The sequence below is a fragment of the Triturus cristatus genome, chromosome 7 (genome assembly GCF_964204655.1).
Source record: "Triturus cristatus chromosome 7, aTriCri1.1, whole genome shotgun sequence".
NCBI classification, from domain to species: Eukaryota; Metazoa; Chordata; class Amphibia; order Caudata; family Salamandridae; genus Triturus; species Triturus cristatus.
The window spans coordinates 1,722,950,834-1,723,527,549 of NC_140590.1; the positions used below are offsets into that span (position 1 = coordinate 1,722,950,834).

Below are 576,716 nucleotides of genomic sequence, written 5' to 3' on the forward strand. Positions count from 1 at the left end.
CGTTCCAGGGAAGACATGGCTTGGAAGTTCGGGCTGGACTGTTCCCATGAGGCACAGGGTCAAGACTGATTTGCATATGGCCATGTCTAAACTGGTGTGGTGTAGTGGGAAAAAGAACGATGGATTTAACCCAGATCTCTTGACTGGGGGAGAATGTATGCATTGTCAGCATTCCGTCCATCATTTGTTTGTTGTAACGCTTTTCGCCCTAAGTGGGATGGGTATTCCCAGACGTGGGACCCGTGCTCACTACGCCACTGGAGTCAAGCTATTCTGGCTGATGACGGCTGATAGCCAGAAACCGGTCCTAGGATGCTTGATTCCGGTCCAGGGAAGACATGTCTTGGCAGTTCGGGCTCGACTGTTTCCATGAGGCACAGGGTCAAGACTGATTTGCATATGGCCATGTCTAAACTGGGGTGGTGTAGTGGGCAAAAGAACAATGGATTTAACCCAGATCTCTTGACTGGGGGAGAATGTATGCATTGTCAGCATTCCGTCCATCATTTGTTTGTTGTAACGCTTTTCGCCCTAAGTGGGATGGGTATTCCCAGACGTGGGACCCGTGCTCACCACGCCACTGGAGTCAAGCTATCCTGGCTGATGACGGCTGATAGCCAGAAACCGGTCCTAGGATGCTTGATTCCGGTCCAGGGAAGACATGGCTTGGCAGTTCGGACTGGACTGTTCCCATGAGGCACAGGGTCAAGACAGATTTGCATATGGTCATGTCTAAACTGGGGTGGTGTAGTGGGCAAAAGAACGATGGATTTAACCCAGATCTCTTGACTGGGGGAGAATGTATGCATTGTCAGCATTCCGTCCATCATTTGTTTGTTGTAACGCTTTTCGCCCTAAGTGGGATGGGTATTCCCAGACGTGGGACCCGTGCTCATTACGCCACTGGAGTCAAGCTATTCTGGCTGATGACGGCTGATAGCCAGAAACCGGTCCTAGGATGCTTGATTCCGGTCCAGGGAAGACATGGCTTGGCAGTTTGGGCTGGACTGTTCCCATGAGGCACAGGGTCAAGACTGATTTGCGTATGGCCATGTCTAAACTGGGGTGGTGTAGTGGGCAAAAGAACAATGGATTTAACCCAGATCTCTTGACTGGGGGAGAATGTATGCATTGTCAGCATTCCGTCCATCATTTGTTTGTTGTAACGCTTTTCGCCCTAAGTGGGATGGGTATTCCCAGACATGGGACCCGTGCTCACTACGCCACTGGAGTCAAGCTATCCTGGCTGATGACGGCTGATAGCCAGAAACCGGTCCTAGGATGCTTGATTCCGGTCCAGGGAAGACATGGCTTGGCAGTTCGGGCTGGACTGTTCCCATGAGGCACAGGGTCAAGACTGATTTGCATATGGCCATGTCTAAACTGGGGTGGTGTAGTGGGCAAAAGAACGATGGATTTAACCCAGATCTCTTGACTGGGGGAGAATGTATGCATTGTCAGCATTCCGTCCATCATTTGTTTGTTGTAACGCTTTTCGCCCTAAGTGGGATGGGCATTCCCAGACATGGGACCCGTGCTCACTATGCCACTGGAGTCAAGCTATCCTGGCTGATGACGGCTGATAGCCAGAAACCGGTCCTAGGATGCTTGATTCCGGTCCAGGGAAGACATGGCTTGGCAGTTCGGGCTGGACTGTTCCCATGAGGCACAGGGTCAAGACTGATTTGCATATGGCCATGTCTAAACTGGGGTGGTGTAGTGGGCAAAAGAACAATGGTTTTAACCCAGATCTCTTGACTGGGGGAGAATGTATGCATTGTCAGCATTCAGTCCATCATTTGTTTGTTGTAACGCTTTTCGCCCTAAGTGGGATGGGTATTCCCAGACGTGGGACCCGTGCTCACTACGCCACTGGAGTCAAGCTATCCTGGCTGATGACGGCTGATAGCCAGAAACCGGTCCTAGGATGCTTGATTCCGTTCCTGGGAAGACATGGCTTGGCAGTTCGGGCTGGACTGTTCCCATGAGGCACAGGGTCAAGACTGATTTGCATATGGCCATGTCTAAACTGGGGTGGTGTAGTGGGCAAAAGAACAATGGATTTAACCCAGATCTCTTGACTGGGGGAGAATGTATGCATTGTCAGCATTCCGTCCATTATTTGTTTGTTGTAACGCTTTTCGCCCTAAGTGGGATGGGTATTCCCAGACGTGGGACCCGTGCTCACTACGCCACTGGAGTCAAGCTATCCTGGCTGATGACGGCTGATAGCCAGAAACCGGTCCTAGGATGCTTGATTCCGGTCCAGGGAAGACATGGCTTGGCAGTTCGGGCTGGACTGTTCCCATGAGGCACAGGGTCAAGACTGATTTGCATATGGCCATGTCTAAACTGGGGTGGTGTAGTGGGCAAAAGAACGATGGATTTAACCCAGATCTCTTGACTGGGGGAGAATGTATGCATTGTCAGCATTCCGTCCATCATTTGTTTGTTGTAACGCTTTTCGCCCTAATTGGGATGGGTATTCCCAGACGTGGGACCCGTGCTCATTACGCCACTGGAGTCAAGCTGTTCTGGCTGATGACGGCTGATAGCCAGAAACCAGTCCTAGGATGCTTGATTCCGGTCCAGGGAAGACATGGCTTGGCAGTTTGGGCTGGACTGTTCCCATGAGGCACAGGGTCAAGACTGATTTGCGTATGGCCATGTCTAAACTGGGGTGGTGTAGTGGGCAAAAGAACGATGGATTTAACCCAGATCTCTTGACTGGGGGAGAATGTATGCATTGTCAGCATTCCGTCCATCATTTGTTTGTTGTAACGCTTTTCGCCCTAAGTGGGATGGGTATTCCCAGACATGGGACCCGTGCTCACTACACCACTGGAGTCAAGCTATCCTGGCTGATGACGGCTGATAGCCAGAAACCGGTCCTAGGATGCTTGATTCCGGTCCAGGGAAGACATGGCTTGGCAGTTCGGGCTGGACTGTTCCCATGAGGCACAGGGTCAAGACTGATTTGCATATGGCCATGTCTAAACTGGGGTGGTGTAGTGGGCAAAAGAACGATGGTTTTAACCCAGATCTCTTGACTGGGGGAGAATGTATGCATTGTCAGCATTCCGTCCATCATTTGTTTGCTGTAACGCTTTTCGCCCTAAGTGGGATGGGTATTCCCAGACGTGGGACCCGTGCTCACTACGCCACTGGAGTCAAGCTATTCTGGCTGATGACGGCTGATAGCCAGAAACCGGTCCTAGGATGCTTGATTCCGGTCCAGGGAAGACATGGCTTGGCAGTTCGGGCTGGACTGTTCCCATGAGGCACAGGGTCAAGACTGATTTGCATATGGCCATGTCTAAACTGGGGTGGTGTAGTGGGCAAAAGAACGATGGATTTAACCCAGATCTCTTGACTGGGGGAGAATGTATGCATTGTCAGCAATCCGTCCATCATTTGTTTGTTGTAACGCTTTTCGCCCTAAGTGGGATGGGTATTCCCAGACGTGGGACCCGTGCTCACTACGCCACTGGAGTCAAGCTATCCTGGCTGATGACGGCTGATAGCCAGAAACCGGTCCTAGAATGCTTGATTCCGTTCCAGGGAAGACATGGCTTGGCAGTTCGGGCTGGACTGTTCCCATGAGGCACAGGGTCAAGACTGATTTGCATATGGCCATGTCTAAACTGGGGTGGTGTAGTGGACAAAAGAACGATGGATTTAACCCAGATCTCTTGACTGGGGGAGAATGCCCAGATTACTTACCGGTAATCTTCATTACTCCGAGTCCTAGTCTTCCTCGCCACAGTATACACAAATGAGCCTCAGGCTCCACACAGAACTCCAAGTAAAATTAAAAGAGCAGCGCTCTAGTCTCCCCTCCCTCCTCCAATATGGCCCCCAGTGTCTTCAGCCAATCCCATAAAGGGATACATATCAAACATCACGATCTGATACACAAAGCCGCAGACATGAAGCCACCACCAGGGCCGGGAGGGAAGGGAAACTATACTGTGGCGAGGAAGACTAGGACTCGGAGTAATGAAGATTACCGGTAAGTAATCGGGGCATTACCTCCTCGTCCAGTCTTCCTCGCCACAGTATACACAAATGAGCCGATACCAAAGCAATCAGCTTCATGCAAGGAAAAGACCACATCAAAGTGCAGTGAAAAACAAAAGCCTGGCTGAAATGCCAGAAACCGGTCCTAGGAAGCTTGTTTCCGGTCCAGGGAAGGCATGGATTGGCAGTTTGGGCTGGCCTGTTCCCATGAGGCACAGGGTCAGACTGATTTGCATATGGCCATGTCTGAACTGGGGTGGCAGAGTGGGCTAAAGAACGGTGATGGATCAAACCCAGATATGTTGACTGGGTGTGAGTGTTTGATTGGTTCTGATGCTCCGTCCATCACCACCCCCTTTTGTACCGCTTTGTTTGCCATAAGTTGGCAGGGTATGCTCAGACGTGAGTCCCTTGCTCACTTTGCCACTGGATTCAAGCAAGCCTGGCTGAAGACGGCTGAAATGCCAGAAACCAGTCCTAGGAAGCTTGTTTCCGGTCCAGTGAAGGCATGGCTTGGCAGTTCGGGCTGGACTCTTCCCATGAGGCACAGGGTCAGACTGATTTGCATATGGCCATGTCTAAACTGGGGTGGTGTAGTGGGCAAAAGAACGATGGTTTTAACCCAGATCTCTTGACTGGGGGAGAATGTATGCATTGTCAGCATTCCGTCCATCATTTGTTTGTTGTAACGCTATGAGGAGTATGTGGCATAGGCTAAACTCCATCGTCTCCTCGTCTGTCTTCCTGGATGCAGGCCTCACGCATGAGATACTTCTCCTTTCTGCCAGAAAGAAAACAACAGAAAGACCAGGACTTGGGGTAATGAAGATTACCGGTAAGTAACCAGGGCATTACAAAGCATGAACCTTCCATATGTTACATGCTCAGGCATTTTCTCACATCAAAGCTCACTTTACACCTTTCATGATTTGATATGAAGGAAAGCCTTGAGGGACAATCTGTAAGCCAGCCGTCTAAATACTCAGGAAACTCTCTCTTTGGCGATCTAGACATAGCAAAATGAAGAGTGCAAAGGGCCATCTGGAGAGCAGAGTCGATGTAAGGTTAAAGTCAGTGGCAGGAGGATAATGCACAATTGCCTAACTAATTTTCATATTTTTGTAATTTTTAAATCTCCATGCAGTGCATAGTTTGTTTTTGTAATGTAGTCCTGTAAATTCAGTTAAGCTGCACTCTAAAAATACTTTACTGAACAAGCAGATAAGGGAATGTAAATCTAATTGGCAATGTTAATTGCATATACCATTTGCAGACCTGTAAGTTGTGCACAGGTTTGTACAGTGAAATATTACCGATAGAGATGAAGGGCATTTTTGAGAACACACTGGGCCTGAATACGATGCAGTTGAGACTGCAACCGACGGCTTGTACGTTGTGGTCCGAACCGCATCTACTGCTGCAGTCTGATTGATGCATTATGATGCATGCAGTCGGAGACAGAGGTCAGAGGGATCGACTAACACAATCCGACAGGCTCCTGGAGCCTGTCGGTCGATCCGAAAGGCCTCATAATGAATGTATGATGGAATTGCGCATGCGTTTTTCATGCTTGCCTTGGGAACTCCATCATTTGAACTAATGCGTCTTTAGCACGCATTTGTTCTGCACGCAATTAATTTTATTGACATACCTTACAGGGACGCTGGATGTTGCCATAGTTTCATTTACGATTCCAACTCCAGTCTGCGCAACAGTAAGGAAGGGGTTGGACTTCAATTCTAACACCACTCCACCATTGCGCCCTCCTAAAGCAAGTCACTGTAATGACTTGCATGCAGAACAAATGTGCACTAAAGATGCATTCTTTCTGTTGCCAGCACTCTGAAGGCGCAGCGTGATTCCGGCTTCATCCTAAAGGACGTTTCCCCCTCATAGTCCCCTAACCCGTTCAGTGCGCTAGTCGGCCAACAGCCATAGCGAGCACTACCTGGCTAGTGCTGCACATGTCAGTTGGCCGACGCGACCATACCCACTCATTAAAACTGCCGCACTGCGGCGAAATTTGCACCTTAGTTAACGGGTTAAGGACGGGGTTTCCGCCATCGGGTTTAAGATGTCGGTTTCTGACAGCTTTTCCATGTCAGGCCCTCCACATGTGTCTCCCCTGAACATCCCCGCACAATGCGGCAGGCACTGTGAGGCAGGCACTGTGAGGTGCCTACCACACAGTGAAGGGATGTTCACAAATTCCCATTCCTCAATGGAAGCTCGTGCTGCAGGCGGTTTCCTCCCGCCACACAAACTCACATTGCGAAATGCGATTTTGCAACCTCACCACCTGCGGTTGCATTGAAAGATTGTGGTCGCAACCACCGACCTGAGGTCAGTGGGTACCCAGTATGCAGCAGTGTCCATTGAAGGCAACTGCGACCGACATCGTAATAAGGCCCACTGTTTCCTGTTTCATGGACTCACTCGGGACAGATTGTTTCATGCTGTAAAGTTTGCTCCTCCCATGTATTCGGTTGTAAAATCACTCGGTTTGAAAGTATATATTGGACCCAAAGCAAATGGTTAGGATTTAGAGTAGCCAGTAGCCATATAAACCACAGGTTACATATGAATTAATGCAAATTTCTCCTATTTACTGTTGCGTACAGGGTTCCGACCGCTGCACACTCCGCAGTCCAGACTGCGAAGATGGACTTCTGGGAGAGGACCGTCGTCCTTCTCTGTGAAATGCGGGCATTCTGGACATCCGGAGCTCCTAGACTATAACTCCCAGCCACCTGTGCGAAAGAAGACGTGCGCGCACAGGAAGTGATGCAGCGTTGAGGTCTGGCCGGCTACGTAAGCCGGAGCCGGAGAAAAGGACCCCGCAGATTATTCTGGCTTCGCCGAGAGACGCAACCGAAGGAATTGGGCTGCCAAATATCCCGGGTGGGTTAAGGGTGTCGGTGACACCGCCAAGAGTCTTTTCCCTTTTCGTAGCATTACCACGCTAGCGGCTGCAAGCGTTGCACTCGGATTATAGAAATTGCAAAACATTGGCAAAAAGAGAGGTGGCAGTGGTGTACACCCCGTCTTGGCTCATTATTGTTGGAAAACTCAGATGCTTTGGCTGATATCCTTATCAGGTGGTATATTGTTTACCCAGTCTTCGTAAAACTGCACCAAGACTGGTCGCTTTGTTTTCAAGAGCGTTATAATGCAATCATGGCTGATTCAACCTTTTCAAGGAATTTACATGTGTTATAAGTGTGTGTTTGTTCTGTCTTCTAGCAGGGGAATTGAGAGAGGTAGCTGATGTAAAGCGTAAACCTTCCTCCCTTGTGAGGTCCACACACACACTCTTTCTGGTGGGTAAAGTACACCTCCATTTGCAGTGTCTCTGTATAGGAAGATTGTGATACGTTGTTTATATCTTTATGTTCGTTTGTCTACAGTTCCGACGTGTGAGTATTACATGTCTCTGCTATACTGCAGAAAACAAACAAGGTAGCCAAGAGAAGGTCTTGATGACTGCCAAATCATCCTTCTTGTAGCTGCCAGAACTGGTTCTTTTACTTTACAGGTAGACCTGCTGAGATTGAACCAAGTGTGGGATGAGATGTGTGTTCCAGCACATTGTGTCTTAACAAGCCTTTTCTTTTTACAGGTCTCCCTCCCCGCTGTTCCCTTCCTTTCCTTCCCCCGATTGACCCCATTAATCTTCCGTGCCTTAATGGCAATTCGGAATTGAGGTTATCAATAGGTGGACCCCATTGAGCAACGAACCGATCCTGAGAGGCCTCCGAGGGATCCTGATATTTACACAGATTTGGAAATGTGTGGTAATCCCCTGGCATGGCTGTAGTATTCAATAATGCAAAACGGAAACAAAAGCAAGCGGTAATATGCAGTATGCTTCATGCAAATAGACTATATCCCATGTTTTTGTGGTAAATCCCAAATGTGGAGGAAATACGTAACAATAACCTTACTACTGCTTCACACTACTACCGTCAGCTGCTTTACCACATGGCTCTGAATAAGCCCTGGGACCAGTCCGAAAGATTTCCATTTCCCTAAGCAAATTTTATTTTTTGTTTGAGCGCTCCACATCCTCTTGCAAGGAAGGCACTGTTGAGGCCTCTTCTCTATAGAGCCTGTGTGCCTGCAGTGGCCTAAAGCAAAACTGGTAAAAAATGTCATGTTGTGAGGATTCTGGGGGAGCAGGTAGTGCTACCCTGGACGACCACATGCTGCCCCCACTGCCCACGGCACAGCTAACATTCTCAAAGTGGAAACTGCCCCTTATGGACAGCTTCCAATTTGCCACTTTAAAGTACACGTTACCCTCTTGTGGGGTGGTATCTAGTCATTGAGGCAGCCACAGTCATGGTCCCAAACCATTGATACATAAATGTGTAATGTGTATTGAATAGGGTGATACCTTCTTCGTAGTACACCAGACCATTAGCTTAGTCAGCTTGGATAGTGATTATGACAGATTGGGAATTCATGGGCCACTGATAATTAGGGCCTTACTGTTTTAACATAGCAATAAGCCTGCTTTTGTCGCAAAAGGACATTATCTCAACAAGCACCTACCCCTTCCTTTACTCGCAGTAGCCTGCAGAATTGCCAGTAGGTACAATGTGCTCTTGACTCAGATATAAGTGGAAACTGCGCGCAGCAGCATGCAGCTTCAAAGATGGTGGTCACACAGGCGCACATTGCTGGCTCCGCACAGTGTGTGAGCCACTAGCCGCATGAGCGTATGCCACAATATCAAAGACAGAAATATCAACCTGGATGAATATCAAACTGGACAAATATCGACCTGGACGATATCAACTACCACCATATCATCAAGGTACGTGTACATATAGATGTACAGAATTACAATTATAATGCTACACCTGCAAGATGATGCTGTGGAGTTGATATTTATGCAAGCTGATATTAAAAACTCAATATTATGACTCCCCACTGCCACATGCATATCCTATCTCGTCATCAAAAATTCCCAGCAGTATGTCCACATGTACTCATTAATGTGTGAACATCACACACACCCATATTGTGCATGATTGCCAATAGTGTCTGACAAAAATATAGTGTCCTGAATATCGTTCATAAAGGGTTCAAATTTTCTTTTAACTCTAGTGGGGACATATGTAGGTAAACTATATTTTGGATACAATATTTATGTCGAACGATATTGCAACAACAATATTCTGGTACCATAGTGTGTGTAGCTTTCATTCGTTTACACAATGGGTGAGAATGCAAAGAAGCAAGGAACAAACACCTAATACTTTAATACTTTGATCAACACTTTTACATTTTATAAACATTTCCCTCAGATACAACATACTTTTCATCGCAGTATTGGGCCCAGCTGTTCGCTCACTGCCTATGTACCTGACCATGAATCTCATTCCCAAATCCCCAGCTGCCCCACCATGCACCACGATCTAAGCACTGGTGTAAAGAAACTTGAGGGGGCCCCCTGCAAGGTAAGTGGAGGGGCCCGCTTTGGACTCAATCGGGAGATCTCTAGCCAGAGTACTGTGCAGCGGGGGCCTCTGTCACGCCACTTGATCCAAGTTGACACCTGACCTTCCTTTGGTGTTTACACCGATCTGAGACTTATGAACTGCTAAGTCAGTCATCCCTGTCCATGCCTGGAAAATGTGTGAGCCATCCTTGGCATATAGTTACATTTGTGGTGATATTTGGCTATTCCTGGCATAAGACGAACCCATCCATGACATATTGTGGTCCATCTTGACAACATCATATCTTTCAATGACTTAGCATGGCATAAAATAACATACTGCTGGCATTCTTTATAACATGCTGGTTACCTACCCATGGAATACCCACTGATCCATCTATGACATATTGTGTAATTTCTTTTTAGAACATAGTTCCGTAGGCACTGGGTGGTGGGGGGGATTCAGGTTGGGGTTGTGGGAGGGGGAGGGGGAGGGGGTGGGTGTGGGGGGGGGGGGGCAAAGTCAAAAGCAGCCAAAAGAGTGTTAAAAAGAATGTTATTGATTATGATGGATGTTTCATACTAGGACAAGATTTTGGTTTGGAGGGACAGTGTTTAAGAGTAACTCCCGGAAGAAAATGCCTAGAGTTCGTATAATGTGCTGGAACGTGGCCGGTTTGAACTCCCCTACTAAACGGCGATTAGTTTCGGAGCAGTTAAAAGCATATCAACCACTGATTATCGGTTTAACAGAGACTCATCTGGCTTTTAAGGACCGTAACTTTTTCAAGCTAATGGGATTTGAACTGATAACTTGTACGTCACAAACTGTTTCAATACGTGGCGTCGCTCTTTTGCAAGCGCGAACCACGAAATTTACGTTACTTCGCTCACTCTGTGACAATAGGGGTAGATGGGTCATTGCTCAACTCTTGGTTTACGGGCATAAACTTACTATTTGCGTGGTTTATGGTCCGAACAGCGACTGCTCTATGGATATTTCCTTTCTAAACTCAGAATTGTTGGGCTGGGATGGTGAGCTTATTCTCATGGGAGATTTTAATTGTATTTTAGATCAGAAATTGGACTCCTCAAATACCTCGGGGCGGGTCAGAATGGTGTCTACTAGAGCGGCTATCAAAGATTTACTGCGAATACACCAGCTGGTTGATTTATGGCGGGAGGTTTATCCATTAGTTAATGGTTATACATATTTCTCGCAACCACATCGTCATTACTCCAGGATTGACATGGTGTTTGTTAGCCGGGTTCGTCTAGTAGAATCTAGCATTGAGGTTTGTCAAAAAATCACATCAGATCACAACCCTCTATTGTTTACAATAAACCTCGGACCAACAATTCCCCGGGCAGCAAGGGTCTTTACTTTTCCTAAAATCCTTCTTTTTTTTTTTTTTTTTTTTTTTTTAAAAACCTTTATTCGGATATTTCAGATACACAGCTATTCAGCCGACAACCCGGAGGTTCGGCAGCTCGTCAATCAACATATGTAGTCTTCTATAGCTGTCAAGCAGGAGAGAGAAAAGGTTTCAATTTTTAAAGTAAAACATAACAAGCAAGGCAATACACATCATGTGTTCGCGTCAGATCCCACCGATGAGGCGGCCCCATATCCACCATCAGATCAGCCCTCAAGTATGGAGGGGAGGGAGAGGCAGAGGCACTAACTTTCTATCAGATTTCATCAGCAAAACTCAAGTCGGAAGTGGGGCTAGGGGGAAAGGTGCTCCTCTGGTGGGTCAGCGGCAGGAGGCAGGCAGATGTACCCCCTATACTGGTTCCACCCCCCCCACACCTTATGCCATTTCTTGGGCCCCCCCCGCGCACAATACACTGTTTTCTCACGAAACATGCACCAGTCCATGTTATCCTTCCATGCATCCAGGGAGGGCGGGGTAGGGGATCCCCACAATCGTGCAATATCCCGCTTGGCCACCATATTACCAAGGGTCACCCATTGAGTCTGCGCAGCATCGTAGTCTGTAGGGCCCCACACGTTCAAGAGACAGCGCCGCGCCTCTGAGTGCAACACAATACCCGTGACCTCATGCATCACAACGTGAATCTGCTTCCACAATTCCGCAATCACACCACACTCCCATATAATGTGCAGAAAGGTGCCCACCATCCCGCAGCCCCTCCTGCACAGCCCGTCCTCGGAGAAACCCATGTGGACCAACCGGGGGCCAGTGACATAGACTCTGTGGAGGATCTTAAGCTGGACCAGCCGCAGCCTGGCAGGAATGGCAACCTCTTTCGGGGAGGAGACAGCGTACTGCCAGTCCTCATCGTCCAGCTCAAGACCGTCTCTAGTCCACTGGTCCCGCACCCCCAGGAGGAGATCGGTACGGACGTTAACCAGCTTCTTGTAAATGAGAGAGATTGTGCTCTCCGGCACGTGGCCGTCCAAGATCCGGTCCTCCAGCGGAGAGGATTCAGGCACCCTCTCCCCCTCAACGAGGACCGACCGCAGCGCATGGCGTACCTGCGCGTACCGGAAGTATTCCGTGCCCTCTAGCGCGTATTCCGTCTGCAGCTCTTTAAACGACTTAATCCGTCCCTTGGCCAGCATGTCCCCCACCCTGGAGATACCAATCAGGTCCCATTTGTCGAAACCCTTAGAGTTCCAGAGTTTCCCCAGCATGTCCGAGTCAAACAGCGGAGTGGCCAGTGTGAGTCTATCCTTCCACCCCAGGGAGTTCGTGACTGCCTTCCACACGTGCACCGCCACCCCGGTCGGCCCCGTGAGGGACCCAGCCGGGGCCCTTGAGTAAAGTGCTCTATAGTAGCCACCCCCCCGCAGCAACCACCGGTCCATAGCGAAGCCGGGGCTAAGCGCAGGACCGTAGACTCCGTGGTTGATTGCGCTCAGTTGGGAGGCCCAATAGTATCTCCGGATGTCAGGGAGCGCGATACCCCCGTCATACCAAGGGAGAGTTAATTTTGCTATCGCTATACGCGGGCGGCCGTCCCACAGCAGCGAACGCTGTAGACTCTCAACCTCCCGAAAGTAACTGGCCGGGACCAGCTCCTGAGTGTTCTGCAGGGCATAGAGAAAACGGGGAAGCGACATCATTTTAAATAGCGCCGCACGACCGAGGAGGGAAAGCGGCAGCCGCCTCCAGCCTGCCACGTCCCGCCGCAGGCGCGCCAACGGAGGGAGCAGGTTTCGCTCATACCGTACCGCGGGGTCGGCCGAAATATAGATCCCAAGATACTGAAAACCCTCCCGGGCGATCTGGATCGGGCAATTCCGCGGGGGAACCGGGGCGTCTCCACACAGGGCGTACAGATATGACTTACCCCAGTTGATGGTGAGCCCCGAGTTCCTCCCGAAGGAAGTCAAGATGTCGCAGACAACTATAAGGGACTTCCGGGGTGAGGTAAGATAGAGCAGAATGTCATCGGCATAGAGGGAAATGCGGTCCTCGTGGTCGGGGGACCAGCGAATCCCCCTCACGTCTGGGTGCCACCGTATCCATGCCGCTAGCGGCTCAAGGGCGAGAGCGAACAACAGCGGCGAGAGGGGACAACCCTGCCTGGTACCCCTTCCCAAGTCGAAGGGATTGGAGGCCCTCCCGTTAACCGCAACTTTGGCGAGAGGTCCTTCGTATAAGAGCCTCACCCAGCCCACAAATCCGGGCCCGAAGCCGAACTTCGCGAGCGCGGCCCACAAATATGCCCACTCAACCGTGTCGAATGCCATCGTTGCGTCGAGCGCAGCCACCACGGCCGGTTCCCGCATCGTCCCGACCCTTGCGATCGCACCATGAATGCGCCTAAGATTCAACGCAGTATTTCGATGTGGGATGAATCCAGATTGGTCGGGGTGGATCAGGTCACCGACCACCCTGACTAGCCGGTTTGCGAGGATTTTAGCAAGGATCTTCGGCTCAGCATTAAGGAGCGAGATCGGCCTGTATGAACTGCACCTGTTTCTAGGCTTGCCATCTTTATGGATGACCACGATCGTTGCCAGGCGCTGGTCGAGCGGGAGGGAACCCGTCGCCCGCGCCTCCACAAACATGGCTCGTAGATGCGGAGCGATCTTGTCCGGCTGGAGTTTGTAGAGCTCAATGGGCAGACCATTCGGACCCGAGGCCTTGCCCGGACGCAAAGAACGGATCGCCCCCGCAATCTCATCGACCGTGATGTCGCCATCAAGGTCGTCCCTGTCCACGTCGGAGAGGCAAGGCAGGGCGAGATCGCGCAGGAGCGCACATGAGTCTTCCACAGGCCTGTCCGACACGGATGTATAGACCGTGTGGAAGTAATCCGCAAAGCACTGGACTATGCCCTCCGGCTCCGTGACCATGACGCCATCCTCCGTCACTAGGTCCGGCACCACTCGATTGACCCTCTCCTTCTTGTCCAGCCACGCGATCAATTTCCCGGCCTTGTCCCCGACGTCGTACAGACGGCCCCGCTGTTCCCTACTCAGAGCCTCGGCTGCGCCAGTCACGAGGGCCCTGTACTCCGATTGCTTAAGGCTCAATTCGTGCAGCGCCTCCTCCGTGACCCCACCCTCCAGGGCCAGCCCTAGGTCTGCGATCTCCGCCTCAAGCTGGGCGACCTCCGCGTCTTTCCGGCGCTTGGCCGCTGTAATCAAGGAGAGGGCCTCACCCCTAATCACGGTTTTGAATGCTTCCCACAAGGACACCGCCGACGTGACCGAACCGAGGTTTTCTTGAAAATAACGGTCGAACGCCTTAAGTACCTCACTACGAGTCACAGGGTCTCTAAGATGCCACGGGTTAATTGGGGCCACCCTACCACTCACTCCTCTGGCAACATCCATACAGATCCACACCGGAGAATGGTCAGAAATACCTCGTGCCATGTGCCTGGCCTCAGAGACACTGGAAGCGTGTGCAGCCAGAGTAAGGACATAATCAATTCTGGAGAGACTGCCATGCGCACCTGAGTGGAAAGTGTACTGCCGTTGTGTGGGATGCAACATTCTCCAACAATCAACCAGCCCTAGGGTATCTATGAAATCAGGAAGCCACTTCTGAGCCCCCCCCGAAATTCTCTGCGGGTGCCTGTCAAGCAGGCCTGAGCCGACCGCATTAAAGTCACCACCCACCACCAACACACCCTCTGGGAGATCCAGTAATGTCCTCTCTAAGTCCGCTAGGGTAGTGGGCTGCAATGCAGGGGGGACATAAACCGACACCAGGACCAGCGTCCTGCCCTCCCACCGTCCCGCTACTGCCGCGAAGCGCCCCCTATCATCTACAGTAGTAGAGTCAACCTCAAAGGGGAGAGAGGACCTGACTAGTATTCCCGCCCCTCTGGAACCCGAGGTGAACCCGGAATGCGCAACAAACTTATAGCCTTTACGATTGAGTGCATGGCACATGTTGCCAATCAAGTGCGTCTCTTGCAAGAGGACAATATCAGGGGCACATCTCTTCAGAAATTGCAGTACAATCCCACGCTTAATACGATCCCCCAGGCCATTCACATTCCAACTGAGTACTTTGAGGCCCCTACCCCCCATCCCAGCAGGTAAGGAGACCACCACCACCCGCGTGGAACCCGACCCGAACCACAGGAGCTTGCATCCCGACGCCTTGCAGAACCAAAAACAACAACAACCCCAACAACAAACCCCACCCACCCCCCACCCTGCACCCCTGCGTAAGCTCTAAAGTGCCCCCCAACTTGCAGTGTGCCTGTCGCCCCTTATAGAACTAGTCTACAGAAAGAACCCCAGAGGAGGAAAAAGCTCCCCTACTGCCCCCGCCACCCCCCGGACTATCAACCTCCCGGAGGGATCGGAGTCGTGGTACTTAAGTCCTGGTTCAATGTTCGTCACCAGCACCATCTGCGCCACCAGAGCGTTCCACGCCAGGCCGCCCTTGGGGCAGAGTGTCCAGCCAGTCTCCGACCATGTCGGGTGCCTCAAAAAAGAAAGTTCGCTCTTCGAACACCACCCGCAACCTTGCAGGAAAGAGCATGGCATATTTTAGTCCCATCTCACGGAGTCTTCTCTTGACCGCCATGAAGCCTTGCCGCTGCTTTTGCACCATCTGAGTGAAGTCCGGATAAAAGCTTACAGTAGTGTTCTGGAATGGCAGCGGGCCGGCCATCCGCGATGCTTGTAGTATGGCATCTCGATCCCTGAAATTAAAGATCCGGGCGACAATCGGCCTTGGTGGGGCCCCCACCTTGGGCCTCCCGCCAGGAACTCTATGTGCCCGTTCGACGGTAAAGAACTTGCTAAGGCCTTTGGGTGCCAGATGGTTCACCACCAGGTCCTCAACGAACAGGTCCACCGACTGCTCCTCCGAATTTTCCGGGACCCCAATGATGCGCACGTTGTTGCGCCTAGCACGGCATTCGAAGTCTTCCAGCCGGCGGGCGAAGTGATCATTTGCCGCCCGGAGTGTACGGACTTCCTGCTGGAGGCCGGAGACATCGCCCAGGAGGCCGGCAGTCTTGAGGTCCAAGGACTGAACCCGCTCATTAGTTTTGCCGAGGTCGGCCCGAACCAGGTTGACATCTATCGATATGGCATCTACTTTTTGTGCCAGGGTCTCAAATTGCTGCCCAATCGAGGACTTCATCCCTTCGATGGCCCCCATGATGTCCTGCAGGGTTAATTCTGTGGAGGGGGATGCCGCGTCCTTCGAGGCTTCCAACGTCGGGCCTGATTCGCCCGGGGACCCCCTCTGATGGGCATAGCGATCCATGGTATTGGTCTGGGTGGAGGTGCCCCGCCTGGTGTTCTTGGGCTTCTGTTTGTCGGCGTCCGATCTGGTCGACATCGCAATCTGCCGTGTAGACAATCTCCTGGCCCGTACAGGGTAAATGGGCATGCAACCAGTGGCTGACGCCGCGCACGCCCCGTCCCGGGCGCCCTGGAGACTGGAAGGCGAAATCGAAAGTGAAAGTGAAATCCCCTCCCCTCCGACGACTCTTCCCCGACCAGGCCGCTGTTGTTCAATTAGGGCACGGGCACTGTGCCAACGCAAGTCCCGGGCACCGTGCGGGAATTAGGCCCCAAACTTCCAGGCAGTGGAACTTCGGTCTCCGGTGGGCGATTTCGACCCGGACAACAGTTCCCGCCTCAGCAGCAGATCCTCTCCAATAGTCCGGGCATCAAGTACAGGATAATAGACAGGATAGATGCCGGAGGGAGCGAGGGTCTCGGGAGCTCTAGGCTCACGCGGCCATCTTGATCACGCGCTAAGCTCCTCCCCCCTAAAATCCTTCTTAAAAATCATGACTATAGACATCGAATGCAAGGTCAACTAGTGGATTTTATTGACACCAATGCTCATACCGCCTCTTGGTCTATGGTTTGGGACAGCTTAAAGGCATTTATCAGGGGTATCACCCAGCAGTATTTATTTCGTCAAAATCAGGCTAAGGTACTACTTGTCGCTGCCGGGCGAAGGGAATGTCTGGAATTAGAACAACAACATATTAAAGCAATACAAAACAGAGATCATCGAGAAGCTGATATCTATCAGAAACTTGTAATAGCGAGAGCTAAGATTACCCGTGAGCTAAGGGAGAAGGTGGCTAGTCGGTATCATGAAAGTAGATTACGGCAATATGAATATGGAGAGAGGATTGGACGGGTTCTAGCCTATCAGTTAGCGGATTCTAGGGCTCATACGCAAATTAAAAGTATTATTGGGGACGACGGTCGAACTTTCCACCAATCTGCGGAGATTTTGGAGCAATTTAGGCAATTTTATACAGAATTATATAAGGACGATACGGCTAGTGATTATTATGCGTTAGATGCTTATTTGCAGGAGAGCGGCTTGAAAATCCTAAATCCCTCCACAACTCGCCTAATGGATAGAGAAGTGGACGGAGCCGAAGTTCTGGAAGCAATTAAAGCTTTGCCTGTAGGGAAAGCTGTTGGGGGGGATGCCCTACCCCTGGAGTTCTATTGAATTTTTATAAGAACTCTGGGACCGTTTTTTTTTAAAGATGGTGAATGATATTATGAACGGCAGGGATGCCCCACCATCTTGGAAACAAACAAATATTATTGTCTTTCTAAAAAAAGGGAAACCTCAAGATGAGAGAGGCTCCTATCGTCCAATCTCACTTATCAATCATGATGCCAAAATCTTTTCAAAGATTTTGGCTTCTTGACTTGCTCCATATATAAAGACAATAGTGTCGGATCAACAACATGGTTTCGTCCCAGGGCGGGATACTACCTCCCACATTAACACTGCCATAGCCGTATTTAATGCGGCACAATGTCTTCGTGGTAAAGCAGCGATGTTAATGTTAGATGCCGAGAAGGCTTTTGACCGAGTAACGTGGGGGGCACTCTGGGCTATATTGTTGAAAGTGGGGATTGGCTGCAAATTTGTTTTGGCAGTTCAGACGATTTATGCAAAGTCACAGGCCGTTATTAGGCTCAATGGTTTGACCTCGGATACTTTTGCCATCCAGAGGGGCACCCGTCAGGGGTGTCCCCTCTCCCCTCTTCTTTTTGCTTTATATATTGAACCCTTTATTTGTCATTTGCTATCGAACCAGCGGATTAACCCGATCTTCTTTAATCAAGTGTATATTAAAATAACCGTATACGCGGATGATATAGCTATTTTTACTACTGACCCTGTCCAAGCAATGGGGGAGATAGTTTTAGAGGCTCAACGATTTGGATCAATATCCGGGTATAAACTCAACACCAGTAAAACTCAAACGACTACTAACATTGAATACAGCCCCTGCCCGTCTATTTTGGGTGTTACCCAAAAGGCCACTTATCTTGGGATCAATCTCAATAGTCACACTGAGGAAATAGTTAAGATTAACTATGAACCACTATTCAAGAAAGTGGCTACGGATCTACGTAGGTGGCATCAGCTACCCTTAACCATCTGGGGGCGCTGTAATGTTATTAAGATGAATGTCCTCCCAAAATTTTTGTATTTGTTTAGGAGTATTCCCTTGCGGGTTCCTTCATCATTTTTTAAACGACTGGACGGCATTATAGGTAGTTTTGTCTGGGGGTATAAAAGGGCCAGGCGGACTATTAAACTTCTTAAACTCCCATATGAGAGGGGTGGTTTGGGGTTACCTGATTTTAAATTATATTTATGGGCAGCCTTTGCTACGCGCTTGCAGAGTCTGATGGACGGTACCAATACGTCTCAAAAGTGGACATCATATCAGTTAGCATGCGGGTCGGACTATAGGTTCGTACTAGCCCAGATGACAGACCCAAATTACTTCAAACACGTTCGCTTTAAGATTTTGAGGCATGCTGCTTGGATTTGGCGAGACATTTCAAAGCAGTATAATATTCCCGAGCTGCACGCTAGCACGTATTTATCGGGGAATCCCAGGTTGGGGATTTTATTTGGTGATAATGCCTGGAAGGTCTGGCAACAGCACGGCCTACTGCAGCTAGGGCAATTATATGATCAGGACGGATTCAGGCCATTTTCTTCTTTTAAAGATGAATTTGGGGTTCCCAATCACTCTTTTTTTAAATTTTTGCAAATTAGAGACTTTCTTATTAATAGGGAAGGCCTAGTGAGAGTTAACATATTAGGGGAACCCGCAAGTTCACTCTTACAAATTCATGGCAGGGGTTGCATTGGAAAGATCTATAAGTGTTTAATTTCAGACGCAGTAGACGATGCTCCCCAGGTAGTTGAGAAACTAAATCGCCACTTTGGTACTAGTATTACCACAACTATTCTATACAGGTCATTGTCGATTATTAATACCTCTGTCACTTCTATTAACTTAAAACTTCAGCAACATCGGATGCTTCTATATTATACACCTGAAGTTATCTCAAAATGGTCTACGTCTAACTTGGCATCTAAAACTTTTTGTCCTAAACGCACTCTGTACGCTGCTGATATTAGACATATGTTTATTACCTGCCCTTTATTGTCTGCTTTTTGGACCAGGATTGCCAGGGAGTTATGTAACCTCTCAGGGACTAATATTGTTATCTCGGAGAAAGAGATACTGCTGGGAATAATAGAGGAGCCAGGTTTAATCACAGCAGCTTTATTCTCTATTACTATGGCTTGTTGTCGATTATGTATCTCTAGGGTCTGGATTGAACCTAAACCACCAACGTTTGTGGAGTTTTGGCAGCTGTTAAGGGGGGTGTTTGAACTAGAAACCGCCCTGGCAAAGGCTAGGGGACCCCGCTCTCAGAATAGAACAGAACGAATTTGGCAGTGTTTACAATGGGACTAAAGAGTAGCGATAATTTTGTTTGCACACACTATGCTTCTTGGATTTTGTAACCTATATTTGCCTATCCAGTCTGTACTCTTCAACCTTATGGTTTGCTCTGTATTCTGTCTGGTCGTTTCTCTCTTTTGACTGAATAAAAAAAAATATTAAATAAAAAAAAAAAGAACATAGTTTTTTAACAGTGTGTTATAAAAACAATAAAGTTATAAAAATAAAGAAAATGGTGTTGTGTCAACACTGAACAATTTAATACATTGTAAATAACCACAAACATTGCACTCTAGGTGTGAATATGTTGCTGCACTTAGAGGTTTGTCTGGTGACAGATACTCCATTTGCCTTGTAGTATTCTCAGCAGACTGCGCTTCAAGGAGTCACTCTAATTCTCATGAGTGGACCGTCCAGGACATAGAAACAATAGTCACAACACTAAGGGGATCATTACGATGTCGGTCGGAAAGGCTCCGAACAGCAGTCGGATTCTCCTAAACGTGTCACAACCTATGTTTCCGCCCGACGCGGAAACATTTCCCACAGACAGATTACAATTGAAAAGTAACCATATGGTCAGTCAGAATCAGTTCTGATCAGCATTTGGAGACTCAGAGTCGGTCGAAGCTGAATCATACATCTCTACAGACCGCATGTCCGACCAACGTATTACGATGTCGGATTTGGCTGTCGGAAACTGAAACTGGGGGCCCGTAGCAGGCCCCCCTTCACCCTGAGGCCTCTGGTTGTGGTCCGTGGGGTACCCAAGGGACCGCCCTTTAGAACCATGCACAATGTGGTTAGCACCATGGGGTGCCTGCGACAGGGTGCAAGGTTTTACGCAAACACCTCTTTTTTTTAATGAGAGCCTGTGTTGTAGGTTGTACCACAGGCTCCCATTGAGGTCAATGGGAGACTTTCAAACAGTGTTCAGAACCATCGCAATCTGTCAGTCGGACTCGCCAAACGCGAGTCGGTCAGAACCGATTCCGACAAGGAGTCGGTCAAATTGCTTTCTGACCGACTTGTAATGAGGCCCTAAGCATTCCTCCATGCTGCCCAAATCTTGTTCCATCTTTTAGCAGCCCCACCCCACAAATATGGCTCTTTCCTTCTGCTATTTTCAATCAATTCCCAGTCTCCAGCCTTCAAAGCTTGGGGCAAGAGCATTGCTGCAGATTGTTCCAAAGTCTCTTTTAGCCAGCATCATACCGAGAATATATAACAATCTATTATAAGTTGGCAACACGCCTCATCCCAGCTGCCGAGAAAAGCGATATAAGTGCTAAGGTTGACCTCAACCCCAGGACAGCAGTCGGATCTCCATGTCTTGGTTTCTCGAACATCCAATCTTCCGATGCGTCATAAAGAGGAATTTTTAAACCTTATATCTGACACATAATGAGTTCACAGTCAGTCACAAGCAAAACAATCTACATCTGTAAAGATATCTTTGGTGTAAGACTTTGAATCTTATCAATCATTGCCTATATTGTATGTAAACCACCCCAGCACCATGGAGTGCCATTACCTCTTCCGAGTCTGTGTCCTTCTGGCCCGAATCTACAGACCATGCTTAATTCAGGTCACCCTTTGCTTTGGATGCTATTTTTCCTAGATTTTGTTTTTTGCGTTAGTTCCGCTTGGCGAATCCTAGCTTCCAAAGGGGAGTGATATTGAATCACATCCGATACCGTGGCCTAGCTTTCTAAAGCATTTTGCACACACATTTCTATACTCTTTGGTGCTTCATAAATTGAATATTTGCTGTAGATCACTTACAATCTTCAGTTAATTTCCTTCCCTAGATCCTTGTAAGATCTCAAGAATGAAAATCCCTCAGAGTCTATGCTTCCCCATGCTTTACACCTGCCCATTGCAGAGATGTTTAAGTAAATACATCTTTTCTGCAGTGATTTTTTGTTTCTGCTTTTCATGATTCAGGCACTGCGGCTGTTTTAGATGTAGCAATTTATTTTTAAATAAATGCTCACCCCATACATGTGATGATGATGTCCAGTTACATACATCTCAGTGATCTACTGTAACTATGAGCTCCAGCATCAGAGAAACAGCCCATTCATTTGCTGTTATCAATTGAGGGGCCCAGTCACAAATGCTCAGCCTTGGTGGGGATAACTCCCCTTCTTGATCTGTAGACGGAGCTTAAATAATGCTATTTACGGGCATTCTTGCCAACATCATGTTTAGACCTGGCATAATGGTGCCCATCTTTGAAGTATTTTGGGTGTTCTTGGCATAATTGTTCCAGTCTGGTGCATAATGGGGGGAATCTTGAAAAAAAACATCATAGTCCTTAACTTATTGAGGTGGATCTTTAAATCATTCTGGCTATTTCTGGACAACAGATGAGAAAGTCCCTGCTAGACATTGAATATCCATAGTATTTGAGGCTAAATGATCATGAAAGGAAGTATCCACAGGTCTGAGAGTAGTAGAAGGTGTTGTTTGGACCAAAAATGCATTTACCTAAAATAAGAATCTGAATTTCAGGACAAAATAGTTTTTTCACAAAAATGGAAACGTATCTTTCGGGAAATTGAATATTATTTATCCTAAATTAAACTTGTGTATTACATGTTGAAATGCCTGTACTTTCAGAAATTAGCAAAATGATATAACAGAGAAAATGAGTGCATTCCGGAAATATATTGCAATCTGATGAAATCTGTGGTGTAATTCGTGCTGTTTTTGGGAAACTTATTGCAGATTTTAGTTGATGTTAGCCAGGTGACACTTACTGTACAGACTGCCATTTCGTAACTTCTGCAAAGGTTTTTGATGATCTACTTCATTTTGAAAAAGCTTTCTATGACATTATCAGTGATGTCCGTTGAGCGAACATGTAGGATTGGTGTAACCTGCCTGCTATCTATCGCTGACATCTGTTGAGTGAACATGTAGGGTTAGTGTAACTTGTCTGATATCTAATGAGGTAGCCTAAGCAGTAAAGTATTAGCCTGTGAGATTTGTCTAGCTTTTCCATCCACAGTTTGCTATTGCGACATTTGTGTAACTTCTAATCCCCCATCCCATCCAAGTAGATTCTCAATAATAGCATGAATGCGAATCTATTTGCAACAGAACATTTGGAAACATAAAGTGAAATGAATAAATATACCATTATACATTTTGAAAGTAATGTGGACTTGGATCATAGCACTCATTGGCCACTTTGTAGCCTATCAGTCACACAGCAGAATTCAATGGTTATTTCATAACTACAATTTGGCTCTTTATCTTTTCACATCTTTTACCTAAAGGGAGTACCTTGCCTGCAAAACACTTAGAAATTAAGTGGAGCATGTTCGCACCGCGGAGGAAGGTGTTTGTAACACAGTTCACCACCATACAAATTCACCAGTCGCTACTGGGCCCAAGATAGCAGCCGACACGACCAGAAAATACCTGGAAATCATGGGAGGAAAGTTTGGTCGAATCAAAATAATAAAAAAATCCTTCTCGATTTGTTTAGGTTTGCATGCCTATGCCCTCCCTGCAGCTTCTAGCAGGGCACAGGGTTTATGTCGTTATACTCTGCATTTCAATTTGTTACCCACTATTTTGGAATGGAATGGAGTGGAAGGTACATTATATAGCGCAGCTATCACTCCAGGGAGCATCTTGGCGCTAGATGTCAACATAGATGGAACATGTTGGCTACTGCTGTTGTTCGAAGGATCCTGTGCATATTATACTAAGGCTTTGTATGAAGTGTCTGTAAGGGAGAAGACCCAAGTCTTCAGGGCTTTCCTGAAGAGTTTTTCTGTTGAAATTTGCCGAAGCTGCGGTGGCAATTTATTCCATGCCCTGGAGCCGATTACATCGAGGGATTTCCCGCCCTTGCCGGAGAGCCTGAATTTAGGGATATTTGGATATTTTGGATATTTGGATAGGTATTTATAGAGCGCAAACGTTCGCTCCGGAAGGAGCATCATGGCGCTGACAAACCAATGACCAAATCACAAAGAAGGTAGTGGAGGGCTCGATGGCTGCTTTGGTCCAGTCATCAGAGAGATTAAAAATCCACGTTTTGAGATGTTTCCTAAACGGCTTTTCAAGCGTCTGAAATCTGAGATGCCTTGGCATGCTGTTCCAGGCTCTGATAGCCAGGGAACTAAGTGTTTTACCGCCTTTAGACTTCAGATTGAATTTGGAGGGGGTCATGAGGTTTTCTTGCGAGGATCTGAGAGAGCGGCCCGGTGTGTAGTGGGGGAAGCGGCTTGACAAATATGCTGGACCGGATTTGTTGAAGGCTCGGAAAGCTACAATGAGAATTTTAAAGAGTATTCTCTTATGCAAGGGGAGCCAATGTAAGGATTTAAGAGCAGAGGAGATTGAGGATTTGCGTGGGAGTTTAAGGACAAGGCGCGCAGCAGTGTGTAGGACGCCTTGAAGTTTCAATCGGGTGGACTTTTTGGTCCCTGCCAGGAGGCCGTTACAGTAGTCCACTCGAGAGAGTATGAGGGCTACCGCGATGGTCTTTCTGGAGTCGAGCGGGAGGAAGTCAAAGAACTTTCTCAGGGACTTTATGATGCCGAAGCATTTACCTGCTACGGTCGTGGCGTGGGTATCGAAAGAGAGATCGGAATCAAAAATAACTCCGAGGTTTCTGGCTGATGAAACTGTCTGAGGTGGGGCAGCGGAATTATCAGGCCACCACAGGGCGGGGCAAAAAGAAGCGTTCTTACCAATGGGCAGGATCTCAGTTTTATTCGAGTTGCAGCGGAGGTGGTTGGCGTCCATCCATTGAAAGACCGCTGTGAGACAGTGCTTAAGATTGAGTTCGGCCGTGTTTGAATTGTCGTCGATAGGGATGACTAGCTGGGTATCGTCGGCATAAGACGTGACGGTTATGCCGAACGATTCTATGAGGGTAAGCAGAGGGATGAGATATATATTAAAAAGGAGGGGACTCAGAATGGAGCCCTGAGGAACTCCACAAGAGACCATTTTTTCTTTTGAATGGAAGGGACCCAGTGTGACAGTTTGAGACCTGTCGCAGAGGAAAGAACTAATCCAGGCTAGGGCCGAGTTTGTAACGCCGATGTCCTTGAGTCTGTTAAGCAGAATGGAGTGAGAAATGGTATCGAATGCTGCCGTGAGGTCAAGAAGGATCAGGATGGCCTTCTTCCTTTGATCTTGGTGGGTTTTAATGGTATCGGTCAGCTCGATCAAGGCGGTTTCGGTAGAATGTTTAGACCGGAAACCAGATTGTTGGGGGTGAAGGAGGTTGTGAGTGTCAAGAAAGGACTTGAGCTCCTTGTGGACTAACTGTTCAGTTATTTTGCCTAGTGCAGGTAATAAGGTGATGGGACGGAGGTTAGTTAGGTCGGAGGGGGGTTTGTTTGCCTTTTTCATGAGAGGTTTAACCACCCCTTTTTTCCAGGAGAGGGGAACAGAACCAGTTTTGAGGGAGAGGTTGACTATTTCATTAATGATAGGATTGACTTCATCAATGATGATATGGAGGATCTTGGGGGGACAATGGTCAGAGGGGGAGCCAGATTTGCATGAAAGGATCGCTTCTCTGGTCTGAGTCAATGTCACCGGGGTAAAGTGGTAGAGACTGTTAGCGATTGGGCGAGGTTGGTTTAGATCCAAGATTGAGTGCACAAGGGGGGGAGGGGGGAAGTTTTTATGGATGGAGGAGATTTTTTCATCAAAGTAGTCAGAAATCTTGTCACACAGCTCTTGGGAAGGGGGGATTTCTGGTTGAAGAGCTTTAGGTTTGGTGAAAGATTTTACTATGGAAAAGAGGGTTTTTTGTTTTTGACTGGCCTCTTTAATGGCGTTTACATAGTATGTTCTTTTTGCTGATTTGATTGTTGAAAGATAATTTTTCCTCTGCAGGATGTAGTAGTTACGATCATCAGTGTCGTAGGATCTACGCCATTTGCGTTCAGCTTTCCTGCAGAGTAGGTGAGCTGCTGTTAGATCAGGCGTGTACCAGGGGGCTTTAATTTTCGATTTCTTTAGGGTATTGCCTTTGTTATTCGGAGGGCATCGTTTTGAGATTTCGTGAGAGAGCCAGTTGTTGAGACATACTGCATCAGTATCGATGTTACCAGAGGAAGAAGGGGTAGTGGTAGGAGAGAAGGGATGGGAACTGAAACTTTTCTCGACAGTTTTCCAATTAATAGAGTGAATGGGTTGGCGAGTGCGTTTTATGCAGGTAGGCGGAGGAACGCTTGAAATGTGAAAGGGGATCAAACAGTGGTCAGTCCAAATTTGGGGGGTGGGGGACAAGGTGGTGATAGACGGGAAATTGGAACAGACACCATCCAAAGTGTGACCAAGAGAATGAGTAGGCAATTTGACGGTTTGTTGCAGCTTAAAGATGTCTAGTGTCTGCAGAAAATTACTGGTAAGGGGGTCGAAAGATTTTTCGAGATGTAGATTAAAGTCGCCCAAGAGGGTGAAATGGGGGTAGCGGAGTAAGAAGTGTCCGAGGGCTTCGTGAAGGGAGTCAAGGAACTTCGTGGCATTGCCGGGTGGGCGGTAAATCAAACCCCCGGAGAAGGAAAGGGTTTGACTAAGTTTAATGGAGAAACCTAGCCCCTCTGTATCCGTGAGAGGGTCGAGGCAGAAGGTGTGGCAGCTAAAGGAGTTCCTCAGGATGAATGCAACACCTCCTCCTCTACCTTTCTGTCTGTCCTGTCTGTGAAAGGAGTAGCCAGGGGGGAGGGCGATGGCTATGTCTGGGTTACTGTCTTCAGGAAGCCAGGTCTCGGTGATAAAGAGACAATCTAGGTCATGGTCAATGATGAGGTCGTGGATATCCTGACTATGTTTACACAATGACCTAGCATTTACCAGACCGCCTGTAAAGTGCGGACTGTTGGGGGAGGTTGGCTGTTTGGAGGCGAAGTTGAGAGTCCAACGACAATTGTTACAGCTGGTGGAGCCGAATACATTAGCAAGATCAAGCTTGCAGGGGCAGTCAGATCTACCTTGGAGTTTGAGGAGGACGTTGGGAGCGTACCTGATGGTTGGAGGAATTTGGGCAGGGGTTCCTGCGCCTGGCGCGGTCTTGGCTCGGACGGGCGCAGACGGGCTTGCCTTAGGTGCGCCTTCGGCGCGCAAACGGCGCTCCCGCTGCGCTCGTCCGCTGCGCGTTCTATGCATGCACATTTGTAGAGAGAGGAATGGGACGTGGCCTAAAAAGGGGGCGGAGTCAGCGCGCACGCCGCTGGTGATGGCGGCTGCTGGCAGAGAGCAGAGAGGGGCGCGACCAGCTAGTAATCAGCTGTGCGCACGGTGAGTGTGAGCGCTAATCAGTGCCTTGTTATTTTAAAAACACATAGGATTTAGTGACACCACACAGAGCAACAAATGAAGGAAAATGAGCAGTTTTAAAACAATAGAGTACCTCCAGCTCCCGGCTTCCGCCTCAGGACTGGGTCAAAGGTTTACTAGGATCACTAGGAGATTTTGATTAGAGGACCTTAGGCTGCGGGCAGGATGATAGCGCCTGAAGCTGTTCGACAAATACCTGGGTCCTCGCGAGTGAAAGGCTCTGAAAGTGATGACCAGGATTTTGAAGAGGATACGCTTATGTATTGGTAACCAGTGGAGAATAGTGAGGGCTGCCGAGGCCGAAGACTTCCTAGGCCAGCCCAGGACTAGACGGGCGGTTGCGTGCTGGACCATCTGTAGTCGGTGGAGCACAGATTTATTTGCTCCTGCATACAGGCTGTTACAGTAGTCCAGCCTGGATGTTATAAGTGCAACCGCTACCACTTTCCTAGCTGGAAGGGGAAGGAGATCAAAGAACTTTCTGAGGGTTCTAATGATATGAAAGCAAGTGCCTGCCACGGCCACTGCCTGTTGCTTAAAAGATAAAGCATCATCGAACTTGATGCCTAGGTTACGGGCAGAGGGGATGGTGTTTGGGGGGGCTTCGGCGTCTTCAGGCCACCATTGTTTGGGAGAAAACAAATTTTGTGGGTCGAAAGGCAAGATTTCTGTTTTCCCCGAGTTGCATTTAAGATGGTTGCACTTCATCCACTCAAAAGTGGCAGTGAGGCAGTTTTTAAGGTTCTCTTCAGCTCCAGGCAGCTCTCTGTCCAACACCAGAATGAGCTGCGTATCGTCGGCGTATGAGATTGTGCTGATCTGATAGGAAGAAATCAGCTCGATCAGGGGGACCATATATAGGTTGAAAAGTACAGGGCTAAGGCTAGAGCCCTGTGGGACCCCTACGCTGATGTATTTTTCCTCGGAGCTGAATTCCCCTAGCACTGTAACTTGACGTCTGTGGCCAAGAAAGTTCTTGAACCAAGTCAACGCCACCTCTCTTAGTCATGAGTTGAAAAGACGATCACTCAGGATGGAGTGCGAGACCGTGTCGAAGGCTGCCGACAGATCAAGCAAGATCAGGACAGCCTTCTTCCCTTGGTCCAGAGCCGTTCGCAGGGTCTCTGCTGTGAATAGAAGGGCAGATTCGGTTGAATGATTAGCCCTGAAGCCAGATTGGTTGGCATGCAAGATGTTGTTTTTTTCCAAAAATTCTGTAAGTTGTTTATTGACAAATGCTTCCGTCAATTTAAACAACAGCGGGAGCAGCAACATGGGACGGAGGTTAGAGAGGATGGTCGGATCAGGCAGTGGCTTTTTTTGGAGGGGCTTGACAGCTGCTAACTTCCATTCACTAGGGATTTCAGCCGAGGAAAGTGAAGAATTAATAATGGCATTGATGATAGGGTTTACCTCGTTAACCAAAGCTTGTAGGAACGAGGGGGGGCAGGGGTCGAAAGGGGATCCGGATTTACTCAGGAGAATAGCCTGATGGGACTCTTCTAGGGAGATGGGGGCAAATACATTTAGGCAGGGCATGTTGATATTTTCCTGGATTGACTCACTCATACCAGTTTCTACGGTGGTCAATATAGGTTTTGGGAAATCCTTGACCAGATCTTGGATTTTCTTTTGAAAAAAGTTGGCAATGGAATTACATAGAGACAGGGATGGTGGAATTTCCTGTGAGAGGACCTTGGGGTTAGTGAAGCTGTTAACAATTTTAAAAATAGCTTTTTGGCCATTCTCTGAGGAGGAGATTGCCTCTAGGTAGTAGGCTTTTTTAGCCCGCTTGATTGAGATATGGTACTGTCTCCGTGCTGTTTTATAGATGAGACAGTCGTTAGCCTCATAGTTTCTGCGCCAGCGGTGTTCCAGTGATCTAACTTCGCCTAGTTCCAATTTTAGCGCGTGTGAGAACCATGGGGCACTCTTTTTGTTTTTAGTGGATCGGCGATTATTGTTTAAGCTTGTTGGACCAGAGGATTTGTTACGTGAGATTATCCATTCACAAAACAACTGATTGTCTATTGAGGTGTGGCCAGTTAGTGTCGGTTTGCTACTTGTTACTTTCTCTAGGAGATCAGGCTGGATAAGTGTTTTTTTTCCAGTCAGGTTTAGAGCTCCTGGTGATTTTCCTAGCGATTAAGCTGGGGGCATTGTTCCCCAGTGACAAGTCAAATGGGACAAGTTTATGGTCTGACCAGGTTTGGGTACTGGGGGGTTTAACTGTCATAGCATCAGAGTTAGAACAGATACAGTCCAATATATGTCCTGCAGTATGAGTGGGTTCCCGTGTCAACAGTTTCAGGCCAAGGATGTTAATTATATCCATGAAGCAGGCTACTCCTGGTCCTTCCGGGGAGTCCAGATGGAGATTGAGATCACCCAGTAGCGTAAAGTGAGCGAATCTGACCGTAAGCTCGCTCAGAACGTCACCAACGCTATCCAGGAAATCATTAGGTTGGCCCGGAGGACGATATATCAGGGCACCAGAAAATGTGAAAGAATCATGGATCTGTAAACAGAAGGCCAAGGCCTCTGCTCCCCTAATGTCTGGTAACTCAAATGTAGTACATTTCAGGGTATCACAATGGATGATGGCCAGGCCCCCTCCCCGTTTATTCTGTCTATCCAGATGTTGAATCAGAAAACCTTGCGGGACGGCCAGTGCTATATCAGGATTACACCATGCCTTAAGCCAGGTTTCTGTGATGAGGAGCCAATCTAAGTCCCCCTCTGTGATCAAGTCATGAATATGCAGGGCATTTTTACACAGTGACCTAGCGTTAATGAGCCCCCCTTGCAGGACAGAAGGCCGTGTGTTAACATTGGGTACTGGTTCCGGGGCGCATATGGCTTTACAGTACTGACAGCCAACGGGGCCTACCCATGTGTCGGGATTAAGTGCGTTGTTGCAGAGAGTAGGGTGTTTGTTAAAAGCAAGTACGCGATCCATTGACATACCAGGGTGTGTTTGGTGGTGGGAAGTATACCTGGGCCCTGGCGCCTTCCTGGCGCTGACGGGCGCAGACGGGCAGGACTCTGGCACGACTCCGGCGCGAACCCGGCATGGCCTTCCTCTTTTATACTGTCCACTGGGTAGCGTCTGACGCTTTCCCCAACCAAAAATGGCCGCCGCGGTTTTAATCACGCCCGGGGATGGAAGGTGTCCTCAGCGCCTAAGTCGGCTGGGACAGACCCGGCAAGCGTGCAGATCTGGAGGTGAGGAGGTGCTAAGACCGCGCTAGGGGGTCTAAGCGGGGTGGGGGATAGCGGATTTAAGGGTGCAAAGTAAAAGGCTTTGTCAGTCAAGCCACACGTTACACACACAGCAATACAAAGTAAAGAGAACACAATAATTAAAAATGGCACAGCTACCTCCCGGCTTCCGCCTCAGGAGGGAATCGAACGCGCAGTGGAGGGCCCAGCACGGGAGCCTCTTTTATACTGTCCACTGGGGAGCGTCTGACGCTTTCCCCAACCAAAAATGGCCGCCGCGGTTTTAATCACGCCCGGGGATGGAAGGTGTCCTCAGCGCCTAAGTCGGCTGGGACAGACCCGGCAAGCGTGCAGATCTGGAGGTGAGGAGGTGCTGAGACCGCGCTAGGGGGTCCAAGCGGGGTGGGGGATAGCAGATTTAAGGGTGCAAAGTAAAAGGCTTTGTCAGTCAAGCCACACGTTACACACACAGCAATACAAAGTAAAGAGCACACAATAATTAAAAATGGCACAGCTACCTCCCGGCTTCCGCCTCAGGAGGGAATCGAACGCGCAGTGGAGGGCCCAGCACGGGGGCCTCTTTTATACTGTCCACTGGGGAGCGTCTGACGCTTTCCCCAACCAAAAATGGCCGCCGCGGTTTTAATCACGCCCGGGGATGGAAGGTGTCCTCAGCGCCTAAGTCGGCTGGGACAGACCCGGCAAGCGTGCAGATCTGGAGGTGAGGAGGTGCTGAGACCGCGCTAGGGGGTCCAAGCGGGGTGGGGGATAGCGGATTTAAGGGTGCAAAGTAAAAGGCTTTGTCAGTCAAGCCACACGTTACACACACAGCAATACAAAGTAAAGAGCACACAATAATTAAAAATGGCACAGCTACCTCCCGGCTTCCGCCTCAGGAGGGAATCGAACGCGCAGAATTGAATGTTGTTCACCAATTTATCATATTTATTGGTCTTCCATGGGCTCCACCAGTATCTCACATTATTATATATTGTTTAGAGTCTGTATACATCACAAGGAAATCCTGTATTTATTTTTCCAGCCCTGAGGAAGTTGCGGGCACTCCCGGGCGACAAAACACGTGTTGGCTGGACCAATGAAAGAGAAAATAAAGATAAGATACAATGAAATGAAAAAATCATGAAATTGTTGTGTATTTGCTGATAACACAGTAGTGTGTAATATGATAGTTGTGCTCAGGTCTTGAAATTACAGGGGACCATATTAGTTGTCGTTTCAAATGTAGAGATAAAGGGGAAACATATGCGCGATCCAGACGGTGGTTGTAACAAACACTATACCACGAAGCTTGAAAGGAGATTTGCATGGATTGTTTCCAATTTTTTGTTATTTGTTGGAAGGCGATAGCAATCAATAAATCCACAACGTGAGTTTTGGTAGAGAGATCATGCCAGTGGTCAGATAAGGAACCCAGAAAAATATCTACAGGGGAATAGGGGAAATGTGTATGAAATATGGTATTGATTTGAGACCAGACCTTCAACCAGAATTGGTGAGTGGACGGACATACAAATAGCATATGATATAAATCAGTTTGAAGGGTGTTACACGACCAACAATTTAAAGAGGAAGTAGAGTTGAATGTATGTAAGGACATTGGTGTAAACAAAAGTCTGTTATAAATAAAAAAAGAGGGTTTGAGTTGTGCTTGCAGATCGAGATGTTTTACGAAGGTTTGACCACATTTTATCCCAAAAAGTAGTGGACCATGATGACTGGAACTCATGTTCCCATTGGAGTTCTGTCTTAGTTTTAGTTCTAGGGTTAGGGGATGTAGTAAAAGGTTTATATATGGATGAGGCGCTAGATTGAGCACTTAAAAGTGGGAGTATGTTGCAATAAGGAGGTAAAGATGGTGGTACAGAAGATGATGATGATAGAAAGGAGGAAATATTCGGTGTTAACATATTAAATTTGGTAGAAAAGGAATTTGGTAATTTATAAAGGGTTTGAGCTTCGGAAAAAGTGAGTAGAGTATTATTCAAATAAAATTGATGGTCCTTTATCTCGACAAGTTTTCCAATATATAGGCTTATTATTTATTTTAAGAGAGCGATTATGCCAAATGGAGGAGTTAAGAAACTTATCCCTATCAGAAAAATGAGAAAGCAGAAAAGACTGATAAAGCCTATGAGCCGTTTTATATGTGGAGGAAGATAAAAAACGTGTCTTATGAGTAAAAGTAAGAGCTTCTGTGAAAGAAAAAGGGGAAAGGAAAGAGCATTCCAAAGTTGTCCATAGAGGGAGGATAGCGGGAGAGGATTGATCAAAGATTTAGCAAGCTGCTTAAGAAGAAAAGCATTATGGTAATGTTGAAAATTTGGAAAATTAACCCCACCTTGTGATTTGGGACGTAGAAGCATTTTTAAGGATAGGCGTGCTTTCCTTTTGTTCCATTGGAATGTAGATAAAAGAGAGTTACATTTTTTTAAGAAAGAAATTGGGAAACTGAGAGGAGTAGCAGAAATCATAAAGAGAATAATAGCAGCTAACATCATTTTGATTGCATCAAGTCTCCCCCACCAGGAAAGAAATAGGGGATGCCATTTAGAGACAGATGTAGATAAGACAGACAGAATTTGGGACATGTTTAGGGACACTGTTTGTTTAATAGAAGAGGCAAACCAAAGACCCAAATACTTAATTTTCTGTGGATTCCACGAGAAATTAGTAGTAGCAAAATCTTGCTTAAAACATAAAAGGTTAAGTGGGAGGATCTCACATTTGTCATGATTTAATTTATAATCACAAATGACAGAGAAATCCTGAACTTCAGTAAGAAAAGAAGGAATAGATTGTTCAGGGTTGGAAATATATAATAAAATGTCGTCAGCATAAACGCTCATTTTAACATGGAAATTGTCATGCTGAAAGGCATGTATGTTAGGATTTTGCTTGATTTTTGCAAGAAAAGGTTCTAGGGCAAGGATAAATAGGAGTGGGGAGAGAGGGCAGCCTTGACGGACACCTCTCTGCAAGGAAAAAGAATCAGAGATTGAGCCATTGGCGAAAATAGAGGATTTGGGTGAAGTATAAAGTAAGGAAATATAAGAAACTAATTTAGGGCCAAAACCAAACCAAGACAATGTATGAAAAATGAATGACCAGTCCCTGCGGTCGAAAGCTTTCTCAGCATCTAAAGATATAGCTGCCAATGAATGAGGGTATATGTCAGCTTTATGTAATAGATTAAAGAAAACTCTAGTATTATCCGATATGTGTCACCCTTTGATGAAACCAGATTGTTCTTTACAAATAATGGATTGGAGAAAGAGTTCAAGGCGAAGGGCAAGAATTTTGACAAAAAATTTGTAATCAGAGTTGACAAACAAGATTGGTCTCTAATTTTTACATAGGTGATGATCTTTTCCCTCTTTCAGGATTAGACAGATAAGAGCATATTGAAAAGTGCCACTAGATGCTTTAGAAGAAATAAAGTGGGAAAATAATGAAAAAAGATATGGAAGTAAAGATTTGGCGAAAAAGGTATAGAATTCCACTGGAAAACCATCTGGGCCAGGGGCCTTCCCTGGTTTGAGAAGTTTCAATGCATGAGAGATATCCTTAATGGAAATATCTTTTTCTAATGTGGAGAAGTCAGTACCTTGGGGTGATTGTTTTGGTATGGATGAAAGGTAGGATTGAATATCAGTAGGAGTAGGAATAGATTCGGGAGTGTAGAGAGAAGTATAGAATTTCTTGAATTCTTCTAGAATTTCCAAATGTTTAGTTACTAGGTTGGAGTGTGAATTTAGAACATAATCAATGTTATTACCAACTTTTTTTAATTTTGAGGTAGGATGCTAACAATTTTCCTGCTTTATTTTGGCTACCATAATAACAGGCACTACCTCGGAGGAGATAGGCAGATGCGTTTTCTGTAGATAGTTTATTATATTTAAATTTCTCTTTGATAAGGTTATCAAGATCAAGTTTGCAGTTTGTAATTGTATAACATGATTCTAATGATTTAATGGTTTTAAGGATTTTATCTGTTTTCCGAACATTAAGACGTTTTTTGGTGGCAACATAAGAAATAATAAAGTCTCGGGATGATGCTTTAAAAGCATCCCAAACAATTGGAAAAGATGATACAGAAGATAAGTTACGTTGAAAGAATTCTGATATAAAATCTTCAAAAGAGGAAGTAAAAATACGATCCGTCTATAAGGATGTATCAAAATGCCATCTTTTACTGGTAGTATTAATCGGGAGTAACTCTAAATCCAATATGACAGGGGCATGATCTGAAATTAATATAGAACCAATATCAGCATGTAATATGGATTGTGTGAGTGCTTTGTAAACAAATAAATGGTCAATGCATGATTGTGAGAAATGATGGGGGAGAAAAAAGTGTATTCACGGAGTTGTGGGTTGCAAAAACGCCATGAGTCAACCAGAGATCTATGAGAAAGTAAATTGGTCAACTGATGATGCATTGTGGAGGGAACAAAAGATGTTTTGGAAGTACGATCGATATTAGGATCAACAACTAAATTGCAATCACCGCCAAAAACAACATATGGGGAAGAAATAGACATTAAGAGGGTAGGAATGTGGGGCCAAAAATTGTTATTGATTTTTGTGGGAGCATATACATTAAATAAAGTAATAGGGATATCATTAATTTTGATATGTACAATTAACCACCGTCCTTCATCATCTGAATCTTGAGAGAGAATAGATACTTTAAGTTTCTTATGACATAGAATCACAACAGTGTGACAGCTCTATAAGAGAGCAACTCCTTAAACAGGACCCATCAATCACTTAAGGTGGTTATTTGTTATTATCATCTGGGTCTGAGTACTCCAACCTGCTGGACCAGTTCATGAAACAGCGATCCGGTCACTAGCATAGAAGGAGCAACAAAGGAGGATTGTCACCTGATCCCTCACGGGATTTGTCTGGGATGAAATCCTACCCAAAGAGCAAAACGGGAAATCCTAAAATCAGCAGTAAAAATTATAATGGTGTGAATTTAAAAATGGCTAAGGGTGCTCAAAGGTACTTTATTGGTAGAGGACCCTTGTCAAGATTAAGAAGCAAAATGGCAATATGGCATAAATAGTTTTGACATTATGCTATTGTCCATAGCAAGATCGGTCAACATGTTTCTGCCCGTAATGGATCAAATAGTATCAGGGCTTTCGTCAGGACCTAAATTACTGCTGTGGTTCAATGTGAAAACGTGTAAACAAAGCATTCAAAAAGGGGTGTGTGAATGAACTATTCCTACCGCACCGGTCAGGTCAGGAACAATCAAAACCTGGATACCTATGGAAGAAAGTAGAAAGATACAATGGCCCATTGTGTACAAACATACTTAGTCAGTGGTCAATAATCCTAAATGACCTTAAATCACGCATATACTAATGCTGAATGGCAATCAATGTAGTAAATTGAGTTGCACTTACCCATAACAAGTGGGTGCAGCCCTCACCTCAACCTGGTCTCAACTCAGGGAAAGGGGCCCGCTCTAAACAGAGAAACAGTAGGAGAGAGAGAAAACAGGTAGCAACTGGTAATACCTGAAAAAACTCTCCTCTTAAAAGCATGGCTTAAAAACTTGAGAGAAGCACCCAAGCAGCGCAATGAAGGGCAAAAGGTCGTCAATCAAACATTAAAAAACTAATGGTAATCGAGAAAGTGAAAAGGACCTGGACAGAGGTGCCATATATGTAAAGACGGTTAGGTATTAACTACCGTACTGACTCTTATGGTGCTTCTAGGCAAGTAGAAGGACCACATAGAGATGTAGCCCAGAGAGACAAACCTCTAAACAAGATCCCCAGACATCTCAAAGTGTAAGAGTCAGGCCAGGTGGGCAAACTGAAGTAGAATATGGAGGAAAACACCAAAGGTGATCTCTCTACCCTCCCGGCGTTGCCAAATGTGCAACACCAACAAGAAGAAAGAAAATAAAAACAAAGGTCGCAACCAAAGTGCCTGGCACACTCGAAACAAGGTCAAAGGGCTGAAATGAGAGAGCCAAAAGGACTAAACTCACCTGTCCGTCGGTACCCCGGGGCGGTCTTTGAATCAAGACCGGAGGTATCCGTGGACGGGTCGATACAGTCTATTTATCCCTGGGAACCCGAAGTCGATGCAGGTGCAACGGGCCGAATTAGGTGTCCACAGAGATGCCTGTTTACAAAGACAACGTGCATGCGCGAAGAAGGGAACGCTATCTTATAGTCCCTCGCCCGCAATGCGCGTGTGCAGTGTCTAGTAGCTGCTCAATAACGTGCCTTTACTACTCGCACTCGTAATATGGACAAAACTGCTGCTATACAATGGAGTCAACGCAGATAAATAGCAACACAGTCTGTGAATCACTCAAAAGTGTATAAAAAGGTGCTTCAAAACACCATATCGTTCTGTACGTGTATACACAGAGTAGTTCAATTGGGGCAGTGTTTTATGTGCTCAGAATCCAATCATGAGTGCTAAAGGCCAAATACAAATACCAATGAGGGAAGAGGCAATTTTTATGGAGGTCCACAACAACCACAATGGTGGCCTCCCGGTCCCTTTAATTATCCACAGCCTTTCTTCCCTCATCCTGGCTTTCAGGGTCCGTTTCATCACGATAATTTTCAACAACAGCCTTTTTTAGGGCAGGGCCAACGCCGCTCCAGAGGAAGGAGAAGATCAGCACAGCCCAGTGCTAAAGGCCAAATACAAATACCAATGAGGGTTACAAACAGTCTCCCTATGGTAGGTATAACAGAATATCACTTATAGTGCCAAACTCACAGGATATCATGGTATCATCTGTCTGGCATGCAGGCCAGTCCATATCATAAATGCCCTGGGAGAGGAAAAGCTATAGCAATAGCCAAGGAATCTCATCATTCAGACCCTCAGTATCTGAGTGTAGTCTGTGCACCCATCTCTGCTCTCTGAGTAATAGGAACTTTTGAATGTCAGTAATATGAGGTGGAATGTATGGTTGTTCAAGGATGACCCACTGTAGCTCATTCTCTTTGTGACCCACTGATATAAAGTGGTTAGTGAGCTTGGTCGCACTCTTCTTGCACCGAATGGTGCTCTTGTGCTCCAAAATTCTCACTTTGACCTTACGTGATGTCATGCCCACATAGTTCTTGTTACAGGGGCATTTTATTAGGTAGATCACCCTTTCACTGTTACAGTTCGTGTGTGTTTTGAGGGACCAAGGTCTATTTGTCCCTATATCCACCTCGGTAGTATGCCGAGTTTGAGGACATACTGAACAGGTCCCCCACGGGAAGTGACCCACAACTGGCGGTAACCCCCAAAGTGTAGTTGATTCTGAGTTTCTCATTAACTTGGGGCGAGTATGTACCAATTGGTCTTTCAAATTCGAGCTCCTTTTAAAGGCAAAAAGGGGAGGAGGTAGAGAACTACCCTCTATTTTGAGCACCCTCCAGTTCTTTAAGATACTCTTCTTGAGTGCATTAGAGTAATTACAGAACGTGTTGACACAAGTAATCCTTTTGTTATCTTCAATGGGACTCTGTGTTCTCTTCTCAAGCAGAGCCTCTCTATGATTGTTCCTAGCTCTTTTCATAGATGTCTTTATGATCTTCTTTGGGTACTGCCTCTCCTGTAGTTGTATGGACAGAAGGGAAGCATGTTCATTGTATTTGGACACCTCTGAACAATTCCGCCGGATCCGGAGAAATTGTCCAAATGGAAGGTTCTCCCTAAGAGCTCTAGGATGATGGCTCTGAAAATGTAAGAGGGAGTTCCGTGCCATTGGTTTCCTATAGAGTTCAGTGATGAGAGTGTCATTATTTGGGCTAATCCGTAGGTCCAGAAAAGATATGCTTTCTCTTGAAAATTCACAGGTGAATTTCAGGAAACTGTTCTTGTTATTCAACCAGGTATGAAAATCCCTGATTGTCTCGATCGAGCCCCTCCAGATGACAAAAATATCATCAATATAACGTTTCCAGGTCAAAATATGACCTAGAAACGGGTTTGTGTCAGAGAGGATCTCGGTCTGTTCGATCTGGTGGACATACAGATTCGCTAAGGACGGTGCGAAAATGATCCCCATGGAAGTCCCAGAGACTTGTAAAAAGAGATCCTCCTCGAACTTGAAGAAGTTCTCTTTCATGGCTATGGTTGCACATGTCATGATGAAGTCCACAGGAGTCGGGCTCTGCAGGGAGACACCTTCAAGGAGCATTCTTACAGTAGATAATGTCTCATCTTGTGGAATGCATGTATACAATGACTCTACGTCAAAGCTCACCAAAAAATCCTGGGTGACATCAAATGGCATCCCATCCAGGATGCGTAACAAATCTTTCATGTCTTCAACAAAAGAGGGCATAGTTCTCACAAGCGGTTTCAAGAAAAAATCTACAAAGGTAGATAGGGGTTCAAGAACAGACCCTATCCCCGAAATTATGGGTCTACCAGGTGGAGGAAAAACCCCTTTATGTATTTTGGGTAATACATAAAAGTAAGGAATGATAGGATATGCTGTGTAGAGGAACTGAGCCTCATGAGCAGTGATCCAGCCTTGTTCTAGGGCCTCATCTGTCAGATTTTTGATAGTCACTAGAAGTCTCTTGGTAGGATCCAACTTAATGCGGTGATAGAAACTCGTGTTGTTCAGTTGTCTCCTACATTCTGATTGGTATGCCTCAGCATCCATAATGACTGTTGCACCCCCTTTGTCAGCAGACTTGATGACGATAGATCTGTCATCTGCTAATGACCGGAGGGCAAAACGTTCGCTTTTAGATAAGTTAGAAAATGAGCGATTTTCATTTTGAAAAATGGTTTCAGCATCTCTGAGAACAGCCCTCTCAAAAGTTAGTACTTCCGGGGGGACCATATAAACTGGTGGAGTAAAAGTCGATTTAGGACGTAGACCAATATTAGACCCATCTTCTTGGTTGTCTTCTAATGGTTTTTCTTTAAAGAAAGCCCGTAATCTGACTTTCCTAAAGAAACCTGCGAGTTCTTGTCTGGTCTGGAAAGGGTCTCCCCTGTAAGTTGGAACATACCCAAGTCCTTTTTCAAGGACAGAGGTCTCGTCTTTGTTGAGTATCCGTTTGCTCAAATTCACAATCAGGCTGTCGTGTTGCTGGGACCTGCTACTGGAGGATCTTTCAGATTGCTCCGTGTCCGAGATGATGGAGGACTCCAATGAACACTGGGCTGTGCTGATCTTCTCCTTCCTCTGGAGCGGCGTTGGCCCTGCCCTAAAAAAGGCTGTTGTTGAAAATTATCGTGATGAAACGGACCCTGAAAGCCAGGATGAGGGAAGAAAGGCTGTGGATAATTAAAGGGACCGGGAGGCCACCATTGTGGTTGTTGTGGACCTCCATAAAAATTGCCTTTTCTCGGACCCCGTTTGTTCCAATTCCGCCCTCTAGAAGAAGGATTTCCACCATGATCCGAGTCTGAGGAATCATTTTCACTCCCTGATGTTGAATAATTTGAGCCGGGTCTTCTCCCTTGTTGGTTGAACACCGGGGGAGTGTAGGAATCACTGGTGTAAGGATAGACCTTGGTCATGGAGAATTTTGCTAAATCCTTCTTAAATTTAACTATTTTACTTGCCAGTATATTGTCCCTAAACTCCTTAGTAGTTTTGTCCGTCTCTTTGGACTGTTTGTTAAAGCTTGACGTCACCAAAACTGATTTGATCTGGGACTCTAGGAGTTGGATCTCAACTAGGATGTTATCTGCTATTCACTTGGCTGTTGTTATAATCAAAATGAGCCAATCACGCGTGCAGCGCCAAGCCACCAAAGACCAATCTTTCAGGAAACCCTTGTCATCCAGAAATAACCTAGGGGCGTTAGTTACTATTAAACCTGTAGGTGCACAGTCAGACCGCAAATACTCGGTCATAATCGCCCCATGGACTTGTGTGCGTGCGTGTGTTCGTTTAAGAAAGAGCACTCTGTTCCAATCATCATCTTTGGTAGTAATGGTATTAGGTGGTAAATCAATAATGCTAGGTGTCTGCAAAATGTCTAACGCTACTGCGTCATCAAATGATAGACCTTGTCTCTCAGACATCGCGAAAGGTTGCTATCAGTGTGAAAGGGGTGATAATTCAAACAAAGGTTGTGTTTGAACACAAGAAAAAGAAAGAAACGACCAAAAGCCAGACACTGCAAGTAAAAGGATGCGCTCTCAGAAGAAAACCAGCAAAAGAGCGTGTCGACACACAAATTCATGGATTCGACAAAAACAGAATCCAGACCTACGGCGAATGCCGTTCTAACACTAATATCACAAATTAATGTGGGGGGAGGTCTAAGGGAAAGTTTTAGCAAAGAAAAGTAGACCAGCAGGTTGTATTTCCCCTAAAGAGCAATAATCACAACACTGAGACAACCTGGGTCTGGGACTGAGTAAAGAAAGTACACAAATTCGCCAAGGTAAACCCTCTTTTGCTGGTTTTCTTCTGAGAGCATTCAAAAAGGGGTGTGTGAATGAACTATTCCTACCGCACCGGTCAGGTCAGGAACAATCAAAACCTGGATACCTATGGAAGAAAGTAGAAAGATACAATGGCCCATTGTGTACAAACATACTTAGTCAGTGGTCAATAATCCTAAATGACCTTAAATCACGCATATACTAATGCTGAATGGCAATCAATGTAGTAAATTGAGTTGCACTTACCCATAACAAGTGGGTGCTGCCCTCACCTCAACCTGGTCTCAACTCAGGGAAAGGGGCCCCGCTCTAAACAGAGAAACAGTAGGAGAGAGAGAAAACAGGTAGCAACTGGTAATACCTGAAAAAACTCTCCTCTTAAAAGCATGGCTTAAAAACTTGAGAGAAGCACCCAAGCAGCGCAATGAATGGCAAAAGGTCGTCAATCAAACATTAAAAAACTAATGGTAATCGAGAAAGTGAAAAGGACCTGGACAGAGGTGCCATATATGTAAAGACGGTTAGGTATTAACTACCGTACTGACTCTTATGGTGCTTCTAGGCAAGTAGAAGGACCACATAGAGATGTAGCCCAGAGAGACAAACCTCTAAACAAGATCCCCAGACATCTCAAAGTGTAAGAGTCAGGCCAGGTGGGCAAACTGAAGTAGAATATGGAGGAAAACACCAAAGGTGATCTCTCTACCCTCCCGGCGTTGCCAAATGTGCAACACCAGCAAGAAGAAAGAAAATAAAAACAAAGGTCGCAACCAAAGCGCCTGGCACACTCGAAACAAGGTCGAAGGGCTGAAATGAGAGAGCCAAAAGGACTAAACTCACCTGTCCGTCGGTACCACGGGGCGGTCTTTGAATCAAGACCGGAGGTATCCGTGGACGGGTCGATACAGTCTATTTATCCCTGGGAACCCGAAGTCGATGCAGGTGCGACGGGCCGAATTAGGTGTCCACAGAGATGCCTGTTTACAAAGACAACGCGCATGCGCGAAGAAGGGAACGCTATCTTATAGTCCCTCGCCCGCAATGCGCGTGTGCAGTGTCTAGTAGCTGCTCAATAACGCGCCTTTACTACTCGCACTCGTAATATGGACAAAACTGCTGCTATACAATGGAGTCAACGCAGATAAATAGCAACACAGTCTGTGAATCACTCAAAAGTGTATAAAAAGGTGCTTCAAAACACCATATCGTTCTGTACGTGTATACACAGAGTAGTTCAATTGGGGCAGTGTTTTATGTGCTCAGAATCCAATCATGAGTGCTAAAGGCCAAATACAAATACCAATGAGGGAAGAGGCAATTTTTATGGAGGTCCACAACAACCACAATGGTGGCCTCCCGGTCCCTTTAATTATCCACAGCCTTTCTTCCCTCATCCTGGCTTTCAGGGTCCGTTTCATCACGATAATTTTCAACAACAGCCTTTTTTAGGGCAGGGCCAACGCCGCTCCAGAGGAAGGAGAAGATCAGCACAGCCCAGTGTTCATTGGAGTCCTCCATCATCTCGGACACGGAGCAATCTGAAAGATCCTCCAGTAGCAGGTCCCAGCAACACGACAGCCTGATTGTGAATTTGAGCAAACGGATACTCAACAAAGACGAGACCTCTGTCCTTGAAAAAGGACTTGGGTATGTTCCAACTTACAGGGGAGACCCTTTCCAGACCAGACAAGAACTCGCAGGTTTCTTTAGGAAAGTCAGATTACGGGCTTTCTTTAAAGAAAAACCATTAGAAGACAACCAAGAAGATGGGTCTAATACTGGTCTACGTCCTAAATCGACTTTTACTCCACCAGTTTATATGGTCCCCCCGGAAGTACTAACTTTTGAGAGGGCTGTTCTCAGAGATGCTGAAACCATTTTTCAAAATGAAAATCGCTCATTTTCTAACTTATCTAAAAGCGAACGTTTTGCCCTCCGGTCATTAGCAGATGACAGATCTATCGTCATCAAGTCTGCTGACAAAGGGGGTGCAACAGTCATTATGGATGCTGAGGCATACCAATCAGAATGTAGGAGACAACTGAACAACACGAGTTTCTATCACCGCATTAAGTTGGATCCTACCAAGAGACTTCTAGTGACTATCAAAAATCTGACAGATGAGGCCCTAGAACAAGGCTGGATCACTGCTCATGAGGCTCAGTTCCTCTACACAGCATATCCTATCATTCCTTACTTTTATGTATTACCCAAAATACATAAAGGGGTTTTTCCTGCACCTGGTAGACCCATAATTTCGGGGATAGGGTCTGTTCTTGAACCCCTATCTACCTTTGTAGATTTTTTCTTGAAACCGCTTGTGAGAACTATGCCCTCTTTTGTTGAAGACACGAAAGATTTGTTACGCATCCTGGATGGGATGCCATTTGATGTCACCCAGGATTTTTTGGTGAGCTTTGACGTAGAGTCATTGTATACATGCATTCCACAAGATGAGACATTATCTACTGTAAGAATGCTCCTTGAAGGTGTCTCCCTGCAGAGCCCGACTCCTGTGGACTTCATCATGACATGTGCAACCATAGCCATGAAAGAGAACTTCTTCAAGTTCGAGGAGGATCTCTTTTTACAAGTCTCTGGGACTTCCATGGGGAGCATTTTCGCACCGTCCTTAGCGAATCTGTATGTCCACCAGATCGAACAGACCGAGATCCTCTCTGACACAAACCCGTTTCTAGGTCATATTTTGACCTGGAAACGTTATATTGATGATATTTTTGTCATCTGGAGGGGCTCGATCGAGACAATCAGGGATTTTCATACCTGGTTGAATAACAAGAACAGTTTCCTGAAATTCACCTGTGAATTTTCAAGAGAAAGCATATCTTTTCTGGACCTACGGATTAGCCCAAATAATGACACTCTCAGCACTGAACTCTATAGGAAACCAATGGCACGGAACTCCCTCTTACATTTTCAGAGCTATCATCCTAGAGCTCTTAGGGAGAACCTTCCATTTGGACAATTTCTCCAGATCAGGCGGAATTGTTCAGAGGTGTCCAAATACAATGAACATGCTTCCCTTCTGTCCATACAACTACAGGAGAGGCAGTACCCAAAGAAGATCATAGAGACATCTATGAAAAGAGCTAGGAACAATCATAGAGAGGCTCTGCTTGAGAAGAGAACACAGAGTCCCATTGAAGATAACAAAAGGATTACTTGTGTCAACACGTTCTGTAATTACTCTAATGCACTCAAGAAGAGTATCTTAAAGAACTGGAGGGTGCTCAAAATAGAGGGTAGTTCTCTACCTCCTCCCCTTTTTGCCTTTAAAAGGAGCTCGAATTTGAAAGACCAATTGGTACATACTCGCCCCAAGTTAATGAGAAACTCAGAATCAACTACACTTTGGGGGTTACCGCCAGTTGTGGGTCACTTCCCGTGTGGGACCTGTTCAGTATGTCCTCAAACTCGGCATACTACCGAGGTGGATATAGGGACAAATAGACCTTGGTCCCTCAAAACACACACGAACTGTAACAGTGAAAGGGTGATCTACCTAATTAAATGCCCCTGTAACAAGAACTATGTGGGCATGACATCACGTAAGGTCAAAGTGAGAATTTTGGAGCACAAGAGCACCATTCGGTGCAAGAAGAGTGCGACCAACCTCACTAACCACTTTATATCAGTGGGTCACAAAGAGAATGAGCTACAGTGGGTCATCCTTGAACAACCATACATTCCACCTCATATTACTGACATTCAAAAGTTCCTATTACTCAGAGAGCAGAGATGGGTGCACAGACTACACTCAGATACTGAGGGTCTGAATGATGAGATTCCTTGGCTGTTGCTATAGCTTTTCCTCTCCCAGGGCATTTATGATATGGACTGGCCTGCATGCCAGACAGATGATACCATGATATCCTGTGAGTTTGGCACTATAAGTGATATTCTGTTATACCTACCATAGGGAGACTGTTTGTAACCCTCATTGGTATTTGTATTTGGCCTTTAGCACTCATGATTGGATTCTGAGCACATAAAACACTGCCCCAATTGAACTACTCTGTGTATACACGTACAGAACGATATGGTGTTTTGAAGCACCTTTTTATACACTTTTGAGTGATTCACAGACTGTGTTGCTATTTATCTGCGTTGACTCCATTGTATAGCAGCAGTTTTGTCCATATTACGAGTGCGAGTAGTAAAGGCGCGTTATTGAGCAGCTACTACACACTGCACACGCGCATTGCGGGCGAGGGACTATAAGATAGCGTTCCCTTCTTCGCGCATGCGCGTTGTCTTTGTAAACAGGCATCTCTGTGGACACCTAATTCGGCCCGTCGCACCTGCATCGACTTTGGGTTCCCAGGGATAAATAGACTGTATCGACCCGTCCACGGATACCTCCGGTCTTGATTCAAAGACCGCCCCGTGGTACCGACGGACAGGTGAGTTTAGTCCTTTTGGCTCTCTCATTTCAGCCCTTCGACCTTGTTTCGAGTGTGCCAGGCGCTTTGGTTGCGACCTTTGTTTTTATTTTCTTTCTTCTTGTTGGTGTTGCACATTTGGCAACGCCGGGAGGGTAGAGAGATCACCTTTGGTGTTTTCCTCCATATTCTACTTCAGTTTGCCCACCTGGCCTGACTCTTACACTTTGAGATGTCTGGGGATCTTGTTTAGAGGTTTGTCTCTCTGGGCTACATCTCTATGTGGTCCTTCTACTTGCCTAGAAGCACCATAAGAGTCAGTACGGTAGTTAATACCTAACCGTCTTTACATATATGGCACCTCTGTCCAGGTCCTTTTCACTTTCTCGATTACCATTAGTTTTTTAATGTTTGATTGACGACCTTTTGCCATTCATTGCGCTGCTTGGGTGCTTCTCTCAAGTTTTTAAGCCATGCTTTTAAGAGGAGAGTTTTTTCAGGTATTACCAGTTGCTACCTGTTTTCTCTCTCTCCTACTGTTTCTCTGTTTAGAGCGGGGCCCCTTTCCCTGAGTTGAGACCAGGTTGAGGTGAGGGCAGCACCCACTTGTTATGGGTAAGTGCAACTCAATTTACTACATTGATTGCCATTCAGCATTAGTATATGCGTGATTTAAGGTCATTTAGGATTATTGACCACTGACTAAGTATGTTTGTACACAATGGGCCATTGTATCTTTCTACTTTCTTCCATAGGTATCCAGGTTTTGATTGTTCCTGACCTGACCGGTGCGGTAGGAATAGTTCATTCACACACCCCTTTTTGAATGCTTTGTTTACACGTTTTCACATTGAACCACAGCAGTAATTTAGGTCCTGACGAAAGCCCTGATACTATTTGATCCATTACGGGCAGAAACATGTTGACCGATCTTGCTATGGACAATAGCATAATGTCAAAATTACTTATGCCATATTGCCATTTTGCTTCTTAATCTTGACAAGGGTCCTCTACCAATAAAGTACCTTTGAGCACCCTTAGCCATTTTTAAATTAACACCATTATAATTTTTACTGCTGATTTTAGGATTTCCCGTTTTGCTCTTTGGGTAGGATTTCATCCCAGACAAATCCCGTGAGGGATCAGGTGACAATCCTCCTTTGTTGCTCCTTCTATGCTAGTGACCGGATCGCTGTTTCATGAACTGGTCCAGCAGGTTGGAGTACTCAGACCCAGATGATAATAACAAATAACCACCTTAAGTGATTGATGGGTCCTGTTTAAGGAGTTGCTCTCTTATAGAGCTGTCACATTTTGAATGGGGTTTACCTTGGCGAATTTGTGTACTTTCTTTACTCAGTCCCAGACCCAGGTTGTCTCAGTGTTGTGATTATTGCTCTTTAGGGGAAATACAACCTGCTGGTCTACTTTTCTTTGCTAAAACTTTCCCTTAGACCTCCCCCCACATTAATTTGTGATATTAGTTATAGAATCACAACACCATTTTGTTTACTCACCTACCCATTGACGTTTGAGTTTAAGAACTTCTGAAGTGACTAAATGCATTTCTTGTAAAAATACAACATCTGCTTTAAGGTGAGAAAGATGAGAAAGAACTCTTTGCCTTTTGATAGGCGTACCCAAACCTTTAACATTCCATGTAATAATACGTAACATCATTGATTAGCTATGAAGAAATAATTATAATGATTGAAAAACATTACAGCAAATAGAAAAATAATAAGAATTTGCAATAAACGGAGGAGCGAAAAATAAGCGCTCCAATCATAATACGGAGATAGATAGAGTAGAAAATATTAGAATATAGAGGAGAAGTGTAAAAAGAAGAAAGTGTGTAGAGAAGGGGAAAGGAGGAGGAAAAAATAATTAAGGAGAAGAGACAGTAACAAAAAACAAACAAAATATTAAAACATACCAAATACACAAACATGGGTGGAGGGAGTTGGAGCCACATGGAAGGAAACGGACCACAAGGCAAAAAAAAAAATCGACTAAATGGGAGTACTGGATGGGTCAGGAGAAGTAAGCAATACCTAATCGGAAAAAATAGAAGGAGAGGACAACAATTAATAAAATATGTCAAAGAACTTTGTGAAATACAGTCATATTAAAATTTCAGCACATTGAAATAACAATAACATTCACGAAGAAGATCTTCCTGCAAACTCCATGGAATCCTCTCTGCAGCCATCAAGGAATTGTTGAAGTACAGCTGGATCTTCATAAGTCATCGTCTTGTTTTTATAGGTTACTTTGAAAAGGCATGGGTGTATTAAACCAAATCTAGTGTGAAGATTACGCAGAGCTGGACGCATGCTTAGAAAACTCTTTTCTTTGTCAGTGGTGGTTTTTGTATAGTCTTGGGAGAAGAAAGGTTGAGATCCTTGCCAGGAGATATGCCGTTTTGTTTTGGCAGCTTGTAGAACCTTTAATAAATCTGTGTATTCTAAGAAGTATAAAATTATACCTCTTGGATTGCGTTGGATAGACATGTTTTGTGGAGGTCCACCAAGCCTGTGAGCACGTTGTATGTTAAGTGATCTAGATTCTGGAAGTTGAAGAACTTGAGGTAAGAAGGATTGGAAAAAAGTAATAGAATTGGAGCCTTCCAGTCCTTCAGGTAGACCATATATGCGTCAAGAGGCAATGGTCTTTGTTGATTCTAGTGACACCCTTTTGGCGATCCAACGCATAGTTTTCAGTTCTTCTGGATCTTTCTATACATTCTGCAATTCTACTACAGGCATTATTACAGAATGTTTTGAGCTCACTCAACTCAATGGGCTATGGCATCTAAGGCCTTTACAGTGGGAGGTTGTCTGGTCACCAGATTTGACCTTTAAAAAGTTTTATTTTAAGCTAGTGATGGATGTATTATCATTGGTAAATCAGCCAGTTTTGAACAAGCTTAATCTGAGCCCCCAGTCCTGACATACAATACACAATTTTGAACTATTGTAAAGGAAAGTTTCAATTCTGTTAACGACACAGAGGAGAGTATTATTCCACCCGATTTTGGATTTCATAAAACCCTCCCAGAAAATGGAAGTGTAAAATAATTCACCATAAGATTTAGGCTCTTCTTTCATGGTTTCTAATGATTTCATTGTTTAAGAATGGAGATCGATATCATGGTTTGGTTCTCTCACTCAATGAGTGTATATCTTATGGTTGATGTTACCAGGCAATTATTTTCATGATATGTGGAATTAAACTTCCATATTGTGTCTTGTTAATAGGTGCAAACAGAAACAGGATCATCAGAAGGAATATTTATCTATTGCACTATTAGAGCTGAAGAGCAGCCCGAAGTTGTGTGTTTTTAGCACTGTGTTCTTGAAGTTGAAATTATCATGTTTGATTTACACATATTTAAAAGTGTATTACATTTTACAAGTTTACAGTTTCAGTTACAAGCAGTTATGTAGTATGCCCAAAACACATGGGGGTTGATTACGACGTCGGTCGGAAAGCCTCTGACCGAGTCGTAAAGCGTCTGACGAGCGTTCGGAGGCTTTCTGACGGATACAGTCAGATTACATTCCCACTAACGAATTACGATGTTGGCAGTCTGAGGGGTATATTCACAAGAACGTGTGCTAAACATCTCCAAAAAATGTTAACGCAACTTTACACATTGCAGCCTATCGCGGGAAAATAACCCAGTGTCAACTTGGAATTCACAACAAGGCGGTACCATGAGATAGTCTGCCGAAACCACGGACAATGTCTGCGATACAACCACCTCGATGGAGATAAAAACACAAACCACAACACCAAAAAACCTTCGATGGGCCAAAGCGCAATGAGGAAATCAACGATAAGCAGTGCCAGGCCTGCAACACACACCTGGCCGGCAGGAAAAAAATCACCATAAAAGTAGAAAAAACGCCCAAACACAAACTGACCAACACCCAAGCACCATGGAGGCAGCCGGAGCAGGCACAGAGGAGGAGCACAACCCCAAAAGCACCCCAGACGACCAGCCCGGGACCTCGGGGACAGGGAAGGGCAAGGACAAGAAGAAGAGAAAGACGAAGTTCAGTCCGCAGGCGAACAGGATCATAGTCACGGAGGTGATTGAATACCATCAACAACTGTTCATTACCTACAACGTGTCATTGGGCACCAAAACTGGAATATTGCAGGACATCGTGGACAAGGTGAATGCGGTCGGAGAGCACCAGAGGACAATGGACGAGGTCAAGAGGCGATGGAATGACATCAAGCAGAAGACCAAGGAGAAACTCGCAGCCAACCAGAAGGCAGCAATGCAGACTGGAGGTGGGGCCCCAGCGCCACAACTCGAGCTGGATGACATGGAGGAGCTGGTGTCGACAGTCATCAGTGTGGATACTGTGGCCGGAGTCGGGGGACCGGATACTGCTCTACAGGACACAACACAACCCAATAGGGTGAGTGATCACCAGGTACTGGGGGGACGGGTGGAGATGGCCACGATGGCACACATGCACAATCAAGCAGAGCACAGTGCACACCCTCAATGACTCTGGGTCATTGCCGAGATCCATGGACTGTCACAATGTACAATGCCATGCTGACTGAATGTCAACATGTGCCATGCGACTAAATACATGTGGACACATTGCAATACACCATCTCCCCTTCACATTGCAGGGCCAGCGTCAACACCCCCTGCAGAGCAGTCCCAGCCACTCTTCACTGATGACGAGGAGGACAACCCCATTACCGACACCCAAGCCCTCCTGGACATCATTAACATCATCCGCGACTCACCTCCAGGATCAGGGCTGACCAGCTGCATCGAGGAAACCCCACCCACCACCCAAAACACCCAGCAGGAGGCACCCACAGCCCGCCAGTCTCCCAAGACCCCCAGGAACAACACATGGCCTTCCAACGCCGTGTGCTGGAGGCCCAGAGGGAGACGGCTGAGCAGATGCAGGTGGGGTTCGACCTCATGGCTAACAAACTGAACGCATGCAATCCATGGGTGTCTAGACCTGCTCCATGGCCTCCAACGAGCCCTGACTGACATCACTGGAGTCCTGATGTGGAGAGAAGATCACCTGTCCGAATAGAGTGGCTCCAGCGATACCATCCGTCAGCTGGCACACATGCGGAGGCTCATGAAAGACATGGTGCGTATAGAGGCGGAAAGGATGGCAGCCACCGCTGCACACCAGCGAAATGTAGCTGGGATCTACCATGCCCTGCAGATCATCATCATGAAATTGCTGCCACAAGGCGTGGTGCAGATGAATGCTGCTGACCCCACACCATCCACATCTCCGCCCCTGGTGTGTCAGTGCCCCACAGTGCGGCAGGTGTATCCGCTCCGGCACCTGATGTGTCACTGGCACATAGTGTGGCCGACAACCCTCCTACGGCCCCTGATATGTCAGTGGCACACAGTGCCTCCGCTGGTACTGTAACACCCACAAGTGGGGCAGAGCACACATCCAGGGATGAGGACGTGGATGGGTTTGTGATCAGGAGGCACTAGCATTCATTTCTTCCACCTGACCTGTTCCTGCTTCGTGCCGCACATGGCCCCATGACCTTCCACTGACCCCCGATACACTCCGATGAACTCACCTTGGACAGCGACATGTACTGCCATATCCTGTTTGATGACCAATGCCACAGCGACCTGACTGCGGACTGTACCCTTCCTCTTTTGCAGTACTTGTGGTCCAAGGATGGACTCTGGCTGGCCCTCCACGGGCCCATATTGTGTGGTGTGCTCGGCATTGCCCTGTACCGCTCCAGCTGCAGAACTGCACTGGATGTGCAATAAACATCCAGTGACTCACTGCTGTGTTATGTCTTTCATCATTCATGTATGAATGTGTGGGTGAATGTAGGGACAGTGATGTCCCTTGGGTCAATGATGCTCATCCTGTAGGATGCCAGTCAGAGGGTGCTACATTGCATATTGTGTACCGGGTCCAGTGAACACTACAACAGGGACACATGCATCAGTCACTTCCATGTCCAGACATGAACTGAACCACGCAGAGATCCCACGAGTCATTCTTGCAAGCCCTGTGCTGGTCCGGCATACGGCAGGCCAGACCAGCCCGCTTACGCTCCAACCCCTCACAGGTGTACTCACTGGTGGTGTGCAGGTCACTGGTCTAGTTGTCAGCATGTCACAGCCACTCCCTGAGGGCAGGTTTGCACGCACACCAAACCCATCCGGCACAGGCGTCACAGGCCATGCGACTCTGCCAAAATAAGGGGCTGACACATTCCCCTCTGCCGGTGGTGACTGGATGACGGTCGCTCCATGGTTCTCAATCATAAAGGGCCCATGAGTTGTTGCGGACAGGGTTAGTGGCACCCGAGGCCTTGCGGCCGTCACGTGCCTACCGCCACGTGGTACTGACTGGGTTTGCACAGGGTTAGTGGCACCCGAGGCCTTGCAACCGTCACGGGCCTACCACCACGTGGCACTGACTGGGGTTGCACAGGGTTAGTGGCACCTGAGGCCTTGCGGCCGTCACGGGCCTGCCACCATGTGGCACTGACTGGGGTTGCACAGGGTTAGTGGCACCTGGAGCATTGCAGCCGGCACAGGCACCCCGCCACGGGACGTGACTTTGGGTGCACTGAGTTAGGGGCACCTTAAGCTGCTGAGCGGGTGTGCAGCCTGCGATGATGTCCTGTCCCGGCGGTCCGGACAGCTCAGGTTTTGTGTGCCCTGCTGGACCGCAGTGTAGGCCTGAGCCAGCGGGCAGCGTGGGCCTATTGCCACATAGCGTGGCCTTGCGGGTCACAGAGTTAGTGGCACCTATTGGGCTGAGCGGATGTGCAGCCTGTGATGATGCCCTGTGCACTGGTATGTCCTCTGCCATGGAGAAATCAAAACCCAGCACCAAACGTGAGACCTGGTGGCCTGCGGAGTGGGCTGCATGGTGTGGAGTGTGCCATGTTCGCGGGCCCCGGGCTTGTGACTTGCAGCGGCACGTGGTGGGACCTCCTGTCTGCATGCCGGTGGCAAAAGATGAGCAGTGAGGCCTGGGTGTGCATGGGAGGGCATGCTCCGATGGGCAGGGTGGAGGGGCTGGGGTGCCTCTGTCTGGGTGTGCATGGGCAGGCAGGCGATGTTGTCTTGTGCAATTGTGTGTACTGTGCCAATCATGTATCTGGACTCTGTTTCAGATGATGGGTCTGTCTCAGATGTGTGACCTAATGAATTGCACTAGATACCCGCAAGTGGTTGGAGACACACCGGTGGCAGCAGGTGAGCAGTGTGGCCTGGGTGCGCAGGGGTGGCACTCTCTCTCTCTCCCTCTCTTCTTCTCTCTCTCTCTCTCTCTCCCCCTCTCTTCTTCTTTCTCGCTCTCTCCCCCTCTCTTCTTCTCTCTCTCTCACCCTCTCTTCTTCTCTCTCTCTCTCTCTCTCCCTCTCTTCTTTTCTCTCTCTGTCCTTTGATGTGCGCAGGACACACCTTCTCATCATGATTTTTGTCTTGCAGGATTGTCCCGAGAGGAGCCGCAATGTGTCTTCATTTAATGTCAGTGTTCATTTTAATAAAGTTTGATTTGTTGCTTCGGAAATGAATGTGTGATGCTCATTTTTGTGATGACACATGCATCTCACCAGTTGTGATTCTCCGACATCAGGCGGATTATTTTGTACGTTTTTGGGTGTAGCTGATGTGACATGTCTTTGGTCGGGGGGTGCCGGGTAGGGGGTGTCCTGGGGGTGGTTGCGGCGGGTGTTGTTTCCCTTTCAGCCCTCCGGGCCTCATGTTCAGTTGCCCGTGTGCATCTGTTGTTCTTCAGGTATGGCTCTGGGCTGGTCTCCCTTTTGTGGTCCAGGCTGTGGTACGACTTAGCACCAGGTCGGAGCAGGTGTTATTTTCCTGGTGCTAACACGCCTTAAAGCCTGTTTTGTGTTCTTATCGCAGTTCTGGCTGTTAGTTGTGAATGTTGTGGAGTGGTGTTGTCGTGGCTTTTGGGACGGGAACGCCTACTCTGCATCTCATTAGCGACAGTTACGGGGGTCATCTGTTGCTATGTTTCTTGCGGCTGCTATCGAGGGTAAACTGGTGCTGTGGGCTGTTAACACCAGCTTGTGATTGGAGCGATAAGTTTATCGCAACTTTGGCTGCAATAAAGTGCCGTTAAGTCGCCGATAGATCCTTGTGAATATGGCCCTGAGTCTTTCCGATGGGGTTCCGACTGGCTCTCGAAGTCGACCAGGCATTCGGAATTGCACCATACTCCTCTATGGACGTTGTTTCTGACCTCGCAATTACAATGTTGGTTTCTGAAAGCCTTTCCGTGCTGGCCTTTCTGACAAGGAAAGACTGTCAGAAAGTGACTTTGGGGGCTCCTATCAGGGTCCCCTTGGCCTACAGTTGGTGGCCGAGGGAGTACCTAGGGTGTCCCCCTGTAAATCCCAGCACTGTGTGCCACAGGGTGCAGGGTTTTACACACACACTAATTTTTCGATGGGAGCCTGTATAACGGTTGGTTTATGGCCGTGGCCCAAGCTCCCATAGAGAATTGAGAGTATGCGATCGAACAGTGTTCGGTTGCATCGTAATCAGGCTGTCTGAACTGCCGACCAGAGGTTGGTCGGTCCCTATTCCGAGACAGTGTTGGTCGGAGGCAACTCCGACCAACATCGTAATAAGCCCCACAGTGTTCAGTCATTTGGCAAGGCTGGGATTAGAGGAAAAGTCCTTAAATTCATTGGCAGCAGTTTGGCACTATAGCAGAACGCTACTTAATCTAAAAGCAGGAATACGAACAAAAATGTCAAAACACCATGGGCTGCATTATGGAAAGTGTGCACTGTCCATGTTTGTGCCACGGGCACCAAGCCCCCATGCAAATGAGGGAATGCCCTGTCATGATATCTCAGGTGCTACATGTGCGCCAGTGCTATCAGTATCACAGAAGGAGACTCACAAGTGTCTGTGCCCCCTTCTGAGATATAATTGTGCCAAAGCAGTGCAAAATGCGGGTGCACATGCCCTTTGCGCCCCCGGGGCACAATACTGCCCTAAGAATACATTTAGAACAATGACATACTTTAAAGAAAAGTGTGTTCAGGCGGCTTGTGTCCATTTTCTTACCAAATGCCATGACACATTTCATTTGATTTAAAACAGAAAAAAAACACAAGTTAACATGGTACTTAGCCTATTTCACTCATACCTAGCCCCAACCTTTTAGATCTGAAGTTTCTCTTTGGCTCTACAGATTCTCCTTCAGATTATGTAAATTGTACTGATTTGCTGACAAAGACATCACCAATTCTTTTGGTCAACCAGGGACATGAAACTTGCTAAGATCCTTCTAGTAATACCTCTTGAAGATCATTCATTGACTTATCAAATCACACTTGGAAAAATAAGCACTTCCTGAAAGATAAAAGCAATTAAACATTACATCCTAGAATTCTAACTTGATACCTTAATGTATAAGAATAGCAAAGCAATCCTAAATGCAGTGGGAAAAAGTATTCTGATCAGTTGAATATAATCACATGCATAACCGGCGAGTACCCCATGCATCAGCTGTTACTGGAGGCCAAAAGCCTGAAAACCATGAACAATTCTAAAAGGCACACCATTTCGAACAAGTAAGAAGAGAGTACCAACTTGTTTCACATTTGGTGACCTCAATGTGGAAGCTCTTTTATTTAGCATGGCCCATTTGTGATGAGTTTAAGCTGTTGCCGCTACATGCTGCTATCTAGCTTTTCAGCACAACAGGTATTTTGGGCAACAGTGGGCGGACTTGATGGTTATCTGCTAAGAGCTTGGCTTTTATACTGCTCAACTAGATTGCGAATTCTTTAGACCACACTGTAAGTATTTGGAAACCTACTCAACTTAAAATAAGTATACTTAATATAGTCACGGTCACTGAATTATGCGATTTTGGGCCACACATTTTTCTGCGTAGTCACAGATTTATTTAATTTTCCACACAATTCATAATCTGCTGTACAATCTGCAGTCTAACAAAACAAAAATACATTTCTTTCTAGCTTAAACTAGTAAAAAGTTACCAAAAAACACAGCAACGAGTGTTGCCATGAAGTGAAAGCCCCTTCACAAAGGTTGACTGGTCACCATTCTTTTGCTTATTGCTGTATTTGGATGTGAAAAAGGTACCAGTGAGAAAGGATCTTTTACCAGGCAGTGTTAATATGTGTAAGCATGACAAAATAATGGAATAATGCTATGAAAAAATGTTCCACGTTACAATGCATAATTTGCCTTTTCTAGTTGCATAATTTAGTTAACCTGCTGCATAAATTGGTCCTTCCTTGCTGCATAATTCCGATGGTCCTAATTATAGTATGAAAATATATGCTGAAATTATGCAAATTTACTGTTTCATTTAAGGAACAGTCCTTTGATTCACAGAGCTCTTGGCTCTATCAGTGGCACCAGTAAATGTGGCACTTAAATGTGACAAGGAGTCAGACAGTGGAAATGAGATGAAGGCACGGGTACTTGAGGGCGGCTGTGCACCTTTATTTGCAGAAGCAGGAACCATTAGCAAAGGCTGTGGTTTGATTGAAAGTGTCACCGAACCCGACACCCACTGCTTCAGGAGTACAGGCTTTTTTACCTGGATCCCTGGTAGGCTGTTTCCCTACCTGTTTTGCTACCTTCTCCAGGAAATTACATATAGTGCCCAGTAACTGGATTTCGGACCTTTCTCCAGTGGTAAGTTATGAGTAGAGTGCTCAGGGAGATGTTTTATCTCGAGCCTCTGAAGATAGCAACCACCTTAAAACAGAAAGTATTGTGCCCCTCTAAAATTTAGACAAGCTTTCTTGGGCTCTACAGTTAGAGTAGCCACCTCACTCCAAACTATCACAGACAATAATTCCAGTCCAGGACATTCATGTAACAAGCTAATTCATTCTGAGTACCTAGTCATTGCTTCTTTCCATTGAACTAACACACTTGTTAGTAGAGGTTTGTAGGTTGAAACTCCAGGACTGGAAATGGTGCTTGTGATGACTTGGAGTCAGGTGGGCACCCACAGTAGGCCACTATGATCAAACTAAGAGCTGGGGCGCTTGAAGAAGACGATCCACCCATTCCTGACAATGGTCCTGGTAAGACCTGTGGCACATGTGCTAACAGAGGTATGTAGATTAAAGACATCCCTTAGGTCTCTTCAGCAACTCGCCCATGAAAAGAATGCCTCAAGACAAACTGTGAGGTCATATCATTCTCATTCCACAGCACGAGTTGGTAAATTAAAACAGATACCCGTTCACCAAAAGAGTTAAAGTCTATTCTAGACAGGTGTGGAATTTGGGAGAAAGAAGGGTAGGTTCATCAGATCAATCTGAGTGATGACACCAATTGACGAGTCGATCCAGATGCCATGCATTCACCGATGTGGAAGATAAGAGGAAAATAACTGTCAACTTAAAAAGAAACTATGATCACACAGAAGGCCTGAAGACCATATGCTTAAGCAAATGTGGAGATTCATAGAAAGAGTCATGTCGTGAAGATATGCATAGATTCATGCACATTCATCATCTGAACCACCTCAGACCAGTACATGATGACCAAAGTGGAAAAGCCTCACCATGGGTCACAATAGGTTCTTTTATAGATCTCAGGAGCAGACCATGTGATCAGACAGGATTGCACCTTCACTTTGCTTCTTTGTGTTCAAAGGATGCCGCCCTAGCCACCTTCCTTAGGCTGAAGCGATGGACTGTGTGGGAGACACTACTGTTCCTGAAATCCTTCTTTACCTGAATGACATACTCCACTGTTTTTTAAAAGGTTTCATAGGTTCATGAACATCCTCCGCTGCCTGAAATGGGCCATTTGTTGTCTGTGTTCTAGTGCCAATTCTGTTGCAACACTAAGAGACTTACGTTGAAGGGCATCCTGGCAGGTGAGAGTCCCTCAGGAGTTGGCAGCACATATGTTCTATAAAAAAATCATGTTGATTCAATAAAGATTGAAAACGTCCCACTGTATATTCCTTGTATCTTTCTCTGAGAAAAGGGGAGCAAGAGTGACAGAGCAAAAGGATTCTAGATCTGTTACCACGATTCCTTGGGGATCAAAGTTGTCATGTTCAGTGGTTGCTGTAGCCATTTACTATCCTCCTAGGTTAGAGTACTTATGGTGGCACTGTGAGCTAGCTGGCCTATAGGACAACATGTCTTGAGGGGGTATATATAATCAGTCTGGCACCATCCCAATGATTATGTCCTCCACAAAAACACACTTCCTACCGTAGGGTGGAAACTACACAACAACCCCTAATACAAAGTAGACTTTACCTCCCTAGAAAAAGCTATTTCACTGGAACTGTAGGTAAAGCTGGTAATTAGATCAAATAAAAGTAAAGGCGCCATCCCCTGATGACTTCACAATGGAATTCTATTTATTTAAGTTCTTTGCTAATTTTAAATTTAATTTTGTCATGGTACTTTTCAAGAGGCTTTGATATGTTTAAATCACAAAGAAAACCACAATTTCAAATTTTGTAAAAATTGAAGGCCACTATCTCTAGTCAACACTAATTATGAAATCTTTGCAAAAATGCTGGCATTTAAATTGATCTGATAGTATCCAAACTTATCTGTCTGGAGCAATCATGTTTTGAAAAAGTTCATCTGGCTTTGGATAATACAAAAATGTTCTTTAGTATTTTAGGCAAAGCATCTAAATTAGATTATCCTCTGGCTGCAATTACCGTAGATGTTGGGAAAGCATTTGACAGGATAGGACGGAATTGTATGTTAAAAGCACAAGAATGGATTGGCTTTGGATCCAAAATAATAGACCTTATCTCATTATTTTATACTGCTCCTAGAGCTGCTAATTTTGAAAACAGCATTTTGTTAGATTATTTTCAATTACAAAAGAAGCGTCTGATAAGGTTGTCCATTGTCTACTATTCTTGTTATTATTTAAACAGAAAATATTCATACTAAAATTCGAAAACACAAAGACATTTCAGGATTTCCCTTCGGAGAGTCCCAATTAAAATTATTAGTGTCCGCTGGAGCAAAACAGCTAGGCCTGCTTCCAAGGGTCCGGGACTGGGGTGGCACCACTTGGCATGGCAGACTCATAGGCAGTACAGTCCAAGAATTGGAGCAGGTGGGTTGGACGTCTTTTGTGTCCCTGAGACTTCAATCAGGAGGCAAGTCAGCAAGCCCTTGGAGTTACTCTGAGTTCAAGTGATGCAGGTCCAGTCCTGCTCTGCTCTCCTTTCAATCGGCGCATCCTCACGGCCTTAAATATGCGGCGAATGCGGAAAGTGGTGGTATCGTTTGTAGAGATTTTTGAGGTGACGGTGCGCGTAAACTGAGTCACTGTTTTTAGGCGAATTTGTTGAAGTTTATAAGTGCACACGCCTCCCCCTGGTTTTTGCACGTCACTGCTTCTGCTCTTGAGTTGACCGCGGCTTTCGGAGTTATGGAATGTTTATGTGATACATTTTATTTTACTGCGTTTGCATGGGACGCAGCATTCCCCACTCTGTGTGCTTTTTCTGGCACAGATGCCGTTTGATGGTTGTCAAACTGCTACACACTCTAATAGAGCTGGGCGAGCCACTGAAAGCTCAAGCCAGGCTCGACGAGCCGCTGAAAGCTCAGGCCAGAAGCATGGATTTGGCTCGGCTGAACATCCCCTTGAGCCCATAACAAGAAGAGCTTGTATGTAGCCTCTGCCTGCCACCCTCCCTCTACCCTCCTGCACAAAGTTACAAATAAAGTACTGACATATGAGCTAAGAAGGAGCTACATATATACCAATTTAGATATGAAGTCGCAGTTTCCCCTGTCAACCAAATTGTGTGATATGGGGAAAATATTTTTTTTTTTACCAATCCTCCTTTTTCTTTACTATCAAATAAGGAAGCACATTCAAGTATGTGAGCTCACAATACCAGCTGTACAAAAACCAGTGGTGTTTAATGTAATAGTCTGATTTAAAAGTCCGTAACTTTGCTGTATCTGTAGGAACCTTAGATACATACAGGGTTCACACGACACCTGTCTTACCTCTTAGTACACTAATGGCACTGTCGCCAGGGTGATGGCGGGGATTGGAATGGTTCTAAGTTCATGTTTTAAAAACTTTTAATAAATACTTTTCATAGCAGTGGTATAATGTGACGTGTCAATATCAAAGCTTCCACAAGTTAAAAAAATTCACTTTTTTGAAGAGACTTTATTAGATATTATGTGATGTTTGTTGTATGATTTACGTTGCAAATATTTTCAAGACTTGGACTTGTGCACGGGCTTCAGGAGCCAAGCCAGACCCTTGGCTCGGCTTACCTGTTAATTTGTTGACTCGCCCACTTGTTCACAGTCCGAGTGAAGGAAATTACAGTGAGTCCGTGATTGGTGAACATATTTGAGAGTTTTTTGCTCTGGGCAAGAACCGATTACAGCAGCTCTGATTTTAAAATCCGACATGGTGTGACTGCAGATGAGAAGCCATTGCGAGTTGGGAACACCCTTTATAGTTTGTTTCTCCATTGGGTACCAGGCGGCTTCATGTTATCAGTGACACCTTATTCCAGTCTAGTGTGATCTGAAAATGGAGTCTAGTTGATTCAACTGAAGTCAACTACAACTGTCAGAATGCATAGAATTGTTATGCAAATGTCCTGCTATCCCTGATGACAAGGGTGTAGCGGTCTAGTTGCCGTGGGCGGGGGGGGGGGTACGCAACACCCAGGACCCTTAGCTCTGATGGGTTTACATACTATGTATCACTCTCTGGCCAGGCGTGGCCAGAGAGTATAAAATAAAGGGGCAGAAGTCGCTCGTGGCTTCCCTGCCCATACCAGTACACAGAGTGTCTCGTGTCCGTGATTGTTGCCTGGCAATAGGCCTTGAACGCAGGTGTTGCCCCCCAGTACTCGCGTACCACAAAGGGGTCATCTAGTAATGTTATCTGTGCTATGGCTACTGTAACTGCTTCAATATGAGGTTAGCGTTGAATCCTTTTCCGGACCACATTCTCTGCACACCAGAGGCTCCAGCCATGGGATCGCAGGAAATAACAGGTGAATCTTATGCTGATATTGTATTCTAGCGTGAGTGGGCTTCTTCTGAAGGTCTCTGAGATCTCCAGCTTCAGGTCAGGAAGTTTTACCTTATAACGCTGGGTGTTCATTTTGTTGCAGAATCCTGATATCCAGGATATCAATGGACATATCGCAGGTAAGATTATTGTATCTTTACTTAGTAGTTACTATTGTTCTTCGTAATATCAATTTTTTAAATATTGTTGTATATAATAATGGTTTATTTGTTAATAATGTGTATTGATTAACTTAATTGTTCGATTGTTTATTATTGTATACATTTAGGGGCATATTCTCAAAGACTAATTGCCGAGTTAGTGGCACTTTATCGCAGCCAAAGTGGCGATAGATTTATCGCCCTATTCACAAGCTGGTACTAACAGCCGATATTGCTGATTTTCCTGCGATAGCAGCCGTAAAAAACATCGCCACGGATGACACCGGCAACTAACGCTAATGGGAGGCAGAGTAGGCGTTCCTGTGCAAAAAGCCACGACAACACCACTTCAAAATATTCTCAACGACCAGCCAGATCAGATCCCAAAACAGGGGATTAGGCGCATTCGCAGCAGGGATTTAACACCAGCTCTTACCTGGTGTTAAGTCGGACGACAAACTGCACCATAAAACGGAGCCCAGCCCAGAGCCACACCTGAAGAACAACAGATGCCATGGAGCTACTGGACATGCAGCTCGGAGCCCCAAGAGGGCCACAACACCCACCGCCACCACACCCAAGCCCGCCACACCCCCAGGACCCCCACCCCGGATTACCACAGAGGCAGCGCAGACAAAGACAGTGGACCTTCAGAAAACGCACCAGCCTCACAGTATTAACACCAGAGCATGTCATTGATCACTACAGGCTCAAAAGGACAACCATCCTCTGCATCCTGACCCTCATTGCCCACAGGCTGACGGTACCAACACAGTGGACAACCAACATCCCTCCGCAGACAAAGCTGCTGGCTGTGCTGCACCTGTTGACCTCTGGGACCTTCCAACCAACAACTTGGCATCCAAGACAGGTGTGAGCAACTCTGATAGTCTGGCTGTGAGACTCTTTCGACATCAGCTTGATACCCTGCTCAGCTCTTCTGGTGCCACTAACTCAGTGCACCACAACTCATGGAACCTTTCTGATTTAGTTTTGTGCTGTGGACAGCTCACGCAACCATGTCACCTCAGGCAGTGGGTAAGACCTTGGACATGTAGCTTTGTCATTCCCCCTTTTATGCGTAAGAGGAGTGGACTGGGCCGTCATACCCAAATCAAGCGTAGGGGTGTGAATGATTATCCCAGGGCTCTGGGTGTGGTTCAGTACTGGAAATGTGCAATTGCGTGTGTCTATGTCACAGTGTGGGTGTCCGTTGGTGAGTGTAAGTGGTCCCTGAGGGGAATTAGACAGCCACGTATGTAATCTAGTTCGGCTGCCATGAGGTCGAACCCCACCGTACCTGTTCAGCCACCTCCTTCTGGCAGTCTAACTGGCCTTGGAATGCGATGTGTGCTTCAGTGAGGTGCTGGGAGCCAGCCGTGGTGGTGGGTGCTTCCTGCTGTGTGGTCTGTGCAGGGGGTGGGGTTTCCTCGATGCAGCTGGGCTGCCCTGCTCCTGGAGGTGGGTTGCCTAAGATGTCCATGAGCTGTTGTAGGGGGTCAGTGTCGAAGGTGTGGAGGTCCTCTTCATCATCACTGATGAGTTGTCTGGTCTGCTCTGCAGGAGATGTTTATTGTCCCATGTGTTGACATGTATGTTGACACATTGTTCAAGTTTACATACAGACTGCATGACAATGTACATTGTGACTGTTTGGGAGGAGCTGACTATTTGATGTGTGACAGTGGATATTTGAACTGCATCACGGATGTGAGGTTGTACACGTACATTTTCATCACACAGTTTCCTGCTATGCCAGATGTGATTGGCCAGTTTCTACGCACAAGCGGAACCAGTTGTGTCCTCTGTTCTGTAGTGAAAGTGTTGCACTTTGCTATGAGTGTGTGCTACATTGTGGGTGAGTCACCCCAGCAGCTCAGATTTGGCTGCCCCTTATCCCTTTCAGGCGGTGTGCCTTTGACGTCTGTGCTTCAGCCTCATTAGGATGTCGGGTGGACTGCCACCAACGGGCTGTCGCGGTGGTCCGCCCGAAATCTAGAGAAATGGCCCGAATCGGCGGCGGACGGACAGTATTTTCTACAATGAAGGCAGTGCCTGCGCAGGCACCACCATAGGGATTCTTATGTCCATTTCCCACATCCTTTTCATGGTGGTCCACCGTCATGGAAAGGCTGTCAGAAAGGGACTTTGAAGGCTATAGCAGGGCCCCCGTCCCCTATGGGCTTCCGGTATGTGGCTAGGGGTGCACATATGATGCTCCCTAAACATCCATGCACCATGTGCCCCCAAGTGCCTTTTCCTGGCTGCAGTGCAAGCTGCAATAATGAAAGGCATGTTTCCGACCACCTACATGGCAGTCACATTATAATATGGTGGGTGGAGCCGCTGACTACTTGTCGGTCGGTCTCCATCCTGCTACAATGGGGGTCGGACGCTTATCCGACTGCCATCGTAATGAGGCCCTTTGTGTCATCTTTTATTATGTAGATAAATAATTTATTTTGATGTGTTATTTTAACGTACAATCTTGTTAGTTAATTGTTAATTAATTTTTAATTTGAGTATTTTTTAATTGTCAGTAATGCATTTATGTAATTAAAATCTTCAAATAGCCTTGTATTAGTTTAATAATTGTTTTATAAGAAAAAGCATGTCTTTGAAGGATTTGCAATATTTAAGTAGTTTGTCATATTAACACTAGTTTTTAAATGCAGTTTATAGTTAATTGTTTTTAGAACTCCATAAATGATAGTACTATTAACAGAGTATTTTTTATTTATTATGTTTTAATAATAACCTTTTAAATATTTTTATCTTGGTCATAACATGTTAAATCAGGTGGCAACATGTAGAGTGGTAATAGTAAGTTTGAACTCCCTATTTTATAATCACTTATTCAAATGTTGTAACGTGTGTAGTGGGAGCAGTAATTCTGAATCATCCAGAGTTAAACACTTGCCTATGTGGCTAGGTTAGGAGTAGTAAATTTAACCCCTTCAAAGCTCTAAACTTTCCCTATGGTGGCTAAGTTTGGCGTGGGGATAGTGAATATGGCATTCCAGAGCCTAACATTTTCCCAGTGAGGCTAAGTTTGAACCGGGAAGAGTAAATGGAATATACCCATAGTCCACAATTTTCACAATGTAGCTATGGTTGTGGAAGTGGAAAGAATTGTAGATTTGGCCCCTGAAGACTAAGGGCCTGATTATGAGTACGACGGTCCACTGGATCGCTATACTCGTGGTGGTGGTCCGACTACTGCCACCACTGCGGACCCACAGTTTTCTGAGTGTGGTGGTCGGACTGCCACAGAACCTCCACCGGGATCCAGGATCTCGCAGGAGTTGCCCAGCGGTCAGGAGCAGTAATATGATGCAGTGCCGCTGCGACACCACCAAGCATATTATCAGTTGCCTGCCCACTGCTCATTTTATGGCGGTGAATACGCCATGAACAGGGTGGCAGAGAGACAACTAAGAGAGCCCTAAGAGGGCCCCCTCCTGCTCCTGGGGCTGCATGCAGGGAGGCACATGTTGTGCCTCCCTGGAATTGCACCCCTGTTCTTCCGTGGTGTGGCATGCACGATTTGATGCATGCCACACAGTGCAGGAACGTGCAGTCAGTGCTTTCACATCAGTGGTCTACAGTTAGGCTCTCCTTTGAGCCTAACATACCACTATTGTGAGACCGCCGTTGCACTGCCCTCCCTGGAGTCAACTCTAAATCTGGTGGGCGGGTGCACTGCGGCCTTGGCGGTCTTCCATTGGTCACGGCGGTGGGGGTCCTACAGGAGGACTGCCAAAGTAGTATAAGGCCCTTAGTCTTTCCTCCATTTTACTGAGTTATCAGAGGTATAGTAAATTTATTATATTAAAATAATAGGTTTAATATTTCTGTTTACATTTTTGAAGGCGTCATAGCCTTTTATATTTAACAATAATTCACAGTATATATTTTAATATTGTAAAATATATTAAAACATAATTTCAGCTTTCATATTAATTTTTACATGAACTAATGGGCATTTTTCACATTTTAAATTTGTTTTTTTTAAGTTTTCTCAATGAAATGAGACAATTTAATTAAATATTTCTATTTACAAATTATATAGTTAATATAATGAATACAATTTTCTGACTTTGTATAATTAAAAAATGTTAATTAAATATATAAGTATTGCCACATGTAGTCATATATTTTTTGCATTGTATTAATAAGTTGTTTAACATTTGTAGATACATTATCAAAACATTTTCATGGTAAGTATTCTTCCTATAAATTAAGAAATGATATCAAATTAATTTGCATTTTTATCAGTACATATATTTACATCGATATTTAACAATTATATTACATATTTTCCCTTTTTTATTTATTTTTTTAACTTAAAGAACGTTCTTTTAAATTTGCTGCCATTTTATTTTACCCGTTGTTGTATTTTGCTGTCTGTTGTCCTCTTTACATGTTCAGAGGCAGCATGATTGTTCTTTGTTGTGGTTCCCCAATGCAGGTAAGAACGTTTTTAAGCCAACATTTAAGGTAATTTGCTTAAGTTGTTAGTTAAGTTACGTTGTGCAGTTTATTCTTGATTACATTTTTTTACTTAGCTACTTTAGGGCCTTGTGATTTTGTGTTTTGGCAGTGTCTGCAGTATTTTTATATTTTTACTCTGTAAAGCAAACTTTATTTCGGCATTGTATGTTTTGGTTTCTTGTGATGTGCTGTCATATACTTTGCATCATGGTATTCATGGTATTTGAAACTTGGGTTGACATCTACGTCCTGACTGTTGCAGGGGCCCAACCCAAGAGTCTTGAAAATTGTCCAGTACTGGTAATAGGTTTTGCTCATTCCTTTAGTAGAAGGATAATTCAACTAATAAGCCACTGTGTTTTGTTACCTGTGTGATAGCCACATGGGCTAAACCATTTTTTTTTAAAACAAGTACTCGGTTTATGGCATGATTTATGCTTTGTGTAGATTTTTGAAGGTGCCGCCATACTGATTGAGTAAAATGGTAGTAGCACCCTTCTGCAGCTGAGTATGAGTGTACTTTTAGGATAGTGTTGCTCATGGATTGTTCAAAGTCAATAATAATTTTAGGAGGTTGCTATTATTTGTATTATACTTTACTATTGTAAGAAGTTCATTGTATGTTGTACTTTCTTTATTTGGGAGTAGGGAACATATTAATGGAACATGTGTTTGGTACACTGTCTATGTATTGTATATATTAGTGAGAATGAAGGGAATGGGATGATATTTAAAACTCACAGTCACATCCTGTTTTGGCATTGTGTTATAGTAGTAGGTTGTTATTTGTTGCAGACCCAATATTTATTTTCCTAATGTTTTCATTATAGTGCACTAGGACATTGTGGGTAGTTTGTGTTAGTTTCAGGTTTGCTGGGATTCGTATTTCTTCAAATCTTTTTTCACTTCTTGGATTGTGCCTTTTGTCCTCTTCTTTATCGTGGCCATACTTCTTTTTAGATTCACAATTCCTGGCAGTTGTCACATGGCCTCAACAGGGACTTCTGGCTTCTTTTAGTATAGTTTAGTACTTGTTGATGCCTGGGAACAAGCGCTTGCCTCTCCTAAGTCCTGTGGGACATTTATTATTTGTCTGGTTGTGTTCTCTTACACTTTCTACTATGTCATCTTTTGTTTTGGTACTGCCATAGCATCCATACAATTAGCAATGACTTATCTACCTCAGAGTGCACCCCCGCTGAGGACAACCATTCACAAGTCGCCCTGACAGCCTAGGAACACGCTGTCTCCAAAGCATCTGTCCTCGATTTTTACCTCTTCACAAAGACACACTGGAAATAACCACCAACCTCCCCTCACATCATGTCTGAATCATTGAATAGAGATACACCAGCTTGTTTATTCAGTACTCTGATAGTGTAATTGTTTGTAGATTCCCTAAAATGCAATAGCACACCTGCCTCACCTACAGACCCATTCTCACCAGGCAGTTTCAAAATCATCCTTTCTTGGTGGGCAGGCTCCACAGACTCAACCATCCACAACCAATGTCGTCTTTTAGGCTCCTTCCAAAATGACTTCATGATCAAACCCGGTTGAAGGAACTGGGTCTTCACACCTCCAACTCAAGCTGATTTCAGGCCAGTTACCAAAGAATGCTTCATGGGCAAGCTGATGAAAAAGCCGACCTTCATGCACCTGCCTGTATTCCACAATAAAAAACAACCTCCTTTTCAGTTACCATCCAGAGTTTCTATAAGCTTGAACTTTTCTCAGAGGAAAACATCAGCCATTTATGTATGTTTTGAGATTTGGTAAGGAACAGGAGATGATACTTGAATAGTAGCTCATGTGAATCCCTCTGTTGTCTTGTTTAAGAAGTCAATTCTGTCTCTGTTTGCATTAAAATATTTTAGGAGTAATTGAGATGGCTTTAAAATATGTTTGATGTATTTGTATTTCATATTTTTTATTTTAGCGTTATGTTTTAAAGGGGACAAAATACTGGATATGTGATGATTTTTTTTACCTGTCTTGACATGAAAATACCAGTGAGTCCAATAAAATAATGCCCTTGTGGCAGCCTTAGGTTCCAGTCTGGGTGTAGCACAGACAAATCTTTATTCATCACCCAGGATTCCCTCGAATCAAAGTTAGATCAGAATGTGACAGCAGCACTCCTTCTGCTGACCCAACTGCGGCATTTGACACAGACCACCACCCAGCCCTATCAAAGACTGGATAAACTCTTATTACAAATGAAGGCGCTTGATATTCTTGTACCTTGCATAGAGACAAATTGTTTTAAAAAATCTTTGAAATCATCCCGTTAAACATTGAATCTGGCATTATTAGGACTCTACTGCCACTCACTTTACAATGCATACTTGAGCCTACACCCAGATATGATATACACTTTTAATTTCTCCTGACATAGCTGTGCTGATGTTGCCAAGATCATCCTGAAACTAGAAAAACTTTGAAACATAAATGACTTCACCATGGGTCCTTGCTAGCAGTGAACAAACAGGTGTCCCTTAACCACTTGACACACAACACATAAACAATATAACAGGGATCCTCACATGCAAAAAATAGTACACTATCTGTCTTTGCTCCAACTGGCCTTGTGGAAGCCCACCAGTGCCAATAGGATAAGTAACCTTAGATTGAAAATAATGTAGCCCTGATACCTTAGATTATGCAGGTAACCACAATCTCCTTGATACCCTAGGGATCCTAACATCTGGATCCCCTTTCCTGAAGTTTCCACACAGGGTCCAAATTCGAGTAAGGCATATTTAGTTTACTTACAAGTCCCTTGTAAATGGTTACACATATACCCAGGCCCTGTAATCTAAATGCTACTAGCGGGCCACATGTTCTGGTAGTGAGAAACAGCTATATATATATTTTTACTACTGTGAGGCCTACTCCTCTGAAAGACTAGCATTGGGAATTCCTTAAAACACTTTTAAGCTGCAATTCCTGATTAGAAATGAGTAGCTGCCATATGTTTAATATCTTTGGAATTGTAATGATAAATCCCCTTTACTGGTAAAGTTGGATTTAACATTATGGTTTCAGAAATGCCAGTTTTAGAAAGTGGACATTTCTCTGCTCAGTGTGCCTTGCAGCATGTCTCCAATACTTATCTGGGAAGGGTGACAGCTACACTTTGTGCATTCCTTGCAGACAGCCACGAACACAGGAAGGGTGGGTGTGACAGAGAACCCATCTGCATTCATTTACATTCTGATAGCTATTCCTGTTCCTACACAAAAGGTTGATTACCCCCCTCAGATAGCCTGGCAGACAGGGCTGGGATAAAAAGGAACTTGTACACTTTAAGGGTCTTCTTTGAAGTCACCCCCACTTAAAAGGCACATTTGAGTAGAATTACTGTAGCTATGACCCAACCAAGAGAGTACACTATCGGATCTGTGAAGAACTATGCCAGGAAAAAGACTGCTGTGCCACAAGTATTGCGACTTAGTCTGACTACTGCTCTGAAGAAACTGCTTTCTGCTTTGCTGAGCAGCCCTGCTGCCTGCTGATCTTTGCCCTGCTGAAGGCCAAGGACTGGACCCATCTCAATTGAACCTAGAGTGACCCCAAGGGTTTGCTCCCTGTTCTGAAGTCGCACTGCCATTAAAGGCTTCCTTAAACTCTACAACAGCCCCTGGACCCTGCCATCTGTGAGTCTTGATGGTGCACATCCTGTCCTGGGCCTTTGAAAGGTGATTTCTGCTGTCCAGAACCATCAAAATTGATGCCTTGACAACTGCACCAATCAGAACCTATGCATTGTTCTGCGACACCGACGCGGGAGCCAATCGACGACATTGTCTCGATCGACTGCATGGCTTGACGACGACGGGCAGCACAGATCGACAACGACGTAGTGCCTACATCGTAAAGGGGTTACTTTATCGCCTGCGTGGATCAGCACCGACGCATTGAGACTATGACATCAGTGCCTTGCTCCATCCAAGGTACTTTTCTCAGCGGGACCTGTGTGAGTCCCTCCATGGTGAGTGGCCTGAGTTTCATATTTGCCTGGCCCTGCGTGACTTCCAGTAACCCCTTAGCGGTATTGACTTTCAAGCACTATCTTTTGATTTTATCTTTAAACATTCATAACTCCGGTTCTACTTATTGGATGTCTGTAATTTTTGTCTTGTTTTACTCATAAAACTATTCTCTCTTTTTGTAAACTTGTGTGGAGTATTTTTGTGGTGTTTTCATTTTGTCACTGTGTGTATGTGTGTGTTGCACAAATACTTTATTCTTTGCCTCTTTAGATAAGACTGACTGATCTGTGCCAAGCTACCAGAGCGTGAGCACAGGTTATCTTTTACTGTGAGGAGAGTAATTTCCAATAGTAGCTCCCAAACCTTTTAGCACCACATCCCAGTTTTTAGAACAAGAAACGTTTGTGAGCCACCTAACTTTAATGGACACGAAAAGGGGTATGTAAAGAAAGCATTGTGTGGTAGCACACTGTCATTTACAGACAGCATATTTTCTTTTGAAGCGGCCACTAACTTTGCACGGACATACACTTTTACGAATACAGCTATATAGTGCACAAACAATAATGTGTGGAAATTGGGTGTCTGTGGATATTTATCATTTCTGCATCACAGTTAAAGTGTTGTGATTTGTTTTGTTCCTATTAGAAATCCCTGTTTTAGCACACTTCAGAATTAAAGAAAAACATGTGCTTAATTTGTACTTTTCTTAACTGCTGGATGAATACAGTTTATGTACAGGTATGTACACTTTGTTGTGTGTTGCAGAAAAAACATCATCGAAATGTAAGTGCTTATAGAAAAATATAGATTTAGTATTCCCAACTTCCTTCACATCTTTGTTCCTTGAGAAAAAAAAAAATATATATATATATATAAATATATATATATATATATATATATCTATTGCTGCAGACTTCGCCTGTAGTATTCCCAGTCTTCCAAGGGGAACAAATGAATGCGACCCGTATTTGTTGGTGCAAAGAATATTGGAGCCCTTACACCACCACTATGACGCATTTCGGCCTAAAGAGGCCTTGATCACATGTATACATATGTATCTGAACCAACAAAGGGGTCCCTCTTCCAGGAACACGCATGGAGCACTCACAGGCTTGACAGTCCTTTATTTCACCAAGCATGACGCGTTTCGTCTTGCGACTTTCTCAAATGCTTTTCGGTGAGCAAGGTGGTTACTGGCATTCAGATTTATTTAAACGCCTCCTTAGGCTCCTCCTGCACAATGTTCAGCAGGGAAGGACTGCTTTCACAGAACAGAATTCAACAAGAACCTGGGCACACACAGAAAAACAGTTATACAATGCAAATGTATTCACACAGTTCTAGTGAATTTAGAAACAATGGTCAATAATCCTTGTTGATAGAAAGTTGCTTCCTCTTTATTCCATCTTCATTAAAGCAAAACAGAAACCAGCCAACACGTGTTTCGTCGCATTTGGAAATTAATTCCGCGACTTCCTCCGGGCTGTCTGGAGATGATAAATTCTTGGTAGTCGCTCCGCCGGTGATAATTCCCACATGGTTGGCCAATATGTAGTCCTAAAGTAACGGACTGTTCTGTCAAGGAAACACCGTGATGCTCCAAAAGTTAAGTCTGCGGTGAGTCTTCTCTGGGTAAAGTTACGATCGATAATGTAAATAAGATCTAGAGAGTGTGCGCTAATTCTCCTCATGGCAGTGTTCCGTGTTCCGGATAAGGACCTTATCTATGTGTGTTTCTATGTGTGCTCAGGTTCTTATTGAATTCTGTAACTGTGTAGGATTTTTCCCACACAAAAGTGAGAGATTATAGGGCTTATCCCCTTACCTGGTTGCATCATACAACTTTGTTCTTACTTATAATCACGTTTACTAGCAGAGCGTCAATTTTCCTGAGTCACTAAAAACCATCCAAACCAGAACTGCTTTCACAGAACAGTCCCTCTTGATTACCATAGCCGCCATCTTTGAGTGTATGTGCCTTTTATGCGCGTTCTATCGTAGTAGATTTTTTCATGGTGGTCACTGTTTAATGTACACTTCCATACAGTGATGGGCAAAAGAGGGTCCATACCTCGCTGATTACACTGTGACACTGTGCGTTTGATTTAGGAGCCTCAGTGTCCATATCACCAACCCTTCATCAGCCACTTTACTGCCATCTCAGTAAACTGTGCCTGAGAGCACCAATTGTAGTAATTTCCGCTCTTCCATGTAGTGATGTTCCAACAGATTGCTGGCAGGTACTTAGATCACTTAGCTGCAGCGGTTCAGGCGCAGCGAAATCTAAAAGTCCAACAAATTGCCACACAAGTTCGCTGAACCCCCTCCCAAGCCACCAGAAGCCCTCCCTTGGAGCCCTCACTTAATCAAACAGGAAGACCGGCACGTGGCCCACTTCCCCAAGCCTCAAAAGGCCCCAAAGAGCCCACACCCGGTGTTGAAATATAACACAATGAAATGGGGAGGGGCTGCATGCCCCCCCCAAGCCAATAAAAGCCCCGGGAATCCCACCCCGTGCCAAGATTTAAAATGGGGAGTGGGCTGCATGCCCCTCCTCCTTGAGCCTTAAAATACCCTAGACAGGACACCTCTGGGTCCGAAATGTAACAAAATGGGGAGGGAGCCATACGGCTCCCCTCCTTGAGCCACTATGGGCTTCTAGGATCCTATCCCTCAGAACCTGAGGTGCCTGTGAGTAGGTGCCCCGGTACATTGGGCGGATCTTCTGCGGCCCCAGCCAGCTCGTCACATGCACCCATCTTGGGTGCTGAGGCGGTTTGCTTTGTTCCCACCATGGTAAGATCAGCTGTTTTTGTTTGCTCGTACCGGGCAGGAGCAATGGGAGTTCCACTGCCCGCAAGAGTGTGGGCAGAAAAATAAAAGTCTACTCCTGCCAAGTGGGAGTGTTTTTGAAGCTCCCGCCGAGTGGTAGCAGACATGCCCTGGGGGCTGGGGCTGAAGAACCAGAACCTTTTGGGCCTGGCGGCGCAGGGTACGCCTCAATCTCCTGGGTTTCTCCTGCTCAGCTGCACAGAGACACGGGACACTCTGTAGGCGTTAGAAGATCAGATTTATTAGCTGCAGCTAGTACAGTTGTCCCAGAAGCACACAAGGTAGGTTCTCAGGAGACTGCCACTTCACTCTGTGGCACACAAACTTATATAGCATGTAAAAAATATACATTAACCAACTACACTCCCAGCAAATACAAGAAGGAGCCAATAAGGAAAGTTGAAAAACAAGACAGGACCAATGGGAGAGATTTGAAAACAAAAGTGTCAGATGACTCGAAGAAACCTCTCCTCCAACTGTGTTTGTCACCCCTCCCTCAAACTAATTCATTAACGGATTTGTAATTAACTTGCAGGTGGCGAGATACGTTTGTGTGTGCTGGAGGACAGTTGTGAAACGAGAGAATGCTAGCAGAGGACGGTGAAGGCCAGACGATACGATAAAGTCCGAAAAGAATAGTGTGAACCAACAGATAGTTGAGACGGGGATTAGGAAAACCAGACACGGATTAGTGTACTCGGCCAGACCTAACACAGCTTCGCAAATAGAGGCAAAAGGACAATTTTTGACACGAAGAGCAGAAAAAGCAGAATAGACTTTGTTCGCCGTACTGCCTGAGTGAGGGCAACATAAAATGGCGGCGGAGCACAAAATGGTGGGTCGATTCGATCGCGATCAGAAATCGAAGTTCCTCAGGGCTCCTGGGGCCTATTGATGCTGAAGGTGGGGGACCCCCCTCCCTTCACTATTGTTGACAACAGGGGGGACAAGGTCCCTGTGGCTCCCCGGAGTCGCGTGGACGGGACCCATGTGCCCCCCTCCTCCATTAGAATGTTTTCTGCTACCACAGGTCCACCCCGGAAGGAGAGGCAGCTTACAGTAGCAAAGTAGCCTGCTTTTGAAAAATATTTTTACCACAAATTTGTGGATCCTCTGTGAATTTGTGGCAAACATTTAAAAAAAAAAAAAAAAGAAACATTTTGGGCCCCATCACAAGGCCTACGGGATCAGGGTATCCCTACCCTGTCCCCTTAAGTCTTTTATTAACCATTTCTGTAGGACTTGGGATTGAGTTGTGAGTCCTAAGATGGCTGTTGCCACATCTTTGTTGATGTGTTCGCAGCCAATCAGATCTCAGTGTGGGATATGTCGGTCCACATAGGCTCCACAGTAGATATAATGTTGTTGAGCCTCAATTACTCAAAAACTATTGAACTGGTTTACGCCAATTCACAAAAAGCACTTTTCCTAGACCAAGATCTAGGTTTCTGCAATAAGGTGTAAATGCGTTCATGGGTTTGGGCTGTGGCTGTGTTTAAATTTAGTATGAAACAATCTGGAAAACGTGTTTTGGGACCACACCTTTATCTTGCCCCCCACTTGATGGAGCACCTTGATTGTTTCTATGCACAAACAAAGTAAAAAAGAGCACTGTTTTATACATTTTTCATGAAGATTTGTCAAACAGGGCTAAAGTTATTAGCAATGCAAAAATTGTATTTCCTATGGAAACACGATCCTAACTATAACTCTCCAGTGGTCACCGCCACTGAGTACTATATATAACAGCTGTAATCCCAGTGATGCCAAATGTGGACCTTGAAGGCCAAATTCTCAGTGGCTAATGCACCTTTGTGAAGGTTCCTTTGCTCATCACCTGTGCCTCATCCATGTATTCATAAACTAGACCTGTGGGTTTTTTATGGCCCAAATGTTGAGCAGTCTGTCCCTGATACATAATTGTGTTTTTACATAAGACAGAGACTATCTGCATTTCATACAGTAGGTGAATGGTGGGGGAGGGTTGTCGATGAACTCCCTAATGATTGGTTATAGTACATTACTGAAGATAGGTCATAAATTGCCCATATACTGAAAGCAGATGTTTTCCTCCTAACCTGGGGGGGGGGGTTGTACATATGTATCTAGTGTTTGCTTTTTTAAACCAGAAACACTGTAAATTTGGAAAGCAGGAGAAAGAAACATAATTTCTTTGCGGTGTAGAAGATGCTGCTGTGTGGAGGCAAACGCATTACAACATAAATTATTTACATGTTGAAACTTAGATGCCCTGAAATTGTGAAATGACAGGGTCTATAGTGTCATCATAAGATAGTGGATGTGAGGTGAAAAAAATTGTACATATATATTATATTCCTGTTTAGCACAGCCACTCAGTTACTTCATGAAAAGGGGACACCTAAACCCTAATTACTGTCCATGGGGCATATCATCAAGGACCGGCGATAATTATCGCTAAGCGCACTTAGCGCTAGGATAATTATCGCCGGCTAACGTGGATTTTTATCGCTAAGATAGCGTGCTATTAGCAACGCTTATCTCAAAAGCAATAAAAATCCTAGTGCTAACTGCCAAACGTGAGATTATCGCTGGAGACCCAGCGATAATCTCACGAAGTGTGGCGTTAGCTTGATGATAGGGCCTCACAAACTTGGCCATGATATCCACCTTCCATAGGATATCATGGCTAAGTCAGTCCTGAAGCAGGCGTTAGGAAAGTAGCAATAACAGGGGTTATCGCTACTTTTCTTGCCGCTATGCTTCATAGCGTGGGGCTTGATGATAGGAGAAATGTCACTTAGCGACATTTCTCCAGTCATGTCAGGTCAGGAACGCCCACTTTGCATCTCATTAGAGATGCAACGCTGGGCGTTAAGAATCCGGGCGCTAATGCAAGGTTTCACACGATAGCGTGACCTTGCTAATTAGTCAATAAAATTATTGCCGCTTTTCGTCTGAAAACGGACGCAAAAGCGGCGATAATTTTATATCGCCTCATTGCTGATATACCCCCATGTTCGCGCCGCAGCACATCTTTAACTAGTTGCACCCAGCGCTATCTTGTGCTTGATGACACTTCTAAATAAGCTCTCCTCAGTGCAGGCATGAATTCTGAGAGTGTGCGCCTCCACTGAGGAATGCGAACTAGGGAAAGGCAGGACCATGATTGGAAACCCCTGATATGTCTTTCCCTAGAGAAGACCTGGCCACAGTTTGGAGAGGGAGCAGGGATCTTTCTGCAGGTGGATGGAGTGTGACTGAAGCTTTCCTGGAACCCCTGCAATCCTCTCTCATGGCGTGCCCACAGGTGGCACACTAAGGGGCAGATTTACAAGCCCCTTGCTCCACTTTTGCGTCATTTTTAACATGGGAAAAGTGGCGCAAGGGCCTTGTAAATCTGCCCCTAACTGTTCACCACCCCTAGGTGGTGCAAAATCAGTGCATCTCCTGATGGCTTATGTCATTGCATACACATCTGTAATAAGGAGGGGGTGCAATGGCACAGAGTTGCCTCATCTAAATGTGACCACAATTCCATGCAAGGGAGGGAACGTCTCAATGTTATCAGGCCAACATGAAATTTGTGCTGGCGCAATCCATACTACAGAATATACCACACAAACATCGGCGGACCCTTCTAAAATTCAAAAGAATCAGAGGGGTGCAGCCATCGTACACAAACACCGGTGGTGCCCCAGGGCACTTTCAGTAATATGGTCCCTACTGTGGTGGTGTGTTTTGAGAGTGACTTTAAACGTCAGTAAATGGGGTAAACTTGCGAGCTCTAAGAGGAGTGTGTTCAAGAGCAGCAGGGCGAGGAACTGGGGCAAACAAGGCTGAAATTATACATAAGGGGTTTGGGAAACAAATAAGAGGTGAAGGCAGGCAGAGCACAGGGATGGAAGTAGTCCATGGTTGGAGAGCTCTTTAGGTAGGTGAGTTGTCTGAGGGCCTGTACATTTAGGGGGCATCAGCACTCAAAACTGAGAATTCTGGTGGTCCCTTGTAACCAGTGCTCTGGGTTTTCAGTGTACTATTGAGACTGTTTTGTTGTTTCAACATTCTTTATTGAAAGTTCAAGATCAAAACAAGGGATAAGGGAATGGGGCGGGGAACATAAGGCTTGATACATGAAGTAATGAGACAGTGCAAGATACACAGTGCAAAATAAAACGTAGCACTAGACACAAAGCATGTGGTGGGGGGAATGGGTGGGATAAGAGGGAAGAAGGAAGAAGTGAATAGAGAAATGAGAGGGGGAGGTAGAGGTGGAAAAAGCAAAAATGGAGAGTGGCAAGTGGGTGAGCACAATCAAGGGTCATGAACGCGACAGGGTGCCAAGGGCAAAGACAGCGTAGCATAACCTCTGGCCTCCCTATAGGGAGTCAAGGGCACTCTCATCCAGGAGCTAGTGGATATCATCCCAGAGAAAAGGTGACCAGGTAAGGGGTGTCTTGTCCTGCAGATTGTAGTTGACCCGCTCATAGGAGGCCATCTGGTACATCGCCGACAGCCATTCGTCATGGCGGGGGAGGGAGAGTGAGTGCCAGGGACGAACGATGCTGATATTTGCCACATGCAATAGATGACCCTGAAGGCTGGAATGGTCTGGGGAGGCTGTGAGGTCATGTAGAAGGATCAAGGGATGGGACAAGGGGGTCGTGTCTGGTAGGTTCTCGCTCAGCGTGCCACCAACCGCCTCACAAAAAGGTCATACTGTGGGGCAATCACAGAGGATATAAACCTGGTGGCAATGGTTGTGGCGCAGCACACACAACTTGCATGTGGTAACAGGCCTGCTGCCCGCAGTTTTACAAGTGCCAGTCATGTAGTGACTTAAAGAGGCAAATCTTCAACCGTGCCTCCTGGACCCCTGTCTAGTGCCTCCAAAAGGGTCACCCAATCATCTGTTTCACATTCTGTCTGAAGGCTGGGTTGCCATTTTTCATGAAGGTTATTCAGGAGGGGCAGGGAGAGAATACGGTGGCTCAAGAAGCCAGACATTACCCTGCCAAAGCGACCCCAAGTCCTGAGGTTGGAGACCACAGGGGAAGGCTGGAGGACCCAGTGGCCAGGCACCCAGACAACAGGTGACGCAATGCTGTAGCTGCAAATACCACAAAGACTGATGAGATGGGAGGCCAAATTCTTCACGGATCACCACAAAAGGTTTAAGGGTGCCCTGCTCGAGAACTTGTTGAAGGCTGTTGCAGAGCGTCACACCTCCCAGCTTAGCATTCTGCCACCTATGCAGAGGCCAGAGTTACCCTATAAGGGCGCATGTTCGTGAAGAAGTGGATCCACCCCAAATAGACGATGGGCCCACTGCCACGATTTGACCATTGCTTTCTGCATTGAGTTTTTGGGGCCCGGCTTGGTAGCGCCACTCTTGTAGAGCGGGTGCAGTCCCTGCGGGCAGCTCAGAAGACTGCATTCCACCAGCATCCAAAGCAGCAGGTCCAGAGCCACAGGGAGCATGCAAGCAAGTTGCACCAAGTGCAGGGACAAGGCATAGTGCTCAATGAAGGAGAGACCCAGACCCCCACAAGACCGCACTAGTGGTCACCTGCGACCTGGATAGTGCTTCTCTTTTGTCCCAGGTAACCCATTATTGAGAGAGTGCTGCAAAGCCAGGGAGGATGTCCAGGAGGGTGGGGAGGGAGCAAGGGAGGTCCGAGAGGGTAAGCAAAATACCATCGGCATAAAGTTAGACAGTGGACTTCCTCTGGGGATGGAAATACCGTTGAGGTGCAGGGATTGACTAAGAGACGCAGCGAGGGATTCTAGGGTGATGAGGAACAGTGGGGGGTGACAGCAGATAGCCCTCTCAGGTCCCCCATTGGACTGGAAATGGATTAGAGAGAAAACTCCCACAGTTAACCTGGACAGTAGGTGAGTCGTAAAGCCATTGAACTTTGGCTACAAAGTCCTTCCCCAGACCAAACCATTGAAGGGTCGTAGATGGATATCCCCACTCAATCCTATTGAAAACCTTCTCAGCGTCCAGGGAGAGGGTGAGTGCATCATCCTGCAAGTCCTTGGCTGACCACGAGGTGCGAGCATGTGCGGAGGTGGTACCCAGATTGGCGGCAGGGGACGAACCCCACCTGTGTATAGTTGATCAGGGACGGAATCATCAATCGAAGGCAAGCCGCAAGGACTCCAGCAAGCATCTTGGTATTCTCGTTAAGCAGAGAGATGTGACTGTAGCTCCTGCAGAGAAGGAGTCTTTCCTGGCTTAGGAAGGACCGGTATCACTGCCCTATTGGCGGAGCCGAGGGAACCAAATTGATCGGTCTAATAGAACACCTCATAGAGGGAGTCCACCACGTCCTCGCCCGCCCACTTCTAAAACTCTGCAGGGAAGTCGTCTTCCCCCAGGGCTTTATGATATGGGAGCCTGGAGATGGCCGGCACAATCTCGGTCATAGTGATTTACCCCTTAAGTAAATCCCTTCCTGACTCTAGGGTGTCAGAATCGTCCACCACCTCTGGAGTGTATAGGACCCGGTAGAAAGCCGCAAACTCATTGACAATGTCTTGCCAGCGAGTAAGGAGAGTAATTTTCGCGGAGTTAATGGCCATTGTGGCCAATGCCTTCTCCTGTTGGTGCAGCTGGGCCGCCACCACCCTTCCTGCCTTCTCGCCTTGCTCATAATGACGACCTTTCAGCCGTTGAAGCGCATTCTCAGCTTTAGAGATGAACAGGGCATTGAGGTCTATGTGAACCTTCTCCAAACGTAGTGGGGGTGAGGGGTTGGCAGTATAGAGGCATGTGAGGGATGCAGTCTAGTCCTCTAAGGGCTCTGTTGCGTCACCCTCTAGACGTTGGCAAGGGGCGCGTCTCTTATTAAATGGCTGCAGATAATTGTTTTAGCAGCTGCCCATATGACCTGGTGGGAAGCAATAGAGATTTTGTGTCAGCAAGCGTCCTTATCTCTTGGTATATTTAAATGGGCTGGCTATCGCAGGTTTCATTACGCCTGCCCTGAATCTGACTAAGCCATTATAGCCTATAGGTGGTGGATAATAATGATGAGACCACCCTACACTATCTACAAGGATTTGCCTATCGCTGTGCGATTATCGCTGGATTTCCAGCGATAATCGCACATTTTGCCGCTATCGCTGGATTTTTCATCGCCGTGGAGATAAGCGTTGATGATTACGCGTTATCTCGATGATCAAATCCGGCGATAGCCGGCGTTAAACTAATTTGCGCTAAGTGCACTCTGCGATGTTTATCGGTGATATGCTCCGTGGTCCCTAGAATTTTGAGAGCAATTATGAATTCGGCAGTCTACTTATACTACTTATAGTCTTGAACGTTTCTGTAGAAGTGTCAACCCAACTAGAGTACATGGCCGAGTATATCACACTTTGTTCGACTTTTATATTACCCCATCCAAACCTAGTGGTATCAATCAGTTTACCATTGCCCACGATGTTTGAGTGAGGCTGCAGACAACATATGCTTGATGAGTCCCAAATTAAAATCATTTTGGACCTCAATATCATATAGAATCAAACTTATACCACTCTCTACATTCGATCTTATCACAATATGATTTTATTAAGGAGTAAGGCAGAAGGCTGCGGCCCAGATACACTAACATTTCACGACATGCAGAGCAGCAAGCAAAGTCCCTGCAGTGCATGAAATGGGGAGAGCAGAAATGCGCGCTATCTACTTCTGCTCTCTTCTAGTGCCGGTGACCTCCGTGCTGCCTAGCGCCAACACAGACACCCTTGTGCTATGCTACAATGGGGCGTGTGTTACAGGCAGGATTGTTTTTGAGCAGGAAGGGGCAGATTCCAGCACAAGAGGCATATCTAAGAGGCAAATTCCTCTTTTTATGTGTGGTGCAGGATGCATTGTGCATAGAAAGGGGAAGTGATGAGGAGAAATAAAGATATGATTTCCTTGTTACACCTCTCTATGGTAGGCGCAGGATTTTGACTCAATTCCAGGTTTACTGCATTTAGAAAATCTGGGATTGTGTGAAAATCCATGGGTGAGTGCAAGGGAATGCGTGCACTCCACCCATGGAATGCGTGCACTCCACCCTTGGAATGCGTGCACTCCACCCATGGAATGCGTGCACTCCACCCATGGAATACGTGCACTCCACCCATGGAATGCGTGCACTCCACCCATGGAAGGCGTGCACTCCACCCATGGAATACGTGCACTCCACCCATGGAATACGTGCACTCCACCCATGGAATGCGTGCACCCCACCCATGGAATGCGTGCACTCCACCCATGGAATGCGTGCACTCCACCCATGGAATGCGTGCACGCCACCCATGGAATGCGTGCACTCCACCCATGGAATGCGTGCACTCCACCCATGGAATGCGTGCACGCCACCCATGGAATGCGTGCACGCCACCCATGGAATGCGTGCACTCCACCCATGGAATGCCTACTACTAAGAAAGGTAGCACAGCACAGCTCAAGCTGCTGTGTTGTGTTACATTTCTTTACAATGCCAAGCAAATCGGCCCTTGCTTGTCTTCGTGAATGTGGATTAGCATTTTGCGCCATGGCTGTGCCAAAGAAGTGCCGTAACCATGACACCAAATGTTAGCAAATCTGGGCCTGTGTCTTTTATGCAACGTTAATTGTTAGGCCGATTATTGCAAAAAAATGGAAATTTGCAAAAACACCAACTTTGCGATAAACGATGGAGGGAAGTCACATCTCCCTAGGAACTGGAACATCAGGTAGCCAAAATACGAGGTTCAGCTGCTAAACTTCAATGGATTTCAGGAGAAATGAGAGACTATTTAACAAAACTATTCTCTTTGGAAAAAAAAAGTGTATTTAAAGCCAAAGGATATATACTTACTTAATGCCTTTCTTCGGCGCCTTTATTATGATAAACTTATGGCATGTATTGTATGGTCCTCAATAAAATAAATAAGCATAAAAAGATGTAGAAGCCGCTTATTGTGCAAAGATTCATTTCATATTTAATTCCTTTCCATATTAAATTGTGAAGAATTTTAAACAATCCGAATCAGTTGGAAGTAGGGGTAGGCTAGGAAGTTATGCAAACTACTAGTTGGATTGGTTGCTATGCAAGTAACATTGTTTACATTTTAGTTCCTTCCTTTTGCTTAATATGATGCTATGAAAGTTTTGTGTTTCCATTGTCTGGCACATTATAAAAAGACGGTATTTGGGAGAAAGCAAAAATGCTATTTTATTTACTAGAGAGAGATAGAGAAGGGGCTAGTTATTTGTGCTTTTTGCTTATTTTCCTTTTTACATTGATTATGCAAATACCCTTAATTAACCTTTGCTTTCTGTATTGATTATTTTGACTATTGAATAAATATTTAAACATTATCACTATCGCAAGCCTTTCTCTAATGTTAACGGTTTATTGGCTTATGACTTGTAGTCGAGAACTCCCCCTTTCCTTTAATGGAATCCCCATGATCAGTTATTGTGGGTGCATCAACACTGCCACAGCAGGGGGAGTGAAGAAGAGAATGTCCACGCCACTCTCCTGCACATATACCTCTAGGTCTCTGTCTCTATGGCGGCTGGAAAGGGCTTCAAGGTGCTCCTTGGACTGGCTGGGGCTTCCATGAGGGCAAAGTGACTAGCAAATGCTGGGTTGGCCTGCAGAACTTCTGGAAGGTCTTACAGTTTGTTCCAAGCCAAGATGAACTGGGCAGGACTGGAATAAGCATTGGCAACACAATCCCTTCAGGTCTAGGCCCTAAGGGTATATCATGAGCCGATTGGCCGCTTCAGCTAAATTCAGCCATTTGGGCAGCAGCTCTCTGCCAATCAGAGGGTCTTCATCTTCACAGTTCGAAAGCCCAGCCACCCTGGCTTGAGCAGACTTTGCCTCCTCAGAGAGGACTCTGGAAAGGATTTAGCTCCAGGATTCACTCCATGGCTGCATGTGGATGACTAGGCGCTGTCCAGGGAGCTGCTTTGGCGGGAAACCTCATGTATTCCCTCCTGAGAGGCCTGTCAACACAGCAGAGCAAAGGAAGGAGTGGGGCTGTGGTCGCCCTCTGTGCATCTATCCCCCTTCTCGCAGCCATTCAGTCCTACAACACTAAATGGTCTCTAGTGGCTGGTGTGAACCCTAACACTAGTTTGCAAACCATGAACAGTGTTCACACGTACTGGGGATCATGATCAAGTGTGCCGAATGGTCGCAGAACATTTCAAACATACAAAAAATAATAAACATAGGTGCATATTTAGAAGCCTCTATCGCCACAGGAAAATTGCTTTTTCTGGCGTTCCTGCGGCGTTCGGGGCTTTGCCTTATTCACAGGGCGATGTTAAGCCACTTAACGCTGCCTTGTAAATAAGACACCCTTTCACGCTACACTTAGCGTGAGAGGGGAGGGCAATGGGTGTTGTGGTGGGCGTTCCACCACAGCACCCCGTGTTTTTGATGCAGCCCCCTATTTACAAGTGTGGTGTAAATATATGGGCAGCACCAAAATTAAGACCAAGGAAAACCTGGTCTTAACTTAGTGAGAAGGAGAGAAGTGCTTTATTTCTCCACATTTTTGCTGTTTCTATGAGTGCTGCAGTGCGCAGCACACATAGAAAAAGTAAATCGCCATGATGATTGTTTATATGCAGGAAGGTGTTCCTTCCTGCACATAAACAGTCATTAAAACAAGCATTGGTAAATGCATTAGATTTCGCCTATGTGAATAATATTATGCTGTTTTTTTGTTTTAAGTTGTCGCTTGTGGAGTAGTTGTACTATATAAGTTACAGAAAGTCTGTTAAAGTGCTATGACTTGTTTATGTACAAAGAGACAATATATTGTGCTGTTACTAGTGGTATAGTGGGAGTAAGAAATAGCAAACGTTTGAAAAATGAATTGAAAGAGAGAAATAATAGAATTAATTGATGTTATAGCAATATTATGTGTTTAGAGGATTTCTGACAACTTTTGGGCCCTGCTGCACCATTCAAATCATGACCCTATTGCCCGTAAAGTAATTTCACTTGTGACTGACTTTTTAGCAGTAAAATATTGCAATATTTGGTGTTTAGAAGCGTTCCTAGAACTTTGGGCCCCGTTGTCACCGCACCTGCTGCCCCATTAGGTAACTGTACTTGTGACTGCCTCTTTATTAGTAAAATGTAGCAATATTATGCGTTCAGTTGGCTCCTTGGAGCTTTTGCCCAGGTGCCACTTCACCTGCTGCACCATTCAAATCAAGCCCCTTTTAACTGAAAGCTAACTGCAATTGTGTCCCTCTGCGTAGTAGTAAAATAGAGCAATATTAGGTGTTTAGAGAGGTTCTCACAACTTTTGGCTTGGTGCCACTGCACCTGCTGCACCATTCATATCATGGCCCTGTTGCCTGCAGGATAACTGCACTTGTGGCTGCCTGTTTAGTAGTACAATATAGCAATATTTGGTGTTTAGTGGAATTATGACAACTTGTGCTAACGGTGCCATTAGACCTGCTGCACCATTTAAATCCAGCCCCTTTCAACTACAAAGTAATTGCAATTGTGACTGCCTGTTAGGTAGCAAAATATAGCAAAATTTAAATGTTTAGAGGAGTTTGGACAACTTTTTGGCCCAGTGCCACTGCACCTGCTGTACCATTCAAATAATGACCCTGTGCCTGCAGGATAACTGCACTTGTGACTGCCTGTTTAGTTGAAACATATAGCAATAATCGGTGTTTAGTGGGGTGCCTGGAACCTTTAGTCACAGTGTCACTGCACCTCCTGCGATATTGAAACAATGACCCTAGCCCTTGCTAGATAACTGAACTTGTGACTGCCTGTTTAGTTGTAAAATATAGAAATATTAGGTGTTTAGTGAGGTGCCTAGAGATTTTGGTCCTGGCACCACTGCACCTGCTGCACCATTGAAATCATGACCCTGTTGCTTGCAAGGTAACTGCACTTGTGACTGCCTGTTTAGGAGTAAAATATAGCATAGCTCTTGTATATTAACTTTATTTTTAACGTGCAGGAATGCGCTTGCGCGGGTTCCCGCGTGTGCGCAGTTCCCAGAAGAGGACGCGCTGGAGAAGGATGGAAGCCTGGGGACGCCGCTGATAAGGTAAGGTTATTTAAAAATTGCTTTTTTAATGTATTTAATAATACTGCGGGCGGGAGGTGGGCGGGAGGCGGGATGTGCGTAACAGAACTATGTGAAGAGTGCGGAGATTGGTTCCATCTCCGTGCCTCCCGCGTAGGTCCCTTACACACATTACACCCACCCTTAGTACTGAGGCATGAATAGGAAATGTTGAATAGGTTCTAAGGCGAAAGCATCTGCCTTACACAACTAAGTAATAAAAAGCAAGCATTCCAGCATACTGTTAGAAGCTGTCTGTTTTTTTGTGGGAAGAGATCTTATCTTGACAGTGAATCGGGCTTAAACAGTGTGAACAGCTTTAGTAGAAGTATTGTACATTGGTGCAGCAAGCGGAAGTTTAAAAAAAAGTTCCACATAAAAACGAATGAACACAGTAATTCGGCATGGGAACTGATAAGTACGAGAGATTTCGCAAGCACAGCACAAGTGCTGTGCAGGAGAAACCTAAAAATGATGACTTGCAACTTCTCTGTGTGCTGCAGCACACAGAGGTTACAAATCGTCGTTACGGATTGTTTATATGCAGGAACAAACACTTTCCTGCACATAATTCCTGCAATCTTTTCCTGCAAATCAGACACCCTTGCACAATTGTGCAAGAGTGCCTGTGTGGTTGCTAGGCAGCTACCTTTAGCGCCAGCGCTAAGGGAAAGGCTGGAGTGCACCGTATTCTCATGAATACGGCGAATCCCTGCGTTTGGAAACTGTCGGAGCGCGGCGTTGTCCTTCTTGGCCTAACGCAATGCTCCAACAGTTTCCTTGTAAATAGGCCTCATAGTTTTGCTGTAAGTCTCGTCTCTGGACATACTTTACACATTGAGGAAAGTCTGTATCTTCGCTAGGTTCATCTATGCACCCCAGAAACTACAAATATACTACCACCTGCCAGAGCTTGTGCAGAGGGCATCGAGGGGGGATACCCCCATGGCACTAAAGGTTGGGGAGACCAACGAAAGCTCTTCCAGTCTTGGGGCACACCAAAGAGTAGCTTACAGATTTCTAAGGGAATAGAAGATGGCATGGCCCTGGACCTTCACCCCTACTGGTACCAAGGCAAGGGATTCGAACTGTCCTCTGCTCTGACTTAAAGCCAGACAGCTAAATAAATAAGTGTTCCAACCCTTTTGGACTTATGAATAAGCGCAAAAACGAGTGTAAATTGCATGTGCTCCCACTTCAGCACTACCTCAAATTAGGAGTTGAAAACAAACAGCACTCCTCCAGCGCTTACGTGGGTTCTCCCGAGTTTTTACCTGGTAGTGCTAAAGAAAATGTGTGCAAGAAAACAATAACGCATGGAAAACATGCACAATTATGGCTTTCACTTGTTATATTCGTTGTGACATTGAATGAGGCACTGTTCCGTGGCTACTATGCCTTCTTCTTACAAGAGGTGTTTGGACTTTCCTCGGGACTGACATATCTCACCTCCTTATCTTTCCAGCTTCTGAGAGCTGCTCATCCCTGCAGTCTGCGAGTGAAGTTGGCAGGTCCATACTATTTAAAGTGTATGGTTCTCTAAATACGCTACATGGGGGGCTGAACCTTGGGCAATCTTTGGTCAGTGTCACACATGTTACAAACTTAAATAACCCCCTTAGATTGGAGTGATGAGGATACAGTTAGGGCGAAGACGATGTGTTTGTATGATTTTTGGAGGGGAGCAATGTAGCAACCAGTACCTTGGGCCACTCCCCCACATAGGGTATCTATGCTGTCCTGGAGGAAAATAACATCTGCTCCAAGTGAACCTTGTCACTGCATAATGAGAAAATATATCACATGCGCAGGGAGAGTTCATCACCCTGAATTTCTCCATCCAGGGACTGCGACAGGCAGTCGAGTGACTGGTGCTAGAGAGCGATCAGACACCAGGTACACACATATGAAGTCTCTTCAAAAGTGACAGCAGACTAGACGTAACGCGTTCATTAAATATTTCTTCAAGGACATCTCAGCACTCTAATTGCCATGGTTTCCTCGTTCCTTCATTTCAGGGGTTACCTTCAAGTAGGAGGAAAGGCAGGTTCCAAGGCAGTGCCGTGTCACTGTGGTACCTGACATCTTGTACCATAGGCCCGGCCTTTATACTCTGCTTCATTTACCAGTGATAGAACAGGGTCTTGTGTCTACTTATGCCGCTGCCTATGGGGTGGACCTTCCATGCCAACCCAGGATCTAACTCCCACCCAGAGAACATCAGGGGCCGTATTATGGAAAGTGCCCCGGGTTTGCAACAGGCATGTGCTCCTGCTTTGCGTGCCCCTGGGACACTTTGGCATTACAGAAAGGGCCACAAACAGTGTGCCACTCTCTCTGTAATACAGATAGAGCTGGCACACATATAGTACTATCACCAGAGGGTGTTTCCTCATTTGCATGGAGGCGTGGCCCCATTCAAATGAGGAAATCCCTTTGCCTCTGTGCCCACGCTGTATTATAGACATGGGTGCAGAGACAAAGAAGCTGTCAGGAGGCGTACTGACAGTGCGCCACTTGAAAGGTAGAACACTGTCAATGCGCCCCCTGATGGCAGCCCTCTGTAGGGGAAGAAAGGGGTTCCTGTGGACCCCCAGAAATCCCCTTGCAGGCAGGTGCAGTCACTCACTACACCCGCCTTCAAAGAGATCTTTGGACGGGTTGCCGTCTGCACAGTGAAACACAGAGAGGCTGCTTCAAAGCTGCTCACATGCGGCTGCTTCAAAGCCACTCCGTTTTTCACTTGATTGTGCTGCCCTAGGGGCAGCGCTAGTTCGCCTCTGTACGGTATACTGTGGGGCAGGGTAATCCTGGGGGGCAGGAGCTTGTTCCATCTCAGAGACCTTGAGTCTCCAAGCCTCTTGTTTGGGGAAGGGAGGGGGAGGGTCAGGGCTTCGGCTGAAGTCTTGTGTGGGGGGCAGCATATTCAATGTAATAGGGTGCACTTTCTCTGTGTGTGCCCGTCGCACCTGTTTCAACGCGTGCCGTGGCGCAAATAGGGAAAGTGCGCCCCTATGTGTAATAGGGTCTCAGGAGGACCACAGAACATGCAGAACCTTTTAAAAGACTGAGATGAGCATAGTATTGGCAGGCGGGGACTAAGACTCTGGAGGTAATGCCATCAATCTGGGGAGCATACCTCTTCAAGGAGGAAGAAAGAATTGCATTGGAATCTAGGCCAGTTGGGGTATCACAGAAAATGGCTTTCTTGTACCTAATGAGCTTCCACTAAATGCCACAAGGGTACCTGAAACACCAGGAACTTCATTGGTGCACACAGGGAATGCAGGAACATAATGGGACTGTTTGAGTACCTGAGTCACGTTGTTTTTGGACGAACGCAGGAAGAATGAACAGAAGTTCCTGAACGTTATGGACCAGTTGAGGGAGCAAGACCTCAATCTAACCCCGAGCAATTGCCAGTTCTGCCCCATGAGTGTGAAATATTTCTGCCAGATTGTCCCTGAGTGCAAAATACAAGTGGAACCAGCACCTGGCCACCTCCACCCACTCTCAAAGAGCTACAGAGCTTTCTGTGGTTCTGAAACTACTAGCTTTTTTGCATCAAGATTTGCCAAGATGTGGAGGCACCATTGAATTGTTGAAGGGTACTCGCCAATGAAGAAAAACAAAAACTGCTGTGACATCCTACAAGAAGGTCCAGTTGGGTGGTTTACTGGGAAGAGACCTACCACACACACATACACACACATGCAAACAACCATAAAGTTAACTGAATGAATGAATGAAGAAAGTATTTAATAAAGCGCACTGTGGCCAAGCGGCTTCCTGGCGCTGAGAGCTATGACCATCAGTCATAAGAGACAGCCCAGGGGATTAGCAGGAGTACGCCTGAGAAAACAGAAAAGTTTTCAGCGCTTTGCGGAAATGAGAGTAAATGGGGATAGATCGCATGGAAAGGGGAAGGCTGTTCCAGAAACGGGGGGCCAAAACAGAAAAACGGGTGCCTCACGTTCTGGATTTACGGAAGCGAGGGACATTCAGAAGAGCCATAGTGGAGGAGCGAAGAGTGCGGGCGGGAATATGAGAAGAAATAAGAGAACAGATAAAGGCCGGGGCAGAACGGGCAAGAGCCAAAAAAACAAGACAACCCAATTTAAAAAGAGACCTCTGATAAACAGGAAGCCAATGGAGGGACTTGAGCGCTGGGGTAATGTGATGAGTTTTAGAGAGATGAAGAATGAGGCGGGCAGCCTGATTCTGAATGGCTTGCAGACGACGTGTTTCATAAGCTGGAATGCCCACATACAGGCTGTTCCCGTAATCGAGGCGAGAGGTGATCGGGGCCATGATGATGATTTTAAGTGCATCAGAAGAGAAAAAGCGAGAAATCTTTCGGATGAGCCGGAGAGATAAAAAACAAGAAGAGACAACAGAACTAATTTGGGCGTGCATGGAAAGATCATGACTGACCTTGATACCCAGGGTTCTAACCGAAGAGACAGGTGCAGGAGAGGAACCAAAGGTAGGGGGCCAAAAGGCAGAGGACCAAGGACTGGATGAGCCGCCCGTCAAGACCAGCTCGGTCTTGTCCGGGTTAAGTTTAAGATGGTTAAAGCTCATCCATTCAGAAATGAAAACCAAAGTAGAGCGGAACTTAGAAAGAGACAAGGATGAGGGGGAAAGATCAAAGACGAGCTGGAGGTCATCTGCGTAATTATACACCGAGACCCCCAGGTCGAGAAGAGAAGTGATAAGAGGATAAATGTAAAGGTTGAAAAGAAGAGGGGAAAGGGAAGAACCTTGAGGGACCCCACAGGAAACCAGGCGGGTGGGGGCGGAGAAACCGGACAGATGAACCGCTTGAGAACGTCCCGAAAGAAAGGACGCAAGCCAGGAGAAGGCAGAGCCCCGGATGCCCGCTGCGCTGACACGGTCGAGAAGGATGGAATGGTCAACCGTGTCAAACGCAGCGGACAGATCAAGGAGGACCAAAGCTTGAGGGAGAGAGGAATCGGCCTTTGATTTCAGCTCATCTAGGACCGCGAGGACCACCGACTCTGTAGAGTGGCCCCGGCGGAAGCCTGCTTGATGGGAAGCCAAGAGATGGTTCTCCTCAATATAAGTAGAGAGGCAGGAGGTGACGTGACTTTCCAAAATCTTGCCGAGATAGGGAAGAAGGGAAATGGACCTAAAATTAGAGGGAAGCGAAGAATCTAGGCCAGGCTTTTTAAGAATAGGCAAAACAATAGCGGATTTAAAGGATGAAGGGACTAAGCCCAGAGCAAGGGAGGCATTGAGAAGGGAAAGAGGGGGAGAGGGACAATTAGTAAATAATGCTCTCAAAATACGGGCAGGGGCACAGTTGGCCGGAGAGCCAGACTTAATCTTAGTAAGCAAAGTAAGAAACAAGTCTAAAGAGATGGGGGGAAAAAAGTCAAAAAAAGAAGAGGGCACCGAAAAAGGAGAGGTAAAGGGAGGAAGGGGAACCGAGGGAATATTGGATTTAATCTTAACGATCTTTTCAATGAAACAATCGTTAAGGGAGAAGCAGAGGTCCTGAGAGGGGATGAGACTAGAGTTGGCGCGGTCTGAGATCGCCAAATCATGAACCAAAGAGAAAATCTCCTTGGATTTATTAACAGAGAGAACAACTTTCTCAGAAAAATACTTGGTTTTGGCCAAAAGGACGGCTCTCTTGTATTCATTTAGGAGATGTTTATATTGAGCCCGAAGGACGGGGCAATAATTACGTCTCCAATGACGCTCAGAACGTCTAAGATCTAATTTCAGAACTTTAAGATCAGTGTTGAACCATTTGTGAGGGTCATAAGGACGAACGGCCTTAGTTTTCCTGAGCGGAGCAACCCGGTCACAAGAGGAAGAAAGCCAGGTGCTGAGTGCTTCAGCTTGATAATCCAGAGAAAGCTCAGAAAGATCAGGGGTAGAAGAAGCAAGAGAGAGAGAGAGGGAATTCAGATCAACCCGATTCCAACTACGTGCAACAAGGTTTTTGGGTAAGGGAGGTTTATCAGGAACACCAAGATTGATAGAAAAAGAAATGAGAGAGTGATCGGACCATGTGCAAGGAAGGATGATGGGAGGGAAAATCGTGCACCGTAATGACCAAATTTGGTCAAGTATATGACCCTGGTCGTGAGTAGGAACAGTAACATGGGCCAGAAAGTTAAGACACTGGAGGGTAGCCGAAAAATCCTTGGAGGACAAATCTTCCTTAGGGTCACCCGGCCAAAAATTAAAATCACCCAGTAGAAGAACCGAAGAGTTATTAACCACAAGTGTGGCAAGAAGTTCCTGCAGGGTGGCTACGAACAGGGGCATGTGCTGAGGGGGACGATACATAAGGACAACCGTGAGGGGAGCTGAAAGGTTGAGTGAACGGGCCACCAGAAAATCCACATTAGATATGGGAGAATGGGGAAGAAGCTGAAATTGTAAGCTGGAGTGAACAATCATGGCCACACCCCCACCGATCTTGCCATCGGGGCGGTCCACCCGGAGGGCGTAATAAGAATTGGGGAGGATGGCCAGGACGTCAGGAAGTGAATCGGTCGAGGACCAAGTTTCAGTGAGAAACAAAAAGTCAGGGGACTCAGTATGCAAAAAATTAAATAATTCCAATTGATGCTTAACAGCCGAACGGGTATTGAGGAGATAAGCAGAAGCAATATTAGGAGAGGAGAGAGAATGAGTAGCAGGAGGGCACCCCAACAGAGAAGAAGGGGCAGTAGGCAAAGCAGGGACATCAGACGAAGGGAAAGAAGCAGAAATGCCAAGAGAGTCAAGATGCTGCTGTAGTGAAGGGGTAAGTGGTAGATTGACTATGTGGGAAAGCAATTGAGCAGAGGAATAGACCACCAAGGGAGCAGAGTCTGTGGCCCCTGGTCCCGGCCCGTCGCGGACGGGCGCAGACGGGCTTAACTTAGGCGCAACTTCGGCGCGCCTTCGTCGCACCTGCTGCGCTCGTCCGCTGCGCTGCCGAGGAAATAGTGGCATGATATCTGCATCAGTTTTTGACCCAAGTCAGTCTACCACCTGTACATCAACACTAGCATCAACGTGGTTGGGCTGTCGCATCAAAAGAATTGTAATTTAAAATCCTCTTTAATGGTAAAGTCGAATTTTAAGTCACAATTCTGATTATGGCACTTTTGGAAAGCTGGCGTTTTCTTTTCCCAGCCATTTGGTGCCTGCAGCCTGTGTTCTGGGTCACATGACTGTGATTAGAGTTGCAGTTGGCCGTTGTGTATTCTTTCAAAGCAGTGAGACAAAGGGTAACTAGGTGTTGGCAGGATGGGTCGCTCGAAAAGTAAGAGAGGTGGAGCTATTCCCTTTCCCACTTACATTTCAAAGGGGCTGCCTACAACACTCTACTCATGCACTCTAGCACTCCACTCACACTCTCCACTCATGCGCTACACTCACACTCATCTCATACACTTTACCAAGCTACCATCTCAATTAATGTTCTTCAGGACTATTCCTATTCAACACTTTCACCCATTGAAAAGTAAAATAGCTCTTCGAAGCCTGAAAAATAAAACATGTGCTTTTGCAAGAACCTGGGCATAGCAAGTAATAGCTAGGAAATGCATTAGAAGTGTGAGCCCCACATAGCACCAGTTTTGCCTCTTTGGCTGGAGGAGCCAAGGGGATGAAGCAAGACTTCCCCTTCACCTTGCGAAGCTCAAAGACGGTCATCGACTGTGGTGGGTGTTGGGTTTAGAATGAGAGGCTCTTGGAGCATGCTGGAGGACAGGGGAGCTCAGGAAATAGTAAAACTCGCTTCTAACAAGGTGTGTCCCACATAAGTCCAGGAAGGCTGGAGACAGGCATGTGTTTTCATGGAAACAACTTGAGTTTAATTAACGAACAATGAATTTCAATTGAATTAATAGTTAGCAACTAGCCTGAAATTATGACATAGATCCGGCCCTTCTTGCACTTGTTGGACACCCCCATCGTATATCATGTAACCACTCCTGGTTTGAAAACATGGGTAGCGGGGTACAACAGTGAGTTGTGAGAGATCGTCAACCAAACTTTACATGTGAACTCATCATAAGTTCATGCCCAAGACCTTTTTGAAATTGACAAACAACTTGTGCAAACATTTTCATTGCTGGTAGAGGTGGTCACAGTTCAGTTCAATCAAGATGCCAATGATACTCTGACTGTTCCCTAGTGACCACAACTAATTACTTCCGAGATGAGTGCAGACTTTGCTTCTCCCAGCTGTGTGTGCATTGCACACATCTCACAACCCAGGTGACCATACACCCTTGTCAATGAGGCAAAACATGCTTTAGTTTGATAAGATTTTATTTGTTGCAAAAGATCACAGGTTAACACCCCATGGATGATCATTAAGTATTCCTGCAATTTCGGGAAAACAACATCCAAGCTGTCAATCATGACGGATCCATATGAGGAAGGCAATAAGCATGGAGGGCACGCGGTCAAGAGGGCATGCTTGGCTCTTTCAGGCAAGGCTGATGGCTTCTTCATTTATTTGTGCTTCTAGCAGTTTGGATTAGTCTCTTGTGACTTCTTCGCACTAGGCTGGAAAGGAACCATAAACAGACATTAGGGGGAGAGCAGTAAAACTGAATTTATTTCATTCACTTTGTTGGATGTAGGTTGCTTGGTTGATCATCAAGTGCTTGAAGTTTGGCAGGCAGCCCTCAAAGAACTTAAGTAGAATGCTAGAGAAAGTTTTATAAAGAGTTGGACCTCTGTTAGCAGTAGAGTAATTTATGTAGGTTAATTACACTATTGACAGGGATATCCAGAGACATGTCACCTACAGCAAGGCAACTCATACTATACATATGGACCTGCATCTTAAAGTATAGATGATGGGCAGAACCATGTGCTTTGAACTAAAACACCTGGGCCGGATTATACAAGTCCTCCGGGGCACAACGGGTGTTTATGCCCGCTTTGCACGCCCCTGGGGGCACTTTGGAATTACAGATGGGGCTGTAGATGCTTGTGCGCCCCTTCCAAAATACCGATAGCGCTGGTGCACATAAAGCGTCAGCGATATCTTCAGGGGAATTCCCTCATTTGCTTGTGGGCTTGCCCCATACAACCGAGGGAATCCCTTTGCCTCTACGTCATGCCGTTTTACAGATGTGAGCAAAAGACACACAATTGATGGACGGGATGCAGAACAAATCAAAACATTCACCCCCAGGCAAGAGATGTAGTTAAATCTATCATTCTTTTGCTCACTATGCCACCCCAGTTTAGACCTGGCATTATGCAAATCAGACTTGACCCTGTGCCTCATGGGAACACTCCAGCCCGAACTGCCAAGCCAGGTCCTCCCTGGAGCGGAAACAAGCATCCTAGGACAGGGTTTTGGGGTTTCACTCCTCTTCAGCCAGGATAGCTTGATTCCAGTGGCACAGTGAGCCCAGGACCCACGTCTGGGCATACCTGGCACACTTAGGGCGAGAAAGCAAAAGACACACAATTGATGGATGGAATGCAGAACAAATCAAAACATTCACCCCTAGTCAAGAGATCAGGGTTAAATCCATAATTCTTTTGCTCACTATGCCACCCCAGTTTAGACCTGGCCATATGCAAATCAGTCTTGACCCTGTGCCTCATGGGAACAGTCCGGCCCGAACTGCCAAGACAGGTCCTCCCTGAACCGGAAGTAAGCATCCTAAGACCTGTTTCAGGGTTTCACCCCTCTTCAGCCAGGATACCTTGATTCCAATGGCACAGTGAGCCCAGTATCCACATCTGGGCATACCTGGTGCACATAGGGTGAGAAGGCAAAAGACACACAATTGATGGACGGAATACAGAACAAATCAAAACATTCACTCCCAGTCAAGAGATCTGGGTTAAATCCATCATTCTTTTGGTCACCATGCCACCCCAGTTCAGACCTGGCCATATGCAAATCAGTCTTGACCATGTGCCTCATGGGAACAGTCCAGCCCGAACTGCCAAGCCAAGTCTTACCTGGACTGGAAACAAGCATCCTATGACCGGTTTCGGGGTTTCACCCCTCTTCAGCCAGGATAGCTTGATTCCAGTGGCACAGTGAGCCCAGGACCTACGTCTGGGCATACCAGGCGCACTTAAGTTGAGAAAGCAAAAGACACACAATTGATGGACGGAATGCAGAACAAATCAAAACATTCACCCCCAGTCAAGAGATCTGGGTTAAATCCATCATTCTTTTGCTCACCATGCCACCCCAGTTTAGACCTGGCCATATGCAAATCAGTCTTGACCCTGTGTATCTTCAGAGGGCGTTCCCTCATTTGATTGTGGACCTGCCCCATACAAATGAGGGAATCCCTTTGCCTCTACGTCCGTGCCGTTTTACAGATGTGGGCACAGAGCCAAAGAAGCCCTCAGGAGGTGCACTGACAATGTGCCACCTGATGGCAGTCCTCTGGAAGGGAAATGGGGGTCCCATGAACCCCCAGACTGTCCCAAGAAGGCGATGCAGTGACTCATTGCCTCTCAAAGTGCAGGAGGGTTGCCGCCTACACTGTGAATATGTGGAGCGACTTCAAACGAGCCGCTCCATTTTTCACATAAATGCGCTGCCCCCAGGGCAGCGTGAGTTTGCGGCTGCCCAGGGGCAGCGCATTTATGATAATACGGCGCATTTGCCTTCATTGCGCCGGGTACACCTTTTTGAAGGTTCGCCCATCGCAATGAAGGAAAATCTGCTGCATGTGTAATACGGGCAATGAAATAATAATAATAGTGGAAAATGAAAAATTAGACTGAGTTACAAATCATAACTATACACAAGAACAAAATAATCCACAGTGGTCAATGGAAAACTACACAGAAAGCAATGTCTTTAGGTGACAATATAGAAATGTACACATAGAACTAAATCATCTACAGTGGCCAATGAAGAATTACATCCAGAGCGACAAATCAGAACCATACACATAGAACTAAATCATCTCTAGTGGCCGACGCAGAACTACATATAGAGCGACAAATCAGTGACATACACAGACTACTAAATCAATTACAATGGACAACAAAGCACTACATACAGATCGACAGATCAGCACCATATTCAGAGAACTAAATCCTCTACAGTGGCCAACGAAGAACTACATACAGAGCGAGAAATCAGCGCCATACACACAGAACTAAATTATCTACAGTGGCCAAGAATAACTACATACTGAGCGATGAATCAGCGCTATACACAGAGAACTAAATCATCTACAGTGGCCAACAAAGACCTACATACAGAACAACAAATCAGTGCCATACACAGAGAACTAAATCTTCTCTACTGGAAAATGAAAAACTACATACAGAGCCTCGTCTTTTGGCGACAATACAGAACAGTACCATCGAACTAATTCATGAGCTGTGGGAAAAGAAATATTCAGAAAACCTTGTCTTCAGGTGACAAAGAACCGTACACATAGAACTAAATAATCTATAGAGGACAATGAAGAACTAGACAGAAAGCCGCATCTTTAGGTGGCAATAAGGAACAATACACATAGAACTATCGGGCATATTAGCAGGAAATTGCGATATTTATCGCAAAACGTGCTTAGCGCGTTTATTGTTATCGCTGCCTATCGCTGGATATGATAGCGGAGAAAACATGCTATTAGCAAACTTTATCTCCATTGTGCTAATATATCCAGCGATAGCGGCGAAATGCCTGAATATCGCTGGAAATCCAGCGATATTCAGGCATTAACGCCAGTGGGGACTTAACCTGACAATCCACCTCCCATTGAAGACACAGGTAAGTAATGTTTGTAGCAGGTGTTAGATTCTGGCAATAATCGCTCTTAGCGCGACTTTTTTTATCACAAAGCCTGCGTTGCTAATAGGCAATAGCTGTGTTAGCGACTGCTTTCAGTCGCTAACAGTTTGGGTACCCTCACTTTGCATGTCATTAGCGATAAATATTGCTGACATGCAAAGCAGACCCCAAACCGGTCGCTATCGCCTGAGAGCTGTCGCTAACTGCTAAAACGGCAATAAAGCCCTTGCTAATATGCACCTAAATCACCTATGGAGGCCAATGAAGACCTACACAAAGAGAGACATAATTAAGTTACAATACAGAATCATACATTAGAGAACTAAGGGGCATATTATCAAGGAAACACGATAAATATCGCATTTCCCGCTTTGCGCGATTCTGTTTAACGCCGCGTATCACCGGATTTAATCGCCGAGATATCGCATTATTAGCAAGGCATATCTCCACGGTGATTAAATCCAGCGATAGTGGCTTGAAACAGAATAGTAATAATATCGCCCCTTTGGCGGCAAAAAGTGCAGCTAAAGCGGCGATATTGCCCTTGATAATTGCCCCTAAGTCTTTCAGGTACAGAAGGTCACTGTAATGCCAATGATTAGGCACCTCCATAAAGTAGGCATTACACAGTGCCACGCAGCCAGTTGAAGCACGCCACTGATACCCGGGCTTCCACACACGTCATTGCCAGCCATGCTGGAGTCCCAAAAGACATAGCAGTCATTACCTGGGTCTGAAGCTTGGGAGCCATCCCTAGAGGGGCAAAAACAGGAGAGAAATGCAAGTCATCGCAGCACTGGAAAACACATTTGAGTTCTCTGAAGTGAAAGCGACTGGCCTAGACCACAGCTTGCCCGAAAGTCGATTTATTCAGAGGAGAGATCAAGCCCATTGAACCAAGAACCCCCCTCGCCCCGGACCGACTTCTCCCATCTCGCAAATCTCTCCAAGTTAACCAACCAGCAGCAAAACTGCTCCGCCATTGTCTCGCATAAAAAATTCTGCCCATCCTGTACATGCATCCTGCCAGCTTGGAAAGGAACTTTCACGGGTAGCGACGCTAATATCAAGCTCAGTTTTACAACAGAATAAATCTTAAAAATTACATGTTAAAACTTTGGGGCATATTAACAACGGCCAGCGATAATCATCACTGGCCGGGCTTAGCGATAATTATATTATCGCAGGCTATCTCTAGTATTTATCGCCCCGGTAGCACGTAATTACCAACGCGTTACTCCTGGGCGATAAAAATTCCAGAGATAGCGAGGTTATCGCCCTTTTGCAGGGAACATCACTGGTTTTCCAGCGATATTCCCTGCAAAACGGTGATAACCTTGCTGATACGACCCACAGGGTCGTATCAGCATAATCCACCCCCTTTGTTAGGGATGGCTAAGTCAGGATTTTAGCAGACGTTAGATTTTGGCGAAATCATGTGGACTGCCTTGTAAATATTGCGATGTAAACATCAGTGATATTTGCAAGGTAGTCCATCGGGGGTACGCCCAGTTATGCCCACTTTGCATCTCATTGGAAATAGGGCGCTGGTTTTATCTCTGTTTTTTTGGCTTTATAAGCCAAAAAAGCGGAGATAAAGCCCTTGTAAATATGTGCTGCAATTGTCTATTTGTTGCACTTAAAATTCGACTGATTTACCATTTAATATGGAAAATGTTACTTATAGTGTAAGCATCTGCTCATTTATAGGGTGTAGTGCTGTATATTCACATGCATTGCATACTCCTGCCATCTAGTGTTGGGGCCTGACGTTTGCAACTTTTTTTAATTTAAGAAGTTTGAATCAGAAGACATTTTGGGCCATATTATCAAGAAGGGCGATAACATTATCGCCGCTTTAGCGCCAGGAAACTACAGCTAAAGCGGCGATAAGGGGATTGATAATATGCCCTACAGAATTCCAATAGAAGCCCAGGTTCTGGTGTGAAGGACATCAAACCTGGGCTTCTATTGGAATTATCGCCTTTCTTGATAATATGGCCCTCTGTTTCCTTTTTTTAGTCCAGAGTGCATCAGCACACAGGCTCCATCTCAGATTGTTTTCTGTTCATGTAAGCAGTGTAAGCAGAGTATTTTCGTCGAAGCCAGGGTGTACTCTGCATAATAAAGTGAATACATGAAAAGACCTAGAAAACATCTGTGATCAGCACTGGCTTCCAGGGAGGTGGGAAGGTGCATATGAATCAACAGCACTACACGCTGTGAACAGAAGGCTACAAGGTTAAGTAAACTTTCCCAGTTGTAGCTTGTGTGGCTGTAGATGCACATGCTCTGCATAGACTATAACGTTGCCCCTCTCGAAAGCGGTGGCTAGATAGCCGAGGATGCAGTGTTTAAAATAATGTTCTTAATAGAGCTTGGGCAACGAAGGCATTTTGGCATATTAACACATACACACAGTAGTGCTCGATAAAAGTTTGAGACCATGACAAAGTGGAATTATGCCTTTCAGGTACAGACGGTCACTGTAACGCTAATGATTAGACACCTCCATACAGTAGGCATTGCACAGCACAGTGCCATGCAGCCAGTCGGAGCACATCACTGATACCGGGATTCCTCACACATTTCAGTGCCACCTATGCCGCAGTCCCAAAACACACAGCAGTCATTACCTGGGGTTTGTTTTATATCTGCTGCAGTATAAAACACTTTGTTTTATATATGCTGCAGTTGTTGCACTTAAAATTCAACTGATTTACCATGTGGAAAATGTTACTTATAGGATGTAGCACTGTATATTCATATGCTTTGCAGCATATAAAACAAAGGGACTTATTTATAAGCCCTTTGCGTTGCCGGTATGTCCCTTTTCCCATTTTAGAAGTGACGCACCGGCGGCACATGGGGCTTGTAAATAAGCTGCAAAGTGTTTTTAACTTGCAGATGTCCATGAGAGGGATGCTACCTAAAAATCCACTGTGGCTAATTTATTATCTGTAGAGTGTGCTTTTGGAGACACAAGGAGAGAGTGTTTGGCTTTAGCATAGAAGGTCTAGATAGAGATATATTTAACTCTCTACATAAAAGTACCAGCTTAAAAGATGGCACATACCCTGTAGGGTTGGGCAAAAGCTATGAAAAGTTAATTTGGCTTTCTAATTGTTTACTTTCATCAATATAAAACACAAGCTCTTAACATCCAGAGTATGAAGTGCCCTTTCTGCTACAGATCTAGTTTTGGGAAAAAGGGGTAGCTCAATAGTTTGGTTCATGTGGAATAATGACATCAATTTAGACAGAAACTTAGGTTTGGTAAAAAGCACTACCCCATGTTTATAAACCTGGATACATGGTTGGATTATTGTGAGGGCTTTGAGCTCACTCATGCATCTCAGCAAGGTGATTGCTACTAGGACAGCCACCTTCTAAGATAAGAACAGTATCTCACATGAGTGCAGAGATTTAAAAGGAGGGCCCATAAGCCACATGAGGAACACAATATGTTTCCAGAATGTGTCTTTGGAGTATTTACCTTCTTTAGACCCTCCACGAAACCTTTAATTACAAGAACCGTAAAAATCGATGAATGCAGTCTGCTTTGGAGGTACACTGCAACTGCAGTCACGTGTGAGCATATAGAAGTGAAAGCTAGACCTGCCTTGTGTAGATGGTAGGCAATAAGCTCCTGCACAAAACAGTAGATGGATTTAATTGTTGAGAAATACAGTAGCGCATGACCATTTTCTGCCCTCCTGTAGAATACTCATATATTTCTCTGGGAGGCTAAGGTAGACAAACTCTAGGAAAGCAGGTGATTGATCGCGAGACTGAGCTGTTTGGGATCTGAGTGTCTAAGCTGACCCTGATTGTGGGTGAGAAGGTCTGGTCTCATTGGTAGCTTCTACTGTAGACTACCTAACATCTCAAGTAGCATTGAGTACCAGGGATGATTTGCCCAGTTCATACTGCTAGGAAGAGGGTCATTGACATGCATCATCTTTATCACGTATGGAATGAGGATAAGAGATACAAGAGCATGGGTAAATATCCCTGGCCAGTTCGCCCATAGTGCATTGCCCAAGGACTGTTGCTGTGGATAACTGAAGGTAAAACTTTGGCATTTTACCTTTTTGGAAATGGTGAGCAGGTCTATTCATGGAGTACCCCAACGTCGAAAGTGCCTGTGGATGACTTTCAGGTGGAGTTCCGATTCATGAACCTGTTGATGCATCCTTTTGAGCAGGTCCGCAAAATTATTCAACTTTCTCCCTAGATGCTCCACTAACAGGTGATGGTTGAAGTGAGATGATCAATGCCAGCTCTCCTGTGCTAGTTGAAAAAGCTGGGTGAAGTGGGTCTGCCCCCTGCTTCTGGGTACAGAACATAGTAGTCATGTTATCTGCTTTTCTGAGTAGAGTTTCCTCCATTAAGAGTGGGAGAAAGGATCTGAGGGCTAGTCTGATGACTAAAAGCTCCAGGTAGCTGATATAACACCCTAGTGAGCCTGGATGCCTTGAGTTGTGATCTAGTGGAGGCGAGCTCCTTAATCCATGAGACAGGCATCTGTAGTGATGGTCACATGTGAAAGGCATCTTGCTGAGCAGGTGGGTGTTGCTGTGCCACCAAAGGGAAGAACGTTCATACCTGGTCATTACCAACACCAGATCCTTGGAAAACCCATCTGCTTGCGTCCCTTGATATGAGAGGCACCATTGTAATGGGCCCATGTATAACATGGTGTGTGATACAATGCCACAAATCCATAATTTGCAATACTTTTGTTAGCGTGTAAAGTGATCGGACAATGTCTCCGAAAAAGAGGCCGCAGCCGTTGGAATCCCATCACCCTGGTTCTCGGGTATGCTTTGCCTATTTGTACGTTTACAATTAAACTGAGGAAGGACTGAATTTGTTGGCGTGGTAGATGCAAATTTTTTTTAATTAATGCTGAAACCTAGCTCGTGATGGAAACACTGCTAGCTGAGAACATGCTAGGCATTGTTGTGTGCTGTTGCTATTTATCATTCAGTTGTCTAAATATGGACACATGTGAACAGTGTTCCTGTACAGATAGGCTGCCACGAATGGCAGAGATTTTGTAAACTCACTTGGACATATAGTAACTCTCAAAGGCAAACTTAGAACTGGTGGTGAATGCCACATACCAAGTGAAGATACTGGTGGTATGCTGGGTGTATGCAGATATGAAAGAGCATATCTATCAAATACAGTGACAACATTAAGTCTCCTTGGCGTGGCAGCAGGAAGACATCTTGTAAGAGGATCAAGGGAAAGCGTTCAAAGAAGATCAACCTGTTCAATGGTCAGAGGCTGAGGATCGGTCGAAGTAAATCGTCTTTTTGGGGATGAGGAAGAAAAAGCAAGTCCATCCCTGCCTGTGTTGGTGTACGGGTATCAGTTGTATGGTGCCTGCTGCTAGGAGTGACTGCACTTCGTCCCCCAGAAGATGAAAGTGGTCTGAACGTAGTACATGACTGCGGGGTGGGATGTGGAGAGTGGGTGTGTGAAATTCAATTTATTAACCTTCCCTCACAATGGGGATGATCCACAGATCTAATGCAAGGCTATACCCATGTGACACAATGTGCCTCAGTCTTCCCCCAACAGGCACAGTGTGATTGGGTGGAGGAAGGGGAATCACTCTGTTTTTTAGCTGAGGAGCCCTTTGCACCACCACTTCTACCTTTCTCCCACCCATTTCCTCTGTAGGTTCCCCTCTCAAAGGATTCAGATTGGGAGTCCTGAAAGGGCTCCTAGCACTGCTGATGGGAGGTGTTCTGCCCCGAGCTCCCTTGCTTGTTACCTTCCCAGATTATGAAAATCAGGCTTGGGACTGAGAGACTGTAGGGCACCCGTAAACTGCTGTGTCTCTATCCTTTTAGACTTTCTCAAGAATTTGGTCGACCTCTAAGCCAGGCACTCTTACAAAGTAGGACGTGAGTGCTGACCTCTCTAGTTGCTGTGCCTGCTGCATCAAAGGCACACTAAATATTGGCATTGCTAATTGTTTTGCCCTTGGCCACCATGTCTTGTCCTCTGTTGCAGTCAGCCTCAGTTAGAGGCTTATGAGCGCATGCATTTCCTGACAGTGGTAATATTTGTACCTGGAGAGGAGGCCCACGAGTTGGCAATTCGCTAATGTGTGGCTGTTTCAAGTGCCATCCACTTCCCTACGCTGTCAGTCTTTTTGGACTCCCTTTTTGGGGAGAAGTATCATTGGTAGCCGGTGCAGAAGCCTTCTTCTGAGCAGTGTGCACTACCAGGGAATCCGGGAACATGTGTCCATGAATATAAGCCAGATCTTCTCAGGCAGGCTTATATTATCTTTCAATCTGGGGAGTCACAATAGTGGTCTTAATAGGCTCCTTTAATGTGTCACTGATGGACTTTACAATCCCCTTAAGCATGGGAAGATAGTTTAGAGACTGCTCTGTCTTGGACAACATTTCTATGAGGAAGTTGTCCTCATCTTTCACAGCATGGAGTTTTAGAATAAATGGTGCTGGGAAGCCTGCTGTATTACTGCATAATATGCAGTAGTATTCTCCAGTGAGGTTTCCTCAAGCAGGAAATCACGCGAGATCAGGGTCATACTGTAGGTCCACTACATAGTCCTCCAGTGGATTGTCTCCCTCTTGCGGTCTAAAGGTCTCCTTGTAGGGGTTCTGTGGGTAACAACGAATACCCTGATTGTAGTCCGTATCCTGTGTGTCACGTGGAGGGGAGTGTGGAGGCCAAGGAGGTGCCGGAGGAGGAGGTGGAATGGGGAGTGGTGGAAAGGGCATCAGGAACATAGCTGCAGGTCTAATCCTTTTGGGGCTTGATAGTGTATGAGGAGTGGACTGAGGTTCTTGATCGAAGATGAAGCATCTCTTTTAGGAAAGAGGATGATTGCTGGATTCGGAAGTCTGGCTAGCATTTTACCTGTGTCAAGATAAATTAACAATTTCTTCAGTTTTTTTATGAAGAACATATACCAGCTTTTTGAATGTCCACGCCTTGAGGTGTTTGACCTAAGCATCAGAGAAGCCTTCGACACCGACATCAGTGCCTCGTGTTAATGGATCATTGGCATCGACTTCAATTTTGATGTGGAGCTGCCAATATCTTATGATTGGGAAATCAGTAGTGGACACATATGTTACAGTTTGCTGGTAAGAGGCTCATGCGGTTGGATTGCAGGGTTCTTGTTCGAAGTCCTTGCAATTGTGTGGGAGATGTAGGTAACCAAACTCTTGCACCCAGGTACCAAATTGCTAGGCTGAGCTGTTTGGGGTCTGTGTGTGATCTTGCCTTGGTTCCTGGTGAGAAGGTCAGGCCTGTTGGGAAGTTTCTTGTGTGGACTGAGTGACATCTCAAGGAGTGCAGACTTTCAGGGCTGCCTGGCGCAGGTGAAGGCCATGAGGATGAGGGTTTGAGACATTTGCTGCACTTCTCCACCACAAAAAGAAGGAGCTGGAGATGCAGGAAAGCATAAGCAAAAATCCATGACCAGTTCATCCACAATGCATTGCAAATGGACTGTGGGTGACTGGAGGTGAAAGGTGGGCATTTTGCCTTCTCCAGGATGAAAATATGTCTATGTGTGGAGTGCACCCACTCTGGAGTTAGTAGACCAGAACCTGTGGGTGGAGTTCCAACTTGTTTTATTGATGCGTCCTTCTGAGCAGGCCTGCCAGGTCCTTGTTCTCCTTCAGAAAGTAGCCTGCCACCAAGTAGATGTGTTAATGGAGCATCCAATGCCAGGTGGTCTGTGAGTGAGAGACATTGAGAGCCTTTCCTGTTTTTATACCTAATACATGGTGAACATGTTTGTCCGACTTGACTAGTACTACCTTGTCTTGAGTGAGAAGAAGGAAGACTTTGAGAGAGAGAGAGACAAATTAATTAGAGATTGAGGTGGTTGTGGTAGCCCTGCTGATGGGAGGCCAACACTCCCTGTACTGTCCGACTTGAGCTGAGGCCCCCAACCGGCAGAAGCATCTGTGGTAATGGAGACTTGCAAAATGGGGTCAAGAATAGGCCTGCCCTGCAGCAGATTGTTGCTGTTCCTTCACGGTAGTTAGTGGTGTGTACTGGCCTTTACCAACACTAGATCCTCCATCTACCCCCCACCTATGATCATTATGCTGAAAGCCACTGCTGCGGGCCCATGTGTAGCCAGGCTTGGGGATCAATAGTGGTACATGAGGTCATCATGCCAAAGAAACACAAAAAGGTTTCAATGGTGAGATGAGGATGTGGCTGAAAAGAGGGATGAGCTTCTGAAATGCAGAGACCCATTACAAGCCTGGGAAGGATTTTTCCTGTAACCAAATTCAGTACTGCCTCTAAGAAGGGTTGAGTTTGAAGAGGTTATTGGTGGGATTTGGTGGCATTTATGGTGATCCCAGGGCTGTGCAGAAGTAAGATGTCTACCTAGGTGTGCGCTCAGCACTGTTGCTTTCTTGCGCTCTTGATCAGCCAGTCTTAGTAGGGGAAGACTCCTTAAGTGGGAGGTGACTATTGTCAGGCACCTGGTGAAGACCCACTTACCACAAAATACAGGTAACATCAGAGGGTGGAATGAATGGAGATGTGGAAATAGGCATCCTTGAGGTCTAATGCCATCATTTTGTCACCTTGTTGAAGCAGAGACAGAACATCCTGTAATGTCACCATATGGAAATGTTTGGAGATGTATCGGTTGAGAGGCTGGAGGTCCAGGATGGGCCTGAGAGACCCGTCCTTCTTGGGAATGAGGAAGTAAATGAAGCAAACTTGCACTGGTTCTATGGCACCTTTTTGATGGAAAGCTTGACCTTCTTCTTGACCTCCCTGCTGAAAAAGTGCCTACATGGGGAATGTTGGGAGGGGGTGTGAGAAGTTCTAGGCAGTGCCTGTGGATGACCACTGTTATGACCCACTTATTCAATTTGATTTCTTGCCAACAATTAAGGAAATCTTGCAGCTTGCCCACAACGAGTATTATGTGATTGGAGGAAGGAGAGAAAAGTCACTGTTTGGTTTGGATTTAGAAGCGCCTTGCCCCTGCCTGTTCTTTCCTCTGTAAACACCACTGGTGTACCCTCATGGTGTCTGCAGGTGATGGGTCTGATGCTGCCTAGGAGCCCCGAGAGATTGAGCTCTGGAGGGCACCCATGTCATCGTTGGTATCCGTGATCTTCTCTATCTTTTCTAGCATTTTGTCAACCTGAAGCCAAAGAGGTGTTTTTCCATTGAAGGGCAGGTTGAGCAGATGCTGTCAGACCTTGAGTTTAAAACCCCAGATACTCAGTCATTCTTGGCATATAATAAGGACACTAGCGTTAACCCCCATGACATGGAGTCGGCCGTGTCTTGGGTGCAATGGATGGTGGTGCTGGAGGTGGTCTTGGCTTCTGCCATCAACTCTTCCTTCCTTTTCTTGTATTTATCTGGTGAGTTCTTGATTAGCGCCTCCATTTCATGCAATTGTGCACTATTGTTAAGTGAGAGCAGGCTCATGGAGTTAGCTATCCTGCAGTGGGTGGTAGCTCCTACCCTCTTCCCAGCTGTGTCCAGCTTCTTGCTTTCTTTGTCGGACGGGGGTGGCATCGTCCATGGCCTGAGCACTGGTGTACTTGATCGGGGTATACACCACAAGGGACTCAGTAGGGACATAACCCCTGACGTAAAGTGGGTTATTTGGGGGGGGGGGGGGTTATTTCTTCTCCACCAGGGGATATACCACCCTCACCTTGACCAGTTCCTTGAAAGTGTCTGTGAGGGACTTTATCATACCCGTCAACATGTGGAGAACCTGGCCAGTTCTTTGGGAATTGGACAGTGGGAGGTGACTATTGCCAGGAACTTGGTGAATACCCACTTAACACAAAACACAGGTAGCATCAATGGGTGGAATAAATGGAGACTCTCTGGTCCATTCTAGAGGTGAGGGAACATTTTACGCTAAGAAAATAGTGCTAAATGCTGGGTTGCACTCCTCACTTAACTTTGCTGTGGTTGTCACTGTGGGGCTAGTGTCCGTCTACTTCATTCCACAGAGGAGACAGATGTAAGTGGTTTCCTGCATTAAAGTGGTATTCTGCAGCCCCTTCGGATGGCACTAGGTGTCACAGCGGCAGGTTCTACATACTCACCTACAGTAGGGCAAAGCTCCAAGGGCCCAGGATTGGATTTCAGAGAGCAGCAATTTAACTTTACAAAGGATTAAATGGGAAGAGGAGTTGGCTAATGCCAATTCTTTTTTATGACTTTTGCCCTGATTATAATTACCTTCACTCGAGGACTTGCTGCATGGATGAGCATACTCTGCAAATCCTGTTTCATCTGTGAGAAGAGAACATACGGTTAGTATCAAAAATATGTCTAGGCGACTCCCAGGGCTACAAAATGAAAGTGAAGCACACCAAAATCACAAGCCATCTCATTCTCTGTAATAAAATAATCCTTTTACTCTTAAGAATATCAGACTCATTTGCACCCTATCTACGCAGCATCAAAAGAAAAAGGGTCACTTGTTTGGAACCACTACCAACCACGTAGGAAAGCAATGTGACCTCCTGCTTTCCCCATAATCTAAGGACACAACCATCCAAAGAAGAAAACAAAATGACCTCACCATAATCTGATGAGGAAGCCCCACAATCCTTTGGTGATGACCTTTCTGGTGGATGCTCTATCTAACCACAAATTCCTCACTTTTTTGATTCTGGACTGGATCCAGAAACCTTGAAATAGCTCCCTTCATATGTGATCTCACTGACTCAAATAAGACTCCATAGTGTGCGCTGATGTCATTTTCCATTCTAAATCGAAAATCATTGGAAGGACATTTGGTGGTCCTGAGAGTTCTGTGGGGCCAGAAGGCACAGCAGAGGAAAGGGAAGTAGATCTAAAGATCTGAAGCATGTCCAAAGCAAGCGCCACCATTTGCTGTAGTTCAGCTGATGGCGGTGGAAATTTCCAGGTGCAGCTTTTCCAGGATAGACATCTGCTCCGAACAGGATGTTGGGAATACAGGACCTACCTCTCCTGGAGCTGGATCAATGCTTAAAAAACAAGACACCCCTTTGTGAGGTATTATGTGGTTCTTGGGGGAGTCTCCTTCCTTCGATCACTCCCTTTTAACAAAAATTACCTATAAAGGAGATCGGGGGCCACATTGTGCCAAAGACTCCTGGGGTGAGTGGGTAAGTGTTCCAAAGTTTTGCGACTCCGGGGCACTTTGATATTGCAGACAATGTGAGAATTCGGCATCAGTATCTGTAAGTGCGACATTGCTTGCAGCCCAACCCTTTGACATGGTATGGTAAAGTGATGTACTGCCTAAAAGAAATGATGTCAGTATTATGTATACAGAAATATTGTTTGACATAAATACTTGTATTCTCAATATAGATTTCTTGGATTATATTCTGGTACCTCGCTGCCAAACAATTTGAGAATGTAAACAACAGTGAAAACCAAAGAGCTGAGATCTGGATCTGTGCCAGATCTCATGGTAGAAAAGGACTGACAGTGCATAGGGTGCAGCCTTATATGGCTCTGTGATGTCACTTCTGGGGGAGGTGCTGAACCCCTGGCTGGAGTGTGGCGCACTTGATGATGCGGAGGGGCTAGTTCAAGTTTTCTGAATCGAGTCTTACACCTTCGGAGGGTTCAAAAGGTGAGAAACCTACATGTAGAATTACCCACCATAAAACCTTTTGCTACATACAAATTACATAGGTTAGCAAAACAACCCCAGGCAATAGATGTTAAGCCTGCCAGGGAACAACCTATGAAACAGGACTCTAACGCAGAGAAAACGCATGCTGCCTAAATCAAACAGCAATCAAACCAGAAAGAAGGGAATAGCTCTCTGGTGATTCTGCATAACACAAATCAAAACACAAAATACTATTCTTCCTCACACCAACACCCTAACCCATGCCATGTCCAAACTATTGAACCCAGACAGAACCATCCTTCCTGAAGACAAGCTCATCTTTTAGACTAATACTTCCTATAAAAATAAAAAATAAAAGCTGAAGACATTCAGTACTTTCCCACAACACAATAAACTTACCGACAAGGAAAGCCACGCCACCTAATGCAATTTCACATTTGTTGTCCGACCTATAATCCTCTGCATCTCAGACCCATGTCCTATCTGTCTCCAATGCACGTTGTAACTGGAGACCACAGGAGTCTCAGGAGCAAAGGCAGTACTCAGCTTGAAACCACTAAACTTTATACACCCTTCGCGTAAAAAAATGTCCTTCGTAGGAACCGTAATCAGTGCCCTGAACTCTGGAACGTTTTCTTCCCTTACTGAAGGCAAAACATGATTTTCTGGCTTTAAGTAAACTTTTGAAAACCCACCCATTTTAACTGCACCACAACCAATTCCTAAATAGTTCCTGTCCTGTATTCTCTTTTCTGTGATCAACTGTGTTTGTCTGTTATTGTGACACTTCCTTCTTAGGAATTTTCAACTGCTTCTAAATGCTTATTATTATGAGCATCTCATTTGTTATAAACTGGAAAATAAAATAGATGCTATTCCACAATATGGCCACCCTGGCATTGGGAAATATGTTCTACCGCTCTCCAGCTTCTTAGCAATGTCTCCTGGGAGAGAGATTATGATATCTATCACCATCCCATGATGCAGCAGCCATCCACAAAAGAAAGACAAAGCCCTCCACTGACATTTCTATGAACAGCTACCACAGCACAGAGGGATCCCAAAGCACCTGCTGTTACCCAATGAAAGAGGACATTCAGCATCCACCCATGGAACCAAAACAAAGCCCTAAAGAAAGCCCAAGCGCACTACCACAATACCACTAAACAGTACTCCGATCTCAAAGAGAATAGGCCATTCATACTATAGCACACCAGGCCTACCACAAAGAAAGAGCACTAACTCTGGCAACAGCCACGACAAAACTAGAAAAGAGAGGCAGGATGACATTGGAGACTCCCCTTGTGCGAATCCAGCATGCTGGCTGGACTGAAAACTCTAGAAGGCAAGAAACAATGGAACAAAACTGCAGAAGATTGTGTGGAAACACTAGTAAACAGTCTGCCACTATTTGACGCTTTGCGGAGAGCGCTAGTGAAGAAAAGTCAGCCTCCCCTTGACCCTCTACGGAAACATTACAGAACAACAGTCAGCCACCTTGACGCTCTGAGGAAACACCAGTGAACAACAGTCAGCCACCCCTTGACGCTCTGCGGAAACACCAGTGAACAACAGTCAGCCACCCCTTGATATTCTGCAGAAACACTAGTAAACAACATTCAGCTACCCCTTGACGCTCCGTGGAAACCCTAGTGAACAACAGTCAGCCAACTCTTGGCACTTTGTGGAAACAATAGTGAAGAACAGCCAGCCACCCCTAGACGCTCTGAGGAAATACCAGTGAACAACAGAAAGCCACCCCTTGATATTCTGCAGAAACACTAGTAAACAACATTCAGCTACCCCTTGACGCTCCGTGGAAACCCTAGTGAACAACAGTCAGCCAACTCTTGGCACTTTGTGGAAACAATAGTGAAGAACAGCCAGTCAGCCCTTGCAGTGCTGCGGAAACACCAGTGAACAACAGTCAGCCACCCTGTGGTGGTCTACGGAAACACTAGTAAACAACATTCAGCTACCCCTTGAATTTCTGCTGAAACACTAGTGAACAACAGTCAGCCACCCCTTGACGCTTCGTGGAAACCCTAGTGAACAACAGTCAGCCAACTCGTGGCACTTTGTGGAAACAATAGTGAACAACAGCCAGCCACCCCTTGCGGCTCTGCGGAAACACCAGTGAACAACAGTCAGCCACCCTCTGATGGTCTACGGAAACACTAGAAAACAACATGCAGCTACCCCTTGAATTTCTGCTGAAACACTAGCGAACAACAGTCAGCCACCCCTTGATGCTCCGTGGAAACCCTAGTGAACAACAGTCAGCCAACTCTTGGCACTTTGTGGAAACAATAGTGAAGAACAGCTAGCCACCCCTTGCGGCTCTGCGGAAACACCAGTGAACAACAGTCAGCCACCCTCTGATGGTCTACGGAAACACTAGAAAACAACATTCAGCTACCCCTTGAATTTCTGCTGAAACACTAGTGAACAACAGTCAGCCACCCCTTGACGCTCCGTGGAAACCCTAGTGATCAACAGTCAGCCAACTCTTGGCACTTTGTGGAAACAATAGTGAAGTCCGTGGAAACCCTAGTGAAGAACAGTCAGCCAACTCTTGGCACTTTGTGGAAACAATAGTGAAGAACAGCCAGCCACCCCTTGCGGCTCTGCGGAAACACGAGTGAACAACAGTCAGCCACCCCTTGATGGTCTACGGAAACACTAGTAAACAACATTCAGCTACCCCTTGAATTTCTGCTGAAACACTAGTGAACAACAGTCAGCCACCCCTTGACGCTCCGTGGAAACCCTAGTGAACAACAGTCAGCCAACTCTTGGCACTTTGTGGAAACAATAGTGAACAGCCAACCAACCCTTGCGGCTCTGCGGAAACACCAGTGAACAACAGTCAGCCACCCCGTGATGGTCTACGGAAACACTAGTAAACAACAGTCAGCCAGCCCTTGATGCTCCCGCAAACGTTAGTGAACAAAAGTCAGCCACCCTTGATCCTCTGCGGAAACACTACTGAACAGTCAGCCAGCTCTTGATGGTCTGCGGACACACTAGTAAACAACAGCCAGCCACCCCCTTGATGCTCTGCGGAAACACTAGTGAACAAAAGTCTGCCACCCCTTGCACTCCTCTGCGGAAACAATAGTGAACTACAGTCAGCCAACCCTTAAAGCTCTGTGGAAACACGAGTGAACAACAGTCAGCCATCCCTTGAAGCTCTGTGGAAACACTAGTGAACAATAGTCAGCCACCCCTTGATGCTCTGCAGAAACACTAGTGAACGACCGTCAGCCATTCCTTGAAGCTCTGTGGAAACACTAGTGAACAACAGTCAGCCACCCCTTGACGCTTCGTGGAAACCCTAGTGAACAACAGTCAGCCAACTCTTGGCACTTTGTGGAAACAATAGTGAAGACCAGCCAGCCACCCCTTGCGGCTCTGCGGAAACACGAGTGAACAACAGTCAGCCACCCCTTGATGGGCTACGGAAACACTAGTAAACAACATTCAGCTACCCCTTGAATTTCTGCTGAAACACTAGTGAACAACAGTCAGCCACCCCTTGACGCTCCGTGGAAACCCTAGTGAACAACAGTCAGCCAACTCTTGGCACTTTGTGGAAACAATAGTGAAGAACAGCCAACCATCCCTTGCGGCTCTGCGGAAACACCAGTGAACAACAGTCAGCCACCACGTGATGGTCTACGGAAACACTAGTAAACAACAGTCAGCCAGCCCTTGATGCTCCCGCAAACGTTAGTGAACAAAAGTCAGCCACCATTGATCCTCTGCGGAAACACTACTGAACAGTCAGCCAGCTCTTGATGGTCTGCGGACACACTAGTAAACAACAGCCAGCCACCCCCTTGATGCTCTGCAGAAACACTAGTGAACAAAAGTCTGCCACCCCTTGACGCTTCGTGGAAACCCTAGTGAACAACAGTCAGCCAACTCTTGGCACTTTGTGGAAACAATAGTGAAGACCAGCCAGCCACCCCTTGCGGCTCTGCGGAAACACCAGTGAACAACAGTCAGCCACCCTCTGATGGTCTACGGAAACACTAGAAAACAACATGCAGCTACCCCTTGAATTTCTGCTGAAACACTAGCGAACAACAGTCAGCCACCCCTTGATGCTCCGTGGAAACCCTAGTGAACAACAGTCAGCCAACTCTTGGCACTTTGTGGAAACAATAGTGAAGAACAGCTAGCCACCCCTTGCGGCTCTGCGGAAACACCAGTGAACAACAGTCAGCCACCCTCTGATGGTCTACGGAAACACTAGAAAACAACATTCAGCTACCCCTTGAATTTCTGCTGAAACACTAGTGAACAACAGTCAGCCACCCCTTGACGCTCCGTGGAAACCCTAGTGACCAACAGTCAGCCAACTCTTGGCACTTTGTGGAAACAATAGTGAAGTCCGTGGAAACCCTAGTGAAGAACAGTCAGCCAACTCTTGGCACTTTGTGGAAACAATAGTGAAGAACACCCAGCCACCCCTTGCGGCTCTGCGGAAACACGAGTGAACAACAGTCAGCCACCCCTTGATGGTCTACGGAAACACTAGTAAACAACATTCAGCTACCCCTTGAATTTCTGCTGAAACACTAGTGAACAACAGTCAGCCACCCCTTGACGCTCCGTGGAAACCCTAGTGAACAACAGTCAGCCAACTCTTGGCACTTTGTGGAAACAATAGTGAAGAACAGCCAACCAACCCTTGCGGCTCTGCGGAAACACCAGTGAACAACAGTCAGCCACCCCGTGATGGTCTACGGAAACACTAGTAAACAACAGTCAGCCAGCCCTTGATGCTCCCGCAAACGTTAGTGAACAAAAGTCAGCCACCCTTGATCCTCTGCGGAAACACTACTGAACAGTCAGCCAGCTCTTGATGGTCTGCGGACACACTAGTAAACAACAGCCAGCCACCCCCTTGATGCTCTGCGGAAACACTAGTGAACAAAAGTCTGCCACCCCTTGCACTCCTCTGCGGAAACAATAGTGAACTACAGTCAGCCAACCCTTAAAGCTCTGTGGAAACACGAGTGAACAACAGTCAGCCATCCCTTGAAGCTCTGTGGAAACACTAGTGAACAATAGTCAGCCACCCCTTGATGCTCTGCAGAAACACTAGTGAACGACCGTCAGCCATTCCTTGAAGCTCTGAGGAAACACTAGTGAACAACAGTCAGCCACCCCTTGACGCTTCGTGGAAACCCTAGTGAACAACAGTCAGCCAACTCTTGGCACTTTGTGGAAACAATAGTGAAGTCCGTGGAAACCCTAGTGAACAACAGTCAGCCAACTCTTGGCACTTTGTGGAAACAATAGTGAAGACCAGCCAGCCACCCCTTGCGGCTCTGCGGAAACACGAGTGAAAAACAGTCAGCCACCCCTTGATGGGCTACGGAAGCACTAGTAAACAACATTCAGCTACCCCTTGAATTTCTGCTGAAACACTAGTGAACAACAGTCAGCCACCCCTTGACGCTCCGTGGAAACCCTAGTGAACAACAGTCAGCCAACTCTTGGCACTTTGTGGAAACAATAGTGAAGAACAGCCAACCATCCCTTGCGGCTCTGCGGAAACACCAGTGAACAACAGTCAGCCACCCCGTGATGGTCTACGGAAACACTAGTAAACAACAGTCAGCCAGCCCTTGATGCTCCCGCAAACATTAGTGAACAAAAGTCAGCCACCCCTTGATCCTCTGCGGAAACACTACTGAACAGTCAGCCAGCTCTTGATGGTCTGCGGACACACTAGTAAACAACAGCCAGCCACCCCCTTGATGCTCTGCGGAAACACTAGTGAACAAAAGTCTGCCACCCCTTGCACTCCTCTGCGGAAACAATAGTGAACTACAGTCAGCCAACCCTTAAAGCTCTGTGGAAACACTAGTGAACAATAGTCAGCCACCCCTTGATGCTCTGCAGAAACACTAGTGAACGACAGTCAGCCATTCCTTGAAGCTCTGTGGAAACACTAGTGAACAACAGTCAGACACCCCTTGACGCTCTGCAGAAACACTAGCGATGAACAGTCAGCCATCCCTTGATGCTGTGCGGAAACACTAATGAACAACAGTCAGCCCTCCCTTGATGCTCTGTGGAAACACTAGTGAACAACATTTAGCACCCCTTGATGCTCCACAGAAACACTACTGAACAACAGTCAGCCACCCCTTGATGCTCTGCTGGAACACAAGTGAAGAACAGTCAGCCACCCCTTGATGGTCTGTGGAAACACTAGTGCACAACAGTCAGCCACCCCTTGACGCTCTGCGGAAACACTAGTGCACAACAGTCAGCCATCCCTTGATGCTCTGCGGAAACACTAGAGAAGAACTGTCAGCCATCCCTTGATGCTCTGTGGAAACACTAGCGAACAACATTTAGCACCCCTTGATGCTTCACAGAAACACTACTGAACAAGTCAGACACCCCTTGACGCTCCGTGGAAACCCTAGTGAACAACAGTAAGCCACCCCTTGACGCTCCGTGGAAACCCTAGTGAACAACAGTCAGCCACCCCTTGACGCTCTGCAGAACAAATAGGAATGTGAACTGCAGAGACTAGAAGACAAAGACTGGGGAGGCGTGACGTCACCCGAGCGAGGTGCTATAAGAGCAGAGCTCAGATGAGGGCAATTTAAAATACTGCCCCGCTAGTACTATGCTGGAACCAGGCTTGGGCAAGACTGATCATCACAGATGTTAGGTGGTTGCAAAGGGAGATTATTACACACTTTGAGGGTCAGCCCCGAGTTAGAGGCGTGTTGTACTTGTCTACCTACCTCTCTTATAGTAATCAGAGACACGAACCGTGGCCGTCTTCCTGTTTTGCACGGGAGTTGTCTCTGTCATGGTGAAAGCGACAGAGCCTTGTTCCTTGGTGATCTGAAAACAAAACAGAAACAAGTCAAGAAAGGGAGGGATGGGGCTTGCTGGAAGGAGTTTGGATGCATTGGCTGGGCACCTTGAGGGACCCTGAGGGCACATATTGGGAAACTGAGTTCTGTACTGTTCTTCTTAGGCCTTTAAAGGGCTCGCCGGCTCCTTGTCTTGTAATAGTCACCTTGTAATAGCCATACTCATTGCCAATGGAGTAGGGTCATTTTTGAGACAAGGGCTAGAGCACTCAGAAGTTTTGCAGAGAAACATCTGCTTAATGCATGGGAGTGAGTACATACTGGGCAGGAAACACAGAAGATCCTCTGTTCATACTTACTCTATTGATATAGAAGATCACGCGGCCCGTTGTAGAAAGGTCGTACTGGTTGATTTTGCCTTGGTTCACCAACTGATTGTGAAACAAAGAAGGAAATAAGGTTAAATGGCAAGAGATTTATTGACTAAACATAGAAAGAGGGGAGTAATCATATCTGGGACAGAAAAGCACAGAGCAAAGTTCGGGCTCTTCCAAAATCTGTAAAGACGGGAGCACAGGACAACCAGGGCTCTGGGAACTGTCCCTGTGCCCCAAAGGAGAGCCCAAGACCATCAGAGCTCAGTGAGCTGTACCTAAACCTGTGAAGAGTAGACCACAGGACAATCAGGGCTCTGGGGATATACCTAATCCTGTGAAGAGAAGAGCACAGGACCAGCAGGGCTCTGGGGCTATACCTAAACCTGTGAATAGGAGAGCACGGGACCGGCAGGGCTCTGAGGCTGTAACTAAACCTGTGAAAGGGAGAGCACGGGACAGGCAGGGCTCTGGTGCTGTACCTAAACCTGTGAAGAGGAGAGCACAGGACAGGCAGGGCTCTGGGTCTATACCTAAACCCGTGAAGAGGAGAGCACAGGACAGTCAGGGCTCTACAGGCTATACTTAAACCCGTGAAGAGGGGAGAACAGGACAGTTAGGGTTCTACGGGCTATACCTAAACCTGTGAAGAAGGGAGCACAGGACTGGCAGTGCTCTGGGGCTATACCTAAACCTGTGAAGAGGGGAGCACAGGACAGTTAGGGTTCTATGGGCTATACCTAACCCTGTGAAGAGGGGAGCACAGGACAGTTTGGGTTCAATGGGCTATACCTAAACCTATGATGAGAATACAGGACAATCAGGGCTCTCTAAGCTATAACAAAACCTGTGAAGAGGAGAGAACGGGAAAGGCAGGGCTCTGGGGCTATAACTAAACCTTTTAAGAGGAGACCTCGGGACAATCAGGGCTCTGGGGCTGTACCTAAACCTATGAAGAGGGGAGCACAGGACAGTTAGGGTTCTATGGGCTATACCGAAACCTTTGAAAAGGAGAGCACAGGACAGGCAGGGCTCTGGGGCCATAACTAAACCCTTGTGGAGGAGAGCACAGAACAATCAGGGCTCTGGGGCCATACCTAAATCTGTGAAGAAGAGAGCACAGATCAATCAGGGCTCTGAGACTATACCGAAACCTATTAAGAGGGGAGCACAGGACAGTTAGGATTCTATGTGCCTTACCTAAACCTATTGAGAGGGGAGCACGGGACAGTTAGGGGTTTATGGGCTGTACCTAAACCTATGAAGAGGGGAGCACAGGACAGTTAGGGTTCTATGTGCTATACCTAATTCTATGAAGAGGGGAGCACAGGACAGTTAGGGTTCTATGGGCTGTACCTAAACCTATGAAGAGGGGAGCACAGGACAGTTAGGGTTCTATGGGCTGTACCTAAACGTATGGTGAGGGGAGCACAGGACAGTTAGGGTTCTATGAGCTGAACCTAATCCTATGAAGAGGGGAGCACAGGACAGTTAGGATTCTATGGGCTGTACCTAAACCTTTGAAGAGGGGAAGCACAGGACAGTTAGGGTTCTATGGGCTGTACCTAAACCTATGAAGAGGGGGAGTACAGGATAGTTAGGGTTCTATGGGCTAGCCTAGATTACTAAAAGTGAATAGGGATTAACCATTATCGCTAACTCAATGAAGGAGTGGGACAGGGAATCATCATAGTAACACTAGGGACCTGACCTCAAGGGGGACTGTGCAATTGTATTTGGAGGTCATACATTTCCTTTGTGTTGGTTGGTGGTAGAAATAAAATACTTTTCTTAATTCATAAAAGTAATTATTTGACTGGATAACGAGCTATTGCTATTCCTCCTCTGGGCTGTACCTAAATCTGTGAAGAAGAGAGCACAGATCAATCAGGGCTCTGAGACTATACCGAAACCTATTAAGAGGGGAGCACAGGACAGTTAGGATTCTATGTGCTGTACCTAAACCTATTGAGAGGGGAGCACGGGACAGTTAGGGGTTTATGGGCTGTACCTGAACCTATGAAGAGGGGAGCACAGGACAGTTAGGGTTCTATGTGCTGTACCTAATTCTATGAAGAGGGGAGCACAGGACAGTTAGGGTTCTATGGGCTGTACCTAAACCGATGAAGAGGGGAGCACAGGACAGTTAGGGTTCTATGGGCTGTACCTAAACCTATGAAGAGGGTAGCACATTACAGTTAGGGTCCTATGGGCTGTACCTAATCCTATGAAGAGGGGAGCACAGGACAGTTAGGATTCTATGGGCTGTACCTAAACCTATAAAGAGGGGGAGCACAGGACAGTTAGGGTTCTATGGGCTGTACCTAAACCTATGAAGAGGGGGAGCACAGGACAGTTAGGGTTCTATGGGCTGTACCTAAACCTATGAAGAGGGGAGCACAGGGCGGGTAGGGTTCTATGGGCTGTACCTAAACCTATGAAGAGGGGAGCACAGGACGGTTAGGGTTCTATGGGCAGTACCTAAACCTACAAGAGGGGAGCACAGGACGGTTAGGGTTCTATGGGCTGTACCTAAACCTATGAAGAGGGGAGTACAAGACAATTAGGGTTCTATGGGCTAGCCTAGATTACTAAAAGTGAATAGGGATTAACCATTATCGCTAACTCAATGAAGGAGTGGGACAGGGAATCGTCATAGTAACACTAGGGCCCTGACCTCAAGGGGGACTGTGCAATTGTTTTTGGAGGTCATAAATTTCCTTTGTGTTGGTTGGTGGTAGAAATAAAATACTTTTCTTAATTCATAAAAGTAATTATTTGACTGGACAATGAGCTATTGCTATTCCTCTGAGCATGCTGAGTTGTGAGCCTGTGGCATCAGGAGCACATGGTTGGGCCCAGTAGCCCCTGCATGCCCTGTGGCCCTCTGAAAGGGGTTCTGACATATACTTATACTGACAGAGCAGAGCAGAGGACAGGTTCAGGCCTCTTAAAGCTATACTTAGACTGAGAGGAGAGTAAAGGACATAACCAGGGCTCTGAGGGATATTTCTGTACCTCATAGAGGTGAGCAGAGGACACTGTCCGTGTATTTGGGGCATTCCTTGTAAGTGAGAAAGGAAAGTGTGGGCAAAGACCAGGCTCTCAGGTATCCTAAGAGTCAGGGTGCAGGGATATATTCCTGCACCTGATGCAGTAGAGTACGGGGCAGTCAGGGCACCTGGCACTAGTGCTTCATCTGATATGAGGAAAGCACTGGACAGTCAGGACTCCAGAAGATATTATTGTATTTGAAAGACTAAAGCACAGGATGGGGCAGGTCTCTCCTCCTCTTGGAGTGACAAAGTCTAGGCTTTTGGGCCTATTCCTAATGCAGAACACTTTCATATAAAGAACCATCACTCCATGCCTCCATTGCTAAGAAGTCCCAGCTATCTGCAGATTCTCTTGTGGCCTTACCGCTGTTAGATTGGACTCCATTGGTTGGAAACCAGACAAAAGCTTCACATCCACCAAAACCATGTTGGAGGCGTTGTTCTTCCCAATGTAGCTGATTGAATAAGGAACAAGGAGACACATTAGTTCGACCAATTGATATATGGGTCAGTGGAGGGTGTGCCACTTTTTATCTTCCTCCTAAGATGCTAAACACATTTATTTCAAAGATGTGTTCAAGACAGTGAATGGATCAGCCTTAGTGTACTTGGTACAGTCACCCACAATATGCTCTACCCAACCCCAAACAATCCTCCAAAAATACCCTTTGAGACAATGACCGTCCGCTGTCGTGTAAACGGAGTCTGTAAGCGGAGTTCTACAATGTCTGAATTTCCCACCTATGTATTGCTGAACCTAGCTCAATGCACCAACACTTGAAGGAGAAAGTCCAAGTTGCGGTAGACTCATACTCAACTGACTGGTTGATGTGACTCAGGGTTTTCTAGGTTACAAACAATCCTGAAAAAGGTTTCAGGGAAGCAGTGGTACTGCAAAGCCAATTTCGATCTTTAAAAGATCACACATAAGCATCGTACTAAGTTGGGGACAGTTTATGGTTAAAAAGTGTTTGTTTCAACATTCTAATTGTGTTGCTAAGCCTATGAATAAGGACCACACAAAATACGATCGATTAAGAATGCTCCGAGGCGCGTGACCAACAATGAGAATAATATGAACATTTCTAACATAGTGAGAAATCCATTCTTCAACCTAACAACCTAAGACCTACTTCTTTTGTATGCCATTAGTGAGTAATATGACATCTTTACACATTACGGTCAGAAGGGTGTGACACATTTGAAGGTTAAAGACATGTGACATATGTGTTTTCACCAGAAAGTTAAAGACCATCATGTTTTTAGAATCTCGGAGGTGAAGGGTCGCCATTCTTCAAGTAGGCGTAAGACAAAATGAACTCGTAACTGGACAAAATGGCGTCTCACAACACCACATCAGAGAACACCTCTGAAGGTTAATCCCCCATTCTGCATGTTTCCTGTGTTTGCCCTCAAACTGCTGAAGTGGTTGGACCATATCAAATGGTAACCAGGTTAGTGCACAAGTCACCTAAGGGGATAGTTTGTGCCAGTCCTGAATACTATTACACTACACAAAAAGTTTGCCACTGAAGCCTCAGAGACTGACTGAGAAAGAAAGCCAAAGGAGCAATGATCATTCTTAGTCAATAGGAGTGCGTTTTAAGCCTGAATGCACACTTCTAATGTCTGTAGCATCTAGGGCAGTGGTCTTCAAACTTTCTAATGGTATGCGCCCATCATGTAAAAACATTTCATCAGGGCCCACCAGATTGACAAACACATTTTTTATCAATAAAACCATAAAATAGGTAGCTCTAAACATAACAACAAACATTCAAACAGTGCAGCTGTGTTCAGTTACCCCTTTTAACAAGCATTTACAATGCAATAGGTCTCACATTCACGCACGTTTAAGCTATTGGCATTGTAAATGACAATGCCTATTATATTTGTTTTGTTTTTTAAACATAAATAAAAGGCATTGTCATTTACAATGCCAATAGCTTAAACCCATGTAAATGCGAGACCTATTGCATTGCAAATGGTTGTTTGAGTTTCAAACTGAGCACGGCAACGCTTCAAGGACTTTTGATTGAGGATGAAGGATATATGATGGGTCATAGCAGCCACTCCTTCCCAACCCAGATACTTCTGAAGACCAGGTAAGGCAGGCTTACTAAACTTCACATGTGGTTTGTGAAAGGTTCCAAAAGAGGCCGTGTGTACACCTTACCTGTACATCACACACCTGAACAGGTGGCCAAGAGGTGAGCTCAGACTCAATGGTCACTCAATATAGCAGCACTATTAAGAGGTTTTGGTATTCTCCTTTTAAAAGTCAGTACCAAAGAGAAGTTCTTGCCATGATAAGTATAAAAAGCATAGGGAGTGTAATGCAATCCCGGCAGGCTCAGCTCTCCCGGCCCAAGAAGTGGCTGAAGGAGCGAGTAAAACAAGTCCGGCCGCCGAGAGCTCTTCCATCCTGCAAAGGGATCCAGGTGAGGTGGGTGCCAGAGCGGGAGCTTCTAGTGCGCTACAGATGTTGGGGAGCAAGAGTACCCCGCATGGTTAATATTGCTTCTACGTGGCCAGCCCCGTCCGACCCGCGTCTGGTCCCACCTTCCCTAGCTGCACTGCAAGTTGGTGCAACTGTGCTGAGCTCACAGAGGCCCACGGCAGCGCAGGTTGCAGCCGTCGGGAGAGAGTTTGAGGGGCGCGCGCATGGCTCAGATATCGGGAAAGGAGCACAGTGCATTGCAAATTACGCACACCTGCGACATTCCCAGGAAATGGTGCATTTGAAATTGGACGCGTGGAGGGTGTGCGAGAAACCTCAGAGGTCATGCAAAATGGGGTATCTAAGAATCGGGGGTACTTTAGCATGACTGGCGCATGTAATTCATAATGTAAAGAAAGCAGTCGACAAAACTTGAAAAGTAGTCGAGAATACATATAGGTTGGTGGCGCTTATAATCTTTAGAAGGACGCTTTACGAAGGAAATGGAAACGAGTAATCCAAGTGTTGTGCACGTTGGGGCCAAGTGAACATCAGAGGGGGCCCAATGCAGTTTGAGGACGTAGTGGGGCTTGGCTCGGTGCAATTCTATAAAATAAGGGCACTCAGCAGACAAAATCAGAGGTGACGTTGCGTTTGGCACACGCCAAGAGCATGAAGAACGTGCATTAAACGTGCCCCAACCCACCGAACAAGCTGTCTCCGTGGAGCCGAGGGGATGGAAAGTGCATGAGGCTGCTGAGGACAAAAGGGGAACAGGAGATGTGCACGCAACGTGTGCGTTCACAGGCTCCAATCGCCCTGCGCGTGTCCATCTCCTGTCCCACTTCCGAGGCAAGTCAGCAACAATAGATCTCGTTGGCGAAGGCGCTTTCGCGCTGTGTGTGCCAGGCGAGACCTAAAAATGTCATCACATACATGATTGCTAACATGCTCTGGGCAGCCTGCTCTCCCTAAAGTGGAAAAGTAGCCACGGTGTGATCCTTTATTAGATACAGGATACAGCTTTGAGGGTTATTTGTACATCTCAACCCCTCAACTGCAGTGTCACACTAGTGATGCAGTGATGTGCATAGGCACCCCAGGGATTGAGGGGTTCATCAGGGGTTCAATAAAGAGTAAGAGGCATGTGTGCATAGAGGCCTTCTGTCATTGGTTTTCTCTGCAAGCACGTCCCCAGCTGCCACTGATCAATTCAGGACACCAGATGGAGGCCGGTACCCCAGTGTGAAGACCTCTGATTTAGGTTCTCCTACCAAAATGCATCCTTCCTATGCAAGGCAAGTTCACTACAGGTTATCCATCCTGTACTGTATATCGGCCTACCCTCCATTACGGGGGTAGGGCCAATGCACTTCTACAACCAGGGCCTACTTACAATGATCTTTAGAAAAGCCTTGAAGACCCTTTTGTCCGGCGAATTTTTCGTAAGCGTGGCTTTTGGCATGAAAGTGCATGGGGGCTCTAATCTGTTCGCATTAACCATCACCCTAGAGGGTACTGTACCCATGCACCCGGATACCGCTCTAGGGGTGAACAGTTGTGTACGCTACCAATGGATTATAATAAAAATAGCATCTATCATCATTTGACTCTAAAGTGGGGCGTCCATCAACGTAACCAACCCAGATGAGCCCCTATCATTCTCAGAGACACCCACCTTCTGGGAAATTGTAAAGTTTCAGTGTTGATTGCCACAGAGCTGTCATCAAGACTGAAGGTGGAGTTCAGACTTAACTCATGACCACTTGTTGCCTTTCAGCTCTGTGCAGGGGTCACCAGACCAAAGAAGGCACAAATTGGTCTCCATTCCATGGGACTGATTACGAATTTGGCAGACAGGGTTACTCCATCGCAAACGTGACAGATATCCCGTCCGCTGTATTACAATTCCATTAGATCCTTTGGAACTTGTACGGGGTATCGCATCCACCAAGATGGTCATCAGGCCTAAGTCCATATTGAGGTTGCTCTCCCTACCAAATCCATATCTGACCTCTTTCACAAAAACCTCGTCTGCACTAGATAGGCGCACTAGCTCCTCCTACACATGTCACATGTATGTTTCCAGAAGACTGACGTGATCCACTATCTCTTTGGTCAGATTGTCACAGCACCTCAATTAAGCACCCACAAACCCTTGAAAGATAGCGAGGCGCTTCTCCATAGGAAGGTCTTCGATCACCAGAAACTCCAGCCCACCAGCTCAGAATGAGAGTGTGGCTACACATGGTTTACAGATTGGCAAAGGGTGAGATTGTACCAGCAGGAGGAGCTTTTCCCTTGGAAAGGGACCTATGTCAGGAAGTGGTGAAGATGCAGTACCTCATGGTGATGTTGACGTCAAGCTTTTTTACGTCACCATTCTCACAGGTCCCGGGCGAACTCTGCACGTCCACGCTGAACGTCTGCTTCATGTTTTCTGGTTTGACGTTGTATTTTACAGTCGTCTACAAGCAAAGAAGGCAAGGCATGGGAAAAGGTGACATTCTGAACATAAGGGAATAGGTTACCTGTTACACCAGTTGTCTATCAAGAGCGTCTTCATTAAATTCATAAATACAGAATAGCTCCACTGGATGCGAGTTCGGGACACCTCTTTAAAGAGAGACGAAACCCCCAGAAATTAAAAGAAAAAAACGTAAAATCCGTTTTCCACCTTTTAATTCACGCACGCAATTGAAATTGAAACTAAATCTGGTCAAACGTTAAAAATGTGTTTAATAGATGTGCGAGCCGTGCTGCCCGAATAATAAAACGCGGTAACTATTTCACTGACAGGCAGCCAGACAGAGTAAACTTGGGCAGTCATTTTAAAGCTGCATATAACCAGAACCCTAGAGAGCCACTGTTTATTGTTGTACTAATACAAAATGAGTTTAAAAAAAAATGTTTTTTGTAAAAGCTTCTGGAGTGAAGGGCTTGCTCGGATGACACCAAAGGCGCAGGGGCAGTAGTGACAGCAGACAGGAGGAAGCTTACCACTCAGTGAGGGGAGAGTCTCTTAAATGTTAAGTTTCAACATGCGTTCAAGCAGGACAGGGCGGTGCGACCGGTGCAGCCGCACCTGGCGCTGACCTCCTGGGGATGGGTTGGAGAAGGTGGGAGGAAGAGAAGGGAGGGGCTAGGGGAGGGGTTAGAGCGATGTGCTTAAAAAACTAATGTATGTGTTTAAAAGCAGGTGCTGCAGGGTTCCTTGTGTGGCCATCATTTTTATGGCAATAATAAAAATGTCAGGGTAACTCTGGTGATTAATGTTCCTGCTGGAGAGAGATGGGAGCAGTTTTGACTTATCCTGAAGTAGCTCGGAGGGTTCGTGTGCCTGCTGCAACGAACGTGTACCATGCAGATCACAGAACTGAGTAGAAGTGAACTATGGGTAGCGCTATGAAAAAATGTAATGTATGTAAGAGTGAGGCTATGATTGGATATGGAGTACTGCTGAAGGGTGGTAGTTAGGGAATTTCTCGAGGAGGAGGCTATTGGGGGAGTGCAAGAAAGATTGTTGCACGGGGCGCCATCAGCATAAACGCCAGGCATCGGGTCAAAGGCGGGCGGGTGTTGAACTAGCTTAAAACTTCCAGTCCACCACCCACTCATTGCTTCAAGTTGAAAACCAAGGGGAAGGTCAGTGGAACCTCGACTTACCTGGCAGTAGACAGAACCATTTCCGCTCACGTTTATCATGTAGGACCCCGGGAGGGGCAGGGTGTCTGTTTGCTGGAGCACCATGCTGTTGCTGGGGTCCACGGTGAACTTAGCAATGCTGCTGCCTCCTGATTGTATGTCCACAGTGTTTGTACCATCCACGGTGTAGATTTTAGGCAGGAGCTCGATCACTGCTTGCAAAGCAGGAGCCGTGTCCTGCAAAATATTGAAGACCAGTTAGTAATGCACCATGTCCTGCTGGAGGGTTCGCAGATAAGCAATGGATTTACTATCTTAATCAACACATCAGCACCAGAAGGATGAACGCTCAAACCGACCCTGCCTGGATCCGCAGAAACTTCCACAGCAGCCACATAAACCTTGTTAAATATTTACTACTTAGGAGGGAGACTCCACGGTAAGATTTCATTATTTTTTGAAGAGGCATAGTGACACAGATGAACAATCATCTTCCGTGGACTCAAGTAACACCAGTTTATACAAAGCCTCTGGAGCAGATGGCATACACGGTTCTCTAAGCATGCAGTGACATGATATAACTTGGTTCTCTGCTGCAGAGATGTGAGGGGCAACAGCATAAGCTATAAAAACACTGAGCTAGCCTTGTGGAGCTAGAGTTACTGGTATTGGGGTGGCAATTTGTTTTGCCGGAATTGAGGGGTCTGTGCACACTGCTCCCTAGTTAAACCTGAGTGTGAAAGGCCCAGTTTCATCCAAACTCTCAGGAACATTGTCCCAAGTTCATGCCACCTTTCTTAGGGTCTCTGTTCTTTTTACATTTTGTTTGAATACCAGGGCTTTCCTGGTAGTTATTTGAAACTACTGGAGGGTTTTTTATGACAGCCAGAGGAAGGCTCAGTGAGTTAAGTGCTTAAGCCTCACTTATCAGCATAACCTGCAGGTTTGATTGTTGGAAACCCAGCAGGACCACCTCAGCCTCCTGAGGCGAAGACATTGGTAACTATCAAATTGGGTAATGGGCAGTAGCAGCTATAATTTAAGGGGCTCAGAAAGAACAAAATCCAGTATTTCCTCTGGCACCACGCAGAATGAAGAAAGACAGCCCCCACATAGGCACTCAAGACTTTGGAAAATAATGGCTAAGGAGATATCTTCCAAGGTTCCATTGATCATTACAAAGATTTTAAGATTTTATTTCAGGTCACCCTACTCTCTCTCATCCCCTTGGAGATGGCAAATGACCCTACACAGGACAGATGAAGTGCACAGCTGTTATCTTGACAATTCTTTTACTCTCTTTATAACACTTCCCCTTAAAAGTGGAAAGAGTGCCCTATGCTGTACTGTCTGACACAGTTGGTGGAGGGGAATGGAAAGGTGGGATGGGTGGTCTGGGGGATACAAAGGGTTTTCCAGGTATAATGAGCAATGACTGACTTTGAGAAATTGTTCTTTGGTATTTGATATTATATATATTGCTCCCAAGTTTACACCAAAAGCCAAGTCACTCATGGGCGGGTGCTGTCTCGTGGCGGTGCCCCACGTATGAATACTCAAGCTTCCCAACTTCGTCTTTTCTCACAAAGTCAAGCACTCACGGGGGGAGTTTGTATCGGCTCTTATTTAATTAGCAGATGAACCAAAACAGAAAAACAGACGCGTTTCGGAGATTCCTTCATCAGTGAAGTTGGGAAGCTTGAAAATATATATATATATATATATTACCTACTGGCGGTCGCCAGTAGGTAGTTATAGTTAGGACCGTGTTTCCATAGGAAATCTCCAAATTCTATTTTGAATAACTTTGGTGCCGGTAGACAAATCCTCGCGAAATTTTCTAAACTAATGGGGCGCTCCGCTCAGCTCCTACCCTGAAAGTTTCGGGTGATTCGTCAAGCGGGGGCCGAGAAAAAAGGGGGTCCCAAAACGCGTTTTCCCCATGCATTTTTCCATAGGGACTTTAGTCGCAGCTACAGCCCGAACGGCTGAACAGAATTATGTGAAATTTGGCAGAGAGGTAGCCATAAGGTCCATGAAGTGCCTTTTGCAGGTTTGGTGTAAATCTGTTCAGTATTTCCTGAGAAATTAGCATTTAAATCAATATATATATCTGTACGCGCGCAGCGTGCGCACACTGAGCAAGTCCTGTGCGCGCACCCTGCCGTGCGCGAGCGCACTTCTGATTGGTTGTTAGATGTCAGTAAACATTCAAATCGGTGGAAATCAGGAAGCGGCGGCCGCCATTTTGTCTCTCGCATAAAGAGGGGGTGATAAACAAAGGGGGAGAACGTGAAAAGGGGGCAGAGTGGGGAGATATTGACCCACTAGGCATTGTAAGGGGGTCACAGTAGGACCTTGTAGGGCAAAAAAAAAGATTTATATTTTGAAAAAAAATATCGCCGGGTGCGCGCACCCAGCGCGCACCCGAAAATTTTTTAAAAACAAAAAAATAATTAAAATTCGCAATTAAGTGAAAAGATATAAGGTGGCTCTAAAAAGAGCCCTTGTGTTTATTGTGTGTTTTTTGGTACCTACAAGTAAGTACCGATGCAGAGTCTAAAGTTCAAGAGGAAGACTCTGTTGCCTTCATCAGTGAAGTGTACACCATCTCCTCTATAAATGTCTTGCATGTTGTAACGCAAGTTGTTGTGGTATATAGAACCCATACCATAGTCTCTGAGGAAAGCAGAAATAGATTTGTTGACGTGCTTCCTTGCTTTGTCAATCTGTGGACAAAATTGGTTGGACCAGTTCCCCTTTTGCCTTTGGCATATGTTAGAATATACAAAGGCAGTTTGTGGAAAAAGCGACATCAATTGCACAAAGGTGTCCTTAATAAGTATTTCCAGACCTACCCCAGTTAAAGTGCCTAGGTCATTACCACCACAGTGCACAATAAAAAGGTTAGGCTGTGGGAGATGTAGAAAGGTTTTCACCAAAGGCATTAATTGGTGCCACTTTAACCCTCTCTGATCAATCCATTTAATGTCTACATTTGGCAAAGCAAGGTCTCTCACCATACCTCTTTTTTCTGCAAATTTTTCACTCCAGAAGACATAGCTGTGACCTACAATCCACACTGTGAACATCTTCCAAGGAGATGTGTATGCACTCAGGAGGTGTCTTTCAGTAGAAAGGCAATATGAAATGAAAGACAGTTGAAAAATGGAGGCACACATAGTTTTTTTTATAAAAAGAACTCATTGGCTGTTTCAAACCATTCTACACTAAAAACTAGGCTGTATTAAATTTTAAAAAGCATGTTTTGTATCGGTTCAGAAAAATGTGTTACCAAAGAACATTACTATGGATTTGCTGTTAGGTTTGAAAAGTCAAGCACTCTTGCTCTTTGGATATGAAACATTGTCTGCTGAACTTCTGACCTCTCTCCTCACAGCAGTGTTCCATGACCTGTTGCTATGGTAGCAGGCAGTAGACAAGTTGGGGGAAGGGTACATTTGGAAAGGGGTTGAAGTTTTCAACCAATAGAAATGTGTGATTTCATTTGAAAAAAAGTGGGAAGCACTGAGATTTGAAATTAACATGTATATGTGTGAAAAAAGAGAGGGAAACATTGCCATTTACTGGTTCTGGAGAGAGGAGAGGGGTGTGGAGCTCTGAGATTCTGGCTCTGATAATCTGCTGTTTGAGTGGCACATTTCTTTCTCAACTAACTATTTTAAAAGGTGAGTTATGAGTTTGAGAGGGGATGTATGTGGTGATTTTTGAGATAAATATTAGAATTGTGAATCTTCTTCAAAAGTTATGTTTTACATTTTGAGGTTTGCGAGATATTTAACTGTTTTGAACTTGTAAGATATTATGGACTATGTTTTCACAATAAGTTTATGTGTACTGGTAAGAATGAGGAATACTGTTTTGTGCCTACCATCAAACCATGAGTCTGTGTGCAGAGAAGAATTGTTGACAGAGATTTAATTTGCGTTGCTGTTGAAAAGTAAGACTTGCAGTTGAAAGGAAAGGACAGCTTGTTTTTAATTGTGATGGTTAGGATTTAGCAGAAATCACTTTGAAAGAAAAGAGAGGAAAATGGCAGCACATTTGAAATTAGCATTAGTTCTGTAAGAATTGCTGACCCAGGAAAGGGGCAGCCTGTGTTTTGTGCCTACCAACACAGCATGAGTCTGTGTGCATATAGGAATTGTTGTCTGAGATTTAATTTGTGAAGTTGTTGTTCTGTAAGGATTGCAGACCCAGGAAAGGGGCAGCCTGTGTTTTGTGCCTACCAACACAGCATGAGTCTGTGTGAATATAGGAATTGTGGCCAGAGATGTATGTTGTGTTGCAGTTGTTTTGTAAAACATGCACTTGCAGGAAAGGGACAGCTTGTTTTCTTCAAATGTGGTGGTTAGCAGTGAGCAGAAATCACTTAATCGCAAATGAGAGGCAAAAGCTAAAACATTTGAAACCAACAGGGTAGTTTTCCCTTTCAAAATAGCAAAGGCACAGGTAGTTGCCATATGTTCAAAACTGAAAATAACCCTTAGCACACATGCACTGTTACATACATCCCAGCAGTCTTCATGCAGTTTTGGAAGTCTCTTTGCTCATCTGTCTTGCACCAGACAATACACAGTCTCCAGAAACACACTCTTGGCACACACGCAGCAGCTTCTCCCACACTCCCATGTGTAGTACTCAGGTCTGTGTGGTGTTTCAGATAGCACTGTGTAACGCAAACACATTCAACGTCATTAAGGCACATTTCCTTTGCTCTAGTGTAGTCACTCACCCAGAAAAAAGAAGGAATTGAATGTTTAAAAATAAAATTTGATCAGATAGAAGAAGTTAAAGACATTTGTCGTTGTTCAGTTCGTTTCATGCTTGTGAAAGACTTATATGTGCGTAGAAAGCAGTTTCCATTTTCTCTAGCATATGCTGTAACTATTCACAAGTCTCAAGGATTGACTGTAGATAGTGCTTTTGTAAACATTGGTTCTACTGTGTTCAAAGAAGGTATGGCATATGTTGCTCTGTCACGAGTAAAAACATTATCTGGTTTATTTATGATAGACTTTGATGACTCAAAAGTTAGTGCTGATACAAACTGTGTAAAGGATTATAATAGATTAAGAAGAACCTATGCTCCTCATTTAGGACAGTATCCTATGATTGAAAAACATGTTGTTTCTCGGAAAAGGAGATTTGAAAATATCTGTAATGTGGATGAACAGAACAAAAAAAAAAAAGGACAGTGATGTGATAGCAAGGAAAAAGAAAAAGGACAGTGTTGAAGAGGTTGTTGGTTGCCATTTTGAAAATAGCTCTGGTGTCAACTGCTATGCAAATGTAGTGCTGAATGTTGTATTTTAAATTGAAAAGTTGCTAGAACAGATAATAGTAAATCATGGAAAAAGATTGTGTTCTCTGCTGAGTCTCCTTTATGAGAAGCTGAGTACTGATAAAACTGAAATAGAAATTGCAACTGATGTTAGAAATCTTTTAGATGTATGTTGTGGTTCTACACAGTTTAAAGAAAATGTCCAGCAAGATGCACAGGAATTCTTAATATATATTTTGAGTGTACTTGAAGATGAAGGAGTAGAAGTAGAAAACTTATTTGGTGTCTCTTACAAATGGGAACATTGCTGTGAAAACTGTATGAACACATGTAGAAGTAATGTTGATTTAGAAAGGTTCATATTTTTACCATTACCACAAAGTAAATCAGTGACTTTTAGTAAATTAGTTAAAGATGCCAATCACAACATGGAATGTTCTGAATGTAAATCTGACATGTTTTCCACGTTATTTTTACAGAAATATGGTCAGTATGTAATTTTAATGATGCAACGTTGCAGAGCTGATGGTTCAAAATTGGATACTTTAATAAAGATGTTTACAGGACAACAATTATCAATTTCTGGAAAAACTTTTGTTACAGTTGCAATACTTTTTCATGAAGGACCTACTGTAACTTCTGGACATTACACAGTTTATCTTAAATGTGAAAAAGGCTGGACACTGTGTAATGATTCCCAATTGATTTTCAAGCAACGTTTGCCTTATGATTTACCCAATTCTTACTTAATTTTTCTGAAACCTAAATTTTGAAAAATAAAAACTGCATCTGAAGAAAGCATTTTTTGTAATTTTAAAGGATTATAATTGAAGATATCACTTAAAGAAGATTTTGAAATTACTATTTGGCCTAAAGGAAAAGTAATAAAAACAATTGTGGACTCCTTTGACAGAAATTATTTTGGCATGTGTGCTTTTGCGACAAGGTTTAAAGACGGTTTATCTTGAAAATGTTTATTCATCTAGAAAAGTACTTGTAATATATATGTAATATTTCTAACAAGATATATTTTAGTGAGGATAGTTTTGGGGCTTTTTTTAAACAATATTTTAGATTGTTTTTTTTTTGCCCGCTGTTAAATGATGAATACAATTGTTTTCACTATTTGAAGTGAAAATTAAAAAATTCTGAAAACAGCAAAAAAAGGGCAAAAAATTGCTTTGTAAAATATGTAAAAACATGTAATGCTTTTTGTAATGTATGATTGAATATTAATACTTTTTTTCTTTTTTGCAGAACTAGAAATAAAAAATAAAAAAATAAATTCTGTTTCCTTGCAAAATACAAAAAAAATATTTTTTACAAATAAGTTATTTTTTTTAAAAAATAAGTGAAAAATATTTGTATTTCTCAATCCTCCTTTTTCATGCTTCCATTTCTTCACCTCTTTTTGTACATTAAATTAAAAAAAAAAAATATATATTTTTTTAAAAAACATCCTTGGGTGCGCGCAGGGTGCGCGCACCCCCCCCAAAAAAATAAAAAAATAAATCCCCCCAAAAATTTTGGGGGTTTAGTTTTTAATTGGCTCTTAAAAGAGCCCTTGAGTTAATGGAGGGAAACAGGAAGAGAAAAACGAAAAAATAGAAAAAACATCTATGGCCTACTGCACTCATGCGCATCAAATTTTCGCTGAATGAGATCAAGACTGGTCTCACCCACAGAAATAAGTCGACCGCAATCAGTGCAGCGTGTGGACAACCTCGCAAAACAAGGTGGTCCAAAAAGAGGTGTGGAAGAAGACAAAGGCACCACTGCAGAAGAAGTGCTCGCCTGAGCTGCCGAAGATGTGCTCGGCTGAGCTGCTGCAGATGTCGTCGGTTGAGCAGGTGGAGGGTTTGCTCCAGAAGCTCGATGAAAAGTCACTGGATGCATTTTGTCAACATGCCTCAACATAGTGTGAATGCTAAAAAAATACTTCTTGTTAGGATTCCCACGTGACAAGACTTTTTGACAAAGTACACAAGTAACTTTAGGTGCATTTACCTTTTTTTGTCCCTCTGGAAAAGTGAAAAACTGCCATATAAAGCTGTCTTTCTGCTTCCTGTTCCTCTGCCTCTCAAGAGTGTCCTGGTCACTGTCTGAAGATGGTTGCTGTTCAGCCATTGTCTCTCAACAACAGAATAGCTCCTTCTCCAAAGGAATCAGAACTAATAATGAGGGGAGTAGGTGTGGTTCGGGAAGAATCTGGAACTGAAAGTACTTCAAACCACTCAAAAGTGATGATTCATGATCACATGACTTGCCATGAGGGGATTGGGTGGGGTGTTGAAACAATTAGAAACTGAAAGTAATGATAACCAATTAGAAGTGTTGTTTTATTAAGCATATAACCCGAGGTGCGCGCACTGCGCAAGCTCCGAGCGCGCACCTTGTGATTACGCATGCGCGAACGCGTAGGAGCGCATGTGCATACGTCATATGCGCGTACGTAATGCGCATATGTTGCACACGCGTATACGCGCACGTTAATGCGCGTAATTTAAGCGTATGCGGAAGTGAACCGCGTGGAGCGCGTACGACGCACGCAAGCATACATACTGGGTGCGCGCTCCCAGTGCGCACTATAACGTATGTATGCGTACGTAAATGACGTACGACGGTATTCATAAAAAACTTACGAAAACGTACTAGGTGCGCGCTCAGAGCGCGCACCCCAAGAATTTATATAAAAAAAAAAAAAAGTGGAGAAAAATTAATTGCAAAAATAAAATAAACTGTTCAACTTTATCCTAATTGAAAGTTAAAAAAAAGAGCAAAAACAAATAAAAGGATACAGATAATATATAAATGAATACATAGGAATTTTATTTTAATGAAAAAAAAATATTTAATTTAATAATTCAAAAATTAGCATTTAAAAAACCGTACAAATTCACTGAAAAAACCAAAGGTTTCACACACGTTATAGTTAGGAATTAGCATTTAAAAAACCTTGCAAATTCACTGAAAAAACCATAGGTTTCACACACGTTATAGTTAGCTGGACATTTCTCTCATACAAAACCAATGAAATTCCCCCGTTATAGTTAGTTCAGCTAACTATAACTCGCGCGCCCGCAATGCACTGCTGATGACGTCACATATTACATCACTCATGACATGGTCAGTGACATCACTCATGACATCACTGATGACATCTCAAATGACATCACTCATGACATCACTGATGACATCATCCTTGTGATAGAGTGGCAGACCTCCTCTCACCCTAATATAACCTTTGATACACACATTCAAAAATAGAGACTAACATTTTCAAAACAATGGACATACCAATACCAGTTACAACAACCTCTTCAGTAATTCTAAGATCCACATACACATCCCCTCATTCACCAACAGTCCTATACAGTCACTCATACATGTACTCACTCATCATATGTACTCATACACCTATACATCCTGTTACACAATGCCACTCATCCATAGAGTTACTCACACACATAGTCACTCATGCTAATAAAGAATCAAACATACATTTACTTGCATATACAGTTATACACACACCACCACACTTACTTCTACAGAAACTTACACATACTTAGTCTTTTAAACAATCACTTATAGAAATACATACTTATTCATACAGGTACTCTTTCAATCTCTCACTCTCACATATACTCACTTATATACACCAATAGTCACATATACTAGTTTAAAACATATGTAGTTACTCATAAAGACACTATTGAGACAGTCATTCACTCACTAACACACCCTTACACACACTCATCCACCCATACAGTCCTGCACACATGCTGTCTTCAACACATACAAACAGTGAGTCACTCTTTCATGCACCTATGCACTCTGTAATACCCCCTACCGAACCATGCAGACACTCAGACTGATACTCAAAAAACCAACTAATAACCTATATAGACACCCATGTACCTACTCACCAACCCATGCAGCCACTTATACACAAAGTGAGAGACTGATACAGATATTTACATATTTAAACATTACTCACTAAGCCATGTATTCACTATGATACACTTAATCAGTCAGTTACACAATCAATTTTTCAAAAACAAATCATCCATTTAGACACTTATATACCCATTTATTCTTCCATCGACCTTGAGATTTAAATATATAAAACATATTTAATTTTCAGAAAAACACACATTCACTTGATGATGTCATCAGTGATGTCATCAGTGATGTCATTTGAGATGTCATCAGTGATGTCATGAGTGATGTCACTGACCATGTCATGAGTGATGTAATATGTGACGTCATCAGCAGTGCATTGCGGGCACGCGAGTTATAGTTAGCTGAACTAACTATAACGGGGGAATTTCATTGGTTTTGTATGAGAGAAATGTCCAGCTAACTATAACGTGTGTGAAACCTATGGTTTTTTCAGTGAATATATATATATATATATTCACTTAAAAAACCATAGGTTTCACACAGGTTATAGTTAGGTGGATATTTCACTCGTAAAAAACCAATGAAATTCCCCCGTTATAGTTAGTTCAGATAACTATAACTCGCGCGACCACCCCTCTATCACAAGGATGATGTCATCAGTGATGTCATGAGTGGTGCCACTGACCAAGTCATCAGTGATGTAACATGTGACGTCATCAGCAGTGGATTGCGGGCGCGCGAGTTATAGTTATCTGAACTAACTATAATGGGGGAATTTCATTGTTTTTTTACGAGTGAAATATCCACCTAACTATAACCTGTGTGAAACCTATGGTTTTTTAAGTGAATTTGCAAGGTTTTTTAAATGCTAATTCCTAACTATAACGTGTGTGAAACCTATGGTTTTTTAAGTGAATTGGTACGGTTTTTTAAATGCTAAGTTATGTATTTATTAATATATATTTTTTTTTTAGGTTTTTCACCGTGCGCGCACCGTGCGCGCACGGTGTGCGCACGTTGCGCTTTGAGCAAACGTGCGCGCGCCGTGGGCGCACGGTCCGCAGTTCGTACTGTGCGCGCATAATGCGCGCACCCCGCGATATTTTTAAAAAAATGTAAATGTTTTTGGGCCCCTGGGGGGTCCTTCTATGACCCCCTGACAAAGGCTAGGGGGTCAGGAACTCTCTTCCCTGCCCCCTTTTCACGTTTTCCACCTTTTTTCCCCCTTTCCTTTTCAGTGCGAGAGACAAAATGGCGGCCGACACTTCCTGATTTCGACCGATTCGAACGCTGACTGACAAGTAACCACCAATCAGAATTACGCTCGCGCACGGCAGCATGCGCGTACGGTATGCTTACCGTACGCGCACGGTGCGCGCCTATAGATATATATGTACTTTTAACTGAAATTTTCTCAGGAACTACTGAACAGATTGACTCCTTATTCAAAAGGCACATCCCTGACCTGAGGACTACCTCTCTGCCAAATTTCAAGTAATTCTGTTCAGCCGTTCGGGCTGTACCTTGGACTAAAGGTTCCTATGGAAAAATGCATGGGGAAAACGCGTTTTGGGACCCCCCTTTTTTCTCGGCCCCCGCTTGACTAATCACCCCGAGAATTTCAGGGTAGGAGCGGAGTGGAGCACCCCACCTATTTGGAAAAATTCGCGAGGATTCGTCAACCGGCGCCAAGGTTATTCCAAATAGAATGTTGCGGATTTCCTATGGAAACACGGTCCTAACTATAACTATCTACTGGCGACCGCCAGTAGATAATATATATATATATATATATATATATATAGGGAGAGAGTGAAGCTTGTATACCACAGTGACACAACACAGATGGTTACAGCGGTTGCGGTTTAAGCGAGTTCGCTTGTATATTGCTAGAAATGTCTGCCGCAGAAGTAAAGGAGCGCGAAGAGGCAGCGCTTGAAGTGTTTAACGATGTTTGTATAAATCAGAGTGGTCCAGTTGGATCCAGCAACAGTGGCAAGAATGAAACGAATTTGACAACACGTCTAAAAAGATTAGAAAAGTTGCAACGATCTGAACTTTCTAAATGGTGGGAGTCGAAATCCCTACAGAGATACCTCGAAGTCCAAAGAGTGCACAGAGGGTTAAGAATAATGGTGGCACCCAGTTATGAGGAACCCAACCCAGAGATGCTAAAAGAATGGGCTGCTAACAACAATGAGGCTTCACGCAGAATGTTAGGAATACTAATTAAGTATGCTGACATAGACAGAAAGAAAATTTTGGCAGAAATAGAGCTAATAGTGGAAGGCTTAAGCAAAGAAGAAAATCAAGAAGCAATCAAGCAATTCAAAAGCGAAATACAAGAGAGATTAAAGAAACTGGAAGCCTCAATAAAAGAACGTAAAGCTCAGAAGTTTTTAAGAGACAAGCAAGATTACGATCGAGGGCAAATCTATACTTTCGCTAGAAAGTTTGACACCATTAGGAAGCCGAAACTGGGGAAGCCGAGCAGAGTGGGCCCAGAACCGCAGTCAGAACAAAGCAGCCTTCAAAGTTCTGAAATTGATAATGATTTAGAAGAAGAATCAAATGCTCAGAGATTAGTACCCACAATAATTGATGAATTTGATTTTTTACGCGAAGAAAGGAAATACAATTTGCGTCAAAGGCCACCAATACAGGGTACTATCACAGCAAGAGCAAGAGGAAGAGGCAGAGGTCGAAGAGGCGGAAGGGGGCAACCTGCAGGAGGCAGAGGATCGAAGAAGCAAACAACCAAGGAATAGAAGAAAATAAAGAAACAACAATTTTAATTTGACGGACACCATACTTACTGAAGATGAACAAGAAATCTTGAAACTAGGACTTTCATTCTGCCCAGAAGCAGATTTGGATTATGTGCAAACATGTATCGACTTATTCAAATTCATCAGAGTGCTAAAGCTAAAAAAACATTTTCTATCCAATCCATCATTAAGCTGTAAGCAAGTGGTATCAACAACAGATAATGTGGATAATCTTGCAGTGGGAGATATGAACTTACTATTGGAAATGAGAGCCATGGAGGCTGAAAACGATGATGAGGCCATTCGGAGTGCTGCAGAGATTGCGCAGGAAGAAAACATCGATATTTATCAAGATGCACCAACGGGTTTTAGAAGGAGTTCAAAATTTACTCCGATAACCACAAGAGATGTGACTGATGTGTATAATGATCTGGTATTAAATTAATTGAAGAAATTAAGCAAATATTCATATCAGAACTTTAATAAACCAAGTACCAACAAGCAAAAAACTTATCATGCCCTAATTAAGAAACTGTCTTCATGTGACAATTGTATAGTACGTAATGCCGATAAAGGAGGCAATATTGTCTTATGGGGAAAAAAGCAATATCTAACAGAAGCATACAAACAGTTAGATAACAAAAACTGCTATGTAAGAGTTGAAGAGGAAGTTATGTTGTTGAGCAACAACCAATTCAACGATGAGCTAAAGAATTGGTATGACCAAACCCTGCTGAATCATGATGAGTTTATGTTTCTAAAAATAGATCAACCTGTCACTCCGGTATTTTATCTAATCCCCAAAGTGCACAAAGATTTGAAAAACCCTCCTGGCCGCCCAATAATTTCAGCTATGGGCAGTGCATTAGAGAACACATCAAAGTTTGTAGATTCATTTCTGAATCCTCTAGTCAAAACACTCCCTTCATACATACAGGACACAGGAGATTTCCTGAGGAGAATCTATGATCTTCCTTGGGAAGATGATTACTTACTAGTAACTATCGATGTGTCAACACTTTACACCAGCATCAGGCACACAGATGGCCTGAGAGCAGTGGGGCACTTTCTTGATACCAAATCAATTAAACTCTGGGCCCATACCCAGATGATAATTAGGATGGTTGAAAAATGTCTGAGCAGTAATTTCTTTCTTTTTGAAGGGCAACTCTTCCACCAGACGTGTGGTACGGCGATGGGCACCTGCTTCGCCCCCAGCTATGCGAATTTGCATATGGGCTGGTGGGAGGAGCAGGTGATCAGAGTGCAGTACCACAGAGAATGGGATAACCATATAATGCATTGGAGTCGGTTCAGTGACGACCTATTTCTGGTGTGGAAGGGTACTGAAGAAGAAGTCAAAATGTTCTTAGCCCAAATTCAAAGTAATGATTTGAATCTGAACTTTACAAGTGATATCAGTAAAGTAAGTGTCAATGTCCTTGACTTAACAGTTTACATTGACAATGGGAAAGTTGAGACCAAACTGTTCAGAAAACCTACCTCCGGTAATACCCTGTTGCACGCCCATAGTTTCCATCCTGTAAATTTAAAAAGGAGCATTCCTTATGGAGAGAGCCTTAGAGTTAGGCGAAACTGTAGTGCACCAGCAGAATGCAGGAGGGAATTAGATATATTGACTAGAAGATTCAAAAGTAGAGGTTATCCAGATGCTTGGAAAAACAATGGTGTGAATAAATCTTTGAAGAAGAAAAGAGAGGAAGTCTTGTTTGATACCAACAAAAAGACTAGTAAAAATAGTGATAATCAATGTAGGTTTATCACGACTTTTAGCAGGCAACATGATGAAGTGAGAAAAATACTGAATAAACATTGGCACGTGATAAGAAATGATCCTCTGCTAGGTAAACAAGTTGCTAAGAGACCACAGATCACTTTCCGAAAGGCAAAATCATTCAAACAGTCACTAGTAAGTAATACAATGAGAAAGCAGCCAGGTAAAACAACTTGGCTAAGCAATAAGCAGGGTTTCACCAAGTGCACCAAATGCAAGGCCTGTACTTATGGAATTAATGTGTCACAATACAAAGTAGGTCTTACTGATGTGATGAGGAAGATCAAAGGCCGATACACCTGCAAAACAGATCATGCCATCTACGTACTGCAGTGCCCTTGTGGCCTGCGGTACGTGGGTAGCACGATTCTTGAAGTTCACAAACGGGTTTTGCAGCATTTGAGGGCGATCCAGAATGGGGATAGGTCGTACCCAGTAGCCCGGCACTTTGAGAAAGTCCATAATCAAGACACCAAAGGGCTAACTTACTATGTGATTGACTCGGTAAAAGCAAATGTAAGAAGAGGCAACAGAGTCAAGAAATTGCGGAGACTTGAGCCTCGTTACATTATCGAGTTGAATTCCAAACAACCTGAAGGCCTGAATGTTGAGGAAGATTTACACACTCATTTATAATTAGCAATAGTCAAGCGTTGCCTTTGAAATGTATGTTTTAATTATAAAGAGAGAGAGAGAAAGTTGACAGACTCAAAAGAATCACTAAATATGAAGAGCATAGAATGGTTGCCTAAAGTTGATTGATTTAAGCCCACTTGGGCATGATTTCTCGGGCCATAAAATGAATGATTTGTATTCAAAGTTGGGCAAAAGAATGAATTAGTCACACTTAAAAGTTAATGAGTTGAGCCGAGGTTTCAACTAATTATTCAGTAAGCATAAGCTCACTTGAGCGAAATAAGGATGCAATGCGCTGTGTTAATAAATCTCACTTGAGTTTTTTTATATAACATAAGAATTAATGCACACAGGCCTTCGTTAATCTCAATACCTGTGTTTGTCGCCTTGCATGTGGTATTAATAAAGCTCACTGAAGTTTGAATTGACAAAATACACAGCAACGGAAGCACAGAGAGTACAAGAACTGAATTGCCCTTGAGATATGAGCAATTTAAATTAACAAAATGCTCATTAGAATAATTGTCACAACGAAAGCATTATGCTTTAGAATATAATATGCTTTAGAATATATTTTGTGTAATTATGGTGTCACAAACTACGAGTCAGTTTTTTATGTTACTTAAAGTTGTAGTCACAATTTGCACGTGTTGCACTTTAAAAAATGGCCGCGTTTTACAATATTTGTACCAGTGAGCAAGACTGCTTGGCAGTCGAAACGCGTTTGGTGGCGGCAGAAGAATAAATGTTTGAACCCGCACATGGCGTCGTCATCATTTCTTGAAATATTTGTTTGACTCGCCTCGAGGAGTCTAAATCGACGACGCAACTCTCGCTTTGGAGTGGCAGAGAATACCCGAGGAGCACGAAGGAATATATATATATATATATATATATATATATTCACTGAAAAAACCATAGGTTTCAGGGGTGTTATAGTTAGCTGGACTTTTCACTTGTACAAAACCATTGAAATTCCCCCGTTATAGTTAGTTCAGCTAACTATAACTCGCGCGCCCGCAATGCACTGCTGATGACGTCACATATTACATCACTCATGACATGGTCAGTGACATCACTCATGACATCACTGATGCCATCTCAAATGACATCACTGATGACATCACTGATGACATCATCCAGTGAATGTGTGTTTTTCTGAAAATTAAATATGTTTTATATATGTATATCTCAAGGTCGATGGAAGAATAAATGGGTATATAAGTGTCTAAATGGATGATTTGTTTTTGAAAAATTGATTGTGTAACTGACTGATTAAGTGTATCATAGTGAATACATGGCTTAGTGAGTAATGTTTAAATATGTAAATATCTGTATCAGTCTCTCACTTTGTGTATAAGTGGCTGCATGGGTTGGTGAGTAGCTACATGGGTGTCTATATAGGTTATTAGTTGGTTTTTTGAGTATCAGTCTGAGTGTCTGCATGGTTCAGTGGGGGGTATTACGTAGTGCATAGGTGCATGAATGAGTGACTCACTGTTTGTATGTGTTGAACACAGCATGTGTGCAGGACTGTATGGGTGGACGAGTGTGTGTATGGGTGTGTTAGTGAGTGAATGACTGTCTCAATAGTGTCTTTATGAGTAACTACATATGTTTTAAACTAGTATATGTGACTATTGGTGTATATATGTGAGTATATGTGAGAGTGAGAGATTGAAAGAGTTCCTGTATGAATAAGTATGTGTTTCTATAAGTGATTGTTTAAAAGACTAAGTATGTGTAAGTTTCCGTATAAGTAAGTGTGGTGGTGTGTGTATATAACTGTTTATGCAAGTAAATGTATGTTTGATTCTTTATTAGCATGAGTGACTATGTGTGTGAGTAACTCTATGGATGAGTGGCATTGTGTAACAGGATGTATAGGTGCATGAGTACATATGATGAGTGAGTACATGTATGAGTGACTGTATAGGACTGTTGGTGAATGAGTGGATGTGTATGTGGATCTTAGAATTACTGAAGAGGTTGTTGTAACTGGTATTGGTATGTCCATTGTTTTGAAAATTTTAGTCTCTATTTTTGAATGTGTGTATCAAAGGTTATATTAGGGTGAGAGGAGGTCTGCCACTCTATCACAAGGATGATGTCATCAGTGATGTCATCAGTGATGTCATTTGAGATGTCATCAGTGATGTCATGAGTGATGTCACTGACCATGTCATGAGTGATGTAATATTTGACGTCATCAGCAGTGCATTGCGGGCGCGCGAGTTATAGTTAGCTGAACTAACTATAACGGGGGAATTTCAATGGTTTTGTACAAGTGAAAAGTCCAGCTAACTATAACACCCCTGAAACCTATGGTTTTTTCAGTGAATTTCTGAGGTTTTTTAAATGCTAATTCCTAACTATAACGTGCCTGAAACCTATGTTTTTTTCTGTGAATTTCAAAGGTTTTTTAAATGCTAATTTCTAACTATGCCTACAGAGATAGGACATGTGAAGAAATAAGAAAAAATGCACAGAAAGAAACAAAAGAAGTGCAGAAAGAAGCAACAGAAGTCCTCAAATACGAAGATAAGTGCAGGAAGAAGGATAACGTGCAGAAAGAACAAAAAGAAGAGCAGAAAGAAGCCTTGTTGCAAAATCATCCTGTACCCTCAACTTTTTCAGACGGATACTGGTGGTAACTGAGTCTGACTAGCCAGTCCTAGAGCCAGTGCTATGTTAAAAGACACTTAGAATACAGTGAAAACACCTACATACACTAGGGAACATTATGCGTTGGGGTCCCCCTGTGATTAGCATGACCTCCTCTGTAAGCCCCTAGTACATAATAGGGCATGGGGATTAAAACTACCTCTTAAAACAGGCCACAGGGCGTTTTTGCACACGTTAACTCAGGCCCCGTCCCCTCCCTTCACCACTGTGTAAACACGCCCTGTGTCCATTTTTAGTTGGGAGATTAAGTTCATTTGAATCCTGAGGGTCCCTAGGGTCCAACTAGCCCACTAGGTACCTCCAGTAAATGCCACAGAGCTGTGTTGCAGAGAGGTGTAAAAAGTGGCACGGCCTGGACCACCTCCTTGCAATGCAGCTCAGTGGCGCTTACTGGAAGCACTTGGTGGGCTAGTTAGCCCCCAGGGGCCCTCAGTATTGAAGGGAAATTATATCCCCAATTTAAAACGTGCCATAGTGCGTGTTTGCACACGTCACCTCAGGCCCCGTCCCCTCCCTTCACCACTGTGTAAACGCGCCCTGTGGCTGTTCTAAGTTGAGAGATTAAGTCCCCTTGAATCCTAAGGGTCCCTAGGGTCAAACTAGACCACTAGGTACCTCCAGTAAGCGCCACAGAGCTGGGTTGCAGAGAGGTGTAAAAAGGGGCTTGGCCTCAGAACACCTGTCTGCAGCGCAGCTCCCTGGCGCATACTGGAGATGCCTGTTGGGGGCGCGTTTGCAGAGTGCTGCACGGAGGGGGCATGGCCTCCGGCACGATGCCAGTCTTTTATTTATTTTAATTTTTTAAGAAGGGGGGCTGTGTGGTTCCCCTTCTTATTCTAATTTATTGGCCCTGATGACCCCATCCCCCAGGGCCTGTCTCCTAATTATATTTTTTTGACCCCAATCCCTAGGGCCGGCCACTGTTTTTTATTATTTTAAAAAAATATTTATTTATAGACACACCTAGGACATGCTGGACAAACCGTACATACCTATCACCATGACGATTTGCGGGATATTCATTAAAAGGCGACTATGCATGCAATGAATTCACGTGGAATGTATTTACACTACTAGTGAAGCTCTGACATGTCTGATGCCCTACCGTGCCTAATCCCGGTAGACACCCTTGTCGTTTATTTATACAAACATGGGTAGCTATTGACGGGCACATTTAATACACATGCACACCAAGCCATTCAAAGGGGATTCGACAAAAATTCGACCAAAACTATGCAAGAAACCCCCCTCACGGTTAATAAAACACACATCCACTGCCGGATGTGTAATACTTTTTATTTTACTCTCTGGAAAGGGGACGAACATCACTTGAGAGTCACAGCGCGCTCCTGACAGAGCCCAATGCTGTGTTACACCCACCATTGCCTGCCGAGTGCCACACACCTCTGTGTTGTATTCCACTAGCTAGTGCATATGCTATGACACTCTCTAGCCCATGTGCACTGTAACACCACCCCGTGAATATGTCATGCCACACTTGTCTTCGCACGGGTTATATTGCCCCATCTAACGTGCCTTCCTCGATGCCTATGTTATAACGCACAGTGCTATGCCATACATATTACAATCTGCGATCCATATCTGTGTCACAGTGCATATGCAACGTTACACTCCCCAGCACATATTTTATATTACAACTTTAGAGACTAGTTAGGTTACACAACACTGCCCTGTGCATATTACACTCCAAGGCGCATATCGCATAGCACGCGCTAGTGCCTGTGCTATCTCGCGCTCTCCAATGAATCTGTCATTGCGCACAATGTATTGCATATTATATTTCACGCCCGGTTCATCTTATATCACACTTTTTGGTGCATAGTTTATACCATACACTATATCTAGTTTTCATTTTCAATCGTGCTCTCAGGACTATGTTCTATATAACACTGTGTTCACCTACCCTTTTCACGGGCATTACATTTTGCGATAGGGGGTGGAGGGTCAGGGGGTGTTTCTGCCAAGTGAGCCCGGAGTCACAGTCACAAACGTCCTCTTCTTCCTGAATAAAAGTGAGATTATGCTGCATACTTGTTCATATTTTAAGTAGTTCGCACAGACTCAATGTTTTAAAAACAATAAAGTTCCTAATACCCGCCTTCTCTGAACAGTTAGCTTGCTGCCCCATCCCCCTCCTCCCTATCCTCTGTTGTGTGAATCCATGGAATAGCCTCCTCCCTCCTGCCATGCATGGTCTGATGTGCTGCCACTGCCCTCAATTTAGTATGATGTACCAGTCCACTCCTCCTGCCCTCCATTGCCCAATTCTATGCCCCATCATTGACCTCCTGCTTAAACTCTGTGCTTAGCTTGCTGCCCCTATTCTCCTTCCCCCTGCCCTCCGATGTCTTTGTGCATGCCCCTGCTCCATCCTTTTTGCCCACCATGTCCCATGGACCTGCCACTCCTATCTACTCTGAGTGTTCTGTTGAGCTGCCACTCCCCTCCCACCTGCCTAGCATTGTCAGATGACTGTAACCTGTCCCTGCCACCTCCACCCTGCCTGTCCACATGCCATGCCCCTATCCTCTTCCTCCTGTCCTACATGGTCCATTGTACTGCCACACCCTTCTGCCCTCCCTGGTCTGTTGTGCTGCAACTGCTCCTCCTGCCTGCCCCGTGTGGTCTGTTGTGAGGTCCCTTCCCCTGAACTTTCTTGTCTGTGCACAGGTCCTGACCCTCCCTTCTATCCTCCATCGTCCTTTGTGCATGCCCCTGCACCCTCCTTCTTGCCCATCATAGCCATTGGTCTTCTGTGCTGCCATGGCCCCTCCCACCTTCCCTGTGTGGTCAGTTAGCTGCCCCTGACCCCCTCCCACCTTCCCTCCATGGTCTGTGTGGATGCCATCACAGTCTCACTGTTGCTCTTCATGGTGTGTCTTGCTTCTAGTGCCCATCCTGCCTGACCTCCATGGCTATCTTGCTGCTCCTGCCCTGCCCCCTTGCCCCCAGCCCTCTGTTTACATGTGAAGACCCCTACTCCCTCCCTCCTGGCTTGTCTGTTCCATTGTAATGCCCCTGATCCGTCCCTACTGCCCTTTATGGTCTGTAATGCTGCAGCTTTCTCTCCTGCCTGTCCATTATGGTCAGCTAGCTACCATTGCCTCTTGCCCCTCTGTTCTCTGTTGTCCATGTGCATGGTCCTGTCCCCTCCCTCTTGCTTTCTATGAATTGTTGTGCTGCACTCCCGTCCTGCATGCCCTGTGTGGTGTATTGTGCTGCTGCAAACCCTGATGCCTGCCCTGCAGGGTCAGTTTGGTGCACCTCTCCATGTCCCTCTTGTCCTCTGTTATCCAAGTCCATGTCCCTATCCCATTTCCTTCCATGATCCAATGTACCATACTTGCGAACATTTTGAACTTGGTAAGAGGGAGATTTTGAAAAAAAACTGGGGTATTGATTTTCCCCTTTGAGTTACATTGAAAAAGAGGATATTGTAGACAGGAGACAGATCAAATAAAGCCCATTTGAGCTTAAAAACATTGGACGTTTCCTGGCTGAATCGGGTCTGTTGGCATGTATGGTTGTACTACCATTGCCTCTTCCTTCTGCCCACAATGGTCTATTACATTGCCACAGCCTTGAAGGAGGGTAGATTTTGTATCACAGGGGGCCCCTGGCCCGTTCTGTCCACACCTGAAGTATGAGACCCTTGTCCTTGCCCTGCCAGCCGCATTTGTAGGCCGTATTAAATTGACCAGCGGGTCCTGTGTTGCTATATAATTATCCTGAGACATCCTTACCACTCAGCCAGCATAAAACCCCTGTGTAGGCCCTTCTGTTCAATATGTAGGCCTCTTTGTTAAATTGACCATAGCTCTGCAATTTTAGTGTATAGCAGTCTGAAGGCAGGTCTGCGAGGCCTTCTGCTCCAAACTAGTAGCCCCCACCCTACCCGAGTGCTCCGTGCTCGGTATCAAAGTTCAACATCCCACTGAAGCTGTCGACATACAGTAGGCTGCATCCTGGACTGGTACTTGCTTCCTGGGCAGGTTTCCCGCTTTTAAGGAAGTGGCAACCGCAGAGCGTCAAGTTAGGAGAACTGAGGAGATTTTGTACATGAATATATTGAATTCCCGTACAATACCCATTATTTTCTGCTTGCTCTATGGAACTTACGATAAGCGATTGGCCTGAGAGACTGACCTTTTCACCCATTCCATTGTCAGCATTAAGTGGGTAAATGACGAAATGTCTGGTAAAATCTGCAGACGAAGCTTTTGGGTAGCATACGTAGGTAGATGTAGCGTGCAAAGGAGCCCACAAAATGATATAAAAATGGAGCACCCACAGATATCGACGGACTACCTCGCCGTCTGTATGTAGGTTAACAGGCTGTGCAGGTTTTCCCCAAGAGCTGGGAGCTCTTGTCTTCCTTTGCTTATAATGTCTTGCTCTGCTTTGCTTGAAGTATCTTATTCTATTTTACCTATATGAAATGTCATGTTATGTTTAACCATTGTTCTCTTTACTTTTGCATTTAAAAGATTTTGTATTGTAATTGCAGGAATGCTTGCTCTAAGAGTAAACGTGAGTGTTCCTAGGTAACATTTTCCTTGGTGTAACTTGTTTCTCATGATGCATTTATAGATGTGTTTTCTCTCTCTCTCTGTCAGTACATTAATTGAGATACAGAGAATATCATGACAGCTGTATGATTATCTGGATTCTGTATTTTGTACTTTATGTCTCTATTCTACGGTTTCTTTGAAGTTGTATCTTCTCATTAAACTGCCATTGTATTCTGCCACCAATTCCATGTCTCATATGTCTGTTTTCTTCATTTTTGGAGCAAGCGTTCCTAGGCACCCCGGCTCAAATTAAGGTGCCCCTTTTGTCCCTGACTCACTCTCCTGCTCAGTTCTGTGGTGGCTCCCGGGGCTCTGGGGACCGCCTCTAGCTTCCTTGACCCGTAATAGATCTTCCCTCCAACAGCCTCTCTTGCAAGTCCTGTATTGTTGGTTTGTTGCCCCTGCCCCCCTTTCCACTGCCCTCCATAGTCTGTTGTGCTTCCACGGCCCTTCCTGCCTGCTCAGTGTGGTTAAATTGTTGCCTTTGCACTCTCCTACCTGCCTTCAATTTTCAGAGTCCGTGCCCCTGGCCTTTGCCTCTCAACAGTATCCCAATGAACAACTAGATTGCTAACATTCTATATTTATTACAAAAGTGTGGAACGCCTGACATCATCTTGATGTAATCAAAACTGTAATACCTAGAGCATTTCCTTTAGAAATTACATATATGAGAGGGTCTTATTGGCATCAAAATTATGGTTAGTGCTCTAAAAGACTAAAATAAGGACATTTTGTCTGAGTTTTCAAAGAGCGACAAAGCACTTTTAAATTATTTGTTATCTTTATGTTTTTTTATCCAGTTGACCACTTGATTAAATGTTGCACTTAGGGGAGAGGATGTGGTGTTACTTCCAGAACTGCAGACTTTGCAACTGGGGAACCAGGTTGAAGTTTCTGCTTCAGCTCGACATTCTGTGATTCTGGTCAAATCACTTAGTCTCCCCATGTCTACAACCAAAATGAATATGTGCTTGTGTGATGTAACCAATGCTCATGTAAAGCACTCCAATACCTGACAAGTCTGCACTATATAACACTGCAAAAACACTAAATAATAAGTGTTTTGCACACTTCTGTCATTGGGCTATATTTGGGCTACATCTGGGTGATTTTGGGCTACATTTGGGCTCTTTTGTCTCCGGTGGCCATCTTGGGAGATTTATTTGTTATGAAGTTTCCTAATTTCCTCATGTACTGCAGTCTCCTCAGTAGGAAATGCTTTCAGTTTTTTACATTGATTCCATCATGAAGGTATTCAGATATGTCACACATTTGCCATAAATTCTGAATGTTAGCACTCTAGTTGCTCATTAGATCACTGTAGTAAAACTCCTGTTCACCATGGAAGTCTGCTCCTGGTATTAAAAGTGCATGTTTCAGTCTGCATGTCAGAATTTTTTAATGAAATAGAAGAGGATTTGAGAAGTCACTCAAAATGTGCCCTCATTTTCTTTCTTCAGCATTAATGATAATTTCTATGGCAAAATGAACCCCCTCATTGTGTTCCTTTTTAAATTAAATGTTTTAAGTGTTACCAGTTTATTCCAATCAAGATGGCTTCAGGTGTGCCATACTTTTGTCATAATGAAGACAGTGAGCGCTCTAGTTGTTTTTAAGAACATTCTGGGACATTCTGTCATTGGGCTATACTTGGGCTACATCTGGGTGATATTTGGGCTACATTTGGGCTCTTTTGTCTCTGGTGGCCATCTTGGGAGACTTATTTGTTATGAAGTTTCCTAATTTCCTCATTTACTGCAGTCTTCTCAGTAGGAAATACTTTCAGTTTTTTACTTTGATTCCATCAAGAAGGCATTCAGATGTGTCACACATTTGCCATAAATTCAGAATGTTAGCACTCTTTTTGCTCATTAGATCACTGTAGTAAAGCTACTGCTCACCAGGGAAAACTGCTGCTGGTATTGAAAGTTCATGTTTCAGTCTGCATGTCAGAATTTTTTAATGAAATAGAAGAGGATTTGAGAAGTCACTCAAAATGTGCCCTAATTTTTCTTTCTGCAGCACTAATCATACTTTTTATGGAAAAATGAACCCCCTCATTTTGTTCCTTTTGAAATTAAATGTTTTAAGAGTTACCACTTTATTCCAAGCAAGATGGCTTCAGGTGTGCCATACGTTTATCATAGGTAGGACTGTTAGCGCTCTAGTAGTTCTTTGGAACACTCTGGGAAGCTGCAGTAGAACACACAGGAATCAACTGACAGTCTCTGCCCTTGTTGGATGTACATGTTTTACTGAGAATGTCAGACTTCATTCTCACATGACTGAGAAAGATAATGTGAATTTACAGAAAATAAGCTCTCAGTTTAGCTTATAGATCACCTTCCAAACCTCTGTGGTAAAAGCATGAGAAAGTATTTTTCTCTCAATCATGATATCCCAGCAGAAGGCTTTTTCACATGGTGAAATCACCTTAGAACATACCACAATTCCTAAAATGAGTATGGTACCATCAACAAATGATTTATAATGTAACTAAAGTCTTAAAACCTTCTATTAACTGCAATGCTTTTTAATGAGGTGCTATCATGTATATTGGTCCCAAGATGGCTGCCAACACTTCTTGGATGAAGTGCTGACAGCCAATCAGATCTCAGGATGAGATGTGTGGTTAGGCTCCGCCCACATATATATATGCTTTTAAATGCTATTTTCTCAGGAAATACTGAACAGATTTACACCAAACCTACAAAAGGCACTTCCTTGACCTGAGGACTACCTCTCTGCCAAATTTCAAGTAAATCTGTTCAGCCGTTCGGGCTGTAGCCCTGTCTAAATGTCCTATGGAAAAATGCATGGGAAAAACGCGTTTTGGGACCCCCCTTTTATCTCAGCCCCCGCTTGACGAATCCCCCCGAGACTTTCAGGGTAGGAGCGGAGCGTAGCGCCCCACCTATTTTGAAAAATTCGCGAGGATTCGTCGACCGGCGCCAAAGTTATTCAAAATAGAATGTTGCGGATTTCCTATGGAAAAGGGGTCCTAACTATAACTACCTACTGGCGACCGCCAGTAGGTAATATATATATATATATATATATATATATATATATATATATATATATATATATATCCATCCAACAAAAAAGGTTACCCCTCGTGGGACTTCGCCTGCAGGTAACAGCTCATATTTGGAGCCGCAGTCAAAGGCTCACTTCCATTAAAATCAAATCGCCAGTCCTACGCTTTTCAGGCCACCGCCCTTAATCATGGGCTGCTTGAAAGAACACAGCACGCACACAACCAGCTTTTTCCCATTTATTCAAAAAGGTCACGTGTCACCAGTAGATCATTGCATTGTGGGGCTGGTAGTGTTTTATTACAATCCCATGTGGTACGCTGCTGTGGATTTTCGTAAAATTTATGTCCCAGGAAATACAGAGTCTCAGTACTCGCTCTCCCGTAGAAAGGCTCTTCCCGCTCCTTAAAACATCCACCTATGTAGGCAGACTTGGACCCGCATTTCATGCAGTGGCATCGCTCCTGTGGCCAGGGCAGGCCACTGGAGTCCTACGCGGATCCTACACAACAATCCTAAAATGGCGGCTAGGTTCCGCGCAGTGATCCAGAAAGGTACGCTTTGGGTGCGCGACTCCCCCCAAAAATAAAAATAAAGAAAATAATATAAATATATTTAAAAAAATATATAAAACAAAGAAACCATTAGAGTTTCAATATAAAAATCCATTTATATTAAGAATATATAATGTAATTGGAAAAAAAAATATGTAAAAATAAATAGTTAAAAAAAATTAGAAAATCAGTATCAAAAAAATAAATATAACTATTATTACATTTAAAAATTGTCATTTAAGAAATCTTTGAAATTCACTGAAAAAACCATAGGTTTCAGACACGTTATAGTTAGGAATTAGCATTTAAAAAACCTTAGAAATTCACTGAAAAAACCATAGGTTTCAGGGGTGTTATAGTTAGCTGGACATTTCACTTGTACAAAACCATTGAAATTCCTTCGTTATAGTTAGTTCTACAAACTATAACTCGCGCGCCTGCAATCCACTGCTGATGATGTCACATATTACATCATTCATGACATAGTAAGTGACATCACTGATGACATCACGGATGACATCTCAAATGACATCACTGATGACATCACTGATTACATCATCCACGTGACAATGTGATACACCTCATCATACACTAGTATAACCTTTCATCGCTCATTATAAAATATGGAGTACCATATTTGAAACCATTGACACACCAATATAAGTTTCTAAAAACCCACTCAGTGATTCCTAGATCTACACACACATCTAAACACTTACCTATAGATTCACTCATACATGCTGACAAAGATCAATAGAACACTATCAAATATACTTATACACCTACATCAACATTACACACCAGCATACATCCTATTCACGTATGCAGTCGTCCTACTCACTTATGCAAACAATTAATCATACTTACATTTACTCAGCTACACACTTATACAAACACCACTTCATTTATTCATATAGATAGTAACTCATACTTAGTGTGTTATAAAATCACTATTACAAGTATACAGTTATCCATACAGTCACTCATAGAATCACTGAGTCTTATGTATACTTATTTATATACAACAACTGTCACATACACTGCCATTTATATTTCTACTTTGTTGGACATGTATCATTGAGAAATATATTTACTCATCACTACACCCATAAAGACATTCACTCACGCAAACAACTGTTTCCACATTCAGTCTTAACCTCATATACCTACTAAATCAACTATTTACACATCTTTGGACAGTCATACACCTCCCACCCAACCACACACACATTTACTCTACCATAAAAATACTCACTTAACTAATCAATAACTAATATAGACTTTCACATAGCTAGTAACCAACTTATGCATTAGTTTACACAACAAGAGACAGAGTGATACAGATATTCACACAATTTAATCACTATCCCATATATTTAGTGAGACACTTTAAATTAGTCACTTAAACAGTCAGTCACACTGCTAGTAAATCCTCCATCCTGAAACTTATACTTCCACTCATTCTTCAATGCAGATTGCTATATATATAATACATATTTAAATATCGAACCAAACCACATTCACTCAATGATGTCATCAGTGATGTCACTGACCATGTCATGAATGATGTAATATGCGCCGGTTGACGAATCCTCGCGAAATTTTCAAAACTAATGGGGCGCTCCGTTCAGCTCCTACCCTGAAAGTCTCGGGGTGATTCGTCAAGCGGGGGCCGGGAAAAAGGGGGGGTCCCAAAACGCGTTTTCCCCATGCATTTTTCCATAGGACCTTTAGTCGCAGCTACAGCCCGAACGGCTGAACAGAATTAGGTGAAATTTGGCAGAGAGGTAGCCATAAGGTCAAGGAAGTGCCTTTTGCAGGTCTGGTGTAAATCTGTTCAGTATTTCCTGAGAAAATAGCATTTAAAAGCATATCAATATCTATACGCGCGCACCGTGCGCGCACAGTGCGCGCACCCTGCCGTGCGCGAGCGCAATTCTGATTGGTTGTTAGATGTCGGCAAACATTCGAATCGGTCGAAACCAGGAAGTGTCGGCCGCCATTTTGTCTCTCGCAGTCTGAGGTGCGCGCACGGCGCGAACTGCAAACTGTGGGCGCTCGGTGTCATCATCACTGATGACATATGTGTCTTTCTGAAAAATAAATATTTGTAATATATGTATAGCTAAAGATTAATGGAAGAAGACATGGGTAAATAAGTGTCTAAATACAGTGATGTAATATCTGACGTCATCAGCAGAGGATTGCGGTCGCGTGAGTTATAGTTGCCTGCAGTAACTATAACGGGGGAATTTCATTGGTTTTTTACGAGTGAAATGTCCAGCTAACTATAACATGTGTGAAACCTATGGTTTTTTAAGTGAATATATATATGCAAATCCCTCTTGCTTCACAACAGAAAGGTAGAGCCGCACTCAGGATTGGATATTAGAGAAAGATTTATTGACTGACGCGTTTCAACCTCACGGTCTTTGTCAAAGTCACTTCAAAGACTGGAAGTGGCTACTTTTAAATACATTTGCAACCAAGCATGACCAAGCAAAATTTGAATAGACATAAAAGAAAGAGTCATTAGTATGCATGAAAACAGACTGAGTCCACGTTAGTTCTGCATTTGTCAAATACTATTTTTTCAAGTAACATAATGCATCCAATATATATGCGTAGCGTGGAAAGTAAAAAATAAGATAAATAAATTAAATTGTACAGACAAGAATAAAGTGTGAGCCAACTGTCTAGCGCAGATGTAAGTAGCTGTATATAAGAGCACGCCCCCCAGGAATGAGTGCTGGAAACCAAGTGGTTTGCAAAGAATTGAAAGTAAGGTCATCCACAAGCAGTATATATATATTCTCAATACACATCCACTGCCTTAGAAAGTAGTATCCCCCATAACATATTCATGATTTGCCTTAATATCACTGTGGTAGATGCAGCTACATTTCTTGATAATGCCTACTATCACACCAAGTTGTGCTGCCTCTGATGTTTAAAGTCTTATTCTCTTGTCTGGCATCATAAATAAGAAATTTTCAAGTAGGTCGCACAGTTCTGTAAGTTTACATTTCGTATTATTTAAAGTGTGGCTGTGTAGTGTAGCTTCCCACAGTATGTCTCTGTAGCTGCAAAGCCTGCTTTGTTTGTTTCACCACATGATCTCCATTGGAGCGCTGCGCACAAAAACACTTATTTTTCTCTTCTGTAGGGTGCACTTCAACGTTATGCTCATTGGGTATTGGAGGTCTTCTGGTTGCCATTTCTGTGTACACAGACTATTTTCTTCTTTTTTGTTCATAAATAAGTGAAGAGGGCGCAGGTTCAGGTGCAGGTGTGGACAGGAGATCTTTCTGAAGGGGCAGCCTGATCAGAGGACAGTTGCTCCTGCTCCACAGTTTGGGATACCATACTCTCTATGCCCAATCCGGAGCCACTAAAATGACTAAGGCCTGGTCAGTTCTAATCTTCTTGAGAACTCAGGGCAGGAGTGGTATTGACAGAAATACATGTAAGAGGCCTGAGTTCGAATTGAGATGAAATGTGTTTCCGAGCGAGAACCACCTTGGAAACTCCAGCGCACAGAAGCCCTGACATTGCGGGTTCTCAGCAGTCGTGAATAGATATAACCTAGGTTCTCACTGGTCCCTGAAGAAACCTTCAACCATCTTTGGATGGAGATGCCATTAGTTATTCACAAGGCATCACCGGCTGAGTTCATCAACCCTGACGTTCAAGGAGCTCGCCAGTTGTTGCATGACTAGGATGATGTCCTGACATTTCAGCCACGTCCTGAGGTGCAGGGCTTCTTGGCACAGGGTCCAGGACCCCACTCTGCCCTGTTTGCTGCAGTACCACATGGGGGTAGTGCTGTATGTGAACATCTGAATAAACCTCCTCTTGATAGATGGGAGTGAAGCTTTCAATGCAAAGCATATTGCTTTCAGTTCCAGCAAGCTCATGTGGAGCTGAGAGTCTGTGGGAGAGCAAAGTCCTCTAATCCCTACCTCTTCCAGATGGCACATCTATCCCCATTGTGAGATCTGGGTGGGGAAGAGAGAGGGTCTGCTGCTGAACCAATTGCAGTTCATCAGTAACCACCGCAGGTACTTCGCAGTTCACTCCAATATTTGGACCATCTTAACATGATTCCCCTGATGCTGCGCCCACTGGATCTTTAGAGCCCGCATATTCCAACTGGAATGCTTTTCCAACAGGATGCGGAAGGCTTTGTGACCCAGCAGCCTCAGAATCAGTCTCACCAGAATCCAGGATAGAGGCTGAAACATCAGAATCATAACCTGAATATCCTGGATTTGTCCCTCTGGAGGATAAGGGTGATATTGCACTGTGTCCGGAATGGCTCCGATGAAAGGAAGCCTCTGTGAGGGAGTCACGTGTGACTTCGTTTTTATTGAAAGAGGACTCCAGAAAGTGCAGGAGGTCCACCGTAGCCTAAGGGGGTTGGATGACTGCCTGAGGCGAACTTACCTTCAACAACCAATCGTGAAGGTAGGGGTAAACTGGAACGCCTAACCTTCACAGTGGGCTGCAATCAACGCCGTCACTTTCATGAACACCCAAGAAGTTCTGGTAAGGCCGAAGGAAACCACAGCCAACTGGAAATATTTGTGGCCCACCATGAACCGTAGATAATGTCTAGAGCAGATGGGACAGGCCTGCAAGTCCAACACAATCATCCAGTCTTTGCTATCTAGGGCAGACAGAACCCGAGCCAGAGAGAGGATCTTGACTTTTTTCTTTTTCAGGAAAAAGTTAAGAGGGCGCAGGTCTAGAATATGACTGAGGCCTCCATCCTATTTTTAGCAAGAGAAAGTAGTGGGAATAGCAACCACAACCTAGTTCTGATGTCAGCACCTTCTAAATGGCTCCTTTTGCAAAAGAGCCTGCACTTCCTGTGGCAAGAATAAAAGATGGTCCTCCCTTGGCTTCCAGTCGTAGAATGGTGGCAAGGATAGTGGGATCTGATGTTAACTACCACCACTGGGGCAGGTCATGTTGAATACTACCGCCAACCAGCCATCCATGATGGTATGATGGCTTATTAAAGGGGTTTTGACGGTGCGGCTACTGGGGGTGGTGGGAGTTGAGTGAATTTTGTAGACCTCTGGCCTTGGTTCCCACGAGGTCTGTGGGCTCCGCAGCTACAGGAGGACTGAGAAGCCTGCTGGCCGTGGTGGCTAGGGGTGAATGGACACGTCTAACAGCACCAACCATAGCCACGGAAGGAGTGGATGCTGAAATGCAGCTACCACTGGGCCAATGTAAATCCAAATGACCGAGCGGTGGTCCTGATATGTTTAAAAAGTTCAAGCGATGAATCCAACTTATCGCCATACAGGTGACTGATGTTGAAGGCCATGTCCATAAGGGATGCCTTGCCATCCTCCTAAAAGCCAGTTGCCCTCAGCCAGGTGTGATGTCGAAGCACCACTGCGGAAACAATGGCTCTTCCCAGCGAGTCCGTGGTTTACAATCTGCATCTAATAGTGAACGTAGCTGCACCTTTACCATCAGCATTAGCTTGGGAGAGTGTGGCTCTGACCTCTTCTGAGACGATGGGCAGCACTTGAGCATCTGAATCCCATACAGTAAATAGCCCAATAAGCATGCTGTTTTCATGGACTGCAGTCCAAGACTGGCGGAAAAAAAAATCCTCTTCCCAAAAGTGTCCAGTAGCTTGCATTCCCTATTAGGTGGTGTGGTAGGGAATGTGCCAGCGTTGATCTTGGAGGATGAGGCCTGGACCACAAGGCTCTATGGGATAGGGTGCTGGATGAGGAAGACGGGGTCTCTGGGAACCGGGAAATGGCCTCAGGTGATGGTCCTGTGCAGGGCTTAGCCCAGGCCCCAAGCAGGACATCAGTGAGGTCTTCATTGAAGGGGAGTTGGGGTTCTGATTAGGTTACCCTGCGTTGAATCATCTCTGAAAAGATGTTGGTCTTGACCTCGACCATGGGCAGCGCCAGGATCTCAGCTGTCCTCCAGACCACCATCAAAAAAAAAAGCCCCCTTCTTCATAGCCACTGTGGGAGGAGAGAGGAGACCAATTTCTGGGGAAGTATCCTGACCACTGGCATCAGAAAGCTCCTTGTGCCAGTTATCCTTGGCCATGGACTCTCCTAGGGGATTGGGATACCATAGGGATCCTAAGGGTCTCTACATTCATGTTCCTCAGATGGCTCTTCAGGGAAATAGGGCTCCATCTTCAATTCAGGCCAGCCTTGTGTGCCCACTTGGCGTTGGATTTGATATCATGCGATGCCGGTCCAGCTCTGAATCGGAGTCAGGAATCATGATGGGTTCAGTGCCGCCAATGAGCCTCAGTGGCATCAGGAATGATTTTTTTTTTTTTTTAAACAAACTTTATTAGGTCACAGAACAAAATGCAGTCAATCCCCGTCCGTGGCATCAGGAATGATGCCACTGAAATGAACCCCAGAGGAGTTTGCTGTGCTGCAGGAGGGGTCAATCCAGATCCTGAGTGCCCAAATGGTGCTCACTGCGAACCAGCTGGCAGAACTCCAGTTGGAGTCCCTCTCAGACCCATAGGGCCTAAGGGAACTCCGGAGTAGCCGATCACCTAAAAGTAAGGCTCATGGCCTCATAAAATTCACAAAATTGGGCAATGGTCGCTCCGGCTCCGAGAAACTTGGGAAATCGCAGAGCAGACCAAGGGTCCGGCATGGGCCTGGGCCTGGACTTGTGGCATCGTCCAATAATTTGACAGGCACAGAGAAGTCGAAGAACACTTCAACTTTTAGGACTTCTTCCTATGAGACTTACTTGAAGTTCAGGACTGACACAATGATTGGCGCGAGTGGTGCGGAGTGCGGTCCCTGGACCTCCCTCATGATCGGGGCCTCAAGCATTACCCAGTCACATATTTAGTGGCCGAAAGCTTCATGACCATCCCTAAGATTGCTTTCAGGTGCATGGTTTAGCACTCCGAGCAGGCCTTGGATTCATGGTCTGCCTCCTGGCACCAAAAACACACCAAGTTGGGGTATGTCCCAAACATTTGCCTCTGTCAAGCACCACAAGGATTAAACCTTTACGATTGTAAAAAAGGGACACTGGTTATCAACATTCACAAAAGGATCAAAAAAGTCAAAAATGTCAGTCAACAAGTGACTGAGGGGAATTCGATCCAGATCCACGCTGATGGTGCTAAAAAGAAGGAACTGAGGTCAGCACATTGAAGCGGGACCTATCTTGGTACTGTGCATATCACTTCTGGTGGGGATGACACACATAATGCCACATGGAGGCAAACAAAGCTACTTATCAAGCACAAGTGGACTACTCAGAAAACGTTCTGGATCCAGTTTGAAAAATATTCTAAGGTATGGACTCTGCGGCTAGAAGTCTCTATCAGATATAATGAGTATTATAATAATATAGCTCTATGAGGCCAACGAAAAGACTATTAACCCTCACTTATTTTTAGAAATATTCATTAAATGAGACTCCAGTGGCTGGGAAATAATATGCATTTAAGCCCCCAATATTGCAGGTGGGCGCTTTACCCGGATATGATTACTTACCTTTCTGGTTTGCACCACATGGCTTACCATATTGGCAGGAAACTTGTAGGGTATATACAGGATAACTAAGATGAGGACACAGTGATTTAAGAATTTTTGGCCTGCAGGTACAATGATACAAGAATGCGTCTTGTACGCTACAATTTGAATGTTTAGTGAGTCCAGGTCATGGGATTGTTTCTTTGATTGCTTGAGTTAACATACACAAATTTTATGTGATCTGTATGGATTTTTTCTAGCTCCAGGTAAAACTTGAATTATGCTGGTCTATTTTTGGGAACTACGCAGTATGCTTTTTGTGCATATTTCTCAAAATTAAGCCATAATGTCACATCGCGTAAATCCGTGCATTTCACTAGTAAATTTTACCATGAATGCAAGAATAATGCAAATGGCCAGACCGTGCTGTCACTCACATCACTTTTTTTTTGCGCTCATATTTTACAGCCAGATGTGTCCTTGCATCAAGTATCTAAACAACATCATAAAGGGTACATCTGGCAGTCACCCTAAAATAAAGCACTAGATGAGAGATTTGGATTACGTGTAATTACCTATAATTTCACAGAATCTGCCAGATACTTCCCATAATAACATGAGAGCAAATTATATGAATTTTGCACACCCCTAAATTTATAGGACAATGGTTTATGATGTTGTTGGAAGCCAGTGTTTACCTTAAGTAACTGAACTGATTGTGACAGATGTGTGTCTGTATTCCTGGAGCCTAATACATTGCTACCGTATTCACTCAATCAAAATATGCCTTTGGAGTAGCCCATGAATGTGGACTCCTGTGGCTGCAATTGTGTTTCCTCACATTAGCTGGTATACCAATGGTACTTTTATTAAAGGTTTTCTTGATGCTCTTGTGTTAACTTCGAAACTTGCAATTGTAAAATGTGCTGTACGTCAGTTTTCTCAGGATGAAGTGCCTTAGGGGAAATACACCTGCTGACTGTAAGAAATTGGGTTCTTGGTTGACCGGGGTGTAAGCCTTTCTTAATCAATAGCCACAGTTCCTGCCAGGCAGAACCATAAAAGCCACTAAATAAACCTTGACCCAACCCTCTGGTAGCTTAAATTAGAGGCAATGTGCATGCAGAAAACAAACAGTAATTATGTGAAAACACAACACAAGAAAAATCCCACACCAATTTAGAAAAATAGAGTAAAATGTATCAAACTATTTGATACCAAAATGACAACAATGCAATCATTAGAACAGAAGATATGCAATTTAAAAGATTTTAGGTAAGGATAGCGCCGAAAAGCACAAAGAGCCATTCGAGGTCATCTGGTCATGCTAGATTGGGGAAAAACAACAAGTCTAGGTCGACCATGCTGGACTGCAGGTCAGATACAGGGACCAGGTTAGTCCTGCTGAAAAAGTCCCTTTCTCAAAATCTGGCATGAAGAGTGCAGTTCATGGTGGAAGAGGCTGTGAGAAGCAGGGAGAACATCGTGGATGGTCGTCGCTGTACCACGAAGATCCTATCGGGCGTTGCAGAAGGTCGTTGCTGGAGTTTTGGGCTGTCGATGATGTAACGTCAAGTCCAGACCTCAGATTGCCAGTGGCTGCTGGCAGTCACTGTAACATGAAGGGTCGTGTCCACTGGACCTTTGCATTGGTGGTCGGCATGGTCAGCAGGACTTTGGCATGAATGGGCCAGTTTGGGGTCACAAAGAGACCAAAACGTCCAGAGAAGCTCAACTGATGGCAGCTGAGGGCCCAGGACATGGAGAAGCACCTCTTGGTTGATTAAGAATTCATGCCAGCAGGGGCCAGCAGGGCTCAGGAAGATCATTTGCAGGTCCAGGCAGGTCCAGTGCAGCACGGTGGTTGCAGGGAGGCCTCTGGAGCTTGTTATGTCTCTGTAGCTCAGAACAGGAGGTGAGTCAGCTGACTTTTGGAGTCACTTCTGGGAGCCTGGTATGAAGTGAGCTGGTCCAGTTTTCCTTATCAGCAAGCAGGGCAGGCCTCAAGCAGAAGGGCTGCGGGCGTCCTTCTGTAGTGTTCACAGGTCCAGGAGCGAACCGAACAGTTGGTTCTGAGGGTCTAATATTTATATCTGTTCCCAGTTTGAAGTGTGAATAGCTTCTAAATGTTTCACCCCCACAGATTTCTCTGGAATTTACTGACTCCCTCCCCAGGCACAGGTTGTCTAGGGTCCCAAAAGACTATATTGAAATCGTTTGTAAGTGTGTTGTAGCAGTGGCTTTGAAATGTAGGTGGAGCTGTGCTCAGTCCCCCACCCCCATCCTGCCAAAGATAGCCCATCCCACCCTTTGCTCTATTGTGTGGCTGTCCGGGAGGAATCGAAAAACCACAAGTACACATAGAAATGCTACCCAGGAAACAGGCGGCAGGCACCAACTGGTTAGGAGAAGAACATGCAAGAAAGTGGCTGTTAGACGGCGACCTCAGAGGAGCCCGGAAAGGGGTCCTGACTACCCTGAGACCCACCCTCAAAGTATCGTAGCCGGGTACTGGCGGGAGATTCCCCAGGGGGAGGACTCTCGCAACTAGGATCGTACTTCTGGCACCACACGACACAGAGGGACCACACTGGGTATTCTCAGAACAAGCTTTATCAAACAGGTATCACTGCAAATATGTACAAGGTGAGCACGGGCTCAAGAGTCTCGGAAAGGTAGGGGGTAGCGGGACTGTCTCTGGTAACGGTTCAAAGCAGGGACGTACCCGGCGCACAGCTCACAATCCTCGAGCTGGGGGATACGTGGTCAGAGTTGGGGTCCGGCGGGACCGTGAGAGTCTGGGGGAGCCGCGAGTCACTCAGCAGGGCTCAGGTACAAGTTCGGAGGTCTTACGATCTTCAGGGAGCCGCGAGTCACTCAGCAGGGCTCAGGTACAAGTTCGGAGGTCTTACGATCTTCAGGGAGCCGCGAGTCACTCAGCAGGGCTCAGGTACAAGTTCGGAGGTCTTACGATCCTCAGGGAGCCGCGAGTCACTCAGCAGGGCTCAGGTACAAGTTCGGAGGTCTTACGATCTTCAGGGAGCCGCGAGTCACTCAGCAGGGCTCAGGTGAGTTCCAGTTCCAGGAGCCGCGACCACGTCAGCAGGCTCCCGTTGTTCCAGCGTCGAATCTGCCGGACAGCCCCCGAGCACCCCTTGTTATAGTTCGACCCCTCTTTGATGTCCGGAGTCTGTGCAGGCAGGGGTCTTGTCACCTGGGGGTCGCTTGTCGGGATTTCCTGCTATAGTCCTTTGATCCTTTCAGGGCCGGGTCGGGAGGAGTCCCAGACACCCAGCAGGCGTGGAGCCAGCCCTCAGGGAGGCCGGAGGGCCGATCGAAAACCATCGTCCCGGGGGAGTTCAGAGGTGCGATAGAAACTGCTCCTCCCTCTCTCATCCCCTGGAAGCGTGATGTCCTCCAGCCGGAGTGGCGCCTCTATGCCCGGGTCGCGCTGGGGCCGGGCGGCCATCTTGGTGCATGAAGTGGGCACGCGGGCCCGGGGTGGCCGAAAGGGGAGAGGCCAGGGACGGGGATGTCCGGGTCGGTGCGTGTGTCCTGGTGGGGAGGTTCGGCTGGGCCGGGGGCTTGGGCTGTAGGTACCAGGTTTCGGTGGTGCAGGGGCACGGAGGGCCATTCTACGAGGCCGGGTCCAACACGCGTCCCCCCCAGCTGAAAGCCGGAGAGAACTGCCCATCAGCTTGGGGGGTTCTCTTCGCTGAGGCGGAAGAACCGGGAGAGGCCGTCAGCATTGGCGTGGTCCGTACCAGGGCGGTGTTCCACGGTGAAATCCATCCCCTGGAGGGAGATTGACCACCGCAGTAGCTTGGGGTTTTCTCCTCGCATCTGCATGAGCCAACGTAAGGGCCGATGGTCAGTTTGGACTCTGAAATGGGTGCCAAACAGGTAGGGTCGTAGCTTTTTGAGTGCCCAGACCACGGCAAAGGCTTCGCGCTCTATGGTGCTCCATCTTCGTTCTCGGGGCAACAGCCGCCGACTGAGGAAGGCGACGGGCTGGTCTAGGCCTTGGTCATTTACTTGGGACAGGACGGCCCCAATGCCATGCTCGGAGGCATCGGTTTGGACTATGAACTCCTTGGCGTAGTCGGGAGCCTGGAGGACGGGGGCAGTACACATGGCCCTTTTTAGGGCATCGAAGGCTTCCTGGCAGGCAGCCGTCCACTGCACTTTCTTTGGCTGTTTTTTAGACGTGAGTTCTGTGAGAGGGCCGACAAGGCTGCCATACCCCCGAATGAATCTTCGGTAGTAGCCCGTGAGTCCCAGAAAGGCTCGGACCTCCGTCTGGGTGATGGGTGGTTCCCAGGCCAGGATGGCGTCGATCTTTGGCTGTAGCGGGGCGACCTGGCCACTCCCGACCTGGTGCCCCAAGTAGACCACGGATCCTTGCCCGATCTGGCACTTGCTGGCTTTTACTGTGAGGCCTGCCTGGCGCAGGGCGATTAGCACCCTTCGGAGGTGCTGGAGGTGCTCACTCCACTCTGAACTGAAGACAGCGATGTCGTCCAGGTATGCCGCGCTGAACTGTTCTAGCCCGGCCAGGACTCTATTCACCAGTCGCTGGAAAGTGGCCGGGGCATTTTTCATCCCGAAGGGCATTACGCGGAAGCGGTAGTGCCCATCGGGGGTGGAGAAAGCGGACCGCTCTTTGGCCCCTTCGGTGAGCGCAATCTGCCAGTATCCGCAGGTGAGGTCGAATGTGCTGAGGAACCGGGCTGCCCCTAGTCGGTCAATGAGTTCGTCGGCTCGTGGAATGGGGTGGGCATCGGCTCGGGTAACGTCATTGAGCCCCCGGTAGTCCACGCAGAATCGGAGCTCGGGGGCGACACCAGGGGCCGCTGCCTTCGGGACCAGGACCACGGGGCTGGCCCAGGGACTGTCAGAGGGCTCGATCACCCCCAGGGTCAACATCTTCGAGACTTCCGCTTGAATGCAGGACCGGACCCGGTCAGGAACCCGGTAGGCTCGGTGTCTCACCGGCGGGCTGTCCCCGGTGTCCACATCATGAACACACCAGTTGGTGACCCGGGGGGTCAGGGAGAAGAGGTCAGAAAATTGTCTTAGGAGCTGGCGGCAGTCCGCTTGTTGCTGGGCAGTGAGGGCTGGGGAGAGGTTCACTCCTTCCACGGAGCCATCCTGCTCCTTGATACACAGGAGGTCCGGGAGGGGATCCGACTCATCTTCGGCCCCGTCATCGGTGGCCAGCAGGAGGCTCAGTTCTGTCCGCTGGAAGTGAGGCTTGAGGCGGTTCACGTGCAGGACCCGGAGGGGATCCCGAGGCGACTGGACGTCCACCAAGTAGGTGACTTGGCTCTTCTTCTCGACCACTTTGTAGGGCCCAGTCCATCGGTCCTGGAGAGCGCCAGGCTTCACGGGGGCCATGACCCACACCTGCTGGCCCGGCTGGAACTCGACCAGAGTAGCATTCTGGTCGTACCAGCGCTTCATTTCTTCTTGACTCGCCTCCAGGTTGGCCTCGGCCAGTTCTCGGAACCTCCTGGTCTGGTTCCGGAGTCCCAGGACATATTGGAACACATCTCGGGGGGTGGTCTGGGGTGCTGCCTCCCACCCTTCCTTAACTAAACTGAGGGGACCTCGGACGGGGTGCCCATAGAGTAATTCAAACGGGCTGAACCCTAAGGACTTCTGGGGGACCTCCCGGTAAGCGAACAAGAGGCAGGGGAGCAGGACGTCCCACTTACGCCGGAGGGGCTCTTCTAGGCCAGCGATCATCCCTTTCAAAGTCCTATTAAACCTCTCTACTAGGCCGTTCCCTTGGGGATGGTACGGGGTGGTGAACTTATAGGACACCCCACATTGTTGCCACAGGGACGTCATATACCTGGATATAAAATTAGTTCCGCGATCGCTCACGACCTCGCGGGGGAAACCCACCCTGGAGAAGATCCCCATCAGGGCCCGGCCCACCACGGGGGCCGTAATGGTGCGTAGGGGAATAGCCTCTGGGTAGCGGGTGGCGTGGTCCACTAGGACCAAGATGAAACGGTGACCTTGGGAGGTGGGGGGGTCCAGGGGCCCCACGATGTCGATCCCGACTCGTTCGAAGGGGGTACTGACGACCGGGAAGGGTTGGAGGGGAGCCTTGCGCTTCCCCCCACTCTTCCCACTGGCTTGGCACGTGGGGCAGGACTTGCAGTGGGCCTCTACCGCTGCTTTCATCTTAGGCCAATAAAAATGGGTCACGAGACGGCTGTAGGTCTTGTCCTGACCCAGGTGACCGGCGAGGGGGACATCGTGGGCTAAGCCCAGGAGGAAATCCCGGAAGCGGAGAGGTACCACCAGTACCCGTCCGGATCCCAGCTCCACTGATTTCTGCTCACTATACAGGACGTTATTCTCCCAATAGATTCGGTGCGTTCCGGTCTGGTCACCTGCGGCTTGGCCCTCGGCCTGGCGCCGCAGCCCGACCAGGGAAGGACAGGTGGCTTGCTCCCGGCAAAATTCTTCTCGGGTGGGCCCGCCCTCGTGGCGCCAATGGGCCAACTCGGGTAGATCCCCCAACTCGGGGACCGGGGCGGGGTCGGATGGTGCGGGTTCGTCGCTGGCGACGGACCCTTCCGATGGGGGAACGGGAGGACCCTCGGCGGGGACGGTGCTGGCTACTTCGACCGGGGTGCTCTCGATTTCTCTCCGGGGAGTGAGTCGGGCTGTCATAGATCGGGTGGTGGCACACACCCACTCGGGGAGTCCCATCATTCCTAGGTGGGCCTTGCGCTCTACGTGCTTCCAGGGAGAACTCTCCAGGTCGTTCCCTAAGAGGCAGTCGACCGGCTGGGAGGTTCTTACGGCCACCTTGAGTTTACCTATCACCCCTCCCCACTCAAATGGCACCAGGGCCACCTGACACATACTTTCCCTATTGTCTGCAGATATTACGGGGCAAAAGACATTGGGGAGGATCTGCTCCTCGGGAACTAGGTGCCTGAGGACACCGGTGATACTGGCCCCGGTGTCCCGCAGGGCCACTACCTGGTGGCCATTGATCTTGACGAGCTGCCCATATTTCTGTGTGTTGGACGGTAGGAGGCTACCAGGGATCATTTCCCTATCTCCCAGGGATACTAGGGCCATCGCGGCTGGTTCCCACTCCTCGGCTTCCTCAACCTCCTCCCCTAGGGCTACGTTGGCTATCTGTCTCGCAGGGGTGACTTGGGTGGCCATGGGGCACTCTGGGTCATTGGCGTAGTGCCCGGGTTTCTGGCAGCGGAAACATGTGACGGTCACCCGGTGTCCCCGTCTCCCAGGGGGCCCTGTTACTGGTGGGGGGGGCGCCGGGAAAGGTGGAGGTGGTGTCTTCGGGGGGCTAGGCTGGGACTCCCTCGGCCCTCCCTGGTTCCCTCCCCCTCTCTGGCGGGGTGGTCCCTGACTGGTTCGGGGGTACTCTCCTACCATGCCCCGGGAGACCCGGGTGTTGGTCCAGCGGTCGGCCTCCACGGCCAGCTTCCGGGGATCTGTGAGCTTGCTATCCAGCAGATGTTGACGTAGCTCTACGAAGCAGTTCGCAGCCAGATGTTCCCATAACATGAGGTCAGTGAGTTCGGCAAGGGTGGTGACTTTGCTGCCCTTGACCCACCCATCGAAGGCCCGACTAAAAAAGTTTACATACTCCACCCAGGTGGTGCCCGGGATCTTCCTGCAGTCCCGGAACCGTTGGCGGTACATTTCTGGGGTGAGGCCGTATCTTGTGAGGAGAGCCTCTTTCATGTGGCTGTAGGAGGTCTGCAGGGAGAGGGGTAGGTCGAGCAGGGTGTCCCTTCCTTCGCTCAGAAACCATCCCCACAACCCCGCCCCCCAGTCCTTCTGTGGAATCCGATGGGAGGTCATGGCGACCTCGTAGGCCCGAAACCATTGCTGAATGTCATCGTTTTTATAATATTCTTTGACCACATCCTTGGGGATGTGGACCTTCTGTTCCGCTGGGGGGGCCGTCTCTCGGTTCCCCGAGGGCCTCCCGTCCTCATTTCGGGCCTTGAGCTCGAGTTCCTTTAAGCTCCGTTCGTGCTCCAGTTGGAGCTTTCTTCCTTCGTGCTCCCGTTGGAGCTTCTTTTCTTCCAGTTCGCCTTGTACACGCATTTGCTCTACTGCTAGCTTCTTCTCCGCTAACTTCAATTCGCCCTCGATTTTGAGTTTGGCTAACTCGAGTTCATGACTGCGGCTTCTCTCTCTGTCCGCGAGCTCTTCCGGGGATAGGCCCCCGTCTGGTACGATGCCTCGCACCTGATTGCTACTGCTTTCACTTTGGGGGGGTTCGGCTTCGTCGGGGCGCTCCCCCGTGCCTTCCGGGCGGGAGGCCCCGGTCTCCACCCAAGTTTTCAGTGCTTTCTGCAAGTCTTCCTTAGTGTTGAGGCCAGTGGTAGCGATTTTAAGTTCTTTGCAAAATTGTTTTAGCTCTTTGTGTGTGTATTCTTCCAGATGCTCCACCTGGAACACTCTGTTGGCGTTGGTTTCTGCGGAGCTCGTGGCGCTTCCTTCTGCCATCTTTGTTGGTCGTGCGTCCGTCGTTTACTGTACGATCTCTAGGTGATGGGCCCGAATCCCGTCGCTTGCCACCAATGTTAGACGGCGACCTCAGAGGAGCCCGGAAAGGGGTCCTGACTACCCTGAGACCCACCCTCAAAGTATCGTAGCCGGGTACTGGCGGGAGATTCCCCAGGGGGAGGACTCTCGCAACTAGGATCGTACTTCTGGCACCACACGACACAGAGGGACCACACTGGGTATTCTCAGAACAAGCTTTATCAAACAGGTATCACTGCAAATATGTACAAGGTGAGCACGGGCTCAAGAGTCTCGGAAAGGTAGGGGGTAGCGGGACTGTCTCTGGTAACGGTTCAAAGCAGGGACGTACCCGGCGCACAGCTCACAATCCTCGAGCTGGGGGATACGTGGTCGGAGTTGGGGTCCGGCGGGACCGTGAGAGTCTGGGGGAGCCGCGAGTCACTCAGCAGGGCTCAGGTACAAGTTCGGAGGTCTTACGATCTTCAGGGAGCCGCGAGTCACTCAGCAGGGCTCAGGTACAAGTTCGGAGGTCTTACGATCTTCAGGGAGCCGCGAGTCACTCAGAAGGGCTCAGGTACAAGTTCGGAGGTCTTACGATCCTCAGGGAGCCGCGAGTCACTCAGCAGGGCTCAGGTACAAGTTCGGAGGTCTTACGATCTTCAGGGAGCCGCGAGTCACTCAGCAGGGCTCAGGTGAGTTCCAGTTCCAGGAGCCGCGACCACGTCAGCAGGCTCTCGTTGTTCCAGCGTCGAATCTGCCGAACAGCCCCCGAGCACCCCTTGTTATAGTTCGACCCCTCTTTGATGTCCGGAGTCTGTGCAGGCAGGGGTCTTGTCACCTGGGGGTCGCTTGTCGGGATTTCCTGCTATAGTCCTTTGATCCTTTCAGGGCCGGGTCGGGAGGAGTCCCAGACACCCAGCAGGCGTGGAGCCAGCCCTCAGGGAGGCCGGAGGGCCGATCGAAACCCATCGTCCCGGGGGAGTTCAGAGGTGCGATAGAAACTGCTCCTCCCTCTCTCATCCCCTGGAAGCGTGATGTCCTCCAGCCGGAGTGGCGCCTCTATGCCCGGGTCGCGCTGGGGCCGGGCGGCCATCTTGGTGCATGAAGTGGGCACGCGGGCCCGGGGTGGCCGAAAGGGGAGAGGCCAGGGACGGGGATGTCCGGGTCGGTGCGTGTGTCCTGGTGGGGAGGTTCGGCTGGGCCGGGGGCTTGGGCTGTAGGTACCAGGTTTCGGTGGTGCGGGGGCACGGAGGGCCATTCTACGAGGCCGGGTCCAACAGTGGCAAACTTCTAACAGTGGCTTTTCAGAATTGTGACTTGAAATCCGAATTTACCATAACATAGGATTTTAAATTACAATTTCCTAGATAGCAGACACGAGACATCAATTTCCTACCTGCTCCCTAGTAAAAGTTGTCACTTATTAAATGTAATAAGGCAACCCAATGTTATCCTATTGGAGAGGTAGGCATTGCAGTAGTGAAAAACAAATTTAGGAGGAGTTGTTAACTATCAGGACATGTAAAGCTTAAATGTATATGTCCAACTTGTTAAATACAATGCACCCGGACCTATTGGCTGCTTAGGGCCTACCCTAAGGATGACTTGTATGTATTAAAAAGAAAGTCTTAGGACTGGCAAAGGTTTTTTGTTTTTTGGCTAGGTCGAAATGGCAGTTTAAAACTGCACCCACAGGCTGCAATGGCAGGCCTGGGACATGTTTTATGGGGCTGCTTAAGTGGGTAGCACAATAAGTGCTGCAAGTTCACTAGTGGCATTTAATTTACAGGCCCTGGGCATATGTTATACCACTTAACAAGGGACTTATAACTCAATTAAATATGCCAATTGGGTGTAAGCCAATTTTATAATGTTTTAGGGAATCAGAACAAGCACTTTATCACCGATTAGCAGTGGTAAAGTGCACATAGTCCTAAGGCCAACAAAAACGTATTTAGCAAAGTAGGAGGGGGAAAGGCAAAAGGTTTGTGGGAAAACCACCCTAAGGCTGACATGTCTAACACTGAGCAATCTACAAAAAAGGCTGTTTTATCACAAAATTCTGAAGTCACTCAGTATGTCCCTCAAAGTGTTGAGTTTCTATTGCTTATCCTAAATGATTGTTCTGAATTGCAGGAAAGGGAAACTGAATTAGAGATACAGGCTTTGACAAAAGGGAAATGTAAATGGGACTATGCTGGAGTGGCGAGCGACAACACCAGGTGATGGGCTGCCTCGCAATTTCTCCTCCCCAACATCACCTGATTATATGATTGTATCGGACACATCAGAAGAGATTGGTTTGCTACATTAGTCCCTTTTGTTTCCCAATAGTATTACCATCCTGTGCCACTTGTCAATTCCACAACATTTGGAAAAGGGATCAAAACCACACCTCCTGGCCTAGGGATTAATCACTTCCAATGTGCAGCACCCCCACTCCACCAAGTCATCAAGAAAGTAGAAGCCTTTAAGTTCAACTCAATAAACAAGATCACCAAGATTCAGTCTTAAATACATCACAAGTGGCCTGATGTGTTACTCCTGGCACTCTGGTCAGTCGCAGCCATTCCTACCCAGAAAACCAAGCTGAGTACCTATGAGATAATCATGGGACATCCTATGCTGCTCCTGTCTATTCCCTAGGTTCGCCTGCATTACTTGATTTGCAACTACATGATCACATAGCATTTCAGTATTGCAAACAATTTATAGGCTGTCTTTGCAGTTTCCATCCAGGTCCAAGCTTCCTTACCTGCATGTCACAACCTGCAAGAGCTAGAGAACCGTTTATGAGGTTACGTTAATTGATTTTTACCTGGGAAGAGCAAAATCCACCATGACTGTTCATCTGTTTCCCCAAGAAGCGCATTATCTGAAGCAATTTAGCCGAGTCTCCACCAGTGCGGAGCAGGCATAATGCATAGTAGGCAGTCTGCAAGTTGGTCACAGAATTGCAGTTCCATGGGAAGAATAGGGTGCCACCGGATGACTGATCGTTGGGGTTATTCAGAAACAGTCCATCATCTGGAAAAGAAAGACAAAGTCTGAGCACTTCCAAGCTGCCAATCCAACCACTTAAATGACCCCTAACTTCCTCATCTGCAAAGACTACTTGGTGGCAGAGAGGACCTCTAGCCCTGGGACAACTAGATCTCATTCTTAGGCCATTTTCCACCCACTGATGCATCACCAGTAACACGCTGACAACCATCTCAAACATGAGTGTCAGTTAAATGTACTTTCAAGCTGCTTCTTTAGTGTGTTTTTCCCTTTTCGGACATCAGCCAGCTAACTAGGCAATAGCTTATCCCTTAGCTACAGAAAGATTATCTTCTGCCGGAGGTCAGCACAAGCTCTTATCTACAATCCCTTCTTTTCTCCACTGACTGCTAGCTGTCAATCAAATCTGCTAAAAATCTTTAGGTGTGGTAGGCATACTACTGAAAAGCTTGCCCACTGTTTGTCTTATCCAATTGTCAGCACTGTACCCAGAGGCAGACTTTAAATTTGTTACAGAGAATTTTCTGATGTGCAGACAATGACTCTAGATGTCATGATTTGTTGGAAGAACCTTGTCTGGGGGAAGCTTCACTCTAGAGATCTCTGCCTTGTAAACATCACTGCTTGCAACCACAATCACCAGCTCAATGCTAAAAGGGACTAAACATGGAACTTTAGACCTATTGCTGAAGTGTTCCTCAAATGTTTTTCCAGCAGCCATGTCAAGCACTGAGATCCTCTCCCGCCTTCAAGACTTACCACCTGCTCCATGAAAGGACTCACGCCTGCCCTGAAGGGAACCCCAAACACTCCGAAGGATGAATCTGAGTAGGGATCCCTCAGGAGCTACTCCTGGCTGGGCACCGCCTTGCAAATATAACAAGAATGGGCAGCATTGCCCTTGGCGGCCTCTGTCTCTGGGGGAGCACCCATATGAAGCAATACCTGACGCCCACATCTGAGGGCTCTGTGGTGAGAAACGCAGAACCCGAGCTGCCACCTCTCCTAAGCTTCAAAGCTGTTTTGACAAACACTGAGCAAAGATGACCACCACTGTGTACTCCTGGGGGACCCCATCCCACAAGACCCCTTGGCCCATAACAAACCGCCAGAGATCTCAAAGGATTTCAGCTTCTCCATGAGGCGATTTGAAGTTTCTGTGTCGTTCGCCAAGGTAAAGGCATAACTCGTCATGGCCAACTCGAGGGGCTTCTCCATAGTGTCCATCACAATGCGCAAGTATTCCAGGGCACTATTGACAACTGGCTGGAAAATCAATTGGGAGAAAGAAGCAATGAGGATTTGAATGCCGACTTGTTCTCAAGTTTTAATTATCCATGCAAAGGAATTCTTGCATCTCTACAGGTAACAAGACCCTAGCTGAAAATCTTATTGAAAGGTAGGTAGTGGAAAATTAGGGTGGTGTTGACTGAACCTACTGCCATCTATTGTGGGACATCAGCAAGCAACCACCACGTGCGACAATGCAACAATCTGCAGGGCTCCTTGCACACACATGCATGCACGCGCACACGGGGCCCCGGGATAGCACACCTGCAGAATTCCTTGCACACTCAGGCACAAACACACAGCGCACAAATATTCATGTGTGCGCACAGGCACTCGCGCATGCGCACAGGCACTCGCGCATGCGCACACAGACAGTGTACCTAGGGGCCTCTTCTGAGCTAGGGACTAGCCTCGGGGGTTGGGGTGGACTCTTCAGAGCCAGGGACATAGCTCGTGGGGATGGGTGTTCAGGGTGTTAGACACCCCTAACAAAAAATAATAGTTAGGTACAGATGCTTTCAGTCAGGTATTGGGTTGTCAGTCGGATTTCAGCAGGAATTTTTACATTCACAGACAAAACGCTCTTTTGAGAGTCCTCCAAAATATTGGTTATTTTACAAAATACAGTGTTTTCTCCCTTAGTACTCCTATTAATCCGCAATCCGCTCCCTTTCCACGGCCCCTTAGGCCCCTTTCGTGACCTCTGCTTGTTGTAAAATGTATTTAAACATTATATGGCAGCGTGATTGTCGGAAAACCTGAAGCTTACCACCCCCCCCCATCTTACTGACCAAGCTACGCCCCTGTTCAGAGCCACTACTTAGCTAAAATCAGTAGATATGCCAAACCGACCCTCAATTAGGGTGAGAAATAGCAACAGAAACCACGTGATTATATAGAGCTCAGGAGCTCGGTGTCCAACGTGGGTGCAGGAGGGTCAGCTGTAGTCCAGATGTTCAGGATACTCATTTAAGATACATTTACACACATATAACATAACGTCTATTTTTAAAGTGCACATTCACCCAAGGGTATCTTGGTGCTGCATGACAGATGTTTATTGTTACCCAACTCAACGGTACTCATTTTATCGACCTCAGAAAAATGAACAGCTGAGCACACAAAATACATCTGAATGCAAACTCTTTGCACAGCCTGTAAAAAACTTGAAAATATTTCCTGTATTTGGACCTACGTTGGAAACAACTGTATACCCACCATCACCACCCCACTCCTTACCTACCTGCTGCATGCCAGTGCGGTCTATGCCAGAGCAACAGCGTTTTTAGAGGCCCTGTGTTTATCTTTCATACACTTGGCCCAGTTCACTATGCTTTTTGTGAATGCAGGTTCCACTTTCATGGACAAATCGCCTTTTTTCAAGGTCTGGCCAAGAGACAAATTTAGCTGGGCTGCCAGCATCATGTAATCAAAAAAAATCATAAATAAATAAATAAATATATTCATAGAGAGGTTTGGGTTATTGCTCTTCAAACATTGGTCTGTTCCACTGTCACTCACATTTTGATCCGCCTAGGCCAGCATACAGCTTCATGCAGTGGGTCAGCCCACTTCATCCACTGACTCTCTTGCACTGTGAGTGGCCACATTTTGCCAGATAGTTTCAGGGCCAGAGCTGGTTGGCCAACACTTCACTTTTCCAATGCTTTTCTATTCCATTGTATCCCTTTTTTAAATTAAAATATTATTCTTGAGCATTTATATTTTTTCAGAAGAGAGTAATTCAAATGCAATCATATATTTTCATTGTGCAAATAATAATAATGTGCAATAAAAATAGAATTGATTTATACCTGTTTTAAGTACATCTGCCTGCCACAAGGAACCGATCCTGTTCTATTAAATGATAGGGAATGGTTTATTTATTTATATTGTAAACATATGGCTATCACAATTAGGTGATATAATGATTCCTTTTTTTGTATTTTTGTTTCTATGCCATATACTTGCAACAAAGATAAAAATGTAAAATGAACCATTATACCTTCTTGCCATGTACAGATTTATTGGCTTGGCAAATGCTTGTTACTACTTTTAATCAACTTGTATTATTCATAAAGACTGGTTACAAACCACCAGATCCGTGGTGAGATTTGCCAGCTCCAAATAGCAGTACACTTTACTGCAAGGCAAAGAGAAGCACTCAGTGCTTTAAATGGACAGGTACTTTCCGGTACTGAGCACCTGAACTTAATGCTTCAGAAGAACTTTATGTTTTGGGGCATAGTAGGGTTCTGAGCTCAGCTGATGTGCACACTGGGGTACAGTTAGGTGCATTCCCGAAAACCCTCCTGGAATACACCGGGGTGCTGTATGTCTATACTCCTCGGACACTGTGCATCAGCCAGTTGAGAGAAGGGGGGCACGGCTACTCACCGAGCTCTCGGGTGCATTTTCGAGGAGAGAACTTGAAACATATGCAGTAAGTGTGACATCACTCTGTGGAGATAAAAAAAACGCATGATTAGAAATGAAAAGGAGGCAGGAGCATGGACAACTTAGGCTGAGAGAAATGGAGAGACAGAGAGAGGTGCACAAAGCATACACTTCTTTTAGGGGTCGCACCTGCGACCCCCGGCTTGCCCCTTGTGACCCCTGTTACTGCTTTTGTGATCCTTGGCCTCAGAGGTGGCAAATCAGTGCCGGGACCCCAGGGGCAGGTTGCCCTAATGGATGTCATTTGGGGCTCCGCTTTCTTTGCTTTCTGTGAATTTTTATTACACTAATAGTGAAAAATTATTATATTATTGTGCAATAAAAATTGGAATACAGTTAGCTGGAATATGACCCTCCGTGGCATCTGAGCTGAGTAAAAAGTGCTTTTAAACGTAATGTGCATGGGCATGCTCATGAGTGAGAGTGTGTGTATGTGAGAGACAGTGTGTTTGTGTGTTTGCACGCATGAGTGTGAGTGAAAGTGAAGGTCAAATGGCAAATGATGTCGCTTCCGCTACCCCAGGCATTTTGGTGAATTGACGTCCACAGAGGGGGATACAGAGAGAGGGAGAATGAGGGCGGACAGACCGGCAGAGGGAAGAAGTGAGGGAGAGAGGCAACCAGGCTGTGGGTGTGTGTTTGTGTGTGTGTGTCTGTGTCTATAAAAGCGTGAGGATTGACAGACAGGAAGAGGGACCTCGACATAGGTAAAGAGACTGGGCAGAGTGGCAGAAAGGTGAATACGGGCATAGAGAGGCACAGAGTGTAAAAGGGCAGGTCACATTAATGGTCACTACCAGGGCACAACATGAAATATGTCAAGTTCCAAAGTTTTCCTCAAGAAAAAGAAGAGGGCGCTCAAGGAGATAGGGTGCTACAGTCTATTTCATTTGTGCAAGGTACTTCATACGAACAGCTGCCAAGTTTCCCAGGCGCATGCGTGATGGCTTGTTTCAGTCCAAGTTTTTTTAAATTTATTCTGGGGCTGGTAGTCCTGGTTTCATAGTAGAATAAACTTGAGCATAGGCCCTAGAATTCAAGGAAAGCACCTGTACTGAAGCTTTTCATCAAGCATGCACCTGGGAAACTTGCAAGGGCTGCATAAGAAAGGCCAGTGCATTTAAAATTCCAGACAGCCTTGATCCCAGTACACAAGTGTCCTTTCTTGCCTTTATTTCTTAAGCACACAGAAAACATCCTTAATCATTGCAGTGCATAGTGGTGTACTTAGCTTTTGAGCTTACCAACTTATAAATATGCCTGTAAAGAGCCTTACTGGTTTATTGATTCATAAAAGCATATTTTAATTAAAAAATGTAAAACTCATCAATATTCATTATTACATTAGAATTCATCCTCATTATTGTTAAATGCATGTACGGTATGACCAGATTAATTAGCACAGTGCCAATCCAAGCAGGATGTTTGAAACAAGTGTTGTGAAACTTGAGGTTGCGATGGCCATGTTGGTAATGCCCTCCTGTGGGCAACATGAGGCAATTTACAAGAAGTGGAACGTCTAATTGATATTTATGTGAGTATGCAGGCATAGTTAGTACCTAGTTTCCATAGGAAAAGTGTTGTTTTTTTTGCTAATAACTTTGACATAGTTTGACAAATCTTCACAAAATGTTCAAAATTAGTTGTTATTATTATTAGAAATTTGTAAGGCACATCTTTCACCTGAAAGGTATCCTGACGAAAAGCTAGCTATTCAAACAAGACATGGCCGTCTTTCAGTGTAGATTATTTATTTGGGAAATAGCCAGGTTTTAAGTGCTTTCCTAAACTGAAGAAGGTGCTTTCTGGCTTTCAGGGGGTCTGGTAACATGCTCCATATTTCTGCTGACCTCACTGAGAAAGCCTTTCCTCCATGTCTCACTTTCCAAAATTTCAGGACACACAGGAGTTTGCCAGTCAGTTTAGGTGCTTTATGGACAGTTTTGGGGTGATTCGTCAAGCAGGGACGATAAAAGGGGGAGGGGGTTCGCAAAAAGGGTTTTCCCCTCTGCAACTATCATGGATCCACCACAGTGCTCAGCACAACCCCTTGTGAATTCATGGCAGATCCAGATCCCAATTACAAAAACACATAGACCCAGTCACAGACCCACTCACATACTCAAAGTCACATCCACGCAACCACTCACACATCAATACAGTCACTCACACACCCATATAGTCACTCACACACCCATTCAGTCACTCACAAATCCACTCAGAGACCCAGAGAACCACCCACAGACCGGCACAGGCTCTCACACACTTACACACTTACACACCCTTATACATAAATATACAGCCACTCACACCTACTCACACACCCATACAGCAAAACCACTGACACCAACTCACACACCCATACAGCCACTCACACACCCACTCAGAGACCTACACAGCCACTTACACACACACTCACCACACACTCACACACACACTTACAGACCCAGAGAAACACTCACACATCCACTCGCAGATCCACACAGGCACTCATACACCCACATTAACACCCATGGAGACAGTCACACACCCAATCACAGACCCACACAGCCACTTTCTCACCCACCACACACTTACAAACTCACCCAACTACTCACATGCCCACTTACCCCATACAACCTGTCACACATTCACTCAGACACACTCACTAACACACCTATTCTCACACCTATACAATAATACAATCACTCAGAGACCCAGAAAATCACATAGATACACAAAACCACTCACACACAGCCACGGCCCGTGCAGGTAAGAGTGGTGGGGCCGAGTGGGGGATTTCGCCAGACGATGAGGGAAAAATAAATAAATAAATAATTTTACCTCATCATTGTCTGTCAAAATCCACCCCTCTCTGCTCCACTGCTCTTACCTGCATGGGCTGCAGCTGCTCACACACACCCACTCACAGACCCACACAGCTACTCACACACCTACATATACATTGACACAAACACTCCCATACACAAACAGCCACTCACACACTGACAAAACTGCTCACACAAACACTAACAGACCAACTTACACACCCACACAACTACTCATATTAATGTATAATAATTAAATACTATTTTAGTTTTTTTTAAAACCTAGAAATTCACCAAAAAAAGCAAAGGTTACAGGGACATTATAAAATAACATTACAAAAGAATATAAATTCACTGAAAAAAAACAAAGGTTACCGGGATGTCCCTGTACCTTTTGATTTTTTAAGTTAATGTTTGGTTTTTAAGTTGGACATATGGCTACTGCCACGTTCTAGGGCTGAATTGCTTATCCTGGTTAAGACTCACAGAGCTGAAACTTGAAGCCCAAGACCATATTTTAAACCTCCCTTTTTCAGGGTACAGTTTATTCAGTTGTCATGCTAGTGATGAGATGTCCGCATAAAAACTGAACTCATTCTCTGAGGGCAATTGGTCTGCGAAAGAAGCCAGAATATAGGAGACATTTCTATAGCCACTGAGCTGTCAGTCAAGGAGCAGAAGAGGTCAGCAATTATTGGCCCAAGCCACTAATCCAACAACCAATGGCAATCACTAAGTGTTTTCTTCACTCTCTCATTACCCAATCCAGTAGGCAAAGCAAAACATCTTATCGACTAGAGTGGAGAAAAATGTACATCGACAAATGGTTTCTGAATACTGTACAACATGCATATTGTCTGAGATTCAAGTGTCCCCCACCATCAATTCCACTGAAGAAAGCATTCCTCTTCCATCAGGAAAGACTGCAACACAAAGTCTCCATCCTCTTGAGAAAACCATGCAGTGGAAAAGGTTCCCACTCCCCTGAAGGGAATGGAAATTTATTCCCAATACTTTATTTTGAAAAATAAAGGACTGACAAATAAGTACTGAGCCATTTTAGATCCCAAGAATGCAATCAAGTGGATTTGCGAGGAAAAACTTAGAATGTTAGTTCTTCATCTAATCTACTCTCAAAAACTTCAGGGGACCAGTTATGTTCCATAGATCAACAAAATGGCTGTTTCCACATCCCGATAGCCAAGACACATAGAGAATTTCTGAGAAAGTTTATCAATACAAGGTTCGTCTATTTATGGATAGGCAAACGTTTTCATTTTCTCGTGCATAACCATATGTTACCAGGAAGCCAACAACACCTTGTGAAACCTAAGGCCTTTTCCACCAGAGTTACAGCAGTTACAGTAGCTTTTGCTTAGAAACATTTTGATTTATGAAATTTTCAAAGTGACTTGGAGATCAGTTCACACCTTTATAAGACACTATTTTCTTGATTCAGATCTGAGTGCAGACTCTATAAGCAATCTTTTTGCCTAAGTTACACTTCCTTTTTATCTCTTCCTGCACGGATTTCCCTGGGGATGAGTCAGCTAATCTATTCAGTGTTTGGGATTATCAATGGAGATCCACTGAGATGGAAGGAATAGCCTCTTCCTTGTAATCCTAGTTCTCTCTCAGGGCAATCTCAATTGTAGTTATAAGCAACCCTCTCCTCTCCTTCAAGGAAGAGAAAAGATTGGATGAAATCCTTTTATACTACGCCAAAAAGCACTGAGTTAAACTGTCACCTGCAGGGCATGATTGTATACTGGGGGAGGGAGGGGGGGGATCGAGAAGGTCTTACAGGTGCTGTGTTTTATTCACATTTATTCAATGCAGCCGTCTGGGCAGGCTAAAATACATTATCCTTCCCTATAATTTACTTTAAAATAATAAAAAAATACTTTGTGAAGGATGCTTTAAAGCATTACTCTTATAGTGTATGATTTTCTTCCATTCTTTTAAAGTTAATTCAATTGAATAGGCACTATAGCTTGCCTTAAGGCTACAAATGTGTACATTTTTGTCACATATACTTCCTGGCCTGTACAAAGTAAGACAAAGATACTGTGAAAATGTGATGTTGAAAGAACTGCTCTGGAACCTCCACATGTGGGCGGGACTATTCAGTGCTTATGATTATGAATGGAGTTTCCCTGATAGAGAACCGCATCTTCTTGGCAGATGAGAGGATTGCAACTGTTCTGAGCACACCAGATGCAGATTTCTTTCCCTTTAAATGAATCCATGCTCTACCAGATAGGTTCAGGTGATCATATTGTATGAGTTCAGGAGCCAAGCTGCCAAGTTCAAAGATTGAAGATTGGGGTGTTAAATCTGGCCTCTGAATTTGTGAAGAAGGTTCGACCTGCATGGAACGCTTTTGAGTGGATGCTCTGAGAGGTGAAGAAGATCCGTGAACCACCATTGTCGGGGCTACTCCGGAGCAATGAGAATCATTCTGACCTGCGAAGTTGATTATCACTCTTAGCAGCAGGGGAATTGGAGGAAAGGCGTAGAGAAATTTGCCTGACCGGTCTATTCATAGGGTATTCCCCAGTGGGCCTGGTTGCTAAAACCACAAGGCAAAGCTTGGGCATATTTTATTTTCTCTGTCTGTGAAAAGATCTATTTGAGGGAAATCCCAGTTTCAAAAGATGTATTGAAGGACAGAGTTGTTTAATACATGTTTGTCATTCTCTTGAATGGTTCTGCTGTGAGCATCCACTGAAACAATCTGGATTACTGTAAAATGGGGGCTGTGATCTTAACATTCTCAGAGATTAACCGTTTCCAGATTGTTTGTGCCTCCAGAGACCAAGGTCTGAATCCTGTTCCACTCTGCTTGTTCACATAATGCATGGCTGTTGTGCTGTCTGTTTGGTCAAGGAGGAAGTTTGTCTTGAAGGATGGGAGACAAGCCCTCAGGGCTAAGTGCAATGCTCTTAACTCCAGCATCTTGATATGGTAGGACTATTCCTTTGGCGACCACGTACCTTGAATTCGAAGATGATCCATTTTAGCAGCCCAACCCAAGAGGGAAACATTGGCCACTATGGTTTGAGTTGGAATGTCTTGATGGAATTTCATGCCTACCAGAAGGTTCTCTGCGTGAACCACCTGTCGGGTGATTGTTTTGCATGAGCTGTTAGGATCACTTTGTCAGTGCCTATGCTTTCAATGGAGAGTTCCCTAAAACAGAACTAGGATTACAGGTAAGAAATTCTTCTTTCTTCCATACCTTTTTACTTGGCAAAGGCAAAACAGCAATTTTCAACCATTAAAGTACATCTTACCCTAAACACAGCTTATAGAACATGTCCTTCACAATATCCTTTTTTCAAAATGTCGGTGCTCAAGGTTTTCCGGGAGGGCATTAAGAAGATATGTCCTCCTCTCAGGAGTGCTTCTCTTTCAAGGGAGATAAATATTGTCTTTTATTGCCTTTTGATCTTCCCTTCAAGCCTATACATAATGCCTTCCTTCAACATCTATCCTGGAAGTTTTCTTTTTTGGTCGCTAAACCTTCAGCATGTAGAATTAGCAAGATACAGGCCCCATGTTGCAATGAACCTTACACAGTATTTCATAGTAATAGGGTAGTGATGGGGAGCCATCCTAAATTTCTCCCTAAATTAGTGTCACATTTCCATGCCAATCAAAATATCTCCTTTTCTACCTGTTTTACAAACCTTTCATCTCCTGCAAAGAGATTTTTCCATCCTCTTGATGTTAGAAGAGCGTTGAAGTTATATTGTATAAGACTAAACCTTTGAGGAAGTCAAAACAAGCTGTTGTGAATTATGGTCCTTTACAAAAACGATTTGCTACTTTGATACAATCCTTGTCTAGATGGATTTGCTTCTACATAATCCTGTGTTACCCAAAAAACAAAAGAGCCATAACTGGGGAACCTAAAGCCCATTCCACCAGATGTAAATCTGCTACTGCTGCATTACTTAGAAACATTCAGTTTACTGAGATCTGCAAAGCTGCATCTCGGAGAGCTGTTCACACCCTTACAAGACATTATTATCTTATTTTGTTTGCAAAAGCAGGTGCCCAAGTAGGGCACGCTTGTCTAAGAAATCTATTTGGTATAATACAATATCTCAGTTATCTTTTCCATAGCTGGATTTTAAGGGATGAGCTAATGAATCGATTCAGTGCTTATGATTATCCAGTGCGAAAGCCGGGGACTCAGACCAAGTAGGTGTAAAGGCGGGGCAGGACCCTTGACGGAGGTTTGACTACGGGGCTACTCCATCGTGCCTAGCGGTCCCCAGAGAAACGGTTTCTCTCCTCAACTTGGATGGAGAACCAAATATGACAGATTAATACATCTGTAGTATCCACATAAGGAGCAGCTACTCTGCCCTTATTATATTCACAGGCTAGGGACTCCCCTTCCTCTTCTCTCCCCAGGGTGGATGATATTTGCCCTGAAGAAAGTCCAGGACCTTTATGGCCGACCAAGGACTGAAACATGTTGGCAATAGGGTCATAGGACCATAATACCCCCACTGACCCGAATTTTAATTATTTTAATACCCCTGACAGACCCATGAATAAAGGGAAACCAGGGTCTGTCTGAGGTTTATATCTTTAATCCCCCTGGTCTTCATTTTCACAAGAGCTCGCAACACTGTGGTTGAGCCCACCCCGACTTGTAGGCGTCGGGGTGACCCGATGATGAAGCATGACACCACTAGGGTGCGTGAGGGAAACTAAACAAAAGGGAATTGCTTCCCTCCTCATCGGTTGGTGAGTCCAGGTATATCCACACATAGATAATTACCATTTCTTGCAGTCTGGTTTCTCAGCCCCACGACCACTTGCTGGTCAATTGGAGTATTTTGTCTGGTTTAATTTATCCATTGAGATCCCTTGAGAGAGAAGGAATTTTTGTTTAGCTTTAATCCTGTTTCTCAAACAGGAGAATCACCAATGAAATTATAAGCAACGCCCCCCCCCAATGGAAGGCATAACTTGAGGTTAACTATATCCTGTTACTCACATCGCAATAAAAGGACTGGCTAAACTGGCACCTGCAGGTTATGATGGACACTGAAGATCAGAGAACCCTTAAAGGCACAGTATTCGATTTACATTCTGTTCGATGATGCAGCCTAAACATGTATATTGCCCTATCCTTCCTTATCATTCACTTTAAAAGAAAGTAAAAAAGAGTTTGTGAAGGACGTTTTAACTTTTACTTATTTCTAGGCTTTCTGCCTTTATGTTCATCTTTTTTTTTCTTTAATATCTGTTTATTGGAACAAAGCATATACAAAGCAACAAATGCCACCAAAGTTAAGAGGGAGGGGCTAGGGGATATCAAGTACACAGTAGGAGAAACAGGATCCCCCCGGTGTAGGCCCCCAAAATACGGAAGATGATGCACGAATTACAAAGAGCAGCATCACATATGTAGGTAGAGCAAAGCCAGAGTCCAGGACTGAAAAGTCAAGCTGAGGAGGTGGGCTGTCTTGCAGTGTCCAGGTAGAGGCCATGGGGGGATCAAGGTCTCAGGGGCCTGCATGAAAAAGCTGGACTATCTGAAAGGGATCCCGGCAGTGCACGGGAATGCGAAGAAGGGCTCCAAAGTAGCGACTGCAAGTGAACCAGCATCCCCGCCCCCATATAAAGCATAGGACATAGCGTATCAGCATCATTACAATTTGTGGCAGACAATACATGAATCTTTTGAAGTAAATTAATGGAATTGGCAATATAGCCTGTCTTAAGGCTGCAAATTTTACTTTTCTCTCAGATGTACCTACCAGCCTTTCCAAAGTAAGGCAAAGATTCTGTGAGGATGAGACTGTGAAACTGCTCTGAGGACCCCATACATGGGGGGACAATTCAGTGCTTATGATTTCAATGGAGGTTTCCTGAGAGAGCTGGGATTAAAGGTGAGAAACTATTCACCCCCCTTGAAGACCGTAACACAATCGCTAGTCCTTTCCAAACTGAACAACGCAATGATCACCCGCACCCTACAAATCCACCTCCTACTAATGAAGTCTACACTTAATGCAGCGACCAGACTTCTCTCTGGAGAGAATCATTATGACCACATCACTCCCATACTTAAAAAACTCAATTGGATACCAATTGAATTGAGAAGCATATTCAAAATAGCTTGCATAGCTCACAAAGCCATCTACTCTAAAAACCAACCTACCTCGCCAACAAACTATCAAAAACAAGCTAAAAGAGACCCCTTCGAAGCTCGAACACTCTACTCTTGATTCCACCGAAAACAAGACTAATAAATCCCTCACCCTTTCCTTCTCCCAGAATTTGGAGTCCCCATCCCAAAGACCTATGTGACACCCAATCTTGCCTACACTTCAGGAATAACCTCAAACTTTATCTTCTCAACAAATACCTAAAACCTCCCTCCTGAATCAAATCATCCCGCCCAATTACACATCTTGACCTTGTAACAATCTGTTTCATCCCAACCTATGAATCCATGGACTATGCCTCTATCTCCTGTAACTACCTCTGCACTGCACTGCATTGACAACCCTCTCATATCCCCATTGTATATTTTGCTCATGTTATATATTATGTATTACTGTTTTATTTCACCTGTAATCGCTGTATATATAACCCTTGTAAAGTGCTCTGATGCCACGTTCGTGCTATATGAAGCTCTAAAACTAAAATAAATAAAATCAGCAGCAAGGAAAATGCGTAAACTGGAAAATCTCAGGAGCAGACGGGCAAAGATTTAGGGCCAGATGTAAGATGCGCAAAATAGCACCACGCAAATTGCGAGTCTTTTGCGACTCGCATTTTGCGAGACGCTATTATGAATGTACAACAGTGTGCTTAACACTGTATGCGATTCCCAATGGGGTCGCAAATTGCGAGGCTCATTAATATTAATGAGCCTCTCGCAATTTGCGAGCCCATTCGGAATGACAGGCCCTCTCAGGTATGGTGGTCTGCTGGTCTCAGCAGACCACCATGTCTGGGACTGCTTTTAAATAAAGCAGTTTTTTAAATGCAGCCCGTTTTCCCTAAAGGAAACCGGGATGCATTTTTTTTAAAAAATGAAACGTTTTTGTTTAATTTTCTAAGGGCAGGCAGTGGTTCCTGGGACCACTGCCTGCCCTTAAAAAATATTTTCAGAGCCTGTCACAAAGGGGAAGAGGTCCCCTGGGGACCCCTTCCCATTTGCGACTCAATTACCACTCTCTTGAAGAGGGTGGTAATTTGCGAGTGTTTTGCGACCGCATTGCAGTCGCAAAACATTCATACATGGCTTACAGAGTCGCTATTTGGAAGGGAACGCCCCTTCCAAATAGCGAGTCTCTAAACACTTTTTTACAAGTCGCAATTCATTTGCGATGTGCAAAATTGTGTTGGTACATGGCCATTCCAATTTTAGCATGCGCAAACGGGTTGCTAACCCGTTTGCTCATGCTAAAATTGGTCGTGCATCTGGCCCTTACATTCTACATCTGAAAAACCTTGGAAGTTGGTGGTCAGTAAGTTGTTGTTGAAGACAATCACAGCTCTCCTGCCAGTGGTCTTGGTAGGATGGTTTCATTTGAGGTTATGGGGGCCAGATGGAGAGCCCTTGGAGGCTGCATCATCCCTTAGCCATCTTTCAGGGATGAAGAGGTCTAGGTGGAAGTCAAAGATTAGGTTATGTATGTTAAGTCAGGTTTTATTCATTGATATTGCATTTATGAGAATACATCACTGATGGCGAAAGAGAAGCGGGTGGGGGTGATTAGTGGTAGTGGGCTGCAAGCAGAGAGAGGAAGGGGAGACAGAAGTGACTGAGTCATAATCAGGCTTCAGGGGGTGAAGCTTTGAGTGACTTCTGTTAGGATGGACTGGGGAGACAGAAAGATTGGGCAAATAGAAGGAAGGTTTATCCGGCTGTGAGAAGAAGGGGATTACAAATGTGATATGAGGAAAGATGGTGAAGTGATGAGGAGAAGGGAGGGTCGAGATGTGGGAGAAGAGAAATCAGTGCTGGAGATGGTAGGCATGGGTTGGGTGTGCCTGAGGTGAGGGAGATGAAGTTTAGATTGAGGAAGCTCAGGGGCTGGCATTGCAGCTGAGACAGGATGGGCAGTCAGGGGAGAGCTAGAACAGGTAAGAGTGTGAGGGATTGGATCACAGAGTTCCATGGGGGTGTTAAAACGGTAGGGGAAGGGGAGAGAGAGGAGGGGGCAGTTAGTAAGGTGCAGAGAGGTGGAGAGGAAAAAGGGAGAGAGAAAGATACAACAGGAGGTGTAGAGCAGAGGAAGGCAGGTCAGAGGGGAAGGTGGAAGGGAGGTAGAGGGATGGGGGAGCGGCCCCTGTGGAACGCGAGATCGCATGCAGGAACATTGAGAAGAGAGGAGATGTTTCTGCGACAGAGTAACGCTGTATGACTAGAACACCTGTGAGAGGATTTCACCAGGAGGTGGTGTAAGCTACAGAGAAGAGGCTCTTCCAAATATGAAGTACATATCACTCTACAGGGTCACCTTCAGCAGTGGTGCAAGGCACTGAAAAGGGCAGCTTCTCAAATCCCCAGGATTATCTGAGTCTATGGAAGTCACCCATATGCATATATAGAAGTGGCAGGTCTACTTTTAAAATGTGCAAACTTTGAAGAGAAGGTTGCTGAATTTAGAATTCAATGACAAAGGGTAATAGTGTCCCTTCTCCGGACTGTCAGCGTTCTAAGAAACCTGTGTTCGTCGAATCACCCGGCGCAGGTCATTGATACTGTGAGTGACAGTGACTACCCATGCCACGATGACACGCTGAGCCAGCCCATGCCTTAGTATATGTAAGCAGCAGGCCAGGCCGGACGGCATCCTTTTATTTTTATTTTTATGATTGGCACTGACATGGAATATTTCAACACCACTCAGACATATAATGGACCGATGTCAGCAACCTGACCGAACATTCATTCTCATTGTATTTTATTTTCCTGCACACTTCTTTTGATTGTCTGTTATTTGGTATTATGGACTGACACAATATTTATAGCTATATTCTCCCTTGCTGTAGGATTCCACTTGGGTTTTTGCGGCAGGGTACACTATATCGGATGGTCACAGCTTCAGCTTGGGCACAAGTAGTTCCCCAACGTGCAATCTTTTTTTTTTTTTTAATGCATAGATTTTTCATAGACACGTATATGATTTCTTGCTCTTGTGAAGCAAGGGCTTGCTCACTTAGAGAAGCAAGTGATTGCACTGAAAAGTATTTACTGTTTTTTTGTTCCCTGTCCAGCCCCTTCCACTGTGCTTCTTACTCTGTTTGAGTCTTATGTAGAGTTTGGCATGTGGGATATTCTGTCAAACCATGAAGGGCATCCCGTCCTCAGTAACAGAAGTGCCCAAGGATACAGTGTCGCTGTAATATGGCGACAGGACATCAGCAATGTGTGTGAGGGGGTATCCCATCTGTTGAACTCTAAAAAGAGGCCCTGAGTCCACACCATGCTGTTAAGAGACACCAGCGGCATCCTTCCTTCCAGTCCCTACTGCTGCCAGTGAAAGTAAACAGGGCTTAGAGAACGAATGGCACACAATTCAGCCAACTTCAATGCAAACCTTCTCGGGCCTTAAGGAAAGGCACCAGACTGTCACTCATCTAGTGGTCAACCAGGCGCACAACCCTCATAGGGCTAAAAGGGCTTCAAATGTATACCCCCGCCTCCCTTCGTCGTGTGTCAGCCTGGGCTGCTGCAGCTCGAGCTGCTGTGGGCTCGGCTGTGCAGTGTCTGCAGTCTTATTTCCGGCATGCCCGAGTTTTTCACAGGTCTTTAAAGACCATTTGCATATTTTCATACGTTTGTAAACAGGTTACCAAGGCTTACTTTTTTTCTGGTTTCAGTACCCCCTGGGCCCCCCTCTGCCTGTTCCTTACATTTGTAATTTACATTTACTGCTGTAGTGTGAGAATGCATTTCATGATAAGGAATATAAAGTAGGGTTGCCAAAAGAAAAATGCCAGCCATGTGTTGTTTAAAGAGCCTGCAAAGAACTCTTTTGACACTAAATAGAGTTGTAAATAAAAAAAGATGTATTCATTTGTAATGTTACTTTTCTGTGTTTGTTCCCTTTAAATATCAGTCAGAAGTAATTGTTGGTGCTGCACAGGAGGTGGCGCAGTGGAGCACAGTCGAGCACAGTCGAGCCCTGCTCCGTTTTTGGCGGTTCACGACGAAAGCGGAGAGGCGGAGAGGAGGAGACGCGGAGAGGCAAAGCCGAGGACGGAGATCGTTCTGGCCGGCATCGACCCTCCCCAGGACAGCGCAGAGATGAGGCGGAGATCGGAAGAGCGGTTGAGCAGTGCAACGCTTGAACTGAGGTGAGCCGGTGGCTGGACCTCGCACTTGCACAGCGCCCCTGTCGCTTCTCGTCCCCCGGTTCGGCACCGGATTCTCCCGCAGTGCCGCGCCCGGCGGCGGTGGTTGCGGTTGCTGCTGTGGTCCTGGAGGCTGTAGTCCGCCGCTGACTGCGCTTTTTGTGGTGCTGAGCTCGGTTTTTACATTGCAGATGCAAATAAAACTGCCCTGCAGCACATCAAAAGTTCTGCACAGTCCACACCACCAAGCACCACCAAGCACTTGAAAACATAGGGCCAAGTTAGTCCCTGAGTACCGCAGAGGGCAGCAGAGAGCAGTACCGGTAGCGGTAGTGGCAGTGAAGCACTACCACGAAGCAGCGAAGCAGCAGCAGTAGCAGTAGCGGCAGCGGAGCATCCGGGCAGGCTGCAGGAGCCCCCAGACGTGGTATCTGCCTACCCCCCCTCTCCATCACAACCGGATTGTTCGGATTGCCGGATTGCCGGCTTGCCGGCTTGCCTGACTATCGAAACACCGGCCGTCAGCCCAGGGGAGGCTGGCGTGTTCAGTCCGAGGCGAGAGTTATCATCAGCCGCGTGCAGCTGAGGGCAGAACGGAGGAGGAGCTGTGTGGAGCCGCGCGGACCTCGGAGCATCGAGCCTGGAGCCGAGTTGAGCGTGGAGTGAGGAGCAACGAGGCGGTTCCGCGGCAGGACAGTCTGGGGTCAGCTTCAGGTCGGTGGCTACTGTGACCCTGCAAACCCCCCCCCCCCGCACTCCCCACAATCCCCACAATCCCGTCAAAAATCAGAGCCGTGGTGGTGGTTATCGACGGCTGCCCATCACGGGTACGATTTTGACCACGGACTACGACCACGACTCTGGCTACGATTATGGAGAGGGAGTGAATAACATCATGGTTGGCCATTGCCGGGGGGCGCCGGAGGTGTCGGAGGTGCCGGGGTGAAGCCTGAGCCGGGGCTTCGAGCCAGCACTCAAGCTCGAATTTGCGTTGATCCTAACTCCGGTCCCCGAGACTTCTGAGACTTCTGAGGTCAGAACCTAAACCTTTTTTCCTTTTTTTTTTTTTTTTGTTTGAAACCCCTTGAAACTAGTGAACTGCTAGAGCAGCGCCATTCATCTATTAACCCAATAACTCCACCAAACTCACTTAACAATTCAATAACTTAGCAATCACTTCACTACCAATTTAAATCAAAGGTGAATTCAACGTCCCCCTTTTAAGTCTGATCACCGTGTTTCTATTGTTCTGGTCCACCACCAAGCCATTAAATCGCAATTTTTTCGGACCACTAGGAAGTTTTTCAGTCATTCAAAACACAAATCACAAAAAAGGAAAAAAACAAAAAAAAAGAGGAAAAGGAAGGGCGCTTGGAATGAGGTCAGGACAAGTAAGGAAAGCCCTGGTAAAACCGCCAAAAAAAGGAGCAAACAACACGGACTTCTGTGAGCTATCGGCATCCTCTCCAAAGATGTCAACACCACCCTATACATTAGCAACCACAAGGACAACCTCAGATCCAGGGCTAGCACATGCCCACCAAACGAATGAGGAACAAACACCTGGCTCTAAAAAACAATCAAACCCAGCAAAAAATAAGGTCTCTTTAAGGGACTACTTCAGGTCTATAGCTCCAGCCACGACCCGGAAGAGTGCCACAGGTACTCAGAATAATCAACAGGTATCCCCTTCTCGGCAGGTACCTGTTCAAGTAGCCCCCGAGCTACGGTCACACCAAATAACGGTTCTCCCATTGATCCACAGGGTCGATGGAGGACCAATGGATTCAAGTCAACAGAGTGCCTTTTCAATAACAGAATCTCCCCGCAAGGATGCCCCTGAAGCCCAGGACTTTATCCAACTACAACAGGCTCATCCTCAACTCTCAGTTCAACATTCAATCCATTCAGATCAAGTTTCACTAAAGGCAACAACTCACAGTAATGCTGACCCTTCAATCACCCAACCAATCTTAAACTCAAGTCTGCTCTCTCCGTCTGTATTTTATTCTTCAGGTAATCTCAACCAGGACATATCACAAAAGAGTCCAATAGCCGCTCCATTACAGGCAAGGGCCCCTTCACAAGCGGCCCTTAACAACTCAGCTCAATCCGAATTAGACCCCTGTTTGAATAGAATGAATCAAGGGGCAGCATTTGAGCAAGACCTTATACCTGAAGACCCAAATATTAATATCATAAACACCTCTTTGGACTTATCTTTTTTCAATACCGTGCATAAACAGCCGGACAGGCAAAAAACACCCTTACCGGCCAATTTCAACAACTTATGGTCCCAACTATTACAAACCTTTCAAACAACGTCAGCTGCTTTAACATACCACTTACACAAGATGGACATGCAGGTACACCTGCTAAACACGCTTGCAGTGTACACCGCCGGGATCGATCAAAAACTGGAGGCGCTCAACGCTCTTATTAAAAAAGCTCAAGCCCAAACACAGCTGGTGCAATCAGTGTGCTGCTGTTCGCCCATCATTGATTCTCTTTCATCTCTACCTCAATTTCTTTCAGCCGTTTTAACGGAAATAAAGAAACCCTTGGTGCCCAAGTCGCAAGATCCTCCCAATCAGGCCTTAAGTCAGCCACAGGATTCTCCTTGTCTGAAAGTCCACTCCAGCACAAAGTCTCCTAACCCAATCGACACAGCAGCTGCTGAACCATTTTTCATTAAAACATCCAAAAAATTACACCGTTTGTCGAAAAGGGAAAAGAAAAGACAACGAAAAAGCCGTAACAAACTAACAATCGGCTTAACACCTTTTAACACGAGTAACCCCCTCAGGGACGAGGCAGCCCCCTTAGGTAATGCACCATCAACAACACCAATACCTTCCTCGAAAGGAGAATGAACAAGCCCTCAACCCCAGTCAAATCAGTCGCTAACACAGACAGCCCTCCCAACCCGGATTAATAGGCAATCAGCGACGTCTCAAGCTTTGGAACCCTCTTTTCATTCACCAACTCAAGCAAAATCTGTCTCCACACAACCATCACTTAAGCACCTAGTTTCGGGAGTTGTTCAACAGAGCCTTGCATTACCTCAAATTACTGCTCAAGAATTCAGTTCACTTCAACCCCTCACTGGTGCCAACAAAAATAAACCATGTACACAAAGTATAGCTATAGATTCTGGTTGTAAAAGAGACTCAAACTTAGTAAACCATCGTAGTTTGGAGCTCACAAACAAAAGTCATGCCCCACATTCTTTAAATATAAATCACATGGAAAGGTTCACTTTTTCACCCACCACATCCGTATTGCCAAGAAAGTTCTCCAAAGCAAACCCCAAGCAAAGACAGCCAGCAACAGCCAACAAGCCTTGTGAGCCCCAAAACAGAACTCAAAACACCAAATTGCTGTTCACCCCAGAATATACCTCAAGGGGCCCGCATGACATTCTTAACCGAGGAAACATATTAAAACTTCTCAAATCATTACCAGACTTAAATCACCTTCAATCGGGGGACATAATTGCTATAGAATTTATTCCAAGCACTGGATCCAATACGGGCGAAGCCACCCAAATAACGTTCTTAACGTCCGCAATTCGGGATCTAGTGTTGACCAAAATCGATCAGTTCAAAACATGGGGTATTATAACAACAACCTCGAGTGTCCCTCGTTATCCCTCAATATTTGAAACGAATCAGGCATGCATTGTAAGTTCCACCTTAGCCCCTTATTCAGTACTGAGGTCCGCCAGAGGCAGCTCGCCTACAGGCAATCCAGAGCCGGCAAATAACCAACGAAACAGTGGCATTGCAGACTGGTCATGGTTGCCGGGGGCTTTATCCCGAAATCAGACCGACTGACCCATTGTTAATCACAACTTGACAATATGTTCTTGGAATATTAATGGATTCGGCTCGGAAAAACAATCACCAGCTACAATTGACTTTCTAAAAAAACACGACGTTATCCTTTTACAGGAAACCTGGGCAGGAGAAAGTATCCCAATAGTGGGTTTCTTGGAGTTTAGGACACCTGCCTCCAGGCAGTCCAAGTTCGGCAGTCTTAAGGGTGGTCTTTCGATCTACGTATCAACAAAAGTATCAACAATTGTCAAACAGATCGATTTCGCGGAGGAATAGCTCTCTGGAATAACCCTGGGAAGCTCAACTATCGACCCTCAGTTGTTAATTCTTAATGTCTATATCCCCCCCGGCACTACAAAGAAAAAATCTAAAATGGACAGTTTGATCAATTCCATCTGCGATCTCATCAGTAAGTATGGAAGCACACCAAGCATCATCTCGGGTGATTTCAACACTAATCTATTTTGCAACCATGTAGACAACATATGCCTGGATCCTCCAAGAACCCCCCCACATTTTCTACCTCAGGTAATCCCCGTTGGGAACAAATCATCAAAATTGGGGGAATATGTGGGATCACAGTTTAACAACTTGGGATTTACTTTATTGAATGGGTGATTTTCTTTCGATACTCCGCCCGCATGGACTTGGTCAAATGGCAGTTCCCACACCTTTTTGGACTTTACCTTAGGGAGTAGAGAAATACTGCCTAGGATCAAGAGTTATCAAATTGCCCAACAGGGAGACAGTGACCATCGGGCCCAAATAATAACACTATCTACTGGCGACTCATATCATCAGGAATTGGCTCACACTCACTTAGGTAGCCATTCAGAGGATCTTAAGCGGCTAAAGTGGTCAGATTCTATGGCTCCATCTCTGATGGAAAAAAGTAGAGTTTTGTTACATCAATCTCGAGACACAAATATCCATGTGGTCAGTGGTTGGGCCTCTCTTATAAATCTTCTTCTCAATGAATTTCCCCTAAGGAGGGGCCCGAGAAACGAAACCTCTCAATTTTTCATCTCAAAAGCCACAAGGAAATTAAGAACCGAGAGGAATCGAGCACTCCGTCTTTCAAGAAAGTTCCCTAGTAACAAAATCTACTTTAATTAGTACAAGCAAGCGCAAGCCCTATTCAGAACAACCATTCAAAAGGAAAAACTAAAGGCCTCGGACCGATTTTGGCTGAAGCTCATCCACGAAAGTAAAAACCCTAATCCGAAGCAATTTTGGTCCTTAGTGAACAGGAGTAACCAAAATGTAACCGGACATTGCAGCGCAAACATCAGTGAAGCAGACTGGAGCAAGTTTCTATCTCTCCATTTTGGAGACGCACACGACAATAAAGTTGGCATCGATTCTGCCAGCCCAGCAAGCCTTAAGTCCCCCTTCTTGAGTCTAGAGAGCCAGGGGAGAGCTTGGCCCGAAAACACCTCTTCAGAAGAATCGGGAAAAAAGGACCCTATGGAATGGAATGACATTCAACCAGTGCCTACGGTGTTGCCAGCAGTACTAAAAAATAAGATCTCAAACCACATAAGGAAAGCAAGAGCGGATGCAGCCCCCGGTCCGAACGGCCTCCCCCAAGTAATGTTTAAATCCGACATTAATTTATGGTCAGATTATTTGACCCCGCTGTTCCATTATTGCAGATTAAACAACACGATCCCAGAATCCTGGCGAGGAGCAGTCATTCACCCGATTTATAAAGGTGGAAAGAGAAACGAGCCAAAAAATTATCGAATGATCGCACTTCTTGACGTGGAGTCCAAGTATTTTGCAAACATCTTACTAGAGGAGCTGCAGGCCTGGGCTGAAACAACCGCGCGTCTCCCCTTTAATCAGACAGGCTTCATAGCCAAAACCGGGACAATAACTAATCTGCTAACACTAACAGTTTTGATGGATAAAGCAGCATGTCAACACACACAGCTACATTGCTGCTTTGTAGATTTCAAAGCAGCTTTTGACCATGTACCCAGAAGCCTGTTATGGCAGAAATTAAAATCATGGGGATTACCAGTCTCTTCTACAGGCAATAATTCAGCTTCATACGGAAACTTGGATTAAAATCAAGCTGGGCGAAGGCCGCCATGTTTCCAGGAAGATCCAAACAGTAACTGGCGTTAAACAGGGCTGTGTGTTGGCTCCACTCCTGTTTAACCTATTCATATCGGACCTTTCCCCAGCACTTGATAGAGTAAATTGTCATCCCCCTAAACTTGATGGGACCCGCATCACCAACCTACTTTATGCCGATGACCTGGTGCTATTAAGCCACACAAAAGTGGGTCTACAGAGGTTATTGGACGAATTGTTACCATACTCGACAAATAATCATCTAGAACTTAACCTGTCAAAAACCAAAACTATCTCCTTTGGGAAGCAAAAAAGGACACTAGAAAGGTGGTTCTTCAATAAAACAAAGCTGGACTCAACTCCCAGTTATAAATATTTGGGCATCTTCCTGGAGGCAAGCGGCTCCTTTGGCAAGCACAAGGAAGCATCACAAATAAAAGCACTCTCATTAGAGGTGGCCGCTGCAAAACTGACAAACCAGCTACTAGGTCCCAGTCTTACACCTATGCTGAAAGTAATGAAAGCCAAAGTAATCAACGCACTAACATATGGTCATGAGATCACCAAGGGCTCAACCAGTAAATTAATAAACAAATTAATTACAAAAATCTTCAAACGAGCATTCCGGCTGCCAAAATCTGCATCGCCAGCCCAGGTGAGACTAGAACTGTGACTCCAAGATCACCTCGGTGTGGAGGCAGGTGCCTTTGTTAAACTGTGCCATAGACTGCGTCAGGCCCGGGAGGGTTCTTTGGAGGCCCGACTCTGGCAGGAAATACAAAAAAAGCCTACCAGTCAAAAGCACCGACAATACTTGGATCACAGCTTACAGCTTTTAGGCATAAAAGACCTATGGGACTTAAATCTCTCCCCATCAGTGTTAAAATCTGTCATAAAGAAATCTGTTAGGTTGTGGTCCTTCCATTCAGACAGGGCAACACTATCGAAGAGGGGACATGCCTGGGCGGTAATTGCCAACTACGAAGTGGATGTCCAGTTGCCCTACCTGTCTAGCACGTATGCACTTTATTGTAAATGCAAGTTATTAGCCTTGAGGATGGGAGAATGGCCCTTTTTGAAGAATCTCCCGGCATGGCGCCGGTCGGGCTGTAGCATTGCATGCAGGTTGTGTGGTTACCATACTGAATCAATGGAACATATTGTTTGTGCATGCCCAGTACTACTTCAAGACAGACGGCAGTTATTGAGAGGCCAATGTATTAAATTGGGTGTACGTTCCTGCCGTCAAGCAATATTGGCTGCCCTTAACCCTGTTAACACCAAGTTAAATATTGGGCTTGCGAAATTTGTTCATAAAGCCTCAAGACTACTTGAAGCCAAACCTCCATCTCAGTTAGAGTTGAGATTCTGAACTAAAAGATGTTTTATCCAAAACTACATGAAACCTAGGGTGACTTATTGCATCAGAACATTATCAGACATTCATGATCATTGAATTCTATTTTATTGATTAATTGTTTTTAAATTTTTATTATAGTCAAACCAGATTATTCAATTATTAGCATGTTCAGTTGTAAATGGTTTTTTTAAAATCAAACAATAAAGAGCTATTATTATCAGTCATGGATCATTCAGGGAACCCTAGAACAGAATTAAAAGTGCTTTCTATTTATATTTGCTGCTCGAAGTACGCAAAGATAAGTGCTGAAAATATGGCTTTAGGTGACTGCTTATATTTGTACTGTCTGGGACATCAAAATAATGACCTGGCAACTCTAATCACGAGACTGATGTTTGTTGCAGGATCAGCACATTATTTATTTCCTCCACCCTTGATCCCTGATTAATTCCATAATAGCAATAGTTTATCCTATATCTGAAACCCTACTCCACTGTCAATATCATGCTGAGTTACTTCAAGTCTCTGGGAATGCACCCTGCATTCAGACAACTCACTCCTCATTCTCACCCTTCACTTTCACGCCCACCCTGCACTCCCAGCGATCACCATGCATTCACACCATTCACCCTGCACTCACAGTGCACTTGCGCTGTTCACCCAGTACCTCACCTGCTCTAACACAAGCACACTACTCACCCTGCACTCATGTGACACTTCACTCACCTGCCCCCCTCACTGCTCAATCTGCAATGTCACTCAAACAAGCCCATCACTAACCATGCATTAATTCGTCCCACTCTGCACTTACAACCACACCCAAATTCATATGCTCACCTCACTCACCCTGCAGTCACTCCTCTTACCCTACTCTCACAGTGTCGCATCCCTTACCGTGCACTCACATGGGCACTCCTGCCACCCACACAGCACAGAGGGTTAATGTGCCTGCTACAAAGAATGTGCACCATGCATCTCACAAAACTGAGTGTGAGTAAACTATGAGTAGAGCTATAAAAAAATTAAATGTTTGTCAGAAAGGTGCTATAGAGAGATGAGGTGCATTGTTGGTGAGTGGTAGTTGGGGAATTCATGGAGAGGGAGGAAATGGGGGAGGGTCCACCAAAAAAGACTGTTGCACCGTGTGTGACCAGTGCTAGGCCAGCCCCCCCCCCCCCGCCCCCCATAGTTGCGCCCCGGTGGTCAACAGATACGAAAATCAACAGAAAACCCCACCATAGCTGACCAGGTTTGTGGGTAGGCCACAAATCTGTACCCTCCACTGTGGCACCACTCACACCTTAAAGCCATCTCTTCCACATAGACACAGGCCACTGCACAGTCTGAAGACATCTCCAGCAGGAGAATTGCATACCTAATTCAGATATAGAACTCTTATATTTTTTATTCTTGATGTGAAGTACATGGATTTCTTTAATCCCCATAAAAACGAGCAAGGAACAAGCTCTCTGTTAAAGACCTATTTTCTACCGAACAGTATAGTGAATTGGCTATGTGGTTTGCTTTTGACTGGATGTTTTCTTGTCTATCTCAGCTCTCTGTTCCCTATCCGATGGGTTTCTCCCTATTGTTGTGTTTGTCTCGCCCAGGAGCATTTCTAAACTTGTGTGTGTTCTTTGTATGAGCTGTATCCTTCTGATGGTTACTTGCGGGAACTCTTTAGGTCTCGCCTGACCCAGCGCATGCGCTGGTCTGGCGAGACTTTTTGAGAGGGCTCCAAAAAGTGCTACCAGGCCAGCCTAGAGCTACAGTGCATGTGCGCGGGCGCGCGCGCCATGCTTTACCACGATTACTTTCATTTTCACGGCCGCTTTGATCGCGATCATGATCACTTTCACTTTCGCGGCCGTATGGCCACTTGGCATAGCAAATAGGTCTCGCTTTTGGGACCTTATAAGTATTTAGTTATGCAACTGTTGCATGGTTAAACACTTATAAGGTCCCAAAGGCGAGACCTATTGGCTATGCCAATGCTTGTTTTTCTTTTCTTTTGCCTTTCAGCACTCCTTGGGAGAGTGTGTGTTTCCATGGTTTCTCCCCTGCTTGTTCCTCACCCTCCCACCCACCATTTACTCCCCTCACCAAGGCACATATTCCTCCATTTCTTGTCCAGTTTTTAAATAATTTTTATTTTCATCTATTTTCTTTTGTATTCAAAAGAATGGCAGCTGGAAAGTGCTAGTGGGCCACTGGCTTTCCTTTCCGAACATATATGTTTTTCCTTTTCCTTTTTTAGTGTTCTAAAGTGGCTGCCTTCCCTGTTACAAGGGTAAATTCAAAATGGCCGCCGGTGCATAACGATGCATGTGTCATGAAGTATGCGCATAAATGCATCAGGAACAAGTGTACGCATTTACAAACATGCTGGAGTGGCTTTTTTTTCATAGTACATCAATTACAAGATGCCCAGTCATGCTCCAGAATTCATGAGGAAGCATGGAGACAAATCCATTTGCATGCATTTTGACGCGCTAGCAGCCATTTTGGAGTGTTAATGCGTAAGAGAAATAAATTGACAAATACAATAGTGTATCCTTTAATAGCCAAAACCTAGCAGGCTTTGTCAATGCATATTTAAAATAGTTTTTAAAATCCTTTCTTTTGCAATTAGGTCTCCATCAGCAGATGTGATCTATTTGTTCACCACACCCCCTCACTTGCCTGTTCCTTCCCGATGCTGCCCTGCTGCTGGCCGTATTACAAGTAAAGTAAAAAATTCAAAATGGCAAATGACGCATCGCATAGGACTCAACATATGGACACGCAAGCGCTTTAGTACCATCTTGGAATATATTTTCCCGGATAGCTGCCAAATGTCATTAGAGTTGTAAAGAGAGTGGCCATTTTGCAAGCTTGCCTTTGACGGCTACTTTCGAATAGCTTTTCTTTAAAAAAAACAGTGGCCAATTTAGCATTTTTACTTAACTGTTCCCAAATGCTGGTGTCCGTTTTAGAACAGTAAATTAAACAGTAAAAAAATGTGCAGAAGTGCAACTTTGGACAAGGTTTGGCCAAGCTAATGGGTGGGCGTACACCTTTTAAAGGCGAGACCTATTTTAAAAGTGCCTGTTATTCTTGCAAGCAGATCTGATGTTTGTTTTCTATCTGCATAGTAGCCATGTGACTTCATTCCTAAGATTAGCTCTATTGATGGCAAGCAAAGGATTTCTCCATTCAATTGTTTCTAACGCCTTCCATTACCATAAAACGAATCTCGTGATTTATTCTTCATAGAAGCGATTGTGATGCCTTTTGTTCACCAGAATATTGATGCAGTGGTTTATTCTTCATACAAAAAGTCGTGAGACTGTTATTCACCAGGATACTGAGCTGACATTATTCTTCATACATGGCTGTGATGCTTCTGTTCACCAGAACACTGATCCGGTGCTTTAGCCTTCATACAAAGCGACATGATGCTTTTCTTCACCAGGATACTGATCTGGTGGCTTATTCCTCATACGAAAGGCTGTGATGCTTTTATTCACCAGTGCTAGAAACCGGGTGTCTTGTTGGCCGAGCTACGCACCTTTGTCCAAGTAGGGGCCACAATCCTAGTCAGAGTAAGTTACAACACACTCTAAATTATCCTGTGCTCACCCTCAGGTATCTTGGCACAGAGCAGTCAGGCTTGACTTAAGAGTCAATGTGTAAAGTATTTGTGCAACACTTAGACCAATAACACAGCGAAAGCATCACAAACAGACTTCACACCAGATTTGAAAAATAGGCTATGATTTTATAAATAGAACAAAACCGAAGCGACAAAAATCCATCCAGTAGATTGAGTTAGGAATTGTGAAGGAATAAACGTCAAAGTAGTGCTTAGTTGTAACTAGCACTTAAAAGGTAAATTGGTTGCACCGGACTGGGACAAAATCACGAGTTCACTCCGACCGCAGTGGAGTGTGGGCAGGATACTGGGATCTACTTTGGCTCGCTGAACAAAAAGTACCTTGATCCAAGGTTTGTATCTTCAGACTCAGGGTGCAGCCGAGCGATGCTTCGGTGATCCACATTGCAGCAGCGGTGGTGGAACAAGGGCCATTGAGCGAAGCGTCGGTACAGGAATTCAGTTGGTCTGAGTAAAATGTGGTGGCTCTGGGTGCGATGCACCGATCCAATTCCAGCGACAGGAGGCGAAGTGCTGTAAAAACTGCAGCAGACCCTGGGGTCCACGTCCGAGGGTCCAGTACTGGTTTGGCACCTTTGGGAAGAACAGACTCACCAGCAGATGAGCCCAAGGGTGGGAAAAAGAGAGTCCTAAGTCTTTTGTGTCCCTGAGACTTCGGCAACACTTGGCAAGTCGGCAAACCCTCGGAGTCACTCTGGCGTCAAGTGATGCAGGTTAAGTCCTTCTCACCCAGGCAGGAGAACAGCAAGCTGCAGGGCAGCTCAGCAAGGCAAGAGCACAGCAAGGCAGAGTTCAGCAAAGCAGTAGTCCAGCAGAATAGCAGTCCTTTCAGCAGGCAGCACAGTAGTTCTTACCCTGGAAGAGTAGTCACAGGTGTACTGAGTTGGTGGTGTCAAGGGTCCAGTACTTATACCCAGTTGTGCCTTTTAAGTCGGGGAAAGAAAGTGCCTTGAGACTCTCATGGGTGAGTAGTCATGCTTTATAAGACTCTGAACGATTGATTGAAGTGCACAAGGTCCCTGCCCTTCTTGCCCTGGTTCCAGACTCACTACAGGGGGTATGCCACTCTTTGTGTGGGGACAGGCATAGCCCCATTAAGGTGCGAGTGTCAGCTCCTCCCTCCCATCTAGCTCAGGAAGACCATTCCGCCAGGTGATGGGCTAGCAGGAAGTGAGTGGCCCAACAGACATACGCTCCCTTTCTGTGTGGCTGTCTAGAGGGAATGCACATAGCCCAGCTGCCACCCACCCAGATGTGGAGTATTCAGAGACAGGCAGAGGCACAGAATGGTTAAAGTAAGAAAATGACAACTTTCTAAAAGTGCTGCAGCAACAAATGAAGGAAAGAATGCTGAATTCACCCCCCAGCTCGGATACTTCTTTCTGGTCCAGGGAGGACCTGCATTTCAGTTCGGGCTGGTCTGTTCCCATGGGGAGCAGGGACATGACTGATTTTGCATATGGCTGGGTCAAAACTGGAATGAATGAAATAAATTTATAGTGCGCAACTAAAACCCGAAGGCATCAAGGCGCCTACCAAATAGATCAAAACCAGAAAACAAAACACCACGACAAGTATGACTTTACAAAAAGATGGGTTTTCAAGGCAGCTCTGAAAAGCTGTAAAGTGGGAAGAGACCTAAGTTCGAGTGGGAGATCATTCCACCACTTAGGTGCCAGAAAGGAAAAGGCTTTGCCTCCCCATCTCACTTTCCGGATACGGGGAACCAGTAGGAGAAGTTTGTTAGAGGAACGCAAGTTCCTGGAGGGGCTATAATGGGACAGAATAGCACCCACACCAGAAGAGCTACCCCTAGCTAGAGCCCTATAGGTCATACACATGGTCTTAAAGAGTATGCGATCCTCTATAGGCAGCCAGTGTAACAATTTTCTGGCAGAGGTAGCCGAGGCATACCTAGGCAAATCAAGGACAAACCTAGCTGCTGCGTTCTGGGCTACTTGCAAGCGCTGCAGCAGACTTCTATTAAGTCCCGCATAAAGCACATTGCAGTAGTCCAGCCGAGAACCGATAAGAGCAACAGCCACTTGTTTCCTTGCCTGTTGTGGGAGATAGTGTCTGATTTTTCTCAATCTGTATATAATGCCCCAGCAGGTAGAGACCGTTCTATTAACTTGTTGACACATGTTAAGGGTAGGGTCGATCAGAACGCCTAGATTTTTGGCCGACGAGGTGGGGTCAGGGCACATTCCCAATGAATCAGGCCACCAATCATGTGACCAGACCTCTTCCTTTCCGCCAAACACCATCACCTCCGTCTTCTCCCCATTCAGTTTCAGTGAGTTGTGAATCATCCATTGTCCTACAGCCTCCATACAAGATCTAAAGTTGGAGGCAGTTGACATAACTGACTGGGAGAGAGAGACGAGGATCTGTGTGTCATCAGCATAGGAGACTACCTCCATCCCAAAAGATCTTATAAGTCTGGCAAGGGGGGTCACATATATGTTAAAAAGGGTCGGGCTTAAAGCTGACCCCTGAGGGACCCCACATTGCACAGACAAGGATGGAGATAGAAACTCCCCCAGCTTCACTCTTTGCTCTCTTTGACCAAGAAAAGAGGTCAATAAGCACAAAGCTGCTCCATCAACCCCAAATCTCCCTCAGACGAGATGACAGGACTGAGGGAGATAGGGTATCAAAGGCTGCCGTAAGGTCCAGTAGGACAAGGAGGGCGGTCTGACCCCCATCTACCCGAGTGCAGATATTATCCAGCACTATGGTGAGGGCCGACTCGGTGCTGTGTTCCCTCCTAAAACCATGCTGGGAATGAGCAAGGCAGCAAGAGCTTTCTACAAAAGCTGCAAGATGTTTATTGAGATGAGTTTCTAACATCTTCGCAGGGGCAGGGAGCAGTGAGATGGGGCGGAAGTTTTTTAAGACCCCAGGATCAAGAGATGGTTTCTTGAGTAGGGGCTTCACTACAGCCCTTTTCCATTGAGGAGGGAAGATACCATCCCTTATGGCCCTATTCATGATGTCAACAAGGGGAGGCAAGAAGGTTTCCCTGCATTGCTTAAGAATCTTAAGGGGACAAATATCCAGAGGTGAACCAGACTTAGTATTAGTCAGGAGGATCTCTAAATCTTGCAAGGAGAGAAGAGGAAAAGATTCCAAATGTCCCCGAGAGGGATTATCCATTAGAGCAATGGGAACATGAGCCACATCCCTGAATACCGGGGGCTCAATGGTCGAAGTCCTCTGCAGCTCCAAGGTGGAATAGATATCAGAGATCTTTGTCTGGAAAAAGACAGCTATACTGTCACAGAGTTGCTGCGAAGCAGTAACAGGGTCCGGAGTTTGAAGGGACATAAGAGAGTCCACTATCCTAAAAAGCTCTTTAGGAGAGGAAAGAGAGGAGGAAAGGGCCGTAAAGTATTCCTGTTTAGCCCTTATCACTTCCTGCTTATACTTCCTCATCAAGATTCTATGGGCTTCCTTGTTCCTCCAATACCAACTAGAATGCCAGAGCCGCTCCCGTCTCCTAACTTCCTGTCTGAGAGATCTTAGATGCTCCGAAAACCAAGGGGCAGAAGGCTTTTTTCTCGCTGAATAATGCACCCGGATAGGCGCCAACTCATCCAGTGCGTCAGTAACAGCCTTTTCAAATAGCGTTACCGCCCCCTGAACATTCTCCTCTTGAGAGACAGCCAGGCTGGAAGCCCAAGGAGCAAAGGAGCTATCCGTAATTTTCTTAAAATCCCTACGGAGTTCCATCCTGCTAGGAGCTTTATCATGCCTGTTCATAGTCGGGCAAGACACCACAAACGGGACAGCCAGATGATCGGACCAAGAGAGAAAAAAGGGGTCCCTTACTCCCAACCTCTCATCGTTCGAGAAGATCCCGTCAAGCGTATGACCCGCTCGATGGGTAATGCCTCTGACCAATTGCGTCAATCCACAGGCTGACATAACTTCCAGCAGGGAGAGAGTATCGGTAGACTCCAGTGATTCTAAGTGATAGTTTAGGTCTCCCAGAACCGTAAGGTTTTTGCGACCGAAATAGGGTTCTAAGATGTGGAGTAGCTGATGACCAAAGTCCCCTCTGGGACCAGGGGGACGATAAATCAAAATTCCATTGAAAGTGGACTCATGAGCAGCCGTGCCATGCGAAAACATAATGGATTCAACCCAGATCTGTGACTGAGGGTGAATCTTCAATTTGTTCAGCATTCTGTCCATCATCTTTTTAACTTTCTAAAAGTGGTATTTTTAGACTTCCAATTTAAAATCCGACTTCACTATAAGTTGTGATTTTAAATTGTGAGTCAATAGACACCAAACTCGAAATTTCCATCTTGTCCCAATTGGAAATTACACTGAGATGTAAAACGGCAATCCCAATGCTAACCTATGAGACAGATAGGTTTTGCAGTATTAAAAAATGAATGTAATAGTTTTTCACTACCAGGAAATGTAAAACTTAAAGGTACATGCCCAACTTTTTTAATACACTGCATTCTGCCCTTAGGGCTGTCCAGGGCCTACGCTAGGGGTGGCTTATATATATTTAAAAAAGGAAGATTTAGGCCTGGCAAGAGGTTTTACTTGCCAGGCTGACATGTCAGTGTAAAACTACACATTCAGCCTCTGCAGTGGCAGGCCTGTGGCATGGTTAAGGGACTACTTATGTGGGTGGCACAAACAGTGCTGCAGGTCCACTAATACCATCTAATGTACAGGCCTGGGGCACAAGCAGTGCACTTTACTATGGATCTATAAGTAATTTAAATATACCAATGGAGTTTCTGTCAATGTTACCATGTTTTAGGGAGCAAGCACATGTACTTTAGCAATGGTTAGAAGTGGTAAAGTGCTCAGAGTCCTAAAGGCACCAAAAGTGAGATCAGAAAAATGGAGGAGGTGGGCAAAAAATCCTGGGGGGAAGACCACCTTAAGGATGTCCAATCTAGCAACCACAATACTGATCTGGTGCTTTATTCTTCATACTAAGGTTACACAAAATTCAGCAGGATACTGATCTGGTGTTTTAGTCTTCATACAAAAGAATGTGATGCTTTTATTCTCCAGCACGGTAATCTGGTGGTGTGGTAGTTTATTTTTAAACTACCACCACTGCCTCATGGTGCATATTCTTCATACAGAAGGCCGTGATGCCTTTAAACTACCACCACTGCCTCATGGTGCATATTCTTCATACAGAGGGCCATGAAGCCTTTAAACTACCACCACTGCCTCATGTTGCATATTCTTCAGACAGAGGGCCGTGATGCCTTGAAACTACCACCACTGCCTCATGGTGCATATTCTTCATACAGAGGGCCGTGATGCCTTTAAACTACCACCACTGCCTCATGGTGCATATTCTTCATACAGAGGACCGGGAAGCCTTGAAACTACCACCACTGCCTCATGGTGCATATTCTTCATACAGAGGGCCGGGAGCCTTGAAATTACCACCACTGCCTCATGGTGCATATTCTTCATACAGAGGGCCGTGATGCCTTTAAACTACCACCACTGCCTCATGGTGCATATTCTTCATACAGAGGGCTGGGAAGCCTTTAAACTACCACCACTGCCTCATGGTGCATATTCTTCATACAGAGGGCCGGGAAGCCTTGAAACTACCACCACTGCCTCATGGTGCATATTCTTCATACAGAGGGCCGGGAAGCCTTTAAACTACCACCACTGCCTCATGGTGCATATTCTTCATACAGAGGGCCATGATGCCTTTAAACTACCACCACTGCCTCATAGTGCATATTCTTCATACAGAGGGCCGGGAAGCCTTTAAACTACCACCACTGCCTCATGGTGCATATTCTTCATACAGAGGGCCGTGATGCCTTGAAACTACCACCACTGCCTCATGGTGCATATTTTTCATACAGAGGGCCGTGATGCCTTGAAACTACCACCACTGCCTCATGGTGCATATTCTTCATACAGAGGGCCGTGATGCCTTTAAACTACCACCACTGCCTCATGGTGCATATTCTTCATACAGAGGGCCGGGAAGCCTTTAAACTACCACCACTGCCTCATGGTGCATATTCTTCATACAGAGGCCCGGGAAGCCTTTAAACTACCACCACTGCCTCATGGTGCATATTCTTCATACAGAGGGGCGGGAAGCCTTTAAACTACCACCACTTACTCATGGTGCATATTCTTCATAAAGAGGGCCGTGATGCCTTGAAACTACCACCACTGCCTCATGGTGCATATTCTTCATACAGAGGGCCGTGATGCCTTGAAACTACCACCACTGCCTCATGGTGCATATTCTTCATACAGAGGGCCGGGAAGCCTTTCAAATACCACCACTGCCTCATGGTGCATATTCTTCATACAGAGGGCGGTGATGCCTTTAAACTACCACCACTGCCTCATGGTGCATATTCTTCATACAGAGGGCCGGGAAGCCTTTAAACTACCACCACTGCCTCATGGTGCATATTCTTCATACAGAGGGCCGGGAAGCATTTAAACTACCACCACTGCCTCATGGTGCATATTCTTCATACAGAGGGCCGTGATGCCTTTAAACTACCACCACTGCCTCATGGTGCATATTCTTCATACAGAGGGCCGAGAAGCCTTTAAACTACCACCACTGCCTTATGGTGCATATTCTTCATACAGAGGGCCGTGATGCCTTTAAACTACCACCACTGCCTCATGGTGCATATTCTTCATACAGAGGGCCGGGAAGCCTTTAAACTACCACCACTGCCTCATGGTGCATATTCTTCATACAGAGGGCCGGGAAGCCTTGAAACTACCACCACTGCCTCATGGTGCATATTCTTCATTTAGAGGGCCGAGAAGCCTTTAAACTACCACCACTGCCTCATGGTGCATATTCTTCATACAGAGGGCCGTGATGCATTTAAACTACCACCACTGCCTCATGGTGCATGTTCTTCAGACAGAGGGCCGGGAAGCCTTTATTCACCAAGGTACTGGTCTGGTGGTTAATTCATAAATAAGACGCGGTGCTTTTTTTACCCCAAAACATAATTTGAGAGAACGTTCTTCTTACAAAATATTCTAAAGCTATTATTCATGATAGAACAAAGCAGAAATATTCATCCATAGTTTCCTGATGTCTGTAGCCTCAATGCCAGCCCATGAAGCCTTCTGTAATGCTGTTAGTCTGTATATGAGATACTGTAACACCCTTACATACCACCCCACAAATAAGTCGATGTCTAGACTAGGCAAATGTATGTGAAGGATGCATTAATCAAGCAGATATTTTCATTTCGTTTTTTTAGCCATACGAGTTGATATATTCTGGGCATTTATTTAAAGATTCAATATACAAAGGAATTTCTACCTTCTGCATCATCTATTCTGAGATCCTTTCTCACCAGGCACTGTGACCTGGCGGGACAAGTAAGCATGATGGCCTGAACTGAGGTCTTAACGCACTGCACACTCACCTCTAGATTCTGGTTGTAGCTGTTGCCATCGGTGTGGAAGGCGCCAGAGATTGGGTCCTGCTGTGATGTGATCCAGCTAGACAATTTGTTAAGACTGCCTGGGTCCACAAAAGTATAATCCTTGGCACTCGTCAAAGTGGCCAGTCCCAAACTGGTCAGCCTGAAAGAGTCCAGAGAGAGCAGAGGGTCCGACATGTATTATTCGCAAACCATGCCTGGTGTTCTTTTTTTCCCAAAATAGCACCAAACGCATGCACTCACTGAGGTACCCCCACCCCCAGTGTGTATTCTACATGAGTGTCTACTCTTCTGAAGCCCTCATGCATTCGGTGAGGTGTCTCCAAGTGTGTAGTCTAAATGAGGTGCTGCACCTCTGAAGACCTCACGCATACAGTGAGGTGTCTTCAGGTGTGTAGTCTAAATGAGGTGTTGCACCTCTGAAGACCTCACGCATTCAGTGAGGTGGCTTCAGGTGTGCATTGTCCACAAGTTCCCTTATCTCAAGTGACTCTGCTCAGTGAGGCACAGCCTGCAACCATTGAGGTGACTCACTATGAATAGTTCTCATTTACTTTCCTTATCTGCTGGGCTCCCTGCTGCCAGCGAGGGGACTCAGTTCTCTTATTTATCTCCGATGACACATTTTAACCATTTAGGGAGTTCCACATCAATGAGTTGTCTCCAAGTGTGTATTCTCCATGAGTTTCCACACCTCTGAGGAGCTCATGCACTCACTACCAGCTAAGGGCTACTGAGAAGTAGCTGCTAAATAACTCCTGCTCGGCAGCCATAGGGAGCTGCCCCCTCAGTACTCAGCAAGAGCTGCAAGCCTATGTCTGCAGCCGGAAGTCCCTCCCCCCTTTCTGGGCACAGGAAGTGGTCTGAGATACCAGACACCCATACACCAGACGGAACTATTGTGGGCAGATGGCCTATGCTTCACGTTGAGCAGAGTTGTGAAGCTTCAAGTATTGTCATGGAGGGCAACTTTTCACGACTTTCCGTTCAATAAAAATGTGGAGATGTGGCCTAACGGCTAGATTGGCCTACTTTGAAATTAGGATAGCAGGTTCAAATCCTGGCCTCGACTCAGCACCAAGGCAAATAATTTAACCTCACCAAATAGGTGTAACATCTGCTTTGATTTAAAGCACCCCGATGCCCATGGTCAAGTTTGTGCTGTAGAAAGCTGCAAAAATAAAATAAATAACAGAAAATGGCTCCGAGAGGTAAGGAAGTATGAGGAACTGGAATGCAAGCGTGGGCGCATCTGGCAAATTAGCGAAATTTAAGAATAATGATTAATTTTTTTTCTGAATTTTCCCTTGCTGGCACGATATTACTATCAGTGAGGCAGACAAGAGTTGTATGTCCTTAAGCAAAGCATTAGTGACCATCAGTTCTCACCAGAGGCTGCAGGAGGTCTGGGTCCAGAAGTTCAAGCTGAAGGTATTCTGCCAGGTAGTGAGGCATCCCTGGTTGGAAAGGAATTGCCATGTGTTGCCCACTCCTAAAGAGGTACAACAAGAAGAGGCAGAATGAGGCAGTTGGAGGGACAGTGAAAAGAGGCAGAATGTGGATTTGTAAGGAACAACCAGAAGAGGCAGAATGAGGCTATGTAAGGAAGAACGAAAAGAGGCAGGATGAGGCTATGTAAGGAAGAACGAGAAGAGGCAGAATGAGGCTATGTAAGGAAGAACGAGAAGAGGCAGAATGAGGCTATGTAAGGAATAACGAGAAGAGGCAGTTGAGGCCTTATAAGGAACAACCAGAAGAGGCTGAATGAGGCTATGTAAGGAACAACCAGAAGAGGCAGAATGAGGCTATGTAAGGAAGAACGAGAAGAGGCAGATGAGGCTTTATAAGGACCAACCAGAAGAGGCAAAATGAGGCTATGTAAGGAAGAAAGAGAAGAGGCAGAATGATGTTATGTAAGAAACAACCAGAAGAGGCAGAATGAGGCTATGTAAGGAAGAACGAGAAGAGGCAGAATGAGGCTATGTAAGGAATAACGAGAAGATGCAGATGAGGCTTTATAAGGAACAACCAGAAGAGGCAAAATGAGGCTATGTAAGGAAGAAAGAGAAGAGGCAGAATGATGTTATGTAAGAAACAACCAGAAGAGGCAGAATTAAGCTATGTAAGGAACAACCAGAAGAGGCAGAGTAAGGAACAACGAGAAGAAGGAGAATGAGGCTATGTAAGGAACGAGAAGAGGCAGAATGAGCCTATGTAAGGAACAACCAGAAGAGGCAGAATAAGGCTATGTAAGGAAGAACGAGAAGAGGCAGAATGAGGCTATGTAAGGAAGAACGAGAAAAGGCAGAATGAGGCTATGTAAGGAAGAACGAGAAGAGGCAGAATGAGGCTATGTAAGGAAGAACGAGAAAAGGCAGAATGAGGCTATGTAAGGAAGAACGAGAAGAGGCAGAATGAGGCTATGTAAGGAAGAACGAGAAAAAGCAGAATGAGGCTATGTAAGGAAGGACGAGAAGAGGCAGAATGAGACTTTGTAAGGAAGAACGAGAAGAGGCAGAATTAGGCTATGTAAGGAAGAACCAGAAGAGGCAGAATGAGGCTATGTTAGGAAGAACGAGAAAAGGCAGAATGAGGCTATGTAAGGAAGAACGAGAAGAAGCAGAATGAGGCTATGTAAGGAAGAACGAGAAGAGGCAGAATGAGACTTTGTAAGGAAGAACGAGAAGAGGCAGAATGAGGCTATGTAAGGAAGAACGAGAAGAGGCAGAATGAGACTTTGTAAGGAAGAACGAGAAGAGGCAGAATGAGGCAGTTGGAGGGAAAGTGATTGGCAGGCAGAATGTGGATTTGTAAGGAACAACCAGAAGAGGCAGATGGTGTGACAGTGATAAGAGGCCGAATGAGGCAGTTACAGCGACAGTGAGAAGAGACAGAATAAGCCTATGTAAGGAACAACGAGAAGAGAAAGATTAATTAATTAGAGAAACAAGCAAAAGAAGCAGAAGTAGACTCTTCAAGGCAGTGTCAACTTATGGATTTGGTGGGTCCTGTGCAAAACATATTTTTAGGTGCCCCAGTAAAGAACACATTTTTATTTTATCACACATTTACTGCTAACTCAAGCCAAACAATACTAAAGTGTATATCCATCTTCAACAGGGTCACACAAAAACCGTTGAAATATGTCTTACTCCAGACTCCAAAACTCCCTAATATGAAACGCGGTGAGACAAGGCAGGGAAGTAATGGATGTGAAGAATATAGGGATCCAGGAAAAGAGGACACAGTGCATGCAGAAGCAAGATGGGAAGACAGGGACAGGAAACAGGACAGGGAGTGATAAGAGAGAACAGCAATACTGAGTGAGGGGTAAGGAAACAATGCAGGGAGCCAGTGGTTGGGAACATGACAGGAAGCCAGATGTAAGGGACAAAACAGACAGCCAGGTGTTGGAGCACAACAGGAAGCTATCAGAAAGGAAGAGAACCTGCACCAGAGCTCCAAAAGGAGACAACAGAAGAGGACAGGATAAGAGTTCAGCTAAAAGGGATCAGACAGGGAGCCTATAGAAAGAGAAAGAACATAGATTATGGGTAGAGTTTAGGGGGAAGAGACAAGAGGGCTGGAGATGGGAATAGCCACAACACAGGTAGTTAGGGGGAAAAGTAGACTACATTGGGGGAAGGAACAAGATGGTGGCCAGGAGGAACATGACCGCCCGAAGGGATAGAGCAAGATAGGCATTCATAGGGTGGAACAAGAAGGGCAGTTGGGGGGCATGCTAAGACAGAAATCAATGGGAAAGGAAGAAGCCAAATTCAAGGAGGAAAGGACATAAACAGAGAATCAGTAATGAAGAAATAAGACCAAGTCAAGTGGAGTGTGGCTACTGTGTGCAGACGTCAGTGGAGGGAAACAAGGCAGTCAAAGAAAGTGAAAAAGCCATGCAGTTAAGGGAGGGAACAAGAGAGAGCTTCGGAGAATGGGGACAAGGCAGGCAGTCGGGAAGCATGGACCATGACAGATGAAGCAACAGGGCAGGATTGCAACTTACAAAGACGGCACAGTAACACAAGAATGTGGGTGAAAGTGGGCAGACAAGGAGTTCAGCAGAACATCTGATGCACAGCAGAAGGGGACTTGATAGCTTGAGCCAGGATCATGGGTGAAATGAAACAGCAGAATAAAGGTTAAGGGGAATAGATTATGAAAAAGACCCGGAAATCAAGAAGCTGGGAACGCGACAGCGACTTGGGAATAGAGCATGGCAGAAAGGAAGGGGAAAGGCCGCATGACAGGATGTTAAGCAAGAATCAAGACAGGAAGTCAGGGGGAAATGGAGCAGATAGAAAGTGACGGTCGCATCCTGATCCGGTGTGCGGGACTGCCGCATGCACGGCGGACGGTCCCGGTTTACACCAGGATGGCGGAAGGACTCCAGTCCGTCCGCCATCCTACTGAACCCCTTAGTTTGTTGCAGCGCAGAAAACAGAAATGTTATGATAGAAGGCTTGTTTGAACCACTGGCAGTTGCTCGGGCCACATTCTATTCCATCATTTATGCCCTCTTTTCCACCACAGACAGGGACCGGCCAATCTTTAAATCAGGTTTGGTCCAGAAACTGTCAAGCCTGAACTGTAAAATAGCTGTCTGGAGTTCTCTGTGTTCCAAATCAGAGGGACCTGGCTGGTAAGAACTTATGGAGTGGGGCCAATACTAATGTGCATGTGTTTGTCCCTGGACGGAGAGGAGAGGATGTGGCCTAATGGCTAGAGCGGTCAACCTCAAGGCTGGGGAACTGGGTATGAGTCTCAGCAGGGACGCTCAACATCCTGTGATTCTGGGCAAATCACTTAATCTCCCGATGCTTAACAAATTGAATGCGTCCGTCTGTAACACAACTGGTGCTCATGTAAAGTGCCCTGATTCCTTCGGGGCGAGTTTACGTTATATAAAACTAAAAAAAACCTAAAAAAAACAAGTAACGGCACGGATGATACAAAATCGAATGTAATGTGGCTGAGATTAATTTCCAGTCACTGAGACTAATTCAAGCATTTCATCTGTCTCTTTATGCATTGTCTAAGTAAATTTACTCGCATGGAAGCGGGATGCCCAGACAAGGGCCCCAATTTTGCAGCACCATTGGACTGAAGCTGCTTGTTACTTATAAGCCCGAACAAGATTGAAAATGGAGTAGGATCGCTCGCGTTCCCATTCTGAGGAGACCTGGCATGGCAGTTTGCTCCAAGATGTCACTTGTAGGACAGGGCCATGACTGATGTGCATGTGGGTGGTACCTTTATGAAAGATTTAGTTTATCTGGCACAGTGCCAAACATGGTAATATGGTATAGAAGACACAGTGCCAAGTAGACCAGGGAAAAATGTATGTTAAGCAGGGGTAATTTGTATGATTTTGGGAGTTCTGCCCTTGTGTTAAAAAAATTGAGAGGAGCATTCATGTTGCACTAAAGTACAGTACTAAATGACAGATTTATATTTTATGTAATATGCGTAATTTCCTGGAATTTTCCCGAAATTTAATGCAATTTTACAAATTTTTTCACATCCCTAAAGACAGCATCGGAGAATGAAGCCACGCTTTAATTCATCTGACTCAGGTTCCTAAAAGCATTTTACTCTGGATTCATTGCAAGAGCCACCTCTGCCTGGTAAGTAATACCCAAAAATGTCTACACCAATCAAACTAAATCATAACTTGGCATTAGCTGTCAGTAAGGCAAGTATTGAGGCTCACCACTTCATGGCAAATTTGTCCCCAACTCTATGGTGCCCATTCACTAATCAGGTGATTAAGGAAGTCTGGTAGCTAGAAGTGGATTCTTGGTTACAAGCGAAAGATCCAAAATCTAGGAAATACTCACCATTTGCGATGTAATAGTCACTTTTTTCTTTGAAGGCCTGGTCCAGCTTGCCAGTGACATTCATGTACTTGCGGACGAACAAATTGGATCTAAGCATAGACAGGGTTTGCTCTCCGCATGAAGTGGGCATCTGAACAAGGTCATTTAAATGCCGCGCAGAGAGTCCAATTGGGTCACCTGTAAGAAAGCGGGAGAGATGCCATGGAGACGATTTTAACTGTTTTGCCATCGGAACACCTGATTGCTAGTAAACTTCCCCCAGATGCAGCAGGCCACTGACCAAGAAATAATCATATTTTCCAAATAAACAGGGCCAACTCTTTTGTCCTTAGGAAAAAAATTGAGATCAACTCACAATCACTTCCGGGGATGTTTCTCAAGGGGTGGGAGCCTGGCGTTTATGAGGATTGCCCTACCCCACAGGCTGTGGATGGCATTCTTGTTGTACACTGTACAGTGGGGCATTGGGAGGAAATAACCTGAAGAAGTCTGCCAAGGTGGACAACTCGCAAGTTCCCTGCATCTTTTTTTGAACTTTGCAAATATTCTCAAGTGTGAAGTCTGCTGCAGTGGGCAAAAGATTGCTTTATGTACACAATGCGATTCTGATTTAATAGAGGATTATTTAGTGTAATTTGACACGTAAAATAGTGTAATGCAAGCCTACATAGGAGAGAGGACGGCTCAATAAACAGTCAACAGCATGAGGTGGAAGGGAGCCAAAGTCCTTTCTTTGTATATTATGAAGAACTAGTAGTGAAAGGTCAGTAGAAAGCTACATGGCCATTCCAAAACTAGAAAGAGCCTCTTCAGCTTCTCTTGGTAGCAGTGGAAACCCTTTCCCAGGACGTTTCCAATGCTGAGCCCAACCGCAGGGCGCCCCTCTCTCATGAACAGGCAGCTTGCACGGGCAAATAGCCCATCGTGTGGGACGCGGGTGGGTTAAACGTGGACTCTAAGAAGTTCCTTTACCGGCCTCCACTAACCGCCCTCTGCGGAAAGGAGGCAAAGGGATGGGTAGTTGTGCCCACATGTTGCACTTGCCTGTGCATTGTCTACATTGGGTCAGGTGGTTTCTACTTGCACACTGGGCAGTGGGCTCACAGGCAGGCTGGTGCAGGAGCTTGCCAGGGAGAATCATTGGCAGCATTTAAAAGGACTTTGAGGTGACTGCCCTAGCATTGAAAAAACATGGTTATAAAAATAAAATGCAACGTTTATCATTGTAATGAAAGTACATTCCATAAGCATCATCTGAAAACAATTATCAATTATGGCTAGAAGGCACCTGGCGAGATATGCTAAACACAGGCAGTCGCGATCATTCGTGGTCAGAAATCTGTGGCTCGAGTAGAAAATCTACTCGAGCGGCAGTAAAATCAACTCGAGAAGCAGCGCCCTCTGGTGCACTGCACGGTGCCATTTGCACTGATATTTTTTGCATGGAACGAGCTCCCGGCACTGAATATCAGTGCAAGCTCTCAACTGCACAGGCATGCCTGATGTGCACATCTGCACAATGAAACTACTAAAGTGTCCTGTCAGCCTGTGTGAGGTTGTAGTTAAATGTTGTAAAGAAGCCACAGGTGCATGTTCTGTAGTAGTGCGCTAAAAAATCAACAGCGGTGGCTAATCAGTTTATGGCGGAGGAGTATCGCTACACCTGCCAATACCTTTAAAAACATGAAAAATAAAATGATAATCAAATGATTTTAAAACCCGTTTTATTATTGTTTACTTTTCTTCTGTGAGCTGAGTCTTGGGGGTGGGGCCAGGGGGTAACAGTACTGAAGAGGAAGTGGTGAGCACTGCCTTGAGTGCGCATGATGGTTTCGCCAGACGTCTCAGGTCGGCCAAACTGTCATGCGCACTGAAGCTCTCTCCAACCCAAGCTGTGTTGCCGGGTGGGAGAGACCAGGCACCGGCTCCCAGAGCAACAATTCACGGTGCTCAGGCCAATCCTGAAGCTGCTCTCATGCAAGAGAGCCAGCCGCGGCCGCTGCAGGTCAGAGCGGTGGGCGGTGGGGCGAGGTGAGGGGGGATTTTGAGAGACGATCACATAGGAAAATTAATTATTTGTTTGATTTTACCTCGTGGTCGTCTCTCGAAATTCCCCCTCGTCTGGCCCTACCACTCCACCTCTCTTACCTGCAGCAGCCGTGGCTGATGAGAGCACTTTCAGGATAGGCCGCAGAACAGTCTGGGAGCCTGTGCCTGCCTGGAGTGGAGCCAGAAGAGCCCAGTGTTGGAGGGCGGCAGGTAAGACCCCATCCACCCCATTCACCCACCCCCCCAACCCGCCTCTTTTCCCTGACACGAGCTGCTCCTGTACATCAACAGCGTGTGTGCAGAGGTGTCAAGAGTTTTTTTAGCAACCTTCCTAAATGTTTATTGAAACATTTGCAACTTAATGCAAGTTCCTAATCTTTTTGCTTTCTTTTTTGTATATATATATATATATATTTAAACCAGTCCTGTGCTGCAGGTATACGAAGACAGGCGCTGACACCGTGGGATGATGAATCAAAGAAATATTTATTTCCAAAGGATGCCCTGACGCGTTTCGACGGATACAACCGTCTTCTTCACTACATCAGGTCCCTCTATAGTCTCTACTTAAATACAAAACGCAAGGCACCGTCCTCCATGGTTGTCACAGCAACACAATTCATAGACATAGAAAGTGTTTTTTCAGTTAAGTCTGTGTTAAATGGCGACATTGACGCAACATTTTTTAGAAATTATAACAAAAGAACACTGTGGTTCCAATTAGATAAGAAACATTATCCAAAACAGTTAATACATTGTGGCATAATCACCCCAAAACCTGCAAAGGCTGAAATGTTACACTAGTGTGTGTGCGTATATGCAAATAAAGTTGTCGCATACAATTATGAAATTAATTACATTGCTGCAGGTTAACAATTAAATAGTTCGTCAAATAATATAGAATGCCATATTTGTAACATGTTCGTTAATTAAGCCCAAGTGGGCCGACGTACAGAGTGTTCCAAAAAGATAAGAGGAAAAATTAGCAATTATGGGTGCCTCGAAAAAGAAGATTATAACAGAAAGAAAGAACCAATGTGACGGATCGGAGTACAGGAGCGAGATACATACACAGCTAGTGGACATTCATAGTGATTATACTAAAGATGTACATTTAACGCTTCGTCAGCGTTCATACCATTGGGGATCTTACTGTCCAGAAGTATGATATATCTGGATTCTAATCGTCTCAGACGTAATTGTCTGTTCCCTCCCCTTATATTTTTGGGAATGCTGTCAATGACAAAATAGGATAAGTCATCTATTTTGCCATCGTGTTGTGAGTTAATGTGCCTCGCTACCGGATATGACTGGTCATCATTTGTGATGGCCCTTAGATGTTGCAATATCCGGACATGTACGGGATGTATGGTACTTCCTACATATGTTTTGTTGCAGGTACAGCGAAGGACATATACAGCAAAATCTGTTTTGCAAGAAAAACTGCCCCAAATTTCAAAAGGAGTTTTTCTGAAAGGAAGAGAGACAGATCTAGTGTTCACTCCGTATTTACAGGCTTTACATTTAGAACATTTCTGAAAGCCCCTCTGTGGTTTAAGCCACGTACCTCCCTTGGTGAATGTGGGTGCATTGATGACCAGTTCCTGTTGCATACTTTTGGCTCTTCTAAAAGTCAATTGGGGAAAGTTTTGGCACGTGGGGCCTATTGTAGGGTCACCGCGTACTAGAGGCCAGTGTCTGTAAAGAATCTTTCTCAGATTCATGTGGTAGGTGTTATAACCAGTAATAAGTCGAGGGGTATTCTCAGCTATCTTGTGTGTGGGTTTTTCACTGTCCTTGAAGATCAAGTCTTCCCTTTGGAATTTGTCACACTTGTGTTTTGCTGAACTTAATGTTGTGGTGTCGTAACCTCTGTTTTTTAGGCGTTGAAACAGACTGTCTATGGAATTCTTAAGACTGCCTGGGGTGCTACAGTTTCGTTTCATCCTTAGGCATTCAGCATAAGGGATGCTGCTAATAAGATTACGTGGGTGAAAACTGCTGGCATGAAGAATGGCATTGCCAGAGGTAGGTTTCCTAAATGTTCTTGATTGTATATGTTGATTTTCTGTATACAATTCCAAGTCTAAAAAACAGATGGACTCCTTACTGGTGGCACTGGTAAACTTCAGGTTTAATGAGTTCTCATTAATGACAGACACAAAGTCGATGGCACTCTGTTCGGTACCTTTCCATAAAATAAAAATGTCATCTATATATCTTTTGTATAGAATGACATTGTTCTGGAAAATAGTATCATGCCTTTTCCTGAGTACCTGCTCCTCCCACCAGCCCATATGCAAATTAGCATAGCTGGGGGCGAAGCAGGTACCCATGGCAGTTCCCTGGACTTGTTTGTATAGAAGCCTGTCGAAAATGAATATATTGTTATCCAGACACCACTCAGCCATGTGTAAAAGCATGAGTGTGTGGTGGTGTAACCCTATGGGTCTGGTGCCTAAATAATGATTGAGTGCATTCAGGCCGTCACTGTGTCTGATACTCGTGTACAAACTTTGTACATCGAGAGTCATAAGTACATAATCATCATGCCAGGCTAAGTCGTAAATTTTTGCTAGGAAATCGCCCGTATCTTGAATATAGGCAGGAAGTTCTCTAACAAAAGGTTGCAAAAAATGGTCTATAAATCTGCTGGTGTTTTCAAATAGGCTGCCAATTGCAGATATAATTGGCCTGCCTGGGGGGGTCTGAGGATCCTTGTGGATCTTGGGAAGGAGGTATAGTTGGGGCGTGACAGGATAATCATTTTAAAAAAAATCAAATTCCACTTTTGAAATGAGACCGCTGCACCTCCAATCATATAAACACTTATGGTATTTCTCTTTTACACTGATTATACCTGTAGTACTGATACGAGTATAACATTCTTTATCATGTAATTGAGATAGTGCCTCCTTATTGTACATTTCTATGGGCCAGAGAACCACGTTTCCCCCTTTATCGGAACAACGTACAACAATGTCAGTTCTGTCTTTGATTTTCTTCATGACTTTAGCGTATTCAATCCTGAAGTTGTGTTTCTTTTTGATAAAATCACTGCTGCTCATTAAAGCCAAATCTTTTAAATCTTTGATTACCCTCTCGGCAAAAATATCAATGCCATATATATATATATATATATATATATATATATATATATATATATATATATATAACAACGACGCGTGGCGTGGTCGCCTCGCCGCACGGGTCGGGGCTAGTTCAGCGGTCGACAATCATAATCCTTTTCCACCGTGAAAAAAGAAATCCAGCCTCACCGACAGGCTCGTATTTTGATCAATCGATACTTTATTTGGCAAAAGAAAACAGACGTGTCGCGATCTGCTTCGGTCTTGGTCAAAAGGCGTCAGTTTTCTTTTGCCAAATAAAGTTTAGATTGATTAAAATACGAGCCTGTTGTTGAGTCTGGATTTCTTTTTTCACGGTGTAAAAGGATTATCATTGATATATCTATCGATCTATATATATATTTATATTTATAAAAAAACGAAAACGGTAAGGGACAGAGACGGGCAAATTGGGCGCCCATTATTGACACTCCAGGGATGCTGTAATTCTTAGCACCACCGGGAATGGAGAATTGTTCTCAATTTGTGCATAACTGTGCATAGTTTTGATGGATGCCAACTGGACCTGCTTGTAAAATGCAGCAGTGATTCCCGACACGTAAACCCAGGTGAAATCGTGGCGGTAAGTGTTCACCTCCTGGGCAAAGCCACTGTGACTTATAGAAAAATCTCAGTAAAAAGGTCAACTTGCAGACAAAAAATAAGCAAACATTTACTATTGTGCACAGAAAATCTTTGCAAATGGTAAATTTGCAGAAGAAGATTCTGCATAAAATTTCTAATATTGGGTTAGATTAAAGTGAAAATGATTTCACTGTGTGGTGGCTAGTTTCCTGAATGTGACATTAATCTTCGTTTTTTGTAGGGATGTTGAACAAAAAGTTCTCAACAACTATGACTGGCCAAATTTGACAAACCTAGCAAATCTTTTCTGATGAAAAAGGCGCATTAGGCACAATTAGAAATTCTTTCATTTATTCTACATAAACTACACTTTTGAGGGACTGCTGATGCAAAAGAAGTTAGGCGGCTAATGATATTGTAATTCACAATGTAATGTTAAGACATTACATTGTGAATTACAATATCATTATTTTTAGGTCTAGAGATAGACAAGTCTTTTTGATTTTAATAAAATTCTACATAGCTAATATTCTTATAAGGACTTTCAGTCAGCTCTATTCACCTTGTGGTCTGTCATTCAAATTTTAGTTCAGCCCATCATTACACATATCATCGGGGCAGAGGGGCAGAGGGGCGGGCCACTTAAGCAATGTGATGGAATTCAGCTCTTGCAGTGTACACTTACACAAGTACCCTTGTACAGTTAGCAGCCAAGGTCAGACACACTGGCGTTGCCAGTATTTGTTATTTCTTGTCAGTGCAATTCTCTATCGAGGGATTGGTGCAAAAAGGCTTTGGAGTCAATCCTCGTAGTTCTTAGAACACAAATAAAGCTGAATCTTTTGCAGGACAGATCCAGAAGGGTAATCAGACATGGTTTCCCCATTCACTGGTCTGTCCCGCTCATCACCACATAAGTAATTAGTTAATCTTACAATGACTGGGCTAAGATGGCCGGTAGTTGGTAAAAGTTTGCTCCTTGGCCTAGGAATCAGCTCTCTGAAAGTTTTATGTAGCAGACAGAGGTTCGGTTCCTAGCAGGCCTGGCTCAACTTCCTGCAGATGATACAATGAGCAACGAACAACAGCTTGTTTTATTTAAGCGCCCAGTGACTATTCACTTTGTGGTGAGCACTATATCAATGGCCAATATGATAAATTCCCATTATTCTCATGGGCTCAAAGGTGAAGTGTATGCTAACCACCATTTACTATTTTTAAACAGTTTCAGAAATCTGAACTAGAGCTTAGAATGGAGCAGACCAGCTTGAGGAACTTTCCAGGTGTGAGTTACTTCACACAAGTTACATACTAGCTAGACAAAACAACAAGTGGACTTTTCTACGAAATCCCTAAATTGAGGGCATTGGCAAGGAGAGTGAAAATACCAGTTTTGTGGCTCATGTTTATAGGGTGAGGTACAAGTAATCCTCAATGTACTTTGTGTTCCCCCATTCAATAACCTTCTGTGAGGCCTTTTTGAGAGATGAGGAGAAGTCAGCCGGGTGAGAGGGGAGGAATTTGCCTCGCCCACCAGTGTCAGACCAGCCTGTTCTTATAGGTACGATCATGGCGCACAGGACCAAACAGCCCACACACTAGACCTTTCAAGCCGGCGCATCTACTGGTGCCATCATCCCAGAGTGTCCGACAGGCGAATCCTACACTAATGTCCACATTTAACCTCCTTTACACTCACATGTGACCAACACAGCATGGGGTCAGAGCGGAGCCCCACACTCATAAGAAAAAGACAGTGGGAGGCGGTGGATGCTGCCAGTGTCAGATCCTCATTGACTCACCGGCAGCTTTCATCACCGTGGACCACTTCTGACTTGTTGCATGCCCAGCACACGCCAGAATTGTTGACACAGCCTGGTTTAATTACTGTTTGATTACTCTGTCCCAGTATTTCTTTCTTTGTCTCTGAGTTTTGTTCATTGTACTATAAAGTCATCGGGACTAGTCCTCACACGTTGACTATGCTATATTTATGTTTCCCCTCTGGCTAAGATCACCCTAAACTTTTGTTTTTGTCATGTAGACCAATGAAACCCAGTTTGTCATGAGTCTCAATATCTCGGTTCATCGCCTGTATTGTTTCAAACGTGCCTTATCTAATACCGAGTGTGGATGACCAGAAACTGACTTCAACTAAAAACAAAATATTGATAACCGCCTCAAGGAACCCCCTGCTGGTAAACAATTTCTAACTATGGAACTGGGTCCTGCCCCACTCCACTGACTGATTTAGGGCATCTCAGTGTGATTTTGAGACCATGCTCAGATTGCCTCCCTAGGCCTCTGCAGTGTCAAGCTGCATTCATCGCTAACATTAAGTGAAGGATAGACTTCACTTTCTTGACTCAGGCGGAAAAGAGTTAGCCAATTTGCTAATTACTGGATCACTTCTTGACTAGACTTACACTACCTCTGTTTATGGGTCCATCGACGTCTTCTCCAGAATTCACAAGTTGTACAGAATCGAATGACCCCCATGAAGCCAAATGCTCCTTGGAATATGAACATCAAGCCATTGCTAAGAACCCTTCATTGACTGACTGCTAGAGCCAGAACCAAGGATAAATTCAGTTCTGCTCAGAAATCTCTGCTGGGGGTTGACGCCAGGCAATGTTGGCTGTCTGTATGTGGAACTAGCTTTCCTTTGCCTCAGAACTACGCCTTTTCAATTCTTAAGCTGCTGTCGGAAGAGTTATATGTTTTCCAGATTTTCTTGCACCTGATAGGTCTTCAGGTGTGCATGGAGGGGCTTATGGTCAGTGGGCTTTATCCATTTATCTGTTAAATTGTTATTCACATTTTGCTTCTGCCCTACAGAGCACACAGCATGGGGCAATGGGTCAGCCACTTCACAAAGCCAGAGAACATTGTTCACATCCATCTAAAAAGAGTTCATTTATACTGAGTGACAAAACTGGTTCAAATTGTGTTATTTTATTGCATTTTACATTCAACTTTAAAATTACAGATCTTTGTTTTGCTTGCAATTCGGGTGACTAGTTAAATACCGATATACTTTGCTTCTCTTCCTTGAAAGTTGATATAAACTAGTCTAGAAGTGACATTGTAAAATTGTTGCCGCCTGAGATTGTAATCTTTGGTTCGGAGGTGAGTTATCGTTATCCCATTCAAGAATAATGATTACAATAGCAGTAGTAGTAAAGTCTATGGCTCAACTGAAAAACATGCTATCCAAAAACATCAGTAATAAAACAGTCACATCAGTGATTTTTTTTTTATTGGAAGCATATGGCAGTCATATTTAGGGGACAGCGTGTTTTTGTTCATTTATTCCGATGCACCTGCTTGCAACAGAAAATAAAAATTAAAAAAAACCTTTGCACAAGGCTGTCAGGCAGACAGACGTTGTTTTTAGCCAATGCTTGTTGCCTTATTGGCAATGGAAGCGCCTCACCAAAAAAACACAGCTCCTCTGCCTTGCAGCACATCTCTAGCTCCCTCTCCAAAAGAACTGCGCCGCTGACGCCCAGCTGTCACGTGAGCCCCTGAGCACTTCCCACAGTGCCCCTCGCATGCCCCAACACCCCTAAACAATTCCAGCGAGGTCTGAAGTTTTATAACGCGCCCCTCCATTCCCCCAATCCGAAAACACGCAGGCCTTACTTACCCACACAGGAAACAATGATGCGGGCTGAGTCGTTCACCATCTGTGGATGGGGGTTTACATTAACGGACTGGGAAACGGGGCCGTCTGTAATAAAACACACATGGAAATAGCTTTATCCAAAATGCACATTCAGACCTCATCCCTATATCTTTTATACCCACTGACACATACATGCCATGCCAAACCTTTAGAAGAGCAAAGTGGGAGCTCTTTAAAACAAGCATTTGTAATGCAATAGGTCTCGCCTTTGGGACCTTATATGTATTTAGCTATGCGGCACATTAGCCTGGATGCTAAAACATCTACTGTTCTTTAACATGGAGGGAAAGTAAGGATCAAACTGCGTGACACGCCAGGTATGGGAACACATGGAGAGAAATAATGCCTTTCAGCAGGAAATGGTATAGTCCAAAGCTCTGTTTTAAATATAATATCAGGGCCTTCGGTGGTCATATCACTGAAAATACAAGATTTTGAAAAAAATATTATTGTCGACAGGTGCTCGTGGAAGGCAATTTCTATGGACTGGAATCTTGAGAATGCTTAAGTGATTCTGGTATTTTACTGACCTCTGCTGGTCGTTTTCTATCAAGACAGTTAAATAGAGGCAGTTGAACAGAAATAAAAGTCCTTAAGTGGAAGCAGACAAGTCCTAGGGCTGATCTCCAGAGCCCACAAAGTACATACAGATATAAGTATATACTAAAGTACATAAGTATATACTAAAATATATACAAGAGGTCTCGAATGCTCGACCTAAAAACATAATCGTGAGAATGCACTAGACTTCTATTGCGGCCTGCCTCGGGTCTACTGGCCTGTATATAGGGTGACCAGGCGTCCCGGATTTGCCCGGATAGTCCCGGTTTTTCGGCAGCTGTCCTGGCAGATTTCAGGCAATTAAGATCATGTCCCTGTTTTTAGAGAGGGTCGGCTGAAAACGGTAGGAGGTATCTTTTTATGTTTTGCAAACCAAGGATAGTTAGCAGCGGTCATAAGAAAGCAATTTCATTAACAGGCATGCTACTGGCTTTAAAATCAGCAATTTATGTATGTTCTTACTGCCTCTTCTGTAATTGTCAGGTAAGAAGCGCTGTCATTCTGTGCGGTAGGATGAAGTCACGTTGTAGTCATTCTTCTATTTTCAGGAAATGTCCAGGTTTTTGGCTTTAAAATTATGGTCACCCTACCTGTATGGGACTTGCAAGTGTGCTGCTACAGGATCGCAAGTCAGAAATACAAACATATGTGTTTTCATTACCTATCAGCAGGCTGAGAGAGTGTGACAAAAATATTGCGCACTTACAAGCAGGAGCTTGAATGTTTCATGTTTAAATACTATTGCTTTGAATAAATGTCATTCAACTCCATGATATGGCCATATCTATTTAAGTGAGACACTGAGTGAGGACTGTGCTGGTAGGGTAGTAATCAGTAACCGCAGCATTTAACCTTTACCCCATAATTACCTCAACCCAACCCTCCACCAACTTTAATGAAATCCTCCTTCTAAACGTAAATCTAGCACTAACCGCATAATTTATTACAACCTCATCTTTTACCTCAACCAGTATGTGAACCCTGATACCTATTCAAGTCCCTTTCCTTATTCTAATCTTTTCCCCTTAAAATGTCATTGATTCCATCTCTTTGCCTAGCCCTTACACTAACATTTTACCTCATTACTTATTCTAGCCCTAAACTTAACCTCACCATAACTCCAATCCACATCCAAAAGTAACCACAGCAACCATATAAATTAAATATGCACCCCTTTATTAGCTTCTATGAAGGTAACATGAAAAAGCATGTTTATCAAGTACAACTTTTGTTTTTAAAGTTTGACCCTGTGTAAGATAAGTTGCACATGCACTACTTTTGTGACACAACTTTGTGCCACTACTCTTTTTTCCTCTACATATTCACTGCATACCACAGAGCCACTGACGTCAGTCAGTGAGACTGCATAGTTACCATTTCAAAAGGTGCAAGCCGAACCTTCCCAGCATGCCCCTCGGGGTCGGAGCTCTAAATGGGCTGGTAACTGTCCACCTTTGCATCAGGAAGACAGCCCTACACTGCCCAGCACGACAATGACAGCCTTTAAGGGGCAGCAAGCAGCACATATGTATATCCAGGCAGCCCTATGACCTTCCACGAATCCTACCTTTGGAGAAGAGCAAAGCACCCTGGGTCTCTTCTTGTGGGAGGCCTTCAGCCTGTTCAGGAGTAAAACACGGGGAGAGAGGAAGTTAAAAGAGCGTAGTAACCTCACCTGACACGTCATAAACGTCTTCCATCCAATGATGTGCCACCATTGCGATCAAAGGCCAATAGATTAACCTTCTGTCCCATTTCTTAAATACACCTAGCCTGGCAGTGGAGTGGCCACCTCACTCCAGGACCCTCTTTCCACCTTAACTTCTCACATGCAAATCATTGTTTTTTAGATAGGTTTGTTTAATGAGTTTAATGGAAACAAAGACTAGGCCACCCAAAATGCATTAGGGTATTTCACAAAAGTTTAGCACAGGAAACAGTGTCCATAATGACCTGGAGGGAGGTAGTCACACTATTTGTCAGCCACCTACACCGTTGCAACCAAGCACACCCACCTATCACAAGGCGGACACAATAACAACCCACACACAGCCCTTCTACACAGAATGTGGTGTGTCAGGGGCTCCATCTTGGAATCAAGAGGGAAGCTGTTTGTGGATAGCTCCTACAGTGGCCATAAGAACAGAGCAATACCAGGTACTTTTTTTTTTAAGACCCAGGGAGATTTAAGTGACTTACCCTGAATCACAGGCTACTGAGGTGAAACAGAGGTTCAAACTTACTTCCCCATGTTTCATAGTCGGAAGCTTTAGCCACTAGGCCACATCTCCTCCCTGAGGGCTATACTTTTAATACTGGTGCATGAGTGACCTAGAAGCCCTGTCCACTTAAAGCCCCAGGTCCCCATGTGGGCTCAGTCCTTACAGAAACAACGATTGGTTTGATCACGGTGTCTTTAAACTGGATGTCGCTGGCCGCCCCGCTGCAAGCGCTGTCGGGTTTGGTCTCCGCAGTCACCGATATATTGATGGTGCCTAAAAAGAGCCATAAACAGTTTTTAGTGGGGGGACATAAAGAAGCAGACGACAATGAAGCTAAAAAAGGAAAACAAAACAACAGGCCACTCAATTCAACCAGAAGCCCAGAGGTCTCCAATGAACCCATATTGCCACTACCCCACTCCAAAGAGTAGATTACAATCGCTTTTTTTGCTGTTTTATATAGGGCGAACTCGACCCGAAGGTACTGGAGTGTTTTCCATGAGCACCAGTTACATTACACTTTGACATTCCATATGACTGGGCCAGGTTCGTGCCACATAAATCTCTTTACCCTGGTTTAAACTCCGACGGTCAACTTGATATCGCTACAAAGTTCACCATCAAACTCCACTGCTCTGTTTCGCATTCCGTCTAAGATGTGGCGTATCATGATGGGCTGCGCAGCGCAGACGTGCACCTTTTTTTAGGAGCCTGTAGTGTGTAACGCGAATTCATTGAATCAGATATTTCTCCAATTTATTGTAAAATTTTAGGAAGAAGAGCTCAGAAACTGAAAGGGGCAAACCCTCAGCTGCAGTTTGTCCATAGGGGCTAAGGGGCCACACACCTCACTTTTTGCCCGAAAAGAAGAGTGTCTGTCAGGCTTTGCAAAGGTCAGCCTGACAAACTATTTATTTTCAGGCCAGGCAGCCAGGAGCTAGACATGCACTAAATGAGCAGGACACTGGTTGCCTGAGCTGAACTTTGCGGCGGTGAACTTGTCACCGCTCTTGTGGGCGTGACATCTTCAGCCTGGCAAATCACCTCAAAGCTCTCCCCTGGTGATGAGGGGAAGCATCACTCATTGCTTCAGACCTGGAAGCTACAGTTCTAAACCCTGTAGTGACCAGGGCTGAGAATTAACACTCACACCTCGTCACAGAGTGGGGTGGGTTCAGTAAATCTTACTGACGCCATCGCACTCTTAGATGAGTAGGGACTGCTGCCTTCCTTAACAATGAGGGAAAGCAGCAGTTCCAACACTCCTGGGACCTCTGTTGCAGAGCTGCGCAGGCAAGTGTGATTTAAAAAAAAAAATAAGTTTGACGCATGCGTGTATGCATGAATATATGGGAGTGAGTGTTGTAAATGGACGTGCGTGTGTGTGTGAATGCACGGGATTGAGTCAGTGTTAATGTGCGCATTTGTGTCCTATCCATCACTCTCCCTTCTATAAGTACCGGCCACTACTGCAAACTCTGCTCGCGTTTTGTAGTAGTAAAGTCTGAAAATGAAGCTCTAACACAGAGAAATATCTGGTTAAATCATTTCACTTTACAGACTGTAGATGTGCTAGCAATTGACTTGTAGGTTGACTAGGGTGTAAGCCATGGTCAAGCAGCAACCACAATCCGAGCCAGGGAAGACACAAGTAAACCCTAAATTAATCGGTGCTCATCCTCTGGTAGCATGGCACAGAGCAGTCAGGCTTAACGTAGAGGCAATGTGTAGAGTAATTGTGCAACACTTCAAACAGTAAAGCAGTGAAAACACCACACAAAAAGATTCCACATCAGGTTAGAAAAATAGATCTGGATTTAATAAATATATCAAGACCAAACAACATAAATCCAGTAAAACTGGAAATATTGAATTTCAAAGTTTTAAGTAACAATAGCACCAAGAAGCACAAAGTGCTATTGGGGTTATCTGGTCGCGTGGGACCGGGATGAATTTCAGACCGACCACAATGGATACCGGGCCAGCTACAGGTACCCAGTTAGGCATGCTGAATCAATGTTAAATCCTGGTTGCGGAGCGCTGCGTGGATACCCATCGAGGATTCATTGCGCAGCAAAGGCAACGCATTGGTTCCAAGATGCAGCAAGGCTGCAGTGTGAGTTCCTGTAGCATCGATGTCGAGGAACTAGCATTGGGGCTTGCGATGTGAAGACCAGTGTCGAAGATGTGTTGCGCAATGGAGACAATGTGTTGGTTCCGATGAGCGGTGAAGCGCCAATGCAGAGTTTCGTCATTGTCTTCGAGGCTGTCATTAACGGTTGATGCGAGGAGGTTACACTGGGAAAAGTGTTGTTCAGTGGCGGTTCCGAAGACGATGCATTGAACCCAAGATGCGGGTTATAGCAGCGATGTGAGTCGGTTGTGGTGGGTCCAATTCCACAACCACACCAATGCATTGGTTCTGCTCGAGGATGCATCACTTAACCAAGGCGATGCATTGGTTCTGCTTACGAATGCATCGCACAGCAGAGGATGCATCAGTTCCACAGAGAAAAAAACCTTAGGCCCACTTCCAAGAGTCCAGGACTGGGGTGGCACCACTTGGCAGGGTAGATTCATAGATGGCAGAATCCCTGAGACTTCAGATCAGGAGACCAGCCAACTATCCCCTGGAGTCGCTCTGGGTTCAAATGATGCAGGTCCAGTCCTTCTCACCCAGGCAGAGGGCAACAGGCAGCAGGTCAGAACATCAAAGCAGGAGTCCAGCAGAGTGGTAGTCCTTCAGCAGCACAGCAGCATTTCTTCCTGCAGAGTATCCACAGTTCCGAAATGTACTGTAGTGGTGGTGTCTGAGGTCCAGTACTTATACCCAATGATGCCTTGAAGTGGAGGAGACTTCAAAGAAAGGCCTTTGTAGTGCACAGAGGCCCTGCCTTTCCTGCCCTGGATACAGACTCACTACAGAAGGGTATACAGCCCTTTGTATGTAGGCAAGAAACAGCCTATTCAGGTGTAGGTGAGTCTATGCGCAGCTCCTCCCTCCCATCCTTCCAGGACGGCCCATCAAGTCATACCTCAGCTCCCATTGTGTATGGCTATTGATGGAGCAGGGGTTTTGTAAAAATAAAACCTGCTCAAAATGAACCCTCAGTAACATTTATTGACAGTGTGCGGTGAAAAATAATGTGGTAAAGGGGACTAACGCGAAGGAAAATGCTATTGTGCAAGCGCATATTGAAGCACTGGACTAGGCCGCAAATGCTTTTGGACAAAATGAAAATAAAAAATACTAATTCTGCTTTTGTGCACGTTATTAACGTTTGCTAGGAAAATAATATTTAACATGGATTGCGCATGGATAGATGCAGCATTGGGTTGGTGCGTAGTGAAAAGCATTACAAGTGAATAAAAATGCCTGTGTTTGTTTTCCATAGAAGCACGGTTTTCTGCTCTGCATGAAGTTATGGGGTTAATGGAATAAAAGAATAAACGCTTGAAAAATAAAAATTCGAAAGCAAAGGGGAAGGTGGATCCGGAGTTCCTGCCAAGAAGTTTGCATGAAAAGGCGATTTGATTGATCAAGCGGAGGAAACGCTTCCTCTGGAACGGCACGAGCGGCACAAATGTTATACAAAGTTTGCTACATAACTGGTATGAAGGAAGAGAACATTTTGATAGTGGCTTGAATTATATTTCCCGGGATGGAAGCTGACGTGATGAATAAATAAAACAATGGGACATTTAGTGAGACGGACAAGCCGAGAGTGGTGTGACGATACACCCCCTTCCTTAACCAATCAAGTATAGAATAACCCTTTGTTTAGATACAAGTGTGGGTTGGACATTTGGGGTTAGGGTATAATTGAGGTGTCTGGTGGGAGGGGTGTGTGTGGAGGTGTTCAGACTGTTTGGCAGACTGTTTGGGAGATCGTCGTTGTCGTCGGTTTGCTGTCCTGTTCCTGTCTACTGATCCTGACTTAATTCTACTTGAGGGGCCTTGCTGCTCTCGTGGCCAGAAAGTAGATTTCCTATTCCTATTTTGGGTTAGTATAGACTGAAAATCTGAATTTGCATAATCATTTGCAAATGTATTTTGTCTCTGAAACTTTTGTCTCTTCGCCTTTCCAGTCCTTTATGTATTGTCTTTGATATGAATTAGAAATTTTCTCTTCTAATATTGTTTGCCTTGTGAAGATTAACAATTTGTGCTGTATGTTGGTACTGATGAGCATTATTTCACATTATTTTGATAAACATTATAAATATAAAAATTAGTCTGTCTATTATTAGAGGTGTTTATTTAGTTCATGAGAATTTCCAAACCAAGTATTAGTTTACCAAACCCTGTCAACTATAAAAAGATTGCATCGCCATATTTGGTCTACTAGAATGAAGTTACACATTGGAGATTGGTAAGTTTAGTATAATTTTGGAAAATTCACTAACCCAGCTTGAAGGGACTTTGTGGGTAATTAATTGGGCCTTGTCTGCAGAAATGTATTAGTCCTAGATCACTAGATCAGTTTCTAGAAGGAATACACAAAGCCCAGCTTCACCCACCCCCAGACATGTGATCAAAAACAGGCAGCAGGCACCAAAGGGCTAAGAAAGAAAATGCCAACTTTATAAAATTGGCAAAACTTAAAAGTACACTTCTTGCCTTTTAAATACATTGCACCCTTCCCTGTGGGTTCCCCAGAGTCTACCTAAATATATATACCCTAAGGTAGACTCTGGGGAACCCACAGGGCACGTTGCAATGTATTTAAAAGGCAAGACGATTACTCCACTCCACTCCATGTAAAAAATGAGGATGTATTATGTAGGCAACTGGAGAATGATATGGGTAGGCTACACTCTAAACAATGGGCCTGAGGTCTAACCCACAGAGCAGGGCATACATTAGAACTTTTGTTCTCCAATTTCGAGATCGTTAACATTTTGGATGTTGCTCCACTTACATGATCAGATCTTTTTTTGATCGCTTTTTAGGCTACATCCCCTGGTGACAAAGCAAATCCGGCAGATGCTCCCTTAAGGCTTAAGAAATCTTGGAGGAGTATCACAGAGCAAACATTTGCTAACCATTTAATTTTTCCACCAAAAGATACTACTTTGCCCCTTTCTAATCAGATTGAATTATTTAATGCTACTATTTTAAACCTCTCTTTGGATGAATGTGCTCTGCTGGAAGCAAATCTAATCTATTAGGAATTCCCCCTCAGACAAAAGGTATTCAGCTGAATTGAGAGTAATAAAAAATGCCCATATTTACAAGGCCATCTAAAGTCACCCTGCAAGACTGCTCATGGCCTTGTCAATATGTTTCCCTTTCACGCTTGACTCTGTGTGACAGGGGTGTTCCATGGGGGTTGCTGTGGGTGTTCCCATGCAACATCCATGGAACTTGATGCATTCCCAGATCTACATTTTGAAAACCTGGGAATGCGTCAGAATCCTACACCTCCCCAGGCGTGGCATAAGGAGGCGCAACTAGGAGAACTACTTTTATTTCTCTTTGTTTTTTCCTCTTTCTATGCGTGCTGCATTCTGCAGCATACATACAAAGAGGAAAATGCATTTAATGATTGTTATTGTGCAGGAAGGTGCTCCTTCCTGCACAAAAACAATCATCCCCTCAGCACAGAAACCCTTACCAAATGATGCAAAGGTGTCTGTGCTGGACCACGCCAGCACAGGCGAGAAGGACAAGAATGCACCTTATCTTGTAGATACAGCGCACTCCTGACCTTTTATTTTGATGTACGGCAGCGCAGCAGGAAGGCTTCCTGCACTGCCATGCATCCAAATAGTTTAAGTAAGTCCCAAACTTTTTACTAGAGTTAGCGCATGAACTACAGGCAGCTCAGCTCGAAAACAGCGAGCGGTGTCTCCCCTCTATTTTCGTTCCCTGCAGCTCAAGCAGTAACTCAGAGAAATTCAGAGTGAAATGTGTATGCTTTACACACTGCAAATGTACAAGGAAAACAAAACCACTCAGCTCTGCGCCAATGCAACCAAGAGCCAGGTTAACATCGCTGAAAAACAGGTCAAACCTAGGATTGCAGTCATTAGACGTCAGATGCCTTTTTTATGCATTTCTTGCCAATAGCCTTACTACCAGTGGATTTGCCTACAGATCACAACCTCTTCAGACTGCAAGGCAGGAGCCATTTTGAGATTCTTCCTGGCTGTGCACGTTTACTCCTACCCTGCCACCCTCATTGGAACACAGAGCGGCACTGCCAGGACCAGAGTCCGCCCACCCGGGCGCACTGCACAGACCTTGCCTGATCAGCAGCTGCACCCCAAGACTGCACATGCCGATAGCCCTATATTTCAGAGGAGAATCTCCTTGCAACACCCTATGGGGACTCGGGGTTGTTTTCTGTACTCTGACTCAAGAGTGCATGAATGACCCATATCGCTGATCCGCGCGCTCCTCTTTAAGAATTCAATATATATGGGAGAGACCACCTCTTTTCAGACATTAGAAGCACAAGGGGCTGATGGGAGCTCCCCATGGGGACTCCCCATTTATCCCACATGGCACCAATTCCTATTGCGTTCACTTTGCAGCTCCCCTGGCCAGCCATTACCGGGGTACGGACAACGTAAAGCGAAAGCAATGCCCCACAACTGCAAATGAAAAACTTGTTCAACAGTCATGACTGGTCAGCAGCAGAGGGTAAGAGGAAGATACATTTTTAGGGAACTTTTAATCTGTGACAAACAATATGGTTGAAAATGATGCATGGGCAATTTTCTAGACTCCTACTTTTTTTTAATTTAGTTTTCTGTTATAGCGGGCACAAATCTCCATCACAGCGACATCCGCTTACCTTATCGGGCCCAGACTAAACTGCAAAGAGGGTAGCCAGGTTAAAAATTCATCCAGCCATAAAATATTGTGCGTGGAAAGAAGGGTGCCAGATGGCCACTCCCTGGAACTCTGTATGAACTGGAGCTAGAGGGAGCTGTTCCATGTTCTCAAGAACACCCGTTCTTCCCAACAGGAAGGCCCCTGAGCCACCAGGAGAAGAGGCACTAACACTTCGTACCAAGGATGTGGCTTAACTGCCAGAGCTGCCGACTACGGAGCTGGGATACTAGGGGGCATATTTACAAGGAGCTAGAGCTGCAGCAGAGTCATTTTTTTGACGCAGCTATGCCGCAATCAGTGCTCCACACCGCTCCATATTTACAAGCTGACACATTGGGCCCAATGTGTCCGTTTGCAGAGGCCTCCACCACATTATATCTGCGCCAGGTATAATGTATGCGGGTAGGCGTTCCCACGTTAAAAGCAACATAGAACTGACACAGTGAAATTCACAACTTTTCATTGCGTCAAAATCCCTACGCCTTCTCAAACCAGGCGTAAGGTTTGACGCAGGGCCATTAGCATGGGATTCGCTCCTGTGTTCTGATGCACTGCTGGAGCTGTGTCAGTCTTACGACCAACTCCAATAATGCGTAAATGTATATGTACGCAAATCACCCCTAGGGGTATTTCAGCGCTGTACTCATACCACTGTAGGAACCCTTCCTGGTTTTCCGTGTGAAGTGTCCACTCCTGGGCACCCCCATGGTGAAGCCAGGCATCCCAGCGCTGTTGGGGCCATTGTGGAGATTAAGCAAGCTATTGCCCAGAGTTGCAGCGTGGGACCCATGATTAGAATAGGCACTGAGGCGAGAATATCAGGTCCGAGGAATTTATAGCCCGAGACCCTGCCGCGGCGGGAATCGAACCCTGGTCCCGGACCAGTGCTCTGCCGCTCTTAACCATTGAGCCACACTTCTCCATGTGTCACTTTAGCATCAAAGGTGCGTCAGAATTTAGGACTCATCCATGAATCCTTGCACCATGGAGCACTGTATCGTGTCAGTACTTGTAAATATGCCCTCAGGTTCGAGTCTCGGCGTCGGCTCAGCATCCTGTGACTCTGGGCAAATAATTTCCCTGTGCTTACCAAAAAACGAGTGTGTCCTTGAGTAATGTAACTGGTGCTCATGTAAAGCACTCCAATACCTTGTCGGGTCCGCGCTGTATAAAACTGCAAAAAATCATAATAAATCATTTTCTGCTCCTGCAGCCTGAGCCCTGCAATGCCGTGTGGGCCACTGTGTCACACGTGCCCTCGGCGCAAGAAGTCGCCGGGGGCCCATCTTTCGCCCGCAAGCCCTCTGGATTCCTAACAGCGAGGCAACCCTCCATCTAAAGCAGAAGGAGACGACCAGCTTGGTGACCTGGGGCAGAGAGGGCAAAAGGGTAGAAACCTACCAAGGGTCAGAGGGCTGACGGATAAGGTAACTGTGAGCCTCTCGTTTTGACAGATACACTCTTTGCCGGCACTGATGAGTTGTGCTGTGTAATCTTTGGAAGGTGCCAGCGTCAGCGCGACCTAAGAGATGGGGATTAAAAAGAACAGCCCCTCGAGGTTTAGCTTGTAAAATGCTCTGAGGGAGGAATCCTTTCCTGCCTTGCACAGCCTGCCGGGAGAAACTTACATGTGCACATTTCGTCTGGTAGTTAAAGGCCGTGGCCTTGAGAATAGCGTCTTCTCCTCGGATCAAGGTGGCGCCCATGGTGAGGTCAACGAAGAAGTCCTGGAACACGGTAAAACTCTTGGGCTCGTCCAGGGCGCCGAATCCGCTGGAGTCCGAGTTGCAGGGCACATCGGCCACCCACTGTGTGATGCTGTCAGGCACTTTTCTCGACAGGTCCGCTCTACCAGCAGGGCTAATGCAAAGGATAAAACAAAGAGAACTGATGAAGGGGGGTTCAATACTCCAACTTCTACACACTCAAAACTCCACTTGCATAATAAAACCAAAAAAAACCGTAAATATTCTGAAAGATTGAGCTTTAAACAGCAATCCGAGCTGCAAGGTATCAGCAGTTAGGCAAGAAACACTCCCCCCCCCCCAAACAAACATCTACCACATGCAAAATCAGGGGCGCCCCGAAAACACACACCCCATGGACAGCATCACTGCCTACTATCATCAAAACTTCCACAAAAAAAACAGAACTGCTGAAAATAAAGGCTCGCAGTGCGCAACTGGCACCCCTAGATACGATAATGGGGCCCTGAATGAAAATACGCAAATTCGCAATAAACAAGCATTGGCAAAGCCAACAGACTGGCTGTGCAAAGCTGGTGTGATGGTCATCTTATTGCAGGCATTTGCTATAGAAATTAAAAGAAGGACAAAATGTAAGACTCTTGCGGCCGCCTTTAAAATCTGGGCTGCACTGAAAAAAAAGACTGGTTTGGGGAGGATTAATTACTACACCCAGCTTCATAAAAACCCAATGCTTCCTGAAATCTTTTCGGATGAGATCATGACAGACTGGTCAGAAAGGGGGGTTCGGAAGCTCGGGGATTTAATACAGAACGATGGCTTCCGCCAGTTTGGGGCTATTCAGTCGGAGTTTGGAGTGGATAGATGTAATTTTTTCAAATTTTTACAGTTGCACAGTTTTTTTGTAAGAAGGTGGGGGGGCTTAATGGATTTAACAGAATCAAAGCGGTACAAAAGGGGGTGGTGATGGACGGAGCATCAGAACCAATCAAACACTCACACCCAGTCAACAGATCTGGGTTTGATCCATCACCGTTCTTTAGCCCACTCTGCCACCCCAGTTCAGACATTGCCATATGCAAATCAGTCTGACCCTCTGCCTCATGGGAACAGTCCAGCCCGAACCGACAAGCCATGCCTTCCCTGGACCGGAAACAAGCTTCCTAGGACCGGTTTCTGGCATTTCAGCCGTCTTCAGCCAGGCTTGCTTGAATCCAGTGGCAAAGTGAGCAAGGGACTCACGTCTGAGCATACCCTGCCAACTTATGGCGAACAAAGCGGTACAAAAGGGGGTGGTGATGGACGGAGCATCAGAACCAATCAAACACTCACACCCAGTCAACAGATCTGGGTTTGATCCATCACCGTTCTTTAGCCCACTCTGCCACCCCAGTTCAGACATGGCCATATGCAAATCAGTCTGACCCTGTGCCTCATGGGAACAGTCCAGCCCGAACCGACAAGCCATGCCTTCCCTGGACCGGAAACAAGCTTCCTAGGACCGGTTTCTGGCATTTCAGCCGTCTTCAGCCAGGCTTGCTTGAATCCAGTGGCAAAGTGAGCAAGGGACTCACGTCTGAGCATACCCTGCCAACTTATGGCGAACAAAGCTGTACAAAAGGGGGTGGTGATGGATGGAGCATCAGAACCAATCAAACACTCACACCCAGTCAACAGATCTGGGTTTGATCCATCACCGTTCTTTAGCCCACTCTGCCACCCCAGTTCAGACATGGCCATATGCAAATCAGTCTGACCCTGTGCCTCATGGGAACAGTCCAGCCCGAACCGACAAGCCATGCCTTCCCTGGACCGGAAACAAGCTTCCTAGGACCGGTTTCTGGCATTTCAGCCGTCTTCAGCCAGGCTTGCTTGAATCCAGTGGCAAAGTGAGCAAGGGACTCACGTCTGAGCATACCCTGCCAACAAGCTTCCTAGGACCGGTTTCTGGCATTTCAGCCATCTTCAGCCAGGCTTGCTTGAATCCAGTGGCAAAGTGAGCAAGGGACTCACGTCTGAGCATACTCTGCCAACTTATGGCGAACAAAGCGGTACAAAAGGGGGTGGTGATGGACGGAGCATCAGAACCAATCAAACACTCACACCCAGTCAACAGATTTGGGTTTGATCCATCACCGTTCTTTAGCCCACTCTGCCACCCCAGTTCAGACATGACCATATGCAAATCAGTCTGACCCTGTGCCTCATGGGAACAGTCCAGCCCGAACCGACAAGCCATGCCTTCCCTGGACCGGAAACAAGCTTCCTAGGACCGGTTTCTGGCATTTCAGCCGTCTTCAGCCAGGCTTGCTTGAATCCAGTGGCAAAGTGAGCAAGGGACTCACGTCTGAGCATACCCTGCCAACTTATGGCGAACAAAGCGGTACCAAAGGGGGTGGTGATGGACGGAGCATCAGAACCAATCAAACACTCACACCCAGTCAACAGATCTGGGTTTGATCCATCACCGTTCTTTAGCCCACTCTGCCACCCCAGTTCAGACATGGCCATATGCAAATCAGTCTGACCCTGTGCCTCATGGGAACAGTCCAGCCCGAACCGACAAGCCATGACTTCCCTGGACCGGAAACAAGCTTCCTAGGACCGGTTTCTGGCATTTCAGCCGTCTTCAGCCAGGCTTGCTTGAATCCAGTGGCAAAGTGAGCAAGGGACTCACGTCTGAGCATACCCTGCCAACTTATGGCGAACAAAGCGGTACAAAAGGGGGTGGTGATGGACGGAGCATCAGAACCAATCAAACACTCACACCCAGTCAACAGATCTGGGTTTGATCCATCACCGTTCTTTAGCCCACTCTGCCACCCCAGTCCAGACATGGCCATATGCAAATCAGTCTGACCCTGTGCCTCATGGGAACAGTCCAGCCCGAACCGACAAGCCATGCCTTCCCTGGACCGGAAACAAGCTTCCTAGGACCGGTTTCTGGCATTTCAGCCGTCTTCAGCCAGGGAAGACATGGCTTGGCAGTTCGGGCTGGACTGTTCCCATGAGGCACAGGGTCAAGACTGATTTGCATATGGCCATGTCTAAACTGGGGTGGTGTAGTGGGCAAAAGAACGATGGATTTAACCCAGATCTCTTGACTGGGGGAGAATGTCTGCATTGTCAGCATTCCGTCCATCATTTGTTTGTTTGTTTTAACAGAATCAAAGCAATATATATTATCAGAGGCAGCACGAAGGGTGTTATTAGACTATTGTATGCCGAATTAGTTGTACTGAAGCAAGATGATCTGGCTCAACATGCTGGGAAATGGTTGGAACGGGTGGGTGTCGAACCAGAGAGGTTTTTTGATTCTCTAGAATTAGGCCAGACGGTTCTCTGCTCGGCCGGGATTCAAGCGCAGCATTCTAAGACTATCTTTGCACTTTACTATACCCCGGCGAGAATGGCACAGTGGGGCGGGTCAGCAGGGACTACCTGCCCGCTGTGTGGTGCACCGGCTGCGGACCTTGTACATATGTTCGTATCCTGCTCAAGCCTTGAACATCTGTTAGAATCTATCATGACATTCTTAGATGTGTCATTAGGGCTGAAAGTTACACTAACTCCTGCTCTGATTCTGCTCGGAGTTAGCAGTAGCGAACTACAAGACCCGGCTTATCAATTTATTTTTCTGGCCATGGCTGTTGTGCGGATAAGTATTGCTTCCGCCTGGCTTGACCCGTTTACACCCTACGTTTCAGCAGTGGTTTTTGCGATTACTCTCATTGTTTATTATGGAAAGAGCTATCTATGAGAGGAAGGGTAAAAAGGCGAGACTGTAGGGACGGCACATCTGGGCTTCTCTAGCAAGGTGGAAGGACCCATAGGAAACTAAATAACGCAGGCCTATAAGTTGAGTTGGACTGGAGGAAAAACCCAGAGGGATTCTAGCCCAATCGCTTTAAAACTCTGGTAGTCGCTGTATGTACGTTATATTGCAGTGCCTGGTTTAAACTTAACTCCCGGATTATATTGTGGTGGGGAAGTATTATTGTATAGTATTGTATGTGTTTTTATTCGATTGGTTATGGGAGCTGGAGGACTGAAGGCCTATTTCCTGTATGATGCTTGGACCACTAAGAAATTTGGATGTAACCTCACTGTATAAATATGCTTTATGAGTTTGTGCTGATCTTCAAAAAATTAAAAAACGGAATAAAAAGATTTAAAAAAAAAAAGAAAAAGAAATTAAAAGAAGAAAAATAATTCAGAAAACATGCTGCTGTCTGTGCTTGGCACCTACTCTAGTGCAGGTGCTGCGAGGACCCTGCAACAAGCACTTAGGCAAACTGATTGCCACCCGCAGACCTTAGTTTGATGGCTTGTCCAATTCCAACACCTCATAGGTGCACGTGAGAATAACGTCATGAAAGGAGCACAAGGCAGCTCCTATGCAGGGATATTCAAAACCCCAGTCATTGGTACATGTTGTTATTAGGCACCTCTAATGCATATTTTGCCCCATAGAGTATTTACTTCCAGTCTGTATTTTCCTCTTTTCCATTTGGAAACTGGCACCAGGAGGAGCTGTACAATGTCACTAAATGAGGCTTGTGGCCTCGCTGGAAGTGACATGCTTGGACCGGTGACGACAGATCCTTCTATCTGTGTTTCCACAGTCACCGGACCGGAGATGCTGAAAACCGGTCTCAGTTTTTGTGAATGATTTTTAATTTTTTTCTTCAAATTTTGAAGCATGCTATTGCCCAATTCTCAAGCTTTGAGCCCTGTGTCACATGTCACTGCTTATGATGGTTACAGATCCTCATGCTTGTGTGTCCATAGCAGGATGATGATCCCTGCCAAGCTTAAGCACCCTGGCGTCCTCCTTGACAGAGACTACAATGTTTGTGGCCTCACCGACAGGAAAATCAAAATTGCTCTCGAAGTCAAGGACTTGTCCCAGAACTAGGTTTCCTTCCTCTTAGAGGAAACAAAAACATAAATAGAACACCGCTCTTCTTGGCATCATGGTGAGACACGCGAGAGGGAAAAGGATCCCTCATCGTCCTTGTCAGAACCAGTGCCTATATTAAAGCGTAAGCAGAGCTTCCTTAGAGTTCTGCCTCTGAAATTGAGCCTTCGAGAAAGTGGAGCTAGCTATCTTCTTGGTCCCTTTATATAGGATGTCCAATTCGGCCTCCAATGAGTCTATCGCAAGGGCACCTCTGCCTTCATGTGGTGCCATTTTAACTTTGGCATCTTTGGTCTTGACCTTAACGCTGGTACTGGCACCGTCAACCTTTACCACGCCTTCCACAAGCCTAAAGACACTTAAAAAATGAGTCGAAATTCAATGCCTTTGGCACCAGTGTCGTTCGCGACCTTTCCTTGTAAAAATGTAGAAAATACAGTTAGCAGCTAGGGAGAAGACAAAGCAATTTTGATTGTCTGTCAGGTTATCATAGCCTATATACAGTTTCCAAAGATATCGTTCTATTGGGTGTAGATTTTCTATTATTAACTCCAAAGGAGAGATATTTTTGTAAATGATATTTAGAACACAATATTAATAGATGATTTATAAGCAATGGTAATGTGATACCATACTGTGATTGCTTCAGGCCTCTTCCAGTGGATCCTCATCAATAGTCCTAAGCATTGATAAGTCTTACCCAAGCGCAAGTGTCCCAGAGTACTTTTAATAATATGCCTATATATGTATATATATATATATATATATATATATATATATATATACCCAGTAGTTAATATATCTATATATCTATATACATATCTATATATATATATCTATATATATCTACAGGTGTTAAATCCAACACCTTCTACCCACTGCTGAACACCTTTTTCATTGAAACAGCATGCGATGTAATGACAAGTGTTGGAACGGTTGCGTAGTAAAGGCTGTTTCCTAGATAGATAGATAGATAGATAGATAGATAGATAGATAGATAGATAGATAGATAGATAGATAGATAGATAGATAGATAGATAGATAGATAGATAGATAGATAGATATCCTATGGGCGGTGGTCAGTAGGTAGTTATAGTTAGGACCATGTTTCCATAGGAAAAGCTTTTTATGACTTGCCTAAATCTTTGGTGCCATTTGATTAATCTTCATGAAACTTTCCACAAAAAGTGTGCCGATAATTCGAGTTGTGCATGGAAAATTTCGGGGGGATCAGTCAAGCAGTGAGTGAGAAAATGGGGGGGGGTCAAAAAAACTGGTTTTCCCATGTACATTTCCGTAGAGAGTTTAGACACGCCTACAGATTGAACTGCTTGATGGAATTACACCAAATTTGGCAGTAAGGTATCTCTTGGTCCAGAAAGAATCCTTTTTATCTTTTGGTGTAATTCTGTTCAGTAGTTCTCAAGATATTAGCTGAAATCCAAATTTGTATATTTAGGGACACGTATCCCCTGCAGATCCTCCTTGGATTCGTGAATCCTCGCTCCAACAGGAATGCCATGATTGGCTGGCCGCAACCTGAGAGGAAAGTTGTGGCCACCATTTTGTTAATCAGGACTTGGTTCCCAGTGGAGAAAATAAAGTTAAAAAGTGATGGAAGGCGTTAAGGCAGAGGTACTCTGACACCATGGGACTAATGGAGTGGTCTGTGAGGGACCCCTTATGGGCAAGATATTGTCCAAACACCCTTTTTTAGCACACGAGGATCTGCAGATCTTTCCCAGATCCTCCTGGATTCTGGTAGATCCCAGACCCGGAACCCAATTAAAAATGAAACATACACTCACTCACTGATCTACACCCCTATTCACACACTCACACTCTCACACACCAACTTGGCCACCAACACAACCACTCACACACCCACTCACATACCCACACAAATACTCACACACCCACCCATACAATCACTCACACACCCACTCACACACCCCTTCACACACCCAGGTTGCAGGGACATTATAGTTAGGAAATAGCATTTTAAAAAACATAAAAATTCACTGAAAAAAACAAAGGTTGCAGGGACATTAAAGTTAGGAAATAAAATTGAAGAAACCTTAGTAATTCCCTGAAAAAAATAAAGGTTATAGGGACATTATAGTTAGGTTCAGATTTTACACACACAAAACCATAGCAATTCAGCAGTTATAGTTATAGTTGTCTCAAGTAACTATAACTTGTGCCCTAAGGTAACTATAAATCACGCCCTTGCCATGAACTATTAATTACCCCACATATTACATCACTCATTACATCTTCTATTACATCAGGGATAATTTCACTGCAACATTTACAGTGAAATTGTTGATGAAAAAACTGTGCATGGTGGGCTGCAATTTATAGTTACCCTAGGGGATGATTCTGATTACTCTCAAACCTATTCGCCTTCTAGAAATGCACCTGAAACAGTCTGTTTCATCTCGCTTTCTCCTGGTCCAGTATAATTTCTCAGATTGTTGGGAGATTCTGATTCTACTCCTCTTCCACCACCAGCCAGGCAAACACCTCCTCCAAGATTCTCCTAGAAGAAGTCATCATACTTGCTCAAGATCTAGGCCTAGATGTAGAAGAGCATCTAGAGCAAGGTTTTCCTCTTCTCACTTAAGAAGATCAGACAGAAGATCGGCAAGTGTTTACTCTCATCGTAGGAGACATTCGCCTTTCGGACAACCAACTCACGGTCTTCTATAAGGAATTACTATCCAACCCTAGCAACAAGAGTCTCTCTAGTCGAGGATCTCTCCACATTTAATGATATACTATTTATAGTGGTGGATAATTGATTATCACAATGTCCACCACCACCGACTTCAGTCTTTTGTGAGATTCTACATCAAAAGACCTCTTGAAGACCTTTACAAGTTTAGGTCCAGGTCCTCTGGAGCCTGCTAAGCAGTTATTCCTGATGGCAGCATCTAGAAGGCCTGTTCCTTTTAGGCTTTTAAGTACGAACCACTGGATCCAGACCCTCTTTTACTAAGACAAGACCCTACTCCAGATTCTTTGATTGTAGCTGCAGCTACAAAATCTCACATGATTGCTCCTACTTCTACCATTCCACCACATAAAAAGAGCAAAATGATGGGCTCCATGGCTTGAAAAATGTGACGGACATCTGCAACCATAAGGAAGGCGGCAAGTGCAGCAGCTCACTTGGGAAGGTATGATCATTCACGTTGGGATTCTCTCCAAAGTGGTCTGAAAAACTGCCCAAGGAAGACAGGCAGGACTCCCAAGAAGCCCTTAATGAGGTAATGCTAGAATAAAATGAAATCACTGGGGCAGTAGCCGATACTTCTGATCTAGCAGCACATGGGTACTGTCATGGCATTTCCACTACGTGCAGCTTCTGGCTTAGGTTGACTAGCCTGAAACCAGAAGCTCAGCAGCTACTTCCCTTGGAGGGTTCAAACTCCTCATTGTTTGCAGCAACAACAGCAATAACCAAGGCAAGCATACTCTCATAGAAAGTCTTTCAGAGGGAGGGGAGGCCAGCAATAATAACAGTCTACATCTGCAGGAAACCCCCCGCAACGAAATGACTTCCCTCTTCCTCCTTCTTTGTCTACTCAGGTAAGAGGAAGCATAAGCAATTATTTTAAAGAGTGTCTGAAAATAACCAAAGATAAATGGGTCTTAAATATTGTTCAGAATACATATATAATAATAATAATCATTTATAAAGCGCCAGGCTACACCGACTGGTGTGTCCCCGTGCTACAAAAACAACTACATGCAAGGTAGGGCAGGTAGGCGTAGCTCACATCTAGTAAAGCCAGGTTTTCAAGCCTCTTCGGAACACACTTTCAGATGTTTCTGCACGCAACAAAGGCAGTAGTGTGTTCCAATTTTTGACTGCCAAATAGCCAAATGAGCATGCACCCATCCTCGCCCTTTTCATTTTTGGAACTTTGAGCAGATGCGCTCCTGTCGATCTTAGAGGACGAGTAGGATTGTAAGGGGTCAGAAGATCGTGCAGGTAGCTGGGTCCTTTTCCCTGTAGACTCCGGTGACAGAAACACAAGGCTTTAAAAATATTTATTTTGCAAACGGTACACTGGCGTAACAAAACTCGAGGGGGCCTCCCTGCAAGACGCGTGGAGGGGCCCCCTCCGGGCTCAAACAGGAGCTTTGCTGCCCGAGTGCTGTGCTGAGGGGGCCCCCTGGAGCTTGGGGGCCCCCCACACTGTGGGGGCTGCGGGGGCCTGTGTTACGCCCCTGAAATGGTAGCTAGTGAAGGGTATCAAGGGCTTTTGTTGAGAAAGCTCTCTTGGGTAGATTAAGAACTAGGCGCGCTGCCGTATTCTGAATGCGTTGCCACCGCTGGAGGCTTCCTTTTGTTGCTCCTAAATAGAGGACATTTCCATAGTCCAGTTGCGATGTAACAAGAGTGTGGACTAGGGTTTTCCTGGCATTTTAAGGATACGAAAACATCTCCCTGCAACCTTCCTTGTTTGGGTCTGAAAGGATAGTTTCAAATCGAGCCACATTCCTAGATTTTTTACTTCTTCTTTAGGAGTGGGTACGGGCCCCAACCTCTGGGGCCACCAAGCCGAACACCAGATGGAGGGGAATTTCCCTATGACCATAACCTCAGTTTTACTGCCATTCAGTTTCAGGCAATTGTTTAACATCCATGAAGCTAGGTCTTTTAAGCAGGAGGAGAACTGGGTTGCTGGCTCGTTTAAGTTCTGGGCTAGGCCGACAACAAGCTGTGTGTCATCCGCATATGACACTATAGTGATCTTGTGTTTTTCCACAATATCTGCCAGGGGGCCGATCTATAGATTAAAAAGGGTTCGGCTAAGAATTGAGCCCTGTGGGACCCCTTGTTAGAGTGGCAAGATTTTTGATATATGAGGAAGCTGCGGTCCTGTAAAATAGAACTCATCCACTTTAATGCTTCTCCATCAAGCCCGCCTGACAGTAGTCACTGTAGGAGCAGTTTGTGGGATACCGTGTCAAAGGCTGCACTTAGGTCCAGTAGGACCAAGGCTGCCAACTGACCAGCATCCACGCGCCTACGCAGCAACTCTGTGGCGAAAAGAAGTGCTGTAGAATATGTGGCTCTAAAACCCAATTGCGTGGGGTGGAAAAGATTGTGCTGATTAATGTGGGCCACTAATTGCTTGTTCACCACCTTCTCTGCTTTTTTGGAGAAGTAGGGGAGTAATGAGATGGGATGGAGATTTTCCAAAAGCTCAGGGTTTTTTCTTCAGAGGCAGAACAATCGCTTGTTTCCAGTTCCTCTGGACCAACCCACATTGAAAGGATAGTTTCAGCAGTTGCTGTACGTAGGGTAGTATCACGTCTAACCCCTTCTTTATTCTGCTCGGCATTGCTGGATCAATTGGTGAGCCAGATTTAATACTTAGGCCCACCCCTTTCAGATCTGTCAATGAGGGGGTCAGAAATTCCAGGAGAGGGTTAATGCTTGGCTCAATAAGTCTCTCGGGCTGTGTGATAGGGAACGTTTCGGGCCTCATCAGGGAAGGAGTTGTATATTTTGGATACTCTGGATAGAAAGAAGTCAGCGATCCGATTGCACAGCCCAGGTGAGCTGGTAGGCGGAATCAGTGTTCTCTCTAGAGAGGCTATATCTTTGAGGGTAGCAAATAGTTCCGTAGAGGAGTTTTCTGGCATTTCTATTTTCTCCTTATAATAGGTGGTGCGCCTTTTTTTAATCAGAGAGTGATACTTTTTTTGTGCTAACTTATAAGCATCCTTATTATCTTTTTGAGAAATCTGTCCTCCATTTGCACTCAAGGCATTTGCAGCCTTGTTTAGCAATTCTGAGCTCTTCATTATACCACGGTGCTGATTTGCACAATCTCTGTGGGGTCTTAGTGGTCCACGTTGCAACTACATCCAGTGCTTCTGTGATTCACTTATCCACTGCTTAGTTGGCCATATAGATCTAATTTCCCACTAGTGGTAGATTTTGCTGTAAGGCGCGAGTGAAGCTCTCATTATTGAATCTGGTCCATTTTCTGCGAGGGAAAATGGGACCTATTCTCGGTGGGTGGGGATGTGTGGCTAGTGGGATATAGAAGGGTGGTCAGACCAAGGAATAGGGGTTCAACCACTAGCTCTTGATAGTTTGAGAAAATGGGGTCTAATACATGACCTGACTGGTATGTCGGGACCATGGATTTGAGTTCTAGCTGTAAGGTGGCTAATTCGATCTTAAAATGGGCAGGGTGGGTGGCCCCTGGTCCCAGCCGTACGGGGACGGGCGCAGACGGGCTTGTCTTTGGCGCGCCGGAGACATCCACTGCGCATCCAGCCCAGCATGCTACAATTATAGTGTCGGAAATCGAAGGCTTGCCCCTCACCTCACTGGAAGTGAGTGCTGCGCAGGGGGGGTAGGGGGTAGGAGGAGCTATGTCCCTCTGCTCAATCGGCACTAACTCCCGAGGCAGACCAAGGACATAACACGGAGACTGCCTGAAAACGACACAAATAAAAACAACAATATCGGAATAAAAAAGGACCCAATGTATCTTAAAAACCAGCTCTTCGCTCAATCAGCACAACTGAGGTAAGATATGCTGCTCACCGCACTGCTAGCTGTTTCTGTATTCTCTATATATCAAGCCCCCTCTTCGCTCAATATCACCAGCCCTAACATTGCTTTACTAGCTACAACGTTTGCTAAAGGAGGTCAACATATTGATGCAGAAAAATGCTGTAGAGGAAGTTCCAATTTGTCAAAACAGATTAAGAATTTGTTACTGGTACTTTCTGGTTCAGGAAAAAGGACCAAAAGAAGAGTTCAAACCCATTTTAGATTTAAAAATACCAAACAGATTTATACGAAGAGAAAATATAGGGATGCTTGCACTACATAAAATCAATCACCAACTACATCAAGGGGACTACATGTGTGCTATAGATCTTCCAGGTGCCTACTTCCATATACTGTTGGGAAAGAAACATCGACAATTTCTGCAGTTCATTGTAGGCTCCAAGCATCTCAAATACAGTATCCTAACATTTGGTATAAAGTCGGCTCCGAGGACTCTTTCGAAATGCATGGCTGTAATTGCAGCATATCTATGGAAACAATTGTTTTTGTCTACCCTTACCAGGGCGACTGTCTAATGAAGAGTCCATCCTCACTTCAGAAACCACTTGAAAACATTTCTAAATGTGTCTTGACCCTTTCTCAAATCTAGGTCAACAAGTCAATATAAGGATATCAGCGAGCTACCTGGTTAAAAAAAATGATCTGAGAGCTAATCTGGATCCAGAACCAACAAAAGTGTGTCCTTTTGTGGGGAGACTCATCTGTCCATCTGAAGTGTCTCAATCTATTGACAACTCATCATCCTACTGTAAAAAAGATATCATCTCTTCTAGGATCAATGGCATCTTGTATATTTCTAGTTCCTCATGCCACACTCCAACAACTGGGAACCGAAATTAACTTTGTTACAGTCTGCAATATAGTCTCCCACATGGTGGACCAAGTCAAGAATTTTTATGGTGGGGACTCCTTTTCATCAAGATCTCCCAGTTCAGACTCTCGTCACAGATGCCTCTCTCAAATGATGGGGTACTCACATGAACCATTTGCAAACTCAAAGTTTCTTGTAGGACAAAGAAACATCATAGCATATCAACCTCTTAGAATTGAGAGCGGTTTAACTACTGCTAAAGTAGTTTCTTACTGTGATAAAAATGAACTCCTTGTTGAATCAGACGGACAATACAAACACAATGTATTACCTGAAGAAAAAACTCCCGACCTCTCTCCTTCGAATCTCAGGCCATATGGAAATGGCTAATAGAAAGGAACCTTAGAATTACAGCAGTACACTTTTCAGGTGTTCAAAATGTGGAGGAAAACTCCCTCAGTCGTACTATTCAAGGCAACCATGACTGGGTCCTAAATGATGAAGTATTAGAGGACATTTTTCAAAAATGGGGTTTCCTTTCACCCACATAGACTTATTTGCAAGTGTAGAAAACAAAAAATGCCAAGATTCTTCTTGAATTTAACCAAGCAGGATTGAAAGAGAATGTCTTTTAATCGGCTATCAAGGACAGCTTTTTACACTTTTCTTCAGATCACACTTATTCTGGCAGTCTTGATAAAACTGTACAAATCCAAGACCAGAATGTTATTGATAGCACCAGAATGGGTTTCTCAATGGTGGTTCAGGGATCCTCTTCAACTCTCCATAACCCAAACAAGTGTGTGCCGTGCAGTCAGGACCTCCTATACAAGTTCGGAGGACAGATCCTTCACCCCAGTCTTCCATCACTACGGTTGACCACTTGGCTCCTGAATTCCTACAGTATGGTCATCTAACCCTACCACAAGACTGTTTGGACATCTTAAGAGAGTTCTTAAGAGAGTTCAAGCACCCTTCCACTACAAAATCCAATGCTTCTAAATATATTTTGGCTTTGGTGTATACAAAAGAACTTTGATCCATCTAATTGTCAAATAGAAGTGTTATTACCATACATACTCCATCTGGCAAGGTGTAATTTACAATACTTGTCTGTTAAGGTTCCCCTTGATGCTATAACTGCCTATAGGAAATCTCCTTCACTGACTCAGTGCACATTGTGACACAGGAACCAAGCTATACCTGACTGATCAGTCCTGACTAGGGTGCCAACCGGGTGCAAACCGTTCTGCATTGCTTGCATTTCCGTTCAGGGAGAACCTGGCTTGTCAGTTTGGGATGTTCTGTTCCCTTGGGAACAGGGTCAAGACTGATTTGCATATAGCTGGGTCCAAATTGAGGTGGCAGGGTGAGCAAAATAATAATGGACTGGGATGGGGCCCAAGTAATTACTGAAATTAATTCAAGCATAGCATCCATCCCCTTTTTGTATATTTTAGTGTGTCCATCCTCACCTCAGAAACCACTTCTACGGTCCTAGGAAGCTTGTTTCCGGTCCAGGGAAGACATGGCTTGGCAGTTAGGGCTGGACTGTTCACATGAGGCACAGGGTCAGACTGATTTGCATATGGCCATGTCTGAACTGTCTGATCTGGGGTGGCAGAGTGGGCTAAAGAACGGTGATGGATTAAACCCAGATCAGTTGACTGGGGGTGAGTGCTTGCAATGTTCAACACTCTGTCCATCATTTCCTTTGGTTTTGCTTTATTTTAGTGTGTCACCATCAAAGACATGATTCGCTATGTGGCAGGTATGCCGAGATGTGCACTGTGTCACTGGAACCAAGCTATACTTGGCTGATGAGCCCTAACCAGGGTGAAAGCATTACTGTGTTGCATGTGTTCCGGTTCAGGGAAGACCTGGTTTGGCAATTATGGTTGGACCGTTCCCACTGGAGCAGGGTAAAGACAGATTTGCATATAGCTGGGTCCAAACTGAGGTAGCATGGTGTACAAATTAACGACGCACTGGGAACGCATACCCGAGTTATTACCAGAGGCTGAGGTTAATTTAAGCATTCCATCCATCACCTTTTTGAATACTTTAGTGTGTTGACCGAAGTGTGACATATATGCCCAGACGTGGGTCCCGTACACACTGTGTCACTGGATCTAACCTATACCTGGCGGAAGATCCCTAGCCAGGGTGAACCCGGTCCTGGGTTGCTTGTGCTCTAGTTCACAGAGGACCTGGCATGGCAGCTCAGGCTGGACTGTTCCCACTGGAGTAGGATCAAGACTAATTTGCACATAGCTGGGTCCAAACTGAGGTGGCATGGTTTGCAAACTAACAATGGACTGGGATGCGGCCCAGGTAATTACCAGTGACTAAGATTAAGTCAAGCATTTCATCCATCAACTTTTTGCATACTTAGTGTGTCACCATCAAAGGCAGGCTGGTGCAGGTGCTCAAGGGCAACACCACCGGCATGTGGTACTGTAACAAGCAGGACAGGGAGGGTTCTTGGGTCCTTTGTCAGGAGATTCTGCACCTCTTGAAGTGGCTGGACTGCCAAGTTATTTGTTTTGTGGTAAACCACCTGGTGGGATCTTTAAATTCCAGGGTGGATGAACTCAGCTGCTGGTGGATCACACATGAAAGGTAGTATTGGGAGCCTTCCAGCAATGAAAACAACTTGGCGCAGGCTTTTCACCACTGCTGAGAATGTGCAATGTCAGCAGGTTTGCATGTTGGAGTTTCCAAAGCAGCTGTCTCTTGGAGACACCATGCATGTAGAGTCGAGCTTGTGACTCCTGTATGGCTTCCCACCTCTGCCTCTCCTGTTGTGAGTTCTAAAGAAGATGGAAAATGATCGGGCCCAAGTCATCCTAGCGGCATGGGATTGAGCCAGGAGTGTGTTTTTACTAGAAATACTGGGCATGAGCATCTGTTCTCTGATAAAGTTGCTGCATCAGGAGGATCTTCTGTTGCTGCAGTAGGGCAGGGGGATGCACCCGAGCCTGTGCAAGCTGTGTATCCATGCTTGGAGATTCAGCGGCGGCAGATGACCTGCCACCTGACGCCATTGATGTCTCCCTCCAGAAAACCAGTGTACACAAGGTGTTGAGACAAGTTTGTGGATTGGTATGGCACACAGCAAAGTGAATAATACAACAAGGAGTCTGTCAGTCTGAAAAGTGGGCACAGTCACCAAAGGGATAGAGATAAGCGTAGAGTATAAAAGAGGAGCCTCAGAGTGCTGTATGATTGCTTAGGATTTCCATCAATAACCAGTGATTGGTAAATGTCATCATCTGGATATCCAAACCTTCCCACCACTGTGATTCACTCCATCTTGGAGTTTCATTCGTGGTATGTTTTTGACCGGAGCACCTATTTGAGGCCCGGGGAGGGGGAAGGAGAGAAGACAGCCAAGCCACTAGCTAAGGCAAGATGTGTGGTATATGCCGAAATGATATATAAGTGGTGCAGTGCAGTAAAGTGAAACATTAAAAAAGGATTCAGAGGAAGAAAAAGACAGTTTATTGAGAAATATTCCTGCCAATCCTTATTTAAAAATGGTGCAGAAACAGCTTCTAACAAATAGGCTGTTTGACAATAGGGTCGACATGTTTCAGCCTGCTTGCCCAGAGGGTCAAATGGCTTTCGTCAGGACCTTCAAAATTTATCGCTACTGCAACAATAGTGAAAAAATAAACTGTGAAAATGTTAAAAAATACGACCTTTTTGCGGTGTATAACTTCTTCGTACTGTCAGTCTATACATGAAAATCTGTGGAAATACGAAAGAAAGCCAAAGGCAACAGAGTGAGGGGAAACATTGAGCATACTCTCGCTCGGAAAACTGTACCTAAATCTCTAGTGCTTACCTGATCAGCACGAGAAGTGAACCTCACCTCACCCGGTAACAACTCAGGTATGAAGGAGGCCCCGCCCTAGAAAATTAAAGAAAGTGCGGGGAAAATGAACAAACTATGAACCCTGAGGTACGTGGTTCAAGATTTAAAATTGAGACATTACTATGAATGTCCCATATATGCTCTGCTTAGAACTCTGTAGTGACTTCCCCCGATAGATAAGGCAACACCCAAGGTCAAAGATCAATAATGATTGTGATAGCAGCCGCGCAATTATTCCAGTATTGATGGAACACGCAGTGCGTGATTTCGCCAGGTTTTCAAGATGGTAGTAAGGCAAAAAGACCCCTTACCTCTCCGTCGGTACCTCGATGTAGAATCTGAGCCGTTTGGGAGGTAACCGGCACATCAGGTGAGTTGTGTTAAAAGCATATGCATTTGTAAAGTGGCAACCTGATTCGTCACAACGGAGCCAATCGGTTCCAGAGTTCAGTATGTACTGGCTTCTGATTTGGCCACAGAAAGCCCGATGTCTCGCGGGACTTGAAAAATGACTACAGAATGACGTCAGTGTGTCAGGAAGACGTAGTTCTGTATCTGTATACGCCGTGGTCAAACTTTATCAAACAACGTGACATGGACATTCTACCATGTGGTGGGTGCACAAGTTAAATAGATCTATCAAATAGTAAATGTCGTGAATTGCGGGGCATAGACTTAGGTGAGGTCGTTATTAATCACCATAACAAGGGTCTCCATAGTCGATATTCAACGAAATATCATATGAATATGGACCGCTAGTGAAAGGTGAAGGATGTATAGCTGAGTGGACTAGCTATAAATGTTCAGTGTACTTATAAAAACGAGATAGTATGAAGGCTTAGTCACTGTCAAAAGATGAACATTGACCTGTATGTGTTTATAATGAGATCCACGGGATGTCATCATTTAATCCTTTTTGAGCAGTACAAGTTTTAAACACCCAACGTTGTTCTTTTAGAAACAGAAAGCGAGATGTATCGCTTACATGAGATGGGATGAAGGGTTTTTCTAGGACTGTCCACCAAAAGTCGTTGGCTTGGTGCTTTGCCTCGTTAAAGTGGCGTGTAAGTCTTGTGTTGGTCTTTTTACAGCGAAAAGTGCTCTTGTGTTCTAGCATTCGCAGTCTGACTTTGCGGGTGGTCATCCCTACATAACGAAGTTTGCAGGGGCATTCGATCATGTAGATTAGATTGTCGCTGTTGCAGTTAGTAAAAGTTCTTTGTTCCCATGGTATATTCGTGCCTATATCTAGTGTTGTAGAGTGGCTAGTTTGTGGGCATATTGAGCACGTGCCGCATGGGTGGTTTCCTTGTACTGGAGGTAGGTCCCATAAGGTACCAATAGAGCGTGGTCTTTCTTCACGGGGTCTTGTATGAACCAGTTTGTCTCTAAGGTTGCTTCCTCGCTTGAGAGAAAACAAAGGCAGTTGTATTTTCTCTTTGCACGAGTTCAAGAGGCGCCAATGTTTTTTCACACTCTTCTGGATTCCATTAGTGAGGGTGCTGAAAGTATGGACGAAAGAAAGTAAGCCGTTCCAGCGGTGGTTTTACAATAGGTGGCTCAATCAATGCTTCTCTGTTGTTGTTAGAAGCGCGTTTGAACGCTTTCTTAATCAGAGATCTTGGATATTGTTTGACAATAAGTTGTTCTGTGAGGTTCTTTGCATGCACCTGATATTTGTCAGATGTGGAACAATTGCGTCTTACACGCAAAAACTGTCCGTAGGGAAGGTTATCTCTCAATGATTTCGGATGTTGACTATCATATCTCAAGAGAGAATTACGAGACATAGGTTTTTTGTACAATTCGCTTTCAAGTCCGGTTGGGGTACTGAAGATGGAGAGATCTAGAAAGGCTAATCTCTCTTTATGAGCTTCCACTGTGAACCTCAAAAAATTATTTCTGGTGTTCAACCAGTCTAAGAAAGGTGAAACCGACGGCAAATCTCCACGCCAGATTACCAAAATGTCGTCAATATAGCGCTTCCATAGTCGGATTGAGTCGCTGAAGGGGTTGTCATCATTGAGCACATGTGTTTGTTCAAAAGAATGCACATAAAGGTTGGCTAAGCTTGGAGCAAAAATGCTTCCCATGCTGGTCCCGGAGACCTGCAGGTATATGGTGTCTTCAAATTTGAAATTTTTTTCTTTCATAGCCAAATGTGCAAGTGTCATGATGAAATGAACGGGAGTAATGGTATCCAAGTGTGTATTGTTCAGGATAGAGAAGATGGTTTCAAGGGTCTCGTCCTGAGGAATAGATGTATATAATGATTCTACATCAAATGATACTAAGAGGTCTCTGTCAGGATCGAAATCAACTGTAGGCAGTAGACGTAGGATATCTTTAGTATCTTGTAGGTAAGTTGGCATCTCTTTGACTAGAGGCCTCAAGAAGTGATCAACAAAAGTGGATAGGGGTTCTAATAGTTTATACTCTACGCTTATCTCTATCCCTTTGGTGACTGTGCCCACTTTTCAGACTGACAGACTCCTTGTTGTATTATTCATTGAATGGGGGATTGAGTCTGTCTAGGTCTTAAAAATTTTCACACAGCAAAGTGACCCATTACAAGCTAATCTATCTGAAGGTTTATGGTTTATTCTCTCCCTAGCCCAGCAAGTATTTGTTATGGGCTCTGTTAAGGACAACTTATGTTTTTTTCTTTTAATTTACAAAGCATGCGAGTACCTAACGTTTTCGGACGTGAATCACAAAGTAGAGGACTCACAAAACAAATCTACGTTAAGAAGAGATGAGTTTTTAGAGCTTAAAGAAACAGATTGTGGTTTAGCTCTGCATTGATGGTAAAAAGCAGGTTGTTCGTGATCTGAGGTGTGATAACCGAGAAAGTTCATCCTCCTGAGCATGCTCTGAATCCTAGGTCTGTTAACCAGAAAAGCTGCAGTAGAGCGCAGATGTCTGGTAGGGCAATATTTATTGATACCTATCGGTTCTTTCAACTTGTTTGCAGTTATCAGACCAGCCTTCGTTATTTAAACCATCTGTTGCGGTGAGATTTCTGAAAAGTTTGCATCATTTGTTTCCACCAAAACGCTTTGTTATGCCTCTGTGGGATGTGAACCTAGTCCTCACTTTTTTGATGTGCACCCATTTTCTACTGCTGCACAATTGCCCTTCAAGACTTCTAACAATTAAGACAGTCTTTCTCATCATCGTAACATTATATAAATTATGAGAGAGTTGAAGGTTCTTCCTGTTAATCCACCTAGTACCACTTTCATCCCAGGTAGGTTGGTGTTGAGGATCCACGCTTCCTTTCTACCTAAAGTTGTCACTCCTTTTCATGTTCGGCAGGCTATCATCCTTCCAGCATTCAATGCTCCACCTCATTCTTCCAAGGAGGAGAGACTCCATCATTTAGACCCAGAAAGCGTGCTAAGTTTTTCTACTGATGATATTGAGGAACATACATTGGACACTAGGAGGGCAATTAAAACGCATCTGTTTCCGCTCGCAGCCTAGCTTTTCAACTGTGTCCCCCTGGCTGTATACAGTGTTGTAGTGCTGGGATCTTTTTAAGCGCCGGGATGCCCCTTGGCTGGGGCATCTGTGCGCTATAGCAGTGACTGTAACATAACATAACATAACTAAGCATTTTGTAGAGTTTTTCAGAACAAAGAATGCAAGACTGTGCAAAACAACCATCTCTGGGTGGACTGTTCTCTGCATAAAGATTCGCTATGCACTGGTGAAGAAGCAGCTCTAGAAGGCTTGTGGGCTCATTTCCAGCAGGGCCAAAGCTGATGCCACTGTGTTAGCACATGGAGTGTATGTCCTGGACATCTGTCAGGCTGAAAAGTGAGCTTTGGTTAACCAAACACTACTCCCTCAACAGACAGGTCCAAAGAGGGGTATTTCTCATGCTCAGACCTGCAGGACTTCTTGATCTGGGCCAGTCCACAGACCCACCACCTTGGGAGGAACTGGTATTGTATCTATTCACAGGGTGAGTGATCTGCAGTTAGAAGTATCCATCAGAAGAACAAGCTACTTACCTTTGGTAATGACCTTTCTGGTGGATACTTTATCTAACTGCAGTTTCCTCAATGACCCTCCCACCTCTCCGTTCTGTGACCTGGACTCTTTTCCATCTAAAAAAGGACCCATTCTAGAGATCTACATACTGGTCAAATCCACACATAGTAAATATCTGTCCATTAGGTAATTGAGGTAAGAGGAGTAAATGTCACCTTATCATTTCAAGCACTTTTGAAATTTATACATTAGAATTGCCCGATGCTCTGGTCATAGGCTGTCCGTGAACAAATACATGGTAAAGCTATACCTACTTATCAGGTCTTGAAAATTAAAAAAAAAATAACAACATTTATATTCATTTATTGAATACCTGCAAAACTAAACAGATAGATGTTAAAAAAAAGGAAATGGAACACTAGTGTGCTGAGTCCTTGGTAACAGTCATATTACCAGAACAATATCCCTTCTTACTTGCCTCACAAGTACTTCCCTGCTCTCCCTCCATCTGTAAAGTCCCAGCTACTCCACTAACCCTGCCCATATCCCAAGTCAACTTTCAGTTGAAGAGTTATTTGTACTCCGGAGCTGTCGCTGTTTCACGACTGACCCTCCCCGACGCTGAACTGGCAAGAAGAATGTTAGATTAAAGGTAACTGTAGTGAAAATAGCTCATTAACATCAACAATACCAATGATGATTATAATACAAATGACAATTATATAGCATTAAAATAAGAAGAATCAAATAGTAATAATAATGGTACTAATAATAGGAGTGTGAAGGAAGGAGGAGAAAGGAAGAGGGAAGGAGGATGAATAAGGAAGAGGGAGAAGGTGCTGGACGAACATAGAGGAAGCATTAGGAAGAGAATAAACAAAAGAAATGAACAGAGAAGAGGGGAAAGGAGGAGCGAGGAGTGGGGGAAGGAGGTGGGAAATAAAGGAGGGGAGAAAGGAAGAATAAGAAAGGGGGAGAAGTGTACAGAAGAGCAAGGAGGAGGAGGAATGGTTGGCAAAAAGAAGAGAAGATCAAGGGAGAACGAGGAACGAAGAAGGAAGAGGGAGGAGGTGGACCGCAGAGAAAGGATTGCAGAAGATGACACATCTACTTACTTGATCTTCACCATTTCATACATCCACGACTCCTGGAAGTTCGTTCGAACACTTTCGACCACCTGGCTAGCAAAGGCGCCATCATTTGCTGCTAAGATGTCGCCTACTAGGGCAGAAAGATAATGCTGTGACTCGCTGCTACCAAAGAAGGCTATGGGTGATGTCATAACTTCCCTCACCATTGGCTTTAATCACAGTTATTCAAGGTTATTCAGGGGTGGAGGGGTGGCCTCAGGTGGAGAGGCTGGCCTGAGGCCTACAGCTTGCAAACATGGCTGGTGGATGCACTGTTAGTAGGGACATAAGCACAGTGCCCATTAGCGAGATGAATGATATCCAGCAAGAACTTCAAGGCACTACAGTAATAAAGTAACCTGCACAACTAGAGTTTACGATGACCACTAAAGCCTGGAATGTCTGTCTCTCACATTTCTTCAGTGTGGAATTTGTGTTGCCTTTGATTTTCATGGAGGGTCTTCTAGGCTTTGCTTGGATTGCTGAGTACCCCAGGCAACCAATCAGGACTCTCCGTTTTAGTTCACAGGATACAACACCTCTTCCCCTTTTCAACAAACAGAGAGAAACCAACAGAGCAACAAACCAAACACGGAGAGAAGTAAAAAAAAGACCAAACAAAAAATATGTAAAATCAAACCAACAGAAATTCTGCATGGTCTTGCACGTTCTCCAGCTGGAAACCACCTTCGAAACAATTGCTTAGAGGATTCTAAAGGGATGCTCTAACAAGGACTGTGCAGGGTCCAATATTCCTTGATAAACATTTGAGCAGGTCCGATTCAGCAACCGTATAATTTCCCACATAATTACAGGTTTACCATATTATGCATCCTGTGCTGCATAATCTGCAGATGTTAACAAAAAAATGTCAAGCTCAAACAGATCAAAATTTACTAAAAAGGCAACACAACTTCTCACATAGTGGAAGGCCCTTCACAAAAATTGACTGAGCACCTTTCAGTTAGTTTCTCATTGATGTGTTTAGGTGTAAACGGGTACTAATGATGCTAAACCTTCTCCCACACAGGGTAAACATAGGTAAAATAACACAATAATCTGCTGTACAGGAAGTTATTACCTTGGCACTACAAACTCAATATCATTTGCTGCACCTGATTTATTCACTTTTATATTTCTCCTGTCTTAAAAAACCTTTGGTCTCTCGGCCCTAATTTGTAGTTGGGAGAGAGTGGGGTGGCAATCTTTGGGGTTCTGATGACTCACCTATGGTCTAGCGCCAGGATACCCTTGGGGTGACAGTCGCGCTCAACAAGAATCTAATACATACATACATACAATAATGAAGTAATACTATCATAAAATGTGCTGCATTACGTTGTATAAATTGATATTACTTGCCGCATAATGTAGTGAAACTCACCACATAATTTGGTCCTCCTCTGCCACATAATTTCAGTGGCCTATGAACTTGAGGCAGTATCAAAAGACTAGATCCTCCTACATCCCCCTATCCACTGAGGCAACTTTATGTCCACACAACAGCTGCTAAACAAGGTTGGCCTGGGGCAGGACCATGGGACCTAAATAAAAGTGGCCAACGTTTTTATATCGAGCAACTCTCGACTTTTTAATGCATGCTGAGTGGGTAGTCCCCGAGAGGTGAAGGTCCTCACATATTTGTGATTGTTGAAGCAGGGTGTGTGGCAGTATTTGGTAGTGGAATTCACTATCTTCCTTCCCTGTAAAAAAAAAATATTTGGCTGGGTTGACTAAACTATTCGAAGAAAGGTCAATTTGTGATAGTATTACTTTTTTTGTCAGTTTTACACTGGTTAACAGTAACACTATCTGTGCAAAGATTTTGCTTCATTAGTACCAGTTTAAAACCCAAACTACACAATAAACAACAGAAAGGGACCCAGCCACATTTTCAAATGACTTTCCTCTGCAAGACAACATGTGTCTATAGAGGATTAAAAAAATAAAATAATAATAATCGATAAAAGAAAAGCTCACTTACCTGAGTACGGCCACCGCCTCTTCTCCGTCCTCCCTCTGTTCCTGGGTCGCGGCAGCACACAGACTCCCCTAAGCCAATCCCGACGCTGCTGTAACCAGCATGATCAATGCTCCCACTACTAAGGGCCTAATTACGATGTTGGTTGGACAACCGTCCGACCGACCTCATAGTGGAAACGAATCGCCCGACAAGGAGTCAGCACTTGGGCTTCCACAATTATGATACGACAGCCTTCACGGTGGTTGGAAAGTGTATATTTTCTATTGAGGCTTGTGCTGCAGGTGACAGAACCAGCCTCAACAGAAAATATACACATTTAAAACATCCATGCACCGAGTGGCAGGCATCAAGCGGTGCCTGCCACACAGTGCAGGGATGTTTGTGCCCCCCAGGCCTCATAGCAGAGGCTGAGAGAGGATAGGGGCCATGGGGGGGGCCCAGAGTCACTTTTTGACAGCCTTTACATGTCGGAAAGGTTGACATGGAAAGACTGTGGGAAACGGACATCATAATCCCGACTACGCTGCCTGAGCAGGCACCGCTACCATTTGGGGATTAGCAGTCCTTTTGACGCTCCGACAAGCTCCTTGAGCCTGTCGAAAGCGCAGCTGAATCCCCCCGCGGGTTTCCCTCCAACCACCATTATTGTAATACGGCAGTTGGCAGAAACCTATGATGTCTGGCGGAAAGCCTCCAACTAGCTGTTAGATAGCTTTCCGCCAGACATCGAAATCGGGACCCTACCTAAAGATTTTCTGTTGAAGAACCTCAAATTAAAGTTTTTCACATGATTTTTCATTTGCTGCACCTGATTTATTCACTTTTATATTTCTCCTGTCTTAAAAAACCTTTGGTCTCTCGGCCCTAATTTGTAGTTGGGAGAGAGTGGGGTGGCAATCTTTGGGGTTCTGACAAAAGATCCTTAGATGGCTCCACCGCTTCAAACACTTGACGACAATGGCCAAGTTATAGCGAAGATTGCCCTGCTCTCTTTGGAATGTGGGAACCATGACTCACTTTCCCTGCCACTTTCCCTGCCAAGGTCCACCACGCAATGCGGAGTGGAGGAAAACTTATAATGGCCCCCACACCCGGGGAAAAAAACTCCTGTTGCCTCATATTGCTTTTGTTGTTTTAGTCAAACAATGTTCCATTTTAGGGAATGTGCTTAACTAAAACAAATATGCTCATTGGGATCAAGAAGAACATGCGACAGGCAGGCATATCGCTTTGCCGTCTGAGCATCTGCCATTAGAGTGGAAGCACCAAAGGCTGAGGCACCAATTTACACTGACCTTCCCCACTCATGGCAAAGGCTGCTCAGTCGTGATGGGATCCCCGCACTTGTGGCAGAGGCTCCTCAGTCGTGGTGGGATCTCTGCACTCGGTGCAAAGGCTTCTCAGTTGTGGTGGGATCTTCACACTTGTAGCAGAGGTTCCTCAGTCATGACGGAAACTCCGCACTCATGGCAGAGGCTCCTTAGTCATTGTGGGATCTCTGCACTCGTGGCAGAGGCTCCACAGATGTGGTGGGATCTCTGCACCCGTGGCAGAGGATCCACAGTTGTGGCAGGATCTCCGCACTTGTGGCAGAGACTCCTCAGTCTTGGCAGGATCTCCACACTTGTGGCAGAGGTTTCTCAGTCATGGTGGGATCCCCGCACTCGTGGCAGGGGCTCCTTAGTCGTGGTGGGATCTCCGCACTTGTGGCAGAGGCTCCTTAGGCATTACAGGATCTCCGCACTCATGGCAGAAGCACCTTAGTCTTGGCGGCATCTCCGCACTCATAGCAGAGGCTCCTTAGTTATGGTGGGATCCCCACACTCGTGGCAGAGGCTCCTCATTCGTGGTGAGATCTCCACACTCGTGGCAGAACTGTTCCCATAGGAGGTCAGGTGATCATCACGTGATCGGAAAACTCTTGGGGGTGGTGCTGCGGCCGGACCGGAACAGACCCGACCTGAATTGACCCCCGGAGCCCCGGAGTTGCAGCCTCCTACACTCAAGCCAGAAGACAGAGTAGTGCGGGGCCACAGGCTGCAGGGCCACCTCGGAGACGCTGGGTCAAATTGGGCCAGACTGGGAAAAAACGAGCGGCAGTACAGGAGCCGCTCGACTACGCGGACTACATGGAGGCGGCCAGCGGTAGGCTCGCGGCTCACGGGTCTGAGCAACCACTTCAGTCCCATCAGCATGTCCAGATTGCTAACTTCGCCCCACCTCGTCTTGTCTCACCCTCCATCCCCTTGTGGTGGAAGCTGCGAGACGTCAGAGACAGAGAGAGCGGTGGTTGCGGGTGCCAGGCTGAAGGACCAAGCGCTAGGCCGCCCCCCTCGACTCCACCAGACTTATTGACACAGGGCTGCGACCAGGAGGGTCTACTCCAGCAAAACCCCCCCGTCCGAGCCCGTCCGGTGTAGAGCCGCGCTGTGATACCACCTACGGCACCGCTAACAGAGCCGTTAGCCGAGCAGAGGAGCAGAGGAGCAGCGAGCAGAGGAGAGGAGAGGAGAAGGCGCCACCAGAGAAGGGGAAGGAGCCGCCCACGGAGGTTCACTAGGCGGTGCTCATTAACCAGGACAGCAGGCAAACATCCACTACCCAAACTGGTGAGAGCCCTCATCCGCCGTTATTGTTAAAATCGCATGTGGTAATAATTATAAGAGCAACTAGAATAACAGGTTAACTATAAGAAAGCCCTCCAGGCCACCGTCCCTGTTTTACTGCACTCCCCAGGTCCGTCCTGCCCCTCACTTTTCAAGAGAGGACAACGGAGGACAACAGAGGGGGGACTGGGACACGGCTGAGTGGAGTCTTTGGCGTACACCCCACTGGATACTTGAATCTACGTACGCACATAAGCACACAAGCTAAAACCAGTGACCAGGAACAACCGACCTAGGGTAGCATAGACCGCCTCCCAGTAAAAGATAGTGTTCATCTGATTCTAATCCGAAGTTCATAACCGGGAAACATAAGATCCAGCAGGACAAGAAAAGACTTACCTAGCACTAAACTAGCACAAAAAGCAAAAAAAAACAACAAAAAGGAAAAAACGCTAGACAATGGAAACTACGAATGTAGCTCCGAGGTCTCTGTCAATGATGAATTGGACAGCCAGAAAGCAAAAAACGCCAAGCTCGACACAACCAGAAACCCCATACCACATCTAAACTCCAGTGAAATAACAACTTTATTGGACGATCAGATACCTAACCGGAACCTAGGTCAATCCCCTTCCAAAACCTATCCAAAACTGGTAACATCATCACTAAACGAAGCATTGAAACCAATTACAACAACCGCTCAATCAACCATCCACACGGCAGGCCCATGCCTACACCCTGGAAACAGGAGTCTAATAAATATAGAGGGCTCTTCCAAACAAAAGAACCCATACTCCTTTCAGCCTAAGATCTTTACCAAGTTCGCGTTTCTGAAAGATCCAGCATCCATAATATTCTCCAAGACAAGTGAGATCAAAGGTTTGCAAACACCCTTACATCCAAGCAATCTCAAATCAAACTCTATTTCCGATGTTGAAATAAAATTAAACCTAAAGCAAACAGTGGCACAAATTCACTCAACGGATTCACAAAATATTAACCTAAAACCACAAACAGAACCTGAACAAAACGGATCAGACAAAAGACACCTATACAACGCACTGCCTACAAAAGAACGCGATCTATAAAACTTTGACATCTTAGAAAGGATAAAAGACTCAAATCCCGAATTAGTTAATGCAACAGAAGCCTGCGTTCCACCCAAAAAAGTGGAAGCAGGGGTCCTCGTCACTAAAATCGACAAAAATTATACACATATACAATCTCATTGTTCTCCATTGCAACTTAAAGACAAAAAGCAAGTCTTACTGCAAACACTAAAGCAAGACTCTTTAATAAAGACAGTAATAACCAGCCCTTATGAGTGCCCCGTAAAATCAAAGGACCCCCTTTTTTTGGAGCCCATATCTACACACAATCTACCATTACAACTGCCAAATGCAGTTACAAGAATCAATGAGGCAAGTGAACAGAATCTTAAGTATCGAATCGACCAAACTCCGGAACAATTTCTCCTGTCACTCGCTAGTCCTCCCCACTCAGACTGTTTACTAACTAAAGAACGCAAAATATTATTAACTGATGACTCCCACCCCTCAGGGATTAGTCAACTGCAATTCTCCAACAGCCAATCGCAATGACCGGCAGCTCAAGTATGCGAAGCACGTTCAGATGGAAATGACTTAACTCCATGGCAGAGTCATGCGCAAATTAATAGAGACTGGCTCCAAAAAGAAACAACAATCTCAGTGAAAGAGGAACGCGAAAGAGACGTAAAATCCCCACCGAGGCCTAATCCTGCGACTATTTATAACTCAGATTGTGATATGTCTTTCCTAGCCTCCCAAGAATGGGAGGATCTAGTAGCCTCATACAACAACAAGCCCCAAAACAATATAACCAACACAAAGACAAAAGCTAGCGATAATTGTAAACAGGCTAAAGAAGCCTTCTGGGAAACAATTCTTAGCACCATGCAATACTCAACAGAAGCATTAAAATACCAGTCGCATAAAATGGACCTACAGCTGTCAGTACTTCAAACCCTGGCAGAATTTACATCTGCTATTGATACAAAGCTGGCCGACCTAAATGGGTTAATTAGAAGAGGACAGGAAGCAGTCCTCAACGATAAACTCCTCCGGCAAGACTGTACCTGCGCCCCAATTATAGACAAACTTTCCATGCTACCGTCACTTCTTAGCGACATATTGTCTGTAGCTGTCGTTACATCAAAAAACAAGAGAAAGTCCAGTTTTACTTATAAAGGAGAAAACAAAAACAGCATTACATCGCTCGGAGAATCTATCTCCAATTGAGAGCTTATCTCCGACCATGCAGAATGAAATAGGTGAGTGCAGGGCGCTGCAACCCCTTGAAGACACCCCTCTAGGGAAAGCACCAACAAATCAATTCTCATCAAGCAAGGAAAATACAGGAAAAAACATTGCTCGCAAAAATAAAAGGAAGGGGAGAAAAAGGAAAAACACGGCCCCTGCCCAACCTTTGCTTACTTGGTTGTCAAAAGATCATGCAGAAACGAAATCAAAAATAATAAACAATCAAAATGTATCTACGTCTTACCCGGATGACATTACCACAAGAAATCTTACCTTAATTGGAAAAACACCTCAAACGGATTTGCAAACTTGCCCCAACATAAATCACCCAGGGGTAAGTACATCAGACAGTGGCAAGACCAACGAATACTCCATATTGGAAACACCCTCAATGCCTAAAACTCAGGAACCTCTAACCATACAAATAAAGGCCCAAACATCGAATAAGGTAAATAAGAGCTTACAAGCCCAAGAGTCGATGGCAGGACAACAAAGTCATGAATCTTCAAAAACCCAAAATTCGCCTTTGTCTGGAGGCCTAGAAGATAAGGGCCGGTACCCCCAAACTAAACCTTCACAAGAAAATGTAAAAAGTGGGCCGGGCAACCTTGCACAAGACAGCCTCAGTGCATCTCAGGCTAGACGCGCGGCCTCCCCTAGCCGACATCAAACCGACGATTTCACCGAAGCAGAGTCCTCCGATATGATCATCTTTGCCCCCAGATATAAGTCGCGAGGCCGGATAGACATCCTAAATAGGGGGAAAATATTACGTCTCTTACAAGCCATCCCATCACTAACAACGATTCATAGCTCCGACCTTTCGTCTGTTGAATTCTTACCAAATTACAACTCAACAAACTCGGAAGCCTCCAAAACAACTTGGAAAACATCGGAGATAGCATCTAGAATCAGCAACGAAATTACAACATTTCAAAACTGGGGGGTAGCATTAACAACAGTCCCTAAACCACAATACCCAACTCCATTTTTAATTTCAGATAGCCCACGCCGTACAACAACATCAATCCTAAGGGGCGCTAGAAGCAGTTCTCCAACAGTCAACCAGTCCGCCTCAAAGGATCCCTCGACCATGAATGGAAGGCAAGGCTTACAACGGACTATTTTGCTAACAAATTCAAACTGACAAAAGACATTACCTGCATTGCCCTCTTCTAAGGGCTCAAATGAAATTAAAATAACTACCTGGAATATTAACGGCCTAAATTCCAAGCAAAGCGACCCGGAATTTCTGAACTACCTCAAAATGTTTGACATTATCTTACTTCAGGAGACCTGGGAGGATACATCCTTTGACCTCCCGGGATATATTTCATGTTTCAAACCCGCAATAAAAAAACCAGATTCGGACGCCGCTCGGGCGGTCTGCTCCTTTTTTCTTCTATACTGAAATTCGGGGAGATGCACCCGCTAACAATTCAAATCACTTCCCCAAGCTGTATACAAGCCTCAGTAATCAAAATGTCTCTTGATCAGAAAACTCAAAAGGTAATATTGATAAATGTTTACCTCCACCCGAAAAATAAAGTACAATCATCAAAGGAAGTGGTTAAAGAAATATCAAGAATAATGGAGGAGGAAAACACTGATAAAATCATCGTGGCAGGAGACTTTAACATGCACCTCCTAGGGACAACACAGGAATACAACCTCTGTCTTGACCTGACTGGCATTTGGGGAGTCCCAAACCAAGGCCTCCCATTGGTAAACAAATCTACAAAGAGCTCAATACTCTTTCTATCAGAACTTGAACACCTAAACCTGAGGGCAACCAATGGCCGCTTCAAAGACGATAACCCTCCAGCACCAACGTACCATTCGCTCAAAGCTAACCACGATAGACTTCACCTTTACAACATTAACTATGTTCAACAAAGTTGTATCATTTCGAATAGGCAACAGTACCCTTAGTGACCATATGCCGCAAGAGATGGTACTTCATTCTACAGCTATATTACACCAGGAGGCAGAAACATCTATTGTCCCAGTGGGATCAATAAACCTCCACCGCATTAGGTGTAACTCAACAAACATGGAAAACGTAACAGTACATGCTAAAGATGCGCTGAAGGAAGCACAAGACAACCACGTTTTTCCACTGGAAATATGGGAGACTTTCATCGCCAATCTTGGAAAAAGATTTCCTGTAAATAAAAGCTCCAAAAAGTACACAAATGTCCCTCCAAATTTGAAAACCACTAGCCCTGACTCGAAGAAACTGAAAACAACAATAAACCACACACTAAGACAGCTACGGAGACAACCTGGTAACCAAAACCTCCGACATTCGCTACGTGAAACTAAAGCCCTCTTAAAAAAGAGAAGTTGGCTAAGAAAAACAACAAAGAATAATGATTTTTGGGCCAAATTCATTTACGATGCCAAACAAAAAACAACGTTAAATTTTGGCAATCAATAAATAAATTGCAGCAGCCGCAGCATTGCGGAATTAATTCCAACATTTCCGAAGAGGTTTGGGCAAATTTTCTTTTCAACCATTTCAATAACAACGAAGAATCAACAATCCATCCCAGACATCATATTCCTGGGATTAGCATCAAGGCCAAAAATCAATTAGTACTCCTCAGCCAGTACTCACCTGCCAACCAAACAAGAAAAGCGCCAATCCAAAACATAGAGCATTCTACAGAACACCTAGCCGACCCGCCCACAAGCGGAGAGAATACGGCCCAAACTACCAAATTGATAATGAACCAAATAGCAAAGGGCCGACCATCAGGTGCTCCGGGCCCCAATGGGATACCATCTATACTGTTTAAAACCGACCCGCACTTCTGGAGCAAGGCACTGGAGCCCATCTTTCAATACGCAAGCATAAATTGCTCAATTCCAGACTCTTGGAGAGGCTCAATTGTAAGCCCAATTTACAAACAAGGGGCTAGGGCTGAACCAAAAAACTATCGCCTAATAACCCTGATTGATACAGAGGCTAAATACTTTGCAGGGCTCCTCTTAAAAGAAATATCTACCTGGACCGAGGAAAATAAGGTAATACCCTTGACCCAAACAGGCTTCCGGAAAAGGCAAGGAACCATAACCAACATAACGGCACTGACCCTACTCATGGACGCTGCTAAACAGGGAAAATACCCACTTTTTCTATGCTTTATTGATTTTACAGCAGCTTTCGACCACGTCGACCGCACCAAGCTTTGGCAAAAGCTCGACAATTGGGGTATTCCTTCCAATCTTCTTTCCCAACTAAGGAATCTGCATACCAACACATGGGTTAGGATAAAACTTGCAAACGGTGGTAAAATATCAAGAAAAATTCCCACCTCAAAAGGTCTCAAACAAGGATGCGTTTTAGCCCCCATGCTATTTAACTTATTTCTTGCAGACTTACCAGAGACACTGAGCAGCAGCATAGGCCACGCTCCTAAATTAGGAAATGCTCCCCTACCTTGCCTGTTAAATGCGGACGACTTGGTTTTGATAAGCAGGACCCCCGTTGGCCTTCAACATCTACTGAACGCCACTTTACAGTTCTCGCAAGAAAACGCTCTAAAAATAAATTACAACAAAACAAAAACCATGGCGGTTAATTACCACAAGAGAAAACATCTTAGTTGGTTTCTAGAAGGCCATCGCCTGGATCAAGGTGCTAGTTTTAAATACCTAGGGGTCATACTGGACCAAAATAACTCAGTAAAACCACAACTAGAAGCCGTGCGGAGAAAGGGGGTAACAACATATCTAACAATCAAACCCCTAAAGAAACTTCTACCGGATTTGTCATTCGATCCCTTGCTTAGGATCATGCAAGCAAAATTTCAGCCAGCCATATACTATGGGAGCGAAGCGCTAAAGGGAAAAGATGCCGTAACTCTTGATAATATAATATCTAAAGCATACCGCGCAATTTTCCATCTCCCCAGAACGGCCTCCCCCGCTCAAATTCGATTAGAATTTGGACTTCAAAAACAATCCTTAGAACGCATGGGAGCCTATGTAAAATGCTGGCACAAAATTAAACACGATGACAAGGGAACCTTGAACGAGCTACTCTGGACAGAACTTTCCCTCCCAAGAAATACATCTGCAAACGCATACCTTCAGGAAGCGATCAAACAGCTGGGGTTAACAGAACTGTGGGAAGTCCAGGGCAACCATCAAATTTTCAAAAAAACAGTTACAAAGGTAACTCGTACCCTATCCGTATTAGAAGATAAAAAAACCCTAGCTAAAAGATCACATGGCTGGATGGTTTTACACACTTACAACAAACTAACACCTCAACCCTACCTGAAAGTGGGCTTAAAAATTACTATAAAGGAAAAATTTCTCAGATTAAGACTGGGGGCTGGCCCCTTCAATCAATTCTTGCCTCCCTGGGAGAGAAAGGACGAAAACGCCCAATGCCGGCTATGTAGTAGTGGTTCAGAAGATGCAATCCATATAATATGCATTTGCAATAAATTAAAAGACATCAGGAGAACCCTATTAAAACCGGTCTTCAAACAATATGGTGTCAGATCCTGCAGACAAGCATTAATGTTGTGCTTTAACCCAGACTGGGTACAGTTAAACTGTAGGTTGATTAAATTCCTTGACATTACCGCAAAGAGACTAAAAAACCTGGCCTGAGTCACTTAGATTAAGTCCAATACGAAATCCAGACTCAAACACCTTCAGCCACAGCTACAATAACAACAACAGCTATCTTTTGCCAATTGTGTTAATAACTTTATTGTCTGCGACAAATAAGCTACTGTATATAGTGATTTTACCATGGAACGAACGGAATTTTATTTTTGTACATGCAAAGGTTTTGATTAATCATGCATAATAAATAAATACTAAATACTAAATACACTCGTGGCAGAGGCTCCTTAGGCATGACAGGATCTCCGCACTCGTGGCAGAGGCTCCTTAGGCATGACGGGATCTCCACACTTGTGGCAGGGGTTCCTCAGTCTTGGTGGGATCTCCGCATTCGTGGCAGAGGCTCCTTAGGCATGACGGGATCTCTGCACTCGTGGCAGAGGTTCCTCAGTCTTGGCACGATCTCCACACTCGTGGCAGAGGCTCCTTAGTCATGGTAGGATCTCTGCAATCATGGCAGAGGCTCCTTAGGCATCACGGGATCTCCACACTTGTGGCAGGGGTTCTTCAGTCTTGGTGGGATCTCCACATTTGTGGCAGAGGCTCCTTAGGCATGACGGGATCTCCGCACGCGTGGCAGAGGCTCCTCAGTCTTGGCAGCATCTTCACACTCGTGGCAGAGTCTCCTTAGTCATGGTGGGATCTCTGCACTTGGGGCAGAGGTTCCTCAGTTGTGGTGGGATCTCCACACTCATGGCAGAGGCTCCTTAGACATGACAGGATCACTGCACTCATGACAGAAGCTCCTTAGTCGTGGCGGTATCTCTGCACTCGAAGCAGAGGCTCTTTAGTCATGGTGGGATCCCCGCACTCGTGGCAGAGGTTCCTTAGTCATGGTGGGATCCCCGCACTCGTTGCAGAGGCTTCTCAGTCGTGGTAATATCTCCGCACTCGTGGCAGAGGCTCTTTAGGCATGACGGGATCTCCGCACTCGTGGCAGAGGATCCTCACTCTTGTTGGGATCTCTGCTCTCATGGCAGAGGCTCCTCAGTCGTGATGGAATCTCCGCACTTGTGGCAGAGGCTCCTAAGTCATGGTGAGATCTCTGCACTCGTGGCAGAGGCTCCTCAGTCGTGGTGGGATCTCTGAACTCATGGCAGAGGCTCCTCAGTCGTGGTGAGATCTCCGCATTCATTGCAGAGGCTCCTTAGACATGACGGGATCTCGGCACTCGTGGCAGAGGCTCCTCAGTCTTGGTGGGATCTCTGCACTCATGGCAGAGGCTCCTAAGTCATGGTGGGATCACCGCACTCCTGGCAGAGGCTCCTCAGTCGTTGTGGGGTCTCCACACTCATAGCAGATGCTCCTCAGACGTGGTGGGATCTCGGCACTCATGGTAGAGGCTCCTTAGTTGTGACAAAATCTCCCCACTCATGTCAGGATCTCCCCACTGCAGTTTCCCATTGCGGGGGTTCTACTACAAGTGCGGAGATCCAGTCACAACTGAGGATCTTCTGCCATGACTGCGGAGGTTCTTTGACAATTGGGGGCTGGGATTCCTGCCAAGCATACAGGATTTTTCATGGTTGTCCTCCAGGACTTGTCTTAAAAAAAACAATCAGCATGATTTTTCAGAAGACAAGATTGGAAGGATAAAACTCTGCGATGCTCTCTCAAGAACATAACAAACCAATGGCATCAAGGTGTTGGCCCCGGACTAGCATCATCTGGAGGGACAAATGCTTCCCCATCAGCATCCGTGGCAGTAGAGGACCTCCTTTCTTGATCCTCATGTGACTCTCAGGAGTGATGATAAACCCCTCATAAATGTTCTCACTACAAAAGGGTGACGTAATGCTTCTGCTTGTCTAGCCCACTTATCAATTCACTTGCTAGATTACAATTATAAAGTACATTACATGACTGGTGCAAAAAAATAGGGGTGCAGATTTCTTGAGTCGCTTACCATTCTGGTAGAAAATCTGTAAGTTTCAGCCTCCGAGGGGAGTTAAGGTCTGCATTCCTCCACTTCTTCAATGAGGATTCAGGCCACATAATGAGGTGCATAAACTACAAGTAGGACTTTGTTGTTTTAAATGTTAATTGAGTGCATATGTACATTGGTAGGTAAACACCAGCAACGAGGTATAATCCAGCAACGAGGAAAAAGTTAATTATGCAATTCTATGACAGATCCAATGCTGCAAGAGAGTAGGAGGTATGCCTGTGGACAAACTCAATCAATCAATCAGGGGGATTAGAAGAGCAGTACTCACCCGTGACGGTCTCAATGTGCGGGGGGGGTCAGCAGTTCCATTTCATTTAAAGAGCCAGGTCTTCAGAGCCTTCCTGAAGGTGTCCAGGGAGGGGGCAAGGCTGATGATGGTGGGAGCTCGATCCAGGTCTTGTCCGCGATGTAGGAGAAGGATTTTCACCCTGCTCTGGCTCTGCCAATGCGCTGAGTTTCGGCAAGGAGGAGGTTGGTGCAGCGGAGGTTTCTTTAGGGTACATGAAGGGTGATTCTGTTGTCATTGAGGTATTTGGGTCCGGTGTTGTGTAGGCATTTGTAGGCATGGGTGAGTATCTTGAAGGTGACTCTTTTCTCAACGGGGAGCGAGTGGAGCTTGCATAGGTGTTGGCTGATGTGTTTGTGTCGGGAGATCCCGAGGACGAGTCTGGCGGCGGTGTTCTGTATTGTCTGGAGCTTGTGGATAGAGACTTGTTGATGCCGGTGTAGAGGGTGTTTCTGTAGTCCAATCTGGTGGTAATGAGTGCGTGGGTGACTGTTTTACTTCCCTTGGGGGGATCCATTTGAAGGTCTTGTAGAGGATGCGGAGGGTGTTGAAGCAGCTGGAGGTGAAGGCGTTCAACTGTCGGTTCATAGAGAGGGAGGAGTTGAGTACGATGCCGAGGTTCTTGGCATGGTCCGTGGGGGTCAGGGGGCTGGCGGTGGACCACAAGGTGTTGTTCCATGCTGAAGGGGTGGTTTCAAGGACGAGGACTTCTGTGTTCTCTGAGTTGAGTTTTAGGCGGCTGTTGCTCATCCAGGCTGTGACGTCCTGCATTCCTTCCTGGAAGTTGAGTCTGGTGGAGGTGGGGTCCTTGGTGAGGGAGAGGATGAGCTGGGTGTCATCGGTGTAGGAGACTATGCTGAGGCCGTGCTGTCGGACGATGCAGCAAGGGGAACCATGTAGATGTTGAAGAGGGTTGGGTTGAGTGATGATCCCTGTGGAACTCCGCAATTGATTTTCATGGGTTCAGAGAGGAAGGGTGACAGTCTAATCCTTTGGCTCCTGCTGGTGAGGAACGATCTGATCCAGTCGAGGGTGGTGCCTTGTATGCCGGTTTCGTGTAGTCAGGCAGCGAGTGTGCGGTGGGATGCAGTGTCAAAAGCTGCTGACAGGTCTTGTAAAATCAGGGCTGTGGTGTGGCCTTGGTCAAGGAGGGTGTGGATGTCGTCGGTAGTGGCGAGTAGGGCGGTCTCGGTGCTGTGGTTGCTTCGGAATCCGGATTGTGAAGGGTCGAGGATGTTGTTGTCTTTGAAAAACCTTGTCAGTTCTGCGTTGACGGTCTTCTCTGTGACTTTCACCGCAAAAGGGAGGAGCGAGATGGGCTGGTAGTTATTGATGTACGTCGGGCCTGCTGAGGGCTTCTTGGGCAGGGGCCTGACTTCTGCGTATTTCCAGTCGTCGGGGAAGGAACCGGTCTCAAAAGTGGCGTTGATGGTGCATTGTAATAAGAGTGCGATGGTGGTGGCGGCTCTGTGGTATATGTGGGGTGTAATATAAAATATACAGAGGCGGTTGGCTCTTGGAAGAAAAATTTGGGAGAACTGGATATACGCGAGGGAATTTTCCCCGATTGAAATGTATTGAATTGAGATTGGTGCTCTACCGTGACAGTAAGACGGGGACCACTTGCCTTTTAAGGAATTCGAAACTGGTGGAGAAAAACCACCTTAATGAAAGTTTCATAACTCTGATTATCTTATACCTACGGTGGAATTAGTCCGGTGAGCTTCATTCTGGGCTTAGTATAATCAGTGTCTCCTCTGACCTTACATCTTTTATAAGACGCCAGATGTGCGCGTATACAAGCTTTTGAAGTCTTTTTTCGTGATTTATCCGCACCCTACTTAAGTTCTTGTGGCTCTACAAATTAGATTGACGAGGCATAAAAGAAACTTATGAAATCGAACGATCTACCCGACTTAACTTATTGTAGTAATTGACACTGTGAGTTTTCGCCTTTTGAAAATACCATCAGCGCCCTGAGGAAGGAAGGTGTATGAGATTCCGAAACGCGCATCGGCGCAACTGTTTTTTCTGTTTTTCTGTATTGTTCTCTATGTGTATATGATGTTCCTGTATGTTGTTATTGATTTTGACACTCTTTGATGTATTGTATTTATTGTACTTGTTTTTAATGTGTTTGTGTAAACTGTTTATGCACCTCTAGTATTTACACTGCTTCGTCAATTCACATAACGCTTCTTAGATGAAGAGTTGCATTGTTGTTCTGTTCTAGTACAAAAAATCTAAAGATTAATTCAATGAGCAAAGTAAATATAAATCTCTATATTTTTTTTAATAAAAACAAAAGAATGGTATAGAAGACGGTTTGCTTTCTGTGGGATAGTATTTTTTGTTTAAAGGGGTTTCTCTTGTGGTTATTGGCAATGTATATGTGGGGTGGCCAGGGGTCTGTGGGGGCCCCAGATTGGATGCCTTTTATGGTCTTGGCAGTCTCCTCGGCCGTGATCGGTGTCCAGGTGGAGATGGTGGTCTTGCTGGCGTTGCCGCAGGGCGGCACTGCGGGGGGAGGCGCTTGGGCGTTGAAGTTGTTGTAGAGGTTCTTTATCTTTAGGTGGAATTAGGATCCGAGTTTGTCACAGAGGTCCTGGGAGGGAGTGATGTCCATGGCTTCGCTGCGGGGGTTGGTGAATTCCTCTGGGTTTAGAAGGCACACTGTGGGGTTCAAGAAGAGGGCTGGGTAAATAGCAGTAGGTGTTTGGGTGGGTGTTTGGGTTCCTCAAGCCTGCAAAGGAGAATCTGTGTGAGAAACATAACCTGACTCAGGAGACAAGTCCAAGTCTTACGGGCCCAACATAGACGATCCTACTCATCTACTTAAAGTCCAAGTCAATTTGGTCGAGGTTAGATCACCCATTATCATGGGGGGGGACTTTAATGTCCTCCTTGACCCCAGACAGGATCGCTCTAACTATTGCCAGCATGTGACCGCACCACGCTCTATGCGTGCCATGGTTAACATGATGAACGAGATCGGACTCATTGACGCTTGGAAGATTAAAGGAGTGTCAGCCCCAGGATATACCTATTTTAGTAAAAAATATGGACACGCGTCGAGATTGGATTACATTCTAGTAGATAGGCAATGTTTAGAGACCTTGGAGGATATGAGAGTTCTACCTACTATTATATCGGATCACGCACCCATTATGTTCTCGGTTTTTATTAATGGGGATTTAACCATGGCACCACCAAGACGGACTTTAAAAAGGTCTGCACTACATAGCCAAAATATAGTTACATCTGTCAGAATATCTATTGATAATTATTTTATTGATAATGTTGGCTCTACTCTCCCCGAGTATGTATGGGACGCCTGGAAAGCACACATAAGAGGTCATCTTCATAGTCTAATCTGTTCGGAAAATAGGGAGGAGGCGAGGAAGTTTAAAACTTTAGAGAATAAAATAACCTCGCTAGAGAATGCTCGACTGGGTACTCAACATTCTAATTTAATACAGTTACTAGACGAGCTGGAACTCCTCAGATTAGAATATAGAGGGTTATTAGATCAAAAAATCAAGGCTCAATGGGACGTTCATGCTATGGATAACTATGAGTACGGTGAGAGAGCCGGTGCAGTTTTGGCAAGTAAGATTAGAACGGACCGGGTGCGGAACAATATAGATAGGTTAATGGTTGATGACCAGGGGAATATATCCTGCAAACAGAAAGATATGGAAGATCATTTGCTCTCTATGTTTTCTAAACTTCACGAGAAAGAACCAGCCTCCACACAGGAGAATTCTTTACGATGGCTGGAGAGTAAGGCCCTTCCCAGCTTGTCAGATGAAGGCAGAATCATTCTTAACAGCCCCTTTACCGAGGAAGAGGTCAGGGAACATATTAAAAAATTAAAAAATAGCAAAGCAGCAGGGCCTGATGCTCTCCCGGGTGAAATATACAAAATCTTCCAGGAAAGTTTGGTTCCAAGACTATGTGAACTATTTAACTATGTATATATTACAAATGGTAGGAAACCAGCATCCTGGAGGAAGTCTATCATTGTACTTATCATAAAGCCAGGGAAGGACCCCCTTAGTGCAGACTCATATAGACCCATCTCCCTGCTAAACGCTGATTATAAAAACTTCACTAGTGTTTTGGCAGGGAGATTGGCTAAATTGGTTCCACAACTCATCAGTATGGACCAGAAAAGCTTTGTGCCTGGTAGATATATTCATGAGTTGAATCTACAGCTGATAGGCAGCATAGATCTAGCGGTGACACCGTCTGAACCCTTGGCGGTGGCCGCATATGATGCGGCGAAGGCCTTCGACCGTGTCAACTGGGGATTCCTGTGGAATGTACTGGGGGTAATGGGATTTGGTGAGACCTTTATCCAAACTATGAGAGGGTGCTATGAGGGTGCCTCGGCGGAAATTTTATTGAATGGTCTTTTAACATCAAGCTTCAATATAGGGAGGGGCACTAGGCAGGGGTGCCCCATTTCCCCTCTTCTTTTTGACATCTATATTGAGTCGTTGGCACAAGCACTTAGGACTGACGAGACAATTACACCCTTTAAATATAAGGAATATAGCTGTAAGCTAGCCTTATATTCTGATGATCTTTTGATCTATACTAGCAACCCCGCGGAAGTACTCCCTAGGGTAGAAATGATAATGGCGGATTTCGGCCTCCACTCGGGATATCAAATAAACAATTTGAAAACAGAAATTATGTGTTGGGGGATTGATAATTGGGAAGGTCCATGTAGCAGCCAGTTTAGATATCTGGGGATTATTATCACTCCAGATATTAGTAACATAGTTCAAATTAACATAAATAAATTATGTAAGGATATTGATCAGGCTTTTTCCAGATGGCAGAATCTTCCCCTTACAATATATGGCCGAGTCAATTTGGTTAAAATGGTCATTCTGCCTAAGTTGACTTATTTGTTTAATTCAATACCCCTCTTTTTTTCAGATAAAATTTTGGCGAATATTCAGGGAAAGATTGGCAGTTTTATCTGGGCTAAAAAAAATTCCAGGCTATCATGGAAAAAGCTAAAAAGAAGACTATTAAAAGGGGGGCTAGCACTCCCAGATATAAATTGGTATGCTCTATCTTTCCAGTTGAAAAATATCAGGTGTCTTCTGTCACGCCCCGATGATTCTAATTGGGGAAGAATTTTGAACATAATGGTAGGTCTAGAGGGAGGCGAGTCCGGGTTTTTATATAAATTTGGAGCAATAAAATTTTACAAAAAAGTATGTTTAAAGATTTTAAAATCAGCTCTCAGAGTTTGGAACAGAGTTAAAGGAAGATGGGGCATCAAATATTATTCTGAGTGTGCCCCAATTTAGGAATCTCCAGGTCAGCCCCCATGCCTAAGGGATAGCTTGTCCCTTTCCATTAGGAGAGCAGGAATAAATATATGGTCTGATTTGATAACATCAGAGGGGGTTCTTCCGTGGGAGGTATTGAAATCTAGGATAGGGGATTCCCTCTCTAGGTTTAAATACATCCAACTCTGCTCCTGGTTTAAGGCCGAGAAAGAGAACATCGGAGGTAACTGGGAAATCGAGTGTGCTCTCCTTTCTTCGGGGCCCAGGAAGAAAGAAGTGGGGCTCTGGTACAGGAAAATGTTGGAAGCAGAGGAAGTGCAGTCCCCTCCACTAAATCGGGTTTGGAATTCTACGAGGCTGGAGGCTGACTCATTTACTCTGTATGATTACTCTCTTAAAATACTTTAAAAATATGTTAGGACTGTTTCCCTTAAAAAGAATCACTTTTTCACTATAAACAGGTTATACTACACACCAAAAAAACTCGCGAAGTTCGTAAACCCATCCCCTTTCTGCCCAAGATGTGGGCTCATAGAAGCGGATGATATCCATATTTTCTATGATTGTTCGGTAATTGGCCCCTTCTGGGGTAGAGTGGAGAGGGCTATTGAGAGCATTTTTAAAATAAAGCTATGTTTGAACTTAGCTAGAGTCATGTTTGGTCTGGTTGCAGAACTCATTGTTGAATTGAGGGAGACACAAGTCGCATTATTTTTTTGTTTTATTTTGATTGCTCGAAGAGAAATATGTAAGATCTGGAAGGATTCCAGCCCTCCACTATATGAAAACTGGCTCCGAGCTACACTTAGAATTGCACGATTAGAATCACTTTTAACTCACAATGTAAATAGCACTGTGTGGAAACCCTTTATTGAATGGGGAATAGCAATGAGGCTGTAGTAACATAAGGTCCAATGATTAACACCATGCCTTGGTATAAAAAGGCAGGCCGGGCTGGCCCCAGGCGAAAATAAGTACTCTGGCCCGGGGCGCCCAGGATAAGATTGGGCCATAGGAGATCATTTGCATTCGTTAGTGGTGAGATGAGGATAAAAAAAAAAAGAAATTAAAAAAAAAAAGAAAAAAGGAGAGCAGTCCAAGGAATGTCTTAGGAAGTACTAGAATAAGGTCTTCGCATAAGATTATCCAGGAGCAGAACTGAGATCTGTAGAGGCTAATTTAGTGTCAGTCCTTACATTCATGGATCCTCAGGCTCAAGGAGCATGCAAGCGAACACCATTACTGAAAGATTTCCACTGCATGACTCGTGGCTAAAGCCACTGCGGATCAAATACATGGTCACTGGGCCTCACCTTTTTGCCATGTGCCTTCCCTTCCCTGCCTTCACGCTGGACCTGAATCACCCCTCATCTCTGCACCCCTCACCCCTGCAGCCCTCATCCCTGTTCTTCTTTACCTGCAGCCCTCATCCCTGCATCAGGCATCTCTCGTTCCTGCACCCCTCATCCCTGAGCCCTCATCCCTGCAGCCCTCTTCCCTGTACCCCTTATCCCTGCATCCCTCACCCCTGCATCATGCATCCCTCATCCCTGCATCCCTCACCCCTGCAGCCCTCATCCCTGTACCCCTCATCCCTGTACCCCTTTACCTGCATTCTTCATCCCTGCATCATGCATACCTAACACCTGCATCCCTCATCCCTGCATCCCTCACCCCTGCAGCCCTCATCCCTGTACCCCTCATCCCTGTTCCCCTTTACCTGCATTCTTCATCCCTGCATCATGCATACCTCACCCCTGCAGCCCTCATCCCTTCAGCCCTAACCCCTGCAGCCCTCATCCCTGTACCCCTCATCCCTGTACCCCTTTACCTGCATTCTTCATCCCTGCATCATGCATACCTCACCCCTGCAGCCCTCATCCCTTCAGCCCTAACCCCTGCAGCCCTCATCCCTGTACCCCTCATCCCTGTACCCCTTTACCTGCATTCTTCATCCCTGCATCATGCATACCTCACCCCTGCAGCCCTCATCCCTTCAGCCCTCACCCCTGCAGCCCTCATCCCTGCAGCCCTCATCCTTGTACCTTTTTACCTGCATCTCTCATCCCTGCATCATGCATCCCTCATCCCTGCACCCCTCATCCCTGCATCCCTCATCCCCACACCCCTCATCCCTGCAGCCCTCATTCCTGTACCCCTTTACCTGTATCCCTCATCCCTGCATCATGCAGCCCTCATTCCTGCAGCCCTCTTTCCTGTACCCCGTATCCCTGCATCCCTCATCCCTGCATCCCTCATCCCTGTACGCCTCGTCCCTGTACCCCTTTCCCTGCATCCCTCATCCCTGCATCCCTCATCGTTGCCTATGCTGTAAAGATTATCCGCCCTTCAGGCTGCACCAATGGGGACACCGCGATAAGGCTCGCGGTGCACACATGCATTATATGATGGTCTTATTGTTAGATCTGGAGCTGTGAGTCATGTCCTTCCTGTTATCCGGGGGCTTTTGTTACACGGTGCCCCAAGTGCCCTGCCTGTGCTCCGCTGCCAAGTCGCGAGCCCTCCTGTCCCTGAGCAGCAGCTTGCTGCCTGTTCCTACTGGTGCTTCCATGCTGTGATGAAGAGGAAGGGAAGATGTCACAGCCTGACTCAGAGGCGCAACTAGAGCCAAATTTCGGGGGGGGTGGGGGGGGGGCTAAGAAAACATGTCGGGAGGGGCTGAATCTTTAAGAAATAGGCAGAGTGGAGATGCAGGGGCTCTTAGAAGGGGTGAAACAACAGAAGGGCCTCATTAACATGCAAATGGTCTTTTAAAGACCTGTGAAGTGCTCGTGCGGCTGTGTGTGCGCCGGGAAGCTGTCTCATCCCGGGCTGCCACACACGAGGGGGGGGGGGGGGGGGGGAGGGGCTGCCAACGGGGGTTGCGCGCCTGGCCTGACTGTACTTGACCTGGAAGGGAGGGAGCCTTGTAGTGCTGCGGGCCCCCTCCACCTCTTCTGCGAATGAGGGCAGAGTGCCCTACTGCTGCCTGCTGAGTAGGCTTCATTAAGGCAGGCTGGGCCTGTTTAGACCGTGTGCTTCTTCTCCCACAGATACTATAATGCTTCACCCCCAGATACCCTGAACTGAACTATCCCCCCCAGGCCCCTGCATTGCTTCCACTCCTTACAGTCTGTGCTGCTCGACACATCGGAACTCTATAGACTCCAGGCCAGTTCTCTTCCCTTGAACCCAGAGCTGTACCCTCCGTCCTTTCCTGGACCCTGGGCTGCCCCCTGTAACCCTCACTGCTTTCTCCAAGTGGACACTGCACTCTGTACTGTACCCCTTGTGTCTTACACTGCTCCTGCGCTGCGCCCTGCACTGCTCTCTGCCCTCTCTGGACCCTGTGACGCTCTCTTGAAGGTGGGCGAGCCACAGAAGTCTCGAGCCAGGCTCGAGCTGCAGGCCTGCCTCTGGCTCAGCTCGAGGTACTCTTAGACCTTCGAGCCCTAAACGAGCCAACCTGTCATGTGGTTTCCGCCTGCCACCCAGGCTCTACCATTCTGCAGCAAAAATTTAAAACAAAGCAGAAACCTCTGGTATTGAAAGGGAGAAAACGAGGTAGCCGTCTAGTAGGTGGGGCAGAAAACTAGGACTGACCTCCTGGGTTCACTTCTTGAAGAAATTATGCGATCCTAGGCAAATATTTTACAGAGCTTATTTTTATCCGCTGTCAGATACGAGGGCAATTACCAGCACATGAGTTCAGGGCGTGCGCTGGGCACAGTTAATCGCATGTGTTAAGGTGAAACGCCTATGTCTGTTACAGAAACACCCTTTTAAATTTCAAGGAGACTCTCATATTTTCACAGTACATGTTGCATGACGTAATTATTCAAGGCTCGGCTCGTGTGCGGGCCCTTAAGGCCGAGCCAGACCCTTGATTTGGCCCCTTGTTAAAGAGTTGGCTCGTCCAGCTCTATTCAGTCTGGCACCTGCGAGTTTCCAAATTTTTCTACCTAAGAGGAACACCTCTACATGTAAGAACCTCCCCCCCCCCCCCCCCACCCCGCGCGCCCATGCCTACCTCGCGCTGCAGTTGTTGAGAAGGCTGCAGTTGGTTCGAAGGGCCCTATCGAAGGCGATGACGTCGGCGGGCAGTTGTTGGGCTTCGGGCACACGTTCGGCTTCGGTATACAATTTCCGCACATGGTTATCAACCCCGCGCTGTTCTGTTGTTGGTAAAGAAAATACAAGCAACGATTTAATTAATACATGATTCTCCTGTCAGCCCAGACGTCTCAATCTTCATTCATCCCCAGTTCCCCTGCAGACATTTAACAGCATTTCAGGCTAATGGGCGCTACTCCAGCCTCCTGCCTTCCTAAATCCATCCCAGCGGCCGCCTAGATACACCAGGCTCAGACTTAATGGCCCTCCTAGGATCCACATCCCTACATCACAGACCAGGCTCAGACTTCACCCCCCCCCTCCCTTCTAGGTTCTCACCGCTCTACACCACGGACCAGACCAGGCTCAGGCTTCATGGCTCTCCTAGGCTTCCGCATCCCTACACCACAGACCAGACCAAACCAGACCAGGCTCAGACTTCATTTGCCCTCCTAGGTTCCCACCGCCCTACACCACAGACCAGACCAGGCTCAGACTTCATGGCCCTCCTAGGATCCGCATCCCTACACCACAGACCAGACCAGGCTCCAACTTCATGGGCCCTTCTAGGCTTCCGCATCCCTACACCACAGACCAGGCTCAGACTTCACCCCTCCCCTCCCTTCTAGGTTCTCACCGCCCCACACCACAGACCAGACCAGACCAGGCTCCAACTTCATGGGCCCTTCTAGGCTTCCGTATCCCTACACCACGGACCAGACCAGGCTCAGACTTCATGGCTCTCCTAGGCTTCCGTATCCCTACACCACAGACCAGACCAGGCTTCACCCCCCCTCCCTTCTAGGTTCTCACCGCCCTACACCACGGACCAGACCAGGCTCAGGCTTCATGGCTCTCCTAGGCTTCCGTATCCCTACACCACAGACCAGACCAGGCTCAGGCTTCACCCCCCCCCCCCCTTCTAGGTTCTCACCGCCCTACACCACGGACCAGACCAGGCTCAGGCGTCATGGCTCTCCTAGGCTTCCGCATCCCTACACCACAGACCAGACCAGGCCCAGACTTCACTCCCCCTCCCTTTTAGGTTCTCACCACCCTACACCACAGACCAGACCAGGCTCCAACTTCATGGGCCCTTCTAGGCTTCCGCATCCCTTCACCACAGACCAGACCAGGCCCAGACTTCACTCCCCCTCCCTTTTAGGTTCTCACCACCCTACACCACAGACCAGACCAGGCTCCAACTTCATGGGCCCTCCTAGGCTTCCGCATCCCTTCACCACAGACCAGACCAGACCAGACCAGGCTCAGACTTCATGGCTCTACTAGGCTTCCGTATCCCTACACCACAGACCAGACCAGGCTCAGGCTTCACCCCCCCTCCCTTCTAGGTTCTCACCGCCCTACACCACGGACCAGACCAGGCTCAGGCTTCATGGCTCTCCTAGGCTTCCGCATCCCTACACCACAGACCAGACCAGGCCCAGACTTCACTCCCCCTCCCTTTTAGGTTCTCACCGCCCTACACCACAGACCAGACCAGGCTCCAACTTCATGGGCCCTTCTAGGCTTCCGCATCCCTACACCACAGACCAGACCAGGCTCCAACTTCATGGGCCCTTCTAGGCTTCCGCATCCCTACACCACAGACCAGACCAGGCTCAGACTTCCCCCCCTCCCTTCTAGGTCTCACCGCCCTACAACACAGACCAGACCAGGCTCCAACTTCATGGGCCCTTCTAGGCTTCCGCATCCCTACACCACAGACCAGACCAGGCTCAGACTTCACCCCCCCTCCCTTCTAGGTTCTCACCGCCCTACACCACAGACCAGACCAGGGTCCAACTTCATGGGCCCTTCTAGGCTCCCGCATCCCTACACCACGGACCAGACCAGGCTCAGACTTCATGGCTCTCCTAGGCTTCCGCATCCCTACACCACAGACCAGCCCAGGTTCAGACTTCATTTGCCCTCCTAGGTTCCCACCGCCCTACACCACAGACCAGACCAGGGTCCAACTACATGGGCCCTTCTAGGCTCCCGCATCCCTACACCACGGACCAGACCAGGCTCAGACTTCATGGCTCTCCTAGGCTTCCGCATCCCTTCACCACAGACCAGACCAGGCTCAGACTTCACCCCCCCCTCCCTTCTAGGTTCTCACCGCCCTACACCACGGACCAGACCAGGCTCAGACTTCATGACTCTCATAGGCTTCCCTATCCCTACACCACAGACCAGACCAGGCTCAGACTTCACCCCCCCTCCCTTCTAGGTTCTCACCGCCCTACACCAGACCAGACCAGGCTCCAGCTTCATGGACCCTTCTAGGCTTCCGCATCCCTACACCACGAACCAGACCAGGCTCAGACTTCACTCCCCCCTCCCTTCTAGGTTCTCACCGCCCTACACCACGGACCAGACCGGGCTCAGACTTCATGCCTCTCCTAGGCTTCCGCATCCCTACACCACAGACCAGACCAGGCTCAGACTTCATTTGCCCTCCTAGGTTCCCACCACCCTACATCCGACCAGACAAGGCTCCAACTTCATAAGCCCTTCTAGGCTTCCTCATCCCTACACCACGGACCAGACTAGGCTCAGACTTCATGGCTCTCCTAGGCTTCCGCATCCCTACACCACAGACCAGACCAGGCTGAGACTTCACCCCGCCGCCTTCTATGTTTTCACCGCCCTAAACCGCAGACCAGACCAGGCTCCAACTTCATGGGCCCTTCTAGGCTTCCGCATCCCTACACCACAGACCAGACTAGGCTCAGACTTCATGGCTCTCCTAGGCTTCCGCATCCCTACACCACAGACCAGACCAGGCTGAGACTTCACCCCCCCCTCCCTTCTAGGTTCTCACCGCCCTTAACCACAGACCAGACCAGGCTCCAACTTCATGGGCCCTTCTAGGCTTCCGCATCCCTACACCACAGACCAGACTCAGGTTCCCACCGCCCTACATCACACACCAGACCGGCTCAGACTTCATGCCCGCTCCCTCCTAGGTTCCCACCGCCCTACACCACAGACCACACCAGGCTCTGACTTCACCCCCCTCCCTTCTAGGTTCTCACCGCCCTAAACCACAGACCAGACCAGGCTCCAACTTCATGGGCGCTTTTAGACTTCTGCATCCATACACCACAGACCAGACTAGGCTCAGACTTCATTTGCCCTCCTAGGTTCCCACCGCCCTACACCACAGACCAGACCAGGCTCCAACTTCATGGGCCCTTCTAGGCTTCCCCATCCCTACACCACAGACCTGACCAGGCTCAGACTTCACCCCCCCTCCCTTCTAGGTTCTCACCGCCCTAAACCACGGACCAGACCAGGCTCCAACTTCATGGGCCCTTCTAGGCTTCCGCATCCATACACCACAGACCAGACCAGGCTCAGACTTCATTTGCCCTCCTAGGTTCCCACCGCCTTAGACCACAGACCAGACCAGGCTCCAACTTCATGGGCGCTTCTAGGCTTCCGCATCCCTACACCACAGACCAGACCAGGCTCAGACTTCACCCCCCTCCCTTCTAGGTTCTCACCGCCCTACACTACAGACCAGACCAGGCTCCAACTTCATGGGCCCTTCTAGGCTTCCACATCCCCACACTACAGACCAGACCAGGCTCAGACTTCACCCTCCCTCCCTTCTAGGTTCTCACCGCCCTACACCACAGACCAGACCAGGCTCAGACTTCATTTGCCCTCCTAGGTTCCCACCGCCCAACACCACAGACCAGACCAGGCTCCAACTTCATGGGCCCTTCTAGGCTTCCGCATCCCTACACCACAGACCAGACCAGGCTCAGACTTCATGCCCCCTTCCTTCTAGGTTCCCACCGTCCTACACCACAGACCAGACTAGGCTCCAACTTCATGGGCCCTCCTAGGCTTCCACATCCCTTCACCACAGACCAGGCTCAGATTTCCTGCCCCCTCCCTTCTAGGTTCCCACCGCCCTACACCACAAACTAGACCGGCTCAGACTTCATGCCCGCTCCCTCCTAGGTTCCCACCACCCTACACCACAGACCAGACCAGGCTCTGACGTCATGTGCCCTAGTAGACTTACGCATACCTACACCACCAACCAGACCAGGATCAGACTTCATGTGCCCTACTAGGCTTACGCATACCTACAGCACAGACCAGACAAGGCTCAGACTTCATGCCCCCTCCCTCCTAGGTTCCCACCACGCTACACCACAGACCAAACTAGGCTCCAACTTCATGCCCCCTCCCTTCTAGGTTCCCACCACCCTACACCACAAACCAGACCAGGGTTAGACTTCATTCCCCCTCCCTTCTATGGTTCCCACCGCCCTACACCACAGACCAGACCATGCTGACACTTCATGCCCCCTCCCTCCTAGGTTCCCACGGCCCCACTCAACAGACCAGAACAGGCTCAGACTTCATACTCCCTCCTTCCTACGTTCCCACCGTCCTACACAACTAACCAGACCAGGCTCAGACTTTATGCCCGCTCCCTCCTAGGCTCCCACCACCCTAAATCATTGGACCAGATCAGACTCCCACTTTATGATTCTCCTAGGCTCCCTCCTGCCTGTTCCACTTGTCCATTCCAGGTTTCATCTTCATGCATCTCCCAGGCACTCAATTCAAAGCAGGGAAGGACTCAGCCTAATGCAATGACCTTAAGTGACTTAAGTACTGGGAAGGCTTAGCTGGCCCAGGAACTAGTCTGAGTGTGCAAAGTGTTTATAACGCAAATTTCTAACACCATACTATTCACCTACAGATGCTCATCATCGTCCTACCCTCAGCAACCTTAAGGAATGCAAGGGGAACCCAACTCTCCCAACCTCCTGGCCGATGCGATTGACACAGAGGAAAAGGCTTTCAAAGTTAGTACACTAACTAACATCAACTGAATGTAGGGGTTTCAGTGGTAGAGCTTTCATAGCCTCAAGCACTAAGAGCAAATCCTATGAGGGAATTGCTGAACCACTGTTATATGGTTGGATGCAGATTGTTCTACTTGATCATGCAATTCTGTTTTTTATTTATATTTCTTAAGATTTCTTTGCCTCTTTGTAATGGGGGTGAGAAGTTTCCTCTCACAAAGGACAAGGCGCTGGCATCATCTGTTATCATCCTGCTAGTTAGATTTGAGAATTTCAGGTCTGGGATGTCTTGGGCTTGAGCCGGTGCATGAATTAGCTCTACATGTTGTGTCGATTACTAGGAGATGCTGCACTAGTTGAGGATTGAGTTGATTGAGGTTTCACATCAGTGAGATTTTTAGCATCCTCCGTATCAATGTCTTTAATTCCTCTAAGATTTCTTTTTACTTGTGATACCAGTAAATTTAAAAATGATGGATGAGTAATACGTTTCTGAATGATCGGGTAGAAGGAACAGCTTCATGCGCATAGCTTTGCATCCCCCCTTTTCCCATTGTATTAGATGGATGTATGACGTTACAACGCACACTTTTACAACGCATGCACTTACAACGCATTTTTTACAACGCATAATCCATTACAACGCACTACACTTACAACGCATGACACTGCAACGCATTTTTAAAAACTACCATTACAACGCATACCATTACAACGCATAATATTTAATTGCATTTAAGGTAAGTATTAGATAGTATAGGGGTAAAAATTACTTTTCTAACTCCAGGGGGTGCAACAGTAGGGTAAGTGTTGGATAGTATAGGGGTAAAAATTACTATTCTAACACCAGGGGGTGCAACAGTAGGGTAAGTGTTGGATAGTACAGGGGTACAAATTACTATTCTAACTCCAGGGGGTGCAACAGTAGGGTAAGTGTTGGATAGTATAGGGGTAAAAATTACTATTCTAACTCCAGGGGGTGCAACAGTAGGGTAAGTGTTGGATAGTATAGGGGAAAAAATTACTATTCTAACTCCAGGGGATGCAACAGTAGGGTAAGTGTTGGATAGTATAGGGGTAAAAATTGCTATTCTAACTCCAGGGGGTGCAACAGTAGGGTAAGTGTTGGATAGTATAGGGGTATAAATTGCTATTTTAACTCCAGGGGGTGCAACAGTAGGGTAAGTGTTGGATAGTATAGGGGTAAAAATTGCAATTCTAACTCCAGGGGGTGCAACAGTAGGGTAAGTGTTGGATAGTATAGGGGTAAAAATTGCTATTCTAACTCCAGGGGGTGCAACAGTAGGGTAAGTGTTGGATAGTATAGGGGTAAAAATTACTATTCTAACTCCAGGGGGTGCAACAGTAGGGTAAGTGTTGGATAGTATAGGGGTAAAAATTACTATTCTAACTCCAGGGGGTGCAACAGTAGGGTAAGTGTTGGATAGTATAGGGGTAAAAATTACTATTCTAACTCCAGGGGGTGCAACAGTAGGGTAAGTGTTGGATAGTATAGGGGTAAAAATTACTATTCTAACTCCAGGGGGTGCAACAGTAGGGTAAGTGTTGGATAGTGTAGTGTAATATTATGCGTTGTAATGGTATGCGTTGTAATGGTATGCGTTGTAAAGGTATTTTTTAAAAATGCGTTGTAGTGTCATGCGTTGTAAGTGTAGTGCGTTGTAATGGCTTATGCGTTGTAAAAAATGCGTTGTAAGTGTAGTGCATTGTAACAGTTGCGTTGTAAAGGTTGTTCCCCTATTAGATGTTCAATCTTTTTATCTATTTCAAAGGAAAAGCAATGCTAACGCCTGTATCAGATCAACCTGCCCTTCTAGTTTACTGAATTTCTGAGGTTTTAGCAGTTGAATCTAAGGTGCTTACCAAAGCCGTGGCAGCTGTTTCCCTTCCCCATGAATTGCTTTTCATATTTGCCATAATCAGGCTCTATGTGAGTTTGTCTTTCCAACCTGTGAGAAATCGGGTTGTCGGTTGAGGGTGTGTAACCCTACTCAAGCAACAGCTACTTTTCTTGTCAGGTGAACCACAAAAAGTCACTAAATCAACCTGTGCTTAACACAGTCAGATTGGCACAAAAGCAGTCAAGCTTTACTTAGAGGAAATATTTAAAGTGTTTATGCAGCATATAAGCAGCAATAACGTGAAAACATAACACAAGAAAAATCCCATGCCAATTTAGCAAAATATAGTCAAATCTAATAAATTATTTGACATCAAAACAACAAAAATCCAATCAGTAGAACTGGAGATATGCAGTTCTACAGATCTAAGGTAAGTATAGCTCCTAAAAGCACAAAGCGCCACTTGCAATTATCTGGTCGTGCGAGACCGGGTGAAAGTCACTAGTTCAGTTTGACCATGTTGGAGCACAAGGTGGATACAGGGAGCCATTTAGTCCTGCCGAAAGAGTTACCTTCGTAAATCTAGTTTGCAGTGGAGGAGGCAGTGAGGAGCAGGGATAGTGTTGCAGATGATCGTTGCTGTAGCACAAAGATCAGATTGGGTGTTGAGGATGGTCCTTGCTCTGTCACAAAGATCTGGTTGGGAGTCGTGGATGTCGTTGTTGCAGATTCGCGTTGGCGGTCACCGCAGGATGTTAATGCTGTAGTGCAAAGTGTAGATTTCGTGGTTTTGGTCATCACTGTCATGATATTGTGAAGAGTGAGGCTCACTGAATCTTTGCAGTCGGCGCCAGCGGCAAGTTCTTGGTGTGAACAGGCTCGTTCATGGTCATAAAGAGCCCCACATTTCGGGATTTCTTCCTTCAAGGAACTGATACTGCACCAAGAGTCCAAGGCCTGAGGGGCACCTTTTGGGGAACAGGAACTCACTCCAGCAGAGGCCACCAGGGATCAGGCAGTTTCAGTTGAAGGTCCAGGCAGCGGTCAGCTGGGTAGATGAGCAGATGCAGCAAGTGCTCTGTAGCTTGTTATGTCCCTGTAGCTCAGAACAAGAGGCAAGTCAGTTGACCCTTTGAGTCACTTTAGCCTGGGATGAAGTGTGCATGTCCAGTCTTCCTACTCAGAAAGCAGGGTAGGCCTCAAGCAGCAGGGCAGCATGACACCCTTCGTCTGTAGTATTCACAGGTTCAGGAGTGTGCTGAATAGTTGGTCTGAAGACCACCTTGTTATCCCGGGTGTCCACTTTGAATTGGGAGAAGATTCTGGAGATTCCCTCGACAGAGAAGTCTAGAATTTCGTGCCTCCCTGCCCTTATCCCAGGCTGTCTGGGGGCACAATAGCCTAGTGTGAAGACCCTGTGTGTGTGCTGAAGCAGCACCATTGAATTGGAAGTGTGGTGGTGTCAGCTCCACACCCTCATCCTACCAGAGAGATGGACCATCCGGCCAACACCCAGACCCATTATTGTGATGCTTCCTAGGAGGAATATACAAAGGCCAACTGCCTAGTCATGTGACCCATGAACAGATTGCACGCAACAAATGGTTACGACAAGAAAATATCAACTTTATAAAAGTGTCATTTTCAGAACTGTGACTTAAAATCTAACTTTACCATTAAAGAGTGTTTTAAATTACAATTCCGTGGACACCACTCATGGTGTTCTCACTTGCTCCCACACAAAAGTTACCTCATATTAAACGTGATAAGGCAACCCAATGCTACCCAATGGGAGTGGTAAGCCATACAGTAATGAAAAAGGAATCTAGGCTTTTTTCATTACCTGGACGCATAAAACTTAAAGGTACTTATCCAAATTTTTAAATACAATGCGCCCTGCCCCTCGAGCTTCATAGGGCCTACCATAGTCAGGAGGGTGACATATGTATAAAAAAGGAAGGTTTAGGCCTGGTAAAAGGTTTACTTTGCCAAGTTAAAATTGACAGTTTAAAAGGACACACACAGGCTTCAATGGCAGGCCTTCAACATGTTTAAAAGGCTACTTTAGAAGGTGGCATAGTGAGTGCTGCATGCCCACTAGCAGCATTTAATTTACCAGCCCTGGATACCTGTAGTACCATTTAACTAGTTACTTACAAAGAAAGTGAATGTGCCAATTGGGTGTATGTCAATTTCACCATTTTAAAAAGGAGAGTACAAGCACTTTAGCACTGGTTAAGTGTGCAGAGTTTCAAAAGCCAACAAGAAACTGTCTAAAAAACAGGCGGGTTAAGGCAAAAAGTTTGGGGATGACCCTGCAAAGAAGGCCTAGTCCAACACTACCAATATGGAACAGAACAGGTGTTGTTCTGCATTTAAGGTAAAATAATTCTAAGGTACCTGCTTTCGCAAGTAGGAAAGAGGCAGGCAAGCTAGGGTCCTGGACTTGTTTGTAAAAATTAAAAGTAATCAGCGATTTCAGGAAGTTTTTTTTTTGACAAAGTGTGGGATTTGTGTGGAGTTTTGTGGGGATTTTGAGTATCCTTGATTTTCTATTATAATTTTTTCCCCTGTGATAGCTGCTCACTAAATACTCTTTTGGGCCCAGACTGCATTTTGCACTGGGTGTGAAAAGAGATAAACTTGAATGTGGGGGGGATCATGTATGAAGATCACCACAGGAGGGTTTTGGCGACGACCTTCTGAACTATCAGCTAATACCACGACTTTCGTGGTAAAACAAGTTCCAACTTAAAACTTTTGAAAGATTTGACAACTGTGAGTGCTGATTACTTGTCACAAACCAATAAGTTTCGCAACAGGCGAGCACTAACAAAACGGGCACTTTCCAGGTACCAATGCATTTAGTGCTTTGAATGCATCCAGTTTGCACAAGGCGCTAGGTGACCTGGTGCCTCCGTCGTCACAAATGACCTAGGGGAGGCACATACGCAGATTCTTGCCGTATCACCTTGAAGGTAGGGCACTTACCAGCATATTCTCTTGCCAGTCCACGGCGTTGTTGACGTCAGGCGTCGCTTGGTAGTTCACTCCCTCGCGGACAATGTCTGGCATATCTGTGCATGGGACAAACTGGTTTGGCGCTAGACTGAATCCATCAATCCAGGAGCCAGACGAGAATGCGTAGGGTATTCGATCATACACCTAGAGGGAAGAAATTAGTGAACAGCACATGTGAAGTGTTGATTCGGTGACGCAGCATATCCGCCGAAAAGACAATAAACCCCATTGTCGCGCCACATTGTCCGATCCCCAAAACATACTCTGAAACATGTTTTTTAAAAAGCTAAAGACATGCATTCCACATCACCCTTTCTCCAATCGCTTCCTTTATTATCTTCTGTGAAACAATGTTGAAAATAGGTTATGGAAAGTGAGGCAAAAATGTAACTCAGAACAGAGAGAGAGAAAGAGAGAGAGCGAGCGAGAGTAAGGAAAAGAAAAAACTAGAGCGAATGGAAGGAATAAGCATTGGCAAAGGCAATAGGTCTCTCTTTCTTTACAAGAGTTAATCAAATGTTGCCTATATATCTCAGTGAGTTTATAACGTTCCGACACGAAGCCCAAACCACATAGCAAACATTCTACTTTTAAAACTATACGTTCACCATTTCACCAAAAATATAAACAAGCATTTGCAATGCAATAGGTCTCGCACTTGTCATATTTAGAGTTATTGGCGTTGTAATGTTATTGTTTTTTTTATTCATGTGTTTGTAGTGTAGTGGGTTGTATGCAGTGTGTAGTGAAATTATATTAGTTGTATTAGAATGATCGTTGTTTCAGTGGTGATGAATTATGTGTTGTGTAGTTTATTTGTGTAGTAGTATTATTTGTTATGGAGAATAGATAGTGGTAGGAGAGAAGAGATAGAAAGGAAGAATGAGTGGTTTATGTAGTTTATGGAGGTAGTTGTAATTGATATTGAGAGACAGGATGAGCAATATTGTGTGAGAAAGAGAAAGAAGGAGTGCAAAGGTAATACTTGTTTAAAGAAGTATTTTTGTTTATTAGAAGATGGATTAATAAGAGGATTAGTGTCAGTGTTTTTTTAGTGATAGTTTCAACATAGTTGTGTATGAAACTGCGTTTAAAGATGTGTAGTTAAGTATTTTATTGATGTGGTGATATTGTATGGGATAGTGAGATAGACGTGACAGAGTAGTAGAGAAAGATAAAGGTGTAAGTGGAAGGGGTATTTGGAGCGAGGGTGGAATGTGAGAGGTGTATTAGTTATAGTGTGAGAAGATTTAGGAAGGATAGTGTATGTTAGTTGGTGGTATAGAAAAGAGATAGGTATGTGAGGGAGGAATGAGATGTTGTAGGGGTATATGTTGGTTAGCATTTAATGGTGTATGTTCCCAAATAACTAAGTATAAGTGAATAAAGAGGTTTTATTTTATTTTTTTAGAAATTGTATTTTCTTTTGTAGACACACATATAGCATTTAAAATTTGTCCCACGTTGTTTATTCGAATAGCCAAAATATTACCAGTAGTATAAACTTTAAAAGTTCAAATATATAAAGTTGTCAATATGGTGGAAAAATTATATTGGGAAAATATATTTGAGTGAATTTACTAGCAGTGAGCATATTATTATTATTATTATTTTTAAACTGAAGTGTGTGGTTTTCTTATATAAACTTTGCATAATTGGGTATGTAATCTTTGGGGTTCTGTAAATTGTTTTGGTTTGGTTAAATGTGTGTTTTAAGGGTTACATTTGTGAAGCCAAAAGTTGAGTTAAGAATATAAAACTGTGTGGGCGATGTGTGAGGAACGCAAACCCAAAAGTGTGACATAAAAAGCCTTGGTGAGCTATATAATAATTCCAGTGGCACGGCGATGGTGCTTTTGAGTTTGGCAAAAAGAAGTGTCAGAAGCTTCTACATCGGTCCCTTTAGCATATAACAATTACCATGTGTAAAAAACTCTGTACCCTTGCAAGTTTGCCAAGGTACATTTCCTCCTCTTAAGAAATATTAGAGGAACCCACTTCGAAAAAATCAGAGCACTTCCCACAAATAAGCATGTGGGTGCTTGCGTGTGGAGGGAGGGTTTTCACAAGAGAGGCCTAACTGTGGGAAATGCTCTGATGTTGTGGAGTAGGTTTCAGTAAAATGTTTAAATAAGTTGTATAAATTTCAAGAGTACGGAGTGTTTTCAAACTGGTAATTGCTATATGTGATAAACTATGCATTCACTTTAAGACCAAACTTAGGGTGTAAATGTATTCATGATATACGTCTATAAGGGGAGCAGCTTGTTACACGTAGCTTTCCCTTTGGTACCCCCTGCTACTTCTTTTCGCAGGATTCTTGGCTGAGTGAACATAAAATAAGCAGGGGTTTTTGAAAAAGTTGTTTGTAAATTCCCATTTCCTCCTCTCCACGTTGCTTAAGCAACTAATAGGAAGCCAAAAAGGGACAATTGTTGGAAAAGAGTGAACCTAAGGAAGTTCCTATAGGCTTTCTTTTTGGGTGCGGGGGGTTTTATAGCGCAAAACTAGACCTGAAGTTATAAGAGTGCTTTACATGAGCACCAGTTGCGTGACAGACGGACAGATTCATTTTTGTTAGGCACAGGGAGATTAAGTGATTTGCCCAGAATCACAGGATGTTGAGCGTCCCTGCCGAGACTCGAACCTGGTTCCCCTAGCTCCAAGAACGACTGCTCTTGCCGTTAGGCCACATCCTCTCCAATAGGCTTTAGGATGGCTCAGTGACTTCATTGTGTTTGCCGCACAAAAATACCTTGCTACTTCTTATAGAAGGTTTCCTTACTGAGGGAATATAAAGGAATTTATGACCTTACATTGCGGTGTTTACACCGCAATGCCTTTACAATATAGGCATTACAATGCCAACGACTTGCACTAGAGGGCGCTGGACTTAGGAATAGTATGATTTACTATTCCAACTCCAGTCTATCTACAGTAAGGAAGGTGCTGAAATAGTAGATAGATAGATATTGAACTTTATTCGATATGTAAAAACAATATCAAAAAAGTACATACATATAAAAAGTCCATTAAAAACAATTAAAATTACATTCAATTTGTAACATGATTAGATTCACAGAAATTAAAATAAAATAAAAAAATAATAGATACACTCAGGCCTCAAGATATAAGTCCACTTAGGTCTGCATTGATGTCCTCAACCTCATCGTCATTTTCAGGTAAGATGACATGGCTGCCAAGACTAAAGGGGTTTCCAGAGTTTTTAATTTGTTGTATGCCGGTTTGCATGAGCGTAAGCCCCAAGATTTGAGCAATGGTTTTAAAAAAATGGTCCTTGGCAATTGATAAAATCTACAAAATAGGATGCAATGAATGTTAGATTGAATCGAAAGGCCATCACAGGGGTATTTCTGTAAGTCGTTGGACCAGCAATTTGGGTAGCGGAAGGTTAGAAGTCTAAAAAAGGTGTTAGTGCGGAAGCGGGTCAGGAGCATGCGGGTAAACGGTGATGGTTCTAATAGTAGATATTGCTGAGTGCCACTCATAGTAATCAAATTTTGATAGTCAGCAATTGTAGTCTTCTGTTTTTCTAAGAACCAGCGTTTGCGGCACAGGTGATTTAGAACAAGTCGCTTTAACTCGACTTTTGATATGTTAGTTAAGGTTGGTGGGTCGGCAAAAAATTCCGGGTGCCCGATGTCAGTGGACAACCTTTTGACATAATTCAACCACTTAATGTTCCTGACCTCTGTCAGTTTTAGACAGTCTGTGATAATTTCCCTATTAAATGGGGTCTCTTCATTGGTCCAGACTTTATGCCATAAAATAAGGGGAGAGGAATTAATCGTATCTACGATGTGTGTGAGGCCCAATTCGGTATGCACCATATGAGTAGAAGTGCCTGGGGGGAAAGCCAAGAGGTAGCGTAGAAAAGCATTCTCGAGGCGCTGGATTTGTTCAACGGGTTCGATCCCCCAGATCCCAGATCCATAGGTACCAGTTGAAATACACTTCGCCCGATAGATCTCAAGTAAAGGGCGTATTGGGCGACCCCCCTAGTTTTTTAGAAAAATTTGTCAGTGCGCCTATAGCTTTAGACAATGCTAAACCTCTGGCTTGAGCCGCGGCTCGCCAGGTGCCTCTCTTATTAAAAGTGATGCCCAAGTAAGGGAAGCTATCAATATTAATTAATTTTTTACCGTTCAAAAAAATGGTGCATGGCTTTTTTCCGATCCCTAGGCCACAGGACATAGTATAAGTTTTGGAGGTGTTAACATTTAAGCCTCTCTTTGACATAAAGTCAGTAAATTCAGTAACTGCCCTTTGTAGGCCCGTGGGAGTCTGGGACATAATTGCCGCATCGTCTGCGTAGAGCAGAATGGGGATCGGTTTACCATTAATTGTAGGGTAATCGTGGAAATTTCAGGTCAGATGGTGGCTGACAGAGTTGATATAAAGGGTAAAAAGTAAAGGAGCTAATATACAACCCTGTCTGACACCTTGTCTAATAAAGAATCTGTCAGAACATTCTCCATTGTTACCATATCTCACGCGGGCCGATGCATCCCTGTACAGCTCTTTAATAAATGATATAATAATAGGATCTATGCCGATCTCTGTAAGGGATTCCCATAACTGCCTGTGATCGACACAGTCGAATGCAGAGCTAAGGTCTACAAAAGTTATGAAGAGGTTTCCTCTTTTCGCCTGGGTATATTTGGCTATTATTAGGGTCAGATTTAAGCCCTGTTCAATGGTACCCTTGCCTTGTCTGAAGCCATATTGCATATCAGAAATAATATCTTGAGTGCTTAACCAGTCGTGTATTCTATTTAAAATGATTCGCCCGGCTACCTTCATAAGGGAGTCTAAGAGTGAAATTGGGCGATAATTGGCGGGATTATCCCTCACGCCTTTTTTAAAAATCGGGACGACAATTGCCTCTGGCCAGGTGGAAATAAAGCCAATGGTATTCAGAGAATTCAGTACGTTAGTGAGTAGTGGGGCCCATAAATCAGGCTGTGACTTAAAAACGTCTATAGGGACGCAATCTGGGCCTGGGGCTTTCCCGGAAGGGCTATCTTTTAAGGCCATCAGTACTTCAACATGGTCAAAAATGATATTTAAAGGGAAAGAAGTAGAAATAGTTAAGTCAGGAGGAGAGTTGGGATCAGTTTCATTCTCAAATGGTTGATTATCCAGGTTAGTAGGATTATATAGAGTGCTAAAATGTTTAACCCAGGTTTCAGGGGTAATGGCTGAGTCCAAGATCGGGGGCTGAGAAGATCGAAAAAAGGGGGCATTACCTGCCCTCCAAAAAGCGGTGTTATCCCTCTTCTCGGAGGCTTCCACAAGGGCTGACCAGGCCAGCAACTTCAGCTGGCTTTTCCTTGCCTGACGCTTGATTCGATAGTTGTGTCTGGCATGCTGGACCTCTAGGCGGTTTCTAGGGTTAGACTTCAAAGCTGCTTTCAGAAGTCGCAGGGCTTTAGAACAGTCCCTATCAAACCAGCCGTGGATAGGTGGTGCAGATTTCTTTGGTGCACGCGCAAGGAGAGATTTAATTTCTGACAAAATTGCAAAGAAGGAGTTTGTTATTGTCTGTGAGTTTTCCGTAGGTGACAAACAGATTTGGAAATGATCATAAGCATTGGTGACCAAGCTTTTAAGAAAACTAGAAGGGACTACTTTGTCCCATTTGAGAAAAATGCCCATGGTGGTTCCCAACTGCAGGGGAGGAGAATAAGAGGGATTCTGCCTGATCATGTCATTAGTGTTCGAGGTTAGCTTTAAAGTTACCTCAATAGGATAGTGATCTCTAATGGCAGTGTCGAGGGTCTCCCAAGTATGCTGGAATAGTAAATCATACTATTCCTTAGGTTAGAGCACCATGCAGCGCAAGTCATTGTAATGACTTGCGTTGTAATACCCGCGTTGTAAAGGTATTTGCAGTGTAAACACCACAATGTAAACGATGTTTCCCAATATAAAGTAAGCAACAATTAAAAAAAGTTTTTCAAGATTCCCATGTTATCCTCTCCGTGCAACCTAACCAAATATTAGTAAGCTGATAAGAGGCAAACGTTGGAAAAGGGTTTACCGAAGGAAGCTGCGATAGGCTTCAGGATGGCTCAGTGAGTTAATTGTGTTTGCAGCAAGGAAATAAAGTGTTTATGGGTTAAAATCTCAAGCTCTGGCAGGGCCTACTTAAAATTCCATCCTCCCTAAGTTACAAACCTTAGAACCATTAAAACTGGTGAAAAGTAATACCTTTTATTTAACATGCTTTGATTCAACAAATGCGGCATTAGGCTGGCACTAGTCCCACCTGCATGTAAAAGTAACATACATGTTTCTCCCAATGTCTACAGCTGGGGCAATAACAATAAGTTATTCAATATCCGTTGTGGGTTTTACTCACTATTTCAGCCTCAAAATGAACCACCACAGATGCCACAATTCTGCCTGGTATGTTTCACTCCAATAACTACGACAGTGTTTGCCGAGGGCCTCCCTTTTTAAAAGTGCACAGAGGGGTGTGTACATACTGCAAAAACAGCATAACTTGTATACAGATGGCATTGTCTGTTCCCTACAGTTTTTTTTATAAGGGCAGCACCATCTGTTTAAATATGGCAGCTTTGGAGTTCATTACACATGGTAATTGCTAAATGCAAAACACTTGCATTACTTTTAGTAAGTGCCACTGGAATTATATAATTGTGGAGCTATTGCGTCTTCAGCATTTTATGAACTTGCCTCATTTGCTAGATAATCCGTCAACTGCTGCATAAACTGCAGATTTCATAAAAAAAATACGTTTGAAGCAGAAACATATTAAATTTTACTAAAAACTAAATAAATTCTATTGCTGCATAGCGGACGGCCCTTTGATGCGTTCACTGGTAACTGATCTATTGCCTTTGGCTGTGTTTGTGTGTTAAAGTGGTAGTACTAACATAAAGCCCTAGTTAAAACACTAAGAACATGAAAAAATTGAAAATCAATAAAGCAGTACTATCACAAAATATGCCACATAACACCGCATAATTTGATTTTTCTTGCCATAAATGTTGTGACCTCTACTGTATAATCTGGTCCTCCCCTGAAGCATAATTCCAGTGCCCCTGTTTATAGCTGCTATCCCTGTATAAACAGGTATGAATAAAGCACAATGTACTAGTACTACAGTGAGCAAACACCAAAGAAACCAGTCTGCTGCTCTGTAGGAAACAATTGGTTCCATTGGCACCTGGCAGGTGTAAAACATAAATAATTGCAAACATTTTACCTCAGATCAGGTGCAAATTGAAAATGTTGTGTACAAAGTTTTAAAAAAAGATGCTAACTAACATATCTCCTGCCTAGCTATAAGAAAGGGTAGGTTGAAAAAAAATAGTTACAATTAGGTTAACTTATGATTAAAGTGCCAAATGCAAGCATGGTTAATTCAGGATATACAGAAAGCGCTACATGTAACATAGAATATTTCCCCTCCAAAAACACAGAAATATTGGGAAAAAAAATGTTATTAACACAGCGCATACAGTTTGCACTACATCTGAATGGAAAAAAGTATTTATAATGCTAGATATATAATAGTACTTAGGGTAAACAAAATGTACCAAAACAAAATGTAAACAAATACAGCAGAAATAACCTCAATTTGCTTTATACACCGCATAAATGTAACGCTTAATATGTAAAAAAGTTTGGTTACAATAGTATTTTGAGCACTAATTACTATATAAAAATTTACCAAAGTAAATCTTAACTTATTCCTCACTTGTTTACCATTTCTATAAATATACTACCTTTAGGTGATTGGTGTGTTTACGCAAAAAAGTTCCAGATACTCTAACAAGGCTTTTGCCACCATCTTTAGAGCTTTTCTTGGGAGAAACAGTCAATTAGCAAAGTAAGAAGAGTAAATGAGAAGCAGATGGTAACAACTGTTGTAAAACTCCCAAGCTGTATAGATGGTTATCAGCCTTGTTTGAAGCATGTGTGCATTGTTTTGCACCTTAACCATGTGTCTGTGAAAGTGACAAACAATTAAACACATGCATGGAGGGGGGATGGATGTTGGAGGGTGGAGAAAGAGTGACAGATGAATACCGTTGTTAAGGCAGAAAGTGCACCAAGCGCTATATATGTTTTACTATCGGTGCTCTAAGGCCAATGTGCCAAGGTTACAAACCTTAAAATGGCAACAACAGTAAAATAGAAACACGAAAACTGTGCAGCAGCTTTTTATTTACTTATTTTATGCGTTTTTAGATAGTGCGGACTTTACCCGAAGGTGTCAGAGCACTTCACAATCTCTTCATTAAAGTGTTTTCACAGTTTCCTGAGTGCTACACCCCCACTGGTCCTCCATACACTTTTGCAGAGGTCTAAGAGACAAGCATATGTGGCACCAGGGCCAAACTGGGAACTGAAGCCAGCCCTGGCAAACTGCTCGGTTGGCCCCCCTGGGGGGAGAGGGTCTGCGGCCGAGATGTTCGCTAGGGCCGGTTTCGGCCGATTTTGTTAGAGGGGGCCGATATTGCCACCCCCCCCGGTAACAACAAGCATTTGCAATGCAATAGGTCTCGCATTTACGCGAGTTTAAGCTATTGGCATTGTAAATGACAATGCCTTTTATTTATGTTTGAAAAACGAAAACACAAATAAAAGGCATTGTTATTTGCAATGTGAATAGCTCAAACTCGCGTAAATGCGAGACCTATTGCATTGTGTAAATGCTTGTTGTTCCTTTCACTGTAGCAGTGACCTGGTTTGTTTTAAAAAAAATAAGACCTTTGGCCTCACGCTGTTTGTTCATTTGCATCTCACTGATGCTGGGAACAAAGAGATTGCAATCTTTACTGCCGATCTTTACTGCTGTGCGGCCCGCGAAAGTGAAAGCAAACGAGTGCTTTCAGGCCTCCAAATGGTGCGCGCGCCCGGCCGGCGCACATGTACTGTATTTGGAGGCCTGAAAGCACTCGTTTGCACTTCCAGATCCCCCATTTACAAAAGCACTCGCGAGAGCAGCGCTAAAGCGCTGTCTCAGGCGAGACCTAAAAACGGCCCCTCATGAGCCCAAAACTGGCCCCCACCCTGGCGGCCCACCGGGGATATGCCCGATGCCCGCTACGGCCAGCATGGCCCTGTGTGGCACTATAAGAATGACATAGGCACTTGATCTGAAATGCAACTTGTGAAGCCACCGAGGATAATACCGTTCCTTAGAATGATACAATTCTGCATATTTTGTTGATCACTGCTGCCTAGTACTGCATCTTTTATGCACGGAAAGCAGGTCATTTGTAAAAAGTTATGTGTAAACCCAGATGTAGCAGGTCTCTGTTGCCATCTGGAAACAATAAATATTGCTTGTTTTGGTGAAAGGCTCTAGCAACATAAGGGTCAGCTAAAACTACAGACTGGCCCCTGGAGAATGCTCTGGGGTAAGATTTATCAAAAGGTTTCATTTGTTAACTATAACTCCCAATACAGCCCGTTTAAGCTACAAAATGTTGAAAACAACAATTGGTTCTCAAAATGAAAACACGGTCCTTCAACACAAAAAAGCCATTTCAGCCAAGAACCTGCAAACACATTATGCATATAAAACTACTACTTGTTCGCAAACACAGTCCGTTGCCAAACACAAAACAAAATAAAGGCTGTTTGAGGCGGGATGGTAGCTTGAGTGGGCGCTCAGCCCTGTGCCAGGCTGAGCCTCTCCAAGGAAGATGGCAGGAGCTGCTCAGATGCAAAACCAGGGAGGTGGGTACAGGGCTGCTGGGGTTTAGCTGCCAGCTTGAAATGCCTGCCTCTTGGTTGTGGTTCTTACAGGGGAAAAAAAAATCCCCAAAATGCCCGGCTGCACTTGGAGAAAATTAAAGTAAACATTGGTAGGCTGCCTGCACCTTTAGAAGATTCCTGCCTCGGTCTCTCATTAACCATATTCCACAGACACAGCACAGCCTAAACCAATAGCAGAGCACCCCTGTCGCAGATGGTCTTTTTCCGGCTTAGGAGGAGGTGGGATGGATGAATGCTGCAAAAAAAGGCAAGCAGCTACAGGCCTGAAGCAGCCACAGTCTAACATGAGCTGGGCAGTACGAAAAGTAATAAAATAGACCCCCTACTAACAGATAAGCCCAACCAAACGTACTGATACTGTACTTAGTCCCTGCTGCCTGTAGGAACAAAGAGTAAAAGGAGGGACAAAGAGGCAGGACTGGCCATTAGCAAGCAAGGATTTTTAAAGGACACTGAAACATACAAATCAAAAGGAGGGGGAGGGCTTTTAGTCCACAGAGAAGTATACTAAGTATACATGAGGTCGTTCGCTTACGCTCGACCTAAAAACATGTTTGATTTCACCGAACATAAAATAAAAATTCAACCGAATAACGTGCCATCAGGGGCATAGCTAATGATGGTAAACCCAAGGAAGATCTTTGGGGACCCAGGGACTACACTGATTGTGACTGTTTTTTTACTACCCACAATGAGAGTAAGGTGCCCATTTCTGCCTTGTTCTTACTTTTTGGATGGACATGATTGACCGTGTCTACAGCCCTGTACTGAAACATCCTCAGGCACACATTTCAAACTCGGGCTCCCTGTCAATCTGTCCGGGTGCCTTCTTCACCACAGACAGCTGCACAGACAGCGCCCAGCCAGCAGTGCCTCGGCCCACACAGCCTGCTGCAGTCTTGCAGACGGACAGTGCCTCCTGAGGCAGTGAGGGGGTCTCCTGTACATCAGCAAGGATGGGGTACTCGGGGGTATGGCATTATTTCTGACTCCATGCCTTTTCGGGGTGTTGCAATAATTCTGACATAATGACTTACTAGGAGGGTTGTCTGGAGATCTTCCTAGTGCTGCCTAAACCTGCCAATAAAATTAAAACTCTCTCTCCTATGACCTTTCCTTGTCTTCCCTTTGTTGAGTTAGGTGAGAGTTGGAAACCAAGGAGAGGCAGCTGATTTTTTAGCATCTTCCTTTAGAAGGTGGAAAGTAACCCCTATGTGGACTCATCTGACTTATGCACCATGAAATGTCTGAATGCCAGAAATAGGAAAGCTCTTTCCATCATGAGTGACAGTTACAAGCAACCAATGGCTTATTTTCTTTGGCTGGGCAGCTTGTGAATGACCCTTGACAACCAACAGCCAACAGATGGGGCGGCCGACCTTCTGCCCTCTCTCTGCTGTAGATAAGGTATTAGCTCTGCAGGACAGGTTGTGGGGCCTCAAGCCAGACCTAGAAAGAGGCATGGATTGAGCGATGAGGTGAGAGAGTGCTAGAGATGAAGAAAGCCAGCAGAAGGAAGAAGTTCCAAGAGGTCCCCATGAGGCTCCAGTACATCTCGCCCAGGAGAAGGTGCCACCTTCATAGGAAAAGGACGGAAGCAAATAGAGAGCAAAGAAGGGCCTTACCATGCTGCTCCAGGTCAAGCCATTGTTGGGTCTCAGGATGTTCACACCTGCATCCTTGGCAGAGAAAGCGCAGGTGGACCCTGGCGCGGCCTCAATGGTGATGCTGACGTTCGAGCCGGGACGGACCTTCTCTGGAGAGAACGTGACGTTAACCTGCGACCAGGTGATAAAAGAGGTCAGTGAAAGCGTAAACGTCCAGGATGGCACATGGGTAACACATGGGAAATACGAAAGGGGCTTACCTCACTAATTGTTACAGGTATACATACATGCTCAACACACATCGACAAATTGGTCCATCACCCGCTATTTCATGAATTTAAGGAAAAAGTACTGAAAATCAAAAGGTTCAAGCGATTTACTATACCTCGACAAGTGCAGATTTTTCCCTAAAACGTTTCAGCAGAATATCTACTTTCTGGTTTTGTTTTTCCTTCCTGTGCTATTTTATTTGTTTATTTCATTAGACATATTGATGCACTGTGGGCATAGCTACCGTACACCAGAGAATGCACGTTAAAACAGGGAAGGATGTGTATATAGCTAGCGAAGGGGCAGATGGAGAAAGTTATCATAAAGGGATCCCTTCGAAGATTCCCTAAAACATAGCAGCCCTGTTGGAGACGGATTACGAATTAATTGCACATTAGTGTACTTAACAATTCTGTCCCCTTCATTTTATACAATGACACTAGTTACCTTTTTAATTAGCAATTACAACTTTTTCCACATTCATAAAAGCAATATCATTTTTTTTCTTCAAAATCCTAACAAATATTAAAAGAAAATTCGGATTGTTTTCTATTTATTTAGTATTTAAAGACACTCATTTTGTGAGAAAAATTCTAATTCTTTCAATTTTTGCTAGATATTTTCCTACAGCTTTTGATTTAGAATTAGAGAACTTTTCAAACGCAGTAGCGGCTTCTCGAGGGAGTGCTGCAGGGCGGTGGGGCGGGACGGGGAGGGACAGGGTGGGGGCTAGTAATTTCCGGCATACGGCCGACCGGAGTTGAGCAAAGAAATAAATTAATAAAACGAATTACATTGCTCGCGCTGCAACGCCAACTCGGCGATGCAGCACGCAATGTCATTCATTTAATTTATTTCTTTCTTTACTCAACTCCGGTCGTCCGTATGCCGGAGTTTACTACCCCCGCCCAACAGCACTCCCTCGAGGAGCCGCTACTGTTCAAACGACAGCTGTGTAAAACATTGAAAACGATGTCAAAGGCACTAAACTGTTGTTTTAATATCGAATGGCATCTTTAGACAAAAAATAAGGACCATTCTCATTCATTTAATGACGAGGGGGAATGCTACCTGGTCCAGCGTGCATCTGGCATGTTTTTCTGGTTTGTGGGGTCCAAGGGATACTCCAGTAATCCATTTCCCAAAAATAAGGGTATTACGTAGAGCCCCCTACAGACCAATCACCATAATCTGACCTTTTTATTTTAATGATTAAACACCTTTGATATGATATACGATGGTGGCTTAGTGGACTAATGCATCCTCTGTAGGGGCCTGTGTTTGACTTCATGGTCACAGGTATAAATCCCTCAGTCCCACTCAGCCTTTTATCCTTCTGAGGTCGATAGAAATGAGTACCATTGAGTTTGGTAACAATAAACATCTGTTATTCAGTGCCAATATATCCTTCTAGGTGAACGTGCACTTTACAAATACCCATTTTGTTATGTTTGCTATTTCATAAGATAACAGCTCTTGGAATCCAGTCACCCAGTGACAAACCAACACTGGCTCAACGAGTCACGGAGTACCGACGGAGAGAGCGGTGCCCCCTTCCTGAGCGGTCACCAGGCAGAGGTGGGATAGTGTACCCAGCAGTTGCGGGTAAACTCTTCATATTCATAACAGATGTACTGATGACAGAGTCTGTTTTTGTATCTGTTTTTTATACACTTTTCGCAGCAGCACCAACATAGGTCCTGATGAAAGCCTCGCCCACGATTGGGCTTCATGGCTGAAACATGTTGACCACTATTTTTCACTTCACCAAAGCGGTTTAAACCCATACAGCTGGTGCACTGTTTTTAATCCTGGCAGTGGGTGTTTCTGAATAAATCGTTGACTGTATGCCCCCTAGCTAGTCTTAATTGCACCTTCCTCACATCATTGTTTCTTTGCACTGCACACTCACTCACACAGTTTGCTCTTCATGTGTGGATTTAGTATATCCTTTTTAAATTAAAAAAAACATCCCTGAGCTCCTCTCTCTCAGTGAGGGGGTTGTAGCTCTTAAAGGAACTAGGTTTTTCCTTTGAGAGGAGAATCCCTATGATGAAGCATGTCACCTATGGTGAGTGAGGGATTTTGTCCTAAAAAGGGAAATGCCCACGGCTATTGCTGTGGTGTGTAGCCTTTGATTCTGTGTTGATACTGTTACAATCATTCATTAGTGGTTCACCACACATTTACATTATTTTGTTGTTTAGACCCAAGGATTTCGTACTGTTTTATAAGTAACTGCTGGGGAATAACTCCTGTGTGGTCTTTAAAATTTCCCTAGGACCCTCCTGTTTTTAACCAATTTTTGTTTGATAATAAATCCTGCAGTCCCACTCAGCCTTTTATCCTTCTGAGGGCGATAGAAATGAGTACCACTGAGTTTGGTATCAATAAACATCTGTTATCCAGTGCCAAGATATCCTTCTAGGTGAACGTGCACTTTAAAAATACACATTTTGTTATGGTCAGTGTTTCATAAGATAACAGCTCTTGTTATCCAGTCACCCAGTGACGAACCAACATCACATGGCGAAAAGAAGATGGGCAGAGAACCCTCACATAGAGTTGCTTTACAGCCCATTTTCAAGAAGCCCTGCAACTCTATAAAACCCCTTACCAGGTTTGTATCATTCCCAGATCACAGGGTGCTGCTTCAAAAGCCTGTATTTGTTAGAAGGGAGTGAGCCAACACATTAACAGGAAGAACCGTGCCGAGAGTCTGGCTTGGCTCTAAGAGCTCATGCATGAGCTCAGCCTTGGGAATATTATTGTGCAAAAATGTCACGCTAGAATATGAGGTGTAGCTGAAATTGTATTCATTTATCACTTCGACACGTTTCAGCCTACTATATCACAATATAACTCTGCATTGAGAATGGAAGTACGTTAAACAATATTAAGTAAATAATGTAGTAACAGTAACATGCAGAAATTACAGATATCATTAAACGAGGATTAAAAGTGTGTTTAAAACGCACCAAATGTAGTATGGAGTTATACTTGTATATGTTAGGCCTAAACTGCTGATGCAGTAAAATGTTTACATTGACCTGACCAAGATACTGAAAGTGCACAATAGAAAATGTTACTTCACTGGCCTTCCCATAGACATGTATTTAATGAATGGAAAGTTGCTTAGATATTCATGTCATTTAGCTAATGTTTCTATTTCCACAATGATCGTTGTTAAATGTTTTAAGTAAAATATAGTTTAGAATGAGAGAGATGAAGTTTCCTCATGGGCAAGTTGTTTGACTACTAGAATGACTGCCAAAAAAGTTATACAGAACATTACTAGTTGATAAGTTTATAATTAATTTGTGTAGACCTATTGTGAGCTTGTGATGGTAATGAGTTTTTATAGCACGCACTGCTACCTAAAGGCATCCCAGTGATAAGACGAGGAACAATACTGTTCCATGAAGAGCATTTAAAGATGATTGGCTGGCCGAAGAGAGAAGGCTCTGCGAGTTGCAACTTTGAACATGTGTGATGGCTATATTATTACATGTTCCTAGAGTAGGTTCAGAGTACTTTAATTCTCCCTTCCATGCAACAGACCCTTGATGGTTTTTTGTTTGAGCCTTTCTTCATTAGAAGTTCAGCTTTTGATATCAGATTTATAGAGAAGCTCTCATTCTAATTAAGGACTCTCCGTGGGGGTTCTGATTGATGCCTTTCTTCCTCATATACAGTAGACATTCTTTCCTTTATGGAACACACTTAATGCTTTTATTGATATTGATGAACTAATATGATGATCGTAAAGTGCTGGTTGCAATGAAGATCAGATATTAAATGACAGACCAATAACTCTTTTTTTAATCTTTTATTTTGATTTTAGCATATAGCATAACAGTGCACAGTAACTATATAGCAGGTCACACATTTTGATAATGAACAGTTACTGAAATCGTCTCATGCATGAGGCAATAAATATATTCGTCTGGTATTACATACACTTGTGACAAATTACTCATACAGGTGTGGTATCTGTAAGCATATTTGGAACAGCAGATGCACAATTCCGCCTTGGTCCATAATAACCTATTCACATACTTTGCAGAACCCTTGCCCCACATTATCCAGTAGTAACAGCGCCGGGCATGTGTTTTCAGGGTGTCAGGAGTAACAGGAGGCCCCCCAGATCCGTCATGTGCTAGTGGTGGGATCGGTGTCCACTTCATCTGAATCCCGCTGAAGAAGGTAGCCTTGTAGAGGTCCCCATATGTCTTTAGGTCTGGACACCCTAGGAAGTATTTCCCCATATGTAGTTGTTTGTTCCTGACAATATAGTAAATCTGCCAGCCAATCTTAACTTGGGGGCCCGCCCCCTACCCCATCTGCAGGCCACCCTACGTTTGGCGAGTAATAGTGATATGGCTAGAAGTTTCCGATATGGCTTGGGAATCTGTGCAGTATAGCTCAGGAGAGCCATAATGGGGTCTCTCTCCAGTGTGGTATTTATCATTTTCCCAAGCGCCTCATAGACCTGTTCCCAGAACTCCTGTATTGCCGGACACTCCCATGACAGGTGTAAAAAACCCGCCCCTGCCTTGCCACATCTATGACATCAATCATGATCTTGCAATTTAAAGTGGTAATTTTTTGCAGGTGTGTAATTTAAGCGTTGAAGGAATTTATAATGTATCACCCGCAATCTGCAACTGGCAGATATTTGTGATGTTTGTGTACAGCAGTAGTCCCATTGTTCATCAGTCATCTCCTGCCCCAGCTCCTCATCCCAATGCCTGCGGGCTGGACTAGGGGTTGTCTCCTGTTGAGCGCGTATGCACTTATAAAGGCCTGCCACTAGGTGTTTCCAGTCTGTGGATCCCAGCATCTTATGCAATGGGACAAGGCTTGCTGGCTCTCTAGGAAAATCCGGGAGAACCACTCTCATCCCTTGTCTCAGTCGCACATAAAGGAATATGTCCAGTGGAGTAGGTTGCATCCCCTGAAATAGGAACGGAACGTTCCCTCATGAAATAAGTCTCCCCATGCATTGATATGTATACGTTTACATAAGTTCTAAAACCCCTTTTCCCTCAGCAGGGACACCGCGGGATTATATATCAGTGGCAGCCGCGAGGAGTTTAAGAGTGGCACAGAGAGGCTATCGGCTATACGATTCCAGGCATCTACTGTACTGGTAACTGTGGTGGGCGGTGTTGCTCGTGTGCGGCTGGGACCGTGTATGATGCCATTTAGTGGTATAGGGTCTGCAAGCCAATCTTCGGTGGCTATCTGTGGCATATATCTAGGGGGGTAGATCCAGTAATATGCATAATGGGCTTGCGCGCTTAAATAATAGACTTCAAAGTCTGGAATGTCAAACCTACCGAGTTCGTACGGCCTGGTGAGGGTTGTCCATTTAAGCTGTGGTTGTTTTCCTCCCCAGAGTAGTCTGGTCAATTCAGCGCGTAGGGTTTTTGAAAAAAAAGGTCCTGGATGATAGGGTATATTTAAGAAAAGGTATAGGAATTGTGGAAGCGCAATCATTTTTATAAGGGAGGCCCGGCCTGCCATTGACAGAGGCAAAGAGATCCAGCACGTGACATTGCTGTTAAGCCTTGTGGTAGCTGTACCATAGTTAAGCGGGATAGTATCTTCCCTATCCCTGGTCACCTGTATGCCTAGATATCGAAGGTCTGTGTCGCACCCCTCCAATATAAAGTCAAGTTGGAATTTGGGGACCACTGGTGTAAGAGGAAAGACTTGAGATTTCCCCCAATTAATATTAATACTGGACAATTGACCAAACACTATAAACTGTTGCAACAAGGTGTTGATATTGTGTTGAGGGTCCCTGATATATAATGTCATATCATCCGCATATAATGAGATCAAAATTTGGCGCAAGCAGCAGCGGAATGCCTTTTCTTGGTGGCATTGCTGGAGCCTGGAGGCCAGCGGTTTGATTGCTATGGCAAATAAGAGTGGGGACAACGGGCATCCTTGACGGGTGCCCCTCGAGATGGAGAGCATAGAGGACATATTCCCATTAATCAATATTTTAGCTGTGGGTTGACGGTATAACAGTTTAATCCAAGATATAAATAATAGTGGGAATCCCATACGCTGTAACACTCCGAAGAGGTAGTCCCACTCCACGGAATCAAACGCCTTGTTTCCAAGAAAACTGCAGCCAGCGGGAATTCAGGCGCCACTGTCTGAATCAGAGAGAATAGGGTGCGGAGTTTATGGGAGGTGCCTCTACCAGGATCAAAACCTGATTGGTCAGGAAGAATGAGTTTATCCATTAGAAGAGTTAGGCGGTTAGCTAGCACTTTGGCCAATATCTTTGTGTCGCAATTGATCAGCGACAACGGGCGATATGAATCACAAGAGTTGGGGGGTTTTCCGGGTTTTAATAGAGACGTAACCAACGCCTCCCTCATCGAAGGGGGGAGTATCCCGACTTCCAGGGATTCCTCATATACTTCCTTGAGGACCGGCGCCATAATGTCTATGTAGTTCTTATAGAATTCAGCGGGAAGCCCATCTGACCCCGGCGCTTTCCCATTTTTCAGTTGCATAATAGCTTCCCTAATTTTGTCTATTTCAAAAAGCAGACTGAGGAATCCCCGTTGCGTGTCACTTAGCCACCCAAGCTCTACTTCCCCCATGAAGTCTTCTAGCTCTACTGTTCCGCGTCGTTGTGAGGTGTACAGTGTTTTGTAGTGCGTGGTGAACACATCAAGTATGTTGAGTGTGTCACGATGTATTAGCTCCCCGGGCCCTTCTATCTCTAGTATATGAGTCGTGAATCGTGGGCATCTTGTCACCTATGCCAGCGATTTTCCCGGTCTTTCCCCTTCACCAAATTTGCGAGCCACCCAATATCGTCCTTTGAATTTCACCTCCCATGCCGTAGTCTCTTCATATTCCAACAGCTTTTCTCTGAACTCTTTCTGTGCCTGCCCTGACTCTCCACTCCCCATTCTCCTCTCCAGTTCCTTCAGTTTCCGGTCTAGTTTTTGGATCGCTCTTTGTATGTCCCTAAGTATTCCAAAGCTCTTGGATATACAGTACCCTCTAACTGTGGCTTTAAATGCCTCCCATATTACCTCCACGCTGTCCACTGACCACTTGTTTCTAACAAAAATGTATTTTATTTCTTCTCCCAGTTCAGCTTGAAAGACGGCATCCAACATAGCGTGCGGTTGTAATCACCAGCAAGGGCGGGGCCTATCGTATCTGGGCAGCACAAGCGTTAGCTTCACGGGACAATGGTCTGAGAAAGTCCTGGCGGGGTGGACAACGTAGCGGATGGTGGAACCCAATCCCTGCGAAAGCAAACAATAGTCAATTACGTGGCCAGGTCCCCGTGTGTGACGTGAAGTGCGTGCCTTCTTGCCCCTGTGGGTGGATGTAACGCCAGCTATTTATTAAGCCACCTTCCACTATGATTCCCTGCATCCCCCCTTGGGAGTTATTATAATGGTGTTTTGCCGGGTTAGACCTATCGTGGGCCGGGTTTAGGGCCACATTAAAATTGCCTCCCCATATTATATGAGTGGACTCAGCGCTGAGTATTTTCCCCCATACTGTAGTGAAGAATTCAGGTGTATCTGCATTAGGGCCATAGCAGTTTGCCAATGTAACTGACTCCTTACCGAGCCGCCCCCATGCTATAACATATCTCCCATGGGGATCTTCTATCGCCCCCGCCATCATAAAAGTTGTCTGCTTTTTTATCAGTATGGCTATACCTCGGGCATAAGAGCAATAGGAAACGAAAAGCCTGTGTTTCTTGTAGGAAAGCTACTTGTATCTGCTGTCTGTCCAAGTTTGCCAGAATTTGTCTACATTTTCTCGGATCTCCTAAGCACCTGATATTCCACGATAGTACCTTCAGTGTACATTCATCTCCCATAGCCATTACGCCATCCCACACTACAAAATGTATGTAATAGTAATGCGACAATGTTTGATAGTTGTTTGATTAATGAGCGATTATACCTGAATATAGTATACCTGCTAGTGACATCAAAACATGTTACTCCTGCCCCTCCTCCCCCCACCCACTGTAGCATCCCAATTATGCCAGGTTCATCCATCCCACCCCCCTCCCCAGTATCCGAAATCCCATCTGTTACAATACATGTCTCCAACTTATCCCAGACTAGTTCTGAAATTGAGACAACTGGAAACAAAAACAGATACTTCGAAAGAAAAATAGTGGGGTACACCCTTTTGGGGATGTTCTGCTGGGTGGCCCAGGGGTACCTCTCGCCTTTCCAGGTGTCCGGCGTTGCTGACCAAGTTCCTGGGTAAGCTCCGAGGGTGTTCAGCTGCTTGTTAACTGTACGTCCTAGTCAGAAAGAATGGCATTTCAGTCATGTTGTGTCCCATGAGCATCGGGAACCTGTTATGGAATCTCCTGCCTTGGTGATGTAATGCTTTCTTCATGTGGAACACAGAGGAAATGTCTGTCTGTAATCCGTCATCTGTTCTTGCTAGTTATCATTCCACAGCCGATGTCTGTGCTCCTGGAGATTCGTCTGGTGCAGGCGACATATTTTTTTGTTTCTTGATCTTTTTGAGGAAATCTTCTGCTTGCTGAGGTGTAGTGAAGATCGTTTGGGTTCCTTGATGGGTGAAGCGAAGTCGAGCTGGATAGAGTAGGGCATAGTCTATTTGGGCCTGTCTCAATTTTTGTTTAACAGAGATACATTTACGTTGCTCCTCTTGAACGTGCATTATAAAATCTGGATACATGGTAAAGAGCACCCCTTCATAATGCAATTGTTTTTTCTCTCTGGCCATTCGTAAAAGCTGTATCTCTGTCTCTATAATTGAAGAGGCGCGCTCCCGGTGAGCGTTATTAAGGAGCTGGAACCCGTGCCTCACAGTACTGTTCAGATCCAAGTCTCTATGAGCTCTACACAAAACATAGATAACCAGGAGTCAATTCAGGAGACAATCCAGGACGTTAGTAATAATAATAATAATACTTTGGAGAAATGGAAGACTCAGAAGGGGAAAACACACAAACAAGGCAGGACTGGGAGAGGCGGCAGGGGTCGAGGTGGGGCAGGTGGCGCTAGTACTAAGGCTCACCTATCAGAGGCATTGGAACGGGTAAAGGGAGCAACAAGCACTACAAAATCAAGTTCTGAGCTGAGTCCCCTTCGGAAGTGGGTTTCTACAAAGGGAGAAGTTAGATCAATTGTCTCCAGATTATCTAACTCAGGACTACCCGGCCCCCCAGCTGCCCCAGCTGTTAGAATTATTTCAAATGACCAGTCAGATAATGCTAGTTTGTCATATAACGTCCCTAAGTGCCCTCAGGCTACAGTTTTAACTAGCGCATCTATTGATAGTGTGGTGATACCGGCTAGTATTCAGAATGGTTCTCAGAACTTGCCTCGGGAATTGGGAGCAGAATTCACACATGAAGCTGGAGTTGCTCTAACAGCAGGGATTGGCCAGTTCACAGTCTTTGATTCAGATTTTGATTTATCTACAGACATAACACGTACAGGGGCTACAGGGGTCGAAAATGTTCCCGTTCGGCAGCCAGAGGATAAAGATCAGGATAAAGATCAGGATGATGAGCCATCTATGTTTGGAATTATGCAGGCGCTTAAAATTCAGAGATCAGAGGCCCAACAATACTATAATCAAGCTAGGGCCGATAGTATGGAAATTAAAAAATCACTAACTGAGGTTACCTCTAAGGTCTCTCTTCTTATGTCAGAGGTCTCTGATCTTCAAAAAAGGGTGGCAGCAGTAGAGAAGGATAATTCTCTAACTTTGAAACGGGTCAGTATAAATGAGTCACAGCTACCCAGCGTTCAATTTAAAATAGAAGACCTCGAAAATCGACAGAGGCGTTCAAACCTGAGGGTTTTTGGTGTTCCGGAAGGCAATGAAGGGTCGGACCCCCGGGCATTTATTGTTGGTCTTCTTCAAAAGGCATTTCCGGACTTGGATGACTGGGATATGGATACTCAGGTCCAAAGAGCACATAGACTACCACCTTTCCTTTCACGTGATATTCAATCTAAAAGAAATTTTCAAAGGCCCATATTGGTTTTTTTTGGTAATTTTTTGTTGCGGCAGGCTATTTTTTTCAAAGCGCGTCCTACAGCCCCTGTTAAAGTGGGCTCATATTCAATCTTTGTGCGCTCTGATCTCTCAAAGCCCACTATGGAAAGGCGGTGGCTTTTCCGGCAGCTTATGGATCCTTTTAAAGCTGTGTGCTCTCAGGTTATACTACAGGAACCTGCTCGTTTGAAAGTTGTTAAAGATGGCCATACCTACTTCTTCTTTAATGAGCAACAAGCAAGAAAAGCTCTTTGTAAATGGCAACCGGCAGCTAAAGTCTGATCTTTCTAAAAAATTATTTTTTGTTGTTTTCTTGTGTTAATATGCCCTGGTATTAGGGGGCTTTTTTTCTCACTGTTTCTTGTTGAGCAATTTATTCCTGTTGGTAAGCATATGGTTTATTGTCTGGTTCGGGCAGTTGGGGGCGGGGGGTGGCAGGAGAGGTGGGTTCTAGGGGGGGAGAGGCATTCTCTTCTTGCTGTCACTGAGGACAGCCTAGCAGGGGGTTGATTCCCTTCCATGGATACTGGGTGGGGGTTGTTTCTGGTAGGGGTAGGAAGAGATAGGGGGTTGGTGGGGGGAGATGGGGGTTAAAGGGTCACTTCACGTTTGAAAATACTATGAAACTTAGTGGGCAAATTCTATCTGTTAGTTCTTTTACTGATGGATTTGGTACTCTTAGACTTAAGTTGAATCTACACTATGTCAAGTATTAAATGTATGAGTTGGAATGTTTGTGGGCTGAACCAAGCCAATAAAAGACGCCTTGTTTTGCGGAAGAGCTGAAGGTTTTTAAGCCAGATATTGTGGGTCTTGTGGAAACGCATGTGGCTTTTAAAGATAGAAATTACTTGAAACAGCTTGGCTATGAGCTAATTATTTGTACGTCACAGCTGGTCTCCATCAGGGGGTAGCTCTGTTGAAGGCAAAACACTCTGATGTTAAAATTAAACGTACTGTGTCTGAAGATGGGTGATAGCTCAGCTTTCTGTGTGCAGTCATAATCTGACAATTTGTACGATTTATGGTCCGAATAATGATTGTCCTGATATTTTTTCTCACCTTGGCTCGGAATTATTAGATTGGTCCGGTGATCCAATAGTGATGGGTGACATGAACTGCACACTAGATAAGAAAATTGATACCACGAATCTAAAAGCGAGAAGCAGAATGGCTCAGGTGAGGGTGGCAATTCAAGATCTGCTTTATCTCCATCAATTGGAGGATGCCTGGAGAGTGTTACATCCCTCACTGCCAGGCTTTACCTTTTTCTCGCACCCGCATAAATACTACTCTCGCTTAGATATGATTTTGTTAAATATAATTTGCTGGAGAATTCCAATATGGTGGTATGTCCTAAGATCACTTCGGATCATAATCCGGTTATGCTTAACGCTGACAATTAGCTCCAAGGAATGTACCCAAAACAGGGAATTCTCGTTTCCAAAGCATCTTCTTAATAATGTAGACTATGTTACGTACATGCAAGAAGGTCTAAAGGAATACTTAGCTAATAATCTATATTCCACATCTCTTGCATTGGTTTGGGATTGTCTAAAGGCATATGTAAGGGGGGCCACGCTTCAGTATATTGTTAAACAAAACCGGATCTATTTTAGTCAATTGGAAAGTGATCACATGAAATATACGGAGTTAGAACAGAAACATGCCCAATCGATTGTTTCAAAAGATACTGAGGAACATCGAATATACTTACAGGTTGTTGACATTAGAGTGAAGCTTGGTAGAAGGCTTAAAGATAAAGTGGCTAGCAACTTTCTTAAATATAAAACTCGGCAGTACGAGTATGGTGAGCGAGTTGGACGATTATTGGCACATCAGTTAGCTGACCAAAGAGCTAAGGTCTATATCAAGAAAATTAATGGGGTAAACGGTCTTTTCAAAGCCACAAAAAAGTTTGGAGCAATTTAGGCTATTTTATACGGATTTATATAATGAAGCGAGTAGCTTTAACACACAATTAGCTACTGCTTATATACGAGAGAGCGGGCTGCCTCTTTTGGATCCGTTTCAGACGTCGAGTTTGGAGAGGAATGCTGACTTTACAGAGCTCGATCTTGCAATTGGGGCTCTACCTTTGGGTAAGGCAGTGGGGGAAGATACTATACCACTTGAATTTTATAAAACATTTAGGGATCCTCTAACTCCAATTCTTCTTGAATTGGTTAATGAGATACTTAGGGGAGGTGATTCTCCTCCCTCTTGGAATAAAACAAACATTATCGTCTTTCTAAAAAAAGGTAAGCCATCCGATAATCTCGGTTCATACAGACCGATATCTTTAATTAATTCAGATGCAATTTTTTTTTCTAAACTACTGGCATCTCGTTTAGCCCCCCTGATGCACCTGCTAGTTTCAGAGGAACAACATGGTTTTATTCCCAGAAGGGATACCACTGCACATATTAATACTGCTATAGCAGTATTTGATATTGCCAAGCAGCTGGAACAGCAATTCAGAATGCTTATGTTAGATGCCGAGAAGGCCTTCGACCGGGTGGCCTGGGGCTCCTTGTGGTGCACGATGGGCTCTTTTGGCTTCGGTCGGAGGTTTGTTTCGGCTGTTCAGAAACTTTATTGTCTGGCTTCGTCTGCTTTTAGCATCTCTCGTGGTACGCGGCAGGGATGTCCGCTCTCTCGTCTATTATTTGCGTTATATATAGAGCCTTTTATTAAACATTTGCTCCATAACATGTCTATTACACCGGTCCTTTTTAATGATATCTCCTTGAAAGTCACTGCATATGCAGACGATATTGCTGTCTTCTCCAGAAAGCCAGTGGAAGCCTTTGTAGTAATAACTCAAGAGGCGCAGCGGTTTGGGTCCTTCTCCGGATACAAACTTAATTTGAATAAGACTCAGTCTATTCTCAACTTTACACCGATTGCAGCTCCATCTTCATTAGGTGTCAGAGCCTCGGCTGGGTATCTGGGGGTATGCCTTAGCGCCTGTATCGATGATATATTTGACTTAAACTATATACCGTTGCTGAAAAGGGTTACTAACGACTTTCGTAGGCGGCGTAGGCTCCCATTGACTATTATTGGGAGATTCAATATAGTTAAGATGAGTATACTACCTAAATTTTTATATCTCTTTCGTGCCATCCCCCTAAGAATCCCAATGACCTTCTTTAAACGCTTGGATAGTGTTGTTGGAAGCTTTATTTGGAATTATCGGAGAGCGAGAAAGGCGCTTAGATACATTAAGCTGTTCACAAGGCGGCTTTAAACTTCCTGATTTTAGCACCTATTTTTGGGCTGCTTTTGTTAGTCGGATTCAATCTTTAATTAAGGGACTCGATGTTAGGAAACCCTGGCTTTCATATCAGTTGGCATATGGTTTAAATACCGGATTCCTACTACATCACATGACAGATCCAAATTACTACAAAAGAGTCCCATTTAAGACTATTCGTCATGTTTTTCAAATTTGGCAAAATATTTGCAAAAAGTTTAATCTTTCAGACTGGCACGAGTTTACCTATCTTTGGGGTAACCCGAGGCTTCCCGATATCTTCTTGGATTCAGCTGTGCGAGCGTGGCAACAACAGGGAATTACATTATTGGGGCATTTATATGACAAACATGGCTTTAAGTCCTTTCAGTCACTGTTAGTGGAGTATGGGGTTACCTATAATTCATTTTTTAAGTATCTACAAATTAGGGATTTTTTTATGCGAGGGGAAGGTTTGTTGGTTCTTTCCCCTACAACAGAAGTTCTTTGGGTAATCTTTAAGAATGGTAATCGAGGTCTCATAGGGAGAGCTTATTGTTGTTTTATTGAGACATTTGAGGATGATGTTACACAGGCCACAGCTAAACTGAATGTTATGTTTGATATAGAGGTTACTCCCGAAGAGGTTACAGAATCTCTGGCTAGAATTAATTCCTCGGTTACCTCAATTAATCTAAAACTGCCACAACACCGTATTCTATTTATGTTGTATTATACCCCGAAAGTTATTTCTAAATGGGCCGTGTCACTTAACTCTACTAAGTCCCAAGTGCAATGAATTTGCTGTAGATTTACGTCATATGTTTGTTATATGCCCCAAGCTCGCTGATTTTTGGCATAAGCTGGCACAGGAGTTGAGTAAATAATCAGTAAAGCTACGGTGCTTTCAGAGAAAGAAATGTTATTAGGATTAATACCTGATACAGGTATTGTTTCAAATTCTTTAGTGTCAATTTTTATTTCATGTACCCGTTTGACTATTGCCAGGGTATGGATACAAAAATCCAGTCCTACTATTATTGAATTTTAGTTGCTATTAAGGGGGGTCTATGAGATGGAATTGGCACTGGCAAAAGCAAGGGGATTGAGATCTTTGGCTAAATTTGGAAGGCTTTGGTCTAGCCTCCAATGGGGCTAATATTATTTTGGCTGAAAATCTGTATTATTTGTTATGATATTTTTCTTTGTGTTTAGTGCCTATATCCATCTGTATTTTTTTGTAATTGTTTTTAGTGTCTTTAGTGTAATCGAAAAACCTTTCTCTTTTTCTGATGACAAAATAACATGTATGATTTTTTTTTTTTGTATTTTCATTTGTGTTTGTGACCCCCCCCCCCAAAAATAAATAAATAAATAAATAAATAATTTAAGAGGCGCGCGATGATAGGTCTGGGTGCGCTCCCCGGGGGTGGTCTTGGCCCGAGCGAGCGATGAGCCCGTTCTACAATGAAGTGTGGGGACAGGGATTCCGTTCCCACTACCGCTCTGATAAGTTTTTCTACATACTCCTCCATCTTGCCCGTGTTCATACTCTCCGGTATTCCCAAAATGCAAATGTTGTTTCTTCTGCTGTGCGCCTCTATGTCCACATTCTTGGTTGCTATGATTTTTAACAGCTGATCCATTTGTGTAACTGTTTTTTGCATGTGGGCCATAGTGTCTTCTGTCTCGGATATTCGCTGTTCGGCAAATTTTATGCGTGTTTCATGCCCTTCGAGTTTGCGAGCTATCGCATCCATACGAGTTGTCAACGTGTCCATCTTGTCTGCAATAGTTGCGAATCCTTGTCGTACCTCCGCGAGCATTGATTTCAGATCTTCACCTGATTCTGCTTGGTGATCCTGTTGTACACCCTCTGCCCCATTATCTTCTTCTATCGATTGCTGTCAGTGCTTTACTTAGCCTCGAACGTGAGTCGTGGTTTGGCGTGTGTCTGTTTTCCCCATTGTGGCACCTAGGACTGTCGAGGGGCACTCCGCGAGGGCAAGAGAAACAAGACAGGCGCTCTGTGTGATTCGCCTTTGTTGTTTTCTGCTTACTTCTGTTACTACGTGGGGGTTTACATAGAGTATGCCGTCTGATGCTAGATGTTCAACTGCTATACCTCCAGCCTGCACGCAGTCACAGTGTGATGGCTACCATAATCGTCCACAGTCTGTCTCCTCCTGCCGGTGCCTGCGAGTGTCTGTGTGTACTCAGTTGATTCTTGTTATTTATATTGGCATTTCTTGTATCTCTATCTGGAGCCGGCCCACGACGTGCTGCGCCAATTTTATCGCATGCAGTGCTGTTTCCCCAGCCTATTCTCGTGATCAATACTAGGCACGCAATACGTCCCTGCTGTGGAGGATTTTGTATTCCCACGCCGTTTTACGTGGCGGCATTCATGTTATGGTGTAGTATTGTGGTCGTGCGCAATGCCGTTCTACTGGTCTGCATACGCGACCGTGTATGCGTGCGCTTTAGGCCCCAGTCGCGCCAGTGTGTGAGCCACATGATGCAGTGGTTGATGTATATAACGCCTGTCCTATGTCCATCCCCCGCCTCCTTAGCTCATCATTTGGGGTGAGGTATGCTACGGTCCCAGTGTGGCGTTACTGACAGTGGCGAAACTGATGCGTATATATTGCCGCTTATGGCAGCCACAGAAGAAGACTTAATAGAGCTTTGCTGCTCCTTTATATGTGCTTACCGCCTCAGTGCAGTGTCCCCACGTTATTGTTAGATGCTCCTGAATGCGCTTCAGGGTCTGGACGAACAGGCGCCATCCCAGAGACAGCCGCGTTACTGCCTCAGCACCGCCATGTTATCTGATCAGCCCAGTCACCGCGTGTGCGCCTAGAGTCTCGCGTGCGTACTGCGCCCCACTCACAGCTCCAGGAGGACCAGGGGTGCAGCCCAGTCTCAGCTGCACTGCACTATTCACCGCCGTAGATCGCTGCAGACACCGCAGAATTCTGCTCCGCTCCTTCCTCATGTGTTCCGCTTCATTCCCCCGTGTGCCCTCGGGTACAACAATATATTTGGACGAGGATAAATGAGACATTTCGGCCAGACTGCAGGAGCCTCACGCAATGGCGGCCATTCTGCTCGTGTGCCACCTAGCGCCCCACAGACCAATACAACTCTATTACCAATAACAAACTCTCATCATTGACTGAAATAATATTGCAGTTGTGAAGATATTTATTTCAGGAAACATATAAATATCAGAAATTACACCCATTTGAGCAAAGAGAAACTCAAAGAAGATCTTTAAATGGCTGCAAAGCACCAGAGATGGAAGGGCACTTCACTAACCTAGTGCCCTTGTAACCTGATTGCACTGTTTAGGTAGGTAAGTAGCACCGACTGCTGGCCCCGGGCCTCTCCTTGGCAGTGGCAGTCAATCATGCAAAGGAGCATCGCTGAGGCCGCTCTGTCACACGTCTGACACCCAGGGCCAAGGCGTCAAACAGGATGTGAAAGTCTCCAACAGGGATGTCTCAGCTGCCAGTCAGCCTTTAATTATAACAATCCGAATCTCATCTGGCTCGCGGACTCCGCAGCAGATAGTCAGGCCGCAGGCTGTATTATTTCAAAAGTGAAGATACAGTACTGAGTAGTATTATAAACAGGGCACGAGTCGGGAGACCACGCGGGTGGACAGCGTCCCCCCACTTATTTTACAGGGTGGACGCCGTCTCCCCTGCTCAAAAGCTGGACCATTTAAGATAGCGAGTTACTTGCCCGCACGGCCGCCCCTAAAGATTCTTACCCGTCCATCTCCCCAGGGCTGGCTGTCAATCTTGTGCAGCGCGCGAATGCGCTACCTATCAACGTTCTGCTTTGCCCTCTGCAGTTTCCATGACTGGGAGCCCGGGACAGAGCGGGGATAATTTGGGATTGGCAGGCCAGGCATGCAACGCCCATAGAGCTCAAAGGGCTTCAGCCCCCCTCCCGCACAGCCCGAGCAGCATCAGCTTCCTGGGCACACACACAGCCACACCCGAGTACTTCACAGGTCTTTAAAAGACCATTTGCTTGTGAATGAGGATTTGGTTGTTTTTCACTCCTTCTTAGAGCACCTGTATCTCAACCCTGCATATTGCTGGAAGAGTCAGCCCCCATGAGGTCCATGAGTGTGCGCATGAGTCAGTGCAGGACTAATGGGAAAGGAATGTTTTTGGCATCTCGATCCTCCCTCAATTTGTTCCTTTTTGCATACCTCACATTTTTAGGTCTCGCCTAACCCAGCGCATGCGCTGGCTGGCGAGACTTTTTGTGAGGGCTCAAAAAAGTGCAACCACTGTAGCCTAGAGCTACAGTGCATGTGCGCGCGCACCTCACTTTCGCGGTCGCACAACCGCTTTGATGTTTGATCGCAATCACTTTCACTTTCGCGGCTGCACGGCCGCTTTGATCTCCGTGAACCATTTTTTTTTTCCTATTTATTACTTCTATGTAGTAATGGTGGCACCTGTGCGCCGCCATTACTACAGAGAAGTAATAAACAGAAACAAGCATTGGCATAGCCAATAGGTCTCGCTTTTGGGACCTTATAAGTATTTAGTTATGCAACTGTTGCATGGCTAAACACTTATAAGGTCCCAAAAGCGAGACCTATTTGGCTATGCCAATGCTTGTTCAATATGTATTACACATAATGCAGGCGCCCACCCGCTTCAAAGCACTGCTAACGTTGGCAAAAATGGGGAACGAGGCAATTAAATGGACCGAGCTTTGCTCAGGATCACACATTTCATAAACTTGAGGGACAGTAGGGTGGGGGTGCAGTCCCAAAAGTCACCACCAGAAGAGAAATTACAGCTTTTTCACTCTTGAAGGCCTCAAAGTGCCTAAAGAAAGTGAATTAACCTTAGGGAGAGAAAGAGCTATTCTCGGGCTGTAACAGCTGTACATATGGCTGTTTTTAAGGCCTCAGAGTGGGTATTGTAGCCAGATCTTGGTGCCTCCTGCGGATCATTGCTCCATCCTTATAGCCTGCAACAATTTCCAGAAGGATTCAAAGAGGAAGTTTCCAAAAGATGGGCCACCAGAACTGGAAATGCTTTAAAGTAAAAGGATAAACCTGGGACTCCCAGCAAGAGTAGCTTTCTCAGAGAAAAATGGTGGCCCGGACATGATACTTCATTTGTTTTAACATGGCCTTTCTTCTTTCTTTACATTAAATATCCTAAAAGGGAGCAGCAAGGCAGCTCTAGAACTCATTTTGAAGTGTGTTTTATGGTGTGGCTTGACAGCGCAGCCATCGCAGACAATAAGTGGGAATCACTACAGAGGGGCTTTGGTTCCGCCCACATGTTGGGAGTCAGGATTACATGCATTGGTTGGGCAGAAATTGCGTGCTTCCACACATGCTCCAATTTTGGAAAGAGCTGGAAGCTCACCACTTTTATGAATACCACAATACAATGTATTAACCATCCCCAACCCAGTTTCCTCTCCACTTACTAGTTGGCATTATGGTTGTCTTTCAGCATGTACTGCTGAACACTGCTTCTCCCTTCGCTGTATAGAAATAACATATACATACATGTATACCAGGGAACGAGTCGAGGGACCACGCGGGTGGACGGCGTCCCCCCACTTATTTTACAGGGCAGCTGCTGGCCTATAATTCATGAAAGACAGAACGGAGAGTCACTTAAAAGTGTGACAATTTTCTGTATTTATCCACTTTTAAAAATAAATGCAGACAGAAAACACATTGTTTTCTGTCTGTATTTACCTGTAATAAATCTGTGAAAACAGAGAGCCTTACATATCAGCATCCTGAAAACTTGGCATGCCATGTTTTAGTATGCCTCGCTTACAGCGCTTATGGCTTGACTAAAGTAGTTGTACGCCAAACTTCATCCACATTTGGGCTCTTAATTCCTCCATACAGGGACCTTAAGTCACAGGCCTAAGTACTGAGCAGCTTCAATTGTTAAATCTTGCAATACGTGCAACTGATAGATCTGCTGCACATGTGATGCCACTTCCTGTTGTGATGTCACTTCCCGTTGTGATGTCACTTCCGGCCGTGATGTCACTTCCGGCCGTGATATCACTTCCAGCCATGATGTCACTTCCTGTGTCACCAACTAACTTAGAGAGTCCCCCCACTTCTTTTTTTAGGACTTGTGCCCTGATTATAAATAATTAAAATCAATTAGCAGTGAGGACACTGGCCCCGCGTTCCGTCCGATGCAGGGCGCCACCCGCTATTATTAATGAGTGGAAGTGTTCAAACTTTGTTGTACGGGCCGGCTCTCTAAGCAATTACATTTAAAGTTAGCATGACAGAAGTGCACTACTTTAGGACAAATACCGTATGTGAGAAGTTGGCCTGGTATATGCTGTCCACTAATCATAGTGGCCACCTTGTACCAGTCCAAACAACCCCTTATGGTGAATTGGTTTAATACAACCTTTATTGACAGCTATCCTAGTGGTAGCTATGGAGAGCAGCCTTCAGGCTAAGTCTTGAAGGAATGTAAAGCAGCTTGTTTTACCAGTCTATAATCTCTTGAATGACCAAATGAAAGGACAACCACAACACGTATATATTTAAAATATATCTATTTAAGATAAAATACACCCCTCTAGTCTCTTTATGAGACTGGAGATCAAAGTACTTAATTTACAAGTCAGCAATCAACAGTAATAGCACAAATACACGTTTGTGCCCTAGGGGCGTACCAAACCGTATACCAATAAAGTGGTATAAGAACCACGATTGAACTAGACACAAGGCCTAGAGCCTGTAGAATCACTGGGACCCTAAGTAACCACCCAAGGTAGTGACACAGGGGACCCGCGGGTTCCCGTTAGCTTCTATGGGCAATGTTGCGGTTGGAAAATTAAAGATTAGGGACACTTAGAATTGAGTCAGGACCAAACCCGTTTGGACTTAGGAAGTTCTAGGGCTAGCACCCACGGGAGCACCGGAGTACTCGTGTTACCTCACCCAGGGAAGCCGGGTGCGTAGGTGTCTTTTGGTGTCGGGTCGGTTCATCGATTTCAATGGAAGCTGGCGAAGAAGTGCTGCTGCCGTGAAGAGGAGAAGTGTCCGAAGCGATCCAAGCCTGGATCTAGGATGGAAGGAACTTGAAAGCAGAGGGGACAGAGTCTGGGTCATTTACCAGTGACCAAGGGCAGGATGGACCAATGCCCACAAATGTCGGGCGCTTCAGGAGAGTTGACTGGTGTCTTGACTCTTCAGCCACGAGGTCCAGGAGGCGCCGATGTTAATCAAGAGATGGATTTGAGCTGTGCCAGAAAGTCAGTTGAGTGCTGTGGTGTCGGCGACCAGATTGGACCGAACAAGCCTTGGCAACAGCAAGTTTCTTGAAAGCAGAGAAAGGACATCGGTGCAGAACAGAAAGGTCAGGGTGACTCACCCAGTGAGGGTAAGTTGGGGCACATCTGGAGCAACCAGGAAAGCCAATCAGAAGAGGAGTTGCCCTCGTGGGGACCTACTAGCCAACGGGCTAGCGATTGCGAAGGAGCCTCGAGCGGTCGCACTGGAAACTGGCCCACGGGTCACTCGTGGGGTGGAGGCCAGAAATCTTTGGTGCTGGAGATGCTCAAGACTGGGGCTACTAGGAGCCCAAAGCACAACTTCGAAGAAGACCAGGAAGATGATGTTGCTGCAAAAGTTCACGGTATCCAGGGGTTACGGTTCCACGTCACCCACAAGAGACACGGGCCTCAGCTTTGCTGTGGACTCAGGGTAGCCTCGGGGAAGTCTGGAAATCCACCTCTGGTGATGCAAAGACTTCGGCGTCCGGCGGGAGCTTTAGCGATGCAGACCGGTCAGTTGCTTCTTTGGTGCCTGCCAAGCAGGGGAGTCACTCCTTGACCCCAACGGAGATTTCTTTAGTCTTCTAAGCAAAGTAGAACGTCGAAGGTCCTGGATATATATTACAGAGTTTCATCCAGGGTAATCTAAAGTCGCAAGGACTGGGTTCCCATACTTATACAAAGTTTGGGGGTTGGACATACTCTAGGGACCCACCTATGGGAGGGTTTGGAAAGAGGGGAGGTTACACCCATTTCCTTTGTCCGGTTTTGCACCAGAGCAGGGGCAGGTAGCCCCTGCAACCGGTTTGAACTGGACTATGCACAGGGACACCAAGTGTGCCCCCAGTGCAGGACTTCAAAGCACCAGAGAGTGCTCCCGCCCAGCCCCACTACACATCTGCCTGTCTGGGGAGGAAACCTATTTTCCAGGCCTCCCCTGTCGGAGTTTTGGTCAGCAGCAGGAGGCCTCCATTTTGTGATGCCAGGGCTGTAGAAAGTCCTACCGGGTTAGACCAGTGTGAACATGTCTCTCCCTCTGAAAGGGTGGAATGCTACCCCCTCCACCAGAACTGGGGGTGGGGGGGGGTAGTATTCCAAAGCGTTTGACACCAAACTCGACATGTTTCCGTAAAGCCATCCAAAAGTTAGCGTTTACCGCAAGGTTATAATGCACTTAAGAGTATATGGTCAGTCTGCACCACAAACAGCATCAGAGGATGTACTCCGAACTCTGCAGAGGGGCTCTGCTCATGCAGGGGCACCCTCGCACATAAAAACCAAGCACTCTGCCTTCAGGATTGTTAAGGCCTGCCATAGAAGTGAATTATAGGTTTTATATGTGTGTGCAATGGTAGTGATATTGGTAGCCTATACCACTGTAAGGGGTGCAAGCACCACCTTACCCAAGCTGCAGTAGCAGACCTGTGGTGCCATTTTGGAGTGCTTCACAGGGGTGGCATAATACATGCTTCAACCCCTGGTAGGCTTCTGAGGTACCTATGCCCTAGGTACATAGTATACCATATACTAGGGGCTTATAAGGCACTCCAGAATCCAATTAGATATGTACCGAATATACATGGAAACCATTTTAGAGAGGAAGAAGCTAGGCAGGGGTCCTGATTAGCAGGGTCACACCCAGACAAAGGTCGAAAAACAGTGAAACACCAGCAAAAAGTGGGGGTACCCATGTGAAGCAGATCCTACTCTCCTACACCGTAGATCACTCAGGTCTAACTTACGTGACACTACTAAGCAGTATTACAATTAAAAGTGATTAGATGAGCACACAGCCCCCAAGGGTCGTCTAGCACGTGGCGCTCTGCGCTATTAACGAGGCTGAGTGAGAGTGTGCAAGCAGAAGTACTTTAAAAACAAGCATTGGCATGGCCAATAGGTTTCATCTTTGGGTTTGATCTTTGGGGCCTTATACGTATTTAGCCATACAGCACATTATCCTGGATGCTACAACATCTACTGTTCTTTAACATGGAAGTTTTGACTCTAATAGGCACATTATAGCACTGCATTGAGAAGTATTTATTTAAAGTGTTATTTCTGTACAAAGGGTAGTCTGAACTTGTGACTGATTGAATGATTATTGTGATCTTTGTAATGTTATTATCGGAACACCTTCCATAATGTTCATTAATTGATCCACTGAACCCCACAGGTAAAAGCATTCAACTTGAAACCAGACAGTTGCTGGTGGGGGAGGGGTGCTGGTGTTCTACTTGTGATAATGCATGACGCATCGTTTTAAGAGAAGAAAGCCACTACCTAGTCCTGATAAATAAAAATGGAAACCTAAACACTCTACTGGGAGGAGGTGATGGACACAATTAAGCCGTTTTTATACACAGAGGGTGTCTCAAAAAGTGGGAATGGGTATGGGGTAGGTGGAATTCATTTCAGGGTAACATCTGTGCTCCTCCAGCACCAGACTCGGATCCAGACCTGAGCGATTAACCCACCAGGTCCAATAAGGGGACATAACAGTGGCCGGGATCGGCGTTCCAGAAGTTTTCTTTTGCTACATCCCAATATGTAAATTACGACACTTTGTGACACTGCTTTACCTGTGTAATTGACCTGCAATGGATTAATACAGCAAAAAACACTACCTAATGTACCAAGTTATTTTCTGTATTGTTTTATCAATGAAAATAAAATGTTTAAAAAAAAAAAAAAAGAATGGAAACCTGGCAGTGACAGGAAACACATTAAAAGAATAATTCACTGTGAACCCCTAATGTCTATAACAAATTCACCTACAACACAATGCAGAATACTCGGTTTGCTCATAAATACTCGATTTGCTCATAAAATGAGATATGTCTGCAGCTACTGTAGAAATCCATCTTAAGAAAGAGAAACATTTCACACTGTGCTGGGGGACAGGATGGGTGTTTTTTTCACTCTTGTTTATGTCATGGTCCGTCATGCTGCACAGTTTTCTCAGGAATTTCTCAAGAAGCATATTGCGTATCCGCAGTAAAGTGATAAAGTTTGAGACTGGCCATCAAACTGCACAATCATTATTTAGCCATACACAATGCCCTGTACGCGAAACCCGTTTTTAAGGTGTTACAATGGCTTATAAGGGTAGTATATAAATACAATCATAAAATGCCATGTTCCAAGCGGCACAGGCTCTTCGTTGTGTGTATATGCAAATGTGCAGGAAGTTAGCTCATGGCAGGGGTGTAACACAGGCCCCCGCATCCCCCGCAGGGCGGGGGGCCCCCAAGCTCCAGGGGCCCCCCTCAGCACTGCACTTCGGCCGGGGAGCTCCTGATAGAGTCCGGAGGGGGCCCCTCCACGTACCTTGCAGGGGGGCCCCCTCAATTATCGTTACGCCACTGGCTCATGGTGTGAAAGACTGAAGCCCCTCCCCTCCCTTTTCATTATTGCAATTTTATATACATCAAGCTCAAACAGAAGGTATTTGAGTGCTTGACCTGAGCACCAGTTACATTATGCAATGTTCGATTCCTTGATAGGAACGTGAGATTAAGTGGTTTGCACAGAATCACAGGGTGTTGAGCCGAAGCCGAGCCTCGAACCAAGTTCCAAACTATGTAGCTCTGATTATGCACTTGCTCAAAAACTGTACCGACGATATTGCGTATTGTTAGAGACAGAAGTAGCATTGTGTAAACTCTAAAATATATAAGTATTTATTATGTGAAACCACACATTGCAAAAGTAATCCCTGGGCTGTCTCCCCATGCTGTGGTGGGTGGGCAGAAACTGTGAGAGACTTCGGCAGAACAATGGATGAAGAAGGCTCACTGAAAGGCATTGTAAGTAAGCATGCATAGTGCCTATATATTTATTTAAAACAAAAAGTTTTGGATTACGTCAGTCCCAAAAAAATGGGTGATCTTGGAAAGAAGCGGTTTACCAAAGAGAGAGAGGAGCCAGACACTGTTTTCTAGCAGTGACCCGCAATGCCACACAGGCCAATTACGGGGAAGTGCCCTGAATATGATCTGGTTGCAGTCACTTCCTGCATCCACTCAATCAGGTGATGAGAGTGCTGCGTTTAGGCTGTAATGGCTCCGGCTGCGCTCGTGGCTGAAACCAGTTCGCACTAATGGCCCATGGTGCTCTGCGCACTGGCAGGCTGCGCCTTTTGGGGGGTTAGACTGGTTTATTAGATTGTTGTTCCGACAGGCTCAGATCAACCTCCATGTTAAAGATTTAAGGAGCATATCTACAAGGCGGCGATAAACAATTATCGCCGCTTCCCGGACATTTTCGGCCAAAAAGCGGCGATAATTTTATCGCTATATCAGCAAGGTCACGCTATCGCGTGAAACCTTGCCTTAGCGCCTGAATTCCTAACGCCCGTCTTTGCATCTCTAATGAGATGCAAAGTGGGCATTCCTCCCCAGGATAACGGGAGAAATGTCGCTAAGCAACATTTCTCCTATTATCAAGCCTCACGCAAAGCAGCATAGCGACAAGAAAAGTAGCGATAACCTCTGTTTTAGCTACTTTCCTTACGCCTGCTTTGAAACTGACTTAGCCATGATATCCTATCGAAGGTGGATATCATGGCTAAGTATGTGAGGCCCTATAAGAAAGCTATCGCCAAACTTCGTGGGATTATCGCTGGGTTTCCAGCGATAATCTCACGTTTGGCAGTTAGCGCTAGGATTTTTATCGCTTTTGAGATAAGCGTTGCTAATAGCATGCTATCTCAGCGATAAGAATCCAAGCTAGCAAGCGATAATTATCCTAGCGCTAAGTGCGCTTAGCGATAATTATCACCGGTTGTTGCGGATATGCCCCTAACTAAGGTGCAGTGTGTTTAATGCCAAAACGTTCAGCAAGAAGTTTTTTGACTAGGAACTAGGAAGACGGAAATACTTTTAAATGCAGACAAAGGTTGTTTTCCCTAAACCAAAGCCGAAAAATATACGTAAACTAGCGACAAGCCTGGGTCCCACATTCATGCACCCCCCTGAGGGGGCGAAGGGCATTAATATGTTTATGTTTCGTGCAATTTTTATAGCGCACAACTACCCGAGGGTGTCTCGGCGCTCAGTATACAGAACGTTAGCTATGGTGAATTTTAATATGAGAATAACCAAGTTTTTTATTTCTTCCTGAAGCTGATAAGCGTAGGGGTCGTTTTGATGTGAAGGGGGAGTGCGTTCCAAAGTCTAGCTGTGGAGATCGTGAAGCATCTGTCACCCCAGTTGGCTTTTTTTGTTCGTTGAACTTTGAGCAGACAAGCTGAGGAGGAGCGTAGCGTTCTAGGATTTTCAGGAGGGCAGAGGGCATTTTTAAGAAACTGTGGGCCTAAGTTGTTAATGGCTTTATAGGCAATGCACAATGCCTTAAACTTTGTGCGGCTCCTTACTGGGAGCCAGTGCAGTTGTTTGATATACGGAGAGATGGAAGTGAACTTAGGAATGCCCAATAAGATTCTAGCTGAGGCATTCTGAACTAACTGTAGCCTGTTAAGGACTGTATCCTGGGCGTTCAAAAGAAGGGCGTTACAATAGTCAGTTTTGGCAAAAACCAAAGTGCTAATTAGGGTTTTGCCGGCTGAAGTGGGAAGGTAGGGCAAACGTTTTTTGATTTTTTTCAAGGTGGAAAAGGATGAGGAGACCACGGAGTTGACATGGTGATGGTAGGTCATTTTATTGTCAAACGTAACTCCAAGATTACGAACCTTGGTGACCGGTTCTGGTGGAGGACCCGTCTCAGTTGGCCACCATTGGAGGGACCACGTAGGTTCCAGTTTCCCGAATGTCATCACCTCTGTCTTGTCAGAGTTTAATTTGAGACAGTTTGATGAAATCCAGGAACTGATTGCCAGCATTTCTTTTTGAAAGTTTGCGGCAACTGTCGCTCCGTCATTGTGTACAGAAAGCACCAATTGGGTGTCATCGGCGTAGGTCGTAAGAGCAATGCCATATGACTTTATCACCCTCGCTAAGTCCAAAACATAAATGTTAAACAGTGTCGGACTTAGCGAGGAACCCTGTGGTACTCCGCAAGGGAGGGTGAAAGTATGGGAGGTGAAAGGGCCCATTTTTACTGTCTGTGAACGGTTAGCTAAGAAGGAGGCGAGAAGTTCTTTAGCCTTGTTCTGAATGCCTATAGCTGAGACACGGTCGATCAAGGTGGCATGATCGACCGTGTCAAAGGCTGCGGAGAGATCTAGCAGTATTAATACTGCCGCTCCTCCTTTGTCCAATGTCATCCTTATTTCATCTGCCGCTATTATTAAAGCAGTTTCGGTTCCATGCCCCTGTCTAAACCCAAATTGGGTTTCGTCCAATAAGTTGTTATTATCTATGAATTTGGAAAGTTGAATATTCATAGTTTTTTCAAATATTTTAGCTGGGAAGGGGAGACATGCGATAGGTCGATAGCTGGCTGGGAGAAGGGGATCAAGAGTGGTTTTTTTTAGGAGTGGCTTAATGATGGCCTCTTTCCAGACTGAAGGATATAGTCCGGTGGTGAACATAGCATTGCAAATGTTCGTCAATGCGGGGAATATGGCTTCTGGAATGAGATTGAGAATGGCAGGAGGGCATGGATCTAAGGGTGATCCTGATTTTGTGCTGGAAATTAGGCGTCGGACTAGTTCCTCGGTGGTCGCCTCGAAGACCGAGAGAATAGGGGCATTGGTAGGCAGAGGTTGATTGGTAATAGTGGTGGGGGAAGATTTAAGGGTGTAAGCTGAAAAAATAGAGGTAACTTTATCTTCAAAAAAATTAGCAAGGGAGTTACAGAGGGATTGAGATACGTCAGGCGAGGGGCAGGGGGATTAGAAAGATGAGTAACTACTTGAAACAGTTCTCTTGCAGAATTTTTTGCCTGATTGATTTGGGAGGTGTAATACCTCGTTTTTTCAGCAGTGATGAGAAATTTATATTTGGAGAGGGCACATTTGTATGAGATTTTATCAGTGGGGTTGTAATAGCGGCGCCAATGTCGTTCCAAATTTCTGCAGTGTTGTTTCTGAAGATGTAGGGATTCCGTAAACCAAGGGGCGGAAGGGAGCTTTCTGCTGCGTTGGGAAGTTTTTAAAGGTGCTAGTTTGTGACAAGCCAATTCTAGGCTGTTGAGGTAATTACTAGAGGCTAACGACGGGTCCGGTTCAGTAGTGCTGATGTTGTCGGACAGCATGGAGGCGAGATGAGAAGTATTGATATTTTTCCAGTCTCTAAAGGAGATAGGAGAGGATAAAGCGATAAAAGATGGAGGGGACTTAAGCTTAATGGAGATGCAGACTGCTGAATGATCCGTCCAGATAAGAGGGATCACATCTAAGATCAAGATATGCGGATTACTGGTGAATATCCCATCTAGGATATGGCCGGCCTTGTGCGTAGGCTGATTAACAGTTTGCTGAAGGCCGGCTGCTAATAGATCGTTAGTTAGCGCGATGGTATCAGGGTCACCAGTGGATTCCAGATGGAAATTGAAGTCTCCCAGTATGGTAAAATATGGAGCTCCAGCTGTAATCTCTATTAAGTTGTTGAGGTTGTTTAGGAATTTAGATCTGGATCCAGGCGGGCGATAGAGTAAGATGCCTACGAATGATTGGTTGCCGGAGAAGCTGATGGAAAAGGAAAAGGCTTCACAGTCATTATATTTAAGATCGGTGATTTTAACTTTGAAGCAATTCCTATAGAAAATGGCTATCCCTCCACCCTTCCTTTTGATTCTGTCTAGTCTGTGCACGCAGTAATCTTCGGGGGTGGCCGCTTTGAAATCCGGGCCTGAGGCGTCATCTCCCCAGGTCTCGGTAATGAACAATAGATCAAGGTTATGTGACTCAATAAATTCCAGGATCTCGGTTTTGTGTTTAGGAACGGAGCGTACATTAATAAGTGCGGCCCGGATCTGAGGGGGGGAGTTGGCCGAAGGAGTAGGAGTAGTGCATGTAGGACATTTATTAGGGCCTACCATAGGGTCAATATGCAGCAGGTGAGGTATAGAATGTAGGAGATTTGCCGGAGGTTTAAGATTTCGAAGTTGTTCGGAGGAATATTTGAGCAAAGTTGAAGTTTGAGCGGGGCACGGTACAACAGGGTCAGGGGAAGTGGCCCTGGGCCCGGTCTCCGCGCGGACGAGCGCAGACGAGCTTGCCTTGAGCGCGCCTTCGGCGCGCCGTCGTCGCGCCCGCTGCGCTCGTCCGCTGCGCTTCCAGTGGGTGTACATAATTTATGGAAGTGGAGAGGATGATTGAAGGGGGCCGTGGCCAGCCCAAGTGGGCGTGTCCGGGGGGACCAGGAAATGGCAGCAGAAATACAAACACTCACCCGTAACAGCGCTAAATCCGCTGTGCGGGGATGTCTGTGGATGTCTGTGGCTACAGAGATGAGTGCCCAAGAAGTAGGTGAGTTTAAAAATACAGAGTAATCACGATATAATATTAAAAATTCTAGCTGACGTTGCTCCCGGCTTTTCGCCTCAGGAGGATTCTGTAAACACAGCGATCGCACTCAGCGCGCGTTTAAATAGCTTGGTAATGGGGGCGTGGCCAGCCCAAGTGGGCGTGTCCGGGGGAACCAGGAAATGGCGGCAGAAATACAAACACTCACCCGTAACAGCGCTAAATCCGCTGTGCGGGGATGTCTGTGGATGTCTGTGGCTACAGAGATGAGTGCCCAAGAAGTAGGTGAGTTTAAAAATACAGAGTAATCACGATATAATATTAAAAATTCTAGCTGACGTTGCTCCCGGCTTTTCGCCTCAGGAGGATTCTGTAAACACAGCGCTCGCATTCAGCGCGCGTTTAAATGGCTTGGTAATGGGGGCGTGGCCAGCCCAAGTGGGCGTGTCCAGGGGGACCAGGAAATGGCGGCAGAAATACAAACACTCACCCGTAACAGCGCTAAATCCGCTGTGCAGGGATGTCTGTGGATGTCTGTGGCTACAGAGATGAGTGCCCAAGAAGTAGGTGAGATTAAAAATACAGAGTAATCACGATATAATATTAAAAATTCTAGCTGACGTTGCTACCGGCTTTTCGCCTCAGGAGGATTCTGTAAACACAGCGCTCGCACTCAGCGCGCGTTTAAATGGCTTGGTAATGGGGGCGTGGCCAGCCCAAGTGGGCGTGTCCGGGGGGGACCAGGAAATGGCGGCAGAAATACAAACACTCACCCGTAACAGCGCTAAATCCGCTGTGCGGGGATGTCTGTGGATGTCTGTGGCTACAGAGATGAGTGCCCAAGAAGTAGGTGAGTTTAAAAATACAGAGTAATCACGATATAATATAAAAAATTCTAGCTGACGTTGCTCCCGGCTTTTCGCCTCAGGAGGATTCTGTAAAATATGCTACAGTGCGGTTGCACGAGGCATTTACAGTCACATCCTGGTCCAGAAAAAACAAGGCATCAGCAATGCAAACGATACTAGGGGTCCTTTGTATAAAACCCACACAGATCGGGCCCCTATGCTGACCCCATGTAGCCTTCTTGTGTCAGGGAATCGTCACTTAGATCTTTCATGTCCTGCGGCCCCAGAAACTTGTCGATGTCGCTTGTCTTGGCACCCTCACCTGTTAGAACAGAAGTGTTTCAACAAGAGCTCTGGATTATACATGTACTTGGCTTTACAGCAACATTGCAGAATGGCTAGGGCGTCGGACTTCAAAGCTGGGAAACCCGATTGGAGTCTCGGCACCGAAGCTCAAAAATCCTTTGATTCTGAGCAAATCAGGTATCTCCCTGTGCCTAAAAATTAATGTGTCCGCTTAATGGGCTCTGATACCTCACGGTCGAGTTAGCACTATTAACAGCATGTTAAAATGCATTGTTTATTAAAGTAAATCGTGCGTGTTCCAATAATCCCTGTGCCAACTAAAAGTCCACCCAGACAGTGATGCCCAGAGGAGAGAAGGGGCCATCACACGCACTGTGCAGGAGGAAGCTGCGATGGCCAAAAAAAGCATTCCCTTAGTGAAATCGCCTCTGCTGAAACAAGCAATGGAAGGAGGGAGAATTGAGGGGAATGGATCAATAGAAAGCCATCTTTTCGGAATGGCATAAGAGAGAACCAATGGCAATTGGTAGATTTGTCAAAGCCACACAGAGAGATACAACAGGCCATCGCTGATGCTTAACCTAAGAATGACCGCCGCTCACTCAGGCACGTACCTAATGCAGGAGGCATCGTGGATTTGTGGGCTGGGGATGGTCGGTCGGGTCCCTCCTGCGGGATCATCATACTGATGTGCAGCCGGTGCCGGAATCTGTGCAGCAGTGAGGTCGTGATGATCATATCCCAGGCTCGGCCCGCACTGCCACAGTGCATTACCGTGCGACCTGGCAGCTCTGAGCTAGCCTGCGGTGGGCAGCACTCCCTCTTCAGTCCTCCCCCCGGCCCCCACTGTGGACCGGTGCAAAGAACCGGCAGAAAAGGTCGAAGGACTGGGCAGCCTGCAGCACTGCACGCTTTTGGTTTGCCCAAACTAAAGAGCAGCCAACTTTAATGAAGCCCGCTCGCTCCACGGGCTGGCTGACCTCAGGACGGACCATATCTTGTCTCACCCCACTGACCTTAGCCTATAACTGTGTGTGTTTCTCAAGAGCCTTTTTACAAGCCATGATTGGGGATGTGTCAGTCTAACGAGATACCTTTTAGCGAGAGAGCAGAGCTGTGAGCTGAGCAGATCAGCCCAGTTCCCGTAGCCCGCTGGGAGCAGCGCGCACAGCGCTACTGCTCACAGTCATTACATGATGGTGCATTATAGCAGCGCTCCGCATGACAGCTGAGCAGCACTAGGATGCGTGATTAATGCATTTCAGTGTGGCGATGCAGACCACCACACTGAAAGGCGTTAGACTAACGCCTGATGCGTGGTACTTGGCAGGGCTGGCTGGAGCTGTATCCCTTAGGGGACACCGCTTCAGCCATCTTGTAATGAGGGCCTTTGAGTGATGAAGATTATTTGCAAGCATCCTAGACAATATGCGTTTCAACACTGACCATAATCAGTAAGTAAAAAGAAGCAACAAACAAGCAAAAATGGCCAGAAAGTGAGAGAAGAGACTACATTTCTCTTGTAAGGTGAATTAATTTAGGTGGTGTGTGTGTGTGTAAACTTGAGATGTCTTACTGCTGAAAAATATTTTTTTACACCTCACAGAACTAATAGCAAGAGAAAATTAAACATTACTCATCCATTTTTCACAGGTAAGGGAACTTCATCGAACGATTGCCTAAGGATACTAGGAGAATTTTTTCTCCCATTTTCTATAATACACCTGCACAATGGAAATATATTTTCTTACTCTCAAAAGTATTACGATTTTTTGAAATAAACACTCAGGGGCATATTATCAAGAACGGCGTTAAAATTATCGCTTTAGCGGCAGGAAACTGGCGATAATGGGCTAGATAATATGCCCTTGAGAATTCCAATAGAAGCCTAGGTTCACACCAGAACATGGGCTTCTATTGGATTTATCAAGGACATATTATCAAGCCCATTATCGCCAGTTTCCTGCCGCTAAAGCGATAATTTTAACGCCGTTCTTGATAATATGCCCCCCATTTTTAGGTCGAGGACTACCGGTCTGCCGAAAGGCAGAACCGGAAGTCGGAGATTTAATGACTTGGAGAAGAGGGGCTTGAAACCGCCCCTCTTCTCCCCTGTTCTCCATTGGCTGGCCTCGTAAATGCTGGCCAGCCACTGGAGAAGAGGTCAGTCACTCCGATTAGGCCCTGTCCTTTTCGGATCGGGGGGCGTGTTTTTTAAAGAAAGTCTCATTCTCTCCTCCAGCCAATGGCTGGAGGAGAGAAAAGACAAACACGCCCCCGAATCCGAAAAGGACACTGTGTTTCTCCGAGGCATTTCTTCTTGACCTCGGAGAAAGGCAGTGGTGTGCCTTTTGCTCTGCCTTGTTTGGGAGAAGCGTGGGGGGCTTGGTGTGGAGCAGAGAGCCTCTTAGGTAGCTCTCAGCACAAGGCCCCCTCCAAGGCCCCTCCTCAACGTGGCATTAATTTGTAAATTGGCAGATGTATGAGTACAGATAGCTGGACATGGCTGGACGGAAATCAGGGAATTCTTTTTCCACCGTCACGTCCTTTAGAGCACTGGGCAGGAAGTTGGAATTCTCAACAGTTGCCAAAATTGGAGTCTAAGTTTTATTTTCAAAATTACACCAAAAAACAAACAACTAGGTTAGGTCGATGGCCATTTAGAATGCGCCACATTTTAGAAATGCTCTGTACAGCATTATGCAAATGTTGTTTCCGCGATAACCACCGAGAGAAAAGCACACACTGTCTGTCTCAACGTGATTGCGTCGCCCTGTGTGTCAGAGCCGGAGGTCGCCGTCGTTATTTTGCGGAATCTGCGAGAGATCAGCAAGTGACCAGCAACAGCACAGGGGCCTCGCGCTCGGGTCATCAATCAATCCATCCAGATTTTAAAGGAAGGGGCTCCAAATGGTGAAGGTGGCAGCGCTCCTTATTGTTTGCGCATTATTCAGTACAAGAGGCTGCGACCGCCCTCCATCTTTCATCTCCCAGCACAGGCAGCGTCGAGGCTCGCGCTCTTCTGTCCCTCCAGCAGCACCACCGCAGGACAGACAGAGGCCATTATCAATCTTCCGCAGCAGCATCGCAGCAAAGAGGCCCTTCCTGCCCATACAGCACCAGTGAGGCCCGCGTCACACCTCCGAGATGCCCACCTTCGTAATGAACACCAACGTCTGCAAGGACGCCGTCCCTGAAAACCTGCTGGGCGAGCTCACCCAGCAGCTGGCCAAAGCCACGGGCAAGCCGGCCTCGGTGAGTGCAGGCAGTGTGGGGTGGGGGGTGCAGAAGCACGCCTCTCCCTTTCTTTAGATTACATGAATGTTTATTTATTTGTCTTGAAGTTTCATTTCGGCGAGGACAAGCCCCCTCGGATGTTAGGGCGCCTCGCATTAATGCTGTTTATAATTGATGAGGTACACATGGCCACCTTACCACATATTGAAGAAATAACATATGGCAGGCGCGCAACACCCATTGAACTCAAAGGGCTTCAGCCCCCCCCCCCCCCCCGTTGTGTGTGGCAGCCCGGGATGAGACCGCTTCCCGGGCAGACACAAATTCGCGCCCGAGCACTTCACAGGTCTTTAAAAAGACCATTTGCATGTTAATGAGGCCTCGCTGTTGTTTCACCCTTTCTAAAAGCCCCTTCAGCTCCACTCTACCTAGATTCAGCCCCCCCACCCCCGAAATCAGCGCCACTCTGCCTACTGTTTAAAGATTCAGCCCCCCCCTGAAATTTTTGCTTAGCCCCCCCCCCCCCCCCCCCGAAATTTGTCTCTAGTTGCGCCTCTGACATATGGGATACTGAACGAGCTTGCAGCGCCCCAGCATCATAAATTACAAAACGTTTAAACACAAACAACAAATGTTTGTGATTGTAGTTTAGTATTAAAAGTCTGAAGACCAGTCCTGTATCTTCATTACACACAAGTGCATTCTGGGAATCGTAGTCCAGGTTTAGTTCACTTGGACCCACAGACCTGAAAAAATAAAGTCTGTGCCATGCTTTTGAAGTTGATCCAATTAGTACCGTTGTGTTGGATGATGTAGCTCGTGCTAGTCACAGCACTGAAGATGGGAGATTTTAATGGTGTTCTGTACAAAACAAACGCATTCTACGATAACGGTATTAAAGTAATATAAAAACGACAGTAAACATCGCGTGTGAAAATGACTTGTCCTAGATTTAGACAATAGTTTCACTGTTGCCTAATTTTATCGTACTCCATCTTTCTACCTGGGAAGACTGGTTGGCTGAGTAGGCCTAGCTGCGATTTAAACTTGGAACCTCCATAGCTAAGCAATGAGCGTTTAGCTCACTGAGCTATCCAAGCTGTAATGTTTGCTTGGTTTCCAGTTTGGAGCAGGGATTGGTGCCAGTCTGCACATGTTCCGAATGGGAGCTGATGTAAATAATCTCCCATGTGTGAGGGGGCACATGGGGTGGCTGTGAGGAGTCTACAGGTGCTCAATAATCTCCCATGCGTGACGGGGCACATGGGGTGGCTGAGAGGAGTCTAGAGGTGCTCTACAAAACATTTTTGTGAAATCTATAAGAATGATTCAATTCCGGTTTGTGGGTGGTGGTTCTGAACACTTTATGGGGTCCTTTTTCAGGGCAGCCCGTGTGCGGCCCCTGGGAGCTAGGAACAGTACAAGAGGCTGCGACCGCCCTCCATCTTTCATCTCCCAGCACAGGCAGCGTCGAGGCTCGCGCTCTTCTGTCCCTCCAGCAGCACCACCGCAGGACAGACAGAGGCCATTATCAATCTTCCGCAGCAGCATCGCAGCAAAGAGGCCCTTCCTGCCCATACAGCACCAGTGAGGCCCGCGTCACACCTCCGAGATGCCCACCTTCGTAATGAACACCAACATCTGCAAGGACGCCGTCCCCGAAAACCTGCTGGGCGAGCTCACCCAGCAGCTGGCCAAAGCCACGGGCAAGCCGGCCTCGGTGAGTGCAGGCAGTGTGGGGTGGGGGGTGCCAAAGCACGCCTCTACCTTTCTTTAGATTACATGAATGTTTATTTATTTGTCTTGAAGTTTCATTTCGGCGAGGACAAGCCCCCTCGGATGTTAGGGCGCCTCGCATTAATGCAGTTTATAATTGATGAGGTACACATGGCCACCTTACCACATATTGAAGAAATAACATATGGCAGGCGCGCAACACCCATTGAACTCAAAGGGCTTCAGCCCCCCCCTCGTGTGTGGCAGCCCGGGATGAGACCGCTTCCCGGGCAGACTCAAATTCGCGCCCGAGCACTTCACAGGTCTTTAAAAAGATCATTTGCATGTTAATGAGGCCTCGCTGTTGTTTCACCCCTTCTAAGAGCCCCTTCAGCTCCACTCTACCTAGATTCAGCCCCCCCCCAACCCCCAAAATCAGCGCCACTCTGCCTACTGTTTAAAGATTCAGCCCCCCCCCCCTGAAATTTTTGCTTAGCCCCCCCCCCCCCCAAAATTTGTCTCTAGTTGCGCCTCTGACATATGGGATACAGAACGAGCTTGCAGCGCCCCAGCATCATAAATTATAAAACGTTTAGTTTAGTATTAAAAGTCTGAAGACCAGTCCTGTATCTTCATTACACACGAGTGCATTCTGGGAATCGTAGTCCAGGTTTAGTTCACTTGGACCAACAGACCTGAAAAAATAAAGTCTGTGCCATGCTTTTGAAGTTGATCCAATTAGTACCGTTGAGTTGGATGATGTAGCTCGTGCTAGTCACAGCACTGAAGATGGGAGATTTTAATGGTGTTCTGTACAAATCAAACGCATTCTACGATAACGGTATTAAAGTAATATAACAAGCATTTACAATGCAATGGTCTCGGCATTGGTAAAGTTAGAGCTATTGGCATTGCTCATTACATTATTTTTGTTTATGTTTTTGTTTTCAAAACATTTCAAGAAACGGCATTGTCATGAGCAATGCCAATAGCTCTAACTTTAACAATGCCGAGACCGTTGCATTGTAAATGCTTGTTTTATATCCCACCAAAGTAAATGGCAAATCTGTCTCACCTTGTTCTCAAAGCACTTCTGCACCTGGAACGTGGTGTGATGTCCTACGACCTCCCCAGAGCCCATCAGGATTGACACCATGAGTGTAGCAGTCGGCGCTAAGTCAGGGTTTACGAAAATGGGGAACGTCAGTTGGCCTTTACCGTCTAAAAGAGAAAGGTAAGGAAACGTCAGAAAGAGCACACAAGTGGGCCAAGAAAAAGGTGTAAAGCAATCAACTCCAGAACCAGGTAGTTTGTCAGAATCTCAAGAACAAAAATATAATCCCACATAAATATTGTGGCCAAATGCCATTTAAAAAACGATCACGCCATTGAATGAATATGTTCTATTATAAACGTCAATGGACAACATTTTTTATAAAAAATATACTGGGACACAATACATCTGTTAACCATATGTAAGCCTAAAAATACAGGTGCCATACCTGAGAAGAATAAGTGCCATCAGTTTCCGGATACTGCCCAGGAGAATATGGCATTTTTTAGAAATGTTTTAATTGTGCATGCTTATAGACCTCCATGCTGGTCCCAAGGGGGAGCCAAGCCCAGAGACGTTTTAAGGCATGGGCAAAGTGGGCTCTGGCCCAGTGCCCCACACTTTCAGGGGACCCCCTGATAGAATCAGCTCTGTTCTGCAGAGGGTCTTGCCCCGATGACCTTGAATAATTCTTAAACAAATTGTTTCAAATACGGTTTTCCTTTCATTCCTTTTCAATGTGTTAGAGTCTATTGTAGACATTTTGAAGAGAAATGAGTTTCATGCAACATCAATACATTTTCTTCTGTTTCAGACCAAAACAGGACCTCACATATGAGAAACTGGAAGGTGTCACAGAGATTATTTGCAGTAATATTAGTGGGCTGCTGCTGCATTACAATAATAAAAACATATGCCACTATCCCTGAATATTAGATGTAAACACATTTCGAATGTGGACCACTGTGTCTGTGCATTGTCAGTGACCTGGCCGAATCGGACATGAAAGAGCCGAATTTAGGTCAGAAATTTAAATCTGTTCTTAACAGTAACCCCTAAAATACGATTGACCCAGGGCCACCAAAATCCTTAAGATGTCCCTGGCCAAGCCCTGTTTATTGCCACAGGGATATGTGACCCTCATGCAGCAGTGCTTAGTGCTTCAGGGGAGAGTTAGATGGGGGTGGGGGTATGCTTTTACATAAAAAAGTGGAGATGGGGGGAGAAAGTAAAAACCCCACATTTATTTTCTGTGCCTTGTGGTGCTCCTTTGGCTTCTTGGTGGAAAGATTTTCTTCATAATATGGAAACTTGTACTAGGGACAAGGACAGTTGTGTATCTGAACATAGGAGACGGAGAATATTGCCTCGTATAGCGGTTGTTCTTTGTACTGTTTACGTAGCTATTATTCCTAGGTTATCATACATTAGCTCCATTTGGCGATGAATTTTGTAGATCATTTTTAGAGCGCGGTATATGTCAGATGATTTCCAGGTGCCAAAAAGTTATGAAGGCAAGACCACGTGTGCTACAAGGTCTTCCAACAATTCAAGCAGTGGAGCATTTCCTAAATTCAGCCACTCCAGGCCCTGGCCTATCGTTGACACCATCTTGGCTGTACATCAAGGACCAATGGAGTCCGCCATGATATGGAAGACCTTTACATGGCATACGTGTTTTCCCAGAATGCACTAGTAGTCATGCATGCCACACTGCACCCAGATCAGCTGTCGGTCGCCTTTTATTTAGAGTACCTTCTATGCAAATCCTTCTGTTTTGATGATTATTTTCCTAAGAATCTTAAGATGCGGATGGAGAAAGGCGCAGTGAGCGCGTTGGCAGCAGCAACTCAAAGGGAGACTACACCCAGCAGAATGCGACTGGGAAAATGGGTAGAACCAACATTCCCATTCAGATCAGTTGCTTTACGTCACGGTCCAAAGGTAGGTTGAATTACGTCACGGGGTATGACCAGCTGGCAAGTTTATAGTCTTTACTTCCTTCCGCCCCATTGGGTATTATTGTGTAGAACCAAGTTCCATTGATTGTTCACTTGCTTTCCTTTGGGGTCCAAAGGTCCTTTGAATGATCTTATGGGGAATCATTGGGGATCCTCGGGTAGGGAGGTCAAAGCATGTACAGCAACAAACCTTCAGTCAGTTAAATAGTAATGGGAGCCACCGGTGTAGTACAGGGAGCCTCCATCAGATGAGTTGCAGAATCTATGGCTGTCTCCTTATAGATGGATGAAGTAGGGATTGGCTGGGGCACTACAGGAAAATGGTGAGCGACCCCTGATATGAACAATCGGATCGGTTCGAGATAATAACTGGGTCAGCAAGGCCAAGTGGTTCAGGTAAAGGTGAGTTCCGTGAGACAGACATTTTTTTCAAACTATCTGTCCAATGTGTGGCACAGCAACTTGTGCGGTGGCGGGCTCCATCCATGGGATAGGGAGTCAGTACCATCCAGCAAAAACATTGTCACGGGGGTTCAAGTAGGTAGAGCACTCTGACATTGGCAGGCTCTAGCCGTGGGGTGAGGAGTCCTTGAAAAATATGAGAATGCCAAAGGGGCTCCGAAGGGAACGTCTATCCAAGGATGAAGATGGTTGAGCAGGGGTACGTTAGCCTCCTATTTGGGAGGGAATGGTGATTAATTATTTATTAAAAGACACCCATTACTGGGGTGCAGAGGGCTCCTTCCACCCCGGGCATGGGTGCCACTGCATTCTGTGTCATAATCATTCCACCTATAATTCTTCTATATTTGCTATCTCCATTCCACTATTATCTCCTCCTTGCACTTTTTCTTCTCTCTGTCCACTTCCATTTGATCTCCTAGCTTGTCCTTACCGCTTTCCTCCCTTTTTTTTTTTAGCTTTTTTCTCTCCTTGCTCTTCTTTCCAATACCACTTTTCTTTCTCTATATCCGAACTGCTCCCCTTTTCCCTCATTCTGTCTCCTCTCTTCAATCTATGTCCTACTCTTTTCTCGCCCACACAGTCTCTCTTATTCCACCCATACTCTGTCTATCAATATCTTGACTATGCTTCTCTCTCATTTTGTTCCTCTCCTTGGCTCTGATCTTCTTGTATGCCACCTCTTGGTCTACCTATCCCCTTTAGGTAGTTTTTATCATACTTTCCTTTTTTCTTTCCCTACATTTTTCCTTTCCTTTCAATGTTTCAATTCCCTTTCTTTCTTTTCCTCTCCCTTTCTTTCTTTCTATCTCACTTCCATGTCTCATCCTCTCCATACATGTTTCCTTTTCTCTATACACTGAAATCTCCCCTCTCCATCACACTCCCAAATCATCTTTCCTCTCCACCTCTATATTATTTCTGTCCTTCCTACTTCTCTACGTTCCTATCCAGTACCTTTCCTTACTCTCCAATCCCCGTTCTCTTCCAATCCAGAACCTATCTACTGAAGTTTGTCATGCTCAATGCAAGACGCAAACCATTCTTCTCATGCTTCAATGGCCCCTTCTCTGTGGCATCTTCATTGCCTTCCGCTTTGACACAGTAAAGCAACATTTGCTCTGCATTGGTCATTTGATAACCTTATATTAGCTTGTAGTAAGAACACAAATTGTATTCATAATATTGCCAGTACATATTTAGCGATTCTGATCCAGATTTATTAACTCTTTGCGCTGAGTTTGCATTACAAAAGTGACACAAATCCAGCACATAGTGTTGTGGTTGGATTTACTCTCCAACGCAAATAATGATTTGTGTAGGAAAATTGCCCACAGTAACGCAAAGTAGCATTATGCACTAAATTGTGCTACTTTGCATTGGGGAGGCATACCATAAGTGCTACATGGGCATTCCCATGCGACCACCGATGAGTTTTGAGGCAAATACCTATCTAATAACTTTAACAGATGGGGAAATGAGCCCAAAAATTATGTCCTCTCAAGGTAGGGTTAATAGTGGAGTAACTTTTAAAAGTCTCCATATTTTTCAAACTTTGCAAGTGTGATGGACTTTACAGCACACATACAGTGAGAGATGTCTTAATGGATATTATTTGTAATGCAAGGATCCCATTCTAGTACAAAACCTCTGCTTGACAGAAGGCTCACATCCTTGTTCTAAGGTAAGGCAATGGAATTATATGATTTTGCACCTGTGGCCTTTTCTGCATGAGTATGGATTTGCCACATGTGCCTCACAACCCATCATCTGCTGTAAAATTTGCAGATTGTAATCCCCAAACTTTGCTTCTAGCTTGAATGGATAAAACTTTACTAAAACTGGGTCTACCCATATTGCTGTGAATTGGACGACCCATCACAAAGGTTGACGGGGCAACTTTCTGTTGCTTATTGTTGTATGTGGATGTTAAATTGGTACTAATGAGGTGAAAAATTAGCCCAGTTAGTGTAAGCATGTGTGAAATGTCAAAATAATATAGTATTACTATCACAAAATGTGCATCATTATGCGCAATAACTTGCCTTTTTTGCCGCATAATTCAACCCTGCTGCATAATTTGGTCCTCTCTTGACGCATAATTCCAGTGGCCCGGACTATGCCAGAAGGCAAAGGTGGGAAAGCCAACAAATTAACGGAGACAGCTGAGCCAAGGGTTTGCTCCGGCTCTTAAGAACCCATACACAAGCCAAGCCTTGAAAATATGTGGCATGTCAATCATGCAGCACAGATTAGGTTAGACTATGGTAGGTCTTCAGAATCACCTCATTTTGGTACATCAGATTATGTGCAAAGTATTTATTAAACATGAACTGAGAATCGTTCCTGCTCCCCCGCCACCTCCCCAAAATAAACAATGCTATTAGTGAACTAAAGGGCAAGTCAGGGGCATGAGTACCCATATGTGGCCTAGGTTAAAATTATAAATGGAGAAACTTTGTTCTGTACAGTGCAAAGCCTGAATTCATGTATTTGAAGGCGCCATCTGGGTGGTGATGAATCAAAAAGAGGATCGGTTTAAAAGTATTTGCCTATTCTTTAAGATGAAAAATGTTTTTTTAACAGTTTTTTGAGCAACCGCGAATGGAAAGTATTGGAGCTCTTTCTTTGAGCATCAAGACTGGAACCTGTTTCCAGAGCCGGCTTTAGCGCTGGTGGTGCTCAGTGTGAGACTGTTTGTTGACGCACCCCAAAGACCCCCTCGGCCACAGATTCGCTCACTACTACCCTTTACCTCAAGTCTCCACAGCCACCCTCTCTCTGATGCATTTAACAGTTTTATAGGACCACTCATACCAGTGAAGGGTGTCAGAGCACTTTATATCACACACACATTACACAAAGACAATCAAAAGAGAGGTCAGCATTGTCCACACCAGAGGGACATTATCAGTTCAAGGTAATGCCCTTTGCCTTAAAGAATGCACCTGCTACCTTCCAAAGGTTGGCGAACAGGGTCTTGTCTGAATTGAAACAGTTCAGTGCAGCCTACCTGGATGATATAGTTGAATACAGTTCTACCTGGGGGATTACTTAAGCCACCTAAGGGAAGTGCTTCAGACCATGCAGCAGGCAGGCCTGACTATTAAGGCAAGCAAGTGCTAACTACGGCAGAGTTCTCTGGTGTACCTGGGCCAATCCCCAGGTACACCTGTGTACGTGTGTAAATCAGTGTAGAGGAAAAGTTAACATAAGACAGAGGATAACCAAGTGTACCGGTTACATTCCATCCACACTGGAAGGCAGCATCATTTAAGAGTGCTTGGTGTGGAGAAGTGCAAACTCAGGATTTAAAACATAACACCATGGTTGGAGGTTTTCTTTCATAATAACTATTGTTTTCTACCCAAACAAATCCATTATGCAACATTAGGATATGGAAAGACTGGGGAAAAATCATAACACTCTAATATATACCTTGCAGTTTGCATGCAGCTCCCGCATCGCTGGTGGGGGCTTTGACCTACCGTGCCTGTTGTCCTCGGAGGGGCTGTGCTGTGAACCCGCTGTGTTGCTGTGGCTGGAGAGGAGCCGCCGGATGGGACTGCAGGTCCCAGGAGCCCGTGAGGTCCGCAGCTGTGCAGCGGCCCGCCCATCCGCCCTCTAACCATTTAAAAAACCTCGCGGAACCCGCTGGCGCGGGTCCCGCATCGCTGGTGGGGGCTTTGACCTACCGTGCCTGTTGTCCTCGGAGGGGCTGTGCTGTGAACCCGCTGTGTTGCTGTGGCTGGAGAGGAGCCGCTGGACGGGACTGCAGGTCCCAGGAGCCCGTGAGGTCCGCAGCTGTGCAGCGGCCCGCCCATCCGCCCTCTAACCATTTAAAAAACCTCGCGGAACCCGCTGGCGCGGGTCCCGCATCACTGGTGGGGGCTTTGACCTACCGTGCCTGTTGTCCTCGGAGGGACTGTGCTGTGAACCCGCTGTGATGCTGTGGCTGGAGAGGAGCCGCCGGACGGGACTGCAGGTCCCAGGAGCCCGTGAGGTCCGCAGCTGTGCAGCGGCCCGCCCATCCGCCCTCAATCCTATTGGCTCCCGTTTCCGCTAAATATCATTGGTCCCCCCGGCGCGGGACGCGACGCGGGACGCCCAGGACGAAGCCCGGACAAAGGGCGGACAGTCTGTGACAGTCCGGGACAGGAGGGGGCTGGAGGTGGCTGTATGTTGGCACAGTAATAAGGTACATTGACATCTTATGAGCCCTGGTACTTTCTATTGGACCATTGCAGTAGTAACAATAGCTACCTATAGTTAGCTGCTCACTGAAGGGGGTGACAAAGATTGTGTTGGGGCAATAATGTCTAAAGCTAAACATGCCGCAGGATCGACTACTATAGATAACTATTTGGTGAAAATAGTGGATAAGATCAATCAGGAACGTAGAAAGTCTTTGGGGCGTTTGGAGCCTCCTATCACCTCTCCCCCTATTCCAACCGTTCCTGCCCCCCCGATAAATTCTTCTAAGGCTATTATTGATCCTACAGATCCGGACAATTCCATTTCGGTGTCTGACCTAGACCAAGACCAAGTTCAACATGATAGCCCAACTTCGGGGGTTGTTATTGGCTCTGAATCACGTTTGGTTGGTCATGATGATTCTCCATTGCCAAGCCCTATGGCTACAAGAGTACAGCGAGTCCCACGGGCATGTAGGAATATCACAAAGAATGCTCAAACAAAGCGGGGATGAGTCGCTCACATAAAAAAGTGACACAAACTCCATCTAGTGATGTGGGAAATTCCAATGTAGCCTCGGCCTCTACTCCGGCTACTATAGATGGAGCGCTTTTTGATCTTTTGATTAGCACCATCGAATCTAAGTTCGACTTGATTGTTAAACCCCTCCTAAACAAGTTGAACAAGGTCAATGCTGAGGTCGTAAGACTAGGAGGTTTGTTAGAATCTTTCATGAACCCCAACACTGGTGACCATGTCAGGGATAAGGCAGCAGTTGTCCCCAACCCTAAGAATACAACTGAGATTCCTACAACGGTCATGCCTAATATTCCTATGCCCCCTTCTGGGGATACATCAGAGAAGGGACCTAGTGGGACTACCCCTCCGTTGATTACAGGATGTAATTCTTTATCTAATGTTGTTTTGGGGAATCAGGTGATACAAAGTTGAGGGACAGTTAAAATTAATGCTACCTGCCAACCCGATCTACCTCCGGACTGTGCACCTTATGTGGCAGTTCTGATTAATGTCCCTCCGGTTAGCGAGAGTGGTCATAATAATCCTTACAGTGAATCGCATGCCTCTTTGAAAAATAAGACTGTGGATTGGCTTCATAGGGAGTGTGGTTTCCCAGTAGCCCTAGCTGACGAAATCTTATGCACCAGAAGAGTCAATTGGATTGGTAACTCACGTAAGAACTGCGTTGGAGACTGTATAGTTGTTAACTTTAGAAACCCTCACCTTGCCTCTATTGTCTTGAGGAAAGGTAGTTCCACCCCCTACAGTGGTCAAGGCATCTACCTCCGTTCCCTTGGTTATTTTTATAGGCATTTGCATAACCAGCCTATTATTGATCGTGAGAGGGTGGGGACAAGAGACTTTAACCTGTACACTACTTTTAATGTGGCAACATCTAACAGATTCCAGCCTCTGAGTGGTTTGGATTCTAATGATTGACTGGGATCTGACCAGGTGGATATAAGGGTGGAAGTTGTCTCCATTAAAGCTTTGGGAGGGGAGGTTAATTTCGGGGTAGCTGACCTAGAGGCTCCAGGAGTGATTAATAGTCCTGTGGATGATATTATTAATGTCAACAGACGTTGTGAGGGTGTATGTCGGGACTACGACGATGGGGGTAGACCCCCCCCCATGGATTAGTGTTTCGCCTAATCATTGTGGCCCAATTCCCTTGTGCTTAATGCACACCAATAACTCTAACCCCCGGGTATGTTCAATTGGTAGTTGGAACGTAGCAGGTATTTCCTCTAAGGATGCCTGTTTGGGCTGGCTGGAGTTTATTAATCTTTTTAACATTATATGTTTTCAAGAGACCTGGTGTCTGGATCAACCTAATTACAATGGGTACGTTTTGTATCATTTACCAGCCGTGGCATCCCCTTCAGGTAGGGCAAAAGGAGGGCTTCTGGTCTTGATTTCAGTGGATGTCCCCATTGTGGTAAAAAAACATATTTTGGTTGGGGTCCACTCCCAGATCTTATGGCTTTATCAGGAGCATGGGAGAAATGTTCTTTTAATAAACTTTTACAATAATGTTTTTGATAATACTAGGCATCAGGTTGTGTTAGCACTAGAGACCACCTTGGCTGATATTTTAATGGAGCATGATACCGTTTTTGATTACATATGGACGGGAGATTTTAACACTGCTGCTTGTCCACTCTCCTTTCAAAGGGTTTGTGGGTATAATGATAGTTTAGGAGTTGAAGTTCCCCATTTCCCACATGATAAATGTGGAGAAGCTCTGAATAAGATCCTAACCACCTATGATATGGAAATCCTGGTTAATGCTAAAAACGATTGCGGAAATATAATCCCTACTTTTAGGGGAAGAAATGCAAATACCGTAATTGATTTTATTTGCATATCCTCTAGCCTTAGTCCTTGGTGTTTAACACCGGTGGTCGTGGATAATGCGCTTAGCGACCACAACTGTATCACCATTGAGACTTTTCTATGGAAGGTGAAGCAGGGTGCAAACACGTGTACCATTGTTAACATTGAACCGCACCGACCTAATGGATCCAGGATTAGATGGAAAGGGGAAAAAGCGGAGCTTGTGTCAAACTCCATTGTTGCAGGTTGTTTGGTAGACATTTCTGCCATTTTAGAAAGTAAGGTGGTTACTGATCAAGCTGTGCATAATTTTATCAAAATTAATCATTTTATTGACAACAAATTTACGAAACATGGTAAGGCTAAGGTATCCAAACATAAGGGGTGGTTCGACCATGTTAGTACTATTGCACTGAAGGGGCTTAAAGATGCTCTACGAGCCAAGCCAAGAGATAACAGCAAGATTAGAGACCTGAGAGCCACCTATCAGGCAGCTGTTAAGAATAGGAAGGCTGAACTAAGGAAAGAAGCGTGGGATAAACTTGATCTGGCGGCAGTCACAGCTGATTCTTCTCTATTTTGGGATACGGTTAATTGTCCGTTCCTAAAGGATGACAAGATGCCTGTATTGACGGCTAATGTAAGTGAGGAGAACTGGGTCTCTCACTTTTCGGAGATTTTTGATTCAGCTAAACAGAGGGGTGACCAGGAAGAAGACTGGCCTATCATACCTCTGAATATCTCTATAGCCGAAGTACGGGGAAGTATCACCCTGAGTAACGGGGGGAAGGCCCAGGGCCCCGATGGGGTGCCTATTAACCTGTATAAATTAGACCCCCATTTGTGGGGCCCATTGTTGACTAAAGTTTTTAATGCGGTAGTTTGCAATAGAGTCCCACCTACATGGGAGGAATCCCTTATTATCCCGATTTATAAGAAGGGAGACAGGGGGGATGCGAAGAATTACCGTCCAATCTCCCTCCTGGATTCCTCAGTAAAAATCATGAGCAGGGTGCTTCTGGTCAGGTTGGAAGAGTGGGCTGACTCTAACAATATTTTGGCCAATTGTCAGTATGGTTTTAGGAAGGGTCGAGGGACTATTGAGCAATGTCTCAACCTCGACCTCCTAATAGGGAAGTATACGAGGGCTAAAAAAGGCTATCTTTATCTCTGCTTTGCAGATTTGAGCAGTGACTTTGATATGGTGGACCATGGTATATTATGGGCCAAATTATTGGAATTGGGGGCGCCCGAGGGTATAATATATTTCCTGGCGCGATTATATTCTAACCTTAGCACCAGTGTTCCTTATGGACCGGGGGGGGGAGTGTACTCCCAAGTTTAAGATAAGGCATGGTATTCGACAAGGATGTGTCCTTGCACCCCTTCTCTTTACCCTTTTTATAAATGAAGTCGATTCAGTTTTAAAAACAGTGGTGGCAGATGCCCTGAATATTAATGATCTTAAGATCCCGGTTTTACTTTATGCAGATGATGCCGTGATTTTATCTAGGACGCCCATAGGCCTACAACGTTTGATGGATAAGTTTTCTATGTTCATCCGGGATAGGAAATTGTTGATTAATAAATCTAAAACCCACATTTTGGAATGTGGTTTGGGCTTTAAAAAACCCAACTCCTATTTCATCGATGGACAAAAAGTGCAAACGGTTAATTCCTTTAATTATCTTGGCATTCATTTTACTAAGAATGGCTGCTGGTCTAGTGAGATTACTTATGTCCGGGCTAAGATGGCCAAATGTGCCAATGGGGTGTTTAAGTTTGCCAGTAAAATTGAGGATAAGCGGGTCAAAGACATGCTAACAATTTACCAAATGAGATGCCTTTCGATTGCTCTATATGGTGCTGGAGTCTGGGGCCATTATTCAGCCCGAAATCTCCAAGTAGAAGAAAACCTTTTCTTAAAGAGACTTTTGTGTTTACCTATATCCGCCTCTAATGAATTGACGCATAGAGAGCTCGGGATACAATATCTCTCAGATAACATTACTTTAAGACCTTTAATGTTATGGCGTGCCATTTGGTCCAAGGAAGAGACATCTTTAAATAGAGCAATCATTAGTGATTGTCTTCAAATGGATGATGATATGAGGATTCCATGGATCAAATTTGTAATCAATAGCTTCTCAGAGATTTATGGATTTGACATTAGAAAGGATACGCACATTGCTTCTAGTCTGTCCAAGGGCGAGATGAAGCTTATTTTCATGAGCCATATATCTGATGGGCGGGCGATGTTGGGTGGACATTCTTCTACAAGTTTGGTTTATGGAAGGTATTGTGAGTTTCTTGGCTACCAACCATATTTGAGCTACGTTAACAGAGTTTCCCACCGTTTTGTATTAACCAGATTACGGTTGGGGATTGTGCACCATTTGGTCGCCTTCCCCAATATTAAAAAATATCCGAATGGCCCCTGTCTATGTGATCACAAATCTGCACAAAGTACTATGCATTTTTTACTGTTTTGTAAAGTTTATGGTCATCTTCGTTCAGTCTTCCTAAAATCTATTTTCTTAAAATATGGTACACGTAACGTCCATGATCCAATGTAGTTGTTTTTTAACCTTAATCCTGATGTCTGTTTTTTTACTGCAACCTTTCTCCTTCAAGCGATCAAAGTTAGGAACAGCCTGATATTTTAATGGTTTTTTAAAATTTATATTGATTTGTATTTATGATAATTGGTTCTGTTATTTTGTTTTTTGATGTGTGTATACATGTGCTTTTATGGACTTTGTGTTAAGCTCCGAATAAAGCTTTATGAATTGAATTGCATGCAGCTCTTTGATAAGTTAATAGTTCTCTGTTCTATTTTAGGATTTTAACTTTTAAACTGAAAATAACTAAAGGATCTCTATCAAAATGAGTAGCCTACTGAGCTTTTCTCATAAATACAGTTCTGTGATTTGCATGGTAAATATCCTTTACATCAGGCATATTAACCCTCTGTGCTACCTTACGATGAGTCAAAACATCCACCAGACAAAACTCCGGCCTCACTCCAGGAAGAACTTTAATCACTGGAGATATCTTAATATTTTTATTGTGGCCTTAAAATTGCTGGTGGCCCAGAATGAGGCAGCAGGTGTTTTAATTAACCTTAATATACCTGCCTTAGGCCCGACAATGCGATGTTCCCCCAGTTTCAATGTCAGCAGCACTGGCCATAATGCCACATCCACACCCTGTCCTTGCAGTGTGAAACACATTCACATGTGTTTTGTTTCACACTGCCTGCTAGGGACCTCTTGGAACACTGGAAGCCGCCTCTTTGTCATTTAATTGAGTCCTGGTGCGCCGCCTGCCTTACAATGGGACGTTTTCGTGCTTCCCTTTTGTTATGCATTTTTCTCCTAGAGGGAAGAGCGTGCTCCCCATGAGTATCTGGGGGCTGTAAGAAACAAGCTGTGCACGCGCATTCATGCAGCCTAGAGGGAACATAGGTCTGGAATGGTTCGATTTTAGTCCCCTAGGACTGTGGTACAGACCACAGTATGGAGCTGGTGTGGACAACCATGGGCCATTCTCCTCATGGTAAATGCTGGGCAGAGCAGCCACGGTCCATGCAGGTAACAGCGGTGGGGCTGGGTTAGGGGGGTTACGAGGGACGATGCCGAAGGAAAATTAATTATTTATTTAATTTTCCATCTGTATCATCCCTTGAAATCCCCCCTTACCCAGCCCCATAGCTGTTACCTGTACAGGCCGAGGCTCGGGCAGAGGTATGACCTAAGTAGCCATAGAGAGGCATCTTGGGGATGGAGTGCTCTCCCATTGTGATGGGGTACATTTGTCATCCAGGGCCCTCAAGTTCTTCATTGGACTTTTGCACTATTTTAGGAGTCATTGCTAAAGCTTTCCAGTGGCGTCTGGGGGGAGGGCAAGAAGTCCTGGGACCTCGTCGCCCTGTAGCAGAATTGCTAGCAGCAGAAAAAGGGGCTACCCAAAAATGCTGACTGATTTACTGAGCTGACCCTGTGGAGGGTGGTGAATCGTGTGGGCACTGGGCAAGCAGGAGGGGAACTGACCAGTTGGTGCTCCTAGACCTTTCTGGCTTACCCCGGGATGCCTAGAGTTGAACATTTTAGAGGTGGCATGGTGGCTGGTACCCAGGCAGGGATGGAGTGCCATGCGGTGCGCTGGTGTATTTGTTGGTATGGAACTGTGGGTATTGCCCATCCCTCTGTGAGATCGAGGGGAAGTTGCCGCTAAGGCTTGCTTGCCAATAATCCCCGGGACGCCCTTGGCTGAGGGCATGGATAAGGAAAAGGGGCCTTCTGGCACTATGCTTTCTAGACTTCTGCGCTGTGGTGGAGAGTAGTATTGCTTCTACTATCTTTGAGCTGTTTTGCTGATCTTATTACCTGTAGTCTCATGACCATTATGTCTGCTTAACTGTGCTTCTCATTCCTCTCTGAACTGATGCTGTTTGAATTAAAACCATAATTGCAGTCTCTCTCCTTGTGAGTCTTCTCAATAGGGGGCAGCGACTTGCACGGTGTGAGTGCACTATCTGTAAGTTAGACATGAGAAGCAAGCAAGGAAGGTAACACCCATATTGTAAAGCAAGTGTCATGAAATAAACAAACCAAATACATTTCAGCCATGAATTCCTCAGTCCAGGGAGAAGCATTAACAAATGCATTGTCACTGGTCTCTGAGAGGCTTCATAACAGGAGCCTTCTGACAGTCAGACCTTGGTGGCACACAGACCTTTGGCTGAAGTCCCAGTGGGGCAGCTGCAATGCTTTGCTTAGGACCCAACAGAATGATAAACTCATTGTCAGATTGTAACAGGAACACCCAATCTTTTAACAACCAAGGGCTTTGCCAGACGCTCTACACACGTACATTAAACAAAGAATGGATATGTGACGACCTCAGGCGCGATGCAGCCTTTACAATGCAGCTCAAGCCACGCTGTGCCTTGACAACGCGCTCCCAACCGCGAATGCATCTTTACAACGCATTCCTATACCGTACAAGTCGTTACAAGGACTTGCCTTAAGGAAAGCGTTCTTGGACTGATGTTGGACATAAAGTCCAATATTTTACCTACTGTTGTGCAGACTTGAGTTGGAATTGTAAATTATACAGTTGGAACTCCAGCACTTTCTGTACGGCAAGTGGTTGTATTGGCTTGCGTGGTGAAGGAATGCATGTAAAGACCACGTTGTTAGGGCATGCGGGCTAAATGCCTGCGTGGTTCTGGCATACACCCCTCTGGGGACATCTCACATGATCCGGCTAGGCTTGGGTTCACGAGGGGAGGCGGAGTTAGATCTGGACTTCCCACTGGGAAGGATGCTCACCTCTTCAGACAGCAGACCCTGTGAGGCCACTTGCTTTGACACCTTTGAGGAGCAGTGAATGATTGACAGTGGGCAGCTGATGGTTGTAATAATATCAGTGCCTTGAAACCACTGTCATCAGCCTCAAGCCGCAAGTCCTAATTTGATGGCCGCTCGGTGTGATATGGCTGGTGAAAACGGTTTGAGAGCACAGAAGTGAGTGGAAACCCAAAAACAAACAAAAACAAATACATAACGAAATGTGCACGATTTTGAACAATTTCAGAGTCATCTCCCCTTCAGCGAGACGTCTCTGCCAGCCATAGGACACAATTATCTGCCTTCTGATTGGAGCATTGTAATACGCTTTCACTTGGACCAAAAGAGGCTATTTTTGTTTCAAGTGAGTAACAGCACTCTTTCTGCCTGCACCCTAACTCTTGCGTGCAGTTCCACGTGAGCATTGGCTAGTGAGAACATGGGATGTTTTTAGTGGTGTGCGAAATATTTATAAATAAATATCGTCTTGCGAATTTCCGAATTGTAGGCCTAGCCATGTTTCACAGAGTTTCCAGTGTCGATAAAATGACACATTCACATTGCTTCTCCCTGCAAACTCTTTGCCCCCATACACTCCCCCACCACATCTCACCCCTCCCCACCCCACCAGTGCTACTTGGTCCTGAAAACGGATATGCCACTTAATTGGGGGTTACATTTAACAGTGTTTTCCTCAAGACTTTCTCTAGAGTTGCAGGACATTGGTGATCCTTATTTCCTTGAAAGTCACAAAATTCCAGATTTGACTGTAGAAACCTACATGCAAACTTTTCAAACCAGAGATAGTAATTGTAGTGTTTGCGAGGATTACACAAGGTTCACCAGAGAAAAGTTTGTGTTATACTCTTTGTAAAGGAGACCCTTTAAGCAGCTTGTGCTGAAATGGGATAACAAAAAAACAAATAAGACCAAGGCAACATTTGTTTCTCTCTACCTCCTTAAACAAGCATTACGACAGCCAATAAACTCTGCTTTACTTTGGCAACATAGGTGTGGTGTATTATATTTCCATGTGATATCATAATAAAGTCAGACCTATTGCCTTTGCCGAAGCTTGTCATTAAAGGTGATGGCAATGGTACTATTTGTGGTATTAATACTGGCGGTGTGGTGGTATTAGTAGTGGTACAGTATTGGTGGTGGTATTGCTAGTCTTGCTGGCAGTGGTGTTGGAGATCGTATGCTATTGGTGGTGTAGTTGTGCTAGGGGTGGTGCTATATTTGCGATGGGATGGTACTGTGATGGTGTTGGTGTTATTGATATTGGCGGTAGTATTGGGGGTATTAGCAGTGGTTTTGAGTTGGTAGTTGCATTGAAGGCATTTGTATTTGGTGGCTGTATTGGTGGGGGTATTTGTGGTGTGGTGGTACTGATAGCCACATTCGCACTGCAGTGAGGGAACTGATACTGGTGCTATTGGTAATGTTGGTTTTGGTGGTTGTGGAATTGGTGGAGCCTTTTAGGAAGGTTATGGTTAAGGGGGCACTGGTGGCCGTGGAGGTTTGGTGTGGTGGTATTGATGGTTTTGTATTGGTGGGGGAGTGTTTTTTGTGTTTGTTGTAGTATTAATATAAGTGCTGGTGGTAGTATTAGTGTTGTAGGTGTGGGTGGTGTGTGGTGCTCAGGTAATTTGGTATTAGTGATGCTGGTGGTATTGTTGGTGGAGGTATTGGAACAGATTGTACTGGTGGTTATAATACTAGGATTGCATGAATGAGATATAAAAATCGAATGTGGCAAGTGTGAGAGTTGTGTGCATTTCTATATTGGAAAGTCCATTGTGTGGTTGACTGCAAGCCCTTCATAGGAGGGGGAATGATCCTACAAACAGCCACAGCATGAGCTGAGAGACAAATACTCCTGTGAGCGGAGCCAAAGCACACTTTATATATTTTTAAAGAACTGATAACAAAAGGTTTGGAAAGATTGACCTAATATAAAACATACAAAGGATGTGCACCATTCTTCCTTGCGCAGATGCTGACTGCATGTCCTCTGTCCTGATGCTTCTGAAAATGCTGAACGCTAGAATAATAAACACAGTGCTGGCTGTGCGATGTTATATATACGACCACATGGTGTCAGGATTGTTCCATAAACGTTTCAAAACAGACATCTCAATGTGGACTGTAGAAGATAAACCTATGGACCTTTTGACAGGCTGGTGCGGCATCAACATGTCAGGGGCAGCTGAAGTGACATCTCCCATCCTGTGATTTCCCCTCCCACGATGATAGAACAGGCTCGACAGCTTCTACCACCCTTTGGTCATCCCCACAACACCCTTCTATTTAGTCCGGGGAGATTAAAAAAAGCAGCAGTGGAAACCACAGAAAGTAAAGGGGATTCGTCGAGCCTGGTTTTCTTGTGTTAAACCTGACATCCTTATGCGTGGTCTTCCTTCGCAAATTTTGCCTTTCGCCCCTCCTGTTTTGGGGAATTCATTTTTGTTGGCATTAGGACTCAGTGCATTTCACCACTACTAATCAGTGGTAAAGTGCTTGTGCACTCCCTAAAACATGGTAAATTTGCCTATATCGAATTGGTACATTTAAATTACTGATAAGTCCCTAGAATACGGTACGACATGTACCTAGGGCTTGTAAATCAAATGCTACTAGTGGGCCTGCAACACTCAATTAGCCACTCGCTGAAGTAGCACTTTAAAATTGCACGACAAGCTACAGTGGCAGGCCTGGGACATGTATGCTAAACCTCCTTATTTAATGCATATTAGTCGTCACCCCTAAGGTGGGCCCTAAAGGTTCCCCGGGTAGGATGCATTGTATTTAAAAAAATAAGACATGGGGGTTCAGGTTTTACATGTCCTGGTAGTGACAAACACCTAAATTCGTTTTTCACAACTGTAAGGTCTAACTCTACCACTAGCTTGCGGTCTTACATTTAATAAGTGCTAACTTTGGATTGGGATCAGAGAGAGCTCATGTTTAGACTCAAATGAATTGTAATTGTAAATCCTCTTTAGTGGTAAAGTTGAATTTTAAGTCACAATTCTGAAAAAGCTACTTTTAGAAAGTTGGTATTTTCGTTTGCTAACCATTTGATGCCTGCTCCTGGATCACATGACTAGACAGTGTAGTTGGCGGTTGGCCTTTGAAGTTGGTATTTTCTTGTCCTTATCATATTGTGCATTCTGCTATTGTGCTGGATCACATGACTGTAAATGGCTCTGCTGTTAGGCTTTGTGTATTCCTCATACTGACACAAAAGGGATTAGGAGCAGGATGGTCCATCCTGCCATGAAAGATTGGGGCAGAGCTGCTACCTGCCCAACTTACACTTCAAAGGGCTTGTCTTCTGCACATACAAACGAACATGAAGCTAGCCCTCTGTCACCCCAGACTTCTTGGAGTCTAGGCAGGGAAAGGGAAGAACTTTCCAGAACCAGATGTAAGAGTAGAACAGTATGTTCCCCCATGCACCATGGCTTGACCCAGGCATAACTATTGGACCCTCAGAACAACTCTTCAGTACACTCCTAGACCTGTGGAAGACTTCTAGACTGCCCTACCAGCAGCGGACTACCCTGCTGCTACCAGAGGACTGTCCATATGCCTGAAGGACTGCCATGCTGCTTGATGGTAACTAGATCACCTCCATGAACGAAGGACCACCAAAAGTGATTCCAAGTGCTAGTTGGCTGGACTACTGTGTAAGCTATGGAACATAAAAAGCTCATGAAGCCTTGAATCCTGCTGCTGGCCATTTCTGCAGTGAGGGCTAACTCCCCCCAGTGGTGCCCGGAAGGTCCTGCACCCTCGGTAGTGATGTTGGTGGTACTTCTCCAAAAGCTGGGACTTGGAATATTTTTCAACAAAACTTCCTGGGGAACCGAAAGAAGGCCATGACCTAGCTGTCAATCAGGTGTATTGCTGGTTGACTTATCTTTGTGGTAGTGGACCTAACTTTGTGGGAGTTCCCAGCTCCAAATTCCTTTTAGTGGGACCTCTCACCAACAGTATAAAGCCTCGTGGAGCCCTCTTCAGCTATAGCTTGCAGTTTTGTTCCGCTGGAGATTTTTGACTTCCAAAAACGTTGTCTTATCTGAAGGTAACAGTCTTCACTGGGCTCAACGAGATCTGCTCCCCATTGACAACTGGTTAATTGGCCTGGAAATCTAGCCTCTCCCGCCTGGAGCTTTTCCTTCCCTTGTCAACGGATTCACTGAGACTTTGTCCAGCAGCTCCCTGGCATCGACAACTCCTCCTGGGACACAGCTGCCTTGCCCTGCTGAACTCTAACATCTCAAGAACTTCCTGCTGGATGTTTTATAGTCCTAGGGTAGGGTCCTAGGGTAAGTGGAGACCAGGCCCAATCAATCTTGTGTATCTGACCACAGCGATCGGCCTTAACTTTCGCATCTGACCTGGTCTCACTTGACAAGATGCCTGCTATTGGCGCTTGGATACTTTAGGAGCTATGTTTCACTAAAAACGTTAAAAATGTATAACTCTGATTGGAATTTAGGTTGTTGTCATTTTATTAATTTAAATGTTCTCTATTTTTCTAAATAGGTTTGGGAGTTTTCTAGTGCTGTGTTTCATTTCATTATGGGTGTTTGCTGCATAAATACTTTACACAGTGCCTGACTGCTTTTGTGCCAAGCTACCCAATAAAACAATTTCACACATCTTGTGATTCTGCCTTCATGACCCGTGAGACCAGAGCTAGCTAAGACAATACAAGAGGCAGAGAACCTCCTGTTACCCTTTGTGAACCTCAACTGATGTCTGTGCAGAGAAGTCTAACAAATATTGGTGCTCAATGTTGACCATGTGGTTAGAAGAGGTATTACTTTAAACTTTTGTGAAATAATGATTAGTCATAATGGGAAAGGAATTGGAAAAGATTGTTCATACTCACCACTTCCAAAGATGAATTTCACATCACCAGGCAACCAGAAACTAGCTTTGGCCATGACCTAGGGGCAGAGGGTTATTGCTGTGTGAGTAAGTAATGGCACAGTCATGCACAATTGAATACAGCTTTCTTTATATTATGACCTTTTCTTTGAAAGGGCTTCACATTCACCCCCAATCTGTGGAATATACTGACTACCACTGAGTGTAGCCCTTGCACTAGCCCCAGTATGCTCCCCTTAAGGCCCAGTAACTGCCCCACTGACTGTGCAGTGGGTTTCCCTGGTGCTCCGTGATGGCAAGGCTCAATCAGTATCATATCCTAACTTACCTCTGGATGTCAATGCAGGGCCAGAGTCTGCATACACCATAACCTTAGCTAAGCTCTGACTTGACCCTGGTTGTCATTGCTCCATCAACACCTGGCTGGTCTCAGCGAATGTGGAACTTTGACTGGCCTATTTGTGTGTGTGCTGCCTCCAGAGCACCAATTCATTCCAGAAGAGGGGAGTGCTAGATTAGCACCTAAGACTGCTAAGACCTCATGCAATGCAAGCACTGACTACTAGAAGTCACTGACACTCTGATGACTGCCTGCTCCCACTGAGGTCCTCAGTCAATGTCATCGCCTAACTAGGCACTAGATGTCACTGTAACATTTTTGTCCCTTGGGTATTAGGTCAAATGTACGAATCATATGGTCAGAAACACCAAAATAGACATTTGAAGTTTGAAAAACCATTAGCTTGAAAGCAAAAAGTGTGAAAAATAAGGGAGTTTGTAAAAAGTTTTAAAACATCGCAAGGGCTATTTTAGGGTAAGGGTTAGGCAAATTGTATGCTATTTATAGTAAAAGTTACTGTCTTCGACCTCGATTTGTCTTCAGGTTCTCCTTAGGATTTTAGTCAATAGTATTTTCAAGTTACCAGTTCCTGGTAGGAGGGCCATGGCCCAAGCTCCACTGGTCTTCAGAAGCACTGATTTAAAGTAATACTTCATGTGCACCCACCAACCACAATTACTACTACCGAGTCTGCATATTGCGCCTTCCAGGACACTCACCTTGTATGTAGCGGTGACAGTGTTGGTTTTGGACTGCAGCGCTGTTTGGTTCAGGATGTACTCTGCTTCCATGGTGACAGACTGCCCACAGGGCAGCTCTCCCTCAACAGGCTTAATTTTCAGGAAGCTTCCACTCGGCGAGTAGCAACGTTGGAGAGTCAACTGAGGGTAGTTGTTGGGTTGCCATGTCCAGCTTGGGCTAGAGTCAAAGCATTGCCGGTTGTGGTCATACCGAGCCTGCTCAAGGGAAGGGACACCGTGGAGAGAAAGAGAAACAGTGAACACGCATTGGCAATGCCAGTAAGTCTAGCTTATAAATGAAAGTGCCTGTTGCATCATTGATGGCTGTCGACAGACACTCAGTAAGCCATCATACACACACTCTGTCATTCATCTTTTCACTCATGGAACCATTCATCAGTCCACTGAATTATCCTTCCATTCATCGTCTGGCACAATCGCAATAAAATAAACACAGCAACATACGCAGGATAAATTAAAAGAATACATGTAGAAAAAATAAAACATGTTGCATTCTAAACATGTTGGGCATATGTTTGTAATAAGAAAACTAAACATAGCAGAAGGTGTTCGTCTTGCAAAACAATTTTAAAAAATGATACACTATTTAAAAGTCAAAACATAGCTGCCACATTTAGCACCAATGTGTTGGCCATTTGGAACAGCAATCCATAATGATCTCCTAGTTTATAGGAAGTGTCCATGTGGAATACACTGAACCACAGGTGAAATTAGTGGCAAGCAAGCAACCTGTTAGCACTGCCTTGAGATTAGTATTATCCTCTTAAGAAATAATAAAATAAAAAGAGGCACACAGGAAGAATCGAAAGGGATCTATAAAAGGAGAATATTCAAAACAAAAGGACCGGCCAATCAGAAAATGGCATCATTCACAGGGAAAAAAAGCCAATGACTGTTGCAGACAGAACCATTACCTGACGCAGTTTGCTGCTTTGGATGGAAAGAGAGTGAAAATACACTCAGGCAGACCAAATGGTATAATAGAGTGGACCCAAGGTCCTCTATGTCTGTATGTAAATGCATGCTTAAATTAACCCCTTTCCTGCTGAGCCTTTCCCCCCAGTATTGAGCCCTTTGTTAGCTATTTGGGGTAGTTGGTGCTTAGGGTTTCATAACTTTTTTCCACTTAAGCTATCCATGGCAAAGTTGAATCCTTTTTTCCAACATCCTGTGGATTCTAAATGTACCCAGGGTTTGACAAATTAGCCAAAATCCCGCAAGCTTTTTGGGAAAAATTGGGTAAAAGTGCTGAAAAAAAGCATCTGATTTCTTCCCTGCCATTAGTATAAATAAAGGGTTTGCAGTGATAAAATTACCATCTTCACAACTTTCAGGAACAGGCAGGCTTTTTTTAGAAAACCAAAATTGTCATCACAGTTTTGGCATTTTAGTGGGACATAGCCTATTTTTCATATTTTTTGTGCTTTCAACTTCCTACCAGTTAGTGGTAGAAATTGATGTGAAAGAAATAATGGATCCAGGAAAGCTATACATTTATGGAAAGTAGACAAACTTCCAAATTCGGTAAAGGGTCATTTGTGTTCATCCTTCAAAGTTTTCCTACAGAAAGTAACAGTTGAAATAAAGAAATATTGAAAACAAGGTGAAAAAACAGCCGTTTTTTTGCCTGCCTTTTCACTTGTAACTTCTTCTATGTATGGCGGATGTTTAAATGCAAAAACCCTTTCCGTCCACTGGACCCTTCTGGTTGGGGAGGTATACAGTGCGTTGAGTGGGGGATGACCTGTTCTCTGCCCCTTCAGCTCCTTATTGTAGACTAGACTGGGGAGGTATATGTGACTTGTAGGTTCACCAAGAACCCGAGTTGCCCAGAGCCAATAACTGAGCTGCACCTTGCAATGGTTTTTCATTGTGTACCACATATCCAACAATTCACTTTCTAAAATATGTGAAAAATAGGTATCAAGGAAAACAATGTATCTCCAAAATGGGAACAACATGTGGAGTTTAGAAGCAGTGGTTATTTGCACAACTCCAAATATGTGGGTACCTATACTTGCTTGTGAATTAGAGGGCATTTTCGAAAATGACTTCCTGTTTACACACAAATTATAAGGCAGAAACGCATAGAAAATCAATTGGTAATAACGATTGTTCTACTAAGTCTATCGATAAAAATGGTACCTCACTTGTGTAGTTAGGCCTAGTGGCCGCAACGGAAATAGCCCAAAACACAAAGTGGACGCATCACATTTCTTCTAGTGAAAACTAACCCTTTTTTCGCAAAGTGCCTAGCTGTGGATTTCGAACCCTAGCTCAGCTGGAACATAGAGAAACCCAGCAAGCCTATACATTTCTGAAAACTAGACACCCAGAGGAATTTAGGATAGGGGTGAGTTGTGTGGCTCTCACAGGGTTCTGTTACCCAGAAACACTTACAAACCTCAAACTTTGTAAAATAAAAAACAAATTTTCATCCCATTTCAGTGATGGAAAGTTCTGGAAACTGTGAGACACCACAAACTTCCACCCACCCAGCATTCCCCTACGTCTCCTGATAAAAATGGTGCCTCACTTGTGTGGTAGGCCTAGTTTCCGTGACAGGAAACAGCGCAAAATGCAACATGGGCACATCACATCTTTCCAGTGAAAACTGACCCCTTTTTTTGCAATGTGCGTAGCTGTGGTTTTTGGAGTCTAGCTCAGGTGGCACCTAGGGAAACCTAGCAAATCTGTAAATTTTTTAAAACTAGACACCCAGGGGAATCTTGGATGGGGTGACTTTTGTGGCTCTCACCAGGTTCTGTTACGCAGAATCCCTTGTAAACCTCAAACTTTGTAAAAAAACTGAATTTCCTCACACTTCTGTGGTGGAAAGTTCTGAAAACTGTGGAGAGCCACAGACTTACACTCACCCAGCATGCACCTAAGTCTCACGATAAAAATAGTACCTCACTTGTGTGGGTAGACCTTGTGCCAGTGACATGAAATGGGCCAAAACATACTGTGGAGACTTCAAAATTATTGATTACAAAAGATCTTGTTTTGTGAGGGAGTCACCTGCATTTTTGTTACTGGGATCGGTGGACATCATGTGAAACCCACCAATCCCAGATATTTCTGAAAAATAGACACCTTGGAGAGTCCCGGGAGGTATAACTTGCTTGGATCCCCTAATGTTTTCCTACCCAAAATCCCCTGCAAACCTCAAATTTAGGGGGCACCTGTGTTTTTGGTCTACGGATCCACGGTCATCTAGGGAAACCTACCAAACCCACACATTTTTTTAAACGAGACATCCAAGTCCAGGGAGGTGTGGCTTGTGTGGATCCTCCAACGTTTTCCTACCCATAATCCCCTGCAAACCTCAAATTCAGCAACAAAAAATCACATTTTCCTTACATTTCTGTGGGGGATCACTGAGCTGGCACAAATGTCCAACTACCCAGCATTCCCCTTGATCTCCCGATAAAAATAATACCTCACTTGTGTGGGTGTCCAATGCATAATTTCCTAAAAGCATACTTTAAAAAACATATAGCGCTCAGAGTTCGCTGTGCTATTCCCTCAAACCCTATGCTTTTGGCCCCTCCTAGTCGCAGGCTGTTGGCCCATCCACACAAGTGAGATATCATTGTACTCGGAGACTGAGAGGAACGCTGAGTGGTAGGACATTTGGGCTTTCTGCTGCCCTGGGAGTGTGGGGAGCAGATCGAGGGCTATTGCCCCTATATGCCTCCAAGGGGAGCAGAAAGGGTGTGGCCATTTTTTAGGGGGAGGTGGGGGCATTGGCATGACTATTCTGGGAAGTCCCCACCCCTACATATCACAAAACCTAACATAAACCCTGTTGCCTAGTGAGCTTTCTGCCCCCAGGGGGAGCAGATCAGGGGCTATTGCCCCCATCTGCCTCCCGGGGTGGTTGAAAGACTATGGCTATTTTTAGGGGGGGGCTAGGGGCATTGGCGTGCCCATTCTGGGCAGTCCCACCCATACCTGTAGGAAAAAACATAATTTCTGGTGCCTAGTGGGCTTTCTGACCCTCCCCCCAGGGGCAGATAAGGGGCTATTTCCTGCACATGCCTTCCAGGGGCGTGGAGTGGGGTATTGGCATGTTCATTCTGGGCAGCCTTACCCTTTCACGTAAAAAAAGTGTAATCCCGGGTACCTAGTGGACTTTCTGCCCCTCCTGTTGGTATGGGTGGGGGCAAATCAGGGGCTATTGCCCCCATATGCCTCCTGAGGGTACATAAAGACTGATATTTTATATGGGGGGGCATTGCATGCCCATTTTGGGCGGCCCACCCCTATCAACATATATAAAATAAATCCCAGGGCCTAGTGTTCTTTCTGTCCCCCGGGGAGGCAGATTAGGGGTTATTGCACCCATCTACCTCCCATGGGGGGGCAGAAACACTTTGCCCGAGGTGATGCTCCACCCTCCCTGGTGCATAATGGGTGGATCCCTACTTGGGGATGGCACTCCTGCAGCGATCCCCAAGCGATCGTTTACTTTGTTTGACTCCGTGATGATTGGAAAAGTGCTTTTTATTACATAAACCGGTTACGCGCCACAAAGAGCAGAGGAGCACTTCCGCTGAGATTGTCCTGGACTGAACGCGCTGTGACTAACATGCAATTTGCAGACTTTGACCCATAACCTACTACAGATGATAGCCAGTTCTACACAGGTGGACTTCCTGATCCATCACACTCTGGTATGGGGGTTAGGCTATGCTACAGTGATCTGTGAAATTCCATGTAACAAAGTACCTGCCTACAGACTTTAGTACAGAAAAATAACAACCGATCCTTAAAATCCTATTGCCTTAAACGCATCCTTTTCAAAGTAAGTAGGTTAGGCCTACCGGCTTTGTCATAAAGTTTTATAGTAAACAGATCAAACCTATGAAATCTGGCATGTTTCTCACAATGAACTGATTAAGCCTTTACCCTTTAACATTGGCTTTAAACTTTACCCAAAACAGGCCTGTTCAGCTCGAATAAACTGGAAACAATCATTCTTCTACAGACATGGGCCGACACCCACTTGGGCCGGCCGCTAATTAGTACGAGATGTGTTATTTCACCGTTATACAGACATGTCAATCAAAGGATCCCGTTAGTCCATCAGCACTCTGAGTAAAGGCAGCGGTTGTATTCGAATGACAGTATTAGGGACAGTTTCATATTTCAAGTTAAAACTTATAAAATTCATACAAACAAGGCAATAAGAATTGTAAGTGTCAGTACGTGCTCCCCGAAGTAGGAAATTCCACTTTATATAATAATCATGAATGGTCTGTGACAGAGGAGGGGGGGGCCTGGGAGCAGAGGGAAAGTCAGACTGTATCATACTCATAACATAGCAAAGTAGGAGCGGTCAGCTAGGGGGACAAAGGAACATCCAACACTATTGCCAGAGGAGGGGCGCAGATGTCTCCGCGATAAGAATTCCACGGACCCCACACCTTAGTCCATTTCCTAGGCTTGCCTCTCGCCACATACACCGTCTTTTCTCTAAACATGCACCAGTCCATATTCTCCTTCCATACCGAGACCGTGGGTGACCTCTGGGAACCCCATAACTGTGCGATGTTGCGTTTAGCCACCATATTCCCCAAAGTCGCCCACTGCGTCTGCGCCACATTATAATCATTTGGCTCCCACACGTTCAGCAGACACCTCCTAGCTTCTGGTAACAGAGCAACATGTGTGACCTCTTCCATTACCGCATGCACCCGGTTCCAAAAGCGAGCCACCTCAGGACATTCCCATATGACGTGAAGGAAGGTACCCAGCAAACCACAGCCACGCTTACACAATCCATCCACGGAAAAACCCATGCGCATCAGGCGGGGTCCAGTGACATACGCTCTATTGAGTATCTTCAGTTGTACAAGCCGAAGGCGGGCCGGAATTGCCACCTCCCTCGGGGAGGCTACTGCCGATACCCAGTCCTCGTCATCTAATTCCAAACCGTCAGCTACCCAGACCTCCCTCAAGTGGGTCAACAGGTCCGCTCGTTCGTTTATAAGCTTTTTGTAAATCAAGTAGATCATGCTGTCAGGCACGTAACCATCTAGCACTCTGTCCTCCAGTGGGGAATTTTCGGGGATTGCAGTAACATCAGGTGAAACCGAACACAACGCATGGTGGACCTGAGCATACCGGAAGTACTCCCTATCACTCAGCTTATATTCCACTTTCAGCATTTCAAACGTTTTAAATTTCCCTTTCACCCAAAAATCACTCACCTTGCATATGCCAATCATATCCCATTTCTCAAATCCTTTTGGTTTCCACAGACAGCCCAGCCTTTCTGAAGCATACAGCGGAGTCGCTCGAGTCAGACGGTCCTTCCATCCCATCGCAGCATTCGCAGCATGCCACACCTGTACTGCTATCTTTGTTGGGCCTGTCAACTGCACACCGGGAGACTTCGAATAAAGTGCCCTATTGTAATCCCCACCAGGCAATAACATTTTATCCATCTCAAACGCCGGGTTCAGGGTAGGCCCGTACATCCCGTGATTCACCGCCGCCAATTGGGACGCCCAATAATATCGCTTGATATCGGGGAGTGCAATACCCCCATCATACCAAGGGAGTGTCAATTTTGTGAGAGCGATTCGCGATCGCCCGTCCCAGAACAATTGCCTCTGCAAACTCTCCACCTCACGAAAATAGCGGGCCGGTATAACGTCAAGTGTGTTTTGTAGTGCATACAGGAACCGTGGTAGCGACATCATTTTAAACAACACCGCACGTCCTAGCGTCGAAAGCGGAAGCCGTCGCCAACCCGAAACGACGGCCTTTAGTCGTTGAAGTGGGGGGAGTAAGTTCCGCTCATAACGGGCCACAGGGTCTAATGTTATGAAGACTCCCAAATATTTAAACCCCGACTGCGAAACCTGTATAGGGCAGCCTCGCGAAAGGAGAGGAGCATCGCCTGAGAGAACGTAGACGCATGACTTAGTCCAGTTAATGACCAAGCCGGAGTGACGACCAAATGAGTTTAGAACATCAACCAATACAACTAAAGACTTCCTGGGAGATGTGAGGTACAGGAGAATGTCATCCGCATAAAGAGAGATGCAGTCCTCAAATTCAGGCATCCACCGGATGCCCCGCAATGAGGGCTCCCATCGTAGCCAGGCAGCCAGAGGTTCCAAGGCAAGTGCGAAGAGGAGGGGCGACAACGGACAACCCTGCCGCGTGCCTCTTCCCAACACAAAGGGTGCCGACACTCTGCCATTCACTACCACCTGAGCCAATGGTTCATCATACAGCAACTTTACCCAACCGATAAACCCGGGGCCAAAACCAAATTTCGCGAGCGCGGCCCAAAGATACGGCCATTCTAGAGTATCAAACGCCATTGTTGCATCCAAAGACGCCAAAATGGCCGGCTCGCGTATGTACGCCGCTCTCGCGAGCACTCCATGAAGACGCCTCAGGTTCAGAGCCGTGTTACGGTAAGGTATGAAACCAGACTGATCCGGATGGATCAAGTCGCCAACGACCCTAACCAGACGATTAGCTAAGACCTTAGCCAGAATTTTGGGCTCAGCGTTTAACAGTGAGATGGGTCTATAGGAGATACATCGATCCCGTGACTTCCCCTCCTTGTGAATCACGACTATAGTAGCAAGACGCTGATCATAGGGGAGGGAGCCCACGTCTCGTGCTTCAAGAAACATGTCGCGTAGATAAGGCGCCATCTTGTCTGGGCGCAATTTATACAGTTCGATGGGAAGGCCATTAGGACCCATGGCCTTGCCGGAAGCGACCGAGCGAATGGCCAAAGCAATCTCATCAGGCGACAACGTCGCCTCCATCAGTATCCTATCCTCCTCCGACAAAGACGGCCACGCAATATCTCTCAGCAATCGATGAGAGTCATCCTCAGGGCAATCCGAGACTGGAGAATATACTTCGCGGAAATAATCCCCAAAACATTCAACAATTTCCACAGGGTCAGTCACACGCACGCCATCCGCTCTCTCAATAACCGGTACCACTCGACTCGCTCTCTCTTTCTTGTAAAAACCATGCAATCAGTTTTCCAGCCTTATCCCCCACATCGTATAAGCGCCCTTGTTGCTCTCTACTCATCACTTTGGCGGCATCAGTGACCAACGCTCTATAGTCAAGCTGCTTGAGACTGAGAAAGTGCAACTTAGCATTCGTAACACCCAGCTCCAGGTCCCCCTCCAACTCGGCTATTTCATTCTCAAGGCGAACCACCTCCTCAATCCTGCTTTGCTTGGTGTGGGAAATTAGAGATAGGGCTTGCCCACGGATCACTGTTTTGAAGGCTTCCCACAACGAGACAGCAGATGATACTGACCCCACATTTTCACTGAAATAGTGTTCGAGAGACTTGACCAGTTCAGCTCGGATTTTAGGATTACGCAGGTACCATGGGTTAATCGGCGCTACCCTTCCCTCAGCCCCGGGGTTGACCTCCATGTGCAACAGTAGTGGGGAGTGATCAGAAATACCCCTGGCCAGATGTCTTACTTCCCTGACCATCACAGCTTGGGCCGCCGGCATAAGGACATAATCAAGTCTCGATAGACTTCCATGAGCCCCTGAGTGGAAAGTGTATTGCGCCTCTATGTGGCGGGTGCATTAATCTCCAACAGTCTATCAGTCCGAGGGTATCTATTAGGCCTGGGCGGTAAATTCCGTTCCGCTCGCAGAATTTGCGGAATTTGCGTAATTTCGCGTTCCGTGGAGGACACGAAATTGCTCAACAGTCTGCTTTCCGCGATTTTGCGAAATTTTTGCTTGTTCGCGTTCTCAAAATGCGTGTTCGCGAGATATTTCTCCCCGAGCACGCAAATAGCAATTGTGAACAGGAAAAAAGCATCGCGAACAAGCAATTTTGCGTGTTCGCGGAATTTCTGCTTGTTCGCTGAGATTTTTTACCGTTTCGCGGAGATTTGCGTAACGCAATTACGCAAATTCCGCCCACCCCTAGTATCTATAAACCCACTCAGCCAGGTCTGTGCCCCCGGGAGATCCCTGGGAGGGTGACGATCCTCTCTACCGGATACAACAGAATTAAAATCGCCCCCCATCACCAGAACCCCCCCCGGGAGTCCCAAGACCATTCGCCCCAAATCAGCAAATGTTACAGTCTGCAATCCTGGTGGGACATAAACAGAAACTAGCGAGACAGTTCTGCCCTCCCATCTTCCTACGAGTGCAGCATACCGCCCTCTATCATCATGAATCATATCGTCCACCTCCAACGGGAGAGAGGCTCTAACCAAGATGCCCACCCCCCTCGAGCCAGAAGTGAAACCGGAGTGGACAGCGAGACGATATCCCCGCCTATTCAGAGCATGGCAAGAATTCCCAATTAGATGCGTTTCCTGCAGAAAAACAATGTCAGGCGAAAGTCGTTTCAAAAACTGCAGCACAACCCCACGCTTAATCCTGTCCCCCAATCCGTTCACATTCCATGAGAGTAATCTCAATCCCCTACCCCCCATCCCAGCCTTGTGCACAACCCCCTCCCCCCAGAGAACACGACCCCGACCACCAGACGTATAGTGTTATGTTGCCTTGTGAAACATTCAAACATTCCCCAACCCCCCCCTCCCCACCAACGTTTCAGTTACAACTCCCCCCCCCTGCACCCCTGCGTGAGCCCATATAGCCCCCCCAACTTGCAGTGTGCCTGTCGCCCTATCATTGACTAATCTACAAAAAGAAACCCCAGAGGAGGAAAGAGCCTCACTAAGCACCCCACAACCCCCGGGCAGTTAAGAATAAGGCACTGAATAGAAACATTGAACCAAAGTATTGAAGTGCCATCGCAATGTTCAGTCAGCGGGAACCAAAAGTCTATTCCTGCTCCGTCAAGCCCTCTCCGCTCTCCGCAGTCTGGCCCTCTCGATTTCGTCGCTGGGGCAGAGTATCAAGCCAATCTCCAACCACCTCCGGCCGATCGAAGAAATGTGACCGATCCTCAAACTCAACACACAACCTGGCCGGAAAGAGCATCGCATATTTCAGCCCCATGTCTCTCAGTCGCCGTTTAACACCCGTGAACCCCAATCTTTGCTTTTGGACCAATTGCGTGAAGTCCGGGTAGAAGCTTATAGTAGTGTTCTCAAACTTCGTCGGCCCACTCGCCCTCGAGGCCTGCAGGATAACGTCCCTGTCCCTAAAATTGAAAATTCTGGCAATGATAGGCCGTGGGGGAGCGCCCGTCTTCGGCTTACCGCCCGGAACTCTATGGGCCCGTTCGACCGCAAAAAATTTACTCAATCCTTTGGGTGCAAGATGGTTGATCACGAGGTCTTCCACGAAGAGGTCGGCAGCAGGATCCTCCGATTTCTCCGGCACCCCTATTAGGCGCACATTATTCCGCCGAGCCCTACGTTCAAAATCCTCCAGCCGACGGCCAAATAAATCACCGGATGTCCACAGCTGACGGATCTCGGTTTGCAGGTCGGACACGTCAGTTGTCAAGCTCGACGTTTTCAAATCCAAGGATTTGACCTTTTCATTCGTTTTTGAGAGATCCGCTCTGACTAGATTAACGTCGATCAAAACCGCGTCCAATTTATGGGCCAAGGTGTCGAATTGCTGACCAGCCGCAGCTTTCATCTCGTCAATGGCACCCATGACGTCCTGCAAGGTTAATTCTGTGGACTATCCCGGGCCTTCCTTGGTCTCTCCGGTGACCTATGCAGTCCACTAGGGGATCCTTTAGACTGAGCATAGCGGTCCATGTTATTAGCTTGGGTATAACCTCCCCGCCGAGTCGTCTTGGATTTTTGTTTATCTCCGTCCGATCTAGTCGCCATTGTCTGATGGCCACCAAGGTTGTCGTCCACCAACACTATTAGTAATCCCAGGACATCCAATCTAGTGGGCCTCGGCGATCACGAAATGTAGTTCAGACTAGTGTCCAAGATCCAGGCAGGATTCCCAATCATCCCACTATCGGTGTGTCGCTGACAATCCACGGTCCCTCAGCCAGTTTCAGCGAGGAGACCCGAAACCGAAAGTGAGAGTGTGGGGTACGCACCAGCCCGGGTCCTGCACGCCGTTGTTGTTCACTTTCTGCCCGGGCACCATGCCAACTCGAGTCCGGGGCAAGTTCAGGAGTAGGCCGCCAACTTGATATCGCTGCTATCCCGGTTCCTGTAGTCCGATTTAAGTTTGGACAATGAGTATCACCTCAGCTTAGGTTCGCCTGTAGAAGCCCGTCGATAAAATCAGGATATATTCAGGATAGACGTGGGAGGTTGCGGAGGCCCTCGGGAGCCCTGTGCCTACGCGGCCATCTTGGTTGCGCGCTAGGCTCCTCCTCCCTAGTTAAAACATTCTTAATATGTAGAAAAATACAGTTTGCAGAACAATATACAACCCTTCAACAGGTCCTAACAAGAATCTTCCCAGTGGACACCCCACGGTTTGTCACAGTTGGTGGCCAACATCAAAACCCATACCTACTATGGTAATCTGTGAGATTCCAAGCAGAAAAGTAGCTATCTGTAGGCTTTAAAGTAGAGGATTAACAATTCTCACCTAATGCAGAATTATGTTAATATAGGCTTTTCACAATAAACAAGTGAAGCTTAGTCCTTTTATTATAACAAACAGATCTGGCCTGTGGCCATGATCATTGGTTTGCCACCATGACTAGCTGAGTCCTGCTGCATAGAGTATAAACTTTGCCACAAGCCAAAAAGTACAGCACATATACTGTTTTTAGTAGAAGCATACAACTTTGGCCCAATCACAACATGCTAATGGAGCCTAAACACCTTTGTCAGGAGAACTCTGAATGCTGTTTGTTAATGAGCTAAGCTCTAAAGACAGTCGCTCTGTCAAGCCAGATGTAAAAATCCACGTTGTTTAAAGAGTGCTCAACTCTCATCTGTGCTGCTACCAGACAACCTGTAATTCCCCTAGTTATTTAAGATACTTAAATAGCACTAGCCCCTGAAAATTCAATGACAGGCAGCTGGATAAATTAACAAAATGAAAAAAGATGCGAAGAGGGCAAGCACTTCTTTTGTGGAAGAACACAACTTCTGCCCAATCAAAAGATGTACTCCTGGCTTCTATCAAGAGGGCAGAGCCAAAGCCTGTCTCCTGATGGATGCCACATAATCATCTGGGTACAGTTGCCAGGCCATAAGTGTGAAAGTGGGATAATGACATGGTGAGGGGTGAAAGATGAAGAGCAAGAAACAGCAAGAGAGACAAAACAATTAAGAGCAAGGAGAGATACTTAAAGGCAGGATCGAAAGATAAACAGATGTCAATAAACAGAAAGAAAAAACTGAATGGAGAGATAATGAAAGAATGCAGGATGCACAAAGAAATGGAGATAGAACAAAAAATGAAAGCAAGAGAGAGAAAAAAACGAAAAATAAAGCACAAAAGGGAAGAGCAAGGGAGTAAAATGAGAGAAGTAGGTACACATGCCTTTACCATGCCTGGCAAAAATATATAAATGGCATTTGATGCCTTACATATACTTACCATGTGTGCTACAGTCATGCGTAGTTAAGGCATCTGAGTGGTACAGGCTGTGCTGAAAAGGCATGCGTGGTAAAGGCATGCATTGTAATATCATACATTCCTCTTCTTGAGGTCCCAAGTACTCAAGAGGACATAAAATGTAACATTAACACAGCAATGGGCCTTATAAAGGCTAAGTCTTAAAACTCCAAAGGTCTAAATGATTTGTTTATTAACATAAAAAGCACTTTGGTGAATGCCAATTTGCACCCTATTATTTAATGCAGTTCTGAGTGGCTGTTTGCTTCCCAAATACCGGACGGAAGACATTTATGAACTGAGTTTTAACAATGACTGGCAAAGCCAAAATAAAGTCAAAGTTTTGTCTTTGCCAATGATTGCTTTGAGATAATTTTTGTTGTTTTATTGATTTTTGATGCAGCTGCCCAACCCAAAGGGGCTTCACCACAGCTCTCGAAAATCATTATTGATAGCCCATTGATTCTACATCTGAACGATCGACAGAACAACTGAATAATAGTCTCAATCTTTCTGCTTCAAACAGTAAAAACCGGGTCAACGTGTTTCGGCATAAAAGCCTTGATCACAACCATTGCTCATTTCCCCTAAAACATGACCTGGCTCCTCCAATGCGATTAGAAGCAAGGAAAACATATTTATGACCAAGGGTCTGAATTAGATCTCGGTAGACGAGCTACTCAATCACAATGGTGACGGATATCCTGTCCGCTGAAATATAAATCTCATTCTATCCTATGGGATTTATATTTCAGTGGACAGGATATTCTTCATTGTTGAGATGGAGTAACCCATCCGCCGAGATCTAAATCAGTCCCGATTATGGGCACTAATTCTGATCTATATATTATTAATTGACAAGTACATTGGCATTCAACTAAATAAGCTGGAATAGGAAATCAAGGAAAGAAAGGTAAGAAGATTTCAAGGCAACAAATTGGATTATGATTCTTCGAGAGTAATTCTTCGGACTCTTTCTCAGTCCTTTGCTTCCTCCTACTTTCGCCCTTTCTATGTTTTTCCCTCTAGTTCCGGGTCAAAGTTTAATGTGAAAAAAATGTGCGCCAATGCCCGCAAATAAGTGCTGGTGGGCCCCACCTGCACACCCCGCTCAAACTAAGCACTGGATGAATTATCACAATTACAAGATTTTGCATTTTAAAATTTTGAAAACATTTTGAATTACTTGATTTCTTGTATTTACAATTAATTTGCACACTATTTGCACTGTGGAGGTTTTATCCTAACTAACTGAGGCTTTGGGAGGTGTGGAAGGAAGTTACTCTCTTTGTCCATGCCATCTGATGCTACTTCCATATGCTCTCAATCCTGCTGCAAAGTACTCATTCAAGCACCTGCATGGGGGCGGGGTTTTCGGCTGAATATACCAATGCTGAAAGGTCCTTCAGTCTCTGCTGCGCTGCTTAAACACTCTGAAGGTAGCCATAACTCTCAATAACTTAAAAAGACAACAGGGAGGGGGTGGCAGCATCGGATACATTTTATCCCAAAAGCCCAGCCTATTATTTGCTTTTCAGCTTCACAAAACAAGGTTTTATGAAAATTCACCTCACATATAATTTATCCTATTAATTTTTTTATTTAACCTTCTGGCATGATTGTTTGAACAAGGAATGCACGTTTACAATCCTAATTCATCCCACAGTAAAATCTTTTAGGAAAGAGTAAGGGCTCGACGGTTGTGGTCCGACTACTATCTACTTCTGCAGTCTGACTATGCGTGCGGTCGGGGGCAGCAGTCGGAGGGACCGACCAACGCTTTCCGACGGGCTCTTTTGGTCGGAAAATCACTATAATCCCTTAGGGATGCCGTTTCTGCCATCAGGATTGTGATGTTGGTTTCCGACAACCATTCCATGTCGGCCTTTTCGATATAGAAAGGCTGTCAGAAAGCAACCTTGGGGGCCCTAGCAGGGCCCTGTCCTTCCGTGGCCTTTACTATGAGGCCCTGTGGGCACCCCTTAAACATCCCTGCACCATGTGGCAGGCACCATGAGGTGCCTGTCACATGGTGAAGGGATGTTCAAATACTTCAATTTTTCTATGGGCACTTATGCTGCTGGCGTTTTCCGCCCGCCGCACAAGCTCCCATAGGAAAATTGATGTTTTTGCGACTGCATTGTGTGCATTCGCATCCACATATTGCGGCCGGAACTGCTGACCTGAGGTTGGTTGGTTCTTAATCCACACCAGTGTCGGGCAGCCATGAGTCTCCCTGACATATTAATCAGGGCCTCAGTCTTCTTAGTACATGATTAGAAGAAACATTTAATGAGGTATTTTCTCCAACCTCCTATTACCATAACAAGGGGCCTGATTTACAGTTTGTGGGATGGGTACTTCATCAGAAATGTGACATTGGGCCACATGTATGACCGTATTTAGCAGTCGCAAATTGGAAATTAGGTGGTTTGTGACCACTAAGTATGTCTGTGGCATGTACAAACCCTATTTTGCAAGTCGGAAACTTGTACTGAATCACAAAATAGGGTTTGCGACTCACTATTAGGAAGGGGAGTGCCAAGGGTGTCCCTTCCTAAAAACGACTCTCGGTGCCATGTACGAATGTTTTGCGGCCGAAATGCAGTCGCAAAACATTCACATTTTACCACCGATGTAAAGTTGGTGGTAAACCAGTCGCAAAGGGGAAGGGATACCCAAGGGACCACTTCCGCTTTGCCACTGTGGGTGCAAATATTTTTGAAGAGCACGCATTGGTCCCACGGACCAATACCTGCTCTTAAAAAATGAAACTGAAACGTTTCATTTCACTTTTTGAAACACATCCCAATTTATTTTAAGCAAAAGAGGCTGTGTTAAAAAATACTGCTTTATTTAAAAAACAGTCACAGACATGGTGGTCTGATGACTCCAGCAGGCCACCATCCCTGTGAGTGACAGCCATTCCCAATAGGTCGCAATTTGCAACCTGCATCATGAATATTAATGAGACAGGTCCATTGCGACCCATTTGGGAATCGTAAACAGTGTCTCAGACATTATTGTACAGTCCATTTTGCGAGTTGCAAATTTCAAGTTGCACCTAATGATCCCAGGGTTGCTATTCTGCACAGCAATACAGAACAGATAAATTGACCTGATAAGGAGAAGCAGGGGTGTGGCTAACAGTAGCGCAGCAGGTGCAGGGGCACCTTGACCCAAGAGTCTAGGGGCCCGATGCACTGAAAGGATGGCTGTATTTTACTGCCCAGGCAGTGGATGGAGGGCTCATTTACTTTCTTGCACCATGGTCCAAGGCACCATTGCTACGGCACAGACGCGAAACAAGACTCACCTCAAGGACGAGCTTGCCCACCATATACTTTGAGGTGTCGAAGGAGAAGTTACAGTTGCCGTTCTCGTCTGTGACGCAGTTTGCCACATTCTCAGAATCGATGTAGAGTGCGATGCTTTGGTCGCGCATGCCCTTGTTGCCACCTTGGAGAATGAGCTAAGGAGAAAAAAAACCTGCAGTTTCATGCATCAAGTCCTGCTTACCTTCATGAAAAGGGCAACATAAATAAATAAATAAATGCATAAATGTGTGCGCTTGAGCAAACGCTTCATGCAAAAAGCTGCGTGCAATCCTTGATAAAAAGGGTAAAAAAACTGCAGTTTTATGCAACAAGTCATGCTTACCTTCATGAAAAGGACAACATAAATAAATACATAAATGTGTGTGCTTGAGCAAACGTGTCATGCAAAGAGCCACGTGCTATCAGTGATACAAAGCGTAAAACAAATAACTTAAAAAAAAAAATTATGTTTAGAAAATTTGTAATTTAAAGAGTCGGGTAAAATTTATTAAATATAGTATATATGTTTAGCAAAAAATTAATGCTAAGAGTCACGTGATGGCCTTAACAAAAAGGGTATATGAAATAAATAAAAAAATTATATTTAGCGACTGTTGATCGGACGGACTTTATAATTAAAGGATGTCAATGTAAATACATATTCCGATAAAATAATAATTTAGTTAAACTTCTGAGCTGGGAAACTATTCCCCAGATTAGGAGCACAACACTTACTGATCCAGTGGTGTTGATGCCCTGCCTGTAGCAGGTGTCGGTGACCTGGTAGTTGAAATAAGGAGTGGGCATCTGACGGGAGATCCACACATTGGCACTCTTGAACACCTGTACGCCTGTGTGAAACAGAAGCAAGTGAGCAAAACCTCAGCTTCACAGTAGAATTCACAGTTGACTTAAATGCAGAGATCACACTCCCCCATTCACACATACTTCTCCCCAGTGGAAAGTGCCAATGTAGAGATCCTCCCTTAAAACAACTATAGGCCAGCTCATGCATTCCTGCTTTTGTATCTATGAATAAAAATTTCAAATTGCAAATACCAGATCTAGGAAATTCATCCTGTTTGCCCTCATCAGCCCCAATTTTGGACTGATGCTTGAGGTTACTGAATCTGGATGGGCTCTGCTAACCAGGCCTAGTGCCAGTGTTCTATCTACTAAAGGTATAAGCTGGTTGGTATCATTCTAATTGGTGAGGACAGCCTGCCTTTCCCTAGTATATGGTAGGGAATGTAGATTTTAGAGACCCATGTAGGCCTAATGCACTTCAATGTACACTGTTGTCTATTGACATTTTTAAAGCCAGGCCCGCCTTGCAAACTGGTTTTAAAATAAAACTGGAGGTGCTTTTAATTCTAAAGTCAAATGCAGACAAAGTCCAAAACTATATTTGTATTACTTAAAAGTCACCCCTAAGATCTGCCCTTGGTGCTAAAGGGTAGGGTGAACATTATAAAAATGGGGGCAATGTAAAAATGTTTCAAATGCCCCATTATGGAAAAACAGGCAATATCATTTCCCAATTTTAAAGCTGCTATCCTCTGAGACTTTATTACATTTATTAAAGTTCTCCCCATGTTAGCCTAACTTTGGAATGCAGCAGCTAGCCATATTATTCAAAGTATCAAATTAATATTAACACTAAACCGAACAACTTGCCAGGGTCTGATTTAATATAGCTATTGCAAGAAAGTAGCTTTAGAACTTAACATCCTGAAGTTACCTAAAGCAGCCTCTTTAAAATGTAGGCAGTTGTTAGGCACACCTCTGGGTTGGTTTACACAGAGGGAAACTTCAAGGAGAGAGTTTGTCCATTTTGATTTTTGGGAGAATGTTGCTTTCAGTGCAGACGTTTGACAGACTTCACAGAAAATGGTCAAGCTAGAGGGCGATAGCTTAATTCCTATTGGTTAGAGCCCCCCCCCATCAAGCCCAGAAGAAAGACTTCCCTGGTGGACCCGTAGACTGCACCCCAGTGAGCATTGCATGCTGAAAGATTGCACCTGCTGCACTCACAAAGATCCACAAACAAATTACTGTGCCAGACTTCAAAAAGAAAGGAGTGGCCTCCCTGACCAGCAACCAGTATCTATGAGCTGAAGATGTAACCCGCAAAGCTAAAAAGATAACATGCCAGCTGACCAGCTGTAACTGGACTTGTCCTGGACTGTACATGTGCATTGTGGAAGATTGTGTCCTAACTTGCAAGTGGCATCCCAGAATCTATGAGCCCTTGGCCAATGCTAGAGGGCGCTTAACTCCCAGAAGGAACCAATAAACAGATGGCTCCCTCATTGGAACCAATGCAGCACAACGCAACTTGATGCAAGGCCTTGCATCACAACACTCGCAACACCTTGGAACAGATACTAGACGATATGAAGCTTTGCAAAGCTTCACCACACAACCACATCAGGAACGATGCAATGTGATGCAATTCGGTGCTAGACTTGAGTCGCAGATCTCATGACTCCACTGAAATGATGGAAGTCCATGTAAAGCCTTGCCGCATAGCTACAGTGTGACGCAACTTGATGCAAGATCTCACATTACAGCCCTCACTGCACCTCAGAACAGATGGTGGATGACATGAAGCCTCACAAAGCAACGCCGCCCAGACTGCGTACCAAAGACAAATGGTACAATACTCAGAAGGCCTAACTTGGTTCTCTGCCCGGCCTGCGCTCCAGCTTGGTTGGCCTTAACTTGTGGCTTTCCTGGTCCAGCATGACCAGATACCCTCAATTGGTTGCCTTGCACAGCTTGATGGTATTTTTTCCTAAACTTTTAGAAATTCATATCATTTCTCTGATTCCCTATATTGGATTTTTTTGGTTTTGGTGTCAATTTAAAGATGAAGATATTTCCTATTTTGACAAATTGGTGTTGGATTTTTAGTGTGTTGTGCATTTTAATTATCTACTGTTTTGTTTTTGTTAAATAGTTTACTCATGCCAATCTCCTAAGTTTTGCCTGACTGCTCATTTGCCAAGCCACCAAGGGTTGATGATTGATCATGGATTAATTTACTGAGACTTGACTGGACAAATTAGTGATTGTGGTATTATGACTAGCTGAAGGTGAATCCCCCACCTGATTATAACCCACTTTCCTAGATCAGAATGCAAAGGAAATTTGGACTGGGAAAACTGCTCATCATGAGTGCCTGCGATAGCTACAGCTCTCTCAGTCTTTTTCAGTTCTCAGTCTATCTCCGCTTTCTCATTTCTCCTCCTACCTTCTTTTCTCCTTTGCTTCCCCCATCTCTTTGGAATTGTCCTACTCCCCATTCCTTATCTCCTTTCAAAGCAGCCGGAAGACTCTGAGAATAAAGGACTACCCCTCATGCTTCACTTTGTCATGATGCAACCGATATGAGGGAATTGGCCAGGTCCAGAATCATTTCCTCAAGGGGTGTGCAACATTTGTGTAATTTACTGTTGTTTAATAGTGCAAAATTTCACACACACAACCACATTTATGCGTAATCACAAAAAAATCAAAATCCAGAATTTAGCTCTACATTTAAGAGCAAATCGAGTGCTCACATCCATTTTGGCATCAATGATGCAATTCAGGCTATAAAGAAAATAGCACACTCTCAAGTGCCACCAATTACACCTTCTAATGTTCTGGCTGTTCACCTTGTTTTTGTCCTCCTGTGGTAAACTTTTGCAGCGAACACAGATCAATTACGTGATGAGGAGTAATTTCTGGAACTTTGCATAGGAAGTGCAACATGAAATTCCTGAAATTACACAAGACTGCGCTGGTGTAGTAGCAATTTTGCCCGGGACTGCTTTTTACCAGAGCGTTGGGGAAGTTTAAAAAATGTGTCTATTACCCCTTACCCTTTGCAGTGAGACCCATGAAATTAGTTCACAAAATATGGTGAGTTACCCGTTAAGTTCTTTGCATCTCTTCGTAGAACAAACTCTCAGCTTACATGAATTGTATTTAAATTGATTTATTCTAGGTACTCCCAGATGCAGCCATCTGGTTAACAACCCCCACATTCTAAAGAAATATCCAGTGCTTCTGAATCACCATAAATTCTAGAACAGGCACTAAAGGTTCCACAGTGAAATATGCATACACTACATATGTCTCTATTTTGCAAACCAAATTAAAATAAAATAAAAAAAAAATTATGTATAGTTAAAATACATCTTAGAACAAAAGACTATATATATGTTAGAACTTAGTCCAAATAGGGAGCCTTACTTACAGTCAGGGAAAGGAGGGACACTCTCTTTGATAACCCCTTCTCACCCCCTGGTAGCTTGGCACCAGCAGCCAGGCTTATCTTCAAGGCAATGTGTAAACTATTTGCAACCACACTCCCAGGGACACAGTGATAACACCACAAATGGACACCACACTGATGTATGAAAATAGCGGTATCTTTATCAAGAAGAAAAATACAATAAGACCAAACGATAAAAATCCAACATATGCGTATTCAAAATATTTCACTTGCCCAGTTATTAGGCCAACAAACACTTGTAGCTTCTTGCGATATTAATGAGCAGTTCACGATGTTCAAATGCAGTCCTAATGCAATGCTATGCAGTTCATAATGCAGTTCGTATTGTCAGACTAATGCAGTTCATAATGCAAGAATAATGCAATTCTCAATGCAAGTAATCAGGCAGTTCGTAATGCAAGAATAATGCAATCCTCAATGCACGTAATCAGGCAGGTCGTAATGCATGAATAATGCAATCCTCAATGTACGTAATCAGGCAGTTCGTAATGCAAGTATAACACATTCCTTAATGCAAGTAATAAGGCAGTTCGTAATGCGAGAATAATTCAATTCTCAATGCACATAATCAGGCAGTTATTAATGCAAGTAGAATGCAATCCTCAATGGAAGTAATAAGGCAGTTCGTAATGCATGAATAATTCAATCCTCAATGCACGTAATCAGGCAGTTCGTAATGCAAGTATATCACAATCCCTAATGCAAATAATAAGACAGTTCCTAATGTAGGAATAATACTAGGCCAATTGACACGATTAGTGCGGGCACCACTAGGCCCCAACCACAGACAGCAGTCCTGAACTTCCGAGGGCGGCCCCGTTGCTGCTGGGCAGGTCCGGGCCGCTCGAGGACACAGCACGTCTATCGCAATGCAATGGGTGAGCGACAGGAGCATTCCCGTCCTCCTCCTGCACGCCTCCGCAGGCCACACACGCTTGCAGCTCCCGACCGGAGTCCAAGCCTTACTTGGGGGATGTGCTGCCTCGCTCTCTCTCTCTCTCCCTGCTCGTCGGACGTCCTGCTGGGCACTTCCAATGATGACGCAGCTCCGATGCAAGGCGACGCTGTAGCCGGACAGGTTACGGCGCTGCCTTCTCCATTGCTGATGATCTTGCGAACAACGATCACGATTACCTCACGACTTCCTTAGCTTTACGAAATCCTTCAGCATGCTGCGGCTCGGGCCGGCGGTGGTGATCTTGATCTGCAGCCTCCGTTACGATGATGGCTCGGGCCACAAACAGTTACACAGCAGCGTGGACGATGATTCATGCTGCGGGGGCACTGCAGTCACAGGGCACTTTCCAACCAGCACCATGGACCCCTCGGCAGTCTCAGGCTGCACATGCACAAAGTGTCGCTGAGACTTGGTTGGGCTTCGGGCCACACAGTTCCGGAGCAATGCTTACAAAGGTCTCAGGCTGCAAAAAGCTCACGCACACAGCGTCGCTGAAACGCACTTGAAACTTTGATGTTCCTGAGTTTCCACAACAGGGAGCCAGCTCTCCTCGGGTCCTTGGAGACTAGTTACTTCGGGACACGGCACACAGCAAAGTCCTTTCAAGCAGGGGGTCACAGCACACAGCAAAGTCCCTTAGCCTCTACTTAGTTAAATCAGCAAACTGCTGGCCAGCGCCAGAACACACAGCAAGGGTCAGTCCTTCTCTTCAGCTGTTCTTCCTTGGCAGAGGTTCCTCTTGACCACGAAGTAGTTTTCATCATTTTCCGTCTTCATCAGTCCAAAGTTCAGGGGTTTCAGCTCTCATAGTTATACCCCTAAATGTCTTTGAAGTCTTTGTGTTCAGGGGCACTGACTCCTGTCGAAACCAGTTCTGGTGTCTTTCTGCCAGTGGCACCTTCTTCCTTTGATAGTGGGGATCTGGTTCCTTAGACACTCAGCCGGAGGTGGAGCCCTACTTTTATGGCAGCAACCCAGGCCTTTTCACATCCAGGGGGCTACTCCTCCCCCATACACTCCAGATGCAGGTCAGACTGTTGCTGTCTCACCTACTCCTACCCTGGGTCAAGACATTTCCCAAATCCTATCACATTCAAATCCGGGCAGTCAATCCACAGCCAGGCAGAGACACACAGAATTGTTAGAACAAAACAAACAGCCACTTTTAAAAGCGCGGTTTGTAAACACACAATTCAAAAACCACCTTCACAAAAAGATGTGTTATTAAATTGTGAGTTCAGGCACACTAAACTTCATCTCTCCATCTTAAGCCTGTGGGAAGCTAGGCTGGAAACATATTACACAGCCTTCTCCATTCTGTCCTATGGGCAAGATGGCCTTGCAACAGTGAAAAACGAAATGGAGAGTATTTCACTGTTAGGACATTCTACACTTCTCAGTACATGTCCTACATTTCACAGACACTTCACCCTGCCCAGGTGGGTGCCTTGGGTCTACTATAGGGGTGTCTGATGTGCATGGAAATGGAAGGGTAAGGCCTGGCAAGTGGGTGCACTTGTCAGGACAACATGGCTCTTGGCGCACTGCGCGCAGGCACTGCCGTGACAGGCCCGAGTTCTCTCTTTAGAGCTACTTGTGTGGTTGGCACAATTAGTGCTGCAGGCCCACTAGTAGCATTTGCATTACCAGCCCTGGCACACATAGTGCACTTTACTAGGGACTTTACTAGTAAGGCAAACATACCAATTATGGACAACCAATTACCATAACACTTTATACAGGGAACACTTGCACTTTGACACTGATCAGCAGTGGCAAAGTGCCCAAAGCATTTAAGTTGGTAACACCATGTCAGGAAAAAGGTCTTAGGGGGAAGGCAAAAAGTTTAGGGAACTTTAGCCAAAAAGGGACAAGTCAAACAATATATATAAACAATCAACTACAAACTTTACTGGGGTACAGAACACTTGGAGATCGAGACAGCATTAAGTTTAAATAACGTACACAATATTCAAAGTTGCATGGCATCCTTGCTTTCCTTTTTCGTCCGATTCATTGTATTGTTATAAATGCCAATACGTTTTTTTTACACTTTTCCATGTGTCTTCCACAACTACTATATCACCAACCTGCTCCTGTTCGGTTTTGTTCCATCTTCCATCCCAGCATAATTTGTACCTACTCTTTTGACCAATTTATGATCAGAATAGACTGATTTACCTTATTGAACATTCCACGGAAATGTGATTTTAACCATCTGCCCTACAATTATATCCTGACTTTTCACTCCTAAAACTGTGAAAACATTCTCCTTATACAATTCCTGTTTTTCCTGTATGTCTTTTTTATATCTTGCTCAATAATAGTTATACACATAAACATTATCTAATGCGCGAGTTAATACAGATTTCTTTTCCCTCAATATGTCAAAAGGAGAATACCCAGATGTGCACTGTGCAGTGGTCTTATAAGCCCACATCAGTTATTTTACATGGCCTTTAACAGGTAGTCCATTGCCAGGGGCCAATTGAATGCCTTCTTTTAACACCCTATTCACACTCCACACATGACCATTGGCCCTTGGATTGTACGCAGCTATTCTGATGTGGTGAATGTTCCTATTTGTCACATAGTCCTTAAATTCAACAGAACATAAATGTGAACCATTTACTTTTTCTTAATGAGGGATAACTAGAATAAATTGCAAATGTTTCTCCATATATTGTATAACAGTAGTAGAGCACTAACAAATTCCAGCTCAAACCACTTAGCGTATTAATCTACCAATACAATCAGACCAATGTTGGTTACCAAGAACCTCCATGGGGCCTTTTATATCCATGGCTAGTTCTACACATGGTCTTACAGGAAATTCTACTGGCTGTAATGTTTGGATACTTGTTATATAAATGTTATCCCTATTGGAACATATTTGAAATTATTTCACCCCTTCTCTCTCTTTATCCATGCCTGGCAACTAAATGATTCTTTAATCTTATTTTTGTTTGGCTTCTACCACGATGTCTTTGATGATCAAATGTCATCATTCCACTTCTCAAACAAACAGAGGGTATATATTGTATCCATCTCTTTAGTCCAAATTCATCTTTACTTAATTAATGTTTAATACAAGTAAATCTTTCCCAACCTTCCAATTGCAATGGCCAGTCTGCTTTCATGCATTAGCTAAGATAACGTAATTTCATATCAACTTGAACAGATTGTTTCCATTCCTTTTCTGATATGGTTTCCTATCCATGCATTTCATGGCTGGTACCCATCTATACTCTTATAAATGATCTTTAATGTTGTTACAATGGTCATCCTTAGTTTTAATCCTTGATAAAGGATCAGCACATTTGTTGTCATTACCAAATACAAACTGCATGGTAAAATAAAAAAAATATTTTATGAAATATCATGCCTGACCCATTAGTGGACAATAAAAGGATCAAAGTTTTATGGTCCGTCCTTACTATAATGCTATCCTCCATACATACGTTCTAAAATGTCTCACAGCCCCAAAAAATGAAAGGTCTCTCTTTCTAAAACTGGTCCATGTCTGATAATGTGTATGAAGCATATGCAATGACCACTTCTTCTCCATCACCTATTTGACCTAATACAGTACCTTATCCATAGGCACTGGCATCAGGGTTATCATAGCCTTATTCACTAGATTGAAATTCCCTAGGGGTGGTGCCACTTCAGTCTCTCTTTTTATAATTACAAATTCAAGTTGACATCCTTCACTCCATTCAATTTGTATTCTTCTTGTTTAATAACTTTCTCATCTCTTGTTTTATCAGATTTTTCAAAAATGTAAAATAGAATTTGATAACACCCAAAAATGATCTTACTTAATCTTTCTTAAATAGAACAAAAGCATTACCTATACTATCAACTGACATATTTTTGGATTTTAAGCCTTCTGCTTTGATCATGTGCCCCAAGTAAATTACACAGATCACGTTCAATTTCCACTTTTCAGCTTTGGCATTTAAAGCATTCATACACAAAATTTCAAAAACATTTCTTACTATACTATCACGCACAGACTCTTCCCAAGCAAAATTAATATGTCATCTTAAAAGTAGCATAATCCGGGACACCAATAAATATATTTTTCATTAATAGCTGAAATACTGAAGATACAGATATCAAACCAAATCGCACACGTCTACATCAAAATGTTCCAAACGGTGTAATAAAGGATGTTAGATGTTGTGAAGAAGGGTGCAAATCATCCTGATGATACACAGGTGATAAGTCTGTGTTTGGTAATGGATGCCTCTCTGATATTGCATTATTGAGAACATGAATATCAACACACACCCATACCGATTGCTTAGGTATTCATACAACTACTCTCGGCACCAACCAATTTGATGACTAATTTCTTCAGTTCTTTTGTTATCTAACAATTTTTAAGTTCAGTTTTAACAGCATTTCTAACAGGTGTGCACCTCTGGTTGTGCCCCTCTCCTTAAAGTTGTGTTTAAAACCTCAAAATCTTACTAACATGTCTGTAAAGACATCTGGGCAACTCTGGACAATGCTGCTTATTTCTGTTACAGAATTTACTAAAACAATTTAATCTTCCGCCCCTGGGCAAAGTTACATACTCAATGCAGATTGATGTATTAAACTAAAAAACGTTTACCCTCTCTTTGCTACTTAAATCTTACCACTGATTTCCCTTTCTCTAAATGCAATGTTGCTTATGATGAATCCAAATAAGCCAACCTTTTCTCTGCCATAACTCTTCAACATCACACCAGCATTGAACATACATTTGGATTTTAAATTCCAAGATTTCTTAAAATTTTCCAATGATATGAAGGAGCGCTCAAAGCACCAGCATTTTTGATATGTTATCTTCTTTTCCCTTTCCCTATCATGATCTAAACTGGACATGAGGCCAGTTTCTGTTACAGATGTTGACGAATAATCCTGAACCAGACATAAGATTCATTATCTTCAATTGACATGTTACTTATGGATCCAATATATATTGCCTTAGTGTTAATTCCCCTGCTTCTACACATTCAAGCATAATGTCTCAATGTCTTGCATTTTATGCATGTAACACTCCTGGCTGAACAGGACCTGTCATTGGCCCACTGATTCCTGCTTCCACAGCCTATGCAACTACTCTTAGATTGTGCCGTATTCAGATTTTTCTAAGTGGCATTTCCTTTTTCCAACTGTGGTTTTATCTGTACAACATTAACATGTTCACATATTTCTCCCTTCTCCTTCACAGCCTGCTCAGTTTTCATAGTAGATTGTTTTTTATTCATACTTTTCATACACTTTGCTGTTAGTTCTTCTTTTCTAGCAAGCTCAAGAGCTTCAAGTAATGTAGGATTGCGAGCAGCTTATGATGAGTTCAGCATTATTTGATCACATATCTATTCATTGTGATTTCCTGTAAGTGCACAATTTACCATTAAAGGTTCATGTTAAAATAGTGTGCACACAGGGGTGTAACCATACCTCTGATAATGCACAGTACAGAACCTGTCCTGTGACCTGGAGTGGATCACCAGGGGTACCCTCATTGCGGGCACTGGACTACTTTCCATTCCCGGGATGCATCACATGAAGCAGTGGTGGCAATGTGACATTATGTGACTCTATAGTGCAATCAGACCGTTTTCTCTGCGTCAAACAGAGGTATGCAAACTGGTTCATCTTTTGTAATGTAAAACCCAAAAGCTTGAACTGATATTCTGTGTGCATGTATGTACTGTGAGTGCATAGCCCATACACAGCAGTAGAACTCTGTGAGTTGTGAGAGTCTGAGTAATAGGACTAGTGGAATCCAATGTGGATGCCTCAGGTTTAGTATGGGACAACATGGAGGACGGGAATATTTTCCCCAGAAAATGACAAATCGAAAAGAAACCTTCGGAAACCTTAGACAGTAGATTCACATCCCCTATCTGGAAAATACTTTTTAAAGTAGGATCCAAACCATCCATCTTTGATACAGTTCCAAATTAAAAAGGAAAATAGGGTTACTCGAAAGACTGCTGAGTAGCCATTGCTGTGTATCCATCTGCATGACAACCAGTCTCCCAGATGAGAGTGTCCACCTGGCATCTATCAATTCTTCCACATTTATTCGCAAATGATATACTCCCTGTTACGTTGTGGTCAAAGCATTTTGGGTTGAAGATGACAGAGGGACACACTTTCCAGGCCACGCAAGGAATTCTGCCCTGCTGCTCCAGGCATTATATCCTCCTGCACCGTAGCCCCTCTATGTTTTGTTATCTGTGACTGGAAAATCTCAGGAAATTTTGAGTCCCATAGAAGCGGACTGTAGGACACAGGACAGAAAGCCCCCAAAGGAGAACAATTCCACAGAAATGTGATGGTGGGCAATCCTCTGTGGTGGTGGTTGGTTTGACCACTGCTTCAGAATGTTACCACAAAGGAATGTATATCAAACTGACACTCTATTTCAAAGTGCAATATCCATATGAAATAGTTTCCATTAGTTTAATGTTGAATATGAATGCAGTAAAATAAAGTGGCACAAAAACCACACAAATGTGTGCTGAAAATGTTTCATTTTTGTGCTGCAAAATTTTCCAATTTCTATGCAGTATTCTGGGGAGGAGAGGATCTGCTTAAGACAGTGTGCTTTTGTATAGGACACAATTCTGTAGTACTCGGTTCATTGATCACAGAAGGGTGAAAGGCTGAAAGGACTGGCTAGGATTCAGATTTATGATCATGAGGTCAAACGTTGATCTGTGCAGTTGATGCATTAACCCACTGAGCCATCAGCCATGACTCCAGTGCCCCACTATTTCTTGCAACTGCAGTACACATCTGAGTCTACAGCAGCCGCAATGCACACTTCCACTCTTAACCGTTTACAGACTCAGCACTAGAAGTCAGTGTCCCTCTGCCTTGCAGCCTCAGTGCCCCACTCAACCCCCAGATGTCCCAGTGTTCCTGAGCCACCTGCAAACTCAGTATCCTTCTGTCCCTTGAGCCTCAGTCTCCCTCTACCACACTGTTCCTGCAGTGTTTTGTGATCCTCTGACCCCCACACGCATTCTCAGAACAACACTTACCTGCCTTAGTACTCCTACACCTGCTTTAGCCTCAGTGTGCCTCTGAACCTCTAGTAGACTCAGTCTCACTGCCCTAGAGCCCCCTGCGGGCGCAGAGATCCTCAAAACCCCTGTATTCTTGGTGCTCCAGAGCCCCCTTCAGGCTCAGTTCTTCTTAGTGCCCTTTAGGGAATCAGTGGTCCTCAGAGCTCCCTGCAGCCTCACTCAGTGCCCCAGAGCCCCCTGCAGTCGCAGAGATCCTCAAAGTCCCCTGAACTCTTTATGCTCCAGAATTCCAGTCAGGCTCAGTTCTCCTTAGTGCCCCCTGGGGAATCAGTGCTCCCCAGAGCCCTGCAACCTGTGTTAGTCTGACCCCTGTGTAATCTCAGTGCACTTCTGAATCAGGTGCAACCTCTGCAGCCTTGGTGCCTGTTGGAAAGGCGTTCGCCGGAGGGGGGTTCGATACACGTCTTGCCCACCCCTTTGACCCACCTCTCCCAAGTAGGCCGAACCAGGCGCGCACACCCTGAGATACACTACGAACAGAGTGACACCACACGTATTCTTTGTAGGACGATAGGTTCTTTTATCGATGATTTCAAGGGATCTTTATGATCCAAGATGCAAGCAGTACAGCAGTGACACAACGTACCACAAATCAGTCGTGGGGAATGGGGGTAGCGGGACAGTCTTTCAAGATAGTGTCTCTGCGAAATACCCTGCGGAAAGCTCACAATCCTCGAGCTGGAGGGTGTCGTGTCTCTGGGCGATCTCTTACCGAGTCGTCCTCAAGGGGAGCGCCGCGAGTCTCTCAGCAGGCACAGGTGGTCGGAGTTCGGGAGCCGCGATTCCGTCAGCAGGGCTCAGATGGTTCAATAGCTGGGGGCCGCGAGTCACTCAGCAGGCCTAGGTGGTTCAGTGTTCGGGAGCCGCGACCTCATCCGCAGGGCTCAGATGGTTCAATAGCAAGAGGCCGCGAGTCACTCAGCAGGCCCAGGTGACTTCAGCATTCAGGAGCCGCGACAGCGTCTGCAGGCTCGGATGGTTCCAGGTCTTCTCTGCACTCGTTTCTCCGGCACCCCTTGTTATACTCCGCTGGTTCTTTGAAGTCCGGAGTGCTCGCAGAGGGGGGACTGGGGTGACGGAGGGGGTTCGGCGGGATTTCCTGCCGCTCACTTCCTTGGTCTTTTCAGGTGGGTCTGGGAGGGACCCCAGACGCTCGGCAGGGGAGGCGCCTGCTCCCCAGGGGCCTGGTGGCCGATCGAGTCCTCCCGGGGAAGGCGACCCGAGGTGTGACTGGGCTGGCGCCTCTGGGTCTGGCTCGAGGGTTCCCGCTCCCTCGGTTGGACATGCGTGGTAGGGTGTTGAGTCTGTCAGGCTTCTGGCCAGCCCGCGGATCGGGGGTGGCTGGGGCGGCCGGAGTCGGAGATGTCGTGTCTTGAGGGTGGTTGCAGGTTGGCTGGATGATGAAGAGGGCAACGCCGTGAGGCCGGTCTCACACGCGTCCCCCCCAGCTGAAAGGCGTGGAGAACTACCCATCCACTGGGGGTTCTCCTCGCCGAAGCGGAAGAACCGGGACAGGCTGTCGGCGTTGGCATGATCCGTCCGGGGGCGATGTTCGACAGTGAAATCCATCCCTTGGAGAGAAATGGACCATCGTAGTAGCTTGGGGTTCTCCCCCCTCATCTGCATTAGCCACCGCAAGGGCCGGTGGTCCGTCTGTACTCGAAAATGGGTTCCGAACAAGTAGGGCCGTAGTTTCTTGAGGGCCCAGACTACGGCAAAGGTCTCTCGTTCTATAGTACTCCAACGCTGCTCTCGCGGCAGCAGCCTTCGGCTGATGAAGGCTATGGGCTGATCAATGCCCTTGTCGTCGAACTGCGAGAGCACGGCCCCGATGCCGTGTTCGGATGCGTCGGTCTGGACCACAAACTCTTCGGAGTAGTCGGGGGCCTTGAGTACGGGGGCGGTGCACATGGCGGTTTTGAAGGCGTCGAACGCCTGCTGGCACGGGGTGGTCCACTGCACCTTCTTCGGGAGCTTTTTGGAGGTCAACTCTGTGAGGGGCCCCGCGATACTACCATAATTTTTAATGAACCTCCGGTAGTACCCCGTAAGGCCCAGGAAGGCCCGGACCTCTGTCTGCGTGGTGGGGGGCTCCCAGGACTTGATGGCGTCGATCTTCGGCTGGAGGGGGGCGACCTGGCCGCTGCCCACCTGATGCCCCAGGTAGACCACGGAGCCTTGCCCGAGCTGGCATTTGCTGGCTTTCACTGTTAGGCCTGCTTGGCGCAGGGCCATTAGTACTTGTCGGAGGTGCTGGAGATGCTCGTGCCATTGAGAGCTGAATACGGCGATGTCGTCAAGGTACGCTGCACTGAACTCCTCGAGTCCGGCCAGGACCTTGTTCACCAACCGCTGGAACGTGGCTGGGGCATTTTTCATCCCGAACGGCATGACCCTGAAGCGATAGTGGCCATCCGGCGTGGAGAAGGCAGAGCGCTCTTTCGCTCCCTCCGTGAGAGCAATCTGCCAGTATCCGCAGGTCAGGACGAAAGTGCTGAGGAACCGGGCGGCCCCCAGGCGGTCGATGAGCTCGTCGGCTCGGGGAATAGGGTGAGCGTCTGCGCGGATGACCGCATTGAGCCCCCGATAGTCCACACAGAATCTTAGTTCGGGGGCGACCCCTGGGGAAGCTGCCTTCGGGACCAGAACCACCGGGCTGGCCCAGGGGCTGTCGGAGGGTTCGATTACTCCCAGGGTGAGCATCTTCTGTACCTCGGTCTTGATGCAGGTGCGGACCCGGTCAGGCACCCGGTAGGCTCGGTGTCTCACAGGCGGGCTGTCGCCGGTGTCCTCGTCGTGGACGCACCAGTCGGTGACCCTTGGAATGAGGGAGAAGAGGTCTGCGAATTGTCTGAGCAGCTGGCGGCAGTCGTCGGACTGCTGGGGAGTGAGGGCGGTCGACAGTTTCACTCCCTCCACGGAACCATCCAGTTCTTTAGCGCACAGGAGGTCGGACAGGGGTTCGGTGTCTTCTTCCGCCCCATCATCGGTGGCCAGTAGCAAACTTAATTCCGTCCTCACAAAGTGGGGCTTGAGACGGTTCACGTGGAGGACCCGGAGGGGGTTCCGTGGGGACTGTACGTCGACCAGATACGTGACCTGGCTCTTCCGCTCGACCACCTTGAAGGGACCAGTCCATTTGTCTTGTAGGGCGCAGGGTTTCACCGGAGCCATGACCCAAACCTGCTGGCCCGGCTGGAACTCGACCAGGGTTGCGTTCTGGTCATACCAGCGCTTCATTTCTTCTTGGCTGGCCTCGAGGTTAGCCTCTGCGAGTTCTCTGAACTTCCTCGTCTGGTTGCGGAGCGCCAGGATGTAGCGGAACACATCAGGGGGTGTCCCCCGGGGGCTTGTCTCCCAGCCCTCTTTGACCAGGCTCAGGGGCCCTCGGACGGGATGTCCGTACAGCAGTTCGAAAGGGCTGAACCCCTGAGACTTTTGGGGGACTTCTCGGTATGCGAACAGGAGGCAAGGGAGGAGGACGTCCCATTTCCGGTGCAGGGGCTCTTCGAGGCCCAAGATCATTCCCTTCAGGGTTAGGTTGAAGCGTTCCACTAGGCCGTTGCCCTGGGGGTGGTAGGGGGTCGTGAACTTATACGTGACTCCGCACTGCTGCCACAGGGACTTCATGTAGCGGGATATAAAGTTAGTGCCACGATCACTCACAACCTCGCGGGGAAATCCGACACGGGAGAAGATCCCCATGAGAGCCCGGCCCACCACGGGAGCCGTCACGGTGCGGAGGGGGATGGCCTCGGGGTAGCGGGTGGCATGGTCCACCAGGACAAGGATGAATCTGTGGCCCTGGGCGGTCTTCGGATCCAGGGGTCCCACGATGTCGATGCCGACCCGCTCGAACGGGGTACTCACAACGGGGAACGGTTGTAAGGGAGCTTTGCATTTTCCGCCACTCTTCCCACTGCCCTGGCACGTGAGGCAGGATTTGCAGTGTACTTCTACATTCGCTCGCATCTTGGGCCAATAGAAGTGGGTAACCAATCGCTGATATGTCTTGTCTTGGCCTAAGTGTCCTGCCAAGGGTACATCGTGGGCCAGGCCCAGGAGGAGGCTCCGGATCCGCAGGGGTACCACCAGTACCCGTGCTGCGCCTAGCTCGGCGGACTTTTGCTCGCTGTATAAGAGGCCATTGTCCCAATAGATCCAATGGGTTCCGGTTCGGTCACCGGCGGCCTGGGCTTCGGCTTGTTGTCTAAGTCCCCCGAGGGAGGGGCAGGTGGCCTGTTCCTGGCAGAACTCTTCGCGGGACGGCCCCCCCTCACAGTGCCACTGGGCCATCTCGGGCAGTTCTTCGAGCTCCGTCAGGGCCTCTGGGGCGGAAGGTTCCGGTCCTTCCCCCGGGTTAGTGTCCTCTTCTCCCTCTGAAGGAGGGTTGTCTGCTTCTGGTAGGGTGTCCCGGCTCTCGGGGATAGTGTTCGGTAAGAGGGCTTCACCGCCCTTGGAGAGAGGCAATCGCGCGGTCATGGAGCGCGTGGTGGCGCAGACCCATTCTGGTAGGCCCATCATCTCCAGGTGGGCTCTTCGTTCTACTTGCCCCCACGGGGAACTCTCCAGGTCGTTGCCCAGGAGGCAGTCTACGGGCTGCGATGTCCGGACCGCTACCTTCAGTTCTCCGGAGACCCCCCCCCACTCGAAGGGCACCAGCGCCATCTGGCAGAGGCTCTCAGAATTGTCGGAGGATACGACTGGACAGAGGGCCCCGGTTAGGATCTGGTCTTCTGAAATTAGGCTGCGGTGGACCGCGGTGACACTCGCCCCGGTGTCGCGAAGGCCCTCGACTCGGTGGCCGTTGATGGTCACCTGCTGTCGGTATTTTTCGGTGTTGGCGGGCAAGGGTGTCCCGGGGACCATTTCTCGATCACCAAGGGAGACCAGGGCCATGGCCACCAGTTCCCATTCCTCGGAGTCTTCCATCTCTTCCCCCAGAGCCACGGAGGCCATCTGCCGGGCCGTGGGGTTGGTCGTTGTGGTTTGCTGATACTGGGGACACTGTGGGTCATTGGCGTAGTGTCCGGGCTGTTGGCAGCGGAAGCAGGTGATCCTAGCTCGTGGACCTGGTCGTCCTGGGGCTCCGGTGCTTGCTGGGGACTGTGCCGAACCCGCCGCTGGTGGGCTGCTGGGGGGGCTGGTTGAGGACCCCCCGGGGAAGTCTCTTGGTCGGCCGTGGTTCCCTCCGCCCCTCTGGCGGGGGGGGCCTTGACTGTGGCGGCCGTAGTCCCCCACGGGGCCCCGGGTGGCCCGGGTGTTCACCCAACGATCAGCCTCAGCGGCCAGCTTCCGAGGGTCGGTGAGTTTACTGTCCAGGAGATGCTGGCGCAGTTCTATAAAGCAATTGGCCACTAAATGTTCCCAGGCAATCAGATCGAACAGTTCTTCGAAGGTGGAGACCTTGCTGCCCTTGATCCACCCGTCCAAGGCCCGGCTGTAAAAGTTCACGTATTCTACCCACGTGGTGCCCGGTATCTTCTTGCAATCTCGGAACCGTTGTCGGTACATTTCGGGGGTGAGTCCGTACCGGCCCACGAGAGCTTCCTTCATGTGGCTGTAGGAGTTCGTGACCGTGGAGGGCAGATCTAGCAGAGTGTCTCTTCCTTCGCTTAAGAACCGGCCCCATAGGCCAGCCCCCCAATCCTTCTGCGGGACTCGGTGAGAGGTCATGGCGACTTCGTAGGCCTTAAACCACTGCTGGATATCATCGTTCTTGTAATACTCCTTTACCACATCCTTGGGGATGTGAACTTTGGTTTCCCCGGTGGGAGCGGACGGTGGATGTGACTTTTCGTTTCTAGCCCGCCACTCAATCTCCTTCAGGCCGCGTTCATGTTCTAGCTGGAGTTTCTTTTCGTCGTGCTCCCTTTGGAGTCTCTTCTCTTCGAGTTCCCCTTGTAGCCGTAACTGCTCGACGGCCAACTTCTTCTCTGCCAGTTTTATTTCTCCCTCGATTTTTAGTTTTGCCAGTTCAAGTTCGTGGTTGCGGCTTCTCTCGGTCCGCTAGTTCCTCGGGGGACAGGTTCCCCTCTGGCCCGTTGTTTCTCGCCGGGATGCTTGGTGGTTCATGGGTAGAGTCTCCTTCCGTTTGGGTCGGGGGCGCCCCCGTCTCGACCCAGGCTTTCAGTACTTTCTGGAAGTCTTCCTTTGTGCTTAGTCCGGTGGTAGCGATGCCAAGGTCTTTGCAAAACTGTTTTAATTCTCTATGCGTGTAATAGTCCAATTGATCCTCTCGGAACGGTGAGCTTATTTCGGTACCTGCGGCACCCAGGGAGGTTTCTCCTTCCATCTCTGTTTGGTAGTGCGTCAGTCGTTCACTGCACGCTCTCTTTCGGTGTCGGCTCGGATCCCGTCGTCTGCCACCAAATGTTGGAAAGGCGTTCGCCGGAGGGGGGTTCGATACACGTCTTGCCCACCTGTTGGACAGGCTACACGAAGGGCTTGCTCCCTCCCCGCATGACAGGGCCCAAGCCCCGGCCCGCCAGGTGTTATCCACAAGAATCACCCGCACCCCGTCTCCCAACGGAACTCCTGCCCCCGGACCTCCATGTGTCACGGGACCGAACCACCACCGGCTCCCCCGGCCGGATCAAGCCGCCATCTTGGGCCCTGCGCCACGAGGCCGCGTGGCCTCCACCCGACCCCAACCCTGGGCCTGGCCGGCCCCGACATCCCGGCACCACCATCCACCCAGGAGGTGAGCGGACCACTTGGCAGGTCAATGGGAGAACGAAGCGTCAAGGGCTCTCCCCCGCCAGGTGCCGATCGCCTCCAGCTCCCCCAGGCGCTGGCTCCACCCCCTGCTGGGTGTCTGGACACCTTCATCCCGGACCCTCCGACCTCCAAGTACGAGGGTCCGGACATCAAAGGGCGCCAGACCTATAACTAGGGCAGCCCCGGAGCAGGAAGGCAGTTGTATCCTGGAGTCGAGAGACACCGAGAGAACTCAGCCTTGACGGACTACTGGCGCTGCCATAGCCTGCCTTGTGAACTATCGTCCTGCCTGCTGGCGCTGCCGCGGCCTTCTGCAACATCCATCCTCGTCGGGACCTGCTGGCGCTGCCGCGGTCCGTTGTAACGACCATTTTCACCTGGACCTGCTGGCGCTGCCGCGGACCGTGTATCGACCATCTTCACTGGGACCTGCTGGCGCTGCCGCGGCCCGTCCAAGCTAGAACACCGAGCTCGAGGATTGTGAGCTATCCACCATACCATCTCAACTACCAGACTGGTAACCAGACTGTCCCGCTACCCCCTTTTTCCCATCTTGAGAGGCTCGAATCGAGGGGACCCCTGAGTCCAGACCTCCTTGTACCATTTCATCGTACCTTAAGAAATTGCCTATAAAGAACGCTAAATCTTCTCCCTGTGTGGTGTCTGTCTGTGGGGGGGAAGTTATTTATCTGTACGATCGCTGGAGACGGCTCTCCCCGGAGACCTCTCCCCTTGTCCTCGGCCGACCCTCCCGGTCCGTCTAACATTGGTGGCCAGCGACGCGATCCGAATCAACGCGTAATCGTACAGAGAGTAGCTCACCCCACGACAAAACCACGATGTCAGCCAAAGATAGCGGTTCCACTGAAAAGTTTCAAATGGATAAGTTGGAAGAATATAGCCACCGCAAACTTAAACAATTCTGCATGGAACTAGGCATTGCTACCACCGGCCTGAGTACCAAAGACGATTTGAAGCGCGCCCTCGAGTCGTGGGCAGAAACCGGGGTCACCGGATCCTCCGACCAAAACAGTGTCGCACCAGAGGGGAACGCCACGGCTCCCGAGGAGCGGGGAACGGGCCTCTCGCAGGAGGAGATCCAAGAAAGAGAAAGAACCAGATTACACGAGTTGGAAATGGCACGACTCAAGATGGACGGTGAACTAAAGTTAACCGAGCAAAAACTAAATCTAGAACATCTGCGGCTCCGAGAAGAACGGGAAGAAAAACAGAGACAGAGAGAGCTCGAGGAAAAAAGAATAACACTCGAACACGAGCGCAAACTGGCGGAAATAGAACTTCGGAAACAGAATAAAGAACCGGGGGTGCCTGAGCGACCGCACACCCCGGGAGCAACCGAGAAAAAAGTCCACATCCCCAAGGATGTTGTCCGAGAGTATGTCCGAGAGGACGACATACAACAATGGTTCAAAGCCTACGAGATTGCCATGACCTCCCACCGGATCGACCGGAGTGATTGGGGAGCCGGCCTATGGGGGAGGTTCGTCAACGAAGGCCGCGATGCCCTACTGCAGCTCCCAGATCACCAGATTCATCCTACGACCACATGAAGGCTGCCCTCCTCACCCGCTACGGACTCACACCCGAGATGTACCGCCAGAGGTTCAGAGACTGCACCCGAATCCCGGGTACAACTTGGGTGGAATACGTCAACTATTTCAGCCGAGCCTTCGAGGGTTGGATCAAGGGGAGCCACGTAACAACCTACGAGCAACTCTTTAATCTTATGGTATGGGAGCACCTGTCGAACAACTGCTTCGTCGAGCTCAGGCAGCACCTCCTCGACAGTAAATTGACTGACCCACGGCAACTCGCCGCCGAAGCTGACCGATGGGAAAGCACCCGAGTGGGCCGGAGAGGGCCACACGAGCAAAACCGAAACAACCAAGGTCAGCACCGTCCCCGGGGAGGAGGAGGAGGCCAGGGGCGAGGGAGAGACGCCATCCCGGCCACCCCCGCGGCTAGCACCCCGCCCCCGGCCGGCCGGGGCAACCCCCCGATGCGACCGGGGTTCCGAGCCAACGTCACGTGCCACCGATGCCAGCGAGTCGGCCACTACGCCAATGACCCAAGCTGCCCGCAGAACCAAACACCAAAACCCCGCCAGGTAGCTGCCGCCGCCCTGGGGGAAGAACGAATATCCGAAGAACAGGAAGAATATGAGCCGGCCCAGCAAGAGTGGGAACCGGCCGCCATGGTTCTAGCGTGCCTAGGGGGAAAAGACATGGTCCCGCGGGCTCCCCTACCCGCCAACACCCGGAAATATGGCCAGTGGGTAACCATTAATGGGAGTCGGGCCGAAGCCTTACGTGACACAGGCGCCAGTGTGACGGCCGTCCGCTGTCACCTGGTGAAGCCCGAGCAGATCCTGCCGAACATTCTCTGCCCCGTCCGCTCAGCCGACAATTCCGAAAGTCTGTGTCAAATGGCCTGCGTCCCCTTCGAATGGGGAGGGGTCTCCGGCCTGTTGAAGGTGACGGTCCGGGATGATGCCCCCGTGGACTGCCTCCTGGGGAATGATCTTGAGAGTTCCCCGTGGGCCGCCGTCGAAAGAAGAGAGCACCTGGGGATGCTGGGCCTCCCGGACTGGGCCTGCGTAACCACCCGGTCCATGGCCGCCCGTGCCGTCCCCCGACCAGAAGAACCAGAATGGCCAGCACCTCCGCCGCCGGTCGCCCCAGTAGAGGACAACGATGATGCCGACCCCCCAGAACCAACGGCAGAAGGGGTCGCTCAACCCCAGGACCTTCCCGGCCTGGCTCAGTGGCGTCAAGAAGGGGGGCCCACCCAAGAACAGTTCCGCCAGGAGCAAAAGACCTGCCCCTCCCTCGAGGGACTCCGCCAGCAAGCCAGCGCCCAGAGCGCAGGGGACTCCACCGGAACTCATTGGGTCTATTGGGATAACGATCTGCTATACAGCGAACAAAGAATCGCGGAGCTAGGGGCCAGTCGAGTGCTGGTGGTACCTCTCCGCTTCAGAGACTTCCTACTAACTCTGGCCCACGATGTCCCCCTGGCTGGACACCTGGGCCAGGACAAAACCTACAGTCGCCTAGTGACCCACTTTTTCTGGCCGAAGATGCGGAACGACGTCCTTAACCACTGCCGGTCCTGCCCCACGTGCCAGGCCAGTGGGAAGAGTGGCCGTGAGCTAAAAGCCCCTCTGCAACCCTTTCCAGTGGTCACCACCCCGTTCGAGAGGGTAGGAATAGACATTGTGGGGCCCCTGGACCCCCGCACGGCACAAGGACATAGGTTCATCCTGGTACTGGTGGACCACGCCACCCGCTACCCCGAGGCGGTGCCCCTACGAACTGTAACAGCTCCGGTGGTTGGCCGGGCCCTAATGGGGACCTTCTCCCGGGTGGGCTTCCCCCGAGAAGTCGTCAGCGACCGAGGCACGAACTTTATCTCCAAATATATGAAGTCCCTCTGGCAACAGTGTGGGGTCACCTACCGATTCACGACCCCCTATCACCCCCAAGGGAACGGACTAGTGGAGCGATTCAACCGCACCCTCAAGGGGATGATTGGGGGATTGGAAGAGCCCCTCCGTCGGCAGTGGGATGTACTCCTCCCGTGCCTCCTCTTTGCCTATCGAGAAGTTCCCCAGAAGTCCCTCGGCTTTAGCCCTTTCGAACTCCTGTACGGGCACCCTGTGCGAGGGCCCCTCAGCCTAGTCAAAGAAGGTTGGGAGATGGCCCCCCTCAAGACCCCTCCAGACATCTTCAAGTACCTCCTGGCCCTACGCAATCAGACCCGGCGCTTCAGGGAGATGGCCAAGGCGAACCTCGAGGCCAGTCAGGAGGACATGAAAAAATGGTACGATCAAAATGCCTCCTCCGTCGAATTCGAACCTGGTCAACAAGTGTGGGTGATGTCCCCCACCGAACCATGTGCCTTACAAGATAAGTGGACGGGGCCCTTCAAAGTGGTCGAGCGCAAAAGCCCCGTCACTTACCTCATCGACATGGGGACCCCCCGAAACCCCCTCCGGGTCCTCCACACCAACAGACTCAAACCACACTTTGTGCGCTCAGAGCTCAGCCTCCTGATGGCTACGGACAGTGGGGCGGAAGAAGACTCCGAGCCCCTCCCGGATCTCCTAAAGACTCAGGAGAACGACGGTTCCGTGGACGGGGTCCGGCTCTCCGATGCCCTCACCCCAGAGCAACGCCAGGGCTGCCGGGACCTCCTGCTACGGTTCGCTACCCTGTTCTCCCTCACCCCCGGGATCACCCCTTGGTGCTTGCACGACGTGGACACCGGGGACAGTCCCCCTATCCGACACCGGGCCTACCGCGTGCCAGATCGGGTACGGGCCTGCATCCAAGAGGAAGTGGCCAAAATGCTCACGCTCGGGGTCATCGAGCCCTCGGACAGCCCCTGGGCCAGCCCGGTTGTACTAGTCCCCAAAGCCGCTGCCCCCGGCACCACTCCTGAACTGCGATTCTGCGTCGACTACCGGGGCTTGAACGCTGTCACCCGGACCGACGCTCATCCTATCCCCCGAGCGGATGAATTAATCGACCGGCTGGGGGCCGCCCGCTACCTCAGCATCTTCGACCTAACAGCGGGCTACTGGCAGATCGGTCTCACACCCCGGGCCCAGGAACGGTCCGCCTTCTCTACCCCCGATGGCCACTACCACTTCAAGGTCATGCCCTTCGGCATGAAAAATGCCCCCGCTACTTTTCAACGTCTCGTGAACCAGGTCTTGGCGGGGCTCGAAGAGTTCAGCGCCGCCTACCTGGACGATATCGCTGTGTACAGCCGCCACTGGTCCGACCACCTCCTCCACCTCCAAGAGGTCCTGCAGGCCCTCCAGCGGGCCGGCCTCACGATTAAGGCCGGCAAGTGCCAAATTGGTCAAGGGTCCGTGACCTACCTCGGGCACCAGGTGGGAAGCGGGCTGGTGGCCCCGCTGCAACTTAAAATTGCTGCCATCCAGTCCTGGCAGCCCCCCGTCACCCAGACCGAGGTCCGAGCCTTCTTGGGGCTCACCGGCTACTACCGGCGGTTCGTAAGAGACTACGGCAGCATTGTGGGGCCCCTCACGGGTCTCACGTCCAAAAACCAACCGAAGCGGATTAACTGGACCCCCGACTGTCAAGCGGCCTTCGAAAAGCTGAAGGCCGCCCTGTGCACCGCCCCTGTGCTCCAGGCCCCCGATTACAGTCGGGAATTCATTGTACAGACAGACGCCTCCGACCACGGCATCGGAGCGGTTCTTTCCCAGCTGAACCCCGAGGGTCATGACCAGCCGGTGGCCTTCATCAGCAGACGTCTCCTGGCCCGAGAACAGCGCTGGAGCACAATCGAGAGGGAGGCCTTCGCAGTGGTGTGGGCCCTCAAAAAGCTCCGGCCCTACCTCTTCGGTACCCACTTCCGGGTACAAACCGACCATCGACCCCTGCAGTGGCTGATGCAGATGCGGGGGGAGAACCCAAAACTATTGCGCTGGTCCATCTCCCTGCAGGGAATGGACTTCACCGTGGAACATCGACCGGGCCAAGACCACGCCAACGCAGATGGCCTGTCACGCTTTTTCCGCCTCGACGGGGAGAGTCCCCAAGAAGATGGGTGACTCTCCCCGCCTTCAGCTGGGGGGGACGCATGTTGGACAGGCCACACGAAGGGCTTGCTCCCTCCCCGCATGACAGGGCCCAAGCCCCGGCCCGCCAGGTGTTATCCACAAGAATCACCCGCACCCCGTCTCCCAACGGAACTCCTGCCCCCGGACCTCCATGTGTCACGGGACCGAACCACCACCGGCTCCCCCGGCCGGATCAAGCCGCCATCTTGGGCCCTGCGCCACGAGGCCGCGTGGCCTCCACCCGACCCCAACCCTGGGCCTGGCCGGCCCCGACATCCCGGCACCACCATCCACCCAGGAGGTGAGCGGACCACTTGACAGGTCAATGGGAGAACGAAGCGTCAAGGGCTCTCCCCCGCCAGGTGCCGATCGCCTCCAGCTCCCCCAGGCGCTGGCTCCACCCCCTGCTGGGTGTCTGGACACCTTCATCCCGGACCCTCCGACCTCCAAGTGCGAGGGTCCGGACATCAAAGGGCGCCAGACCTATAACTAGGGCAGCCCCGGAGCAGGAAGGCAGTTGTATCCTGGAGTCGAGAGACACCGAGAGAACTCAGCCTTGACGGACTACTGGCGCTGCCATAGCCTGCCTTGTGAACTATCGTCCTGCCTGCTGGCGCTGCCGCAGCCTTCTGCAACATCCATCCTCGTCGGGACCTGCTGGCGCTGCCGCGGTCCGTTGTAACGACCATTTTCACCTGGACCTGCTGGCGCTGCCGCGGACCGTGTATCGACCATCTTCACTGGGACCTGCTGGCGCTGCCACGGCCCGTCCAAGCTAGAACACCGAGCTCGAGGATTGTGAGCTATCCACCATACCATCTCAACTACCAGACTGGTAACCAGACTGTCCCGCTACCCCCTTTTTCCCATCTTGAGAGGCTCGAATCGAGGGGACCCCTGAGTCCAGACCTCCTTGTACCATTTCATCGTACCTTAAGAAATTGCCTATAAAGAACGCTAAATCTTCTCCCTGTGTGGTGTCTGTCTGTGGGGGGGAAGTTATTTATCTGTACGATCGCTGGAGACGGCTCTCCCCGGAGACCTCTCCCCTTGTCCTCGGCCGACCCTCCCGGTCCGTCTAACACCACCCCTTTGACCCACCTCTCCCAAGTAGGCCGAACCAGGCGCGCACACCCTGAGATACACTACGAACAGAGTGACACCACACGTATTCTTTATAGGACGATAGGTTCTTTTATCGATGATTTCAAGGGATCTTTATGATCCAAGATGCAAGCAGTACAGCAGTGACACAACGTACCACAAATCAGTCGTGGGGAATGGGGGTAGCGGGACAGTCTTTCAAGATAGTGTCTCTGCGAAATACCCTGCGGAAAGCTCACAATCCTCGAGCTGGAGGGTGTCGTGTCTCTGGGCGATCTCTTACCGAGTCGTCCTCAAGGGGAGCGCCGCGAGTCTCTCAGCAGGCACAGGTGGTCGGAGTTCGGGAGCCGCGATTCCGTCAGCAGGGCTCAGATTGTTCAATAGCTGGGGGCCGCGAGTCACTCAGCAGGCCTAGGTGGTTCAGTGTTCGGGAGCCGCGACCTCGTCCGCAGGGCTCAGATGGTTCAATAGCAAGAGGCCGCGAGTCACTCAGCAGGCCCAGGTGACTTCAGCATTCAGGAGCCGCGACAGCGTCTGCAGGCTCGGATGGTTCCAGGTCTTCTCTGCACTCGTTTCTCCGGCACCCCTTGTTATACTCCGCTGGTTCTTTGAAGTCCGGAGTGCTCGCAGAGGGGGGACTGGGGTGACGGAGGGGGTTCGGCGGGATTTCCTGCCGCTCACTTCCTTGGTCTTTTCAGGTGGGTCTGGGAGGGACCCCAGACGCTCGGCAGGGGAGGCGCCTGCTCCCCAGGGGCCTGGTGGCCGATCGAGTCCTCCCGGGGAAGGCGACCCGAGGTGTGACTGGGCTGGCACCTCTGGGTCTGGCTCGAGGGTTCCCGCTCCCTCGGTTGTACATGCGTGGTAGGGTGTTGAGTCTGTCAGGCCTCTGGCCGGCCCGCGGATCGGGGGTGGCTGGGGAGGCCGGAGTCAGAGATGTTGTGTCTTGAGGGTGGTTGCAGGTTGGCTGGATGATGAAGAGGGCAACGCCGTGAGGCCGGTCTCACAGTGCCTCAGAGCTCCTGCACCCCTGGTGCTTCTCTGAGCTGCCAGTAGCTTCAGCACTTCTGGGAAAGCCCAGCATTCTTAACACTCTCCGAAGCCTCAGAGCTCTCAAAGCCCTCTGTAGTCTCAGCGTTCCTCAGAGCTTCCTGTAGCCTTGACACTCCAAGGACCACTACAGCCTCAGAGCTCCTCAAAGCACTCCGGCCACTTCCCTTCAGTGCTCCAAAGCCTCTCCACCCTCAGCGTCCCTTGCAGTCTCTGTGCTCCTCAGAGCCCCTGCAGCCTCTGTTCTCCTCAGAGCCTCCTGCAGACTCTGTGCTCCTCAGAGCCCCCTGCAGCCTCTGTGCTCCTCAAAACCCCCCTGCAGCCTCTGTGCTCCTCGGAGCCCCCTGCAGCCTCTGTGCTCCTCGGAGCCCCCTGCAGCCTCTGTGCTCCTCGGAGCCCCCTGCAGCCTCTGTGGTCCTCAGAGCCCCCTGCAGCCTCTGTGGTCCTCAGAGCCCCCTGCAGCCTCAGTGCTCCTCAGAGCCCCCTGCAGCCTCCGTGCTCCTCAGAGCCCCCTGCAGCCTCTGTTCTCCTCAGATCGCCCTGCAGTCTCTGTGCTCCTCAGAGCCACCTGCAGTCTCTGTGCTCCTCAGAGCCACCTGCAGCCTCTGTTCTCCTCAGAGCCCCTTGCAGCTTCTGTGCTCCTCAGAGCCCCCTGCAGCCTCTGTGCTTCTCAGAGCCCCCTGCAGCCTCTGTTCTCCTCAGTCAGAGCCCCATGCAGTCTCTGTGCTCCTCAGAGCCCCCTGCAACCTCTGTGCTCCTCAGAGCCCCCTGCAGCCTCTGTTCTCCTCAGAGTCCCCTGCAGCCTTTGTGCTTCTCAGAGCCCCCTGAAGCCTCTGTTCTCCTCAGAGCCCCTTGCAGTCTCTGTGCTCCTCAGAGCCCCCTGCAGCCTCTGTGCTACTCAGAGCCCCCTGCAGCCTCTGTGCTACTCAGAGCCCCCTGCAGCCTCTGTGCTACTCCGAGCCCCCTGCAGCCTCTGTGCTACTCAGTCAGAGCCCCATGCAGTCTCTGTACTCCTCAGAGCCCCCTGCAGCCTCTGTGCTCCTCAGAGCCCCTTGCAGTCTCTGTGCTCCTCAGAGCCCCCTGCAGCCTCTGTGCTCCTCAGATCCCCTGCAGCCTCTGTGCTCCTCAGAGCCCCCTGCAGCCTCTGTGCTCCTCAGAGCCCCCTGCAGCCTCTGTGCTCCTCAGAGCCCCCTGCAGCCTCTGTGCTCCTCAGAGCCCCCTGCAGCCTCTGTGCTATTCAGAGCCCCCTGCAGCCTCTGTGCTCCTCAGAGCCCCCTGCAGCCTCTGTTCTCCTCAGAGCCCCCTGCAGCCTCTGTTCTTCTCAGAGCCCCCTGCAGCCTCTGTTCTCCTCAGAGCCCCTGCAGTCTCGGTGCTCCTCAGAGCTACCTGCAGCCTCTGTGCTCCTCAGAGCCACCTGCAGCCTCTGTTCTCCTCAGAGCCCCTTGCAGCTTCAGTGCTCCTCAGAGCCCCCTGCAGCCTCTGTGCTCCTCAGAGCCCCCTGCAGCCTCTGTTCTCCTCCGTCAGAGCCCCATGCAGTCTCTGTGCTCCTCAGAGCCCCCTGCAACCTCTGTGCTCCTCAGAGCCCCCTGCAGCCTCTGTTCTCCTCAGAGTCCCCTGCAGCCTCTGTGCTTCTCAGAGCCCCCTGCAGCCTTTGTGCTTCTCAGAGCCCCCTGCAGCCTCTGTTCTCCTCAGAGCCCCTTGCAGTCTCTGTGCTCCTCAGAGACCCCTGCAGCCTCTGTGCTACTCAGAGCCCCCTGCAGCCTCTGTGCTACTCAGAGCCCCCTGCAGCCTCTGTGCTACTCAGTCAGAGCCCCATGCAGTCTCTGTACTCCTCAGAGCCCCCTGCAGCCTCTGTGCTCCTCAGAGCCCCCTGCAGCCTCTGTTCTCCTCAGAGCCCCTTGCAGCCTCTGTGCTCCTCAGAGCCCCCTGCAGCCTCTGTGCTCCTCAGAGCCCCCTGCAGCCTCTGTGCTCCTCAGAGCCCCCTGCAGCCTCTGTGCTCCTCAGAGCCCCCTGCAGCCTCTGTGCTCCTCAGAGCCTCCTGCAGCCTCTGTGCTCCTCGGAGCCCCCTGCAGCCTCTGTGCTCCTCGGAGCCCCCTGCAGCATCTGTGCTCCTCGGAGCCCCCTGCAGCCTCTGTGCTCCTCAGAGCCCCCTGCAGCTTCTGTGCTCCTCAGAGCCCCCTGCAGCCTCTGTGCTCCTCAGAGCCCCCTGCAGCCTCTGTGCTCCTCAGAGCCCCCTGCAGCCTCTGTGCTCCTCAGAGCCCCCTGTAGCCTCTGTGCTCCTCAGAGCCCCCTGCAGACTCTGTGCTCCTCAGAGCCCCCTGCAACCTCTGTGCTCCTCAGAGCCCCCTGCAGCCTCTGTGCTCCTCAGAGCCCCCTGCAGCCTATGTGCTCCTCGGAGCCCCCTGCAGCCTATGTGCTCCTCGGAGCCCCCTGCAGCATCTGTGCTCCTCGGAGCCCACTGCAGCCTCTGTGCTCCTCGTGCCCCCTGCAGACTCTGTGCTCCTCCTAGCCCCCTGCAGATTCTGTGCTCCTCAGAGCCCCCTGCAGCCTCTGTGCTTCTCAGAGCCCCCTGCAGCCTTTGTGCTTCTCAGAGCCCCCTGCAGCCTCTGTTCTCCTCAGAGCCCCTTGCAGTCTCTGTGCTCCTCAGAGCCCCCTGCAGCCTCTGTGCTACTCAGAGCCCCCTGCAGCCTCTGTGCTACTCAGAGCCCCATGCAGCCTCTGTGCTCCTCAGAGCCCCCTGCAGCCTCTGCTCTCCTCAGAGCCCCTTGCAGTCTCTGTGCTCCTCAGAGCCCCCTGCAGCCTCTGTGATCCTCAGAGCCCCCTGCAGCCTCTGTGATCCTCAGAGCCCCCTGCAGCCTCTGTGCTCCTCGGAGCCCCCTGCAGCCTCTGTGCTCCTCGGAGCCCCCTGCAGCCTCTGTGCTCCTCCTAGCCCCCTGCAGCTTCTGTGCTCCTCAGAGCCCCCTGCAGCCTCTGTGCTTCTCAGAGCCCCCTGCAGCCTCTGTGCTTCTCAGAGCCCCCTGCAGCCTCTGTGTTCCTCAGAGTCCCTTGCAGTCTCTGTGCTCCTCAGAGCCCCCTGCAGCCTCTGTGCTCCTCAGAGCCCCCTGCAGCCTCTGTGCTCCTCAGAGCCCCCTGCAGCCTCTGTGCTCCTCAGAGCCCCCTGCAGCCTCTGTGCATCCTCAGAGCCCCCTGCAGCCTCTGTGCTCCTCAGAGCCCCCTGCAGCCTCTGTGCTCCTCAGAGCCTCCTGCAGCCTCTGTGCTCCTCGGAGCCCCCTGCAGCCTCTGTGCACCTCGGTGCCCCCTGCAGACTCTGTGCACCTCCTAGCCCCCTGCAGCTTCTGTGCTCCTCAGAGCCCCTTGCAGCCTCTGTGCTCCTCAGAGCCCCTTGGAGTCTCTGTGCTTCTCAGAGCCCCCTGCAGCCTCTGTTCTCCTCAGAGCCCCCTGCAGTCTCTGTTCTCCTCAGAGCCCCCTGCAATCTCTGGGCTCCTCAAAGCCACCTGCAGCCTCTGTTCTCCTCAGAGCCCCTAGCAGCCTCTGTGCACCTCAGAGCCCCCCGCAGCCTCTGTGCTCCTCAGAGCCCCCTGCAGCCTCTGTGCTCCTCAGTCAGAGCCCCATGCAGTCTCTGTGCTCGTCAGAGCCCCCTGCAGCCTCTGTGCTTCTCAGAGTCCCCTGCAGCCTCTGTTCTCCTCAGAGCCCCTTGCAGTCTCTGTGCTCCACCGAGCCCCCTGCAGCCTCTGTGCTCCTCAGCGCCCCCTGCAGCCTCTCTGCTCCTCAGATCCCCCTGCAGCCTCTGTGCTCCTCAGAGCCCCCTGCAGCCTCTGTGCTCCTCAGCGCCCCCTGCAGCCTCTCTGCTCCTCAGATCCCCCTGCAGCCTCTGTGCTCCTCAGTCAGAGCCCCATGCAGTCTCTGTGCTCGTCAGAGCCCCCTGCAGCCTCTGTTCTCCTCAGAGCCCCCTGCAGCCTCTGTGCTCCTCAGAACCCCCTGCAGCCTCTGTGCTCCTCAGAGCCCCCTGCAGCCTCTGTGCTCCTCAGAGCCCCCTGCAGCCTCTGTGCTCCTCAGAACCCCCTGCAACCTATGTGCTCCTCAGAGCCCCCTGCAGCCTCTGTGCTTCTCAGCGCCCCCGAAGTCTCAGCCTCAGAGCCCTGTAAACAGTGTCACTCTGAACCGTCTGTAGCCTCATGGCCCATCTGAATCAGGTGCAGTCTCTGGGTTCGGAGTTCCTGTAGCCCGATTGCTCATGTGAGCTCTCTATAGTCTCAGCATTTCTGTCAATGCTCAGCAGCCTGTGTCCCTCTGAATAACCTGTGACCTCTGTTCCTCTGAGTTACCGCTTGCCTCAATGTTCCTCCAAGAGACCTGAAGTCGTAGTGCCTCTCAGCTCAATGGGGCCTCACTGCAACCCATCCTCTTGTTGCCCCTCTATCCCTCTGAATGACCTGCAGCCTCAGTGTTCCTGAAGCTCCCCTAGCCTCAATGCTCTTCTGAGCCGCAGGTGCTGTCTCTTAGCTTCTGAAAACTACTCAGCGTCAACACTTCTGCAACCCCTGCTGTCTCAGTGCGCCTCCGTGCCCCTTACAATCTCATCAAACCTCCGAGCCTCTTCTAGTCTCAGGACCCTTTGAACCCATGCAGCCTCAGTGCTGCTCTTGGAGTATTAACACCCTTTGGCATCCCTGCAGCCTTAGCGCCCATCAGGGCCCCCTACAGCCTCAGCACCTTTTGAACCCCCTGCAGCCTCAGCATCCCTCACGACACTTCCATCCTCAGCATTAGCCCTAGCAGCCACACCATCCTCCTGAATGCCCTGCAGCCTCATTGCCTCTAGAGACTTCTGTACTCTTGAGCACCCATAGCCCCAGCATCTCCTGCAGGGTGAGCACCTTTTGGACCCCCCTGAATCCCATACATTCCTTGTGACCCTTCGATCCCCAGCCACTCTTTGAGCCTCAGCAGCTACACCGTCCTGCAGCCTCTTTGCCTCTAGGGTTCATGGCCCCAGCATCTTCTGCAATCTCAGCACCCTTCTGAAACACCTACAGCCTCAGTGGTCTTCAGCATCGTCTGTAGCCTTGGTGCCCCTCTGTAGGCCCGGTGCTCTGAGATCCCTACAGTCTCACTTCTACCTGCAACCTTTGTGCTCCTTTAGTCCCTGGACCCAGTGTGTGTTTCTACTCCTCCAGCCCTGTGTGCAGCTTAGGAGTAGGATGTAGGTTTACTTTTAGTGGAACACATTCTGGTGGAACACAAGGCGGAACCGAAGACCTGATGATTGACTGAGAACAGGGAACTTAGTAATTACTATTTTATTATTGCGTAGTGTTTTAGGTCTGGTTTGACAGCACAGCTATCTGCAGTTCTTACTTGATCAACAAAAGGGGCTTTCAGGAGGACCATTGTGGGAGGGTCTTTAGCTCCACCTACAAGACAACTACCTTGAGTACAACATTTTATTGGCCAGACGTTGTGTGATTCCCCTGAATAAAGAGTGCTATTATTGCACTTTTTGGCTTGTGAGAATGTTTTAACTCAAATCAGCAGATGTGTGTTGCCAATGACTGTCTAAACTATTCAACGCTTAGAAATCTTGGGATTTTTTTTAGAGAGTGGTCAAGGCTTTTAAATGGGTATCTCCTGGTGGAATTGTGTATTAATGAGGTTGGTGCAGAGATTGCTGTTTTTACACATCCAGAGCATCTACTAAATGGTTTAATTTTGGTGGTGGTCATTTTAAGTTCTGTTATTGCTACACTTGCCAGTCTAGGTGCTGAAAATGAAGGAGCATGTGCAGAGGTCCTATGGGGCATATAAACAAGGCAGATTACTGACAGATGAGGAACCATTGATCACTTTTTAAGCAAACATTTACTCTAATTCTGAGCTGGTGTTGCAAGACTGAAAGGTTACAAGGTGCTAAGAGCAGACGGAGCAAATAAAAGAAAGGACTGGCTGGTAGCCGTGTTCAGGAGCGCACTTCAAATGATACTACTTGTCTTAGATGCTTTTTAAACTGGTGGAACTCTCAAGTTTCAAGATTATTGTTTCAGCCTCTATTTAACTTACAGGGACCTTTCTTTATCAGCCACTTGATGTGGATGAGAATTTTACCAAAAGTTAGTGACCGCGTTTGCACCATTACTTTCATCAGTGGCCAACTTACTACTCTTTGGAAATTAAAATGTGGTTATATTGTCTTCATGGTGTGCAAACAGGAAAGTTGATGGAAAGCTGCACTACTTTTACAATTTGTGAATTTCCATGCACATGACAATGGGCACACGTTAAATTAAATATACTGACAAGTTGATGAAGCCTAACATGAACCGGTCACCACCTGGTGAGTTTTGGGGAAATTGAGGATCCAGCCGGTTAATAAATCATCAAAGGAGACAGTTTTGGGAAGATCATGTGCTTTTGAAGATCATAGCGGAATCTCTGAAACAAGTCCTAGATCAGATGCTTATTGTTGCAGACAAGGACAATGAATCAAGAATTTGAAGCATGGGCCACTAACTACTCAGATGGTGAGATTATGGTTGAACCCTGGTGCAAAACACCAGAAAATCAAGAGTGGCTTGATTTAATAATCTGGGGAAGAGGGCAATGCAAGCCTCATGTGACCCATGCTCCTGCAAAGCACCTTATTCCACTGGTGATCAGGTGTTCAAGGTCGCAGGACCTCCCGGATGCCGCTACAGAGAGACCAAAAGGTTCGGCTGGCTTTACTGACAGTTCCAGAATTCAGATGTATAGATCGACACTTGCTGCTTCAGATCTTCACTCTTGACCTGCCAGTCTGGAAGGTGACATCGGAATTTCAAATGTGGTCCAGTTGAACTTACCATGAAAATGTAGTGGACTGAATTAATACTACAGGTCACCTGTAACTATAGAAGAGTGGGAGGGTTCTTAATATTAGGAGATCATGAGCACTCCCTAATATACCTAGACAAGATAATAGGACCGCCCAAGGATGCTTGATCTAGCAGTTGTGTGAAAATCAATCCCTAATTAAATATTAGAGGATGGGTTTCCCTTTTCAATGATGTGAGACCCTCACCCACCTTTATCATTGCGTCCGCTCCCCACTCAGGGTCCTTTGTCAATATACTCTGGGCGGGCTCTAAAACAGGAGGTTTTATGAGGAGATGTATGATAATAGAATCAATCCCCTGTCATGGTTGCTATTCTTAATATCTAGACCATTTAAATCCTATTTTCATGGGTTTCATGGTAAGCAGGTGGATCCCCTTGAATAATTTGTTATAATTACCTACTGATAGTAAATAATGTTTTACTATGGTCAGGTTAAAAACTATGTAAGAAAAAAGGAGTGATTATCACCCTCATTGTCAAAATACTTCAGCTGTAAAAAGAAGCCCAACCTTCGTCTACCATCGCTGGTCTGGTAGTAAGAACTCGTATTTCAGGAGGAGGACCCTGAGTTGTAATATTCTTTGCATTGTAGTGACTCCTGTTGAAAATGTGGTGAAAATGTACCTGCTTTGTAACGGCGGACTGAAGTGACTGAGTTTAGTAGTTGTGTGGTAATTCTCATGTGTGGTTGCTGACGGAGCCCTTTACATATCTGCCTAGAACCTCATTCTGCTCTTATACAGTACTATAGATTTAGGATTACAGATTCCACCATGATACACCTAGGTAGATACCTTAACTGTATGGGCATCAATAACATAATGTAACCAGACACTCCAACACTGGATATTTGAATCATAAGTAAAGTTTTTACATCCTCCCCATCATATGCCAATTGCAGCCATCATATGTGAAAGTAAAATTAATCTCCCATATTCTCAGGTAGATACTCCATCCATGCCCAGCAATGCAATTACACACCTGAGCAGCAACACGTCATGTGTTAGCACCACATGAGTTGCAAGATGATCTTTCATATTTTCCAAAGAATAATGTAAGGGTCCAGCTAAGTCCACATAATAAGACATGATGGAAGTAGTAATCTTTGGCAGGGAAACCCTGCTCTGGGGCTCCACCTGCTGGCCTGCCACACTCAAACCCACATCCCTCCATGCAAAGAACCTCAGAACAGTAAACGACAACCAACTCATCATTACCGGCCAAGTGAATGCAGACTCCACTCCTGCTTCCACACACTAAAGATGCACAAGAAGATCTTCAAATTGTTCCCCACTAACACTTGCAAAACTCACACCTAAGCCCTCATCATCAGCAAGCTGGACTACGGCAATGCTCTCTATGCCGGAATCAACTCTCAACTGACCAGAAGACTCCAGACCATACAGAACTCGACAGCCAGACTCATCTGCAGCCTCCGACCCCGCACCTTAAAGAGCTCCACTGGCTCCCAATCCACAAACGAACACTCTTCAGACTCCTCACGCACACATAGAAAGCCTGTTTGCCCCACATGGTTGTATGATGGTGCAACGCATGCCTGAACAATGCATGCCTGAACAACGCATACTTGTACCACGCGTCTCTACCACAACTGCGTCTTTAGCATGCATGCCTTTACAACACATGCCTTTACCATGCAGTTTCGTGTTAAAGACATCATGGGTAAAGGGACATGCGGGCTAAAGATCATACCCCTGCCCCCTGCCCTGTAAACTGTCCCTTTTCCCCCTTCCCTGCCCAATAAAAATTAAACCCAGACCCCAAAAATAACCCGACCCCAGCCCCCCCACCTAAGCACTAAACTACCCTGACCCTGCCTTGTAAACTGTCCCTTCTCCCCCTGCCCTGAACCCTAAACATTAAGCCCATGCCCCAAAACCTACCCCAACTCCCCCTGTTTGACCCCTAAAAGCTATCCCCTACTTCCCTAAACTACCCCGACCCTACTCCCTGCACTGTAAACTAACCTTTTTCCGCCTGCCTCGAGCCCTAACAATTAACAATTAACCCCATGCCCCAAAAACGATCTCAACCCCAGCACCCCTGCCCTAAGCCCGAAAAAATTGTTTCCTACCTCTGTGAAGTACCCCAGCTCAGCCACCCCCACCCGCTCTGATGTCTAAAACTGTCTACTGCCCTGAGCCCTAAAAACTATCCCCTAATCCCTAAACTACCCTGACCTGTAAACTGTCCCTTCTGCCCGGCCCTGGGCCATAAAAATTAAGGCTGCGCCCCAAAAACTATCCCGACCCCAGCCCCCGTGGCCTATCCCCTACATCTCTATATTACCCAGACACTGCTCCTTACCCTGTAAACAGTCCTTTTTCACCCGCACTTAGCTCAAAATACTGTCCCCACCCTAAAAACTACCCCAACCCCCCGAGTCCTAAAACCTACCCCATCCCTGAAAAACTACCCTTTCTACCTCCTAAGACCAAGCCCTAGCCCCACTTACCTCACCGTGTCCTTTCTGATTCCTGATAGTCCTTCCTCTTCCTGTCTTTCCCTTCCTGTGCCTCTGCTCGGGAACTAGACAGCGCATTGCCATAATCACATATATACGTTGTTAAGGCACACGCGTGGTTAAGGCAAGCGTGGTACAGCTTGCGGGGAAATAGTATGCATGGCTCAGCCCGCGTTGTTAAGGATGTTTCCCACACCAGATACCTCAACAACTGCTTAAACTTCCACAAACCTACCAAAAACCTCTGCTCAGTCAGGCTCTTACACACATCCTCTGCATATGCAGAACAAGATCCAGTGGTGGTGCCCTCTGCTGCCTCACTCCTAAAACCTGGAATGATCGGCCCCTGCACATCAGAGCTGCCGCGTCAGCTCTTCAATTCCTAAAGAAACTGAAGACCTGGCTCTTCACACAGCCCTGGCTTGGCCCACACATCTTCTGCTTCAGGGCCAGGATACCCGTGCAGGTGCATTGTGCGCAATACAAACACTCAAAACATAACATCTCTTGCTAGACACTGTCATGTCACATTTTACGGCCTCCTGTCTGATATTATCTTTATATGTCCCCGTGCTCCCATCACATTCATGCAGTATAAAACGCACAGTGGAAGAGCCTTGGGAAAGAATGTGAGAGCTCAGGAGAAGGTGCTGAGGCTGCACTGGCCCTGTGGGTTTAGCATTGCTGGGGTGAGTGAGGGCATGGGGGGATGAGAGCAGGAGTCAAGCGCGGAGGCACAGAAAGCGGACACTGACTCTGCATGCACACACACCGTGGCACAGGAGAAGTGTCCTTTAGAAGCTGGCATGTGTGTTCATTTATGCGAAGAGTTAATGTGCTGTAGGCATACTAGAAGTGTTCATGCAGAACACAAGAATTATGTGATAATTGGTCAGTGGCATTAAAGTTTGCAAAACATATACAGTTGTGACAAATGTTACGTTTCCGAATGTGATTTAAAATAAATTGCTGTAAAATTGCCCACAAATGACCGGGAAAGGAACCCAAACTTCTTAAAAATGAATATACTTTTAAATGATGTGCAGTTTTGGCAAGTTTTAACCTCACAACTTGCATCAACATGCTTTATTTGGCGCAAAAAATCATTGGTTAACGTCATACTGCACAGTTTGTGTCCCACGGCGGGGAGAGGGGAGGGGCGCGGGGCATAGAGGGGAGGGTCACATGGTGTAGATTATGCCTTCTTGTAGATACAGTGGTTGTGATACTTGTCTGACCAATTAGCTCTTCTGTAAGAATGGAATACTGTGGTGACCTCTCACCTGTTCCATTTTCGGTAATTGTTGCTTCAATAGTTAGGCTGTCCTGTAGGCCCCGCTGGCTAAGCTGGAACGGCTTCAGGTCGACTGTTACATTGAGTGAACCATCAGGTTTTAACTGTAAAGAAAATACATTGATGAAATACTGATCGAGCAAAGAGGGAGTTCAAGAAAGTAAACACGTGGCAGAAGCGTATATTTTTTCCCTTTGATAGCATTATAAGAAAGTGCTTTTATTTTTTTCTTACTGGTACATATAGAAAGTGCAATTATAGCGAGAAAACGAGAAAAAACGAAAATTACAACTTTAGATGCATAGGCAAATAAATAAATAGGAATTGGATAAGAGCACCCAGCAGCATTGATAACCACCTGTCAAACACTGAATCAACGTAAAAGTTGGGAAAATAATGAATATATATCGAGCTGAAAACGATTAGGTTAGGCACAGCACCCGTTTAGTATTATTCTATACTCCATATGTTAGACAATGGTTTACGTAGCTGTTATAGCCTCAAACTCTTTCCCATTGTCCCATTAGTAATAACTAAGTGAAATAACGATCTAAAAGGGTATCTGTTGGACTTGGCCCCTTTGACATACACTGCACCCTGGGCCTCCCACAGGGGTGTCCTACATGCAAGAAAAGGGAAGATTATGGCCTTGGCAAGTGGGTGTACTTGCCACGTCGACATGCAGTTCAAACTGTGCACACACATTGCAGTGGCAGGTCTGAGATACATTTACAGGCTACTCATGCGGGTGTCACAATCAGTGCTGCAAGTCCACTAGCAGCATTTGACTTACAGGCCCTGGCACACTCCGTGCACTTTACTAGGGACTTACCAGTAAATCAAATATGCCAATCATCGAAACCCCAATCCATAAACACAATTTACCCAGAGAGCATATGCACTTTAGCACTAATCAGCAGTGGTAATGTGCTTAGAGTCCTATAGCCAACAACAACAGGTCAGGAAAACAATAGGAGGAAGAGCAAACATTTTGGTGATAACCCAGCAAATAGGGCCAAGTCCAACGCAACTCCCTTCTAGCCTAAAGCCAGGGTAGACCAATCCATACCTCAATGTGCTTCCCTGCTTGGGGCGATAGAACATGGAACCTGGCCCACAACAGCAGGGATCTATTCTCGTTCTACGCCTTCCTGAACCCAGTTGGATCCCTCTATCCATACTCTCAGGGCCCACTAAGCTGGCCCAGGGGGAACCCTTCTCTTCACATGTGGACCTCATCTGTGCAGAGCCTAAACTTACTTTGCTCACAGATGTGTCCCAACAGGCAGACAGTACCCACATGGCCAACACAGTGGCATGTCTCAGTCCACTCCTGGGGTGTGACTCCTGTCCCCCTCCCAAGGGCAACTCTGTCCACCAGGATAGCAAGCCACAGGGACCACTGACAACTATCAGTGATGAGAGCCAGTCCTCATGCCTCTCAGGGCTCTCTAACCTCTGTGGCGTCAGAGAGTGGGAGACTGTATCCCAAGATGCCTGGCATCCTTTGTCCACTCTCCCTCCTGCCAAGTCAGGTAGGTCATCCTGACACTAGCCCACCAGCCCAGGGTCTGTACCCTGTGGCTGGACAAGAGACTGGGATGGGCTCCCCCACACCCTTTCCTCCTCCCTGGGGGTCGTCACCCTCCCACCAGACTCCAGAATTGTCAGGGCACCTGTGGCAGGGGTTCTGCACAAATCTCCAACCAGGGATGCTATCCTGCAACTGGAACACCAGCCCAGGGTCTGGGGTGGGCTCTCCCACACCCTGACCTACTCCCTGGGGCTCTGCACCCTCCCACCTGGAGCAGTACCCCCAGAAGACAAATTGGTAGGGGCACTGGTAGCAGTCGCCCCTTCCTCCAGGTCTGGGGGTACACTCTGAACCTGGTCCTCCAACCCAGGGTCTGTACCCTTAGACACTCTGAACCTGGTCCTTCAACCCAGGAACTGTACCCTTAGGCTGGACCTGTGCCTGGCAACCCAGGACTACTGGAGGAGTACATCAACCCCCCCCCCAAGAGAAACACACTCCTCATGAGTTGTGCGACAGTGCCTGGCACAGGTCTCCAGCCACCTGTCCACTTGACAGAGCATACAGACCCCCAGGCAGAAGCGTCCTCACCAGGATCAGTCCTGGGGTGCTCTGACCTCAGATCTGGCAAGCCCTGACCCACTGGTCCTACCACTGGGGACTGCAAACCCCTCACCCTTTTCTCTGTGGACTCCTGCACCCTCCCAACTGGAGCGGTCCTGCCAGACACCAGAACTGATGGGATGCTTGTTACAGCAGTCCCCCCCAGTTCACCTGATACTTTTGGCCTCCCGGTACACACAAGCCCCCCCCCCCCTCCTGGTGTTCACTCATGGAACCAACCAGGCCCTGGGACTGGGTTTCCAGCACCTTGGGACACAGCCCACTCCCATTCCTTCTCCTCTGAGACAGGACATGGGACCCTACACCCCTCCCACAACACTGGGACCTATCTGGGCTATCACCAACCTCCCCTACTTCACTTGGTTGACACAAACCTGCGCTACCCCCTTCATGATCACTCCCAAAAGCTTCTTCACACCCACTGGAATCCATCAAAAGATCTGCCTCCAGTGCAAGCTCCCTGGGGTCAGAGAACTCACACTCCACCGGCTGCTGGCACAGCTCTGGAAATAAGGGACTTAAATTATGCTCTCCAACAATTAAATCACACAGCCTCACACAAGTGTTGACCAAGCTACTCTTTACCACACCATCCAGTGCCTCACACAAGTACCTTGCATCACCCTCCTGAGATTGGCAAGACAGTGTCTGACTGTTTCTGTCACTCAACTCACACTCTTCTGGGAAGTCTCCACATTCACATAGCAAGACTTCTACCATGGGGGATCCCCTCTTACTGCACCCCTCATCTAGAGTCAGTAGAGCGTCTCTCCATGCCACTAGGAAAATGAAACCCTGTGCCAGTTACCCAACTCATTTCCGGGACACTGCACACTACTGAAGCGACCTCACAAACCTGCACCCCTTGGTATATGTCAACCTCTTCCTTCAAGTCAGGCACCACATCTCCATAGCTGCCAAGGTTTCAAATTGCTCATGAGTGACATTTTCATAATTTCAGTGTAAATATGAGTGACATTAAACAACTCTGAGTGACACTTTGTCGCAAGCAAACTCAAGCAATGAAAGGGAGGGAAATGTGTAAATATCAGAAATTACACCCATTTGAGCAACAAGAAACTTTGGTTTGATGTAGACCACAAGGTTTCCCAGGAGATGTGGCTCCTCCTTCACAACCCCTTGAGGCAACACTTTACAAATGCTGTTTCGCTGAGGGAACACGGCTCCCATAGTAACGCCTTGGATATAATATTCTATGAAATTCTCTCCCGAATCCAGAACGGAGCACAGCAATGGATTGTGTAGCCACACTTCCCCTTGCATCAGCAATGACAAAATTGCTGCCTGTTGACTTCTCCAGCCTCTGCTGTACGAGGTGTGTGTGTCAGGCTTCCACAGATCTACTGAATGATATGTTTTCATAAAGTTACTGTTTTGGCATAAGAATTATGCCTTTCCTGTGTTTCATGTGATTATTATGTTTTGGAAACGTTAATGCATATGCAGTAAATCCACGTTTGATTTTATCGGAATTAGCTGGTGCGATAAAATCACATGCATCTGCAGAATTTTGTGAAAACATTAGGATTGTTTTCTCAAGCGTGCAGTGATGCCCCGTCCAACTGACAACTCACTGACTGTCTGTGCGCCCACCTTAGCTCTGTAGTCTATATCATTTTGGGCATACGGTTCCTTCATGGGGGTCTGTGTGGGCTGACGACTTAAAGTTCCCCAATTATTAGGCAGCAGGTGGGCCCTAACGAGGTCATGTGCTCTGACAACACACTAAAATTTTAAATTTTATCGACATTATTAGCATTGTGTTATTAATAATGAAAACACTGAAAGTTAAGTGACAACTAGTTGAACAACCTCTCCGACTTCAACGCTTGTCCGGGCCGCAGTGGCCTGTAAATAATTTACGGGCTGCCATAGAATGCTGCAGGTGTGAGCTGCACAATCAGTGGTGCTGGAAGAGCATTGCGACCTCTGAGCCACCCTGAGCCGAGCACGGTGCAGCACTATGATTGCCACGGCCGTTGCCGCCTCGGAACGAACAGGCAGTCAAAGTGAGCAGCCATGGTGCTTACGGCCAGTCCACACAGGATTTTGTGACTCATCTCCGCTTCCTACATCACTCCCCGTGCTCTCTGACTTGACATCACGTCTGTACCCCCGCAGCGATGTATTAACACACAACCGGACTAGGGATGAAGGCTGGGTCTGCCAGTGTAGATATTGGGCACTAACCGCCAGCCGGGCTGATGTCACTGTGAAGTGACTCAGCGGCCCGAGGAAAGCAATGCAAAAGAATACATTGTACATGGTGGGTTAAGCCTTTCAGCTAGTGCTCCCAAGACGAAGTTCTGTGTATATTGTAGCAGCACAGTCTGTGAGCCTGCATCTGCTGACTGGAGAGCCCCATGCCTGCGAGGGCAGCAGGCTCAGGCCACAGGCACGTGCTGCCAGCTGCCTGGCGTGGCCACACACAATTTGTTTCAGCAACAGCGCTTTCATGTGACAGCTGAGACTATGCATTGATATGCGTGACAATGCATTTCAGTGTGGTGATGCGTGGTACTTGGCAGGACTGCATCTCTCGGTGTGTGTACGTCTCCCTCAGCACTAAACACTACATCTGTGCTACCACCATCTGAGTTGAACTCTACCTCCAATCCAGCCAAATGATGCACGCCTTGCCTTTTCAGGTAAGGCTCACTCTATCTCCAGGGTAAGTGAGATACACGCTTTAGATAACCCCTGCTCACCCCCTGGGTAGCTTGGCACGAGCAGACAGACGTTTCCCAAAGGCAATGTGTACAGTATTTGTACTCAAAACACACAGTAATACAGTGATAACATCATAAATGAACACCACTCCAGTTTAGAAAAATAAAGTATCTTTATCTAAACTCAATAAGACCAAAACGACAAAAACCCAACATACAGGTAATAGGATAATACTTTAGAACAGTTATTGCAAAAATAAATGTTGTAGATAACAAACAGCTCTACCTGGGGCTATTATGACGCCATGACAGCAAAAGATCCAGTGCCGACCGCGAGCAGCGCAGCGTAATGCATGGAGTCACACCTACCCTCAAACAAACTAACTTGGAAACGAAGTCTATGACGATGCACGGCATTGTGGAGGTGAGGTGTCGGTGCCGAGGTCGAGGCCGGCTCCCTGGCTGCCATGAGGGAGGCGAGAGGGCGTGTTCGTGAGGAGGTGACGTGTCGAGTGAAGGACAGGGGAAGACAGTTGCGTCAGCAGTAAGGTGCCGGTTCCAGTGACGATGTGAAGTCAGCAAGTTCATGGAGTTACCCTTGGGGATTATTGGCGCTGCGATAACAGGATGCAGATGCTGGCGATGATGAAGTCAGTGCAAGCGCTGGCATCAGGCATGGCCGACAACTGCAGGCGTCTGCGGGCGTTGAAGGGCATCAGAGCTGTGGTGCAGGCCAGGCGGTGCATCGTTCACTTCACAAGTGGTGCCCAGGGCCTCAGTGAAGGTCAAGGCGTCACAGTGGCATTGCTAACGGCGTGGGGGACTGTTTTGGGCCTCTAGAGGTTGTTCCTGCTGTTGGGAGCTGGAAGAAACCTAAGAGAAGCAAACCTTTCTCCGATGGTGACCCTGACAATCATAAGCCTTAGGAGATCCCTGCCGACATCAGCCCAAACTGGAAGGTGACCCCGCTTACGATAAGCCTTATAAAATCAGCCCAAGCTGGAGGTGACCCTGCCGGCCATAAGCCTGAGGACATCAGCCCAAGATGAAAGGCGACCCCACCGACCATAAGCCATTGGACATCCAAGCACGGTAATGCAAATGGACAATAGTTCAGCTTGATATTGGGATATTGCCCGTATATAATACATTGAATATAAGTGGAGGGGAAAATATGCACTAGACCCGGGTGAGATTTCGTTAAGTCAGTATAATCAGGCATAATTTCCAGCATTTTGCATAAAGCTTGCTACAAAAAATTGTAACGTCACATCATTTCGAGTCCGTTATAGTACAAATCCTACTGCAGGAGCACAGGAACAACACAAACGAACATAATTAAGCTGCTGTTGATGGGGGCACTTGTGCTTTTAGCTCTATTACACACAATTTGCTGTTGTTTTTCCAAAGTTTTAAATAATTACACCAGGAAATCATGCACCCTACAAATGTCACTAATGTCACAAAAACGTTTTTCCAAATCATATTTAAGCTTGGACAAGGAGGCAACATCTGTTTGTAGAAGTTAATCATAGTAGTATCAAGAAAGGGGAATAAGAGCAAGTCTCAATCAAAGGCACCAGGGGTTATACTTTTTGGGGCACACGCAATTTATATCATCATAAACATTTCAATAAATTATATTTCAGTAAGCACAGAGATATTCTTGTCTTGACAACTGGAATTAAAAAAATGAGCTCAAAGCCAAAAGCAGTAGGAAACTTATCTAACCAAATAAAAACAAATCTGTGATCTGCATGTTACACGATGTGCTTTGCAGCAGGCACATTAACTCACTTAGGGGCATATCAACAACAACCAGCGATAATTATCTCTAAGCGCACTTAGCGCTAGGATAATTATCGCCGGCTAGCGTGAATTTTTATCGCTGAGATAGCGTGCTATTGCAACGTTTATCTCAATAGCGATAAAAATCCTCACGCTAAGTGGCTAACGTGAGATTATCGCTGGAAACCCAGCGATAATCTCACGTTACCTTGTTGATAGGGACAGGCAAACTTAGCCATGATATCCTCCTTCCATAGGATATCATGGCTAAGTCAGAAAAATACCAGATGTAAAAAAGCAGCGTTAACCGCGGTTAGCGCTGCTTATTTTGTCTCTAACAGGGTTAGCGATATTCTTGATAATAGGAGAAATGTTGCTTAGCGACATTTCTCCTATTTTTTTACTCTGGAACGCCCCCTTTGCATCTCATTAGGGATGCAAGGGGAAGCGTAGAGTAAAAGGGTGCTAACATGCAAATTTGCATGTTAGCACCCTGTTGTTGATAGGGCGCTAGTTTTATCTCTGCTTTTTTGGCTTTTAAAGCCAAAAAAGCAGAGATAAAGCCCTTGTTGATATGCCCCTAAGCTACTTTGAGTCAAATCTGTGACTGGACATAACACAGACCTTTTCCAGAACTGTGTTAACCACTGTAGTAATCTCACCGCTGTTATATTCCAATTAAAACTACCGGGCACACAATGGTCTCTGCAGCAGGTGTTTTAACCCTTTGTGATATTATAAAATGCAGTCTCTGGTGACTAATCTAGTAATCTAGAATCGATTTACCTTCTCAGATGTCCTTGTTTTCAGTTTCTTTGCAGCACTTTTTTGAAAAAATATGTATACGTCGAATGTCAGATTTTGTTTTTCAAACTCTGCCCCTATGGACTGCACCCCCTTCCCCTGCTACATCTTGACTCTCAATTTATGGGTTCCCGGAGTACATTTTTTTGCAGTTCCAGCACTGGTTCCAAACAATGATACAATCTGTATTGTGTGCTATGTAAATCCTCACTATTATTGCAAACACATACAAAGACCTACTCTACTTATGGGCAAGGCTGAAAAAATAACGCCCTGTCGCTTAGATCTCTCTGCCAACTTGTGTGACAAGTAGGGTGTATGACTACTTGGTGGGCTGCTGAGGCTGGTGGCAAGATCTGAGTGTTTCCCAGAACTCAGATTGCCATTAAACACGTTCTCCCATCCAGGACACAGCTAGTACAAGTTCCTGGCTGCCCTTCAGGCGAGACATCTTGTTGGACCCGGCCTCGTGGCGTGGTCCTTAACCCCCTGGATTGTGCCCGTTCCCCGCCCCGGCCTTCACGGGCCACCCGTCTGAACTGCACCAAGGCCCTTCATCCGGAGCTGCACGTGGTCGCATACTCCTCGTGGCTCCGCCATCTTGTTGGCATCCACGTCACACCGTGCACCAGCCAGCGCGACCCCACTCAACCCGGCCTCGACCCCAGCGAAGCCCCGACATCGAGGCACCACGAACTGGCCAGGGGGTGCCGCAGGAACCATTCATCGCCCCCGGCGGAGGACAGTATCGAGGGGACCCCCAACTGTCCTCCCCTCTCGAGGTGTGATCGCCCTGCAACTCCCTTGGGCCTGGCGCCTCTCCTGCTGGGCGTCTGGCCACCTCCACCCGGCCACTCCGCCCCCCCGCGGGCGCCTAGGTCCGGACATCAAAGGGCTCCAGACCTATATCTGGGGCGACCCCACCACAGCTCGGCAGTTGTATCCCGGAATCGAGAGCCCTGCTGATTGAATCGCGGCTGACCCTACGAAGAAGAACTCTTGTCGGAACCATCACAAGGCCTGCTGACTGCGTCGCGGCTCCCTCTTGTGAACAAACTGCACCACCTGGAACATCGGAGCCCTGCTGACGCCGTCGCGGCCCAACCTCGCTGAAACCTTCCTCGGAGCCCTGCTGACGACGTCGCAGCTCGAGCTGAGCAGAAGACCATCTTGAGAGCCCTGCTGATTGAAACGCGGCTCTCCACGAACTGTACGCCAGAGCCTTGCTGACGCCGTCGCGGCTCGACCCCTCCGAGATCGGAGGTCCTCCAGCTCGAGGATAAGAACTGGGCCCCAGGTACCCTCGTACCGCATTCCCGCCAAAGACTGCCCCGCTACCCCATCCCTTCCAAAGAGACATTGAGACTTTTGGTGGATCCCTCGATCCCTTCGTGTAAATATTGAACTCGTAACTTTTATTGCTGATAAAGATTTGCTTGTCGTAAAGACAACCTCATTGAGTCCTGTGTGGTGGTGTTACTGTGCTAGTACGTGATAGGAGAAGGATCTCTCAGGAGACTTCTCGGCAGCGCTCGGCTACTTCGTGCAGAGTGAGGGCCCCCCTTGGTGGTCTCGCCGACCCCTCGGGGTCCGCCTTCCAACATTTGGTGGCAGCGGTGGGATCCGAGCCGAACGCAATACGTACCAGCCAGTACCCACGAGCTACCCATCCAAACGAACAGCATCATGAGCAGCCAGGAAAACAACGCGACAATGGAGTTCCAGCCCGAACGGCTGGAGGAGTATACGCACAAAGAGTTAAAACAGTTCTGCAAGGACAAAGGCATTGCAACCACCGGCCTAGGTACCAAAGAGGAGATGCAGAAGGCTCTAAGGGCATGGTGGGAGGCCGGGGCAGGCCCCTCCCAGGAAGAAGGTCCCCTGCCGCTGACGGAGACCACATCAACCGCACTGACTCCGGCAACCGGAGGAAGAAAGAGCCTAGAAACCGGCCTCTCCGAAGACGAGATACGAGAGCGGGAGAAGGTCCGGAGCCACGAGCTAGAGCTCGCACGACTGCGGCTGGACGGCGAACTCCAGCTGGCAGAAAAGAAACTGGCCCTAGAGCAGCTACGGCTTCAAGAGGAGATCGAGGAGAAGAGACGACACCGGGAGTTGGAGGAGAAGAAACTGACTCTTGAGCACGAGCGCAGTCTCAAGGAGCTCGAGATCAAGGCCAAGAACGGAGGGACCAACACCCCCAGTACTCGAGACACTCTACCGCCTTCCGAGACCAAGGTACATATCCCGAAAGAGGTCGTCAAGGAGTATTACAAGAATGACGACATCCAACAATGGTTCAAGGCCTACGAGGTGGCCATGACCTCTCATCGGGTGCCCCGAAAAGACTGGGGCGCGGGCCTGTGGGGGCGGTTCCTGAGTGAGGGTCGAGACACGCTGCTCCAGCTGCCGGAGGAGGTGATGACCTCCTATGATCACATGAAGGAGGCCTTGCTCACCCGCTACGGGCTAACCGCGGGAATGTACCGCCAGCGGTTCAGAGACTGCAAGAAAATCCCGGGTACCACATGGGTGGAATATGTGGACTTTTTCAGCCGGGCCCTAGAAGGGTGGATCAAAGGGAGCAAAGTAACCACCTACGGGCAGTTGGTCGACCTCATCGTGTGGGAGCACCTCTCCAACAATTGCTTTGTGGAACTAAGACAGCACCTCCTCGACAGCAAAATGACCGACCCACGAAAACTCGCCGTCGAGGCCGATCGATGGGTCAACTCCCGGGTCCCCCGGAACTCAATGGGGGAGTACCAGAGGAACCCCACCGGACCCCCCCGCCAGCGCGGTGGAGGGGGAGGGTCGAACAGGAACCGAGACCCTCCCACCGGGGCACCCAGGACCCCCCTCGAGGGCCACCGCAGCAACAACTCTCCCCGAGCCTAGCCCGAAGGGGGGCGCCCCCGGCCAGACCCGGACCACGGCCACCAGTGATCTGCTACGGCTGCCAACAAACCGGACACTATGCCAGCGATCCGGTCTGCCCCCTGAACCGAAGAAACGGGGCCGGCGGGCCCCCGCCCCGACAGCTGGCAGCCGCCGCCCTGGGAGAAGGAGAAGAGGAAGAGGAGACCCTCGACCGAGGAAACACTGAGTGGGAGCCGGCAGCCATGTCTCTGGTCTGCCTGGGTAGCCGAGAAATGGTACCCTGCACCCCCATCCCAAGCAACACCCAGAAGTACCGGCAGCAGGTCACGGTCAATGGACAACGGGCCGAAGCCCTTCGTGACACAGGCGCCAGTATCACCGCTGTCCGCTGCCACCTGGTGACCCCTGAACAGATTCTACCGAATGTCCTGTGCCCCGTACGGACGGCCGACAACAGTGAAAGCCTGTGCCAGATGGCCCTGGTCCCCTTCGAGTGGGGAGGGGTGACGGGCCTGCTGAAGGTGACGGTGCGCGACGACGCCCCTGTCGACTGTCTCCTGGGGAACGATTTGGAGAGTTCCCCCTGGGCTCAAGTGGAGCGACGGGAGCACCTCCGCATGTTGGGACTGGCTGACTGGGCCTGCGCCATCACCCGGTCCATGACCGCCCGGGCCCCCCGCTCATCCTCGACCTCCGGGGCCGCCCAAGCCGAGGGGCTCGCACCCTCTCCCACCAGCAGCGAGGAGGAGGCAGACATCGACCCTGGACCCAGCGAATCCTCCCCCGAAGAGATGGCGTGCCCGAGCGCCCTACCAGAACTGACACCATGGCGAGATGAAGGGGGCCCCACCCGAGAGCAGTTCCAGCAAGAACAGCAGTCCTGTCCCTCCTTCGAGGGGGTCCGACAACAGGCGACCGCGCAAGCCAACGGTGACCCGACCGGCACCCACTGGGTCTACTGGGCCGAGGGCCTATTGTACAGTGAACAGAAGGTGGCAGAACTCGGGACCAGCCGCGTGTTGGTGGTCCCCCTCCGCTTCCGGGAGTTCCTTCTCAACCTGGCACATGATGTGCCCCTCGCCGGACACTTGGGGCAAGACAAAACGTACAGTCGTCTGGTGACCCACTTCTACTGGCCCCGGATGCGGAGAGACGTGGACAACCACTGCCGGTCCTGCCAGACCTGCCAGGCCAGCGGGAAGACGGGGGGTCGGGTCAAGGCCCCCCTCCAGCCCTTTCCAGCCGTCAGCACCCCGTTCGAACGGGTCGGAGTCGACATTGTGGGGCCCCTGGACCCCCAAACCGCCCTGGGCCACCGCTTCATCCTGGTCCTCGTGGACCACGCCACCAGGTACCCGGAGGCGGTCCCGCTAAGAACTATAACGGCCCCTGTGGTAGGCCGGGCCTTGATGGGGATCTTCTCCCGAGTGGGATTCCCCCGCGAAGTGGTGAGCGACCGCGGCACGAACTTTATCTCCAGGTACATGCGGTCCCTGTGGCAGCAGTGCGGGGTCACATACAAGTTCACGACCCCCTATCACCCTCAGGGGAACGGACTGGTTGAGCGGTTCAACCGAACTTTAAAAGGGATGATCCAGGGCCTGGAAGAGCCCCTCCGGCGGAAATGGGATGTTCTGCTGCCGTGCCTCCTGTTTGCCTATCGGGAGGTCCCGCAGAAATCCCTGGGGTTCAGCCCGTTCGAGTTATTGTATGGACACCCGGTCCGCGGACCGCTCAGCCTGGTCAAGGAGGGTTGGGAAATCAAGCCCCACGGCGCCCCTCCTGACGTCTACCGATACCTCCTGACTCTCCGGAATCAGACCCGCAAGTTCCGTGCCATGGCCGAAGCCAACCTCGAGGCCAGCCAGGAGGACATGAAGCGGTGGTACGATCGGAACTCCTCGACCATAGAATTCGAGCCCGGACAGAAAGTATGGGTCATGGCCCCGGTCGAACACGGCGCCCTCCAGGACAAATGGACCGGGCCCTTCAAGGTAGTGGAGAAGAAAAGTCCCGTCACTTACCTGGTCGACCTGGAGTCCCCCCGGAACCCCCTCCGGGTCTTACATGCGAACAGGCTAAAACCCCACTTCGCCCGGACCGAACTGAGCCTGCTGCTGGCGACCGACGAGGGGGGCGAGGACGACTCCGAACCCCTGCCCGACCTCTTGCAGACCAACCTTCATGACGGATCGATCGAAGGGGTCCAACTCGCCTCTTCCCTGACTCCGGAACAGCGCAACGACTGCCAGCGACTGCTGCGGGACTACGCAGCCCTCTTCTCGCTCACCCCGGGGGTGACCCACTGGTGCGTCCACGACGTCGACACCGGGGAGAGCCCCCCCGTACGACACAGAGCCTACCGGGTGCCTGACCGAGTGCGGGCCTGCATCCAGGCCGAAGTAGTGAAGATGCTGGCCCTGGGGGTCATCGAACCTTCCGACAGCCCGTGGGCCAGCCCTGTCGTCCTGGTGCCCAAGGCCGCAGCTCCCGGCCACCCTCCAGAGTTGCGATTCTGCATGGACTACCGAGCCCTGAATACAGTAACCAAGACCGACGCACACCCGATACCCCGGGCCGACGAACTCATCGACCGCCTAGGGGCCGCTCGCTACTTGAGCACGCTGGACCTCACCGCCGGGTACTGGCAAATCCAGCTCACCCCCGGCGCCCAAGAAAGATCCGCCTTTTCGACCCCGGATGGGCATTACCACTTTCGGGTGATGCCCTTCGGAATGAAGAACGCCCCGGCCACCTTCAAAAGACTGGTGAACAAGGTTTTGGCCGGGCTTGAGGCCTTCAGCGCGGCCTACCTAGATGACATTGCCGTATACAGCAACCACTGGGCCGAGCACCTCCTCCACCTGAAAGCCGTCCTGGCCGCCCTCCAGCGGGCCGGGCTCACAATCAAGGCCAGCAAATGTCAAGTCGGCCACGGATCCGTGACCTACCTGGGCCATCAAGTGGGGAGCGGGCAGGTGGCCCCCCTCCAAGCGAAGATAGAAGCCATCCAGGCCTGGATACCCCCCACTACCCAGACCGCTGTCCGGGCCTTTCTGGGCCTCACCGGATACTACCGGCGGTTTATCCGGGACTATGGGAGCATTGTTGGCCCCCTCACAGAGTTAACGTCCAAAAAGCAGCCCAAGAAGGTACACTGGACACCCCGCTGCCAAACAGCCTTCGACACCCTAAAGACAGCCATGTGTACTGCTCCGGTGCTGCAAGCCCCGGACTACCAGAAGGAGTTCATGGTACAGACGGACGCCTCCGAGTATGGGATCGGGGCCGTCCTATCCCAAGCCGACGAAAAGGGGCTCGACCGACCAGTGGCCTTCATCAGCCGACGACTACTGCCCCGAGAGCAACGCTGGAGCACTATTGAGCGTGAGGCCTTCGCTGTGGTGTGGGCCCTCAAGAGGCTCCGGCCCTACCTCTTTGGCACCCACTTCCGGGTCCAGACCGACCACCGGCCCTTGCGGTGGTTAATGCAAATGCGGGGCGAGAACCCCAAGCTGCTGCGGTGGTCCATCTCGCTACAAGGAATGGACTTTGACGTCGAACACCGGCCCGGCAATGACCACGCCAACGCCGACGGCCTGTCCCGCTTCTTCCGCCTTGACGAGGAGAATCCCCAAGGAGATTGGTGACTCTCCATGCCTTCGGCTGGGGGGGACGCCTGTTGGACCCGGCCTCGTGGCGTGGTCCTTAACCCGCTGGATTGTGCCCGTTCCCCGCCCCGGCCTTCACGGGCCACCCGTCTGAACTGCACCAAGGCCCTTCATCCGGAGCTGCACGTGGTCGCATACTCCTCGTGGCTCCGCCATCTTGTTGGCATCCACGTCACACCGTGCACCAGCCAGCGCGACCCCGCTCAACCCGGCCTCGACCCCAGCGAAGCCCCGACATCGAGGCACCACGAACTGGCCAGGGGGTGCCGCAGGAACCATTCATCGCCCCCGGCGGAGGACAGTATCGAGGGGACCCCCAACTGTCCTCCCCTCTCTAGGTGTGATCGCCCTGCAACTCCCTTGGGCCTGGCTCCTCTCCTGCTGGGCGTCTGGCCACCTCCACCCGGCCACTCCGCCCCCCCGCGGGCGCCTAGGTCCGGACATCAAAGGGCTCCAGACCTATATCTGGGGCGACCCCACCACAGCTCGGCAGTTGTATCCCGGAATCGAGAGCCCTGCTGATTGAATTGCGGCTGACCCTACGAAGAAGAACTCTTGTCGGAACCATCACGAGCCCTGCTGACTGCGTCGCGGCTCCCTCTTGTGAACAAACTGCACCACCTGGAACATCGGAGCCCTGCTGACGCCGTCGCGGCCCAACCTCGCTGAAACCTTCCTCGGAGCCCTGCTGACGACGTCGCGGCTCGAGCTGAGCAGAAGACCATCTTGAGAGCCCTGCTGATTGAATCGCGGCTCTCCACGAACTGTACGCCAGAGCCTTGCTGACGCCGTCGCGGCTCGACCCCTCCGAGATCGGAGGTCCTCCAGCTCGAGGATAAGAACTGGGCCCCAGGTACCCTCATACCGCATTCCCGCCAAACACTGCCCCGCTACCCCTACCCTTCCAAAGAGACATTGAGACTTTTGGTGGATCCCTCGATCCCTTCGTGTAAATATTGAACTCGTAACTTTTATTGCTGATAAAGATTTGCTTGTCGTAAAGACAACCTCATTGAGTCCTGTGTGGTGGTGTTACTGTGCTAGTACGTGATAGGAGAAGGATCTCTCAGGAGACTTCTCGGCAGCGCTCGGCTACTTCGTGCAGAGTGAGGGCCCCCCTTGGTGGTCTCGCCGACCCCTCGGGGTCCGCCTTCCAACACATCTGGATCTATGCACTGGCAAATGGATGAGAGAATAAGCACCCCCCTCCCAAAACATTCTGCTGCTTTGTCACAAACATTCCAGTGGGTTCCTACTCCATGCCTGCAGTGTTTGGAATGCTGAATGTGGTGTCCGAGGGATGCACTGAAATAGTTCCTAAAATAATGTCTACCTGAGGCTACAATATGCTTCAGGGGGCACAGTTTGTGATGTTAGACAGAAAGATTCTTATTATGGGTTAACCGCTGGGTGGTTCCTGGTCCATGTGGGCCAGAGCAGGGGTGTGCAACATATTTGGGATAGCCAGTGACTGAGTTGCATGTAATTAGTCTGGATAGCTTGAAAACCTGGCATGGATCCAGATCTCCTGGACCTCCACTGGAGATCTGAGTCAAGGGTGAGGGAGTAGGGAAGAGGAGGAATGCAAAGAGAGTTCACGGGCATCATCAGAGGCCTCCGCTACTTACATATCCAGGATTGAACCGACAGATACCATTCGGATTGAAGTTACAGGTTCCTTCTTGGCCAAAGGAGTTGGGTTTCCTGCAGACCGACATGTCAACTTTTGCATCCACATTCTCTCCATAAGTGTATCTGAGAAGAAGAGGAGAGGACAGCTTTAGTCTTAGTGAGAAGGCATCCTCAAGAGCCAGCCCCACATTCAGCAAGATGCAACATACCGTTTGAAAAATACAAGAGAGAGCGAGAGAGAGAGAGAGAGAGAGAGAGCGAGAGAGAGAGAGCTAGAGAGAGAGAGAGAGCGAGAGAGAGCGAGAGAGAGCGAGAGAGAGAGCGAGGGAGAGAGAGAGCGAGAGAGAGAGCAAGAGAGAGAGAGGGAGAGAGCGAGAGAGAGAGAAAGAGAGAGAGAGAGAGAGAGAGAGAGCAAGAGAGAGAGAGAGAGCAAGAGAGAGAGAGAGAGGGACGGAGGGAGAGAGAGAGAGCAAGAGAGAGAGAGAGCAAGAGAGAGAGAGTGAGGGAGGGAGGGAGGGAGGGAGAGAGAGAGAGAGAGAGAGAGCGAGAGAGAGGGAGGGAGGGAGAGAGAGCAAGAGAGAGAGAGAGAGAGAGAGCAAGAGAGAGAGTGAGGGAGAGAGAGAGAGAGAGAGAGAGAGAGAGAGAGAGAGAGAGAGAGAGAGAGAGCAAGAGAGAGAGAGAGAGGGAGGGAGGGAGAGAGAGAGAGAGAGCAAGAGAGAGAGAGAGAGAGCAAGAGAGAGAGTGAGGGAGGGAGGGAGGGAGGGAATGTGTAGGGGGAAGGGGTTTGTCTCACCCATGAAATACTGGATAAAATGGCAAAATAGTACTTTGTACGGCACATATGTCATGATATATTCCATGTTGTTAGCTTTCAAAGCATAGTAAAGCATGACCTTACAGTGCGCCAGGATATGAAAATCTTTGCTGCTGGGGCTCTTCAACGATTCCCTCACTATCACCCTCCAACAGCGCCTCTCATCTCTCTATAGCCCCTCTCTCACATGTTTCATTTGTTTTATAGTGCCTCTCACACCAGTGTAGGGTGTCGGAGCACTTCACATCAAACACACATAGAAACAATGAATAATACATGTGTAAATCAGGGTATAGAAAATGTTAATAAGACAAAGGGGGCTACAAAATATAGGTTCACTGATATGTATTTTTAAGAGTGTTTGGTCTGGAGAAGCACAAACTCAGAACGTAACACAGTGGTTAGGGTAGGCTTTACCAATAACATTTTATATCTGCCCAAACAAACCCTTTTTTTAAGCGACATTAGCATAATGAAAGACTGGGAAAACATTCCTTTCTAACATGTACCATGCAGTTTGCCTGCAGCTCTTGATGGCAGTTCAGAGCTCACTGTGGTAGATCACAACTAACTTGTGAACTTTCCAGTAACAAAAGGATCCCTGTGACAAACTCAGTAACCCACTGAGCTATGCACATAAAACACTGTTCTGTGATGTTGTGCGGTGAATGTTCCTTCCAGCAGGAATTTCAACCCTCTGTATTTCCTTAGATGAGTCAAAGCCACCTCTAAACAAAACTCCCATTTATCTCCAGCAAGAAGATTAATCATCAGAGATAATTTGACACTTTTATTGTTGCTGAAAACTGCTGGATAAACAAGGAAGTTTGCAGCAGAAGCTTTTACAACCATAACAGGGAGGCTGGAAAAGAGAGTGAGTCAGAGTGGTTTCTGCTGGCCTGCTAATTGGGTTTTAATTGGTGGACGATACTGCTGCAAAACCGGCCCCCAGTAGCAAAACAGATCCCTAGTAACCAAACTGCCCCCCCAACCTCCGAGCCTCCCGGGGAAGCGCCCGATGCCGGTACCGCCAGTCCGGCCTTGGCACCTTTCCGAATATCTATTCACCAAATTCCGCGGGCATGCTGGGAGAACAATGCGAAAGCGTAAGGCATAAAAGACAGGAAGAGTTAGCTTTGGTCTAGACTAGAGGCTGGTTGGTGGGGGCTCTTTAAAGATTGTTTGCCCCCTTCACGTGGCCAGAAATAGTACTGGAAGTCAATGCTAGACCAGAGGTAGAATTGTGCTTTTCTGATAACAGGACGGAGAACAAAAACATGGCTGCTCTCCACAAACCTCAAAACTGCACCATGGATACACAGCTGAGGCAGGAGACTTTCACGCACATTCTAGACGTGTATAGAAACTGTGCAGTTTGGCACAGGGAGAATGAACAACTTAATGTGGTAATTGGAAGAAGAGAGGTTGAACTGGAGCCCAAATAAGTCCAGTTATGTTCAGGGATTTCATTTATGACAACTGTGATTTTCTGTGGACAATACATTTTCAGAGCACAATTTCAGTTCAATAAAATATTGGATTTATTTTCATATATCAACAGGAAACAGTTGACAGTATGAGTGAGAGTTCCCTCAAGTGTCTCTTTGCACAGTTCTGTCCTCACATCATCCACGTACCCTTCAATCTGCCCCTAACAATTTGGAATCCGCCCACCCCCTTCTCCATGCACTGAATCTAGCCTCACATGTCATCTCCAAGGGCGCTAGATCTAGTCCTAAATCCAGTTCTGATCCGACATTCAGGAGTTCAGGCCCTTGAGCCTGGCCTCAGCTGGGGGTGCAGATGTGCCCCTCTTAGCTACTACGAGGTCTCCCATAAGGAGGTTAAAATGCGCTTCAATTCCCCAGATTTTGTTCAGTGAAGCGAACAGAGCGCATACCTTCCTGTAAGAAAAATGTCCAAAGTATCGTCCAGAATGTTGATAGTCGACGGCGCTTTTAATTCAGCCTCAAATGTTGGTAAAGCTGAGGGAGAAAAAGAAATACAGATCACCTTTCCACATATTGCAGCAAAAAAGACAAGACCTTTCCTCAAATGTTAGCCCACACTCAAACACTCCACCACCAAATCCTACACCGACCATAAACAATCACCAGCCGTGTGCACATGCGACACCACATACACAGACACACTGCATGTCCACAGCCACGCTTAGCCACAAACTTACACAGCATCTCCAACCAACAGTGTGCGCTCACCCTGCTCAGCTACACGCGACACTATGCAATAATCGTGCACCGTAAATCGCTGAGCAATCCGTTCCACCTCTCAATTATTTATAGCGCTTTCTGTTTAGCCACCAGGACATCTCGGTGCTGAGAGTCAAAACTAGAGGCAGGCTGAAACTAAACCCAGAGTTACACATTGAAGAACAAAGTTTGGAGCTCTTTGCTCGAGGTCGATTGAGCATCAATAAGGTGGAGATCTAGGGGCAGTGAGTTCCAGATATATGGGACAGTAAATTTCAGATATTTGGGACATTGAGTTCCAGATATTTGGGACAGTGAATTTCAGATATTTGGGACAGTGAATTCCAGATATTTGGGACAGTGAGTTCCAGATTTTTGGGGCAGTGAGTTCCAGATTTTTAGAGAGTTCCAGATATTTGGGACAGTGAATTTCAGATATTTGGGACAGTCAGTTCCAGATTTTTGGGACAGTGAGTTCTAGATTTTTAGAGAGTTCCAGATATTTGGGACAGTGAATTTCAGATATTTGGGACAGTGAGTTCCAGATTTTTGGGGCAGTGAGTTCCAGATTTTTAGAGAGTTCCAGATATTTGGGACAGTGAATTTCAGATATTTGGGACAGTGAGTTCCAGATTTTTGGGACAGTGAGTTACAGATTTTTGGGACAGTGAGTTCCAGGAATTTGGGACAGTGAGTTCCAGGAATTTGGGACTGTGTGTTCCAGACTGGTGGGGCAGTGGAGCATCCGCCTGAGTGAGCGCACTTGACTTTGTGCATGCAGAGATGGTCACCATTCACAGATCTCAAAGACCTCCTGTATGGAAACTACCTTTGGCACCTGAGTGACCTACACACACATTTCATAGTCTCACTTTGCTCATTCTGAACTTGGCAATTTAGCTTGATACGTCAGTGGCCGGAACCTTGGCCTCAACATGACTGTCCAGTAATTGATTCCGAACTTCATTTTGTGGGAGTAGGAGCGTTGGGCCCAGACTGCACAGGAATCTTATATGTCTCACAGTCTCCCATTCCTCCCTCTCACACAGTCACTCTGATGTTCACAAATTGTGGAGCAAGAACAAAGAACGGTCCAGACCTGCTGCTCTGTGATCACCCGCTGAAAGGCACCGTCCTTCTCCTGAGGACTTGCCCTCAAGAAAAGACTGGCACCCGGTTCACTGGCATCTCTGCTGTACTGTGCCCTTCTGCTGTGCATGCTTTCTAACCGAGGTTTTCTTCCCTCCCCTCTGCAAAGTCTCTAATGTAGGCTTCCCAAATCCTGTGTCTTTCCTTACTTTCTCTGCTTTCCAAGCTCTCCCTAGTCCTGAGCCCTTCCTAAGTTTCCCTGGTGTCAAAGCGCTCTAGTGCGAGTTTCCCAAGCCACGTGGACAGACTTCCATAACCACGCGACCGTCCTCGGTTTCTCTGCTGTGCTGTCGTCCTAACGGAGGCTATCCTAGCCCTGTGGCCTTCCTCAAATCCTCACATGTGCATGCTAATGCAGACTTCCCTAGCAAACATTGGTGACCAGGTAAGAGACATTTAAAAAACAACCAGGACGTTTAATTTCTCCATTAACTTGCACTGAAGTGGAAACAATTTTAAGTAGGCAAAAGCTTCATTAGTCCTACGTTTTATTTCAGTTTCTCTGCTGTGCATGCTAACACGTGCTTCCCTAGCCCTGACTCCTTCCTCAGATTCACTGCTGTGCAGGATAACACTAGCTTCCCTAGCCATGTGTCCTTCCTCAGTTTCTCTGCTGTGCATGCTACCACGTGCTTCCCTAGCCCCGTGTCCTTTCTCAGTTTCTCTGCTGTGTATGCTGACAGGTGCTTCCCTAGCCTGGTGTCCTTCCTCAGTTTCTCTGCTGTGCATGCTAACATTTGCTTACCTTGCCTGGTGTCCTTCCTCAGTTTCTCTGCTGTACATGATAGCACGTGCTTCCCTAGACTGTGTCCTTCCTCAGTTTCTCTGCTGTGCATTCTAACACGTGCTTCTCTAGCCCCATGTCCTTCCTTAGTTTCTCTACTGTGCATGCTGGCACGTGCTTCCCTAGCCTGTGTCCTTCCTCAGGTTCTCTGATGTGCAAGCTAGCACGTGATTCCCTAGCCCCGTGTCCTTCCTCAGTTTCTCTGCTGTGCATTCTAACACATGCTTCCCTAGACCCATGTCCTTCCTCAGTTTCTCTGCTGTGCATGCTAACACGTGCTTCCCTAGCTCTGTGCCCTTCCTCAGTTGGTTTCTCTGCTGTGCATTATAACACATGCTTACCTAGACCCGTGTCCTTCCTCAGTTTCTCTGCTGCGCATGCTAACACCCGCTTCCCTAGCCCCATGTCTTTTCCCAGTTTCTCTACTGTGCATGCTAACATGTGCTTCCCTAGCCCCGTGTCCTTCCTCAGTTTATCTGCTGTGCATGCTAACACGTGCTTCCCTAGCCCTGTGTCCTTCCCCAGTTTCTCTGCTGTGCATGCTAACACGTGCTTCCCTAGCCCTGTGTCCTTCCCCAGTTTCTCTGATGTGCATGCTAACACGTGCTTCCCTAGCCCTGTGTCCTTCCTCAGTTTCTCTGCTGTGCATGCTAGCACGTGCTTCCCTAGCCCCGTGTCCTTTCTCAGTTTCTCTGCTGTGCCTGCTAACACGTGCTTCCCTAGCCCTGTGTCCTTCCCCAGTTTCTCTGATGTGCATGCTAACACATGCTTCCCTAGCCCCGTGTCCTTCCTCAGTTTCTCTGCTGCGCATGCTAACACTTGCTTCTCGAGCCGTGTCCTTCCTCAGTTGATTTCTCTGCTGTGCATTCTAACACGTGCTTCCCTAGACCCATGTGATTCTTCAGTTTCTCTGCTGTGCATGCTAGCATGTGCTTCCCTAGCCCCGTGTCCTTCCTCAGTTTCTCTGCTGTGCATGCTAGCAAGTGCTTCCCTAGCCTGTGTCCTTCCTCAGTTTCTCTGCTGTGCATTCTAACACGTGCTTCCCTAGCCTGTGTCCTTCCTCAGTTTCTCTACTGTGCATGCTAGCACATGCTTCCCTAGCCCCGTGTCCATCCTCAGCTTCTCTGATGTGCATGCTAGGACGTGCTTCCCTAGCTCGTGTCCTTCCTCAGTTTCTCTGCTGTGCATGCTAACACGTGCTTCCGTTGGCCCGTGTCCTTCCTCAGTTTGTCTGATGTGCATGCTAACACGTGCTTCCCTAGCCCCATGCCCTTCTTCAGTTTCTCTGCTGTGCATGCTAACACGTGCTTCCCTAGCCCCGTGTCCTTCCTCAGTTTCTCTGCTGTGCATGCTAGCACGTGCTTCCCTAGCCCATGTCCTTCCTCAGTTTCTCTGCTGTGCATGCTAGCACATGCTTCCCTAGCCCCGTGTCCATCCTCATCTTCTCTGATGTGCATGCTAGGACGTGCTTCCCTAGCTCGTGTCCTTCCTCAGTTTCTCTGCTGTGCATGCTAACACGTGCTTCCGTTGGCCCGTGTCCTTCCTCAGTTTGTCTGCTGTGCATTCTAACACATGCTTCCCTAGCTCCTTGTCCTTCTTGTTTCTCTGCTGTGCATGCTAACACGTGCTTCCCTAGCTCTGTGTCCTTCATCCGTTTCTGTATTGTGCAAGCTGACTCGTGCGTGTTCCAGAAGGAGCCCGCGCACCCTAAACTCGCTATACAAGGACATACCATAACGTTGAACCTCAGGAGACATGTAAACTGTTTCTGTAGGAAGAATTGCCCTCATTTGGTAGAACCCAGTGGAAGGTTCAGATGGAATCCGGTAACTGAACATAGCAAATGTGTCCTGCATCTCCACGTTCGCCTCTCGCTTCAGAACATTCCCAGATGGGTCCTGGGGAGAAAAAAAAAACCTCTTGAAACCTGTTCTCCAACCATTTGTGCTTCCTTGTGTTTGTGTTTCCATGCTCCCTAGAGCCAAAGGGGAGGCATACAAATACACATGCATTTCATATATTTAGAGAGATAGCTTTATGTCAATGCCTCCCCTTGAAAGTGAAGTCGAGGCATACAAAAGCTATGGAATGCCATATTTGTATGCGTAGGTGTCATTTTATGCCTCTCCTGGTAAGGATATACTTTTGTGTCCAGTTAAAGTAGCCATATTTTTGTGCCTCATCTTGAAAGTGATGGGGCGGCATTAAATATCCTAAATATTCGAGGACATAATAGAGTCACTCCCAGAAGATCTGGGGAAATTGCATTGGAGACAGTTGAAAATGCACCTTCATTATACTCTAAGAGTGTAGGTGGAATGATAGGTATCCTGCTATAAAATATTTAGGGATTTTTTTCTATGCTTTCCCTCTGCTTAGGAGAGTAAGCACAGAAATATGACTGCTTTAGGATATTTCAATGCCGCCCTTCATTTTCAAGAAAAGAGTGAAGCATTGGAACGAATACTTTTACCCTCCCACACCCAATATTTAAGGGGAAGCATACAAATAAATATGTTGCGCCCCGCTATGCAGTTTTGTCATCAATTATGTCATATCAAATGTTGCAGCGATAATATCAATGATCTCATGGAACATGTCATGAGTGATATGTGGGGTAATTAGCAGTACATGGTGATTGTGCAAGATATAGTTACATTAGGGCATAAGATAAAGTTAGTTGAGATATCAATAACTGGTGAATTCCAGTGGTTTTGTTAGTTTGAAACAGTATATTTTAACAGAAATTTTCACCTAACTATAATATTACTTTAACCTTTGTTATTTTCAGTCATTTTTGAAGGTTTTATTTTTTTATGTAGAGTAAGAAATAATTACAATTCTTAACTATAACTTTCATTTAACCTTTGTTTTTTTCAGTGCCTTTCTAGCGTTTTGTATTACCATAAGTAAAGCAATTAACCCCCCCCCCGTGGATGGCTGAAGACCATCGTGGGGATGGCTACAGGGCTTGGGCTGTGGCAAGGCCCTGCGTCCAACTCTACGTGGGCAGCCAACCCACTGCCACACACGGCCTTTGGTTGTGTGTGGCATGGGTTTGGCCACAGGGCACATCGAACCCTACCCCGGGCAGCCCCCTAGGAAGCCAACCACCGACATCACATGAACTTTGGCGAACCCATCAAGGGTGCAGGCAGGAGCCGGTAATTATTATTATTTTTTTTATATTGTGAGGCACATGCCCCCTGGAGCCTTTAGAGCCCTGGGGGCTGCATCCTCTGGGTGGTTTTATTTAATTGAAGAGCTCGTGCACAATCCACCCCTGAGCCTCTATGGGCCCTGAAGAGCTCATCACCAGGGCCTGTTTTGTATTTTGGGGGAATGTATGGGCCCTGGGGACCCCATCCACAGGCCCTAATTTCTGTTTAAATTGGGAGGGGGCATGTAGAACCCGTCCGCGACCCAAAACTGGCCCCATCTGCTGGGGCCTTAAGTGGGTGCCCCAGTGCCCACCTGGGGAACCCATACCAAACTCTGTGGGAGGCTGCAGCAGGGCTCCCGTAGCCCTATTGGCTTCCAAACATCCTGGGTGCAGAGGGAGCCGGCTTTGATCCTGCCCAGAGGGAGCAGCTGTTTTTGCTTGCTCCCTTCGGGCACAAGCAATTTGAGTATCTCTGCTTGCGCTCTTGCGAGCAGGAAAACAAAAGTCTGCACCCACCCACAGGGCATTTTTAGAGCTTCACCCCCTGTTTGGGAGAAGACATGCCTTTCCTGCCTGCGCTCCTGTCCCTTACCCTTTAATTTATGTTCGGCCCTAGAGGATGAAGTCTCCGGGGCCTTGACAGGCTCAGAGAGGGTGGGTGCACGCCCTCCTCCAGTTTATATTGATGTCGGCCCAGGAGATGGGGTCCCTAGGGCTTTGCAGAGGCTTAGGGGCGACCATGCCCCCGATCCTAAATTCTGTAAAGCGCAGCCATCCCCAAGCCATGGTCCACACCAGGGTAGTTTTATTTTAGTTGCATGAGAGCCCACACTTTCTTTTTTTTACACTGATTTTCAGATCCTCTGCGAATTTGTGGTCAAATATATTTTTTTTTTAAAACACGTGGCGTTTGGCCCCGAGGATAGCATTGCAACCCATTTTTCTTTTGCCCACCATGACACCTCAGATTAGATCCAGTCATATGCAAATCCGTCTTGACCCTGCTTCAATAGGAAGAGTTCAGCCCGAACTGCCATGACAGGCCCTCTCTGAACCAGAAGACAAGCAACCCAAACTGGTTTTGCTTTAATTGAGGCTCTTCAGTCGGGTGTAGCTTGGACCCAGTGGCGCAGTAAGAAGGGGGCTTACAAGGGCAAAACTAGCCCTCGTTTGCTTGTCTTTCAGTTTGGTGAGGACCTTGCCTGGCAGTTCGGGCTGAGCTGTTCCCAGGAGGAGGAGGGTCAAGGCTGATTTGCACATGGCAGGGTCCAAACTGAGGTGGGATGGTGAGCAAAAGAACGATGGTTTGGGATGCTACCCGAGCGACAGCTACTGCTACTACTTAGACAAATAGCAAGCATTCTCCCACCACCTTTTGTGTGATCGATGTTCCACCCTAAGTGCCAAGGATATGCCCAGGCAAGTGCCCCTTGCTCACTGTGCTACTAAAACCAAGTTATGCCTGGCTGAAGAGCCCTTATCACGGTGAAACCAGACCTGGGTTGCTTGTGTTTACAATTTGGTGAGGACCTGGCCTGGGAGTTCGGGCTGGGTGGGACTGCTACCATGAGGAGCAGGGTCAAGGCTCATTTGCACATGTGTAGGTCCAAACAGAGGTGGCAAGGTGAGCAAAAGAACGAAGGGTTGTGATGCTACCCCGAACGATTGCCCGTGGTTAGACAAATTGTATGCTGTCCTTGCATCACCTTTTATGTTTTTGATGATTTTTGTATTCATCCTGTGACACAACCACAAAAAAACACACAAGCTAAGCAATATATGCTAGATAAATTAAAAGAATACAAATAGAAAAAAGAAGCCACGCTGTTCTCTGGATACTGCCAGCTTTAGCTTACAATAACAGTAGCAAAACAAGCATTTGCAACGCAATAGGTCTCGCATTTGCGAGATTTTGAGCTATTGGCATTGTAAATGACAATGCCTTTCATTTATATATTTAAAAAATCCTGCAATAATAAAAGGCATTGTCATTTACAACACCAATAGATCAAAGTTTTGAAAATGCAATGAAAAGGTATTTTGCAATGTGGCAAAATAATTACCAGGTGAGGTGCAGAGGGAGGGGGAGAAAGGAAGAACTCGGTGCAAGGGGCTAATACTTAAGTTTGTAGGAGGGAGCGAGAAGACGAGAGCAAGAAATACAGGAAGAAAAACAAAAAGAAAGAGAGAGGGCGATAAAGGGAGAGGTGGACAAGAGAGCGCCAGTGGCTCATGGAGACAAGCGAAAGAAAGAGAGCGACGGCAGAAGAAAAAGAGATAACAGGAGGCAGTGAGGAGGGACAGTGAGGGAGCAAAGAGACAGTAGAGGCAGAAATAAACGGGATAAAGTGAGAGAATTCTCACAGAACTAATTGACTGACGCTGTTTCCAAAATGCACACAAATCCCACATAAACGATGCTGAACAGAGCACGGGCCCTCAGCAGAACAAATCACGTTGGGAAGAAATCTAGTGCAAAAGGGGTTGTGACCACGCCAACAGCCTTGATACTGGAGATCTACAAAGGAAATAACGAGAATGCACTTTTTAATGAGTGCTTCACTCGGGGGCGAAGCTAGCATCGGTGTAGCAGTTGCAGTGGCACCGGGGTCAAGAATGCTGATAGGCCCATCGAACCATGGTAAGTGCTGAAGTTTACTACCCCAGCAGCAATCAAAGCTGCCAGTCCTCTTCTAGTGCTATAAATAGCCTACATTACTGTTAGCCAATTTAATTTTATACATTTTCCCAACCTCTGAAAGATGCGACCAAGAGGCTGCATTGTGATCTTGAGGTTGCTGCAGATGTCAACAGCGAGCATTGAACTCACCGAGCAAGCCTGCTGGTTTTGTTGGGCAAATTATTTATCTTGATCAATATTTAGTAAACCCTCGGGATTTATGGCGGGCCCACCCGCTGTGCATTCATTTGAAATCCTCACAGGGACAGGGAAGGGCTAATTGACTGACGCTGTTTCCAAAAATGCACACAAATCCCACATAAACAATGCTGAACAGAGCACAGGCCCTCAGCAGAACAAATCACGCTGGGAAGAAATCTAGTGCAAAGGGGTTGTGACCATGCCAACAGCGTTGATACTGGAGATCTACGAAGTAAATGCAATGACTCCATTATTGGTTTCAGAACTCGAGAGCAATGCAGGACGCTTAGACAAGGAGGCCTAGAAATGGCGGGCAGTGTGGTGAGTAAACGGGAGCCAAACAAGGCTGTGGAAGCTGCAACGCAGACTTGGAGCACCTGGCTAAGATATAGTGTCACGCCATGATCAGAAAAGCCTTCAGCCCCCCGCTGACGTTGGCTGTTTTCAGGCTGTTTTCCGGTAGGCCCCAGGTGCCCACACCAGAGCTTCCACGCGTGACGGCTGCACCTTGGACACCCCAACGCTGCCTGTAGCACCCGCAACAACCCCACAAGGGCGACTCGCGGCAGTGGTAGCCCGAGCCCCATCGTGCAGCTGCATTGTGGGAAGTGAGGCCCTGGGGGATTAGAGGCACCAGCTCTGTGCAGCCAGGTGGCAGCCGGCCGCCGGCCAGTGCTGTGCCAAATGCAGCTTTGCACTGCCAAGGAGGCGCCCGGCTAGATCCGGCACCCGGGGACTGTCTGCAGCCCCACTAGGGGTGTGAGGGAGGCCGGATCTGACCAGGGACAGTTGATCGCGCTCTGCGAAGCCCTGCACTGCTAAGGAGGCGCCCGGCTGGATTAGCCCCCTGGGGACTGTCTGCAGTCCCTCTGGGGGTGTGAGGGAGGCTGAATCACAGGAAGTTTGGAGGCTCAACAAAATGTCCGAGAAGTTCACAATCTTGCGCGGGGTGCCCCCGAATTAACCAAGGGCATGACCTCGTGCACCCCTGGTGTGACTGGACTGTGCCTGGTCGCACTGAAACTTTGAACACTCACGTTTAACAGGCTGCTGCTGCAAACATGTCAACCGACTGTGTATCAGGGAAAGATACATTACTAGGAAACCCGGTGACATCACAACGCCCGCTAAGAAGGGCTCCGGTACATCGATGTGTGTTGCACTCGGCGGCTATGAAAGGTGGATATGCGCATGACAAGAGAGCGATCATCCAGCCAAAAAGCGGACAAACACAGTAGTTAGGCACTGCTGCTTCTAGACTAAACGGAAGTGAGTATTGCATCAACATCGCCACAACAGCCAATTAAAAAACAGCTAACATAGAGCAATGACAAAGTTAAACTAATGGCAAGCAGCTACAGAAATGACCTGGCAATAGGCGGAGTTTCACCCAACATACTGATTACTTGATGCCTCGTAGAGACAGCGCATGCGCTGCCTATGCGAGACATAAAAGGGGCTCTGGGTGTTAGTAGTCCAGAGGTATTCCAACTAGTCTATTATTGTTTTAAAGTTCCAGCATAGCTGCAACATTTGGAACCACAGGGTTAGACATTTTGGAATGATAATACAGTGATTTCCTATAGGCAACAAAATTCCATAATTTATATCCTGGGATTAGAATACGTGGCCTCCTGGGATGCGGAGCACTGCATATGAAATTAGCAGCAAGCAAATGACCCATTAGCGCCATCTGGAGAGCTCTATTATCCTCCTGAGAAATATTAAAATAAAAAAAATAAAAAAAAGAGGAGTACAAAAAGAAATTAAAGGGGACCCATAAAAGGAGAAACTTGAAAACTAGAGGACTGGTCAATCAGCCTTGACACTTAGCACAGTCATTGTCAGAGATGTGGACTGAACCATTACCCCATGCAGATCACTGTGATGGTTGGCAGCAGGTGTCTATGACACTCAGGCAGACCGATGGAAGAAAAGGGCGACACCAAGGCCCTTTATGTATCCATCTGGACACATATGGGTGAATGTATTATTTAATCATTTGTATTTCTACTCCATGGCAGACGGCTAGGAACAGATTTTCAGCACAATTATTACAGTACAAATTATCTCCCACTAGAGTTTGTTAAAAGCGTTAACCAACCCCAAATTCCTTCGGTACAAAGGTGATCTATGACATTTAATGTAACAAAATATCTATCTGTATGCTTTTTACACAGAGAAAGAACAATCCACCCTTACATCCACTCTTAAATGACTTTAACGTATGCTTTCACCATCAGCATGTCAGGGTTATTGCGTTTCATATAACATTTTAAATAGCTCCCTCCAGGAACTCAATCTGTACAATCACACGAGAAGCTGCTAGGTGGCGCTGGTGCACCAATAACGGCTACCAGAACATACGATGCCAAGTGGACCCAGCGTCTCAGTCTCTCTCTCTCTCTCTCTCTCTCTCTCTCTCCAATTATAATTTAAGGGCTGGATTTAACTCACCAACACTTCAAACGCTGTAACCTGAAAAAGAGAAAAAGGTACATTTTGTGATTAATGGTCAGCGGAGGACAGACTCGTTGCCTTTTCTCAGACCACATTAGCTGGCTGGCTCCAGAATGAACCACCCACTGCCGAAAGAGGGTCCTTGTCTGTGACGTCTGCACCAACATAGTGGGAAATAGCGTGGGGAGTCATTAGTGATGTCATCACACTGAGAATGCGACTCACCAATCCCTGTTGAATTATGCCCTTCTTCCACCTGATAGCTCCATGGCGACATCATTACCACTAGGTCATTTGTCCCATTCATTACGTCATGAGGGTACTCTCTCCCCGGACAGAAAGAAAGACGGGACAATAATACAAAAGGAAGCCCCACCCTACCACCTATGCGCTTCATAACCAGCAGCTTACCCAGAATCCTTCTCTGGTTTCACTTTGTCCAGGACGTGGGTTTAGGGCAAGGATTCTTCGAGGGAGGGCGTGGCTTGTCTGCGGGTCTTTTCTTCCATTCTTCGCGGGATTTCTGTAGGAGTTGTACCTTATAGCGGTAGACTCCTTACAGGGAGATTTGATCCCGAGAGGATGATGCAGTGGCATACCATTAGGATGGAGGCTGAGCTGCAAAGGGCTGTCTCGGGCACTTATCCAGGAAAATCTTCGCACAGATCTGCAAAAGGATGGATCTTTTTGCACCATAGAGCAATGCAAACCATCACAGATTCTGCTCCAGGTTTCAGGAGAAGGGAGCTTGGGGGAGAGATGCTCTGCTGATGCAGTGGCCTTGACAACTTCTTTATACTTTCACTCCTTTTTCTCTGATTCCAAGGATGATGGCAACAATTCACATGGAGGGGCCTAGAGTGATTGTGGTAGTTCCCTACTGGCTGAGACACTCGGTTCCTGATCCTCAAGGGAATGTCTCGATGTCCTCCATGGTTCCTTCTGTCAGGCCCTCTTTCAGTTTGGAGGTTGAGGGATCAACCATATCAAGTAAGGGACCTCCTATTCTTGTGGAAACAATTCTGAATTTCAGGGGGCATTTGACCTTGAAGGCTTGTTCTAGATACAGACCTGCTTTTCACAATTAGTTTATTTTATTTTTATTTTGAGAGTTTTATAGAGCGCGAACAAGATCCTTGCGGATATCAGAGTGCTTTACATTAAACAACTGTTAGTTATACAAACAAATATATGCAGGTGATTAGTGTATTGTGCATGATCTTTCTGGTTCCTCTCCTCATTTTTCAGCAATCTTGCAATTCCTGGTGGACAGTTTTCATCTTCATCTTTCCATTTCCACTCTTAAGACTCACTGGTTCGCTATTAAGACATTTTGGCAGAGTTTTCAGAAGCGAAAAGGAAAGGAGTCGATGGTCGCTAAGGTCTTGAAGAGCTTTTCTATCTCCAGACATATGTCAAAATCTACGTCCATGCCTGAGATCTTGCTTCGGTGCTTAAAACCTTGCAATCGCCCCCTTTTGACAGACCATCTGTTTGCGACACTTGGACAAATGGTTTAGATGTAAAAAAAGCAACCAAGTCTGCTCTCATCAGGTGGTTAAAATCTCACTTCTTCAGATTTATCAGGATTCCTCTGATGCTGGTGTTGCTCAGGGGAGGTCTATGGGGGGCATGGCCCCCTCTCTGGCAGAGTTTCAAGTAGTTTCCATTACAGAAGTCTACTGGGTGGTTACCTGGTCTTTGGATTCTACTTTCATCAAGCGTTACAGACTGAATAATGTCATTGATGGGAACACACACTTTGGTGTGGGGGTTCTAAAGTCAGCAATGGGGTAATCAGGGCTGCTCTGTTATATTTAATTTAAGAGTATGTATTAATAGGTTTGGGTGTGCAGTTTTATCCTTTGGTCTACTTCATTGTCAAAGGCATGTGAATTGGGATGAGGACAAGTGACGCAGAGGTAATTCCCCGATTACTGTCAGTCCTACTCTTCACAGTCATTAGAAAGTCCAAACCTTTGACAATTGCTTGGATATAACAGGAGGATTCTGAGTAAATTACCAATTATATGGCATCCAGGTGGGTGGGTGGCACTTACTTTTGAATGTGTGTTTCGTTCTGTGCTGGGAGGGAGTACCCTCATTCGCATAATGACTGTGAGAAGGACGAGTAGGACTAAGAGTAATGAAGATTAACGGAAAGTAATCGGGGCATTGTATGTTCTCCCAAGATTACCCATGACTCCTTGCTAGATTGTCCCCACATAACATTACATCTTTATCTGCCTCTCCCACTGCTTCCTCAATCTGGCTGAACGTTATTCCATGCTTCCCGCCTCATCCTTGGGTTTAACTAATCCCCTAGCCTTTATCGCCAAGTCACCCAAAAAACCAAACACCCCTTATTCCTCCCCATACATCATACCAAATAGTAGCGGCTCCTGGAGGGAGTGCTGCGGGCGGTGAGGCGGGGTGGGGGAGGGGTAGAGTGGGGGGTAGTAAACTCCGGCATACGGCCGAACGGAGGTAAGTACATAAATAAATAAAACGAATTTCATTGCGTGCGCTGAAATGCCAAATGGCGATGCAGCGCGCGCAATGGAATTCGTTTTAATTATTTATTTACATTACTCCGTTCGGCCGTGAGCCGGAGTTTACTACCCACACCCTGCCCCTCCCCCGCCCCGCAGCACTCCCTCCAGGAGCCGCTACTGATTCCAACGCTGATGCAAATTTGCTGCATATTTTGATGCAGTAATTATGCACTCTGCAATGAATACAAATAGCACACCTCAGGTGTGAGATAATTTAATATTAAGGTCTCGTCACTCACCTTTTGGGGTTCCGGACGTAAGTTGCCGTTTAAGCAGGTTACTCGACATCGCACTGTGGATTGAACAAAAAGAGATTAATAAGGACTAGCATCAGATGTTTTACTGCTCTTTGAGTGAGGTCCCAGGAGATGATTCTGGTAAGGCTATTCTTCACACACCCCTCCAGGGCGCATTGACCAGACCTTTACCGGGGCTTTAAGTAGGATGAAAAAGATGGGTGTCTGCAAAGAGGGAGTGGCCAGAGAAGCGTGCCAACCAATCGTTTCCAAGAGGTGTGGGCTATGTAATAAAGGGTGTGGCTTAAATGTAAACTATAGTTCTGTGCTTCACACAGTATGCTACTGAACATTATTTGGGTGCCTGAATTTTCTGTTGTTGCATCCTGACGTATAAGACAACAATGGACAAGCACTTAAAACAAGCCAATCGGAAGGCCTGTGGCAAAGCTTCCCAGCAGCATGAAATGAATGAGAAACAACCATGATTTTGTTCTGAACGATTAAATCACAACATGTTTCAATTCTTAGTGTAAAAGGCCGTGAAGTAAGGGCTGTTTGATGGGTAGTGGTCTGACATTCTCCATCTGTATAGCTCACACTACTCTTTCCTGTTTGGTATGTCTTTTCACTCTCTTCTGCACTTACTCGCTTCCAATTCCTCCACTTGGTCACTCCCCCCACCCACACACACAATCCACCCACTCACCTGCATTTTCTTTGTCATTGGTGCTGTCCATATTTCTACAACTAGAAACCTCTTTCACACACTTTCCCACAGTTACAATTGGTGCATATGTGTCCATCACACTTTTTGCTCTGCAGAGAAGCCAAGGATAGGATGGGAACATAGTCTGACCACCTTTATTACCTACTGTCAGGCACTGTGAGAAACTCACATTACCTTCAGCCTCAGCTTGAGAGCACTCAGTTGTGCCTGTCATAAACACCCATCCACCAACTGAAGTCACTCGGAGGCCTGGACTAGACTCATTCACAGTCTGCACTATACAAAAGCTATAGGTTGCTTGAAACAAATGGCAGGAACACGACATTTGAAAAAAGCAAAGAATCTCAGGCAATGCAAGATGGAATAAGACTTGAAATATAACAGGGACTTCATTGCTGACATGGATTATTTTAAGAGTGTATACAGTCACTGTTGACAAATCGAGCAGCGTTCTTGCCTGTAAAGTTAAGGACATGAACACAAGGCCTGACATAGACCCATTTTTAAGGTCAGCTTTTAATTACTTTTAGGTCTGAGAGCTGGCAGCAACTTCCCCACTTTAAGCCCTGACCATTACACTACCTTCTCTTTTATGCAGGAGATAGTCCAGAGAAAATAAGCCCCCTCCAGTGCCGGCTTGCAGTTCCTAGAGAAGGTGAGGGAGAACAGACCCACCTCCTACCCCAGGGGGAGGGAGAGGGGCATAGACCAATGTCTTGCAACACATCCTTGCCAATTCGTGCAGTCAGCGTCCGCTGTTATTTTTCATGAGATTTTACCCCACATTTTTCACCTCAACTAATGTGGCATTCTTAGCGACAGGAAGGTTGCCCACCTGGTCAAACCTGTCCAGGTGCCTAGTCCTACCACAGTATTCTGAATGAGCGGGTGAGCATATGAGTGGGTGGTTGGTTTATAATCCAACAAAGATCATGCGATTCTGGGCAAATCACTTCATCTTCCTGTGACTTAAACAATTATTCAGACATTGTCTAATGTAATCTGCTGTACCTGTAATAACTAATGCCCATGAGCCAAGCTCAAACTATATAAACTGCAAAAAATAAAAATCAACCATCAAGAATTGGAACTGCAGGTGCCTTTAAGAGGACAAATGTGCGACCTCCGATCCATTGAAAACAGCAGTATCAGTAGATCACCGAGGCTGCCATGCGAATCCACCAGACCACACGGCCACCCCAATCAGCGCATCTGGTCTCTCCTTACTTGTCTCCCCAGGCTTGTAGATTTGTTTCTCCATCTGCCCAACACAAAAAGGTTTCACGCCGTTGACCACCACGTTCCTTTGATTGCTGTGATTTCCAGAGATGACATTCAAGGTGGCGAGAGTAGGAAAGTCCACACTTGGGATCTGTAGAAACACAGAATGGGACATTAAAACACATAAGGAAACGTCAGTCTTTAGCTTCCCCTGCAGCATCACTTCAGACATGTCCAGTGCCACCCAAGCCTTCCATCACAGATCTAGAACACCTTTCCTCTCCTTTCTCCCTCTCCACTGGGGAGTAGAAGAGGAGCAGGATTCTGATACTACTCAATATCAGATTCAAAGGAGGGATATCTTGGATGAAAATCAGGGCCAGCCTTCCAATTCCTTCAGGGTGAACCAATGGGTTCTGTAGGAGGAGAAGCACCAATGCGCCTCAGAAAAGAAGTATGCCTTTAGTTTTCTTTGAAGAGAAATGTTTTCCCCGAGAATACTAGATATTTCGTAGCTCTATTGAAAACACATGTGCCCAGTAGATTGGGTGACCAGAATTTTAAAGCCAAAAACCGGGACATTTCCCAAAAATAGGACTACAATTTTACTTCAACCCAGCGCAAAAGAGTGACAGTGCTCCTGAGCAGAGAATTACAGAAGAAGCAGTAAGAACATACATAAAATAACATTTTTAAAGCCAGTACCATGCCTGCTAATTAAATTGCTTTCTTATAGCAGCTGCTGACTATCCCTGGTATGCAAAACATAAAAACGCACCTCGCACCATTTTCAGCCGACCCTCTCTAAAAAGCGTAATTTCCTGAAATCTGCCGGGACAGCTGGTGAAAAACCGTGACACTCCGGGCAAATCCGGGACGCCTGATCACCCTACCAATAAAGGGCTCGGGTGCGCTATTGGAGTTAGAGGGGCAGCAGTGTTTAATTTGAGCGGGTGGTTTCTGGTGCTCTGTACTTGGCACTAATTGTCAACACACATGCTTGACACAGTCTGCCACAAGGCGGCGCTGTCGGGTAAATTTAGTGATGATCACAACAACAGTCAATTATTAATTCAATATACATTAAAAAGGACTATTACCTGCCACCCAAGCCATTTTTATAGCTTTGGGGTACTGGAATAGTCCGAACTGTAATACTTGTAGGAGTGTGATGGTTAGTAGTTGTGTTTTTACTATTATTGGCGGCGTGGCAGGGGCAACGTGTGATGTATGCTGCAGTGGCCTCCTTTACACATTAAGCACTGGGCAGAACCACCTGTTTGCTAGAGTGCCGTAAGTCATAGCCTCTGCCAACCTGATGGAGCGCTGCCTGCCCTATTTAGAGATCAGTGACAGCCCACTGGAGTTTGGTTGCAAAAAATAAAATAACGTTCCCCACAGCGCGGAAGTATCTTTTTTTAATATGCTGTATGGTACTGCCAGGTTTTCCTGGTGGTGATGGACAGCAAATTTAAATCCATCAGACTGTCTGCTCTACATAGAGAGGTCTGATGTCCTTGCTGTGACAGCCCTACTCCAGCAGCCGACTGGAGTAAGCTTTCAGATGGCTAATCCAGCAGAGGCACAACACTGGAAGGATGAGGGTTTGACTCTCAATAGACCGAGCAAACTGAGGGTTTGACAGACAGGGTACTCTGCCGGATTGGTGGCAGAGTACCCAGTCCGCCAAACTCCAAAGTGGGCTCAGAGTCTCCAGGATTCTGTAGGATGCAGCAGATAAGGACAGAGAATGGCCTTATTACCCTTTGTCATTTGTCAATGGACCAGTATGATTTGCCGAGTCACATAGATGGCCGAGAAGGTGAAACCATAGGGAATCTGTGGATAAAGGCATAAGGTATGCTAAGCTTTGTGATAAGCTATGCCAGTGACATCCACTGATGTGAGATACAGGTCAGCAGCTCCCTAGGCATCCACTGGGGTGGGATACAGGTCAGCAGCTCCCTAGGCATCCACTGGGGTGAGATACAGGTCAGCAGCTCCCTAGGCATCCACTGGGGTGAGATACAGGTCAGCAGCTCCCTAGGCATCCACTGGGGTGAGATACAGGTCAGCAACTCCCTAGGCATCCACTGGGGTGAGATACAGGTCAGCAGCTCCCTAGGCATCCACTGGGGTGAGATACAGGTCAGCAGCTTCCTAGTGCTAAAGTCAAGGACCAGAAGAGTCTGGGGATGAGCTCCAGTGGTAGATTGGTGAAGGCCCTTACACCTTGCACATTACTGCCGGTTAATCCTTCCAGGTCTAGACACTCATTTCTCTCCAAGCTGCACCTAGGGTGAGTGCCTTGGCGTAACCCAACCTTTCTGCAAGAAGAGGAGCTAAGATTAGGAACAGGTTCACTATAAAGCTGAAACATGGAAGGGAGATAATCAGGAACAGAGGTTCTCAGGATCTTGGGCCGAAGCAAGGTGCTCGCATTAGAAAGTGACAGCCCCGTACACTTGTGCGCTTGGAGCTTAAAGTGGGTGTTCAGCCCATCCTGACACAGAAGGAGCATGGATTCCATGCTTTTAGCAGCCAAGAGGAAGAAGACATCAGGTCATGTCTTTATTACACCTGAGAATGTGCAGAAGATATAGGGTTATCCATCCTGAAGTGCTACAGAGGAACCAAAAAGAGCGACAGGAGTTGACTCAGCATCAAGAAGGCAAATGTCTCCAGGTCAAGCTCGCCTTTAACAAACCCATGCAGTCAAGGAGTTCCCTTCAAATAAAACAAGGCAATCAAAGTACTATATTACAAGGGTCTGTAAAAGGAAAGCATGGGAGTCTCTGTGGCATGCGGGTGTGTGCATTTTCACAACAGTAGTTTGAATGAACAAAGAGCAAAGAAGCAGACATGGTCCAAGGGTGAAATGTCTTCTCAATGGTGACAGGGCACAGTCACTAGTTGTCTTTTCCCTTATTCAAGGATCAGGAGCTTAATGGGTTTTGTCGAGGTTTAGCCATTATTAGGACGCACGACCCATGTGTGTGTGCAGCCATGATTGCCTCTGCAAATCTTCTAATCAGGAGTGGCGTAACAGAAACTGACCACACCAGGAGGACCGCCTGCAGCATCCATATTGATGGAGAGGGAAAAGGCGGGCTGCTTGGAGGCCGCAGGCCTAAGTGTGTTATTTGTGTAACAGGACAATACCAGTGATTTAGGGCAGGCTATGCATGTGTTGCACGCATGGAGGGAAGTTAGTGGCCAAGGCTGGATTGGCAATTTAGGGCACAGGAAAAACTCCTAATTGGCTGAGGACTAGTAAAGCTGCTTGTAGAGGTAGGTTATAAGAACAATAATAAAGCCACTTGTAAAGGGCATGGCTACTTCTAACAAAGTGTCCCAGCGCCAGGATGCTAGTTACAGCTACCAGACTTCCACATAAAAAGGCTCTAACTGGATCTAAACAATCAGGTTTTTAATTTTTCCCTAAAGTTCGCCTCGGAGGGTGCAAGCCGGAGTTCTAACGGTAGAGAGTTCCAGATTTTAGGGGTCAGATAAATGAAAGCATGACCACCAATTCTAGCTTTTTCAAATCTTGGAACAATGGCCAGTTTGGCAGCGACCTTGGTCTTGACTGGACACTGCCTTGTACAATAATAGAGAGCCTTGGAAGTGATTCTCTGTTTCTCCAGGAAGCCAGTGGCTCTTCTTTAGTTCAATGCTAACAGGCGCTCGCGTTTGGGTGACCCCAAGGAAGAATCATTGCAGTAGTCCAAACGGAAAATAACCAGAGCCTGGATTATTGTATTCTGTGCAGACTCCGGGAGAAGAAGGAGAACTTTTTTCAAGGATCCCAACATCCCAAAGCACTTTCTTGCAAGGACAGTGATTTGAGTATCGGAAGAGAGGGTCTCATCTAACCAGATGCCCAGTATCTCCACCTTGGGTTTGGGAGATGGTAGAGGGACAACATTAATTGGTGACCAGGCATTGAACAGACGTTGAGGTGCTTACCTAATACCAGACCTCAGTTTTTCCAGTATTCAATTTTAGACATGTATGGTCCATCCACGAAGCAACGTCTGATAGACAGGCGCGTAGTGAGGATGCTGCCTGTTCACTGCTGAGACATGGTGATGACAAGTTGAGTGTCCTCAGCATATGAAGTGATGGGAAAACTATGCTGCTGAATGACCTGGGCCAGAGGGCTGACAAAAAGATTATAATGCGTCGGACTCAGAGATGATCGTTGGGGCACTCCTTGCTGCAATGAGCGAATCGATGAACAAAATGGCTTTAGTGTCACCTGGAAAGTGCGTTCCTGCAAAAAGGAGATCAGCTACAGCAGCGCATTGCTGTCACTGGCCCAAAACCGCTTAATTAAAATGCTGTGGGATGCAGTGTCAAATGCGGCTCTGATGTCGAGCATAAGAATAGCCGCTGTATTACCCCCATACTTAATCTATCTGCTGTGTAGATTCAAAGGCAAGCAACAGGACAGACTGTGCTACAGTATGGACGGAAGCCTGATTGCGTACCTTGCACGCTCATGTTCTCTTCCAAATAACTATTTTTAAAAATATTTAATTTTTGCATGAAGAAAAAATATGAGAACCCTCCCTCAACTTTCGAGCACATGCAGGTTAATTCTACATTCATGTTCACATGCTTGTCAGTGGGTAGACAGAGGGATCATGAGAAATCCAGTGTGGCAAGCAGCCCTCTGGAAAGCACACACTTTCCTTGCAGACATAAATATAATTTGCCCCTCAAATCCTCTTTGAGATGGCTAAGGTGACTGCACACACGTGATGCAATGTGTGTGAACACGTGTTGCTGGGCTGCTGTAAGCTCCCTTTTCACCACTGCCAGAGGGACAGGGACTTGATCAAGTTTGGATCAATAAACAAAGCAGCAGCACTCCTAAAGGTTTTAACTAGTCAAACATGGCGACCAGCTTGTATGGCGAGAGAATCAAGATGTGTGAGTCGCGCAGCCATTGTGCCATGCTGTATGGTGCGGTGGGAAAAGCAACGTGTGAATGACAGTTGAACACACCAATGGATGAAGACTGCCGCAGATAACATGGCGGACAGCGTGTGACGCGGGAGAATGGGGATTGCCGCTGCCCGCGTCCCAAGCAGTGGGACATCAGCAGGGCAGCATGTTAGTGGCCGCCCGTCGGAGCCTTCCCCCTTGCTGCCTCGCGCGCGAGGCTACGCCCACTAAGGTATGACCCCCCTATAGTTGTGAGCTGGAGGCGGGCCATTGGGGGTGGGGGGCGCGGCTTGCCCCCCTACTTAGGAGGCCCTCTCGCCCAGTTCCTCCTCTGTTTCCTGCGCGCCGCTGAACTTTGCTACTACACAGCTTGTGTGGTTGGGTTCCCCGGGCATGAAATGGAGTGAAGCTCGCGGCACAATTGAGCAGCGCCTGGCAGTTGTAGGGGTCCAGCCCTCTGTTATCATCTTGCACCTAGGGGGTAATGACCTGGTTGCCAGGGGGAGGAGGGCTCTGCTACTGTCAATGCAAACCGACTTACAGGCCATTAGCCAAGCCGTGGGGTCATGCGAGGTCTGGTGGTCTGAAATCGTCCCCCGTAGGGTTTGGAGAGGGGCTAGGTCCCCGGCGGCGGTAGAGCGGTCCCGTAGGAGGCTTAATAGGTCCATGCAGAAATTCATGGAGCGCAGGGGCATGGGCTTCATTAGACATGCTTTGATCCAAGAGAAGGTTGAGGGGTATTATGAGGCTGACGGGGTGCACCTGTCCAGGGTAGGGATGGACATGTTCCTGCTTGACGTACAAGAGGCACTGGCTAGCAAGGGACATCAGTAACACTTGTTAGGAGAGGGGGGCTCTGGCAGCGACGGTAGCCTCCCCAGAGCTGTGGCGGAGTTACAGGGCGATCTGGATGCAGACGGGTACAGTAAGGGTACCCCTGCGACAGGCGGTACAGTAAGGGTACCCCTGTCCGGCACAGTAAGGGTGCCCGAGCCAAGGTCCAGGAGCCGAAGGGGGTTCTGGGAAGACCGCGACAGCGCCCCGTTAGTCCTTCAGGCGGTTGGGGGGCCTGACCAACCGGGGGTGTGCCACAACACGCTCTGCCCCTGTCGGAAGGGGCGGGAGTAGGAGACAGATCACGTGACCCAGTGGATGATCTATAAATAATTATGTGCCACACTGCCGGGCATCGACCCACCGTGTGTGCGGGCTCACCAGGCGGGCGGAGCAGCAAGGGGCTGCCTGCCCTGGATCGCCCGTAAGATAACCCAATTTTATTATCATACTGTGTTGTATGAAATAAACCTGCAGCAGTTCTTCACCCACAAATAAAGTGTCAGTGTAATCTTTGGGTGACGTCTGTGTATGCGTGTTGACTGAAGCGGATGACGGTGTGGTCACTAGTGAGTCATGCAGTCTCCGGCCTCTCAAACTACCCCCTCCTGTTCCTCAGACACTTACTGGCATGTCTTTGCATTGCCTGAATTCTCCAGCCGGCAAGGTCTCGTCAAAGAAGGTTACATTGCCGAGGAGAGAGTTGGGGATCTGTAAGACGACCTTCATATCCGTGGGCTCCGTGGTGCCAATCACCTCCAGGCACACTTTCCCAGTTTGGTTTGACTTATGTACAGGTGCAGTAGAAAGCAGATATTGCCTGAGATAAAAAAAAAAGAAAAAAATAGTTATTTACTCAGAGCACAGGATACACCTGAGAAGCCGCAATTGTGGAATGGAGAGCAGTGACGGTAAACTCCCTTCCTAAACGTGTGTTTTACCCCCAAACACAAATGTGGAAGCAACATTAACCAATCAGTCGCAATACAACACGATGGGGGAAATAAACATTGTAATACCCGACATCACCCCTAAATGCCCGACTTCAGGTAAAGAACCATTGGGAATGCCATTACGTATACTTTTTATAGAACAATACAGGTGTTTCTTAGCAAGCAGGTGTTCTTGCAACAGGTGAAAAACCCTCTTTAGCTTTAATGCACATCACAAATATAATTTGTATTAGCTAAAAATCAATATTATTGATTTTGAATTACTCGAACATGAAGAAATAGTAAAAAGGCACAAGGGTGACTGAAAAGAATAAAACTGATAATGAATGGAAAGAATGGGGAGAGGAGTTGGCCTAACGGCTAGCCTGGGGAACTGGGTTCGAGTCTTGGCAATGACGCTGAACATCCTGTGATTCTGGGCAAATCACTTAATCTCCCCGTCCCTAACTAAAAATGAATGTGTGTCCTCGTGTAATGTAACTGGTGCTACGTAAGGCGCTCTGATACCTGATTGGATTCGGGTCAAGTTCGCGCTATATAAAACTCTGCAAAAAAACATACATTGGCAAAGTACAATATAGGTGCACAGCCCCGGCATTAAGTTGCACTTTTTTTAATGTGCATGTGATGAGTTATAAATGCATTCTTTACATCGCAAGAGAGGCTGAAATGGGTGACCCATTGGGCCATGCTGTGTAGTGTGGTGGGTGAAAGCAAAAAGTGAATGGCAGATGAACACACCAGTGAATGAAAAGAAGTGCTCCAAGCCCCCGTCTCTGTACCCACAAACTTTATTTTTTTATAATTGTTTTTGTTACACATACATGAAATCGTAGTATTACATTTTGCTGGCTGACTACCCATCTCAATAAACAATCCCAACCCTTGTCAGGGTGACCCACGTAAGTCACTAAACAAACCTGAGTACAGAACCCCGGTAGATATGACACAGAGCAGACAAGCTTAAGCTATGGCAGTGTGTAAAGTATTTATGCAATACCGAAAACAGTCGTGAAGTCTAAATGCAAAATACAAACAATACAAATCCTAAACTAAATAAAAAAATGACACAAACATAATAAAAATCCAATGAGGGGAACTGGAGAAATGATTTTTTTAAAATGTAAGTAGCGATAGTGCCAAGAAGCACAAAGTGCCAATGACGGTCAACAGTCGTAGGAGACCGGGACCTAGAAACAATTGGTACTGACCATAATGTTGTGTGGGTCAGATACACCAGACAAGTTCATCCTGGTAAAAGATTTGACCTTCTAACGTAGTTCTTTAAGTCCCAATCTACCGCAGGAGTATATTTTTAAAGACCCCAGAACGTCAGGGGAGGTATTTCAGCCTCAGAGGGTGTCAGACGGAGGCCGAACAGCTGGGTTCATTCCACTGGTCAGCTTGGCAGTTGTAGGAAGATGCCTTTTGTTGCTTTTTATGACCCTGCAGCTTCATGATCCCTGGAGTCCACTTTTGTATTCTGGGTACAAATAAAGCAGCTCCAGTCTTCTAAGATCTCAGACAGCAGGTTCAGTCCTTTTATGATCTCCCACAGGTCCAGGAGTATTGGAAGGGTGGGAATGACTCATGAGCATGCCCTAATCAATGTGGTAAAGGTCTTGATGCCAACCCTGCCCAACCCATTTTGGGCATTTTAAAGAATGCAAAAGTCTTGGGCCACACTAGATGTGGACTCTGAGAACCACAAGCACCACCATACACATGTGTGCATATAACATTAAGCATGTGCAATTTTTAGATGTATAGGTCAATTTAAAAGAATTATATTTCACCAACATGAAAGCACATTTTTGTAAGGTGGAGGGGCCGGCAGCTACTTGCTACCTGGCTTTCCCAAACATTTAAAATAAGCAAATGACCTTGTGGTAGTGAGGCATTGAGGAATGAGAGTGGATGGGAAATGCTACATGGTGGAGAGAGCAACATGGAGGGGGGGTAGAAGCACGAGAGAGAGAGAGAGAGAGACAGAGAGGGGGCAGAGCTGTGGAGGGTCAGGTGTGCGATTAGCAGATGAAAGAAAGAGAGAGATATTACCATGGCAGTGAGTATATTTCAAGGGAGAAGCAGCACACAAGGGACAGCGCTAGAAAACAAATGCATATATAACCAAAAAGTAAACTGTAGATCCTAAAAATTGATATAAGTTAGCCAAACACAAAGATGGCAAAGAGGTTATGCTCCAGTGAAAGGGCACACACTTACTAATAAAAGAAAGCCATTGAATGGAAACTAGCAAATGAGTGACAATAAATCATCTAATGGTAGGCAATGGGTGGCCTGCAAACTGTACGTTTTTGGCAAGTCCACTAACACGTGCATTGTCTGATAGGCAAGATCTAAAAATGTATTGCAAGAGTATAGGAGGGGCTGATGCAGTTTGAACACGCATTGGTAAATGCATTATGATTCACCTATTTGATTAATAATAAAACTGTTTTTTGTTGCAGGTTATAGCTTGTTAAGTAGTAGAATATGTTACAGAAAGTCTGTTAAAGTGTTATCACTTTTTTATGTATACAAAGGCAATATACTGTGCTGTTACTAGTGGTATAGTGCAGGTAGGTGATAGCAAACTTTTGAAAAATGAACTGAAGAGGGAAATATTAGTAATTGATGTAATAGCAATAATATGTATTTAGAGGAGTTCTGACAACATCTGGGCCCAGTGCCACTGCACCTGCTGCACCATTCAAAGCATGACCCTACTGTCTTTAAGGTAACTGTACATGTGACTGCTTATTTATTAGTTAAATATAGCAATATTTGGTGCTTAGAGGAGTTCTGACAACTTTTGGGCCCGGTGCCAGTGCACCTTCTGCACCATTCAAATCGTGACCCTGTTGTCTGCAAGGTAACTGCACTTGTGACTGCCTGTTTAGTTTTGAATTTTAGCAATAATCCGGCTTTAGTGGGGTCCCTAGTGCTTTTGGCACCGGTGCCACTGCACCTGCTGCACCATTCAAATCAAGTCCCTTTTAAATGCAATTGTGACTCTCTGATTAGTAGTCAAATATAGCAATATTATGTGTTTAGAGGAGTTCTAACAACATTTGGGCCTAGTGCTACTACACCTGCTGCACCATTCAAAATCATCACCCTGTTGTCTGAAAGGTAGCTGCACTTGTGCCTGCCTGTTTAGTAGTAAAATGTAGCCTGGCTCTTGTATATTAACTATATTTTTAACGTGCAATATTTATTGCAACATTTAGAATTTGATCATAATGACCAAATAGATTAAAATGAAAAAAAACAACCAATCCAATAATGCCTACTAAGTGCAAAGAAAGCTTCTGAGGCACAAAAAGGAAGTGCCACAAACGTTCTAAAGCTAAAGCATCTCCTTTACAAGTAATAACAAGCATTTGCAATGCAATAGGTCTTGCATTTGTCAGAGTTAGAGCTATTGGTCTTGTAAATGGCCGCACGGTATACCTAATTTGGTCTAAGAGTTGGGCCTGGCGGCCGGCAGTGGCCCGAGCTCAGCACCCCTTGCCAAAGTACCTACTGGCCTCATCTTTGAGTATGTACAGCAAGGCCTGTGCGCACTGTGTGCCCCTTGTCACGACTCTGCGCTGAGCGTACCAATCTCTATAGTAGTGACAGTGTCATCATCAGTTGTTTTAATGACGATGGGATCTGTACCTAAACACCAATTTAATTTCATTTTTTTTTAAATAGTCTTCTTAAACGACAGATATGAAATGAATAATTCACAGTATTTATTTTTAATACTTATGTCACTAAAAAAACGGAAACAAAATGTGCCTTTAGTTAGGCCTAAAATTGTAGAACAAAGAGCAAGGGTTTGGAGATCCTGTACATAGCGGAATTTCTTACAAAGTCAAACTTCCGGCTTGATTTAAGCAAATGGTTATATTCCAGCCCAGGTCTCTCCGCCCTGATGAGAATTAAAGTCATAAAAATGCCCTCAGAAATGAAAAGATTTTATTGGTGCCACTTGGGGCAGGTCAATGCCGTTTTAAGAGGGGCAAGCGGAATGGGCCTGAAACTGTTCCCCATTACAAGTACATTTCTCTTTATTTACATTTCCAGACCATTCTAATCCAATAATTAGCTGTGAAGCAACAGAGGGGAAAGTGAAGATACATGGGAAAGCAGCATTGTAGACAGGTCACCATGCCCGAAGGCACAGCAGAGTTTGCAAATAAGCTAAATTAAAAACGAGTTTTCGCCTTATCAGCATGACTAGTGGAGAATGGATTGGCGATCAAGAGTGCAAAAAAAACACAATTCATCAAAAAGATCATGCAGTAGTAGCCATGAATCGGTAAATCCAAAGAGGAGTTTTAGCCAAGTTCTTTCTACGTAAGCGTTCGAAGTAAAAGCACCAGAAAAACAAAGCTTAAAACTGAAACATCGAACAGATGCATCAGCTTAAAGGTTGCAATACTAAAAACCATGGTCTCTGATGCAAGAGAATTACAAACATGCAGCTGTGCAGTAAGGACGACAGCAATGACAGGAGGAAGGGTGTGTGAGCGAGGAGGCAACAGATGGCCAGAGATGGCCAACAAAAACAAACCACAAGTGAAATTACAAGCAGTGGTGCTGGAAGGACGGCAGCGATGAGGGGAGGGAGGGGTTGCGAGCGAGGAGGCAACAGATGGCCAGAGATGGCCAACAAAAACAAACCACAAGTGAAATTACAAGCAGTGGTGCTGGAAGGACGGCAGCGATGAGGGGAGGGAGGGGTTGCGAGCGAGGGGGCAACAGATAGCCAGAGATGGCCAACAAAAACAAACCACAAGTGAAATTACAAGCAGTGGTGCTGGAAGGACGGCAGCGATGAGGGGAGGGAGGGGTTGCCAGCGAGGGGGCAACAGATAGCCAGAGATGGCCAACAAAAAGGATCAATTGTAATGTTTAATGGGGGTGGGAACCAAGCACCCAAACGAAGGACAAATGGACACTATTGACCAAGTAGAGTGAAGGATTTTCGAAAGGCAAGCCAACCAACCAAAATCGCTGGAAGTGTTGAATGCCCCATAGATTGAAAACAACATGCCTCGCAGAGCAGCGCATGTGCTGCCCAGGCTGGACCTAAAAAGCAAGCATTTCAGCAGACTGTTAGAAGCTGTCTGTCTTTTATGTGGGAAGAGATCTTATCTTACAGTGAACGTGGCTTAAACAGTGTGAACAGCTTTATTAGAAGTATCGTAAATGTGTGCAGCCAGGGGAAGTTAACAAAAAAATAGTTCCACACAAAAGTGAATAAACACAGTAATTTTGTCCTGGGAACTGATTAGAGCCCCTCATGGCGCAAGTGCTATGCAGGAGAAACATAAAAAATGGATTTACCAATTGCACACAATTACATTTTTTAAAGGTAGCAGTCATACTTCGGGAAGGCTTGTTGATTCCTGTCCCTTCTCTTACTTTACGATATAGGAGACACCCTCTTTCCCTTCAGCTTAAGGCAACTCCAGGTTTGCATTAATCATTCAGGAATGGTTTGGATTTACTGATTCAAGGCTCTAACTGCATGAGCTTTATGATTAATTGTGGTTTTTTTTTTGCACTTGTGATCACCAGTCCGTTCTCCACTAGTCATGTTTATACGGTGAAAACTCATTTTTAACTCCGCTTATTTGCACATTCTGGTGTGCCTTCGGGCATGGTGGCCTGTCTATGGTGCTGCTGTTCCATTTATCTTCACTTTCCTGTCGGTTACAGCAATTATTTTACTAGAATTGTTTGGAAATGTAAATAAAGACAAAGGCAGGCCAACCAAGCAACCAAAACCACTGGGCCTGTTACATAGAATCTGATAAAATGAAAGAACCGTAGTAACGTGGATTTGTAAAGCGCGCATATACCCATAAGGAGTATCTTGGTGCTAAAAAACAGATGTTTGTTACCAAACTCAATATTACTCATTTTATCGACCTCAGAACGAAGGATGAAAGCCTGAGTGGACCTGCCGGGATTTGAACCTGTGACCATGAATACCCTACAGGGTACTCATCAATCCACTAAGCCAGCAGACCCGGCATGGAATGCTCTGACACCAGATCTGCGAAGCATGACTAATCTTTTGGCCTTTAGGAAGGCTTTGAAAACATGGCTGTTTGCAAACTGATCCTGCCATTTTCTCCCATGCCACTCAATCCTCTGTAGGCCTTCACACAGCACCATGACACCTCCGGGTAGGAGTTGCACTATACAAATACCAATAACATTAACATTAACATCCCCTTCCCTAGATCCCTTCTACTTCAACCTCTAATCTTAAAATCTTATGGTTTCTGTAAAATGAAGAAGAACGTTGGAAGTATTTCTTTTTATTGTTCTCAGAAGGCGGCCTACCTCCGCTGTGTGAAAAACAGTCTTTAAAACATGGCGACTTAAAAAACTATTTATGAGACTAGTAAATGAGGTATTAGGGCAAAACCTGTAAACTGACATGTTTATTTGCAGTGGGGCTGCCTTAATGATCTCTAGGCTCAGCATGGAGTCCCCTGCATCTGAGTGAGAAACAGTCCTGAGCCACCTCAAGGAGCTATGTTCTTATGAATGGGGACGAAACGGAAGACAGCCAAGATTTATGCTCTCGACATTTCTAAACTGTCAATAGAAAAAGAAAAGAAAACAAGCATTTGCAATGCAATAGGTCTCGCATTATAAAAGTGTGAGCAGTTGGCATTGCTAATAATAATGCAACACTAGCTATTGGCATTCTAAATGATAATGGCATTTATTTATGTGTTTGTTTTATAAAATAGGTAAAAAAGGCATTGTCATGAACAATGCCAATAGCTTAAACTTTTGCAAATGCGAGACCTATTGCATTGCAAATGCTTGTTTTAGTCACTACTCAAAATGAAATCCATTTTATCAGCGTTGCCAGTGCTCCTTTATGTTTAATGCCATAAATGAAACACAATCTTTTTAAGCAGATTGCTAAATAGCATCTCCAGCCCCGATCACAGTGTCTCACTTCATGCTGGACAGTGGGCACCCTGTTTTCATGCAGCGCCAAGACCGGGTGAATTAATGCACAGACTGAGGTCTGTCAGACTCCGAGGCTCAAAGCATTCCTTGCAACAGTATGCTGTGTCAAGGTATTGCTATGTGTACAGCACACACTCTGCAACAGCATGTGGTTTCAAAGTTGGGGGTGACTTCCCAAACTTTCCCGAGGTGTTCATCATGTTTGGTGACATTGTATTTATGCTCACAGCCCAAAAAATTGGGCGTGTGTGTGTTTGGGTGTGCGTGTGTTTGGGCACGTGTGTGGTTGGGCGCATGTGTGCTTGGGCATGTGTCTGGTTAGGCGCGTGTGTGGTTGGGTGCATGTGTGTGTGTGGTTGTGGGTGTGTGGTTGTGTGTGTGGTGGTGTGTGTGGTTGTGGGTGTGTGGTTGTGTGTGTGGTTGTGTTTGTGTGTGGTTGTGTGTTTGTGCGTGTGGTTGAGTGTTTGTGGTTGTGTGTGTGTGTGTGTGGTTGTGTGTGTGTGGTTGTGTGTGTGTGTGTGGTTGTGTGTTTGTGCGTGTGGTTGTGTGCGTGTGTGGTTGGGTGTGTGTGTGTGGTTGAGTGTGTGTGTGTGGTTGAGTGTGTGTGTGGTGTGTGTGTGTGTTTGTGTGTGGTTGTGTGTGTGTTTGTGTGTGTGGTTGTGTGTGTGTGTGGTTGGGTGTGTGTGTGGTTGGGTGTGTGTGTTTGTGGTTGAGTGCGTGTGTGGTTGAGTGTGTGTGTGGTTGTGTGTGTGTGTGGTTGTGTGTGTGTGTGTGTGGTTGAGTGTGTGTGGTTGTGTGTGTGTGATTGTGTGTGTGTGTGTGTGGTTGGGTGTGTGTGTGGTTGGGTGTGGTTGTGTGTGTGGTTGTGTGTGTGGTTGTGTGTGGTTACGTGTGTGTGGTTGTGGTTGTGTGGGAGTGTGTGTGGGTGTGTGTGTGTGTGGTTGTGTGTGTGTGGTTGTGTGTGTGTGGGTGTGGTTGTGTGTTGTCGTTGTGTGTGATTGTGGTTGTGGGTGTGGTTGTGTGTGTGGCTGTGCGTGTGTGTGTGTGTGGTTGTGTGTGTGTGGTTTGAGGTCTGCTCTTTTCTTGCGATTTACTGTGACGTCATGACTGGATGGCCCATTTAAAAAGTCCAGGCAAAGCTTAGAGAGAAGACGGCAGTACAGCACACCAGGCAGCTGTAATGCAAGATACATTGCAGCTTGGACAATTTACTTTAATCACGCATATCGTACGAGTGAATTTCACGTAAGAGTGTATTGACAAGAAAAGAAAGTATTAGAATATGATTAAAACGGACATCGCGATCACTCTAAAAGCGAAAGTGATCGCGATGACTCACGCTTGGGATGCGCGCGCAGCAGCGCGGGGAGGGGTATTGTGCTGAAGGCTGGCGCAGGAGATGGCTGGGCGAGAAGGGAGGAGAGAATGCGGGAAGCAGCTGTGCGCGTGCACGCCATCGTGCACTGTAGCTTGTCGCCAGCATAAAAAGGTGGGTAGCACTTTCTAAACCCACCTACAAAATGTCTCGCCAGACCAGCGCATGCGCTGGGTCAGGCGAGACCTAAAAACAAAATTGAAAGGCGATAGGGCCTGTCAGACAGAGCATAGCCGCAGGTAATACTCCCAGGATTCTATATCAAACCCTACAGTCATTTGTGAAACCAGCTGCCTGTGAAACCTCTGAATTAGCGTCACAAGAACTATGCAACGAAGTGGCTCAGTTTTTCACAAATAAGATAAGTAAGATATATGATGACATCACTAGATCCAATCTATCCACCATTGGAGATACGTCCTTACTCTTGGAGAAAGTAATAGAGTCAGGATCAACAACCTTGGAATGTTTTCCTCCCATCTCCCTAGTGGAGATTGAATGTTATCTAGGCCAGATCAAGAGTGGGAGCCCTTCAGACATTATCCCGGCCAGAATTATTCCGGTTGTAGGAAAGATTCTGAGTCCACAGATTCAATGTCTTATCAATTTCTCATTGACGGAGGGTCAAGTACCTGGGGAATGGAAGAAAGCACTAGTCAGACCCATCAGGAAAAACCTTTCCATCCCCTGGACTGACATGTCCAACCTTAGGCCTATTTCTTTACTTCCTTTTTTGGGGAAACTTATAGAGAAACATGTGAATAAACAGGTATCACACTACATTGAACAGGCTGGTAGGCTAGATAGCTCTCAGTTTGGCTTTAGACCAAAACACAGTACTGAATCTGCCTTGCTATCTGTGACTGATGACCTTCACATGTACCAGGATAGAGGGTATTCTGTGATCTTGGTATTGTTGGATCTATCGGCGGCGTTCGATACGATATCCCATAAAATCCTAATCGAACGTTTGTGTTGGACAGGCCACATGAAGGGCTTGCTCCCCCCCCGCATGACACGGCCCAAGCCCCGGCCCTCCAGATGTGACCTACAGGACCAACCCGCAACCCGTCTCCAGACGGAACTCCTGCCCCCGGACATCTGTGTATCATGGGGCCGACCCACTCCCGGCTCCCCCGTCCGGGCCTGCCGCCATCTTGGACACTGCACCACGAGGCCGCGTGGCCTCAGCTCGACCCTAACCCTGGGCCTGGCCAGGCCCCGCCATCCCGGCACCACCATCCACCCAGGGGGTGAACGGACCACTTGGCAGGTCGAGGGGAGAAAGGAGTGTCGGTGGCTCTCCCCCGCCAGGTGCCGATCGCCCTCCAGCTCCCCCGGGCGCTGGCTCCACCCCCTGCTGGGTGTCTGGACTCCTTCATCCCGGACCTCCCGACCTCCACGTGCGAGGGTCCGGACATCAAAGGGCGCCAGACCTATAACTAGGGCAGCTCCAGAGCAGGGAGGCAGTTGTATCCTGGAGTCGAGAGACACCGAGAAGAACTCATCCTTGACGGACTACCGGCGCTGCCGTAGCCCTGCCTTGTGAACTATCGTCCTGCCTGCTGGCGCTGCCGCGGCCTTCGGCATCCCCCATCCTCGTCGGGACCTGCTGGCGCTGCCGCGGTCCGTTGTAACCACCATCTTCAGCGGGACCTGCTGGCGCTGCCGCGGACCGAGTAACGACCATCTCCATCGGGACCTGCTGGCGCTGCCGCGGACCGTGTAACGACCACCTTCACCGGGACCTGCTGGCGCTGCCGCGGCCCGTCCGAAGCTAAACCACCGAGCTCGAGGATTGTGAGCCATCCATCATCACATCTACCAGATTGGTAACCAGACTGTCCCGCTACCCTCTTTCCCAAAACCCAGAGACTAGAATCGAGGGGACCCCTGAGTCCAGACCTCCTTGTACCATTCCATCGTACCTTAAGAAACTGCTTATAAAGAACGTTAAAGCCTATCCTTGTGTGGTGTACATCTGTGGGGGGGAAGTTACTCGTCTGTGCGATCGCTGGAGACGGCTCTCCCCGGAGACCTCTCCCCTTGTCCTCGGCCGACCCTCCCGGTCCGTCTAACATTGGTGGCCAGCGGCGCGATCCAAATCAACGCGTAATCGTACAGAGAGTAGCTCACCCCACGACAAAACCACAATGTCAACCAAAGAGAGCGGATCTACCGAGAAATTCCAGATGGATAAATTGGAAGAGTACAGCCATCGCGAATTAAAACAATTCTGCATGGAACTAGGTATTGCTACCACCGGCCTGAGTACCAAAGACGATTTCAAGCACGCCATCGAGTCGTGGGCAGAAACAGGGGTCACCAGATCCCCAGACCGAAACAGCGCAGCATCAGAGAGGATCGCCATGGCTCCCGAGGAGCGAGGAACGGGCCTCTCACAGGAAGAGATCCAAGAAAGAGAGAAAAACAGACTACATGAGTTAGAAATGGCACGACTCAAAATGGACGGTGAACTAAAGTTAGCCGAGCAAAAACTGAACCTAGAGCATCTGCGGCTCCGAGAAGAACGGGAAGAAAAACAGAGGCAGAGAGAGCTCGAAGAAAAGAGACTAGCGTACGAACACCAGCGCAAACTGGCAGAAATAGACCTACGGAAGCAGAACAAAGAACCGGAGGTGCCCGAGCGACCGCGCACCCCGGGAGCGACAGAAAAGAAAGTCCACATCCCCAAGGATGTCGTTCGAGAGTATGTCCGGGAGGACGACATACAACAGTGGTTCAAGGCCTACGAGATCGCCATGACCTCCCACCGGATCGATCGAAGTGACTGGGGAGCCGGCCTATGGGGGAGGTTCGTCAACGAAGGTCGTGATGCCCTGCTACAGCTCCCAGACCATCAGATGTCATCCTATGACCACATGAAGGCTGCCCTCCTCACCCGATATGGGCTCACGCCCGAAATGTACCGCCAGAGGTTTCGAGACTGCACCCGGATCCCGGGTACAACTTGGGTGGAATATGTCAACTATTTCAGCCGAGCCTTCGAGGGTTGGATCAAGGGAAGCCACGTAATGACCTACGAGCAACTTTTTAATCTTATGGTGTGGGAGCACCTCTCTAACAACTGCTTCGTCGAGCTCAGGCAGCACCTCCTCGACAGTAAATTGACTGACCCCCGGCAACTCGCCGCCGAAGCTGACCGGTGGGAAAGCACCCGAGTGGGCCGGAGAGGGCCACACGAGCAGAACCGGAACCACCAAGGTCAGCACCGTCCCCAAGGAGGAGGAGGAGGCCAGGGGCGAGGGAGAGACACCGTCCCGGCCGCTCCCGCTGCCAGCACCCCGCCCCCGGCCGGCCGGGGCAACCCCCCAATGCGCCCGGGGTTCCGAGCCAACGTCACGTGTCACCGATGCCAGCGAGTCGGCCACTACGCCAATGACCCGAGCTGCCCGCAGAACCAAACGCCAAAACCCCGCCAGGTAGCTGCTGCCGCCCTGGGGGGAGAACAAATCTCCGAGGAACAAGAAGAATATGAGCAGGCACAACAAGAGTGGGAACCGGCCGCCATGGTTCTAGCGTGCCTAGGGGGAAGAGACATGGTTCCGCGGGCCCCCCTACCCACCAACACCAGAAAATATAGCCAGTGGGTGAACATTAATGGGTGCCGGGCCGAAGCACTACGTGACACCGGGGCCAGTGTGACGGCCGTCCGCTGTCACCTGGTAAAACCAGAGCAGATCCTGCCGAACATTCTCTGCCCCGTCCGTTCGGCCGACAATTCAGAAAGTCTATGTCAGATGGCCTGCGTCCCCTTCGAATGGGGAGGAGTCTCCGGCATGTTGAAGGTGACGGTCCGAGATGATGCCCCCGTGGACTGTCTCCTGGGGAATGATCTTGAGAGTTCCCCGTGGGCCGCCGTCGAAAGGAGAGAGCATTTGGGGATGTTGGGCCTCCCGGACTGGGCGTGCGTAACCACCTGGTCCATGGCCGCCCGTACCATCCCCCGACCAGAAGAACCAGAATGGCCAGCACCCCCTCCCCCGATCGCTCCAGTAGAGGACACCGACTATACCGACCCCCCAGAGCAAACCCCCGAAGGGGTCGCCCAGCCCCAGGACCTTCCCGACCTGGCTCAGTGGCGTCAAGAAGGGGGGCCCACCCAGGAACAGTTCCGCCAAGAGCAAATGACCTGTCCCTCCCTCGAGGGACTCCGCCAGCAAGCCCTCGCCCAAAGCGCAGGGGACACCACCGGAGCCCATTGGATCTATTGGGACAACGACCTACTATACAGTGAACAGAGAATCGCGGAGTTAGGGGCCAGTCGAGTGTTGGTTGTGCCCCTCCATTTCAGAGACTTCCTGCTAAATTTGGCCCACGATGTCCCTCTGGCTGGACACCTGGGCCAGGACAAAACCTATAGTCGCCTGGTGACACACTTTTTCTGGCCGAAGATGAGAACCGACGTCCTCAACCACTGCCGGTCCTGCCCCACGTGCCAGGCCAACGGGAAGAACGGCCGCAAACTCAAAGCACCTCTGCAACCCTTCCCAGTTGTCACCACCCCGTTCGAGAGGGTGGGAATAGACATTGTGGGGCCCCTGGACCCCCGTACAGCACAAGGACATCGGTTCATCCTGGTACTGGTGGACCACGCCACCCGCTACCCCGAGGCTGTGCCCCTGCGAGCGGTAACAGCCCCGGTGGTCGGCCGGGCCTTGATGGGGATCTTCTCCCGGGTGGGCTTCCCCCGAGAAGTCGTCAGCGACAGAGGCACAAACTTTATCTCAAAATATATGAAGTCCCTCTGGCAACAGTGCGGGGTCACCTACCGATTCACGACCCCCTACCACCCTCAAGGAAACGGACTAGTCGAGCGGTTCAACCGCACGCTCAAGGGAATGATTGGGGGGTTGGAAGAGCCCCTCCGTCGCCAGTGGGATGTACTACTTCCGTGCCTCCTCTTCGCCTATCGGGAAGTTCCCCAGAAGTCCCTCGGCTTCAGCCCTTTCGAGCTCCTGTACGGGCACCCTGTGCGAGGGCCCCTCAGCCTAGTCAAAGAAGGTTGGGAGATGGCCCCCCTAAAGACCCCTCCAGACGTCTTCAAGTACCTCCTGACACTACGCAACCAGACCCGGCGGTTCAGGGAAATGGCCAAAGCAAACCTTGAGGCCAGTCAGGAGGACATGAAAAAATGGTACGACCGAAATGCCTCCTCCATCGAATTTGAACCTGGCCAGCAAGTGTGGGTGATGTCCCCCACCGAACCATGTGCCTTGCAGGACAAGTGGATGGGGCCCTTCAAAGTGGTCGAACGCAAAAGTCCCGTCACCTATCTCATCGATATGGAATCTCCCCGGAACCCCCTCCGGGTCCTCCACACCAACAGACTCAAGCCCCACTTTGTGCGCTCAGAGCTCAGCCTCCTGATGGCTACAGACAGTGGAGCAGAAGAAGACTCCGAGCCTCTCCCGGATCTCCTGACGACTCAGGAGAAGGATGGTTCCGTGGACGGGGTTCGGCTCTCCGATGCCCTCACCCCAGAGCAGCGCCAAGGCTGCCGGGACCTCCTGCTGCAGTTTTCTACCTTGTTTTCCCTTACCCCAGGGGTCACCCCCTGGTGCTTGCACGACGTGGACACTGGGGACAGTCCCCCTGTCAGACACCGGGCCTACCGCGTACCAGATCGGGTGCGGGCCTGCATCCAAGAAGAAGTAGCCAAGATGCTCACGCTCGGGGTCATCGCGCCCTCGGATAGCCCCTGGGCCAGCCCGGTCGTGCTGGTCCCCAAGGCTGCTGCCCCCGGCACCACTCCTGAGCTCCAATTCTGCGTCGACTATCGGGGCTTGAATGCTGTCACCAGGACCGACGCTCATCCCATCCCCCGAGCGGATGAATTGATCGACCGCATGGGGGCTGCCCGCTACCTCAGCATCTTCGACCTGACAGCGGGCTACTGGCAGATCGGCCTCACACCCCGGGCCCAAGAACGTTCCGCCTTTTCTACCCCCGATGGCCACTACCACTTCAAGGTCATGCCCTTCGGCATGAAGAATGCCCCCGCTACTTTTCAGCGACTAGTGAACCAGGTCTTGGCGGGGCTCGAGGAGTTCAGCGCCGCCTACCTGGACGATATCGCTGTGTACAGCCGCCACTGGTCCGACCACCTCCACCACCTCCGAGAGGTCCTGCAGGCCCTCCAGCGGGCCGGCCTCACAATCAAGGCCGGCAAGTGCCAAATTGGGCAGGGATCCGTGACCTACCTCGGACACCAGGTGGGAAGCGGTCTGGTGGCCCCTCTGCAACTCAAAATCGCTGCCATCCAGTCCTGGCAGCCCCCAGTCATGCAGACCGAGGTCCGAGCCTTCTTGGGGCTCACCGGCTACTACCGGCGGTTCGTGAGGGACTATGGCAGCATTGTGGGGCCCCTCACGGGACTCACCTCCAAAAACCAACCGAAGAAGGTTAACTGGACCCCCTGTCAAGCGGCCTTCGAGAAGCTGAAAGCCGCCATGTGCACTGCCCCTGTGCTCCAGGCCCCTGATTACAGTCGGGAATTCATTGTGCAAACGGATGCCTCCGACCATGGCATCGGAGCGGTCCTCTCCCAGCTGAACCCCGAGGGACTGGACCACCCGGTGGCCTTCATTAGCAGACGCCTCCTGGCCCGAGAACAGCGCTGGAGCACAATCGAGAGGGAGGCCTTCGCAGTGGTGTGGGCCCTCAAAAAGCTCCGGCCTTATCTCTTCGGTACCCACTTCCGGGTGCAGACGGATCATCGACCCCTGCAGTGGCTAATGCAGATGCGGGGGAAAACCCCAAACTATTGCGCTGGTCCATCTCCCTGCAGGGGATGGACTTCACTGTGGAACATCGGCCGGGCCAAGACCACGCCAACGCAGATGGCCTGTCACGCTTTTTCCGCCTCGACGAGGAAAGTCCCCAAGAGGATGGGTGACTCTCCCCGCCTTCAGCTGGGGGGGACGCATGTTGGACAGGCCACATGAAGGGCTTGCTCCCCCCCGCATGACACGGCCCAAGCCCCGGCCCTCCAGATGTGACCTACAGGACCAACCCGCAACCCGTCTCCAGACGGAACTCCTGCCCCCGGACATCTGTGTATCATGGGGCCGACCCACTCCCGGCTCCCCCGTCCGGGCCTGCCGCCATCTTGGACACTGCACCACGAGGCCGCGTGGCCTCAGCTCGACCCTAACCCTGGGCCTGGCCAGGCCCCGCCATCCCGGCACCACCATCCACCCAGGGGGTGAACGGACCACTTGGCAGGTCGAGGGTAGAAAGGAGTGTCGGTGGCTCTCCCCCGCCAGGTGCCGATCGCCCTCCAGCTCCCCCGGGCGCTGGCTCCACCCCCTGCTGGGTGTCTGGACTCCTTCATCCCGGACCTCCCGACCTCCACGTGCGAGGGTCCGGACATCAAAGGGCGCCAGACCTATAACTAGGGCAGCTCCAGAGCAGGGAGGCAGTTGTATCCTGGAGTCGAGAGACACCGAGAAGAACTCATCCTTGACGGACTACCGGCGCTGCCGTAGCCCTGCCTTGTGAACTATCGTCCTGCCTGCTGGCGCTGCCGCGGCCTTCGGCATCCTCCATCCTCGTCGGGACCTGCTGGCGCTGCCGCGGTCCGTTGTAACCACCATCTTCAGCGGGACCTGCTGGCGCTGCCGCGGACCGAGTAACGACCATCTCCATCGGGACCTGCTGGCGCTGCCGCGGACCGTGTAACGACCACCTTCACCGGGACCTGCTGGCGCTGCCGCGGCCCGTCCGAAGCTAAACCACCGAGCTCGAGGATTGTGAGCCATCCATCATCACATCTACCAGATTGGTAACCAGACTGTCCCGCTACCCTCTTTCCCAAAACCCAGAGACTAGAATCGAGGGGACCCCTGAGTCCAGACCTCCTTGTACCATTCCATCGTACCTTAAGAAACTGCTTATAAAGAACGTTAAAGCCTATCCTTGTGTGGTGTACATCTGTGGGGGGGAAGTTACTCGTCTGTGCGATCGCTGGAGACGGCTCTCCCCGGAGACCTCTCCCCTTGTCCTCGGCCGACCCTCCCGGTCCGTCTAACAGTTTGACTACAATTGGCATTGAGAGCACAGCACTAGCCTGGCTAAAGAGTTTTCTATCTAATCGTACCCAAACCGTTAGCATGGGCTTATTTCGGTCAACTGAGACTTACATCACGAAGGGGGTGCCACAGGGCTCCTGTTTGAGCCCGACTCTTTTTAACATCTATGTGGCACCCCTGGCCGGAATTTTGAGAGACTTTGGGTTCGTCCCCGTTTCTTACGCCGACGATACTCAGCTCCTATTCCCTTTCAAACTCCTCACCGACGAAGTGAGGGTGGCCTTTTCTGAAGGCATGAAGGCTGTGGCAAAGTGGATGACATCAAACTACCTTCAATGCAATGTTAATAAGACCAAAGTCATACTTTTTGGGGAGGTAAGAACTTTGTGGACACCCGACTGGTGGCCATGTGAGCTTGGTCAAGTACCAGAACCTAAACAGGTGGTAAAAAACCTAGGGGTACGCCTCGATCGGGAGCTTACTTTCAAACAACATGGTAACTGGGCGGTTGGCCAATGCTTTCATGTTATTTGACTTTTACGCAAAGTTTTTCCACTACTACCTGATTCCACCAGAAAAACGTTGGTACAGGCACTAGTATTGAGTCGCCTGGATTATTGCAACGGACTCTTGCTATCAGCTAATGAGGGAGTCCTAGCAAGACTCCAGGTGATACAAAACAACGCAGCGAGACTTGTGCTGAATGCCCCACCTAGAACTCCTTCCAAACCCCTCCTTGACAAATTACATTGGCTCCCAGTCCGTAAGAGGATCACTTTTAAGACTTACTGCCTGATCCATAAGACCATACATGGATGTGGACCCTCCTACTGGAAGAATACATTTATTCCATATAATCCCACACGGTCTCTTAGGTCTAGCAGTCAACTTCTACTTAGAGTACCTACCATAAAGAAGACCAGACAAGGTGGGAAAGCCTTATCGGTAGTTGGACCAACTTTATGGAATAATCTTCCTCTTGAACTCAGACAATGCTTAGAACATCTTGAATTTAGAAAAAAACTTAAAACTATTCTATTTTAGGAATCTCTCTTTTATTCATCGCATGTACCTTTAAACGGAACTGAATCTTATGCTACCTGCTGCTACTGGTCTCTTTTTCATCTCCCTCTCTCTCTCTAGTCTGTGCACAGAGATACTCTAGTCAGAGTCGATTCTAGCGCGGTATAAACCATAAAAAAATAATAATAATAATAATAATAATAAATAAATAAATAAAAAAATGGGAGGAAAAAAATGAATATGTCAATGGGAAAATGTGCTGGGAACACATGAAGCTGAGTGAGAAAAAATTTGTAAGCTGATGATGTAATAGATGGATAAAGGAATGGGCTAATTAATTGATGGATGAATGGTTGAATTTGTGGAACGATGGAAATGGATGGAAAGGAGCTTTGAGAACAGATATGATACCTGGGTGGGAAGGTGTATCTATTCGGTGCATTCCCGGTTTACAAGTTCTGGTAAATCTGGGAATGTGTAAAAAACCATTGGAGTTGCGTGGGAATACCCACGGATTGCCCATGCAACGCAATCCCATGTCAGAGTAACGCAACACAGCGATTTGCGCTGCGTTGCTTTACTCCAGATTTACGGAGCCACTCAGGGCTTTGTAAAGTGGCCTTGCGTGGCTTCATAAATCACATGTAAGGTTTGCGTCGCTTTTGCAGCATGGTGTGTGGTGCAAGAGCGACGCAAACCGGCTCATAAATAGGCCCCTGTGTGTACAGGCACATAAACAGGGGCAGGGCCCACACAATTTTAGTTTGTATACATACAAAGTTTACATGCCTTTTGAAACCATGTTCATACAGTTTAATTAGTCAGTTCTGTTATGGGGTTTTTGATCGAGAGGTGTGTTAGTGGGGATGGTGCACTCCCAGAGCTCTTTCACACACACACACACACACACACGCACACGTGTGTGTGTATATATATATATATATTCACTGAAAAAACCATAGGTTTCACACACGTTATAGTTAGGAATTATCATTTACAAAACCTTGCAAATTCACTTAAAAAACCGTAGGTTTCACACATGTTATAGTTAGCTGTACATTTCACTCGTAAAAAAACAATGAAATTCCACGTTATAGTTAGATCAGGTAACTATAACTTGCGCGTCCACAATAAACTGCTCATGACGTCACATATTACATCACTCATGACATGGTCAGTGACATCACTCATGACATCAATGATGACATCTGAAATTACACATTGTGGATTGCGGTCGCGCAAGTTATAGTTACCTGATCTAACTATAACGTGGAATTTCATTGGTTTTTTACGAGTGAAATGTACAGCTAACTATAACATGTGTGAAACCTATGGTTTTTTTAAGTGAATTTGCAAGGTTTTGTAAATGATAATTCCTAACTATAACGTGTGTGAAACCTATGGTTTTTTCAGTGAATTTGTACGGTTTTTTAAATGCTAAGTTATGTATTCATTTTTTATTTTTTTTTCTGGTTTTTCACTGTGCGCACACCCTGCGCACACTGTGCGCTTCGCGCACCGTGCGCGTGCTGTATATATATTTGGGCCAACTGACATTTGCAGAAGAACTGGAATACGTCAGAATGGAGAGAAAACAATCACTGAGGCCACGGAATCCAAACGCCTCAACAAGCAAAGGAGAAATGCCCGAAGGTGCCAGAGAAGGAAATGCCTCAGGCATAAGAGGGCGCAAAAAGCAGAACCAACGCTGGAAAAAAGCGCAACAATAAAAGATAATACCATCATCAACCTCATTAAAATTGATCTTGATCAGGCTGAAAAACAACTCCTCACACTAGGACTTTCATTTTGTCCTGAAAGTAATTTTGGCTACTGTAACACCCGAGTAGATGTGTATACATTTATCAGGAAGATCAAATTAAAGAAATACTTTACCATCAAGAAAAATTTTGAAATAACCAGTACAAATGAAGAAGATCTGAATACAACACAAAGGACAACCTTACAAGCCAAAGATATATCTTTAATGCAAACGCTACATCAATTACGTGATTTACCTTCTGTAGAGACAAGCACACAAGAAATAGCCGACATAGAAGGGGAAGACATTGCCAAACCTGGCAGGAGCCCTTTTAAACCAATCTCCACATTTGTCCCCAATATGCCACGTGATGCCATCGATATCTACCATGAGCGAGTAATAGAAGAACTTAAAACACTAACCAAGAACACAAAGGCAACGTAATATCTCCAATTATAGTACCAAGCAATACTTTGAGCTCATGAAAAAACTGAAAAACAATGACACTATAGTAGTTAATAAATCCGACAAGGGTGGCAACGTGGTAGTCTGGGATAAAAAAGAATACATCAAAGAGGCCTACAATCATCTGGATGATAGTGCTTGCTATTGTAAAAGCAATTTGATCAATGTGGAAAAAATCCAAAAAAGCTATAAAGATGATCTTTGTAAATGGAAAAGAGAAGGAATTATTTCCAAAGATGAATTTCTGAACAATGACTTTCCTGTGCTGCCCAATATATACTTTATACCCAAAGTACATAAAGGAAGACTGCCTGTCCCAGGCAGACCCATTTTTTTTATCTATTAAAAGTACTTTTGAAAATACATCTAAATATATTGACTTCTATCTCCAAGACTTTGTGACGCAACTGCCCAGCTTTCTTAAAGATACTACGGATTTTTTATTCCAACTTAGCAAAACAGAGTGGTTGGATGAATATCTGTTTCTGACCATGGACATCACTGCACTATACACCAGTATAGCTCACGATGATGGACTCAGGGCAGTGGGATACTATTTGGGCAAAAGGCCGATTCAAATGTATTGTCATAACCAAATGTTGTTGTGCATGACCAAGTGGTGTTTTTACAATAATGTATTTATGTTTAACAACACTGTATTCCAACAACTGCACGGCGTGGCTATGGGGGCATGCTTCTCCCCGAGCTATGCTTGTTTGCATGTGGGCTGGTGGTAGGAGCATGTCCTCATGGTCAATCACGCCGAAGAGTGGTCTAAGCACATTGTAAAATGGTGGAGATATATCGATGACATCTTTGTCATTTGGAGGGGAACCAAAGAGCAGGCCGAGATTTTTGTCGAATCCATCAATACTAATGATTTGAATCTGTAGTTCATTGCCCATATTGATAAAACCACTACCAATTTTCTAGATATCACTGTCCAAGTAAAGCAAGGAGCAATAGAAACCAGCCTCTACAGAAAGCCAACTTCTGGAAACTCTGTGCTACATGCTAAGAGTTTCCATCCACCTAACACGATAGTTAGTATTCCTTTTGAGAATTTTTGCGGACCCATAGAGCTTGTAGCACTGAGGAAGCTCGAGATTATCATCAGGAACTAACCAAACAACAATTAGAGGCTAGAGGCTATGCTCCCAAAAAACTGGACATAGCACGTCGAAAAGCAAACATGAATGATAGGACCATCTTACTAGATCCAAAGAGAAAATTTACCAACATTAACAGTGATGTGGACAGGCAAACAAAAGATGTGGGAGATGATTTTAGATTAGTGACCACATATAGCAAACAGGCCAAAGCAATTACAGCCATAATTAAGAAAGAATGGCCTATAATTATGACAGACCTGACCCTCAAAAAGGTACTCCCTTCTAGCCCTACTGTAACTTTTCGCAAAGCTTATTCTATGCGAAATAATCTAGTTAAGAACAATCCAGAGAATACCATATCTAGAAATTGGCTTACCCCGAGAAAGGGTTTTGTAAAATGCAATTCTTGCAGAGCTTGCAAATTTGGCATTAATACTTCCACTTACAAAACACCATTTTCAGATTTTGAGTATCCCCTGAGAGAACATTACACATGTAGGACGGATCATGCTGTCAATGTGTTGAGATGCAGCTGTGATTTATGCTATGTTGGAAGCACTAAACTCCAAATGCATGTGCGCATATTGCAGCACCTCCGTGCGATTGTCAATTCTGATCCAACATATCCAGTCGCGAGACATTTCAAAGCGGTGCACAAAAACAACTTAAAATATTTACAATATTATGTAATTGACTCAGTACCCCTTAGTAAAAGAGGTGGGAATCGTGAAAAACAACTACGCCAATTAGAATCGAAATATATTATCGAGTTAGACACCAAATTTCCGACTGGATTAAACACAAGAGAAGATTTACATAATTTTTTATAAAAATAAATATTTTAAAAAATGGGGCTGCGACTACCATTCTAGTCACATGAGTATCTGTCTAAGTCATCTATGAACGTCATTTGGTCCCCCCTTTAGGTGTTTCATACGACTCCTATTCTCACAAGCCATATAAGTATGCTGAGTTTGTGTAACATCTTTGTCATCTACTGTTGCTTTCATTCTTTGACATATTATCTAAACTTATATGTGTATGTACATACATAAATTCTTTTCGAATATTGGATCAAACATGGCATGATTGGATCTACGGTATAATAAATCACCATTGTATATGTATTAGTACATCGTATTCATAATTTTATACAGTAGATTCCGGTCTATGAAGATAATCGCTGCTATACCGTTATGGGATTCGTTTTATTATTTAGGCACTAATTTGCACATATTATTTTCTCTTTGCACCTTTCAAACCGATAGCACTTTTAAAAAACATCGTGAAGTATGAAGTTTACAATCTTTTTACTGTGGTTTTATCTGGCTCAACAAATTCAATATTGCGTATTTGCACATTTCATTGACAATTTTTAGCTTGTTTTATTCTGTACTCAAGTGATATATTGTCACACTGCTCTTAACATTATAATTGTGAATTTATTTTACACGCTGGAAATAGTTTCTTAATTAATTTATCCAACAGGTAGTTTTAGCTATGTTACATGTTGTATTTACAACTGTTAAATCATTTAGCGGAATTGCACATGTCATATATTGTTTACATCTCTATCCTTACCCCTTATTTTGCGAAATATTAGCATATTTGCACATATTGTTATTCATAGTGTCTTGAATGGGAATTCTTAAGGACACAAGTATATATTAGTGTATTTGTACACCTGATGTGGATGCCTCATTAATAAGAGCAAGCACCTACTGTCCCGATCCAGTGTATTTGAATTTTTTGCCCACATTGCAATTTGACGATGGTTGCTTTTATGAAACAAGATTTCCATAATGTACAGTGCTAAACATCTATGTTTATTGAACAAGCTATATGTGTCTATTTTTGTAATTTATTTTGGAGACATGAATAATTATACCCAGTGTTTAATGTTTTTTGCTAGTAATACTACGCATAGTATTTTATCTATGTTCATTGCCTGTTAATCACGCGACCCGGAAGTGCTGTGGGGTTTATATCTCCTGTTTTCGTTTACGCCGACAAGTGATCAAGGAACAGTTTGTGTCCGAAATGTGTCTTAGACTGCACTTTTTTCTTTGAAATAAAGCACCAACAATTTGGCAACAGCATATTGTGAGTCCGTGGTCCTGTTTGTGCGCGTTCGCACGAGGATACCGCTAGCTGATATACATATATATATATATATAAGCATGCACATGGACAAACACACACAAACATAAGACACACTACATACACTCACGAGGAACATTCCAAATGCTCAACACACTCCAATGCTGCTCCCATTTGAATGCTAGGCTACAGTCAGGACCACTGGAATTAGGCGATTCTGCGGCTGCTGTGTTTTTCATATAGTTATGGATTTACAGCATTTGCCACATAATTCATCATCAGATGCATTACCTACCGATTTTAAGAAATAAAAACATTTTTTTAAAAACCTTGCGTCTAGCTCAAATGGATCAAGCTTACTAATAACATAGCAACACGCGTTCCTGCCCTTCACAAAGCTTCACTGGCCATCTTTAAGTTAATTTGTCCTAATAAGGTGAAATTATTTCCCAGTATTAACATGTGGAAAAAAGACAAAAGAATGAAGTATTACTATCACAAAATGTGCTTCATTATGCTGCATAATTTCCCTTTTTTGCTGCATAATTTAGTCAACCCTGCCCCATAATTCCAGTGGCTCTGGCTTTAGAACTTGTAAACTGAGGACAAGTTGTTTTTTATAAGATCAGACACCTCATATGCACATATCGAATGACAAATGAAGGCTAAAGGGCCTAAAAGGGACAGGGCCAATTGTTTGCACCACTGACCCGTTGCGGGCATGACAAATGACTGCATTCATCAGTGCACGCACTCTAGCACGGGGTACATTGAGTTCTGCATCCTTTGAGCTGTGTGCACGCCCATCAGGCGAGGAGGCAGATTACTTTCATTTTATACATTTTTCATGAAGAAATTGGTGGTGGATGTTTAAATGAAAAATTAAACGACACCTTCAATTTAGAAGATAAAACAATTTAATCTTTTTCCTTCTCCAATGTCGTGATATTTCAAAGACGAGAACCTGAAGTTGGTATATTTTATTGCTTTGTTCTAACAATTCTTATATTTGAATACAAAATTAATTGTAGTTGTGTTACATGATGCTGCGGGGCTGCCGGGATGACTATTCGGGATCCGTGCCGGAGGAATCCCTCCTGGGTCATGCTGAACTCATCCCTCCCTCTCCACATCTCTGTGAGACATTCCCGATGTTTCCCTGGCCAGTCATTGGCATCTCGTAGAAAGTTCTGCCATGTGCCGCTTTGGATAGCGCTGTGCACCTTGTTGAGGACTGGATCTGCTTCAGCCGTGCCCTTGATGTCATCCAGGGTCAAGGCCCGTGGACAATCTGCACTTAAATTCATATAGACGTGAGTTACCACAGCCTCAGCTTCATGGCCATCGACTTGGGGCTCTAAAGGCACTGGTTGCCAAGAGAGAAAGATGGCCAGATTTTTCGACCCAGGCCGGCAGACAACATCCATCTTGTATTGTTGCAGCTGGATGGCCCACTGCTCGATTCTTGGGGTTCGATGTGAGGCTGACCCCCGGAACAGTGGGACGAACAGTTGGAGGTCAGTGACAACCTTGAATGACTGAACACTTACGTAAAGATGAAAGTGCTTGCATGCCCATTTAATCTCTAGGGTCTCTCGATCAATCTGGGAGTATTGCGTCTTGGTGTGTGACAACACTTTGCTGGTGAACACTAGCACTGCCCAGCGCCCGGGTTTCTGTTCCTGAGCGAGTATGGCACCGAGACCAACTGGGCTGGCATCCGCCAACAGTTCAGTGCATTTGTCCATTTCGAAGTGCATCATAGTGGTGTTGTCAAGGAGTGCGTCCTTGATCCGTCTGAATGCTGCTTCTTATTGGTGACTCCAATTCCACTTGGCATCTGCCCGGGTTGGAGCTCTGAATGGTTTTGCAAGGGTGGCCAGGTGTAGAATGAATCAAATACTTGGCCATTCTGAGGAAACTTTGTACTTCGGATACGGTTGTGGGCGGGGGCGCCTGTTTAATTGCTTGTGATTTTCGAGGGTCATTCTGTATTCCGTTTTGGCTAAATATACATCTAAAGAATTCAATTGTCAGCTGAAAGAACAGACATTTTTCTCTAAGCAACATGACGTCATGGTTTTGGAGGCGCTTCAGAGTGGCTCAAAGGTGTCTGTGGTGCTCGGCTGCTAGAGGAGTGAACTAGTATGTTATCACTAACATTTAGGATGCCCGGAAACCCAGATAAAGTCTTGCGCATGCCATTTTGAAAGACCTTGGCTGCTGATGAAATGCCAAAGTTGAGGCACTGATAGCGGTGCAGTCCAAGGTGTGTACTGAAGGTGGTTATATACATGCTTTATTTCTCCAGGATCAGTTGGTGATACCCAGCATTCAGGTCCAACTTCAAAAACCACCGGGATCCATTGACGTTGGCCACAATTTCGTCCATGGTCTGGGTCATGTGGGGTTCCCTCCTGATGGCTGATGGCTTGGTTCAGGAACCGCATGCCTATGCATAGCTGTATTTGACCCCGGCTGTTTCAGCTTTTCAGCAATCGGATAATGAGCGTTGTTGTTGTGCCTGTAGTTTGCAGGGGACTAGTGCCACTAGACCAAGTGAGTCTGAGGGTGAGTCTGAGGGTGCTTCATTCAGGCTCTGTCAGGGGTTCAGGCTCTGTCAAGGGTACCTCTGTCTGGGGAAACTGAGCTTAAACCTAGAATTAGTCTCAATCAAGCAGTTCCAAGAGCGCTGCCACAGAGAAAGTGTATCCCTTTTTTGGTTTGGTTTGCCAAAGTCCTGTTGTCGCAGACACGGGTTTCTCCTTTGTCCACTTCAATGCTGGTTGATTCAAAACTGAGGTTTTGGTGTCAGGGGAGTCCCTTAACTCCTATATTTAGGAGAGGTAGGGGTGAAGGACCAAGTAGCAAACGGACAGCTAGTCCCTACACCTAGTCTGCTCCTGAGATGCCCACATACAGGGGAGTGAGTCACCATTTCTTCTCAGAACCAGATATTCTGCCACTTTCTAAAAATGGCAGAACCCTTCTTTAATGTGCAGAATGGGCTGCCCACCCTGGAGGTGTGGCTAGCCTTCTCAGGGGCTACACCTCCTGACTAACTAATTTTCCTACCTACCCGGGTGCTAATCTGCCTGGGGGGTCTGTTTCCTCCTTTGGGAGTCAGTCCTGATCAGAGGCGGTGTAGCCTTTGAAGCTCACCACCTTGATGTGCCACTTCACTAGCCTTCCTGGGAGGGAGCAGTGGTGTAGCAAGGTCAGGTGGTACGCGGTGCGGAACATTTCTAGTCACCTCCAGCTTGACAAAATGGCAAAAATATGTGTTTAAAAAACATATTTTTGCCATTTTGTCAAGTCGGGGTTGACAAGTGTCATCACTGAGGGGGGTGACAAAATGGCAAAAATATGTATTTAAAAGTCATATTTTTGCCATTTTGTCATCCCCCTCAGTGATGACACCCGTGGCAGCCCGCACCCACCGTACCCCCCTTGCTACCCCCCTGGGGAGGAGGTGTTGCCTCCTTCCTGCCCATGCATTTGTTCCTGACTCCAGGGAGTGATCACACTGCCAGGAAGGAGGTCAGAATCATGTCTTGGTGCCAGCAAGCGCAGGGTGCCAGCCAGGTCATAGAGAAGCTGGGGCAACCTCTAAGGTAGCCACTGGGTGCATGCCACTACACCCTCTATTCAAGATTCATGTCAGGGGTGAGAAGGCACATTGTTTGATACCAAACATGACATATTTGGGTGGCACCATAATGGAGCTAGTGACCCTGGGTTTGCCCGGTTGCAAGCCCATTTTATCCTATGGACCACCTATCACTTATAGTGTACTTTAATGGTAAAGGCCACTATTTGGATATATAATCTGCACTTACATGTCCACACCATCAATCTATTGCACTAGATACCCCTGGTACCATATACTAGGGACATATAAGGGGGTAAAGTCCTTGTCAAATGGGGTTGCCAATTTTCACATATTCATTCTAGGGAGAGGGCACTGGCCTTGGGGTCTGGTTAGCAGGCTTCAATGAACTGTCAGAGTTGAAAACCAGCATTTAGTAGTCCAAATGGGGGCAAAAAGTGTGGTGGGGGCATCTGCAAATAGGCCTGTTTTCTTACAATATGTATTTGTCCAATAGAAAACAAACCCAAATCATTTGAGTAGCAGAAGCATGTATGCAATTTTTATTTCGAATAGTGTGAGTTTGTGGAAGGCAGATGCATCTTACTTGAGAAGGACATCTCATAATATCTTAAAGGAATGTAGCCTTGTTGAAGATCTTAAACTGGTGCTTCTGACTCAAGAGGACAAGTAGTAATGACTTGGAAGTACTACATTTATGTGAGAGGCAAGACTTATTAACTTGGCCAATGCTCGTTTCATTTGGAAATTGCACTCAGGGTCCCTACAGATGCTGAAGAGTGGTTCTGCATGCTAGAATAGGACAACTCTGTCCAGGTGTGCCCTCTAGGGGCAAGAAATAGGATTACACATGACTTTCACTCAGTACTGATGTGAACACTGGTAGTGCAACAGCAAGAGAGGCTGCGGACAAGAGTTGAGGGGCAGGATGGATGCGCTCCTGTTAGGAGAGAGGGGTACAGCACAGAGTCAAGGCCCTCAGGCCAAAATGAGGAAAGGCTCGGGGTAGAGACCTCCTGGACAGGACGTAGATACCTAGGGCAGGGTGGAGGTGTTAAAGGCTTGCCTGAAGGAAACAGAGCAGAGTGGTATCACGAAGTCACACAAGTCAGCGTGAAGGTGCACAGAGCACAAGTGAAGTGCACTGGGTAAAATGGGGGAGCAAGCAACAACAGAGAGGTGCATAGAGCATGATGAAGGGACACATGGCACGATGCAGACCCACAGGCATGTATTTCATATTTCACAAGCAGGCCAGTCCACCAAGTTCAGTGTCACCTCATGGTAGTGCTATAGCTCATGGGATTAACCACTTACCCATAAAAATAAGCATATGCTGGCCACGTAGCCTATACCCATAGGCAGAGGGTGAGCTAGGTAACTGTGAATGGTGCCCCACAATAGTTCAAAAGCCTGCATGATGCCTATGCATCGGGTGGGGGTAGGTTCAGTGGTTTTCAAAACGCTGTACAACACATAGGTGCATATACAATAGACCTGCTACTTCCTGCTGCATAAGGGCAATCACCCCAAAACACACATCTCCAGTAATGCACAGAAACCCCATCACTGGCTGCACCACCTGATGGCCCATGCTTCCTTACTCGTCGTGTGTTTGTGTTAGTGAACTTATCATGGACTGCATTTACCAGAATGCAATAGGATACTTTTGCTGCAGTGCCAGCTGTGTGCTCCTGTCCCACTTGCATTGTTTAAGCTCCTCTTAGAGTGATTAGGCGGATGACCCTTGGAATGCACAGTGCACCTTGGAGTGGTACTGACCCAATGAAACACAAGCATCATTTCAAGCACCCCTCTGGAGACCTGCTACATCCTGCCGGAGAAGGGTACTCACTCAGAGACACACATCCAGTAGTGTACACAAACACCAGCAGTGACTGCACCAGCTGTTGCCTAGTGCCACCCTTGCACTTTGTACTGTATTCCAGCTAGAATTGTTTTTGTGCCGGAAGGGACACATTTGTGCTCAAAAACAATACTTCGAGCCATATTACTCTTTCTATGGATACTACAGAATACAGCACGCAAACAAAGGAGAGGTAACAAGGAGAAATAAAGATATTTTTGTTCTCGCTACGATACGATACGAGGATATTTCTTCTCATCACTCCAGGTTCGAGAAGGTGTACCATTTTTGCGCAAACCCAGATCTACTGAGTTTAGTAAATCTGGTTTCGTGTTAAAATCCATGGGTGGACCCATGGGAATGGCCATTCTCAAACCTTGTAACACCTCTCCGACGCCGGAGAACGCCAGGCGCTGCCTTCTGCTACTTTGTGGTGAATAGTGATGCAAGGCCACACTAGTGCCAACTTGTGCGGCTTGATAAATGTCACTGAAGCACTTGTATTGCCTTGCGTCGACTTGGGTGACGCAAGGACAAAAAAAGTGCTCATTAAATGTGGACCCAAATTCCTTCAGTGCCCCTGTGAAAAAGCTTATGAATGAAAGTAGATTGGAAGAGATGCCAATCCCAGGGCCGAGATGGCAAAGGCAGCGCCAGGCACAAACTGAGGCGCATCATCAGAGCCGTATGGACACAAGTAGTGCAACAGAGGGAGGTGCTGCGGGCGAGACTTGGGGGTCAGGATGGGGGTCCTTCAGACAGCAGGGAAGGGCACAGGGCTGGATGGGGCACCTTGGATAAGCTGAAGACGCCCAGGGCATGATGCATGCGCAGAAGGCAGGCCAGTGATGGCTGTGGCAGGATGGAAGTGCCACTGGCCACAGTAAAGTGCACAGAGCAGGAAGGCGGGGCACGGGCAAGATGCCCTCACACAGCTCAGGAAGAAGGAGCATAGGGAAGAAATGAAGTGCTCAGAGCAGGCTAGAGGTGCAAACTACAACAGGGAAGTGCGTAGGACAGGACAGAAAGGGGTGCCCAGGGCAGGAAGAGCTCCCCAGGAGCTCCCCATGGAGGCACCCTGGCAGGAGTGCCAAGGACAGTCGAGGAGTGCCCAGAGAAGAATGTGGAGCAAAAGCCAACTGAAGTGCATGGGCCAGGATTGGGGGCACAGGGTGGACAGAGATTCATGGGACAGGGGGAGGCACAGGGTGAGCCAGGGGTCCCTGGGGCAGGTTAGAGGGGCGCGGGAAAGAGAGCACAAGACAACAGAGAAGTGCAAGGTAGAGGTACACGCGGTTGGACAGATGTGCCTGGGGCAGGGTGGGATGGCAGGGGTGCCTGAGGGAGGTGGAGGGGCAGGGTGGATGCGCGTGGTGGGACAGGGGTGCGTGGGGCTGGGCGGAGGTGCACGTGGTGGGACAGGGGTGCCTGAGGCAGGGCGGAGGTGCACTGGTGGGACAGGGGTGCCTGGGGCAGGGCGAAGGTGCACTGGTGGGACAGGGGTGCCTGGGGCAGGGTGGAAGGGCAGGGGTGCCTGAGGGAGGTGGAGAAGCAGGGTGGATGCGCGCGGTGGGACAGGGGTCCATGGGGCAGGGTGGAGGCGCACGTGGTGGGACAGGGGTGCCTGGGGCAGGGCAGAGGTGCACTGGTGGGACAGGGGTGCCTGGGGCAGGGCGGAGGTGCACTGGTGGGACAAGGGTGCCTGGGGCAGGGTGGAGGTGCACTGGTGGAACAGGGGTGCCTAGGGCAGGGTGGAGGTGCTCTGGTGGGGCAGGGGTGCCTGGGGCAGGGCGGAGGTGCACTGGTGGGACAGGGGTGCCTGGGGCAGGGTGGAGGTACACTGGTGGAACAGGGGTGCCTAGGGCAGGGTGGAGGGGCGTGGGTGCGCGTGGTGGGGCAGGGGTGCCTGGGACAGGATGCGGCTCTACAGCCAGGATGCTCACAGAGTCGCAATGAAGTGCATAGGACAGGATGGAGCAGCCTAGGGTGGGACGGGCGTTCCCAGGACAGGATGGGTGTACAGACAGGAGCGCATCAGACAGCAGTGTCGTCTACAGCGCAGGGTGTGCGTGTAAATGACAAAAGTGCAGTTCACACAACAGGATGGAGAAGTAGGAGGTATAAGGGAGCGGTATAGGCAGGACGTAAGTGGCCAGAGCAGTACAGATGTGCCCTAGAGACCAGTGAAGTGCACAGATCAGGACGGAGGTGCAGGTGTAAAGCACAAGCGTAAAGAGCATCGGACGGTGTCGGGGACGCACAAGCCGGAACAGAGGTGCCGGGGCGGGATGCGGCTGCACCAGCAGGATGTTCAGAGAATTGAAATGAAGTGCATAGGACAGGATGGGGGCACAGAGGACAAGAAAAGGTCTCCAAGGCAGAATGGAGGTGCACAGCGCATCGAGGCGCGCAGTGTTCAGAACACAATAGTTGCCAGGACTGGATGGTAGCGCACATGCATGATGCACACAGGGCCGCCGTGAAGAGTGTGAGACCGGCCTCGTGGTGTGGGCCCTCCCGACCAGCAAGCCACCCCGCAACCGCACCCGATCCTCGATGTCACAGACTTCCGGCCACCATGGCCCAACATCCCGATGGCCGGCCGGGCCCCAGCAACACCCAAGACCCCACCACGCATGCCCGGCCGAGGGAGAGAGAAACCCCCAAGCCAGACCAGGAGGCGCCGTCCCTGTCACACCTCTGGTCTCCTCACCAAGGAAGGTTTCGATCGACTACCAGGCCCCCGGTGAGCGGGCGCCTCGCCTGCTGGGCGTCTGGAGTCCCTCCCAGACCCACCTGAACAGATCAAAGGGCCGAGCGACAGGAAATCCCGACACACCGCCCCTAGGCACCAAGACCCCTCTCAGCGAGGACTCCGGACTTCAAAGAGGAGGGGGAGTATAACAAGGGGTGCTGAAGGGACGGGAGGCAGAGAAGACCTGGACCACGAGAGCCCTGCTGACCTGGTCGCGGCTCGATCGATCCCTGAACCGAAGAACGCTACCCGAACTCTGAACCCCCCTGAGCCCTGCTGATGCTGTCGCGGCTCCCCGAACTCTGAAACATCTGAGCCCTGCTGACGCTGTCGCGGCTCCCCGAGCTCTGAACCATCTGAGCCCTGCTGACGCTGTCGCGGCTCCCCGAACTCTGAAACATCTGAGCCCTGCTGACGGATGTATGACGTTACAACGCACACTTTTACAACGCATGCACTTACAACGCATTTTTTACAACGCATAATCCATTACAACGCATGACATTACAACGCATGACACTACAACGCATTTTTAAAAAATACCTTTACAACGCATTACCATTACAACGCATACTACCTTTACAACGCATACCATTACAACGCATAATATTAAATTACATTTAAGGTAAGTATTAGATAGTATAGGGGTAAAAATTACTATTCTAACTCCAGGGGGTGCAACAGTAGGGTAAGTGTTGGATAGTATAGGGGTAAAAATTACTATTCTAACTCCAGGGGGTGCAACAGTAGGGTAAGTGTTGGATAGTGTAGGGGTAAAAATTACTATTCTAACTCCAGGGGGTGCAACAGTAGGGTAAGTGTTGGATAGTATAGGGGTAAAAATTACTATTCTAACTCCAGGGGGTGCATCAGTAGGGTAAGTGTTGGATAGTGTAGGGGTAAAAATTACTATTCTAACTCCAGGGGGTGCAACAGTAGGGTAAGTGTTGGATAGTATAGGGGTAAAAATTACTATTCTAACTCCAGGGGGTGCCACAGTAGGGTAAGTGTTGGATAGTATAGGGGTAAAAATTACTATTCTAACTCCAGGGGGTGCATCAGTAGGGTAAGTGTTGGATAGTATAGGGGTAAAAATTACTATTCTAACTCCAGGGGGTGCATCAGTAGGGTAAGTGTTGGATAGTATAGGGGTAAAAATTACTATTCTAACTCCAGGGGGTGCATCAGTAGGGTGAGTGTTGGATAGTATAGGGGTAAAAATTACTATTCTAACTCCAGGGGGTACATCAGTAGGGTAAGTGTTGGATAGTATAGGGGTAAAAATTACTATTCTAACTCCAGGGGGTGCATCAGTAGGGTAAGTGTTGGATAGTATAGGGGTAAAAATTACTATTCTAACTCCAGGGGGTGCATCAGTAGGGTAAGTGTTGGATGGTATAGGGGTAAAAATTACTATTCTAACTCCAGGGGGTGCATCAGTAGGGTAAGTGTTGGATGGTATAGGGGTAAAAATTACTATTCTAACTCCAGGGGGTGCATCAGTAGGGTAAGTGTTGGATAGTATAGTGTAATATTATGCGTTGTAATGGTATGCGTTGTAATGGTAGTATGCGTTGTAATGGAATGCGTTGTAAAGGTAGTTTTTAAAAATGCGTTGTAGTGTCATGCGTTGTAATGTCATGCGTTGTAATGGATTATGCGTTGTAAAAAATGCGTTGTAATGGTAGTGCGTTGTAAAAGTTGCGTTGTAAAGGTTGTTCCCCCCTGCTGACGCTGTCGCGGCTCCCCGAACTCTGAACCATCTGAGCCCTGCTGACACTGTCGCGGCTCCCCGAACTCTGAACCATCTGAGTCCTGCTGACGCTGTCGCGGCTCCCCGAGCTTTGAACCATCTGAGCCCTGGTAACGCTGTCGCGGCTCCCCGACTCTGAAACCACCTGTGCCTGCTGAGTGACTCGCGGCACTCTCCTCCAGGAGAATCGGCAGAGATTGCCGAGGGAAACAACATCCCCCAGCTCGAGGATTGAGAGCTGTGCAACGGATACTCCGCAGAGACACTGAACTCAAAGACTGTCCCGCTACCCCCATCACGAAATCGCCGCCGTTTGTGGCACTGATTCAATCCCTGCATTTCGGGTCATAAAGATCCCTTAAACCTACGATAAAGTATACTATCTTACGAAGAACTACTGTGTGGTGTCCCTCTGTCCGAGAGTGCAAGCTCAGCGTGTGCGATCCTAGGTACGAGACCCTCCCAGGAAGGGCCTCCTCGCCTTGCTCGGCCTAACTCTGGGAGAGGTGGGCCAACGGGTGGTCAGGAACGTATTCTGAAGCCCCCCGGAGAACGCCTTTCCAACAAAGAGCATGTGGCGCGCGGGACTGGAGGAAGGACCCCAGGACAGGGTGCACCATGGTGCCTATGGCCGAAAGGAGGTACCCAGGGCAGGATGGAGGTGCGCGTGGCAGGGAGGAGGTATCCAGGGCAGGATGGAGGTGCGAACGGTAGAGAAAAGGTACCTAGGACAGGATAGAGGTGCGCATGGTGGAGAGGAGGTACCCAGGGCATGATGGAGGTGCGCACGGTAGAGAAAAGGTACCTAGGGCAGGATGGAGGTGCGCGTGGCAGGGAGGAGGTATCCAAGGCAGGATGGAGGTGCGAACGGTAGAGAAAAGGTACCTAGGGCAGGATGGAGGTGTGCATGGTGGAGAGGAGGTACCCAGGGCAGGATGGAGGTGCGCACAGCAGAGAAGAGGTACCCAAGGCAGGATGTAGGTGCGCACTTACGTAGAAAATGTACCCAGGGCAGGTCTGAGGTGCGCACGGACGAGAGGATGTGGCCAGGGCAGGATTTAGTTGATTGTGGCGCGGAGGAGGTCAACAGGTCAGGACGGAGGTGCGCTAGACGGGGAGGAGGTATCCAGGACAGGATGGAGGTGCGCGAGGCGCGGGGGTCAACAGGTCAGGATGGAAGTGCGCGTGACGGGGAGATCAACGGGTCAGGATGGAGGTGCGCGTGACTGAGAGGAGGTACCCAGGGCAGGATGGATGTGCGCGTGACAAGCAGAAGGTTCCCTTGGCAGGATGGAGGTGCGCCTGTCGGGCAGAAGGTACCCAGGTCAGGATGGAGGTGGCGGTGCGCGTGGCGCAGAGGAGTTCAACAGGTCAGGATGAAGGTGCGCGTGGCGCAGAAGAGGTCGTGGTCAAGGTGCCGCAGGGCTGTAGTGAGGTGCCGGGGCAGGATGGAGGTGTGCGTGACGGGCAGGAGGTACCGATGGCACGATGGAGGTGCGCACGGAGGGGAGGAGGTCAACAGGTCAGGATGGAGGTGCGCATGGCGGGGAAGAGATACCCAGGGCAGTGCACCACAGGGATGTAGTATAACGTGTTGTGGCTGGCTGGAGGTGCACGGAACCGCTGCGAAGTGCGCGTTCTGGAGGAGAGGCTCCCCTTGCTGGGCTCTGAACTGCACTTCAGAGTGTACTTACATTTCGGCGGTGGTGGTGTGGATGACGAGCAGCGCGCAGGACAGGAGGAGGGCCCACATGGTGCAGCCCTGTCAGACTCCGGCAGCTTCAGAATCTGAATCCGGGCTGTTCTTCTCTGACTGCCAGATGGGATCCCGGCTGTCCTTCCTGTCCCTGAGACTATTTATTCTCACTACGGTGTGGGCGGGGCCTTACCTGTCCTGGGCCAGTCTGTGGAAATCCCACCTCACGGCCCGCCCCTTGAGGTGTAAGACGCACAGGTGCAGGGTGGCTGGGAAAGGGGGAGAGAGTGCAGGGATGGGCGGAGGTTGGAAAGGTGGTCTCGGGGCAATACTGTGAGAGGTATGAGGAGTGCTGGGGGCTGAGAGGAAACGGATCAGAGCCTCGGAGGGGATATCCGAGTGAAATGAAGAGGCTGAAGTGTGCAAGGAAACCTGCTGAGAGCAGAGCAGGGCGTTGGATTGTAGGCAGCGATGCCTGGCGGAAATGATGTTTAAGGGACGATGAAGAAGATGTCTGGCTCAGCTCGAGGTACTCTTGGAACCTCGAGCCCAAAACGAGCCGAACTTTCTCAGGAAGGGGGTGTGGTCTAGTAGCTACAGATAGAGGTGGGCGAGCCAATCAATTCACAGGGAGAGCTGAGCCAAGGGTGGGCTCTGGCTCTAAGAGTCCGAGCACGAGCTGAGCCCTGAAAATACCTGACACGCAAACATGCTACAAACAACATGCCGAGAAATAAAATGTCCTCATCAAAAAAAAAAAAAAAAATACGCGTGTTTTATCTCTGCAATCGAAAGTATTTTTGAAGATGAGAGTTTCAGTCATGAACTGAGAAACATTCCTGCCTCTCCACTGATGACAATGTGAAAGGTAAAAAAAGGTCAGGTGTCATGTGTACCCCATATGTGTCAATAGTTATAAGCTATTAAAACAAGCACAGCAGGTGTTGTACAGCACACGCCGAACTCACCTATTTGAAGGCGATCTCGTGTTTGTGAATAAAAAGGAAGCTCTGTGATATGCAGTCTCGGCCTTTGATCACACAGTTTGTTGAAGCTTGGAAGCTAATGGGTTGTCTTTAAGTGATGGTGTGTGAGGTTAGAGCATGAGTGACAGGTGGAGTCCACGGTTCTTTGGTAGTTTTACATCGCACAAATCTTGCTCAAGGACACACGCGTGCTTTACAGACACAGATTAGTTACACGTTTTATGTTTAGCACAGAGATTTTTGCCGGGATTCGCAGGATGTTGAGTTGAGGTCGGGATTCAAACCTGGTTCCACATGTTACATGTTCGGATTGACATCCTTGGCCACGAGGGCTTTAAGTGGGCCGGGTCTCACCGGTGCCGAGCACCGGCAGTTTTTTTTTAAGGGGGCCTCGAAACGTGTCTCTATCGGGCTCCGTTTTGTGCCCTGGCACAGGCGGTCCGTTTTTTTCCCGGACTGCAGTGACAGCGGCACATCGATGTGCGCGTGCCGACACTGCTCACTTCTCACTAGTGGAGAAGTTACGGCATGACGTCATGCCAGGTGAGCGTTGTATGGGATGGGACATTCTTTAAAGAGAGTTATTTTCTCTTTGGATTTTCCTTCTCTTTGTGAAACTCAGGAGCAGCAACATTGTCGTGGTGTCACCAGGGCTTTAAGTAGATGCTTTTCCAACATTCTATACAAGCCATAGTTGCTGCTTATTTATCTTCTGTAAATAACAACCATTGACAAAACCAATAGTCCTGACCTCTGCTGACCCTCATTGCTCGGATTCTGTTACCTGTGGTGGGGCTGTGTTGCAGCGTCGCTGGTGTGCGGTGTGGCCTTTGGCGGCCTGCTTTCTTTCACCGCTGTGGTCCCGGACTACAACTCCCTACTGCCCTAGCGGCGGACCCGGAAGCCGCCGGACTTCGTTTCGCGCCTGGAGGCGCATAAATTACAACCGTGCCCCTGACAGAGCAGGAGGACCTCTGCTGACCCTCAGTGCTCGGATTCTGTTACCTGTGGTGGGGCTGTGTTGCAGCGTCGCTGGTGTGCGGTGTGGCCTTTGGCGGCCTGCTTTCTTTCACCGCTGCGGTCCCGGACTACAACTCCCTACTGCCCTAGCGGCGGACCCGGAAGCCGCCGGACTTCGTTTCGCGCCTGGAGGCGCATAAATTACAACCGTGCCCCTGACAGAGCGGGAGGACCTCTGCTGACCCTCAGTGCTCGGATTCTGTTACCTGTGGTGGGGCTGTGTTGCAGCGTCGCTGGTGTGCGGTGTGGCCTTTGGCGGCCTGCTTTCTTTCACCGCTGCGGTCCCGGACTACAACTCCCTACTGCCCTAGCGGCGGACCCGGAAGCCGCCGGACTTCGTTTCGCGCCTGGAGGCGCATAAATTACAACCGTGCCCCTGACAGAGCGGGAGGACCTCTGCTGACCCTCAGTGCTCGGATTCTGTTACCTGTGGTGGGGCTGTGTTGCAGCGTCGCTGGTGTGCGGTGTGGCCTTTGGCGGCCTGCTTTCTTTCACCGCTGCGGTCCCGGACTACAACTCCCTACTGCCCTAGCGGCGGACCCGGAAGCCACCGGACTTCGTTTCGCGCCTGGAGGCGCATACATTACAACCGTGCCCCCGCATCGCTGGTCCGCGCGCGGGTCGGCGCCGGGAGAAGCCCGGGACAAGGGCGGGACCGTCTGTGGCCGTCCGTGGTTGGGCGAGGTTGGGCCAGGGCCCTGAAAATTGATCCAGTGGCGTGGACCATCAGTTTGGTGAGCTCCCCTGTTAAATGGGGTTCCTTGCCGTTGTGGAGTAATACACTTTGGTTTCTACTGTGAGGCTTGCCCGATCTGTTTGTCCGCACTTTGTAGTGCTGCTGTACTCTATTTGGTTACTGGAGCCCATTATAGTTAAATTTGTATTATTGATTATGCCTAGCTGTAAACACGATAAATTGCCATCTGGTACAGGGCTGATGGATAACTACTTAGTCAAAGTGGTTAATAAAATCAATAACGATCGTAGGTTATCCCTTGGCAAGGGGAGCCCTGTTGTTATTAGTGATGTCCCCCTTAACCGCGAGGACGATAGCCTATCTGAGGACTCCAATCTTCTGACCACCCGGCCGGCAATAACGGTCGAAGCTCAGGTCTATTCTGAGTGTTTGGAGGATCCCGAGGATTTGTCTACTACTGTTCTGGAGGAAGCTCCCCTGAGTCCCAGACCTGTGCGAGCCTGTAGGAAACAACCTAACAAAAGGGGGGGGGAAGCACACTAAAAGAAGAGTGGAAGTCTCACACCAACCCCAAACTATTATTGTTCCTGGTACTGTACTACAGGAAGGCATCAGCCCTGTCTGTTGTAACTTAGCGCCAGACCAGTTTGCATTACTTGTCGCAACCCTTGAGGCAAAATTTGAAATGAAATTAGCCGAGCATACTCAATCTTTGTTGACCCAATTAGAAATTGCCAATATGGAAGTGAAGAGGCTTGGTAATCTTGTAGCAAAATTTTTAGTGGGTAGTGAGAAAACTGTGATGCCTGACCCTGGTACTATTGGTGTTCATGCCAACACACCAGGTATCTCTTCCTTGCGACCCTCCCAGGCTCAAGCTATACCAGAAACTGCCCCCTCTGATCATTTATTATGTAACAATCTAGTTAAACATTCTGTTGAGGGACGTGGTGATGCCCCTACCTCCAGTTATGGTATAAACACAGGTTATACTAACCTTCCCCCGGAATGTGCCCCGTTTGTGGTCGTCTTAACAAATGTTCCCACTTTAGAAAAACAGCTTGCCCAGCCTTTTGAGGAAACCCATGAGTCATTAAAAAACAAAACCCTTTCTTGGCTCAATAAAAGATGTGGTTTCCCCATATATCTCGCAGATCACATTTTATCTACCAGAAGAACGAAGTGGGTCGGGCCTTCCCGGAAAAGCAGTTCTGGGGACTGTGTCATAATAAATTTCAGATATCCACAACATGTCAATACAGTCCTGTTACGTGCAGCTTTCCTGGAGGCCGATGCCCACAGTGTTTGTGCGCGTCCGCTGGGCTATTTTTATATGCATAATATTAGATCCCCAAATTGTATGAGATCTAGACCATATATTTTCAGGGAACCTCAGCGGCCCGCAACTACCCAAAGGCTTAATGCAGGCAGCCTTTGTGGGTCTGGTCCCACTATAACCACTTATAACAGATTTGAGGCTCTCTCGGGTTTGGAGGCGTGTGATTGACGTAAGGTCCCAGAAACGCACAAGAGAGTCAGTTCAGCCATCCTTAATACCACAGATTTTCCTGATGATGTAATGAATTCTGGAAGTACACATCTTAATTTTGATAGCACTGTTTCTGACTCTGGGAATCTAATAAAAATGTTAAGCTGGAATATTGCGGGCTTACGGTCTAAAATGAGGGATAGTGGTTGGCTAGATACTTTAAAGCAATATGACATTATAGCCTTACAGGAGACTTGGGATAGGGACTGTGATTTTTGGGTGGATGGTTTCACCTCCTATTTTGTGCCCGCTCAGAGTTCCATAGCGGGTAGAGATAGGGGTGGCCTCATGATCCTTATCTCAGTGAATATTACGGGGAGTACCAAGAAGATTGTAAGCACCTCCCATTATTGTCTTATATTGGAAGTTAGTCTGGCAAATAATTCCAAGCTTTTATTAATCAACTGCTATAATTCACCTCAAGAAGATTTTCCCAATGAGCATATTTACTGGCTGTCTAAATTCTTAGAATCTTATAAGGATAAACAAACCACCTTTTGCTATTATATTTTGATGGGAGATTTTAATGTACATTTATGTAATCTAAATTGCCATTATAGGGACATGGATGGCCCACAATTCACTAACCCCCAGCATTTCGAACACAGCTTGAAGGGGGATGCTATGGAGTCCCTTCTGTCAGATAATGACCTGTATGAAGTTGAGTTCCTGGACAAGAATACTCGTATACCTACTTATGATGCAAGGGATAGTGAATCTATAATTGATTACATATTTTTATCTGCAGGACTTTTAGAATATGTGTTTTTTTATAATGCTTTACGATCCTGTTTTAGTGACCATAACCCGGTGGTCCTGATTTTAGCTAATGTTTTCCCACTTTTGAACAAGTGTGCTCTGACCCAAGCTGTGGTTTCTGTGAACACTAAAGATAAAGGGCGGAGACTTAAATGGAGTAAGGTAATTCCTGAAGACTTTTTTAATCTAATTACCTTAAAGGCTGACCCTTATTTAAATACATGTGCTGATCCGTCTTCACATAGCAGGGATATAATATTGGCCTTTGAAACGATTTGCTCCCAAGTGGATAATGCTCTTACCACAAAAGGCGGAGGTGTCAAACGTAAATCCGCCTGTGGTTGGTTCAATCATAGTTGCACCACAGCCCTAAACAAACTTAAAAATGCCCTCAATGAGAAACCGAGAAACAAAGGGCTAATTATACGGTTAAGGAAAGAGTACTCGCAAATACAATTGGTACGGAAAAGGGAAATCAAGCAGGAGGCATGGGTAGCTTTAATGGATAAAGCCATTTTGAAAGATAGTTCTAAATTTTGGGATATTATTAACTCCCCATTGCTACCCGGTTCACACAACTCGGTGTTAGAACTGAATATCCCTGAGGAGGAGTGGCTAGCCCATTTTGAAGAAATCTATGGAAGTCATCTTGAGCTGGAAGCCTTTGTGAATCCAATTTCTAGTCCTCTCCTCTCCCCTATTAATTTTACTTTAGACGAGGTAGTGAAAGCAATAGAGGGTACTGCTGGCCGTAAGGCGCCAGGCCCCGATGGGGTGCCCTCGGATATGTATAAGGCCAACCCCAATTACTGGGGCAAAATTCTGTTAAATGTTTTTAATTCAGCGGCTGCAGTAGTCCCCCCCAAGTCGTGGTCCTTATCAATTATAATCCCTGTGTTTAAGAAGGGCCAAAGGGGAGACCCTAGATGTTATAGGCCCATATCCCTGCTGGATTCCTCGTTTAAAATCTTAGGAAAGGTTATCCTGGCTAGGATAAATGATTGGGCTTTAGAAAAGGGCGTAATTTCTAATGCACAGTATGGTTTTAGATCAGGGAGGGGTACAGAGGATCAATGCCTTAATTTACACCTAATAGTGGCAAAATATATTAAAGCCTCTGGGGGCGCGATATTTTTAGGTTTTATGGACCTGTCCACGGCTTTTGACCTGGTTAACAGGTCCAAGCTTTGGTCTAAATTGTTGGAAATGGGTCTGGATAGGCCCCTTGTGTATTTTTTGGCAGAACTACACAAAGATTTGAAAGCGTCTATAAGGATGTCCCAGGAGGGGAAATGTACAGCCAGTTTTAAATCTGGCAGAGGGGTACGTCAGGGTTGTATCCTCGCCCCTATGCTATTTACATTGTACATAAATTCCCTTGAAGAAAGCCTGTTATCGGCTTCCCTCGATATTCCACGGATTGGTGGAACTCCCATACCCGTACTTCTTTATGCGGATGACACCGTATTATTGGCCCGGACCCCGCTTGGCCTACAAAGATTATTGAATTCAACAACCGCAATGGACCGCACTCCGCTAGCTCCTCCTCCGGGTCGCCCCAAGGGAAGCTGATACATGAAGTTCTTGAGTGGTTCACCCCAGTGGGTGCAAGTAAGTACTTGTTGAACTGATGATCTCTGATGGAGTTCTTGAGTGGTTCACCCCAGTGGGTGCAAGTAAGTACTTGTTAAACTGATGATCTCTAGACCCGATACATGTCCCGGGTTTAAAAATATCACCCGAGACATGGCTCGGGTTTCGGGATAACTTCCCTCCTCAGTAGAGAAAATAGTTAGGGGTGGAAGAGAGGGCCGCCAAACAACCGTCAAGGGCCTCAGTGCCCGCACAGGCACGCAGGTGCGTCGTCCAGGAGCTCGTCAGCTCAAAGCTCGAGGGAGCCATTTTTATAAACAACCGCAATGGACCGCACTCCGCTAGCTCCTCCTCCGGGTCGCCCCAAGAGAAGCTGGTACATGAAGTTCTTGAGTGGTTCACCCCAGTGGGTGCAAGTAAGTACTTGTTGAACTGATGATCTCTGATGGAGTTCTTGAGTGGTTCACCCCAGTGGGTGCAAGTAAGTACTTGTTGAACTGATGATCTCTAGACCCGATACATGTCCCGGGTTTAAAAATATCGCCCGAGACATGGCTCGGGCTTCGGGATAACTTCCCTCCTCAGTAGAGAAAATAGTTAGGGGTGGAAGAGAGGGCCGCCAAACAACCGTCAAGGGCCTCAGTGCCCGCACAGGCACGCAGGTGCGTCGTCCAGGAGCTCGTCAGCTCAAAGCTCGAGGGAGCCATTTTTATAAACAACCGCAATGGACCGCACTCCGCTAGCTCCTCCTCCGGGTTGCCCCAAGGGAAGCTGGTACATGAAGTTCTTGAGTGGTTCACCCCAGTGGGTGCAAGTAAGTACTTGTTGAACTGATGATCTCTGATGGAGTTCTTGAGTGGTTCACCGCAGTGGGTGCAAGTAAGTACTTGTTGAACTGATGATCTCTAGACCCGATACATGTCCCGGGTTTAAAAATATCGCCCGAGACATGGCTCGGGTTTCGGGATAACTTCCCTCCTCAGTAGAGAAAATAGTTAGGGGTGGAAGAGAGGGCCGCCAAACAACCGTCAAGGGCCTCAGTGCCCGCACAGGCACGCAGGTGTGTCGTCCAGGAGCTCGTCAGCTCAAAGCTCGAGGGAGCCATTTTTATAAACAACCGCAATGGACCGCACTCCGCTAGCTCCTCCTCCGGGTCGCCCCAAGGGAAGCTGGTACATGAAGTTCTTGAGTGGTTCACCCTAGTGGGTGCAAGTAAGTACTTGTTGAACTGATGATTTCTGATGGAGTTCTTGAGTGGTTCACAGCAGTGGGTGCAAGTAAGTACTTGTTGAACTGATGATCTCTAGACCCGATACATGTCCCGGGTTTAAAAATATTGCCCGAGACATGGCTCGGGTTTCGGGATAACTTCCCTCCTCAGTAGAGAAAATAGTTAGGGGTGGAAGAGAGGGCCGCCAAACAACCGTCAAGGGCCTCAGTGCCCGCACAGGCACGCAGGTGCGTCGTCCAGGAGCTCGTCAGCTCAAAGCTCGAGGGAGCGATTTTTATAAACAACCGCAATGGACCGCACTCCGCTAGCTCCTCCTCCGGGTCGCCCCAAGGGAAGCTGGTACATGAAGTTCTTGAGTGGTTCACCCCAGTGGGTGCAAGTAAGTACTTGTTGAACTGATGATCTCTGATGGAGTTCTTGAGTGGTTCACCCCAGTGGGTGCAAGTAAGTACTTGTTGAACTGATGATCTCTAGACCCGATACATGTCCCGGGTTTAAAAATATCGCCCGAGACATGGCTCGGGTTTCGGGATAACTTCCCTCCTCAGTAGAGAAAATAGTTAGGGGTGGAAGAGAGGGCCGCCAAACAACCGTCAAGGGCCTCAGTGCCCGCACAGGCACGCAGGTGCGTCGTCCAGGAGCTCGTCAGCTCAAAGCTCGAGGGAGCCATTTTTATAAACAACCGCAATGGACCGCACTCCGCTAGCTCCTCCTCCGGGTCGCCCCAAGGGAAGCTGGTACATGAAGTTCTTGAGTGGTTCACCCCAGTGGGTACAAGTAAGTACTTGTTGAACTGATGATCTCTGATGGAGTTCTTGAGTGGTTCACACCAGTGGGTGCAAGTAAGTACTTGTTGAACTGATGATCTCTAGACCCGATACATGTCCCGGGTTTAAAAATATCGCCCGAGACATGGCTCGGGTTTCGGGATAACTTCCCTCCTCAGTAGAGAAAATAGTTAGGGGTGGAAGAGAGGGCCGCCAAACAACCGTCAAGGGCCTCAGTGCCCGCACAGGCACGCAGGTGCGTCGTCCAGGAGCTCGTCAGCTCAAAGCTCGAGGGAGCCATTTTTATGAACAACCGCAATGGACCGCACTCCGCTAGCTCCTCCTCCGGGTCGCCCCAAGGGAAGCTGGTACATGAAGTTCTTGAGTGGTTCACCCCAGTGGGTGCAAGTAAGTACTTGTTGAACTGATGATCTCTGATGGAGTTCTTGAGTGGTTCACCCCAGTGGGTGCAAGTAAGTACTTGTTGAACTGATGATCTCTAGACCCGATACATGTCCCGGGTTTAAAAATATCGCCCGAGACATGGCTCGGGTTTCGGGATAACTTCCCTCCTCAGTAGAGAAAATAGTTAGGGGTGGAAGAGAGGGCCGCCAAACAACCGTCAAGGGCCTCAGTGCCCGCACAGGCACGCAGGTGCGTCGTCCAGGAGCTCGTCAGCTCAAAGCTCGAGGGAGCCATTTTTATAAACAACCGCAATGGACCGCACTCCGCTAGCTCCTCCTCCGGGTCGCCCCAAGGGAAGCTGGTACATGAAGTTCTTGAGTGGTTCACCCCAGTGGGTGCAAGTAAGTACTTGTTGAACTGATGATCTCTGATGGAGTTCTTGAGTGGTTCACCCCAGTGGGTGCAAGTAAGTACTTGTTGAACTGATGATCTCTAGACCCGATACATGTCCCGGGTTTAAAAATATCGCCCGAGACATGGCTCGGGTTTCGGGATAACTTCCCTCCTCAGTAGAGAAAATAGTTAGGGGTGGAAGAGAGGGCCACCAAACAACCGTCAAGGGCCTCAGTGCCCGCACAGGCACGCAGGTGCGTCGTCCAGGAGCTCGTCAGCTCAAAGCTCGAGGGAGCCATTTTTATAAACAACCGCAATGGACCGCACTCCGCTAGCTCCTCCTCCGGGTCGCCCCAAGGGAAGCTGGTACATGAAGTTCTTGAGTGGTTCACCCCAGTGTGTGCAAGTAAGTACTTGTTGAACTGATGATCTCTGATGGAGTTCTTGAGTGGTTCACCCCAGTGGGTGCAAGTAAGTACTTGTTGAACTGATGATCTCTAGACCCGATAAATGTCCCGGGTTTAAAAATATCGCCCGAGACATGGCTCGGGTTTCGGGATAACTTCCCTCCTCAGTAGAGAAAATAGTTAGGGGTGGAAGAGAGGGCCGCCAAACAACCGTCAAGGGCCTCAGTGCCCGCACAGGCACGCAGGTGCGTCGTCCAGGAGCTCGTCAGCTCAAAGCTCGAGGGAGCCATTTTTATAAACAACCGCAATGGACCGCACTCCGCTAGCTCCTCCTCTGGGTCGCCCCAAGGGAAGCTGGTACATGAAGTTCTTGAGTGGTTCACCCCAGTGGGTGCAAGTAAGTACTTGTTGAACTGATGATCTCTGATGGAGTTCTTGAGTGGTTCACCGCAGTGGGTGCAAGTAAGTACTTGTTGAACTGATGATCTCTAGACCCGATACATGTCCCGGGTTTAAAAATATCGCCCGAGACATGGCTCGGGTTTCGGGATAACTTCCCTCCTCAGTAGAGAAAATAGTTAGGGGTGGAAGAGAGGGCCGCCAAACAACCGTCAAGGGCCTCAGTGCCCGCACAGGCACGCAGGTGCGTCGTCCAGGAGCTCGTCAGCTCAAAGCTCGAGGGAGCCATTTTTATAAACAACCGCAATGGACCGCACTCCGCTAGCTCCTCCTCCGGTTCGCCCCAAGGGAAGCGGGTACATGAAGTTCTTGAGTGGTTCACCCCAGTGGGTGCAAGTAAGTACTTGTTGAATTGATGATCTCTGATGGAGTTCTTGAGTGGTTCACCCCAGTGGGTGCAAGTAAGATTATTGAATTCCTTTGGGAATTTTATGAAGTCTTTGGACCTTGTGTTTAATAATGATAAATCCCATATTATGGCTCTAGGTAAGGGAAAAAAACTCCTTAAAACATGTTATTGTAATGATGCTGCTATCTCTAAAGTGAAAGTATCCACCTACTGGGGTGTCGTTTTTAGTGACAAGGGTACCTGGTCATCCCAAGTAACCACAAAGGCAAAAGCGGTACGTTGCTCTTCGGCTGCAATATTGGATTTTGCTAAAAGGTTGGGAGGGAAACCCTGTGAAGCTATTTTAAAAATATATCAAGCAAAATCTGTTTCTATAGCTAGGTATGGGGCCGCTATTTGGGGGTATGCTAATCTGGAACCCATTCAAATAGTAGAAAACAAATTTCTACGTGCCCTTCTTGGCCTACATCAATCTACTGCAACATATTTGGTCCATTTAGAACTAGGCATTGGATATATTTCTGATATTTTAAAAATCGCCCCAATTCTGCTATGGATTAGAATCTGGCTAAACCCGGATTTATCATTGAACCATAGCATTTTGAATGACTGCATTAAACTTGATAATTGGAAGGAAATACAGTGGCTGTCCTACATTAAAATGATTACTAAGGAGTTAGGACGCCCTGAGTTGTTTACCAATCCCGAAGGTCTCTGTAAAGCCGACTTATTGTGGGTTAAGTCATACTATATTAAGCACTGCGAGGCTGAGCGTGAATCCATAGAGCTTGGCAAATCATCAGTAAGGGCTCACCTCTTGCTTAATTTATCCATGGATATGCACCCATATTTATCAACTGTTACGAATTGTTATCATAGATGGCTTCTGACCAAATTCCATTTTAGTCAGATTCACTTCGTATTAAGTGTCCCTCAGGGGTGGTTTAAGCCGGAAGACGGGGTTCCATGCAGGTGTGATGATTTTTCTGATCAAGATACAACACACTTCATGTTTTTTTGCCCTTTTTATCTTGATGCCAGGAAAAGGTTTATCCTTCCCATTTTGAGAGAGGGAGCTTTTGCCCAAGTTAAACCTGCTTTAATGTTTTTACAGTTAGTGGAATCTCCTACAACAATGTTTTGTGTAGCCAGTTTTCTAGTTGCCTCTATTAGGCTAAGGAGGTCTAGATTGGCTACCCTGGAGGAAATCATCTAGTTTTCATAAAACTGTACCACCGGGATTAATTAATTCTCCCTTTTTACTTATGTACATGATGAATGTTTTTAAATTGTTGATTATTGAATTGTACACTTTTATGATTTTAACTAATCGAATAAAGTGGTTTTGAAATCTAAAAAAAAAAAAAAATCTTGTCAGTATGATGTTACTTGTTGTATCATATCTGGATGCAATGACAAACAGCAAAATATAAGGCGGGCGGCCCTCTATGCTAAGCACAGATTTTTAGGTTAAGTGTTTAAGTCCCGCCCTTAACTACATTAGCCACGCCCCTTTGAGAGACCCTTCAGTTTTTTCATCCCACTTAAAGCCCTGGTGGCCGCTTTGCCACATCTCCTCCAGAGAAAGCTCGGCTCCTTTTGGGCTCGAGTCTGGAAGAGGAGCTTAAGCTCAGCCAGAGCCATTCATTTGACTAGTACCAGGCTCGAGCTTTCAATGGCTCACGCACCTCTAGCTACAGCTGCCGACCAATCACGCTCCACGACGAGCCAGATTCAAATGGCAACTTTGGTTTAATATCATGTGAATCCTCCTTATTTCGGAAAAAAATGTAATGTAGTCTATATTTGAAAGTGTTCGTCCTTGTATAAGACGTGTTTGACTCTCACCGACACTCTTATTTACTTCTCCAAATAGTGAGCACAAAGCATTAACCATTAATGTCAGAAAGAGACAGACATCCTGTGACTGAATTGGACAGTGTAAAACAAAAAAACTTCTGGTATCCATCCCAGGTTGCATGGTTGACCGATTGTGTGATCCTAGGCAAATACTTCATTTCACCGAACCTTCATTTTGTTCAATATCACCTATGGAAACAACTTCAAATACATGAATACAGGGATCGCATTGAACCATAAACCTCTCTTGTGTTTGATTTGATAGCCTACAATGTTGCTCCATCAAAATTCAAATATAGGTAACATTTAAGGTGTACATGACAAATGACTTGCCTTTTAGTTCACTGATAGCACTGTCATCAGTACAGGGGCAGGAATATTTGTCAACTCACATTCAAAAACGTTCACTTGCAATAATTGATTTTCAAATAATCTGATTTATTTAGGTTAAAAGCTTCAGTAAGTTAAATAAATACACTTTTTCATTTCAAAGGCACTTTATCCCATTGTAACATGATGTTTGCAGCACGATTTACATATCAAATAATTTCAAGGCTCAGCTCGTACACGGGCTCTTGGGGCAGAACCAACTTCTGCTTTCCCTGGTGATTTGTTGTGTGGCCCACCTCTGGCTGGGGTGGGAGGGAATACAATCGTGCTGTAACAAAACTTGGGGGTGCCCCCCTGCAACGTACATACAGGCCCCCCCCCACACTCCGGACCCAGCTCAAAGCTCTATGGCCAGAGGCCTGCCAGTGCTGTAGGGGGCTCCCGGTGTTTGGGGGCCCCTTGCACCGCGGGGGCATTTGTTCCGCCACGGGAATAAAGATAGGAGCAACTGGATCCAGTTACAGTATATGTGGGTTGCAGACTATTCACGTGTCCAATAGAAGGTTCAAAGGATACATCAATGATCGATAATGCCTACTGACACCAGTGGACCCCATTAGTACCAAGATGCAGATGGAGCTTTCTGCTGCTCAGTACATTAAATACCAGCAAAAACCAAAGTTTGCAGCTGCTTCCAGTAGGTACTGTTTGTTAGGTCAGGCTACCGACAGCACTATTTGTTTGCTGACCTTCTCTTATAATACAGTTAAAGTGACATTTGGATCCACCACCGTGAGTATTTCACTCTTACCTCAAGCGATTGGCTGTGTCTTGTATCATTCTACCTGGTATGGAGTGTTTGCGTTTCAATGCATTAGGAACTATTTTACATCTAAAAAGTACTCACAATGTTTTCATATTATTTTCTTTAAGTCGGCTATTGATAACTCCGAATCTAGATCTCCCCTTGACAGATCTTGATGCCTCACATACTTCAGTTACCTTGGTTACTGACTGCTCCAAGGCGCAGACAGGCGGGCAGATGACTACGGGTGAACTACTCAATGTTGATCTGTATCCAGGGGCTGCTACATCACAGAAAGGGAAATCCAGGCCAGCTGTGAGATCAGGGGCAAAACGGAAGAAGAGTGCAGAAGAAACAACAGCCACCAGTGACACTGGGGATAGAGGAACAGCCAGTTGCCCAGGAATAGACACCAAGCACCCAGTATGGGTAACAAACCTGGTGGTGAACTTGCAAGCACAAGTCAGGGCCATCGTGAAGGACAAGCTTAAATCTCTGACAACACGGGTGGACAAGCTGGCATTACTAGTTGAGGCCTGGGTAGTCAATCAAGGAGTAAGCACTAGGGGGAACGAGAATGTCAGTCGTCAGGAAGCACTAGCTGCACCCTGTACTAGTAGAGATGATCCACCACTTACACAAAATCCAGTCCCTCCAATTGCCCCAAATAGGGCTAACCATTGCTCCATAAATGCAAGTAGGGTAAATCCAGCTACCCCGTCAGCACTTGATAATAGGCAATGCCAGGGACACAGCCAATGGGAGGGGATAGGATCAGTTCGATGTAATGGAGCCAGTGAAGAAAGGCCAGCCTTGCCATGCATTAATCTCCCACCCGCTTGAACACCAAATGTTATTGTTTTAACAGGAGTACAAGAGCTTCAGAGGGGGCACAGGGAAACACATCAGGAATTAAAAAACAAATGCATGTTCTGGTTAGCTAAACAGAGAAAATTTTCATACAAGGATGCAGGTGCGATCCTCCTAACACATAGAGCTGGATGGGTGAGTTGGAGACCAAAAGACATCAAGGGGGATTGCATCGTGATCAATTTTAGAAATAGGGATGTTTATGGACAAGAGGGGGGCATAAGAGGCCCTTCCGTTGGGATACTTCTACTCTCTGGGGAGAGCCCCACAATCTAGAAGGCAGAACGGATGGGAGGGGGGAATGCTGAATCAGAACTATCAAACTGCTAATTCAGATTATGAACGGCCCAGGCAGCTACTCTTCAACATACAAATAATGAACAGATACGGGGTCATAGAGGGAGTAGATTGACTTGTACCGGAGAGGCATCTGTTGGAGAAACTCCATCACCAGATGGAGCACCAGGGGAGAGGCTCTCAACTAGGGGAAGTCCCTGAACAAAGCATGTCACCCAGGTGGGGTGGGACCCATGGGAAGGTGTGTGGAAATGGAAGGAGCTAACATGGTTTATAGGGATAAAATATGTAGATCTTCTTTAAATCTATCAAATGAGACTATGCAGGCGCCCGACTTTATTACAGAGGAGGCTTTACACTCACTGACCCCCACACCTGCGAACAGAGATATCCGTTTGGGCCCACCAAGGTTGCGGGTACTATCTTGGAACATAGCTGGACTTTTTTCTAAGATGGACAACCCTGAATGGGGGGAATTCGTAGAACAACATGAGGTCTGTATGTTCCAGGAAACCTGGGCTAGGGTGGACACTTTTAGATCAGGCTACGCATCGTATAGTGTAGCTGCTTCATCGGGGGAGGGTTAGGCCCTCAGGGAAGCTCTGTATTTGGGTAGGTGTACGTTTGGTTTGCGTAGTAAAACAGATGGAAACACACTCAAAAGACATCCTATGTATCCACCTAATTTTTCCATCAAGGAGTAAAATCACCTCAATTAATGTCTACTCTACACCAGTTAGTTGCAGCCAGGAGTCAAGGACTCTCGATGAGCTAACAACCTTCCTGTCTACCATCCCTGATAACATTTTGGTGATTCTTGGTGGTGACTTTAATTGTAAATTTGGGCCCTTGGATGGCCTGAACGGAGGAAACCCCAGTGAAGAAGATCAACACTGGGGCATCCCAGAGATCAACATTCCGTCAGCTAGGGCCCGGACGCCACTGGTGCTCCAGATGAATTCCTTCACACTAAAACATTCACTAAGGGCATGTAATGGCCGAACAAAATTGGACTCACCAGGCAACTACACCTTTAATAGAACTGGACGATGCCTCTATTGTAGATTACATCGTGATAGATATAAAATCCTGGCACAGGGTAATAGATTTTAAGATAGTGCCTCGTCATGATAGCGACTACAAGGCCCTGATCCTAGAGGTGGTTTCGCCACGCCCTGAATTTCCAGCTGATAGCAGGTTGATCCATGCCAACTGTAGGAAGAGAGTTCGATGGGCGGACATATGCCAATCAGAAGAAAAGCTGTCCTCCTTATATCAAACTATTATTCTGATCCTCACGATTGCGCTGCAATTAGTTCTGGCTGACGGCAACACAATTGAACTTTTGAAGTTGCTGAGAATTATATAACATTAACAATAACTATGCCCAGTTTCTTCTTCACCAATAAAAGAACCAGGGCATGCAGAAAATATCGACACCCTTGGTTTAATGAAAGCTGTCACACGGCCAAATCGGTTCTAATTTCTGCCATTAAGTCCAAGGATAGGCCGCTAATTAAAGAGAAAAGGGCAGCCTATAGAAGCAACATGGATGAGGCAAATAAAGGCTGGGAATGCGACAAGTGCGAAACCCTGATAAGTTCCCTGAGCACACATGACACGAGGACCTTTTGGAAAGTGGTAAACACAGGTAGTTCCGAAGGCAAACAGGCAGTAGAACCTAACTTAGGGGTGGACGTGTAGAGGGAACACTTTAAGTCCCTCTACTCCAGGGCAGAGGTAGTAGATAGTGTAGCAGGCAACAAGCACATCCCCCCACAGACTACCTGTACTGAGGTCCACACAATAATCTCTAGGGAGATAGCAGACGCCCCTGCCATAACTCTTAAAGAGATAACTGCAGCCCTAGCAAAGCAGCACCATTTAAAGCTCCTGGGCCTGATAAGATCCCCGGTGACCTCTTCTGCAGTGAACCTATGATCTGGGCTTCCTATCTGTGGATCCTGTTTAACGCCATCCTGTCAGGAATGGCGATTCCTGCTACCTGGGCGGACGCGGAAATCTCACCAGTCGACAAAAAGGGTTCACCACTGCTTCCTACAAATTACAGGCCCATAAGCCTCCTTGACAATAGTCAAAAAATATTTGCTCGAGTGCTGTTGGGTTGCCTTCAGAGCTGGATAGCGGAGCATAATGTTCTCAGCCCGTTTCAAGCCGGGTTCAGAGAAAAGATGTCCACATTAGACCAAATCTAAGGCTTCAATTATTACATTGGAAAACTGTGTGTATAGAGGGTGGCAGTCTCTACTTAATATTTGTGGACTTAAAATCTGCCTTTGACCTGGTGCCGAGGGACAAATTGTGGGCAACCTTACTTGACCTGGTGGTTCTAGTGTATCTTTGGCAACTTTTGAAACGATTCCATGAAGGCAACTTTGCCCAAATTAGGTTCGGTAAATACAGTGAAGTTACTACACCAATACCCGTAGACAGAGGTGTCCTTTAGGGCTGTGTCCTTGCCCCAACTCTTTTCTGCCTTTTCATAATTGGATTAGTTGAAGCTGTAACTGCAGGAAAGGACATTGACGCCCCCAAGTTGGCGAACCGTAAAGTACCGTCCATGATGTTTGCTGACGACACTCTGTTACTCTCAAAAACATCTATGGGTATACAGAGGGTCCTTGATAAGTTTGATACCTTCTGCAAAGAAAGGGGGCTTAAGATCAACCTGCAGAAAACAAAATTTATGACGTTTAACTCAGGTAATAACACCGTGTCTGGAAGGCAGATCCCTGGAGAGGGTGTCCGTTTTTGAGTACCTCCGCATCACGATCACAGAAAAAATGGACTCGGGAGCCCAAAATAAAAAAAGCCAGTCTGAAGCTTGCTCAGACAGCGGGGGGACTGACAAAGATATTTTGAAAATCCATTCACAGACCTGTTGGCCCGGTAGTTGTAAATATACAAAGAACAAGCTAGAGGTGCTGCACTACATGGAGCTGAAATTTGGGGGCCACTGTCCACCTGACAATATAGTAAAAGTCGAGAACACCTTTGCCAGGCAATTATTTGGCCTCCCTCACAGCTCTCCCCTCCCACAGCTCTGTCTAGATCTTGGGGTTAAATCAATTGCAGACAAAACCACCATTAGACCTATTCTATTCTGGCGGCATCTGAGGACAATGTGCACAATTGGTTGAATATAGGGAAGAACTGAAAGAGGTGTTGAGTATACAAGGGGTAGGGAAACTACCTGGCCTTTATCCGGAATACATTTATTGCCATGGGAAGAGGCAATTTGTGGTACAACCCAGAAGTAACTTGCCCTATAGTATCAAGGAAGGATCTGAAAGGGAGCTACTGGGAGAATAAACTGTCCCGCCTCCATGGGAGTTCTACAGCAGACAAGCTCACCACAGTGTTTTTAGAAATTAAAGATCAGTACAGATTAGAGCCCGTATTGGATGACATTAAACCGGCTGCTGTGAGGAAGTTATATCTACAGTTTAGGCATGGGGTACTCCTGCTGCGTGCTTTCACAAACAAATGAGGGGGCTCACAAATTCTGGGTTGCCCAGCCTGCAATAATGCAGAAGAGACAGAATATCATGTACTCTTTTTCTGCCCAGGATATAAGAAGGTGAGCAAAATGATGTCTGATCGAGCTTTGTAGAAACCTAGGAACCAGGCACTGCACAGAGGTTTACAGGATATTGAAATATGATACGCGTCTCCCTGTCACATTTTCGGTAGCAGGCTTTTTATTCTCTATGTGGTGCACTCACAGAGCTCTCTTGAAGATGACCCCCCATAGACTCTGGCTGATTATTTTACAACATTTTTTGTGGACTTTGAATGTCTTTTTATCTGTATGTAATATCTATGTTTTTTTTAATGAGCCCTTTTAACTACATTAGTGATGTATATTTGGTTTTATGAGTAGTGTACGTGTTAATAACAAGTTGAATGGTGGTTTCTGGGATAGTGCATATGCCTATGTAAACAGGTTACAGTGGATAGGCACAAGCACTTAAAAAGCTACTGTAATGGAGGGCCAGTGAGCTTGAGCTTGTCCTTACGAGGATTACTGTGTGTTTACTTATGCTCGCTTTCTATATTGCACATGCACTTTAATGAAGTTTTTAGGTTTTGGCTGCCCAAAACACATTATGTTTTCATGTCATATTTATGTGATTAACACACACCCCTGCGAGATGAATGGATTTTCGTTTATTATTTTATCTTTGAATCAAAGTAAATGTATTGTAGCATACATATACTTTTATGGTCACAATGGCCGAAATAAAGTTTTCTGGAAAGAGAAAAAAAAAAAAGAATGTCAAACAACACCACAATTGCCAATACTGACGCACATCCACAATCTCACTTGTATCCGTGACAACACAACTCAATCACTGTGATCACCATTTTTTAAAAATATTTTGGGGTTATTAATTACTGTCTCCCTGAAACTTCATGTGAAAGAATTTCTTCAAATTTATATATACAGAAAAAAACATTACTAGCATGACCATGGCTATGCATAATTAATACAATACTTACAAAACAAAAACATTAACTAATATGTGAATCACACAAAATTATACAGCTCAAGAAATATGTTACACAAACAAATGTGCTGAGGTCCTGACTTTTTCTCCCAGGAGGAGCCCAGTTTGTATTGAGGAACCATTAGATACCGTTGTGTATGGATTGTATTGATTCTGCATAGCCATGGCCATGCTTGTAACTCACTTCACTTGCTGCACTGCCTAGAGTGACTTATTTGCAAATGTGGATCCAGGTGTGCAGGTGCTCAGCTCCAAGTTCAAAGGAGCTGGCCTCGAGTGGGACTTCTGTGGGCTAAGAAGCCCTCGTTGGAAAGCTATAACCCTGCACTATTGTATAAAAAGTATTGTAATAGGTACTGATAACCAATAGCTAATGGTAAATAATCGAACTTGGGCCTGTATGTATATATACCTGTATAAAAGCAACTGTATTGAACGAAAACATAATAACATTTGTTATAAAAATTAAAAAAGAAGCACTCGTTGGCATTCCTTCGAAACAGGATAGCAAACAGTCAAAGGAACTCTATCATATGACGCACCCAGCCAACCAATACTTGGAACCACAGGACACCTCCAGGGCTGAAAAGATTGGCAGGTCAACAAGACGGAAAAGTCAAGCTGTTTGGGAAATGGTTGGGCAGCCCCTGGCCTTACCGTCGTGCATCATCTTCTTCCAGCTTTAGGATGCCTTTGGCAATGCCAGCTCCCTGAAGATGGCACACATGCCTGCCAAGGCAGACATGAACAGATGAAGGAAAGACCAAATGGCGCTATTTGTTGGGCGGCTGCCTGATATTGTGCAGCAGGAATGAATGTATGGCTCCTTCTGCTCTGTTGTCATTGGCCGCTTGTCAATACCTAGTGCATTAACGGGTGAATGATGCCTGCTGTTTTGCAGATATTTCCTATCACTCTGCCACCTGACTGGAAATCCTGGATCATATATGCCCCACATACCCAAGTATTGTCCTAACCTCTGCAGGGGGCCTTTTGATCTTAAGAGGCAGAAGTCCACAGCCCTACTCGTGTTACTACATTGGCTGGCTCCTCCTGAGGTCATTTATGTGACAGGCGGGCACTACTCCCTACATTTTCCTAACCCTCTTCCAAGCCCTCCCTCTGAGCTCCTATAATATTTGCTCCACTTGTCTAATGCCTTCACCAACTGTCACATGGCAATTTTCCATCTAACTCATTTTAACATTCAACTCAGGTTCCTTTTCTCTAGTCCTTTAAAAAAATGTCACTGATTCCCCAGTGTTTGCTTATGAATCTTTGGGACCATGGGCCAAAATTATTTTCGGAACCCCTTTATGGTACAACTTTGAATTGTATTATCTGTTTCCAGCTAATTCAAACCTGCATGATACCATTGCATCACTAAATTACATATTCAAATTTACACGAGGCACAAAAAAACAGTCAAAATATGGCTTGTTCTGGACCGCAAAACCCTTTCGGATGACACTGTGCACTGTGTAGAGAGACAGTCAGAGGTATGCAGAGAGGAAGACAGGGTTAGATAGACAATAGACTAGACAGAGTTTAGGTAGAGAAAAGTTGCACTTTCCCAGGGGGCCCCTTCGTAGGTGGGGGCCCTGGGGAATTGACCACTGTGCCAATACCTTAGAATGTCTCTTATTTCCCATCTATTTCCCTTCTCTCAACTCTTGTTCCACCCTTACCTTCTTTCCCACCCCTTCAAGAACTCCTTTTCAACTGTATTATCTCCCCCTCCTTCAGACAATTGTGCCTTTCACCCTTTCTGTCTCCACTCCCTTCAACACATGTCCCATTCATCCCTCTCTTCTCATCCACCCAAACATTTGTCTGATCTATATTCAGTTAGGGTGGGGGACTAGGGGTTTCTTATAAGACTCTTTGACCTCAAATGTGGTGTAGTGCCTACCACCTTGCACTATATTGTAAATATCCAATTAAGGCAAGAACTTTGAGGTCTATAGCTACTCAATATCTGCAGGTGTTCAACATTAGGTAGGAAGGTATCCTATGCATACCTAGACAATCATTCAAGTATTCACTAAGGATTAAAAACTCAAGAGAACAATAATTTTTTAAGGTCATTATTCATTTTTTTCAATTCTGATAATAGTAAATAAGCGCAAAACAGGCCAACACTTGTTTCACAGCTATAATTCTAAATGTTGCTTCATCAGAGCAAACTGTTACAACAAGCTAGGGCCATGAAAGTGTTTTTTTACAAACATATACTCCAAGTACCACAGTAATAGCCAGTCCAACATTGACAAATCTGGGGTGAAAATGATAAGAAGAGAGAAAAAGAGACAAATAATTTAAATAATCATTAGTAGTCTATGCATACCAAGTATATATTCATTTTTACCAAAATGTATTGTTCACCACCAGGTAAACAAAGAATCAAGATAAGGCAAGGATAATCCAATCTCGAAAAAAAAACGTATAGATAGACACTGATAGTGTGTTTCCAATGTAAATTACTAAAAAAATAAACAAAGAGAAACAGTTAAAGATGAAACATCTATGATTTTTTTTAATAATTAGATTTGTTATAGTATGTTAATCAGGGAATTCATAGGTATGATACCTACAAAGGGTATTGTAAATCATTTTAGTTATCTGCCTATGAAGGTTTTCATAACTAGTTGGGATGTCAGAGCAGAGCTAAATTTTTTCACTAAAAAAAGCCCTTGTCAATATATAGTGATAGAATCTAAATCCCTTAGAATTTGAAACAATTAGAACAATAAAACAAAGTGAAAAAGAGTCATTGTGAAAATAGGCTGACATAGATTTTATGCCTCTGGAAATATACTCTGAATTTATAGCTTTTATTGAAATCATCAATTTGTCATTAAAGAATTTGAAAATAAGTATGAAAATACCTGAAAGAAAAATAGTTCAGTAGCATTGTTAGTCAAAAACTTATTTATAAAATATGATTGTTTAATTCTGAAGATGAGTTTACCCACTTATTAAAATGATCTTTAAACCTCCCCTTTTTGACTTACATAGTAATCTTCCAAGGATGTTTCAGTAGATTAGTCCAAAATCACACAACTATACAATATTACAACAAAACAATAAACACAATACACTAGTACTATTGAAAAAGTGCTTGTCATAAGCACCCAGATAGGTACTCTCAGCCAATATGAAATCAATAACAAGTCAAGGTCCATATACTGCAATTCTGAAAAAATAAGACACTATGAATACATACCAAGGACATGACGCCTAGATTATGCATGATAGGGCCTAAATCTAATTGCTGTTTTCAATTAAGTATTATCCTTATCTCCGTAATTTAAATATACCATCTTACTGGTTTAATAACTTCCTTCATTTCTTTTGCCATTCCACTTGCAACCCTGTTTAGATGCTAATTTGTTTCTTTAAAAACCTTATCTTGGTTTCATCATTACATTTGCTGGCATAATATTCCATGAAAGCTACATGGCTGGCTGACTCATTCGCGATCAGATTTAAGCGCCCTCTTGGATAGTGAAGCTTCTTGTAGCAGACCCTTAACTCCCTGCTTTCATAATGTACCATGTAAACTCAGATTCTGACAGACCTGAGCAGATTAGGCGCCATCTTTGATAGGGAAGGTTCTTTTGACTGGACTTTAACTCAAGAACATGCTACGGCATCTTATTATATTAGAAATCAACTAAAGAAACAGTTGACACAAACTAAAAATAAAATGAGTACCATGCTGATCGCAAACACTGTTTCTAAATGCCTAGTGTTAACTGTCTTATATTCATAATACTCAATCCCAGAAACGCGATTTGAAAAAGAGGTAATGATTATACAGACGCCAAATGACTTTATATCTAAATATTTACCACGTACCCCAGAGAGAAAATAAACCAAAAATATCAAAATTCAATAAATTTACATGAAAATAACGTTACAACCCCACAGCATTTGTAAATGTCTTTTTAAATACGTTTTATCCGTCTACCCTTTGCCTTGCATCAAATTGTATTTCAGAAATTAACCAAAAGCACTAGGAATCCATCAAAATATTATTTATTATTTTCAAAGCATAAGGCAAATACTAATCTCTACATTTCTAAACTCATTTATAGTAATGCATAAAATCACGATTTAAGAAGGTAATGCAGTTCCTCTTCTTTGTTGAAACCATGCTTATAGGACCCTATCTTAAGAATCCCAAATATTTCTCTTTTGTTAAGCTTCTTTTCTTTAATATCTCATATTCGAGGTTTTCGAATGCACTTCGTTGTCTCTAATCTGGGCTCATTAAGTTTAAAACTTCAGCCAAAATCTCTGAAATGCAAAGACATTGTACATTCATCATTAGGATTTTTTAAAAGCTCTTAAATGTTCTTTCCAACACTTCTCCACTGGTCGAATCATTGAGCCAGTCACATGTGATGACATATGTACAAAACATACTGTTACAATTTAAAATTCTTCTATAGGGTAACTCTTACTTCTTTTGCTATCACAAAAAGCTGTCTGATTCCCATTCATGAAGGTACCACAAATACAGTTGCCACCAGTGGCGACTGACATGACCTGAGTGTGGTGTGCGGGTGGGTCATAAAAAACCAAACAAATTTAAATTAAAGGCACTTTCTTGCGAGCGGGACGTACTCCTCGATGGTCTTCTCTCCTCGAGGCAGGCAGGCTCCAAACCCCCAAACCAATCCTGCTGCAACTCTCATCATGAGAACGGCGCTGGGATTGGTGGGAGTGGCCTCTATCAGTGCTCACAAGAGCACTGGAGGCTTTTGCATTCTGTAACCCAGCTGTCCTAAGGTTTAAAATTGTCATGACCCCCCCTGGCGAGCGCTGGCAGCAAAATTACGTTGTGCGCTCACAGCGCCGCCCGAACTACAGTTCCCATGGGGCATAGTGCGTCTCGCGAGACTACGCGCCCCAGACGCATAAAGCAGGAAGTCGCCGGCCTCCCGATGTCGGAAATTCCTGCATGGAGACGTCTCCCTCGTCCGATCCTTGTTGCCAGGCCGTTGCCTAGAGTACGGTAAGGGTGCTTGCACCATCTTTCAGTTGGAACCTCTGTAGTGGAGCGGGCGCTCCTACGGAGGCTCACCGTCTATCAGTTGGAACCTCTGTAGTCGAGCGGGCGCTCCTACGGAGGCTAGAGGAAGAACCTTGAGGATTTGCTCGGCCTGCATTTGTCGGCAGGCGGGGAGAGCGAGCCTCTCACCTTGGATGTGTTCGGCCTGCTTTGTCGGCCGGCGGGGTGGGGGCGCATAGCTTGATTCAGACCTTGTCACTATTGCACGGTCCAGTGCGACCAGAGAGCACGGACCAACGAAGCTCATTTGCGCAGGGCCTTACCTTGTTTTCATGTAAGGCTATCCACAAACTTTACGATATCAGTGCCGATTGCACACGAAGGGGAGAGTGTGGTGAATGCTTGATGTGGCATACAGTGATTGACACAGTACATTGTCGTGTTGTCTAACTGGTGTGTTCTTGGCTCTATCTTAACAGGGGTTATCACGAGTGGTAGAGGGCTACGCTCTACCCCTGTGAAGCACAGTGGAGTCAAGTGGAGGGTAGGTGCTGGTTCATGCTGTAGGGCCTCGTTGTTCAGAGTAGGATCCTGTTGTGGGGGTTTACCTTTGTTTATTTGTCATTTCTACAGAAAAAGCCTCCCCACCACAAGCAAAGACTGCCCACCTCTCAACCAACCCTCAACTTTACGTTACCATCGCCATGATAAGAATGGATGTTAGTTTCCTTTACAGGTAAAGGGGCTAGGGGAGATTTCAGGTCCAGGAAACAGTATTGATTCATGCACATGTTCTTGGTGATCCTTATTGGTGTGTGTTCTGTTCTTTCTCTTTACAGATCTCCCTCCCAGGCGTTCCCTACCTTTGCTTCCCTCGCTTGATCCTTCCGCTGACCTGTTCCATTACGGCAATCAGGCTTGGTTAGATCAAGAGGTGGACCCCTCAATCATCAACCCGCTCCTGAGGACCGGTCGGCGCAACAGAATTTCTGACCCACGAATTTCGGTCCTCCCGGTCGGTTTGAGTTTGAGGATGGCCACTCTTGAAGACGTGTTAGCCGTCTTGGCTACCATGCAGGGTGAGCTGACCGCTGATTTACGAGCCAGGATGCATAGCATTCAGAGAAACCCATTTACCATAGGCCCGGTGGCAGGGCCGGCCGCTTCTGTAGTGGTAGAAATGCACGTATCCATCCCGCTAGCCTCTCCAAAAAGGTATCATGGGGGTCCAGACACCGTACAGGTATTCCTCACGCAAGTGAGGCTTCACTTCGCATGCAAACCCAAGTCCTTCCCCACGAACCAGGCTAAGGTGGCGTTCTTGATCTCCTATTTAGTAGGGGACGTGGCTCAATGGGCAGTACCACTGGTGAGTCGTGACGATCCGCTGTTACACGATTGGGACGCCTTTTTGGCAGAGTTCCTAAGAGTGTTTGATAGGCGAGCGGACTCCTATACCGCAGACAGGGAGTTACTTGAGCTCAGACAGGGGGAGAAGGACCTGGTCGTCTACCTGAATTCCTTTCGACGGCTGGTGGCCGAAACCAAGTGGCCAGAAAGCAAACAGGCGGCCCTCTTCCATCAGGGGTTGCGGGAAGACCTTAAGGATGTAGTAGCCCAGATAGACCCACAGCCTTCCTCCTGTGAGGACCTGATTAGTTTGGTGCTTAGGTTGGACCATCGGCTGAGCGAAAGGAAAGGAGGATGGAAGGATAGATACCCGCACCCGCCGGAGAAACAAAAGGCCACGCATAGTAGTCCTTCTTCTTCCGGTGAGCCTATGGACATCGGAGCGGTAAGAACGGCATTGACCTTTACCGAAAAAGAGACTCGCCGTAAGCAGGGTCTTAGTCTCTATTGCGGCAAACGAGGGCACTTCGTGAGAGAGTGTCCCGTGAAGCCTAAACCAAGCCGTTTTCGCAACCCTCGCTTAGCCACCGCGAGCGCAGAAGCTCTGACGGAAAACTAGTGGGCTCAAAGAAAGACGAAGGGGTTTCTTGGAGTCCAGCGTTTATCCCTTCTGTGGCGGGAGAAGAGACTGTAGCCAGGGGGCATTAGTTGATTCAGGTGGATTTGAGCATCGCTACAGAGAGAATCCGAATGTCAGCCATGGTGGACTCTGGGGCTATGGGTATGTTTATGGACTTAGGGGTGGCACAAAGGACAGGTATTCGATTAGTGCCTAAGGACAAGCCTGAGGTGGTATACGCCGTGGACGGCCGTCGATTGAGTACTGGGCCGGTGGGGTATAACACGGAAAGCCTTGAGGTCTTCTACGGGGACTTCCATAAAGAACAGGTGATCTTTAGCATCATACAAGCCCCACAATATGAGATTATACTTGGGTTGCCCTGGTTACAGCGACACAATCCGGTGATAGATTGGGTGGATAAAACGGTTCATATGTCTTCCTTGTATTGTTTGAAGCACTGCCTTGACAAACCGGTGGAACCAGCCCTGGCGTTAGCCCAGAGTTCCGTGATCGCCACCGCCACCGAAAAGAACGTTCTGTTACCCGAGGTCTATCAGCAGTACCAAAGAGTGTTTAGTGAAGTCCAGGCCGAGGCGTTACCGTCACATAGACTATATGACTATCAAATAGACCTGGTTCCTGGGGCTGTGGTTCCTACAGGTCGTATCTACGCCCTGACGGAGCCCGAAACACGACATCTGCGCGACTATCTGGACAAGCTCCTGGAATTGGGCTTTATCCGCCCGTCCAAATCCCCGGCCGCATCCCCACTTTTTTTTATCCTTAAGGCCAACGGCGAGTTACGGGCCTGTGTGGACTACAGGGCGTTGAACGCTATTACCGTAAAGAATCGGTACCCGCTGCCTCTGATAAGTGTATTGTTGGAACAAGTCAAGAAGGCAACAATATTCACCAAACTAGACCTCAAGGGGGCTTATCACTTGGTGCGCATGAGACACGGAGACGAGTGGAAGACCGCCTTCAAGACCTGCTACGGGCTGTTTGAATATTTGGTAATGCCGTTCGGGCTTTGTAACGCCCCGGCGGCTTTCCAATATTTCCTCAATGACGTTTTGCGGTACATTTTGGACCTCTACGTTGTGGTGTATATTGATGACATTCTGGTGTACTCCAACGATGAGGTCTCCCACGTACAGCATGTAAAGACAGTGCTCGGCATCTTACAGGAGCATAACCTCTTCTGTAAGCTAAGCGAGTGCGATTTCCACGTTCGGACAGTGGAGTTCCTGGGGGTTATGCTGAGTCCCGCCGGCCAGGAGATGGCTGAACGAAAAGTCGCAGCTGTGAGGGAGTGGCCGCCTCCTAGGAATGTGCGGGACGTTCAATGCTTCATTGGCTTCGCCAACTTTTATAGGAGATTTATCCATCAATTCTCCAAGCTGGTGGCCCCTCTCACTCAGTTGTTGAGGAAATCGCCGCGTTTTGTGTGGGATGAGGCTGCCTACAGGGCTTTTGAGGCCTTAAAAACAGCCTTTGTGTCGGCTCCCGTCCTGTCGCACCCGGACCCTGACAAACCGTACGTGGTGGAGGCTGACGCCTCTGACGACGCGGTGGGCGCCGTCTTATCACAGAGACATGCCACCACAGGGCAACTTCACCCGGTGGCATACATGTCCAAGAAGCTGAATGTTGCGGAGAAGAATTATCCGATAGCAGAAAAGGAGCTCCTGGCCATCAAAGTGGCCTTCGGGGAGTGTAGACATTTCCTTATGGGAGCCAGACACGTGGTGACGGTCTATATCGTCCACCGGAACTTACAGTTCATGGCCGCCGCTAGACATCTGACTCCCCGGCAGCTCCGTTGGACGTTGTTTTTTGCCGGCTTCAATTTCATCATCACCTACCGGCCCGGAGCCGAGAACCGGAAGGCGGATGCCCTCACACGGCAAACGTCCCCCGTGAGACCGGAGGGGGCTCCTGTGGAAAGCATCATCGCCCGGGGACAGGTGATAGGAGCCATACAACCGGACACCTTCCTTCTCGGGGTCCAAAGGGGAGTGGCTACTGCCAAATGGAGGACCTGGCTTTGCTTCCATCCGGAATGGCATCTCCATGCGGGGTTCCCCATCCGTAATAACCGTCTGTTGCTTCCTTCGGTACGGTTGAGAAAGCAAGTATTCCAGTGGTGTCACACATCCCCCAGTGCGGGGCACCTTGGGGTGGACAAAACCAGAGACCACATCTTGCGACAGTTTTGGTGGCCCTCAATAAGAGGGGATGTACAGACATGGGTGTCCTCCTGTGCTACATGTGCCGCCATGAAATCAGACCATAGAAGCCCGCAGGGGTTGCTACAGCCGCAACCCACGCCTACGAAGCCATGGGACCACATTTCCGTGGATTTTATTGTTGGGTTACCCGTGGATCAGGGGTGCACAACCATAATGGTGGTCGTTGACTTTTTAACGAAGATGGGGCACTTCGTATCCTGTAAACAGGTTCCCACGGCGGGCCAGTTGGCAGGATTGCTGTTGGAAAACGTGGTTCGATTGCACGGACTGCCTAGCGTGATTGTGTCGGATAGGGGATCGCAATTTACGGCGCAGTTTTGGAAGACGTGGTGCTCTGCCCTGCATATCAGCACAGCCTTGTCCACCAGCTTCCACCCACAAACTGACGGTCAGACAGAGCGCCTGAATCAATCGCTCAAGCAATACCTCCGCTGTTATGTGGATGTCAGTTCTAACAAGTGGGTGGAACAGCTATGGTTGGCTGAGATAGCCTATAACAACGCCAGGCATAGCTCCACCGGAGCTTCCCCCTTCTATTGTAACTATGGCCACCATCCGCGTTTTCTCCCTTTCGTTACTCCGGGGATACAACACGCCCTGCTGGAAGTGTCCGCAAGGGTGGCACATATAAAGGAGACTTTGACTCGGGCACAGGAGCGTCTTCGAGCCGTGAAGGCTCGCTACAAGGCGGCAGCTGACAAACACCGTCGGCAAGGGCCCTTGTATAGTACCGGGGATACCGTGTGGTTGTCCACAAGGAACATCCACTTTCAAAGATGAGCGCGTTTAACCCCAGATACATTGGGCCATACAGGATCGTGAAAAGAATCAGCCCGGTGGCAGTGAAACTGAGACTGCCGGCGAACATGCGCATCCATCCGGTGTTTCACGTTTCCCTCTTGAAACCATCTACTGCAGTGCTCCGAAGGCCGCCCCCGCCTGTTCTGGTGGAGAGCGAACTGGAATACGAAGTCCTGAGGGTGTTGGACTCGAAAATACGCCGCGGGAAGGTGTGGTATTTGGTGGCATGGAAGGGTTACGGTCCGGAGGAAAATTCATGGGAACCTGCGCTGGGCCTTCATGATCCGCGGTTGGTGGCGGCCTTTCATCGCGCCCATCCGTCAAAACCCGGCCCTTAGGTGCGCTCTCAGTGCGGGAGGGATGTACTGTCATGACCCCCCCTGGCGAGCGCTGGCAGCGAAATTACGTTGTGCGCTCACAGCGCCGCCCGAACTACAGTTCCCATGGGGCATAGCGCGTCTCGCGAGACTACGCGCCCCAGACGCATAAAGCAGGAAGTCACCGGCCTCCCGATGTCGGAAATTCCTGCATGGAGACGTCTCCCTCGTCCGATCCTTGTTGCCAGGCCGTTGCCTAGAGTACGGTAAGGGTGCTTGCACCATCTATCAGTTGGAACCTCTGTAGTCGAGCGGGCGCTCCTACAGAGGCTCACCATCTATCAGTTGGAACCTCTGTAGTTGAGCGGGCGCTCCTACGGAGGCTAGAGGAAGAACCTTGAGGATTTGCTCGGCCTGCATTTGTCGGCAGGCGGGGAGAGCGAGCCTCTCTCCTTGGATGTGTTCGGCCTGCTTTGTCGGCCGGCGGGGTGGGGGCGCATAGCCTGATTCAGACCTTGTCACTATTGCACGGTCCAGTGCGACCAGAGAGCACGGACCAAGGAAGCTCATTGGCGCAGGGCCATACCTTGTTTTCATGTAACGCTATCCACAAACTTTACGATATCAGTGCCGATTGCACACGAAGGGGAGAGTGTGGTGAATGCTTGATGTGGCATACAGTGATTGACACAGTACATTGTCGTGTTGTCTAACTGGTGTGTTCTTGGCTCTATCTTAACAGGGGTTATCACGAGTGGTAGAGGGCTACGCTCTACCCCTGTGAAGCACGGTGGAGTCAAGTGGAGGGTAGGTGCTGGTTCATGCTGTAGGGCCTCGTTGTTCAGAGTAGGATCCTGTTGTGGGGGTTTACCTTTGTTTATTTGTCATTGCTACAGAAAAACCCTCCCCACCACAAGCAAAGACTGCCCACCTCTCAACCAACCCTCAACTTTTCGTTACCATCGCCATGATAAGAATGGATGTTATTTTCCTTTACAGGTATAGGGGCTAGGGGAGATATCAGGTCCAGGAAACAGTATTGATTCATGCACATGTTTGGGGTGATCCTTATTGGTGTGTGTTCTGTTCTTTCTCTTTACAGATCTCCCTCCCAGGCGTTCCCTACCTTTCCTTCCCTCGCTTGATCCTTCCGCTGACCTGTGCCATTACGGCAATCAGGCTTGGTTAGATCAAGAGGTGGACCCCTCAATCATCAACCCGCTCCTGAGGACCGGTCGGCGCAACAAAAATACACTTCTGGCTGGCCGGCGCAAGAAGGCCACCCATAGAGTCATGCACATTTCAAACTTGAGCACACAGATCCCTGCTGCCACTCAGCAGCAATGCCCCCCTCCCCCATCCTGATGCTCAGGTCGGGATGGGTTGGTTGCCAAAAAATAAAATGGTAATAAATAAACTTTATTACCATTTTATTTTTCAGGTCTGGCCTGGGGCTTTTCTTTGTGGGGTGACGTTCCTCTGCTCAAACGGTGGAGCCACCCCTAGCTGCCACATTAGATCTAATCTACCCTTCGTTTCTCTTCCACCTCTTAAATATGTGTCTGTCCCACCCTTTGTTTCTCTTCTACCTCTTTCATTGTATGTCTGATTCGCCCTTTGTTTCTCTTCCACCTCTTTAAATATGTGTCTGTCCCACCCTTTGTATCTCTTCTACCTCTTTAAATATATGTCTGATCCACCCTTTGTTTCTCTTCCACCTCTTTAAACAAATGTCTTACCCACCACTTGTTTCTTTTCTACCTCTTCCAAAGTATGTCTGATCCACCCTTCATTTCTCTTCCACCTCTTTAAACATATGTCTGATCCACCCTTCGTTTCTCTTCCACCTCTTAAAACATATGTCTGGTCCACCCTTCGTTTCTCTTCTACCTCCTTAAACATATGTCGGATCCACCCTTTGTTTACTTTTACACCTCTTTAAATATATGTCTGACCACCCATCGTTTCTCTGCCATCTCTTTAAACATATTTCGGATCCACCCTTCATTCCACTTCCACCTCTTTAAATATATGTCTGATCCAATCTTCATTTCCCTTTCACCTCTTTAAATATATGTCCCATACACTCTTCCTTTCTCCCTTGCCTCTTGTATGTACTAGCCACACTCTTTTCTCTCCCAAAGTTTGAAACCTCCCTCCAACTTCCATTCTCTCTCCCTCCCCTGCTTCCATTGTGTCATTCCATTTCTCCATTATCCTATTTTTAAGTCCACCCAGCAGTAGCCCACTTACTGTTTCTTCTTTTCCCTTATTACATTTTTGCCAACCTTTGCTTCCATTCCTTTCTACCGCGATGAGCATCTAGGATTTCCCAGAATTGAAGACTTAACCGAGACTAGATCTAGTCTCACCATGGCAACACAGCTTTATACCAACGAGAGGCACAACAGACCACATCAGATGTGCTATAGCCCTGTTTGATATTACTGAGCCAACCGGTGAGAGGATGGCTATGATCCTCCTGGATGCAGAGAAGGCGTTTGATCGCGTGTCATGGCAGTATCTTTGGACAACTATGATACAGAGAGGAATTGGGCCAGGTTTCTTGACAGCTATACAGGCAATGTATTATAGACCATACGCGAGACTAAATATAATGGGTCAAGAATCAATCTCTATCGGCATTGCAAGGGGGACGAGACAGGGTTGTTCCTGCTCTCCAATATTATTTGCTTTGTATATTGATATCTTTATAGAGCAAATCCTTCAAGATCAGGTCATTGTCCCAGTTAATTGCAATGGGCACGATACAAAAATAATGGCCTATGCCGAGGATTTGGCAGTGGTAATTGTGGACCCAGAATAAGCAATCTCTCAAATTCAGAAATTAGGCAGTGAATATGGTCGAAAATCTGGCTACCTGCTGAATGCAGGGAAAACTCAGATTTTCTGCAACTCTAAAACCCCTTGTAATGACCCTCGAAGGTTAACTGAGGTAATCTATTTGGGCATTAAGATCAGTAGTAACATAGAGACCGTTTGGAAAATAAATATGTTACCCATAATTAGTAAGATCAGTACGGATCTGCGCCGTCTAGATAGACTCCATTTATCACTTATAGGGTGATGTAATATATTGAAAATGGTTATGCTTCCCAAAGTTCTATATATGTTTAGGTCCATCCCATTAGAATTTGAAGATTTACTTTAAAAAAAATAGATAATATTTTTAGTCATTTTGTTTGGAAATATTCCAAAATTCGATGCTCTCTTAAATTTTTAACATTGCCACAAGATCGAGGAGGATGGTCCGCCCCTAATCTCAGATATTATTATTTTGCAAGCTTCTTACAGCAAATGGCTTTCGTGATCTCACCCGGTACGGGAAATAGACAACACAATGTCGATGGGGACCTCCCCTCGATATACCAGCTAGCAATAGAAATACATTCACGGGGAGTACTTCTCCGACAGATAGAGGCCAGCTATTATAAAAAAAACTACATTTAAGGTGGTAATTGCAATCTGGAAAATATGGAGAAGAATGGTAGGCCTTGTGAAAATACCTATATATAACAGATATACCCCACTGTGGCGATCTCCCCTCTTTCCTATATCAATGTAGGATAAATTGGCTAGGCAATGGGAGGAAAAGGGAATCTTGAGGCTGGGGGACCTCTATTTAATTGAACAAAGTCTGTTGTTCCTTGAGCTACAGCAATGATACGGTATAGCTGCTGGAACATGATTTAAATACAGACAGCTTACCAGTTTTTAAATACAATTAAGGAGAAGGGACTCTCCATGCATAGGCACTATCTGTCAGCTCCGGACAAAAATTAAAACCATATATAACATTTTAATAGATGCACTCCCTGATGACCTCGAGTTAGTAGAAACCAAATGGGCTAAAAACATTGGAGACCCTGACATTGATTTGTATAACTCTTTAGCTAAAGGCACATTTCTCGCAGCTAATCTAAAAGCTCAACATTATTATACAATATACGACCTCTACTGTAATCCCGCAAAATTACATCGCTGGGGGAAAAGAGAGGATGATAAATATCCCAGGTGTGATCAAGGGCCAGCCGATATAATCCACATGTTCTATGGCTGTGATAAATTGGATCCTCTGATAAAACAAATAGAGATATTTCTGACAGCAGCTATACAGAGTATAATTAATATAACCCCAACCCTAAATGCTGCTAGGATGTGATGAGAAGGTACAATTTGATCATCGTAAGAGCAAATTTGTCTTCATCGCAATAGCCGTAACTCGACTTCTCATTGCTACTCACTGGGAAGATGCGGGCCCTCCTCACTTTCAAGCCTGGCTTGGTCGCTTGCTGGCTATATATCTTCTTGAGAAATCATTGTATAAATGTAAAGGCCGTGATGCAAGCAGGAGAGGTATGGGAATCTTGGCTCCCATGAAGAAATGGATTATAAGGCAAGCTGCTATGTAAGGAGACAGGCTGAATCATGGTTTTTAGATTTTGTGATGGGGAACAATTGATTTGGGATTGAAGATTTTCAACTTTTCTGTTTTTGCATTGTAAATATATATGAAATATCGAATAATATGCTCTTGCTCGATCATACGTTAGCTGTATTTATATGTGAAAATTGTTCATGAATTTATATTTTTCTATTCTGTATATTCTCTCCAAGTGGAAAAAAAAAAAAAAAAGAAGACTTCACCGAATGTTTAGCGCCATTGAGGGCATTTCTCCATTTATGAAGAAGAGCTCCAGCCCCACCTGTTTGTAATGTTCTCCCCCAAGTACCCACGTGCCCACCCTGGGTGATGGCAGGTCTGCTCAGTTACACATGTTATGTTATGTTATGTTATGTTAAAATGGGACTTTTATAGCGCAACGGCTACTCCAAAGGAGTGTCCCGGCGCTTTGTGCTCCAGACCTAAAGAAAGAACTGGAAAACATAACAGTAAAAAAACAGGAGCCTAAAAGAGGAAGCGGACTAACCAGAGAACAGCCAAGTTTTTAAGTCCTTCCTGAAGGCAAGCAGGTTCGAGGTAGTCCGCAAGGACACCGGAAGAGAGTTCCATAGCTGGGGGGCAAGGAATCTAAAGGACCGGCCGCCTAGACGAGCCCTTTTGATACGTGGTACCCGAGCCAGAGCCAATGTTTCCGACCTGAGGGATCGTGTAGGTCGGTAGAAGTCCAGCCTCTTCTGGAGATATTTTGCACCATTACCATGCAGGGCCTTATGGGCTAGGGTCATGGCCTTGAACAGTATCCTCTTCCGTACAGGAAGCCAATGGAGGGATAGAAGAAGGTTAGAGGCACTAGTGCGACGATGCAGGCCAAAGATCACTCGAGCAGCAGCGTTCTGGGTCACCTGCAAACGCTGAAGGAGATATTCTGGCAGACCCAGATATAGAACATTTGCATAGTCCAATCTGGATCCTATAAGTGCCTGGACAGTTATCCTCCGATGTTCCTCAGATAGAAGGGGAAAAAACTTACGCAACATTCTGAGGATCCCGAAACATGTTCCCGTAAGAGTAGAAACCTGGGATTTGAGCGAAAGCTCATTGTCAATTTTTACTCCCAGGTTCTTAGCCCACTTAGATGACTGAGTTGGAGGGAACATGTCAGCAGGCCACCACCCATGCCAATCTGGTTCCGATGGGCATCCGAAGAATAGTATTTCGGATTTATCCGAGTTGCACTTGAGGCTGTTGAGTTGGAACCAATTAAAAACAGCCCCAAGGCACTCACGGATCCTTTCTCCATCGAACTCTTCGCTCTTACGGCAGATGAACAGAAGCTGGGTGTCGTCAGCATAAGAGACGATCCGGGCCCCATAGGACTCTGCCAATGTCGCCAGAGGGGTCATAAGGATGTTAAATAGAGTGGGGCTCAATACAGAGCCCTGAGGCACTCCGACTCCCAATGGCGGCATTTCGGCAGATCCAGGTGGGACCCAGACCGTCTGCCGGCGGTTGGCTAGAAAGGAACGAAACCAGTTGAGCACCGTCCCCCCCAGACCGATGTCGTGTAGTCTAGTGAGGAGATCCTCATGGGGGACGGTGTCAAACGCCGCCGACAGGTCTAGCATAACTAACATCACCCTGCCTCCGGTATCCAGCACCTCCTTCACGATCTCAGAAACTTCCAGGAGCGCCGTCTCGGTGCTTAAGTTGGAGCGAAAGCCCGATTGGGATTCATGGAGTAACTCGTTTGACTCCAGGAAGTTAGAAAGCACGCTATGAACGTGTTTCTCCAGGATCTTGGTAAGTGCTGGAAGGAGCGAGATTGGCCTATAGTTGGAGGGCACTTCTGGGTCAAGATTAGGCTTTTTGATAAGAGGGATGACCATGGCCTGTTTCCAGGACTGGGGCAGAAATCCCTGACTCAGGGAAAGGTTAAGAATGGGATTAGCTATGGGGTTAACGGCATCTGCCATTCTCGCTAAGAATTTTGCTGGACAGGGATCTAGCGGTGAGCCCGATTTAAGGTTCCTCATCAAGGCTAAGGATGCGGCAGCCGAAAGGGGCGGGAAGTCTAGCAGAACTGGGCCTGGAGACGACAGGAGAGTTGTCTCAATCGGCAGAGTTGACGGGTCATCTATAGGTCTCAAAGGAAAGGAATCCTGAATTTGCCTAATTTTGGTGGTAAAAAAATTAGCAATGGTGTTGGCCCAGGTCTCCACCGGAGCGTCCTGAGCTGAGATTGACCGCGGGCTGGTGAATTCTCGCACAATTGAGAAAATCTCCTTACAGGAGTTTGCCGCGTCTTCAATCCTTTTGGCAAAATAGCATTTCTTGCCCTGAAGTATTAAATCATGATATGATTTCATCATGGTTTTATAAAGTTGTTTGGCCTCAGGTTCGTACTGGGCTCTCCAAGCCCGCTCAGCGACTTTGCATTGCCTACGGTGATGGGCCAATTCCTCCGTAAACCAAGGGGCCGAGACCCGTTGGGCGGCAGACCTGGGTGGCTGTAATGGGGCGAGCTCATTTAATCTAGCAAGGAGCCAGGATTGCAGGCTCTCCAGGTCTTTCTCCAGGTCACCCGTATACGACATGGGGTGATCCACCAGAGCCTGCGCTAGCAGATCCGGAGTCACCCGATGGAGTGCCCTATAGCTGCTACCCTGCTGTCTCGTGGCACTGGCCATAGAATTAGTAGTAGATGATATTTCAAAATGAACAAGACAATGATCAGACCATAGGACTGGCAGAAGTGTTACAGCCATAATAGGTGAGGTGGAAAAAACCTGGTCAAGTGTGTGGCCTTTATCATGGGTCGGGCCAAAGATATAGGGGGAAAGGCCCAGAGTAGATGTAATATCAAGCAGCTTGATAGCATCCTGGTCTTGGTGATCATCCATATGGAAGTTAAAATCTCCAGCCAATATACACCGCTCCGATCTTGGAACAAGGACCGACATAACCTGCTGGAGATCATCAAGAAAGGATCCCACCGGGCCCGGAGGTCTGTAAACAACAAGACCCTTCAGCGCTTGCTGAGGCGATAGGGAGATGGTAAAGGCAAGAGAGTCAGCCCCTACGATGGTATTTGTGTGCGTGACCGTGCACGGAAAAGATTTTTTCACAACCAGGACAACTCCTCCCCCCCTACCCTTGTCTCTATCTTGTCGATGGATGATATAGTCAGAGGGAATGGCTACCGCGATGTCCGGGTGGGAGGATTCATTGAGCCATGTCTCAGTGAGCATCAGACAGGTAGGACTGGTCGTCGAAAGGAGATCATAAATCTCTTGAGTGTGTCGGTGCAACGACCTTGTATTAAGGAGTAGACAAAGATGTTTAATGCTACAATCCTTAATAGAGCGGGGGGAAGGGAGATTGCGAGTAAGATGCCATTTACAGACAGGGCACTTATGTTTACCCCTATATCGGCCAGGAAAGACTGAGTGACAGGACGCATCCCCGTCACGCAAAGAGTAGAGTTCCTGAGCGGAGTAGGAAAGCATAATGGCCAGAAGTACCTGCCACGCCGAACGCCTCCGGGACGCAGACGGGCGCAGACGGGCAGGACTCTGGCACGACTCCGGCGCAGGTCCAGCGCGTCCGCAGTCCGCGTCCGCTGCGCGGAGGGAGGGGTGAGCTTTTTATAGCGCTACTAGAGCGCGAGGGCGGAGAGTCCTACCCCCAAGATGGCGGCCAAAATGAGATCCCAGCCCTCGGCGTCAACACTCAGCCGAGGGCGGTCTCACAGTCCCAGGCAAGGGAGAGGGAGCAGGGCAAAGCGCTTACAAGCGCTGGGGAGTCTAAGGCAGGCAGCGCTAGGCTCAGGCACGCTTATAACACAAGCGCGAGCACAAGCTGCACAAGACGAAAATTAAAATGACAAGCATGAAAGTCAAACACGCTAGGTTAAAAATGCCAAAGAATAGTAGAGAGACCTCCCGGCTTCCGCCTCAGGAGGGAAAGGTAGGTAGCAGTTGTTAATCACATGCAAGATGTTCCGTTTCCCTTTTATAGCGCTACTAGAGCGCGAGGGCGGAGAGTCCTACCCCCAAGATGGCGGCCAAAATGAGATCCCAGCCCTCGGCGTCAACACTCAGCCGAGGGCGGTCTCACAGTCCCAGGCAAGGGAGAGGGAGCAGGGCAAAGCGCTTACAAGCGCTGGGGAGTCTATGGCAGGCAGCGCTAGGCTCAGGCACGCTTATAACACAAGCGCGAGCACAAGCTGCACAAGACAAAAATTAAAATGACAAGCATGAAAGTCAAACACGCTAGGTTAAAAATGCCAAAGAATAGTAGAGAGACCTCCCGGCTTCCGCCTCAGGAGGGAAAGGTAGGTAGCAGTTGTTAATCACATGCAAGATGTTCCGTTTCCCTTTTATAGCGCTACTAGAGCGCGAGGGCGGAGAGTCCTACCCCCAAGATGGCGGCCAAAATGAGATCCCAGCCCTCGCCGTCAACACTCAGCCGAGGGCGGTCTCACAGTCCCAGGCACATGTGGCATTCTTATTGTCCACAGGCAGCCATAAAGTCTCCTTTGCATAACTTCCTCGAGATCAGGAGGACTGCACAGTGTCCACCAATGGAGCATTAAGGGACTTATGCACTCTGGGTTGGAGACTCACACCTATGCTCTCTGAGTTATAAGCAGACATTATGCATTTTAAGCCCTTTAGAGGTTATGCTTATGCTCTCCTGGGCAGGTGAGGGATGACTGTATCTACATAACCTACTGCTAGAGAAATCAGCAACATGCAAAGGTCTGGTTAATTTCAATTGCTTGTCAGGGCTCATGGGTGAAGAGGAAGGCAGTCTACCTCAGGATACAAACCCATGCAGAGGAAAGGGTTGAAAGGGCTTTAACTACTCCAAACTCCATCTTCATCTAACCTGCCCTCAGACTGCCACCTCATCTGGTCGAGTGGTTCCACATACTGTAATCCTTCTTGGACGGCCCCCCACAGCAGCTACCCCCTCTTTTTACTAGCTTTGTAAATATTGGGGTCATGGCACCTAGGGCAATGCAAGATGGGCCAGGTCAAAACCCAGGCCAAGGAAGGTTGAAGCTGCACCAATCAAATTCTGAAAAAAAACTTGTCTTGGTCTATACCTCTTGTTTGCATGGGTGTGATGTAGGGGTTGCTAGAGGTAATAGCCTCACTAGTGACCCCTGGCCTCAGAGGTGGCACTAGCAGCAATCAGTGTCCTGAATAGCAGTTTATGCTCTGAGTGCCCGCAGAAATTACCCTTTTAGTGCTGTAAAATGACAAGAACTCTGTAGTGCAATGCACACTCTTTGGGATACATCATAAAATTAAAAAAAAAATACGTTAAACAACTTGCCATGTATTTATTGTAAATGCATGAAAAAAGATGTTTTAAAATACAACTTTAGCTCTCTGCTTTGCACGAGTTAAAGTGTTTATCAATCAAAATGTATTAAGATTGATAACCGGTAAATGTAGCCAATGAGAGAGTTTGTATGCAAATATGGCCATTATGAATGATTGAAGAAGCACCTGGCCACTATTGTTTTTTAAAATCATTTTGTGTTGCATCTCCCTGTGATTTTATCAGTACATTTTGTCTTGTAGGTATACAATAGACTTCAGTAATGTCAATCATTGTGATGCCATCAGGATCAAGGTCCCTACCTTGGATTCAGGGTTAAAGGTCATATGATGTCACTTCTTTTGATGCCAATGAGGTCAAAGGGTGATTGGTGCCACCTCTTCTATCCTTGTAATTTTGGTGAATCAAATCCATCCTTGTTTGACTACATCAGGAATGCCACATTGCTTAGTCTGTGGAAACGCTCCAGGAATTGTATATCTGATGGTAAGGTCACACTAAGATACTGATGTCTGGCTATGGCGTCAGTCGAGGAACCAGATATCACAGTGTGGCATTGTTTCATAAATAATCAAATCTGACTGCAACATCACTTCTGAAAGCCAACACGAGACTTTAAAATTCTTAGAATCTGCTATCAGACTGTGAGAAGAGTTGAGACCTCTGGCTTAGAGATCTTTCAAGGAAGCCGACTGTTAGAACTCCAGAGCTACGGAGCAAGTGGGAATTACTTGGCCCCAACCATGGTGGTTGAGGCCTTTTACTCCTGATGTCGCAGGGTCCGGCTACTATGGGTCCGAGCAACTGGGCCAAGTACCCTTAGGCATTGACTCTCAGTGGTAGCGCAGGTCGAGCAGTTGAAGGCTTCTCGGGGAGGAGGTAGATCTAAGGTGAGCACAGACTCAAAACTCAAAATGTGTCCATCAACCCCTATAAATTATTGTCCATGCAAATACTTACTTTTTTGTAAAATGAGAATTTATATACTAACATAAAGTACAATAATAAACAGTGCAACCAATATGCACAGCTTTCTTGAAGCACGCCCACTAGTGTTACCCAGGTCAGCTTTCCAGTCCCACTTCCCTTTTTATAACGGAGGGTTAATCACCATTCACGTGGGGCGACATCCAAGCTAGGCCCTGCTCAAGCGTTCACATCTCGGAAGTTCTGTGGGAGCTCTTTGGCGAGAACCGTGAGTCCCCGCGCTGGAGTGCGTTAATTGAAGAGCAAGTTCCCTCAGCACCCAGTGGCCCGTTTGACAGTTGTACCTGCTCCCACAGAGTGGCAGTTCAGAGTCCCTGGATGCCTCTCGGCCACCTTGTGTTTCCAGGTGGTGAGAAGCTGTGATTGCAGGGATTTCCATCCTCTGCGCTACGCTTGTTTGTTAAGTCTTTCCTGGGATCCGGGTTCAGGTCTTTGATGCTCACGAATGGGGGATTTGAAGTTGTGGCCCTCACCTTGCATACCGGGGTCGGGTCACAGCACTGTATCAGGTAATAGCCCTCTGTCTCTCACAGAGCAGCACCAAGGGCGATAACCCTTATTCTTCATCACGCCCCCCCCACCTGCAAGGGGGTCGCCGGCTTTGACACATGGGCTGGCAGCTTGATTGGTGCAGCGCTCCTGGTGGACAAGAATTTCATACTCAGCTCCCATGATTAACACAGCGAGAACCCCACTGAAACTTGCTCGCTTCAAGGGATCGCCTCCACCTCACAGGACCCTCTGGTCTTAGGTCAGGCAGAAGCTAGTGCTACAGGCTCCAGGTGGGCGCTCTTGATCCTCCCGGGTGATGTCCCCTCACCCAGCATCTGAGACTGGCTGACCCATGGTCCCAACTCCTGGTCACATAAGGCACAACTTGTGCTCAGCTTCTCTGTGCTAATGTACAGTTTCAGTTTGAAGATTTGGGAATTTCAAGATCTCCTGTTCAAAAGTAGGACTCTCGGTTTTTTGGTATTTTCATTTTTTGCATTTCCGTCTCTATTTATCCATATTTTTTTTGTGCTCATCTTATTGGCATTTATCTATATTTATTTAGTATTTTGAGGACAAGTGAAGTCATAAAATGGCATTTTTCTAAATGTATTGAACTGGCCAACATGCACTTTTTCTTTTTGCTTGCCTTGTTTTAGCAAATTAAGAAGGCAAACATAACAAAACACACCACCCTCAGGTAAATATTAACATTTTACTACAAATATATTGCAACATAGGTTTGTATTTAAGGAAATCCTATCCTGTGTTTTAACTCCCCTTGCTATCTGATCAGCTGTTTTCTTAGATCATAAAATAAAGCCTTCGAAAGCCCCTCACAAGAAGCCAGATTTTATTTTTCCACTTTTAAAAATAAACACAGACAGAAAAAGCATGTTTTCTGTCTGTATTTATCTGCAAAAATCACTGAAAACTGTGAGCCTTATTTATAATCGTTTTCCAGGCACACTTGTTAGTTCCTGCTTCTGCATTTGAAGTTAGGGTTTTGGGAGGTTGCTCACTCTGAAGTGCCCACTCCTTTGGTGTGCTGTTTCACCAGGGAACAGTCTATCACAGTAGGAAAATCTCCAATCTTGATAGCCCCAATCCCAGGCACAGAGGTGACTAAAGGTTCACACGTGGATCCCAGCCTCAGTGATATGTCCCCTTCCTCTGATATGCCCAGGCAGCTTTGAGCAGTACCCTCCTGTTGGAATCAAATAGCTCCTATTGAAGAGAACTGATGAGCCTGGCTGTTCATTGCTACAATGTGTGCTCCACGCAGCTCGGAGAAATGCAGAAATCCACTAACCAGTCTCTCCTTCAGCAAGTCCTGGGACACCCGTATATTGCGCTCTTCACAATCACACACATACCACCCGCACACACGCATTTAGACGCGTGCAATGTACAATGTAATGTAGAACTTCCAGGGAATTCATACATCCTAGCGTGCTCATGCAATATCACATGCTATCTCCTACGTGTTGTATCTTGATGCAGGCACACACCCATCCTCACACGCACACAAATAATATTTCTCCTGCACTATACCATCTCTAAGACACATGTACCTTCTTGCGTGCACAAGCAACTGCTCATGCTATATATACTGCATAGTTGCATCTCTCAAGCACACGTACATACTCGCGAGCACACACAACTGTTCACACCATTTTCCTGAACTGTACCATCCCTCAGGCACAAGTAGATCCTTGTGCCACACACAACTCATTGCTGGCCAAGAGTAAGGTTAAGCACACAACAGCGGAATTCTACCAGGTTGGGCCAGGAGGCACCACTCTAGTGACATAGGTTAAACAAACATGTTAACTCTACTGATCATTAAAAACACAGTATTCTGCCTCCACCACGCTCATGCTACTTAACTCCAAGTGTAGGCAGTAGCCTTACACCTCCTGAGGTTAACGCTTAGGGCGTTACTTTTGGGCTAAGCGAACCACAGCACATGAGACAGGCCTAGGTCATAGCAAACACCAATTGTCAATTCTTGGTCATGACCAAAAATCATTGCCAAGAACCCAGATACCACTGCAAATCGGGTACATAGGGTAGGGGTAGACATATGTCACCAAAAGAGGGACTTTTCCATCCCAATTATGACATCACTGCAGGAAGATCACACAATGATTTACCAATACTCCAGGATCCCAATATTGGACTGTGGTATTGCTCAGGACTTCAAACTGTGACCTCACACCACTGAATGTGGTATCAAGCCAAAAGCCCGATATTAACTTATGCCATCACAGGTAGGTCCGACGCTACCTTTAGCACAGCACCTAGACCTAATATTGTGACGTTAATCCAGTCAGTGGGCATTATACAGTGTTAATACTACAAGAAACTGACATCAGTCTCATGCCAGGAACCCAACAGTCTTTGGCATCAGTATGACAAGATGATGTCAGACGGTGGCACCACTCTAGAAACGTGGTATCAAACGTGTGGATGCCTGGAATCTCTCCAGACACCAGCAATCATAACTAGGGCACCACCAACAAACTTGACCTCCCACGGTAGCAACTATTTGAAAGTACGACCCCAGATTGAGCCATCACTTTTAGAACCATTCTTCATACAGCATCAGTCTGTAACCAGTGATGGAAGTGGCGTCTAAAAGAAAAGCTATCTCATCTCCATTGATTTAGGGTAAATTGAAAACAGGCAGATCTTCCATAGGTTATTTCTGCAGAAAGCCGTGGGGTCTTTGGAGGCTCCTAAAGGCAAGCACAGAGTTGTCACTTTAAGCATATGATGCCTTCCTTGAACAAGTAGACAACATTTTTACAACATTGTCAATTACTGTAAACCACATTAAGTTAGATGAGACACTGACATTGTTCAAGAAACAAAGAAACTTCGGTAGGGCATAGTAAAAGTGGCCAATTGTGCAAAAAGTGGTGAGGGTGGAAAAAATATAACAATAAATAACTTTCCCAAACTGAGGAACATAGTGGCTAGATGTATCAAGATTTGATTGCAAAAAGAGTTCGCAAAATGTTTACCAGCATTTTGTGAATGGTAACAGCTCTATGTTCTGATCAGTCATTAGGAAATTGCCAGGGGTTGGAGAACACCTGCCTAATTTGCAGGCTTGGACTGGCCCATATGGCAGTGAGCTGTGCTTTTTTGCTGCTTGAAGGCCTGCTTTATAGTCCGGTGGGCCAATTTGAGGTGTTGATTTCCCTGATGTTACCAATAAGCACTGCATACAGCAAGCATACATTTCTCTTATCTATTGCAAAACACCTATACAGGATGTCTTTAAAAGTTGCCAAATGGCATTTAAAAAAAGGGTTTCTGTTTGGAAAACTGTGGGAGGAGTAGTCAGTGATCCCCTGCAACTTTTATCTACTCTTCCCAAGATCTTCTTAGAGATTGACATATAATAACCCATTAAGAATATCGGTCTGTTGATTCATTGATCATAGATGGCTTCCATGGTTTCTGTATCAAGTATGAATGTAAATTATATGGTAGAATTAAAAAGTACCTCTAATATAAGTAGTGGCCTATCACAACTGTTTGGTACATATGTGTCTCTATATTGTATTGTATTGTATTTGCATTTATATAGAGCTTACTACCCCTGACGAGGCGTCAAAGTGCTTTTTTGGTGAGTAGCACGCTACTTCAGAACCCATAAATGAAAAGTGGTGAATTAATATAGTGAAAAATGAAAGTAATTTGAGTGGTGGATATGTTAGTCAGTTACTTAGATTGAGAGGGAAAGTGGAGAGATAGAAGAGGGGAAAAGGTTTGCATTTATATAGCGCCTTTTACCCCTGATGAGGTGTTGAATCACTTTTTTGGCAAGTAGCATGCTACTCCGGAACCCATAAAGTATTAGTGGTGAATGAGTATAGTGAAATATGAAATTAATTTGAGCAGTGGACATGTTAGTCTGTTATTTGGATTGAAACGGATAGTGGAAGGATGTTTTGGAGCTCATAGGAGTAGGAGGAGGCTTGGGATGAATAAAAGGGAGGTGGAGACGTTAGAGTCAGAGGGAAGGGTTTAGAAAGGCTTGTTTTGGGGGACCGGAGTAGTAAAAGAGGTATGAGATGATGCAAGGTGGTGTAGAGTATTCATATATGCATATGAAGGTTATTGATCTAAAACTTGCTACATGGGACTATATGAGAGTTATTTTCATGACAAACTCTTTGGTTCCTGCAGGTCATAGCATTTAAGTTTTTATGACAATCATTTTGACTGCTGCCTCCCCTCTCAATGGGGCCTAAACATGAGCAATGTTTATAAATACTTACTGGGGACTTCAACACAAACATTGGACCTGGATTACCCAAGGATATGATGGCATCAAATGAAGATGTTTTCACGCCTTCCAACAATGCGGAAATGCTGGTCAAAGGATAGATGATATTATTATTAGACTACACCGCATATCAATCGTAGGGGATGTGGGTAATGATATCATAAAACAACAATGTATCCCTGGGGCATATTTTAAGACAAATATTCATACTTTTTTATTGGTATTGCATTGAAAAACACAAACAGAAACATTCAACAAAAGAAAACCATCACAAGACCATTGAAATAGTAAAGCTGACCTAACATCAAGCATGTCATTACCCCTTTAGGCCCACTTAATGCCTTGTCTTGTTGTTATCATAGGGATGTTACATGTCCTGGACGTTACATACTCAGTTAGAAGTGCTCCCGCCACAATCCCCTTCTTTTCTTGTGTAGTGAACACCATGATAGCCTCCATTTTAGTTTATTTAGTCTAATTGTTTTTGTTGCCTGTTTTCAAGCCTGCCTGCAGACTGTTATCTGGAATAGAGAGCATGGAGTTCCTACACAAAACACTCAAGAAGGGGGGACAGGGAGCGTTTTATAAAAACTAGGTCCAGCACCGTTGCTCCCAAGAATAAACATGTAATCACTGATTGGTAACTGTTCCTAAAACAAAGAACCATAACCAACTTGGTTACGTATGAGAGAGAGTAGAAAATAGAAAGGAAGGTAGTCTCTATATGTGGTTCCCAGTTGATGAAGGTGGGCGAATTACTCCTTTAGAAATTAGTGCCCTCACACACTCTTGCGAGTGTCATGCTTCCTCATCAGGCGTTGCTCCTCGTGGAGGTGGCGCTGCTGTCCCCCACGGGCCCCGCGAGAGGGCTCTTTGTCAGAGATCTTTTTAGGAGGCACCGCAGTTGTGCATGCGGGTGTGTGGGCCTAAAAGGGTTAGTGCAAGTGTATTAAAATTACCCCATCGGTACCCTGAGGTCAATTTTTATTTGTAGGTCCGGGAGGTAAGGATAAAAGAATTATACAGGAGAGATGGAGCACCTCTAATAACGCATACCATAGAGGTCAGGGTATTACTCTGCTGCTCTCAGTGCCCGTGTGTGATTGTGAATGATTATGTTGGTCAACATGTTTCGCACTGGGAATGGGTCCCTAATGGATCCTTGTGCGCTTTGTCAGGACTGTGTGATGTGAAATCATGAATAAAAATTGGAGCAGGGAAAGGACACCCTATATTCCTATGATACCTCTTTTTAGGTGTTAGTGCATGATTGCGCTCATGGGAACATCTCATTTGTGTTCCTGTTATTACCTGGTGGAGAGAAATAACAACGGGAACAAAAGACAAACATATATAGACAAACATAAGTCGTAGTGAATAAAAATCCACATTTAACTTAATTAAAGCAGCTGCGTTTGATTTTCACCATGCATCTTGTTGCGGCAGTTTGTGGGAAAAGTGCCCTTGACATACTATTACTGCCACATGTGCACATCTGACAGCATCAGCTGTCTGTGTCTATGATCGGTGAGGAGGTCTCATGCACTGGCCTCGTGATGGCTGTGCATGTTATATTTTTAACAAGTGTGTAGTATAAAAAACACTCGTTTGTATCATGAGGGCCACCAGTGCTCGATTAAGCAAAGCGCACTCCATGAGTGAGTCTAAAATACGAGGGTTGGTTGCCGCATTGTCCCGGGCTGTCCATTACCAATATTTGGTAGTGTGGCACACTCTAATATTACGTGAGGCATAATATTTAAAAAGCGCACACACTCATTTAGGACTCTCATACTAATTACCCCTTCAAAGAGAATTAAGTGCCTCCTCGGCAAATCCCTGCGGTCTCGAGGCGGAATATCTGTGGGACGATATAATGCAAAATTAAGCCCAGTGCATGAAGGACATACCTGTTTCTGTCGTGTTGAAGCAGCCGAGTAATACTCACATTAAAGCCTCTTCGTTCTGGCCCGTTACCTGCCCTGCCGCTGGATGGACGCCGGAGGAATGCAAGGTGGCGTCCACCCGGTTTAGAATGCTGGCGGGCGGAAGTGACGGGGCTTCGGGGGAGAGGGGCGTGTACTGAAGGAAACAGCTCTTGCTCAGTGATGGTTGGCGGAAGGGGCTGAAGACAGCGGCCATATTTTAATGCTTTGTTTAGGCACATAAACCACCCGTATCGTGTCATTGATGTTGCGTGTGTTTGTTATGATGGACTAACACACAAACTAATGAATTGGCAATGTGGGTGGTGAGTATGATTATATTACCATGTGTATTACGGTCGCAATAGTAACAATTCAGACTGCATCAGGAACTCCGCCAATTCTTCAGAATGGTGAGATTGAAGGCCTTCTTCCAGGACAAACCTGAGACACCCATCACTGGCAGGGGGGCTGAAAAAGAAATCCAAATTCACACCCACTGCAGCAATGACTCCGAACGAAGTGCTCACGTTTGAGCAAGCGGTCCTGAAGGATGTCACGAACCTTCCGCACCGACGCTCCTTTGACAACTTGTCCAAAGATGAAAGACAAATTCTGAAAGGCATCACGGAAGACGCATCAATTATCCTTAAACCAGCTGATAAAGGCGGTGCCATTGTGATTCAGGACATAGGCACATATGATGCGGAGTGCCAGCGCCAGCTCACAGACACCAAATACTACCTCCCCATTGAGGAAGACCCAACAACAAGACTTGCTATGAGGATCAGAAGCCTGGTCACAGAGACTGAAAGCGAGGATTGGATAACATCCCAGGAAGCAGCATTTTTGATTAACGAAAACCTCAGTACTCCCTACTACTACACTCTACCGAAAATACACAAGGGGACTAACCCTCCCCCGAGATGCCTGATAGTGTCAGGCTTCGACTCATTGCTCAAGCCATTGAGCAAATTCTGTGACTTCTTTCTACGCCCCATGGTCACACAAACCCCAACTTACCTAAGGGATACTACAGAGGTCTTCAACCTTATTGAGAATTTCAATGAACCAGGAACAATCACGTTGTTGGCCACGTTGGAGGTCGAAGCACTCTATACGAACATTCCCCAGGATGCCACACTGGAGGTAATGGAGGCCATGCTACGGAGCATTGACCCATGGCCATACGAAACACCAGTTTCCTTCATCTGCGAATGCGCAGCCGAGGCTCTTAAAGAAAACTTCTTTGCCTTCAAGAAACAACTGTATCATCTAATTCAAGGGACTAGCATGGGGAGCACGTTTGTGCCGAGTCTAGCCTGTATGTACATGGCCAAATTTTAAGCCAAGCTCATTCTGGGCGAGACCAAACCCTAGAGAGAGAATATTATGGTATGGCGACGCTGGATGTATGACGTTACAACGCATGCAGTTACAACGCATGCTGTTACAACGAAAGTTTTACAACGCGAGTGCATTGACAACGCAGGACATTACAATGCAAGTCTTTACATCGACTTGCACTATATGGCGTGCTAACATTAAAAAAGTGTAATTTACTATTCCAACTCCAGTCCACGTAACAGTAGGGAAGGTGTTGGGATAGTAAACTACACTATTTTTAATGTTAGCACGCCATCTAGTGCAAGTCGATGTAAAGACTTGCGTTGTAATGTCCTGCGTTGTCAATGCACTCGCGTTGTAACAGTTTCGTTGTAATGGTAGTGCGTTGTAAAAGTTGCGTTGTAAAGGTTGTTCCCCGGCGACGCTATATCGATGACTCTTTACTCTTCTGGAGAGGAGATGGGGATCTATGTACCACACTCTGTGAATGGCTGAACACCCTAGACCCCTTTCTGAAATTTACAGGGACAATATCCAAAGAGAGTGTTGCCTTTCTGGATCTCTGGATCACCCTACAAGAAGGAACCCTGCTAACCACGAACTACAAAAAACCCACGGACCGGAATAGTCTCTTGATGGACCACAGTCACCATCTCAAGGCACTCAGTGACAATCTCCCAGTGGGACAATTTCTACGGCTCGCCGCAATTGCAATACCATCTGCGGATTTGAAAAACAATCCTTCATTCTGTCGCACAATTTGTCGGCGCGCAACTACCCCCAGAGCACTATACGAAAAGCACACAAACGAGCCAGGAATAACCACAGGGAGGCATTGTTGGAAGTCAAGGAGAAACCCCAAACCAATTCACTTAAATGTGTAACCACGTTCCCCTCCAACTGCAACAAAATCAAGAAACTGATTAGGAAACACTGGGGTAATTTGGAGACAGGAGTATTTAATCCTGGACCGACCCCACTCTTCTAATTCAAACGAACACAGAACTTCAAAGACCTCCTGGTACATACACGACCTAAATAATCCATGAATACTCAACCCACCTTGTGGGCACTACCACCGGTTGAGGTCACCATCCATGTGGTACCTGCTCCGTATGTCCACTGACTGAAGTATTCAAACAAATTGACCTAGGTCTGGCTAGACCATGGGTACAAAAAAGACATACAAACTGCAATACTAAAAATTGCATATATCTAATCACATGTCCGTGCCTTAAGCAATATGTTGGTATGACAACCAGACCCGTAAAACTACGCATAGGGGAACACAAAAGCACCATACAGTGCAAGAACACCAACGCTAAGCTACTGAACCACTTACGAGAGATGAACCATGCTCCAAATAACCCGAAATGGACCATCATCGAAGCCAATCCCAGCTTGACTCCCACTACACTGTTCAGGCAAGAACAACGCTGGGTGTTCCGATTGAAATGTAATACACGGGGATTAAACGATGACATACCATGGGCGGAACTTGTGACCTGAAACACTGAAGGGGACTAGTAAAATACCAGCACACTAAGACATACTATCCCCATACCGGCTAGTAAGGGTCTCCGAACCATCCGGTAGACAGCCCTGTCCACAGCACACTGTACTTTCTTCCAACATGGTATGGGATGGGGTGTTTCACAGTTCGTGGTTTACAAGCTTTTAACGTACACTGGTGATATGGGTAAAGATGGGACACCTGTACAAGATTACCACAAGTCATAGAATGTCACAGAATGTCCCAGTATGACCGTAATGTGTACTGTAGTACAACTTGAAATATACATATAACATCTATAGCCTTGTGAAAGAGGTTTAGCGATCATGACAGGTATTACTCGAAAGAGTCTTGGTCCCCTTTTCAAATGTACAAAATCCTCACTGTTAAACTTTAACTAGTTTTATACATTCCGTCTGCATCACAGAATAAATAATGCCAAGGAAAACAAATTGTTACCATTGCGACCGTAATACACTTGGTGATATAATCAGACTCACCACCCACATTGCCAATTAATTAGTTTGTGTGTTAGTCCATCATTACAAACACAAGCAACATCAATTACACGATACAGGTGGTTTATGTGACTAAACAAACCATTACAATATGGCCACCGTCTTCAGCCCCGTCCGCCAACCATCAAGAGCTGTTTCCTTCAGTACACGACCCCCTCCCCCGAAGCCCCGTCACTACCGCCTGCCAGCATTCTAAACCGGGTGGACGCTGCCTTGCATTCCTCTGGCGTCCATCCAGCGGCAGGGCAGGTAACGGGTCAGAACGAAGGGGCTTTAATGTGAGTTTTACTCGGCTGCTTCAACACAACAGAAGCAGGTATGTCCTTCGTGCACTGGGCTTAATTTTGCATTATCGTCCCACAGATATTCACCCTCGAGACCGCAGGGATTTGCCGAGGAGGCATTTCATTCTCTTTGAAGGGTTAATCAGTATGAGAGTCCTGAATGAGTGTGTGCGCTTTTTAGATATTATGCCTCACATAATTTTATAGTGTGCCGCACTATCAAATATTGGTAATGGACAGCTTGGGACAACGCAGCAACCAACCCTCATTTTTTAGACTCATTCATGGAGCGCGCTTTGCATAATCGAGCACTGGTGGCCACCATGATACAAACAAGTGTTTTTTGTACTACACACTCTGAGTAAATTCGATTTTCGATCATGAACGCATTGAGCCGCCATTTTGTGCTCTGATGCCATTTTGTGTTGCCCTCACTTAGGCAGGACGACAAACAAAGTCTTTTCTGCTTTTCCTGCAATATTGTGTCAAAATAGCCTTGTGCCTCTGTTTACGAAGCTGGTGTTAGAGACTGGCCGAGTACACTAATCCCTGTCTGGTTCCTCTAAACCCTGTCTTAACTATCTGTTGGTTCACACTATTCTCTCTTGACTTTATCTTATCTTCTGGCCTTCGCTGTCCTCCGCTCGTATTCTCTTGTTTCACAACTGTCCTCCAAAACACACAAACGTATCTCGCCACCTGCAAACCAGTTACAAACATGTTAATACCTTAAACTGTGGGAGGGATAGCAAACACCGTTGGAGGAGAGGCTTCTTCGAGTTACTCGATATCTTTGTTTTTCAACCTTTTCTATTGGACATGTTCTGTCTTTAGCCCTACCTTATTGGTCCTCCATGTATGTTTTAGGTGTGTTCTGTGTTAATGTATATGTTATCTATGTACTATATAAGATTGTGCGCCACGGAGTGAAGTGGCAGTCTCCTGAGAACATACCGTGTGTACTTCTAGGACAACTGTACTAGCTGCAGCTAATAAAATCTGATCTTTCACGCCGACAGAGTGTCCCCGAGTCTCTGTTAGCTGAAGCAGGAGAACCCAGGAGATTAAGGCGTACCCTGCGCCGCCAGGTCCAAAAAGGTTCTGGTTCTTCAACTGGCGCCCAACGTGGGGCGGCTTCAGAGGTAGTGGTTCTGCCTGAAGGTCGTGAGGAACCACGCAAGAAAATTCTGGAGGAATCGCGAGCCACGTCAAGCGACCCCTGTATGTCGAAAGTGGTCCGACGGTCTTTTGCAGCGTGGTTATTCCTTCCTGATGGCTACTGACGACTGCTGCCCTGACTGCCGCCCTGCCTTGGCCCTCTTTCGATGATGTATGGTAAAGCGAGACAATAGACGGGGCCTCTGTTGGTGTAAGAAGACATCTTAGTTAAGTATTGGTGGGTCGCTCCCACATTTGGTTCTTTGGTCCTTTGGTTCTTTGGTTCTTTGGTTCTTTGGTTCTTAGGTTCTTAGGTTCTTTGATTCGGGTATTGCAATAACCGAAGCCGAGGGGTAAATACATTTGTGCTGTGTTAATTTAGTTTACCCCCTTGATGTTTGTGAACAGTCCAGTGAAATAACGATGCCTGGTCTGACTAAGTTTGAGAAACTTTGTTGTTTTGGTTGTAATAGGGATTCCCGGCTGGAGGACTCTTGTCATATTCCTTCGGTTGGAATTCCCACTTATGAGCTCTATTCTAAACATGGTGTTGGCCCCATTGCCTTTAACGAGGCATGGATCCGATACACGAAGAATGATGGTGTTTTAAAATGGCCAGTAAATGGTAGCTTTGAGCCTGACATACTAGATAATTTGGAAACTATTTTATTCAAAAGAAAATCCCGGCCGGCAGTGTTTGACTCTTTCCGCCTTTGGCGTAAGGAAGCCAAACAGAGAAAAATTAAGCAAGAAAAACGAGATAAGAAAGCACAGGGTATGACAATTATACAGGCTGCTCAGCAATTCAAAGATGATGAAGTTGATAATGTGATGGAAATTTCAGAGAGACTGCATCGTATGGCAATAGATAAATGCTATCTGATGTTGCCAGCTTCCCCTCTGATAAAAGAAAGGATTTAGAAGAGGATTCCTTAATGTCTCACCTATTGAGATTGCCTCCGCCTTATGTACAAGGTGCTAATGCACCCCCATTGTTACAGCCTGTTCAGCCGCCAGTTGCGCCTCCACCTGCTCCGGCTCTTCCACATTTGCCCCCTCAAGTATTGCCGCCTTTGCCAGCTTTGCCTTCGACTCCTTTACCTTCATCTTCTTCGCCTTCCGCTCCTCCGGTAATTACTGATTTCCCTTCCGTTAGTTTGCCTAATACCTTGTCCCCTATTCTTATGTCCAATTCTCTGTCTATGCGTAAACGACTCACAGAAACGGTCTCTGGTCTTTTATCACCTTTCTTTGAGGCATTAAATGTGTCTCCGGCTTTTTCTCGAAGACAGTCTCGAAGTCAGTTCCCAGCTTCCGAAGAATGAGAAAAGTTGGACTCTCTTGCTCGCAAATGGATTGAGAAGGGTCCTCGGTATAGTGTACCCGACATTATGCCTACCTTCTCACAGTGGAATGCGCCTACGCAGAGATATATTTCAATGCTATGTGTGATACTCTTATTAAAGGTTGGGAGGATATGGACTTGGGTTCGGTTCCTCAGGGTCTGTTAGATATTCAGGCTGATTTTGATAAGGGACTCATTGTTGGTTCTAAGGTTGAGGATGCTGTAAAGACACTTGTTTCCTATAGAACCTTATTTACCTCACAGACTTTTCTAGATTCCGATCCTTCAGTTAGGTTGACACTGAAAAATTATCCAATGAGAGAGGTTCCTCCGGTATGGAGAGAAGAGATTCCAGGAGCAGGTGGTAATCAACCTATTCCTGCTCACTTTCAGCGAATATGGGTACATGTCCCCTGGAAAAGATCTGAAGTTTTGGCCCTTAAACAGTCTCTACCGGATCCTCGTAAAAACCCTGCAGGTTATTATAAAGAATTGTCACAAACTGTTGAAGCCTGCATCATGAATTTAGCAGATATTGATATGTTGATGGGGAATGTAGTTCCACAAGCGTTATGGGCTAGGATTCGTAAAGAGAATCATGCCCAAGAATTAGGTGGAGACTGGGATGCTATAATTTCCGCAGATAGAGACCAAGTGGGTGGTGCGAAGCCTGATGCTTTGATTTCAGAACTCCCTGGTAGGATTATTACATTAATGAAAACGATGATGCCTGCCTTGAGAGTTAACTGGGATAAACTAGCCGCGTGTAAACAGAAGAAAGATGAGAGTGTCTCTGATTTCTTCACTCGTTTTGAGGAGACATTCATTGATCACAGTGGTCAGGACATGACTACGGAGGGTGGACAGCGGTTATTTGTAGATACGTTCGTATTTAATTTGCTTCCAGATCTGTCGCATAAGTTAAAAGGCTCCGAAAGTTCATGGGCTGTTTCTTCTTCAGCCCAGATATTGGCTACTGCTCAATATTATGAAAATAGAGATAAAGAAGAAAAAGATAAGCAAGAGAAAAAGACTAAAGAATTGAAAACTAAGGTTCTCTTGCAACAGGCTTATCCACCTCGTTATGCTCAGCCCCAGTTTCAACAGCCTCCACAGTTTCAGAAGGTGTATCAAAAGCCTGAGCCATATATTCCGCGACCTTTGCTAGGTCCTAATCAATGTGCCTATTGTAGAGAGGAAGGTCATTTCAAGAATAGTTGTCCGGTTTTATTGCAGCGCAACGGGACACTATCTGCTCCACGAGGTCGTGCTGGCCTCCAGTCAGCAAACAGAGGTAGAGGTCGAGGTATGTTGACCCAAGAACAGCGTTCCCTTCCTCCCTCTAGTTCCGTGAACTATTTTGATCGACAAAATGCTCGGTCTACACAGTATTACAATGAGGATTATTACATTGAAGACGGGAATGAAAGTCTTCATGCTAACTAGGACAGCCATGGACAAAGTAAGGGAGTTGTGTCGATTCCAGTAGATCAGAATGGACCTTATGTTAATGTCACTACAATGGGTGTTTCAGAGCCATTTCTTGTAGATACTGGTGCGATGAGAAGTTCTATCATTCATTCAAAACTCCCTGGGGCACCTTTGTCTGGCTTAACAAATGTATCTGTAGGTTTTTCTGGCGCCCCAGTTCGTAATCCGGTTTCTTGCCCATTGCCTATTTCATTTGGCCCTTATGATTTAGAAGTTCTGCTTCTCTTAACGAATGGTTGCGGCGAGAATCTATTGGGCTTGGATCTATTGAAAAGATTGCATGCAACAATATATTGTTCTCCTTCTGGTGTATATCTCACTTTAGGACAGAAACTGACTTCTCCAATGTACTTGTCTAAAGATCAATTTCCTCCTGAATTGCTCTCTCTTCCTACAACGCTTTGGGCTACGGGTCCAAATGATGTTGGTTGTCTCGAAATTCCACCATATGTTGTCACTCTCAAGCCCAATTCTGAATTGCCACGTGTTCCTCAATATAGAATTTCCATTGAAGGTGAAAAAGCGCTTTTGGAAATCATTCATGACTTGATTGAGAAAGATTTGGTTGAGGAAACAAGAGGTAACATTCTTCCTGTTCTTAAACGCACTGATCCTTCTCAGCCTCCTGTTTATCGTTTTGTAATTGATCTTTGGGAGGTAAACAAAATTGTTATACCACAGTTTCCTGTTGTCCCAGATATCACTGCACTGTTGACAATGATACCTTCTACAGCGGTTTGGTTTTCTGTTATCGATCTGAAAAATGCTTTCTTTAGTATTCCCATTGCTGAAGAGAGTAGGGACATTTTTGGCTTCTCTCTTGGAGGCCGAAGCTTCCGGTTTAAGCGCGCACCTCAAGGCTATTGTGAAAGTCCCTCTATTTATAGTCAATCTGTTGTAAATTGGCTGCGATTGGATTAGCATTAGCAGAATCCATCTCGTATTTAGAGGCTATCTTGTCCATTTTGTGGAATCCATCTGTATTTCTGGCAGCCATTTTGCCTGCCATGTGCTCACCAAGAGCTGTTTCCTTCTTCACTGTTGTTTTCCCTTGTGCTCTGTTTAAAGGACTGGCTATACTTAGACTCTGCTACTCTGCACATGCTCAGATGAGTCTAACTGTCCATGCATCTGTTTTTAGTCTGTAGCTGTCAGGTTATTTCTACCAGAGTCAGCAACTGCTAGCTCCTCCTTTACTGTTGACTGTGCATTTCTGTATGACCATCTATGTGCCTAACTCTTCTCACGTATACTTGTACCGCCTTTTTCAGCCCCTGTGTGGGTATAAAAGGACCATGCTCTTTCTGTTCAGTGTGCTACTTCACTCAATACCGAAGGGTGCTGTTTGAATGTAGTTCCACCTCATGAGGTTTATTAAACTTTGTATTTTCTATTCCAGTTTCTGTGCCAACTTCTTCCTATTGGTCTGAGGACTCTGTGCAGAGAAGGGCGAACCCCTTGCACTGGTAGGCCTAGCTGAGGTCCACTTCTACAAATTGGCGGCCAATGTGGGGCTCATCGGCGACTCGGATGCCCAAAGGATTGGTCGCAACGAAGGATTGGAATCTCGCTCTGGACGCGATCGCTGCCCGATGAGACCCGAGTCTTGGCAACCACGGCGTTTTTCCTTTCTTTCTGATCTGACCATCCAGGTGGTGCCGGTCCTCGACTGAGATCTCTTCTGTTGACCCGCCGTGCAGTGACCATTTGGTCGATTTTAGAACTTGGCAGTTGGAACCTGGACACCAAGTGATTGGTAAGTGTCCTTCTGCGGCGCTTGCTGTTGGTTTTGATGCCTGGGATTGGTAAGGTAGTTTAGTAACACTTACTGTGGCTTTTGGATTGCGCATTTTGTGTTGGCCAACTTGGTTTGTTATGATATATATATATATAAGTTGCAACCTATATAGGCAGGTAATGAGGAGAATTTTCTCTATCTGAATTGATTTGAACGGCACATCGTACTAAAGGTACCTTAAGTGCTACTTTGATTATAATACTGCATATTCTGCACTATTTTTGGCATGCCTGTTTTTAGCACACTGCTAAGGATGTGTTGCTTTTGTAGTGGTACCAATTTGAGACTCGATGAAGCACAACCGGCCCCCCCGGAGGGGACGCCTAATAGGGATATGTATATTAAGCATGGTCTTTCTTCTATAATGTAGAGCACATTATGGAATAAATACACTCGTAAGGATCCTGAGTTGCATTGGCCTATGTATGGGTCATTTGATTTACGAAAGATGAGTATGTGGAACAATGTCTGTGTAAGCGAAAGACTAGGCAAGATATGTTTGATTGTGTACGAATGTGGGAGAAAGAAGTGCGTGAACGAATGAAGCGTGAGCAAGCTTTGATTGAAAAAGAACAGCGAAAGAACATTTATGTGAAAGCATTAGAGCTGAAGAACAAAGAAATAAAAGAGTTAAAAGAGAGAGAGAAGATAGGGAGCTCAATTTACAGGTAACTGGCCAATACGCTGTTCGGCGGCCCCTTTATCCTATACTTAATAAACCACAAGATGATTCCTTATTATTAGATCGCCCTCCACCTCCGTATACTGTTCCATCTGCCCCTCATGAGTCAGATGAGGACTCTAGTTCGGAGGAAAATAAGGCACGAGAAACTCGTTCTATGTTGACTACTGCGCGTTCGTCCCAGCTCCGATCTGCTGCTCGTAAAGCAGTTCATAGCACTGCCCCCGCCTCTGAACTTCTAGATAGTATGAGAGGGTGGTATGAAAGGGAGCAGCTGTATTTTACTGAGGTGTTTGCCACAGAGGTCCTTGAGCTGTTTAGGAGATATTCTGAGGAGTTAGAGCCTGACGATATAGCAGATAATTATAAACAAATGCGTGATGGTCTTTTTGTTTTCTCCCAGGTGGCTGATACAATCAGGCGTTTGGTTAAACTGCGTGTTGATGCAGTCCGTTTGCGAGAGAAGAAAAATGCTGCAGACGTAGCTGCACAGACATCTCAGACCGGCATGGCACAAGCTTTTACCTCCGGAACAGATAAGACTATGATAGTTCATGCGAAACCTATGCGGGAGGCCGCGCCTTTGTATGTTCCTCCTAAAGGACTGGGTACAAGTGATGATAAGGCCTCTATTGATGCGAAGGGTTATTTTATTTATAATTGGGTTTACACTCCTTGGAATAGGACGGATGTTATGGCACTTAAAACTGCATTGCCTGATCCGCGAAAACATCCAGCCGCTTTTTATGAGGAAGTTGAGGGTGCTATTAGCTCTTGCACTATGACTTTGCCTGATATTGATTTATTTTTCGGATTGATATTACCACCTGATATGTGGAGAACTGTTCGTAAAATTGATGATCGTGCAGCTTTTGGAGCGTTATGGAGAGACTTAGAACAAATGGATGTAGAAAGGAAACCCGCACAGAAGCCATGTCAGTTAATTTTAGATCTTCCCACAGCTATATTAGTTAAGTTAAAAACGATTATTCCCCCTAAAAAGATAGATTGGACTGTTTTAGCATCTTGTAAGCAAAAGGCAGATGAATCGGTCTCGGATTTCTTTACACGCTTTGAAGAAGCATTCCACAATTTTAGTGGCCAGTCATTGACAGATGACACAGGCAGACATCTGTTTGTCAATAAATATGTCGCAAACCTGTTGCCAGGAATTGCTAGTCGCCTAAAGGCCAGTGAGAGTTCATGGACTACCTCTTCCCCGGTTTCTCTCTTAACTATGGCTCAGTATTATGAACGCCAGGAATTAGAAGCAAAGGGTAATGAGGATAAGATGACTAAAGAATTAAAAACGAAGGTTATGTTGGCTCAGGCTTATGGTCCGCCTTTTAGAGGTAGTGATAGAGGTGGACGTGGATCTTATGGTTCGTCTTTCCCGTCTTATATTCGTTCGAATTTGTCTGCTGACCAGTGCGCGCACTGTAAGAAATTCGGGCACTGGGTTTCCGATTGTCCAGCACGGCGTGCTCAGCAGTGTACACGTAGTAGGGGACAAATGAGAAATCGTCCAGGATATCCAGGGCCTAGAGGAAGCACAGGTGATCGTGCTAGGTTTGATGCTAATATACGTGGGCAGGATGGGTTCAACACTTTTGATAGAAGGAACCAATATCAAATGCCTGACTATGTGCCATCTCATTCTCAAGATTCTACTTATGCATAGTATTGCCTAGGATGGGGTAAGGAATCAGTTGAAGTTCCAGTAGATCAGAGGGGTCCCTATGTTACAGCAAATGTTTTGGGCTCCACTGATCAGTTTCTGGTTGATACAGGAGCTACTCGTAGCGCCTTGTCTAAACAATTGGTTCCAAGGGCTCCCCTGTCTGGCTTAACCATTACATCGATAGGCTTCGATGGAACCCCTTCCCTTAGCCCATTGTCGCAACCACTTGCATTCCATGTGGATAAATTTACTGCTCCATGTCCATTTTTGCTTTCCCCAAATACACCAGACAATATTGTAGGTCTTGATATGCTTAAGTATTTCAGGGCTACGATACGATGTTCTCCAGAAAGTGTACGTGTTATCTTGAATGACAACCATCCTGTGATGGAGAGAGCTTGTCTTGTTAAAGAGGATATTGCATTAGCTTCACTCCCTAGTACTTTGTGGGCTACTTCAGACACTGATGTAGGGCAAATGGTTATTCCACCGGTACACATTAGTGTCAAGGAGGGCGCTGTGCTGCCACGTTTGCCTCAATACAAAATTTCACAGGAAGGTGAAGAAGCACTCATACGTATTGTCCATGATCTCATTGAAGTGGGGGTTGTTGAGGAAGTTCCTTACAATGTTTGTAACAGTCCGATTCTTCCTATTCTGAAAAAAGATACTGACACTAGGGTTTACAGATTTATTATTGATTTCCGAGAAGTTAATAAGATTGTAGTACCACAATAACCCGTGGTTTCTGACATAACAACACTTCTTACTTTGGTTCCACCGACAGCGACTACATTTTCTGTGATAGACTTGAAGAATGCTTTCTTTTCGATCCCTATTCATCCTGATAGCCGATATTTGTTCGGTTTCACTTTGAATAATCGATCGTATAGATTCTGTAGAGTTCCTCAAGGCTATACTGAGAGTCCTAGTATTTACAGTCAAGCATTAAAAAGACAACTTGATTCTTTCATTTTGCCTGAAGGAGTGGCTCCCATACAATATGTCGATGACATCTTGTTGGCAGCCGACACCCCTGAGCAGTGTGAAAAATGTACTTTGCCCTTGCTGTCTTTTCTTGCTTCCCATCATCACAAAGTATCACGAAAGAAATTGCAATATTGTAGACCAAAGGTGACCTACTTAGATCACCTTCTGTCTAAGGAGGGCCGTGCACTCACACCAGATCGCATTCAAGCTATTTTAGACACACCAGTGCCCCGTACTCAGAAAGATGTCCGTGCATTCATTGGTCTTACTTCTTTTTGTAGGCAATGGATATTAGGATTTTCACACATTGTTAAACCCTTGCTAGCACTTTTGACCAAAGATACTCCAATGCCCCTCCCATGGACAGATGAATGTGAGACTGCTTTTCGGCAGTTACGACAAGCTCTTTGTTCAGCACCAGTGTTAGGTACTCCAGATTATATGAAGCCTTTTACACTATATGTACACGAGAAAGATGGATGCGCATTGTCAGTTTTAGTACAGACACACGGTGACAAACAGCATCCTTGTGCATATTTTTCAGCAGTACTTGATCCTGTTGCTCGTGCGTTACCTGGATGCTTCCGTTCAGTTGCAGCAACAGCTGTGTCAATATGTCAGAGTGAAGGGATAGTTTTGTCACATAAGCTGTTGGTGCTAGTACCCCATGCGGTTGATGCCCTTTTAAATCAGACGAAGACGCAGCATTTAACTAGTGCTTGTCTGACAGGATACGAATTGACATTATTGGCCCCTCACATTACACTAAAGAGATGTGCGATTCTAAACCCAGCCACTTTGTTGCAATACCCGGCGACACAGTCACAGGAGTCTCATGATTGTATATTCCTTACTGAGGAACAAACAAAGGGTCGTGTCGATTTGCAAGACACGCCCCTTTCAAGTGTTGATGGGGAACTATGGGTTGATGGGTCCTGTTTGAAGTTACCAGATGGTACAATGTCAGCTGCATATGCAATTACAACACTTCAGACGGTAGTTGAGACAGCTCGTATTCCACAGAAGTCCTGAGCTAATAGCGTTGACACGAGCATGTGAACTTAGTACTGACTTATCTGTGAACATTTATATAGACCGCCGCTATGCTTTCGGAGTGGCTCATGATTTTGGGCTACTCTGGAAGGAGAGGGGCTTTCTTAGATCCCACGGGGTGCAAATAATGCATGGAGAATTAGTACATAATCTCTTGACTGCTTTAACATACCCGAAGAGGATAGCAATTATTAAATTTAGCGCACATAAGAAAATAATTGATAAGATAGGACAAGGCAATGCTTTTGCAGACCAAACAGCCCGTGGAACTGCCATGCAGCGAAGCACCACATCTATGTACGTAGTGAAGTCACAGGCTGAACGCTGGCATGATACCGGACAGAAAGTGCTAGATATGCAGAGATCTGCTTCTGCAGAAGAAATTGAGCAATGGTTTAAGGAGGGAACATTAGATGATGAGGGCTGTTGGAGGAATAAATAAAGAGATGAGCAAGTGGAGATTGCCGACAGCTTATTTACAACCTATGATTCATATGGCGCATGGGCCGGCACATGTTGGAGCCTCCTCGATAACGAAATTGCTCACGCAAGTTTGGGAGCATCCAGAATATGCCGGTACAGCTAAAAAGACGGTACAGTCTTGTCTGATTTATCTTCAGCACAATCCTGGTAAAGGAACACGAACTCCTACAGGAGGGTTTGCTACGCCAACCACACCTTTTGAAGTTTTGCAAATGGATTACATCCAGCTTGAGCGCTGTAATAACCTAAAGTATGTTTTGGTAGTGGTATGTGCCTTTAGTAAATGGATAGAGGCATACCCTACGAAGGACAATACAGCTGTCACTACAGCAAAGGTGCTTTTGAAGGAATTTCCCCCTAGATTTGGTGTTTGTAAACTTTTATGGAGTGATAACGGACCCCATTTTATTGGGCAAGTTGTCGAATATGTCCTGAAGGGGTTAGGTATAAAGCAGAAGTTCCACACTGCTTTCCATCCACAATCAGCAGGGTTAGTGGAAAGGTATAACGCCACACTTAAATTAAAACTGGCGAAAATACTGGCTTCCACATCCTTGAATTGGCCAGACGCATTACCTTTGGCACTGTTGTCCATTAGATCAGTGCCACATTCGCGATCTGGTCTTACACCATATGAGGTGGTGTTTGGAAGGCCTATGAACATTTGGGGAATTCCTAAACCACGCCCCATACATGATGTACCATGTGTGTTGATGAGTGACTACCTATCACAATTGACTGACAGTTTGGTTTCTATTCATCAACAGGTTCGAGAAGCTCTTCCTGATAGGTCTGCAGGTGAAGGCCATGGACTTCGACCTGGAGATCAGGTGATGATCCGATTGTTCCAGAGGTCGAGCAGCTTGGAACCGAGGTGGCGCGGCCCGGAGCAGGTGCTCCTTTCAACGAGAACTGCGGTTCGAGTGACGAACAGGAGGAACTGGGTGCACTCCACCCACTGCAAGAAAGTGCCGTCTACCTTGGTGGATCCTGTTGCTTTGATCGACCATCGGGACATCCTGGATACAGAGAAAGGCCAAGCCATATCACCTGACGAACCTGAGGAAGTCTTCCCGGACCACACAATTCCTGGAGTATCCCGATACCAACTGAGACAACGGAAAGAGCCTGCATTGCTGAAATAGACTGGTTGAGCAACCTCCCTGGGTTAGTGAAACGGAATGCCGATGTGGCAAGGGGGGGAGGATCAGTTCTGTATAGTGTAACGACACCCGTCTTGACCCTCGGTGAAGAAATCAACGGCTGCCCAGGGATAAGAGCTCCAACGATTGTTTTCAACAATAAGCTGATCATGTCCACAATGAGATCAACTGTTGCTAAGAGAAAGATCATTTGTGCTATAGGGTTTGTTGTTGCTATGGTGGCTGTAGCAGTAATAACCTGGTTTGTTGAGAAAGTGGCTCCTGCTTGAGAACTTTTGATCGCCACTACTCCAGTATCAATCGAACACCACTACTTTACGCTTCCCTACCATGAGCAGAAGCATCGACAATCCTATTTAAATAATACCTTTATCCAGATGTTGCATCATACTCATAATGCCACAAATACTACCAACTGTTGGGTGTGTGGGATGACACCTGCACATAAAAAGAAAGGAGGAACACCTTTTATTCCTCTTCCCTTTTCTCATAATGGTTCTTGTCAAGCTTGGTATGCGCTTTTGTTTGCATCTGGAAGACGCACAGTAGGCGGGCTTCTTTTTCGCCTCAATAAAGTATGCTATGAAGATAAAGATGGTTATCCTCAAGCCAAAGGGACTAAATGGGAATGGGAAGAGTATCAACCGGACAATATTTCAACGCCATATATCTTCACAAATATGAGAACTTTTACCAGTAATAAACAATTTGTGATTTCTGTTACCAGAGTTAAAGCAGATTTATGTGTAAGCAGTATTGGAAGAATTCCAGTGGGGAAAAGCGAATGTACTGTAATTCTGTCTATTGAAGGTATAAACAATAGCACTTTCATAGCCTCACACAATACTTATTTTATCTGTGGTAGCCACGGATATTATCAACTACCTGCTGGGTGGTCAGGCGTGTGCTATGTGTCCTTTCTATTGCCCCCTGTGTTTCTGGCACCTGCATCCTACCACCGGGACCTTAAATTATTCGACGATATCTCTAGGAATAGATACAAAAGGACAATAAGTGTTGACGAAGTAGACCAAACTGATACCACTCTGCAACAATATGTCGATTTTAATTTAGGTTTGTTCTCCTTTGTGGGTGCTGCATTAAACAGTAGGAAAGTAAGACGATTAACTAGAGTTGTGGAAGCTGTTACCAATCAGACAGCTATGGCACTCGGGAACATTACGGAGGAGCTGCAAATTGCAAGGATTGTAGCTCTCCAGAACCGAATGGTCCTAGATGTGGTTCTGGCTGATCGAGGTGGTGCATGTCGCATCATCGGTAGCAGCTGTTGCGTATTCATACCGGATCACTCACCTTCAGTATATGACGCAATATCGAAGCTGCATAAGATTGCTGCAGAAATTCATCCAGAGACTGGTACTTGGACTCTGGCTGGATGGTTTTGGACTCTCGTTTCTGCTTGGGGCTGGAAGTTACTATCAATCCTGTGTATAATTATTTCAATACTTTTTACATGCTGTGTATGTATCCAATGTGGTCCAATGCTTTGCTCTATTTGCATTTCTGTCTGTATACCTGTCAAAAGAAATATTGCAGAGACAAAGGCCCAACAAATGTTGAATAAAGAAGTGGCCGAAATAATGCTAATAGATGTACGGGATGCATATTTAGATTACCCCAGAGGAACAGATGTCTTCAGCTAATGCTAAAAGGGTCATCTGTTGTAAATTGGCTGCGATTGGATTAGCATTAGCGGAATCCATCTCGTATTTAGAGGCTATCTTGTCCATTTTGTGGAATCCATCTGTATTTCTGGCAGCCATTTTGCCTGCCATGTGCTCACCAAGAGCTGTTTCCTTCTTCACTGTTGTTTTCCCTTGTGCTCTGTTTAAAGGACTGGCTATACTTAGACTCTGCTACTCTGCACATGCGCAGAAGAGTCTAACTGTCCATGCATCTGTTTTTAGTCTGTAGCTGTCAGGTTGTTTCTACCAGAGTCAGCAACTGCTAGCTCCTCCTTTACTGTTGACTGTGCATTTCTGTATGACCATCTATGTGCATAACTCTTCTCATGTATACTTGTACCGCCTTTTTCAGCCCCTGTGTGGGTATAAAAGGACCATGCTCTTTCTGTTCAGTGTGCTACTTCACTCAATACCGAAGGGTGCTGTTTGAATGTAGTTCCACCTCATGAGGTTTATTAAACTTTGTATTTTCTATTCCAGTTTCTGTGCCAACTTCTTCTTATTGGTCTGAGGACTCTGTGCAGAGAAGGGCGAACCCCTTGCACTGGTAGGCCTAGCTGAGGTCCACTTCTACAAAGCTTTGAAATGTCATCTCGATGCTTTCTCTTTGCCGTCTGGTGCTGCTCTCATTCAGTACATGGACGATTTGCTAATCGCTACTGATTCAGAGGATCTATGCAAGAATGTGACGGTTGCATTGTTGCGACACTTATCCGATCTTAATCATAAGGTTTCACCTTCTAAGCTACTATATGTTCGCCAAGAGGTTACCTACTTGGGTCATCTCTTTTCAAAGGAGGGAAGATGATTAACCCCAAAACGTATCCAAGCTATTGCGCAAATGTCTGTGCCATCCACACAAAGAGAGGTACGTGCCTTCCTGGGCATCACTTCCTATTGTAGGCAGTGGATCCCTAACTTCTCTCTGTTGGCCAAGCCTTTGTTGGCACTCACTTTGAAAGATACGCCTCAGCCCCTTCCATGGACTGACGAGTGTCAGAGGAGTTTTACTGACTTACGTGCTGCTCTGTGTTCCGCTCCTGTACTAGTTACTCCTGATTACAGTAAGCCTTTTATGCTCTATGTTCATGAAAAAGAAGGTTGTGCGTTGTCAGTTTTAACGCAGCGATTTGGAGATAAACAGCGGCCATGTGCCTATTTCTCGGCTACGTTAGATCCAGTAGCTAAAGCATTGCCTAGTTGTCTTAAAGCGACAGCAGCAGCAGCAATTTCTATTCGACAGTCTGCTGGAGTGGTGCTAGATAATACTCTCATTGTTATAGTGCCACATGCAGTGGATACTTTGCTAAACAGAACAGAAACGCAGCATCTTACGAGTGCTCGTTTGACTGGATACGAGCTGACACTTTTGGCTAGTCACGTACACATCAAACGATGTAATACTTTAAATCCAGCTACTTTGTTGCCTCTTCCAGAAGAGAAAGGTGTTCAGGAGCAACATGAGTGTTTCTTTCGTACTGAGGAAGAGACAAAGGGTAGAATTGACTTAACAGATACGCCATTAATGAATCCGGATGGAACGCTATGGGTAGATGGTTCTTGTTTTAAGCTTCCTAATGGAGAAGCAACTTCAGCCTATGCTGTTACTACCTTGCATACAGTCGTGGAAACAGCATGCATCCGACATAACTCAGCCCAGGCAGCTGAACTGATAGCCCTAACCAGAGCGTGTGTGTTATCCAAAGGAAAAAGAGTGAACGTGTACACCGATAGCCAATACGCTTTTGGTGTGGCGTTCAATTTTGGACGTTTGTGGAAAGAAAGGGGATTCCTTACTTCCCACAGCACTAAGATACAACATGGTCTGTTGGTGACTGACCTTCTTGAGTCACTTGCTTTTCCTACCCAAATAGCAATTGTGAAGTGTAGTGCGCACAAGAAGATTACTGACGATGTTGGTCGCGGGAATGCATTTGCAGATGAGGTAGCAAAAAGACAGCTAGAGATGCTACAAGTCGCATGTATGTTGCAGGCCCTGCAAATTGGGTCAGAGAAAGAGGAATGTATGAGGATACAGTAGAAAGTGTGAAATCAATTCAAGAAGAGGCTCCAGAGAAAGAATTGAGTAGGTGGAAAGAAAGTGCAGGAATGTTAGATGAGATGGGATGTTGGGTGGAATTGTCCGAGCACCAACGTTGGCTGTTACCAGATGCCTATGTACTACCTGTAGTTACTATGGCGCATGGTCCAGCCCACCTAAGTGCGAAAGTAATATGCAAGCTTCTGGCTCCAGTATGGCAAAACGAAGGAATACCGAAGTGTGCAGACAATGTAGTGAAACATTGCATTGTTTGATTAATGTACAATCCGGGAAAGGGAACCCCAACTCCAGCAGGTCACTTTGCTCCTCCGACCTATCCATTTGAGGTGTTGCAAATCGATTACATTCACATGGAACGATGCAACAATCTCAAATATATTCTAGTGGTGGTATGTGCCTTTTCCCGATGGATAGAGGCATACCCCCTGAAAGACAATACTGCTTTATCTACAGCCAAAGTACTTCTAAAAGAGTTTTTCCCTAGATTCGGTTTCCCCCGCATTATCTGGCGTGACAATGGGAGCGAATTTGTGGGCCAAGTCATGCAAAAGGTTTGTGCAGGTCTTGGTATAAGACAAAAATTCCATGCGGCAAACCATCCACAATCAGCGGGTCTAGTGGAGTGCTATAATGGCACCCTCAAACTCAAGCTTGCTAAAGTATAGGCTAGTACAGGCCTTAATTGGCCCGATGCACTACCTTTGGCTCTTTTATCTACCAGAACTGCTGTGCATTCTAGTTTGGGACTTAGCCCTTTATATAGTAGTTTTTGGACGCCCAGCTAATATATGGGGAGTACCTCGCCCTAAAAAGTATTCGGACTTGCCATACCCAATGTTGATTGATTACTTGCATTACCTCACAACTAAATTACATGTTCTCCATCAACAGGTTCAGAGCACTTTGCCAGAGGCCTCCACAGACTCAGGTCATTCCATCCGACCAGGTGACTGGGTTTGTGTGAAGAATTTTCAAAGGACGAAGAATTTGGAGCCTCGCTGCAGGGAGCCCCGTCGGGTCCTTCTAAAAACCCGTACAGCAGTGAAGGTTGAAGGAAAGAAAAACTGGATTCACGGCGTGCACTGCAAAAAGGTTCCTTTGCCTTTGCCCTTTGATCAGTGGGTCCGTAAGGGTATAAGTGACTCTGAGAGTGAGAAGGTTCCCCGATTTGTACCCTTTAGTGATGCACGTTTGACTGGAACATTGTCGGAAAAAGAAAACGACGACATTCTCCAAGAAGCTGTACCATCACATTTTCGTTTGAACACCACAAACCCACGAACACTGTTTCAGGATCAGACAGTACCTGATAAGGCTCATTACGATTCAAGACCCAGACTGAAGAAGAAAACTTGAGATTCCCTCTTCTATGTAGTTTCTATCCCGGATGCAGGGTCACGGTAGGAGTCTTGGTTGTGACCTGAGTAGTGGCAATAGGCCTGCAGGACTTGCAGTGTCATAGGACGGCAGGCAATCGTGATCAAGTGAGTAAGGAAGATTGCCATGAACATCCACTTAGAAGATGGAAACTACATTAGGCGAAAGAGAGAGAAAGAGCAAAATGAAGAATAATCATTGTAAAATAATATTCAATCGTTGTAGTATAACTTTATGTGTTTTCATATTATTGTGTATTCTATTGGCGTGTATAGGTTGGATTGTTTATGCTATGCAGCGAAAAGTTGTCCCTTCTTCTGTTACTGTGCCTTCTTATTCTACTATCTCTCCGCATCTCTTTCATACACTTCCTCAACATGAACTCGTAAGAAGAATCGAATACTACAATAATTTGTTTATTCAATTATTACACCAACACCAATTAGTAATTAATACAACCGATTGTTGGGTGTGTGGACTAATGCCTCATACCACAGAAAAAGGGATGCCATATTTAGTCCTTCCATTCTCTTATGAAGGTTCTGCTTGGGCTTATTTTGTAATTTTCTCTAACGCCTATCAAAGCCGATTTAAACGACCTGTCAGTTCTTATATTGGTGGACCAGATTTCAGTCATAGTTCTTTGATAAAGGGAATGGTAGCTATGGCTAAAATCATGGAAAATAGTAAAATTTCTATTGATGAAAAAAAAGCGTATACTAATTGGAATGTCACCCATTATATCACAAGCCTTAGTGATAAAGTTAAACAAGGAAAATCTCCACCAATTTGGACTGTACCTCATCAAGGCAATTTCTGTTTGCAAATCAATGGCCAAACTACTGAACCCGAACAAAGAAAAAGCTTTTGTTCTCATACTTACATACACTCCTCTCAGAATTCGCCGCCATTAGTGCCATCTCAGGGCACATATTTCATCTGTCATGATAGAGCCTATACGTGGTTGCCGACTGGTTTTTCTGGAACTTGCTATATAGCTTTTCTTCTTCCCCCTACATACACTGCTTCTTCAAATTTTCATAAAAACAGATATGGCAGAGGAATTATTGATTCCAAAGACACAGCAGGTCAAGAGGGAGGAGACTTCCTAAAGAGATTTCTTCCTTTTTGGGGTCCTATGGCAAACAGCAGGAATATGAGGCAACTGGTTTGTGTCGTAGAGACTACCATAGACATCACTGTAGGAGCTTTAAGTAATATTACAGCGGAACTAAAGGCGGATCGTCTTATGACTTTACAGAACCGAGTTGCCCTAGATGTTATTCTGGCAGATCGTGGTGGAGTCTGTAAATTGATCAAATCGAGTTGCTGTATTTATATACCTGATGACGCTCCGACAGTATACCAGGCCATCTCTAAATTACATATAATCTCTGAGTCAATTCATCAGGACGAAGGAGATTGGACGTTATTGAGATGTTTTGGGGACTACTGTCCAAATGGGGTTGGAAAGTGCTAACATTCCTTGGTATGGTTTTAGCCATCGTATTCTCTTGTTGTCTTTGTATGCACTGTGGTCCCGCCATCTGCGACCTTTGTGCTACTATGTGCATCCCGCCAAAACCCAAGGCACAAAGAACAGAGAATATTAGAATGATGTTACAGCAACAGCTTGATGACCTCATGGCCATCGACATCGACTCAGATTGACGTGAGTCTATGTATCTTGCCTGAGTTCTGGCAAAAGGAGGGTCTGAGGAAATTCGATTTTCGATCACGATCGCATTGAGCCGCCATTTTGTGCTCTGCTGCCATTTTGTGTTGCCCTCACTCAGGCAGCACGACGAACAAAGTCTTTTCTGCTTTTCCAGCAATATTGTGTCAAAATTGCCTTGTGCCTCTGTTTACGGAGCTGGTGTTAGAGACTGGCTGAGTACACTAATCCCTGTCTGGTTCCTCTAATCCTTGTCTTAATTATCTGTTGGTTCACACTATTCTCTCCTGACTTTATCTTATCTTCTAGCCTTCGCTGTCCTCCGCTCGTATTCTCTTCACAACTGTCCTCCAAAACACACAAACGTATCTCGCCACCTGCAAACCAGTTACAAACATGTTAATACCTTAAACTGTGGGAGGGATAGCAAACACCGTTGGAGGAGAGGCTTCTTCGAGTTACTCGATATCTTTGTTTTTCAACCTTTTCTATTGGACATGTTTTGTCTTTAGCCCTACCTTATTGGTCCTCCATGTATGTTTTAGGTGTGTTCTGTGTTAATGTATATGTTACATATGTACTATATAAGATTGTGCGCCACGGAGTGAAGTGGCAGTCTCCTGAGAACATACCGTGTGTACTTCTAGGACAACTGTACTAGCTGCAGCTAATAAAATCTGATCTTTTACGCCGACAGAGTGTCCCCGAGTCTCTGTTAGCTGAAGCAGGAGAACCCAGGCGATGAAGGCGTACCCTGCGCCGCCAGGTCCAAAAAGGTTCTGGTTCTTCAACTCTTAAAAATACGACGTGCACAGCCATCATGAGGCCAGTGCATGAGACCCCCTCACCGATCATAGATTCAGACAGCTGATGCTGTCAGATGTGCACATGTGGCAGTAATAGTATGTCAAGGGCACTTTTTCCACAAACTGCCGCAACAAGATGCATGGTGAAAATCAAGCGCAGCTGCTATAATTAAGTTAAATGTGAATTTCTATTCACTACGACTTATGTTTGTCTTTCGTTCCCATTGTTATTTCTCTCCACCAGGTAATAACAGGAACACAAATGAGATGTTCCCATGAGCGCAATCACGCACTAACACCTAAAAAGAGGTATCATAGGAACATAGGGTGTCCTTTCCCTGCTCCAATTTTTATTCATGATTTCACATCACACAGTCCTGACGAAGTGCACAAGGATCCATTAGGGACCCATTCCCAGCGTGAAACATGTTGACCAACACATTCATTCACAATCACACACAGGCACGTAGAGCAGCAGAGTAATACCCTGACCTCTATGGTATTTGTTATTAGAGGTGCCCTGTATAATTCTTTTATCCTTACCTCCCGGACCTACGAATAAAAAGTGACCTCAGGGTACTGGTGGGGTAATTTTAACACACTCGTCCTAACCCTTTTAGGCCCACACACCCGCATGCACAACTGCGGCGTCTCCTAAAAAGATCTCCGACAAAGAGCCCTCTCGCGGGGCCCGTGGAGGACAGCAGCGCCACCCCCACGAGGAGCAACGCCCGATGATGAAGCATGACACTCGCAAGAGTGTGTGAGGGTACTAATTTCTGAAGGACAAATTCCCCCACCTTCATCAACTGGGAACCACATATAGAGACTACCTTCCTTTCTATTTTCTACTTTCCCTCATACGTAACCAAGTTGGTTATGGTTCTTTGTTTTAGGAACCATTACCAATCAGTTCCTAACAGCACAAAAAAATGCTGCTTTCAAGATGGCTGCCTACAGTCTGAGCTGCCATGTTTTGTTACTTTTCTCATTAACAGCATTGCACCTTACTTAAAGTTAAACATGTGGATTGATCTGACATACTTTTTGCCATGATATGTTAGTCTAGTAAGAGGTAAAGTGTCTCCAAACTCTCTTTTATTTTGAATGCATGAGATATAATCAGTGGCCAAATCTTTCTTAAACTTAGGGATTCGACAACTGATTAGGAGAGTTATTCGCACTAGAATTTTCAGCAGACCTAATGACAGATTGTCGAACCAGCTACTCTCTATCTGAGAGCTGATTTCTGACTCTGGCAGCTGTGCTAAATGTGTCCCTGACCCAATGCACACATTCTCATCAGCCCAGCTGAACTCCTATAAAAGACAGTCAAATTAGCTGTTCAAAGGTATGCTGTGTGATCAATCTTGAGAAATTCGAGAGGCAAGTTTGGCTATTTAACACTGTACCTATGATTTAGTATAGCTCTTTTAAATACCATCAGGTTGTTATGATGTTAGGAAATATTTGCTAAAGTACTAGAAATGTTGTCCTTGTTTTCGCTGGTCATAACTTGCCTAACTGTTCTTTTTTTATATCATGTGTGGTTACCTTTCATATTCTTTGCTCTAGACTGAGGATTTTAAAATAAACATTTTAATCTACATGTCTCTGATTCTTAGTGCCATCTATGAGTGTGGTGTTTATCAACTAAAGATTATTTGGATTGCCACTATGTCCCTTTAACGTGAACTGGACAGAACGGAGGGGTAGAGGGGACACTCCTTTTTATGATATCAAAAGGAGGATAGAATACATTTAAGCCTTACTCTGGCCCTGGGGCCATCATAAAGTAGAGAATAAAGCAGATGAAGTGTGGATCCAAATGTTATTTTGTAAGGACCTGACACAAAAAGACTAGATCCAAAGAATCAAAGGCCTTATCAAAATCAGTGGAAAGTAGCGCACAGGCTAATAAATTCAATTATACAAGCTTGTGGTCATCTGATGCAGTATTTGGTTCCCCTGCCTGGCATAAAGCAGTTTTGGTTACAATCTATACACCAACCACTTCCATCAGCTAATTGGTCAATTCTTTAGCAAGGATTTTGGCATTTATTAGTGATATTGATTGATGAGAGCGGTCGGAATCAACAGGGTCCCCTTGTTTTAGCAAGACTGTAATTGTGGCCAATTGAAGGTGGTCGGGGTAGGGTGCCAGCCAATTAGGCCACCTGAAAAGTGTTTAAGAGGGGAGGTAACATATTCAAAGCAAATGGTTTAAAGAAATGCATCAGGAACCCATTGGGGCCAGGTGCCCTAGGAGATTGCATTTCAGATATTGCACCTTGGAGCTCACCTTCCTTATGTGGGCCACAGATACTGCATTCATAAAACTAGGGACTGGCAAGTCACTAATCAGTGGGAATGATTGCTATCCCTCGGAGTCAGCCAAACCTCTTACAGTGTACGACAGTATTCTGCAAACATCTCAAATCTCTAACGCGTATTCTATTCCATAGAGGCATTACTGATTCAAGGTACAATTCTGGATTTGTTTTCTCTCTGTGCCAGCCAATGTAGTCATTTGCCAGACTTGTCCCCTAACTCGTAAACTCTTTTCTGCATTGTCATTCATGAAGCTGCCATAAGAAAAAGGCCTCTTCAATGGAGAGATAACCTGACCCATGGTGACAGATCTCTTCTTCTTTCCTTGTGCTCTTAAGGAAAAAAATATGCCAAGGCTTTACCCAGAAGTACTGCTTTTAAAGCTTCCCAGAGTATAGAAGATGATGCCACTAATCCCACATTAAAGATTGTGTCACTGTCTTAAGGTACTTGGTGGAAGCACCATCCGTCAGCCAACAGATGTTCATGCCACAGATACTAGGCTTCCTCTTCTCCCTCTGAGCCCACACACAACAAAACAGGGGATTAGTCTGAAACTCCCTTGGCAGTATGTTGACCCCACTACCCAGAAAATATCTGTTGTGGGAAGAAAATAGTCAAGTCTAGGATGGTTGTTACACCGAGAAGAGTAACACGTGTATCCTGTCTACTCTTCATGCCGTGTGCCAGACTTCCAACAGCCCAATGGTTGATATCCAGTCTGAGAGTGAGAAGTTGTGGTGACCCCCTGTGGCCTGTGCCCCATATGTATGTATATTACTTATGAATATTTTAGGATAACAATAGTCTAAAGCTAAAGCTGTCTCAAAGGCGGTACCTAAATGTTAGATTTTGTGCTATCTAGAGCAATCTCATCACAAGTGCAATAGAGCCCCAGACCAAGAGTTGTGAGTGTCTGAGTGCATGTCTGTGTCATGGTCACCAGGCTATCCTCAGGATCGGGTTGAAGCTTAAAGGGGTCCACCTCTCGACAGCCCCAAGTCCAGATAGAATAAATCCTCTCGGACTAGTGGGATGGTCAAGTGAGGGAAGGAAAGGGTAGAAACAGCAGGGAGGGAGACCTGAGAACAGACAAAGAGAGAAAAGTTTTACTGTCAGGTCAATGTTCTAATTCAGCTCTTATGTCACTTAAGGCCCTACAAGAGGGAATCTCTCTCTACCTGTAAAGAAAACAAAGATGGCCTTAAACCAGGCGAGATGTGAGGATGAACACAAGGTATCAGCACATTCCTATCATAAAGATAAAACAGTGTCAGTTATCAACATATCACGCTGTGGACAAATAACCACACCCTCAGTTTTGATTAAGATAATCCTATTGTACTGTTCATACCTTCGTATGAAATGTGCTTGTCCCCACCGGACTATGTCAGTTCCGTGTTGGACACCCCCAACTGATCTCCCCTACAATTGAAAGGATAACACAGAAGCCAAGGTTAACTATAATGCAAGAACAAGTATTGTGTTCCTTGATAGTCATTCAGTGATTCCAAAAGGTAGTTAGCAGTTCTTCTCCTTTGCCCATAATGCAGGGAAGTCAATCTCCAGATTTGGGATTACCTCAGCATATACCAGTTTGTGGGAGAGCAGCGTTAATACTTCAGCCAACAAAAGCAATACAAGAAAGAAAATGTAGTAATCATGCGCTCCCGCTTTTGCCTCAAAGCGAGAGTGACAATAGTTCCAGATCACTCGTCTTATACAAACTGCAACCACAGTCCCTCCCGCATGAGACTTTAAGGAGTAACGCATCTCGCCAACGGGAGGAACAGAGAAACGTGCTCTGGGAGTCTCCGTAGCACAATTCCGCACAAAAAAAAGTAACAAAGCCGTTGCGAGATCGCACCCTTACCCGACTGTACTTCCTGGTACTTCGGGATCCACAGTATAATCGCCGTCTTCGTAATGGCGCTATCTCCAGTCATCTAGGTCCGCCGACGGCACGTCTGACAGCGTGCTATGTCAGCGCGTGCGTTGACAGTGCAGGCGGATGACGGGAATTGTAGTTTCTTCTGCCGTTTAATCTCCCCATCCGCTGTCAGTGTGCTCACGCTCTGTGTGCCCTGACAGTACATCCTCCCTTCGGAGAGCACTGACAGGTGCAGGGCTTTTGCAGGAACCTCATATGAAGAGCCGCCACCAGCCGGGGAGCATGTACAGAGGAGGACGGTTTCCAGAAGTCCTCCTCTGAACCATATCCCATCCAGGACACCAAGTACCATAGTTTGATTGGGAGATTTTAGAGTTCACCACAACCCTAACCTCATACTCCCGGTCATGATCCACCCACAACGGACAGGCCTCCTTTTAACTGGGCAAAAGGAAGGCTTCAAGAGAGAGACATAAAACATTGGATGTATACGGAAGTGCGCAGGCAAATGCAACTTCACTGCCATTGGCCCCACCTGTTCGAGGACCCTGTATGGGCCAATGTACTTGGGATTTAGGAAATTGTGTCTCTTGAATCTTATGTTTCTTTTAGAGAGCCAAACCAAGTCCCCCTTCTTGTACTCCGGAGCGGGCCTCTGATACTTATCTGCCTGCCTTTTGTACAGTTCTTTAGCGTGCTGGAGATGTTGTGTGGTATCAAGCAATGTTTTTCTGATGTGCACTAACCTCTGTTGTACTTCGGGGAATTTAAGGGTGCGACTGGGCACTACAAACGGAATAAAACGAGGGTGGAAACCATAAAAACTGTAAAAAGGTGAGTGGTTTGTAGAGCCATGAAAGCATTGTTATAAGCTATCTCGGCCAGCCACAACCAGTCCACCCATGCTTCTATGTTTGTGTCTGCGTAGCATCGCAGGTATTGTTTAAGTGTCTAGTTCAACCGTTCTGTCTGGCCATCAGTTTGAGGATGAAAACTTGTGGACAGAGCGGAAGAGATGTTCGGCCTAGAACACTAAACCTTCCAGAACTGCGCTGTAAATTGCGTGTCCCTGTCTGACACTATAGTAAGTGGAAGTCCATGTAACCTGACCACGTTGACAAGTAGAAGAGTAGCTAACTGCCCTGCAGTAGGGAGCTGTTTGCAGGCAATAAAGTGTCCCATCTTGGTCAGGTAGTCCACAACTACCAGGATGACTGTATGCCCTTGGTCCCAAGGTAACCCAACAATAAAGTCTACCGACCATTGTTCCCATGGGTTTTCCGGAGTGTGCAAAGGTTGTAACAGGCCTTCAGATTTGTGTTTATCTGTCTTCATTTGAGCACAGACATCACACCCCTTAACCGAAAGGAGGATGTCTCTGTGAAGAGAGGGCCACCATAATTGTCTTAGGGTGTTTTCAATAGTCTTCAAACCACCACAGTGTCCCGCACACATGAGAATATGGCACCAGTTAAAGGCTTGCCGTCTCACTTCCTTGGTGGGTAATAGGACTTGCTTTCATTTCATGGGAACGCCTTGTTTCATTCTCCATTCGGGATGATGTCTGAACCAGTCTCTCCAAGTGGCGATCTGTACTCCTCTCTTTACCTTATGTAGGAAGTCTTTAGTATGTGTTACACAGATTACTTTGTCAGATGCGATGATTGCTCTTTCGGGGTTTGTTGTACATTCCGATTGAGTAGTTTGTCTGGTCAGAGCATCAGCTTTTTTATTGTCTCTGCCGGGCCTAAAGGTGATGACAAAGTGGTATTCAGAAAAGAACATTATCCATCTTAGCTGACGAGGAGTAAGCAGTCTGGTGGATTTCATGAACTGCAGATTGCGATGATCTGTGTAAACAGTTACTTGGTGTTTCGCTCCTTTAATCCAATGCCTCCATTCTAAAAAGCTGTCCTTGATGGCCAATAGATCCTTTTCGGCGGGAAACATCCTTTACATCGCGGTGATTACACTGCGATGCATTTAGAACGCTGCCATTACAATGCAAGCGTTACATCGACTTGCACTGGCGGGCGCTATAACCTAAGGAATAGTAAGATTTACTCTTCCAACACCTTCCCTACTGTACGTAGACTAATGTTGGAATAGTAAATCTTACTACTCCAGCGCAATTGCGGTGTAAAAACTGCGATGTTACATACCGCGATCAAAATCACATATTCCTTTTCAGCGATTGTGTAATTTCTTTCTGAACTATTCAGCTTACGAGACATGAAAGCGACATGATGTAACTGCCCTGTGGATGGATGTCTTTGTGATAGAATGGCTCCAACTGCTACATAGGAGGCGTCGGCTTCTACAACGAATGGTAGTTCAGGATCAGCGTGGGCCAAGATAGGAGCAGGGAGAAGGCTCCCTTAAGTGCTTCAAAGGCGGTTTGAGCTTCTTCAACCCACTGTAAGGAAACGTTCTTCCTTAAACGTGTGACCGGGGCCACCAGGGCACAAAAATGATGTATAAAATGCCTATAAAAATTGGCAAAACCCAAAAAGCATTGTATGTCACGTCCGTTTTTTGGACTGGGCCACTCAGTAATGGCTGTTACCTTCCTCTCAGCCATGATTTGGCCTGCAGGGGTGAGCATGACCCCCAAGAACTCTACGGTGGTGACATGAAATTCGCATTTACTGATCTTGCAAAAAAGGTGGTTCTTTTGCAAGGTCTGTAATACAATCCTGATGTGTTCCTTATGTTCTTCAGTGTCTGCGGAAAAGACAAGAATGTCGTCTATGTAGACAACGACAAATCAATCCAGATACTCCCAGAGAACATTGTTCAGGAAAAACTGGAAGGCAGCAGGGGTATTACAAAGGCCGAAAGGCATAACAAGGTATTCATAAAGCCTGTAATGAGTCTTGAAGGCGATCTTCCACTCGTCCCCCTCTCGCATCCGAACCAGATGGTAGACTCCTCGGAGGTCGAGCTTCGTGTACATCGCAGCCCCCTTCACTTGTTCCAGCAACACCGATACAAGGGGGAGAGGGTACTGGTTTTTCACTGTGATAGCATTCAGGGCTCTGAAGTCAATGCACGTTCGGAGCTCCCCATTGGCCTTAGGTATAAAAAAAAAAGGGGGGAAGCTGCAGGTGACCTGGAGTGACGGATGAATCCCAAAGAAAGATATTTATCTATGTACTGCCTGAGATGTAGGTTCTCGGGTTCAGTCAATGCGTATATCCTGCTGCAAGGAACCACTGCACGCGGTATAAGGTCAATCTGGCAGTCGTACATCCTGTGTGGAAGTAATTCCTCAGCCATGCTGTCACAAAACACATTAGCATACGTCTGATAGCAGCCAGGCAGTTCCACTTCTTTCTCTGCGACCGTGGCGATGTGATGACACAGCGATAAAGCCTTGGACGGAACAGTAGGGGGATATATGCAGTGAGCGCTGCAATACCCGGAATCCATCTTTACTGTCAAGTTAGACCAATCAACGGTTGGATCATGCTTCTGGAGCCAGGGTAACCCTAAAATCACCCCGTATTTGGGAGCTTGGATGATGTTAAACGTAATAACTCACAGTGGTTGTCCTTGTACCATACCTTGTGCTCCCTCGCATTAAATCGAATGGGACCGGATTCTAAGAGTTTGCCATCCACCGCAAACACACGTTCAGGGGTTCTCTTCTGAATCAATTCCACTCCTAATCTGAGGGCTTCTTTATCATCCATGAAGCAGCCGGTGGCCCCAGAATCCACCATGACTTGGATATGTTTCTTTTCTTGACCCACAACAATATCCATGTTGATGAAGAAGTGTTCTGGGCTGTCACTGGAATCGTTCTTCACTGAAGGGATTTCACGAATTCTCAAGGATTCCCCTTCCTTACTCCTCAGGCAAATCAGTTTTCCGACGACTTGTCCGCTGCCACCGCGGCCACTTGTCCAAACTTGGGACAACCGTTTCTGGGCTTAACAGGGCACTTTCGGAGGTAATGCCCTTTCTTCCCGAAGTATAAAAATAGTCCCTGTTTCCGCCGATATTGCCGTTCATTGGTTATGAGAGAGACCTGGCTCACCCCTATCTCCATGGGTTCAGAAGGAGTCAATCCGTGCTCGGAGGTCTTCGGCTCTTCAAAGCCCTGAGGTACTCGTTCCCTTCTTCTGTGGTCATCTTTGCGTTCTTTCAAGCAATGATCCAGGCACATTGTTAGTTCTATCAGTGCGGGACAGATTTTTGGTCGGGGATCCACTTGCGCTATAACATCCTTCAGATCATCCCGAAGCCCTTGATAGAATATTGCTGCTTGCTTCGACTCTGGCCAATCTGTCTCAGCCACCAATCGTCGGAAGGAGTTCAGGTATACCAACAGATCCTTGCTACCTTGCTTCAATTCAAGCAACTCCTTATCCGCCGGAAAAGTTTCAGCCCTGCGGTCAAATGTCTTTTCAACCTCCTCCTTGAAAGTGTCCCAGTCATGGAGGAGGGGGTTGTCTTGTCTGATTATAGGGACTGCCCACTGTGCTGCGTCCCCTGCAAAGTATGACATCAAGAAGGCAACTCGTGATTGGTTTGTTGAGAACATCTTGGGTCTGCAATGAAAATGCAGCATTACTTGGGTCAGGAACACCTGTACCTTATGCATATCCCCATAATACCTTTCGGGAGGGGCGAACGGGATCTGTGAGGGCACTTCCACTACCACTGCACTAGCTTGAGGAAGGGAAGAGCCGCTTGCATCAAAGGGATTCCTCTGCATGCACTCCACTCTTGCCTGTAAAACGGTGGTCTCATTACGTGAAGTCGCCAGTTCTGACTGCACCAACACTAGTGCGGCTAGGACGTCTTCATGCGTCGCCATCTCAGGTTCCACCTGACCAAGAGGATAAGTAAACGTGGGCCAATTATTCTGTCATGGTCACCAGGCTATCCTCAGGATCGGTTTGAAGCTTAAAGAGGTCCACCTCTCGACAGCCCCAAGTCCGGATAGAATAAATCCCCTCAGACTAATGGGATGGTCAAGTGAGGGAAGGAAAGGGTAGGGACAGCGGGGAGACCTAAGAACAGACAAAGAGAGAAAACAGTTTTACTGTCAGGTCAATGTTCTAACTCAGCTCTTACGTTACTTAAGGCCCTACAAGAGGGAATCTCACTCTACCTGTAAAGAAAACAAAGATGGCCTTAAACCGGGCGAGATGTGAGGGTGAACACAAGGTATCAGCACATTCCTATCATAAAGATAAAACAGTGTCAGTTATCAACATATCACGCTGTGGACAAATAACCACACCCTCAGTTTTGATTAAGATAATCCTATTGTACGGTTCATACCTTCATATGAAATGTGCTTGTCCCCACCAGACTATGCCAGTTCCGTCCTGGACACCCCCAACTCATCTCCCCTACAATTGAAAGGATAACACAGAAGCCAAGGTTAACTATAATGCAAGAACAAGTATTGCGTTCCTTAATAGTCAATCAGTGATTCTAAAAGGTAACTAGCAGTTCTCCTCCATTACCCATAATGCAGGGAAGTCAATCTCCAGATTTGGGATTACCTCAGCATATATCAGTTTGTGGGAGAGCAGTGCTAATACTTCAGCCAACAAAAGCAATACAAGAAAGAAAATGTAGTAATCATGCACTCCCGCTTTTGCCTCAAAGCGAGAGTGACAATAGTTCCAGATCACTCGTCTTTTACAAACTGCAACCACAGTTTCTCCCGCATGAGACTGTAAGAAGTAACGTGTCTCGCCAAGGGGAGGAGCAGAGAAACGTGCTCTGGGAGACTCCGTAGCACAATACTGCACAAAAAACAAGGAACAAAGCCGGTGCGAGATCGCACCTTTACCCGACCGTACTTCCTGGTACTTCGGGATCCAAAGTATAATCGGTGTTTTCGTAAAGGCGCCATCTCCAGTAAGGGTATGAGCAAGTATGTGCATGTGTGGGATATGCATGAGGAAGTTACATTCATCTGGGGTGCAATTTCACATCTTTCTTGTTGCTGCCAATACCTCTGTGCACAAAGCACTGGCAGCCATTGTCACCCCAAGATTGGGTGACTGAGCTTTGTGTTTTGTTGTTCTACTGTGTTTGTCTCAAGTTGGAGGCCCACCCCGATTGCAGCCTGCTGGCTGAAGAGCACTTCTCAAGAAGTCATCTCAGCACAGGACATGCTATAACACAGATTGTTTTAAGCTGTGGGCAAAGTGGTCCAAGGACCCCCTTCCAAGGAAGCCCTTGGGAAAGTCATTTTGGCTCTCTGTACCACTCGCTATACCTACCTCTACCTCTATTCTGCTTTCCCTAGCATCCCCTCCCTATACCTCAACACTTTCTATACTACACCCTTCTCCATGAATCTCACTGCTGTTATTCTCCTCATTTAAAGTATTTCTTCTTCATCTGCTTCATTTTTCTCTCGTCGTCATCACTCTCTGTACCTCATGTCTCTCATATTCCTCTGTCTGTAGCACAACTCTCTCAATCGGTCTCTCACCCCTCTCACTAATCTCTTTACTGTTCTCTTTAGCTCTCTTATTCGCCTCTCTCCGTAGCTCCATTCACTCATGTTTCACATCTCTTACACTATCTCATCTTTACCCAACCTCTTTCTCTCTCTTGATACCAAACCTACCAATTAACTTCACAATGTATTCACCTCTTTAATTGTCCCTCTATTTGTACCTCTTTTCTCACTATCTTTCTCATTGCCTCTCTTACTCTACCTTCACCTTTGTCTCTGTCATTATCTTCTCTCTCTGTATATTTCCTTCAACACTCTATTATTCTCTAATTCAGCCCACACTCTTTACCTCTCCTTTATCTACCTATCTCCCTGTATACCTCTTTCTACCTTAACTTCCTCTCTACTGAATTTTCTTTTCCACCTCACCTTCCTTTCTACTCTCTCACAATCATACCTGTCTCGTTCTGCCTCTCTAGTCCTCTATATTTGATTTTTTTCACTTTTTACCTTCTTTTTCTCTATCTTACCCACCTTCTCCCTATCTGTAGCCCTCTCTACCTCACTAAAATATCTCAACTGTGTACCTATTTCCCGCTACTTGCCTCTTGTCATTATTCCACTCTATATCTTTCTTTCTGGCTTTTTCTCCTTTCACTCTTTACCTTACATCTCTCCGTTCTATATTGTCTCTCTACCTCTGCTCAATCTCTACCTCCTTTCTCATTCTACTTCCCCGCTCTCATGTTACTGCTCTCTTTACCTCTCTGCCTTCTCCTATGTCCTGCTTTCTCTCATTTCCCTTACTCAACAGATAAGGATGTCACTGTCTAACAAGGGAAGTGTACACATAGAATGAGGAGGGGAGGGACGTGGCAGGGGAACAGAATTAAGGAGTAAATTCATATTTCATCCCAATGCAGTGCTTTGATTCTCACCGTTGCAGCAAGAATTACAATTGTGAATGTTTTATTTTTTTCAGGAATGTTTGAAATTAAAGCTACATTTCTAAATGAAATATTCATATGTTGTATTTGTTTAATACTATGGCCTGGATTACAAATGGCTCTGTTAATTCCAACCTGTTCATAAACCCCTGTTTACGCACTGGTCAGAGTTACAAGTTTGTTTTTATTTCACACATTCGTTAATTATCAGACACGTTAAATAACTCAACATTCGGCTGGTTTGACTAGGCAAGTGCAGCCTGCTGAATTACTATATCATGCGGATTTTGGTGCCTTAAACACCCACATCTGCATGTTATTCCCCAGTACTCGAAATAGGTGCTATTTGTTGCACCCGATAAATAACTAACCCTGTGGTATCATTATTTATCAGGTGCTATAAATGGTACCTATACCTTTAATCAGGCCCTATATATCTGCCCACTAAACATCTGCAAAGTCTTTCTTAGTGCATCTTTCTCAGAATGGGGGAACAGGCTTGCTAGGCACTGAATTCCACATCACACGAATTATAATTGTTGAAGGCAAGAAGTCTAGGGTCATAAAAAGAAATGTCTTTATGAAAACGCCATCTTTTTAGACTGTTTGGTTGACAGACGCGAGGCAGTTTGTGTTTTGAGGGCTGTTTCATTATTTTCATTTTACTTGGCTTCATAAGGACTAAAATGAGCTAAAAATGAATCAGAGATGAACAATTGTCCTAAACAATGCTCCAAAATATGTCTTGTCTAGTGCCCCATAAATTGTTTAATGTGTGTGAACTTTTGTCCCTTATGTTCCTAATTGTAGTTTTCTCTTCCCATTTACTCTCCTAGAGCTGACCTGCACCTTGAGATTCAGTGCTCTGGTTTCTTTGTTGATTTCTTGCATCCACCTTTATAGTTCTGCTCAGCCAGACAGAAGGGTCAACTTCACAAACTCATTTTGCACCCACTCATTACTACACTTGGCTGTCTGCTGCCATTATTTCAATCCCCACACACTACTGCTTGTAACATCTGATGTAGTCATTCACTAACTACTGCACTCATTCACTCATGTATGCATACTTATTCATTCATATATTCCTTTCCTCACTAATTCCTTGCGTTAGCTATTTTCTTTTCTACCTTCACCCCTTTTGTCTCACATTCATTGTGTCAGTCATTCATTTCTCCATTCATTCTCTCCAGGACACACATCCATCCAATTCTCTACCAACTTGCTCACTGCTACACTCATTCAGTTCTGTACATCTATGCAGTCTCCCTAGTACTCACTCCTTCATTGCTTTGCTCATTCACTGCTGGACACTGAAACATACTGAATGCAGAGCAGCATTCACTTCTGTTCACTCACCTCTTCATTAACTGCTGTGCACTTTTACGCATATAAGTTCACTCTTGCCTTCATGTTCTAACTTGTCCATTGTAGTATTATTTCACCCCTTTTCACTAATTCCTGTATGCACTCAATATTTCATGCATGCTCACAAATCAGTTCCTGTACTTAGGACATTACTTCCAATGAGTGCCTGGGTGCAAGAGGATTGTGAATACATTAGCACATAATTCCCTAGTTGCCCTCACTCACCCATCTGCTCTTCAACCTTTTAACTAATTTCATATCCAGCCAGACACATGCTAAAATGACCAGCCAATGCAGAAGAACAGAGAAAAATAAAAGGCCAGACCTATTGACTTTGCCAATGTTTGTTTATTTCTGCAACCACATCCAACCAAGAAAACAATAGGTCAATATCTAAGACTTTAGATTTCTTTTTATAACTCTACATCATAGCAGTAACACATTTCTTCTCCAAAATCCTAGTCAGTTCCTTTCTCCTATCTAAGGTGCTTATCCTTTCTGGGTTGAGTTTGGAATTAGCAATTTTTACGTTTAAATGGAAGAAGGGGCTCTTCATAGTAACAGAGCTAGGAGCATTATGATGTGCCAACCAAGTCTCACTCAATATCTCTTGGTGGTATCTATCACCCTTTGTGCAAATGACTTTACCTTCCTTTCATGCATTATGCAAAGCCATGTACATGCGGCGATTAAAGATCTGTTCTTTATGTTCAGATGATAAGTTCCATAAGATAGCCTTAATTTCCCTCGAGACAAATTGTACTTCATTTTCTGTAATGACCTTGCAAGCAAATGTATCCGTAGGGACTTCTTTTGCTGCTTGGGTATATACTACACTCACATAGTTGGTTGTTACCCATTTAGAGGTATGATCCGCAAGTGAAAGCGTAGGTAGTAATGGCTCAGGTAGAACCTCTGCAGGAGATGGGGTACTGAGCGTATTGTTGTATTCTCATCACCCTTCACACACAGCAACTCTCCTTCCCCACTCCCTTTCCACTTGAGTGTCAAAGCCTGGCCACCAATGAAGTTATCATATTCTGACCTTAGTTATGTTCCTTCCTAAATGCCCTATGTGTGTCAAATTAATGATTTTTACTTTCAAACCTGCTTGTGGAACCAATTGTGTCAGTTTGAATAGTTCTCCATCAATCACATTCCTTCAGCCACATTCCATTATCTCTTGACCGCATGGGCTACAGCTTAGACATTTGGCCAACCACAAACTACATAATCGCTCATAACCTTGATGACTTCATCCTCATTCCTCATTTGTCCGAGTCTTCATCATCGATAGATCTTTCCTTTACCCACACTACTCGCGGAGGATCTTCATCCACCTCAGCACTCTTTTTTTTTTTTTTTTTTTTTTTTTTTTAATTTTTTTTTTTTATTGTTGAAACTGAAGGTGTCATACAACATTCAAGTTAATACAGAAAGTGTCGCATTACAAAAACCAAAACATCTCAGATACAATGAACCAAGATCTTTGTACAATAACAAAAGCAATTTGAAAGTGACCTGAATGAAAAGAGAGTCAAAAAAAGTTTTCCCAAATTTTTCGAATTTTCTCCCCCCACCAATCCTCGCTGCATAGTTACGCTCACTAATCTTAACTCTTTGCATTTTACGCAACCATTCATAGAAGGATGGAGTCTGAGTTGATCGCCAATTCTGAAGAAGCAATGATCTTGCCACTGCCATGCAAATAAACAGAAGTTTAGCATGTGAGACAGAGATATTTAGATTCTGATCCAAACCGTGCAGCATCAAATTGGAATTTAAAGATAACTGGATATGAAAAATAGAAGATAAAAAAGCAAAAATATCTCTCCACCTCAGCACTCTTGATGGGCAACCTAAACAATCTGCTGCATAGCTTCTTTCACCTGGTAAATATTCAACTTGGAAATTGTAATTTCTCAGACCCTGAATCCATCCCTTGATCCTTAGTGTAAACTCTCACTGCTCACTGCTTCACTGCTTCTGCTTCTGAAAACATCAGCACCAATGGGTGGTGATCAGTCCTGACTGTGAATGGCAGCCTACATATTGATGTCCCAAAGTTGGTAATTTGCCAATGGTTATTTTCACAGACTGGAAGGCCCTTTCACAACATTCGATCCAAACAAACTGTACACCTTTCTTGAGCAAACACCTCATGGGTTGGCCTACACTACCAAATGTAGCTCTAAACTTAGAATAAAATTCAGTTCAATGTCAAGCCTGGGCTTCTACTTTCACCTGGAATCATATGTACCAAATAAGCAGCCATAGGCACTCTGAATCCGTATTTGCTTTTCTTCACCATCGACCCAGACACCTGCAATCCTTCCAATACACCCTTCAGAATTTTGTTAGGGCCTTCCATGTCACAACCAAATACTAAAATATCTTCTTGAAAAAACAAGACTTGGGGCATTCCCCAGAGTATTCTTTTTATTACTCTTTCAAAACATGTGGCAGCAGATGTTAATCCTAAAGGCATCCTCAAAAATCTATAAGCACTGAGGGTTCTGCATGTAACGGCACCAGGTGGTATACTGTGGCCACATCCATTATCCTTTACAATTTAACTCCCTTATGCATAGGCAAACTCGAGAAATGTTTAGGAGAGGCTGGCAAGCCACCCAAATTTGTTTATTCCAGTCCCTGAGATCTACATACATCCTTATGTTTCTCTCCCCATCTTTGGTTGCCAGAATCACAGGGGGGCAATCATTCAGAGGATCCAACCTCTATAATGACCCCAGTTTTAGCAATCTCTGAAACTAAGCATTTAAACCATCATGTTTGGCCCCTTCCTAACCCTGTGAAGGAAAGCTACTTCATTCTTCTTCAAAGCAATGCTGCGCTCAAATCCTTTTAACAAACCAAATTCCTTTTCAAAATGTCTGGAAACTCTTGGGAAATGTCACTACTACCCCCCTCATCTGATACCAAGAGAACTGGTTCCAAGGTAGTAGGTTTCAAGCTGAAGCCCATGTCACTTTGGTAGCGCCACCCCAAAAAATTGCCTCCTCTTATGACAACATATATTGACTGTGCCTGTTGTCTGTGTTTGTTGAGACTGAATTCTCATGAAAGTGAACACAAAGACATAAATCTAGGTACCACCATATACACAGAATTGATGCCAGGTGGTAGTAATTCAATATCATCCTCCCCAAAGTTTTCTTTTCAATTTTGATCACCCACCATGGAGTATGGTGTTCCCGAATGCATCGAAATGTTACATTTCTTTCCACCTGCAATGACTTCACTTTCTGGTGTGGTTATATGGTCACAGGCAATATTTCCATCTTCTCTGATTGTTAAAACAACTTTTGTCATATTGTCTGACATTCCCTCCACAATTCAATTTTTAAATTTTTATTTTGATATGGAACTCCGACAGAGGTTCACAAAAGTGCACAAAAAATATAAAAATGAATACCTTATGTACAATACAAAGTTCTTCCATATTCAAACATCAGATATTACAATATACAAAATAGCATTAAAAATTATCTAATAAATAGCCAGAAATGTTTTAAAAAATTGATATATCTTAAAACAAGCCATGTCATTAGGAGGGGACAGAACAAATAAGCGAGCCTCCTGGGCACAGTGGATATTATATTTGATGAATACAGGTCTTGAAAACATAAGCCTGGCCCTTTGTAACGTGCAGACAAATAACACGTGATTAAAATCTTGAATTTGCAAATAAAACATTTCACAGATTCTCTCCTCCCTAGGGATTTTATCCCATATACCAGTGACATCTCTTAAGGGCAACAAATTAAGTCTAAATAAGAGAACTAGCCTTCTCATTCCATGAGGAAGGTTTCAGGTTAGCTCTGAGGTCTATTCCCCAAAGCACTCCCCCAAACCACCTCATTGCGAGACTGAATCTGACTTAAGCCAGTGTCTCTAGCCGAACTAACAGAGGGTGCAAACTTCTTCATATAAACTGCTTTAATGCAGTTTTTGTCATGGGGGTATCAATATTCAAGGTAAGCCCGAATGAGTCATTCGCTTTCAGAAAGGACCTAAAAAATGTTGAATGTTCTTTCTCGAAAATTTCTATCTTCGAGGCAGCCCCAAGAGTGCCCTCCTCCCCCAACACAAAGAATTACCCCACCTCAAGACCGCAGCCCAGGATAAACTCTATGAAGAAACTAAACCAAATTCCAGATGTAAAACATGTACAGCAGCTTGAGAATTTAGATTACAGATTTGACGAAGAATTTGGCCTTCAGCCTTATCAAAAGAGAGCCAATATTTCATGTCCAGTACCTCAGCAGCGTATATTACTGTGGGGGGAATTTTTACCTTAAAAACTGACAAAACATGACTAAAATGACGTTTCCCACGAGTGTTGTAAAATCTATTTAAAGCTCCAGCCTGGGAAGGAGCCCTACTAACACAGAGATTAATGTGCTCTGAATCTCTCCCTTCCCCAGGTATATGTAAGAATCCACCAGTTCCAGTTCATCAGGACCAAGTGACCACTTAAAACACCTCTTTAGTCTTTGTCCTTTCTTATGGAAGACCAAGATTTTGCTTTTAGCAATATTAATTTTGTTTTTTTGTTTGGGGAATTTGTTAAGCGCTCGTATACCAAAAGGTCTGTTGACGCTGTGAGGGGTGGGAGAGCCTTCCTGAGGAGCTCTAACAGTAGGCTAGGGTGAACAACCATCTTTTCAGTTTTTTCCTGAAGCTGGTGTACTTCGATGTTAGTCTGATGTCTATCGGAAAATAATTCCAAAGTGTAGGGCCAAGTACAGAAAAGCGAGAGCCACCCGTTCTCTTGAGCTTAAATCTAGGAATAGTCAGCATATTCATTGTGGCTGATCTAAGATTCTGTTTGGGTAAGTACCTTGAGATCTTTGCGGATATACATTTGGGGCCCGTCTTGTAGAGTGCGTTAAAGACCATACAACCTGTCTTTAACATGGACCGCTGAGTCATAGGAAGCCAGTGTAACTGCTTCATGGGCGCATGGTGTGACAACGTCTCGGTTGCTGAAAGACTAGCCTAGCCGCTTGATTTTAAATCAGCTGTAGCAGGGTTTGATTGGCAGGGAGCCCTAAATAGATGGTATTGCCATAGTCCAGCCTGGACATGATCAGGGCCAGCATGATTACCATGCTTGCCTCCCTGGTGAAGAATTTCCTGATTTTCTTAAAGGTCCTCAGGTGGTAGATGCAAGATGAGGTAACCAGGTTGATCTGTTCATGCATAGATAGATTGGCATTGATTTTAATCCCCAGACTTTGCCGAATTTTTAGGGATAGGTGGAGTACCCAATGAAGCTGGCCAATGTGCTAGCGTCCACTGATCGAGTCTGTTATTGGAGATAACTATCTCTGTTTTCTCAGAGATTAATTTGAGATAGTTGTGACTCATCCAATCTTTAATGAAGAGCATAGTATGTTGGAAGTAATCCTTGGATTCCTCCGTCTTGTCAATCTGGAAAATCAGCTGGGCTGCTGGGTATCTAGTTAGAGCATCCAGATGACGTTGAAGACCAATGGGAGTTAAATCAAAAATTGCAACGTCGTCCGCATATAATAAAGAGCCAACAGACATTGTGCCTCTCTTGGGGGCATCCCCCCGCACTGAATTCAAGACTGCGGGCAGATCAGATATGTATAAAGAGAACAATAAGGGAGCCAAGATGCAACCCTGCTTTAGCCGGTTGTGCGTTTTAATCCTACATGATAGCCCAGCGCCCCTCCCATCAAAACGTGACACCAGGTATCTGTGTGCAATTCTATTACAAGACCCAATAGATGCTGCGGTATGCCCAGTTGGGCAAGCTTTCTCCACAGCGTTTGGCGGTCGACTCTGTCAAACACTGTGGAGAAGTCAATAAATGCTGTATAAACCGGCATACTTCGTAAGAAAACATATTTCTCTATGATGGTCTGGACAACCGCAATGTTGTCCAGAGTACCATGGTTCTTTCTGAAGCCAGCTTGCTCCGGAGGTAAAATGTTCTGGTCATAGGCCCATTTCTATAGCTGACATAAAAGGCTTTTTGCAAAACAGCTTACCCGAGGCATCCAAAAGAGCAATCTGTCTAAAGCTACCTGGTGATGTTTTTGGACCCTTTTTATACAAGGGGATAATAAGACTCCTCTTCCAGGAGGGAGGAATTTCATTTGTTCGAAAACAATAATTGAACAGAGGCACTAAAAGAGTTCCCCATGCGGCTGACTCCTTTTTAATTAATGCAATCGGAATTTCAATTTCATCAATGGCGCTCTCTGTTTAGGCAAACGGGGGCCAGCAGATCTAGAATTTAAGTTCCATTTCTTTTCGATTTGGGCCTCAAAATGTTGTATAATATTTAAGAAAGTGTAACCCTCATCGTTTACGAGAGCCATCTTCACTATTGAACGTCCAGAAAGAGCGTCCACTTACTTTATTATAAACTACCATTCCCTGGCCCGAATTCCCTGGGTCCAGTTCAGGGAGATCAAAAACTACTATCATACCCACTACACTGTGGTCACTCCAAACCGACGGAAAAACAAATAAGTTTTCACAAGCCCCAAACATTTGATAAGACACAGCTACATAGTCTAAAAGACTGCGTGTGGTGGGATTGAAAAGTAAATTGGGCTGTTTTATCCACGGGCACTCTCCTGTTTAAGATGACGAGATCTGTCCTTCTAACACTGTCCAGCAGGGAGAAGTCCCGTTTATCTGTTTTTGTTTTTTCTGGTAATCTGGATTATGCCATGTTTCTTCTTTATCAATATTTGCATAGATCTCTGAAGCAGAGTTGGACATTTTGGCATTTAAATCTTTTCCTCCACAGTCTGTATCTTTTCACCTTTACAAACTCTGGCAAAATGGCCTGTCTTCCCACATTTTTACACATGGCATTTTTGGCATAAAATCCAGTGTTATTAGGAAAATGAGTATTGCTACCGCTCCAGTACACTTGAAACGTACATCCTTAGTATCATTGGCATGTGAAAAAGTTCCTACTATCATTTTTTCCTTCCTCACATATATATCATTATTTTTATTTGATAATAGCTCATTTACTCTCGGAGTAAGACTCTCCACATGAGTATTCTGGTTATCACACAAAATCCTTTAATCCAAGTGGAGGTGTTCTCCAGGTCTTCCACTATTGCTTGTGCTCTGTTAAGGTAAAAATTCTTTGCTTGCAAATTCTCTAACACTCTTTGATTTTTGGTGCACCTCACAAGCTGATCTCTAATTAAAGAGTGCACCAAAATCACATGTTCCCGCCAATATCTATTAAGGAAGAAATATAGCTACTCACACTTTCAGCTTTCCTTTATATTCTGGAGAAAAACCTGTGACATTCTAATGAAATTCATTCCTGTGGGAACATGTTTTTCAAGCATCAACTTACACATTTCAACTCTATACTTTGGCTCACCTTCACCAAGCTAATAGTTATTTCATCAAGACTTTCATAAATATTCCTCCCTTCCAACCATAAATTGTGTAATGGTATAGCTTGTTTCTTAATTGCTGAGAATTTCTTCCTCCTCAATGGCAACCAGATATGAATCAAATAGTTTTTTTGCACTACTGCCTAGAAAGAAGGGAACCTATTTTTCTGAAAGAAGAGCAGTTGGTTTCAACATGCTCGCTGCAGCTATGTGGAAAAATGTAATTCAACCCAAGATAAACGTAAAATAAATATGAATTTTAAGTACATATAAATATACCTTATGTTTCACCTGTGCTGATAAACATTGGAACTAAGAGTAATGGAGTAACCTTGAAGACTGTTGCTGCCATGCTAATGGAAACTATGTTAACATGTTGCTCATAAAAAATAAAGATTAACTACGTAGATGTGGAAATGTGAAATTGGTATTATTCTAATTGGCTGGTTTACAGAACTATTACTTTTGTAAGCTAATTAATTTCCAGTTATTGTAGATCTTCCACCATGTGTTGGAAACTGCAGAATTCCCTTCCTCTTAGTGATGCTCGCAGGTCAGCAGCAACACAATTGGAGTTCTCAATTCAAAATGGCCTCCCTCTTTGTGGCATGTCACGTGGTCTCTTTGACATACAACATCATCCGGCCACATTGTCCTACCCGAGAGCCTGACGTTTAGGACACCTTCGGCTCAATTGCTGTTGCATGGCCTGGAAGACAAGGGCGTCATGGAGGCAGCAGGCATTCCTGCAACTGGACAGTGAATTGGTGCAAAGAAATCAAATACTTGTTTTCTTGTGATTTTCTTCGCCTGTGGCCTGTTGATTGGCCAGTAAGTACTAGACAGCTCGAGCTTGGCCAGTAACCATCCCTGATGGAGAGTATCTTACCTTCAAAATATCTTCAAGACAAATCACCAAATCCAAAGGGTTTAACCAAGTGTTCAGTAGTTACCCAATGCTAGAGTCCTCAAACAAGTTTCAGGCGGTTACGTTCTGGGTCAAGTCGAATAAGCTGAAAGTGCTATAAAACATCTTACATGTATGTTCTTTAAAAAGAAGGCCCTCTGCAGCACTCCAACATATAATCTATGATTCTCATAATCATAGTTCAATTCGTGTGTTTGGAGATTGGTGGTTTTCACCTGCGAGAACAGGTTTTCGTCGTCACCAATATCATGATGCTAACCAAATACACTCATACCTCACGGCAGTGGTATAACCTCCTTTATTTTGCAAGTTGGGGAGAACATGGATCACAAACTTTGCAGCAGGCCAGCCAGCAATAACAGAATACCCTAAAATTCCCCATGGGATCATGCAAGCCATCTGGAGGTTTCACTTTCCACAAAATGAGGACTGCACGGCCATGAGACCAAAGATTAACCACAACAGGTCAAAAGGAAAAGGGTGAATACAATGCAGTGTATGTTATCAACTCTCTTTACTTCACATCTCATAATGGCAGTCATATAAGAACAGTAGCACAATCAATCCCACTTTTTCTCTCACCTATTACCTCCCACTGATCCGAATGATCTCAGAGTGGACAACCTCCTGCTAGAAGTAGCATAGGTAATCGGATAGAGAACATGAAATAAAAAGTGCCAACAGAATAAACAGACTAGCAAAGCTAATCAGAGCTGTCACAATACCACAAGCTATAAAATGCACATTTCTCTCCTACATTTCCTCATCCATCACACCACATAGAGCTGCACTCCATAACACGATAACCACACGTCACTGGTCATTGTGCATGAAATGGAAACACTTCTGACATAAACTCCAAGCAAACACACAACCACACAACCCACACAGTGTAGAGTGGTTTTCATGTGAATACGTGCTTCAGTGTACCATGTAATTGTAGTACGCTCACTTCAAGTGCCACAATCCAACACAGCAGAGTAAGGCTCTATTCTGCGCCTTTAGTGATCAGTATCCAGCATCCCTCATGTCTGCCATGAGCACTCCAGCTTCTGACACCGCTGGTGTCTGCTTCTTGTTTGGGTTACTGTTATATACATTATGTTAATATATGTTTTTTACATTTATTACATTGTTTCCACTGAAACAAGAAAGATCAAAAGAATTTGTGAGTCAGAAAATACGTTTTTCTAGGGTGTTTTATGAAAATTCTTAAAATGTATCTCACCCCTTTAGCCACATCGATGGAGTTTAGAATTAAGAGAACAACTTAAAATTATGACTTTCAACTATCAACATATACTTCCAAGTAAGAGAGTTTGAGGTAGACTCAGAAGCAGCATAAGGAAATTGTTCTTGATTTAAATGGAGATTAATATGTCAAATTAACTTCCATTTGGTATGGAAGGGCAAAATCAACAGAATACTTCAAAAATACCCAGAGCATGCTAATGGGAGTGAACATAGTATGACAGCAAAGACATGTGAAGACTATGTGGCGGCAACAGTGCTTCAAAAGACATGGATGGGTCCAGGCCAGATTGTCTTGCTGTTCGCTCAGCTGGCAACCAATAGGATGAGCAAAAAATTGGGACTCTTGCTCAACCCACCTCTAATAGCCAGACCATCCTGAGTGTCTTCATTGCTGAAGGAGTGGATGCTCCACTATTAAAAAAAGTGATATTTTTAGCTGAAAGAGAAATTAATCTCATTGTTGGCATCGATTTATAGAGGGTTCTTGGAATGTGAAATGCTCACTTCATCAGCTTGGCCATTTTAGAGGCATCTCAGTGGGTTTTGCTGTGGTTGAATGAGCATATGGAGGATTTGTTCTGGCATAGATTTATGTTAGTTATTGAGGAATTTGTGTCTCCTTTCCTTACATACATTTGTAAGTGAGCCTGAAGACCTTGCAGGTTACTCAGTAGTTGCCAATGAACAATCATTTTATGGTATTGCCTGAGGTCAGTCGCCCTCTGGATGAAGTGGAACTGTCTACAACTTAATGGGGTCTAGACGGAGATTGTCCTGATCGGATAGTCCAACGAGATTTGGTAGGATGAATGGTGGCTTCGGAAACTAGGTACACCAACACCTCATAAGATGGAAAGAAACTTGAGTATCCATCTAGATGCACTAAATATGAAAATTCAAGTTGCTGGGTCTGTGCATCTTGTTTTGGTAAACTTTGCCTGCTCAAGAAGATATGCAGGTGGATCCACTTGCAGTGCAGGAAGAGCTTTGTCTAGGCCCTTATCACCAGTCATTTGGGTTATGGCAATGCATTTTATGTAGCCAGAAACAACTCACTACTGCGGCATATGCAAATCATTGAGAATACGGCAGCAAGACTGATTTACACTCTTACCCCAAGAACACCTCTGGGAGCGCTTCTGAGCTCCCTGTACTGACTGCTCATCCATAAGCGGATTATCTTTAAGTTACTGTGTCATCTTCACACATGGTGATTGTTAGCAATGGAAGTCTGTGTATAGGGATCTGTATTTCTTTCTATTCAACAGATGCCCCTTTTAGGTCAAGGCAAGCACTGGGCAATTGACATTATTGATTTCCTGATTGGCTGTCCTAGCATGTAAGGGGGGGCAAACCAGAGAGTAGTCAGTAGTCAATTTAGAGTTAAGACGCACTATTTCTGTTTTGAAACTGCTTCTTTCTGCTCCATTGCAGGTAGCTAGATAATGTGACTGAAGCAGCAAGCCAAACATAATATTGATAGTTTGCCCTAAGGAGCTGGAATGTTGGCGGGTCATCAGGATGGAAAGGTTAAATCCATCAAGGAATTGTGCAAATACCCAGATACTATTTCCTCTTCAAATAGTCCCACGCTCTTATCTTCCTCTTACTGGATTCTGTGGAAATGTCAGCCAGTTGTGCATTACACCATATCTGTCAAGCACACCTGATTATGGCCAGGAGCTAGACAATTACAGCTGTGTCCTTCAACAACATGTAATAGTCCATCTGTTGAATGGCACTATCATTCAAACGGGATACTGAGAATATTCAGAAAAAAACATGGCAGTCGCAGGTGTCCTGGCTCATCCAAGGGTCTGGACTAAGAAGGAATTGTGTGTCAAATCTACTGAGCCCAACACCCAGATTGAAAATATGTTAGCCTGAGATGACTTACAGATATATGCAAACAAACAAAGTAAAGAAGAGGTGAAGAAGAGTGGATGGAAGCACTGAGGATTAGGGCAATGGCGGGGCAGCACATAGAGTGACTGCAAACTAAAAAGTAAAAACATTGACTCTACAAACTAATACATTTATATTCAGAATGTTGGATTATACAGGGACATCGGTTTGGGGGAGGGGATGTTTGTGGTGTGACACCCCACATACAAATTTTTTTTTTTGCATGGTGGTTGGGGTTGGGGACCTTGAGTCGGGTCGGCAAGGTCTGTGTTGGTTTCTCTTATGGACTCAGATCAAGAGACAGCTGCATCAGACTTAGGTTTCCAGGCATACTATGAGCAATCAAACATCGAAGCTAAAAGATGATGGGATTAATGCCTACAATAGTCTAACCAGTGCTGATCAGAAAGGGTAGCATTCCAACTCATCATTTGTCGACCACTGTGCCACTCTAGACAAAAGCCCGCCAAATACAAATCAATGCTGACCTTGTTCAACTGGAAACAATCCATCCTAAACCTTGGCAATTTCATTTCTGCATCCAGCAGCCCAATGCATTGTTAGTTGGAAAATTTGAGATTCAACCACCCCCACACCTGAATCTCACTGACTAAGCTACACCCCTGGAGTTATGTTAGGTGCTTTCTGCCTACTAACCCATTCATCTTTTCTTGGCCTTCTGGTGTAGTAGAGGTACATGGTTGCAGACTGGTGTATGCTGCGTGTGAGTTTTCCCTATTGAAGGGGCTCCATTGAGATACTGGGTTTTATATTTAGTGGGTTTGTTTTCAGGCTCAGTGTGTGGAGTGATGACTGCTGGTTGTTTAATGGGTCAGATGTTCATTCTTGGTAAGGAGGTTGCTGTCTGCCCGTACTTGATGTGCCAGCGCCTCACAGTCCCATGTATGTGAGGTGGGCAGTATCCTTCCCATCCCACACAGTGACCCCCAGTGTCTCCTATCCCCAAGATATACTTCCAGAATATTGAGTTTAAAAAGGTGTTCTACATCATTGACTACAAATAGATTGTGATGGTAAATATATTTAAGTATGCATAGATTTGCCAAATTTAACTTCCCATATATGTATTCTTGACTATATATATATAGATATATATAAATTCACACAAAAAAAACAAAGGGTACATGGACGTTGTTGGAAATGGCCCTTTTTGCAGGGTTATCCCTAAACTTTTTGCTTTTTCCTCCTATTTTTTCCTGACCTGTGTGTCTTGGTTTTAGGACTCTGCCACTTCACCACTGCTGATCAGTGCTAAAGTGCATATGCTCTCTGTGTAAACTGTGTTTTGATTGGTGTTTCCATGATTGGCTATTTGATTTATGTGTCAGTCCCTAGTAAAGTGCACTGCGAGTGCCAGGGCCTATAAATCAAATGCTGTTGGTGGGCTGCAGCACTGGATTGTGCCACCC

General features: G+C 46.3%; 1 protein-coding gene across 4 annotated transcripts; it reads right to left on the minus strand.

The window, feature by feature from the left end:
• Positions 1-91,967: 91,967 nt before the first annotated feature.
• Positions 91,968-480,668, minus strand: LOC146812898 (ovostatin-like). 4 transcript variants are annotated; one of them, XM_085619967.1, is made up of 37 exons: positions 480,513-480,668; positions 445,621-445,813; positions 439,213-439,357; positions 437,259-437,311; positions 434,462-434,482; positions 427,693-427,858; positions 423,718-423,802; positions 421,000-421,126; positions 405,370-405,484; positions 368,636-368,751; positions 367,900-368,055; positions 352,044-352,280; positions 350,986-351,043; positions 331,775-331,920; positions 295,368-295,520; positions 283,933-284,106; positions 274,156-274,300; positions 251,028-251,130; positions 229,614-229,845; positions 229,387-229,507; positions 221,305-221,414; positions 220,487-220,538; positions 218,320-218,403; positions 208,909-209,085; positions 204,449-204,551; positions 203,042-203,201; positions 171,465-171,527; positions 168,884-169,043; positions 167,593-167,801; positions 123,480-123,695; positions 122,157-122,281; positions 117,738-117,828; positions 114,303-114,374; positions 113,869-113,971; positions 105,694-105,747; positions 96,179-96,204; positions 91,968-92,225 (listed from the first exon to the last, which is right to left on the minus strand). In XM_085619967.1, the coding sequence occupies exons 1-37, from the start codon at positions 480,569-480,571 to the stop codon at positions 92,184-92,186; spliced, it is 4,452 nt and encodes a 1,483-aa protein (XP_085476093.1). In that variant the 5' UTR covers positions 480,572-480,668; the 3' UTR covers positions 91,968-92,183. The 4 variants fall into 4 exon arrangements, with proteins under 4 accessions (XP_085476093.1, XP_085476092.1, XP_085476095.1 ...); XM_085619966.1 differs by having other exon boundaries at positions 251,028-251,133; XM_085619969.1 differs by lacking the exon at positions 96,179-96,204.
• Between the last annotated feature and the right edge of the window lie 96,048 nt (positions 480,669-576,716).

What these genes read in the sequence shown, in the direction of transcription:
- LOC146812898 (XM_085619966.1), bottom strand. Translation starts at nt 480,571, where the DNA reads ATGTGGGCCCTCCTCCTGTCCTGCGCGCTGCTCGTCATCCACACCACC. An exon ending in AAAATGCACCCGAGAGCTCG is followed by an intron (nt 169,044 to 171,464) that starts GTGAGTAGCCGT and finishes TTGATTTTCCAG; the next exon opens with CCAGTTGTCAATAGTGCCCT. An exon ending in TGGAGTCCAATCTAACAGCG is followed by an intron (nt 114,375 to 117,737) that starts GTAAGGCCACAA and finishes TTTCACAATCAG; the next exon opens with TTGGTGAACCAAGGCAAAAT.